Source organism: Pongo abelii, chromosome 15 (genome assembly GCF_028885655.2).
Source record: "Pongo abelii isolate AG06213 chromosome 15, NHGRI_mPonAbe1-v2.0_pri, whole genome shotgun sequence".
In the NCBI taxonomy this organism is placed as follows: Eukaryota; Metazoa; Chordata; class Mammalia; order Primates; family Hominidae; genus Pongo; species Pongo abelii.
In genome coordinates this window covers 45,264,363-45,841,078 of record NC_072000.2, presented here as the reverse complement: position 1 = coordinate 45,841,078, position 576,716 = coordinate 45,264,363, and the positions used below count along the sequence as shown (strand labels likewise).

At 34.6% G+C, this 576,716-nt stretch overlaps 2 protein-coding genes, 1 non-coding gene and 1 pseudogene across 6 annotated transcripts; 1 reads left to right on the top strand and 3 right to left on the bottom strand.

Moving 5' to 3' along the window:
- Positions 1-190,043: 190,043 nt before the first annotated feature.
- On the bottom strand, positions 190,044-506,357 carry LRFN5 (leucine rich repeat and fibronectin type III domain containing 5). 4 transcript variants are annotated; one of them, XM_002824703.4, is made up of 6 exons: positions 501,122-506,357; positions 336,279-336,454; positions 206,525-207,929; positions 202,856-203,568; positions 195,880-195,923; positions 190,045-190,666 (listed from the first exon to the last, which is right to left on the bottom strand). In XM_002824703.4, the coding sequence occupies exons 3-6, from the start codon at positions 207,907-207,909 to the stop codon at positions 190,649-190,651; spliced, it is 2,160 nt and encodes a 719-aa protein (XP_002824749.3). In that variant the 5' UTR covers positions 207,910-207,929; positions 336,279-336,454; positions 501,122-506,357; the 3' UTR covers positions 190,045-190,648. The 4 variants fall into 4 exon arrangements, with proteins under 4 accessions (XP_054386037.1, XP_002824749.3, XP_054386036.1 ...); XM_054530061.2 differs by having other exon boundaries at positions 336,279-336,431; XM_054530060.2 differs by lacking the exon at positions 501,122-506,357 and adding an exon at positions 473,795-474,127.
- LOC129049757 (peptidyl-prolyl cis-trans isomerase FKBP1B-like) lies at positions 354,415-362,497 on the bottom strand. The gene has a single exon (XM_054530063.2). The coding sequence runs from the start codon at positions 360,731-360,733 to the stop codon at positions 360,398-360,400; it is 336 nt and encodes a 111-aa protein (XP_054386038.1). The 5' UTR covers positions 360,734-362,497; the 3' UTR covers positions 354,415-360,397.
- An 8,649-nt stretch (positions 506,358-515,006) lies between the features above and the next one.
- Positions 515,007-515,135, bottom strand: LOC134760156 (small nucleolar RNA SNORA31). The gene has a single exon (XR_010137086.1). It is a non-coding gene; the product is annotated as a small nucleolar RNA SNORA31 (small nucleolar RNA).
- A 36,295-nt stretch (positions 515,136-551,430) lies between these two features.
- On the top strand, positions 551,431-551,873 carry LOC112128783 (ubiquitin-conjugating enzyme E2 D3-like; annotated as a pseudogene).
- Positions 551,874-576,716: the final 24,843 nt, after the last annotated feature.

The following is a 576,716-nucleotide window of genomic DNA, read 5'->3' as shown; positions in this document are numbered from 1 at the left end:
TGAGAGATTTTGTCACCACCAGGCCTGCCCTAAAAGAGCTCCTGAAGGAAGTGCTAAACATGGAAAGGCACAACCGGTACCAGCCACTGCAAAATCATGCCAAAATGTAAAGACCATCGAGACTAGGAAAAGACTGCATCAACTAACGAGCAAAATAACCAGCTAACATCATAATGACAGGATCAAATTCACACATAACAATATTAACTTTAAATGTAAATGGACTAAATGCTCCAATTAAAAGACACAGACTGGCAAATTGGATAAAGACTCAAGACCCATCAGTGTGCTGTATTCAGGAAACCCATCTCACATGCAGAGACACACATAGGCTCAAAACAAAAGGATGGAGGAAGACCTACCAAGCAAATGGAAAACAAAAAAAGGCAGGGGTTGCAATCCTAGTCTCTGATAAAACAGACTTTAAACCAACAAAGATCAAAAGAGACAAAGAAGGCCATTACATAATGGTAAAGGGATTAATTCAACAAGAAGAGCTAACTATCCTAAATATACATGCACACAATACAGGAGCACCCAGATTCATAAAGCAAGTCCTGAGTGACCTACAAAGAGACTTAGACTCCCACACATTAATAATGGGAGACTTTAACACCCCACTGTCAACATTAGACAGATCAACGAGACAGAAAGTCAACAAGGATACCCAGGAATTGAACTCAGCTCTGCACCAAACGGACCTAATAGACATCTACAGAACTCTCCACCCCAAATCAACAGAATATACATTTTTTTCATCACGACACCACACTTATTCCAAAATTGACCACACACTTGGAAGTAAAGCTCTCCTCAATAAATGTAAAAGAACAGAAATTATAACAAACTATCTCTCAGATCACAGTGCAATCAAGCTAGAACTCAGGATTAAGAATCTCACTCAAAACCGCTCAACTACCTGGAAACTGAACAACCTGCTCCTGAATGACTACTGGGTACATAACAAAATGAAGGCAGAAATAAAGATGTTCTTTGAAACCAATGAGAACCAAGACACAACATACCAGAATCTCTGGGATGCATTCAAAGCAGTGTGTAGAGGGAAATTTATAGCACTAAATGCCCATAAGAGAAAGCAGGAAAGATCCAAAATTGACACCCTAACATCACAATTAAAAGAACTAGAAAAGCAAGAGGAAACACATTCAAAAGCTAGCAGAAGGCAAGAAATAACTAAAATCAGAGCAGAACTGAAGGAAATAGAGACACAAAAAACACTTCAGAAAATTAGTGAATCCAGGAGCTGGTTTTTTGAAAGGATCAACTAAATTGATAGACCACTAGCAAAATTAATAAAGAAAAAAAGAGAGAAGAATCAAATAGATGGAATAAAAAATGATAAAGGGGATATCACCACCGATCCCACAGAAATACAAACTACCATCAGAGAATATTATAAACACCCCTATGCAAATAAACTAGAAAATCTAGAAGAAATGGATACATTCCTTGACACATACACTCTCCCAAGACTAAACCAGGAAGAAGTTCAATCTCTGAATAGACCAATAACAGGAGCTGAAATTGTGGCAATAATCAATAGCTTACCAACCAAAAAGAGTCCAGGACCAGATGGATTCACAGCCGAATTCTACCAGAGGTACAAGGAGGAACTGGTACCATTCCTTCTGAAACTATTCCAATCAATAGAAAAAGAGGGAATCCTTCCTAACTCATTTTATGAGGCCAGCATCATCCTCATACCAAAGCCAGGCAGAGACACAACCAAAAAAGATAATTTTAGACCAATATCCTTGATGAACATTGATGCAAAAATCCTCAATAAAATACTGGCAAATCGAATCCAGCAGCACATCAAAAAGCTTATCCACCATGATCAAGTGGGCTTCATCCCTGGGATGCAAGGCTGGTTCAATATATGCAAATCAGTAAATGTAACGAAGCATATAAACAGAACCAAAGACAAAAACCACATGATTATCTCAACAGATGCAGAAAAGGCCTTTGACAAAATTCAACAACGCTTCATGCTAAAAACTCTCAAGAAATTAGGTATTGATGGGACGCATCTCAAAATAATGAGAGCTATCTATGACAAACCCACAGCCAATATCATACTGAATGGGCAAAAACTGGCAGCATTCCCTTTGAAAACTGGCACAAGACAGGGATGCCCTCTCTCACCACTTCTATTCAACATAGTGTTGGAAGTTCTGGCCAGGGCAATCAGGCAGGAGAAGGAAATAAAGGGTATTGAATTAGGAAAAGAGGAAGTCAAATTGTCCCTGTTTGCAGATGACATGATTGTATATTTAGAAAACCCCATTGTCTCAGCCCAAAATCTCCTTAAGCTGATAAGCAACTTCAGCAAAGTCTCAGGATACAAAATCAATGTACAAAAATCACAAGCATTCTTATACACCAATAACAGACACACAGAGAGCCAAATCATGAGTGAACTCCCATTCACAATTGCTTCAAAGAGAATAAAATACCTAGGAATCCAACTTACAAGGGATGTGAAGGACCTCTTCAAGGAGCACTACAAACCACTGCTCAAGGAAATAAAAGAGGATGCAAACAAATGGGAAGAACATTCCATGCTCATGGGTAGGAAGAATCAATATCGTGAAAATGGCCATACTTCCCAAGGTAATTTACAGATTCAATGCCATCCCCATCAAGCTACCAATGACTTTCTTCACAGAATTGGAAAAAACTACTTTAAAGTTCATATGGAACCAAAAAAGAGCCCACATCACCAAGTCAATCCTAAGCCAAAAGAACAAAGCTGGAGGCATCACGCTACCTGACTTCAAACTACACTACAAGGCTACAGTAACCAAAACAGCATGGTACGGGTACCAAAACAGAGATATAGATCAATGGAACAGAACAGAGCCCTCAGAAATAATGCCACATATCTACAACTATCTGATCTTTGACAAACCTGAGAAAAACAAGCAGTGGGGAAAGGATTCCCTATTTAATAAATGGTGCTGGGAAAACTGGCTAGCCACATGGAGAAAGCTGAAACTGGATCCCTTCCTTACACCTTATACAAAAATCAATTCAAGATGGATTAAAGACTTAAATGTTAGACCTAAAACCATAAAAACCCTAGAAGAAAACCTAGGCATTACCATTCAGGACACAGGCATGGGCAAGGACTTCATTTCTAAAACACCAAAAGCAATGGCCACAAAAGCCAAAATTGACAAATGGGATCTAATTAAACTAAAGAGCTTCTGCACAGCAAAAGAAACTACCATCAGAGTGAACAGGCAACCTACAAAATGGGAGAAAATTTTCACAACCTACTCATCTGACAGAGGGCTAATATCCAGAAGCTATAATGAACTCCAACAAATTTACAAGAAAAAAACAAACAACCCCATCAAAAAGTGGGCGAAGGACATGAACAGACACTTCTCAAAAGAAGACATTTATGCAGCCAAAAAACACATGAAAAAATACTCACCATCACTGGCCATCAGAGAAATGCAAATCAAAACCACAATGAGATACCATCTCACACCAGTTAGAATGGCAATCATTCAAAAGTCAGGAAACAACAGGTGCTGGAGAGGATGTGGAGAAATAGGAACACTTTTACACTGTTGGTGGGACTGTAAACTAGTTCAACCCTTGTGGAAGTCAGTGTGGCGATTCCTCAGGGATCTAGAACTAGAAATTCCATTTCACCTAGCCATCCCATTACTGGGTATATACCCAAAGGACTATAAATCATGCTGCTATAAAGACACATGCACACGTATGTTTATTGCGGCATTATTCACAATAGCAAAGACTTGGAACCAAGCCAAATGTCCAACAATGATAGACTGGATTAAGAAAATATGGCACATATACACCATGGAATACTATGCAGCCATAAAAAATGATGAGTTCATGTCCTTTGTAGGGACATGGATGAAATTGGAAATCATCATTCTCAGTAGACTATCGCAAGAACAAAAAAACCAAACACCGCATATTCTCACTCATAGGTGGGAATTGAACAATGAGAACACGTGGACACAGGAAGGGGAACATCACACTTTGGGGACTGTTGTGGGGTGGGGGGAGGGGAGAGGGAAAACACTGGGAGATATACCTAATGCTAGATGACGAGTTAGTGGGTGCAGCGCACCAGCATGGCACATGTATACATATGTAACTTACCTGCATATTGCGCACATGTACCATAAAACCTAAAGTATAATAATAATAATAATTAAAACAAAAAATCTCTCCTCAGACCTTGAAAGCATTTTCCTTAAAGGTGAACAATATTCCACATACAAGGGGGATTTCAGCACTATGTGGTAGAGATTATCCTGAATGTTTCTTAATTTTTACGTAAGTCGGTCAATATAGTTTTTCAGCTTCCCCAAGTATTATTACCCCAGTGTTATAAATGACACTGAAGTAAAGGGCATATCACTCTGTTTATTCTGTGTATGTATGTCTGCTTACAGCTAAGGATTTCCTAAATTAAAGTTTTGTAAACATTAGTTCTAAATCATTCTGATCACTTGAATTTTGAAAATGTCAAAACCAATCACATTAATGTAATAGAAAATACAGGTTTGAGGTGCAAAAAAAAAAGAAACTTTGACCATAATTATAAAATCTGCTTGTCTTCTAGTGTTAGACACTTCTGAGCTACTGAGTAGTCAAGAAAAATGAGTAGCAGATTAGGAGATTTTACTATAAATCTCTTGTAACAACCTTTATAACTGGATACTTTAATTTTAAATGTTTAATCTAGAGTACTCATTGTACTAAGTCTGGCTTTCTGATCATTGCCACTTGTGGAGATAATGAAATGTACATATGCTTACAATTTATCAAAGGTAATTTTTCCTTCAGGTAATTTATTTTATGAATTAGACTCTTACTAGATTATTTTACCCAATTGTCACACTAGCATCATTCTGTAAAAAATTATCTTCTGCAAGTAGAGATATAGTAGAAAAAAAGTCATTAAGTTTTTCTTTCTTTCTAACACACACAAGTACACCTAACAAAATTATATACTACTGGAAGAAATGACTTGTACAGTTGAAGAAATAATGAAAGACTGACATTCTAAAGAATATGAAAAATTAGCACCAAGAAAACTTGATTCGGCTGATCCAACAGATATTTCAACAACACTTAGAATGCTTTCATCTGAACATCTTACTTTTACTAATTATAGGAAAAATGTTTATGTAAGTATTACATACAAAAATTTTCAGTCAGTAGATTGTTTATAGTAATTTTTAATGGTTTTATTTACAGTAATATTTGCAGTAGTTATCTTTTTAATTTTTTTAATTGGCAAGTAAAAATGATATATTTATGGTGTACAACAGAATGATTGAATATATGTATACATTGCAGTATGATTAAATCAAACTAATTAACATATCTATCACCTCAACTATTTCTCATTATTTTTTCTGGCAAAAACATTTAAAATCTACTCTCAGAAATTTTCACTGTAAGGTATATTGTTATTAACTATAGTCACCATGATATATAATAGATCTTTTACTCTATATTCTAGTAGAACCTATTCCTCCTAATTGATGTTTTGTATTTTTTTACCAAATTCTCCACAATTCCCCAACTCCAGCCTCTGGTAACCAGCATTTTATTATAATTTGTATAATATTTTCTGTTACTATGAGTTCAACTTTTTTACACTCCACGTATAAGTGAGATCACATGGTATTTGTCTTTCTGTGCCTGGCTTATTTCACTTAATTTCCTCCAGGTTCATTCATGTTGTCACAAATGGCAAGATTTACTCATTTTTAAGGTAAACTATTATTGCATTGTGTATATGTAACACATTTTCTTTATTCATTTATCTGTTGATGGATACTTAGGTTATTTCTGTGTCTTGGCTGTGACAAATAATGCTGCAGTGAACATGGGAGTGCATGTATCTCTTTGACATGCTAACTTCATTTCCTTTGGATATGTACCCAGTAGTGGAATTTCTGGGTCATACAGTAGATCTATTTTTAACTCTTTGAGAAAATTCTATACTAGTTTCCATAATGGCTGTACCAATTTACTTTCTCACCAAGAGTGTACAAGAGTTCCCATTTATCTACATCCTAGCCAACACTTGTTGTCTTTCATCCTTTTAAATAACAGCCATTATAACAGGTATAAGGTGATCTCTTTAATTTGATATTGAGCTTTTTTTCTTTCTTTTTTTTATTTTACCTGTTGGGTATTTATATATATATTTTTAAGAAATTTTGCTCATGCTTTAATGATATTATTTGTTTTCTTACCATTGAATTGTTTGAGTTACTTATATATTTTCGATAGTATGCTTTTATCAGATGTGTAGTTTGCAAATATTTTCCCTGATTCCAGAGAATGTTTTCTTACTTGGTTTATTATTTTCTCACTGTACAATAACTTTTTAGTTTGATACAATCTCATTTTTGCTTTTGTTTTCTGTGCTTTTGGAGTAATTTCCAAAAACTCATTTCCAAGACCAATGTCTTGGGGACTTTCTTCTATGTTGTCTTCTAGTAGTTTTACAGTTTTAGGTCTTACATAAGTTATTGGATTCATAATGAGTTGACTTTTGTAAACAGTGTGAGATGAGGGTTTAATTTCATTCTTCTGTATATGGATATCCAGTTTTCTAAATACCATTTATTGAAAAGACTATTCTTTCCCCATTGTGTATTCTTGGCATCTTAGTTGAAAATCAATTGACTGTAAATGCATAGATTTATTTGTGTGCTTTCTAGTCTATCGCATTTCTCTCTCTCTCTGTCTCTCTCTTTCTCTCTCTCTGTGTGTGTGTGTGTGTGTGTATATATATATATACATATATATACGTATGGTTTTACCTCAGTACCATGCTGTTCTGACAACTATAGCTTTGTAACAGATTTTGTAGTACATATTGATGTATCCAGCTTCATTCTTTCTACTCAGTGCTATGGCTGTTCTGGGCCTCCAGTTCTTTTGAGTTTTCATACATATTTTAGAATTTTATTTATTTCTGTGAAAAATGTCATTAATATTTTAATAGGGATTGCATTAAATCTGTATATCACTTTAGGTAGTATGGATATTTTAATAATATTCTTATCCATAAACATATACTGTCTTTCAATATATTTGTGTCTATTTCAATTTTTCATCAATGATTTATAGTTTCAGTGTACAGATACTTTACTTCCTTGTTCAAATTTAATCCTAGGGATTTTATTTTTATTTTTGTAGCTATTTAAATGAGATAGTTTTCTCCATATGTTTTTTGGATAGTTTGTTGTTAGTATATATCAGTGCTACTGATTTTTGTTATGCCGATATTGTATCTTGCAACTTTATTGAATTTGTTTATATAACAGTTGTTTGGTGTAGTCTTCTGGATTTTCTGTATATAAGATCATGTCATCTACAGACCACAACAATTTACTTCTTCCTTCCTAATTTGAATGCCTTTTATTTATTGTTCTTCCTTGACTATTCTGGCTAGGACTTCCAGAACTATGCTACATAGAAGTCCCTAGAGTGAACATCCTTGTATTTTTCCTGAGGAAAATATTTTAACTTTTCACCATTGATTTTAATTTTAAAAATATTTTTCTAAGTAAGGAAATATTATATTTCTGCCATTGCCTGCATGTGCAATGACAAAAATTTTTGAGGCAAAAAATAAAAACACATCATTTAATAAGTGTTGGTAAACTAAGACCATGTATCATAATAGTTGAAGCAATAAAAACCTTGAACAGTTACGGCCTATTACTGTCATACATACAGTAAAAGATGCAATATTTAATTTTCATTAGTCATTTATAGTAGCTATTATAGCTATTTACTGGCATACAGATTAGTTCAGACATCCAGTGTTTCCAGCCTAGTGTAACCTAGCCTTTAGTTCTTGCTACTCTTATGCGTGTGGCGGGGGGGTCACCCTTCGCCATTGTCTATCTTGATCACCTATTCCTGCCCCTCTATGTAATTAAAGTGTCAACAGAATTGAGAGTAAGAACATCTTTCCTTAGATGTTTCTGTGCTTCATTTTAAAATTAGTATACAGTCATGTGTCATTGATAATATTGGAGAATTAACATTGAAGTATTTTCATGCACATGTGAAAGGGACAAGGGAAGGGGCATGATGTTGGGAGCTGAAGAGTGGGTCAAGGACAGTTGTTTTTATGAGTCTTTTTTTTTTTTTTCTTTTGAGACAGAGTCTCACTCTGTCTCCCAGGCTGGAGTGCAGTGGCGCGATCTCGGCTCACTCCAAGTTCCGCCTCCCAGGTTCACACTGTTCTCCTGCCTCAGCCTCCTGAGTAGCTGGGACTACAGGCACCCGCCACCACGCCCAGATAATTTTTTGTATATTTAGTAGAGACGGGTTTTCACCATGTTAGCCAGGAAGGTCTCAATCTCCTGACCTTGTGATCTGCCCACCTCGGCCTCCTAAAGTGCTGGGATTACAGGCATGAGCCACCGTGCCTGGCGTATGAGTCTTTTAATATGAGAAACACTATAGCAAGTTTGCTGACCAAATAAAATTGAAGGAATGGACAACAAATGAAAAATAATTCCAGGCAAAAATTACTTGAGTAAACCATTGTAAAAAAATTCAGTGGATAATTATATAATAAATGTTAGTAAAATAATTATTATACTGAATTAACCATGATGTTGGATTGCAGAGAAAAGACTTGGACAAGTCTTCCTCCATCATATAAGCAAAGACATTTTACTTACATTTTCAGGACAGTAAGATCAGCTCTTTTTCTGAAAGCAGTATTTGCTGAAGGACACATCACATGTTTTCTCCTTTCTCTCTGAGGCTTTAATTGAATAAGCATTTTTAGGAATGGTCTTTTCACTTTTTTTTCTCAACCACCTGTCCACTGAATTATAAGAGTGAACTTTTGCAAAGGGATTTGTCAGATATTCATAACCTCACAGTCATTTTTGTTATTATTGCAGTCACCTATGTGAGCTTGAATGTGGCTATTATAGTTGCAACAAAGAGAAAGAAAGTATGAAAAAAAGCAGAATAAACCTTCAATCAATGAACAGTAGAGATATTAAATCACTGCAGGAAAGTCAAATGCAGCGGCCAGAGTATTTCCAAAATATCATTTTTGTAACTATTACAGGTCTCCAAGACACTAATAAAGGTTCTTTAGTTAATGCCTTTACAAAGAAGCCTTTTTCATCTATATGTGATTTTGCACACACTGATCTCTCTGGTTGTGCTGTAATTTCTTGCCTAATCTGATGGTATTCATTCAATTTTTCTAGGATCAACTAAATGTTATTTTTCCTGTCATGACATCTTTAGGGGGAGTATTTTTGTGAGTCTAAATTTATTTGTACATGTTTCTGCAACAGTTTATATTAGCTACTTATTTGGCATTAGATTTCTATATTTGTCTCATCCATGAGAACTCATCCCTAGAGAGTTGGTTCTGAATCTTGTCCATTTGGCACAACACTTTTTTTGTAGAAATGATGGCAGCGATGACCCCTCTGAAGCGGCCCCTGGGAAGATGCCTGCTGCTGTAGGAGCCAGGAACAGGCAGAAGTCCCACACACTTCCAAGTTGGCAGGGTAGGAGCCTTGAACTTCCTGGGCAAAACTGTAGCTGCTCATCTGCAGCTGAAGATTTTGGCCTCCCTATGCTCCTGGGGGCTGGGAGCAGGCAGGGGCCCCATCTTCCTGGGTGCAGCTGCAGCAGTGCAAGCTGCAGCTGTGGACCTGAGCATTTCTACATTCTCAGGGGCCTGGAAAGCTCCCCACTCACACAAAACCCCCACAGGCTCAGAAGTGCCTGCTCCCACTGCCTGGCCTCTCCCAGCTCCTGGCATCTACTCTGATCTGGGAGCAAAGTTGAGGCTGAGCCTAGGTGCTGTCACAATCTGGCCAGGTGTGCACACACTCCAGGCAGCACTGATGCATCAGCCCCCTGCAGCCTTGGTGCCCTCTGAACTTTGGGCATTATAAGCAAGGGAGGAAGACCAATGGGGTGCTGAGAGCAGCTCAGGGCACGCCTGCAGGTCCCCCCTCAGCATAAACAGCCTGAGCACCATGAACAACAGCAGGAGACAGACAGGCTTGTGGGGGAAAGGGCAGGCCCTTGGTAAAGCCCACCTTCAAGCTTGAGGATGGCCTGAAGCCTGGGGGTTAAGCTACCAGTCCCACGGACTGGAATGAGAACTAATGGTGCTTTTTCTGGGCCCACCCATGGTCACCCATGGACCAATCAGCATGCACTGCCTCCCCTCTGAAACCCTTAAAAATTCCCAGACTTATCCAGACTGGAGCACTGCAGAGGTTGGTCAGCTGCTGAGAGGAGCTACCCACTCTAGAGTCTCCTCTCAGCTGACAGCTGAGCAGATCTTGGGACTACCAGCTGCAGAGAGAAGCTACATACTCCAGGGTCTCATCTTCGCTGAGAGCTGAACACTCAACGGGATGGCCTGCCTGCAGAGAGGCGCTACCCATTGCAGGTCTCCTTTGAGCCGTTCTAATGCTCAATACAACTCCTCTTCACCTTGCTCACACTCCATTTGTCCACATACCTCATTCTTCCTGTATACAAGACAAGAAATCAGGACCCACTGAATGGTAGGGCTGGGCTGAAAGAACTGTAAGAAAAGCAGGGCTGAAACATGTCCCTGTTGTTCACCACATTGCATGTGACAAGGAGAGAAAAGAAGATCTGTGACTCTTTGGGGAGCCTACATCTAGGAGCTCCCTGAAACAGATCTGTGACACCCTCTCTGGGGCTCTGCAGTTCCTTGGCATCTCAAAGCTTCCAGGTTCCACTGTGTTCCCTGTTGCCAGCTGTGGAAGCAGCTTGCGGTATGCCTGGTCAAGTCACAACCTTGCGGGGGGCCAGTGCCCATTCCAGTGGCTGGAGCTGCCTGCTCCACTGCAGCTGGCATGCCTGGCTGTGAGCAGTGGCTGGGCCCAATGCTTGCTGTCTCAAGCACCCCTCGCCACTCTGTGTGTGACTCGCTCTTGGCAGGCATGAGATTTGGGCTGGTAGTGTGAGCCAAGGGAGGCCTGCCAGACCTAGTGAGTGGAACAATCCAGTATGCCAGAGTAAAAACTCAGGCAAAGGCACCATTAGCCATAGAGGTTTCCATTTGGTGAAGCAACACCCCAAGGATCCTGCGAAATAAATGAATTATGTTTTGTGAAAAAAATCAAATAATAGGAAATATAATTTGCCAATTCAAATGAAGTATGGAAATAGAATCCAATTAATTCATTTATCTACACTATTGTGTTTTGTTGATTTATAGATAGATTCGTTTTAGATTGAATTTAACCAGCATTAATATGATACACTGAGGATGAACAAAGTTGTATCCTTACTTCCAGAAGAATGGAAACTAGAGATATACACACGAGATTAAAATAAACAGTCTGATAGTATATTATAAAGGAACTACAAAGAGTCATAGGATAAAAATAATCAGTTAATTCTAACAATTGGGAGAGAGAAAAACATTTATATCAAAGAAATTCTTTAGGTTAGAACTTAAAAGAAGTGGTGGATTGTGGCAAGTCAAGGTGGAATTCAGGGAAAACAAATGATGGTAACTAAGGGAGAGAACAGAAAACCTTGACATGAAGTGTGTAGTTTTGTTATTATGGGGCTACTCAAGATTGGTGTAAGCGGAGCAGGAACACACCTCCTACTACAAAACTCAGGAGGTCAGATAAAAGACCTCCCTCTTTCTTTCCAACTGTTTCTAAATGTTGTGTCCTAAACTTGAAAAAAATGAAAGTGTATTAGGGTTCTCTGGAGAGACAGAGGTAATAGGATATATGCATATATGAAATGGAGTTTATTAAGGAGAATTGCCTCCCATGATCACAAGGTGAAGTCCCACAATGGGCCATCTGCAAGCTGAGGAGCAGAGAAGCCTGAATAGAGGCTCAGCCTGAGTCCCAAAACCTCAAAAGTAGGGAAGCTGACAGTGTAGCCCTTAAGTCTATGGCAGAAGGCCCGAAAGTCTCTGGCAAACCACTGGTGTAAGCCCAAGAGTTCAAAAGCTAAAAATCTGAAGTCTGATATTCACAGCAGAAAGCATCCAGCAAGAGAGAAAAATGAAGGCCCTTAGCAAATCAGCTTCTTCCACCTTCTTTGGCCTGTTTTTTCTAGCTGTGCTGGCAGCGGATTGGAGGGCCCCTGACTCAAATGTTAATCTCCTCTGGCAACACCCATAGACACCCATATACACTCAGAAACAGTACTTTTCATCCTTCAATCGAATCAAGTTGACATTTAATACTAACCATCACAGATAGTTTCATCTGGATACTTTGAATTAATAAAACCATGCAAAGATATAAGAAACAGTCTGAAATCTGACCCTTGAGCTTCATTCCTCTCTACTTTTCTGAGTTATTCATGAAGTTTCCACTTCCTTTCTGTCTTCCATTTATTGAAATTTTAGTACATTTATTAATTCAAATATTTGCATTGTAGCATCAAATTCATATGTTTTCTTTGTAATTTGGTGGGGTACAGGTAGAGAAGAGATAAATATGTAAGGCTGATCAACTATGATTAAACAAAGTCTCCAATATATGAAATTTCTATGCTGATTATATCACTTAAGTGTTTTCTGTGCAAACATATTGTAAAGTTATATTAATAACTGCAAAATATTCCATTACATATATGTAAAATATTTTACTTAAGCTACTATGTTGGAAATTATAGATTGTTACCGAACTCCACTAAATGAGACATTAGAATGCATATCATTTCATGTAAAGGTTTCTTATACAATTAAGCATGCTCTATATTTAAAAACAAGACAAAATTACAATTACCAATAACACATGCATAATTGAAAGTTCATGATACGTTTACAAATGCATTCCCTGAGGAATTCTACGATTTTTTTTTTTTTTTACAGCTGCTGTATAAAAGTGCTTCTGTGGTCATTTGTTTAAAAACAAGTGACATTATGAAACTCTAGGGGAAGCCCTTCCCATTATTGTTTATGGTCAATGAAATCCTGTGGCAACAGAAGATTCTCATGTGGAATTATTACTCTGGTATTAATTTGGAAGATAAGCATCTAAATAGATGGTTTCTCTTCAAATAGGTAATCAACTATCAAAAAATCATTTATTGAGTAATATATTGTCTTTCTAATAATATTTTGTCTTCATTATTTGACATTATTTGACATTTAATATGTGTATTTCCTTTAAATATATATTTTATATATATTATATATAAAATATATATGTATATATATATATATAGAGAGAGAGAGAGACAGAGAGAGAGAGAGAGAGTTTTCCCTGGCTGTAGTAGGCAGAATAATGACCCTAAAATATATTCATGTTCTAATCCCCAGAACCTTTGTGCATGTTGCCTTACATGGCAAAAGGAACTTTGCTGATGTGATTAATATAAAAATCTTGAGATGAAGAGGTTATTTTGGGTTATCTAGGTCACTCCAATGTAATCTCAAGTGTCCTAACAAGAAAGAGACAGGAGAGTCAGTTACAGAAAGATGTGACTATGAAAGGATAGAGAAAGAGAGACAGAAATTTGAAGATGTTATTCTGCTGGCTTTGAAAATGGAGGAAAGGGCCATGAGTCAAGGAATATAAGCAGTCCCTAGAAGCTAGCAAAGGCAAGGAAACAGATTTTTCCCTAGAGCCTTCAGAGAGAATGCAGCCTTGCCAAACCATTTTAGGCTTTTGAACTCAGAGCTGTAAAAGAATCAATTTGTGTTTTTTTAAGCCACTAAGTTTGTAATAATTTGTTACAGCTACAATAGGAAACTAATACATTGGGTTATTAATTCCATTCCATTAAATGGCAGTGCCTAATTCCTCTGAAAGCACACTTTATTTCTATCATCATAGCAATTAATATCTGTTATACTAATTGCCTTTTCACTTCTCCATGCCCCCACTTTCCAACACCAAGAAAAATGGTAAACTCTGCAATGCAAGATTGTCTCCCTCTCCTTCAGTTGATTGTCACTGCCCAGGAAAATATAATACACAATAAGGGTGTATAGGTCCATTCCCATGCTGCTATAAAGAACTGCCTGAGACTAGGTATTTCATAAAGGAAAGAGATTTAATCGATTCACAATTCCACATGGCTGAGGAGGCCTCAGGAAACTTACAATCATGGCAGAAGGGGAAGCAAACACATCCTTCTTCACATGAATGGCAGGAAAGAGAAGTGCTAAGCAAAAGGGTGAAAAAGCCCCTTATGGAACCATCAGATCTGATGAGAACTCACTCACTGTCATGAGAACAGAAGCATGGGAGTAATTGCCCCCATTATTAAATCACCTCCCCTTTGGTCCCTCCCATGACAAATGGGGATTATGGGAATTGCAATTCAAGATGAGATTTGGGTGGGGACACAGCCAAACCATATCAGAGAGCAATAAATATTTGTTGAATGAAAAAATTACTAGAAAATTTTAATGGTTTTGTAGATGAGGTCTTTGTATAGTTTAATATTTATCCTAAAAATACCTAATTTATATCGTTTCAAATGTTCCCCAATGATGAAGTGATCACTTTTGAAGAAAATTTAGTTTAAAAATTTAAAGGGTTTTTTTTTACTTTGATAAATTTTATTATTGTATTGAATGCAACTCTAAGAAAGTCTCATAATTACTGGGTCAATATGTGGCCTTCTCAATGTTTGTTTTTATTGATTTAATTTCTGGCATTTAATTTTTTTTAACTAAGAGTGGCTAAGAGAAATGAACCCATGTAAACTTTCCCTTTATGTGCTACTGGAGTGATTTGTCTTGCTTTCTCAGTGCTAAAAGAATTTTTGCTCTTTTTTTTGGAAGTTATTGTATGCTAATCTAGTGAGAGTTTTTTTTTTTATAAGGTTTGCTCTTTCACATGCACAGGAGAAATCTTCAACTAGTCGTATTTTCATTTTCACTTTGTCCACCAGGAAAACCTACAGTCACTCTGCAACTCAACTACAGTAACTATGTAGCATCTAATGATTTGTATGTAAGCAACTTTGCTTTCTTTGATTTCTTGACTTCACTTTCACATTTTCTCTGACCCTGTATTTGTACATTATACTACATATATTACAATTAGTTAAGTGAAATCATTTGTTTCCCAAGACAAAGACTTATTAAAACAACTCCAAATGAATTATTACTGGTAAAAGACAAAGCTTTTGATGTTCATAGTTTGACTTATAAATAGCTTCTTTAGTAAACACTTGAATTTTGACAATTTCACATTTTATAGTCTTTATTTCTAGGTATGCACATTTATTTCAGAAGGTGATAATCTGTCTAAATGTTTTAAACATTTATACCTCTTATTTCTGTTTTATATATCATTACATCACTTAAAATTTCTGTACCTTAAATAGAAGTAATGAAAGCAGTGTTTCATGCTTTCTACAGGATTAATAGAAAGACTCATTTATGGACTCCCATTACTAAAAGCAAAATATTTATATTTTTTATTGGATCATTTATTTTTAAATGCTCTCATATTTCAAATGTAAACTCAGAGGGAAAAGGAACCATGGCTCTATTATTTTATTCAGCAAACGTTTATTAACTTATACCATAAATACCATGAGTCAATGACTGTTCACAAATTATTCAGGTGAAGATAACTGAGTCACTATCCTCAATAAATTTACAGGCTACTGGGTAATTGCAATATGGATTGCTATGATCCATGACATTCCTAATGCATCACAGAACATAAGCTGATTCTACTATGGATGAGCATGAGGACAGAAATCATATAGGAAACTTCCTTGACTCTTGCAGGTTTACATTTGTATGCATCACATCTGTATCATCCACCAGAAAAGTATTCATTAATTGATAAGAATATTTTATTGTGATACTTTTCCTAAAACAAAACTTAAATAAAAACTCCACTAATATCTGAGTGTTTTTAATTGCAATAAATTACATGTTTAATTCGTTTTATTCTATTTTTTATTATCTTTGTGTAGAATTATTTGTCAATAACAGTCTTGGTATTTTCAATGAGCTCATTTTTGGAATTAAAACAGAGAAAACAGTATCATAGCAGCCTTACAAGTGATAATTGAGGTTCAGGGTTATTGGTAATTGACGATTGGGGACATTGAATGCTACAATCAAGGCTATATAGCTTAATTGTTAACAGAATACTTTATAAAATTTATATTGAACTACTATCCCACCATTCTTGATACTAGCTACTAATTATTTATTTGCACTTTGTTTTGCATTCAAGTTCAAATTATATACCTCTACTTCATAATTTTTATAAGAATATATATTATATACAGTATTTTATTATATACTACATATTATATAAGTGTAATATTTTAAATATATATTACATACACATGTAACACATTGTATATTAATACAAACATCTCCACTTAAAACTGTAATAAATGCCAGCTCAACTTGTATGAAACCAAATTTGTTATTTTTCTCCTCCAGATCTGAGCCACCTACAATGGTTCTGTTGTTGGCAAATTGATTTCTTCACTTATTCACTCCAAAAGTTTGCAGTTAGCCTTACTCTCTTTAACACACCTTGCATCCTGTCTATCAGAAAAAAAAAAAAAAAACTTGGAAATTTCACATTCAAAATGCATCCAATAATCTAAACACTTTTCATAGCCCAGACCCCCTGATGTGTTTTATCCAGAAAATGATAGCTATAGTGATCCTTAAACAAATGTAAATCAGATTGGATTAGGACACGCCTCTGCATCCTCTGCATACAACTCTCACTGAATCCGTAATACAGTCAGAATAAAAGCCACTACAAGGTTCTAATCCTTCCTTTCCTTTACTTCTGATTGCATTTCCTACTATTCTGTCAATGGTTCACTCTCTTCTAGCTGAGATGGTTTTCTTAAAATTCCTGGGAACTGTCAAGTATGCTCCTCCTTACGGCCTTTGCAATTACTCTAGTTCTGCTTTCACCACTCTCCTCCCTGACAATCAGCTGTTAATTTCCTCACCTTATCAAGTCTTGCTCTAACATCACCATTTCATTCACCCTAACATTGCATTACTCCCTCAGCCCATTTTTCTTATATTTTTAAAAACACCTATCATTTTGCAACATTTTATAAAATGCATAATGTTACCTGTCTGTTATGTTTACTATATGTCTCCTCAATTACAATATAAGCTTCATAAGGGTAAAGATTTTTATTTGGTTCCTTGATGGAGCCCAAGAAGATGAACGGTGCCTGGCACAACTAGAATCACAGTATTACTGGGCTTGTGGTGCCTGGCACAACTAGAATCATAGTATTACTGGGCTTGTGGTGCCTCCTAAAGCCGATATAGCTTAGATCACTGCACCCAAGTCCTCACCCCCAAGATGGACGAGTACAAACAAGTCCAGACTGAGGAGACTACAATAAATATCTCACTCTTCAATGGCCAGCACAGACAAACATCTACACGTATCAAGACCATCCAGGAAAACCTAAAATCACCAAATCAACTAAACAAGGTACTAGGGACCAATCCTGGAAAAAAAACAGATATGTGGCCTTTCAGAGAGAGATAATTCAAAACAGCTGGGTTGAGAAAAGTCAAAAAAATTCAAGATAACACAGAGGAGGAATTCAGAATTCTATCAGATAAATTTAACAAAAAGATTCAAATCATTAAAGGGAATTAAACAGAAATTCTGGAGCTGAAAAATGAAGTCGGCATACGGAAGACTGCAACAGGATCTTTTAATAGCAAAACTGATAACCAGAAGAAAGAATTAGTGAGCTTGAAGACAGGCTATTAGAAAATACATAGTCAGAGGATACAAATGAAAAAAGAATTCATCAATGTGAATGAATGAGTGAATTTTAAAAGTTGAGAGATTGCAATGTGGCAGTGCCATATTAGTACCATTTCTAAGATGGTGAATGTCTTAATAAAATTTAATAAAAAATTATACTGGAAGGTACTTTCTAACTGAACTAAATTTTATTTGAAATAACTAAATATACAACACTCTTTTAATCTTAAATCAAATATATACAAATTTTATACTTACTTGGAAATTTAAAATGTCACCTAACTCTAACTTTTTATATTGCATTAATGCATTCCACCAGTACTTTATTATATAATAATTCTATTTTTTCACTTTTTATTTAAAAGTAAAAACTTACCATTGTGTCATCTTAACACAGTTTATATCAAGGCTAAATACCTTGTTTTATTTATTTATTTTTCCATACAAAAGTATCTCCTTCCAAACTTTTGGATCCAAATACCAACCTAAAAAACTTACATTCTTCCAGCCTTGAAAAAATAACGATAACAACAACAAAAAACACCACATGGCCTTTAAGATCATATGATCCTTGACCCTATAGTTTCATGTAGTTTCAATAGCCCTGTCTGCCAAACTGAAGATAGAAAACCCATTCTACCTCCTGCTGTTGCCACTCAGGACTGTATCACTGAGTGTTTCAAAAGACACCTTCTCAAAAACAGCATGAAGTAAACGGCTTTCTAATATGAGAAAAACAACCTTGACTCTGAACATCACTTGGAGGTCAATTTCACTCTCTTAGCTTTTTTCTTCATTTTCAATGAGTTTTTCAGACAGAGGTATAGATATAATCTCTCTTTCTCTCTCTCATGCACACACACTCTCTCTCTCTCAAAAACACGCACGCACACACACACACACACACACAGAGAATTCCCAAATATCACAATCTTCTATATTGTGTATAACTTTGTGTTTTAAATCTTGTTGTCTTAAAATTTGGGTTCAAATCATCTTTCGCTTTTCTTGCTCCTTCTATTCATTTTATAACCAGAAACAATTGGATATAAAGACCTTAAATTTAGTCACAACTGAAATAACTGATTTGCACTTTATATATTTGACATTATTGCCTGCAAAGTTGAAATATTGACTCTGCACTTGTTTTGTTATTGTTGTTTCTTCCCCAAACCTCCACCTTAATCACACAGCTGTATGTGTCTTCCACAGCCTCATGTATTGCTTTTCATTTAGTTGGAATAATTTTCCATAATTTAGATGTTTGATAGGTAACTATATTTGTCAAATCTTCTAAGGCAGTGTTGCCCAGCTGTTGGCTTTTTTTTTTTTTTTCATTTTAAAGGGAAAATATTCTTGTGATACTCAGTAGATGATAAAAAGTCATTGATAAAAGTCGAAACTCATACTTAGAAAATTTCTATGTAAAATACAAATAGAAACTAATATACATTGAATATCAGAAAACATAAGAGCAAATATCTTGAATATGAAAACCTGAAAATTAACATGATAATATGCAAAAGTATCTGTCTCCAAAATATCACAAAGATCAATTTTTTTTTACTCTAGGAAACAAAAACTTAAAAAATGGCAAGCAAATATATTCTTTGAAATAGCAACCAAAAGTTAAAATACAAACAAATTAATATAACAAATATCTGAACTATATGAAAAATGATTTTAAGAAACACAACATAATATTTGAATAAATTAGTTATAACATGTTCTTGAAGGAAAATAATCAAAATGTAAAAATATCAATGTCCCCCTTTAATATACACATTTAATAGAAAATTTCTATATAAAATACAAATAAAAACTAATATACATTGTTTATACATTATTTTATATATATATACACACACACACATATATATAAATGAAGCCACGCTAATCTAATCTCCTGATAATGACAAAAACATCTTAAGTAGAACATTGGGAAAAGAAGGACCTATTTATTAAATAATAATAACCTCACTAAAAAACTACAGGAAGAAGATAAAAACTGAATTCTTGTCATATGTCATATAGGAAAACATTCTAGGACATGGGGAAGAGCAAGAAGGCAAAATAGAAGGCTACACTGATCATCGTCCCTACCACCCCACCACAAGGACACCAATTTAACAACTATCTACACGCAAAAAATCCCTTCATAACAGCCAAAAAGTCAGGTGAGCACTCACAGAATGTTGTTTTTAATTCATGTTGCTGAAAGATGCACCGAAGAGGGTCTTAAGTTCAAAATGTCCTTCCTTCCAAATCCCCTAGAAGTGGCGGTGTGATGTGGAGAGCATTTTTGTGCACTGGGAAGTGGGAGAGTCCAACAATGATGATGCATTGAACTCGAAGTTGCCTTATTATAATAAAAAACAAAACCAGACCCAATTGAGCTTGTGGTCACCCGTGGAGGGAGCATTGAACTCAGTCCTAGGCAGAGGGGAATTGACAATGCGAGTGGTGAGAAATTGATATCTCACAAGCCTCACCACCATGGGCTAAAGTGCACTGAGACTCCAAATAAACCTGAAAAGTGGTCTAGGACGCTAGGACTGCAAATCTTAAACAAGTCCTAGTGCTGAACAGGGACCAGAGACAGCAGACTAGGGGCTAGAGCAACCTACTGAGGCACCAGCCGAGAAAGCTAAGAGAGTGTCGGCATCATCTCTCCTCTAAACCCAGTCTGCACAGTTTATGGCTCCAAAAGATATCCCTTCCCTCCACTTGAGGAGAGGAAAGGGAAGAGTAGGGAAGACTTTATCTTGCATCTTGAATACCAGCTCAGCCACAGCAGAATGTGGCTCCAGTCAGAGTCATGAGGCCCCCTTTCCAGGCCCTAGCTCCGGGATGACATTTGTAGACACACTCTGGGCCAGAAGGGAGCCCATTGCCTTGAAAGAAATGGCCTAGTACTGGCAAGATTCATCATCTGCTAACTGAGGAGCCCTTGGGCTCTGAATAACTAGCAGTGTTACCTAGGTACTATGTCAATGGCCTTGGGTGAGACTGAGAGACTTGCCGGATTCAGTTACTAGCTCAGCCACACTGGGGTACAGCACCAAGCAGACTCTTGGAGTCCCCAGTTCAAGAACTTGGCTCTTGGAGGGCATTTCTGAACCCACCATGGACCAGAGGAGCGCCTACAACCCTGAAGAGTGAGTCCCAGGCAAAGGCAGCATTCACCACAAGCTGACTTAAGAGACCTTGGGCCTTTAGGAAACATTAGTGGTAGTCTTCAGTACTCCCAGTGGGCCTGTGGTGGATGGTAGTCATGGGGTGAGGAACCTCAGCCTTTGTAAAGGGGAGGGAAGGGCTGCATTTTGTGTTTTGAGTTACAGCTCAGCCATAGTACGGTACTACACCAGGTAGACTTCAAAGGATTTTCACTCCAGTCTCTAGATCCCAGACAGCACCTCTGGACACATCTGAGGACTGGGGGAACTCACTGCCTAGAAATGAAGGACACAGCGTATCTGACTTTGCTGTCTGCTGACTGTAGAGTCCCAAGTCCTTGAACAAACATAGGTGGTAGTCAGGTAGTGGTTACAGTGGTCCTTCATTGAGACACAGTAGTGTTCTCACTTTAGGTCTGATCCTGCAGAGTCTTACAGGTGATGTCCACAACCACCCACTTCCAGATGGCTTATAACAGAGAAGAGAAAAAGAGTCTTTGCCTGTTAATCCAGATAATTATTCCAGATCTTCTTCAAGATTATCAAGGTGGTACCTTTATGCATCTGCAAGAATCACAGTATTACTGGGCTTGTGGTGCCTCCTAAAGCCGATAAAGCTTGGATTACTGCTCCCAAGTCCTTTCAAATGTCTGGAAAGCACCCCCAAGATGGATGAGTACAAACAAGTCCAGACTGAGGAGACTACAATAAATATCTCACTCTTCAATGGCCAGCACAGACAAACATCTACACGTATCAAGACCATCCAGGAAAACCTAAAATCACCAAATCAACTAAACAAGGTACTAGGGACCAATCCTGGAAAAAAAACAGATATGTGGCCTTTCAGAGAGAGATAATTCAAAACAGCTGGGTTGAGAAAAGTCAAAAAAATTCAAGATAACACAGAGGAGGAATTCAGAATTCTATCAGATAAATTTAACAAAAAGATTGAAATCATTAAACGGAATTAAACAGAAATTCTGGAGCTGAAAAATGAAGTTGGCATACAGAAGACTGCAACAGGATCTTTTAATAGCAAAACTGATAACCAGAAGAAAGAATTAGTGAGCTTGAAGACAGCCTATTTGAAAATACATAGTCAGAGGACACAAATGAAAAAAGAATTTAAAAAATAAAGCACACCCAAAGGATTTAGAAAATAGCCTCAAAATGGCAAATCTAAGAGTTATCGGCCTTAAAGAGGAGGTAGAGAAAGTGATAGGGGTAGAAAGTTTATTCAAAGGGATAATAACAGAGAACTCCCTAAAGACAAAGAAGGATATTAATATCCAAGTCCACAAAGGTTACAGAGAACCAAGCAGATTTAACCAAAAGAACTACCTCAAGACATTTAATAATCAAACTCCCAAATGCTAAGGATAAAGAACGTATCTTAAAGCAGCAATACAATAGAAACACATAACATGTAATGGAGCTCCAATACATCTAGCAGCAGACTACTCAGTAGAAACCTTACAGGCCAGGAGATAGTGGCATGACAAATTGTATTATTAGATGGTAAAGGAAAAAACCTTCTACCCTAAAATGTTATATATAATGAAAATATCCCTCAACCATGAAGAAGAAATGAAGACTTTCCCAGACAAACAAAAGCTGAAAGATTTTATCAACACCAAACCTGTCCTACAAGAAATGGTAAAGGTGATATTTCAGTGAGAAAGAAAAATACATTGTTGAGCAATAAGAAATCATCTGAAGGTACAAATATCAAGGGTAACAGCAAGTACATAAAAAATTACTGACTATTATAACACTGTAACTGTGGTGTGTAAACTACTTTTAAGTAGAAAGAATAAATGATGAACCAATCAAAAATAATAAGTACAACTTTTCAAGTTATAGACAGTACAATAAGATATAAACAGAAACAATACAATGTTAAGAAGCAGAGGGATAAAGTTATGGTGTAGAGTCTTCATTAGTTTTCTTTTTGCTTGTTTGTTTATGCAAATGGCAGTAAGTTGTTACTAGCTTAAAATAATGGGTTATAAGATAGTATTTGCAAGCATCATGGTAACCTCAAATCAAAAAATATACAATGGATAAGAAATAAATAAAAACCAAGAAATTAAAATATACTACCAGAGAACATCAACTTTTAATCTTAAATCAAATATATACAAATTATTTTATGCTTACCTGGCAATTTAAAATTTTACCTAATTCTAACATTTTATACTGCATGAATGCAGCCCACCAATACTTTATTATATAATTTATAAAAGGAAGACACGAATGAAAGAAAAAAAATAGATGACCAAAATACAACCAGTAAACAAATAACAAAATGGCAGGAGTTAGTTCCTACTTATCAATAATAACATTCAATGAAAATGGACTAAACTATCCAATGAAAAAACACAGAGTGGCTAAATGATTTTCAACAAAAGCAAGACCCATAAAGACACAAATAGACTGAAAATGAAGGGATGGAAAAAGACATTCCATGCTGATGGAAACCAAAAAAGGAGTAGGAGTAACTATGCTTATACCAGAAAAAAAATTAGATTTTAATACAAAATCTAAAAGAAAAGACAAAGAAGCTCACTGTATGATGATAAAGAGGTCAATTCAGTAAGAGGCTATGTCATACAAAAGAGTGAGATCCAGATATTTGCAACAACATGGGTGGAACTGGAGGTCATTATGGTGAGTCAAATAAGCCAGGTGCAGAAAGAAAAACATCACATGTTCTCGTTTATTTGTGGTATCTAAAAGTCAAAACAATTGAACTAACGGAGCTAGAGAGTAGAATGATGGTTATCAGAGTCTAGGAAGGGTAGTGAGGGATGGGGGGTGGCAAGTGGGGAAAGTTAATGCAAACAAAAATTAGAAAGAATGAAGAGATCTACTATTGGATAGCACAACATGTTAACTATAGTCAGTAATAATTTAATTGTACATTTTCAAATAACTAAAAGGATATAATTAGATTGTTTGCAACACAAAGGTAAATGCTTGAGGGTATGGATGCCTCATTTTATGTGACATAATTATTATGCATTGCATGCCGATACCAAAACATCCCATGTACACCACAAATACATACATCTAGTATATATCCACAAACATTCAAACAAAGATTTTGTGATATCCATAAAAATAAAAATAACAAAGTACTGCATAGTATTAACAATATTTCAGTCAGATTAAAGAATTAGATGTTCAAAGTTGCACAATAAAAGTCTTTCATGGAAATCTAGATTGCATTTAAAATATAAAGATGAAGAATAGCTTACTTCTCAAGACTGCAAAATTACAAGCTACAATGTGAATATATATAAATGTTATTTAAATATGCTTAGCCATTACTCTGGAAAATAAATTACAAGCAATGCTAATACACTAGTTATTCATAGGGCCAATAAGTTTTAATCCACATAGCAAAAGAAGCAATGATTTCTGTAATAATTTCATATACTTAAAAACTTCAGTAAACAAATACTGTCAACAGAAAAAAGAGCAAATTGAATTGGCCAAGTATTCAAAGAGTATGAATATACTAAATCTCTCTAATAGGGCTATACAAATTAAATAAAAGTGAATTATCCATGTATATCTCTCAGACTGTCAAAAATTTTAAATGGATATGCAACTTGTTTGGGATGTGAGTGAATTTCATGCATCACTGGTTAAAGTTTCAGGTGTCAAATTCTTTTTAAGATGATCATAAAACATCTATTCAAATTAAATATTATTATAGTATCACATATAACAGTTCCACTCTTGAGCAGCTATACCATAGGAATAAAGTGCCAGTTCCTAAGGGCATATATACAGAGGATGTTTATTGCAATATTATTTCAAGATGACAAGAACAAAAACCAAATAAGCACTGATAAGCACTGGCTGACTATATTTTGATATATCCAAAACATTAATTACTATGTATTTATATAGAAGAATGAATTGAGCTTACAGATGGATTAGTAATATATCCAAATGTATCATTTCATGAGTAAAAAAATGCATAAAACATGCTTATGTTATTCCCTGTCTGCCTCATATTTAGAAACCAAAAATGTGCACACACACACACATATATATATATAGTTACATCTATATATGGTATAATATTAAAGAAAAATACATAGAAGGGAGGATATATAATAGACAGTTATGGCAAGAGCCATAAAAACAACATGTATGATGTTATCCCATGTAAGTAACACTATATATGTGCATGTGTATATTTTTACAGATAAATAAATGTCTGACAGTATTGCTGCCAAAATATTCAGCTTGCCATTCCACAATGTTTACCAATCATTCTATAATTTCTATAATATGGTCCAAATCTGGATTTTGATCAAACAACTGGCTTCCATATCTCTCAGTCTAAGCTGCTTAAACATTTTTATTTTCTTCAATTCAGACAATTTAAACAAAAATCCTGTCAGCCTCCTAAATAATGGTCTTTAATCTATAATTGAAAGAAATATCAATGTATCATGTATATAATCAGTAAGGTGGATGTTATACTAGGAAATAAAGAGTAGGATTTATGATTTTCTCTATATGGAAGTTCAAGCTACATTGGAGAGGTAGTGAGCTGCAGTAATGCTGGTAAATAAGATGAAGATATACACATTTTTGTAATTAGCTTGATTTTTTTCACATGGTCAGGAAATTCTTGAATAAGGGGTCTGAAATTTGCACTCTAACAAATGCAAGACAAGTCACTTGATCTGAAAGACATGAGATCATAAATTGCCAATTAGCTTCACAAATACATGCACAATTAGAATCAAATGTTACTCCTTATACTTTTAAGTTTGTCAATATTTATAAACATTGTGACTATTTTCTCTATTCATTAAAAACATTTCTGTAAAAATATGATTTTATAAAATTCTATGACCAAAAATATTCCCCAATTTTATCAAGCAATTCTTTGTTTTTGAAAATTTGAAAGTTTCAAATTATTTAAAATTATTCTATAATTAAAAATCTTATAGCCAAATCTTTGTGAATATCCATCAATGTAGGAAAAATGTAATAAAAGCACAGGCAGGGGTAGATGAGAGGAGTTTTGGACCAAGCTTGGGCAGGAAGCTGTGCATGATAGTAAAGGAACCTCTTTAATCAGTTTGAAAACACTTAATATAATAGTCTCAAAAAGGGGGGAAAAAAGAGGGTATATCAGATACAATGTGGATAGAAAAACAAAAGCAGGAAGTAGCAAATATAAATCTGCTGTCTTTATGGCTATGTTTAAGTTGACCTTAATTAGTTCAAAAATAATAACTTATTTAACTTTTTTTATTTCTAGAACACAAAATATCACTTGGTACATACCAAATACTTCAATATTTGAGAATGAACCAATTATTGTGAAGACTTTTGAAGATATTTTTAATAGTTTTTTATTTGTTTTGTTTTATTTTGGGTGAGTTTTTCTAGACACAAAGAACACAAGCCTGTTTTGCCAACTAAGCAAGAAACATAAATGTTAAACTGCTTTATTTGCAGCCATGTTGACCTAATATCTTGACAGAGTTTTGGATGACGACCACAGAGTCAAAAATTTATATACATTAACCTTGTATGCATTTAAAATACATGACTTAATCCTGGGTCAAACGTGTAATCATTTTATTTTTAAAGCTATGATTTGTAGGAGATCTGCATTTGAATTAATCAAAGAGAGATGGAGTAGTGGTGTTTATTACAAACACAGTTTTTTTGGGGGGCCATACTTTGACCCACTGAATAAATATTCTAGATTAGAACATTAAAATACACATGTTCCTAGATATTAGTCATTTCATAAATATAGCCTGCCCTGTATTAGGTAATAAGGGAAAAGGCAGTGGATCTAATGTGTGCCCTAAATAAAAATATTAAAAATAAAATGGAATGATTTAAATTAAAAATAAAATAACCAATTATTATCAAACAAGATACTCCTGAAGGTAGTGGTTACCTTGTAGCCTCCGAGTTTGGGAGACTTGTTTATATACTTTAATGTCCCAAACTCATCTTATTCTTTCATTTTACAGTGTGAGGCCGTTCTTTATATTGAACTGAAAAGTATGAATGGTCACTGTATATCAGAATAAGTTTTTACAAAGCAAGAGCTTATTTTTCATTACTCATTCAGATAAACATTATTTTTAAAATAAATGTAAAAAATAACTTTAGTATTTGAAATGTTTACATTCGTATACAGGGTTAACTTTTAGAAAATGAGCTTTGCAAACCATGGATTATATTTAATAATGCTTCCTCACACAAATAAAATGATATTAACCAACGATTTTGTTCATTTTCTTGGTTTTGCTGGGAGTTGGGGAAGCATTCCAGTATTCATTTGACAGCAGATTACTACCATTAAGTAAAAGAATGTTGGTGAAAATATAATTAGTAACCCAGGTCTTCCTAGCCATTATCAATAGTCTTATCTATATGCAATTTTAACTTTGTGCTTCAGCACCAGTTGAAAGATGAGAATTACTGAAACATTTTTTGATGACCCATCGCACCTTAAAGATCATAATTTTCAGCATTAGCCTTGACCATAGATGAAGGAATCAGTGTAAATTCTTGTGACGTTAAGACCTTTCCTAGATAGTGATATTAAGTAAATATCCAATGCTGACATTTTGGCTATATTCATTTGTTACTTTCTTTAAATATTTTAAACAGAAAGAATAATAGCAATAAAACAATTATGAAGATTAAATGGAAGTATAGTTAAGCACTTTAAATATATAATCCTTTATAAACTAATGAATCTGATAATTTCAAAATAGCTACATTCTGTCCTTTATTATAGTAAAGATCTAAGTGCTCGGTGACCATATTTGGTTTTTGTCTCCTATCAAATTTGCAAATGTCAGAAACTATGTTTGTTTTTTCACTTTCCTGATCCAAGAATGCCTTTTTGGATAAATGAGACCAAAAGAAAATCTATTGTCCACAGTGGAAGCATATGTCATTTCTAAACAGCTACAGATACAAGCAAAAACAGAGCAAAATAGCTAGGTTGGAGAAATACATTCGGAAGAGGAGGATATATATTTCAGATAAGCATGATGTCATAATGTAAATGGTTTTTAAATGGCCTGTAACTTTAGCATGGTGGCATGCAATTTTTAGGTAGGAGATAAAGAATAAATTTGAAGTCCAAGAAATTCTAAAATCTCATCCCTCACAGTCTAATCTGACATTTTTCTATAGTCATTCTGGGACTTGCAGTTTTGCAAAATAATTTTTATCCTTGTGACAAACTACTAGAACTTTTCACTTACAACATTCATTAGCTGCAAATAAAGAGAAGTAACTTGCAAATACAAAATTCAAAAGAGGAAAGAATGACATATATAATAAGCAAAGAAAGCCATAAATATAAAAATTAAGGATAGTATTCTATGGGAATGCTACAAATAACCCTATGGATGATTTTCTAGCAAAATGTAAACCTCTAAAATTGATCAAAAATTGAAAAACACTTGAACAAGTCTATTACCACTGCAAAATTTAAAAATATTATAAGTCATACGATGTACAAGACTTCAAGTCCAGGTGGATTCATAGTTAAAATTTCATATATTCAAAGAACTCCAATCTCATTTAAATTTTGCAGGTAATTAAAATAGGTGGAAACGTCCATATTTATTTTATACAGCTAGCAAACTGTTGAAATAAAATGCAATTCTTAAAGTAAACAAAAATGAATCTATAGATAAAAATCTCTGTCAATAGTTTTCTCTTCCACCCTACCTCAGTTGCTAGTTATCATGATCTGCAAGCCTACATAATTTTGATTTCAACCATCCCATGTTATCAATATTCCCTCAATTACCCCAACCAGTTTTCCTTGACTGTACCAGAGCCTAGAAAACATTCACTGTACCCTTTGTTTGTATCCATCGTACCAACATTTCCCCCACCCTACACTAACCTCTGGTAACCACTATTGTGCTCTCCATTTCTATGAGTGCTTCTTTTTAGATTCCATGTGTAAGTGAAATCATGCATGTTTATATTCCTGTATCTGGCTTATTTCACTTACAGTAATAACCTCTAGGTCTATCCGTGTTGTCACAGATAACATACTTTCCTTCTTTTTTTAAGGCTAACTAGTATATCATTTTGTATGTTTATAACACGTTTCCTTTTCCATCAACACTCAATTTGATTCTGTATTTGGTTGTTGGGAATCATGCAGCACAATTTCAGTTAGACAGGAGGAATACGTTTTCGAGATCTATTGCATAGCATGGTGACCGTAACTAATAATAATGTATTTTATATTTTAAAATTGCTAAAAGAGAAGAATTTAAAAATTTTCACCACAGAAAATGAAAAGTATGTGAGGTAATGAATAATTAGCTTGATATAATTATTTCACAATGTATACATATATTATTTGTCAATTAAAAATAAAAATTAAAAACAATATAAAATGATTTTACCATTTTACCCTAATCCTCCAGAGCCCTCTCAATTCCCTCTTTTTGCCTCCTACCTGCAATAATTAAATGATACATCATATTATTCTCCCCTCTGTCTATATCTTAAATTGACTTGTACTTTTCTTTTGGCAAACTACAACTCAGGTTTGATTTGTCAAAACAACAATATCAACAACAACAAAAATTCAAACTCTCCTGTGTCTGGACCCCTGCAATTGAAGTTACTGGAGAAAAAGTCATTGCCTTGCGGACTGGAGTCACTTTAAACTCCTGATTATGAACCTCAGGTGGATTTTTTATGATGCCCAACAATCATCGCTTTAGATTATTTATTATTTCTCTTGTCAAAATGATTATTTCACAATTTTTTCTCATCTCCAATTTTCAAAACTACCACTGTATCCTCACTGTCAACTAATGACCATGAGCAAAAAAAGTTACACAAACATATCATCATGTTTGCCCACTTACTAGTGTCCTTAAGCACATATATTGCCTTTTTTCCCTTGTCCCTATCTAAGTCAGCCAACTGCTTAAGTAGCAGATCCTACTTCATCCAGAGTTGTTAAAGATGACCAACTGAAGATTACCAGAGACACACCTAAAGTAAAATCTAGGCATATTAGCTCCTTGTGACAATTTAGTATATACCAAGGCTCTAGGAAGTATCAGAACATAGGGAGTTGGGAGGCCTTTTTTATATGCTTTGGGTTTGTGCTGTGTGAATTGGAGTAGGCTTAAAGAAGTGGAATCTGTTCTGGATTGAGTGCTGTCAATAGATGGGGGCAATTCAACAACATGCTATCTGAATAATTCTTATCTAGGATGCAGGAGAAATGAATCAGAACTAGCATTGTCATTGGGAAAGAAGCAAAACTCTTTGAAAGATGTTTATATTCTGCAATATTTGTTTGTGTTCAGTTGGCTGTTGTTAGCTGCCAGCTGCTAGGATCATTTTTTATTATTATTTTAACTATATTGGAGCAGTGCTGCATCAACCCTTTTCCGTATCTCTTTATATCATCAATTTCTCCCTTCTAGGTCATTCCTTCAATCACATAGGCTTGCCATTTTTTTCTTACATGGTAACAAACAAAGTAGTCATCTAAGCCTCATTTTTTAAAATTTTAGCCATTACCCCCACTTCTGTATTTATCTTTATTGCTAAATTTATTGAAGGAAATATCTACATTTTCTGTGCCACTGTCTCTCCTCTTACTCTGTCTTAGATTCATGAAAATAAGTTTTTCCGAAACACACTGTCAAATTTTCTCTTTCAATGACCTGTTAACGCTATTGATGGTCATATCCTATCATCAACTTCTGATGTGGCTATTCATTTACTATCCTTAAAAACAATTTATTTGACTTCTGAGACTCTGGCTCCCTGGTTTTCCCCCTACTTTTAAAAGTATCTGCTTCTTAGTTTTCATCGTTGATACCTACATTTTTCCCTGACTTCCAGCTTTTGGAGTACTTCAAGACTTAGTCTTTTGATATTGTTTTTCTATCTACACTTGCTTTAAAAATCTCAATTTGTTAAATAACTTTAAGTAGAAACTGTATGCTGACTAATTTCATGTTTACATTGCCAGTATGATCCTCTCCCCTGAATTTCAGAATTTCTAATCAACTTTATTCAACATCTCTGCACTCCAACCTGGGCAATGTGTGTGACTCTGTCTCTTAAAAAAATTCCAATTTCACTTCTTTAGTTTTTTTGAAATATTCAATAAATGGCTGTTAATTGTAGTTGTCCTATTTTGCTGCCTTATACTACATCTTGTACTTTCTATCTACCTGTATTTTTGTACCCATTAACTAACCACCCCCTTTTTATTTTCCCTCCCCACTACTCTTCCCACCCTCTAGTACTAGTAATCATCATTCTACCATCTCCAAGAGTTCATTTTTTTTAGCTTCCATATATTAGTAAGAACATGTAATATTCGTCTTTCTATACCTGTCTTATATTACTTAACATAATGCTTTCTAGTTCCTTTCATGCTGTTGCAAATAAAAGGATTTCATTATTTTTTATGATAGAATAATATTCCATTGTGTATATGTACTACATTTTTTAAATCATGTATTTAATTGATGAACACTTAAGTTGATTTCATAGCTTGGCTATTGTCAATAGTGCTACAACAAACAGAGGAGTACAGATATCTCTTCAATATACTGATTTCCTTTCTTTTGGATACGTACCTGGCTTGGTGAATCATATGGAAGATCTATTTTCAGTTTCTTTAGAAACATGCTGTTCTCCATAGTGGATGTACTAATTTACCTTCCCAAAAACACTGTACAAGGGATCCCCTTTCTCCACATCATCTCCAACATTTGCTATTTTCTGTCTTTTGGATAAAAACCATTTTAACTTGGGTGAGATGATATCTCATGGTAGTGTTTATTTGCTTTTCTCTGATGATTAGTGACGTTCAGCATTTTTGCATATGCTTCTTGGCCATTTCTATGTCTTCTTTTAAGAAATGTCTATTTAGAACTTCTGCTAATTTTTAACTCAGATTATTTGATTTTTTTCGCTATTGAGTTGTTCAACATCCTTATCTATTTTGGCTATTAATCCCTTGTCAGATGGGTAGTTTGCAAACACTTTCTCCCATTCTATTGGTTTCTCTTCACTTTGATTGTTAGTTTGTTAATTGTTTGCTGTAAGGTAGATTTTTCGCTTGATGTGAAATTAAAAAAGAAAAAAAATAGGCATCAAAATAAAGGGAAAAATATCAAATATTAGGTGTTAACAGATAATCTTCCCTGCCCTTTGAAATTTCCATCTTAAATGGATCAAAAAGATTAATAACATGGACTAGCAGAATTAGGAAAGCTTATGAAACATTGCCAAACTAGTAGACAAAAATACAGACTCAGCACGATGGCAGAGCAAAATATTTAGACACTCATAATTCATAAAGTTTTCACCAGTACTGTAATAAAGAAAATTTGGCATTTATTATTACCAGTCTCCCTCAGGCACATTGTTTTGCTAAATGTTTACACATACCCACATTTAAATATATATTCATATATAATATATAATTAGTATTATCTGTACGTTTCTATTATTACATAATTTTATTCCATACAGTACATTAAGTTATTTCACTGAGATGAATCTGGTTTTGTAATCCAAAATTCTGAATTAGAAAATATAAAACAACTTAAAACTTTGTTAAGAGGCATAACCTGACCATATGCATCAAATAGCCTCTGTAGTCACTTCCCTCTTGCCGTGCTTAGATAGGTTTTTAAAATCACATACATAAATCCTTGTATATCATGAACTCAGTATATTTCTCATTATTAAAATTATATTATATGTGTTTCCACTCACATGGATTTGTAAAGGAAACTGGATCCTCTTTCATTTCAAAAAGTATTATTTTGGAGAAATACTTGTTTTAATAAAGTTTAATTCACAAAAATTTCACATATAGTTAATGACAATCTCATTGTTTTTAGAACTCAATAAGACCTAAGATGATTGCATTCTGAATGAATTAGTTTAATATATTATTGTTTAATGAACCTGATACTGAAATAATTAGCAAGATGTTGTACTCGCATTTAATCATCAAAGCATAGTATCGTTGTCTTGTTGTTTAGGTAGGTGACTCATTGCAAAACACGTATATTACAACAGTAAGTTTCATACTGAAATAAAATTTTTCATAATACTCATGAGAATACTTGGCTAACCCACTTTTGCCTGTTGTGCTAATAATTAATTTGCCTAAAAATGGATCAGGATATTAAGGGTCACATTTAAATCCTCACAAGCAAGTAATTTAAAGTTGAAGAGTATCTTACTATTTCTTTTTCCTGCTCTATACTTATCATTTATCACAATCTGTTCAGGCTGAAAATTGTTGACATTACAAATGTTATCCACCTGTTGACAAAGCTTCAGTGACTATCCATTGTGTGTTCATTTGAATGAACCTGCAACCTAACATTCACCGCCACACATGGCTACAATTTGGCTTTGCACTCTTATTTCCACTATTAGATAATGTCATGTACTTAGTATTCATTAAATATACCCTATTCATTTCAGCTTTTTATCTTTGTACATGAAATAACTTAACAGAATGATTACCCCCTATCTTTGAACTTAATCCTAACTATCCTTGAAGCTTCGTCTAAAATAGAATTTCTTTCAGAAAGTTCTTTTTTGCCTTTTGCCTCTTGCCTCAATTTCACCTAGTGGTAACCTCTCCTTTTAATTCTCATAGTAATTTGTCTTTAGGCTAAAGCATCTTTTATATTACACTCTTCATTCCAGAAATTACTGTAGTCTAAACTGACACCAACTAGACTGTAAGTTTCAACAAAGTTATCATGTTTTTCATATGTTTACATCTCTGATAAATACTAGTGTGGTGCTCCGCATCTACTCAAAAGTCAATAATAAACGTTTATCAAGATTCATAGAAACTTATAACACAAAAGTCAGTAATAAATGTTTATCAAGTCTCATAGAAACTTATAATTTAGGTTACTAACAAATATATGGGCATGAAAAAATAAACGAATATTTAGTAGGAGTTCTGAGATTCTCAGTGTGAAAAAATTATCATTAAAAATTTTTCCAACTAGCCAAACATGGTGGCACATGCCTGTAATCCCAGCTACTGAGGAGGCTGAGGCAGGATAATTGCTTGAACCCAGAAGGCAGAGGTTGCAATGAGCTGAGATAGCACCACTGCACTCCAGCCTGGGTGACAGTGAGACTCTGTCTCGGGGGTGGAGGGGGAGTTTTCTATCAGTAAATTTTGTATAATATTTTATTGTGAAGAAAAAACATTTATATTAAGACATAAATTGGTGGATATTGTATATTGTATGAGAAGTGTAGTATGCTTACATTAAAAAAAGGCTACCACATAGATAATTTTCTGTGAATTCAGTTCAACAGTTGTAACCAGTTTTGAAGTTATTACTGTGTCAAAGATAAACTAAGGAATAATACAGGCCAGCCAAAATGCGCTCAGGTTGTAACTCTTTCTCCAGTGACAAAGGTAACAGAGAAGATAATTCAAATAAATTTAAAATCATTACCAAATTACACATATTTGAAATGTTGATAGCTAGTATGAATATATAGATGACATATTACATATTATAAAGGTAAGAAAAACAAATGTATTGACTATCTTGCCAGAAACTAGAATAGTCTAGTGTTTTTTTTTTCTTTTTTAATCCCCAAAAATTCTATGTAGGAATAATTTTACTGCTTTGACACACGTGAAAACACAAATTATCCGTAGTCCTAGAACTAGGGAGAGGATGAGCCAGGATGAGTTAACCTGATAAAATCATGCCAAACCTCTTTTGTTGATTTTAACATGCCTGGTATATACCATGTTTTGCTTTTTACTTTTAAGTCCTCAGAATGACCATGCCCGGTCACAGAGACCTTCTCTGGCTATGGTGGTTAATATAACCCTTAACTTCCATTCCTGGTTAATCTCTATTTTATGACCATGGGTCCTTTCACAGTACCTATCACCATCAGTATTTTGCTTATTTGTTATTTGTTGTATCTCCCAATGAGAACAATGACTTTTTCTTGATCCCTACTATATCCTCAAAGCCTAGACAAGTGGTTCTCAGTGGGGAGGGGACTCTTGATCAGCAGCATTAGCACCACCTTGAAAATACCAGTTCCTGGGTACCAAACAAGGCCTACTAAATTAGAACCTCAGGGGAAGTAATTTAGCTATTTATATGTAGCGTACCAAGCCCTCCAAGTGATTCTAATGCATCATAAAACTTAAAAACTGCTGGGTTAGAATGAAGCATTTAATAAATATGTCATGGATAATAAAAACATAAATCAATTTAAGTAACATAATTAAACAAAAATTTAAACTGCATATAACATAATATAAATGAGAATGAACTATGAAAATAAAGTTAAAATAATATAAAACAAAATCATTAATTGACATGATATAACCATAGGTTTATTTGTTTTGCTTATCTGTTTCTCTCTTTTAGCCACTGGGAATTCTGAGAAAAACTTTGTACCCTTCCTTACAAGTAATTAATCCCAACTTGACCAGACAAAATCAGTTAAACTTTTAATTTCTGGATCAGTAGGTTTTCCCTGAGGAAATATGAAAAGATATGGGCTGCAGCAGAGAGAGAGAGAAAAATAAGTAAATAAAATTAAAAAAAAAAACTGCCCAAGCTCTGCTGTAAGTCCTTTCCACAGCCTGGCGTTTGAAAGTCCACCTTCAGTGAAAAGATAGAAGAATTGGAAAGGAACATCTGCATAGGCATTCTTGAAGCCTGAATTCTGCATGAAATTAATTAAGTATCCAGACTCAATAGAGATTTAAATGATGTATGTGGATCTCCCTTGAAGAGCAGATTCCTATTGTAATGAAATTAGTTGAATTTCAAATTCATCAAGCAGGTCTATTGCAGGATCATAGGATTAGCTGATTGGTTTCATTCTCAGGAAAGTAGCAGCATGAAGTTAATTTTATAAATAAGAAAAATGATGAAATGCTTCAGTTCTGACACAGGAAGCCTTTGCACTTCAGTGTTTCAACAAATATGTCTATATTAAATAATACGATATCATGTAATAATGTTTCTCTTAAATCAATGCTGTAATGGACTTCACACATCACAAACATAGTATGGAATTTTAAGTCTAAATTTAGTGTAGGACTTGAAGATAAAACAGTTTAAACAAGAATCAGTGTGCCAGGATTTGAACCTATGTTTGTCCATTTCTCAGTAAAAGGTAGGCACTATAAATTGTAAGCAAAGGAATAACATGATGAAAGAAAATTTAGAACGATTACTTTCACAGCAGTTTGCACAATACTGGGAGGCGGGAATGCATGGTTTGTAAGAGGTTATTCTCTGGAGGAAGCGTACCAATGTACAAATACTGATTCTGCGATGTGTTAGCTATGACATTTTAGAAAGTTACCTAGGCTTTACATAAGTTTTCTCTCATTAAACGGGAATAAAATAAGTACAGATCTTTAGTTTTCTCTGGAGGCTTACGGTGATAATAATTATGAGACAATCCATGTAAAGAACTTAGAAGACCCATAGTAAACCATAATAATTACTATTATGTAAGTAATTATATAGCTATTATACAAGCAATAATAATAATAATTATGATTACCCTTAATATTAGACTAAAATATAACATTTAACAAGTAAGAAAGTAATATAACTAGAAGCACTTTCCAAGTTATATATCTTGTCTTCTAATCCTGTCAGTCTATTCAGCTGGGTATATAATCGCTCATAGTAATTAAACCAAACTCCTATTCTTGACCTCCTAATGGCTTTGAATTAAAGATCAATTGCAATATGGGCAAGCTAATCACAGCAAAATAACTATGAAAAATTACTTCTTCCATAATCCAAAGATGTTTTAGAGCCATTCATTCATGGTAAAGCAAGTGCGACAGTTTTTGAAGTAAAAATGCTAATTTATGTGTGTTAATTAGTTCCATTATAGTAATAATTTCACAATGTACATGTATATCTTTTTGTTTTTGTTTTTGTTTTTATTCTTGTTTTTATTTTGAGATGGAGTGTCACTCTTGTCGCCCAGGCTGGAGTGCAATGGTGTGATCTTGGCTCACTGCAACCTCCGCCTCTCAGGTTCAAGTGATTCTCTTGCCTGTGCCTCATGAGTAGCTGGGATGACAGGTGCCCACCAGCATCCCTGGCTAATTTTTGTATTTTTAGTAGTGACGGGGTTTCACCATGTTGGCTAGGCTGGTCTCAAACTTCTGACCTCAGGTGATCTGCTCGCCTCAGCCTCTCAAAGTGCTGGGATTACAGGCGTGAGCCACCGAGCCTGGCCACAATTTGTATGTATATCAAAACACCATATTGTATACCTTAAATATATGTAATTCTTATTTATCAAGTATATCTCAATAAAGTAGGGGAAAATAAATTAAAAGAACCCTAGATCAACTAGAAAAGGAAAACATCTTTAGTACAAATATCACTCACCCCACATAATTTAAGAATTCTTATTCAGTGATTCTCAACAAAATATAAACACAAGAAGGAATATTTGTCTGTATAAAATGTTTACTTTCAAACACAGATTACTTAAAAAACATATTTTATCTAAATTTTATTTGCATGTTCATTTCATGGTATAAGATGCATTCTCAAAGGAAATTTCAACTTATAGCATAATCTCTAAAGTAAATGCATTATTTTTTTACTTGAGAAAGAAGTTAAGAAGTGATTATATTGGAAAAAGAAACGGTCTTCTACTCCCATTAATAAGAATATTCATTGTAGTCCAATGAAGTGGGAATTGCACTGAATTGGTAACTCATTTACTGAATTATTCTTTGCAAAGTTTTGTCCATAATAATTAAGCCAAATTCAAATATCTTTTAAAGTAAGAGAAACTAGAAAAAGATGAGCAAACCGACCTGAAAGCCAGCAAAAGAAAAGAAATAACCAAAATGAGAGCTGAAATGAATGAAATTGAGATGAGAAAAAGGATACAAAAGCCCAAGAAAATGAAAGATGGTTTTTTGAAAGCATAAATAAGATTGATAGATCACTAGCTAGACTAATAAATTAAAAATGAGACAAGCTACAAATAAACATAATCCGAAATGACAAAGAGAACATTACTATTGATCTCACAGAAATAAAAAAAAGAGACATTATGAATATCTCTATGCACACAAAATAGAAAACCCAGAGGAAATGGAAAAATTCCTAGAGACATAAAACCTCCCAAGTTTGAACCAGGAAGAAAGTGAAACTCTGGACAGACCAATAATGAGTGTGAAAATTTAATCAGTTATAAAAAGCCTGCCAACCAGAAACAGCCCTAAGCCAGATGGATTCATAGCCTAATTCTACCAGACATATGAAGATCTAGTACCAATCCTACTGAAACTATTCCCAAAAATGAGGAGGGGCTCCTCCCTAACTCACTATATGAGACCAGCATCATCCTAATACCCGAACCTACCAGAGACACAACAAAAAAGGAAACTTCAGGCCAATATCTCTGATGAATATAGATGCAAAAAATTCTCAAAAAAATACTGGCAGACCAAATCCAGTGGCACGAAGCTAATCTATTATGATCAAGTAGGTTGTTTATCTGGGATGCAAGGTTGGTTCAACATATACAAATTAATAAATGTGATTCTTTTACAGGGTTTTTTTAGTTTTGGGTTTTACATTTAAGCCTTTAATCCATCTTGAGTTAGTTTTTGTATAAGGTGTAAGGAAGGGGTCCAGTTTCTTTTTTTTTCTTTTTTTTTTTTTTTGCATACAACTAGCCATTTCTCCCAATAGCATTTATTAAATCGGGAATCCTTTCCTCATTGCTTATTTTCATCAGGTTTGTCAAAGATCAGTTGCAGATGTGAGGTCATATTTCTGAGTTTTCTATTCTGTTCCATTTATCTATGTGTCTGTTTACCAGTAGCATGCTGTTTTGGTTACTGTACTTGCACTATACTAGACTACTTGTAGTATAGTTTGAAGTCAAGTAGTGTGATGTGTGATGCCTCTAGCCTTTTCTTTTTTCTTTGATTAGAATTTCCTTGGCTATTCAAGCTCTTTTTTTTGGTTTCAGATGAATTTTAAAATAGTCAAGACATAGGCATGGGCAAAGATTTCATGATGAAAGTGCCAAAAGCAATTGCAACAAAAGCAAAAAATGACAAATGGGATCTATTATAACTAAAGAGCTTCTACACAGCAAGAGAAACTATTGTCAGAGCCAACAGACAACCAGACAGCCAAAGACAACCTACAAAATGGAAGAAAATTTTTGCAATCTATCCATATGATGAAGGTCTACAATTCAGAGTCTACAAGGAACTTAAACAAATTTACAAGATAAGACCAAACAATTCCATTAAAAAGTGGGCAAGGGACATGAACAGTCACTTCACCAAAGAAGACATCTATGGTGCCAACAAACATATGAAAAAAGCTCAACATCACTGACCATTAGAGAAATATAAATCAAAACTACAATGAGATACCATCTCACACCAGTCAGAATGGTTATTATTAAAAAGCCAAGAAAAACAGATGCTGGCAAGGCTGTGGAGAAATAGGAACACCTTTACGCTGTTGGTAGGAATGTAAACTAGTTCAACCATTGTGGAAGACAGTGTGGTGATTCTTCAAAGACCTAGAACCAGAAATACCATTTGACCCATAAAGTCTATTACTGGGTGTGTACCCAAAGGAATATAAATCATTCTTTTATAAAGATATATGCATGCATATGTTCATTGCAGCACTATTCACAATAGCAAAGGCACAGAATTAACCCAAATGCTTATGACTGATAGACTAAAGAAAATGTGGTACATATACACCATGGAATACTATGCAACCATAAAAAGGAACAAGGTCATGTCCTTTGCAGGGACATAGGTGGAGTTGGAAGCCATTATCCTCTGCAAACTAATGCAGGAACAGAAAACCAAACACCACATGTTCTCACTTCTGTGTGGGAGCTGAACAATGTGAACACATAGACACACAGGGAGTTAAACAACACACACTGTGGCTTGTCAAGGGAAGGGGGAGTCAAAACATCAGCAAAAATAGCTAATGCATACTGGGCTTAATACCAAAGTGATGGGTGCAGCAAACCACCATGGCACACATTTACCTACATAAGAAACCTGCACATCCTACACATGTACACAGAATTTAAAATAAAATAAAATAAAATAAATTTTTTTAAATGTGATTCATCACATACACAGAACTATGAACAAAAACCACATGATTCTTTCCACAGATGAAGGGAAGACTTTCAATAAAATTCAGCATCTCTTCATGATAAAAAACCTCAAAGAACTAGGTATTGAAGGAACAGACCTTAAAATAATAAGAGCTATCTATGACAAACCCACAGCCAACATTATACTGAACAAGCAGAAGCTGGAAACATTCCCACTGAGAACCAGAACAAGGCAAGGATGTTCACTCTCACCATTCTTATTCAACACAGTACGGGAAGTCCCAGCCAGAGCAATCAAGCTAGAGAAAGAAATGAAAGCATCCAATAAGAAGAGAGAAAGTCAAATAATCTATCTTCACAGATGATATGATTTTTACCTAGAAAACCCCGTAGTCTCTACCCAAAAGCTCTTACAGCTGTTAAACAACTTTTGCAAAGTTTCAGGATAAAAAAAATGAATGTACAAAAATCAGTAGCATTTCCATACGTGAACAATATTCATGCTGACAGCCAAATCAAGAATGTGATCCCATTCACAAGTTAACGCCCCTGCCAACACATACAAACACACACACACACACACACACACACACACAAATACCTGGTAACACAGCTAATCAGGGAGGTAAAAAAAAAAAATCTCTTCAACAAGAATTACAAAATATTGCTCAAAGCAATCAGAGATGACATATATAGATGGAAAAACAGTCCATATTCATGGATAAAAAGAACTAATATTGTTAAAATGGCCACACTACCCAAAGCAATGTACAAATTCAGTGTTATTCTCAACAAACTATCAATGACATTTTTCACAGAATTAGAAGAAATATTCTAAAATTCATATGGAACCAAAAGAGAACCCAAATAGTCAAAACAATCCAAAGCAAAAAGAACAAAGCCAGAGCATCACACTACCTAACTTCAAACGATACCACAAGGCTACATTAAACAAAAGAGCATGGTACTGATACAAAAACAGACACATTGACCAATGGGACAGATTAGAGAACCAGGAAATAAAGCTATGATCCTACAATTATTTTATCTTCAATAAAGCTGACAAAAACATGCCACAGGGAAGGGACTCACTATTTAATGAATTTTACTGGGATAACTGGTTAGCCGTAAGCAGAAGACTTAAACTGGACCCCTTCCTTTCACCATGTACAAAAATCAACTCAAGATACATTGAAGACTTACATGTAAAAACTAAAACTTTAAAAACTCTAGAAGAAAATCTAGGACATACCATTCTATACATAGGACCTTGCAAAAATTTCATGATAAAGACGCCAAAATCAGTGGCAACAAAACAAAAAAATTGACAAACAGGACCTAATTAAACTGAAGAGCTTCTGCACAGCAAAAGACACTGTCAACAGAGTAAACAGACAACTTACAGAATGGGACAAAATGTTTGCAAACTATGCATCCAACAAAGTCTAATATGTGGCGTTTATAAAGAACTTAAGCAAATTTACAAGAAAAAAGCAAAGTGGGCAAAGGAATTAAACAGACACTTTTCAAAAGAAGACATACATGCGACCAAGAAGTATGAAAAAAAAGGCTTAACATCACTGATCATTAGAGAAATGCAAATAAAAACTATGATGAGATACCATCTCACACCGTCAGAATGGCCATTATTAAAACGTTAAAAAAAAAAAAAATCCCAGATTCCGGCAAAGCTGCAGAGAAAAGGGAACACATAAACTGCTAGAGGGAATGTGAACTAGTTCAGTCACTGTGGAAAGCAGATTGGAGATTTTTAAAGAACTTAAAAGAGAATTACCATTCAACCCAGCAGTCCCATTGCTGGATATACGCCCAAGGAATATAAATTGTTCTACCACAAAGACAGATGCACTTTGTATGTTCACTACAGCACTTTCACCATAGAAAAGACACAAAATCAAACTAAACGCCTGTCAATGGTCGACTGATCAATGGTCGACTGGATAAAGAAAATGTGTTACATATACACCATGGAATACTGCACAGCCGTAAGTGATACCATGCCCTTGGCAGTAATACGGATGCAGCTAGAAGCCATTCTTCTTTTTTTTTCTTTTTCTTTTCTTTTCTTTCTTTCTTTCTTTATCTTTTTCTTTTCTTTTCTTTTCTTTTTTTTTCTGAGACAGAATCTTTCTGTGTTGCCCATGCTGGAGTGCAGTGATGCAATCTCACTTCACTGCAACCTCTGCCTCCCAGGTTCAAGTGATTCTCCTGCCTCGGCCTCTTGAGTAGCTGGGATTACAGGGATGCACCGCCATGTCCGGCTAATTTTTGTATTTTTAGTAGAGACGGGGTTTCACCATGTTGGTCAGGCTGGTCTCGAACTCCTGACCTCACGATCTGCCCACCTCGGCCTCCCAAAATGCTGGGATTACAGGCATGAGCCACTGCGCCTGGCCTAGAGGCCATTGTTCTGAGGAAATTAATGCAACAAGAGAAAACCAAATGTCACAGTTTCTCACTTATAAGTGGGTGTTAAACATTGAGTACACATAGCACAAAGAAGGGAACAATAGACACCAGGGCCTACTTGAATGTGGAGAGGGATAGGAGAGCGGAGATTGAAAAACTACCTCTTGGGTACCATGCTCATCATCTCGGTGACAAAATAATCTGTACACCAAAGCCCTGTGACATGCAATTTACCATATAACAAACCTGCACATGTGCCCTTGAAGTTGCAAGAAAAAGGGAAAAAAGAATTCATATATTTTTACGTTATAACTATTATATATAACTACAAGATTCTAAAAATGAACCACGTTTTATTCAAATTTTTCTATGTAGCAAAACATTTTACAACTAAAGTAGATAACTCTAAGAAATGGAATGAAAATAACAGAACACTTTCCAAAGAATTATGGAAAAAATATTAAAACACCGTCAGTCATTATTGAGACAAAATTGAAAATTTACAGAGGTTAATATTAAACTTAAATGAGTAAAATGCATATGTATGTGTGTGTGTGTGTAAAATCTATTTTACAATTATGAAAATGAGATGATTTAGTTTGACAAATGAAACATTAACACAGAGATTTTAAAATAGTTTTGAGAACAACAAGCATTGTAGTCTAGACTATGATGAACTACTTCAGATCCACTGACGGTATATGGCAAAAAAAAAGAAATACACTTAATTGTAGAATATAGAAATGTATGAAAATTTTGTTGTAAAACTGGAACCAGGTCATAAATAAGTTTTTTGTCAATCTTAAAAACAGGAGAGGAACTTACCTACTTTTATCATTGAAAAGCTAATAAATAAAGGCAAGAGTTTGTTAAGTCTGAAATATTTTCTCTGTTTTATGTACAAGTTGTAAAACTTCTAAATATGTTAATGTGATACAAAATGAGGGCTTGCTTGCATTTGTTTTTAATTCATTGTTTTGTTGTATTAACAACATAGCCTTATTTTACCTTCCTGGAGGTAGGCATGGGGAGGCATGAGATAAAGTACAAAATTGACATTATAAAAATGGATAGTGGTGGCCAGGTGCGGTGGCTCACACCTGTAATCCCAGCACTTTGGGAAGCCAAGGCGGGCGGATCATGAAGTCAAGAGATCGAGACCATCCTGGCCAACGTTGTGAAACCCCGTCACTACTAAAAATACAAAAATTAGCCGGGCATGGTGGCAGGTGCCTGTAGTCCCAGCTACTCAGGAGGCTGAGGCAGGAGAATCGCTTGAACCCAGGAGGCAGAGTTGCAGTGAGCCGAGGTCTCACCGTTGCACTCCAGCCTGGGCAAGACTCCGTCCAAAAAAAAAAAAAAAAATTGGGTAGTGGTAAGAAAGGTGCTAAAAACTTTTGATTAAAACATCCTTCCCAAAAAACATTATAATACATTTGTCTAATGGTTTGTATTAGGGGAAAACAATCTTCATGATATATAAAGAGTTGTTGAACTAAGTCTTTATACGTTTTATTTGTGAGCAAAAGGATAGATCACCGGTTTCTTGAGTCTAAGCATAATTGAAATTACGTTGTGACAGTGATTTATCATTCATTTAGGATATCCCAATGAAATATTTGTATCATCTTTTGCTAAGGAATAATAAAAATGCTCACTTTTCCATGTTAATAATAGCGAGAAACCAAGAGCATCTGTGTATCTGATTTTGAAAGGATTTGCTGCCCTCATAGATCTGCACTATTTAGGAAGGCTCACACTTTTTGATGTTTGGGTGCTCTACCCCACTGCACAGCAAGCATCTTGTACATGTCTGTATCTCTAACAATGTGAATAACCTCCACACCCCAAAGGCACATTCTCCATTTAAGTCAGAGTAACAAGGTCTGAAGAAATTTGAGAGAATATTTTATTGTTAGGAGACACATCACAACTTTTTCTCAGTTTGAATGGGAAATACGTACTTAAAATGCTCTTATAAAGAACACTGTTATCATTGTCTAATATTTATTTCCACCAGTCTCTTTTTTCTTCACTAAGGATGTAATTTCTGCATGCACATCCACACAGTGACCAAGTTTTATATTTTCTACATGCTCAGCCAAGAGGATTTGATTACCAGAATTAGTGAGACCTCAGGCCAATTTAAGGATAGCACAGAGATGCTGATTTTATTTCTTTCCAAAATGCTTTATTGTCAGTTTGGGTACACTGAGTATTACATGATGCCAGACCTTGCTAGATTTTTGGAAGCTGATATCTGTCACAAAGTGTATTCATTTATTATTAAATAAATTTGAATAACTTGCTTTCAACTTTAATACCAATGAAAGTAAAATATAACTCACTTGCCATAGATTTATATTTTGAAATAAGTCGTCAACAAAATCCACCTGCTTATCTTAAATAGGTTAGAATTGGAAGCAAAATATCTTGTAAAATCAGTATTTCTCCACAGGAATGACAAAAATAGTCACAGACACTTTTATTTGCCTGAGATTAGTGTGTTGAGGAAAAAAGATACTATTTCAAAGCTGGCCCAGTGTCAATAGGACACCTAATACAACATCCATTGGCCATGGCAAACTCATGTGCAATTTAGAAAAGTTTTAATATGTTGAGGGAGTAGCAGGCATGAGCCTAAAAAAAGATACCAATGTGGCTAGAATTGTACAGCATAAAGAGAACAAGCAATAGGTTATATGATAAAAGACAAGGAGACAGATAGAGTTCTAATAAATGGAGAATTCAAATTAAAGCTCTAGCATTCGTAGCCAACTAGAATTCTGAAGAGAACAACAAAGAGCAAACATTGTAAAGTAAAAAACAAAAAACAGATATTGCCATGTAATCCAGATGTTAATTGAGGCTACCAGCTGATATGAATACTAATTATTTTAATTTATCTGTCTTGATCTAGTAAAGTTCAAGTATCTTCCTGGAAGAAATATACGTAAATATTTAATTCCAAAGAAGAGTGAATTATTCATGGTATTTTCAAAAAATAACAGTAGGTATGGCAGCTATGAAGTACTTGAACAGAAGCTCGTTTAGTGGAGATTGCTGCATCTATCTCCGCATTCAGTGTCTACACCATACACACGCACATCTGTGTACACACATCTATGTAATATATACACACATAACTTGACCACACCCACCACTCTCACCCAAAGGCGGACTAAATGCATTGTTTTAAGTCATCTGTAGAAAGGATGCTACCTACTTAAGTTAAATAGATCTCTCCAATAAGTGATTAAAAGTGGGCTTAAGTTCCAAACAATAAGAAAGCTACAAAAACAAAATCCAAATAAAAATATCATACTTTAAAACTGATATTGCTTTCAAAAATAATCTCTCTTTTTGGATATGATTGAAAACATAAAAATAAAAACTTTGCTGCTGGGTACTGTGTTCGCTATCTGAGTGGCAAGATCAATAGAAGCCCAAACCTCAGCATCACACAATCTACCCTTGCAATAAGCCCACACATGTGCCTCCTGAATCTAAAATAAAAATTGAAAGGATGAGTTCATGTCCTTTGTAGAGACATGGATGAAGCTGGAAACCATCATTCTCAGCAAACTATAGCAAGGACAGAAAACCAAACACCGCATGTTCTCACTCATAGGTGGGAATTGAACAATGAGAACACTTGGACACAGGAAGGGGAACATCACACACCGGGGCCTGTCATGTGGTGGGGGGAGAGGGGAGGGATAGCTTTAGGAGATATACCTAATGTAAATGACAAGTTAATGGGTGCAGCTCACCAACATGGCACATGTGTACCTATGTGACAAACCTGCACATTGTGCACATGTACCCTAGAACTTAAAGCATAATTTTAAAAAAAATTAAAGAAAATAAAAGAAAAAATAGAAAAGTAAAGTCATTTTAGCCAACATAAAAAAAAAACACAAATAAATGAGTGAAAGCAACTGATATACAGAATTGGCCAATATCTAACCACATCCAAAATATTTGTGGTACAAAGAGACAATGTCTTTGTAGCTTATAAACATTTATTTTACACCTACTTGTTTTCAGAACCCATGCCTGGGGACACAGTGATGATGAAGGTTTATAGGTTTCACATTCTCATTAATCCTATAGTCTGGGCGGGAAATAATCACCAAAAAGTATGCTTGTAAGGAAAAGAGATCGTGCAAGTAAAAACAAACAAATTTTGGGAACATATGTTTATACAATATAAGAAATAAATTTAAAATTTTTAGAACAAAAAGAAAAATAGTTCTTATACGTCTAAAGAATGATTTATTTTTACACCAATGAGGCACCCAACTGAATTTTAAATGATTACTTGATTGAAGTCACTCTATATACAACTCCTCACAAACTCATATCTTCGTTAAAGTGAGCTACATCTGGAAGGATTATGAAACCATAATCTTCTAAAACCATTTCAGTTCTGTATGAAGAAAAATAATGTTTGATAAGAGCATAATAAACTGTTAAGAAGTGAAATTGCATAAAACATAAATTATATTTTATTTCTTTGATTTGAGTCTACCTACTTTGGTTTTCAAGGAAGAGCTGATGTAAATGGGAAAGTCCTTTCCACAAATCCTAGCTCAAATGAGGTAGCTTTCTTTTATCCAGTAATGCTGAGAAATTATCATGAGAAAAAAGTTCAAGTACTTACAGTGGAACAGGGATAATAGTGAAAAGCGTCTGTGAATAAAGTCTATTTCTTTTCAAGAAGCATACAGAAAAGAACAGAAAAATAAAGCAATAGCAGAAGGGAAGCCCTAGCTCAGTTTCCAGGTCTCACTATGAAAGAATAAGTTTGACAAAAGAGCAAGTTACATGTAAAATGCATTTTACATATCCCACCTATTCTCTAATCTATAAAATGACAGAGTAGTTGTAAAGATAGTGTTATAAAGAAAAGTTTAAAATTGTAAAGGTATTTCGAAAAATAAGGGACATAAAACAATAGTTATTTATTGAGCACTTAATGAAATTAACAACATCCATCTTCTGTTTGCATCCTTTCTAACAGAAACCTGACTGTATTAGGATATTTACACTCCTCCACTCCTGGCCTTCGACCATTTGCTCCCAAGGAGACTGGTTTTATTCCTAACCTCACGAGATATGTCTGAGTGATCTGATGTGTTCATGACTATCTCCCCTGCCAGTAACTGGTATAGCTAGGCATCGGGGGATAAAATGCTGGTAAATAAGATGTTAGTACAATTTTAGGAAAAGCTTCTTCACTCCTGAAAAAAAAAAAAAAAACGCTGGAAATGATTGCTCCTGGGAAGTGCTGATTCACTAGAAAATTCCTGCTATTTGTTAGTAATATTGCAAACACAAGGGGATAAGCCTTTTGATGGAATTTCTATTGCATTTACCAAAATGGACAAATGGAAGGAACTTAGGACCTTAATGACATAATAGGTTGTACCATCTTCAGTTGCATAAATACATTTTCTATTTGTTTAAGCTAGTCTGAAACAGAAAGAAAATTTTAACAACTTGAAACCACAAACATCTAAAGTAATACATTATATTAGCATAAAATATACATAATGCATGTGAAAATTAGCCTATATTCATATATAATAAACACATTTTATGGTCTTCATTTAAAGAGATAACGCACACTTATAATTCTGGGATCAGCATTAGCTTTCATCCTTAAAATATATGTTAAGTCAATTCAATTTGTGATAAAGAAGAGCATTTTAAAAAATAAAAAAATCCCCTTTTAGAAATTATTTATTCTCACTTATAAAAAGCATAATTCTAATTTTTTTCTTTTTTCTCAAATTCAACAATAAACTTTTTTCATTAAATGTAATCTTTTTGAATAAAGAGAGCATTGAGGAATTCTTATGGAGAACGTTACTGGATCTAAAATGCACAGTATGTGGTTTAGTTTATAACTAGAAGAGCAACCACTGAGTTTAATGTGGAGGGAATAAATTGCACTAGGGCTAACCTAAAGTCATGGAAGCAGCAAGCCTAATGAAACAGTCTGGAAAGAAATAGCTAAAATGTGCTTTACCATTGCTTTAAATCCATTTTATAAAATTCTCTAGAGTGACTGTTAACTGTTCCTTCTTATTCACTGCATTAATTGATACTCAGTTTCCTTTTTGACCCTGAGGTCAAAGCTACTCATTCTCCGGCAGTTGATGGTTTTCAGGATCAGAATACAGTGTTAGTGTCTTCTTCACTTCCCAATGTCACTTCTAGATTATAAATTCTTTACCTTTTTGGAAACTTCTGCTTTGAGACTACCACTTCTAGCTAAGATGAAATAGCTTGCAGCAAGCTGACACTCCCTCCAAAAACAGCTAGAAATTCTAAGTATAATTAAAAACTAATAAATGAATTTCTGAATATATGAGAGAGACTTTGAGGCTGCGGGAACTCACAGGGAAAGAATCTTGAAGAGGGGGAAACCATGAAGAGCTTAGTTAACAACTTGTAGCCATTTGTTTTCCCTCATAGCATTCAAAATTCCAGGTATGAGGCAAGAAACTAAAGATCTGGCAATGAGCCTAGAAAAAAAGGATTCTACTAAGAGGCAGAAAAAACAGAACCTTGGCAGTGCCATGGGGATAAAGAGACAAAAATTAGAGACTTGAAGTGTCAGGATCATGACGGAAAAGGAGAAGAGGAGGACAACTAAGCCCAAGGCTCACCTTATTTTCCCTTCAAGATTTCTGCTGAGATCTAAGCTGTATGATGCACAAAGCTAAGAAGCCAAACAGAAGGCCTTAAGCAAAAGTGTTGGCAGTCTTGTGGTACTTGGGGAATAGCAATAATTCATAATATTTTGGTAGATATTCTTTATGAAATTGGAAAAATTCGCCTACACCCCTAGTTTTCTGGCAGTTTTTATAATGAATGAATGAATGGATGTTGAGTTTGGTCCATTGCTACCTTTGCATAAAGTTATATAATCATGTATAATTATATGATTTTTCTTTCTTTGCCTGTTCATATGGTTCTACTTTTGAATACTGAACCAGCCTTGCATCTCTGGGATAAACCTTACTTGGTCATGATACATAATTTTCATTCCTTCCTTCCTTCCTTTCTTCCTTCCTTTCTTCCCCCCTTCCTTCCTTCCTCTCTTCCTCCCTTCCTTCCTTCCTCTCTCTCTCTCTCTTTCTTTTTCATCTTTTTTTTGACAGAGTCTTACTCTCATTACCCAGGCTGGAGTGCAGTGTCGCCATCACAGTTCGCTGCAGCCTCCACTTACTGTGCTCAGGTAATCCTCCCACCTTAGTCTCCTCTATTACTAAATTCAATTTGTTAATATTTTGTTGAGGGTTTACATTTGTACTTATTAGAAATATTAGTCTATATTTTGAGTTTTTTTTAAATTGTCTTTGTCTGGTTTTGGTATCAGGGTAATACTAGCTGTTAATAATGTGAGGAATTGTTCCTTTATCTTGAGTTTTCCAGACAAGATTGTGGAGATTTTGGCATTAATTCTTCTCTAAATATTTCATAGACTCATCCAGTGAAACCCTCTGGACCTGGAGACCTTTTTTTTAGGAGCTTTTTAGTATGACTTTAATTGTCTTAATAGTTACTGCTATACAAATTTTTTTTTCATGTTGGTGAGTTTCTTGGTGGTTTGTGCTTTGGATAAACTGGTCCATTTCATCGAGGTTGACCAATTACGTGTGCTTTGAATATTCTCTTTTTCACTTTTTCATGTCTGCAGGGCCTATGCTGATACCCTATGTTTCATTCCTGATATTGATAATTTGTCTCTTTTATTTTTTTCTTTATCAGTTTTGTTAGAGGTTTTGATATTTAAAATACTGATGTTTCACTCATTTTCTATTGTTTTCCTGTTTTCAATTTTATTCAGTAGAGTTCTGCTGTACTCTTAGCATTTAAAAACTAAAAAAAGTGCCAACATATGATTACAACACAATACACAATGTAGCAAGTACTGTAAGTACTGTAAAAATGAAAGTATTATCAAAGTACAGGTTTAGAATATCATCTGAATGTGGGCCCTGGAGCCAGGCTGTCTAGGTTTAGAGTTCTAGTATTGTCACTGTTAGCTAGCAGACTAAACAAATTAATGAACTTTCCTATGACACTGTTTTCTTGTCATTAAAAGTGAGATAGTAATTGTAACTACCTCATAGAATGTTGGCAATTAAATGAGGTTTTAAGCACATAAAACAGTAACTGCCCTCCATAAATGTCAGATACTAACAGTGTTAAATTACTGTGTTTATTATTGTTATCATTAATGTTTTAAATAATTGAGAGTTTACTTTGGGGATGAGTAAATTATGGTTTCTAAGAAGTCTAGGAATTTGACGATTTTCGAAATGTTTGGTAAGAGTTTTCCGATCACAAAAGGAAGCAGAAAAGAATGAATGAATGAATGAATGAATTGTAGTACATATATATAAATATATATACATATAGATAGATAGGTGTCACATGTATGTATACCTTTATGTATCTATATATCTATTTGTCTCTAGGTATATATAGGCATCCATTTATCAATCTATAATATGTCACAGGGTACAAAACGCTATACAATGTGAAGGGTTCCAATCATACCTGCTGTATTAGGGCCCTCTAGAGGGACAGAACTAATTATATATATATATTTATTAAGTATTAATTCACATGATCACAAGGTCCCAGAATAGGCCATCTGCAAGCTGAGGAAAAAGAAGGGCCAGTCTGAGTCCCAAAACTGAAGAATTTGGAATGTAATATTTGAGGGTAGGAAGCATCCAGCTCCAGAGAAAGATGTAGGCTGGGAGGCTAGGCCTGTCTAGCCTTTTCCCATTTTTCTGCCTGCTTTATATTTGCTGGCAGCTGATAAGATGATGCCCACCCAGATTAAGAGTGGGTCTGCCTTTCCTAGCCCACTGACTCAAATGTTAATCTCCTTTGATAACACCCTCACAGACACACTCAGGATCAATACTTTGCATACTTCAATGCAATCAAGTTGGCACTCAGTATTAACCATCACAAGTTCACCCCTTGTCAACTTGCACACATACACATCTCCTGAGATCATACATAATCTTCAAATAAAGACAATAATAAGCTCATAATTATGCCTAACATAATACAACTATCTTTCGTACAACCAAAAATGCACCAATTCCCAACTCAAATGCCATTACATAAAGGTAACAATACTTACATGCTGATATGAAGTCAATAAATCTTATGTCTCATTATAAAGGAAAAAGGAAATAAAATGAAGATATTGTCTTAGTATAAGTGTATACGTGTTCAAATATGTTTTTAACAAAAGAAGAAGGAAACAATCATGACAATTACAGTCCTCGTTTCTGCAACTGTCACATAGTCATAGCTGGTATTGATGATTACCTTCTCCACTACCTGTTCTGTATTTCTTTTGCCTTTAGCAAGCACCTCAGCAGGTCATGATTTTCTTCCTTGTGGAGTGACCCAAACCTTCATTCCTGAAGGGTCTGGGCCATTTGTGGTGCTGCCTGGAATGGGCTATCGTAGTTTCCCATTGACCTTAATTCCAGGGCGTGGTAATATTAAGAGATGTCCTATTGAATCTCCTGTGTTCCATGCATCCTCTTCCTTACCTCTGTTGAGGAGTAGTAGACTGATTTCATCTCATGGTCTGGATCTGTTGTCCCAGCCAACATTGTAACTCCTGTCTCAGCCTGTCAACTTAAAGATAGGAAAAGCCCAAAGTGTAACCAGGTGGCAATCTTAAATTCCAGTTTAACGGAATTGTTGTTCCTCCTGGTGGCAATGTTTCTCCCTCTGTAACTAAGACCACTAGTCCAGCAGAACGTAATGTCACAGGAACAGAAGCAAAAATATTGCCAGTGGATCACTAGGGGGTGATGATGAGTGGTGCCACTTCCACTTCCCATTGATTCCTGGACCCATAAGTCTTGGATATGAGAGAAACAGTACCATATATTGGACGCTAATTTTGAGCATACACTGCCTTCTGGAGAACTTTGCCCCAGCCCTGAAAAATATTGTTACCTAATTGGTGTTGTAATTGTGACTTCAAAAGGCCATTCTGCCATTCTATCAATCCAGCTGCTTCAGGATAATGGGGAACATGGTAAGACCAGTGAATTCCATGAGCATGATCCCACTGCTGCACTTATTTAGCTGCAAAGTGAATGCCTTAGTCAGAGGCAATGCTGTGTGGAATACCATGACGGTGGATATAAGGCACTCCATGAGTCCACAGATGGTAGTTTTGGCAGAAGCATTGCATGCAGGATAGACAAATATGTATCTGGAGTAAGCGTCTATTCCACTGAGGGCAAATCTCTTCCCTTTCCATGATGGAAGAGGTCCAATATAATAAACCTGCCACTAGGTAGCTGGCTGATCACCCTGAAGAATGGTGTCATATTGAGGGCTTAGTGTTGGTCTCTGCTGCTGGCAAATTGGGCACTCAGCAGTGGCTGTACCCAGGTCAGCCTTGGTGAGTGGAAGTCCATGTTGCTAAGCTCATGCAAAACCTCCACCCTGGACACCATGGCCACTTTGTTCATGGACCCACTGGGCAATGACAGGGGTGGCTAAGGAAAGAGGCTGAGTGGTGTCCACAGAACGAGTCATCTTATCCACTTGATTATTAAAATCCTCCTCTGCTGAGGTGGCCCGTTGGTGAGCACTCATGGGATACAAATATCTTCACAGATTTTGACCACTCAAAGAGTTGCACCCACATGCCTCTTCCCCAAATTTCTTTGCCACCAATTTTCCAATCATGCTTCTTCCAAGTCCCTGAACATCCAGCCAAACCATTGGCTACAGCCCATGAATCAGTATATAATCACATATCTGGCCATTTCTCCTTCCACATGAAGTGCACAACAAGGTGCACCACTTGAAGTTCTGCCCACTGGGAAGATTTCTCTTCACCACTGTCCTTCATGGATGTCCTAGAAAGGGGCTGTTGTGCTCATCTGTCCACTTTCAGGAGGTGCCTGCATATCATGCAGAACCATCCATGAACCAGGCCCTAGTCTTCTCTTCCTCTATCAACTGAACAGGGAACTCCCCATGAGGCAGTTGGTGCAGGCTAGGGGAGAGAAGGCAGGATAGCAGGAGTAGAGACACTGGGCAATTGAGCCACTTCCTCATGTAACTTGTCCCTTCAGGACCTGCTAGAGCCCAGTCCTGTGTATACCACTTCCACTTGATGATGGAATGCTGCTGTGCATGACCCACTTTATGGCTAGATGGGTGAGAAAGCACCCAGTTAGTGATAAGCAGTTCAGGTCACATGGTGACTTGATGACCCATAGTCAAACGTTCGGTTTCCACCAAAGCCCAGTAACAGGCCGAGATGTCTCTCAAAAGGAGAATAGTTACCTGCAGAAAATGGCAGGGCCTTGCTCCAAACTCCTAGAGGCTTCAGCTGTGATTCACCTATCAGGGCTTGCCCAAGGTCCCAAACAGCATCCCTATCTGCCACAGACACTTCAAGCACCATTGGATCTGGAGTAACACACCCAAGTGAGGAATGTGTTGCCTCCAAAATCCAAATAGGCCAATTGGATGTTGTGCCACATTCTTGGTTGTAGGAGGGGCCAAATGCAGTAACTTATCCTTCACCTTAGAAGGAATATCTAGACAGGCCCCACACTACTGGACCCCTAGAAATTTTACTGAGCTAGAAGTTCCCTGAATTTTAGTCAGATTTATTTCCTTCCCTCTGGCATGCTGTTGTCTCACCAATCAGTCCAGTGTGTTTGCTACTTGTTGCTTGCTGGATCCAATCAACATAATGTCATCAATGTAATGGACCAGTGTGATATTTTGCAGAAGCAAAAAGTGATCAAGGTATCTCTGAATAAGACTGACACAAAGCTGAAGAGTTGATGTACCCCGAGGTAGGATAGTAAAGGTATATTGCTTGCCTTGCCAGCTGAAGACAAATTGCTTCTGGTGGGCTTTGTGGAGAGGAATGGAGAAACAGGCATTTGCCAAGTCATTGACTACAAAGCAGGTACCAGGAAATGTGTTAATTTGCTCAAGCAATGAAACTACATCTGGTACTGAAGCTGCAATTGGAGTCACCACTTGGTTAAGCTTATGATAATCCACTGTCATTCTCCAAGATCCACCTGTCTTCTGCACAGCCCATATGGGAGAGTTGGAGGGTGGTGTGATGGGAATCACCAGACTAGCATCTTTCAAGTCTTTGATGGTGGCACTAATCTCCGTAATCCCTCTGGGATGCAATATTGTTTTTGATTTACAATTTTTCTAGGTAGAGGCAGCTATAATGGCTTCCATTTGGCTTTTCCCACCATAGTAGCCCTCACCCTACCAGTCAGGGAGCCAATATGGGGTTTCTGCGAGCTTCTAAGTATGTCTATGCCAATTATGCATTCTGGCACTGGGTGAGTCCAGGGACCCACTCTTAGTTGGACCTGAGCTATAACTTCAGTAATTACATAACCTCCATAAGCCCCTACTGTAACTGGAGGACCACAGTGATGTTTTGGGTCCCCTGGAATCAACGTCAGCTCAGAGCCGGTGTCCAGTAGTCCCCAAGTATCTGATCATTTCCTTTTCCCCAATGCACAGTTACCCTAGTAAAAGGGTAGGGGAGAAAGATTAACAGGAGGTGAGGCTATGCTTGCACATTTCATTGCAGGTCACCCACTTGCACAATAAGCGCCTGTGTCTGTTTTTCCAAAATTTCAGCTCTTTCTTTACAGAAGATAAGACTCTCACTCAGGTCAATCTTAGAAGATTTGAGGTCTAATCATATTAAGCAGACAACTCCAGAAACCCCAAAACCAATGAAAGAACTCCATCCTTAATATTCTGTTCCTCTAGAACCACTCCTGGTACCAAAATCTATATTAGTCAGGGTTCCGTAGAGGGACAGAACTAGTAGGATGTGTATATATCGTACTAGTTTATTTTACATATGGATATATATACTATATATATATATATCCATATGTGGATATATCCATATATATATAATAAACTCCCATATATATATATATATGCACAATGATATTAAGTATTAACTCACATGATCACAAGTGCCCACAATAGGCTGTCTGCAAGCTGAGGAGAAAGGAGAACCAGTCTGTGTCCCCCTACTGAAAAACTTCAAGTCCAGTGTTCGAGGGCAGGAAGCATACAGCTCCAGAGAAAGATGTAGGCTGGGAGGCTAGGCCTGTCTAACCTTTTCCCATTTTTTCTGCCTGCTTTGTATTTGCTGGCAGCTGATTAGATGATGCCCACCCAGATTAAGAGTGGGTCTGCCTTTCCCAGCCAGCTGACTCAAATGTTAATCTCGTTTGGTAATACCCCCACAGACACACCCAGGATCAATACTTTGCATCCTACAATCCAATCAAGTTAACACCCAGTATTAACTATCACACCTACTCTGCTCCTGTAACTTATAAGAAAATAAGTTGAAAAAAGCAAATCCTTATTTATTAATTAGCCTATCTTCTATCTGGGAGGAGAAAAGAAAAACACAGCACAATTGGAATAAGATGTGCTAATTCTATTTATGCCTTTCATTACTTTGGAATCTTGGGCAACTGACATAGGCAGTAAGACAGTTTTGTAATTACACAAAACAAAATAAAATAGCACGAACAACATGCACTTTATGAATTACTGTGAAGATTAAATTGTGGTGTAGATTTTTAAAATCTAGCACATGATAGAATGACTAACCAAACAGGCATATGGTAATAGTTTCACAGATTTAAATGTAGACTAAAATTCTACTAGCAAACAAAATAAAATGCTTATCTCATTTTATAAGAACTGAAAGATTACATATGAAATAAATTTCTACAAATATTATCATATCCGTTTTACTGTATATTAATATATAAAGAAAAATAGTAAAGGGAAGATGGGGTATTATTAGTTTGTTGCTATTGAGTTATAGTTTTTCATATGTTTATGCTATAACCCATTCTCAGTTATATGGTTTGCAAATATTTTCTCTCATTGCATAGGTGCATAGGTTGCCTTTTCACTTTATTTCCTTGCTGTTTAGATTTTTAGCTTGATGAAACGTCATGTGTCTATTTTCTCTTTTGTTACCTGTGCTTTTGGTATTATATCCAAAACATCTTTGTCCAGAACAATGTCAGGAAGACTTTCCCCTATCTTTTTGCTTGTAATTTTACTGTTTGAATTTTCATGTTTAATTCTTTCATTCCTTTATTTCTTTCAAGATTTTTTGGTATATGGTGTAAAATAAGAGTTCCATTTTATTCTTTTGCTTGTTGACATCCAGTTTTCCCAACATCCTGTACTGAAGACTCTCTCTTCTTCACCATATAATCTTGATACCTTTTCAAAGATTAGTTGATCATATATGTGTGGGTTTATATCTGGGCTCTGTAATCTGTTATATTGGTCCACATGTCTGCTTTTATGCCAATATAATACTGTTTTGATTACTGTAACATTGTAATATATTTTGAAATCAGAAATTGTGATGCCTCCAGGATTTTTCTCCTTTCTCAAGACTGAATTGGCTATCCAGTTCTTTCCCAGGTCTATACAAATTTTAGGGCTTTTCTTTCTATTACTACAAAAATACTTTTGGGATTTTGATAGAAATTGCATGGAATGTATAGATGACTTTGGTAATATAGACTTTTAAACAATATTAATTCTTGCAATTCATAAATTTCTTTCCATTTATCTTTGTCTTCTTTAATTTCCTCCATTAATGCTTTATAATATCCAATGTACAATCTTTCACTATTTTGGTTAAATTTATTCTTAAGTATTTTGGTTTTTGGTGTTATTACTCTTGTGAATGGGATTGTTTCTTAATTTTCTTTTTGGATAGTTCTTTGTGTATAGGAACAGCAATGATTTTTTGTTGATTTTGTATTCTGTAACTTTACCAAATTCATTTATTAGTTATACATATTTTCTGGTGGTCCTTAGGGTTTCCTACATATATGATTATGTTATCTACAAAGACAAATAATTTTGCTTCTTTTTTTCTGATTTGGATGCTTTTTTTTTTTTCTAGTCTAATTGCTCTGGCTAGGACTTCCAGTACTGTGCTGAATAAAATTGCTATGAATGGGCATCCTTGCCTTGTAATAAATCTTAAAAGAAAAGCTTTCAGTTTCCTCCCATTGATTATGAAGTTAGCTTCCTACCTTTTTCTATATGGTCTTTATGGTGTTGAAATAATTTCCTATTCTACCTATATCATTGAGCATTTTACATGAATGTATATTTAGTTTTGTAAAATATATTTTCTATATCTTTATAGTTGATCATAGTTACATTTCATTCTGCTGATGTAATATTTCACATTAATTGATTTGCATATGTTGAACCATCTTTGCATCCCAGGGATAAATTCCATTTGGTCATGATATAAAATCTATTTAATGTGCTGTTGAATTCAGTTTGTTAGTATTTTATTGATAATTTTTGCATCTATGTTCATGAGTGACATTAATGAACAGTTTTCTTTTCTTGTGATATATTTATCTGGTTTGGTATCAAGGTGATGGTAGCCTCTTCACATGAATTTGGAAGTGTTACCTCTTCTATTTTTTGGAATATTTTAAGAAAAATTAGTATTAATTATTCATTGAATGTTTGGGAGAATTCACTTATGAAACCATCTGGTCCTAAGCTTCCCAAGCTTTTTTTTTTGTTGAGCGGTTTTTAAAATTATGAATTCAATCTTCTCATTTGTTATTCATCTGTTAGGACTTTCTATTCCTTTTTGAATCAGTTTGTATGTTTCTAAGATGTCATCCACTTCTTCTAGGTTACCCAGTTATTCACCTATGTTTGATCATAAGATAGTCTCATATGATCCTTTTTATTTCTTTGGCATCTGTTGCAATGTCTCCTTTTTCATTTATGATTTTATATGCTTGTAGCTTCTCTTTTTTCTTACTTAGTCTAGCAAGGGTTTCTTTATCTTCTAAATAAAACCAACTCTCAGTTTAGTTGATTTTTAATTTTTAAAATTATTTTTATGATGTATTTGTAGCATTAAGTTAGGTGGTTTATTTTATATATATTTTTTCTTTTTTTAATGTAGGCAATTACTGCTACAACTTCCCTTTTAGTACTGTTTTTGCTACATTTTGTTTGTTTTGGTACTGTGTTTTCATTTTCTTTTGTCTTTGAGGTATTTTAAAATTTCCTTTTAATTTCCCCTTTAATCCAGTGGTCATTCAAAAGTGTGTTGCAAATTTTCATGTATTTGTGAATTTTCTCTTTTTTTTGTTATTGATTTCTAATTTAACTCCATTGGGTTGGAAAAGATTCTTAGAATGATATCAATCTTTTGAAATTTGCTAAGACTTGTTTTGTAATCTAACTTGTGATCTGTCTTGGAGAATGCTGTACATTTGAAAATGTATGCTCTTCTGCTATTGGGTGAAAGTTCTGTGTTTGTTGGCTAGGTCAATTTAGTTGACAGTATTGTTAAAGTCAGCTATTTTTTAAAATTAATTATCTGTGTGAGTTTTGCATCTATTATTATAAGAGGAATATTAAAGTCTCCTACTATTATTGTATCACTATCAATATCTCCCTTTGGATCTGCCAGTGTTTGCTTTACATATTTTGGTGTTCTCATGTTAGATATGTATATATTGATACTTGTTATATCTTTCTATTTAATTGACCCTTTTATCATTATACAATAGACTTCTTTGCCCGTAAAAACAATTTTCCTTAAATTCTATTTTTTCTGATTTAAGCATAACCATCTCTGATTTCTTTTTGTTAAAATTTGCATGAAATATCTTTTTATAGTCCTTCACTTTTATACTCCTTCACTTTTAGCCTATTAGTGTCCTTAATTCTAAAGTGAATATCCTGTAGATAGATACCAGATCTTGATTTATCCACTCAGCTACTCTATTGCTTTTATGGGGAATTTAATTCATTTACACTTAAAGTAATTGCTAATGTGTGAGAAGTTACTATTGCCATTGTGTTTACTGCTTCTGTTTTGTGGGTGATTTGATCCTCTCTTGTTGTTTTCCTTTGTTATTTGATGATTTTTGTAGGGATTTGCTTTGACTGTTTTCTCTTTATATTTTGTTTCTCTATTATACATTTTTCTTTGCAGTTACCTCAGCATTTGCATAAAATATCTTGTACTTGTAAACATTTATGCTGATTTCATAACAACTTAACTTCAATTGTACACAACAATACTATACTTTCTCACACCCTAACTTTGTTGAGTTTTTTAGTCAGTTTTTTTTGTTTATTTTTTTGACAGAGTCTGGCTCTCACCCAGGCTGGAGTTCAGTGGCTGATCTCAGCTCACTGCAACCTCTACCTTCTGGGTTCAAGTGATTCTCCTGCCTCAGCCTCCCAGGTAGCTGGGATTACAGGCATGTACCACCATGCCCAGCTAATTTTTGTATTTTTAGTAGAGACAGGGCTTTACCATGTTGGCCAAGCTGGTTTTGAACTCCTGACCTCGGGTTACCCACTCACCTCGGCCTCCCAAACTTCTGGGATTACAGGCATGAGCCACCGTGCCTGGCCCAGTTTGCTTTTTTTAACTTTATCTTTAACATGCAAGGACATCGCAATACCAGAAAAAAATCTAGGACGGGGATTGACTTCCAAGATGGCTTCTTCACACACACTTATAGAGACTTGATTATCTCTTTTTTTCATGGCTTTCTCTGCCTGGGCCTCTTCATGTGTATTGGACTTCTCGAAGCATGGCTTCTTACTCTTTTTATATAACAATTGGCTTTCGAATATCTAAAAGTGTAAAAATACAGCCCTTAAGTCTTCACCAAGAAGTCATGCAGCATCAAGTCCACTTTATTTTATGAAGCAAGACTATTATAACTGTCATTATATATATTATAATGGCCATTAATCTGGAAGAAATCACCGTTTTCAAAGATATATAAATACCATAATAATTACATTTAAACAAACATCTCTGATTAGTTGTGATAAACTAGAGATAAAAGAAAGATAAAAAGGAAGAAAAAAGAAGGAAGGAAGGAAGGAAAGAAGGAAGGGGAAGGGAAGGAAGGGAGGAAGGGAGGGAGGGAGGAAAAGAGAGAGTGAGGGAAGAAGGAAAGAAGGTCAACTAAGAAGATATTGCAATATCTTCCAGTTGTGATATGATACAGGTCTAGATCAGGGCAACAGCCACAGAAATGAAAAAGTGTGGGTATGGGAACTCTTATGCAAGAAAACAGATGTTTTTGATAGTTGAATTTGATGAAATTGGAAAAGCTACATGTAACTTAAATTGTGTTTTATAATCCAGATGATTAAAATAATGCACAGTTGATATTATAGGGAGCACTTGGAAACAGACAACTTTGTTGGATATGAAATACAATTTGAACAGAATATGTTGCTGTAAAATTGTGCAATGGAAAACATAGGCCCAAAGCTTCTAGCTAGGGACTTTGAGATGAAAGTCATCAGTAAAGGGATGATGGTTAAAAAGTCATGAGACTAGATAAAGTAATGAGTAATGAGTAACGAGAAAAAAGACAAGGCCTGAGGGTGAAACAAGGACCAGTGTAACTTTTTCAGCCTTCCCTTTGGATGGAGGCTTTGAAGTTCTTTAGGTGGCACTAATGTTGATTAATTTGAACATCAATCAGTTCTTAGGTCCACAAAGTGTTTTAGTTCTTAATATACATGCCAGAGATGTTTTCGTGTAAAATTAATTATTTCTAATTTTTTAAAAATAATATTGCAAACACTTAAATTTCAAGTTATTATTTCTGAATCAAAGATCTTGTTTAGCTTTAAAGGATTGATACTGGAACATAATTATTTTGAATTTTTAAATAACTATAGTATTACATTTAAATTACAAGACTAACTGGAAATAACAGAAATTTTAAAAAGAAGGAAACTGGCAAGAAAAAATGTCAGGTCCCAGACTTTGTTTATTTTATTTTATTTTTAGTATTATTATTATTTGAGACGGAGTCTCGCTCTGTCACCAGGCTGGAGTAGAGTGGCGTGATCTTGGCTCACTGCAACCTCCACCTCCTGGGTTCAAGTGATTCTCCTGCCTCAGCCTCCCAAGTAGTTAGGTCCACAGACGTGCACCACCATGCCTGGCTATTTTTTGTATTTTTAGTAGAAATGGGGTTTCACCATGTTGGCCAGGATGGTCTCGATCTCTTGACCTCATGATCTGCCCTCCTCGGCCTCCCAAAGTGCTGGGATTAGAGGTGTAAGCCACTGCGCCCAGCCAGTCCCAGACTTTGTATATTGTGATGCATAAAAACCTAGAAAAAATGATCAAAATTCCTCATGAAAGTCATAAGTAATAAACTTTAAAAAATTAATTTTTTAGAACAGTTTTAGGTTGACAGCAAAATTAGAGAAAAGTACAGTGATTTCCTATGTACTCCGTGCCCCTCCCCCCCACATGTTTAGCCTCCCCCATTATCAACATCCCCCACCAGTGATACATTCATCAAGCAGAGTCTACAGTTTACATCACGTTTCACTCTAGGTTTGTACATTCCTATGGCTTTAGACAAATGTGTAATCATGTATATCCACCAAGGTAGTATCATACAGCATATTTTTACTGCCCTAAAATTCCTCCGTGCTCCTGCTACTTATTCTTTTCTCCTCCCTAACTCCTGGCAATCAATTTTTTTTACTGTCTCTACAGTTTTGCTTTTGCCAATAGGTAGTCTTCTCAGATTGGCTTCTTTCATTTAGTAATATGCATTAAGATTTCCCCATTTGTGTGTGTGTGTGTGTGTGTGTGTGTGTGTGTGTGTGGCATAATAGCTTATTTCTTGTTAGCACCGAATAATACACTGTCTGGATGTCTGACCATTTATTTATCCATTCATCTACTGAAAAACATTTTGGTTGCTCCCATGTTTTGGTAATTATGAATAAACATGCTGTAAACATGTTTGGGAAGGTTTTTGTGTGGACATTATTTCAACTCCTATGGGTAAATAACAAGGAATGAGATTGCTGAACAGTTTAGTTAACAGCATGTTTAGTTTTGTAAGAAACTGCTAACTGTCTTCCAAAGTAATCATACCATTTCACATTCCTACAAGCAATGAATGAGAGCTCCTATTGTTCCATATCCTAATCAGCATTTGGTATTGTCAGTGTTCTGGATTTTGTTTATTCTAACAGTATTTTGTAGGTATCTCATTGTTTTAATTTACTTTGCCCTAATAACATACGATGTGGAGTTTTTTCATATGCATATTTGCATCCGTATGTCTTCTTTGGTGAAGTGTCTGTTAAGATCTTTGACTAATTTTTTAATTGGGTTGTTTCTTATTATTGAATTTTAAGAGTTCTTTGTATATTTTGAATCACAGTTCTTTCCCAGATATGTCTTTTGAAAATATTTGCTCCTAGTCTGCAATTTATTTTTTTCATTCCTTGAACAGTATCTTTTGCAGAGCCAAAATGTTTAATGTTCATGAATTCTACCTTATTAATTCTTTCTTTAAAGTATCATGCCTTTGATGTCATATTGAAAAAGTCATTGCCAAACCAAAGATCATCTAATTTTCTCCCATATTATCTAACAGATGCTTATAGTTTCATATTTTACATTTAGATCTGTAATCCATTTTGAGTTATTTTTTGAAGGGTATAAATCTGCGTCTAGATTTATTTATTTTTGCATGTGGAAGTCCAGTTGTCCTAACACCATTTGTTTAAAACACTATTTTCTTCCCATTCATTTCCTTCACTCTTTTATCAAAGATCAGCTGACTATAAATATGTGGGGTAATAAGCTTTTGAGGACTTTTGTATGAAAGTATGTCAAGGTTTAACTCTGTTTCATTAATCAATATAACTTCTTTTATTTCTCATTTCCATTATAGTTCTTGTTCACCTTAATTTTAAAATAGACTTTTTTAGAGTGTCTCCTTTAAATATGTTTTCCCGAGCAAGCATTATTCTAATGTCCCTAGAAGTCTATTGTTATCAGTATCAGTTCTGAGCAAAACAATTGTGGTGAAAATTATCCAGCGTCATGTCAGGTGAAACTAAAGCACATGCATTAATGAATTGCATTCAATTTTTTTCTTTTATCGTCCATATGTGTTTTAAGAATTTTGATTATTTTTAGATTAATGCCTGTTTCATGTCAAGTATTTTGCCAATAGAAAGAGAATTGTGTGTACAGTCCGTAACCAAGTTGTCTGCATTTCCGAAGTCTGAATACAGACAATGTAAATATATGTATATATGGTTAAAAATAGCTTCTAAAAATTTCTTAGAGTAGCAGGTTTGCATATTAACATTGTGTAATTTGCATTTCACATCAAGAATTTGGCTTTAGAAAATATGAAAAGGTATTAGTGAAGTTACTATGGCTGATACATTTGTTAGATAGTTAGACATTAGCAGCCAGGCAGGGGTGAAAGAAAAGAGCAGAAGGGCTGTCACTAAGACAGGCTCTGGCCTGCTTAAATTCAGCCCCCACAATGCCCTAACTTGACCCTAAGGGTGGAGTTTGTGGTAACGTCTGTGGTTAGCACATCCTGGAAAAAAATACACTAGGCCACAGATAATCTCTTAAAGTGGTGAATGTCCAGACCATCTAGGCTGCAATCCCAGGTAACCTCATCCTAATTATGTAGTCATTATAATAAAATTTACCTGGGTTTTTGCCCTCCCCCGACCAAAATGGGCTTTTCTTAATGGATTATGGGTAAGAATATATGTGGTTTAACTTCAGTTATATAACCAAAAACTGGCAAGCAAATGACATCATCCTGTCACTCAAATACAGCCCAAGCCTTAACTCTTCCCCACAAACCTGATGAATGCATCCTGAGCTCCACAAAGAGGGGCTGATTTCATGTCACAGGAACCAGTCCACTCTCCCCCTGAGGGTGTATGACTGTACTTCAGTAAACTGTGCTTTGAGTTTGCATTTTGGCATTAGTTTGCAATTCTTTGCTCACTATCACAAGGACTGAGATTGCTGCTCCAGAGCTCTGGCCTTGTTTCTCTCCAGCCTTGCTGATCTCCTCGGTTGGAGAATTCATCCCAATGCAGAATCCTTGGTAACACATTGATAAAAAATAACAACATAGAGCTATTCAAATGATACAGAAAAGAATATTTATTGAGGTAAAAATATCAAGCTTAGATTATTAATATAAGTATGGTTACTAAGTAGTATTTCTGGTTAAAGATGAGCAATTAAATATATAGAATGCTCCTTCCAAAAATATATTTGAATATGCTGAATAAATGTAAAAATCAAAACAAATTAATCACAGGAATGGGAAGCAGAATCAATGCCACTAACCAGGAAAGAGAATCTTCATGCAGAAAATTAGCTGTTCAAACACCTTAAAAAAAAACACCCAGGCCGAGCACGGTGGCTCACGCCTGTAATCCCAGCACTTTGGGAGGCTGAGAGGGGCGGATCACAAAGTCAGTAGATGGAGACTATCCTGGCTAACACGGTGAAACCCTGTCTCTACTAAAAATACAAAAAAATTAGCCAGGCATGGTGGCGGGCGCCTGTAGTCCCAGCTACTAAGGATGCTGAGGCGGGCGAATGGCGTGAACCTGGAAGGTGGAGCTTGCAGTGAGCCGAGATCGTGCCACTGCACTCCAGCCTAGGTGACAGAGCAGGACTCCATCTCCAAAAAATAAATAAATAATAAAAATAAAAAATAATAAAAAACACCCAGGCTGTAGGCCCGTGCTCTTCCTTTCCGAGCCCAAACTACGAAGCCAGGGGCTCTGTGATCAAAACATTCCTAGACATTCCCAGGTGAGCTAAGGAAGTACTGTGTCCTCCATTTTCCCATATTGTTTAAATTCTAAATCTGATTAGTCAAAGATTGCAAAACATAGGATACAAAGCAGACAGCTAGAAAGAAAGGGCACAATACTAATAGTTTAATCATTGAACTCTTTTTTTTGGATGTAAATTTTTTTTATTATACTTTAAGTTTTAGGGTACATGTGCACAACGTGCAGGTTAGTTACATATGTATACATGTTGTATACATGTTGGTGTGCTGCACCCATCAACTTGTCATTTAACATTAGGTATGTCTCCTAATGCTATACCTCCCGCTTCCCCCCACCTCTCTGATAAAATCATAAAGCAGAAAACAGGAAAAAAGCTTTAAAGTAATTATAATTAGTAATTAATATTTTCAGAAACTTTTGAGAAACTATCATACCCAAGAAATGGAAAATCTCAGAAGAAAAATTATAGCAGCTTTTGAAAACTGAAATATAATTGTTGAAATTAAGACAGTAACACTTTTTTAGAAATGGTCTGAATATTCTAATTAAAGATTAAATTAAGAAATTCTCTGAGGATGCAGAATAAAAAAACAGAGATGGAAATATGAAATAACTATTTATAAATATGAAACACAGAGCCTAAAATTCCTACATACATTCTTCTAATTCCTGTTAGGAGTTCTTGAAATAAACAAATACAAAAGTTAGAGAACAGAAAGTAAAGTAATTTAAGACGAAAATCACTGTGTGCTACAAAAAGACCAAATTAACACATTAAATATAACACAGAAAAATTGATCAATAATTCTTATTTTGGCCTCTCCACCTGAGATTTCTGAACTCCCAAGTTAAAGAAAAAATACACAGAGCATGGGCATAATTTCATAAGCACTTACGTAGATTAAAAAATTACTTAAAAATACAAAAAGGAGTAACAGCCTGACCTGTGAATAGTGAAATTGTATTTTTATTTTTTTAATTAATTTCTTAAAGTATCAAGTATTTATAATAAAAAGTGCGCATTATAATGTTACAAGTTCATTAATGTAAACGTCTATTTAACTTCCAACCAAAAGAAGATATATACTTGCATTTCACTCAAAAATTTCTTTATCCCTATTCTCAATCAGCCCATCTCCCATCTCTGATATCAGGAAACCACTGACGTGCTTTTTATATCCAATAGTTGGTTTGCCTGTTCCAGAATTCCATATAAATTTATTATACAATATATACTGTTTTATGTCTGGATTCTTTCACTCAGTATACTGGTTTTGAAGTACCACAGTGCAGCAGCATATATCAATAGTTTAATTAAATATATATATTATAATTCACTGAATGATTATACCATGACTTGGTCATCCATTCACCTGTTGGTGTGTATTTGGGTTCTTTCAATTTGGGCTCCTATAAATTAATATGTTTACTAGAAAAATTATTTTCTGAGACATTTTCTGGACAGATATTTTAATTTGTCTTTGATATTAATTTCTCCTGTAAGTGGAATTGCTAAGTCATATGGTAAGTGCACATTTAATTGTATAAGTAATTATCAATTTTTAAAAAATCTATAAGTCCAGGTAGCTCGATATCATCACCTACTTTCTATCATCAGTCCTTTAAATTTTAGGAAATCTAGTGATTGTGTAGAGAAATCTAATTACAATTTTAATTGGCATTTGCCTAAACAATAATAAAGTTAATAATTTTTATATGTGTAACAGCTGTTTTTATATTCTCCTTTAAGTATATGTCCAAACCTTTGTTGTATTTTTAATTCAGTCATGAGTCTTTTTCTTATTGGGTTGTAATATTGCTTTATATATTAGAATTAAAATGATTTGAGATATATATATTTCACTATATGAAATTTAATAATATATGAATGAATATGAAATATGAAATAAATATAAACTATAAAATTAATATGAAGTATATAATGGATATAAAGTATATACTATAGTATATAAGCATAAGAGATATAAAATATATACCGAAGATTTTTTTTATACTGAGTGTCCTTCAAATAAAAACTTTATTCTAATTTGATTAAGTTCAACTTAATCAAATTTTTTATGGTTAGTGTTTTTGGTGACCTGTTGATAAAAATCTTGGCTTATCAAAAATTACACATCTTCTTTCCTAAGGGATTTATATTGTTGACTTCATCTTAGGTCTATAGTTTACTTTACATTACTTTTTATCTACAGTGTGAACATGAGTTGAAACTTACGTTTCCTATATAGTTATTCAGATAACTCATAACCATTTATAAAAGCTTTCCACATTGAATTACTGAATTCCCTTGGTACCTTTGTCAAAAGTCATTTGAGAATATACGTATAGACCTACTTCTGAACTTTTATTTTCTGTTCCATTGTGATATATATTTATGTTTATAGTATATCCAAACTGTATTGATTACTATAGCCTTACAGGGAGTCTTGACATCACGTAGTGTAAGCCTCTTTGTTCATTTCTGAATTTTTCCAGTTAAGTTTTAGAATCAGCTTGTCAATTTCCATAAAAAATTTTATCTATGGACCAATTTTAAGAAAATTAACATCTTAGCAGCATGTAGTGTTACAAGTCATGAACATTATATATCTCAGTATATCGGTATATTCTTTATTTTCTCTAAACTATGTTTTGTATTCTTCTTTAAACAAGTCTGGTTCATATTGTACTAAATTTATTCCGCAGTATTTCCTGTGTTTTGATGCTATCACAAAATATGTTTTTAAGTTTCATCATTAAATTGCTCATTTCCAGTGGACAATAGTGTATATAAATATAAGTATATGGGATATAATGCATTAGTATGCAGAAATAGAATTGAATTTTGTATGACACTGTATCCTGCAACCTTGAAAAACTGCTTATTATTTGTAGCTACTTTTAATAGATTCATTAGGATTTTCTATGCTTATGATCATGTTCACAAATAATTTTACTTTTTTAAAAAAAAGTTCATTTTATTTTATTTTATTTTATTTTATTGCCTTATTGAAATGGCTAGTATTTCAATTACAGCGTTGAATAAAAATGGAAAGAAAACTAATATTTGCCTTTTTTGTTTTTAACATGAAGCCTCGCCCTGTTGCCCAGGCTGGTGTGCAATGGTAAAATCTTGGCTCGCAGCAACCTCTGCCTCCCGAATTCAAGTGATTCTCCTTCCTCAGCCTCCCAAGTATCAGGGATTACAGGTGTGTGACACCGCACCCAGCTAATTTTTTGTATCTTTAGTAGAAACGGGGTTTTACCATTTTGGCCAAGCTGGTCTCGAACTCCTGACTTCATGCTCCACCTGCCTCGGCCTCCCAAAGTGCTGGGTTTACAGGGGTGAACCACCACACCTGGCCATCATTCAATTTTTTACCATTATTTAGTTAATGATAGGCTGTTGTATATGTCCTTTATCAGATTCTATTTTCAATTAGCAGAAATATTTTAATCATAAAAAATGTTGACAAGGTTTTTTTACATATATGGAGATTGTTATGTAATTTTTCTCCATTATTCTGTTACTATTGTAATTTAATGATATAGTCATGTTCAAAATGAACTTTTTGACTGTATGAAAAGTTTATATTGAAGTTCCTTCTTTCATTTCTAATGTTAATTTTAAACTTTTCTTGTTTTCTTGATTAATCTAGCTAGACTATGATGAATTTTATCTCACTTTTAAAAGAAACAGCTTTGACTTTCATTAATTGTCTCTACTGTACATTTCTGCTTTAACTTCTGCTTTTATTATTTTACTTCTCTTTATTTTGAGTTCAATTTCAGTCTATATTTTCTTATTTGTTCAGGTAAAAGTTTAAATAACTTAAATGTGTTTCTCTTGGCTGATGTAAGTGTTTAATGATACATACATTTTTTCTGTGTATTGCTTTTGCATCTTCCCATGGATTTTGAAGTTTTGTGTTTTCAATAATATTTTATTCAAATTTTTGAGTAGAAAAGTCAAACCAAAGAATACTTTGCCACCTTGAAGCAAATGGAAAAAGACATGGATGCATGAAAAAAAGATGAGATGAACATGAAACAGGGCCTAAATTATTGCTACACATAGTTTAGAGGTGAATTACTAAGGAAAGGAAGAAAGAAAAACAAAGAGACTATCGAAATAATATTTCAAAGGATGGGATTACATGCTAGGTCATGACTGGGGCTGCAAAGGTAGGAAAAAATATTGACTATGAGATCCTTTGTAAAGCAAACCAGAATTGTGTTCTGGCTTGTTTTATACCTCCAAAATTTGTTTTTATTTACTAAGATTGTTACCATTAACATTTGCTCAGCATTCATTCTTACATGTCATAGCTTCTTTTGTCCTTACTATACATTCTTCTTTGAGTATATCCTCTAGAAGTTTTTCAAATATTTTTATTTGTCTGGAAATATATTATATCCTATAGAACAAGTTTTCCTAATGTAGGAGCTGAAGACATTGGGCATCGCTGAGACTGTTTTTTGTCAGCTATCTCACTATTTTCTCAAATTTTAATGCCTTTCCTACTGTGTTGTCATTTGTACTGATAATGCAACAGCAGCAGTTGGGAAAACTGCAGGTACTGTGGCATAAATCAAGACATTGGCACCACATGTTCCAGTAGGCACTGCATTCTTCATCTTCATACACTGCAAAACTTATAAAATGAGGGTTTTACTTGAAAATATCCTTGACAGGCCAGGCACAGTGATGGCTCACAATTGTAATCCCAGCACTTTGGGAGGCTGATGTACGCAGATCACTTGAGCCCAGGCGTTCGAGACCAGCCTGGGCAACATAGTGGGACCCTGTCTCTACAAAAAAAAAACAAAATTAGCCGGGTAAGTTATCTGTAGTCTCACCTGTTTGGATGAGGTGGGAGCATCACCTGAGCCCAGGAGACTGAGGCTATGATGAGCTGTGATCGCACCATCACACTCCAGCCTGGGTGACAGAGTGAGACCCTGTCTCAAAACAAATAAAAAAATTAATAAATTATTATCAAAAATGTTTAAGAAGTCCTTGACAAAGCATTAACTTATGGGTCCCAGCTTTCTCAGTTCAGAGACCTTCTTCATTCTTTTTCATAGCTGCATAGTAACCCATTGTGTGGATGTATTGTAATTTATTAAAATACTATCCAATATATGGGGACTTATTTACAGTTTTTTGAAATTCAAAAGAATGCTACAATGAATAACTTTGATCACATTTATTTTCATATTGTTGAAGATGTATCATCATAGTAGATTCCTAGAAGCGGAATTGCTTATATCAGAAGTAAGTGCATCTAAGGATTTCTCAGCTATTGCCAAATTCCCCTTCAGAAAAGTTGTACCATTTTGAATTCCCCTAAGCAATGTGTGAAATAGCTTATTTTCTCAATAAAAGTATTGTCATATTTTAAAATATTCACTATTTTGTAGGTAAGAAAAAATATTTCAATGGTTTTCTTTTAATATGTATTTCTCTAATAATGACTGAGTTTGAAAATATTTTCATGTTATTGGTCATCTATGTACTTTTATTGAGTTGTATTTTCATGTACTTTACTTATTTTCTTCTGTGCTTTTGATCATTTGCTCCTCAGTTTTAAGAGAATTTATATATATCTTTATATATTAATGATATTAGCTTTTTTATTGATTTTTCAGTAACGATATTAGCCTTTGAGTCTCTGAATTTCAAGTTCTTCTTATCTTTTTATTTACATGATATTTCTTCTCAGCTTATCAGATGTCTTCTGCCTTTGTTTGTGTGGTGATTTGTTTGTTTTGTCACACATTTAAAAAAATTACGTCTTAAGTTTTATCAATTTTTCTCATAATCTTTGAATTTGGGTCACCATTAAATAGACATTCACCCATGTTTTCTTCTGATACCTGTACAAATAAATGTTTAAACACTTACATATCTAATGAATTTGGAATTTATTCTTATGTATGGTGAAAGACACAGATCTAATTTAATCTTTTTTCCAAATGACTATCCAGTTACCCCAAAACTATTTACCTCAAAGTATTTAATAATATATATTTGTCTCTATTTTTAAATTGAGTTTTGAGTTTTTGAGTTGTTAACCTTATCATCTGCAACATTATTATTTGTATTGAAATTTATATTTTTCTGTCTCATTTTACTGATATATTTACTTATCCCTTCAGAGCCAGTAGCATTGCTGTTATTTTTAAATTTCATAAATATATACATATACACATATACATACATACATGTATGTAATATGTATTCCATTTAAAAGCGGTTTTTGAAAGCCAAAGCAACTAACCAATCAACAAAAGCCAGAGGGCAATCATGATCTTAAACTTAGATAAAACAACATTAAGAATATGTAAAGAATGGACTTCTTACAATAGCCATTGTTTTTCAAATGCCTTTTTTTCTAATCTGAAAAGGTGGCATTTGTTCATTCATTTTCAGTCAGTACTTTCTCTTATTTACGTGATATCATTATCTAGAGCAATAACAGCTGGTCTTACTGTGCTCACCTGTGCTAAAATTCTGAACATATGGCAATTTGAGCTGCAAGATTTATTCTTTGGATTGAAGTGCAATACACATAAATAGACCTTTTGGAGAATAATAGAGCATAAAACACTCACTTCATTAGCTTCAGCTGGACTAATTTACGTTTTTGCCATCCAACATTAGGGATTAAGGCCACGTCTATACATGTACACTAGAGTGAAGGAATTAAGCAAACATCTGAATAATTCGAAGAGAAAGGGAATTTTGCCTTAATTTTCTATTAAAGTTGGCACTTGCAAACATAAATTTGTAGAATATGTTTGTGCAGTGGTAAATTGTATATGTTAAATCTTTAATACTGCTTTATAGATTTCATTTTTTTGTTGAAATGGTTGCTTGTGTTCATACTGATTAAAATAAACTGAATTTACAAAAATATATTTAGGAAAAATATTCGAAATGACTAATTTACAACCTACATTAAAAATATTCTGTCTTTTCTAAGCACTTATATCAGCTCAGGGTAGCAAACTGAAATTTCAAAATTACACCTTTCAGAACATACAAATCAGATTGGTGAGAGAAAAGCTACAAACACACATATGAAAATTAATTCTTATAAAGTAGTAACTAAATATTTTATATTGAAGACACAGTAAGTGACCAATAAGTTATTTTGAAGAAATTTATGAATTTATAAGCTAAATGTAATTTATGTTTTGGCTTATAGACATGTTATATTAATTCAGAGATTAGTATAGGTTGGAAGTAGTCAGGCTTTAGAAGCTCAAAATTGAGATAGATTTATAAGAACATAAAGACAATGTTTATCTCATTTATTACATTTGGAATATAATAACAATTCCTTTAAAAAGGCATCACTGACCTTTTGAAAATACAATATGCTCATATGTTTTCTTTAAATACAATATATTCTACCTTGCTCAAATTGCATTTGTGTGTGACTAAATTTTTCTTGATATTTTCATTATAGTTAGGTACACTATTCCATCACTTTCATTTTATAGTAATCGAAGATATGTATTACTTTATCATGCATTACGTTTAGAAGAACAGATACAAGGAAAATATATTTTACTAAGTCTGAGAAGCTTAACTGTGTAATAAAGCAACGTTTGTTTATAATGAACTAATGTTAGCTTAACTGGCAGTCCTCTAAAGGTAATAGCTAGAAAAAAAAATCATAGCTGAAATTGACACTTTTGCCAGCTATTAGAGAAATTGAAATAGTTGTCAAGAATGTCACACTTGACACTGCTGAACCAAAAGGAAAAACTGAATATTTGCAGCATCACACTTCTGCCTGATTAAAGACAAATTCTGCATTAGTAAGAGATGTAAATAAATGGGTTAATATTTTGTATTAGTTATCTAGCGCTACATAAACAATTACTCCCAAAATTAGGTGCTTCAAATAATACTCTTTTCTCATTATGTAGTTTCCCTGGGACAAGAATTCCAGACAACTTATCTGGGTGGTTCTCACACAGGTTTTTCTGTGAGGTTGTAGTGAAGATATCAGTGCAGACTACAGTCATATGAAGGTTTGAATGGACTAGAGGAGTCACTTCCAAGATGGCTCACTACACAATGGCTCGTGAGTTGATGCTGGCTGTAGTCAATGGACATTAGTTACTGCCATATGGATCTATCTTTCAGCTGGTTGGATGTTTTCACAATACTACAACTGGCTTTCTCTAGAGATGGGGATTCATGAGAGAGCAGGACAGAAGCCACAGTAGCTATTTTAGTGATACCTCAGAAATCATACTTTATTTCTTCAATATTCCAATAGTTACATAGACCACCAATACTCATTGTGAGTGAGGACTACACAGTAGTGTCAATACTAAGAGAAACGAATCAATGGAGAATTTGGGAAGTGGCTTACCATAGGTTGGGTTTTTAGGAAATCAGTATTATTATAAAATGTCAATACTGCTCATAAAAAAGTAAAAAATGAAAAAACAAAGCAATAATTATTCTTTTTACCATTCCTTTCATTAAAAGTAGATAATAGCCAACAAATGAATATTAATATGGTAAGGTTGAGCATCCTCCATCTGAAAATTTGAAATTTTAAATATGCCCAAATCTCAAACTTCTTGAGCTTCACCATGACAATGCAAGTCGAAAATCCCAAAACTGACCTCATGTGACAGGAGGCAGTCAAAGACAAACAAAAAATACAGATTATTATGCATCCCCAAAGGAAAAAAGACCCTGCCAGCCCCCTTCAACTGCAATATACCTTTTCCATACATGCTAAATTTTCCCACACTAGCACACCCATAAAGTTTAATAAAATAGCATATACGCAAGCCAGGTGCACCAATAGCAGGTTCCCCATATACGGGATTGAGTCCTATGTGCATTACCCACTGTGAATTTTTGTGTTTTTTTTTTCACAATTTCCACTTTGTGATATAAAGACATTGTTGAAAATTTCAAAAAGGCCTGCAGATACTCCTATGAGTAACAGTGGTAAGAATAAAAAAAGGAAGGATTTATGTTTATAGCATGGAAAGTCAAGCTCTTGGAGAAACTGGACAGCAGTGTAAGTGTGAAACATATTACAGAAGAGTATGGTGTTGGAATGACCACCATATGTGACCTGAAAAACAGAAGGACAAACTGCTGAAGTTTTCTGTTGAACGTGATAGACATTAATAAAACATTAAAAAAAATACTGCATAAAGCTAAAAATGAAGATCTCAATCTTGTATTGAAAGAATGGATCCATCAGCATCACTGTGAACACATGCCACTTAATGGTATGCTGACCACGAAAGAAGCAAATATCTACCATGACGAATTGAAAATTGAAGGGAACTATGAATATTCAACAGGCTGATCACAGAAATTTAAGAAAAGACACAACATTAAAGTTTTAAAGATTTGAGGTGATAGAGCACCTGCTGCATCTGTGGTGATAATAAAGCAACAGAGAAATTCATTGACCAGTTTGCAAAGGTCACCGCTGATAAAAATCTGATGCCGGAACAAGTCTATAATGCATTATTGCACCAGAAAGACAGTGACTACAGGAATTAAGGCTGCCAAAGACAGAATAACTGTGCTGGGGTGTGCTTTTGCAAAAGGCACACAACAAGGAAAACCTTACACCCCAGTCCTTGTTGTTTTCGAGGAGTAAATTTCTTACCAGTCCATTAGTATCCTAACAAAGGCATGGATCATCAGGGACATGCTTTCTGATTGGTTACACAAACATTTTATACCAGCAGCTTGTGCTCCCTGCAGGAAAGTGGGACTGGATGACAACTGCAAGATTTTAATATTCGTTGGCAACTGTTCTGATAATCCTCCAGCTGAAACTGTCATCAAAAATAACACTTATGGCAAATGTGACTTCATTAATTCATTAATTCAGCCATGTGGCCAGAGTATCCTTAGATCAATGAAGAATAAATATAAAAGCACTTTCTTGAACAGTATGCTGACAGCAGTAAACAGAGGTAAAAATATGGAGGGTTTTCAAAAGGAATTTACCATGAAGGATGTCATTATATGTTGTTGTCAATGCTTGGTACAAGATGGCTAAAGACATAGTTGTGTATACCTGGTACAACTTCTGTGACTATGTTTGGTGATAATGATAAACAAGATGGTGACTTTGAAGGATTCCATATATCAAGTGAGAAAAAAATGATGTGTGACCTCCTTTCATAAGTTAAAATATATATATATAACTCAAACTTCAACAGTAAGCTGGAAGTGGATACTAAAGTTTTTAACAATCATATGAGGCTCTAGTTTTTCATTCATTGACTGATGGTGAAATAGACAAAATGGTTATGAATCAAGGTGATAGTAATAAGAGTGATGATGAAGATTATGTTAACAGTGTAGAAAAAGTACTCATAAATGACATGGTGATAATGTGTGATGGGCTTATAGAAGGACAAGAGCACCATGCATTTATAACACAACAAGAAATGATGTCAGTTTATAAAATCAAAGAGAGACTTTTAAGACTAAAACCATTGTGAATGAGACAGATAACTCTAGAGGAAACATTTGAAAAAGTCATCTGGAAGAATGCCTCCTCAACCCTAGAGGAACACTTCCTGGTCCCTCAAGTGATTCTGATGTTTCTTCTGATCTAAAACAATAGAATCAAGTAATCTCTTATTCAAAACATAGTGTCTGAGGTGGAGACTGAAAGCCTGTCATTATTTGTTGTTGCCGTTATTTTTCACTGTATTAATGGTATGTTATATTTTTTACTATTAAGTAGTTAAGTGTGAGTAAGTATAAATGATGCCTTATTAGTAGCATATGAATCGAGAGTCAGAAAAAATGGCGATGCCACACAGCCACAGATTGTCCATATACGTGGCTGAGACATGACAATTTTGCTTTTGGATATAGTTCAGTGTATACAAACTTTGTTTCCTGCAATAAATATTTGAAATATTTTATAAAATCACTTTGAGGCTATGTGTATAAGGTATACATGAAACATAAATGAATTTTGGGTTTAGATCTGAGTCTCATTCCCAATATATCTCATTGTGTATATGCAAATATTCAAAAATTCTAATAATCTGAAATATGAAACACTTCTGGCTCAAAGCATTTTAGATAAGGAATATTCAACCTGCATGTGTTTTGAAACATTAAGACGGCAAAAGAGACTAAAAAATAATTTCTAATGTCCCTATAATTAACTATATGTTTAGGAGTCTGCTAATTATAACCTTTTACAGCTCCAGGAATAAAAATGTCCACTTAAGTCCAGGCATATTGCCTCTGTATAATAGCTGCCCTACTCAACTGGAACTTCGATGAAGACAAGTTCTTTGTCATTTACCACTACAATGCTGACAGTACCTACATATTACTCTACACAGAAAGCAACAGTAAATGTTTGCTAAATTATATTATTAAAATTCAGAGAAAAATCTTCTGAGAAAACATACATTAATTTTCCTGCTGGTCTTGCTAAGATACATTGGTATTCAATAGCGTGCATATACAGATGAACAACCCAAAAATATCTCAATATCTAAGTTTTGTTGCTTCAACTCTGATTTGGAGGTAGGTAAATTATATCCTGAGCGAATTATGGAGTCGGCAAAATATTCTTCATTGCACTTATCTCCAAATTTTGGTTCATTTTTCCTTTTGTGTTAATCTCGCCCTTTAGATGGGTTTAGAATTCATCTACAGTGAAGAATTGTTTTGGCTCAGAGTTTTCCTAATATCAAGCTCTGTGTCTTTCATCAAAGTCTGAAAGGATCTGACAGATCTATTTTCTGGGCCTTTTGCATTCTCAGGGGACTCTTTTTTCTTCCCCAGGGGTGATTTTTTTCTTCAGATATCTAGAGTTCCCTTTTCTTTAGCTACCTCTTTTGAGTGCAGAGAAACACTGTCACCGCATGTGTCATGTTCACTTGTTAATTGATGGATTTTTCTTTGAAATAAAATACTTGCTGCCAATGTATTATCTAAACCAGACAGTGCACTTCAAATGTTTCCTCTCTGAGTGGTAAGTCTGATAGAATCCTTTTAAGCATTCCTGCAGCCAAGGAAAGTACTAAAAGGGGTTATTTCAAGGTGTTTTCAAGCCAAAAGGCAAGCACCAGGAAGTAGCTAAGCTAGGGTTTCAGGAAGATTGGCCATATAGTTACAGCAACTGAATGGCCCAAGTTCCAACGTCTTTAAATTCTAGGATATTCCCTACCCTGGTCTACCTTACACAGGTATGTCTGGAAAATATCCTTCATGGAGGATATCTTTTCATGACTTTTTTTTTTCTTATTTTTGAGACGGAGTCTCACTCTGTCGCCCAGGCTGGAGTGCAGTGGTGCGATCTCTGCTCACCGCAAGCTCCGCCTCCCGGGCTCACGCCATTCTCCTGCCTCAGCCTCCCGAGTAGCTGGGACTACAGGTGCCCGCCACCATGCCTGGCTAATTTTTTGTATTTTTAGTAGAGACGGGGTTTCATTGTGTTAGCCAGGATGGTCTGGATCTCCTGACCTCATGATCTGCCTGCCTCGGCCTCCCAAAGTGCTGGGATTACAGGCTTGAGCCACCATGCCCGGCCTCCTTTCATGACTTTTATGCCTTTGTGTTTTTCCTGTTCCAGTGGCACCATGACCTCTTCATTTTGGTCAAAAAATATTTTATAATGATAATGCGATTTAATATTATTCTACCTCTTTTCTGTTGTGCTTCTACATATCTTATTGCTTTCTTTATTCTACTTCTGGTGATGGGGCTGTGACAATAAAATACATTGTCATTATGTGATATATCTTCTTTATTAATAAATGCAACGGTATCATATAAATTATGAGGTTAAATACTAACTACATAACCTCTACTAATTAATCAATCAGAAACAGTTATTTAGGCTTGGTGATTTTTTTGGCTATAAAAATAGCAGACATGATAGAATTAAAAATTAGTATGTTTCATAATAACATAATACAAAGACATTAGAAGATTATACAATTTTATAGTTGGGTTTAGATAGAAATAATCTAAGGTGCAGGAATTAGACCCAGATAATATAAGTGACTTGCCCAAATGTTCACAGCTGCATGTTGGCAACACTAGGGTTTGAAACAGGACAAATCACCGCTCATCAAAGGTATCTAATATTTCATGTTGAGAGGGCTGAGCAAGAGATCCTGAACAGAGTATTTAGGTAGGTAGAGAGAAGGGCCAGGAAAGGGAAAATTAAAGTGAATGATGAGCTGGTGAGTCGGAAACAGAGAGGCTAGTCTTAAGCTACTACATTAAGAGGCTTAAATGTATCAGTCAAGCAACACAAGAAGAGTTATGTTTTGTGTCAAACTCTGGGCTAAGTTCCTGTCTTTTCAGAGTTTGCAGTCTAACAGAAATACAGAGAAGCCAGCAACGAAATCAGTCACAATACTGACTTACAATATAATACCATAAATAATGTTAAAATAAAAATGAAATAAAATAGTTCTAACATAAATTATTTTAAAATCTCTTCTAAAGACAAAAGTGATTTATAGTGCTTTAAACTAAATCATCAGAGCATGGAAATCAAGGCATTCAAAGAAGCGAAAACACCATCAAATGCCTTCAGAATAATTCTGTCATGTTTCAGACCTACCCAATAAAATAATCATTGTCTATTTTCTCAATATAAGTGGCAATCTTACATTCAATTTTACAGACATTTTACATGTTAAAATATATCATCTATAGCAGCATTTTGGTATAACTGGTAAGAAATCTAACTTAACCACCACTAAACATTGGTGCCTGCTAATTTAGCTCTATGAGAGTGTGCTGAAGAAACACTGGATAGCCCTTAGCACCATTCCAGAGTTATATTTCCTATTAATATTATCAGTGCATGATACCTACTAATAATCTGTTTGGAGGTTTTTCTGCCCTCGGACAGTTCCCCAGGATAGGGCAAAATAAGAATTTCACATCTGCATGCTGTTTCTTTACTCAGGAATTAAGGCAGTTGCTATAGACTGAATTGAATGTTTTTGTCCCCCTAAAATTCATATGCTGTAATAAAATCTCAAATGTGAAGATAATCGAGATGAGGTCTTTGGGAGGTGATTAGATCAAGAGGGCAGAGCTCTCAGTAATGGGAATAATATTCTCATAGAAGAGATCCATGAGAACTCTCTTGCACCTTCTGCTCTGTGATGTGACTATAAGAAGATGTTTGTGTATGAACCAAGAACTGAGCCCTCTTCAGACACCAAAACTTCCAGCACTTTGATTTTGGATTTACCAGCTTCCAAAGTTGTAATAAATAAGTTTCTGCTGTTTGTAAGTTACGCTGTCTATGGTATTCTATTTTAGCAATCCCAAAGTGCTAAGACAGAAATTGATACTGAGATGTGGGGTACTTCTGTAACAAATTCCTACAAATGTGGAAGTGGCTTTGAACCTGGGTAATGGGTAGAGAGGGGAAAAGTTTTGAAATTGATGCTAGAAAAAGCCTATATTACTAAGAATAAGTCATTAAGGATGACTGTGGTGGAAGCCCAGAAAGAAAAGAGGAACGTGTAGAGAAAGCCTTAATCTTCTTAGAGAATACCTAAGTAATCATGAGCTGAATACAGAGTGTAAACAATATTCTTATGAGGTCTCATGAAAATGAAAAAAACTGTTATTGACAACTGGAGGAAAGGTGAGACTTATTACAAAGTGACAAAGAACTTAGCTGAATTGTGCTCATGTCCTATTGTTTCGTGGAAGGTAGAATTTGCAAGTGATTAAATCAGATATTTGTCTGAGGACATTTCTAAGTGAAATATGGAAGGAGTGGCCTGGTTTCTCCTGATAGCTATAGTAAAATATGAGAAGAGAGAAACAAATTAAACATGGAATTGTTCATCAAGAGGGAAGCACAGCTTGAAGATTTGGAAAATTCTCAGCCTGCCTGTGTTGAAGGAAATGAGAAAGCCTGCTTCATGAGAGAACACTAAGGATGTGGGCAAACCACCTCCAAAAAGAAGATCATCAAGCATTTCAACAGAAGCTAGGAGCTATTGTTCAAGACAATGGATAATGGCAATTCAGAGATCTTCAGAGCTGCTACTACTATTATGGGCCCAGAGTGCAAACACTGGGGTCAGAGTTGTTTTAAACAGGGGTTGGAGGGATGCAGGGGGAGAGAGGCATGTCAGCAGCACCTGTAGAACTTTGGTACACTCTGCTTTGACAGTATCTCAAATTATGAGCTCTGTTCCCCTCACTCCAGCATTATGTTCCCCAGCTGCCTTGGGAGTGGTTCAGATGGAGCCCAATGTGCCATGGACTGCACCCAGAACAGCAGGAGGCTGTGGCTATCTTCACCTCCATTTCAAAGGATAGGGCCTCATGGAAGAGCCACAGGCTTAGCATCCCATCCCTGGAGAGCAGCTGGGCCCAAAAAGGGATTCATCATAGGTGCAGGATCTAGGCCCAGGGCCTTGGAGACCTGTATTAGTCTGTTCTCACATTGCTATAAAGAAATAACTGAGACTGGGCAATTTATAAAGAAAAGAGGTTTAATTGGCCCACGGTTCTGCAGGCTATACAGGAAGCATGCTGCTGGCATCTACTGGGCTTCTGTGGAGGCCTCAGGAAAATTACAATCATGGTGGAAGGTGAAGCAGGAGCAGGCAAATCACATGGCCAGAGCAGGAATAAGAAATGAGGTGCTACACACTTTTAAATGACCAGATCTTGTGAGAACTCACTCACTATTGTAAAGACAGTATGTGGAATGGTGCTAAACCTTTCATGAGAAATCTACCCTCATGATCCAATCACCTCTTACCAGGCCCCACCTCCAACAATGGAGATGACAGTTCAACATGCAATTTGGGCCAGGACACACATCAGAACTATGTCAGAGTCCAAGCCCTAGCCAGCAAAGCTGAGGGAGCAGGGTTGCTGCTCCAGCAAGTTCAGAAGTTGAAACTTCTGCCCCAGTCATCCTGGAAGGCAGACCACTGAGTCAAAGAGGATTATTCTTAAAATGCTATAAACTGAAGGATTTTGTCCCCCCAGATTTATATGTTGAAACCCAATCCCCAATATGATAATATTTAAAGATGAGGCCTTTGGGAGTTGATTAAGTCATGAGAGTGGAAGCTTCACAAATGGATTTAGTGCTCCCATTAAAAAATGACTTAAGGGAATTTCCTTCCATTCCACCAAGTGAGGTTTCCTCAAGAAAACTGCTGTCTATGAACTGGGAAACAGGACTCCATCAGATAGTTTATCTCCTGGCACCTTGGTCTTGGACCCCCTAACCTCCACAAATGTGATCAATAAACTTCTGTTGTTTATAAGCCATCTAGTTTATGGTATTCTCTAACAGCAGCCAAAATGAACGGACACTGACCAAAGGGAAGGACTCTCTCCTAAAAAGTAGAAAAATAGGCAAGGCGCCGTGGCTCAGGCCTGCAATCCCAGCACTTTGGGAGGCCGAGGTGGGTGGATCATGAGGTCAGGAGTTTCAGACCAGCCTGGCCAACATGGTGAAACCCCGTCTCTACTAAAGATACAAAAAATTAGCGTGCCTGTAATCCCAGCTACTCAGGAGGCTGAGGCAGGAGAATCTCTTGAACCCGGGAGTCAGAGGTTGAAAGTGAGCCAAGATTGTGCCATTGCACTCCAGCCTGGGCAACAGGCGAGACTCCATCTCAAAAAAAAAAAAAAAAAGAAAAAGAAAAAGAAAAAAGAAGAAGAAAAGAAACATAAAGAATAGAGAAGTACGCTGTTCAACTTAACTTTCTATGGTGAGGAAAATGTTTAATCTGTATGCTACCCAACACAGTAGCCAGTAATTACATGTAGCTACTGTACACCTAAAAAGAGGTTAGTGTGAATAAGAAACTAAATTTTACAGTTTTATTTAATTTTAATCAACTTATATTTAAATAGACACACATGAGTCTTAGAGATCTTACACAGTAGTGCCATTCTATAGTCATTAAATGCATAAAATTAGGACAGTGGTTTTCTAAATGTGGTCTGGAAACCCTTGAGGTTCTCTGAGAAAATTTAAAGGTGCCAAAGGTTAAAACAATGTTTATACTAGTACTAAGAGATTATTTGCTTTTTTACTTGCATGTTTGCACAGTGATATTTTTTCAGAGATTACATGATATATAGTATGCAACAGGATGAATGCACCAATAGATCTGATATTCCCATATGTTTTCTTAAGCCAAACATTAGAAAGACTTTTTTAAATGCAAAATAATATCAGTTTCTATTTCTTTTTATAATATAGGTATATTTTTAAAACTATGTTAACATTCATTGACGTCACTTAAATAAATTTTTTAAATATCCATTTTAATATCTTTTATTTATTTATTTATTTATTTTATTTATTTATTTTTTTTGAGACAGAGTCTCACTCTGTCGCCCAGGCTGGAGTGCAATGGTGTGATCTTGGCTCACTGCAACTTCCGCCTCTCGGGTTCAAGTGATTCTCCTGCCTCAGCCTCCCGAGTAGCTGGGATTACAGGTGTGTGCCACCACGCCTGGCTAATTTTTGTATTTTTAGTAGGGATGGCGTTTCAGCATGTTGGCCAGGCTGGTCTTGAACTCCTGACCTCAGGTGATCCACTTGCGTCGGCCTCCCAAAGTGCTGGGATTACAGGCATGAGCCACCACCCCCAGCCCATTTTAATTTCTAAAATTGCAAATATCACTAGACGTAACTCACATCAACAAAAGCTCTCTGGCATCCTCGGTAACTTTCAAGATTGTAATGGCACCACAAAGCCCAACATTTGAAAATTGCTAGACTGGAAGGCCCAATAATTCTACTGCTAATTTTATTATAAAAGAATTCCTTGCATGGTTAAAAAAGGTTTGCTATTTTTTTTGAGTTGAATGATTCCATGAGTATGATTCCATGAGTATTCCATGAGTATGATGGGAATGATCCAAAACATGTAAAAATGTTTCTATAGCAATTAAATAATAATTGGCATGTTCTAGGTCATATTCCATTATTTAAAAGAGCACTTGTCCTTTAATAGCCATGCTACTCTGGAGGATTTCAGGCACACAGGAAATGTAATCATTTTTTTAGAACCAGCAAGTTACTCAGCATCAGGATATCTTGTTCTAATAAACAAAGTTAATGTATGTCTACTTCAGAGGTTCACAGGAAGATGTGCCTCATCAGTAGATACATCATCTTGGTATACAATATTGTGCATTGAATAGTTCCTGTACAATTAACATGATTTTCTGACCTTCTGCTACCATCATTGGCTAGAAAAACCATACTCTATTTATTAATGGCCTCCATTTCCTCCCCAAGGTTCCAAAGTTATTTTGCATGAAATAGTCTCTGAATCAGCACCAATTGCCTTTGCTGCACATTTATGAAGCTCCAAATTATTCATTAAAAACCTCTTTAATAAATTAAATGTCCTACTTTTCCTAAAGAAGAATTATTTGTGTTTAACCATCTGCTACCTCCTAAAAGACTCAATTTTTGCTTTCCACTACCACCTAAAGCCTTAAGTACCCCTATTGAGCTCTAACTCAACAAGAGTTTATGATTATAAAACACACAGATCTTACTGATAACATTTTGTGGAAGAGTCTCTGGAAATCAACTTTACTGGCACCACAGTGCCCTTATACTTAGAAGAGAGGCCATTTTCCTGAGTCCTGTGGTATAGAAAGTCCTATTTTCTCTGGGCAATTTCCTACCTTTTGCCCACATAAGAAAAAAAAAGTAGCAGGATCAGGGGTTGGATCTACACAAAGAACATACCACCCATTTCTAGACGATGCATACTTAAGGTCGATGAATTCTTTGCATAAATGATCCAACTTTGTTTCTAGTACCTGTTCTAGCCTCTTCCCTGCCTGAATCTTTTCTCCCAAAGATGTATGTGTACCCCTGGTCCCTAAGGATGGCTAAGGGATCAGGGGTTTACAGAGACTGCATGTAAAGCTTAAGCATTCAAGATGAAGCAGGCATATATATGTACAAAAGGCCTTCACTCTACAAGATGCAACTTAGTGTGGGAAGAAAAGGAGGTAAAATGTGGATCGAGACTACGTTCTGTTACAGAGAAAAGGGAAGTAAATTAAGATGAATACATAAGAGCAGGTGTTACTGCTATTTTCTAAAAATGGTCAGGAAAGTTTTACAGATAAAGAGATACTTGAGTACACATGAAGGAAGTGAGAGAAAAATTTGTGTGTATAATTGGAGTAAGAGCGTTCTAGGTCAAAACAGCAGCAAAGGCAAAGAGCAACTATTCTAACCAATGCAAAGAAAAGTAAGGGCACAAATATTGTTTACACAGGAAAGAATGAAATGGAGAGTCAAAGGAAACTCGGACAGCATGTTGTCATAAAGACAATTTATATTATGGTTTTGTCTTTTATCCTGAGCCATTGGGTTTATGAAGAAGGACAGATAACATGACATATTTTTAAGTGATCACTGTGTATTCCATGTTGTGGGTAAAATTTGAGTTAATAGTAATTAGGATAGGCTAAGTTATGCTGCAGTGAAAACATCCTAAAAATTTCAGTTGATTACAACCATGAAGCTATCTCTCATTTGTTCTACATCTACATTGTTAGTCGGAAAGGAGATTGTATACTTAATAGTTACTCAGGGGTCTAAACAAGTGAACTTACTTCCATAAGCAGAGCACAAAGAAAATACTGTGACACACCACACATTGGCTCTTAAAGCTTCTGCCTCTCTGTGTGATACCATCAATTCTGCTCATAGTGCACTGGTCCATGCAAAATCACATGACTCTGCTTGAATTCAACTTGTTAGAGAATTTTAATAGTAAAAAATGCCTAACAACAACTAGCTATTTTTGAACACCCCAACTGATCAATGTTCTTCCCTTATGGTCACAAATGTTGGGTTTACTTTCTTTTTTGATTGCAAAATTCCCTCTCCAAGAAGAACAGCCAAAAGTCCTATCCAATAAAATTCATATTATTTAAGATTTAAAAGAACAAAATTTAATGATTATGTCTATAGAAGTCTAGATGTGGCACCTCTTGTTATAGAGACTTAAGGGGAAAAAAACACAATTTATATTATCATTCCCCTCCCTACTCCGCCACTCCCGTTTGTCTGAAGAAAGAGAAATGGAAGGATTGGAATAAAAATTCTTATTTTGGAAGGGGAAGAATGCAGGGCTACCTAGAAGCCACTGAATCATAGAAATTTTGCACTCCCACTAAGCAGATATTATGAGGGTTTCTTCCTAAGAGTAGCTCTCCAACCTGTAATTCTCAGGGGCCCCAGGCTCTGATCTCTCTTTTTAAATTGTCCTCATTGGATATTTCTGAAGAGGATATAAGAAAAGGTGTCCTCATTCAGACAGGAGTAGCTTTCTAAGCCTTCCTTACCTCTAGAAAGTTCAGGGCCCAAGAACTATTTTAAGTTTCTAATAATCAGTTTCACAGGTTGGTGGTTCTTTTAACAGCACAATTCTGTTAAAGCTACAGTCACCTGTTTCCTATTTGTTTTCAGTTAGTTTCATGTGCCAATAATCTCACCCAAATTTTTTTTGGCAGTATACTCCTCTCTCTCGACTTCTTTGCAGGTAAAAACAACAGATATCCTGGGAAAGGCAAACCCCCAGTATTTTTCTCTATGTCTACTTGTTCAATTGAAAGGATTTAATAGGTGAGAAACTAATCCATTCAGAGATTATTAAATGGATGTGATGGCCACGCTTTTGTTTTGACCCGTGTTGCTGCTAAGCTACATTTCAAATAGTTTCTGCTTTTTCAAGACCTTCACAGTTTTATTTTTACTAGATAGAGATGGAAATTAGTTACACATGAGAACTTCCAAGCTTCCACATTGTTTTACTTTCTTTTAGTACTTTTCATTCTTTGTTGCAAATTAATTAATATTTCTTCCCTTAAATATCATGGCAAAATATAGTCAAAAGTAAGAAACTCAATCTTCTAATGTTTTCTTATTCTTTCTTCTGAAGCTATAAATCCAATAGTTACAACCTTTAATTTCCACTTTGCTACACGTGAAAAGTTTACCATAACATAACATGAATCACCATCCTTCCAACTGTCAATAATATCTCTTTGACACCTACCACCCATCACTATAACCAATGCCAGGTATTTTGTTGCTGCTGTCTTGTTTTTTGGTAACTCCTGAAACAATTCCTGTCTCAGGTAATATAGGCTAAACTGAGCTGTTTTTCAACCTGAAAGTCTCAGTGGTTTAAAGCTACATTTATTTTTTCTCTTATTCTTCAAATCTACCCAGTGTTCTCGATGGAGTTAGGCTCCTAACAGAAATTTTAGTGAAGGGCTTATGGAAGCTCCATCTGTCACTCTGGTTCTTAAAGCTATAGCCCAGAAAGGATGTAGATCAATTCTTACACGTTTCACTGGCCAAACAAGTCACATGGCCATGTCTGAGCTTAAGCGAGTAGAGAAGTAGACTCCTCCCCTATGGCCAGTGCTAAAAGAAGTGATGTCAGCAAAAAGGCCTAATGAATACCACGATGAAAGAGGGTGAAGCAAGGGAGACCATATAAGAGTGTACTGGACTAACCCAGGAGTGAGATGGATGTGGAAGGGATTCAGGTAAGTTCTGGAGGTGGTATGAGGTTTTACAAGTCTGGATAAATTTTGAAAAAAAGGTCAAATAGATTTTGCTAATGAAATGGGAAATTATAAAGAAAAGTGAGTGAAGAATCAAACTAAAGTTCTGACCTGAACAAATATAATAGAGTTACCATTTACAGCTATGAAAATGCAAGGGGAGCCATTTTTGAGATAATAGCAAAATTCAGTTGTATGCTTGTTAATTTTAAGATGCATATGCTGCATTCAATTCTCCTTTGGGTTTCTGAAGAGAAGTTTTTTGTTTTTTTTTTTTTTCTTATAATGTCTATCTGCTTACACCTACTCTTTAAATGTAAGACTGAAACTATTCATGCTGCACAAGAGTAAGTACATCCTGGACTTGTGATGATGTGATGATCACTCTTATTCTGTTTTTTTTTTTCAGTATTCTTTTATCCACATATATTCAAATTTTAAGAGATTTATTATGCATTCCTATATTCAGTGACCCATAATACCTACCACACTACAAGCTAATGACATTAATTAAAAGCTTCTGCTCACCTTAGAAAAAGTGATCTTAGAGAAAACAATCACTCTACAGCACTCCTCAAAATTTTGGATTATTTTTACCCTATCAAGCACTATTTCCTTTTTAAGAAGATCATGTCTCACTTATAAAGATAGAAACATACTCTTATTTTCTAACTACCCTTTTAAAAACACAGGGGCTTAGAAAATATTGAAATCAAATATTCCTTAAATGTCTCAGAAAACTGTGTACAGTGCTTCCTGGCATTTCTCCCAAGGCTCTGTGAATGTGACAAAAGATTATTCTCAATAGGTGAAATAAGGGGCAGAATAAACAATAAATTTTAGTTGATCCAATATGGACCATCTATGCAATCACCTTTTGATTGTAGATACACTCTTGCAGAAAGGCCATTACTATGTAGTCTGCATAATCTCTTTGCAAAAATGCAATTTCAACAAACTTTTCTCAGGAGTTTTGAAATTTGTCTGTAGTCAATATAAATAGCTATAACTTTGTACAAAAACATAGATCAAAAGCCACTCCAGTGGTTAGAAGTTGTGGTAACTTGATTACTGTCCACTATCACTTGGCATTAATTTCTCATAAATCCTACTCAGATTTTTACTCAGCCTTCACCACTCTTGTTAAGGTGCCAGAAACGTCTGGAACACAGCTCAAACTCAGTGTTAAGTCTCATTCTCAGGGGTTTTACCGGCATTGGTCTGGAGACTTCGCCAATTTCCCAGCACTGTCACTCAGAGGACGTTCACATTTTTTACAACAGTAAGAGGAGATATCTTGGTTCTTGCTATTTCTGTCTATAATAGTGGAGAATAGCTGACACCAGTGGTACTTCCTGATCCTGCAGAGCTACACCTACCTCTTCCCTAATTTGAAGCTCAGTGTTCTGATTACCAATGTCTTCGCGGGAACTACAATCATGTCAAATCAGCTCCCAATGGCTAATTCTCCCCTACGGATGAAGATGCGAATGTGGGTCAGGGACCTCACTCTAGCCACCCAATATTACTGTTTGTTTTGTTTTGCTTAACTAATGTTGTTTTTCCTCAGGTTGCTTCTCTTCTGCTTAAATTTGCATAAGATCAGGTCTTTTTGTGTGCTAAATTTGGCTACATTTTCCTTGGCCCTAAGCTGTTCATGTAAGCATGAGCTTGATCTTTGTCTTTCTGTCACTTACTTCCAGAACAGGCCATAATATTGGGGAAAAAAGTATATCTAGTCTCCTAAAACTGCAAGTTCTTTTATCCTTTCTATATTGGGTAGTGAAAAACTCATGCTTCCACAAAAATCTCTGCCCTTCAGAAAACTTGTTCGAAATTCAGCATCCAGTCAAGCACAGGTGCAAAAGCCTTCCCAGCTTTCACCTCATGTTTGACTTAAATGATCTATCTCTGCATTATCCAGCTGTGCATCTCAATCTCTAAGGCATTTTATTCTTTCATCTTTCCCTGAGGATGTTCAGTGTTGAGCCTAAATTTTTCCATCCAGAGAATACATTTTAGCCACCTGAAAACTGTCTGAGCTTTTTGTCATATCATAATCATCACTTAGAGATCTTTTCTTCTCTGGGAAAAAAAAGAAACATTCATTTTACATTTTATGTTCCATAACAAGGTACAAATCACCATCCATGAACACTATTCCTTCAATATTCCCACATGAAGCTCATTTCTCACATCATGATTTCTAAGATCCTGCACTGTCTTTGAAATATCCATTTTTGACATTACATTCCCCAAGCGCGTCCACTGAAGATGACCACCATATTCCACAGAAAAGGGACGTCCACTGCCAAACACCATTAACTAAGAGTTTAGAATTTTTCTTTAAATGGCATTAAGTTTTCTTCAAATGGCATTTCTTTAAATGGCAAGGTACACAATATGAACGTTTCAGCAGCCGAAGATAGTAAACTCTTTCCTATGGCCCTAATTCTTCAAGAGTTTAAGATTAGGATTATATGAATCTCAAAAATGGACAAACATGCCAAAACATGAAATCCAAAGGAAATTTTAATGATAATAATAATAATAGATAACACATATGGTGGTACTATATGCCAGGACTGCTTCATTATTTTATATTTATTAACACATTTTTCACAGTATATTATGAGTTCAATACTATTATTTATCTAGGTTTGGCATAGGATATTGAGGCAAAGAGAAGTTGAGACTTCTGCCCAGTGTCATACATTTGGGAAGAGATAAGGACAGGATTCCAAAAAGTCACATCCATTTTCATGGAGTTGCATTATAATTCATATAAAGTCTCCTTTTCCATCAAAGGACATCAGGAAATCTGTTTATTCCTGTCTCCTTTCTCCCGTGTCATTCACCACTTAGCCTATTCCCAATTTCAGAATCTCTGTTTGCAGATAATTCATTTCTTTGAATTTTCTTTCTGTTTGACATTTGCTTGGTATTTTGATGGAGCTATAGTGTTTTGCTTCACTTGTCATTTCTCTCATTTGCTTCACATTCATTTCTCTTGCTCTTATGTATAACTTATTTTCACTGTCTCACTAAAATCCAACGCACAAAAAAGGGACAGATGTGGGTTGGAGAAACCCTGAACTGCCACAAAAATATATCAAATATGTGTGACTGTATTTAGGTGTATCAATTAATTTGTAAAAGGTCACACTGAAAATAAATGGTGGAGTGAAGCTTTCACCTCAAGTGGCATGGTTTTCACATCTGTGCAAACTACCACTCATTCTCACACTATCATAATAATAATGATAATAATAATTCTATTATAATAAAATTTGTCTTATATAGAGGTTATCATGTACATGATTTTTATAACAATGACTGGCATATAGTATGTGCAAAATAAATTTTAGCTATTGTTATCAAATATGAGATTTTTTCTTTGGTTGGTTTTAAAAATAATATCATTATTAAACCTATTTTTCTGCATTTCCTTTGCTTGATTTTCAGCTGCCTTTTCTACTGTAGATTCATCATTGACAAGAAAATCTGTTTTCTCAAGGAAATTCCATCATGCCATCATTCAAGTTATTTAATTAACTTTGAACGGTTGCCCTGTAGCCCCAAGAATAATGCCCAAGCTCCTTAACATTTGGCTTCCTTTTACAACTCCAGGCTCGCTTTTCAGTAACTCCCTCTCAATGCAGCAATATGGAGCCATTTCTCATCTTTTTTGTTCCCTACTATTATGTAAGCGCTGACTCCTACTTTCCTCCTTTAAACACAGCTCAGACGGTCTCACCTTCAGACCTGCCTCCAGTGTCACCAGTACTCAGTGAAAGAACTTTGCCATGTGCACTCTGCATTGTATGAAGAGGGCTCTTTATATTTGTCCTGCAGCATATATCACACTATATTCTAATAGTCTGCTAATTTTCTTGAGAATTCGACAGGCTTTTGTTCTTCTCTCAGGCCAAATGAAATATGTCTTTCTTATTTTGTACCAATAAAAAGCCTGATACATGATAATGACCCCTTGTGGAATAAATTGACTGAAATTTTGTAATAAAAAACATTAAATTGGGCTGCATGCAAGGAAAACAATGTCAATGTTGGAGTTACAACTCATAATTTTTCTCAGTTGCAAAGATAGGCAGTCAATTATTGATATGAAACACTGAAATACAAGACAGGAGGCTGTTGCACCTCAGAACACAAATTCAAAACTATTGCCCTGTGACAAGTGGTAACTGAGCAGAACAGACAGATTGCTTCTGTCTATAATAGTGGAGAATAGCTGACACCAGTGGTACTTCCTGATCCTGCAGAGCTACACCTAACTCTTCCCTAATTTGAAGCTCAGTGTTCTGATTACCAATGTCTTCGCGGGGACTACAATCATGTCAAATCAACTCCCAATGGCTAATTCTCCCCTATGGATGAAGATGCGAATGTGGGTCAGGGACCTCAGAACACAAATTCAAAACTATTGCCCTGTGGTAAGTGGTAACTGAGCAGAACAGACAGATTGCTTCCAGGCAAGGTTCAGAGTAGAGCGACTTCTCCTGCAACCAAGTTTTAAGAGAGGTTTTCTATGATGAGAGAGCAACAGAAAGATAAAAGGGATGGACGAGGGGAAAGAAAAAAAAAGATTAAAAAGGATCAGAAGGAGAAAGAGAGAAAGGATGGAAAGATGAAAGGAAGGAAGAATGGAGAGAGGGAGGGATGAAAGAGGTGACAGAAGAAATCAAAGAGAAAATTTTGTAGGCACAGTGGGTGATAATGCAGATATATATTAGGATGGGGTACTGGGTCAACCTTAAAGAAATAATAACTAGGACTAGTACATCAGGAAAAAAGTGATTCTGCAGCAAATTATTATTTATTTTGTTTAATAAGGGGCTTTGAGGCTGAACAAAAGTCAACAGTAGAATGTTTCCCCCTCTAAAAGATAGAGCAAGTGATTCACTGAACCAACAAATAACTTTTAAGTAGCTTCTATGTGTCATACAGGAAACAGTGAACAAGAAAGATATAATCTCTCCTTTAATCGTATTTATAGTTCAGCCAGGGAATGAGACATGAATTATTTATAATGTTCCAGGCATCGTGCTATGTTTTTTACATGCATTTTCTACATTTAATTCTTAAAATAACTCTAAAATACTGGCTATTTAAAGCTGGTACCATTTTAAAGATTAGAAAAATGAGGCTTGTAGGCAGCAGTTCTCAACCTTTGCTGCCTGTTAGTCTCACCCAGAGAGATCTGCAGAAAGCCAGGACTTCAGGCCAAGAAGTTATGATTTATTTTTTTCTGGAACAAATATATTTGAATATTTAAAAACTCTTAGGTAATTCTAATATGCAGGCAATTTTGAAAACATTTGGCTTAGACTAAATTTATAATTTATTCAAAGTTTCTATGCAAGTAAATGCTAAGCCTGGACTCAAGACCCAAATGTTTCCAATACCAAAGCTGGCACTCTTAATTCCCTTGCTATGTCCTTATGCTAACATCAAAAGACATCAAGAATGGAACAGTGAGGATTGTTCATTGAACACATTCCTTTTGTTGGTCTAAAGTTTCATGACAATTTGTAAAAAAAAAGAATAGATATTAGGAGAATAGTATTGAAAGATGGACATGCTAGACATAAAGAAAATATCTAGCATAAAGATGAGATATTTTTGTGGTTTCTATAAGGAGGCAGAAAGCAAGCTAAAGCTAGCTTTATTACATGGTAACCTGCCTGTTATGCCAAGGAAACTTTTGACAAAAGGGACACATAAATGACATTCTAATCTATGTTCACCACCATGTATCCCCATCAAATGGGATAGTGTAATTGTATATATTTGAGGTCCTCTTTTATCCCTTGATATTAAGGAAAAACTTCCTGATGATAATTTTCCCAGCGGTATTCAAAAGCTCCATGATTGTAATATATTACAGCAGTCTAATGAGAACATCATAAAGATTCCAAGATGGATACTTAAAAAGCATAATTTTAGTGTCTTCACAAGTTTATAATTTTAAATATCAGGCATAATGCTATTTCTGCTATATAAAATGAAAAATTAAAGTTAAGATTAATGAGACTTTAGAGAAGCAAAACACCCAAAAAAGGTAGTATACATTTTAAACACTGTCATTTCTCCTGATTCTTATTCTGTTTCATGCTTAGATTTGGTTAAAATTTTGGTTGTACCTCATTTTCTCATTATCTACAGCATAGACAAACCTTTAGTAACTAACAAACATTAGGGGGTCAAGTTAGTTAGCTGGAGGACTTATAAAAGGAGAATAAGACATACAAAATATTCAAAGGTTCCAGGAATGAAGATGTAAAGTACAGTGCTGAAATGGCAGTGATGCGTTAAAAGTCTTATGCAGAGAGGATGAACACATGGTGCCAGCCTCTTGCCATTTTCTTAGGAAACACATTACTTTACCCTTAGGATACATAGTTTTTATTCTCAGGAAAAATTGAAAAAGGGCTTTAAATAGAGAAGAAAAGACAAAACAAAAGGGTAGGAGTAAGGCATCTGGCTGAAACATTGAGAATTAATTAATTAATGTATTTTTTATTGTAACTGTACACATATATATTTTTTAAATTTTATTTTTCCATAAGTTATTGGGGTACAGGTGGTATTTGGTTACATGAATATGTTATTTAGTGATGATTTATGAGACCCTAGTGCACTCATCACCCAAGCAGTATACACTGCACCGTATTTGTTGTCTTTTATCCTTTGTCCCTCTCCCACTCTTTCCCCAAAGTCCCCAAAGCCCATTGTATCATTCTTATGTCTTTGCATCCTCATAACTTAGCTCCCACATATCAGTGAGAACATACGATGTTTGGTTTTCCATTCCTGAGTTATTTCACTTTGAATAATAGTCTCCAATAAGTCTAAGCAGCCAAGAGCTTTTTACTACAGAGGGTTGCAGTTTCCAGAACAATGGAATTCAAGCAAGTATCTAATAGAGGGAAGTCCAGCTTCATACGCATGCAATTTATGCAGCCTCACATAGGGCCACAAGCTTTGAAGGGCCACACTTTAAGTGTATTTTTCTGCTGTTGGGATCTTGATATTCTTAATATCTTTTATAACAAGAAGCCCTGTACTTCCAAATTGTATTATACCTCACAAATTATGTAGCCGTGACTGATAGTTATTATATCACATAAATAAAACAAAAACATTACACTGTAAAACGAATGTTCAGCAAATAAAAATAACTCTTACAAAATAAAGTATTATAACTGAAATTATAAGTTCTGGAAAGGCATTGAAAATAAACTCGAGAAAATCAGTTCGTTAAAATAGATTGATAGAACAATGGAAAACAGGAAGAAAGATGAACAAATTAGGGAATTATTCAGAAATGTTGACAGCCAACACATAGGATAACAAATAGAGAAGGGAAAAATGAAGACAAAATAATTTCAAGGGTATAATACAAGACTTTTTTTGTTTTGTTTTGTTTTGTTTTTGAAATGGAGTCTTGCTCTGTTGTCCAGGCTGGAGTGCAGTGGCGCAATCTCGGCTCACTGCAAGCTCCGCCTCCTGGGTTCACGCCATTTTCCTGCCTCAGCCTCCCGAGTAGCTGGGACTACAGGTGCCCGCCACCAGGCCCAGCTAATTTTTTTTGTACTTTTAGTAGAGGCGAGGTTTCACCGTGTCAGCCAGGATGGTCTCTATCTCCTGACCTCGTGAAACGCCCGCTTGGATCTCCCAAGTGCTGGGATTACAAGCGTGAGCCACCGCGCCTGGCCCCAAGACAAATTTTTTACAACTGAAACAGGAAGGGGGACATCACACACCGGGGCCTGTCGTGGGGTGGGGGGGAGGGGGGAGGGATAGCATTTGGAGATATACCTAATGTTAAATGACGAGTTACTGGGTGCAGCACACCGACATGGCACATGTATACATATGTAACTAACCTGCACGTTGTGCACATGTACCCTAAAACTTAAAGTATAATAAAAAAAGAAAATAATATATCAAAAAAATGCAAAGACTTATGAGCCTAGGAGAGAAAAAAAAAAGTGCGACATCAAATATAAAGAGAAAGTTCTAAAAGCTCTCAGAGAGAAAAACGTTCACAAATATTAAGACAGAATGAAATTGACGCCACACTTAGCAATAACAATAATGAAAACTGGAAGACTTCCATTAATGCCTTCACGATTCTGAGAATAAGAGATTTTCAACTTTAAATTTTATAAACAAACTGGAGTATGGAATAACAATGTTTTTAGACAGTATTTTTAAATTTTCCATATGCCATTTAATAGGAAGCATTGGGAGAATGTGATTTAGCAAAACGAAGTCATTTTTGATAAAGGAAAAATACATGGGATTTTGCATAAGTTGCATGCCTGTGAAGTTGGTCCTGTCCTTAGTAGATATTTATCTGACCTCGATCACAGGAGAGGGACAAAAGGAATACACAAGATGAGAGTTCTGGCCTAGAGAGTGAGCTTTTCTTTGGGAGAATAAGAAAATCAAGGAGTATGGGACATACTAACAGGGGGAAAAAAAAGTGAACTGATACAGTATTTGAAACATTGGAGCGTTTAAATATTATACTTCTAATATTTTAAAAATATGTTGGGCTTTTTCTTAAATTATTATACTTTAAGTTCTAGGGTACATGTGCACAATGTGCAGGTTTGTTACATACGTATACATGTGCCATGTTGGTGTGCTGGACCCATTAACTCGTCATTTACATTAGGTATATCTCCTAATGCTATCCCTCCCCCCATGTTGGGCTATTTGAATGAATAAAGCAGAATGTCCATAAAAATTAGGCAAATGCAGGACTGGTCAGTCATTAACTCTAAGAAAATAAAATGCTGTGTAAAATAAAATATTTTAAAAGAGAATCAGTGAAAATATATGTGTATATATATATACATTGACTATTGATTTAATCCAAGCTTGTAAGAATGGGAAAGTAAAAAATAAGGAAGTGGTATACTAATAAATGAAAGCTAAATTTTTAATCTAACATAAAGTTATCAGATAATATCTAAAACTAATAAATTGAGATATATCAGTATATGCATATTTTGAAACAGAGGAAAATAATTGAGGCAGCTAAAATCATGGAACTTCTAATAAAAAAACTGCTGTTATTCTATATGATATAGCATTTACGTATTTTTTGTTAAACCATTTTCAATTTATTAACCTTCAAATTATGTGGCTAGATTTCTCTAATAAATTAAAATTATTTTAAATGATTTAAAATATAAACCACTTTAAAAAAATTTAGGAAGCAAATTGCTTCCTGAGTATCAAAGTAAGCCAAATTTTAGGGAATCAATTTATAGACATCTTTGCATTAAATAGTGAGGTCTTTCAAAACTGCATCATTAAAAGTCCTTCAGGGAGTTTAATAAACCAACAAACATATGAAAGGAAAACTCTAAGTAAAGACAAAGTAGTAACTAAATTGAATAGTCAATGATATTCATGACTGAAATAGAATATACAACACATACACGCTAGAGATACAGAATTTACATAGTTAGAATAACAACAAGAATAGCAACTAAAATTATATACATTTTACAGTTTTCAAAACAGTAGCCAGATCTGTTATTTTACTATTTAAATGCAATAAAATCTGTAAAGAGAAAGATGAGCTGATAATATAGCAATAATTAAATAAATAACACTAAAGATAGCATTCCTCTTCTGGTTGAATTAGCCGGATGTTGCAGGTCAGAGGGCTTTTATAGGCCAAATTATTTGGATAATCTGTTTATATTTACCCACTCATTTATCAATGATACATATAGTCATTAACTCTTTTCCTACTTGAAAGAAAAATTAAATAGAATTAATTTGCAAGAAATGAAAGTCCTCTAATATTTTGTTAAATTATTCTCCTTCCTCTTAATTTTAATCACAAAATGATAACCTCCTCCACATCTGCCAATATCTATGATACAATCTCCAGCCACTTCAACAACATTTTGAGGCATTACCCTCAAACCTGATACAGAACCACTTCACTCTCATTTGCAACATCTGGGAAAGTCTTTGCCGTTTGATTTCTGTCATCTTCTATAGGCTCCATGTGCATACATTATATTGAATAAGACATTTCATGTTTCTCAAAGTGAACTTTAACCAAATAACTGGAGTGGAATAAAATTCTTCATTCTTTTCAGCTTCCCATTTTAGTTTCTGCCATAAAAAATCAGGTGGCCTGTAGTGCACTTTGCTGTGCTCCAGTTGAGGACATCAAGCTGTTCAACAACATGCAAATGAAATTCCCCTCAGGATTGTGTGTTCCTGCACTCGGTTCGAGAAAGATGAAAATGAAGATTTAATGTAAAGCCTTGTCACTGCAATGTCAGGGAAATTCATATGTTTTTCTTCACAACATTCTGGATGTGTTTTGAAACCAGAATACATTTAATTTATAAGAACATTATCTAAAATTCTATCTACAATTTTGAAGGAGGAGAAATAGCCTGACTCTGCCTAAAAATCGAAAAGGAATTCAACCTTTTTTTGTGTTAAAATTTGCCTATTAAATTATTCTTAGTTATTGAAAGCTCTCCTCATTAGCCATCCAGAATCAACAAAATAATTTAATATGTTTCAAGTTCTAGTGATAGAACTCACTTTCCACTTTCTCAGCACTTAAAACAATCTTTGGTTTATGTGTTTTTATTATTCCAAAAGTTTTAGACAAGGGGTGGGTATTTTACTTCAAAAGCTTTGGTCAAGGAAAAGCCTGGAAGACAGAACACATCCCACCCATGCCCCACGATCCTTCTGACAACTCAAAGCAAGGGATGGGCAAGAACAGAAAGCGCCATTCCTCGATGCCCTAAAGCATGTGAAATGTAAAAAATGTCTCATTTTCTTCTAAAGGCCATTTAAGACCCACAGATGTCCCCAACAATGGTGTCATCAGAAGTGGCAAGTTGTGTCTAGACAGATCTTCCTTGTGCATCTCCAAAAATAGTAGAGGCAAGTCAGAGAGGTTATGATCATGAAAAGACCTCACATATGACAAGAACCCACCATAGGAAAAGTAGCATAGATCATACATCTGCAGACGTCAACAGCACAGTGTCATGAAATGAGTTGTTCGTATTTATCAACATCTAGAAGCATTGCTTAATGTTGATAGAAATGAGTACGGTTATGTTAACATAAATGTATAAGGCAAATATACACTCATACATCAAGCTTAATAAGAAAATATTATTTTTACCATTTTGCTTGTGCTAAAAACAGATATAGAGATGTAAACTTGATGATTCTACATATCATAGTAAAAGATTAGTGATGTCCAAAAATTACTATGAAATTATTGTTTCATGGCCGGGCACGGCGGCTCACGCCTGTAATCCCAGCACCTTGGGAGGCCCAGGTGGGCAGATCACAAGGTCAGGAGATCAAGACCATCCTGGCTGACATGGTGAAACCCCGTCTCTACTAAAAAATACAAAAAAAAATTACCCAGGCGTGGTGGCAGGCACCTGTAGTCCCAGCTACTCAGGAGGCTGAGGCAGGAGAATGGCATGAACCCAGGAGGTGGAGCTTGCAGTGAGCAGAGATCGCGCCACTGCACTCCAGCCTGGACAACAGAGCAAGACTCCGTCTCAAAAAAAAAAAAAAAAGGAAATTATTGTTTAATGTGTGAATTTAAACATATTCTTAAAATATAATTGAAAATATAACATGCAAAAAAACTCTCCCACCAGACACACACAAAATAAACATATAACACATGTGAATAGCACATATAGTGATTTAAGTTTAGACGACAATAATTACTACCAAGGAAAATACAAATTAAAATATATTTAAATAGAAAAATACACACACACACACACACACACACACACACACACGTACATTAATATGGTTTGGCTCTGTGTCCTCACCCAAATCTCACCTTGAATTGTGATAAGGCTCATGTGTCAAGGACGGGACCAGGTGAAGATAATTGAATCATGGGGGACGTTTCCACCATGCTGTTCTCATGATAGCAAGTGAGTTCTTAAGAGATCTCATGGTTTTATAAGGGGCTTACCCTTCAATGAACACTTATTTTCTCTCCTGCCTCGCTGTGAAGAGATGCCTTCCATCATGACTGTAAGTTTCCTGAGGCCTCCCCAGCCATACGGAACTGGGAGTCAATTAAACTTTTATTCTTGATAAATTACCCAGTCTCGGGTATTTTTTCATAGCAGTGTGAGAATGAACTAATACTGCATACACACACACACACACACACACACACACACACACACAAACTCCAAACTTCTCTAAAAGATGTGAACATTTAAGATGGGCAAGTCTCATCCCTGTAATCCCAGCACTTTGAGACGTAGGATGATCACTTGAGGTCAGGGGTTGGAAACCCACATGAGCAACAAGGTAAGACCTTGCCTCTACACAAATTCAAAAATTAGCCAGACGTGGTAAAATGTGCCTGTAGTTCTAGCTACTGAAGAAGCTGAGGCGGGAAGATCATTTGAGCCCAGGAGGTTTAAGCTGCTGTGAGCTATGATCACACCACTGCACTGCAGCCTGGATAACAGCATGAAACCCTATCTCTTAAAAAAAAAAAAAAGTGAACATTGAAAATCCATGAAACATATATTAAACAAGTTTTTAACAGTATGTTAACATAGATCGTCTAACTTTAATTACTTAGGTAATGTTAAATACTATTCCACCCAATGAGAAGGAGTACTGAATTCTTGAAAAAGCACATACAACTTAGTATTCTTTGGGGCCGCAAGAGCTCTAGTACAATAAATTAAGATAAATCTAATAAATCTCTTTTGTTTAGTACTTTACTACATTCTAATATGATGCTACTCCATTCTAAAATACTGCTACTGCAGCTGTGCTATGCTGAGAATGAATTCTAAATTCTATTACTTAACTATCTATATTACTGGAAGGAAAGCATTTAATCTCACTTAATTTCTGATAAATGGAAATACTGTAAGTTATACATAGTCTCCTTGAGAATTAAATTAAATGTAAATGACGAAAACATTTCTCATAAAGCCTCACATAAATGAGGTGACAAAAAATGCATTGAGTTTATGACTATTGCACCTTGCTATGAAATTCAAAGGTAAAATGAGAAGGTAACATTTAGAGGTGCAGCAATGGATGGGCAATAAAGATGCCATCAACAAGTAGTAGCCTTCACTATAATGTTTGTCATATTCTTGAAAGGCATGATCACTGCCTTCAATTAATTGCTTGAAAAATTAAGCAAAATTAATAGTCAATCTGTAGTATTTTAAAAACTATAAATAATTTAGAAATTTTGTGAAAAACCATCAGTTTTGGTTGGAATAATTAAAGCAGCTTCACAAGGATGTGCTACTCAAATGTATCTATCAACTTCAGAGCATTTTGTATGTTCTGAATGTAAGTTCCAATATTAATCAAAGATACCTAGACTAAAATCTCAAACTTTAAAGGTACTCTTCAATACATATCATTTATATCTGAGTATATTTAAAATTGGCAGCTATTGAATGCTTTCTATGTGCCTATACATATGATGTTTCTCAACATTTTTAATGAATTATCTCATTTTATATTACTTCCTAAGTGACATAGAAACCAAGGCTGAGTATGGGCAGATGGTGTGAGTGTAGAGAAGCTAAGCACCAGAGAAAAGGTTTCTTGAATTAATCAAGTTCTGTCAGAAAATGTGAAAACTGCCTCATTTTGTTCCAATTACGAGATCATCTTTTGACGATACTATAAAGTGTGATCCTTTTGCTAAGATTTATGTTTAATTTGCCATTTGTCTACCTTCAAATATTTGTTACTATTCTTTTCCATGTGAGATATGATTAAATGTTGGGAGTGACATCGTATTAAAGAATATCAAATGCTATTAATACTTTGTTTTTAACACTTATTACTATTGATCTTTACCAAACTTAAATGTGTGAAAAATTTGAAACAACTCTAAAAGAACAAATAAATTCCTGAGTTCATATAACATTTTAATCTTTTGAACTCTCAGGATCAATATAAAAATAAACTAGGTAAAAATGCTATTGTTATATTTTGCATAAACATTTTTAGGAGTTGGTGTACTATAAATCTTAATTGAGGAACATAATCAAAATAACACCTTCTTCTATCAACTTCCAGCTTAAATGAGTCCATTAATATAAAAAGAAAAATTTTGTGAACTGTTAGAAATCACACTCTATACCCATTTCTGTGGTTTTAGGAGAAATGAGGATGAAGTGAGAAGCACCTCCACGGTTCACCATCACCCTGTATTGAACAAAAGCATGCCCTGGTATCTAGAGAGACTTCTTACTTGCGAAACTGTGCAATCTCCATCTCTAGAGACGGGCTCTTCAATAGAGGTTATAGAAGAAGTTAAAATCTAGAAAATTCTTGCTTCTATGCCAAGTTATGTCCCTACTTGTCCTCAATATTCTGTAGCCATCAACTGGAGAAAAAGCTTGTCTTGGAGCATGTTGTGCTAAAACAAAACAAAACAAACAAAAACCCACTAAGCTAACTCCACAGTTATCTGTTATGCTCCTATTTAGAGATAGTTGACTTTATAGACTCAGCATAGGAAAGCAATCAAACTTGAAGATAATCTGATTTCTCTCCCAGTGGGGGATGTCAACAAGGCTAATAAATCTAACCACCCCACACCTCCACCACCACTGTTCTCTCTGGAAAAGCAGGAGAATGTAAGAAAGACACTTCTTTCTCATTCTATCCATTGCTGCTACATTCTTATCTATCGTATCTCACTCTCCTGTATATTTAAATAAATATGAAATAAAATGGCACACAATTCTGAGGTAATCCTTTATATATATATATAAATATATGTATATATACACACACATATAAGTATATATACATATATGTGTATTTATGCATATATACTTATGTATATACTTATGTAAGTATATATATACACATATATATATACCTCAGTAGAAGTCATATATGTTTAATAAGATTACTTGAACTATATGTGTATATATATATACATATATATGTATAAACTGATTACTTGAAATTTCAGTTTATAAATAAGAAAAGCGAGGAACAAGCAAACAGATAGGAAAAATCAGCTTATTAGAAGAGATGTACCAAGCAAGCAATGAAAGCAAATGGATAAAGACAAATAATATAGGAAAAAGCAAAAAACACCAACAAACATGCTTGTATTTTTTCAGACATATCTGACTGTACACACAGGCTGCTATGTCTGTACAGTTGACAACTGAATAATTTTGGAATACGGAAGATGCATAAAAATAATTACATCATTAGTTTATACATGTATAATATATAATGCACACACATAGATATATATAGACTAAAGTTGTTGAAAAGTAAAAGAAATGAATACTAGAACAGACATAGCTGAAAGGTAAATTAGCAATTGTGTAAACAATTTACAAACTATTTAAAGCATATAATAAAATAATGAAGCAGACTATTAGAAAAAAATAAGAGACTTGGAGGAAAGAGGCAGAATATGTATATTAATAGCTGCATTTTCAGTAGAAGTCATAAAACTGACTAGAAGAAATTCAAGAATAAAAATCTAAGAGTATAAAATTCCTCTTAGTAGAAAGGACAAAAAATACTCTAATCATAGGGTGGAAACAGCTTACTAAGTACCAGCAGGATTAGAAATGGTGAAGGAACAAAAACAAAATAAAAAAGAAAAAGAAAGATTAAATACACAAAAGATTGTAGCCCTAAATTTCTTATCATACGAAATTATTAGCAATTATCGCTTGAGTAATTATCACTATGAGTCATACACTATTGCGTGTGTGTTATATACACATATAATTGATTTATTAGTTATCACAACCACCTCATATGTTAGAAACTGGAAATCCATTTTAGATTAGAAGATAGCTAGAGTTAGTAAAGGTAAATAATGAGTCGAAACTTACATAGTTTCGAACCTAGTTCTGTCTGAATATAAAGGATGTTTTTTAATGATAATGTGTATAGCCCTTCTAAATGTTTCACTTAAAAACCTAGTAGAAACAATAAAAGCAATATTCAGAGAACAAGTCACAGGCCTACATTATTTTTATTTTAATAAAAGAAGGCCTATATTTCAAGTGTTAGTAGTTAAATAAGAGCTGACACTTGGAAACCAGAAGGCAGAGAAACAAATGAAAGTGAATTGATCAATAATGTTAAGTGTTTGCTTTTTACAATGACCAGTATAATATACAAAATTCAGGCCAGTCTTTTCATTAATATTGGTAAAAACATGCATGCAAAACATTGAAAATAAAAAATACCTCCTCCCTACAAAAATGTGCAAATTATAAGAATATTTCATGTTATTCTTATCGTTACTAAAGAGAAAAGCTATTCTTACTATGAAGTGTCAAAATGTATAGGATATAAAAATATTAAAATCATTTTCTCTTCTGCATTTAAGCAATAACTACTCCCAAAATGTAGTGCAAAAGATGTATTTAAAGCACTCAACAGAATTCCTCAAGAAAAATAAAAAGGCTAATTAGAAATGATTAATACCTATATGAAGGCTACCATTAAATTTACTAGAAGTAAATATTACTAGAGACAAGAGAGATCCTTTTATGATGATAAAGGGGGTCAATGCATCAGAAAAAATAACTTTAGTAAATATATATTCAAATTAGAATGGACCGAATTTGAATGCACCAAAATCTAACATAATTTAAGGGAAACAATAGACAATTTAACAATAGTTGGAGGCTTATATATCCCATTTTCACTGATGAATTACACCACTAGGCGGATTATCAACAAGATAGAAAATATTTGAAACACTAACCCAAGTATGAATCATCTAAGTAATATTTCACCTAACAACAGCAAAGTATGCATTTTTCTCAAGCACATATGGAATATTCTCTGGGATAGACTTTGCCAGACCATAAAACAAGTAAAAAATTTAAAAATAATTGACATATAAAATATGTTTTACATTCACAATTCAATTAAACTAGAAATCAAAAGCAGTAATTATGTGAAATTCACAAGTATGTGGAAAGTACACATTCTTAGTCAATGAACCAAAGACAAAAAGCACTAGATAAAGTAGAAAATACTTTGAGATATATAAAAATGAAAACACTGAATAGAGAAATTTACAAAATGCATCCAAAGCAGTGCTTAGCAGGAAATATATGGCAAAGACATCTTGAATAAGATGTTGAAAGCACAGGTGCCCAAAGCAAAAATGGATAAATGGGATCATCAAACTAAAAATCTTTTGCATAGCAAAGGAAGCAGTCAACAAAGTAAAGAGACAATCCACGAAGTGGGAGAAAGTATTTGCAAACTACCTGACAACAGATTAATGAGAAGAAAATATCAGAGCTCAAATAACTCAATAAGAAAAAAAAGCAAAATCCAATTTAAAAATGAACAAAAGATATTAGTGGTCATTTCTCAAAAGAAGACATACAAATGGGTCACAGATATGTGAAAAAAAAGTTCATCACTAATTGTCAGAAAAAATGCAAATCAAACCTACAATGATCTATCATCTCATTCCAGTTAAAATGGCTTTTATGCAAAAGGCAGTAACAAATACTGGCAAGGATGTGGAGAAAGGGGAGTCCTTCAACACTTTTGGTGGGAATGTAAATTAGTACAACCACTATGGAGAACAGTATGGAGACTCCTCAAAAAAAAAAAATGAAAATAGAACTCACATATGATTCAGCAATCCCTTACATTTATTGTCAATTGACTTTTCATGAAGGTGCTAACACAACTAAATGGGGAAAGAATAGTCTTTTTAACAAATGTTTCTGGGACAACAGGATATTTACATTTTAAATGATAAAGTTGGACCTCTACTGCATACTAATTCAAAATTTAACAAAAAAGATGCAAAGACCTTAATATGAAATCTAAACATAGAAAAATACCTCTTCGAAAAAAGCATACATGTAAATCATCATGAGTTTGAACTAGGCAATGGTGTCTTAGATATGACACCAAAAGCACAAGTAAGAAAAGAAACATAAGATACGTTGGACTTCATCAAAATCATAGCTTTTCGTGCTATAAATGGTATCATACAGAAAGTTAATTGAAATTCATAGAATAAAAAATATATATATGTATTTGCAAATTTATCTGACAAGGGACTTGTGTCCAGAATATACACATGTATGTGTGTGTGTGTATATATATACACACACATATATATGTGTATATATGTATATAGGTATATATACACATATGTATATACATATATATGTGTATATATACATATACGTATATATTTATATGTATATATATATTTTTTATTTACAACTTAATAATAAAAGGACAAATAACCCACTTACAAAATGGGCAATAGATTTTCATAGAAAAATTCCAAAGAAGATATGCAAATGGCCAATAACTACATGAAACTTTATTCAACATCATTATTCATTACGGTAGTGCAAATCAAAATCACAATGAGATACCCTTTCACACAGTCAAATGGATTTGATGAATAAGACAGTGAATAACAAGCATTGGCAAGGATTTAGAAAAATGATATCCCTCAGACATTGCTGGTGGGAATGTAGAATTATGTAAACTGTTTGGAAAAAGTTCGATACTTCCTCATACTGTTATTATGCAACATGCAGTTACCTATGACCAGCAATTCCACTGCTACGTATATACTCAGAATTTTTTTTAAATGTATATATATTTATACATTTGTATAAATGTAACAATAAAATGTATATATTTATACATTTGTATAAATGTAACAATAAAATGTATTTCATAGGGTTATTATGAAGAGTGAACAACTGTATATAAAATGCTTAGTATAGGACACAACACATGATAAATACTCAATGTTAGCTATTGTAATAATTGTTATTAATATTGTATTAAAATATTATGAACTTCATAGTTGTACACTATAAAAACTCCTTTCAAAATATTGTCAGTTTAACATACATGGTCATTGACGTAAGAAATATTGTTATCTTTCTGTCTCAGATTAAGAAATAAGAAATTTGTTTACAATCCTTCCCTCACTAATTCTTATTACAGAAAATGTAATGGACTCTATAAACAAAGTTATTTTTCTACTATAAGTTCAGGGAGAGAGATTTCTTATTATATTTTACCGTGGCAATCGTGATATGCAAATTGGATCCTGGCATAAAAGATGGTGTGGGAATAAACATGAATATAGTAAACTAGACAAAAAAAAAAGACAACAAGAAAGTCTAATTTTTAAAATTGTTGGAAATGAGTAAAGGAAGAAAATGAGGGGTAGAATATTCAACTGTTCTCAGTAATAACAGACTAATGTCGTGTTAATAAAAGAACATTAAAATGGTTTTAATTTTTAAAATGTAGATAGTTGCACCCTAAGTTTAAACATCAGGAAAATTAACCAAAATATCAATATGTGTTTTTTGTTTGTTTTAACTTGATATCTTAAAATTTCCAGATTTTTTTATGCCTCTTTTATTGCAATGGAACATCCTTAGCCAAAGTCTCATTCAGCATACATTTTAGTTTTAGAAAAATAACATTCAGCTTCATTAAACTACTCTTACAAATTAGTAACTTGAAAATAAAAGAAAGCCAGTCTTCATAATTGAAGGATGGTTTTATGTTCTAAATGGAGACTTTTTATTAAAAGCTAAAATGTGACTATTTCTGATAAAAAAAATGGAAGACCTTATCAGATGTATATAACTACATATATTTGCCACATAATACTTTGACCAAATATTAATTCTTTTTACAATAACAAATGTTAAAAAATCATGTCATTGAAATATAAAATGTTTTATATAAATTGAAGATGACTAACTTATGTGATTATATCATATTTTGCTAGTAAAAATTGTAGATTCTTATGCATATAAATATATAGACATATTAAAATATTCAAGGTCTAATTTTATTAATACATATTACAAAATAATTAAAGAATGAAATTAGTGCAACATATGTACTTCAGTATGCAGTTTGTTTTGTCTGCTTATGTGACACATGCCTATATTCCTTTTGGATAACTTCTCATAGTTCAGCTTTTATTATTTGAGCAAATCCTAGTAATGAAGAGTAAAATGTGGGGACAACTTTTAAGTTGCTAATAGCATGGCTTTAAATAAATCACTTAAGCTCTTTGATTTGTCTCAGTAAAGTAAGGAGAAAACAATAATACCTTTCTCTTTAAGTAAGACAATAAAGTGCTTGGTGCACTGCTTACCACATAATATGTGTTCAAAAAATTTTATATCACCACCACCATCACCAGCATCCTCATCATCATCTTCACTATAGTATCTTTGAAGGCAGACATGGTGTATCATTAAATCCCCATAATTTTCTCAACAAGCATTATCAGTAATATTAAAATGAAGATATTTCTAGTTAGGTGCTGATTAAAAATCAATGTTTCATTCTGCTTCAATTCCCATGGATTTCTTTCATTCTGAGCTCTGTATTTGACCTTTGGTGATTTACCATGGGGCTAGTTTAGAAGTGTTTTTAACATACCGATGACACAGTTTTATTGAAAAATCTTGTTACCAAAATAACTCAGTTAATTTGGGGAATTTCTCCTAACACAACATAACACAACAGAAATGTTAAACTTTTAAATTTGTTCTTAGTGTATTCGTTACTAGGGTTTCCATAACAAAGTACCTCCAGAAGTGGCTTAAACAACAGAAATTTATTTTTTTCACAGTTTGGAAGACTAGAAGTCTGAGATCAAGAACTATTGGGTACTGAGAACTATTGTGTACCTGATTGATGTAATATTCTGTACAACAAACCCCCGTGGCACGTGTTTATCTGTGTAACAAACCTTCATATGTACTCCTAAACCTAAAATAAAAATTTTGAAAAGATATCAGCAGTGTTGGTTTCTTCTGAGGCCTCTATTCTAAGCTTGTAGATGGCTGTCTTCTACCTGTATCCTCACATAGCCTTTCTTCCAGCACTGTTTGTGTCTTAATTTTCTCTTATAAGGACACTCATCATGTCGGACTAGGACCAACTCTAAGCGCATCATTTTTTAACTTAATTACCTCTTTAAAGACTATCTCTCCCAATGTAGTCGCATTCACAGATACTGGAGGTTAAAACTTCAACATATGAATTTTGGGGAGACACAGTTCTGCCCATTAATAGTTACTTGACTTACTAAGAAATGTGTAGTTTAAATTTTCATAGTTGAATTACATTCTGTATTTTACGCCTTTTTATTATTTTCTGAGGCTTATTTTTTGCATCACTCTTTCATAGCATCCACATGATTACATTCTTTCTTGCATTATAACTGTTTTGAGACAAATCATGTACTTGTGAAATTCTTTTTCACGTAAATGGACTTAACTTTTTACTTTCTCTCTTTTCCCACACTGGAAAATACTTAAACTAATTCTAAGCCATTAGTTTTTCCTATAATAGCGTCTATTACAATCCTCAAAAAATTAAATTAACAACATGATAAGCATTCTTGTATATCTTTAAATTTTAAAATAATTGGCAAAGGTTTAAGTTTTCTGTCTGTACAATTTTTATCTTATTATATATAATTTATGACCATAATCATTTGTATGTCATTAAGAAGCATAAATGCTTTATATATATAATACATGTAAAGAGCAAGTTCAAAAAGAATATGTACTTTTCTATCACTAATTTTTTAAAAAGCCAAAAGCAATTAAAATTGCATTATAAATATATCAACATTAGACTAAATTGAATAACTATAGTGTATTAGGTAAGTTATTTTTTAATTATAAGGAAGAAACGTCAGAGTATATTTAGTGATGTGCAGAGCTAATTAAGGTGAGGGTAAACATGAGGGCAATATGTCCAAGGTCTTAATTTTTTGAAGGTGTATATTTTAAATTATCAGTATTATATATAAATGGGATTATAACACAGTCTGTGGATTTCTATTTGCTCAGCATTACTTGTAATATGTGAACCTTTACACTTTTATGTAATTTTAATATTTTTTAATATGTCAGGCACCTCAAAAAGTAAAAATGGTCCAGAATTATTCTTATCATTGCAATGCGCTAGCATCAGAGTTGTGGAGGTTGAGAAGCTGCAAGTTCAGCAAAGAAGTTCACTAAAAGATTCAAAACATCACCCTGGGTTCAACACTTTCAAGAATGGAATGTAAGCTGCCCATAAGAAGAATGCAAACAATCATTTATTTCAAAAAATGATTTCAGACAAACAATAGAAACCTTGTTATAGTGTGATTTTACTCCTTATGAATACTATAAACTTTATACTACTTAAAGACTATGCTGAAAAAATGATTTTTCATATTTAAGAATCATTGTTCAAAAAAGAAGAAACAATCAAAGAATTGCATACATTCCATGCATGGATAAGGATGTTAAGGCATATTCATTCGAAGAGCATGTGGTATATGAGACCAATTAAAATTGTCATGTCATTTCTATATATTTTTGGATTTGGTTACTACTTGTATTTCACACTCTCCCTCTCATCTCACTAGTTCTTACCTTTCTAACCCTCAATTGTAAAGCTACATCCTATTCTTTAAGATTCAATGTGACACCACCATCTCCAGAAAATCTGCTACTAGCTGAAGGTAACATAAGGAATTAATAATATTATCTAAATAAATACATAATAAACTTAACCATGCATAGAGAAATGTGTGCTTGATAATTTGATATAAAATTAAATGAGATATGTTCTCTACTGCCAAAATTTAGTTTGATTTAGTTAAGGATATAAGTAGTATTAACTGTATCCTACAAAAGTATTACATCAGCCTTCCTTTAAAATATATATTCTATCTCCAAGTAATTTAAACGTGTCTTTTAAATAAAATTTTTAAACATGTAAAATAATGATAATTTAAGATATATAAAATACATGCATTTAGAAATTACTGTCAATAAAATTTCAGATTTCTACGACATATAAATCAAAGGAAACATAATTTGTTCCATATGCAATTGTTCAGGACTACTCAACAATTGTTGAGCAACTGTCAAGCATATTTATTCAACAGATATTTATTATCACCTATTATTTGTCCTATGCTATATACCATGTGAGAATTTGAATAAGTATATTTTTATAGTAACAATAAAGGAGAACTAGAGCAAACAATAATTAATTCAAAATAAATTAGCCACTCTATATATAGCACATGCTTTACTTATTGGTACTGTGGTGAAAAGCTTGTTATTCAACCAACCCCTCCTCAATTTTTCATCATGTGGATTGAAGAAACTTTGGCATGAAAACATTCACTATGATGGATTACATCATTAAGAAAGAATTTTTCTCTGCAATGGTGTATTGTAAATTCTAGGCCATTAAAAGTCATTTATCATAATATTGAACGTTTATAAAAGGAAGGATGAGGTGCAATTTAAAGGTTAAATAAGAACAGATATAATAATTATAGCAATAATAAGGATAATATCAATATCAATATTGACCAAGTGCTTCTTTAATGCAAAGAATGACCTAATAAAATACGCAAATTATCTCATTTAATTCACATAGTAACCTAGCTTCCCATTTCATATTTAAAGACTATTTCATTATTTATTTATTTTTACACAGGCGCACACATATGTGGATATAGAATAAAAACATATTTATTTTCGTCTTCCTGTTCACCATATCACAACTCTTTCTTTCTTTGTATATACTTGTAAAAGAAGAAACAACATTTTTAAGTAACTTGAATATCACAATTTCTAAGTAAATTATCTCTGGCTTAAACTTAGACATTAATCACACAGGATGCATAGAGGAATAAAGAGACAAATTCAATCATACCATATACCTTATGGAAAATATTGAACTTTTAGAATTTTAATGGTGGTGATAATAGCTAAAAAATAAAGATAATTGTTTTCAAAAAGGCACTAAGTTGATATTTTCAGTACTAGTAGTAGCACAACCTGGAAATAATAACAATACAATAACTTTGTTCTTGCAGATCTATTACACAAGTATACCAAGGTATATGTAGGTTATGGAAAGTGCTATAATTTGTTTAGTTACTTTTTTTACATTGCTTTAAAAGAGCAATTATTTCAGTACTAAATAAAATAAAACACCGTCTCCATTTAGAAAAGAAAAGAAAGCAAGTGTTTGTGGGAAAATGTGCTGTTTTTCTCCAAAAAAAAAATGTGAAATAAACTCCAAACTTATTTTGCATTCTATTAATCAGTATAGAAATGTTCAGAAATAATTCTTCATTCATTCAGTTTATTCAACAAATATTAATTAGATATCCAATGTCTGCCTGATCCATAGTAAGAGCTGTAAATACTTTGGTGAGAAAAACAGACCTGTTCATATGAAGAGCCATTGGCTAGTGAAGATAGATAGGTATTTGTTATTCAAATAATACCAAAATAAATGTTAAGTTACAGCTATGATAAGTGTGATGAGTGAGAGGTATGTGGCTCTATGGAGGGTGTAAGATAGAAGAATGTGGTTTGGTCTGGATAGTTAGGAATATTTTCCCTAGGGAAGTGGTTTTTGAATTGAGATTTTCAGACTGTATTTTCTAGGTAAAAAAGGTTATGATTTTTCTCCAAGGAGGATATGAAGTGTGCAAAAGAAATGAAATGTTCTACAACACTAGAGAACTCAATTAGAAGGAACCAAAAGAAGGCTACCAGGACTTAAGCAGGCAAAGAAAACGGAAAATGACTAGATGAGCCAGAAGAATAGAGAAATAGCTGCATATTTAAGACCAAGTGGACCACATTAATGATTTAGGTTATTAAAAGCAACAGAAAACAATGGAAAAAACTTTATGAACTACCAAATATATTTTTGATTTGATAAACAAATCCCTCTAAAAGAATCAAGACATATGAAAATAGACCAGTTAGATGAGAAACTAGATGATGGAAATGAGTATCAAGAGAAGTGGACAGAATCAAAATAATTTAGAAGGTCAAGTTGATATTTTCATGGTTTGGATATGCAATAAACATGGTTGAATTGTCAGAGTTGACTCCTATGCTTTTTGGCCACTGTACACGGGATGTTTTCAAGGTATATGATGAACATTTTAAAATGATGAAAGAGTAATTCATCAAGAAGGCAGAACAATTCCTAAAATGTGCACATCTAATTAAAGAGCTTCAAAATATATAGAGTCAGTATATAAAGTCTAAAGGAAAAAATAGAGAAAGCTACAAGGATATAATAGGTAGGAAAGCGAACACTGATTGAAAAAGTAAGCAAAATGTCAGTAAGAATACACAATTTAGTGACGAAAGATCGGAGAACATTTTTGGTTTTATGATGGTGGTAAAATTAGCATATGGCTTCTTTTAGTAATTTGGTGATGCCCTGGTTATCTAAAAGACTTCCACCTTTTTTTCCTCTCTTCTAATCTTATACTATTTTGCCACATTTTAGGTAGAATCGAGTTCTGAAAATTCTAAAATCACAAGATAACTCTAGTAATCCCAGAATACTGGGACACAAAAAAAGTTACCTAGCAGATAAACCTCAAAACCAGGCTCACACAAATAATTCAAAAAGGTTAAAAAGAAAGTTTTCCTTCATCATATGTATGTAACCCTATGGTGATCTCTCTAATGAGCTTGTATTTTTCGAAATAACCAGAACAAAATGCGAAATTAGGGATGTTTAGGATGATGATGGTCTTCAAATTAAGCAACTGAAAGATACCACAGGCAACACAGAAAGGATAAACAAAGAGTAACTCCCCAGCCCACTAAAACATCAATTTAGATATAATTACTGATATTAGCACATGTAAAGAAAAATAAAAGGTACTATGAGAAAGGAGACTGAGCCTAATAAGAAATAGAAAATCTGGCGGTCCATGAGGTAGGATGAACAGGTAGAGTACGTCAAGAACCAGGCAGGCACAAGCGACACTGAATCTAAGAAACCCAAAGTGTATGGTCAGGTCTCTTGAAAGACAGAAAGGGTTAGTTAGACTTGACCCTGACTTAGAGAACTTTATCCCTCAATACTCTCAATTTATCTCTTTTTAATCCAAATCAATGCCCACATCCTGCTTACTTATTCAGTTTCCTGGGACCATAACACTGGGAAAGCAGATGTCATGCACACTAAAGCATCTCCTTGCTGAAAAGGATTATCTTCTTGTACATTTAACAAACTGGTATTCTGTTTTAAGTACTGGTCTCACATAAATTACACTAATAGCGATGTTTCTTTGAATGACTACTCACATAGGAGTGGCTTAAAAAACTCTGTGGAGTTACACAAGTGAGTCTTAGACCCTAAACCTTAAAAAATTCAGCAAGAGATATTAACCCAAGAAATATCTTAGTAGTTAGGCCTTTTTAATGACATCCTGATGGTTGAACACATTCTTCCCTTAAAATTTCAATGGAGTACATATCTAGGAATCAGCATAAATAACTAGTACTTATCTCAGGAGAAATTGTCAGGAATGCAAATATACAAATGGCTAAAATTAATCTAGATTTTTCAAAGGGATAAGGTGAGGGGAGTGGATATGAGGAGAGTGAAAGGGCACCAGAGAGAGGGAGAAATGCAGCGCTTACTTTTCTATTGTCTTTCTCTCTGAGGAAAGTATTTCTCAGATTAAAGTGTGTTAAAACATACTGATAAGAACAAATGGAAGAGAATGTTTAAGTTTTCATAAGTGAGTTCAACTTTTAGGGGCTTAATGAATTATATATCTCAAAGTACTGAGAAAACTCTCAATATCTTTGGAGTGGTACTAATAATCTTTGAGAAAACATGCAAAACATGAAAAGAAAGGAGAAGTATAGATTAAACTTCAATTAAAATAATAGGAGGTATGGATGATAAGAAATACACTTATCATCCATAAGTTGAGGAAATAAATGTTTTAAGTGTGTGTGCTTGTGAATTGCTATGGTTTGAATGTGGTGTCTCCTCCAAAACTAATGTTAAAATTTAATTCCCATTGGGGTGGTATTGAGAGGTGGGGATTTTGGGGAAGTAATTAAGCCATGAGGGCTGCACCTTCATTAATAGAGTAATACCCTAATAAAAGAGTCTTCATTAACAGTTGACCCTCTCAGACTTTTTGTCCCTTCTGTCTTGTAAAAACACAATGACCCTGCCCCCCACCCCCCCAGAGTATGCAGCGACAGGGCATCATCATGGAAGCAGAGAGCAGCCCTCACCAGATACCAATACTGCTGGCATTTTGATCTTGGGCTTCCCAGCTTCCAGAACCATGAGAAATAAATATATGCTCTTCATAAATAACCCATCATTAAGTTTTTTGTTATGGCAGCGCAAATGGACTAAGACATGAACGTAACAAGAAAATTAGTGAATACAGCAAAAGCAAAAATGACATTGCCAAATGCTTAAAAGCTACTTTTATTCTTGTGCATTTCTACTAAACTCAAATATCAGGAAAATTGGTATACTCAGAATATATAGATATCAGCATAATGCTCAACCAATTCTAACAACTCACACATTTGTTAACATTTAAAGCACACTAAACAGCTGTCTGGTTATAATTCAGATTACTGATTGCTCAATTTTTTCATTCTAATGTTCAATTGCTCATTCTCTCATTCCAATATCCTTGACATTAGAGTAGAAAATTCATTGGTCTGGGCTTGCTTTGTTATTGGATGGATATGTCTTACTGCTGCTTTGTTATGGCACCTCTACTTACTGCCTTTTTTCTACCCCAGGGAGAGCCGAAGGATCACAACTGGAACTCAAATATCCTACCATAGAGGATGGAAGTAGGTAAATAGCAGTTTAAAGATTTTCAGGACTCAGAAATGTATAGTGACTCTCTCAACATCCTCCCGTCAAGTCATAACCCATTTTCTACTAAGCCCTCTTTAGCAAAGAGTTACTTTAACAGTGTGGAGTGCGTGTGGGTGGGTGTGGTTTTGGGTGTGTTAGAGAGACACAGAGGGACGGTAGGGGGATCTGGAGGTGTGAAGGTGGTTCAGGAGGCAAGGGCTTTTTCGAATTGCCTTATTTCCTTCTAAGCGCAAGATTATAAGACAGAAGTCTCGATATTAGATCTTTCATAGTATTTAGTGTCCTAAAGCAAGACTTTTCAGTGCCTGCATTATGCAAGGCAGAATAAAATATTATTGCATAAAAACTAAAACATACTGACTACCTTATCTCAATATTTGTATGGCCTTATTCTCAATTTATATAAATGGAAGAAATACTCAATAGAAAGTACTTCATTATTTTCCCAAATCCAAATATTAAATAAGCACCAATAAATTTTTTTAAGTTTCTACATTTCTAATTCTATTTGTGCAATTAGGTAAATTGATGACTGCTTAACTGACCACACCTACATGTTGATGTGAAATCACTGCCCACGTCAATGATGGTAGAAAGTCCCAGAGCTTTATTTTCTTCTACTTCATTAGTAACTTGCATTAAAATATTCAAGGCAAACTCAGAAAATGTGTTTAATATGAATTTCGTAGTCATGATGACAGAATAACATTCCATGAAACTGACGGATTCAAATGATGGGCCAAATTTAACAAGACGGATTTAATCAAAATAATTATAAGGTTACTCAAGGGATATCTTATGTCCAAAAACCTAATTGCACAGAAATGACTGGAAAAAAATGTGGCTTAGGAGGAAAAAGTATGGTAGAAAAGTATAAAGCAGCTTAAGAGTTTCAGTTAATAGTCATTCAATGTTGGTTAGCAATGTTGTTAGTTGAACATAAAGGCAAATTTCTTAATTTAATATTTTTCTTTATTGATTAAAAATAAACATCTATAACCTGATAATTTCTTATAGTCTGTTATGATCAAGCCATATGTAGGTCATTGTTTTAGCTACAGAACCTGCCATTTTTAAGAATACTTAAGACAAAGGAAACCCACCCAGACAAAGATGAACAATTAATAAGTTTATGAAGCTTGAAAAATGTTACAAATATTTGACAAACTCTGGATATTTATTTCAGAGGAAAGGCTTTATGTGGGAATGGTACTAATATTGAACAACTCTAAAAAGGACTAATGGGTAAAAGTTAAAAAGACAACTGATTTTAACTTCTTGTAAAAAGATGATGAATAAATATTTATATAATGCCTATTATGTGTCAGATGCTATGTAATTAAATCTCAAAAAGTTATGTTACTTTGCTTATATGACAGAGACTGTAAATACTCAATTTAGTTTTCAAACCCAGACTTGACCATATGTAAGTCTTTGATAATTCCAGTTAACCTTTTTATTATAGAAAACATTTCTCTCACATGCACCTACTGGTGAAATGAGCCAGCTCAAAAGGCAACATATTTCCAAACCCTGGAAATGTTAAATCATGTTTTAAAAAAGGCATTTTCTGTTTAATCAATTCTACTAAAAATGTCTTTCCCCTAACTTATCACCTTTACACATGCAGTATTTCCTTAAATAAGTGTTCTCAAAGCAACTCCATAAAACCATGGTTCTTTGGGGATTTTATGGAACTGTCACAGCTGAGCAAAGAGCTCCATGTAACCAAAACGAGTAATCTGAGTCAAGACCTTCTGTGTCCCCCTCAAAATCTCATCTTGAATTGTAGCTTCCGTAATTCTCACCTGTCGTCCCAATGAGAAGTAATTGAATCATGTGAGCGGGTCTATCCTGTACTGTTCTCTTGATAGTGAATAAGTCTCATGAGAGCTGATAGTTTTATAAAGGGGAGTTCCCCTATGCAAGCTCTCATTTCTGCTGCCGTTTAAGATGTGCCTTTGCTTCTCCTTTGCCTTCCAACATGATTGTGAGGCCTCCCCAGCCATGTGGAAATGTGAGTCCATTATATCTCTTTCCTTTATAAATTATCCAGTCTCTGGTATGTGTTTATTAGCAGGATGAACATGAACTAATACAACTAGTAAATGAGAATATAGACTAAGAAAATTCAAACAGATTAAACTCACAGACTTCAAAACCTTGGTAAGAGAAGTTCTCTATTCCTTGTAATATATATGCACATATTTCATATAAATATATGTATATGCATGTGTATTCACTAGGATTCATGATGCTTCCTAGTTTTAGAGTACAATAATCACAATATTTATAGATTGTCTAATAGCCCCAGGTATTGAAATTTTATTTATATCAACACATTTGATCCTCACAACAATTCCACAAGGCAGACTTTACAGATTAATTAACTGAGGTATAGAGACACTGAATTACTTGCCCAAGAGCACACAGACAGAAAGTGCTGAAACAGGATTTAAGTAAGTAAGTTCTACCGTTGAGTCCATGTTCTTAACATTTAAGGATACTGCATCTTACAATTATCTGTCACAGTAATCAAAATAACAAATAACTTAATAAAGGTATTATTTTTTGAAATTTAGTTTAGTGTCAGCATGTGAAAAGCCTAAAATATAATTTTTAAAAATAATGTATTTGGTGTAATTGTCCAGAATATTGTTTTATTATTTTCAACCTTAAGCTTATTTTCCAAGGTGTTTATTTTTTTACCCATATGCTATGCAACAAATCCTCAGTGGATATAATTTTTGCTAACCTATCTGCTAAAAATCTAATTGGATAACTTACACTTGAAAAAATACAAAAGCCTGTAAAATATTTTTGACACTGCACTATTGATGAGAGAATTATCAATACAAGTTGTCTGCATGCAAAGACCATACTTAGTAGAAAAAAAATGTAAAAATATTGCAAATCAATTTTACCTGTGCTGTAATTAGATAAAGGTACAGAAATAGAAGAGAGTGGTTGGGGAGAGCATGTCAGGCACTACACTGACATACAGTCCAGTGAAACTTCAGCAATGTGTCAGCTGAGTAAGGTTTTGCAATATGAATATAAGCTTAGCAACTAGCCAAGACTTCATGCACAATAGAAGGAAGAAAATATACTTACAGTTTAATTAGATCCCATTTGTCAATTTTGGCTTTTGTTGCCATTGCTTTTGGTGTTTTAGACATGAAGTCCTTGCCCATGCCTATGTCCTAAATGGTAATGCCTAGGTTTTCTTCTAGGGTTTTTATGGTTTTAGGTCTAACATTTAAGTCTTTAATCCATCTTGAATTGATTTTTGTATAAGGTGTAAGGAAGGGATCCAGTTTCAGCTTTCTACATATGGCTAGCCAGTTTTCCCAGCACCATTTATTAAATAGGGAATCCTTTCCCCATTTCTTGTTTTTGTCAGGTTTGTCAAAGATCAGATACTTGTAGATATGTGGCATTATTTCTGACGGCTCTGTTCTGTTCCATTGATCTATATCTCTGTTTTGGTACCAGTACCATGCTGTTTTGGAGAGCTTCTGCACAGCAAAAGAAACTACCATCAGAGTGAACAGGCAACCTACAAAATGGGAGAAAATTTTCGCAACCTACTCATCTGACAAAGGGCTAATATCCAGAATCCACAATGAACCCCAACAAATTTACAAGAAAAAAACAAACAACCCCATCAAAAAGTGGGCGAAGGACATGAACAGACACTTCTCAAAAGAAGACATTTATGCAGCCAAAAAACACATGAAAAAATGCTCACCATCACTGGCCATCAGAGAAATGCAAATCAAAACCACAATGAGATACCATCTCACACCAGTTAGAATGGCAATCATTAAAAAGTCAGGAAACAACAGGTGCTGGAGAGGATGTGGAGAAATAGGAACACTTTTACACTGTTGGTGGGACTGTAAACTAGTTCAACCCTTGTGGAAGTCAGTGTGGCGATTCCTCAGGGATCTAGAACTAGAAATTCCATTCGACCCAGCCATCCCATTACTGGGTATATACCCAAAGGACTATAAATCATGCTGCTATAAAGACACATGCACGCGTATGTTTATTGCCGCATTATTCACAATAGCAAAGACTTGGAACCAACCCAAATGTCCAACAATGATAGACTGGATTAAGAAAATGTGGCACATATACACCATGGAATACTATGCAGCCATAAAAAATGATGAGTTCATGTCCTTTGTAGGGACATGGATGAAATTGGAAATCATCATTCTCAGTAAACTATCGCAAGAACAAAAAACCAAACACCGCATATTCTCACTCATAGGTGGGAATCGAACAATGAGAACACATGGACACAGGAAGGGGAACATCACACTCTGGGGACTGTTGTGGGGTGGGGGGAGGGGGGAGGGATAGCATTGGGAGATATACCTAATGCTAGATGACGAGTTGGTGGGTGCAGCGCACCAGCATGGCACATGTATACATATGTAACTTACCTGCACATTGCGCACATGTACCATAAAACCTAAAGTATAATAATAATAATAATAATAATCATAAAAGAAAAAAAAAAAAAGAAAGTGCAAAGCAAAAAAAAAAAAAAAAAAAAAGAAAATATACTTACAAAATAGGAAGAAATGAAACAGCTGTAAGCAGAGGAAACTTTATAGAGTTTGATATGGGAGTAAAGCATCACTGTGAGTATGGTGTGGGGCTAGAACCTGCAGAGACTTAAAGAGACTAGGCAGAACGTAAGGAGCTTCCTGCATGCTGTTCTGTAGCCAGTGAGGCTCTACACAAGGTTCCAAACAGGAGAATGATATGTGGATCTCTCTGGTGGCAGAGGGGAGTATGAACTGGAGGTGGGGACAAGGGAAATGGTTCGAGGTAGTAAAAACAGTTGTGAATCTATATTACTATAGTTTGTAGGAGAGATTTGGATGGCTTGAACTTAAATAATCATAAGAAAGATTGAGAGAATGGGAGTTGAGAAGATTAAAGAGGTCAGCAAATCTGGCTTCTGGTATAGGTATCTGGAGGGATTGTTGATCAACTGAACAAAATTCTAAACACAGGCAAAATAATTGCTTTGATGGGAGAAGAAAAAAACAAGAGACAAACTCAGGACTGGGGTTTGAGCTGCTTTGTGTTATTCATTTGAGATTTGAAACTATGAGTCTGACACTCAAGACACAGGTAAAACTATTAATAGTGTTTTTGAGCTTGTGATTGATAATTTAAAACTGTACATCTTATTATAATCAGCCAAGTAAAGCAAGTGAGTAAGAAGAATGCTGAAAGCCTTCCGACCAGTATAAACTCATACCCCAGTGCAAAGTAGGCAATATCATTATGAGACACTTGCACAGCAGGGTTGATAACAAGGAGATGACTAATCCTTGACTCATTTGACAGAGACAATGCTACTATAATAAGAGTAATAAAGTACAGTTTTTATTTAAGTCCCAAATTGAAACACTATGACAAGGCAGGTAATTTGTTTTGCTCAGACTCAGGCTTACCCTAGCGTTAGCATGGAAAAAACTGGCACCAAATTACTATCAGATTTAGGTCAAAGAAACCCTGAGCTCTGTTTTAGGGCAGAAATTCACTGAAATTTTGTGGACAACTTGCAGAATTTTTTTTTCATTTTACAAATGAGGCACAAGAAGAACAGATATTTTTCTATTAGAAACAATATTTCCTGAAGGTTTCCTCTGTCCACTTAATGCTTCAGAAAGATTTATTTTCAATCTACAATGATTAATTAGAAAATGTCCAACCGCTACAGAATTAATCTGAAACTATACAAGCAGACCACGCAGTAGGAGCCTAGCCATGAATATCTCATAGAATAAAGCTGTTCATTTTTTATAAAAAATAACCTCTGAAGTGCTTGGAAAATCCTCTGATGAACTTATGAAACCATATTTCCATCAGCTTCCCTTATTGACATAAGAAAAACATTGTGATCTTTACAGAAAGTGCTTTCAGTTCCTTCTTGCAATTGTGTTGACAAGAGCTCCCACTACTTGAGTTAAACAACTTCATTTGTGTAGCAGAAAGTTCTTTACCAATCAATCAACACAGAACTGTGCTCTGTTATCTTGTGCTTAATACTGCTTTTCATCTTGCAGCAAATATAGAACAAACACAGGACAAAATACATAGGTAGGAAATGTCTAAATTTTAATTGGAAAAATAAACCTGTATGTGAGAATGAGAGGTAGGTAAAATCAATTCCCTGAGAGTTTAAAGGAGAAAATTCTAAAGACAGCTGGAATAGCCAGAAAAAACGTTGTATGAAGACAGAGGTTTGAATAATGTAAAAGTACAGGAAAAATTTTAAAAATCCCAGGGACCAAATTGATAAAAGTTTGGTTTCGATTACAGTGAGTTTGGCAATCCAGACTAAAAATTGTATGATTTATGCAGTAAGATAATCACATTTCTCAGTTTAATTTTCTGAATATTCTAGTTACATTGTATTACTTGTACTATAAATTTTATTTGATGCCCCCTAAAATGTACAGTGCAAATTAATCTCCATGACATGAAAATCCTTCTAAAACCTAAATCTTATTTATCTCTAAACCCTTATCTAATTATACTCTGGAATAGTTAATAAATAATTTACTCATAACTTTCTTAAACACAGCAGGCCCTTGAATGTCTCTGCTTAAGATATTTACATTTTATGGATTATTTTTCTTGAAATTTTCGATCTATAGTATCATATTTTCAGTAGATTCAGTTCTCATGTCACCTATATTGTAAAACTTTCCTTACTTGTAAGTTGGAATTATTTACTTCCTTCACTGTGGAATATATGTCCATATATATTTATTTATATATTTTTGTGTATGTGTGTACAGGGTGTATGTATCTAATACAGCACGTGATAATTGAGCTCCATAATATAGCTAGGGGGTTGTGTATTAATTTCCTCTTCTAAAGCCTAACTCATTTAAAAAATTATTATCTATAGCCTGTAGTGCTTAAAACAATTGTCTTGTTTTTCCAAGACAATTACCTAAGAGATATATATATATTGTATATTAGAAATATATACAGCAGGTATTTTATAGTGCCATTTTGTTAAATTAAACGTTGTTTTGTTTTGTTATAATGTTGATAAGAAAAAAAATGATTCCAGGATGTGGTCAGTTTGTGTCATTTGCATGTTCTCCCCACGTCTGCTTGTGTTATCTCCAGGTACTCTGGTTTCCTTTTACCATCAATTAGCCTATAATATCCTTTCTTAAAGTCGCAGTTTCCAAGAACCTATTGATGTTACGTCAGGACTTACTGTACACACACACACACACACACACACACACAGCCACATTTATTGAGAGCAACATTTAACTTATAATCCACTTATTCCACTTATATTTTTAATCCATAATGGATTAAAAACAAATGCCCTGTGCAATGGATTATGATGATAATTTATTCAGATAAATCTATAGCATTTCAGATAAGAAGACACCACAGTTCATGCTAGGAATTGGTTTCTCAGAAAACTACTATATTTATAAGACCCTTTGACATCCAGGTCTAGGGGGTTCTAGCTAGTGAAATATAAATCAAATTGATATGTGTTAGTCCCTGGTTTTAGAGGCATGTGTTCCTTCTCTATGATCTCCTCCTTTTGGTTCCACTGGCAGGAAACTGAAGTCAACAAAACATTGTGGATAGCAAAGCTGGGTCCAGAGAATCCTCACATGATATAAAACTGCCTGCTAAACTGGAACAAACCATCACTGAACTTGTTATGTGAGTAACAAATACATTTACATTGTGTCAAGCCATTGAATTTTTGGGGTTCGTTAGTTACAACAGCCAACACTGTCCTTACTGATATTCCTGGATGACATTCAACCAAATACTTAGTAATAACACTCTGGTCTCATAGTATCAAAATGAAGCACTATTTTCACGTATTTAGCACTTAAAGCAAGATATGACACATTTATATAAAGAAATCAGTTGGAAAAATAATTTATGTAAACTTCTATTGATGAACAATTTACAATGATTCACAAGTATATAAAAGGTGAAAGAAATTTACAAATATGTAATTATCAAAAGATATTTCAGCAACCTCATTTTACAAGTGAAGAAAAAAGAATTTAGAGGTGAAAATTGTCTTCTCCAATATCATATACATCTTAAATAATATACATATATGTATATTATATATGTATATATGTAATATGTATAATATATGTATAATATAATACACGTATATTATATATGTATAATATAATACACGTATATTGTATATGTATAATATAATACACGTATATTGTATATGTATAATATAATACACGTATATTGTATATGTATAATATAATACACGTATATTGTATATGTATAATATAATATACATATACATATAATATAATATACATATACCTATAATATAATATACGTATATGTATAATATACGTATATGTATAATATAATGTACGTATGTTATATATGTATAATATAGTGTGCGTATGTTATATATGTATAATATAGTGTGCATATGTTATATATGTATAATATATATATAATATATGTATAATATAATATATATAATATATATGTATTTATATGGGTTTCATAAGGTTTTAGTTATACAATCTAGTTTGGGGTCATACAGAATTACTTATAATTACTTATAATTCTGTATTTTTTCTTTTTGTTCTTCTAAATATAACATACTAAGAAAGTGTTTATCTTCTTGTTGTCAGTGGAAAATCCATTACCAGACAGTATGTACAGCCTAAAATAAAACTATAGTAATATCAAATTATGAACTCCTTAAATTATACTCTCAGAAATGCATTTTGAGGGAATTATTTATAAATCCTCTAGCTAGTTTTCAGTTACCTATATTATTTATTAGTGGAAACAAATTTGTCTGGCTTTCTTTTAAATTACTTAATAAATCGAAATTATTATATGCTGGTTTTTAACAACCATAAAAAAGCTGTAAAATGAAATTTTAAAGAGATATAGTAGTAATTAGACTAGGTCTAAAGTACTTCACTTACTAATGTAAACCAGAAAAATACCAACCAAAACCTTGCTGATGAAATTATTTCAACTGGTTACCCAAGGGCAAACCTTCCTATTTGTATTTGCAGTATTTCTATGATATTATAAAGGTCTACTCAAGTAACAGGTTTTATCCAGAAAATTTTACCCTTAAATTATTAAAAGCAAAGAATATCATTTTCAAAGTCCTGAAGCTAAATTTGGACATGCTACGTTCTATTTAATCCGTTTTTTTTTTCTGCTTGAGAATATGTAAGCTTTGACAGTTGACGTAAATATGAGATGACGTTAGAACGTCTGAGTGATCTTCTTTACTGCCTCAACTAATCTTGACTGCTTCCAGAATTTGTCTACTGGTCTTTAAAGGGTGTTTTAAATTTAGCTTTCAGAAAAAAATATTCAGAGATATGATGGATAATACTCTCTCAACATGTCTAGACTGTGGTGCCTGTTCTGTCAAACACTGGTCTGTATGTTGCAGTGAAAACATTTTTTTAGATGCTACTGTATTAACATTTACAATCAGTAGACTCTGAGTAGACTACCTTTATAATATGAGTGGGCCTCATCCAATCAGTGGAAGGTCTTAAGAACAAAGACTGAGGTTTCCAGAAGGAGGAACAATAATGCCTCAGGACTGCAACATAAAAAAAGTTTTCTGCCTGCTTATTTGTACTGAAGGTTTTTTTTTCTTAACTCCAGACTAAAAAATCAAATCTTACCTGAATTTTCGTTAGGCCTGCCTGACCTTACAGACTTCAGATTTGCCAGCCCCCACAATTATATGAGCTAATTTCTTAAAATAAATATCACTCTATCTCTGTCACACTCTCTATTTATATATTCTTTTATACCCTATAAGTTCTGGAAAACCCAGACTAATACAGGAAATTACACTAGCCACCACTAGAAAAAAATAGGTGAAAATATGAGCCAATTTAGTTAGATAAAACTTCTTGCTACTTGGCAAGTGTTATTCTCTCAACATGCCATAAACACCTTTAACTGTTACTCAGTATTTCACAGTAGCTTATTGATCATCTGGTCCCTTCCAATTAAAGATGAGAAAACCAAGGCCAAGAGACATAGAGGTTGAGAGGCTTACCAAAAATACCACACTTTCTTACACTGAAATTCTCAGAAGACCACAAGACAATGATTGTTGTGCAAGTGATGTAATATGAGGTAAATGATATAGGACAGGGGAAGAAGCTAAACAAAAGTGGGCATTGAGATAAATTTTATGCCTCAGCTTCATCCTGCAGGGACACTTTATAGGGTATTAGACTTCACTGAGTAATGCTGAATATATCCATCTATCCATCTATCTAGTATATATACTGTATATGTAGATCTCCTCTTGTATGCATACAGTGTGTGTTTGTATCTCCTGTTGGTTTGCTTTTTTTCAAGAATGCTCACTAATACACGAAGCTTATCACATTCACATAGATATACACAGGGATAGGTCATAGGTCGTGTGACTCGACCCTAAAAGTAGCACATGTAGAACTCATTATACTTGGACTGCTTCTAGAAATGGGATATGTCCACTTCAGAGCCCTGAAGAGAGGAAGTGTTATAATTAAAGCCAACAGTGATTTAAGATAGCCCTGTTAGACTTCTGGTTGGCATTTCTATCAAGTATGTAGTTTACCCTCAAAAAATCACAGGCATATTGAAACTTTAAGGGTCAAATGGTTTAGGATTGTTCTACAAAATAAGACAATTAGAAGATATCCCCTCTACTTACACAAAGGTAGACAAGGCACCAACCTTCATTAACTATGTCTCCATCAGAAAATGACTGCAACAGTGTGACAGTGAGGCATGACTGAAGACGAAGATAGGTCATGGTGGATGCAAATCAACAAGAATAGCAGGCAAGGAAACTAAGGACCAGTGACTTTTCACTCAGTACTGAAGACTCTAACATAGTTGTGACTTTAGTAAGGTACAGTGATGACATCAAGCCAGCATCAGTGGCAGCTTCAAAGACTGAGGGTGTATCGACGAACTCCTAGAGGCAGATTTCAGTATTCATATTGGTTAGAATCCCAGTCAAGGACACATGGATATTTGGAGAATTTTGGAATAATGATAATGAGGACTATAGAATATTATTGATGAAAACTCTTAGTCAACTTTGACAGCCATAAAGGTAGAAACAATGAATGAATCCCCATGTGGTTTTGTATTCACTGTGAAACTAACGTAGCTGGCCAATAGATAACAGACAGCAAGGAAGAGTAAGAGCATCTTGAATATTGACAAAAATGGCATTGAACAAAAAACATTGTTGCAACCACAGGTGTGGCCAGCAGCGGGAGATGGCTAGGCAAAGGATGTTCTAGTGTGGTAGAAGCGCCTCACTTTGAACTAGAGGCTAATCAGATCACAGGAGCACCATTAGATTTTTAGCCAAGTACAGGCCTTTACACAAAGCATTAATGAGAACAAAGAACGTATCTAAACCTCAAGAAAATATATGAGCATCTAGACCAAAATATAAATAAAATGACTATGAGCAAAATAACCCTAACAAAAATCTCTATTTTCTAATTTTCAAAATAATACTCTTTCAAGTATATGATCAGCTGTTTTATTTTAGTTGTTAAAAATGTTTTGCATAAGGGAAGGTAAATATGATATAGACTTCTTGGTAGAAGTTAGTGGGGAAACTCAAGTAAACTTTTCAACTTCATAAGCTCACCATCTTTATTCACATTAACTTTACAGAAGAAAGCATTATAATAAAGTAGTTTTGATTAAAAATATACATATTAACACAATACATCATTTTGCTAAAGAGAAATCTAACTACAGTTTTTTAAACTAAATTGCTCACATTACAGTATTATATTAATTGTATGTATTATTTTTACTTTTCCTATTAGAACTAACTTGATGGACAGAGCTGAATTAAAAAAACAGCATTATACATATTTTTAACAATTAGGGTGTAATTTGAAAAAATATACTGGAATGAGAGAAAAATTATTAATATAAATAAACGTGACAGGCTTAATATGCTAAAGATGGAACTTATCAAAAAGCATTCTTGATATATCCTATCAGATATTTTGTCATTAAAGTTTTCAGGACTTAATTCCACTTTTTCATTTGGCAATATTTTCTCTAAAGTTGTTATAGTAATATGTATTTGTTCAACAATTTTACGTTTTATTCGTTTGTATTTATTTCTGTATATCTCAATAGTTACACATTTATGAACTCTATGTGACCTTAGTTTCTTATTCTAATCTATAAATCTTATAACTTTTAGACTGAAGGGCTACATGGAATTGACATTTTCATGAGCAGAGCTCTCATAATTGAGAAAACTGTTTTTCAAAATTAATATTAACTTGAATTTTTAAATTAAATACAATGACTAAACACATATCCTATTATACAACAATTCCCCTATACCATAGTTTATATAAAGTATACATAATTACATAATGCATATTTTAATATGTAACATGTAATTATACAAAATATATTAATAATACATTATATTACATATATCACTGTAAATCTATCAGAAAGAGAATTTCTACATTAAAAAATAAAATTATAGAAATGTGGTTACTTCAGTAATAATAACAATCTATAATTAGATAATGGATGATAGGTTTCTTTTTACATATGAAGCTCCTTTGGGACAAAACTCTAATTCGATCAGTGTGCTTATTTTTAGGATATTCTTTTAGTATTATTAGAAATGAATCATAAAACATTTATAGTCACAATCAATTCTGCAGTTATCTCATGGCCGATCAAATTTCATCTACATCCCTACTTACTTATGCTCCATCTTAGACAAGGCCATATACTCAAGAGAATATAAAATTAGGTAACGAACAGTCATCTCAAAGAGCTTTCAACTAACTATTAAAGTTCTACTTTAAATCAACTGAGGAGAAAGTGAAATAAATGAATTAAAGATCAAAAGAAAATGCTGTTACACACCTGTGAGTATGCTGGGAAAGCTCATTTTATAAAAATTGTTTTATAAAACATCTACTCTGAAAGTTTCGATGACCCCAAGTTACATAGCAGCTCACATATTCTGAGCATGATGGATTGAATTGAGCATGAGATTGGTTATTTGGAGGCTTCATTTTTATTTTCTGAATGTAAGCTACCTTAAGCAAATCAATTCACCTTTTTATAATATGAGTTTCCCTACCACTTTCTTTAATTTTATATATTCAAGTTTTTTTAAAACTTTCAAATCATAACATAGAGCAGACTGCTAGACTTTTTAAATCTTGCAATACTGCCTTTCGTCTCAAGCATTCTCTGTCCACACTCTTCTCATTGTCTCTGGCATTTATGCGATGTTTGGAAACAATCTGCAATTTTTAAAGAATCCACGTTTTATTAGACATGTTGGATCCCCTAAAAGGCCTTAAATAATCTACATTTTTATTTCAAATACAGTAAAAATGCATACTTTATTCTCACCTCCATAGCTACATTTAATGTGATTCTGGAGCTGAGGCTAATGTATGGGCTGGAGACATTTTTCTTTAGTAGGTTACTCTAACGTCTATGGAGTGAAGTAAGGGAAAATAAAGAAAGGCCTTATACAAATTAATCAGTGTTCGCTCTCACTTGTCTTAAAGATGTAACATTTCTGCCTTAATTTACCTGCTGAGAACTCTATTTGCCATGCCTTGTTACTGTACATTTGCAATGAAAATAAATATGTGAGGAAAATTTTAGTAAAGGTTGCATAATAGTAGAGCTCAAAAAATGTTTGTGAACTCCTCCCTGGCTGAACCTATGCTTGTATCAGCATATCTCAAGTCTGAGATCACAGGTTATTAATGTATGTCCAATTAAACTTATGAAGAGGCCTGCCAGTCAAATCTTCTTTGTCTTAATTTACCTTAATGCAGGACCTGACATACTTTCTCTAAAGAAATGAAAATATGTTTTCTTCTATAAAATAGAAGTGCTTCAGTAAAGTAGAGTGTTAAAGAAGCCAAGTATCCTGGCTGATCTTTAATATGTTTTGGGGTCTTGCATTCTCTTTTTCTATAGTGTCCCAAAGTGGGTAACTGAAATGGGAATGTGGGACAAAAACTATGATGGGGATTACGGATATAGGTGATTGAGTATTTTCCTAGTAATCAGAAAACTCCAGCCGGGCACGGTGGCTCACGCCTGTAATCCCAGCACCTTGGGAAGCCGAGGTGGGCAGATCACGAGGTCAGGAGATCGAGACCATCCTGGCTAACATGGTGAAACCCTGTCTCTTCTAAAAATACAAAAAATTAGCCGGGTGTGGTGGCGGGCGCCTGTAGGAACTCATGAATACAAAGAAGGAAACAACAGACACTGGAGTTTACTTGAGGGTGAAGAGTCAGGGGAGGAAGAGAAGCAGAAAAAATACTGTTGGGTACTAGACTTAATATCTGGGTGATATGATTATCTGTACAACAAACCCCCATGACAGGAGTTTGCCTATATAACAAACCTTCACATGCACCCATGAACCTAAAGTAAACATTAGAAATTTAAAAAACAGAAAGAAAAACAAAGTTAAGCCTGGGCAACATAATGAGATCCTATCTGTACCAAAAAAAAAAAAAAAAACTGAGCATATTGGTGCATTCCTGTAATCCCAACTACTCAGGAGTATCACTTGAACTCAAGGGCTTGGAGGCTGCAGTGAGTGATCACACCACTGCACTCCAACCTGGGTGACAGAGTGAGACCGTGTCTTTAAAAAAAAAAAAGAGAGAAAGTAATGTGAAGAAACATGTACCCTCGTACCCAACTTGAAGACGTTTGCACGTGCTGTTACCAATTCAACTAACCTCAATGGAAAACAAAATAAAATTTTCTATGTCTGAAATATTTGTCATAATAACAAAGATCAAGACTATTGGAAGGAATTATTAATACTTTGAGTGTTTTAAATTTTCACTGTAATAATAACATTTTTTTCTTTTCTAGTAGATGTTCAAAAAATAACTTACATAGTAAACATTTGTGATACTAAAAACAATCTGTGCATTTTTAGTACAGACGCATTTTTTTGAAGAATATTTGTTGAATCCACAAATATGGAACGCACAGATAACAGAGGGTCAAGTGTACACACACATACACCTTTTCAGCTGTTGTCTGTCTTGCTAATGTTTTCAAAGATCAACAGAGATCATAATAACATAAAGTTTAGCTAAAATTTGTAAAGGTAGAAAAATATCCTGAAGTGCTGTTTTTTATTCTATTCACTAAGAATATTAGAATTAAGTTATCCATTTTCTTGGCTTACTTTAAGATCTTATTTTATAGTTCTTTAAAGGAAATTATTTTCTTGGAAACCTTTTGTTTGGTTAAGAAGTGGTGCAGCCAAAAGACACATTGAAAAAATGCTCATCATCACTGGCCATCAGTGAAATGCACATCAAAACCACAATGAGATACCATCTCACATCAGTTAGAATGGCGGTCAGTAAAAAGTCAGGAAACAACAGGTGCTGGAGAGGATGTGGAGAAATAGGAACACTTTTACACTGTTGGTGGGACTGTAAACTAGTTCAACCATTGTGGAAGAGAGTGTGGCGATTCCTCAGGGATCTAGAACTAGAAATACCATTTGACCCAGCCATCCCATTACTGGGTACATACCCAAAGGATTATAAATCATGCTACTATAAAGACACATGCACACGTATGTTTATTGCAGCACTATTCACAATAGCAAAGACTTGGAACCATCCCAAATGTCCAACAATGATAGACTGGATTAAGAAAATGTGGCACATATACACCATGGAATACTATGCAGCCATAAAAAATGATGAGTTCGTGTCCTTTGTAGGGACATGGATGAAATTGGAAATCATTCTCAGTAAACTATCACAAGGGCAAAAAACCAAACACCACATGTTCTCACTCATAGGTGGGAATTGTACAATGAGAACACATGGACACAGGAAGGGGAACATCACACTCTGGGGACTGTTGTGGGGTGGGGGGAGGGGGGAGGGATAGCATTAGGAGATATACCTAATGCTAAATGACGAGTTAATGGGTGCAGCACACCAGCATGGCACATGTATACATATGTAACTAACCTGCACATTGTGCACATGTACCCTAAAACTTAAAGTATAACAATAATAAGATAAAATAAAATCTTTATATAACCTCTTTGCAACTTTTTTGTAAATTTAAAAAATGCTCTAAAAGAAAATATTTATTAAAAATAAAGAAATATTATGCCAAGTGAGTGAAGCTTATAATTAAAGGTTTCATGCTGAAGTGTAGGTGTATCTAAAAGGATCTTTGCATTGAAATAGGATTCACCATCTAATCAGTCAAAGAAACTCCTAGTGCTAGACATTTAAAAAATAACATCATGAAGAATGAAGAGAGCACTTCCAAGATGGCCGAATAGGACCAGCTACAGTCTGCGGTTCCCAGTGAGATCGATGCAGAAGATGAGTGATTCCTGCATTTCCAACTGAAGTACCTGGTTCATCTCATTGGGACTGGTTGGATAGCGGGTGCAGACCACGGAGGGTGAGCTGAAGCAGGGCGGGGTGTTGCCTCACCCAGGAAGCTCAAGGGGTAGAAGGATTTCCCTTTCCTAGCCCAGGGAAGCCATGACAGACTGTATCTGGAGAAACTGTACACTCTTGACCAAATACTGCACAACGTGCAGACAAGGAGATACCCTCCTGTGCCTGGCTCGGTGGGTCCCAAGGTCACAGAGCCTTGCTCACTGCTAGAGCAACAGTCTGAAATTGACCTGCGATGTTGCAGATTGGTGGGGACGGGGGTGTCCGCCATTGCTGAGGTTTGAGTAGCTCACAATGTAAACAAAGAGGCCCAGAAGCACAAACTGGGCGGAGCCCAGCACAGCTCAACAAGGCCCATTGCCTCTATAGATTCCACTGCTGAGGGCAGGGCATAGTAGAACAAAAGGCAGCAGACAGCTTCTGCAGACTTAAACATCCCTGTCTGAGAGCCCTGAAGAGAGCAGTGGTTCTCTCAGCAAGGCGATTGAGCTCTGAGAACAGATAGACTGCCTCCTCAAGTGGGTCTCTGACCCCTGTGTAGACTGACTTGGAAACACCTCCCAGTAGGGGCTGACAGACACCTCAAACAGGTGGGTGCCCCTCTGGGACAACGCTTCCAGAGGAAGGATCAGGAGGCAATATTTGTTGTTCTGCAGCCTCCGCTGGTGATACCCAGGCAAACAGGGTCTAGAGTGGACCTCCAGCAGACTCCAACAGACCTGCAGCTGAGGGATCTGACTGTTAGAAGGAAAACTAACAAACAGAAAGAAATAGCATCAACACCAACAAAAAGGACATCCACATCAAAACTCTATCTGTAGGTCACCAACATCAAAGACTGAAGGCAGATAAAACCACAAAGATGGGGACAAACCAGAGCAGAAAAGCTGAAAATTCCAAAAAACAGAGTGCCTCTTCTCCAAAGGATCGCAGCTCCTCACCAGCAAGGGAACAAAACTGGACAGAGAATAAGTTTGATGAGCTGACGGAAGTAGGCTTCAGAAGGTCTGCAATAACAAACTTCTCTGAACTAAGAGAGCATGTTCTAACTCATCGCAAGGAAGGTAAAAACCTTGAAAAAAGGTTAGACGAATGGCTAACTAGAATATACAGTGTAGAGAAGACCTTAAATGACGTGATGGAGCTGAAAACCATGGCATGAGAGCTTTGTGAACATGCACAAGCTTCAATAGCTGATTCAATCAAGTGGAAGAAAAGATATCAGTGATTGAAGATCAATTTAATGAAATAAAGTTAGAAGACAAGATTAGAGAACAAAGAGCAAAAAGAAATGAACAAAACCTCCAAGAAATATGGGACTATGTGAAAAGACCAAATATATGTTTGATTGGTGTACCAGAAAGAGACAGGGAGAATGGAACCAAGTTAGAAAACACTCTTCAGGATATTATCCAGTAGAACTTCCCTAACTTAGCAAGGCAGGCCAACATTCAAATTCAGGAAATACAGAGAACACCACAAAGATACTCCTTGAGAAGAACAACCCCAAGACACATAACTGTCAGATTCACCAAGGTTGAAATAAAGGAAAAAATGTTAACGGCAGCCAGAGAGAAAGGTCAGGTTACCCACAAAGGTAAGCCTATCAGACTAACAACGGATCACTTGGCAGAAACCCTACAAGCCAGAAGAGAGTGGGGGTCAATAATCAAAATTCTTAATGAAAAGAATTTTTGACCCAGAATTTCATATCCAGCCAAATTAACCTTCATAAGTGAAGGAGAAATAAAATCCTTTACAGACAAGCAAATGCTGAGAGATTTTGTCAACACCAGGCCTGCCTTACAAGAGCTCCTTTAAATGAAGCACTAAACATGGAAAGGAACAACTGGTATCAGCCACTGCAAAAACATGCCAAATGGTAAAGGCCATCAACGCTATGAAAAAACTGCAACAATTAATGGGCAAAATAACCAGTTAACATCATTATGACAGGATCAAATTCAAGCATAACAATATTACACTTAAATGTAAATGGGCTAAATGCCCCAATTAAAAGACACAGACTGGCAATTTAGATAAAGAGTCAAGACCCATGTCTGTATTCAGGAGACCTTACTCACATGCAAAGACACACATAGGCTCAAAATAAAGGGATGGAGGAAGATCTACCAAGCAAATGGAAAGCAAAAAAAAGCAGGGGTTGCGATCCTAGTCTCTGACAAAACAGACTTCAAACCAACAAAGATCAAAAGAGACAAAGAAGGCCACTACATAATGATAAAGGGATCAATTCACCAAGAAGATCTAACTATCCTAAATATATATGCACCCAATACATGAGCACCCAGATTCATAAAGCAAGTCCTTAGAGACCCACAGAGAGACTTAGACTCCCACACAATAATAACAGGAGACTTTAACACCCCACTGTCAATATTAGACAGATCAATGAGACAGAAGGTTAACTAGGATATCCAGGACTTGAACTCAGCTCTGGACCAAGCAGACCCAATAGACATCTACAGAACTATCCACCCCAAATCAACAGAATGTACATTCTTCTCAGCACCATATCGCACTTATGCTAAAATTGAGCACATAATTGGTAGTAAAACACTCTTCAGTAATGCAGAAGAACAGAAATCACAGCAAACTGTCTCTCAGCCCACAGTACAATCAAATTAGAACACAGGAATAATAAACTAACTCAAAACCACACAACTACATGGGAACTGAACAACCTGCTCCTGAATGACTACTGGGTAAATAACAAAATGAAGGCAGAAATAAAGATGTTATTTGAAACCAATGAGAACAAATACACAACGTACCAGAATCTCGGGGACACATATAAAGCAGTGTGTAGAGGGAAATTTATTGCACTAAATGCCCATAAGAGAAAGCAGGAAAGATATAAAATCGGCACCCTAACATCACAATTAATAGAAGTAGAGAAGCAAGAGCAAACAAACAGAAAAGCTAGCAGAAGGCAAGAAATAACTAAGATCAAAGCAAAACTAAAGGAGATAGACACACAAAAAACCCTTCAAAAAAATCAATGAATCCAGGAGCTGGCTTTTTGAAAAGATGAACAAAATAGATAGACTGCAAGCAAGACTAATAAAAAAGAAAAGAGAGAAGAATCAAGTAGACTCAATGAAAGTGGTAAAGAGCATATCACCATTGGTCCCACAGAAATACAAACTACCACCAGAGAATACTATAAAAACCTCTACGCAAATAAACTAGAAAATATAGAAGACATGGATAAATTCCTGGACACATACGCCCTCCCAAGACTAAACCAGGAAGAAGTTGAATCTCTGAATAGACCAATAACAGGTTCTGAAATTGAGGCAATTATTAATAGCCTACCAACCAAAAAAAGCCCAGGACCACACAGATTCACAGCTGAATTCTACCAGAGATACAAAGAGGAGCTGGTACCATTCCTTCTGAAACTATTCCAATCAATAGAAAAAGAGGGAATCCTCCCTACCTCATTGTATGAGGCTAGCATCATCCTGATACCAAAGCCTGGTAGAGACAGAACAAAAAAAGAAAATTTTAGGCCAATATCCCTGATGAACATCAATGTGAAAATCCTCAAGTAAATACTGGCAAACTGAATCCAGAAGCACATCAAAAAGCTTATCTACCACGACGAAGTTGGCATCCCCATCGTGGGATGAAAGGCTGATTCAACACACACAAATCAATAAGCGTAATCCATCACATAAACAGAACCAATGACAAAAACCACATGATTGTCTCAATAGATGCAGACAAGGAATTCAACAAAATTAAACAGCTCTTCATGCTAAAAGCTCTCAATAAACTGGATATTGATGGAACGTATGTCAAAGTAATAAGAACTATTTATGACAAACCCACAGCCAATATCATATTGAATGGGCAAAAACTGGAAGCATTCCCTTTGAAAAACAGCACAAGACAAGGGTGCCCTTTCACCACTCTTATTCAACATAGTGTTGGAAGTTCTGGCTAGGGCAGTCCAGCAAGAGAAAGCAATAAAGGGTATTCAGTTAGGAAAAGAAGAAGTCAAATTGTCCCTGTTTGCAGATGACATGATTGTATGTTTAGAAAACCCCATCGTCTCAGCCCAAAATCTCCTTAAGCTGATAAGCAACTTCAGCAAAGTCTCAGGATACAAAATCAATGTGCAAAAATCACAAGCATTCTTATACACCAATAACAGACAAACAGAGAGCCAAATCATGAGTGAACTCCCATTCACAATTGCTTCAAAGAGAATAAAATACCTAGGAATCCAACTTACAAGGGATGTGAAGGACTTCTTTAAGGAGAACTACAAAAGGAGAACTACAAACCACTGCTCAATGAAATAAAAGAGGACATCAATAAATGGAAGAACATTCCATGCTCATGGGTAGGAAGAATCAATATGGTGAAAATGGCCATACTGCCCAAGGTAATTTGTAGATTCAATACTATCTTCATCAAGCTAACACTGACTTTCTTCACAGAATTGGAAAAAACTACTTTAAAGTTCATATGAAACCAAAAAGAGCCCACATAGCCAAGACAATCCTAAGCAAAAAGAACAAAGCTGGAGACATCACGCTACCTGACTTCAAACTGTACTACAAGGCTATAGTAACTAAAACAGCATGGTGCTGGTACCAAAACAGATATATAAACTAATGGAACAGAACAGAGGCCTCAGAAATAATGCCACTCATCTAAAACGATCTGATCTTTGACAAACCTGACAAAAACAAACAATAGAGAAAGGATTCCCTATTTAATAAATGGTGCTGGGAAAACTGGCTAGCCATATGTAGAAAGCTGAAACTGAATCCCTTCCTTACACTGTATACAAAAATTAACTCAAGATAGATGAAAGACTTAAACATAAGACTTAACATCATAAAAACCCTAGAAGAAAACCTAGGCAATACCCTTCGGGTCATAGGCATGGGCAAGGACTTCATGTCTAAAACACCAAAAGCAATGGCAACAATAGCCAAAATAGACAAATGGGATCTAATTAAACTAAAGAGCTTCTGCACAGCAAAAGAAACTATCATCAGAGTGAACAAGCATCCTACAGAATGGGAGAAAATCTTTTTAATCTACCTGTCTGACAAAGAGCTAATATCCAGAATCTACAAGGAACTTAAACAAATTTACAAGAAAAAAACAAACAACCCCATCAAAAAGTGGGCAAAGGATATAAACAGACACTTCTCAAAAGAAGACATTTATACATAGCCAACAAACATATGCAAAAATGTTCATCATCACTGGTCCTCAGAGAAATGCAAATCAAAACCACAATGAGATATCATCTCACACCAGTTAGAATGGTGATCATTAAAAAGTCAGGAAACAAATGCTGGAGATAAAGTCATACTGTAGTAGGGAGGGCTCCTAATCCCATATGACTCATGTCCCTATAAAAGGAGACATTTGAAGATAGACAAACAGGGAGAACAAACACTTCTCAAAGAAGACATTTATGTAGCCAACAAACATGAAAAAAAGCTCATCATCACTGGTCATTAGAGAAATACAAATAAAAATCACAATGAGATACCATCTCACGCCAGTTAAAATGGCAATCATTAAAAAGTCAGGAAACAACAGATGCTGGAGAGGATTTGTAGAAATAGGAACACTTTTACACTGTTGGTGTGAGTGTAAATTAGTTCAACCATTGTGGAAGACAGTGTGGCGATTCCTCAATGATCTAGAAGTAGATAGACCGTTTGACCCAGCAATCCCATTACTGGGTATATACACAAAGGGTTATAAATCATGCTACTAAAAAGACACATGCACACGTATGTATGTTTATTGTGGCACTATTCACAATAGTAAAGACTTGCAACCAACCCAAAAGTCCATCAATGATAGACTGGATTGAGAAAACGTGGCACATATACACCATGGAATACTATGCAGCCATAAAAAATGATGAGTTCATGTCATTTTCAGCGACAAGGATGAAGCTGGAAACCATCATTCTCAGCAAACTATCACAAGAACAGAAAACCAGACACCACATGTTCTCACTCATAGGTGGGAGTTGAACAATGAGAACACATGGACACAGGGCGGGGGAACATCACACAGCGGGGCCTGTCGGGGGGTGGGGGGTTTGGGGAGGGATAGCATTAGGATAAATACCTAATGTAAATGACGAGTTGATGGGTGCAGCACACCAACATGGCACATGTATACCTCTGTAACAAACCTGCACGTTGTGCACATGCACCCTAGAACTTAAAGTACAATAAAAAAAAATTTTAAAAATCACATCAAGAGACAGCACGGTCAACTTTCTTTACCAATTTATGCACATAGCTCAAATTAAGTACCCTTCTCCACCCATATAATTGTAAACAGTCAACCCAGTATCCATTCCTCGAACTAGAATTTGAACAATCTTTCTTCAAAGTAGCACTTCTGACCTAGAGTTTGTGTAAAGCAAATGGGTCACAAGAACTCTCTGACAGTATATCATAACTTGTAGAAGATCTGCACAAATCTACCCATGTTAAATATAATCAAAATATAAAGAAACAATGAAATTCCATTATTAGAATACATGGGAAACTAGATAACATAAAACTCTTCTGCTAAAACATAGATAAAATTGCTACATAAAATCAAATGAAGGCTTTTAAATGATTAGACAAGACTCCAAAAATGTAATAAGATTTCTCTAAGGCCAGGAATATGTGACAAAGGAATTAAGACAATAGTGCCTCTAACACATTTCCTGAGCATATCCAGCGATCTGGAAGGTTTAAATATTGTGTGCACCACATAGAATAGAGTGTACAGTCTTCGTGTGTGTGTGTGTGTGTGTGTGTGTGTGTGAGGGAGTTTTACTCTGTTGCCCAGGCTGGAGTGTGGTGGCGTGATCTCAGCTTACTGAATCATCCGCTTCCCAGGTTCAAGTAATTCTCCTGCCTCAGCCTCTCGAGTAGCTAAGATTAAAGGCACCCAACACCACGCCTGGCTAATTTTTGTATGTTTGGTATATACGGGGTTTCACCATGTTGACCAGGCTGGTCTTGAACTCCTGACCTCAGGTGATCCACCCGCGTCCGCCTCCCAAAGTGCTATGACTACAGGGGTGAGTCACCATGCACTGCCTAGGATAGAGTCTTAATGAAGACCAAGCCATGCAAAGACAGTGTGTAGAAAAAACTTACTCAGCAATGCCAGACTGAAGGGAGAATTTTCTTTCTCATCATTAGTTTGGTTGGTAGTGAAGAAGAAGGAAATTTCCTTTGATATTTCATAAACGTATGTAAGCTGACATACTTTTGGAACTGAAGATCATATCTGTGTAATGTGAAACTTTAAAAAATAATTCTATTTAGCAAAGAAAAATTTCATTGTGTAATAGATGCTTGGCAGAGGCAAAACACAGCTACTTCATGGAGGAAGACCCCCTAAAATATGCCTCATAGAATACTCATGGAAAGAATTCTTAATCATTAGCTTAAATTTGAGGTTTTATTTTTTTGTGGTGGCTGTGCTTGGCTATCATTGTCCATTTTCTCATTGGACTAGTTTTTTATTAATATTTAAATATTCTGCATATTACATTGTCATCATAAATGTATTTTTTCATAATCTATTATTTGTAGATTTTTCATGGTATATGTTCTATATCCCAAATTTTATTTTTATATATCCTTTGAGTCTTCTGTCTGGGTTGAGAAACTCCTTCTTGATTCAGGATAGTATTAGTAGTTGCACATTTCTTGCAAAATTTTTTTTAAAAATCTATGTAAGAAAATGGTTTAATTTATTTCTACGTGTGACAAAAGATATGGGTGTTATAGTCTTAAGAAGTTCATAATTTTTAAGATAGTAATTTGTGTCAGAACCATTTATTAAAATCTTGTTTAACATTATTTTTAACTGTAATATAATTGAACACTGTCAAAATTATTTCAAAGAACCATAAAAAAATATGTATTAGCAGATACTTCAAGCAAATCAATCAATTTCCCACTTAATCCCACTAGCAAAATTATCAGGTGGAAAATGCGAAATAAGCATGTCTAGTATGCTTCAGGAAATACCAGAAAGAATACAATACATAGCAAAAAGCAATGAAAAAAATAAAAAGATAACAATAGAAATTATAATTCTAAGTAAATATTTAATAGCAGACTAACTATGACAGAAGATAAAAACACTCGCAATTTTGACCGCACAAAATTTACAAATAATGTAGCAAAGAGAGATAAAGAAGTGGAAATTTGGAAATAGAAGTTAGCATAGTTCAGAGTTCCTGAATGAGATCATAGGGCAGACAACAGAGCGTGATGGAATTTTCTTGAAAGAAACAACAGCTGAGAATTATTCAGGATAGATTTAGCTACAAAGATTTTTATTGTCTGTTACTATAAGAACTACAAACAGAAAATAAAAATAAATCTATACCATAGCCAAATGGCAAAATAACAAAGAGTCTTGAAGTAGATATAGAAAAAAAAAAGATAGATTATTTGAAGGGAACTACATTGACAGTTGCAACTGTCTCAAGAAGGGTAGATAACAGAAGACAATTTCCTCACTGTTCTATGAGAAAATAATTGTCAAACTAGAATTCTTGTGTCATGTAAATTCTTTCACAAGAGGGATTGTGAAATAAAAGTATTTTATATATATAAATAAAACTCCAGGGAGGAGCCAAGATGACCGAATAGGAACAGCTCCCGTCTACAGCTCCCAGCGTGAGTGATGCAGAAGACGGGTGATTTCTGCATTTCCATCTGAGGTACCGTGTTCATCTCACTAGGGAGTGCCAGACACTGGGCGCAGGTCAGTGGGTGAGTGCACCGTGCGCCAGCCGAAGCAGGGGCGAGGCATTGCCTCACTCGGGAAGCACAAGGGGTCAGGGAGTTCCCTTTCCAGGGGTGACAGACGGCACCTGGAAAATCGGGCCACTCCCACCCGAATACTGTGCTTTTCCGACAGGCTTAGGAAACGGTGCCCCAGAAGATTATAGCCCGCACCTGGCTCAGAGGGTCCTACGCCCACGGAGTCTCGCTGATTGCTAGCACAGCAGTCTGAGATCAAACAGCAAGTCGGCAGCGAGGCTGGGGGAAGGGCGCCCGCCATTGCCCAGGCTCGCTTGGGTAAACAAAGCAGCCTGGAAGCTTGAACTGGGTGGAGCCCACCACAGCTCAAGGAGGCCTGCCTGCCTCTGTAGGCTCCACCTCTGGGGGCAGGGCACAGACAAACAAAAAGACAGCAGTAACCTCTGCAGACTTAAATGTCCCTGTCTGACAGCTTTGAGGAGAGCAGTGGTTCTCCCAGCACGCAGCTGGAGATCTGAGAACGGGCAGACTGCCTCCTCAAGTGGGTCCCTGACCCCTGACCCTCGAGCAGCCTAACTGGGAGGCACCCCCCAGCAGGGGCAGACTGACACCTCACACGGCCTGCCAGGTACTCCAACAGACCTGCAGCTGAGGGTCATGTCTGTTAGAAGGAAAACTAACAGAAAGGACATCCACACCAAAAACCCATCTGTACATCACCATCATCAAAGACCAAAAGTAGATAAAACCACAAAGATGGGGAAAAAACAGAGCAGAAAAACTGGAAACTCTAAAAACCAGAGTACCTCTCCTCCTCCAAAGGAACGCAGTTCCTCAACAGCAACGGAACAAAGCTGGACGGAGAATGAATTTGACGAGCTGAGAGAAGAAGGCCTCAGATGATCAAATTACTCCGAGCTACGGGAAGATATTCAAACCAAAGGCAAAGAAGTTGAAAACTTTGAAAAAAATTTAGAAGAATGTATAACTAGAATAACCAATACAGAGAAGTGCTTAAAGGAGCTGATGGAGCTGAAAACCAAGGCTCGAGAACTACGTGAAGAATGCAGAAGCCTCAGGAGCTGATGCGATCAAATGGAAGAAAGGGTATCAGCCCTGGAAGATGAAATGAATGAAATGAAGCGAGAAGGGAAGTTTAGAGAAAAAAGAATAAAAAGAAACGAGCAAAGCCTCCAAGAAATGTGGGACTATGTGAAAAGACCAAATCTATGTCTGATTGGTGTATCTGAAAGTGACGGGGAGAATGGAAACAAGTTGGAAAACACTCTGCAGGATATTATCCAGGAGAACTTCCCCAATCTAGCAAGGCAGGCCAACATTCAGATTCAGGAAATACAGAGAATGCCACAAAGATACTCCTCGAGAAGAGCAACTCCAAGACACATAATTGTCAGATTCACCAAAGTTGAAATGAAGGAAAAAATGTTAAGGGCAGCCAGAGAGAAAGGTCGGGTTACCATCAAAGGGAAGCCCATCAGACTAACAGCACATCTCTCGGCAGAAACCCTACAAGCCAGAAGAGAGTGGGGGCCAATATTCAACATTCTTAAAGAAAAGAATTTTCAACCCAGAATTTCATATCCAGCCAAACTAAGCTTCATAAGTGAAGGAGAAATAAAATACTTTACAGACAAGCAAATGCTGAAAGATTTTGTCACCACCAGGCCTGCCCTAAAAGAGCTCCTGAAGGAAGCGCTAAACATGGAAAGGCACAACCGGTACCAGCCGCTGCAAAATCATGCCAAAATGTAAAGACCATCGAGACTAGGAAGAGACTGCATCAACTAACGAGCAAAATAACCAGCTAACATCATAATGACAGGATCAAATTCACACATAACAATATTAACTTTAAATGTAAATGGACTAAATGCTCCAATTAAAAGACACAGACTGACAAACTGGATAAAGACTCAAGACCCATCAGTGTGCTGTATTCAGGAAACCCATCTCACGTGCAGAGACACACATAGGCTCAAAATAAAAGGATGGAGGAAGATCTACCAAGCAAATGGAAAACAAAAAAAGGCAGGGGTTGCAATCCTAGTCTCTGATAAAACAGACTTTAAACCAACAAAGATCAAAAGAGACAAAGAAGGCCATTACATAATGGTAAAGGGATTAATTCAACAAGAAGAGCTAACTATCCTAAATATATATGCACCCAATACAGGAGCACCCAGATTCATAAAGCAAGTCCTGAGTGACCTACAAAGAGACTTAGACTCCACACATTAATAATGGGAGACTTTAACACCCCACTGTCAACATTAGACAGATCAACGAGACAGAAAGTCAACAAGGATACCCAGGAATTGAACTCAGCTCTGCACCAAGCAGACCTAATAGACATCTACAGAACTCTCCACTCCAAATCAACAGAATATACATTTTTTTCAGCACCACACCACACCTATTCCAAAATTGACCACATACTTGGAAGTAAAGCTCTCCTCAATAAATGTAAAAGAACAGAAATTATAACAAACTGTCTCTCAGATCACAGTGCAATCAAGCTAGAACTCAGGATTAAGAATCTCACTCAAAACTGCTCAGCTACATGGAAACTGAACAACCTGCTCCTGAATGACTACTGGGTACATAACAAAATGAAGGCAGAAATAAAGATGTTCTTTGAAACCAACGAGAACCAAGACACAACATACCAGAATCTCTGGGATGCATTCAAAGCAGTGTGTAGAGGGAAATTTATAGCACTAAATGCCCACAAGAGAAAGCAGGAAAGATCCAAAATTGACAACCTAACATCACAATTAAAAGAACTAGAAAAGCAAGAGCAAACACATTCAAAAGCTAGCAGAAGGCAAGAAATAACTAAAATCAGAGCAGAACTGAAGGAAATAGAGACACAAAAAACCCTTCAAAAAATTAATGAATCCAGGAGCTGGTTTTTTGAAAGGATCAACAAAATTGATAGAGCGCTAGCAAGATTAATAAAGAAAAAAAGAGAGAAGAATCAAATAGATGCAATAAAAAATGATAAAGGGGATATCACCACCGATCCCACAGAAATACAAACTACCATCAGAGAATATTACAAACACCTCTACGCAAATAAACTAGAAAATCTAGAAGAAATGGATAAATTCCTCAACACATACACCCTCCCAAGACTAAACCAGGAAGAAGTTGAATCTCTGAATAGACCAATAACAGATGCTGAAATTGTGGCAATAATCAATAGCTTACCAACCAAAAAAAGTCCAGGACCAGATGGGTTCACAGCCGAATTCTACCAGAGGTACAAGGAGGAGCTGGTACCACTCTTTCTGAAACTATTCCAATCAATAGAAAAAGAGGGAATCCTCCCTAACTCATTTTATGAGGCCAGCATCATCCTGATACCAAAGCCTGGCAGAAACGCAACAAAAAAAGAGAATTTTAGACCAATATCCTTGATGAACATTGATGCAAAAATCCTCAATAAAATACTGGCAAACAGAATCCAGCAGCACATCAAAAAGCTTATCCACCATGATCAAGTGGGCTTCATACCTGGGATGCAAGGCTGGTTCAATATACGCAAATCAATAAATGTAATCCAACATATAAACAGAACCAAAGACAAAAACCACATGATTATCTCAATAGATGCAGAAAAGTCCTTTGACAAAATTCAACAACCCTTCATGCTGAAAACTCTCAATAAATTAGGTATTGATGGGATGTATCTCAAAATAATAAGAGCTATCTATGACAAACCCACAGCCAATATCATACTGAATGGGCAAAAACTGGAAGCATTCCCTTTGAAAACTGGCACAAGACAGGGATGCCCTCTCTCACCACTTCTATTCAACATAGTGTTGGAAGTTCTGGCCAGGGCAATTAGGCAGGAGAAGGAAATCAAGGGTATTCAATTAGGAAAAGAGGAAGTCAAATTGTCCCTGTTTGCAGATGACATGATTGTACATCTAGAAAACCCCATTGTCTCAGCCCAAAATCTCCTTAAGCTGATAAGCAACTTCAGCAAAGTCTCAGGATACAAAATCAATGTACAAAAATCACAAGCATTCTTATACATCAATAACAGACAAACAGAGAGCCAAATCATGAGTGAACTCCCATTCACAATTGCTTCAAAGAGAATAAAATACCTAGGAATCCAACTTACAAGGGATGTGAAGGACCTCTTCAAGGAGAACTACAAACCACTGCTCAAGGAAATAAAAGAGGATACAAACAAATGGAAGAACATTCCATGCTCATGGGTAGGAAGAACCAATATCGTGAAAATGGCCATCCTTCCCAAGGTAATTTACAGATTCAATGCCATCCCCATCAAGCTACCAATGACTTTCTTCACAGAATTGGAAAAAACTACTTTAAAGTTCATATGGAACCAAAAAAGAGCCCGCATCGCCAAGTCAATCCTAAGCCAAAAGAACAAAGCTGGAGGCATCACACTACCTGACTTCAAGCTATACTACAAGGCTACAGTAACCAGAACAGCATAGTACTGGTACCAAAACAGAGACATAGATCAATGGAACAGAACAGAGCCATCAGAAATAATGCCACATATCTACAACTATCTGATCTTTGACAATCCTGAGAAAAACAAGAAATGGGGAAAGGATACCCTATTTAATAAATGGTGCTGGGAAAACTGGCTAGCCATATGTGGAAAGCTGAAACTGGATCCCTTCCTTATACCTTATACAAAAATTAATTCAAGATGGATTAAAGGCTTAAATGTTAGACCTAAAACCATAAAAATCCTAGAAGAAAACCTAGGCATTACCATTCAGGACATAGGCATGTGCAAGGACTTCATGTCTAAAACACTAAAAGCAATGGCAACAAAAGCCAAAATTGACAAATGGGATCTAATTAAACTAAAGAGCTTCTGCACAGCAAAGGAAACTATCATCAGAGTGAACAGGCAACCTACAAAATGGGAGAAAATTTTCGCAACCTACTCATCTGACAAAGGGCTAATATCCAGAAGCTACAATGAACTCCAACAAATTTACAAGAAAAAAACAAACAACCCCATCAAAAAGTGGGCAAAGGATATGAACAGACACTTCTCAAAAGAAGACATTTATGCAGCCAAAAGACACATGAAAAAATGCTCACCATCACTGGCCATCAGAGAAATGCAAATCAAAACCACAATGAGATACCATCTCACACCAGTTAGAATGGCGATCATTAAAAAGTCAGGAAACAACAGGTGCTGGAGAGGATGTGGAGAAATAGGAACACTTTTACACTGTTGGTGGGACTGTAAACTAGTTCAACCCTTGTGGAAGTCAGTGTGGCGATTCCTCAGGGATCTAGAACTAGAAATTCCATTTGACCCAGCCATCCCATTACTGGGTATATACCCAAAGGACTATAAATCATGCTGCTATAAAGACACATGCACACGTATGTTTATTGCGGCAGTATTCACAATAGCAAAGACTTGGAACCAACCCAAATGTCCAACAATGATAGACTGGATTAAGAAAATGTGGCACATATACACCATGGAATACTATGCAGCCATAAAAAATGATGAGTTCATGTCCTTTGTAGGGACATGGATGAAATTGGAAATCATCATTCTCAGTAAACTATCGCAAGAACAAAAAACCAAACATCGCATATTCTCAGTCATAGGTGGGAATTGAACAATGAGAACACATGGACACAGGAAGGGGAACATCACACTTCGGGGACTGTTGTGGGGTGGGGGGAGGGGGAAGGGATAGCACTGGGAGATATACCTAATGCTAGATGACGAGTTAGTGGGTGCAGCGCACCAGCATGGCACATGTATACATATGTAACTTACCTGCACATTGCACACATGTACCATAAAACCTAAAGTATAATAATAATAATAAATAAATAAATAATTTAAAAAAAATAAAAAATAAATAAATAAAACTCCAATCTTTTACTATCAAGAAGCTTTCATTAACAAAATTCCCTGGGAATATCAAAAAATAAATCTCTGATAAGCAAAAAGAACAAATAAATTAAGAAAACTGTAACAATGTAGTTAAATCTAAGCAAAACTTGTCTATATATATCAATAATAATGTTTAATTTACAGAATAAAAAATAAAAAGAAATTTGAGAGGTGGAATAACAATGATGGGATGATCAGCATTATGGCATAGTTTATTTCAAATTAATGCAAATATATTACTTAACTTTAAATGTCTAAATGTGTTGTTACAAGTTAATGGCTGTTAGCATAAAAATAAAAATATATATCTTTCAAAAAGCTGAAAGGCAAAAAAGAGAATGAGGCCAAAACCAACAATAGAACCGTAAATTTAAAAAATTAGGAATTGAATAAAAGGTAAAATCGTGACAAATAACCCCCAAATTACTTGGTAGAAATAATTTCAAACATATTCATAAGCCAAATGAATATATTTACCCTATTTTTATATAATGTAAATACACTAAATTTTTCAGTTGAAAGCATAGATTCTCAGTCTCACAAAATACTAACCAAAGGAAAGCAGGTATATTTAATTAAAATAACATTATGATCATTTATCCTATTAAACATTGTACCAGAAGTTTAAGAAAGGACATTTTGACAAATAAAGTAAATGAATGGTAAAGATTTGAAGGGGAGAACATGAGGTAGTTCTCTAGGATTAAATTTACAAAAGAAAGAAAAAATTTTTAAAATATTTAATTAAAAATATTAGGGAAGTACAAAGTAATTATGTTTGTAAAGATTGCACTAACTTCATAAAGATTTCAATTCTACCCAAATTTATATAGTCATTACAATTCTAACCAACATCCCAACAATGTTATTATTGACTTGATAACTAAAAAATAAAATTTTTATAGAAGTCCAAAGAACCAAGATTTTCCAAGACATTTACGATTAAAAATCAATAGAGTGAGTATATTTGACCTAAATAAATAAAGGTCTTACAAACTGAAGTCATTAAAATAATATGTGGTAAGATTCTGACATGGTCATGAAATAATACATAAATTTATTTCTTAGCTTTCTGCACAGAACAGAAAGCTAAGAAACATATCCACATATATATAAAGGTTATTAATATATCACAGAAGAGTCAAAATAGGTCTTTGGAAAAAGAATGGACAATTTAACAAGTGATGGGACAAGTGATTATTGGCATAAAAAACCCATAAAACAGTTTTTATAAAATTCAGTGTCAATATATAAATTTATTTTATAAATTAGAAAAGAAAGATTTTTTTAAGTATATAGATTTTCCCCATGACTTGGAGAAGAGGAAGCATATTGTAACAGGACACATCAAGTGTGATCATAGAAATGAAGATTGAGCATTTGATACTGTCAAATTAATAACTCATATCAATTAATTGACACCACAAGAAAATAAAGAGAAAAGCAACTAACTGAAAAAAATATATGTTTGACACATAATAAAAATAAAAATATGTAAAGTATCTACTTATAGTAAAAGCAATTTTCTAAATATTATCTCTTTAGCATACAATATCATCCAGCAGTATAACAGGGATTTTATTTTACATTTTATCAAGGTAAAAACTATGGCAATTAATTTCACCAAATCCGATAAGGACAGGGCAAGATGTAAGCATCCAGGGAGTCTAATATAATCTAATATTATAAAAAATATTAGTGGTGTATTGATAACCATTCTCTGTATTCCATTAGTGGACTGCATATGGATTGCACGCTCTTAGTTCATGGATAGGATCAGAAAACATTTCCTCCCTAGTAACACAGAGAGTTTGCTGTATATATAATTTGATATCTTTAGATTGCATAGTAACACATTTCCCAAGTACTTCCTGATATGAAATTCAACTTGAAAGTTAGATTTGTGTGCTCCAGCTCATGAACTTGACGCTATTCTGACTATCACCATGGGTGAGTTATTCTCTGCATGGTATCGAATTTTAGAAGTTAATCAGAGATGCTACATGATTTCAGCTACTTGTGAAATGTGCAAATGGAGATTTGATAATCCTCAGGAAAATATTTTTTCTGACACAGAAAAAGGATAGATATGTAGCTGTAGCTGATTTGCATTTTAGTGTTTCATATAACGTGACTAATTTAGATAAAATTGCCAAGTTGTCTACTGTTTATCATTTGCTTACAGGCTCTGAGTTCTGTGTGTCATCCCTCCAGTGATATCGCAATTTATAAGGAAGTTACAGGAGCGACTATTGGTATTAATGGTAATTAAGACAAAAGACAATGCCAATAACTCTGAGGGATAGGATATTGAACTTCTTCCCAATAAAAAGGCACTTAAAATCATAGCTTGTGTACCACAATATATTATAGTATCTGATTTTGTTTATCTATATTCACCACAATACCATAAGCTTCATGAAAACAGGGACTTTATTGAAGCTAACAGTGTGTGTAACATGGCAGGCCCTAAATAAATATTTGCTGAATGAATAACTAAATGAGTAAATGAAATGATCTTTTTCTCCTTGATAAACAGGTTATACAAAAGCAAATGTAAGATTAACCAGATTAAATAAAAGATTGCTTTTTTAGTGTTCTGTGGTAGATATGCTAAGATCTAGCCAATTTGAATTCTTAATGTAGTATCAAAACACACATCCCATAATACTGCTGGAGGGAAAATGGCATTTAGGATTAGAATTAATTTTTAACTGATGTAGTTCCAAAATGTTCTAAGCATAAAGGCTATGAAAAAATGAATTATTTATTATGGTTCTTACAGACCTTTGTTTTCACTGAGAGTCCACATAAGTGCAAGTTAATTATAAAAATTGTAGGCTGGGCGCGGTGGCTCACGCCTGTAATCCCAGCACTTTGGAAGGCTGAGGCGGGGGGATCACAAGGTCAGGAGATTGATACCAACCTAGCTAACATGGTGAAACCGCGTCTCCACTAAAAATACAACAAATTAGCCAGACGTGGTGGCATTTGTCTGTAGTCCCAGCTACTCGGGATGCTGAGTCAGGAGAATCACTTGAACCTGGAAGGCGGAGATTGCAGTGAGCCAAAATTGTGCCACTGCACTCCAGCCTGGACAGCAGAGCGAAACTCTGTCTCAAAAAAAAAAAAAAAAAAAAAAAAAAAAAAAAAAAAAAAAAAAAAAAAAAGATTGTAGGTGTTCCTTAAAATTTGGGGGTTTTCATTTATAAATCGCATTGCAAAATGTGTTTATATACAGCATAACTTCATAAATTTGTTTCAATTTCCCAAAGAAACATGGGATTGGTGTATTATTAACCAGAACATAGAATATATTATAAAAGTACTAAATAAAGGATAATTTAGTGCAAACTTCTGCATTAACTGTAAGGCAAGAATAGTTTCCAGAGCTTACGTAATAGCACGTAAGTGTGTTTTATACTTGCACCTCCTAAAATAATAGATGTATAAGTATATATTCAGGACATTAAACAATTGTTTTGATTTGTATGTTAAAGATTTGATCTAAATGACAGTAAAAATTTAAAAAATAATTATTTTGGCTTTCATTTTAAAATTTCACGCTATTTAAGAGAATGTTCTAGTTAACTGTAAAATGATGTTGAATTAAGATTTCTTGGATTTTTCTTTTTCAAGGAGTAAACTTTCTATTTATTAGGCTTATTGAAAGTGTTTCCACAAATTTTAAGATCACCTCAAAAATGTATAATTGTCAATGTCTATATTCTTGTTGGTGATGGTAGTGATAATGATGACAAGCTTTTAAGAAGTTTAGAAAATAATCAGTTTTCTTCTCTTTATTATTTCCTAACAATCACTTTTCTTTCAAAATCTAAATTAATATATGACAGGTATTCCAATTCCAGTCTTCATTGAAAAAACGAAAAAAGAAATCTATTATCAACCTTTTTCGAACTTTTCAGAGGATTCTAAACCTCCTCAACAGAGTGCTAAAATATGCATTAACATATCAACAGTATATGCTTAATTGTCATTGCCCTTTTACTCAGTGAATGAATAAATGCACATGGGGGTATGGGCACTTATTAGGAAATGTTGAATCAATAGAGAAGGAAAATACAAAGTTTTCTACTTTAGTAGGTAAAACTTATATTGATGACTTCAGGAAAGGCAACTTAAATAAAAATAGCTAACGTTTGTAAAATGTAAAGTATGCATGAGTTACAATTTGATATCATTTACATGAGCCAGTAATAACTGAGTGAAGTATTATAAGTATCATTATGCAAACCATTTCACAGATGACAAAACTAAGGTCCAGAGAGATTAAACAACTTGCCCAAAGTTACACGCATACTAAATGGAAAAACTGAGACTTAAACACAGGTAAGCTGGTCCAGAGCCTACTTTTCTTAACAACTAGCATTCTGCCCTAGCATTGAATTTAATTGATTTGAATTGAAACAATTTTTGGGTCAGGAACTAGTGCTTTACTGAGAAAAAGGCAAAGACAAATAACACACAGCTTCTGTCCCGAAGCAGCTTTCAATCTCATAGCCATTCATAAATATTGAACACTTAGAAATGCATTCACAGATCTTTGGTATGCAAAAATATCTTTTTTGTATGATTTGCTATTTAACACCTCTACATGTTTTTATCTCTCTTCTTTGAATTTCTTAGCACTAAGTTGGCTGGATTGCTTATTTTAGCACCCAGTCCCCTATTTTCTTATCCCATTAATTGCATTCAGAGTCACTCACTCAGGCAACTTTATTTTATGCCTGTATTGCTTAAGAAACTGTGGTGACACTATTTTTGTGTTTTCTCAATGAAAAGTCTTCAACCTGGGGCCCTGGGGTACATAAAGACTTTCTATCGGGTTGGCATGCACCAGTAGTTTCAATGGAATTGATTCCTAGATTCTCGTTCTCATATATGCCTTTTTTAAAAAAATGATCTGAAAACAAATCTAAATTCACATAATCTGCTATCAGTATACACAATTACAGGCACACCTTTCTGTGAACCTAAATCTTAATACTGTTTATGGACGCAAGGTTTATAAAACTTTGGGATGTCAAACAAATGGATACACATATATAGAATACACAGAATTCTCCTTTAATCTTTAATCAAAGCTGTCTTAAACCTTAAAATATTTTTTTTCTCTTTACACACACAGAAACACACCATATCAATACAAACACACACACAGTGTTTTATATTATTAATGGATATTTTGATCCATGCTTAAAGATTGAATTTAGAATAGCCAAAGCATAAGTTACTGATGTTCTTATTTTGAAAGATTGATAATTCATACATTTTGCAGGACTACTGAACTCTGCCAGTAAACAAAATACATGATATGGTTTGGACCTGTGTCCCCACTCAAATCTCATGCTGAATTGTAGTCTACATTGTTGGAGGTGGGGCCTGGTGGAAGGAGACTGGATCATGGGGGCGGTTTTCTCATGAATTATTTAATACCATCTGCTTGGTACTAACCTCGAGATAATGAGTGAGTTCTGGTGAAATAAAAGTGTATTGCCCCACCCCCTTCTCTCTCTTGCTCTTGCTTTCTCCAAGTGACTTACCTTCTCCCCCTTCACCCTCTGCCACAATAGTAAGTTTCCTGCGGTCTTCCCAGAAGCAGATGCTGCTGTTTCCTGTGCATCCTGCAAGACCATGTGGCAATTAAATCTCTTTTCTTTATAAATTACCCAGCCTTGGATATTTATTTCTAGTAATGTGAGAATGGACTGATGTAATACTTTTTTTATATTTGTTTTATTCAGTTAGGTAGTTAAAGTTGACTTTATAAACATATTAAGTATATATTACTACTTTAATCAGTAAGTTATTTCAAATTTTAAAATGAAATATCTAATCTTTTTATCTCTTATGAGTAATACATTTATTTAATCTTAGGATAGACATCTTTAGTTGTCACCCCTAAAAAGGAAGGGAAGTGCAGTGTTCCAGAATTCTTTTAGGTATGTGTAGTTAAAAATTTGAAGGCTACTACTCTAAAAGTTTAGCTCTTAGAGAACAGCTTCCTGTGAATCTACAGGAAAATATTGTGACTTTTCTACTGAAAATGAATTATTGGAAGACATTTGAAATATTAGAAATTGTAAAGAAACATATAGGTTAATACTCCACTGTAAACATTTCACAGTAAGTAGTAATTCAGTTACGGTCAAAGTTAAATCATGTCCCCAAGGATGGCAATGGAAGATTCAAATCTTTCTCAATAGCACTGAAAGTGTATTTATTGCTACAGCAATATTGCGTAACATTCACAAAATCTCATCGATATACACTTATTAGCATTTATTTCACTTATATGAACACCTTAACAACTAAGAGTAGCCACAAATAGAAGATCTTTTTGATTTTGGCCAAGGTGACTTATGCACCTGAGTATGTGCAGGGATAATTGGGGCAACTCAGCTCTGCTCCATGTGTTTCTCATCTTCCAGTAGCCAGATGTGAATTTCTTTTTTATATACAATTTAAAATTGTATTTTACATTCAGGGGGTACATGTGCAGGTTTGTTACATGAGTATATTGCATGACACTGAGTTTTGAAGTACAAATCATCCTGTCACCCAGGTAGTGAGCGCAGTACCCAATAGCTAGTTTTTCAGCCCTTGCTCTCCTCTCCACCTCCCCTCCCTAGTAGTCACCTGTGTCTATTGTTCTCATCTTTATGTCCATATGTACCCAATGTTTAGCTCTCACATTTAAGTGAGAACATGAAGTTTTTGGTGTTCTTCTCCTGTGTTAGTTCATTTGGAATGATGGCCTCCAGCTACATCCATGTTGCTGCAAAGAAAATAATTTCATTTTTTATTTTTTTATCAGCCAGTGCATTTCTTAAGGCAATGAAATAAATATAGGAGAACAAGTAAAAATATTCATGGACTTGGCTTAGTACCAGCATAATGTCACTTCCACTTTATTTCATTAGTCAAAATTAGTGAAATGACCAAGCCCATATAGGTAGGGAGGGCACTACAAAATACCATGCCAAAGAGCACGGTAACAAGAAAGAGTAAAAAATTATATTCAAGGCCAGTTTTATCACCTACATCAGATGTACACAGTATTGAATTATTTCCCCTTATTAATTAAGCAGAAGGATGAAATCTTAGGTAGTTTGCCTAGATGTTAGCTTTGGGCATACTTTTTACAGCTCTGAGTTAGATGACTATGTTCTACATGTCCAAATCTGAAGTGGAAAAAAAAAACACTTCACTTTATATATAATAAGTAATTTTCAAGCTATACAATTTAATATACAAGATAATTAAAATATGTACCATTAAACTTAAAGATAAAAAAGAAAGATCTTACAATGTGGGTAAGACTTTTAGACCAGTGGTATGGCCTAGGACCAATTTGACTATTTTTTCTGCTTTTTATATTTCCTGTATTTTCTATCATTTATTACATGTATGGTACTTTTTTCCTACTTTTTATAAAAATATAATGAAGTTTTATAGTAACTATAATAGAAAAAGCATGAAAAATAATCAGGAAATAAAAATGGGTTAATTATAACACTGAGCCTGAGTCTTTATATCCCTAGTCATTTTTTTAAATGCATGAGCTTTTATTTTATCTTCTTTGTACTCAGATATATTATAGGTTGGTGCAAAAATAATGGCAAAAACTGCAATTACTTTTGCACTAACCTAGTAATTTATATGACAAATTAAGAGCATATTTGATTACAAATTTGTGGTTAAACAAAAAATTGTAAGTGCTTGTTAGAAAAACCATGGAGGCAGAGATAGTTCTGGATGTACTTGTAGATGTCACAGTAATTTCACTGTTCAACAAAAAAAAGTAAATTATTATTTTTAATGTCTGAATAAAAAAAGCTTTATATAATATAATTTTAGTTCAGAAATATAAACAAAATAAGGAAAATAGTGTATTCACATAGGAAATTAATTACCAAATATATTAAATCATCTAACTTGTTAGATGGAAATATGGTCTTTGTCTTTGTGAATATTTAAGACCATATCAAAAAATATGAGTATAATTCTTGATATTCTGTTACTGAAATATAATATGGTCCTGATGATGATGGGGACAAAAGTATCTTTTTTTTTCTCCAAAAGAGCAATGATTAGTTAGAAGCAACAAGTTTATGATGATAAATCATCTTTCATTTCCTCCAAAAAATACATTCCGTTCTAGTCTTAATGTCCAGCTTTAAATTCCATTAATGTTAGACCATTCTGTGAACAAATTTTCAGGGTCTTTCTTCCTCATGAAAATCACTGGAGATATTTGGGATTGAAAAGTGGGGGGGGGGATGAGGAAATAACTAATGGGCTTCTGTAAGTTGCTCATGAAATATTTAAAGATATATAAAGACATAGAATACAAATAGCTAGAAAATTAGTGTCTATGGTAAATAAGAGAGAAATAGATAATGTAATCTGGGACTTTAGGGGATGGGGCAATAATACTATAGCATATCAATGCCACTGGAAAATAAGGACTATAACTCAATCAGATAAATAACAAATGTTTTTAAGCATCCTCAATAGCCCCAGAAGTTTGCTATCAACTGTGATAGAAAACTAAACAAAACAAAAATATAGTGCCTGCACTCCATGAGTTTTTTTAGTGGCCTAGTAAAAAAATCGATTCAATTTGTAAAATTTAAATACTTTATTGTATGGTAGAGCATGTAAGTGCATTCGGGCTAGGGAAAAAGAGATCAGGGGAACCTGGCAGAAAATAATTCATCAAAGAAACAGAGTCAAAACTGAACTTGGTAAGCCAAGGAAGACACTGGCTGTGAGGAAAAGGCACGTGAAGTGATGAAGAGCTCATAATGAGCGTTTGTGTTCCAGGACTAGAGAGCAGATATATTAATTTTTATAACAGGTACTTTTTTTTTTGGAGGAAACAACAATGTGCTAAACATATAATAGAAAGGCAGACAAAAGGAGACAATGGAAACACATCTGGGTTTAAAATGCATTTAGGAAAACTTCTAGTTTCATAAAGACATGAATATTTATTTGGCAGCTAAATGCAACATGGATTGGAAGAGGCAGAGAGAGGAGAAACAGATGACAGAAAAAAATTGAAATGCTTTTCCAATACAAAAGCATATTCCATTCTTGCTCCTTTTTCGGAAATGACGAGTTTATTTCCCCAGCTGCTGCCAGTGCTGCCAGCAGACAGCTCAGTTGTCAGCCCCCTTGGAGATTCCTTTAGCCAAAGGGAACCACTCTACCAAATACCAGACCTCCCTCTCAGGGTGACCTGCATCTAATTTTCTTGTTCCCACTGGGGAGATTTCTGAAGGATCATCCCATTTACTATGACTACATTGGAGCTTGACGTCTTTCTCTGTCCAATCCTGATGCCTTGTCTTCTCTTCCACAGGTCATCTGGAGAGCACCCCAGTATTTCTCCCGCACATTAATTTCCTTGGAGTCCACTTCACACAAGCCCAACTGGCAGACATCCTCTCTTTTTTTTCTCTTTACAGAACTATAAAACTGTGTTATTTGAGTTATACATTACCAGAATGGATGCGGTAATAGTGCTTTGTCAGCTGTATCTCCCTGTTGGCTGTCTCTGCTTTTGCCTTGAGGAGCTATTATTGTACTGTAGCAAATGTTAAGAAAGAGTAGACTGCTATCTTATTTCTTAACAATGGTGAGTAATTATATCTTAAAACATTTGTCCCACTACATTTACCCTCCATAACATAGTTTCTTGCCAAGAGGACATTATTTAAGAGAAATTGAAAGAACATATGCATTGTGCACTGCCCCAGTATCACCATCACCTCCACCTCTACTTCCTGGGTAATCCTGTGTGCTGAATTACTCAGTTTCTAACCCAGCTCTTCATTTTTCAGCAAAGAAGAATTATGTTTATAAGAAGTGTGAAAAGAGAAGAAAGATGTTTGTCAGTAGGTTGGTTTACTCTGTGAAAGTAAGCGTCCTTAGGACACATCACTTCTGTTGTAAGAGTCTTAATGGAAACAAGCTTTAAGTGGAACTAAACAACTTCAAATGCCCTGTTATTTATCGTCTCACATTCATTAAAAAAATGTGTGAAGAACACTCTTTTGAAATGCTGTATTTTTTAAAAACGTATTTGTATTAAAAATAATAAAAGTCATTTTGACCATTAGTAAAGGTAATAGGTTTTAATTAAGATATTGAAAAGAACAAGTTCACTTAAACAATAAAGCAAGTATATTTGGGGCAAATTATTCTCTGAATATTAAAGAAGCAGAGCCTTTAATGAGCTAAAACATTACTGTTATTTGTCTCAAACATTGTTTTCTCATTGGCTTATAACATAAGAAAAAGCCTCATTTTTGGATATGCAAATTTGCAAGAAAAGCTAACAGGTCACAACATTTATCATTTAATTCATTTGAAGGAGAATGCTCCAATTAAAGTAAAAATGGTTCACAGTTTTAGTCAGAAACATGAGTCTGTGGCCCATCCACCAGATTAAGTATTGTGAGCTTAATTAGCCAATTCAGTACTAATTTCCAGGGAAGTATCCAGCTGAAGGCAAAAAACGAGGAAAGACTATTCAAGGGAATGTTCTTCTCTATTAGGCCTTATAAGTGAATTTAATAGTTCTGAATTTAAAAACCTCAAAATAAATGCTTTTGCTATATACAATTTTAAGTTACGTTATATTACTTTCATCTCCAAATATATCTATATCTAAAAATTAACCTATTTAACTTGTGCAAAAATTTACTTAAATAAGATGTATTTTGTTAAAAATAGTAAAAATTTATTATTTTTATTATTATTATCATCTCAAATACTATGACCCAGAGTGATTTATACACACAGTATTTAGCAAAGATGTCAGCTTTAAAGATCCAGGCTGATCAACAAAAAGTATTCATTTTTATTCTGATAACCAGTTAATGGAAACCATCCTTCAGCTGGGAAAAAGAAGCGATAAGCTTCCACAATCTAATAGCTAGGTAGATATTAACTGAAACAGCCTCAACTCTATAGTATGCAAATGTAATACAATTTTGTGAACATTTAATAGAGATATCAAAAATTCACTCTATCTTATGCCTAACTTCTTAGGTTTTGAAAGTGATAAAAATAATCAATACTTAGTATTTCAAAATATTTACTCTAATTGCCAAACATTGTTTTCTGTCAGATTGTTTATTCTGCAACATACCCATAAGCTCTAGTCTCCAAACCTCTGTGACTAAAATAATCAGTTGATTACTTATTAATGTATTTTATTCGTCACTTTACAATTTCTTGAAGCAATAACATTTTTTAATGATAGACTATGTTTTTCTCCAAAAGTCCTCGCTGTCCTGGTAAATATATTTTATTGTTATGGCTTATAATTACCATGCAGTGAAAATTCGACCAATGCTTCCGATATCCTCTCAAAAAGAATAAAATGTTACAGAAACAGGAGTCTAAACAGAAACAAATCTAAAAATGGCAAAAGGATAAGGAAATAACTATAGTATAAATCATAGGTAATTAACGAAAACTCTAATATATCTTCTTGCATACTAAATATCTTTATTCCTGTATATGAACTGATTCATATTTCTAAGGATTTTATTCTCAAACGATATTCTTCTACGCATAATTATACAGCACTTTAGTTTATTAGAATAAATCAAAAATTTGTTGAAGCTTTACTTATAATCCCTAAGTGTATCCTGCTAAAATTATCAAATAATATATTTATATAATAAAGTTACTCTCACTGAGAATGGTATATTATTTGCCATTATCTATGTAGAACGATTTTATAAAAAGAACCACGCAAATTTAAATGATTGAGTGCATAAGGAGTTGTTTAATAAATCCCAAAGTAGTTAAAGAAACGTCAGAAAAGTTTTCAAAAATTTACTGAAAACTATAAACAAAAATGGCATTTAACTTTTATAAAACCATAAGCATTTTCTTTTAAAAGTATTCATATTTATACATACTTTCCTGTCATCTTCTTAGAATGTTTGCAACCTGAAAATAAATGCTGCTTTGATAACTATTTATATTTAGTAGATATTGGCTCTCTCTTAGTAGAAGCTCAATATATATTAATTAACAATTGTAAAATCTACTAGTTTCATAAAGTACTTGTAGCAAGTTTTGATAACCGTATCTCTGGATACACACTGAATATAATTCAGGTTTGCAATGACCAGATGACTCTGGAGAAGTTCATGCTCAATCTCCTGGATTCCTGGAACAGCAAAAGGCCTAACAGCAGAAGGAGTGAGGCACAAGAAAGCCACCCGGGGAGCAATGCTGTTTGTTAGGTCTATGTAGTTACAGCCTGAGTAATTGCAGGGTGCTTGTTCTAGGAGCAATTTTGTTTTCTAGGTCTCTGGAGCCCTGCAACAAGCAATAGATCAGACTAGACACCAAGGAAAGAGCTCATGTTACACAGCCCTACATATGGCAAGGAAGGCAAAAATGGCCAAGAATAGGAATCAATCTTTTTTATGGGCTCCATTTGAAAACCAAAGTAATATCATGTGGTACAAGACTAAGTGACCCACCTTGGGACAAATGCAATTGTACCAATTCTTTGAGCATGAAAATAGCTCAGTGGATCTTTGGTTGAATGATACGTAGCCCTTAACTATACGGTTGGGAGCAAGCTGTCTCTTCTAAGAATGAAATGTTTTGCACCATTATATTCTAGGTTGGGTTATATAAACAAGGCTGTTTTATTTTCTATGTGGTGGGTTTAGAGAGAAGAATACATACTAGTCTACTAATATTTAGTATTCAGTTGCTAATGTGCAGTGGTTTTATTTTCCAAAAAAAAATTCGCTTACAATTTTCATTTTTTATACAAGGATTGAGTCTATCCAGTAATTAGCATTGAGTGAGGCTTACCTGAGGAACCTTGCATCTGAAATTCGTCTTCTTAGAGAGAATGCCTGTGTGGCAACTGCTAAGTATTAAGCAGTCAGGTACCCAAACAAAACAATCAAAAAAGTAAAAATGAATAAGATGAAAATGAATTTTATCTGAAACGGGTCCCAATGATTACATTTTGCATTTCATAACCACATGTGCTTTGTAAAATATTCAATCTTAATGTAATTGTGTTATAATGATTTCAACATGTACACATGGGAGGAAAATGGAAAGACTAATAAAATCAGCAGAGAAGTGATTTTATATCTCTCTTCCACTCAAAGTTATGATTGAGGCCAAAGAGAATGACAAACAACTGTTGTGTCCATTGAGGTAATTAGGGAGTTTTAGGAAGAAATTTAGAGAGTCAAAGGGCAGAGTCTCCTGCATAAGCAAAGTAAACTCCAATGAATTTGAAAAGCCTAGGACAGTAAACGAAAAGTAGAAAGAGTAGGAATGATGATAGAGGTAATTTTTAGAGCAGTAGAAATACTGTCTGTACAAACATCCCTAGTGCTTAAGGTTAGTAACATGGTATCATTTTCTCAATTATAACACTGAGGGTCAGGTTAAATGGCAAAATGGACAACCATCAGGAGAAAATGAATCACGAAAGTAAAGCAACCTGTTCCTATGCATGTGGTACTTCCACCTTATTGATAAATGTAGATGTCCAAAGAAGGACTGGTGGTATGCATTCCCTTCAGTCATATGATACAGGCTTGGAGCAGCTTGATCTTTGAGAACATTCACTGCTACCCAGATTGTTGGTGCCTTTCGACAGCTCAATTCAAGGAAGCTGACCTGGTAAACTTGTTCTACTGCTTAGTTAAGATACTCCAGAGGATACCTCAAGCCCAGCATTGTCCTTTAGCTGAGCTTCACAATCAGGTGTTATAGCCATTTAAATTACTGGAAAATAGCTCGGTGTGGGAGTGCAAACCTGTAGCCCTAGCTACTAGAGAAGCTGAGGCAGGAGAATAACTCAAGCCCAGGAGTTTGAGGCTGCAGTGAACTGTGATTGTGCAACTCCAGCCTTGGTGACAGAGTGAGACCCTGTCTTTTAAAATATTGTAAATATTGATATTTGAATTTTCATATATATGGATATATATATGGATATAAAAATAGACAACATTTCAGTGAGGCAGCAAGTAGGTACTATTTACCACTGTTAGATACTAGAATGCTAGACATCATGCTATACTAAGTGGTTTCAGAATAACGGGGTAGTCTGTCCCTGGTAACAACCCAACTAAGATAATCTTATTGTGCATAACACCAAGAAGGTTTATATACCATTTCCATCCACAGTCACAAGAAATACATGAGTGTGTGTGTAAACATGGATAAGCTTGTCTGTATTTCAAGTAGACTTAAATCTAGCATTTTGGTATCCACTTAGAGTTGAACAATGACAAAACTATCAAAATATTAATTACAGTCTTCATATAGGTAGTTGAATTACTTTAAAAACTAGACTTTCAGTTTCACAAATAAATTAAATCCATTACTCCCTTCTTTGTTTAGTTGTAGGAGCAGAAGGAAGAGGAGAAGGAAGGGAAAAGATATAATGATATAACATTGATAATAATAATTAATATTTATTTAGCACTATAAAAATTTAGGCACTATTTTAAGACATAACATGTATTAATGCATCTAATTATCTACCTGGAATACAGGAACTACTGTTGCTTACATTTTCCACATTCGAAAATTTGCACAGAGAGAATCAATAACGAGTTCAATCTGATGCAGTTACATAGTATCAGGGATGGAGGATAAGCCCTGGCCTTCTGATACCAACGCCTATGTGAAAATCAACAATCTGACTTAGGTGTTTTCTGAAGAGCATTAGATAAGAACGTCAAGGTGAACAGAGACAGATCCTAATATACTGCATAACTGACTGATAACCTAAAGTTATTAACAACAGGGGAGATGGACTAAAAGTTAACAGTATATCCCATTGCATTCATACTTATAAATTACTCTGTATTGTCAGCAATATGATATGTATTTCCAAGACTTATAAACAGTATGTAGTTTTCCCTAGGCTTAATTAGTTCCTTTTTTTCCTTCATAACATTTAAAAATTAAAGAACCACATCAGACAACACTTAAGATGAGGTACCTGAAATTTTTGGTTTAAGGCATATTTGTATAATGTTTATTTTGATATCCAAAATTAGAAGTCAGATAAGGCACAACTCTACACAATGATTTTGACCAGGACTTGTTCTTAGTATAAATTTGTATCTACCTACTGTTATTATGTACTGTTTACTATCCATTGTCACTATCTACTGAGCTTTTGAGCTTGAAAAACATAGAAGCTGAAAAAAATACTAGAACTAATGTCACCCCGTTGTTTAATTTAAAACTATAACAAAAAGCTGACAAAATTATTTTTCTTGTGGCTAGCTGCATCTCCTTAAAATGTACTCCCTGTAAAGTATACTTTTAAATCATATTCTGAAATTTCAGTAATATAACATTCATTGACATTAATGGAAACTGCCCTGCTAAAACATCACATGATGTTTTCCTAATGCACCCTGCAGTCCCCAGTGACTAATATGGTCACAACAAATTGATTCACTCATCACTGCCTAAAGCTGCATAAGAAGAGTAAACCAGTGAACTGTTGTTCCTAGTTTTATTATTCTGCTTCAAAATGAAAAACAAATACCCTTTTCTACTATTAAAATTGCACCCTATAACTTAGGAATTACAAATAAAAACAATTACATCATAATTCATGTTAAAAGGGCAATACTGAATTTTGTCTTATTGAACAAACTCTCGCCACATCAAGATTGAAGACACTGAATACTAGCCATGATCTCATGGCCATTGAGTAAATATTTCTTTATTGCAAACTGGGATTCAGAAGTATACAGCTACTGACCTGAAATCCTTTCAGGTACAATGATGTAAGAAGCATGTTTAAAGCAACGCTTCCTTACGTAGGAATTTCTCAGATGTCTGCATCTTTTTCCTTACTTAGTACTTGTAAAATTGTGTTCATTGTAGCACAAAATGCCTTGCAATACATTAATAGTGATTCAAAATATCTTTTTGACTTTGTTCCATTTTTGAAAGAAGATATAATTAGTTATCTTAGAGAGATGTTAAAACAGATACACACACACATCCATGATACTACATATATTTGTGTGTGTGTATATATATATACACACACACACATATACACACATATATACACACACACATATATATTTTTATATATAAATATATATATCATATATAAATATATATATCATATATAAATAAGTATATATATCATATATAAATATATATCATATATAAATATATATATGATACTGTTCCACAGACACATGAGTGATTTTAGGGAAATCTGCTCAGAGGAAAAGTCCAATAACTTCATCCCTGTAAGCCATGCTTATGTCTGATTCCAAGGTTCTTCTGCACTGCAATCAGTAAATACATGCATTTCTCAACATTCAATGGTAAACAAGTTGAAGAAACAACACACAATGATTATACACTCTGACCTTATTTTGATGGACTCAAACTAAAAAAGACAAAATAATGAGAATACTGGTTATTACATAATATTCAATAGTAAAACCACTTTCTTCTTAGTTGTTCATTTCATTTATTTTCAAAGTCCATCTATTTGTGTTTGTGTTAATCAGAAGAATGTTAGATGTTCCCTAATACCAGAGACAGCCAATTTTGTAGAGTTTTGGGGATAGGATGATTCTGTAAAAAATATATGTATAGTCTTATTTGACGAGTAATTTCAACCCTAACTATACTAACCTTTAGCTCTACTGTTTATCTGCTTATATTTGCATGAATTAATTATATATTGATACAAACCTATACTATTAAAATTGTTGCATAGTTTCTATATCTGTGGTAATAAGGGCATATAAAAATAGTTAATACACTTGATCCGTTCAAGGCATATAAAGAGTTATTTAACTCATTTTTTTTCAATAATTTTACCTAACAAGTCTATACATTTAATAAAGAAGATGTGCTAAAGTTATTTAAAGAAAATTTCACAAACTCTCTTGGTCAGTACCTTTTTGTGCTTAACGGCTGTTCGACCTAAATATTCTTTGTCATTTGTATTATGCCAGAAATCCTCCATACAGGGTTTAAGCCAATTTATTCTTATCTCTCATTGAGAAAGAAAACCTCTATTCACAGTTTATCTAGAGATATTTTTACTTTTCAAACACCTCAAATTAAATAAATCAATTTTCTTTATATGATCAGAGTTGCATATATCATCTAATTTTAGATATTCTTTTTTTTTTTTTTTTCGAGACGGGGTCTTACTCCGTCGCCAGGCTGGAGTGCAGTGGCTGGATCTCGGCTCACTGCAACCTCTGCCTCCCGGATTCAGGCGATTTTCCCGCCTTAGCCTCCCAAGTAGTTGAGACTACAGGCAGGCACCACCACGCCCAGCAAATTTTCTTTTGTATTTTTAGTAGAGATGGGGTTTTACTATGTTGGCCAGGATGGTCTTGATCTCTTGACCTCGTGATCTGCCCGCCTCAGTCTCCCAAAGTGTTGGGATTACAGGCACGAGCCACCACGCCTGGTCTGAGATATCATTCTTAAGTTTCAGTTTTTATAGTTATTCTATGGGTATAATTTCTAAATCTTTTTATAATTATTTAAATACAGTTTATTTCTAAAAATTAATATCTAGAGTGGTCTCTCCTGCTGAGAATCATAACTCCAAAAGAACTGCTTGAAAAATATGTTAGCTTCTCCATTGTTTAGAACAGAGCTTCTCCATTGTTTATTGTCATTTTTGAGGGGAAAAAAAAGGAAGTGCTTCACTCTTGAATGCAAAGTATTATGTATACTTATAACATACAATTAAAAGAATCCATATAACATACAATTAAAAGAATAATGATTCAGTTTCAGCTAATTATTTTGCTGTTTGTTTACTCTTTATGTTACTGTAATCTAATGTTAAAAATATCTCTCCTTCTTCTTAACTCTACTTTTATTCCTCTTTAGCTATGTGTCTCTATTCTCATCACCTCTGATAGCTTAATATATATTTTGTCATATATAATAGAGAAACATTTACTTTTTAATTAAAAAATAGATTTTAATGGTAAAAATATGCTGCAAAATTTTGTCTTAGTCTTTAGGATTTTATTATGCAAGGTGACTTCAAAAACCTCACGGAAAACACATGTAAGAAACTCCACATGGCTTTCCATCTTTTTGCATTAAACTCACACTAGCTTGTTATAACATACCTGAACAGGATGTAGCTTAAAGCCTTAAGAAGGATAAGATATCAGTTTGCAAAGAGCTCCTATTGGAGCAACATGAATTCTGGTAAAATCGAAGCAAGAACAAACATCAAACTTATGGTGAAGCTTGGGTGGAAGAATGGTGAAATCATGATGCATTACAAAATGTTGGTGAGGACAATGCCCCAAAGAAATCAGCAGTTTACAGATGAGTAACTTGTCTTAAGAAGGGATGAGATGATGTTGAAGATTAAATCCACAGAGACAGACCATCCACATCAATTTGCAAGGAATAAATTCATCTTGTTTGTGCCCTAATTGAAGATGACTGATGATTAACAGCAGAAATTATAGCCAACACCTTGACATCTCAACTGGTTCAGCTTACACAGTTTTGACTGAAAAATTAAAGTTGAGCAAACTTTGCACTCAACGAATGCTAAAACTGTTGTGCCCAGATCAGCCGCAAACAAGAGCAGAGCTTTCAATGCAAATTTTAAACAAGTGGGATTAAGTTCCTGAAGACATTTTTGAAACATTGTAACAGGATATGAGACATGGCTTTATCGGTAATATCCTGATGACAAAGCAAAATCAAAGTAATGGCTACGTGTAGGTGGAAGTAATCAAGTCAAAGCAAAAGTGAACCAGCCAAGAGCAAAGATGATGGCAATGGTTTTCTGAGATGTCACGTCATTTTGTTTGTTGACTTTCTGGAGGGCCAAAGAAAATATCTCCTTGTTACAAGAGCATTTAAGAGAGTTACCCAAAAGCGTTAGCAGAAAAATGCCCAAGAGAACTTCACTAGAGAGTCCTTCTCCACCATGACAATGTGCCCGTTGATTACTCTCATCAAACAAGGGCCATTTTGCAAGATTTTCAATGGGAAGAAATCCACCTTATCTAAGGTATCCACCTTAGAGTCCTGATTTGGCTCCTTCTGACTTCTTTTTGCTTCCTAATCTTAAATAAAACAAACAAACAAAAATACTTTAAAAGGCACCAATTTTTCTTCGGCTAATAATGTAAAAATACTGCATTGACATGGTTAAATTCCCAGGACCATCAGTTCTTTAGGAATGAACTAAATGGCTGATAGCATCACTTACAAAATATCTTGACCTTGATCAAGCTTACGTTGAGGAATAAAGTTTATATTTTTCATTTTTACCTTGTAATTCCTTTTCCCACAAGCTTTTAAAAGTCTCCTCGTATTGTCTTAGAGTAACATTTTAATGAATGGGCTCCTAAAAGTACTTTTATATTTCAGAGTGGATCAATTCAATTAATTTACAATAACTACTTGAAGGTCTCTGATGTGTAATAAGTAATTTTAGGAAGATAAAAATGATGTCATGGAGTTCTTATGTGAGTTGTGTATTTGTGTGAAATCAGAGGAAAGACAGAGAGCGGCTCGGAAATGGATAGCACCTTTAAAGAGGCATAGTTGCCTTAACTTTACTGTTTTTATATTGTATGTCAATGTTCTTCCGGTTATATGCAAATAACCATTTTCCTTAGTGCAGTTATGCAAACATTTGACTTAGAAAGAGAATAGATTAGGGAGAATTAGAAGAAAACAATGCATATTAAGTAAATTTGTGTGTCATGCTATGTATTAAATGAAGCATATAATATACTTTCACTTGAATTCTCTGATGTAATGAGGCAAATACTACTCACAATTGAAAGGCTGGCTTCCAGAAACTTTCTTTTCAGCAGTCACAAACCCCTTTGTTAATCTCTCTGAGTTGAAGGTCAGACACCCATTCCTCAAACTTTAAATAAAATGACATTTCTAGGTTTTCTTGAATATCTTTAGAAAATATAAAAATACTTTCTTAACATAACAGATTCAGATGGAAGGTGTATTTCATGATTGTGCTGAGATTGATCTAAAACTAAACTCAGCTTATTTTTCTGTGTGCTTCATGAAATTTATTTGTTATCGAATAGCTATATTTGTCTTAATATGTATTAATTTTATTGCTGTCACAACTAAGAAATCATACCTTTTCTAGCATTTGTTTCCAAGATCTTCTCTTAATTAAAAAATAATAATTACTGCCTCCTTTTTATACATCTTGTGACACAAATTCTTCAATCCTGGTATTGCTTACCAAGTTGAAAGGGAGAGTGATTTTCCCAGTTTCCACAGTGCAGTGATTTTCCCAGTTTCCACAGCGCAGTCTTGCATCTTTTCTTCAGCAGCCTAAAGCACAAATCACTGCTGAGTACCAGGTACACAAGCAGGGGCTCACATGAGATATCATGAGGAACAAACAAGCTGCTCCGGCACTGATATAACTTGCATTATAATAGGAGTTTGATGAAAACCCCAATTTTTTTTCCAAAGAACTCCAGAAATGTGAGCTTCTAGAGTGATAACCATAAATACTAGAAAGCAAGGAAAGGGAAATGAATGCATGTCTTTGTTGTCCTCATTCTCTTTTCTAAATAAGATACAAATGGCAGCAAATAAAATGCAAAGTAACAAATAGCAATTTTTCCCTGAAGTGATTGACCGTTGTACTTCGCTTTCCTACTACACAGCACTGTTAACACTCAAGCACCTCCTGGATTCTATCTTTCCCATCATATAATTCTTGTTTAGGTTTATGGATCACTTATACTCTACTCTTTGTGACCTTTTAGACACTCTCGCCACTGAGAAAACCTCGCATTTATGCCTATTTAACTATTGCCTCCTCAAGTATATACTTATCAAAGTTCAGAGTATATATGAACAGAAAAACAGGCCGGGCGCGGTGGCTCATAGCTGTAATCCCAGCACTTTGGGAGGACAAGGCGTGAGGATCACCTGAGTTCAGGAGTTCAGGAGTTCAGGAGTTCAGGACCAACCTGGCCAACATGGTGAAACCCTGTCTCTACTAAAATACAAGGCACATATCTGTAATCCCAGCTACTCCATGGGAATCGCTTGAAGGAATCCCTGGGAGGCGAAGGTTGCAGTGAGCCGAGATCACACCACTGCACTCTGCACTCCAGTCTGGGCAATAGAGCAAGACTGTCTAAAAAAATAAAAATAAAAGAAAAAAGGAAAAAAAGGAGGACAGATGTATTTTAAATGCATTTAATTTAATCAGCAATGCCTCAAAATGCTTTCATGCAAGTCATTATTAACATGCAAAGAATAAAGTGTACGTAAAACTTTAAACCCTTTGTATAATAAAGGAAGCATCACATCTTAGAATATCTTCAGATGTTTTACTTTTTCTGATACTAATAGAATGTTATAAAAGTATTCTATCACCCAAACTTGAAAGAAAATACAATGGGTATAATAAACTAAAAATAAATTGCTGGTTTTGCAATGATTGAAACTTATTACCTATGATGACAAAGAAAATATGAATATCCAAATAATAAATAATACTGTATTTTTACTGATTCAGTGAAGAAAGCAGCTGATGGCTCTATCAAAGATAAGATGAGTCAAAAGAAATACCTGGAATATTATAGTTTTCTGCTTTTGAAGATTAAAAAACAGAAAAATTGAAATCGTTCTTTACAGAAAGGAAATAATCAAGGTGGTATGTATTTCAAAAACATATACAAAGTTGCCTCAGAACAACTTTAGGACTTTATATTTACATCTTAATAACAATTTCTTATAACAATTTCTAATTACTCAGAGGTTCTAGGAAGAACATTTGTAAATCGTGTTTATGAAGCAAAAAAAATAAAAATAAAAAGAAGCGATTGTTGGTATAGGTGTCATTATTTCTTATGGTACATTTTCTTAAAATGAAGCCTCAGAAAAGCTAGAACAAAATAATAAACCAGTGAAAAAGAAAACAGTAAATGGTTAACTTTCTGTTATCAATCACCATATTTTCTAATTCCTGATGTAATGTTTACATAATTTATTGTTAGCTCGATCATACAGTATATTATTTCTGCTGTAAAAGTCTTACTTTCTTTATAATCTCTTTAGTTTATCGTATAATCCCTTATTTTACTATATATGAAATAGTAGAAAATATTTGTAATAATAGAAAATTAGTAATTATCATTGGAGCATCACTATGTTTAGGTACATTATCATTTTCACAGCCCTGTTTGAATTTTATTTTTATGGATAGTGGGATAAATATTCTAATACTGTATTTTTTGGAGATCAATATGTGTTTTTTGTGGCTTTTACTATTATTTTTATTAGCAGTTGTAGTCATAGTAATAACAATGGTATGCTACTTTTTCTGATAGTGATACTAGAGTACTTGGGGAAAGATATGATGTATACATGCCATTTTCAACTTCCTATTTTGAATTGCTATAATGATTGATTTTATTATTACATTAAAAATGAAAGATTATTTAGCAAAGTGAAAAAAGCTAAATTTGCTACATTATATACATGACTATGGATAGACACAGATATATTTTGGATATATGTGTATATTCACACATACAGATGTGAGTAAAAATTTTATAGGAAGAAAACATTTGTTTGAAAAATGTAAAGGCAATAATCATGGAATTTCCATCATCACAGACTGCAGCTGTAGGTGAGTTATGATTACTATAAGAAGCCACATTTTTGCTTTTCCTGACTGTAACGGTTTTCAAATTTCCATCTGCCACGTTGTTGAAAACCTCATCCCCTCTTGCCGTCCACAGTAAAACACACTCTGATTGCTCAGCACCAAGCTTTATAATCGAATGTCGGGGCCAAATCATTTACTAATGATTACTGTCCAAACAGGAATAAACAACAGAGCCTACAATTGCTGCACTGTTTTTTTCTGGTTTTAAAAACAAACTGCTTTCCTGTAGCTAATTATGTCCCATTTTAAGCAGGTATAATCTTTTCCTTGGCCTTTTCCTCTAAAAATTAATTCATGCACATAGAATGCAATCACATGTTCTCCTTAAAGAGACATACTTTTAAGAGATAAAAAGTTAATTGAAATATCATAAACAAGAGAATAATACTAAGTAAAAAACATGAAAGTAAAATCCTGAGCATCACAAAAAGAGACAGGGGACCCTGGACTTTTCTTTATCTATTATTTTCATGCAGTCAATTAAACACTTATTTTTCCTTTTAAATTTTCTCCAAGTGGTTTCCCATTTTCCTCTATGACATATATATTATCTTCTTCAATAACATATCAAATTTCTTCTTTTACACAGCATATAATAAAAGGTCTATTAACCATCTAAAAAATTCCCAAATAGATTATATTCTTTTTTTAGGGTTTATTCAATTAGTACAGAGCTGCTATCATTAAAATGGTTTGAAGTATGTCAAAATGCCTTTTGATCCTGAAAAGGTCAGAGTAATTGTATGCTTTCCATTTATTTCCCAACTTGACCAAAGCTGACACTAAATGACATGTTGGCAAGGGTACCGTCATTACAGGGACAATTTACAAATCAGTTGATTGTTAATGGACATTAATGGATAATTCACTGTCACATTTAATATAGGAAAATTCTATTCCCATAATTTCTTCCAGAAGTTAAATGTAATTCAACTCTACATTGCCTTTACAGATGAAAAAATGCCTTAAAAATAGTAACTTGCTCACTTATGTCAATTTTATTTCAATAAGAAATTTCAAAGGCATGAGGACACAAAGACTCAATGTTGCGGGTAACATTTTTTGAAACATCACTTTGAAGTACATAAGACCATTTCATCACAAAAAGTAATATATCTTTCCAACATTTTAGGGCGGGGTATAAAGCCATGAAAATTTTTCTATCTCAACATTCTAGATATCCTTAGTTATTTGTAACTTATTATTTTGCCATTTACCCAATCAGCATAACTGTAATATAACAATTGGAAGGAATTTTATACCATCAGTTTTTTCCTAACCGTCTATTTAAATCAAAATTTCCTCAATTTTTCACTATATAAACATCGAACTTTTTCACTACATTAATATCACCGATTGTTCATATTTATCTTTAGTGAAAAGTATTAGAATTTTTTAGAATTCCCTTGAAAAGAAGTGTTTTGAAAGGATTTTATAAATTAAATACTGAAAGTAAAACTTGTTTTGCAGTATACACAGTGGTTCTAATGTTAAGAATGAACACCAAATGACAATGACTTGGGGATACAAAATTCTTATATAATACAGAATTCTAGTTTTTATAGCTGATATAAAAGTGTAAATATTAATGCAAATTTACATCTGTAAGACGATAATAGTCTCCCTAACCTAAACACACTACCTTTACTATTCCTTAGATTAATCACGATCTTATTTCTAAGGTAAAATCGTGTTTTAGTTTTTATTGGTTAATTACTGATGCGATGTTTTTCTTTATATGGGACTGAGTCTACTGCACATTTTACAGCATATGTTAAATAATGTAAGATTTATACACATATTTCACAGTTTAATAGTGTAACTGAGAAAATGAAGGGAAAGGTGTCCACAAATCAAATAGAAGTGATTTTTTAAAAAGTGATTGAAACAAAGAGGCATAATTCAATGAGGAGTTTAAGGTGATTTCATTATAGCTATCACTCTTTAAATTGGAAGAGAGAAAACTAGATTCTAAGACTTTATCTTCAAAAGCATTAGATTCCACTTGACAAGTTATACTTGAAATTTACTTAAATTCACCTGTGACTTAATGGGTTGCCAGTTGCTTCCACAATAAATTGTTCTTAAAATTGATGAGATTGTGTTGAATAACAATATGCATATAGTCAACACTACTGTAATGTACTTACTTAACAGTTTTCAAGACAATACAGTTTATATGATTTTAAGCACAATTTTAAAAATTGTATGAGATTTCAATGTTTGAAAATGATTTTAAAGACAGGAACTGTGTAAGAATCTAAGATTAGCCCAATCAAATAAATAAATTCTAGATTACGGTTATTAATATATTGTTTAATGAACATAATTACTACACTATCTTAAGAAACACTTACAGATGTAAATATAACCTATAAAGTCAATAAGAAGTGTTGTCAATTTTAGTGATTTACTTAAAAAATGCACACTCTGGTTTGATTTGAGAGTTATATTTTATGACATGAAACATGGAATATTTTAAGCAAAAGGAGTGTTACATTATAAACAGGACTAACAATGCTAATGAACACTAATAGAAATATGTAAAGTCTTTAAATAAATCATAGCTTACTTAAAGATTAAACGATACCAAAATCTTTTCTTATTATTTTTATAACACCAGGACCCAAACACTGACTATATTTATTTTGTCGTTTAACTGTATTCACTTTCTTTCATATGTTGCTCTTACAAGCAGCAAATGTCTTAAAATTAATTATTAGTTGACATAATGTTTCTATAGCATGTTTTGAGTGTTCTGGGTGGAAAAATACATCCGCTAATAATGACAGTGTGCTGTTTTTGTCTCTTAATTTATTTTTCTTGGTTTTGTACACAGGCTGAAACTTCTAGTACAAAGTTTATTACATGAAACAGCAGTGGGTATCTATCTGTGCGTTTGCATGTGAGGTTTCTTTTTAAAGAACGTATCTGTTTAGGTTTTTGTAATGTCAGTATTCATAGTTGAAATTGGTCTGTAATTTTCTTCATGTATAGTCTTCTCAAATATTGTTATTAATATTTTCAATATTGATACATAATAATTGTACATATTTATGAGGTACATGGAAATATTTTGATACATGCATGCAATGTATAATTATCAAATCAGGGTAATTAGGATATCCATAAACTCAAGCATGTATTATGTCTTTGTGTTGAATACATTTTAAATCTTCTAGGTATTTTTAAAATATGCAATAAATTATTGTTAACTATAGTCATCCTATTGTGCTATTGGACACTAGAATTTATTCCTTCTATCCCACCTGTATTTTCATACCTAATAACAGACCTCAGTGTTATCCTTTTGCTCATCTTCACCAGCATCTCTTAGTCATTGTGTTTCTAATAATGGCCATTTTAACTGGGGTCTGATGGTAGCTCATTGTGGTTTTGATTTGCATTTTCCTAATAATTAGTGATATTGAGCATTGTTTCAGATAGCTGTTGGCTATTTTATATGTTCTTTTGAGAAATGTCTATTCAGATCATTGATCCATTTTAAATTGGATTATATGATTTTTGCTATCAAGATTTTTGTTCCTAATATATTTCATTTATTAATCCTTTATCAGATGGATAGTTTGCAAATATTTTCTTCATTCTGTAGGCCATCTCTTCACTTTGCTGATTATTTCCTTTGCTGTGTAGAAGCTTTTTAGCTTGATGTAATCCCATTTGTATATTTTTGCTTGTGCTGCCTATGCTTTTGAGGCCTTACTCAAAAATCTTTGCCCAGACCAATGTCCTGTAGTGTTTTCCCCAATGTTTTCTTCTGGTAGTTTCATAGATTCAGATCTTACATTTAAGTCTTCAATGGATTTTGAGTTGATTTTTGTATACAGTGAGAGATTATTGCTAAATTATAAAAATGAGTGAGTTAATTCCATCTTGTTCCATCATTTGAAATAATTTGCATAATATTGATGATTCATTTCCTGAAAATTTGATAGGATTTTCCTAAAAACTGATGTGTGGTTCATGTGTGAAAATAATTACAGGTCTATTTTCTTTTTGTTACACTTATTGTGTCAGTATAGATAATTGTATTTTGTGAAAGTTGCCTTGAATTAAAATTTCAACTTTAAGAACATATAATTTATTTATAGTATTAATTCATGACATTTTAAATTTCATATATATATAAAATTTGTAATGTTCCTTGTACTTATTGATCAGTCATACCAGAGGAGTGTTTTTTTGGTTGAATTACATTTACAAAGAAAACGGTTTTCTTGTCACTAATATTTTCTACTTTTTACCTTTATTAAATTCAAAATTTACATATAATAGTCACCTTACAAAGCTTTCTATCAATTTCTCTTGTTCTTTATGAGATTTAAAGTTGTGCACATTAATATCCATTTTTTCTTACTTTCTAATATATAAATATATGCTAAAAGTTCTCTTCTAAATGCTATTTTAGCTGAATTTTAGGGATACAGCAATATTGTGTTTTTGTATTCATGTGACTAATATGTCATATACATTTTAATGAATTATTTTGCAGTAATTTTAAAATTTCAAAAAGCAAGGTGCTGAGTCTTATATCTTCATTATTGAGTTGTAATAATTGTATGTGATTACAGATTCATTTGCTAAGACCCTGCTGTGATTTCTTCTGTTGCTTAATACATGGTCAATATTTCTAAGTATTCCATGAATGGCTTTAAAAAGTGTTTCTTCATATGTTATTTAAGTCAAATTTGCTAAATATGTTAATTATAATATTTCATATCATTGCTTATTTTTGTCTACTTATCTATTGTGCAAATTACATATTAAAATCTCCAATGTGATTGTGAAGCTTTTGTTGTCTACTTGTTAATGTTAAAATGTTTGCTTTATAAATTTAGTAGTTTGTTTCTAGAGATATAAAGTTTTAAAGTGGCTTTTTCTTTCTGTGGAACCACAGAATTAATATCAGTAATTATCCTTTTTGTTACCAATTTGAGCATATATATGCATATACACTGGTTAGTATGTAAATATATTTACATGCAAATATATGTGTATATATAATTTTCTCTAGTCAATATTTTAATTCTCCTCTCCATTCTTTATTTCTAAGCATATATGTAGTAAATAATATGCAGTGATATATATTATAATTATATAATATATTATTAAAAGCATGTATTATTATACATACATATATACATACATTGATAATTGCTAGTAACTTTGTTTCAGCTTTGAATTTGATATACCTATTAATTGTTTTCCTTTTCAGCTTGCTGGTTTATTTATCATGTTCACTTCATTTTCTATTTTTCCTCTCATAATTTGACAATTAGGTTTACATTTACACAACTATTTTGACATTAGAAATTTCTTTCTTTTTGTTTGTTTGTTTGTTTGTTTTTAAAGACTGGGTCTACCTCTGTTGCCCAGGCTGGAATGTAGTGGCACAGTCAGAGCTCCCAGTAATCTCTAGTGCCTAGGCTCAGGCAATCCTCACCTCAACCTCCCAAACCCTGGTATTACAGGTGTGAGCCACTGCACTCAGACCTGGAAGTTTCTTAACTTAATCTCTGCCTGTACTAGCCTCTTTCTGAATAATATTAAGATAGAATGTTTTAATTTTCATCAACCCAATCCTATCTTGTTATTATATCTATATATTCCCAATTGGTAATTATCATCATTACTATTTTTCATAGTTTATGATTGTTCAGATTTACTCATATACTTACCAATTACATCGTGTAATGTTGCTTCTAGCATTCTCTCAACTGGATTTGATTTCACTTTTCTATGAGTGAGTGACAGAATATTTTTTTCTGAAAAAAGAAGAAACTGTTTTTGCCCTTATTCTCACATTATACTTGAATGAGATATAGAAATCAGGTTGAAATTTTTTACTGATTGCTTTGATGATATTATTCTATTGTGTTTGGCCTATATTTGAGGTTAAGATACCTAAATATATATCTGATAAATGTTCTTTTGTTTAAAATTTAGTAAGCTTTTTTCTCCTTTTGTGGTTATCTTTTTGCAAACATTGTTCTGTAGTTTTACTAAATGTGTAAAAGTATGAGTTTATTTATTTATTTATTTTTCTTTAAGGCCACTTTGTCTTTCCCAAGATTTTGTGTTTGCCTTAGCCAGAAGCTGACAATGCAATAGCATCCTGGTATCATTTTTAATATTTTCTTCACTTGAAAATTTTCTACCCACAAGGATTCTGAAACACAGTTTCAGTTTCTCAGGAAACTCCACCCCTACGCCTCATAAACTGTTCCTCAAACCAGGAGGAAACAAGGTTGTTGTTTCTTTTGCCTGTAACACATAGGCAGGCATTTTCTGGTTCTTCCTTTCATGCTGATGTAGCCTTTCAAGCATTATGGTTCATGCAGTTTCATTTGTTGCTCTGAGTTTGGTTCAGACTCAAAGTCTTTTAACCTGTGATTGTATGTCTGTGAGCATCAAGTTTTTACAGAACATCGTCTCATATTTATTCCACCACCTCTTCCAAAGCAGTTTGAGGTTGCAGTCTCAACAGTGGCTCCTGTGTTTAACATTTTATTTTTATTTTTCTATTTCTGCCAACTTTATGTTTTCTAATTATTGTTGTTATTAGTGTGAATAATTATATTAATTGTTATATTTAAGCAAGCCTAGGTCTTTTAGCTGAAGGGCATGTAGATTTTCTTAGTCTTGTATTTTTCCAGGATCAAGAATAAATATTTATTGATTAAAATCTTTTATAAGTAATATAATAAATCCCAGATCATTTCACGTTAAAGCTGTTTATGTCATTACTCAAAATACTATCTTTTTAATAAAATAAAATTTATGAAGATACATTAAAACTTGTGTTCCACTAATTTGATGTATTACTAAAAAGGCATATGATTTACATTTAACTTATAGAATATAAATATATATGAGTAATGCAAAAACCATTATAATCATAATGAATAAAATTTTAACTTTGCTAAAATAATTGTTATTATAGATTTTGCTCCTTTGGCTGTCATAGATCGTTTCACCAGAATCAAATGATACTTTGACTTGTTTTGACAGGAATATTAAAATTCTGGATGTCTCACGGTTTCTGATGGCTACATAATTCAGTTAATTAATTTGACTAAACCCAAACACATTGGTTGTATCACTGCTTCATTTCTTCAGTATACTGACTTTCCAATTAATTGACTATTCTCACTTTATTTTAGTAGTATGATATAATGCTATTAATAATAGTTAACATCCTATATTTGAGCATTTAAAAAGATTAGGGATTATAATTGAGCACTTAATAATGGTTTGGCACTTCTATTGTTATTAACTTTCTTCTATTTCTCAAGAAACCTCAGAATTATGTTTTGTTAATAACTCTATTTGATAAATGAGGAAACAGAGGTAAAGAAAGCTTAACTATCTTGCTAAGGGCACACAGATAAGTGGTAAGATGGGTTTGCAAATTCAGACATGTTGGGCTCCAGAGACAGGACCTTAACCACCATTCACTGCTCTGCAACTGAGAGAGACCCTTGTAGAAATTACCTTGCAATTCAAGTTGAGTGATCATTAAGTTAGAGAGAACACAGAAAAAAAATAGCAAAAATAATACCCTTTTCGTTTTTAAGAGTTGCCCTTAAATTTAATAAGAAATATACAGATTTATAAGACAAAAATTATAAATCTTAACTCAGAGACAAAAGAGAAGACTTGAACAAATTACATCATATTCTTGGATAGTAAGATTTAAATGTATAGATACCCTTTCTCCCTCAATTCTTTTATCAGTTCATGAAGAACAATATGAGATAATTTTAACAAATACAAATGGAAAACAAAAGTTCTAGAAGAATGTGCTTTAGTACATATATTGTATAGTTAAATAATGTGGCTTATTAATAGAAAAATTGATGTAGTATCAGTCAAGTTGATATGATAGATTGTGTTGGAACACTGTGTGTGTTTGTATGCCTGTTTGTATACAGAATGTACTTTCTAAAGGATGATAAAGAAAATCTATAAAGAATATAGGCATTATTCAACAATTAGTGCAAATAAAAATTTTAAAAACTTTAAATATTAAAAATCTATTCTAGCATATATCATGTAACAAAGATATACTTCAGACATAGTAGAAATTTAAAACAACAAATAAATTCCAAATAATATAACAATTTAAAGGAAACATTAGCTAATATTTATTATCAAAATAGTGAAGAACTTTCTAAGCATAAAAACAACAACAACAACAACAAAAAAAAACAGAAAAGAATCACCCAGAAAATAAAGTATGTATTTAACTACATATAAATTAAAACTCCAATATTTGCAAATATCATATGAAACTTGATAAATGAGAAGCTTGGAAAATATGTCAGTATATATAAGGTTGAGTTACTGATATGTTTAATAGTCCTTAATGGATACTAATTGATGTCTTTATTACATTAGAATCATGTATGTGACGAGGTAGAGGATGTAAACTGTTGAGATACTCAAGATTGACACACAATTTGCTGAGGGAGTGGTAAAGGCCAGGAACTGACTCATTTCTGAGATAATCCTGATGTCCAATAAATTGAGAAATGTTGTTTTAGAGAACATTTGATGTCATTAAAAATCCATTAAAAACACTCTTGACAAAAAGGTTTGCCTACACTGTACTATTCATTCTTAAATAAAGGAGAGTGGAGAAGGAAATAGAACCATTGGACCACAGAACTAGAATTCAGGGTGATCAAGTTTCATTGTTTCACAGAATCTGCCCAAAGAGGATTAGAGTGTTCATTGACTACGTAAACAAGAAAAGTGATTTTTGAATCACAAGCCCAGGGATACAAATGGTAGTTATTTGCCTCTAAATAATAATTATTACAATTTTCATTTTCTATACATTTGGAAATTATATTTTAAAGATAAAAATAAACAAAAATAGTATTCTAGTTTTTGAGTACTATTTGTTCCAGCATTTGCCAGTGAGTCAATAGAAAAAACAGCAGAACACTATAAGGGTGCCAACAAGAAATTATTGTGGAAAAAAAAAACAAACTATTATTGAGGTTCTAAAATTGATCTTAAATTTATTTACATTTCACATTAATTATTTTTTACTGATTTTAAAGAAAGTAAAAAGCAAATCAAGATTAATAAAAGAAATAAATATAAAGCATACGATGAAAAAAACCCACAAATAATAAAAAGTAAAGAAATGTATACAGTCGATTTTAGCTATTCACAATTGCTAAGGCAATATCAGTTAATTTACTTGACTTGCCCTTTAGCTCAATTAGGGCAGTCATCATAGAGAAGAGAGTGTTAAGCAATTTTGAAAGCATAATCTATAAAAGTGTTTGAATAAATTAATTATAGAGAAGATGCCAGATAAGACTGTGTGTGATTACTCTTCAGTACATTCAGGATAGAAATTAAGTTTGTTTCCCAGAGAAGAGCAAGAAAACGGTGGTTAAGCACCCAAGAATAAAGGTTTAAATTTAGTTTAATTTATATTCAGAGCTACATACATTTCCCCAGTCTCAGAGGTCTAAGTTCCTATTGCTATCATTATAAAACTTAAAATTATGCATGGTTAAATGGAAAGAACACTTTATACTACTCACCTTTTCAATTAGTCTTGGTATTAATCACTATATTCTGAGACACCAAACTCAGAAACATGTAATAATTTATAATCATAATGATGTATTTCTCTTTATTTCTCACAGTGTATTTATTAAGCTTACTATTGTGCATATGTTATGTCTTGTATTAAAGTTTCTTGTTACCATATTTATTTATTCCCATAAAAATATGCTCTTTTAGTCTAGGAACCAAATTTTCTATGAGGCGCATTACATTGACTTGATATGAACCCAGGTTAGATATTCAAAAGTCACTTACTCTCTATCTAGATCACCTAAAAGACTAAGAAGCACACAATTCTAACAAATAAGTGTTACATAAATATGAGTTTATTAAATATGAAAATGCAGGTTCTGATGATACTTTCTGTATCTTATTTCAGCTTTTCTTTATTTGTTAGCTATTACCCTAATGTAATCATAGAAAGACTTGCACATTCTTATAGCTGACTCCAAATTTGCCATTCCTTGGTTCATTCTGTATACAGCTACAGTTACAATGTATTTATATAGCAAATATATATAATCTGTCTTTCGTATTTGCAACAACAAACTAAGCACTGTAGGAGATCCAAAATTTAATAAGAAATAATGCCTAATATCAAAGGACCTTTAAGGAGATGAAGATACATATGTCTTTAAATAACACAAGGGTACATGGAGTATAGAGCTCAGGAAAAGTAGTTTGAGTTGATGTGGTAAAATACTAAGAGTGGACTCAAAATGAAAATGTAGAATCTTGTGTTTCCATAATTAGTATTATGATTTGAGGATTTTATTAAACCTTACTCATTTTAAGTAGCACCATTGTATAAACGTTTTTTCATCTTTCTTGTTCAGTGATCATTGGGTTGATTTGTACTGTTTCCAAAGAGTTGTGATCCTAAATGACATAACAATATTAATTCTTATGTAAATATATGGGTCCTCACATTTAAATACCATATAGATATTAACATATGGGAGGTCTTTAGTCTGTTATCTCTGTATTCACAATAAAGAGTATCATACCCAAGCCATATTAAATGCTGAAAAAATAGTTAACAGAATTGAAAACGTTTGACAAAAAAAGTCAAAAATTTTGTAATATTCCATTTAAAATACAATAAACAGCTTTTAGGAATTGGAGATTCTTGAGGACATTTTGTAAGCCATTGCACTCAAAAAGTCATTCAAAAATGTTTCTAAATGTATTTAGTTAAATGTTTTATGTCTAAATTGTTAAATGTAATAACTTAAGACTTTTAATGCACCAACCTTATTAACTTGATCTGGAAAAATAATTTTGATCCACTCTATTGTTTTCATTTTTCTAGAACTTTGCATGTCTTAAATGCCCTAAGACTTATGAAATGCTATTTTATGTCATAATAGACACAGCCAATGCTCCTTTTCCTTAAAAATAAACAACAACAATGAGAACACATGGACACAGGAAGGGAAACATCACACTCCAGGGACTGTTGTGGGGTGGGGGGAGGGGGGAGGGATAGCATTAGGAGATACACCTAATGCTAAATGACGAGTTAATGGGTGCAGCACACCAATATGGCACACGTATACATATGTAACAAACCTGCACATTGTGCATATGTACCCTAAAACTTAAAGTATAATAATAATAAAATAAAAATACAATAAAAACAACAACGACAACAACAACAAAAACAGTTTAAAGTAACGTATCCATACATACTTGGTGAGTCCCAACTGACCTGCATGTACGCTGCCACAACATAGCATATTTATTGTTGACTTGTACATGAATTCATACATAAGCTATTTTACTAAAGTTTGTGAATAATTTATGCATATAGATAAATAATGCATTCTTTTGCAAAGGATCGAAGTTTAAACTTTTTGTGATAATGTTTAATTTTTAGTCATCAAAGAGGCACTGTCATCATAGGAGCAAATAAACAATGGTTATTAACCTAGATAGAGAAAAATGTATTTACTGATAATTCGATTAGGTGGCATTTTGGAATTCTGCTTTGTCGGAGTAAGGTTCCAAAAGTTAGTAATATACTAATTATAGAAAGGCTGGTATATGGGTTAGTTAAGGACACACAGGTAAGTGATAGACGCTAGGTCCTGGAACTGAATTTTAAATATGAAAAGAGGAATAAAAAATCAGGGTCACTAAAAAATAAAAGAGGAGCCATTGATAGTTTGGGCAAGAAGTAAGTGAAACACGTGACAAATTTACACCTAACAAATAAGGCTAGTGAACTCAAAGTAAATTCATTCACTTAACAATTATGACAATCAGATTTGTGATATTGAAAACATTTTAAAATGAAAACATTCTAAAATTCTATAAACAACCTTGTTCCCATCATGACCAAAATGTTTCTTCTTTCCATTACCAAGATACTTATCAAGAGAAAACAAAAACCATATAGAGTGATATAAGCAGAGTCGTCAGTTCCAAGCTCTTGTTATTTCACAGAAACTGTCAGAACCAACTTTGACAGAACTCTGGTAAATAGTCAAAGATTTACCTCAACCAAATGGATGCTAAATTAAGAAAACTGCAACTTAAGATGGTAGAAAGGCATTTGTGGCATTTTTACTTTCCTTGTCCAATCTTTCACAAGTCTTAAAGCAGTAGCACCCTGTGTACCCAGTTCAGAATCCTGGTCCTTGATTCTGAAGAAAGTCAAATGGACCTTATTCACAAATTATTGTGTATGTCTGTTCTATTGTGTCTGGGGACTACCTGGAGGAATTGTGAAAAGCAGTCATCTCTGTTTTGGATCTCTGGCTAAAGAATCAGGTATTGCTCAAAAATGCAGCAAGGCAAACAAACAGATGCTTGAGGTTAAAGATTACAATTGTGACATAAAGTAGACTGCTTAAGATCTAGGAAGAAATTCTTTGGAAAATCAGGATATTCAAAAGCACTTGTATATACAGGGGAATTTATAAAGCCAAGCACATGATCAAGGCAAGACACATGTTAATAAAGGAACAGAGAAAAGTCTGTGTTTCCACCCTGAGCTGATGCCTAGGCTCAGTGCAGGTCTGGCTAAATGATGAAAATGCCACAGCATGGAGACAATCTCCAAATACTAAAGCTTTTTTCTTTTGTAATTATTTTCTAATATTTTATTTGCTATGTTTTGTATGTTTGCTTTGCTTTATCTTTATTTTAGCTCCTAGAGTTCAAGGAAATATCTGTCAAAACATTAGTCAGATTAGCTGAATGAACAAATACGTTAATGGTCACAAAAAAACAAGTAAAAAGTTTTGGCAAGAATAGTTTGCAAAAGTAACTAAAATAGAGTAGCACAGACTTCAACAATTGAAAATATAGCAAACTTTAGGGAAGGAATAAAGTTTGATTTCCAGAGTCACTATATTATAATATGTAAATGTCCAATTTTCAACAAAAATCAACAAGATGTATAAAGTAATAAGAATGAGTAAAAAGGAAAAAAAGTAAATTGAAATAAACCGTATCAGAGGAAGCCAGGCATCACACACACTGGAAAAATATTTTTTTAAAACTGTTTAAATATGTTTAAAAAGCTAAGAGAAAACATAGAGAACTACAAAAAACATAAACAAAAAAAGGACGTATGAAAAAATTATGGTATCAGTAAAAACAGAAATTATAACAGAGAATACAACAGAAGTTATTGAAGTAAAATTATAGTAACTGAAATAAAAAGTCACCAGAGGTGTTCAACAACAGATTTGATCAGGCAGAGGAAAAACAGCATGGACTTAAACATAAGACAGGTTAAGTTACTGGGTTTAAAAAAGGAAAAAATAAAGAGGAAAAGTGAACAGAACATAAAGGCCCTCTAGAAAACCATCAAGTGGATTAACACATGCATTATCTAAGTCCCAGAGAAGACAGAGAAAAGGGGGTTGAAATAATATTTAAAGAATATTCAACTTCTCAAACTTACCAATTTTAATGAAATACATGAATCTACAAGTCTAAAAAGCTCAACAAACTTCAAGGTGGAAAAATTCAGTTATATCCACATTTAGACACATTTCACACACTGAAAACCAAAGGCAAAGAGAGGATCTTGAAAGCAACAAGAGAAGAAACTTGTCACTAACAAGGGATCTGCAATAAGATTCATAGCCCAAATGTAATCAGAAAGTATGATGGTAAGAAGGCAAGGGAATAGCATAAAATGTTGAAATTCTTTTATTATAAAAGAATCTTATTTGATTAGAAAAAGTCAACCAGAAATTCTATATCCAGCAAAATTGTACTTAAAACTAAGAGAGGTATTCAGAAATTCTCAGATAAAAAAAAAAAAGGATGGAAGACTGTTTTACCATCAGATCTGGCCTAGAGGAAAAGCTAAAGAGAATCCTTCCAATTGAAATGAAAGGACAGTTGACAGTATTTCAAAATCATGTAAGTAAAGGTTTTAGTAAAGGTAAATTCACAGAACTATAAAAAACTAGCATTACTTTATTTTTGGTTTGTCACTTTACTTTGTATTTCCTTAAAAAATGTGTAAAACACAGTCTTCTATGTACCCTAGAACTTAAAGTATAATTTAAAAAGTGTAAAACAGAAATGCATGCAAATATTTATAAACTTATGTTATTGGATGCACAAGGTATGAAGCTGTAGCTTTTGATGATAACATAGAATGAAGGCTTATACTGTTTAGGAATAGAAATTTTGTATGCTATAGAAGTTTAATCAGAGTCAATTCAAATTATGTTGTTATGCATTTAGTATGATAAATATAACTCCCATCATAAACACAAAGAAAATATTTATATAATATACATGGAAGAAATGAAAAGAGAGTAAAAATGATTCATCATCGAAAATTAACTAAATACAAAAGAAGGCAATAATGAAAGAAATAAGGGACAAACAAGGTATAAGACATACAAGAAAACACATAGCAAAATGAGAGAAGTAAATATTTCCTTATCAGTAATTATTTCAAATGTAAATTAATTAAATTCCCCAATCAGAAAAACAGAGATTGAAGACATCATTAAAACAGAATGTATAATATCTAGTTAATATTTTATATTTGAACATAAATGTAAAATTTGAGTTTTGAATCTCAACACTATTAATGTTTCTCTGTCCTGCTTACTGATAGGTGCAATGATTGATAGAAGATATAATTTACTGAAACGTCCTAATTAAAAAGAATTTTTTCATAATTTGGTGATTACATAAGCTCTATTGGTATTCAAGGACTCTTGAAAGCGGAGGTCCTGGATATGTCATTGTTTTTTTTTTGTTGTTGTTTTTCCTCTTTCATGTTTTCTGAGGTTGCTCATTAATATCAATGTACTGAGACATCTTATGATTTATCCCAAGACATCTTATCCTAAGACATCTTATCATTTATCCTAAGACATCTTACGTTTATCCCAAGACATCTTATGATTGACCAGAGAATGGAAGACCGAGTCCTTCTAGTTTTCACCAAAGAGAATATGACCATGTGGAAAAATGCCAAATATAAACAATATTGTATGGAATTTTTTCAAGAGTGAAAAATCAAACGAATAAAAAAATCCAGAGATTGGTAGAATTGGTAAGAAAAATCACCCAATAATATGCTGACACAAATATTGTGTCCAAAAACATAAATATATAAAAGGGTCACTTCATCAAGAAATATAACAATTGTAAACTTATATACAACAACAAATATGAGCAAAATGAGCAAACATTGACATAATCAAAGGTACAAACAGACAATTCTACAGTAATGGATGGAGATTTCAGTACACCACAATCAGTAATAGATAGAACTGACCTTAAAGAATCAAAAAGAATTATAAGAAAATATTACAAACCACTAGTAAATTAGATAGCCTAGATGAAATTCAGCAATTCTTAGAAACACAAAAATTACCTAACTGACTCAAGAGAAAACAGAAAATCTCAGCAGGACTATGACAACAAATACATTGAATTACTAATTCAAAACCTTTGAAAAAAGACATGCCAGGATCAGATGGCTTCACTGGGGAGTTCTACCAAACTCTTAAAGAGAATTTTATCAGTTCTTCTCAGACTCTAAGAAAATGAACAGAAGAGAGGACACAGTTCTCAACCCATTCTATGGGGCCAAAATAGTCCTGATACTAAAGCTAGATGAAGATAGCACAAGAAAATAAAACTGCACCAATACCTATTTTATACATATACATATACATTTATTATATATATTTTATATATATAAATAAAACTGCACCAATAGTCATTATATATGTATGCATATTATATATAATATATATAATAAATGAAAAAGCCATATATATACTAATCCACAACAGAACACTAGCAAAAGAAATGTAACAGTATAGTGAAAGGATAATACACAATGGCCAAGTAAGGTTCATCCCAAGAATGCTATGGTAATTACAGATCGAAAATCAATGAATACAATACAACACAATATAATAAAGGAGGACAAAGCACATATGATAAATCAAAACCAATAGGCATTTGATAAAATCCAACACTCCTTCCTGATAAAAACACTAGAAAATGACAATGAAAGGGAACTTCCTTAACATGACAAAGCTTATTTATGAAAAATCTACAGCTTACATCATACTCATCACGAAATATGAAAACGTTTAATATCCATAACAAGACAAGGATGTCAATTTTCACCACTGCTCTTAAACATTCTACTGGAATTCTAGCCAGAGAAATTAGAAAAGAAAAGGAAATAAAAGGCATCCAAATTGGAAAGGAAGAAGCAAAGTGTCTATTCACAGATGACATGATCCTACATACAGAAGTTCCCCAACAATTGACAAAAAAGCTACTAGAGCTAATCAACACATTCAGCCATGTTAAAGGGTACAAGATCACATATAGAATCAACTGTGTTTCTAAATAGCAACAAAACCTTGTTGAAAAAAATTAAAATGACACAAATAAATGGAAAGACATCCAACATTCATGGATTGGAGGTTTTAATATTGTTGCCATGTTAATACTACCCAAAGCAATGTACAGATTCAATACAATCTCGATAAAAATTCCAAAAGATTAAGACACATGCACACGTATGTTTATTGCGGCATTATTCACAATAGCAAAGACTTGGAACCAACCCAAATGTCCAACAATGATAGACTGGATTAAGAAAATGTGGCACATATACACCACGGAATACTATGCAGCCATCAAAAATGATGAGTTCATGTCCTTTGTAGGGACATGGATGAAATTGGAAATCATCATTCTCAGTAAACTATCGCAAGAACAAAAAACCAAACACCGCATATTCTCACTCATAGGTGAGAATTGAACAATGAGAACACATGGACACAGGAAGGGGAACATCACACTCTGGGGACTGTTGTGGGGTGGGGGGAGGGGGGAGGGATAGCATTGGGAGATATACCTAATGCTAGATGACAAGTTGGTGGGTGCAGCACACCAGCATGGCACATGTATACATATGTAACTTACCTGCACATTGCGCACATGTACCATAAAACCTAAAGTATAATAATAATAATAATAATGATAATAAAAAAGATTTATTGCCAAAATGAAAAAGCTAAACTTCAAATGAATATGAAATTGCCAGGGGCCTTCACTAGACAAAACAGTCTTGAAAAAGAACAAAGTTAGTGGACTCACAATTCCAGATTTCAAGACTTACAAAGCTACAGTAATCAAAACACTATAATATAGACAAATAGACCAATGGAATACAATACAGATCCCAAAAATAAACCCATACATCTTTGACCAATTAATTTTTGACGAGACTGCCAAATTAAATGAGAAAATAACAGCATCTTCAACAAGTGATGCTGAGACAACTGGATTTCCACATCCAAAAAAACAAAGTTGGAATTCTACCTCACACTATCTACAAAAACTTACTCTAAACAAATCAATTACCTAAAAATAATCACCAATGGCTTGTGCACTTAAACTATACAACCCTTAGAGGAAAACACAGGCGCCAATCTTCATGACCTTGAATTGGGAAACAGGTTCTTAAAATGACACCAAAAGCACAAGAAACAAAAGAAAAAAATACAATCAGACTCATAAAAATTTTTAAATTTTCATCAAAATATATTATTAAGCATGTAAAAAGACAATCTACAAAATAGGAAAATATTTGCTAATTATATATCTGATAAAGGACTGGTATCCTGACTATATAAACAACTACCAAATGTCAGCACAATTTTAAAATGGGCAAAAATGTTGAGTAGACATTTCTTCAAGGAATATATACAAATGATCAATAAGCATATAAAATAATCCTCAATACCATTCATTATTAGGAAAATGCAAATCAAAACCAAAAACCATAAAAAAATTAAAAAGTTGGAGAAACTGAAACCCTAACACCCTCACAAATTAGTGGAAGAAATCTAAAAACGTGCAGCTATGGTAGAAAACACACTGACACACCCTCAAAAAAGTAACAAAAAACTCAAAATTAAAATTATCATATGACCTAGCAATTCCACTGCTAGATATATAACCAGAAGAACTGAAAACACACAGACTCAAACAGATACCTGTACACTGATGTTCAATGCAGCATTGCAGCAGTATTCGCAGTGGCCAAAGGTAGAAATAACAAAAGTGTTCATCAAAAGATGATGGATAAACAAAATGTGATACATAAAATGTCATTATACCATAAGAGGAGGTGAAGATCTGAGGCATACTTCAACATGGGTGAGCCTTGGAGACATTACAATAAGTGGACTAAATTAGACATCAGAGGGCAAATATTGTATGATTCCACTTACATATCTAGAATAGGCATATCATAGAAAAAAGGTAGATCAGAGTCTATTAAAGATAGGGAGAGAGGAGGAATGAGTATTATTTGCTACATGGGTACAGAGTTTGTGTTTGGGTCATAAAAAATCTTTAAGTGCTTTTTAAGAAATATTTAAAATAGAAGGTGATGATTGCACAGCATTGTAAGTGTAGTTTACACTATTGGCTTGTACAGTTAAAATGTCAAATTTTATGTTATATATTTTCCAAAGTAAAATCTTCTTTAAAAGAATTAGTGTAGATAGCCTCCCTATATAATTGTATATTAAATAAAATAATCAGGTGCTGGGGACCTTCATTTGGTACTATACTTTTACTTTTTTACTTTTACTCTTCTACACAAAAATTTATACCTCATTTGCATTTTTAGATAATTTCATATGTTTCAATACACACCACTGCACACAATAATTGATTATTAGATCTATAAAAGTCTGTATGAATATATTTTAGAAATATAAAAGTAAAGAAATAAAACTTGAATAATTTTCTGGAACAAGTACAACAGAGTGATTGAATAAATAACCTGAGTTTCTGAGTATATTTTAGAAAAAATAAAAAAAGTGTCCTAAAACATTCCATATATAAGAAAAGGAATATTTTGTGATTTATCTGACAATTAAAACTTGTACAGAAACTAGACAGAGGGCTACAAAATTATACATAAAATAAAAAATAAAATTTATTTCAGATTTATTTCCATGTTATTCCTTTCTAACAGTACTTTATTTCTACAAATTGTTAGAAATATTAGAACCCTTTAGTTCTAAAGATTATTCCAAATTTTTAAAATCATGATTTTAGATTTCCAAAAGAGGAACTTATAGTTTGCAGTCTACTTCCACACCTCATTAAGCTATAACTCTATTGCATTCAAAACATTTATTTGAAATTCTTGTGTTTGTTGTGCTTTACAATATATACTATGCATTAGATGTGCCATAAGATGTATGTATTTATACTGTCATATTTTTAGCAGCTAGACTACTTCCAAAATTACCCAGGAATGTAGAGTAACAGGAATGATTTAAATGGTTTCCAGTCTATGTCCATTAACATTAGCATTGAGACTTGTTATCATAGATTAATTCCTGTACCTTATAATATGCTCAGCTAAAACAAATTGCTCCTGCTTATTTTTAAAATATAATCATGCCACTTTTTGTAGAACTTTATGTTTTTGTAGAACTCTATTTGTTAATGATTATTAATCTTATTTAGTTATGGATATACACCTATGTTCTCTTAATCTCCTTAATATAAGAATTAAATACCATTTCATAAAAACAATAGATTCTCACAAACTTGAGAATCAGAGTCTGTGCCCACTCTTCCTCATAAACAACATTAAAAAGAGAAAATGTGTACATTATGAGTGTCTGAGTAATGTTGTTTGATCGAATATATGCATAAATGGAAATTTTGGATTTAGGTGTAGGGGATGCAGGGTAAAGACCTGAAGTGATTAACTTTCATTTTAACTCACTAACAATTCTGTTCCTTCGAAAACAATAGCATAAATATCCTGAATGAACGAAAAAGCAGATGACAGGACAGGCTATGAACAACACTGTTTTGTTATCAACATCAAGAAAAGAATTAGCCCCAAAGGGGTGGGAGGACTGTAAGAATAAACAGGACAATGTCTTTCAGGAACCAAGATAACTGAAAATGTCACTCTGAGCTGAGATCCAGGAAAGCCATTCCTGTTCTTGATTCTCGCTTTACACATGTATATTAGGAGAAAAGCTGTATACAACAGCAAAGTATTTGCAGAGGCAATATTCACTGTTCAATCTGTCTCTTTTTAATCATCATACACATTTATGTATGCATATGTACACACACCCATAAGCAAAATTGTTCCACGGTGTTAAAGTTGTCAGAGAATTAGGTAAATTGCCCAATGTCGTGACTACAAAATGTAACTACGAAAATTCAATTCAAACTTGTAACTTCTGTTTCAGTCTTGCATTGTGTATGTCAGGGAGTGTGTGTGTCCGCATGTGTGTGCCTCTATGCGTGTGCATGCAAACAACTGTGTCTACATTGTCCGGTGGAGTTGGGTTTCTGAGCACGGCTTCCAAATGTTCTAAATGGCTAACGTCTTGAAACCTCTCCTTGGATGACTGGATATTTGTAATAGTCCAAATGTGGAATAATTAACAGATTAACCTGAATTTCTTAAAAGGCAAAGAGTTTTCTAGCTTATTTGACTTGAATTAAAAAAAAATAAACCATATATTGGTCTCAATGATAACTATGAGAATTACCAAGGAATAGAGATATAATCTGTAATATCTTAGAGTCTGAATTCAATTGGGAGTAACAATGCTCTTACGAATATTTTTATTGAACTTATTGCTTTTGCCATGTATTCTGATAAATGTACGTGCTTTCAAATTTTACGCTAATGTCTATTCTATGACAACATGGAAGATTGCTGTGCATAAGTAACTGGCCAAACTCACACAGCTGAGGCCTGCTTCGCACCAGGGGCAGCTCTTAAATGCTTAGCTTGGATATTGCTTAAATATGACTGCATTCTCCTGTATTAGCCCTCAAAATTAACACAGTTCTACGTGTGCTGGTAGTAAATCAGATGCATATTCTTTGTTCTTACTCTGAACTTGTGCAAAATTGGAGAAATGTGCACTTAAGGCTTGTAATTATTAAAACCTCTTTTGCCCCGGCTCTCTAGAAAAGCAATGAATCAATTTGGATTAATTATAATATTCCTATCTTAATCATTTTGGAAGTTTTACTAGGAGAAGAGAGCCTTTATCACTTTCTATCCTATACTGAGGCATAAAATTAGTATAAATTTGCTTAAATAGCTGTACTGCTCTCCCAAAGAACTGGGTGCACCGAATCACGGAAGAAATAGTTCTAGTATTATAAAGCCGCTTGTAATCTCTTAAGGTTTTTGCACGGCCTACGTGTAAAACAGTAGTATTAGTTCTTGCAATAATTATTTCACCACTCACACTTGAAGCAATGGGTACTTTCACAAATCAGGCAATGTGCAAATTCTGTCATAGTAAAACATTTATTTGTTAAACTGATATAGATTATTCAAGATTCTACAGTCTGTTAAATCATGGACGGCAATATAAGATGGATTGATACAGAACTTGATGCCAATGTAGGATTTTTTTTCTTTCTTAAAAAAAAATACTTGTAGGCCAGAAGAAAAAAAAATTTGGTTTTAAAAGAGGATGAACCATGGTCTAACGGAGCCAGTTCCGCCGTCATCAGAGACTTTCACCTTGGCTCCTGTAGACAATTTCTTCTATGACACCAGTTCAACAATTAGCCTTTGTGAATTGAAACATTTTTGAATTTTATCCAGTAAAAATATCAGTGGCAAATTTTTTCAGGAGAGAGAGGAGAAGTGGTGCTCTTCAGATTAACTCCAGCCTCTGAAATGAAAGAAAAAGAAAAAGGAAAAAGAAAGAAAGAAAGAAAGAAAACACATAGCTAATAAGATCATTGTGCTAGCAATCTAAAAGTAACTAAATGTAAGCACCCAAGCAGGAGTTTCTTGCCATGAAATACAGCACACACCCATGAAAACTATCTAAACATGCATATAAACATGTAAAATGTTTCTTGGTAACTTCAAATTGGTGAATATATAAAAGTATCTTATTTTTTTAATCTAAGTATATGAAGCCTAGATAATTATGTAAAGTCAAAGCTACATTGTCAAATGGCATTTTCTATTGCTTTGTTTTTCACATATACAATTTCAAGGTAAGATAAACAAATAATAATTGCAGTTATTAATGCATGCTACTTACAAACTTTAAAAATTCTGCTAGAAAATGTGTATGATATTAAAATTTTACAAATATTTAATAATACATTTAATAGTAGTAAATTATTCACCTTAACTAATCAGTTTTTCACCCACAAAACAAAATAAATGGAAAACTCACAATAACTCTTAAAGGCATTCCATGTTTGAATTAAACATGATTTTGAAAGAAAATAATGTAAAAGCCATTTTATAAAAATATTTAAACATACAACTGTGAAAATATTTTTCCTCTAATGTGTTCTCAGTCTTCATGGATTTAAGATATGTCTAATGAAGTCTATTCTTTATGAAAATGGAAAATAATTTTTTGAGAAACATATGCTTTCATAGACATGAGTAGAAGCAATTTTCTCTTTTCCATTAAAAAACAAGTGCATCTTTACAATTTTCTATTTGGGAATTATAAAATGCATGGCACGAATGAATCATGATATAGAGATTCATTTATTTAGTATTCTATATTAAAATGCTGATGTAGAGTATCGTTTGACAATTTTATGTGATAAAGTTATTAAAGTATACTAAAGGTTATTTTGGTAACTTTATGTGAAGGTAGGTAAAATGCTGTAAAGATATTTTATTTAAGAAAACATTTCAAAATAATTGATAACCTGAATAGTGAAATTGATTTTAGCAAAAATAATAATTTTGGAAAGCTAATAAGAAATACACCATATATGTGAAGATTGTTAAGGGACCAGTGTGTGTCTTATTTGTAAAAATAGAATTACTTTTTAAAAAGCTACTGAAATATAGATATCATTATCATAATTTACCTGGAATATACTAAGAAAAACATTGCAAAATCAATGTAAAAATATAATGGTATATATTACTAAATTCTTCTTTATTTGGTTCACTGCAGAGCTCATATTGGTAAAATTGAAAATCAACATGTTTTCTCTTTTTATATTTCAAGTGATATACTCCCTTTGACACAAAAAAGGTGTTATGGTACTATATCAAAGGTCAAGTTACAAAAAGTAGTAACGTAGTAAAAGTTGCAGTACACCTAGAAGGAAAATGACAGTGGACAAAATAACTAGTTTAACTTTTTAAGTAATAAATGGTTCCAGAATAGCAAACTTTAACTTAGTATCAAGTTAATGATTCTATAAGCTGACATATCTTAAAGATTTAGTTGAATTTCACATTAAATAATGATATTAACAAACCGTGAAATTATGGTTTATATTTGAATATTAGGAAATAACAAAAATTTTGTGAACTATTAAGTTTGTCTGCTCTGAAGATGTAGCAATATTAAAATTATTAAATAATATGAAGCCAAATAAAAACTGGCATTTAATAGAATATCCAAAATGACACTTTTAAATTTACTTATCAATAGATAGCTCCTATTCCACAAATATCTAAACATAAAACACAAAATTACAAGAGTATCAAACAATACAAATAATGCAGACTAAATATGGTAAAAATGTTACAAAAACTAAAAATAATCAAGTTGTAGTAGGTTTAGGATGTTTTGGTTATTGTCCTCATTTAAGAGTGAGTGGATATCATGCAAAAATCTGTGGACAGTCTTATTAACTAAATAAAAGATAAATTAACTAAAAGATAAATTAACTAAAAGATAAATAAGAAATGCAAGCTCCCTGAACATTTAAGAGAAGAAAAAAATATCCTGACATTGAATGAATTGTGGGAAAACATTTATTACTGCCCCTATTCTCAATGTAATTAAGAACTGTGAAATATTTTGATCTTTTATAGCTAGGATGTCTAAGCAAGGAGATGATTTCTAAAGGTCATTGCTGACACAAAGGCTCTCCTTTTTTAAAATTTGGTATAATGTTCAAATATATATGTTAAAAACATGCTTTAATTATTATAAAAATAGCCAAATGTTTCCTACATATGTGTTTATTATATTACCCTTATTTCAGAAAATTTACTTGAAAAGAATATCATAGGAACCTCCTCCTGCAGAAGCAAATATTTTACAGTGATCACACTCACCTGGAAACATATTGGAAGCATATTTGCATCATGTGTATAAAATTTGCTTTTCTCTTTGGCTCTTATTTCATGTATTTTCCTAACCCTGTGTTTTCCCATAGTTTTATCAATGTTGTTATGTATTTATAATCAATATTAGCTTTTTATTAATTTGTATATTAATTATTTATCTAAAAAAATTGTACTCATCTGTAACCGAGATTTTATTGCAAAGTTTACATTTTTGCTTCTTATTAAATGTGGACTAATCGCAAGTTAAATTTATTAAAATCAGGAAGCAATTATCTTAAAGGCCTGTGTAAGCAATCACAGAATAAGCTATAGCTCTTGTGCAAAGCTACACACACACACACACACACACACAATGCATACATATTTTATTGGTCAGAATACAGTAAACACTCCTTAAGAAATTTTATTTAAGGCATTTTCAGTATAAATGGAAACTACTCAACTATTTCTTACTTAACTGCTGAACAGCATAATTATTGTTTTACTGTGTTCCTTGTAAAGATAAAAATCTTGGCCAAACACAAGGAAAATTTATAGGTAAGTGTCAATTTCCACGTAGAGTCATCAGCATTAATTTTATACGTAATTCCCTTCCCCTTTCCTCTCAATTCATTTTAGTGTGATTAAAATTTTATGATTATATTATAAAAGAATTGTATTATATATTATACATTAAAATATTTCAAGGCCACTCTACTTCTATATACATTCCTAAAGTCTTCTAAAAAAGAAAATTGGCATGGGGCATATTCTGAATAATGGAGATGAAATAAGGGTTTTAACTCTCTATGCTTAGAAAAAAATTCACCGTAACAGGTACCTCAGTATGACTGGCTACAGAAAACTTGGAGCTGAAGAGTTGCAATCACAAAGGGTCTCTGCCCACTCTCCACCTCTGTTCATTCACACACTGACAATGTGAAAGGCTATGACAAAGCTAAGAACACACAGGTCACACACTGTCTTCAGTAGGAGCATCACTGTTTGGTCTTCTCACAGTGGTAGACATAGGCCTGCTATAGCACAAATCATTTACCAATAATCAAGAATAGTTACCTTGGGGTCATACAGTAATTTAAATCTGATAATAGAAAGGTAGCAAGGAGCTGGCTAATAAGTGAATGATGTATTGCCACTGAATTTTGTTAAAACTATGATTTGTCTTTGGATTTGTTTTACTTGCCAATATTCATAGAAAGAAGAACAAGGTAGCTTAAGTATGAAGGGAAGTTTTCTATAATGTTATGACAGTCATTTATTTTTAATGATATTTTCTTTTTTTGTAATACTAATTACTTTAAGATAAAAAGTCATTATTCAAAGCCTTATGTATGTATCACATTTGCAAAATTTTGTGCTATATCTCGTAGTACAAAGACTTCCAAAGAAAGTCCAAATTCCATTTCTAATAATATACTAAAATAAATACATAAGCAAAATAATATACAATATTCCATTTCAAATGTGAATCTTTCGAAAATTCTTTAAATTGATAATTGAAAAATTACATAGACATTTACTCACCTGCTTCCAAATTTCGATACAACATTTAGTACCATTTTGGCTTGTGTTCCTTATAGATTAATCATCTGTTTCCTAATTCTTATATAAAGGTATCCTATCCTAAATTTCAGGTTGGCTGGATATGATTTATTAAAGTTACATGATAAATGAACTTTAAAAATGAAAGAAAGAGAAAGAGAGACAAAGAGGGAGAGAGAGTGATGGGTAGAGAGAGAGATGGAAAGAGAAATAAGAAGAAAGGTTAAAATTGAGAGAGAGAGAACAAAAGGGGTGATGGAGAAACAAGACACCTTCATGCAGGCCACTGTATACAATAGAACATAAACATGTGCCAGACATTGTGCTATTGATTGGTTCAGTATTTCCAATGAGCCATCTGCTGTTTTTTGCAACATAAGAATGGGATTCTAAATTCAGTAAAGAAATGATGCATGAAAACATTTTGATTTGTGGATAGAATTCATTAGGGAAGATCCTGAAAGATTGACAAAGTTGTTTTTCTTTTAAATATAAAATGTTAAAAACCAAGACCCTATTTTTACTACCAGCAAATAAATCAATGGCCTTTTTTAGAACTGTTAAAAGCAGAATTTTTGTGTGTGTGCCAAACCTCTAGCAAACGGCTGATGCTTCCAGCTGTTTGAACAGATTGCTAAAGTGCTTCTCTGCTCTGGAAACACACTCTCCAATCCAATTAAAATTCAAGAATCAAATACTCATTTCAAACATCCCCCCTAAAAAAACCACTCAAGAAGAATAATTGGTTGCTGACAAAAGTAATACCATGAATATTTCATATGTAGTCTTTTGCTCCATTTTAAAGAGGCTTCATTCATTTTAGATAACAGTGAAACACTTCTGTTCATCTGTTTTCAATGAGGCATAATGTGTCATCTCAGCTGTAATTAGGATGTGGAGGTCAAGGATAGGAGTAAATACATTCTTATCAAGGTACTGTCTTCACATATGGAAATATTTGTAAAAATGCACATTGTTTCATGTATGACTACAAGAGTCACTCCAAAGTTGCATGCATCACTATTATTATTAACTTTATTTCTTACAGGACAAAGCAGAGATGTTTAGTTAACCCCAAATATCTCTAAATTTAGAAACTCTGAATTCACTTAATCAAACGAAACTTCAGTCTTCACTGTTGAGAATTATAAGTAAATTTTAAAAGAAAATTTCAACAAGCTACATAAATTAGCAAACTAATTACTTAAAGTTAATTTATAAAAAGTGTATACCCATTTAAGTGTTGAAGTAAGTTATAGGTAATAAGAATCTCACCTGTGTTTCCTGGACAATCTGGTCAACGTTAGTCAGCATAGCATCTGGGAATAAAATGTTCAGTGTCATAAACAATTCATTTTTTTAAGATAAATAGATTCAAAAAACTTCTTACTGAAATCTTGGTAATACTCATATCAAGAATTAACAAAGATTTATCTAAAGATTTTTTTTAAAAAAACTTACCAGTTCATGGGTTAATTGCAATTGACTTTTATAATATTTCAATTCTCTATGTCTACTTTCTTATTCCTAATGCTTAAAAACATAGTTTTCTAAAATTTTATTCTAATAACTAAAATTACTGATTTTCAATATGCATTTGGTATTCGTGACAGAGTACAATAAGATAATCAAGTTTCTGTTCATTTTCTTACTCACAGTTGACATTTCATCTACATAGATTCATACGAATAATATGCAAAAATACATCAAGGAAAAAAGAATTCAAAGCAGAAAATATAGTTTAACTATGTTCACCATATGGAGTACAAAAGAATCATTTAAAATATTAACCATCATTCAATACCTACTCCCCAAATAATAGCTAATATTTTAACAAGTACCTGTTCGTCCCTATGTAAGACACTAACATTCTAAATACGAACAACTTTCCTTTAAATGTTTATATGTAGGTTCCAATTGCCTACAGAAGTTTAATACCATTACATAAACCTGTGCAGCACGCATTCTATTTTTTTTCCAAAATGCCTTCTTTTTAAGCAAATACGTCTAATCATTGAGAAGTGACACATGATAGAAAACTAGGAGTAAAGGATAAGTCCTTCTTAGGATTCACAAGTGAGTGTCACGAGATTGAGACAAATTGTTTTTTACAAAACTTTCAGCACAAATATTCATGTAAATATACAACGGTCTTTGGAGATTAGATTTTACATAAAATCAATAATAGGAGATGTTCACATTATAGATCAAAAAATGATTACAGAATTGTATTATGGTAGAGCCAATAGCCAACATAGTATTTTCATAAGCTCCTTGATTTTACTCAAATATTTATTTATTAGACATATTCTAGAGCAGAAACATAATATGTACATAGCCTATGTGTCAGGTAAGGTTAAATGTTCAACCACTTCCAAACACAGGTACATTAAATGAAAGGGCCGTCATGGCTTATTCCTGAATGAATTTGAAAATATTTTGTTTTTGTTTTCAGACATCATGGACATAACAGTCACCAAGTTTGAAATGGATGAAATTAGGTTGTAGAGATGGTTATCGTTAAAAAAATGCAGTAAATTAAATTTGTACTTTATATTCTATTGTTATCTGATAAGTAACAGTTATAATTTTTACAGTTTTTCTGGGAGAAGTTCTCTGATAGCCAGTCCATTTAAATCTACGTTTTCATAGTAATTAAAATTCAATCTATATTGCAGGACACAAAATTATGATTTTTAGCTGATTAATGTTATGAGTATAAATATTTATATGTCTATATAATACATATATAGGCAGATATTTGTTGAGCACATATATATTTATACAAATGTATGTGATGTATATATTTATTCAATGTTAACTTTAGATCCTAAATTTTGACTTTGAAAGTGCTAAACATAATCAGAAGACAATCATTCTAAGTGTACCATTACACTTACCAGAGTAATCAGTGATTATTTTGTTATATTCACTATTTGTGTAATTTGATGAAATCCTCAATGCATGAACAGTACCTTAGTGAGGTAATTTACTACTTAAATATACTCCTGGTTATAAATTGTTACTTTCTATATCCCTCTTCAGATAACATCACATTTTTAGGATGGCTCAATCAAAACAATATGCTTACCACTCTATTTTTTAATATTTATTTATTTTGACAGAGTCTCACTCTGTCACCAGGCTAGAGTTCAGTGGCACGATCTTGGCTCACTGCAACCTCTGACTCCGGGGTTCAAGTGATTCTCCTGCCTCAGCCTCCCAAGTAGTTGGGATTACAGGTGCACGCCACCACAGCCAGCCAGGTTTTTGTATTTTTAAGTAGAGACGGGGTCTCACCATGTTGGCCAGGATGGTCTCGATCTCCTGACCTCGTGATCTGCCTGACTCGGCATCCCAAAGTGCTGGGATTACAGGTGTGAGCCACTGAGCCTGACCTACCACTCTTTTTAAGTGTCCTTCTATACCCTGCTACATGAATTGATTGTTTCTGTGGAAAAACATAATAATAAATAAACAAATAATAAAGATGTGAACAAACTAATTTTATTAATAATCCCAGCGTATATTTGTCTAGCGTGGGAAGAAAAAGACTGGGCAATCTGTCCTTTGAAAGTAAAAATTCAAATATTAATTTTGATTATTCTTTTCTGAATGCCATTTCAAAAATGACATATTGCTTGTCTATAAATTTACTTAAATATCACTAACATTGTAAGGTACAGTGTTATTATTAACAACATTAGAGGATAAGAAAAATATCCTTTTCACATACAATCCACCTCTGTGCAGAAGTCCTTTCCTCAAAACACTTCACACTCACACAGAAGCATACATTGTTAATCACTGGACTGTTCTTGAAACAAGGGAAGGCTGAACAAGGGAAAGATCGTAGATAGTCTTCATTCTGTCTAATATAAATGAACATTGTTTTCTTAGCATTATAAAATCCAATTGGAAATCAACTATGCTGAGAAGACAATGGCTTGTATTTGCTGTCTTCTAAAGAAATGTCTAATTTGCTCCACAATTCTACCCAAAAGATGATACTTTATATTTATGGATTTTTTAAGCTATTGGAATTTTAAAAAATCTTACGTTTATTGCTATAATGAAAGAGAAAAACTTAAATTTAAGAGCTAAAAGGCAAATAGTGTAAATTTTAGGGCAACTTTTAAAGTTTTTAGCTTTATAAATGATATATTTTCTTTTCAAAAATACAAGCAAATAAAATAATAAAATTTATTGGATGCAAGTACTTTAAATTGAAGAGAAAATATATTACAAAACTAAACGAAAAAGATGTCTGGAGACAAATGGATCACATTTATGTTTTTTAATTGTTTATAAATTTGTGGAGAAAGTATGCATCTTTCAAAGATTAGACTTGTTATGTTTAGAGATTTCTTAAAATGGTTCAAAACTTATATTCCAAAATTTTAAGTAAAATATATCTACAAAGCAGGTAAAAACCCACTGTTTTAAAGCATGAAACAACTTACTGAGACCCCCCACTGACTCCTTTAATAGTTAGAAAAGAAAAAGGGAAATAAATTGGCCACAGTTTGAGTGTTACTGTGTCTAATTTATTTATTCATTTATTTACTTTTTTTTTTTCTTCTCTTTTGAGACAGAGTCTCTCTCTGTCACCCAGGCTGGAGTGCAGTGGTGGGATGTCAGTTCATTGCCACCTCCACCTCCCGGGCTCAAGCAATTTTCCCACCTCAGCCTCCTGAGTAGCTGGGACTACAGATTCCTACCACACCCCCAGCTAATTTTTTTGTGTTTTTCCTAGTGACAGGGTTTCACCACGTTGGCCTGGCTGGTCTCGAACTCCTGACCTCAAGTGATCTGCCCATCTCGGGCCTCCAGAGTGCTGGGATTACAGTGTGAGCCACCGTGCCCGGCCACTGTGTCTACTTTAAATTGCTGTATTTAATCTTTTTATGTATTTATATATTTGTAGACTAACATAAATAATATCCACCAAACTGAAATATACTGCTTCTTAAAATTTGGGGCCACTTTAGATGCTTCATTATCCCTTTATGACACTACTGTAATAATAATTTTATATTTTCAATTGGGGGACAATTATTCAAAAGGGACAAAAATAATGCAGGAACACAATTTTAAAAAAAGTTTGAAGTAAACATCGTTAATACATGCATAACAGGAAACACATTATTTTGTTTGTTCTCACATTGAACAACCTGAAACTATAATGTAAAATGACAAAAATAAAAGAAAAATAAAAACGAGGAAGCAAAAATAATATATATGTATATATAATCTTCATATAGTCAGAAACAACAAACAGCAAACCACATGCTTCAGATCACATATATATGACTGTTTAAATGAGAAATAAAATATAAATGACAGAAAGCAAAACAAGAAAAGGACAGAGAATTTGTTGCTTATGGTAATATAATATTTAGATCACAAATCTGTATTGTACTAACTAATGAAAATTCTTATTTCCACACCTTACTCCATGGCCATATTTATCTATTCATTTACTCATTTATTCATCTAAGCAACAATTATGTTTCAGACATCATGATAGGTAGTATTATTCCCAACTTTTCTGTAGACTTACTTTTCAGTCACTTCACACTGCGATTACTTTAAGCAAAAATTTCTTCATATGTTTATAAACAAATACAAAAAAAATTTTTTTTTTTGACCTTCTTGATAAGCCAGTCTTTTGTTAATCTCTCAAAATATAGACTTTTTGGCGGGCAAAATCTCAGGCCAGATACTCACCTTTCTATCATTTTTAAGAACAAGTGTTCAAGCATTTGGTTTAAATATTGTAAAAATGATCGTATTAAAAATATATTAAATCACATTAAATTATTTTCAATGGTGTTAGTCAAACAAAATAAATCTCATATGATTAAATATGGAATTTTAAATGTCTATGAGAAATGAAAGATATTTAATCAAACTTTATTAGAAACATAAGTAGGCAATTGATTTTTAAAAATACTGGAAAATACTAAGTTCATCAGTAACTCACAGTACATATGTTAACCTTGCTAATGTTGCATGATTTCAGAGCATCCTTATCTTTGATCACAGCCTTCATAATCCCAGAAAGTCTTTGAAGAGTAATTTCTTTAAGTCTTGAAAGCTTTTGTATGTTCAATATTTTTAATATTATGCTGATAACTCTAAGAAGGGAAAAAGTAGCATGCTTCTGCAAATCAACACCTATTGAGGAACTATGCAATTGATGTTAATTAAAAATATTTAGTTGGAATTAGAGCATTACTACATTAATAGTACTGAAAATATATTTCACTCTGAGTGCTGCTTTTGATTTCGCAAACTGCGACCACATGTGACCTCATCTATTCCTTACAAGAAATAAATAACTGGGCAGTGAAGGATAATTAGACTCTGCAAATGTGAAAAGTAAACTTTTTAGAAAGAGAATCAGGGCAGAGAAGGGATTTAGCAAACACCTAAAATAAAAAAGCCCATTGGATAATTATTTTCAACACTGGCACTGAAAGTAATCTCTAACTACTTTAATCTTATATACTATTGAATGGCATCATGATACATTGTGTATGAGAAGATGTGGCTTTGTCAAGTTAACAGTAACTGAAATTGTTGTATATGCTTCTATCAGAAGGAAATTAACGATTCCACATTCCTCACTTGTGTCTTAAGTGGTATTTCAAGTGATCTGAAAAAGTTAATAAACTTTTACTGTGTGTTTAACTTACTCCCAAAGAGTACTTGACATAAGATAGTAAAGTACCTATCTTATGATATTATGGCTAAAATGTAATTTCTTTTGTGCAAAGCAATGGGTCAGTTCTAACGTGAGCCTTATTCTCAAAACAAAACAAAATAAAACCTCTTTGATGGTAACCTGTTTACAGATCTTTAATAAAACACCATCAAATTATTATATAATTTTTAAAGGAGTGAATAGAAACATTTATCTATAGATCTTAATTTCAGTACATTTCTAATAATTCCACATTATCCAGGAGCAATATTAGTTTCTACTAAATTTAAAATCCTGTTTTAAAAAATTATGTATTCTCGCTAAGTGGCATGATTTCTAGTTAAATTTATCACAGTTTTTGGTTAAAATAGCAAATGCATTTACTTTAAAAGGAAAACATTCAAATGCAAAAACTATGGTGCAAATGGAAAAAAAATCCACTATCTGCTTAATGAGCCATGACTTTATATGACTTATAAATATGAGAACACCATTAGAAGTTCTTAAATTTTACTTGGTGATAAAAATAAACACCCCTTTGATAAAGGCAGTCTTGTATGTTTGTCTCCCTCTTTATCTTGCATTAAGAACAACATAAAACTCATTCATTCAGAAAATGTGTATTAAATGAATGAAAAAATCTTCATATGCCCATGTAGATGCATAGGAATTTGTAGCCTGTGCTTTAAAACTGATTAGATTTTTCATAAATGCAAAATAAATTGCACTTTCTTCTCCTTTCCACTGAAAAAGGTGTGTCATGGAGGAGAAATATCTTACAACCATTAAGGCACCTGCACCAAGGATGTTGTTTAGAAGTGAACTAATTTTAACATTAACTCGGTATACTAATTGAATATTTTATTTTAAATAATTTAGCAACATGAAGTTGTTCTCTACAACATTTCCCTAAAAACAAAGGAAACACTATTACCATTGAAAGAAAATATACAGTCTACTTATTAAAAATATCAATTACCCATAGATGGCCCTTTGTAAAATTAGAGAAATATCATTTTTTATGCAATACTTTTTTCTACAACAATTTTCATTTTTTTAATCTGCTGTTGCTAGTCCTAGGAGCTGGTCCTAGAATAGGGAAAGGCACCGCTGCTATGTCATGCTTGTTCCCTTATCCATTTTATTTATGTTTCCTTCCAGTATACATATACATACATACATATATATATATAGTTATATATGTATATATATACTGTACCTGAGAAGGTTGATTTATACACAGCATTGGAATTGCAAATTCCAATCTTCTATGTGAGTTCTCAAAATGATTTTTCATGAAAACGAAATTATAAATTACACAGAGCTTTCCAGTAGTCCCTCAGAATTTGAGAGTTGCCTTTCCACTATGACCATCAGAACAGTCAGACTGAATAAACATCACATTCATAGACATGCTTCTTTTAGAAAACGGTCCACATGTGTTCGGCGAGTTAATATAACAATAGTATTCCTTTAATTCTCCATTGAGGGAGTACTTGTGCCTCGCTCTGGATCTCTCAGCAGGCAAAGTGATAAACTTACTTGGCTTTATATGTGCTCTTTTAGATGTGGGCCCCTCTGTGACAGAATCGGGAGGTCGGCTAGCTAACTGCAAGGCAGTTGAGTTGTTCCTGTTAGTGTTTTGGGACTCAACATTTGTGAGGGCTTCACTCTGTGGTTCGGTACTTGGCTTTGTGCCAGTCTTTCTTTTCTGCTTTTGGGACACAGAAGCGCTTGAAGTCCAGGAAGGAGGCAAAGCAGAGGTAGTGGTAGAGGAGTCCTGACTCGAACAAGTTTCTGAAGATTGAATCACATTGTCACTGGCAGCTTTACAACACTGGGCATTCTCTTCGTGTCCCATAGCTTGTTTGGACACGGACTGGGGCAGCGTTACACCACAGCCTTGTATTTGAGCCCCGTTAGTTTGAGAATAAACATTGCTAACCTTGGTGACCTTGTGTTGCCCATTATTGTTGCAAACCTTATACCGGATCATCAGAATAATGATGAATACCAGCACAGATGCTACAATGATTCCACCAATAATAATAATCATGGTGCCTCCCAAAAACTGGGACTGCATGAAATGGCAACGCACATAATCCTGTTCCGTGGTAAACTGGATGCAACCCACGACTCTTGTGGCAGTGAGGGAAGTGATGCCATCATCATATATGGCCAAGACACACAAGTCATACATAGTTCCAGCCGCCAGATTATTGACCAGAAAAGTTTTGCTCGTAGGAGGTATCATTCTGAGGGACAATGGAATTTGTGTTAATATTAATAAGAAAACAAAACATATACACAGAAAGTCATTGTGACTTTAGTTTGGTGTCATTTTAGTATTCATTAAGATAAGTACATTTATAACATATGAATTATTGAAAAATGATCTAATCTCATATTTACCGAGTTAAAATGGCTAAAAGTCCTTGTCAGCATCTGCACTATATTGATCATGCCTACCCCAAGCCTTCTCAAGCTTACTAATTACATTGCTTAGCAAAGGAGAACTCCTAATAAAAAACACTGCTAAAAAATCATTGATGACAAATTACTTTTGAAAGGTGTGACTGTGACATTATCTGACTGCTAAACAAATCCATTTAGCACTTACAATACCTCTATGACTAAAAGCAAATTTGAAGGAAGGGAAAATGTTGACAATCACATTAGAAATCAAAATAGATACACATTTTAGAACATCTATTTTCCATTTCAGAAAAACGAAATGGCACCCAGTCAATATATATTTAATAACTAAGATTATTACTAAGATTAAAGTATTTTGTTTACAAATATAATCCTTTTTTAATGAAGTCAACACTTGGACCGCATTATGTTTTCATCTATACAAGAGGATAATGAAAACATACAAGTAATATTATCCTAGAAACATGAACAAGGCAAGGGTATTGACCAGAGCATAAATCCCTCATCCCGTTGTATGCAAATTTCCATCAGAGCACAATTTATAAAGTGCAAGAGTTGAGGCAGTGCCTAAATCTAATATCACCTAATTCCAGTGATAGTTTCACTGCGGTGGCTCATGCCTGTAATCCCAGCACTTTGGGAGGCTGAGGTGGGTGGATCAGCTGAGGTCAGGAGTTTGAGACCAGCCTGACCGATATGGTGAAACACCGTCTCTAATAAAAATATAAAAATTAGCTGGGAGTGGTGGCGGGCACCTGCAGTCCCAGCTACTGGGCAGGCTGAGACAGGAGAATTGCTTGAACCCAGGAGGCAGAGGTTGCAGTGAGCCGAGATCGTGTCACTTCACTCAAGCCTGGGAGACACAGCGAGACCTTATCTCAAAATAAATAAATAAATTAAAGAGTTTATAGACATCTCTGAATCTACTACATTCTAAAAGTCTTTTGTTGATGTCTATTTTCTTCTGTTCCTTCAGTTGCAACTGAATATGACCTAATTTATAATTCAATAACAGGCATTACTAAGCATTTTGTATACATTAAAATTTAATCTTTACAATGACCTTATGAGACAGGCATTATCACTATTTTACAAATGACAAAAAGGGTCAGGGATTGAAGAAATTTCCTCAAGATTAAACAGAATTTTACTTGTCATTGCAGGATGAAAATCCTGGAATTTGGAAAATAAAATCTGGCTTATTTCACAGAGCTAATGTTTAAAATATATAGAATATGAATATCCAATAGCTATAAAAAAGTGTGGGGTGGGGAGGGGTTTTTGTCATTGACAGTAGTCCATGGGTTATGTGAAGAGCCTGGTATGACAAGAGCAAATTACTTTAAGTTAATATATAGGTATCATAGTCCATGTCCCCATATATTTAGTGATGAAGGGATATTAGAGACCTTTAGTCTAATTTCTCCCTTGTAATGAGGAGGAATTGAAACTCAGCCATGTAGAATCCTGCTCTGAGCTGATCACATGGCTAGCTAGGATAGGTTTAATTTTGCCTACTAGTCCACGCTTTAAAAAAAAATTACTCTCATTTCCATACAGGAATGAAAATCAATTATATTGAATAATTCACCTGGGTACATAGGAACTGATCCGATCTGATTTCTGAATATCTTAAACAACATATATATATATAGAGAGAGACATATATATGTAGACATATATATATGGCTTTGAAATATCTATATATGTGTGTGTGTATATATATATACACACATGTATATATACATGTGTATACATACACACATATACATACACACATATGTGTGTACATATATATATACATATATATATATATATATATACATATATATATATATATATAATGCAAAGCCATGGTTTTGCATCAATTCCCAGGGCATAGTAAGTCTCTCACAAGTGAAATTATATGAAAGGGTAAAAATATGTCTCTTTAACTTAAAATTGGACAAGATGTGACTATAAATCAATGAGGCTGAACTTTAGAAAAACATACCAGAAATTCTTTAGTAGGTGCAAATTCTCCATCATCATCCTTACTTGGATATTACATACCTAATTCCAGTGACACTTTCACTGCTCAAATTATTTATAAGTTTTCTTTTTGGAACTGTCTTAGAACCAGTACACATGAGACAACACAACCACACAGACACACGCACACACACTCCTTAATCACTCAAAGAATCAGTCTCATTATTTTATAGTTACATCCTATTTTTGACCAAAAATGGCAATACCCATCTTGATCACCCACCTTATTCACAAGACTTGACTCCAAATGGCTTTTGCTTGTTTCCAAAATTCAAATTCACCCTCAAAAGACGAAGATTTGCCACCACTGAGGATATTCAAAATAGTATGACGAAGGTTCTAAAGATAATTCCAAAAGTGCTTTGAGCAATGGCAGCATCATTGGGATAATGGTATAGCCTCCCAACGTGGCTTCCTTGAAGGAAAGAACACTCATGTGGATGTGTAAGTTCTGGTATGTTTTTGAATTTTTATAATAAATCAGTGTTGTTCTCTGATAGTCACATCTCTTAGATGAGGGGGAAAAAAGTAAGTAAGCATAATATTAAATAGAAATCAAACTCTCTAAAAAAATACCATTCAAAATATCTCCCCACTTGTATTACCACCTTTTTCAAAGCTTACGCTATGCACTTTTAAATACAACACAGAACAGCACTGCCAATTAAAAAAAATCAGTAGTACATTAACAAGTTCTACACTAAGATGCATGGTAAGTATACAAATTTGCTTAATTTTTCTTACCTGTAAACAAGGGTGTCATCATAAGTACCATTGTACTGGATTTGAAACATACGTATTCCAGGGATATTTCTTTGAAAATTAAATTTAAGTAGTGCCGTTGATGATGTAGCTTCTGCCACCACAATTTTATCTTGACTCAATTTAGTATCACCATTACTACTGCTTGTGTTAGAACCTGACTTGGTAGAAGTTGAGATATCTGAAGAACCAGGATCAGGCTCATGGATATGGTTTGTACTATTTAGTAAGTGAGGGAGCTTAATTATATGAAGATCCACTATTTGTGTTGCTTCCCCAGCAGGATTGGAAGCAATGCAGGTAAAAGCACCTGTATCCTTTACAGTTGTGATAAGAATGTCAAGTGTTCCGTTATCATACACCAGAGATCTTGTTGCATTTGAAATAAGCTTCCCTTCAGGAGAAATCCAGTGAATTGCAGGCTCAGGGTCTCCCCTGGCTTTGCACCTCAGTGTTGCCCTTTGTCCCTCCAGGACTCTCATCTCATGTGTATGACGAGTAATGAGAGGAGGCTCACACAAAAACTCTTCTTCAGGAATTGACCAAAAGTAGCGGCCAGTTAAAAGTGGAGGAGAAGCACAGGTCTCTAAGTCATCTTCTCTGGACAGACGCCTCAACCACAACAATTCACAATTGCAATGCAAGGGGTTTCCACCAAAACTTAATGCAAAAGTGGATGGGCTTATGATTCCTGAGGTTGCTAGTACCTGAGCTCGCTGAAAGAGAGGGTCAGGTGGTAGCTTCTGCAATTTATTTGATGTCACGTCTAACCGAGTCATCTTGTGCAAATGGGAGAAGGTCCCCTTAGGAATGTTATCAATCATATTGTGATCCAAACTAAGGGTATGCAAGCTAACCATCTTCTCAACAGCATCCCAAGGAATGGTTTCTAGATTATTATAGGACAGATCCAGCTCCTCAAGGGCGAAGACATCATCAAACGCTGTAGAGGAAATTAAAGTCAGCTGATTGTTGTTCAGTATCAAATGATGAAGATTGGAAAGACCACTGAACATATCATTTGTAATTTTAGTCAATCTGTTGCTATTCAAATGCAAAGCCCTCAAATTTCGTAGGTCAGCGAAAGCATGAGGTGTAATAAAACTTATTGTATTCCTGGATAGAGTCAGGTCCACCAAGCTGGTCATATTGGCAAAATCTTTCCTTTTAATATTTGTAACAAAATTGTCTGCCAACCGCAGTTCCACAGTTCTTCTGTCAATGTTTGGTGGAACAAATAAAAGCCCTTTCTTGGCACAAAGGGTTGCAAGATTAGGAGACAAAATCTGACAGACACAACGCTTTGGACAGATCTGAGCTTTCACTGCTATGCCAATGAAAAACAGATAAAAAAGAATTTTTTCCATTGTAGATCAGATTTAAGAGCCTGTAACAGAAGACACAAAATAGAATGTTAGCATCCAATGATTTCATTCATATTCATATTCCTACTAGAATAATATTTGTATGCAATCTAGAATAGAGAAATAATTTCACTTGGTTGCTTAACAAGTATACATATTTATTCTGTAGTAAAGGCTATAATGGGCACTAGGGATGAATAATACACCATTGATAGTTTCATGGGATTTAAAATCAAGTAGGAAAAACAAAGCAGTCAAAAGTTTATTATAACTCTGCAAATTAAGCGCCATTTTTTAAGCATGTCCAGGGTACTCCATGGGTGAACCAAAAGAGATATACAGCCGAGACTGTAGACCTGGGGGTTCAGGAAAACATACCCTAGACCCTGAAGGACATCTTGTTACATAAAAATATTTAAAAAATTAGAGGCCTATTTGAAGATTTGTAAGTAGGTCAATTCAGTAGCCTAAACAGAAACAATAAAAAACAATATTTGTTAGCTTGCAGCATGACCTTTGAAGATAACAAATTCTTGATTAATTTTTTTCATCTTTACAAACTATCTTGACATAGATCAACCTTCACTTTTTTTTTTTTTTTTTTGAGACGAGCCTTGCTTTGTTGCCCAGGCTGGAGTGCAGTGGCGTGATCTTGGCTCACCGGCAACTTCCACCTCCAGGGTTCAAGCGATTACCGTTCAGCCCCCCTGAGTAGCTAACATTACAGGCGCCCACCACCATGCCCAGCTAACTTTTGTATTTTTAGTAGAGACAGGGTTTGTCATGTTGGGCAGGCTGGTTTCGAACTCCTGACCTCAGGTGATCTGCCCACCTCAGCCTCCCAAAGTGCTGAGATTACAGGCATGAGCCACTGTGCCCGGCCAATCTTCACATCCTAACTGAAAATACAAAGATCTTATTCTCAAAAATAACAGGGTTGAATGTTTATCACAATAGCTCCGAGTTCCCTAAATATTAAAATATTTTATTGGTTAAAAATGTGGATTTTTAAAGATAATTTCTGGGAAGCAGCCATCAGTGCTTTCACGTAACAGTATGTTCAACAAGATATTATATTCTGTTTTCCTTCTTTTAAAATCTTAACGAATATATATTTATCCAAATTTAATTTTAAACAAACACTTTGACAATTTTCATTTTTCTGTTTGATCTTGAGTATATGCTATTGAAATCAATTCTCAAAAATAAAAATAATAGCATATATTTGATTAAAAGTTCTCATATGTTGCATCAGGTTTTCTTTTTTTTTGTTTCTTTTTTTTTTTTTTTTAAACAAAGTTTTTCTCTGTCACCCAAGCTGGAGGCTGGAGTACAGTGGTGCAATCACGGCTCACTGCAGTTTCGACCTCCTCATCTCAAATGATCCTACCACTTCAGCCTTCTGAGTAGATGGGACTACAGATAAGTGCCACCACCCTAGGGTAATTTTTTTTTTTTTTTTTTTGTAGAGACAGGGATTAAACTCCTGGGCTCAAGCAATCCTCCTGCCTCAGCCTCCCAAAGTGCTGCAAGTACAGGCATGAGCTACCTTACTCAGCCCATTGCATGAAGTTTTAAAAATCATGAGTGAAAATAGCTGCAGAAAATCATACATATTCTCATTTTCATATAAATATGAAATCATCCTGGAAATATCATGCCTAGTTTTCCAATTAAAGCATATTCTATGACTTTTAATTATTTAATGCCTTTTGTAGGGTAAAAGCCCCTGATAGCAATAATTTAAACATATACTTAGAATGACCCCAGACTGAAGATGCACCTGAATGTGTGTCCTGAGCTAGGGAATCCAGGAGTGGCCAATCCAGAGATTCATTCCTTGTCTATGAGAAACATCTGAGCCCCCAACCTGTCCAATGGAACATGGGCTGTACAGGGGATTGATGCCCTGAAATTTGGGTTAAATGGAGGCTGCCAGGTGGAGATCGTTAAGGGGCGGGTGTTAAATGCTATATAAGTTGCAGGCAGTTGTGGTTTTCCTGACCAGCCTGCCACCACTGGACTGTGCTTAAGGCAGATATGCAGTCCAGCCTGCGACCACTGGACTCTTCCCTGTGTGTAATCCCCTAATCAAACCCCATATCTCACTTGCTGGCTCTGGGTCTCTTCTTCTGCCTTTTGAACCTGGATCCTTCCCTACTGAGGTTAAAAGGTGTCCAGCACAACACCTATTTGATGCCATATGAAATGTTGATCTAGTTAATAAAAATGATCATTACCAACAAATAAAGATAGAATCTTCTGTTTATTACTAACCGGTATTAAACTAGCCTTTCCAAAATAAGCATTAACAAAATTACAAAAATACTTTAAAAAATTACAAAAATATATAAAACAACAAGTTTTAGACTTTGGAAATGAATAAATACAGAACTGTGATCCTTGAGATAGTGAGTTAAAAATTAATTCTATAATTACCCCCGGAGACATCTTCCAAATCACAGCGCAAGAAGGGGAAAGAAGGCAAAGTATGAACAGTCTTGTTAAACTGAAAAGACAAAGATTGGAGAGCAGAGAGTCTCAGGTGGCTTGAATTTGTGGGGCAGTGTACTGGCAAAAAGAGAGTTATTGAAGAAGAGCTCTGGTAATCTATGTAAGTGGAGGCAGGGTAATAGGTACAAACCATGCTGTAATACTGATAAAAAGGGATGAAAGAAAGGGAACAAAAATCCAATGACCTGTGGAATGATGTTAAGAAGTCAAACATATACGTAATTGCACTATCAGAAGAATGCTGTTAGGCAGAAATATATTTAAAGAAATAAAAGCAAACAATTTGTTGAATGTTATTTAAAAAAAATCTATGAATCCAAGCTCAACACAATGAAACCATACCAAGACACATCATCGTCAAATTGCAGCTAACCAAAGGAAAAATAATCTTAAATATAGGTATAGAAATAAGACAGATTACAATAAGGTAAGGTAAACAAAATAAAAGTAACTGCTGACTCCTCACTGACTTCTCATCATAAATAAAGTGAGATGGAAGATAATGAAAAACATCTTTAAAGTGCTCCATGAAGAAAGGAAAACCTAGCAACCTAGGTAGGATTATACTTTTATAAAAGATGAAAACAAGGTAAGAAATTTTAAGAGAAACAGTTTCTTCACCAGCAAACCTGCACTTATATGAAAATGTAAAGGATAGTGTCTTTAGGCTGAAGGAAAATTATATATGATGGAAGAAACTTGAAACTTTATAAATGGCTAAAGAACAACAGAAATGATACATCTGTAGATATGTATGCAATATTTTTATGCATTTTAATGTGTTTATAAATAGTATTTCTCGAATAAATATAGAAAGTAATAAGAAACCATCACTGTCACCCTAAACAAACAAAATAAGCTGGATAAGCTATAAATCATATTTTTAAAAATAGTAACATTATAACCTTTGGAATACAAAGAAACTTAAAGAATCTAACTTCCAGAGGCGGCAGTCCTTGATAAAAGGAGGGAAATGGCGGGGGGTGGTGACTCAAGCCTGTCATCCCAGCACTTTGGGAAGCCAAGGAGGGGCAGATGACGTGGTCAGGAGTTCGAGACCATCCTGGCCAATATGGTGAAACCCCGTCTGTACTAAAAATACAAAAATTAGCCGGGCATGGTGGCACACACCTGTAGTCCCAGTTATTGGGGAAGCTCAGGCAGGAGAATGGCGTGAACCTGGGAGGTGGAGGTTGCAGTAAGGAGAGATCATGCCGTTACACTCCAGCCTGGGTGACAGAGCAAGACTCCATCTCAAAAAAAAAAAAAAAAAAAAAAAAAGAGGAAATACATAGCTGTTGCTCTACTTCCCCCACCAACAAAAAAGAAATTAGGACATCGTATCTATCTGACATAACTTGGGATAAAACGAATCCTGCCTACATTTTACCAAACTTTTAAGAAAGCATTTGTGGTTCAATATAACAAAATAGAATCCACAAGAGCCCCAATAGCAGCTCTTGTTAATGAGAAAACATTAACACCTATCTCATTCTCATTACCTTCAATGAGTAACAGGAATATTATCTTAAAAATATGGGAATACAAAGACACATGCACATGTATGTTTATTGCGGCACTATTCACAATAGCAAAGACTTGGAACCAACCCAAATGTCCAACAATGATAGACTGGATTAAGAAAATGTGGCACATATACACCATGGAATACTATGCAGCCATAAAAAATGATGAGTTCATGTCCTTTGTAGGGACATGGATGAAATTGGAAATCATCATTCTCAGTAAACTATCGCAAGGACAAAAAACCAAACACCGCATGTTCTCACTCATAGATGGGAATTGAACAATGAGAACACATGGACACAGGAAGGGGAACATCACACTCTGGGGACTGTTGTGGGGTGGGGGGAGGGGGGAGGGATAGCATCAGGAGATCTACCTAATGCTAAATGGCGAGTTAATGGGTGCAGCACACCAGCATGGCACATGCATACATATGTAACTAACCTGCACATTGTGCACATGTACCCTACAACTTAAAGTAAAAAAAAAAAAAAAAAAAAAGATTAAAAAAATATATATGGGAATATATGGGAATAGAAAGAGGGTAGAGATAATTTCTCTCAGATACGCCTTATTTTCAGATGAGAAAAAAATTGAGGAAGGAAAGGAAAATTGAAAGAAATATTTCAGGCCACCTTGCTTTTCAGCTTGGAAAGAATGGGAAAGATGCAGAGGAACTAGAAGAAAAATACAGTCCCTCAGGGATTTCAACTATCATGACTGAGAGAGGGGTGGGAGAGCTCAGTCCCCTTCATCTCCATACAAATACTTCTGATTTTAACCACAAAATGCCTACGGTGACATTGGGCAGCTGAAAAATCCTTCCTAGAGCTTCCTAGAGGATATTTCCACCTTCATAGACTACGGGGTAGCTGCAGCCAAAAGAAAAAAACAAATGCTAGGGGTGAGATTTGAGATCAAAAAATTCTCCTAGGCCACCAACAAATCTAGCCCCAGAGCTATAAAGCAGGGTGGTGAGGCCTCCAGAAATTTGGATATCAAAAGATTCATCTGTAAAATAGAGATAGATATCCAAAACCACTATACGGCACAGATCTCAGGTCTTACTAAATAGGAAATTCCCAAACATGTAAGAATTCACATAAAAACTTGAAGAAGCAAGAAAAAGTGACCAACATTTAAAAGGAAGTGATTAATAGAAGCAGATCCAGAGACACCCCAGATATTACAATTGCCACAGGGAGTATAAAATTACTATAATAAAAATTCTAACGTGTCCACAGGAAAAGATGGATATCATGCATGATTTGATGGGAAATTTTAGCAGATACGTGAAAAACAATTTTTAAATGTATATGATCTAAAATATAACAATATCTTCAAAACAGAAGATTGGGCACAGCAGAAGAAAGTATAAACGTAATTGAAGATAAATTAATAGAAAAAAACCTAAATTCAGATTTTAAAAACCTGAAAGAACAGAACAAAAAGTATTAGATCTGAGGGAAAAATATTTGAATGATTAATATTATCAGAATTTTAATCCCTTTCAGAAAGAAAGGGAGAATGGGGCAGAATAAATAGTAGAAGTAAAAATATCTGAAAAGATTCCAGAGTTGATGACATTGATAATATAAAAAGACCAATGCAGCAGATAAACACATGGACACAAAATAACAAATGGCTGAAAACTAAATATAAAGATAAAAATTTATTAAAAGAAGCAGAGAAAAAGGTATTGCATATTTGGAGAATAACTGTATAATTTACAACTGAATTCTCATCATAATTAAGGTCAAAAGAAAATGAAATAATATATTTAAAATTTATAAAGAAAAAAAGAAAAAATCCTATACTCTAGAATTTTATATCCAATAAAGGTATCCTTCAAAATGCATAAAAAGGTATTCACAGCTAGGCAAAATCTAAGAAAAATTTACCTCAGATATTCTGTACAAGATATAACAACAGCAGTTCACCAGTATAGAAGGAAAAGAGAAATAATGAACCCACTGGGAAAATAGAAAATCATTGCCAAGGTAGTAGACTTAATCTGAAACTACATCAAAAACTTCAAACACGAATGGGATGTAAAAGTTAAAGGCAAAGGTTTTTATCTTGCCTAAAATAACCAGACCATCCATGAAGCATTTAGAAAAATACACGTTGAAAATAAAGATATGAACAACTAAAAGTAAAAGGCTGAAAAAGATATGTCATTAAAACACTGAACATAAAAAGTTGATGTGGCTATAAATTAGAAAAAGGCAAACAGTATATGAGAGATAAATATGGGCATTTTATAGAGAAAAAGGATCAATTGATCAAGAAACCACAAAAACACTGAATGCACATGGACTCAGCAAAAGATCTTCAAAATACATGAAATGACACATGACAGAAAAAAGGGAATTTTTTTTTAAATCCACAGTTACGATTAGAGATACGAACTCTTCTCTTTCACTATTAATTGAAATAATAAGCTGACAAAAAAGAGACAGCAGTAGCTATAAAAGATTTACACAGCACTATCAACCAACCTGACCTAATTTATAATTATAAAATGCAACTTCAATAAATAGAGAATACACATTCTTTCCAGATTCTCATGGAACTTTAGCAAGACTATTAAATTGAAATGAAATTAAAATTAAATTAAATTAACTAATTAAATGAAATTAATTTAATTGAAATTAAAGTATAACAATTTATGGTATAAAAAATAGTGTATTTGAATTGTTATGGTAATTCAGAATAAATATATTATTAAAAAGAAAACATGGTTTAACATCAGTTATCTAAGCTTGATACCTAAGAAGCTAAAAAATAAATATAAAAGAGAGTAAATAGAAGAAATGAAACTATTAAAATGAGCAGAAATTTATAAAATAGAAATCAGACCAAAAAATAGAAAAAATACATAAAGTCAAAAGCTGTTTTTTAGAAAACATTGAGGGCCGGGCGCCGTGGTTCACGTCTGTAATCCCAGCACTTTGGGAGTCCAAGGCGGGCAGATCACGAGGTCAGGAGATCGAGACCATCCTGGCTAATACGGTGAAACCCCATCTCTACTAAAAATACAAGAAATTATCCAGGCGTGATGGCGGGTGCCTGTAGTCCCAGCTACTGGGGATGCTGAGGCAGGAGAATGGCGTGAACCTAGGAGGCAGAGCTTGCCGTGAGCCGACATTAGATCTTGCCACTGCACTCCAGCCTGGGCAACAGAGTGAGACTCTGTCAACAAAAAAAAAAAGAAAAAAAAAAAAAAAAAAGGAAAAATTGATCCCTGCAAGATAATTAAGAAAAAATGAGAGAAACCAAAAATTGCCAATGAGAAGAATAAGAAAATACAAAATCCCCTGTCATGCCAATACATATACTCAATAAATCAGATGAAATGGACAAATTCATTGAAAAACGCAAATTACCAAACTACTAATAGAAGAAAATGTATAGACAACAAGATACATAGAAAATATAAACAATATCACATTTGTTAAGGAAACTGAATTCAAAATCAAAATCCTCTTATAAAGGTAATTCCAGATCAAGGTGGATATTTGTATGTCCACATATCTATCATAATATAAATATATAGTATATCAGTTATGTATACAATTTAAACATGTAATATATAATTTTATATATAACAATATAAATACACATATATAGAAAGAGAGAGAGAGAACTAGAAAGAAGGAAGACAAGGAGAAGATGAGGAAAGAAAATGTGGTATTTGTGAGTATTTGGGAATCCGGGTAAAGGGTATACAGAAATTCTTCATGCTATTGTTGCCACTTTTCAGTAATTGTGAGTAGGTGATTAAATTTTTTTAAAAAAGGAAATAGTGATTTTTCATTATGTTTCTAAATATTTGCTCCAAAGGAAGAATAATATACAAAAGGGCACATTATCTGTAGTTAATCAAAACTTAATCATATTTTAGGAACATAAATCTTCTTAACTTTGTCATATATGTTCAAAGAGGTGATTCTATTGCAACTTAAATTATATTTCCTATTTCATAGCTTGATTTACTTTTTATCATCAGGCAACATATATACACATACGGTAATTTAGAAAGTAAGAGTAAGTGTAGAATAAAATCTGGACTACTCCCTTAAGTCTATTTTCTGCTTGAGACCTCTAAGTAATGAAAAAAAAATCATATAAATTGTGATTCATGACTTTTCCCAAGTTATTTGGACAAGATGAAGATTTCAAAGTTTATTAAAAAATACGAGGTAAGATCTCATGTAAAGAAGCATAGTTTTCATTTCCTACAAGTTCACAAACTGATCCTTGACATATTTATTATATTAATACATAACCACTTTTTAAAAATCAATGTAAATGGAAAGTCAGAATAGCTTTCATGCTTTTCTGGAATTAATAATTTAAAAATTCATAAATATAAAACATACTATCTATGTTTTTAATCTAGTTAAGTAAAGCCATTTCAAGCACGATCTGTCTATTTCTCCAAATAGTTAAATGTAAGCAACACAGACAGGTTTTTGTTAAATATTTGAGTGGAATTGTAATTCAGCAAATAGTGATGCAGTTGCAGCTCTTTAGATAATATTTACATATCTCTTTATTATATGTTATTTGAAGCAAATTCTGTTCAAAGAAGAGTCTATTACACACAAACTGAAAAATGATTTTCCATTACTACATCCATCTTTCTGTCATGGCTATTACATAACATATGCTCAAGAGTATCAGTACTTATTTGGAAACCAGGATGGAATATAAAAGCAAATTTAGATTTTACAACCAACTGAGAGTAAAGCCTGTTCTCTGCAAAAACCAATATGGTAGCAATTTATATGTTGAGTTAAAGGAAAGCTATTGGGCTCCTCCATAGCTACCTTGCCATCATTCAGTAGAATGCTGTTAATTCAATTAGTGCCCCTTTGTCTCAACTAATGTCTGGGGACAAATGTTAATGTCTGTTGATATTGATGAGATTTTGCAGGATGTGTTAAATGGCTACAGTATTGTAAAGGATATTTTATAATATAGCTTAGATACTGAAATGCCTTTAATAGTTTTATTTCAAATATTTTAGGTTTTCTGTCTAACTTTTTTTCTAGAGAGACTATAAATGCTAACATTTTAACTGCATTCTCCATTAAAATACATACTAATAATATTATTATTGAGCCTCTAAAATTCAGGCCTCAAAATATGATATATATAACCTGGAACAATTACATTTTGGGATTTGATTATAATAGTCACTAGTAATATGGCTAAGTACATTGAATGTAATAAATTCTTAAAATTCACCCATGCATCAATTTATTTATCCTTTCATTAATATTTTCGGGAAGATATGTTTAGCAACTGCAACATACACAAGGTGTATTGCTGGAATCTACCAAACTTAGAAAGTTAGGATCTGTGTAAAACAGGTATATAAACAAAATAGATGGCCAACTATGAAAATGCTGACTTATTATACTTTGATATTTAAATTTGCATAGTCCTAATGGGTTTCTGAGTTCTTAATATAGTATCCTGTAATTTTTGTTCTCAACATGTGCGTGTGTGTATATATATATATATATACACACACGCACATACACACATGCACATGTATTTTTACCATGAAATAAATTTACATAAACATTATTTACATAAATTAACTACAGATAAGACACCAATTACACAAAACAAATAATTTTAAAAATAATAATTGTCCTTTATTGAAGATAGGTAAACACAAAGTAAGTAATAATTTCTTCATTTTATAGATAAGGAAACAGAATTTGTCATGATCATGTCTTCTCTAACTTGTGCCTTCTCTAACTTATAGATATGCAACATTCCAGATATTCATTGCTTTCTAAAACTGAGGTGAAGGCTGCATAAAAAGATGTTTTATGTCATTTTGAAAATGTATTAGCAGGGCATAGTATTCTGCACCCGTAATCCCAGGTACTCAAGAGCCTGAAGCTGCTGAGCTTGTGCAACTATATTGCACAACTGCATATAATTTATTCCCATTGTATATGATAAAATTGAATTTAGGAAACGTAAGCGATACTCTCACAGTCGTATAGAAAGTAAACAAAAGGTAGTTTTAAGAGAGAGAGAGAGAGAGATCTATTTCCCAAAGCCATGTTCTTCCTAGTATGTTAGATTGCTAGTGGTAAATATTATTTATATTGTGTTTTTCTGATTATGTAGCACTTTCATATAAAGGATTTTTAATTCTCACATTGTAAACAATGATACTTTACATTCATCATGTCATTTACTCGTTTATTTTCTTTGTCTGTCTTTACAATTAAATTACATTTTAAAGGTGCTAGCAGATTATTGTGGCTGTTAACCAAAAAGTGATTTCGACAAGTGTCTCAATTGATAGAGGTTTATTTAGCCAAAGTTTGAGGATGCTTCGGGTAAAAACACAAGGCATAGGAGCATCTGTATTGCGCACTTTTCCCAAGAAGGTTTTGGAAACTTCAGTATTTAAAGGAGAAAGAGCAAGCAGGAAGGATAAAAGAGAAGGCAGGTAGGTAGTAAGGCAAATGGTCACATTCTTGTGAGACTCTGATTAGTGCTCAGTAAACCTATATTCTACAGGTGAAAGGGAGTAAAAGAAAAAGACAATTGGCCGGGCGCAGTGGCTCACGCCTGTAATCCCAGCACTTTGGGAGGCCGAGGCGGGTGGATCACGAGGTCAGGAGATTGAGACCATCCTGGCTAACACGGAGAAACCCCGTCTCTACTAAAAATACAAAAAAAAAAAAAAAAATTAGCCAGGCATGGTGGCGGGCGCCTGTAGTCCCAGATACTCGCGAGGCTGAGGCAAGAGAATGACGTGAACCCGGGAGGCGGAGCTTGCAGTGAGCCGAGATCGCACCACTGCACTCTAGCCCGGGTGACAGAGCGAGACTCCGTCTCAAAAAAAAAAAAAAAAAAAGAAAGAAAGAAAAAGACAATTATGCATTCCTCTGGTGCTCAGTGTATCTACATTTTACATAAAATATAGGAAACATCAACAAATAGAATAGAGAAAAAGTCAATTACGTATTCTTCTCTGGTAGGTGGAGAAATGATTTCTGGTCTGCTCTTGTCCTGCACCTGTGAAGATAAGCTAGTAATTGACATAGTCGGAGTGAGATTAAACAGAACTTGGATTTAGTGCTAGGTTACAGAGGGGGATATCTCCCTTACATGTATACATATGTATCTTTCAGGTTATATATGTATCCTGAAAGATTTAGGAGCTTACAGGGAATTTCCTCATGAGCAATTTGTGAGGGAGGCCAGCTGGGTAAATACGTGGCCTATAGTGGGAACCTGATTTATGTATGAAGTCAGGACACAGGGTTATGAAATAACAACTCTCTTTTGGGGAACAGAAGGAAGACAGTATTACATGACTCAGTTTCCAACCTTAACTTTCCCTTTGGCATTGTGAGTTTGGGATCCTAAAGACTCTATTTTCTTTCACACAGTAAAGACATCAGAACAACTTGGAAGGCAATCAAAATGACACACTTAACTATAGTCATTCATTTTTCTTTGGTAAGTGAAAACATGAGTGAAGTCACCCAAATATTTTAATTCAGAATGCTAAGTTTTCTTTTAAGTGTATAAATTCCACCTCATACAAGAGAGAGTGATTTCTATATGTAAAGAAATCTCAGTATTCTTTAATTGGTATGGCTTGAGTTGTCACCTATCTTGCCTACTCAGAAATCTCCCTACAGAGACTCTATGTGATATTGGGAACCCATGGATCCTACCAGTAAATACTACTAGGAACTGTGAAGGTAAATGTGTTCTTTCTTGCAGAAAATTGCTTGGGGAGAAAAAGCAGCCTAGAAAAGGCTAGTGCTAAGAGGCTGTGAAGATTCCCTACAGTGCTGGAACAACAGGAGTCTGGAGTTGAGTCAGCTGGCGCAGGTGGCAATGGTTCCCTAAAATGAATTTTTGTTGATCATGAGCATTTCCTATGCATGTGCAGAAATAAGTGGGAAATATTTGGGAAAGGGGAGTGATGTGTGTAGAAAAGAGGGAGATAATTCATATATAAAACTTCAATTAATTAAAACAGTAGTACCTCCAGGAGATAAGTACAATTAATCTGGGGAGTAGATAGTTATTTGTTGATATTGTTTGACTTTGTCCCCACCCAAATCTCATCTAAATTTGTAGTACCTACAATCCCTATGTGTCATGGGAGGGAACCAGTTGGGGGGTAACTGAATCATAGGGGTGGTTACCCTCATGCTGTTCTTGTGACAGCGAGTGAGTTCTCATGAGATCGGCTGATTTTATAAGGGGCTTTTTCTCCTTTTGCTCAGCACTTCTTTCTGCCACCATGTGAAGAAGGACATGTTTTCTTCTCCTTTCACAATGATTGTAAGTTCCCTGAGGCCTTTCCAGCTCCGCTAAACTGCGAGTCAATTAAACCTCCTTTCTTTATAAATTACCCAATCTTGGGTATGTCTTTATTAGCAGTGTGAGAATTGACTAATATATTCATTTAGATAAATAATTTGATTATCCACTTTGTTTGTGAAAGGTACATTCCCCAGGGCATTGCTTTTGTAGGTACAATAAAACAAGGCTAGACAAATTCCTCTACTTGATAAAGTGCATTGTAAGGAAGAGGAGAAAGGACCCAAGAAAGTATAGCAAAGAACAATATTCTATATAAAATGTGGGTAGGCATGTGGCTTCAGATAAATAAGCAGAGTTTGTTACCTTTCAGTTACAGAGTATATTGTTGCTGTGATATTGCCCTGTTGCAATATCAATGTCAAACCTGAAGATGTTTGCCTCAACATATCTGTGCCTTTTGGAAAGCATCAGAGTAAAAAGATCTTGAGTTCCACATCATTGATTAATGAGGAATCTGAATCTCAGTGAAGGCCTGAAAACATTATTAGGTATCCAAGATTCCAATCTGAATTTAATGCACAGTTCTCTTTCTACTGCATCTCATTGCAGGATAATTAGGCTTCAATGGTCACAGGAATTAGGAAAGATTCACACATTGAACATTGCCACAAATGTGAAATGCAATGAAATCATCATGCTGCTACCTCAGCACAGTAGATGACCCCTGTTTCTTCCAATATAGCAGCCTCTTTCCTGGAATTCACGTTGATTTATGACAACTTGAAAGGACATAAAAAAGGTTATAACACAAATTTGAATGTTATTAATTGGTTTTTGAAATCTAATAAATGATGTATTACTTTATCCAGTTTTTCCTTGAAATTCTGAAAGGTGAATCTTTGAGCTATAGAGATGTCAAACTATCCACTGTATTTCAGTTTTCCTAGGGTATTTAACATTTCTTGTAACTGTAGTCCCTGTGGTTATATTGGCTCTGTTGTGCTGTTGCCATAGCAATTAAAGAAACACAGTAGTAAAGCAATGCAGAAAGAATGATCATCAGTATGGAGATGCTGTATGACAGAATTCAGGCATCTAGAAATATGGAAGATTCTTCAGGAAATAATTTCTCTTCATATTATTGTGGGCATTGAGGTAGCCTAGTTATCTCTATCAGAAAATCAAATCGAATAGCTGAGTCTCTGTGAACATGAAAAATGGGAGAAGAAAGGCATACACACATACAGAAGGAAGAAAAGTGAATTTACTGAGGGTATAAATACTAAGTATGTGTGCGGGTGGAAAGTTCCGGCAGTACTCCTACAGAAATATTTTGACAAACTAACACCATATGGAAGATTTTATATCACTGAACGCAATGTCTCTCTCTCCTTCTCTCTCTCTCTCTCTCTCTCTCTCTCTGTCTCTATCTCTCTCTCTTTCTCCTCTCTCTTTCTCTCTCTTCTGTCTTAGGAAAATGGAGGGTTAAGAATATTTAGTACATTTTATTGTATTTTGGGAAGTGCATTCTGCTCTTCTACCCCTAAAGAAAAATTTAAGAAAGCTCTGCATTGATTGTGTTTCTGTGATTTGAGTTCGTGTTTCCTTCAAATCCTGCACTATGCCTGAAAATAGGATCAAGATGCAGTTTTATTCACCCGTTGTAAATAGAAACTGTTTAACAAAATTCTTGGCCCAGGACAGATTCTCCATAAGCAGCAGCAGCAGTCATTACTGCAACAGTGTAGTAAGCAAGAAAAATAACAAAGTGGAAACAGCCTATTACCAATTTTAGGGTGAACAATGCTACATCAACTCAGTGAATTTTAAATCAAGCCATTGAAATGTTTATGACTCATAAAGAAGTGGAATTTAGACAAAAGTTTAGTGAAAAAACAGAATAAACTATTTTATATACTTTTGTATATGCAAATCTATACACATATCTGTGTGCACACATATGTGCCTGTGTTATGTGTTTATGAGAAAGTACTAGCTGCATTTCTAATATCCACTTGTCCCTTCTTTAGAAGAAGAACCTAATTTTTACCCATTGCATTGCCCAGAATGAAGTTTGTTTTGTAAATTGTGCCTTCCAATGATACATAAGTGAAAATGTTGAGAACTTCAGAGCAGGCTGCTTACACGGAGATAACTGAGATGGGATCTACCACTTATCCTGTGCTGTTTGCCTTCTTTCGAATTACAGTTCGAATATAATGTGTGGAACCCTAGCACCAAACTGGGACATTAAGATAACCTTGAAGATGAGAGTCATGAGCAAGGATGATAAGGACTCATTCCTAATTGTCTTGCATTTGCTCTACCAGCCCTGGATTGCTCTCTGACATGTTTAAACCACTACTATTTTGAAAAGTCTGTTATTTATAGCCAAACTAATTTCAACTGGTTACAGTGAGATTTTAAATCATTAAAGCATCAAATATGAATATGCTAAAATGATTAGAAAAAAAACATAGCATGCATTCAAATCTATGTCTATAGTACCTTAGATACTTTTTGTGTGTAGCTCTTTTCTGTAAATTTTTCAAAAAGTTAAAAGTAACTTGGGTTCTTTTAATATTAAATCATCCACATTAGTCATAGCCATAAAAGTTATCTACTAATTGAGAAGTTTTTGACAGGTATAGCTGTAAGCTTTAACAAAATTACTAAAAACAAATATTATATGATGATTAAAGTGAATAAACACATTTAGCCTACATCTGTCATCTATCAGCAGGCAGGCACTGTTCATTCAGTCTCTGAAGCATTTCCTGATAGTAAGTTAGACAGCAGAGATTATTATTTCAAACCAGCTAAAGAAATTCTTATTTAAAAAAAGCCATTGAGCCCACATTCCCTAACTATAAGAATGTAAAATAATAATTAAAAAAGGTTTCCAACATGGTTATTGGTTAAATATGTGGAGTAAGTACAAGTGTTAGCTAATGTCCTCAACTTTAGCTTGGGTAAAAGAGCAGGTAGAGTAATATTAACTAGAATGTAGTAAAAAAAAGTTGGAATGTGATGAGATAATAAATTAATTGGGGTAATCTATTTTTGAAGGTAACTTTCTGGTTTAAATCAGGGTGGGAGAGATGTTGAAATAAACAGGAATACTGTGAGTAGAAAACCTTGGAGGATATAATGGATAGATATGGCTGCTTTGCAAACAATAAGTACGTGCTATTTGAAATTTCTTGACAGCACACTATTGTATAAATCTGGGATTTTTTTTTTTTTTTTGGAACAGTTGCCTAGGATGGAGTGCAATGGTGAAATCTCGGCTCACTACAACCTCCGCCTCCCGGGTTCAAGAAATTATCCTGACTCAGACTCCCGAATAGCTGGGATTACAGGTGCCCACCACCATGCCCAACTAATTTTTGTATTTTTTAGTAGAAATGGGGTTTCGCCATGTTGACCAGTCTGGTCCTGGACTCCTGACCTCAGGTAATCTACCTGCCTTGGCCTCCCAAGTTGCTGGGCTTATAGGCATGAGCCACTGTGCCTGACCTAAATCTGGGAGTATTTTTTACTGTTATTTGTTATTATACAAAATAATAATTACTTTTGATTTGATGATTATTTTTAATTTTTCAATTGGCAAGGCTATTGACGCAAGCATTTTTTTAATGAGATAAATCTAGTATCTACTTTTGTCCCTAGGATTTTAAAAATAGAATCGGATGATTTTTAAATAAGACCCCATCTCTCATTTTTTTCTAGTTTTTAAAAGCACTTATTTCTAGCTGAGAATATCAAGGCCTAAATATTTATCAGATATGATTGGAATTTTTCAAACCTTAAAAACTGACATATGCAACCTAAATATGTACTGATAATCTAGTATTTAGATGAATTATAATATACCTGGTCGGTTGTAATATAACACAGTCATAAAAAATTTTTGAGAGTTAAAAATAATAATAAAACATGTGCTACAATGTATGTTGGCATAATTCTAAAATGTCCCTGTTATTGCTACTCCCTGGTGTATACACTTTTGTGTAATCTTATTCCATTGAGTGTAGTTAAAAGCTACAACTTCTAATCAATATTAAATGTCAGTAAAAAAAAAAAGAGGCAGTTTGTATATGTATGTACAACTCCCAATTATTTGACTTTGAGTTAATAAAAAGAGAGTTATTGATATGGTTTGGCTGTGTGCCCCCACTCAAATATTACCTTGAATTGTAATAATCCCCATGTGTTGTGGGATAGACCCATTGGGAGTGGATTTTCCCTGTGCTGTTTTCATGATAGTGAATAAATCTCATGAAATCTGATGGTTTTATAAAGGCAAGTTCCCCTGCACATGCTTTCTTGCCTGCTGCCATGTAAGACATGACTTTGCTCCTCATTTACCTTCTGCCATGATTATGAGGCCTCCCTAGCCATGTGGAACTGTGAGTCAATTAAATCTCTTTCCTTTTAAATTACCCAATCTGGAGTATATCTTTATTAGCAGCAGGAAAACAGATTAATACAGTTATTTTGAGGGATGTCATATTGGCCAAATCATCTGAAGGAAGGTATTTTTCCTGAAGTTAGAGACTCCAAATAGCAGATTCCCTCTCTTAATTGCTGGCTTTGAAAAATCAAACTGTCATAATTCTACAGCAGTGAGAAAATGAACTCTACCAACAACCTGAAGGAGCTTGGAAGTGAGTTCTTCCCTAGTTAAGCCTCCACATGAAAACTCAACCAGGCCAATACATTTATCATAGCCTTGAACAGAAGACCCAGCTAAGATGTGTTTAGATTCCTACTCCATGACAACTGGAGATAATACATGTGTACTGTTTTAAGGCCTCAGTCTTTATTAATTTCACAGCCGTAGTAAAATAATAAAAAATATTTAGATTAAACATTGAGCTAAAAGTCAAATGTGCACCATGGTCACAATTATTGAGATGGTTTGGCTGTGTCCCCACCGAAATCTCATGTCGAATTTTAGCTCCCTGAATTCCCATGTGTCATGGGAGGGACCCAGTATGAGATAACTGAATCATTGGGGTGGATCTTTCTCTTGCTGTTCTCATCATAGTGAATATGTCTCACAAGATCTGATGGTTTTATAAGGGGGAGTTTCCCTGCACAAGCTCTCTCTTTTCTGCCGCCATGTAAGATGTGCCTTTAGCCTTCCAACATGAATGTGAGGCCTCCCCAGCCATGTGGAACTGTGAGTCCATTAAACCTCTTTTTCTTTATAAATTATCCAGTCTTGGGTACATCTTTATCAGCAGCATGAAAACAGACTAATGTACTAAAACTAAAATAGTATTTGATATAATTTTTATTTCAACAATGCCAGGCTAGATAATTTGGATACCTCTTTAAGCTGAATGAAATACTAATAAAAACCTTTTTTAAAAAAAAAAGCTGCATAAAGTTAACACGATGAGGAGTAGCAGATTGACATTTAGGAAACATAAGATGCCACAGAGGTAAACTTCTTAAAGACAATTTTGTTTTGTGAGCTTTTTCTGATCATGAAAATAGAGACTTCCTAACAGACCTGTGGTGTTGTACAGGTGCTCAGGAGACATGCAAAAAGTGTTTTCCTTTCAGCAGTGTCATTTGTGATAATGTCAAACTGGAAAAAACCAAGTTGCTGATAATGTCATACTGGAAACAACCAAGTTGCCCACTCAGAGTAGAATAGAAATATAAATTGGAGAGAACAAGAAAATACTATAAAGCAATGGAAATGAATAACTACCACTCCAGCAGTAACATGTTGCTTATAATGTTGACAAAAGAAAGACATAAATGAGTGAATACTCTGGATTTTATTTATATATAAATTTCAAAACCAAGGACATATTTAAATGGTGATAGAATCATAACTAAAAGTAAATTAAGTGATTAACATAAACATGTGAATTATGTTTATTTGCCAGTGAATGGAGGGAATGTAGTTTCCATGGGACATATAGGATTTGAAGGTACTGGCATGTTCAATTTCTACACCGAAAAGCAGGCTGCATGGCAGTCATTTTATAATTACTCATTGTACTACACATGTGTGTTTTATGCACTTTTTGGTATGAATAATGCATTTCACAAAAATGTTTTAAATGGCTTAAAATATTGAAAAGTATTCAGTGTGTCCTGAGACTAGTAATGGCCTCTATTCAAATGCTTCTCTTAATTTTGGCAAATTAGATACTGCTAATGCAGTGGAAGGAGTCAGGGAGCAAAGAGATATCTTCTAAAGACATTTCATGGCCTGCATTCCATTCATACTATGCATCAGTAAGTGGTGGATAGTTGGAGAACAGGGACTCATATTTATGTACCCTCTGGAGAAGCCAAATTTTATGCACTTATTCAGGATTTTTTAGATAAGTAAATGACTACTAACACTATTATCACTAATAAAATTAGAACTAGAAATAGTCTGGCTACCACCGTGCATTCAATTGGTTTCTTTGTGTTGATGCTAAGCTTGAAGGAGCATGATAATTAAAATACTACTCAATGTGGTAACTTTTTGTCCTAAAGTTCTAGTTCCTTTACATCCATTGTTCATTCTTTCCACTGGCCAAATATTTAGAACCTTGTCATCTGCTATTCAATAGGTAGTCAAAATCTAAATAAAATACAAAAAAAGTAAAGAAAAGTTAATTTTTATGAGCTTTTGAAGGGCTACGTCTTGGAGAAAACTTTTTTACTGTATTGCATCCCAACTAGTTTGCTGCTGCTTTTTGTTTGATTTTCTCTGTCACAGAGGAGTGTGATTAAAACATTGTGGCCTGGAGAAAAAAGTACAAAAACGAAAACATACATATGGATAGCAACTCCATGGTGAATGTAAGTGAAATATATTTATAAATATAAAGTGAAAACATTTATGCTTTCTAGGAGTCAGGAGATCTGTCCTACACTTTCTATCTGATTTCCTGGAAGATCCCTCCCCTACAAAAGTTCTTTTTGCAACTATGGCAAACAGAGACAAAGAAGAAATGAAAAAAATATTCCCAGTTAGCATAAGAAAAAGAGGGAGGATATGAGGGAAGGTAGCAAGGAAGTGAGAAAAGTTGAGCAAGGAAGTGAGAAAAGGTGAGAAGTGACAAAAAATAAAAAGTCTGAATGAGGATATTTTTCAGCCAATTCTTCACTGAACAAAATGGCAGAGATCTGATGGAGATAAAATACATAAGGAGAATGTAATATGGAGATCTACTGTGAACTGAGAATCAGCTGGGATGACGTACACATGAAGCATCAACACCAGTGTAAACTCACATTTAATACATGCCACCCATCCTAACCAAAACAAAACTTAATTGGCAGTCTGGTAAAACGAGTGGAAAGAATTAAAAATCAGGTGGAAATAAGTTGAAATATAGAGATTTGCTTTATGTAAAACATAAATCTCTTTTCATAAGCCAGAGATTTGGATTAAAACCAGGGCATTAGGATTTTCACCATGTGCACACATGCACACACATACCCCTCCACACACACACACAGATGTGTGCATATGTATAATACACCAACTAACATTTAACATGACACTCTTATGTAGGTATTATAATACCTTTAAAATATAGGTTCCAAGAGTCTAAGTAAATCATCAAGAGTCAAAGAACTATTAAAAATCATAGTTTCCATTCCAAATATACATATTTAAATCTAAAGTCTATATTCCTATCCAGTATGTTTTATCACCTTCATTGAAAATATTCTCATACCATACTTGTACTACCTTATGGATTTACAGAGACTGGTCTTAAAGTAATGTATATAATTAAAGGTTATGTCAATAATCTTTTCAGTGTAGTTTTGGAAGATAGTTCTTCATGATTTGTAGACTGTGTATCTCACTATGTAAGATAAATTACATTGACAGCTACATAAATAAGAGCATGTGGTCCATATAATAATATGATCCAACATTATGTAGCTAATAATATAATCTAGGTCATATTCTGGATTCACTAATCGAAATTACTTGTGGGAGACAGCGTTGATATGCGTCTATGTTATTGTTTAGAGATTAAGTCAAATGTGTGTTAAAATCAGGTATATTTGATTTGTCTCTTAAATGCAACTTGTTAATCATGTGATGATTTTAAATTCTGTGATTTTTCTCTATAAAGGAGCTTGCCTGTTTGGCTGTTCCACATAAGTGATGTAAAGATAAAAATCAAACAAAAATGTAGAAGGCTTTTCTCCTTTCTTATATAATAATATAAAACGGCACGGGGTTATCAGGGTGAGTTGAAGGAAAGGCAACTAAGCAATAAGACCAGGTCCAAGGGAGTTTACATAGTTTAATTGCACATTTTGGAGATCCTTGGCCCCCTTGGTTCAGATATACCATAAGTTGGGGTGAAACTTCTTCTCTGCCAGTGATTTTATCTCATCCTAAGAGAACCAAGAGTAGAGGATTTAATAGTGGCAGTATATCTGCAGCTCTTTTAATGGTAACCTAGACTTGCTCCTCAGCTGTAACTGCCCTGAGCCTACAGAAGATGAGAAAATTCTTTAAAGGTGTTTTCTCTCTGATCTCTTTTTTAGTGTAAGAAACCCTGTTAACACAATCTATAACTGTCAGAATTCCCAGGAAGAAAGAAAAATGAATGATGGAGAATGAACCCACCTCCTTTACCAAACTTAACTAATGGATCCAAATGTAATATCTAACCCTATAAAACTTCCAGATAAAAACAGAGGTGTAAATTGTTGTGACCTTGAAATTGGGAGTAGTTTTTTAGATGTGTCATCAAATCTCAAATAATAAATGAAGCAAAATTGGTCATCAAAATTTAAACCTTTTGGGCATCAAATGACTCCATAAAGAAAATGAAATGACAACTTGCAAGATGGGAAAAAGTAGTTGAAAATCATACTTATGATAAGGATCTGGTATTCAAGAACATATAAATGACTTTTACAACTTAATAATAGGAAGACAAACAGATTATAATTGGGCAAAGAATTTCAATAGACATTTCTCAAAATAAGATATACAAATCATCCATAAATACATGAAAATATGTTAAATATCAAGGGAATGTAAAACAAAACAATAATGAGACCACTTTGCACGCATTAGAATGGTTATAGCCAAAGAGAAAGATGAAAGCAAGTGTTGGTGAACATGTAATGAAATTAATATCCTCATACATTGATTTTGGAAATGCAAATATGTGTAGCCACTTTGCAAGCAGTTAAATATAATTGCTTAAAATGTTAAATATATGGTTACCATATGACTTAACATTTCCATTCCTAATTACACACCAGAGAAATGAAAATATATTGACACAAAAAGTTGTACAAAAACTGTGAGAGCAATATTACTCATTATGGCAAAAATGTGGAAACAATCCAAATGTCTATCGGTTGATGAATGGATTAATAAAACCTGGCATATTCACACAATACTATATTATTTGGCAATAAAAATAATGCAGTACTGATATATGCAATACCATAAATGAACCTTGAAATCATGCTGAATAAAAACAGCCTGTCAAAAAATACTGCATATAATACAATTCCATTTATACACGATATCCAGAATCAATAGATTCATAGAGATGGAAAGTAAAGTCATGGTTATATGGGGTTGGGGATGGGGCATGGGGAGTTGTTCTGATGAGTATGGGTTTTTTGTGGGATGACAAAAGTGTTCTTAAATGTGATTATGGTAATGGTGGCACAACTTTGTAAATACACTAAAAACCACTAGATTGCACAGCTTTAATGAGTAGATTGAATGGCACAAGAATTATATCTCAGTAAAACTGTTCTAAAATAATGATACACAAATTTTTTTAAAAATAGAAAAGTAAAATTCTATAAAAACCAAGAAGTTATTTTTAATGTGATGTGGTTTGCTGCCTAAAATGTGGCAAAGTAATTAACTAAGTCATCTTGTAATAAATTAAGAATATATATTATAAAATAATATAAAATAAGGTACAATGTAATAGCTGATAGAGGAGAGGAATGAGAATCATAGAAAAAGCTTTTCATTATCCCAAGGGAAAAATAATCAACCAAAAAAGGAGAGAAAATAAAATAAAGTATAATAGATCAGAGAATGGGAATGTAAATACAAATGTAGTATATGTAAACAAAAATATATCAATAAAAATATAGATGGGCTATATACCCACTGTTATGGGTTGAATTGTGTTCATCCTAAAATTTATATATTGAAGTCCTAAACTCCCAGTACCTCAGAATGTGACCTTATTTGGTGATAAGGTTACTGCAGATGTAAATAGTTAAGATAAAATCACACTGGAGTAGGGTGGGCTCCTAATCCCATATAACTCATGTCCCTGTAAAAGGGGACATTTGAAGATAGACAAACAGGAAGAACAAACACTTCTCAAAGAAGACATTTATGTAGCCAACAAACATATGAAGAAAAGCTCATCATCACTTGTCATTAGAGAAATGCAAATCAAAACCACAATAAGATACCATCTCACGCCAGTTAGAATGGCAATCATTAAAAAGTCAGGAAACAAGAGATGCTGGAGAGGATTTGGAGAAATAGGAACACTTTTACACGGTTGGCAGGAGTGTAAATTAGTTCAACCATTGTGGAAGACAGTGTAGCAATTCCTCAAAGATCTAGAACCAGAAATACCATGTGATCCAGCAATTCCATTACTGGGTTATACCCAAAGGATTATAACTATAATCATTCTACTATAAACACACATGCACATGTGTGTTTATTGTAGCACTATTCACAATAGCAAAGACTTGAAACCAACCCAAATGCCCATCAATGACAGACTGGATAAAGAAAATGTGGCACATATACACCATGGAATACTATGAAGCCTTAAAGAAAAGGATGAGTTCATGTCCTCTGCATGAAGCTGGAAACCATCATTCTCAGCAAACTAACACAGGAACAGAAAGCCAAACACTGCATGTTTTCACTCATAAGTGGGAGTTGAACAATGATAACACAAGGACACAGGGAGAGGGAGATCACATAACCAGGGCCTGTTGGGGGTTGGGAGCTAGGGGAGGGATGGCATTAGGAGAAATACCTAATGTAGATGACAGTTTGATGGGTGCAGAAAACGACCATGTGACGTGTATACCTATGTAACAAACCTGCACGTTCTCCAAGTGTATCGCAGAACTTGAAGTATAATAATAAAACAAATCATTCTTTAAATTAAAACTAGCCTACAAAATTTCAAAGAATTGTATTTATTCATAATAATTTAGACTGCAGTGCAATTAAACTAGAAATTCATAAGGAAAACATGTCTATAAAATATACATTTGTGTACAAATTGGCCAGTGCACTCTAAATAACCCATGGGTCAAAAGAGAAATCATAAAATAGATTAGAAAACATTCTGAATTAAATGATGGTTAAAATCTCTATTAAATCTTGTGGGATATAATTATAATCACAAATAGGTCAACGTATAATCTTAAAGACATTTTTTGGAAAATAAGGAAGGTTGAAAGGCAACGACTACTCATCAATCTTCAAATGTTTTAAAGGGAAAAACAAATTAATCCTAAGTAAGTAAAATAGTATAATAAAGACAAGAGGAGACACTATTGAAGTAGAAAGCAAATATAAGATAGGAAAGGTCACAAACAAAAATATTATTTAAGATATCTATTAGAATGTACTACCCACTAGTAAGACTGATTAAGAAGAGACTTAGGCTGGGTGCGGTGGCTCACGCCTGTAATCCCAGCACTTTGGGAGGCCGAGGCGGGCGGATCACAAGGTCAGGAGATCGAGACCATCCTGGCTAACACAGTGAAACCCCGTCTCTACTAAAAAATACAAAAAATTAGCTGGGTGTCATGGCGGGCACCTGTAGTCCCAGCTACTCAGGAGGCTGAGGCAGGAGAATGGCATGAACCCGGGAGGTGGAGCTTGCAGTGAGCCGAGATCGCACCACTGCACTCCAGCCTGGACCACAGAGCGAGACTCCGTATAAAAAAAAAAAAAAAAAAAGAAGGGACTTAAATAAGCACTTCATGAAAAGTGATTATTAAAAGCTAATATACATATGAAGAGGTAGTCAACCTTACTAGCCATCAAGAAAATACAGAATAAAATAGCACTGTGTTACTACTACATATATACATATCCACCAATGACCCCTCATAAAAAAATAAAGTTGTCAATTATAGATAGAGCAACATCTACTCTCATACTCTGTCTGTAATTTGCACAATCATAACTTGGCATTTTCTACTTAATGTTGTATATGTATGTATAAATTATGATCCAGCCTTTCCACACATGGCATATATCCAACATGAGTGCATGCTCATAGGCACTAAAAGATATGTATGGGAATGTTCCTATCAGCATTATATGCAATCACGAAAAAAAAGACAGAATTCAAATGTCCATAAATGTTGGAATTAATATAATTGAACAATATATAAGAAAAAAATTAATCAAACCCCTTTTAATAAACAAAAATATAAATGAATGTCACAAGAGTAACACTGGGTAAATAAAATCACATAAAGTACTGGGTGATTCTACAAGATGTAAAAACAGGCTAAAATAATTAATAATGTAGAACTCAAGATAGTATGTTTTATTTTGTTTGTTTGGGTTTGGTTTGCTTATTTGGAAGAGAAAACATGAGTGTATTAGTCCATTCATACTGCTATAAAGAACTACCTAAGACTTGGTAATTTATAACAAAAAGAGGTTTAATTGACTCACAGTTCTGCATGGCTGGAGAGGTCTCACAAAACATTGTGGAAGGTAAAGCATGGCATGTCTTACATGACAACAGGAGAGAGAAGGTGAGTGAAGTAGGCGGAGGGGTACTGCCAAATACTTTTAAACCATCAGATCTCGTGAGAACTCACTCACTATCACAAGAACAGCACGGAACAAACCAGCCGCATGATCTGATCACCTCACACCAGGTCCCTCCCTCAACACATGAGGATGACGATTTGAGATGAGATTTGGGTGGGGACACAGAGCCAAACCATATCAATAGGCAGGGTATGAGGGGAGTGTCTGCGCTGTTGGCAATAGTCTTTTTCTTGACCAAGGTGGTGTTTACATAAAGATTCAGTTTGTAATAATTAATAGAGCTGTACATTTACTTTTTGCACCATTTTGCATATTACAATCTACTTCAATAAAACCTTTAAAATTAAAGTAACTTACATGAGAGCTATTGCAGCCTTCTATTCACCCAACAAATGTTTGCTGATCACTACTACTATGCAAGCATTCTGTCAGACACTGGAAATACAGAGACAAATAACACAAGGTCTCTCTGCCCAGACAGTTCTAGTAAAGATGGAAAACATGTAGACACTCATTAAAAATGCAGCATAATATTTGCTAAAATGAAGCTTTTAAAACTGTGATGCTTAAAGTGAGTTACATCCAATTTTAACATCAAAATACATGATAGCAATGTATTAACCTGTTGAATAAGATAGGAATTCATCAGTCAATATGATATAATAAACATATAAACAAGTAGTAGGGAAGGAAATGGTCTTCTTCACAGTAATAGAATGGCAATGAATAAGCAAAGAAACAACGAATAAGCAAAGAAACAATAATCGAGCTAGTAAAAACCACCATTTGGCAAAGATCATAGTAATAGTTGATTCAGGCATAAGTCAATGTTAAAATAGTAGGTCTAATTTTGATGAAGAATAGGGTGTTTTTACAGTCTCAAAATATCTCCTCACAATTGCTAACTCCGAAGAGAAATGTGCTTTCTTTATAGCAAGAAAACCTGGGAGATAACATATTAAATAAAAAATGTATAAACATTAATGACATTCTGAAGAAGTGTTCCAGATAGAGACTAATAAACTTCATGAAATAAATGCAACAAGTAAGCCTGCACTGGACTCTGAGCAGAATTACTTTTCTTATAAGGACAACCTTGGAATAGTTGGCTTTAGAGTATTCTTTCAAAGTGCATTATTCTTTAAATGTATTTCATTTTGTTTAAATTTGCAGAGGTTTCATTTTGTAGTGGATGTCTGTAGCTTTCGTTTTCCAAGTATTCCTTCCTCCTTCATCTGCTAAAGCAGTCCTATGTCTGCAGAACTGCCTCTGGCACTCCAGGGAGTTCTGGAGAAATGACTTGTTACAATTCTCTGTCTTTCTGCCCTGAACACCGGGGCAGTCATGTAAACCAAGGGAGGCAAATCAGAGTCATTTTCTTACTTATCCAAACTTGGATGAAAATGTAAAGAAAACATTCTTTTTCCTCTTTTAATTTTTAAATAGCAGTTTCAGCAACTTGGTTAAATATAACACAGAAGTATGCTATGAGAGTAGAAATAATATATATTGTGTGTACAATGTAATTATGTCCATGGCAAGGTGTTAAATTGAAAATGATTAGCTTCAGAATAGTCTACTTTGATGAACTGATGTATATAAAGATATTTTATATTTGGTTATATTTATTTTTGTTTATATAAGAAGATATCAAAAAGAATATATATCTAAAACAAAACTAAGATTGGATTAAAAAGGAGAAACACTTTTACTTTCTAAAATCCTTTAGTGTTTGAAATAATTATCTTATAAATAAAGCAAATGAAATAAAATCAACATTTTCTTGTTGTTTATTGCTGTGTGCATAAAGTATGAAAAGATTTTTATTTTGTATGCTGAGTCCCTTATTATGCCTTTAAATTTCCTGGGGTGTTTTTGTTTGTTTTATTTTGTTGGTTCTCTGGACTATAGTAGGAATTCTGAACTTCACTTTCCTTCTGGATAGCTGGAATTGTGTTAAAGTAATGGCAGCGATAACTGTCTGTACCCACGGTCCTTGGAACCAAGTCCAGAATATTTGGAAAAAAGTTAAGCACAGGAATGCATGATGGCCACACCATCTCCAAGTATACTCCACATGTCTTTGCCTGTGAACCACACTAACTGTCTCCAAAACCCAGTGTAGAAAGAAGAGTATAGTGATTGATGTGATAAATGGTTGATTATTATGTATAAGAAACCTGGCACAAATAAGGGGAAAATGATACTTTCAATGTGATGACAACTGTGAGAGAGTATTAAGGTATAACATTAATTTTTAAAAAGGTATAATATTAAAATATTCAAGAGAAGCAAAAAGAAATGTTCAAACTGCATCTTTTCTCTTAATCTGTGCCAGAATGTTCATGAATTTCTATATATTTGGAGAATGTTTGAGTGTTTTCTGTCCTGAGTTAGAAAACTTTTGTTAAATAAAGCTTCTTCCTGCATTTGAACTCATTTATAGCACTACCTAAATATGGCTATAAGTAGGCACAGTGACCGCTGAAAGCTTCCCCCTCTGGGTTACACAATAGATATTTGTAATGTTTGGCGTGAGGCAAGAAAGAGTTTAGCCACTGCCTACTTGTTATAATAAAGAAGGTGTTATGACCTCACCAAACATTAGGGTTAATGGTCTTTCCTCGTGAGGTTACTTCCTCTCAAACAGGTGCAAATGGCTATGGTTTTACCTGCTAATTGTATTTGGAGATAGCTGAATTTGTAGACAGGGAACATAGAAAGTGAATAAAAGTCTGTGGCTAATGAAATCATTTAGAATTGCTCTCTATGTCAAATTAGTCATAAATATAATCTGATTTTTCATGACACGTAGCTAGAAAGTTTCTGAATCCAGTGGTATGCTGGAGATGGCTCTCAGTGGCACATGGAAGACTGTTAAATTTTCAGGAATGATGTCAGCTTGTTTACTTGACAAAGGTAGCTTGAAGTTGGCCCTGGTGAAAATAATTTCACCATAGAAATTCATAAATGCTACAAGTCAGGATTTCTCCCTCAACAACCAGCCAGCTATTAATATACATTTTCCAAAACACTACTGTGTAATATCCTGCGAGCTAAATGATCTTTCTCTCAATTCACATAATCAGTAAGACCACATAGACCATTACTCTAGGGCAGAATTTGTATGGGAAACATTTGGAAGGAAAACTAAAGAACAATGCTACAAAGTAGGGATAGTGGGGAGTTCTAACTAGAGCAAACCAGATGAAATGCCTGGAGAGCCCAAATAAGACTGTGATTGACGAATATATACTGAAGTTCAGGGTTAATCATGATTTTTTTGTGTGTAGTGGTGGAGACAAAGCAATGTGCACTGGAATAAGTAAAACCACGGGAGGATAGAGAGTGGTGAAAGTGAGTTTCTTTGGAGTACTCTGAAGATTCTGCTTTGAAGATAAGACTGAGAGGACAAAGATAAGAAAAGCATGTGGGATTAAAGGAAGAGTTTTACTTTGCTGTTTTGCTTGGTTTAGTTTTTAGCATCGTCCAGTCCCATGCAAGGCTGAGGAAAAGTCCCAAAAGAGAAAAAATAAGCCTATGGTAGAAAAAAACACTTACTAGAGCAAGGCCTCTGTGAGGCCAAGAGCTGATGAAATTGAGAACATAACCCTGATTGGCAGGCAGGGAAAAAAAAGGATGTATTATGGGTAGAATCAGAGAAATTTTTTACTGGAAATAGGTATCTGAGAGAATGCATGTCTAAACGCCTTTTTATCTTGGAGAAAGGGGGACTCATTCTGCAGAACTGCCACCTTTACACGAAGGTGGCAATAACTGGCTGGTGCTTGGAGAGAGTGGAAAAGGTTTACGATAGTCCCTGGGTTAGTGAGCAAGGATGCTGCCTTGCTCACTAACAGGTGAAGATAATATTCCTGAATGTGTATTAATTTGCCTTTTGTTCCTTCTCCTCCAGTCTATTCTTCCTACAGCTGGTTCCATACATTAATGTTTGAAATTAAAAACTCACAATGTCATCTCTTAATATAATAACATTTGCAAACGTATATTTATAAGATAAAATTAAACTTTCTCCAATTTAGCTCTAATGTATTATATTCCCCTTATCTTTCAAAATTCCCTGTTGGAACTCTACATTCCATTCACCCTGGCCTGCTTAATCTTTGCCAAATCATTTGAGCTTTTATATTTCACATCCAGTGGAACTATCTCTTTTCTCTTCCCTCTTAACTTGTTTTCAAACTTCAAGTTTCAGCATAAATGTTCTCATCTCTATGAGGTCTTTGCTGGCATTTTTGCTGAGCATAAATTACTATCTTCTTATCGTCTAATAACATTTTTAGAGACTTCTAGTAAAGAACTTGGAAGACTGAACAGTAATTTGTTTTCAGATTTGTGTCCCTTTCCAAATTGTGTGATGAATAAGTCCAGAGTATGTGTATTATGCATGTTTTTATCACTACACAGGTAGTACAGGTTTGACCACAGTGTTTAGTATGTGGGACTTAAGAATGAACAAACAAATACATAAAACGATGAGTTGCACGTAGTAGACAAATCAGAATTATAAACAGCAGTACCACCAACTGTAAATAACCTTGCTTACTTGAAGGTAGAAAAAACAAATAGCATATATACTATAGAGACAAACCACGAGGAGACAGATTCTGGGAATTATATTATTCCATCTATTTATTTCCTAAATATTTTATCGCATAAATGCTGCTTCCAGGGAAACAGTATTATTAAATAAGTTAAAACTGTGAGATCTGGGCCAAATTATTTGGTCTCCATCAAAGCATGGCTCTACCACTGAAAGCTGTGGGACATTGAATATGTCACAAAATGATTTTTTCTTGAGTTTTATCTATAAAACAATAATATGAAGATTAACTTCCACTTAAATTGATTGTGAAAATAAAACAACACTTATAAGGTTCTTAGATAAGGACTTTATATGTAGTGTTATTATTGGCCATTAATAATTAGGAAAGAAAGAATTACAAAACACTTAGAAGACTCACTAACAAAACTCGGCAAGTTCAGATTCCTTACATGCATTGGGTGATCAAAACATGTTCAATAAATGGTTCAGAAAGTGAAAGTTTGAAATGCTCACATTCAAGGGGGCGAACACATCCCATAAGTTTTTTCTTCCATTATTGCCTCCACTAGGGCTTTAACTCCTTGATGGAAACGGCCATGCACTATTTAAATGTCTTTCTCTATTAGAGACAGAAGCCCCTTGAAGCTCCTTGAAGGAAAGGGCTATGCACTATTTACATTTCTATGTGTAGAACATACCACGAGGTCTAATGGATAATATATATTCAAGGACTATCTGCTAAATGCATGGATCAATTAGATTAAAATCACACATTTAGTATCTAAATTTTGATCATGTGTTTATAGAAGATGATTCCCTTTGTTTACTGCCTGGATCATTAAGCATGGTCAGTAGTTTCACAAAGACAGTACATTTGCTATATTTGCTGAAAGAAAAAACTAGATAAGAGAGACAGTGTCTTTGTGCACACGTCACATTCCTCTCATGAAAGGACTACTGAAATTTGACTATGCACTGATGTTAAATTTAACTCCTTTACAACACAAAATTAACTGTCTGAAATGCCTAGATATTAGGGTACTAAAAGAGGAAACAAAAAAGGTAACAGGTTGATTTGTTAAATACTTTTGAAAAAAAATTATTGATGATTCTCTAAGTTGTATCTACAAGGTCTCTATACACTAAGAGAATGTCTACAGTGATACATAATTTCACAAAATAAATATTTTATTTGGTTAGATCCTAAGAGGCAAAACAGTTTTGCAGTGAAAACGTCTGTTTTACTGAAATTTATGTTTGGATTGTTATAGGTGATTCAAAAATTTATTTTAAGCCAGTGGAACTCGTTAAACATCTATTCAAATGTTTATTCAGCTTGCTGGCATAGTCATCGAGAGTTTCCTTAGTAGGCAAGAACACTTTTGTCATTACATTTTTCAGAGTGGAAATGTGCCACGGATGCTAAATGACTAAAATATTTAGTTATATTTTAACAGACAAAAATACACCCCTGTACCTACGACATTCTTGTCCAACTGTATAAAAGAGCGGTGTCCTCCAGTGTTGCCCTAGGCTTGGAATAGAAAAGATAATAGAAGGAAAAAAGTGTCAACCTAAAGTGTAGCTAGATATGTTCAGTGGTATTAAAATATCATACATTCCAAATTACAAAACAGTAAGGCTCATTATCTACTTCCAAATATATTTGTCTCATCACTCTACTGCTAAAACCCTCCCATGTCTCCTGGTTGATTACATAATAAATCTATACACAGTGTGATATTCAAGGCTGTTCACAATCTGTCCCTAATATCTATGTGAGTTATATCCCACTATTATAACTTTATTCATCCTACGTTTAAGCCAATTCAGCTTTATTACTTCTGATCATGCCTTTGCTCACCCTGCTACATCCATCTGGATTACTCTTCACTCAAAATTTTGCCCATGAAAATCCCACTCATTCTCCAAGTGTCCACTGAAATGTGTTTTCCTCCATGAAACCTTTTAAGATCACTGGGTTTAAACGCAGACGTTTTTAGGCTTGATAGAATTTTATCTTTCATCTGGAGAATTTAACTAATTCATGTCTTACCCTGCTTTCTGCAGTCATGGTTCCTTGCCAACAGATGACTCATGCCATAGATACACATAAGTGCATACTATTTATGAAGCTTTTGTTTTATCGATCAGAGATGTGAATTTGTAAGTGTATTGAGTTTAAAACCTACAAGATAATTAGGCTCTCCTCCACAAATCAATCTCCTTTGATTCTCTTTTAAAACGCAACAGTAACAAAAACAAACAGAAGCAATCAAAAGGGAGCTCCTCATCTTCACATGCACAAGCTGCACATTCTCAATACACTGTACATTTGCTGAATTTCTTCTTTCCTTCAATTACACTAATTTACTCAAAGACCAACCTATTTTCTTGAGCTTTGGATTCTGAATTATCTTTTCTTCAAATACACTAATTTACTCAAAGACCAACCTATTTTCTTGAGCTTTGGATTCTGAATTTTCTTTTCTTCAAATTCTCATGGGCATAGCTTCAGTGTTAATTCTGTTTCTTTCCTACTTCAGCAATTTCTCATTCTCTCTACCAGGTCATTTCTTTTTTTTTTTTTTTTAAGTTCTAGGGTACATGTGCACAATGTGCAGGTTCGTTACATATGTATACATGTGCCATGTTGGTGTGCTGCACCCGCTAACTCATCATTTACATTAGGTACATCTCCTAATGCTATCACTCCCCCCTCCCCCCACCCCACGACAGGCCCCTGGATTAAGTGGCACATATACACCATGGAATACTATGCAGCCATAAAAAAGGATGAGTTCATGTCCTTTGTAGTGAGATGGCTGAAGCTGGAAACCATCATTCTGAGCAAACTATCGCAAGGACAGAAAACCAAACACTGCACGTTCTCGTTCATAGGTGGGAATTGAACAATGAGAACACTTGGATACAGGGTAGGGAACATCACAGATCATTTCTAACAGCACACAAATGTGTTCTGATACTCTCTTATTAAACAAATATGCAAGGAAAAATGACCCCTTCAACCCAGACAAGTCACTTTACTCTTTTGTACCTTACTTGCCCCTTATGCCAAATGAAAGTGATAATAGTGCACACAGCATATCGTTATCATGAGAATTAAATGAGTTTTCTAAAGTAGCGTAAAGTGCTTAGAATACGGATTGGTTTAGAATAACAACCCATTAAATCATAGTTGTTGCTATGACTGCTGTTGTTACTGCTACCAACACTATTGTCAGTCATCAATTCCTCTAGCTGGTATCCAAACGTTGCTATACCACTAGAATCCAGCACTTCTTCCAGCTTCTATTCTTCTTTACCTGTATTCTTATTCAAAGTAATCTCACCATTCCCCATGGTTTTAAATAATTCCTATAATGTTATTTTCTCCAAATATATCTTGTGTCCTGATTTCCCCTCTGAGTTCCAGAACCTTATATCTATCTGCTTCTTGATATCTATATTTAGATGTTTAATAATATCTCAAATATAATATATCCAAAATGGAAACCTAATTTAACCCAAGGAACCTACTCCCTACAATCTTATTTTCCCTATCTCAGGGACTAAAAAGTTCGCTTCAGAGTTACTACTGTGGCATTACCTTTCCCATGCTGCAATATCCAATTCACTGGTAAGTCTTATTCTATAGCCAAATATATCCTGAAAATACACACTTAACTTGATCTCCATTGTCAGTTCCCTAGACCAAGACTCTATTATCTTTTGCTTGAAATGCTTAATTTCCCACTCCCTGGTATCTTTGTTGCCTACAACAATGTTCCACTTATTGTATCCAGAATACAGCTGAGAACTATTAGCTCTAAGGTAGCACTTGTCATAAAAATTAATGAATAAAATATGCATTGATCTTGCACACATAGCAAACAATTTATTTGAAAAATTTAATTGGATTCTAAATTTTGAAAATATTTAATGGACCCATCCTCATTCTTAAATTTGGAGATAGTAAATTAAAGAACGCTGTGACAATAGCTTTATAAACAAATTAGCTACTACTTTTTATGCCTATGAGTTCCATATCTTTCTTCTAAGACTAATACTAAGTTTGTGTTAAAGATAGTGTCTGTAGATAAGAGACACATTAATGTGTTTTAATTATCTTATAATAGGAGAACTTGGCAAGAAGAAAACACAAAAAAATTATTTTAGTTATAAAGAAAAAATACCCTCCATTTGAAACATCTTGGTGGAATGTGACAAGGTATAAGATCAGGCAGAAGATTCATGGTACCTGTTACAATGTGACATTTCATTGGTGAAAAAGAAAACATGCAAATAGTTTCATGATTTAGGTAGTTTCATTCAATGGAGCAATAATCTCTGAAAGAAGGATAGCATAGAAGTTTTTGAAGACCTGTGAGCTAAAGAGAATAAAGTTTTGGCAAGGGGCTTAAAACTTAATGGGTAAAGTTAGCGCAAAGCTGAAATGCTGGCTTTCAAAAAAGACAAAACAACTACAGAGCTCAGGAAAAAAAGTATGTCAAAAAGCAGATAGGAGGCAGAAACGGGATAAACAAAACTTTATGTCAATATGTATTATCTGAAAGTCTGAATGCCTTTCACAATTAGCTTTAGATATTCTGATGTTCTTTAGATCAAGGAAAGAGAACAAATCTAATTTTGAACTACCTGCGAGCCAGTGAAAAATCAATATATAAAAGGAAAATGTGAGTGACATGATGAAAATTCATTTTTCATAGATTATTAATTATTTTGCATTAATGTTGATGGTAGTGATAAATTAGAAGGTTGTCTTCCTTTACATATGTATTTTTGATTCAAAATGCAAAAAAATAGAAGTATAGATTCATTTGATTATGTTATTTGCCAACTTCTGAGAGTGAATTAACATAATTTGATCTTGTTCATAGGGTATTTTCTAACAGGATTGCATTAACAACTTTTTTCTTTTTAACATGTTAAAAGAAGACTGAAAATGGTACATTAATTATGATCATTTATAAATTAAATAGCAATTTAAGGGAGTATAGTTATATCTACAATTTTCATTAGGAAAGAAAATGCAATGTGAACTAAGCTGGAAAAAAAAGGATGTTGTGGGTTCCACAAAGATTCTCTTTTTTTTTCTGCATTAATTTAGAGCAAGGATTACCACTGCCAGAGGATATACATCAAATTAGATATGGTTTTTATACCAAAGCTTGATCATTAATAAAACAGCCCAATTTCTGATTTTTCTCAAGTGCCACAGACCAAACAGACCCATTAATATTGGTTTATTAATTATGGGGAAAGGCCTGAGACTGTCAAATGCTTAGACTGAAACATGCAATACTAATCAACTGCCTATGTAATGCAAACTGATGTTTTAAAATAAGCTTTTCTATGGCATTTGGCACTTTAAGCCACCCAACCTGTTTATGAAAATTAAACTTAAAATTACATTTACAGTATTTATATTAAATGACCTTGTTTTGAACAGCTTCAGAAGAAATTAAACAACCACCATAAGTTTCCACACTGAACAGATGTACATGTTTAATTTAAATTAATTTATGTAAAAAAGTACCTGTAGACATATTTTTAATTTTTCAAAGAATTGTGGTCCCATATTGGGGAACTTTTACATAAGTATTTTATGAAAATATAGAAACATCAGATGTAACATAATCAAAAGCTCAGCTTTTTACTCATTAGCTCTTATATTTGAAGTGAGAATTAGCTTTTAAATCAGTATATTATAATATTACTTTAATAATCATATTCAAAATGCTTTGCATGTAAACTGAGTAGTAAATATACCAGAATGTAATTCACATGTTAGTATTGTAAGTCTGAAAAGTCCCTAAGAATTGTTTTCTAGTTTCATTGTTTTATGTAATATATATAGCATGTGCGTTCAGATGCCAATTTCCACAGTTTAACTATAGGCAGAAGGGACACCAAAGTAGAATGCATTATGATAACTTCTGTCTGCAGTAGTAAATATGGTGTACTGCAATATTGTTACCAATGAAACTGTTACCTATTCCAAATTAAATTAATTGTATTGAAGCAAGGAAGGCAAATGCATAAGATACTATGTTACACACATTTCAATAGTTTATTCATTATTACTAATCCTTTGGGCAAAAATGGTGGACATTTTTCTTACCCACTTGTTAACTGCAAAGATATTTGGATATTGTCATTCAGGAATCTTCAGTAACACATATTTTTTTTCTGAAATACTACAATTACATTTGGATAACAAAGTTATACATTGTTTTGCTAAGATGTAACTTTCAGGAAATAGTCTCTAGCATGGAGGGGGTGCTGTGTAAGACAGAGGACTGTTGTACTGTACTGCGATGTACTGCAAAAATAATGGCCAGCTGGTGATCCTATAACAGACTGAGATCATATAAAGGTAATGAAATTGAAATTGCTCATGGAAATTAATTCAGCAAATAAAGAAAGAAAATATATCTATAATTATCAAAGAGACATTAAACTGTTATTCTTTTTAATATGCTATTTACCTTTTTCTCTCTTTTTGTTCTCACTTTAATGAGAATAAATGCGTTGGTGTGGTATGTAGTCCCATAATTTTCACAGTTCTATGATATTTTAATAACTTGGTAGTAATAATAAGTAAGAGGCCTCAATATTGGGTGTTAAATATAGATTTTTTTTCTTTTTGGCAAGTGACCACGTTTCTTAGATGCAGAAGTTATTCAGACAATTCATTCATTTTTGAAGCAGATTTATGTGACTGGATTTAACTTCTCTACACCTCAGCCTTGTCCTTATTCTACCTCAATCACTTTTATTAATCACTAGTTAGTCAGACCTTTCATGAGCATGTATTGTGTATGTGTCAGACAGATATTATGTAGGTACTTGTTTTACCTATGTGTATTCTACTTGTTACATGTGTGTAAATATACTATACATGTTCAGCTCCAAGTACTATACATGTACATAATACATGTACTATACATACATGTACTATATTATAAATGCACTATACATACATGTACTGTATTATAAATGCACTATACATACATGTACTGTATTATACATGCACATATTATGTACATGTATAGTACTTGGAGGTGAAGACCAAAACCTAAATAGGTCATTGTTTCTATCCTAACCCTTGAAAAGCTCACCATCTAATTTGGGGCAGTGGTAGAGATGTCATAAAAATAACTGCAAATTTAGTATGATAAAATATTTTTTATAAACAAGTTTTCTTTTAACAAAGTTGACTAATCACTATAAAAAATCTCAAGTCTCTTAAGTATATAGAATATAATATTTACTTGTTAGTGGTACATAATGACAGTGATTTAGAATTTCAGAGGGGAGGATGGACAGGAAACTATTTTAAAATTTATGAAAGTTACACACTACTTCCCTTTGAGCCGACACATTAACTGAATTTACACCACGCATGCAGTAAACCGCCCCACAAGGGCAAGAGCACATGATTCCACCTAAAGGAGACAGAGAAATCTTCACAGATATGGTGATGTTTGAGGTGGTTCTTAAAAATTAAATAATCATTTGGAATAGAAGGAGTAGGAGAATATATAGAAAGGCAAGGAGGTGTGAAGAAGCAGGTGAGCAAATGGATGTTCACAAGGAGGTGTCCCAGTAATTGTAGTGCAGTCTGGCAGAGTCTGAAAAGAGCCTCCCACTTTTTTTTTTTAACCACACTAAGAAAATCTGATGCTACCTTATAAAAATGTGTTGAAAAGCTTTAAACAAGAAAGTCAAAACTGTGTTTTGGAATCAAAATTTCGCCATAGAGTGGAAGACAGTTTGGGAAGATAAAGATGCAGACCTAGGGATGGGTTAAGATCTTCTTCTTCTCAAAAGTAGAGCAATATTTTAGAAAATAAATAGCTGGATTTTTGGGGAATAATAGCATTGGATTACCTCATTCTATGCAAGAGGGGTTAATAACATAAGGTTTTGTAATAGCTAATGGAAGTAAAATTTGTTACTTTATAGTGCAAGAATGTATAGAATTTCATGCCACCATTTCTTAATACTGACTCTTTAGGGGCATAAATGCAGATCACATCAGCGCAAGTTGATTCTCATGTGTCAAACATATATGAATTCAGCTGTTAAATTAGTCAATATTTATCTTAACATTGCTGAGAGGGACCTACTGTAAATGTGACATCCTCACACTTCCCAAATCTTTAACTCTGAAAAATCTCAAAAACTTGAAGCCTAGAAGTATTCCAAAGCAAGGGTTACAGGAGTCTTTATTCTCAGGCTCACTGAATTAAACCCAGGACTAATTTCACAGTACAGGCACAAGAAGCCTGTTGTATGGTATACTCTGCCAGTGTCTTGGTTTAGGGGCTCCATGGGGAACTGAATAAAGCAGAAGAGATACGATTTGAAGCCAGTCAGTCCTGGTAATCTATGAAATGCTCACTTACAGCCAGGTTTCATAAGCTTCCAATTCTACAGAAAAACCAGGCTTTAAGTGTTTTAGAATTTCCCAATTCATAGTGTTTCTTGTCTTGATCCCATGACCAACAGTTGAAGGTTGGCAAGGACTTTCCTACTGTCTAAACACAACCTGAAGCCCTCTTCATTGTTCACACTCTAACTCCTACTGCTGATGAATAGAAAAAAAAATAATGCAGAAGAGATTTATGTCTTAGCCACAACTCCAGCTGTACAACTCAATTGCCCCATTCCCTTTTACGGTTCAAAATGTACTGCTGACCTTGGGTTTGTTTTACTTTTTTCTTTTTCCTGTTAGGTTTTATTTGGGGACTTTTGGTAGTTTAAACTTTCTAACTTTTTCCTTGCTGTGTATGAGGAAAGCTAAAGCTGTTATCAGCTTCTTATTCTACGGATACCAACACAGGTTTTCAATGTTTGTTTGTTTTTATTATTATTATTTATTTTGCGTGATGTGAATACCCTCTTCCATCAATATTTGTATTATGGTGCTATATATTGGTAATGATCCTTTAATATTGGGAAGGGATTTTTTTACTCTGATTAAACTACGGTTCTTCCTTTGATTTTCGTATTTTAAATAAAGCCACAGTCATTTATACAAAAGAAAAGCATCTGCCCCTGGGCAAATCTTTTGAGGAGAGAAGTGAAAGTAAACTGCATAAGGTTTTCACATCATTTCTGCATGTGTTTGATATGTAGATCAATATCTGTGTAAATTTGATCTTTTATTTTCTTAGTAACTTGTGATCATTGAGAAAGTGTTTGAAACTTCCTCATGATGTGTTTATACAATGGCGTGAAAAATTCCTTTGGAGAATTTTATGTTCCTTTCATTTTTATCTAATTGAAAATTTTCAGTATGTATGTGAAAAGCATTAAAATTATAACTTTTGTGCAAGATAAAAATAATTCATAAATTTACCCTTCATAAAATGTTAAAATTTAAAAAAAATCTTCTTCTACCAATTACTAACTCTGGAAATTTGGAAACATTTCTTCACTTTGATTTTCTCATCGGAAAGAAGGGTAATAATTCTGAAAAAAAAACACATATCAAACGATTAAAATATAGTGAGAGCATAATCAAAAGTATTATTTGTAATAAAGCAGGAGAAAGGAAGATACTAACCATGGTGATGTAATTTTAAAAATTTGAGAAGTGTTAAGGAGTTATGTTCAATTTTAAGACCAAGAAAAAACATTTCTTATGCATGATGTTAGGAACTTTTTCAGGATATTTTTGAAAAATTCCAACTATATTTTGGTAACACTGGGTTAATGCAGGCAAGTAAATTAAGTAAATTTCTTTACTGCAGAATATCTCAGTCTCTCTATACTAATGCTTTCTATTACTCACCATGAAGGAATATAGAAGTCAAGTTTCCCAAGTTTAATTAAACATTTTTAAAGGAGGACTAGCTCACTTTTAACAGAAATCTTGAATGATCTCAGGTAGTTTATTAACCTCATGAAGCAGAAGGGCAAAGAGTGTGGGCCCCAATGAAGGCTCTAAAAAAAATAATTACTCTTGAATTAGTCCTGTCTTGATACGTTTGTAAAAACACTGTCATGAAAATGTTTTATCTTGAAGGTTAATATCATGGTAGGCAGAAAAATTTTACCTCCAAAGATGCCCAAGCCCTAATCCCTGGAATCTATGAATGTTACTTTACACAGCAAAAAGAAGTTTGAAGATGGAAGTAAAGTTAATAGAAAACATGAGTGGACTGGGCCCAACTTTGTCGCTTTGAAGTTGAAGGAAGGGGCCATAGACCAAGAATATGGGTGACATGAGAAGTTAGGAATGGTCCTGACCTGACAGCCAGCAAGGAAATGAGGATCACAGTCCTTGCAACCTCAATAAGTTGATGCTTACTAACAATCAGAATGAACAGAAGACAGATTCTGCTCTGCATCCTACAGAAAGGAACACAGCATTGCTGACACCTGGGGTTTAGCTAAGTGAGATCCATATCAGACTTCTATGCTATAGAAACATACATATAGGAAAGTGCAGAAAATATAAATATGACAAAATAAATTTCCACATAAACATAGTTATATAACTAGCATCCAGATTAAGAAACAGAAGTTCCAGTTTTAACGCCATCTAACATTATTTTGCTAGTTTTTGAATGGTATGTATATGGAATCGTACAGTGTTTTTTTGGTATGTGACTTCTTTCCCTCAATAGTTTGTGAGGTTAATCCCTGCTGTATTGTTTTCACTTTCATTGCTATACATTATTACATTATATGATTATAGCAAAATGTATTTTTGATTCTATTGTTGGAGTCTTTTTCTAGTTTTTGATTATTTCAAATAGTGCTACTATAATCATTCTTCTCATTTTGTAAATATATGCAAATATATGTTGAGTTCATACCTAGGAGTAAAATTGCCAGATGGGAAAGTGTGTGTGTGTGTGTGTGTGTGTGTGTGTGTGTCTGTGTACACATATACACATCTCTGGTAAATTCTGGAAATAGTTCTCCAATACTGTTGTACCAATTGAGATACACACTAGCAGTGTATGGACACAGTTTTGAGTTTGCTGGATTTCAAGATTTCAAGACTGCATTCACTGCCATGCAACCAGACACATGGTCATCTGTACAGCTTTCTAGTTTTATAACAGTTATGGAAGGGGCTCTGAAATGGCTGCAAATAGTGTTGGTTTTCTTTCTGAAACAAATATTTAACAAGTGTTAAGCCTTTGAGATTCAAACTTTCCTATTAGTTTTAGCTCTGGAATGCAGGGAAAATGTCCCTCTTATTCATTACTTAATTAATTAATTTTCAGAAGTAGCTGGCAATAATAGGCACTAAATGCTTTGGCTTTATATAAGAATGCATGCATTTACAGCAGTTAGCTATATGCATATGAGCTATTTTAATACTCTTATTGTTGGGTAGTATTCAACTTTTTTTTGTTGACAACTAATGAAATTATTATCTGTTGCTAGTTGCACCTAATAATCTTGAAATTTAAAATTACATTATATGATATCCTAGAAAAGAACTAGGTTCTCTCTTCACATTTATATATGTCAGAATTAGATGTCAGATTTAAAATCACAGAATACCTTGTAGTTTCCAAGGAGATGTAGACTACTGAGAGAATAGAGAAAAACAAGAACAAAGAAAGAAAAAAATTTACAAACCACATAGGATGAAAAATGCTTTTGTTTAGATACAACATGCAAATATGTAAATATACATGCATATGGCAGATGACATATAGCATTTACGTAGTATGTGTATATTATATACACATAGTTGTATAAATATATATGACTAACACAATAAATGCAGACATAGTCTATTAAATGTATACAATCTTTTCTATTAAAAGACTATACATGCTGTTTGGTTGCCTCCTTTTCCAATATGTATCCTGCAATAATTTTGTCGTGTCCTTTAAATAGTATTTCAAAATATTTTATATAATGCATGCTTATTAATCTATCTTCTAGCTAAACCATAACTGGATTAAAATATTTCTTATTATCTACTCACATTTTCCCCCAGCAGTTGCTCAAAAAAGGTAATACTTCAGTGAGCCTAGTGTTAGATAAAATTGTGCACGTTCATTTTAATTTTCTTAGGATAATCTGGAGGTAGAATTTCTGTATTAAAATACAATCATGTTTTTAGATTTGATACTTATTTATAAATTGGCCTCCATGAAGCCAAAATCTTTTAATTTTACATTTTACATAAGGAAAATAAGTCATATTCAAATCCATTTCTTCTTAAAATAATTATATCTGATATATTTCTAATTTAATCTCTTGTTTAACAATTCACAGCTATATGAAAATGATACAAAAAAAAGACTATGTAGTGGAATTCTTGTTCTGGCTTGAATTTTCTTGCAGAGATAACTGTGAAATTCTGTGAGTGACTTGTTACACTGTTAATAGCTTGAAACTGACCATGGTAGGAGTACTTATATCATAAACATTGGCAAATGCTACAAATCAAGGCTTTAGTTTTCCCAGAGAGTCAAATTAATAGCGTACCATGGTTATGTGTATTAGAAATCAGTTTCAGTGTAAAGTGGTAAAAGGTGTGATATTATATCACTAAACTGTCCTTTAAAATGTTGGAATGCTTTTTAAACTAATCAGGAGGTTGTACGAATTCTCATCTTACCACAACTTCAAAATCAGTGTGAATTATACATATATATATATATTTTTTTATTTTTTTATTTTTTTAAACGGAGTCTTGCTCTGTCACCCAGGCTGGAGTGCAGTGGCAAAATCTCCACTAACTGCAAGCTCCCTGCTCACTGTAAGCTCCGCCTCCCGGGTTCACGCCATTCTCCTGCCTCAGCCTCCCGAGTAGCTGGGACTACAGGCGCCCGCCACCACACCCGGCTAATTTTTTGTATTTTTAGTAGAGACGGGGTTTCACCATGTTAGCCAGGATGGTCTCGATCTCCTGACCTCGTGATCCACCCACCTCGGCCTCCCAAAGTGCTGGGATTACAGGCGTTAGCCACTGTGCCCGGCCGAATTTTATACTTTTAAAATATTCATTCATTTCAGTTGAATTGTGACATTGTTATCCTTTCCATTTCTCTAATAATTCAAAAATTGTTCATGAGTTTGTTATCTGTTTTTTCCTCTGTTATGAAGTATCTATTCACCTCCATTGTTCTTTTAGCTATTGGCCCCTTCATGTATTTTTATTATTTTGCATAAGCTATTTGTATAACAGTGACCATTAAAATTTTAAGTGCCAGTTGTTGCAAATATCTTTTCATATCTTATTTTCTATATTGTTACTTGTTTATGAACATGTGTGTTTATCTTCTTTATATTTCCTTTGCGATTAATTTCATTTCTTTCAGGTTTGTAAAATCCATGCTCATGAAGTGATTACTTACATGGACCATATATTCAGATGTAGGTGCATTTTGTTTTGACATATATGTATATGTAGGCAAGAAAGTATTAATACAATTTATCAGTAAAAAGAAGATCTTTTTGGTAAATGGTGCTGGAGCAACAGTATATCCCTACAGTAAAAAAATGAATCTCGAATGCTACTCACAGCATACACAAAGACTGATTTGAATTGGATCATTCACTAAAATGAGAAGCTTCTACAAAGTTTTTAGAATAAAACACAGAAGAAGATTTTTATAACAGAGGGGCAGGCAAAGATATGAACAGGACACAAAAAGTCAGTAACCATTAAATAAATAATTGATAAATATAATTTTATCACAGTTAAAGTTCTGCATATGAAGGATATCATTAAGAATGTTTTTCTCACGTATGAAATCCCAGCACTTTGAGAGCCTAAGGCCAGAGGATCACTTGAGGGCCAGGAGTTCACGACCACTATGGGAAGCATAGTGAGACCTCATCTCTAGAAAACAAATTTAGAATGTAGCTGGGCATGATGGCATGTCTGCAGTACCAGCTAGCTGCTTGGGAGTGTGAGATGGGAGGATCACTTGAGCCCAGTAATTCAAGATTGCAGTGAGCTGTCATTACATCACTACCCTCCATCATGGGAGACAGAGTGAGACTCAGTATTAAAAAAAAAAAAAAGGAAAGACAAAAAGAAAAACGAAAATTTTTAACAAACTATAGAGTGGGAGAAAATTTACATACACCTATATCTCAAAAAGAAATGATATGAATAACATATAAAATATTGATATAAATTAACTAAAATACAAAATATGTTTGAATGGCAAAGATCTTGATCAAATACTTCATTCGAGAAGTATTGCCAATAAAATGTAAATAGGTGTTCAGCATAACTTCCATTAGGTAATGTTGAAATCACAGGGAATGTACTTAAAACTACATCAAAATGCCAAAAACATTTTTTTGCCAAAAGCATTGTCAGAAATAATGCCACATATCTACAAGTATCTGATCTTTGACAAACCTGACAAAAACAAGAAATGGGGAAAGGATTCCCTATTTAATAAATGGTGCTGGGAAAACTGGCTAGCCATATGGAGAAAGCTGAAACTGGATCCCTTCCTTACACCTTATACAAAAATCAATTCAAGATGGATTAAAGACTTAAATGTTAGACCTAAAACCATAAAAATCCTAGAAGAAAACCTAGGCATTACCATTCAGGACATAGGCATGGGCAAGAACTTCATGTCTAAAACACCAAAAACAATGGCCACAAAAGCCAAAATTGACAAATGGGATCTAATTAAACTAAAGAGCTTCTGCACAGCAAAGGAAACTACCATCAGAGTGAACAGGCAACCTACAAAATGGGAGAAAATTTTCGCAACCTACTCATCTGACAAAGGGCTAATATCCAGAATCTACAATGAACTCCAACAAATTTACAAGAAAAAAACAAACAACCCCATCAAAAAGTGGGCGAAGGACATGAACAGACACTTCTCAAAAGAAGACATTTATGCAGCCAAAAGACACATGAAAAAATGCTCACCATCACTGGCCATCAGAGAAATGCAAATCAAAACCACAATGAGATACCATCTCACACCAGTTAGAATGGCAATCATTCAAAAGTCAGGAAACAACAGGTGCTGGAGAGGATGTGGAGAAATAGGAACACTTTTACACTGTTGGTGGGACTGTAAACTAGTTCAACCCTTGTGGAAGTCAGTGTGGCGATTCCTCAGGGATCTAGAACTAGAAATTCCATTCGACCCAGCCATCCCATTACTGGGTATATACCCAAAGGACTATAAATCATGCTGCTATAAAGACACATGCACACGTATGTTTATTGCCGCATTATTCACAATAGCAAAGACTTGGAACCAACCCAAATGTCCAACAATGATAGACTGGATTAAGAAAATGTGGCACATATACACCATGGAATACTATGCAGCCATAAAAAATGATGAGTTCATGTCCTTTGTAGGGACATGGATGAAATTGGAAATCATCATTCTCAGTAAACTATCGCAAGAACAAAAAACCAAACACCGCATATTCTCACTCATAGATGGGAACTGAACAATGAGAACACATGGACACAGGAAGGGGAACATCACACTTCGGGGACTGTTGTGGGGTGGGGGGAGGGGGAGGGATAGCATTGGGAGATATACCTAATGCTAGATGACGAGTTGGTGGGTGCAGCGCACCAGCATGGCACATGTATACATATGTAACTTACCTGCACATTGTGCATATGTACCATAAAACCTAAAGTATAATAATAATAATAATAATAATAATAAAATAAAAAAAAGAAATCACAGGGAATGTACTTAAAACTACATCAAAATGCCAAAAACACCAAAATGACTAAAATTTTACAGCACTGACAATATTAAATGTTAGATAAGATGTAGATTAATTAAAACATTCCTACACTTCCCATGGTAAAAAATGTTATACATCCACTGAAGAAAAGCCTTCAGTAATTTGTTTAAAATTAACTATTTTTTAAAGTTGTGTGTTGTGTGGGAAATATTTAACAACCAGCACTCTGAAAATAAACGTATCAGTGTATTTAATGCTTATAATCCATATAAGCCCATACACAAGTATTATAAATTTTAATGATATAATGGAAGTGTAACCCTTAATGTACAAATACTAATAGAAAATAAAATTCTATTTGTTGTAAATTATATACAACTAACATGTTTTCAAAGAACATTTTTTAAATACCTGCAGCCAACCTATGGTTGCAATTAATCAGGTGTAGTTTTGACATAACTATTTGTTGATATTTGGGTTTACATTAATCAGCAAGACAAAAGTTAACCTACAATGATGCTTGTCACTGTCTATTTAATGATGTATCCAACTTGTTTGCTGACTTAGATAATAGTTTTTGAATACTGAAAGAATATTAGTTAATTTTTGTGATAATCTCAATGCAATATCTACAAATGCAACAAATGTTTAGGTTTAACCTGCATGAGTAACATCATCTCCATCATTTTCTTGAGCCTGGAAAAGCTAAAAACAGCAAACCCAGCTATTATTTATAGCATATATCAAATTGTGTGGTATGATTAGTCCCACCATATTCATTGTGACATCACTGAATGGAAAGCTGGGGGGAATATGCACTACACAGCACATATTTACACAGCATTTCCACCATCCACATATAAAAGACATAAATAACCTCAATAGCACAGATGATAGTAAATTATAATAGAGTAATTAGGGAATAGTGAGTTTTGAGAATTTTTTAACTTTAGTTTTAATATAATTTATTTAAGTGTAAATTTATATAATTTATTTTTTGTAACGTCCATGCATAAAACTAACCCACAAAACAACTAAACATGTAATAAGAAGATCTGATGGGCTGATATGAGATTATTCCAGCATGCCCATCTACCCTGTGAACAGAAAATCTACACTTAGTATACTCATAAAAAATGAGTGTACAAATCTACAAAAACATAAGAATGTTCAAAGCACTTTATTCATAATAGCCCAAAACTGGAAAAAAACATGTGAGAGCATCAAGAAGAGGATTCGTCAAGAAATTCTGATACATTCATGCAATGGAATAGTACACAACTATAAAAATAATAAATTACTGACACATACAAATCATGAACTAAAATATTTCATTGAGTAGAAGAAACCAGACATAAAATGGTACAACCATCTACTGCCATCTGCGAGCATTTATGTAACACATACACATACAAACATACTTAAACCAATGAGATTTATAAAATAATTCAAAGGGGAAAACAAGGCAATTTATCTCTACAGCCCTAATTTTAGAACTAGCTATTTCCATCCAGTGAAGCCATTTTACTTTTCTCTTATATGAAGTATAATTCTAGAAATTTCTTTTTCATGTTCGGGTTTTCTAATTAGGATAGTAACAGATAATGTCCTTATATAATTTCTATAATTGCCTGTAAAAATTATTAAAATGTGATACTAGAATCACTGGTTTATTTTTAGCTAGCCTATTTATTGATTTGGTTACATATTTATGTATTATTTATATAGTTAAATGATTGCTATTGTAGAAGAAAATTGTTTTTTTTCCATATTGCTACAGATACATACCATATTATTATTGATTGTGGGTTTGGATTATACACAGATCTCTTGAATAGTGACATATTTAAACACATTCAAATACTAACTACTAAAATAAGTAATACATACATTGATTCTGTGCATTTGTATAACCTAAAAAATAAAATATTACAACCCCTGTGTAGATTCATATTTGAATCCAAATCCATAGTTGAATCCAAAAATAATTCTATCTCAGGTTTATACAACAAATAGATACCACATTGTTAAATCATTTAATATCAACAGGAGCTAACTGGATAAAAATTAAAGAACAATGTTTAGAATTATTTTAGTTGCCTTCCAGTCCTCTGAAGAATATGGCTCTTTTGGCTCTCTCAGCTGGCCTATAAAATAATATAACGGCAAGGTTACAATTTTCCCTACTTAAGGGATGAGGGGAAAAAGAATATTAATTATTGATGTACACAGAAAATATTTATGCCTAGGAGAGGTACACCAGAGTTCTTATCATTGTCAAAGGCTACTTTAAATTGCACTTAAGCATCAATAAAACATTTTACATTCTACTTCTGTAATTTTGATGTTTTGTGCATATTATGATACTAAAATATTTAACAGATTTGATTAAATAATAACAGAAGTCATTCCATGGCACTGTTGCCTAAACAGCCTTCAGGAATAGCTGCTTTGAAAATAGCCACAAAATACATTTCACTAATAGTATTTATATTAATTTATTTTATAAGAGAACAAAGACATTTAGAGATGTGAAGTTATTAGTCTACGTATTTGCTGCTTGAATTTCTTTGTAACACTGATAGTTTTACATTGGTGAGAAAAAAAACTCATATAGAAATATTTTGCAACTTTTGAAGGCCGTATAATCAGCCTACCAGACTGATTTTTCTACATCTTTTAGGACATTGTGGATTATTTATGAAGTGACTGGATAATTCTAACAAGAATGATCTTCTTTAATTAATGCAAATTCTCAAGTTGCCTTCCACAGTTATCGCACACATCCAAATTATCCTTCCAAATAATCATTAAATTAAATTTACAGATTGGGGTTATATGGATGCACAAAAGAGAGGAAGAATTAAGAAGAAACGGAATGCCAGGATAATGTGACTATTTATAGTATAAACAGCATGCCTGTTTTGATTTGGTGATTCTTTGGCTGTTCCCCTCTGTATTATCAAAGCTATGAATATGTGCACACAGCATGCTTTAGCAATACCCGCTGGTTAGAAATTGAATTAGCTAAAGCCAGGGAAGTTCAATCGAAAGACCTCAGCAAGGGTATAGCAATAGGTTCACAGGTATTTAGATCAGGAGGAAAAAGCTGATCATTTTCAAGGTCCCTCCACAGAAATAGCTTTGGTGAGTTGAGCTGTCTTTCTCACAAATTTTATAGCTATTATTCTTCTGAAGAAAATAAATGGCTCACATTTAGCTTGAGCATGTAGTCCTTCCTCCCAGAATGCATATTATTTGATAAAATACCTAGGCTTGCTTCTATGGAAAGCATCAGGCAAAAAATAAGATAGCTGCTACCAGGTTGCAAGGACTGGCAATAAGTATAATTAGGTGAATGTAAAAACAGAGATACTGTACAGACTGATCATGCAGTCATCATTATTGAAATTATTGTTATTGTTATTGCTATTATACTATCTTAAGAATCAAATATACATTTCTGAATACCAACAATATGTTTGAAACCATTTCATCTTTCATTAAGAAGTTCCTTCTTTTTTAAAAAAATCTACTCTTATGGTTGGTCAAAAGCAACATGACTAGGACACCACATCTGCTGAAGTACTCAGTAAATTTGTTCACTTCGATTTCTACTCTGAGAATTATTTTGTTTATATATGCGAAGAGGAGATAGCTGTAATTAATAGAACTGTCTAAATCGTAGAAATTATAAAAATATATGACATTCCGAGTAATTTATGAAATTAAAACTCTGTTCAGTAGTAGGTAGAATACACTATCTCAGGCTACCAAAGACCTTGAGAGGAGACACACAATTCAATATCGTAACCTGAAGCAACAGAAAAGCATATAACATAAGCAACAACAAAAAGACACTCTCCAATAGCCAATCTCTCTCCATAAGGGAGAAAAAAATAGAGGCTGCAATATTTTAAAATTGCTTTCCTTTAACTCTTCTTAAAATAAATAATGATTTTGGTCATATGTGTAGAGGCAATGAGCCAAGAAAATACCCACACATTCATGGCCACCAATAATTTTAGCGTTATTTTCTAGTCAACATTCCCACATCAGTCTAAGACAGGCTAAGTTTATTTTTTTTGGAAACATGTTAAATATTCATTCATATCTAAGACACTCATTATTTAATGACTTTTTCAAAATATTGCTATAGTATTTCTGGGAATAATTGTTTCATTTAATTATTTTTGCCTTTATTTCTTTACTCCCTGCACCCCCATCCGCGTTTCTTTCAAAACCTCAAGGAGAACAGGGAGAGACATAAGACATATCTGCCAGGAAGATGTTAAACATATTGTTCCTACTCTTCTTATGTCTGCTTAAGGTTCATCTGTTCATAGCTCTAAATGCAGAAATTAGAAACAACTTCATAACTAGGTTGTATGGTGCGGGCAGATACTACAGAAGGGTGCTGGAGGAAAGAAGAGCATAGAACCTCTCTTCCAGGATTGCAGCTCTTATCCAACTCCACGGAGTCCTACTTCATTAGCATCTCCCTTGGGTATGTGATACCAAGTATTGCCTATGCCATAATCATAGACTTCCCAAAATGAAATGTTTAGCATTAAAATCTCATAATAGTTTATATATTATGTGAAGGATCATCAAAGGAGAAAAATAATATGTCAGAACCAATATGGATGTAGTCTTGGTAATAAGAAATACAAAATAGAATAACAGTGCATATCCGTGTTTTTGTAGATGTTAAAAAATAGTATTACATTGATATTACACTAACGATAAGCACACTTATTTCCTTTTTACAACATTCACTGTGCTTTAACAATGTAAAAACCACACAAATTAGGCTCTACATCCTTTTTAGATGAGGCACAATTTTTCCAGATACTAAATATAGTCTCATGTGGGTATGTTAACGTTGTATATGTTCATGAGCACAAGCACACACAATTCCTACATTTACAATGAGTATATTTATGAAAAATTGGTCCATAAGAGAGAATTAAATTAGAATTATGTCAGCAGTTAGCTTTCCTTGGTTTGCATTACAAGCTTCAAAGCTGAATATCATTTTACAAACTCCCAGATAAATTATTTTAGCTATTTTAAAGCAGCAGCTCTTTAAACAGAATAATTCTTCTACATGACAGAGAGCTTGCACATGCAGGAAATACATTTTTAAAGTGCCTCTAGCAGAATAACTGAAAAAAAAATGATCCCTTTTCCCCTTGCTGGCCTATCTTCTCCATCTTTATACAGCAAATATCATTCCCTATTTACTACTTTATGTAAATTTATATTTGTCTCTAAAGCCGGTTGTTATTTTGGCCAGATTGTACAGCTGACAGTTTGCTTTTAGTTAATAAAATTTAGTGCTTGCAGTTTAATACTAAAAATTCATTTCTGATTCAGAGGTCTCTCCATGCACCATCTCAGGACAGAGTAAGGAGACTAAGAAGCCAATGGCAGTACATTCTGTCCTTCTATGTCTTTCTCCACTGCCCTGTACTAAGTCTAGCATTTCACCACAGGGGCAGAGAAGTGGGCAGGGAAAACAAATGCCGATTTGTCTTTAATTGCAGGTGTGGTTGTTCATCTAACACTAACCTGACTGTTGATGCTCTTGATTTAACTGAGATTTATTCAAATGCTGGCTTTTTTTTTTTTTTTTTTTTTTTTGTGGAGTGTGTGAGAGAGATAATTCTTCAAATTCCCTTTAGTGCCTCCAACTTCTCAGTCTGCTGATTTGGGAAACCAACTGGACTCAACATTTTTCACCTTCCAATTCTCTAGAGGTTCTGGCTTGAGCTTCTTTCCTTTGGAGCAATCTTCCTGTGTGGGGAGGAAGAAACTGGCAAAACCACCCAAGCTTAGTCAACTTCCCAAGTAACCACTAGGCTCAAAGAAATTTCACCTGTCCCAGCCCTGTCAAACAGGGGACTACACACTGCTCCTCTGTCATTCCCTCTCTGTGTCTTGCTGCTACTGTCTTCCTCACTCCTTAGGAAAGCACAGGCTGAACAGGAAAATTTCTGACTATTAAGATACCCAACAAGGAGGCTACCAATGAGAAGGAATAAAATGCCACTCTTGGAGGCATCCCTATCTCTCTGAATGAATCTGTTTAGGTGCAGTCATACACTCATACTGAAGAAAAGGAACTGCCTCGCAGAATAAGCACTACAAATTCCACAAGGCCAAAGATTGTGTCAATTAGCAAAAATTGGGTAATATCTGATCCAGTTGTTGCTGGATCACTTCAGAACATGAATATATTTAGCTTCTTTTTGTCCTCAGCTTTGGGCCCCACTCCCCAATTCGAAAGCAACAAAAAGTTACTTGTAGCGTCCTATAACAAATATAAACATGCATACATTGTAACAAATATATACATGCATATTAACAGACACATAAGTACACATGCATATATTATACATGCATATGCCCAAACATACACATGTCTACTTATATGTATATACATGTATATCAAGTGTGTGCAATTCATGCATTTTAAATGAGTTTGTTTTGTTGGTAAATATATAATCTTTATTTGCTCAGACTGCCAAAGTAAAAAGTGTCTCCTTTTTAGCAGCACATATTTGAAAACTTTGTCAAAAAATACTTCCTCATTTTTCCAGAGATATTCATGTTCTCAGAATAGTGGAAGCGTGATAATTTACACTTTAAATAGGATGCAAAAGCTGAAACTAAAGTCTGAGTTCATAGAAACATACACTATTCCTCTTTCCCCCAAGTCCAAGTAAGCAGCATTTATTTGTAAAGGCTTTTCATATCTTTGTGATTTTTTTAAAGGTGGAAGATCATATAATTTCTGAGCTCATCTTGAGATTTCTCTCTTTAAGAGATGGGATTATTATAGCATTTGTATTATAGTGAATTCTGAGGATAATTGAAAGCCACATTTTCAAAGGTTTTTTTAAAAAAAAAAAAAAAAAAGAAAGAAAAGAAAAACTTTTTATCCTGATTAAAATCATTTTTGGTTTGCATGCTCTTTGTTTATGAACCACTACTTTCACCTAGAATTATTACTTTAAAATAAACTCCAAAGATTTTTATCTGCATTTCCAAAATCTGTTTCTCTCTACCTCATTTATTAACTCATTAGTTTTTTTTGTTTTGTTTGTTTTGTTTTGTTTTGTTTTGTTTGAGACAGGGTCCCGCTCTGTCATGCCAGGCTGGAGTGCAGTAGGGTGATTGTGGTTTACTGCAGCCTCGACCTCCCAGGCTCAAGCGACTCTCCCACCTCAGCATCCCAGGTAGCTGGTACTGTAGGTGCATGCCACCATGCCCAACTAAGTTTTGTACTTTTTGTAGATACAGAGTTTCACCATATTATCCAGGCTTACTCATTAGTTTCTAATGCTCCCTTGACTACATTTAACCCTACCGGAAGTTATGAGGTCTATTTGACTTCAAAGTAATTGGCAGGTGTTCTATTTCCAAATATAAGCATCTGCTCAAATTGTTCAGACCAAAGGTTTATTTGAACGCTTGTTTACTGCACAATTTTGTGTCCTTAGGCAAGAGAGAGCATTCCATGTTTTTAGCCTATAGCCAAAGAAGCACAGACAAGCAGTGAAATACAGCAGTAAGCACTTATTTATCATGACCATCCCATCTGGTTTGCAAAAATGATGTCCTATATGTTTAATAATCCTGGACTCAATTATCTTTTTTTCCAAACAGGACATTTGAAAATGGAAACTGCTAAATAATTTTCTGTTTAAATTTACACCTCACTTTGTTTTTGCTTTTAAAGTCATTATATTCAAGAAATAAGAATATATAATGATGAAAAACTTTGCTTTCATTCTTTGGGCTTCTAAGATTCTTTTCTATTTCATGTTTTTTTTTTTATTTGTTCTGAAATTCACTGGAGACTAACATATAAATGTCAGTCCCAGGCTGGGTGTGGTGGCTCATGACTGTAATCCTAGCACTTTGGGAGGCTAAAGTAGGTGGATTGCTTGAGCGCAGAAGTTCAAGAGCAGCTTGGGCAACATGGCAAAACCTCATCTCCACAAAAAATATGAAAATTAGCCAGGTATGGTGGTGCATGCCTGTAGTACCAGCTACTCAGGGGGCTGAGGCGGGAGGATCACTTGAGCCCAGGGAAGTCAAGGCTGCAGTAAGCCTTGATTGTGCCACTGCACTCCAGCCTGGGCAAGAGTGAGAACCTGTCTCACAAACAAAACAAAACAAAACAAACAAACAACAAAAAAAATCCACCCACAAATATTAGTCCCTTTATAATATTTAACATGATTATCAAGTAATTAGATGAAGATATAGAGAGTGTACTTTATCGAATGTTAAGGTGAAATAAAAATATAATTAAAACATATTATGTAATTAGCATACAGCAGATTTTGCTGGACTGTGAGGACAGGTGAATGTTAATAGGATTAAATGCCCTAAGTGTAGTTGGGTTCAAAAAGTAAACACAGATCTCATTCAATATGGTGATTTGAGCTCTTGAGTTTAGCTCTAAAAAACCAAATGAAATGACCAAAGTGCAAGTAAGTAATTGAATAAATGAATAAACCAACACATATAAATAAAACACAAGAATAAACTTAGAAGACAACAGAACACTTTGCAAAAGATATTTAAGATTTTCAGCTAATTATTATGCAAATTGAGACCAAAATGAGGTCTAAAAATACTGAGGTTCCCTGAATGCAAAATAATTTTTTTTTCTAGGGAAAAAGTGGCGCATACCTTCACTGGAATCTTACTGACACCTTTAGCTCACAATGTAGATCTGGAAGCAAGTACAGGCCATGCTGACACACAAATAAAAATGTTCTCTAGCTCTTCCTTGCTTTCCCTGGAAAGCAGGACACCACTGCACTAAAATAGGCAATTTATAAACACATTCAAAACATTATGCCCTCACGTATCTGGGGCATAGACTGCTGTACAAAAATCACTTCAGCTATCAGATTCCCAATAATAAGTGAATACGGAACTTCACCCTGTTAAGTCTTCTCAGAGATTCAGTAGTTCAAAAGAAAGAGACTAATTTGGAGAATCTAAGCAACTCTCTCCCTACCAAGAGATTTATGCCAAGGAAAGGGGGAAACTAGGAGACGGTTATCATATGAAAAAATCACTTGACAAAGTTAAGAAAGTAGAAAAAGTAAATAATAAATTGGATGTTGCCCAAAAGCCAATACTGAATACACACATCCTGTTCAGAGAGGTACACTAAATGTTCTTTGCACAAATATGAATAACAGCAACTGTAGCATTAAAACATCACATAAAAGTGACATGGAAAGACAATGATGAAGGAAACTCTGCTCAGCAGGAAGGACTTTGAGAGTGTACCTGGTTGTAACATTGCCTTGAAAGAGATAAAGTGAGGTGTGAATTTTCTGTAACTCATGTGTAGTGGCTAATATTTCGGCTGGATGGTTAAAGATTTGAAATAATATAATTGGAAAATTGGTGGGGGAGGAGCCAAGATGGCCGAATAGGAACAGCTCCGGTCTACAGCTCCCAGCGCGAGCGACGCAGAAGACGGGTGATTTCTGCATTTCCATCTGAGGTACCGTGTTCATCTCACTAGGGAGTGCCAGACAGTGGGCGCAGGTCAGTGGGTGAGCGCACCGTGCGCCAGCCGAAGCAGGGGCGAGGCATTGCCTCACTCGGGAAGCGCAAGGGGTCAGGGAGTTCCCCTTCCAGGGGTGACAGACGGCACCTGGAAAATCGGGCCACTCCCACCTGAATACTGTGCTTTTCCGACGGGCTTAGGAAACGGTGCCCCAGGAGAGTATAGCCCGCACCTGGCTCAGAGGGTCCTACGCCCACGGAGTCTCGCTGATTGCTAGAACAGCACTCTGAGATCAAACAGCAAGTCGGCAGCGAGGCTGGGGGAGGGGCGCCCGCCATTGCCCAGGCTCGCTTAGGTAAACAAAGCAGCCTGGAAGCTTGAACTGGGTGGAGCCCACCACAGCTCAAGGAGGCCTGCCTGCCTCTGTAGGCTCCACCTCTGGGGGCAGGACACAGACAAACAAAAAGACAGCAGTAACCTCTGCAGACTTAAATGTCCCTGTCTGACAGCTGTGAGGAGAGCAGTGGTTCTCCCAGCACGCAGCTGGAGATCTGAGAACGGGCTGACTGCCTCCTCAAGTGGGTCCCTGACCCCTGACCCCCGAGCAGCCTAACTGGGAGGCACCCCCCAGCAGGGGCAGACTGACACCTCACACGGCCGGCCAGGTACTCCAACAGACCTGCAGCTGAGGGTTCTGTCTGTTAGAAGGAAAACTAACAGAAAGGACATCCACACCAAAAACCCATCTGTACATCACCATCATCAAAGACCAAAAGTAGATAAAACCACAAAGATGGGGAAAAAACAGAGCAGAAAAACTGGAAACTCTAAAAAGCAGAGTACCTCTCCTCCTCCAAAGGAACGCAGTTCCTCACCAGCAACGGAACAAAGCTGGACGGAGAATGACTTTGACGAGCTGAGAGAAGAAGGCTTCAGACGATCAAATTACTCCGAGCTACGGGAGGATATTCAAACCAAAGGCAAAGAAGTTGAAAACTTTGAAAAAAATTTAGAAGAATGTATAACTAGAATAACCAATACAGAGAAGTGCTTAAAGGAGCTGATGGAGCTGAAAACCAAGGCTCGAGAACTACGTGAAGAATGCAGAAGCCTCAGGAGCCGATGCGATCAAATGGAAGAAAGGGTATCAGCCCTGGAAGATGAAATGAATGAAATGAAGCGAGAAGGGAAGTTTAGAGAAAAAAGAATAAAAAGAAACGAGCAAAGCCTCCAAGAAATGTGGGACTATGTGAAAAGACCAAATCTACGTCTGATTGGTGTACCTGAAAGTGACGGGGAGAATGGAAACAAGTTGGAAAACACTCTGCAGGATATTATCCAGGAGAACTTCCCCAATCTAGCAAGGCAGGCCAACATTCAGATTCAGGAAATACAGAGAACGCCACAAAGATACTCCTCGAGAAGAGCAACTCCAAGACACATAATTGTCAGATTCACCAAAGTTGAAATGAAGGAAAAAATGTTAAGGGCAGCCAGAGAGAAAGGTCGGGTTACCATCAAAGGGAAGCCCATCAGACTAACAGCGGATCTCTCGGCAGAAACCATACAAGCCAGAAGAGAGTGGGGGCCAATATTCAACATTCTTAAAGAAAAGAATTTTCAACCCAGAATTTCATATCCTGCCAAACTAAGCTTCATAAGTGAAGGAGAAATAAAATACTTTACAGACAAGCAAATGCTGAGAGATTTTGTCACCACCAGGCCTGCCCTAAAAGAGCTCCTGAAGGAAGCGCTAAACATGGAAAGGCACAACTGGTACCAGCCACTGCAAAATCATACCGAAATGTAAAGACCATCGAGACTAGGAAGAGACTGCATCAACTAACGAGCAAAATATCCAGCTAACATCATAATGACAGGATCAGATTCACACATAACAATATTAACTTTAAATGTAAATGGACTAAATGCTCCAATTAAAAGACACAGACTGGCAAACTGGATAAAGACTCAAGACCCATCAGTGTGCTGTATTCAGGAAACCCATCTCACGTGCAGAGACACACATAGGCTCAAAATAAAAGGATGGAGGAAGATCTACCAAGCAAATGGAAAACAAAAAAAGGCAGGGGTTGCAATCCTAGTCTCTGATAAAACAGACTTTAAACCAACAAAGATCAAAAGAGACAAAGAAGGCCATTACATAATGGTAAAGGGATTAATTCAACAAGAAGAGCTAACTATCCTAAATATATATGCACCCAATACAGGAGCACCCAGATTCATAAAGCAAGTCCTGAGTGACCTACAAAGAGACTTAGACTCCCACACATTAATAATGGGAGACTTTAACACCCCACTATCAACATTAGACAGATCAACGAGACAGAAAGTCAACAAGGATACCCAGGAATTGAACTCAGCTCTGCACCAAGCGGACCTAATAGACATCTACAGAACTCTCCACCCCAAATCAACAGAATATACATTTTTTTCAGCACCACACCACACCTATTCCAAAATTGACCATATACTTGGAAGTAAAGCTCTCCTCAATAAATGTAAAAGAACAGAAATTGTAACAAACTGTCTCTCAGATCACAGTGCAATCAAGCTAAAACTCAGGATTAAGAATCTCACTCAAAACCGCTCAACTACGTGGAAACTGAACAACCTGCTCCTGAATGACTACTGGGTACATAACGAAATGAAGGCAGAAATAAAGATGTTCTTTGAAACCAATGAGAACCAAGACACAACATACCAGAATCTCTGGGATGCATTCAAAGCAGTGTGTAGAGGGAAATTTATAGCACTAAATGCCCACAAGAGAAAGCAGGAAAGATCCAAAATTGACACCCTAACATCACAATTAAAAGAACTAGAAAAGCAAGAGCAAACACATTCAAAAGCTAGCAGAAGGCAAGAAATAACTAAAATCAGAGCAGAACTGAAGGAAATAGAGACACAAAAAACCCTTCAAAAAATAAATGAATCCAGGAGCTGGTTTTTTGAAAGGATCAACAAAATTGATAGACCGCTAGCAAGATTAATAAAGAAAAAAAGAGAGAAGAATCAAATAGATGCAATAAAAAATGATAAAGGGGATATCACCACCGATCCCACAGAAATACAAACTACCATCAGAGAATATTACAAACACCTCTATGCAAATAAACTAGAAAATCTAGAAGAAATGGATAAATTCCTCAACACATACACCCTCCCAAGACTAAACCAGGAAGAAGTTGAATCTCTGAATAGACCAATAACAGGAGCTGAAATTGTGGCAATAATCAATAGCTTACCAACCAAAAAAAGTCCAGGTCCAGATGGATTCACAGCCGAATTCTACCAGAGGTACAAGGAGGAGCTGGTACCATTCCTTCTGAAACTATTCCAATCAATAGAAAAAGAGGGAATCCTCCCTAACTCATTTTATGAGGCCAGCATCATCCTGATACCAAAGCCTGGCAGCGACACAACAAAAAAAGAGAATTTTAGACCAATATCCTTGATGAACATTGATGCAAAAATCCTCAATAAAATACTGGCAAACAGAATCCAGCAGCACATCAAAAAGCTTATCCACCATGATCAAGTGGGCTTCATCCCTGGGATGCAAGGCTGGTTCAATATACGCAAATCAATAAATGTAATCCAGCATATAAACAGAACCAAAGACAAAAACCACATGATTATCTCAATAGATGCAGAAAAGGCCTTTGACAAAATTCAACAACCCTTCATGCTAAAAACTCTCAATAAATTAGGAATTGATGGGACGTATCTCAAAATAATAAGAGCTATTTATGACAAACCCACAGCCAATATCATACTGAATGGGCAAAAACTGGAAGCATTCCCTTTGAAAACTGGCACAAGACAGGGATGCCCTCTCTCACCACTTCTATTCAACATAGTGTTGGAAGTTCTGGCCAGGGCAATGAGGCAGGAGAAGGAAATCAAGGGTATTCAATTAGGAAAAGAGGAAGTCAAATTGTCCCTGTTTGCAGATGACATGATAGTATATCTAGAAAACCCCATTGTCTCAGCCCAAAATCTCCTTAAGCTGATAAGCAACTTCAGCAAAGTCTCAGGATACAAAATCAATGTGCAAAAATCACAAGCATTCTTATACATCAATAACAGACAAACAGAGAGCCAAATCATGAGTGAACTCCCATTCACAATTGCTTCAAAGAGAATAAAATACCTAGGAATCCAACTTACAAGGGATGTGAAAGACCTCTTCAAGGAGAACTACAAACCACTGCTCAAGGAAATAAAAGAGGATACAAACAAATGGAAGAACATTCCATGCTCATGGGTAGGAAGAATCAATATCATGAAAATGGCCATCCTTCCCAAGGTAATTTACAGATTCAATGCCATCCCCATCAAGCTACCAATGACTTTCTTCACAGAATTGGAAAAAACTACTTTAAAGTTCATATGGAACCAAAAAAGAGCCCGCATCGCGAAGTCAATCCTAAGCCAAAAGAACAAAGCTGGAGGCATCACACTACCTGACTTCAAACTATACTACAAGGCTACAGTAACCAAAACAGCATGGTACTGGTACCAAAACAGAGATACAGATCAATGGAACAGAACAGAGCCGTCAGAAATAATACCACATAGCTACAAGTATCTGATCTTTGACAAACCTGACAAAAACAAGAAATGGGGAAAGGATTCCCTATTTAATAAATGGTGCTGGGAAAACTGGCTAGCCATATGTAGAAAGCTGAAACTGGATCCCTTCCTTACACCTTATACAAAAATCAATTCAAGATGGATTAAAGACTTAAATGTTAGACCTAAAACCATAAAAACCCTAGAAGAAAACCTAGGCAATACCATTCAGGACATAGGCATGGGCAAGGACTTCATGTCTAAAACACCAAAAGCAATGGCAACAAAAGCCAAAATTGACAAATGGGATCTAATTAAACTCAAGAGCTTCTGCACAGCAAAAGAAACTACCATCAGAGTGAACAGGCAACCTACAAAATGGGAGAAAATTTTCGCAACCTACTCATCTGACAAAGGGCTAATATCCAGAATCTACAATGAACTCCAACAAATTTACAAGAAAAAAACAAACAACCCCATCAAAAAGTGGGCAAAGGACATGAACAGACACTTCTCAAAAGAAGACATTTATGCAGCCAAAAAACACATGAAAAAATGCTCACCATCACTGGCCATCAGAGAAATGCAAATCAAAACCACAATGAGATACCATCTCACACCAGTTAGAATGGCAATCATTCAAAAGTCAGGAAACAACAGGTGCTGGAGAGGATGTGGAGAAATAGGAACACTTTTACACTGTTGGTGGGACTGTAAACTAGTTCAACCCTTGTGGAAGTCAGTGTGGCGATTCCTCAGGGATCTAGAACTAGAAATTCCATTCGACCCAGCCATCCCATTACTGGGTATATACCCAAAGGACTATAAATCATGCTGCTATAAAGCCACATGCACACGTATGTTTATTGCGGCATTATTCACAATAGCAAAGACTTGGAACCAACCCAAATGTCCAACAATGATAGACTGGATTAAGAAAATGTGGCACATATACACCATGGAATACTATGCAGCCATAAAAAATGATGAGTTCACGTCCTTTGTAGGGACATGGATGAAATTGGAAATCATCATTCTCAGTAAACTATCGCAAGAACAAAAAACCAAACACCGCATATTCTCACTCATAGGTGGGAACTGAACAATGAGAACACATGGACACAGGAAGGGGAACATCACACTCTGGGGACTGTTGTGGGGTGGGGGGAGCGGGGAGGGATAGCATTGGGAGATATACCTAATGCTAGATGACGAGTTGGTGGGTGCAGCGCACCAGCATGGCACATGTATACATATGTAACTTACCTGCACATTGTGCACATGTACCATAAAACCTAAAGTATAATAATAATAATAATAAAAGAAAAAAAATAAAATAAAATAAAATAAAATAAAATAAAATAAAATAAAAAGTCAGGAAACAACAGGTGCTGGAGAGGATGTGGAGTAATAGGAACACTTTTACACTGTTGGTGGGACCGTAAACTAGTTCAACCATTGTGGAAGACAGTGTGGTGATTCCTCAAGGATCTAGAACTAGAAATACCATTTGACCCAGCCATCCCATTACTGGGTATATACCCAAAGGATTATAAATCATGCTGCTATAAAGACACATGCACATGTATGTTTATTGCGGCAGTATTTACAATAGCAAAGACCTGGAACCAACCTAAATGTCCATCAATGGTAGACTGGATTAAGAAACTGTGGCACGTATACACAATGGAATATTATGCACCCATAAAAAGGATGAGTTCATGTCCTTTGTAGGCACATGGATGAAGTTGGAAACCATCATTCTGAGCAAACTATCACAAGGACAGAAAACCAAACACCGCCATGTTCTCACTCATAGGTGGGAATTGAACAATGAGAACACTTGGACACAGGGTGGGGAACATCACACACCGGGGCCTGTCGTGGGGTGGGGGTAGGGGGGAGGGATAGCATTAGGAGATATACCTAATGTAAAAGCCTAGTTAATGGGTGCAGCATACCAACATGGCACATGTATACATAACGTAACAAACCTGCACGTTGTGCACATGTACCCTAGAACTTAAAGTATAATAAAAAAATAAATAAATATAACAATAAATGATTAAAAAAACTCAAAAAAAAAAAAAAAAAAAAAGGAAAATTGGTATCAAGAGATTCTATAGAAGGGGGATGTGGCTAGACCTCTCTGATTGAATCCAGAGAATGAAGAAATTCGTGCCCTCTCTGAATGCTCATCACACAGCCATCTCAGCAGAGGATCCTAAGACCCAGGCGGATAAGCTGACTTTTCCTGCGAATTGCTAATCATTTTCTTTCGGTGGCTACTTCTGTTCTTATCAATGGGCTCGTAAAAACATTGTCATAATGGTTGTAATCCAGCTATGATTGAGATTATCAGAATAAATTTCTACTTATCAAGGCTTATCTGTCTAGAGAAATTACTGAATGGGTAAACTGCCAACAGCAGAGATTAATACTGAACCTCTAATATGACATGATTCCCTGATAGGGAGGAGCCAGCTACCTGGTTACAGGTTGAATATATAGGACCATCGGACCACACCTAAAACAGAAAAGACTGCATGTTGTTCTCCAGATATATATATTTATTATGGATGCAGATTTGACTTCCCTTCCCACAATGTTTCTGTTAAAACTAACATCTTACATTAAAGAAAAGAATGTATGACAATGGGCTCACACACTAGGAATTTACTGGTATTATATTTACCATTATCCTGAAACAGCTCACACAAGAGAAAAGTAGAATGGCATTTTGAAAAATCAGTAATGGTATTATCGGTGTGATAACACATTGTGGGACTGGGGCAATGCTTTACAGTTTGTGAGAGGTCCAGATATATGTTCTGAGAAAGGGAGCAATATATGGTGAACCCATAGCCAATATAAGGTTAACGCACCACAACTAGCATTAAGTCCAGGAGTCATGTTGTGCAAAGGAGAACAGCTCCTCTCATGATTACCCTTAATGACCCTCTAGTGACAATTCTGCTTCTCATTACTGCAAATCTGATAGCGCTACTAGTATAATAATCTTAGTTCCAAAGGGAGGAATATTTCCACTTAGGGGCACAACAATGTTTTTATTAAACTAAAAAATGAAATTGCCACTGGTCGCTTTGTGCTCCTTATGCCAGTGACCGAAAATTGTATTGCTACTATAAGAATATAATAAAAGGTATTCTGGAATTGGGGGGAACTCTTGGGAACCTCTTACTACTTTTACATCCTATGATTAGCCAATGGAAAATGTTAACAACCCAATACAGGCAACACTAGCAATGTCACAGACAATTCAGAAATAAAAATTTGTTCCAGAATAATGTTCTGGGTCACCATACTAGACAAGAACCCCTGACTAGCTGAGATGCTTGATGAGGACTGCTATGGACTGAATTGTGCCTCCCCACAAAATTCATATGTTGAATCCCTAACCTCCAAAGTGATAGTATTTGAAGATGGGGTTTGGAGAGGTAATTAGAGTTTGATGAGATCATGAGGGTGGGACACTTGTGATGTAATTAGAGGCTTTATAAGAAGTGGAAGAGAAAAAAGGTTAAATTTTTTTCTCTCTGCTATGTGAGGACATGGAGAAGGTGGACATCTGTAAGCCTGTAAGAGGGCTCTCACCGGGAACTGAACTTGTGGGCACCTTGATCTTGAACTTCCTAGCCTCCAGAATTGTAATATGTAAAAGTGTATTGTTGAAGTCACCTAGTCTTTGGTATTTCATGAGGCAGCCTGAGCTAAGACAAGAACAAAGGGAAATGGAATATATAAGGTAAGAAGGAAGAGGCAAATACTACCTTGAGCCATATGAACTAGTTACAGAGAAAAACGACTGTGGTAGTTGTAAATGTATAAAATGTAATAATATATTAATATTTGTTTATGTGTGTATTCAGTTTAAGGAAGAAATACTCATAAGGTAACAGTCCTTTTTTCTCTAACTAGCATGTACCAAGCATATATATATAGAGAGATATGTGTATATACTTACAAACATAAACACACACACACATACATCTATGTAAGAGTATAGCATACGTTGTGTGTATATATTACATATTGCATACATAGTGTATTTATATTATATATCTGTGGCATGTATATATGTGTACAGAGTATATGTATGGTATGTATAGAATGTGTGTTTATGTCAATGTATGTATAAACAAACATTACACATACAAAATTATTATACTTTACTCATTCTCCTAGTCATAAAATGTGTTAGTAGTGATTAAGTTTTATCTCAGTATTTAAGTTACGAGCTATCAAAGAATGGTGTGACTCAGCTAGTAAAAAAATAAACATTATTAAAAGACGGGTAATGTAACACGTATCCTCTTTGTATTCTCTTTTGGAGAGAAGGTTAGCATGTTTTCAATTGTATAAGGTACAGCTGCATGGGCTTTTTAAATCACTTTATTCAAAATAAACAGATGATTAAGAAAATGAAATATAAATACCAAGTTTTCAAGAGTGACAAGAGTGGTGATAGACTGTATAAAGTTGTAAGCTGGAGCAATGTTTCCCAGAATTTCTAGTATAAACAGTGGTTGCCTAAAGATAAATTTCTGTGAGATGTAGAAGAAAGAAATGAAGTAACAGCTACTAATCTCTGAAGGCTGTTGCAGTCAGATGAGGGAAGAGGCAACTCAGGGGAGCTGGCAGGTTGCAACTTGTCCTGGCCTCCCTTGTTCCATGGCCAGTTCTTTCTAACTGCTGACACTGCTGACCAATAGGCCCACCAGGAGACAGAGCAGCAGCAGCCTTTCACACACATCTCTATCAACTTCCCTTTATGGTCCCCCTCTGGCAAGTCAGCATCCCCAGCTTCCCTGCAGCTCAGGTTTATCTACCTGAGCCAGCACTGCAGGAGTGCTAGTTTCTGACTCTTCTCTGCCTCTCCAAGTGCTATTTCTGGACTTCATCTCCTATAATTCATTTTTTATTCTTCAAAATTTATAGTAGCTCTGCTTTGCTGATCAACACTGACTGATACAGAAGGGTGTATTTATTAAAATATGAGGTATGCTAAAGATACATCTTTCACAATATTCAATATATCAAACAGCAGTATTGAAATCAAATGTAAAGCTGATGGGAAACATTAATAAAACCCTTCAAATATTTTATTAACAGTATTTAATAGATTGAGCTTTGACTTTTAAGGATCATATTTTTGAAAGCTAAGTTAGAATTCAAAATATATGAATATTATTACATATGAGTATTGATCATGACATAAGCCAGAAAGAAAAATTTTGCCACATCAAAAACAACAACAAAAAACACAAAAAGTTGTGTGGGCTACATAACTCTACTACAATTGAAAAAAGACAGATATAAACACAAGAAATATAAACCAAAGGTTTATAAGTTAATACAAGTTAAAATAATTGTATGATCTGAAATAAAATGAAATCCATAATTAAAAAATATAAGATGAATAAAGTCAAAAGTTAATTATGTATTAAGATACAATTAGAGACAAATCCAAAGCTCTAAATAGTTTCATAGTTAATAATGAACAAAATATAGATGAACTAAGCAATCAAGTAAATACATTTTAAAAAGAGACAAAGAAAATAATTTGAGAAAAGAATAAAATGGTTGTATAAATGTTACAGCAGAAATTTTAAAAAAGTATTACTAAAAAAAGTGTGGAATCAGAAAGTTCAAAAAATATTGACTTAGTAAAAAAAAAAAAGGCAAATAGTTTAATTAATAAAAAGGTAAACACACCCACAAATATACAATATTTGAAATGAACAAAGGAATATAACCACTTAATGAAAGGGAATTTTATAAACAAAGATATATTTGAAGTCATTAATAAAATAACCAGATTAATTCAGAAAAAAAAGATAAAAATCAAGAGGAAAACAACCATTAAAAGACCTGGATAATATGGTTTATAATTTACCTCATTCAAGATAGGGTCAATCAGATAAACAGACCACCAGACAGTGTGAACGATTTGTCTGAAATTGCTCATCTCATCATAAATTTTATTTTAAAAGCTAATATTTTCATGAAATTTTAAAAATAAATCAGAAGGAAGAGATGACTTTTTTGTGGACTTGAATACTCATGATCTCCATGGTCCTTTTGTTAATATTGACATTTAATGTAATTATCTTCAAAAATTCATTTGTGGGTTGTGGTTTTGTTATCTGTAAGGAAATGTAGCAAAATGTAACAAAATTAGTTCTATGTTCACAGAACTAATCTCTGTCTTCATAGAATGCAGAGTATAGTGGAGGTGGAGGTGACAAATATTAAACATGTAATTATGCAAATGACTAATATAAAGAAGAAGCAGAGTACTCTAGGATTGTAAAACTAGGAGTGATTTTATCATCAGAGAAGTAAGAAGAAGGTTTTCTGAGGAAATAAAAATTAAGCTAATAAATGAGTAATGGTTAAGTCATAAAATGTGGGAGAAGGATAAATGAAGAGACAGGGAAGATTATTATAAGAAAAGACATTATGTGTAATGTCTCGTATTAGGAAAGACTTAAGCTTTAGAACAACTGAAAAAGGATCATGAATCTGGTGCCTGTTGTAAGGAAATTGCATCAGGTAAGTCTAGAGAGGTCATAAAATAAAGTCCATGGTAAGCATTTTCAACTTTAAGAAAAATGATCTAGTAGTTAATTTGAGATTGGAGAAAGTTATAACATTATTACTCAAAGTGAGAAACAGTAGTGTCCCTGACTATCACAGTGTTGACAATAGAAGCTTGAGATTTAGTGAAGAGATTTGGAAGTTAATTATGGTGGAGAATCAATGGGACTTATTTTCTTATTTGGTTTGAATAGGTAAACGAATGGACAGTTGCCATAAAGGACTTCCAGATTTCTGACTTGAGGAATACTACATGGAGAAAAGTGGGAAAAAAGGAGTAGGTTTCAGAAAAAGATCATGAGTGCGGTATTAAACATGTTGATTTGGATGTGCTTGTTAAAGAAGCATTTGTTTAGTATGTAACATTTCTTCATCAACTACCTGATCTGTTTGCTTTAGGGTAGAAGTTGTGAAGAATGCAAATAAACTTGATTCTACTAGCACTACTACCCTTTCTAGCTAATTTGATGCCTACAAAATAGATGATTTGTTTGAATTTCAAATCTTGATCTATGAATATTATTTTTTGAGAAAACACACGTTATTAGGTTAATTAATATCCTATAATAACAGCAATAACTTAAGCAGAAGTTGTATTTAGATAAAAGTAAATGAAAGAAACTATTTTGAGTTTGAAAGGTTTTCTTCATATCTAAAATGTACAGTCTGTTCTACTGACATAAAGTTTATAACTAGAAAAAGCTGAAAAAAGCTGACCTATTTCCCTTTAACTTACTTCAGTTTCATGATACAACAATACATACTTATTTTTACTGTGAACAGATATAGTCCCCTTGTGACATGAACCAAAGGCTCAACATTAAGGACAGCCTTGAAGCAAGTGCAAATTTGAAGGGTAATAGTTGAAACTTTTGAGAATAAAAGCACATAATCAAGGCAATTGGCAAGGAAGATCATATATGTTACGTTTCCTTTTACTGCTAAAATAAAGTGGGAGAACAGAAAGATGTAAACAAGAACTGGTTCCCAAATTTAGAAACATATAAGCAATGAAATGTATTGGTATTTCAGGCAATTATAAACAAATAAAAAATTGTTAAAACAAATGGTTCTAAATTTTAAGTTTGGAAAGATATAGTAATCTTATTCAAATATAATTAATTTTGCTTTAATTGGTTAACGAGTAGCAGGTCTATGGTTTTGTTGTCATAGTTTTTGGAATTTATGTCAAGGAAACATTAATATCAGATGGTACCTAGAATTTCAGGGAATGGCTAATGAATGTGCCATTCATTTTTTTCATTTTTAAAAAATTTTCCTTTGATACATTTTGCCTCGATTATTTTTCAGTGTATGTGGCTTGATATTTCCTCTAGCTAATGAAAATATATACTTACCAAATATGTATTTTTCAAAGTAATTCAAGCAATAACTTTTGAAATATGATTCTATCTTTATTCTTATGCATTCAAATTTATATTCCAGCATTGCCTATAATTTACTTCTTCTTGAAAATTAGAAATAAATATACAGATCTTTTTAAGCAGCTGAGAAATGCAATTGCCATCATAAGCTTACATTTTAATAGCTATGCTTTTATGTTTTGTAAAGTGCCAGTAGGTTGATATAAAAAAGAAAGCTCTAAATGACCCTCAGCTTCATGATTGTGAAAGGAAACAAAGTATATGCCATTCAACACTAATTCACTTGATATTAATCTTAATTAATTTCTATCCTTCAGGTATAGGTAATTTGTTCTAATTATATGTGTTGTAATTTCAGATTTTTGAATTAGGTAAGGTTAATTCATATTTCTGAAGTTACTTATGAGATGATGGAAAATTACCTTTGCAAAGCTGGATTGTTTTGATCTGTTTTACTCAGTGTGAATCAAAATAATTACTTATTTTGTGAATCAAGATAATTACTTATTAAAACAACATTTACACAATTCTTACAACATATCAAACATATATATTATTTTCCCATATTATAGATGAAGATACTTATACATTTACTTAAATAACATGTCCAAAGGCATGTGAGTAGGCACTGGCAGAGCTGGCATTCAAACCCAAGCAATCTGGCCTCTGGTTTCATGCTTCTAGTCAATAATCCACACTGCTTTATGATTTATGTGACAAGAATAAACCTACAATAATGACATATATATTCAACTTCAAAACATTTCTTAGTTATTATTGAGTATATATTGGACCAACAGAGAGATTGGGCATTTTGTATAATATCCCTAGGTAGGTGGTGAAATTAACAGCTGAGATAGTTATGGTAAATGACTTTTCAGACGAAATGACATCTAAAATTTGATAAGAATGAAGACAGAGTATTAACGGAGAAAAGAAGAGCATTTCAAATTAAAAGTACAGCATGAGAAAGGATCAAATATAAGAAAGACATGGATGACATTTGAAGAGCTAAAGGAAGTTAACCATGATTGGAACTTCATGTGTAAGGGAAGTATGGTACAAGGCTAGTTTAAAAAGCAGAAAGTCACTTTTAAAGTATCTACATAATCTTCATAATGTAATGAGCAACCTCTGAAGGGTCGTAAACTGTAAGTGAGTTAGTGTGAATTCTCAAAAGAATTTCCTCTCTCCACACTCCACCTCACAAAATCCTTTTAAAATGATGGCAGTGGGATTATTTCAAGATTGATGACTAGACCTATCTGATGCTAGTTCTCAGAAAGAATAACCAATGTTATAGATGAATATCATAACTTGAACTAAATGTTGAAAGGAGAATGCTGGAGCCTAACAGAAGACTCACAGGAATAAAATGGGGTGCTGAGAAAGAAGAAAGCAGAGATGGAACACTGAAGAACTTGAAGTCCTATGGAAAAGGTAGGTGGAGTTATTGTTAGTTCACCAAATCCCTGCAGCAGGCTGCTTGTTTCCAAACTGCTGGAGGGCTCCTCTGTCCTCATAAACCCAAGCACTGGTGTGGGTGGCGATTTGAGAACTTCTTGAGGGCACTGCACTGAGCTGCCAGCTGGCAAAGGGTAACACCCTTCCCCCAGACCTAAGCTGAGGTGGCAGGCACTATACTGAGTATGCATCCATTATGGGCCACTGTCATGCCCAGGAAATCTCAGCCCCAGTGTATTCACATCCCTTGATCCCTGGAAATATACACCAACAACTGCTCAGACTACAGCGGCCACAAAGGGCCAACGAGAGCCAAGGGAGCTGCATAATTACTGGTAGTCTGAACCTCAGGGCAGACAATTTTTGGGGAAAGAGAGTGAGTGCAGCATTCTAAGAGAGTGCCCCTCAGGACAAAGGAAACCAAAATCCAGAATGCATGTTCTCCCCTACCAAGAGCTCCCTGAATGTGAGCTGAAGGTGATTGTTTTCCTTCCAGCAGAGACATAAGCATTTCTCTGGGCTCTGAAAGGGTGGAGTGTGGTTCTGCCGTGGTATCCAGGCAGTACCAGTACTTTGCATAAACATGGGAGGGGGACTTCTCCCCCTCCCAACCCTTTAGGGTTCCTCTCCCAGGGGCTTGGTGCAAAAGCGTCTGTGGATGGCCATTCCAGGTCTATTAAGGGTGACAGGACCCACACTGGCAGTGTGCCCATTGGGCCAGGGCTTGAACAGAGGGCACGGTCCTTCCCCCTTTCTACATGGAGCGGCAGAGTTCTCGCAACAGGGAATAGGTGAGCTGCAGAGCTACCTGTTCTGGGCTAAGAAAAGAGCTTCTGCCCAGAGGCCATTACAGCAGATAGCTGTGGAACAAGCATTTTCCACAGCCATTAGCTACGGTGCAGCATGGAAATAAATGATAATATCTCTCTGAACAGAGAGTCAGGAATCCCAGGACAGGGATGTGATAGGGAGGTGGACATTGTTTTTGCTTGTCCGGGACTTGGAGCTAGTGCAGTCCCCTCTCCCCTTGCAGAGACCACAGTGCATTTCACCACAGGTTCCATCTCCCACTTCCATAAGGGGCAGTGCTAGTAAGTATGATATCTGAGAGCAGCTTTGTCCCTCTCTCCAAGGCTAAGCAGGAAACTCAGGGCATCAGGCATGCATTCCACAGAACACCCCACTGCCTGAGACAACAGAGAGGTCCTTCTGGTAAACAAAGGTGGAACCGTATACCGATTTTCTTCTGCTACAACTTTTACCCATAAACACCAGCTACTGGCCTGGAGGTAGAACTACACGACCCAATAAAAAACCTGCTAACAAAAGTGCACAGCACTGGGTGTTAGATAAGCTTCCTGAGCTCCGCAATCCCAGTCTTGTGGAAGGTCGTGAGCTGCTCATACAACCAGTGCATCACTACTATAACTGCGATTTGAGAAGGTCACTATACAAAAGCTTCTAAAACCAAGGAACTCATAATGAGTCTTAGCACCCTGAAAGCACCCAGAATAAAAGCTAAATGGTAATATACAATATACACACCCTTTGGGAGGGAGGAGGAACCAACTGACCCAAAGAAAATGCAAACCTAACAAGTGATAGCTTCTCCAGATGATAAAACACAGTGTAATAATTCTGGCAGTGTGAAAAAACAGGATGTTACAACACCTCTAAATAACCACACCAGCTCTCTAGCAATGAATTCTATCAGAAATGGAAATTCTGAAATGCCAAATAAATAATTCAAACTATGGCTTGTAAGGAAACTCAATTAGATCAGAGAGAAAGTTGAAAACCAACACAAAGAAATCAGAAAAAAGAATTCAATATATAAATGAAACATTTACTAAAATGATTTTAAAAAATGAACAGAGTTTCGGGAAATAAAACATTCATTGAAGGAATTACAAAATACAGTTGAAAGCTTTAATAATAGCCTAGACCAAATAAAATAAATTATTTCAGAACTTAAAGATAGGTCTTCTGAATTAACTCAGATAAAATAAAGAAAAGATAATTTTTAAAAATGAACAAAGTCGTTGAGAAAGAATCATGTAAAGTGTTCAAAACTATGAGTCATGGGTATTTCTGAGAGAGAAGAAGAAAAAGTAAAATGTCTGGAAAACCTATTTGAGATTTTTCTCAAATATTTCCTATTTGAGGGAATAATTGAAGAAAAGTTCACTAGTGCTGCTAGAGATTTAAATATCAAGATACAAGAAACTCAAAAACCTACTGAAAAATACATTGCAAGACAAACTTCACCAAGGCACACAGTCATCAGGCTTTCTAAAGTGAATGTGAAAGAAAAAGTCCTGAACCAGCAACACATGAGGATGTAATTACCTATAAAATAAATCCCAAAAGACTAACAGTAGACGTCTCTGCAGAAACCTTACAAGTCTGAAGAGATTAGGGTCCTATTTTCAGTCCTCTAAAACCAGATAGATATAGATATAGATATAGATATAGATATAGATATAGATCAGCCAAGAATTTTGTATCCTCCTAAACTAAGCTTCATAAATGAAGGAGGAAGAGTCTTCCAAACAAGCGAATGCTAAGGGAATTAATCACCGCTAGATCAGCCCTACAAGAAATGATCAAAGGATGTCTAAACATGGAAACGGAACGTTAATAGTCACTGTCATAAAAAAAAAATGAAAGTAGAAAACTCACAGGTCTTATAAAGCACATACACATATACAGTACAAAACAACTAGGTAACACAACATTATGACAAAAACAATAAGTCACATATAAATATTAACCTTGATCACAAATGGACTAAATACTCCACTATAAAGATATAGATGAGCAGAATGTATTTTTCAAAAAAAGATTCAACCATATGCTGCTTAAAAGAAGCCCGCATAACTTGTAATGACACTTATAGACTCGGGTGGAAAAAAATATATCATACATATGGAAACCAAAAGTGAGCAGGAGTAGCTACACTGATAATAGACAAAACAGACTTTAAATCAACAACATTAAAACAAGACACAGAAGATAATTATATAATGATAAAGAGATCAATGCAACAAAAAGATATAACAACCCTAAATATATATGCAACCAATACCAGAGCACCCGGATTCATAAACAAATGTTACTAGACCTAATAAAATGTATGGAAAGCAACACAATAATAGTGGTGGACTTCAACACCCCACTGATGCACTAGAGACACCATCAAGGCAAAAAAAACTAACAAGGAAACAAAGTACTTAAATTGGATGCTAATCAAATGGACCTAACAGACATTTACAGAACATTCTTCCCAACAACAGAATATACATTTTTCTCATCAGCATGTAGAACAGTTTCCAAAATAGACCATATATTCAGCCAAAAACAAGTATCAACACATTTTTAAAAATAAAAATCATATCAACTATCTTCTTCAACCACAGTGGAATAATACTTAGAAATCAATACGAAGAGAAACAATCAAAACTATAAAAACACTTAGAAATTAAACAACCTGCTCTTGAATGATCTTTGGGTCAATGACAAAATTAAGAAGAAAATTTTAAAAACTGAAACAAATGAAAATAGAAACACAACCAAAACCTTTGGGGTATGGCAAAAACAGTGCTAAGAGGGATGTTTATAGTAATAAATGCCTACATTGACAGGATAGAAAAGATCACACAAGCTCACATTACACCCCAAGGAAATAGAAAAATAAGAACATACCAAGCCCAAAATTTGCAGAAGAAAAGATATAACAAAGAACAGAGAAAAATTCAGTAAAATTGAGACAAAAAAATACAAATAATCAACAAAATGAAAAGTATGTTACTTAAAAAGATAAACAAAATTGCTAGGATACTGGCTAGATCAACCAAGAAAAAAAGATAGAAGATTCAAATAAGCACAATCAAAACTGAAAAATGAGACATTACAACTTATACAACAGAAACAAAAAAAGATTATCAGAGACTACTATGAGCATCTCTACATGCACAAACAAGAAAACCTAGAGGAATTTGATACATTCCTGGAAACATCCAATCTCCCAGGACTGAACCAGAAAGAAATAGAAACCTTGAGTAGACAAATAATGAGTAGTAAGATGGAATCAGTAATTAAAAAAAAAAAATCTCCCCCCAACCCAATAAAATGCCCAGGAACAGATGGATTCACAGCCAATTTCTACAGATGTAAACCAACTGGTACAAATCCTACTGAAACTGTTTCAAAAAATCCATACCTCATTCTACAAAGCTCATATCATCTGGATATTAAAGCCAGGCAATTACACAACAAAAATAAAATACTACAGGCTGGTATCCCTGATGAACACAGGCACAAAAATTCTGAACAGAATACTAAAAAACCAAATCCAACAGCACATCAAAAAGTAATTATATTATAATCAAGGGGGTTTTATTCCAGGATAATTCAATATGTGCAAATCAATAAATGTGATTCCACACATAAACGTAGTTAAAAACAAGCATCATATAATCATTTCAATAGATGCAAAGAAAGTATTCAGTTAAATTTAGTACTCCTTCCTGATTAAAAAAAATAAAATTAAATAAAATTTAAAAAACTTTCAACAAACTAGGCATGGAAGAAACATACTTCAAAATAATAACAGCCATATATAACAAACCACAGCCAATATCATACTGAACAGGGAAAAGTTGAAAGCTTTCCCTCTAAGAACTGGAATAAGACAAAGATGCCCACTTTCATACTTCTGTTTTACATTGTACTGGAAAACCTAGCAAGAACAATCAGGCAAGAAAAAAATTAAAAACATCCAAATTGGAAAGGAGGAACTCAATTTGTCTCTATTTGTTCATGATATAATTGTATACCTTGAAAACTCTAAAGATTCTTCTCAAAGACTTCGACATTTGAAAATTGATTTAAGTTCTATAATGCAAAGCAACATACAAACTCAGTAGCATGTCTATACACCAATGACAATCAAACTGAGAACTAAATCAATAACTCAGCTCCATTTATAATAGCTACAAAAAATAAAATATCTCAGGATATATTTAACCCAGGAGGTGAAGATCTGTACAATTAAAACTATAAAATACTTGAAGGAAATTGTAGTTGACACAAACAAGTCAAAAAGCATTCCATGAACATGGAATGGAAGAATCACTATTGTTAAGATGAATATGCTAACCAAAGCAATCTACAGATCCAATGAAATTACTCTGAAATGACCAATATGAATGCTCAGAGAATTAAAAACAAACAAACAGAAAACTAAAATTCACAAGGAAACAAAAAAGAGCCTAAATAGCCAAAGAAATTCTAAGCAAAAAGAGCAAAGCTGGGGGCATGATTTTATCTAACTTCAAATTATACTACAGACTACAGTAACCAAAACAGTATGGTACTGGTATAAAAATAGACACATGGATCAATAGAACAGAATAAGGTACTCAGAAATCAAGCCAGTATCCACAACTAACTGGTTATCAATAAAGTCAATACAAATATACCATGGGAATGGGAATCTATTCAATAAATGGTGCTAGAATAATAGGATAGCCACATGCAGAAGAATAAAACTGGATCCATATCTCTCACCATATTTAAAATTTAATTCAAGATAGATTAAATATTTAAATACAAGACCTGAAACTATAAAAATTCTAGAAGAAAACCTGGAAAAAAACTCTGGGATTTGGCCTACGAAAATAATTTACGACTAAGACCTCAAAAGCAAACGCAACAAAAACAAAAATAGACAAATGGGTCTGAGTTAAACTAAAAATCTTCTGCACAGCAAAAGACATAATCAACAGTATCAGACAACCTACAGAATGGGAGAACATATTTGGAAACTATGCATTCAACAAATTTCCAACACCTAAAACAATGCCAAAGAAATCAGCATGAAAAATTAAAAAAAAAACAACAAATAACCCTATCAAAAAGTGGCCATTTTTCAATAACATCCAGGTGGCCAGTGAACATATGAAAAAAGGCTAAACATCAGTAGTTGATATGTTTCAGATATGTGTCTCCACCCAAATCTCATGTAGAATTGTAATCCCTAATCTTGGAGGAGGGGCCTGGTGGAAGGTGATTAGATCTTGAAGGCTATCTCTCCTGGTTTAACACCATCATCCTTGGCGCTCTCCTGACGATAATGAGTTCTCATGAGATCTGGTTGTTTAAAAGTGTGTGGCATCTCACCTCTCTCTCTCTCTCTCTTTCTCCTGCTCTGGCCATGAGATGCCTGTTCTCACTTTGCCTTCTGCCATGAGTAAAAGCTCCCTGAGACCTCCCCAGAAGATGATGCCATGCTTCCTGGACAGTCTGCAGAACTGTGACCAATTAAACCTATTTTCTATAAAAATTATCCAGTCTCAGGTATTTCTTTATAGCAATGCGAGAACAGACTAATACACTAGTCATCAGAGAAATGCAAATTAAAACCACAATGAGATAACATCTTTCGTGAATCAGAATGGTTATTAAAAAATCAAAATCAATAGATGTTAATATGAATGTAAAGGGAACGCTTATACATTATTGGTTAGACAATTTAGTATAACCTCTAAGGAAAAGAATACAAAGATTTCTCAAACAACTAAAAATTGAACTACCATTTGATCCAACAATCCCACTACTGGATATCTACCCAAAGGAAAATAAATAATCATATAAAAGTGACACCTGCACTGGTATGTTTATCACAGCACTATTTACTATAGCAAAGTCAAACTAAGTGTACACCAATGGATAATTCGATTAAAATGTGATGCACTGATACTATGGAATGCTATACAGATATACAAAAGAATAAAATCTTGCCTTTTGCAGCAATATGGACAGAACTGGAGGCTGTTATCCTAAGTAAAATAACTCAAAAACACAGCCAAATACCACATATTCTCACTTATAAGTGGGAGCTAAACAATGTGTCCTCACGGACATACAGAGTGGAATAATAGATACTGTACACTTAAAAATACAGGAGGTTTAGGAGGGGCATGAGGGATGAGAAATTATCTACTGAGTAAAAGGTACACTATTCAGGTGACGGATACACTAAAAGACCAGACGTCACCAGTTTGCAATATATCCATGTAACAAAACTGCAGTGTGCCCACAAATCTATTTTTTAAATTATGGTAAAGAGATGAAATAAAGAATTAACACAAAAAGACAAAAATATGTGGAGAGATAACAGTAGCTATTCCAACACATTAGTTACAATTGAAACAAGAGAAGTAGCCGCAACAAACTTGAAAGATCACAAGAGTATAGCCAATTAGCCCACATACAACTTAAGAAATATTGGAAATGTGATGGCATATATCACTTGAAGGGAAGGAATGTAAATGAGATGTGTGTGTGTGCGTGTGTGTGTGTGTGTGTGTCATATATATATGATATATATATGTAAATGATATATTTAGTTACTAAACATAAATAAAGTTTGGTTAATGGTCTCTATATAAAATAGTGAGATATTTTAGTCCCCCACTAAAAGCCAATATAATTAAGAACTTTGTTCCCTGTTTAAATTGATTCACAAATCAAAAATTGAAATCTATATAAAAAGCAAACTGGAAAAAAATAGTACCATGAATTACAATGGATAAAATTAAAAGAAGAGTTGAAGATACAGTTAAGTATCTCATCCAGGAAGTAGAATGAAATGGCAATGAATGCTAAACAGGAAGGGAAGTATAAAAAAGGAAAAAGTTAAGACCCAGAGAATTAATATGCAGTTAGCATGATTTTTTGAAATAGAAAATAAGTATATAAGTAATAATTTAACATTTCCAGAATTAAAGGAAATAAAATAAAGTATATGTGAATATTCCAAAATACATAGAGGAAATACATTAAAATACATTAAGTCATAGAAAAGGATTTAGAATCAAAATGTCATTGAATTTCTGGTTTCACGATGGGATGCAGAGAATCACAGCTTGCTAGAGCAGAAACCAAGCCCACAAACCTCAGAAGGAACCACTATCTAGATAGGAAAACCTCAGCTGTGACTGATAAATTGCTGGAGGCTCAGCATAAAGTTTGAGAGTTAAAAACTCCAAAGGAACCTAGTCATCAGGGGCCCTTACACTTCTGAATTTTACCCCCTGGAGTTTATCTAGATTCTCATAGTAAACACTGGAGAAAACTCTTGGTGCTTCCAGCAGGAGAAGGATGAAAATAAACATTTTGAAATGCGTCAGAGCATTTGGCTCTTCTAATAAGGTCTTCTCTCAGAAGAGGGAATTTAGCCAAATCCTAACCTCTAAGTTTCATCAGAGTCTAAATGACCTGGAGGAAGAGAAATACCCAATTGCGGACCCCTCTGGTCATCCTGTCTTATAGAGTGGCGGAAGTGAACTAAGAAGCATGTGAGAAGCTCTCAGTTCAGAGGTACAAGCTCGTAAAATACAGTTCTACTCCTAGGATTATAGAATGCTTCTCCACCCCTATCCATTGCCACCATGTCACTAACAGTCTATTCATAGCACTTCTATTTACCTAGCACATCATGTCCAGTTATCAAGTACAAAGTACAAAGCTAACTAAAAGGGAAGAAAAAAAATACCTATGAAGAGACAGAGCAAGCAGCAGAATGCAACTCAATTGCCAGGCATGTTGGAATTCTCAGGCTGGGAAATTAAAACAACTACGATTAAGATGCTCAGAGCTCTAATGGACAGGCAACATGCAAGAACAGAGACAATGTAAGCAGAGATATAAAAATTTTAATAAAGAAACAAACATAAATGCTAGAGATTCAAAACATTTTAACAGAAATAAAGAATTGCCTTCATGGGCTTACCCATAGACTGGACACAGTGGAGGAAAGAATCTGAGCTTGAGGCTATCTCAAGACAAACAAACAAACAAACAAAACTTCCCACATTAAAAAGCTTAGAGAAAAATAATACTTTTAAAAAGAAAAAAATAACCCCAAACTGAGAAATAATTACAAATGGTATAACATGTGTGTCATAGGAATTCTAGAAAAAGAATAAAAGAGAGAGAGAAAGACAGTAAATATTTGAAACCACAATCACTGAGATTTTTCCCAAATTATGTTTAGAAACCAAATCACAGATCCAGGAAGCTCAGAAAAAACCAAGCAGTACATATGTCAAAAACACCATACTTAGGTATATTATTTTCAAGCTACAGAATAAAGAGACAAAGTTTGGAAAATACCAGAGGATAAAAAACATCTTACTTCTAGAAGAGTAAAGATAAGAAATTACATTTAGCTTCTCAGAAAACATGCAAGCAAGAAGAAATTAAAGAGAAATATGTATAGTGTTGACAGAGAAAGAAAAAAACATAGAATACTGTACCCTATGAATTTATCCTTCAAAAATGAAGCAGAAATAAGGACTCCCTCAGACAAACAAACATTGAGGAAATTTATTGCCAGTAGATTTTCTATAAAAGAAATGTTAAAAAATAAATTCTTCAGAGAGAAAGAAAATAATAAAGGCCAGAAATGCACCTCTCCATAAAGAAGGAAATAAAACAGAAGATAAACTAAAAATTTTAATTTTTCTTATTCTTAATTGATCTAACAGATAACTTTAAAAAATAATACTAGCAAAAATCTGTTCAATAATCTATGCATATATATATATATGTGAAATGAATGACAGCAATGATGTAAGGAACAGGAGAGAAGAATTAGAATTATTTTGTCATTATAAAAAACTCACAAGGGAGAGAAAATAGAGGGAAGGGAGGGGAGGAAGAATAGGAACATGGGGAAGAAGGAGGAAGGGAAAAGAGAAGGGGGTATAAAATAGAAATATAAAACTCACACTACTTGTGAAGTGGGTACAGTGTTCTGGGAAACACTACAACATCTTGGATTAGTTGTAAAAGTATATCGCACACTCTAGAGAAAACTCTAAAAAATGAAATTAAAAGAGTATAATGAGGGCAACAAATAGAAAACACTAACAAATATGATAAATATTAATCCAACTATAACAATACTCACATTGGACATCAATGGTCTACATGTAACCATTAGAAAATAGAAATTAACAAAGCGGATCAAGAAACAAGATCCAATTACATGTTGTCTAAAAGACATCCACTTCATTTTATTTATTTATATTTATTTTTATTTATGAGACAAGGTCTCACTCTGTCACCCAGGCTGGAGTGCAGTGGCACTCAGTGGCACTCAGGCTGGAGTGCAGCTTTGATCTCTTGCATTCACGGGATCCTCCCACCTCAGCCTCCAGCGTAGCTGGAGCCACAGGCATGCACCACCACACCTGGCTAAGTATTTTTATTTTTAGTGGAGATGAGGTCTCGCTATGTTGCCCAACCGCTCTCAAACTCCTTATTTCAAGTGATCTTCCTGCCTCAACCTCCCAAAGCACTGGGATTATAGATGTGAGCCACCGCGTCTAGACAAGAAACCCACTTTAAATACAAAACCAGGTGAAGATTAAAAGTAAATGAGTGGAGACCCATACATCATATTAGTACTAATCCAAAGAAAGCAAGAGTAGCTATATTGATTTCAAAGAGTAAACTTCAGACCAAGGATATTAATTACATATAAAGAGGGCATTACACAATAATAAAGGGTAAATTCTCCATGAAAAATATAACAATCATTAACATGCATGTGCCTGAGAACAGAGCATCTGTTTTGCAGAAGCAAAAACTGATAGGATGGCAAGGAGAAATATATTAATTCATTATTATAGTTGGAGACTTCAACACCTGTTTATCAGAAATAAACAGATCCAGAAGGCAGAAAATCAGTAAGGACCTAGTTGAACTCAACAACACCATTAATCAACTGGATATAACGGACATCTGTAGACTACTTTGTTGTTACTGGAATAGACTTTTTTTTTAGTTCTTCGAGTGCCATCCATGCTTTTTTCCATGGATATTTTTCCATGCTGTTCTTCTAATCTAAAATGCTCTTCTGCCCTCTCTTAACCAGCAATACTCTTTCTCTTTCTTCATACCAAAGTTTAAGTGTTATTCCATCTCAGAAGTGTTTCACAGTAAGTCTCCCAACTGTTAGATTCACCACCCACCACCCAACACTATAGACGCTGTCCAATTTGTCCATTTGTCTAATACGTACCCAACAATGAAAAAGATGTGTTTTGATGTTGACTGCATATGGCATTTCTGTAGGTTAGTTGTGACAAAATACAAAGCGGGGGGAGCAGTAATTAGAAACACGAATTGTGAAGACAGGCCCAGACCAGGACTAATACCCAAGAAATAAGGCCAACAGTTTATTAATAAAATAAATTGATACTTCTTTCTACAGAATATGAGTTTAAAACGTAAATTCAAACTCTCTATGTCAAGAAATTAAGGAGAAAACTGGGTACTACCAATCTTTGTAAATAGGGTACACAGGAATCAAAGCACCTGCCATACTTCTGCCCAACTTAGAGGACCACAGCTTACCATTCTCTATGTTGGATCATATAACGTGGCTAAGGTTAAGAATTAGATATAGCAGTTAAGAGGCAAGAAGTATTTGCACAATGACTAAGAACTCAGGTTTTTTTTTCATTTGTGAAATGGCATAAAAATAATAAAACTTCCATCCTAGGGTTGTCGTGAATACCAAAACAATATATAGAGTTTATTGAATAGTGCTTTATTTGCTTCCCTCAAATTCACCTAAGGCAGAAGGATTTCCAAGATACAAGGAGGAGCCTTTTATTAAATAGTCTATAGTCTGTCCATTTAGAAGGAATAAGATGAGTATCAGGCTAGGCAAGACTCTAAAGTTTGAGCTCTGAGTGAGCACAGTAAAGATTGAGGATATTAAATTCATGTATTCCAAGTCTATACTGCCATGTTATATTTAATGTGTGTTGATATTTAGGACTAAAGCTAAAGTTTCTAATAACCTGGGGATTGAAAGAAAGACTGTGTCTTTCCTCTTGAATTATTTGGCAGAGTAAATTACAGGCTACATTAAAAACTCCTCAAACCTTGGAAAACATAGTACTTATTTTTCTCCTTTACAGAATTAAAAAGAACACTTATGATTCAAATGTCAACTTCAGGTTGTTGAAATACCCTCTTTGCTACATTCCCCTCTCTGCTAAAATCCATTCGCTACTGCAAATTCCAGATCGCAAATTATTAGATTCTCATGGTTTTTACGTTATGAAGAAACTTAAGCAAAGTAAGACAGCTAGGAATGGAGTCAGAAGACCAAATTTCTGAAGGTTTGGCCACACAATACTTGAGCAATATTGATTCTGAGTGTTGACTTAATCATCTGAGAAACAGGAAAAATTTGGCTCCTAAGATTGTTAAAATATTCCATTCTGTAAAACAGGCACACATGAAGCTCAGTCAGTATGTGGTACATAGTAGGGTTTCTTTCCTAGTCTATTTGAGTCCCCATTGATTTATTCCCTCGTGGCTGACTTCCTTGAGTGCATCTAGGTTGCCCAACAACATTTACCATTTAAGTAGGTCCTGTAAATATCTTTATACAGGGTCCCCTATGTGCATTTGTTATGCCCCTAAAAGCATTATAAGCTACTTAGGGAAAGAACTATGTTCTTGACTCAATTGAACTTTCATACCATTTAATTAAACCTATTGTTCAATTAGTATTTATTGATTGCCAGTAAAAAAGACCTTTTATAGTGAAGTGTAGCCCCTTTTAGATCAGAATAATAAGGTCATAATAAGAAAGGATTAGAAAACTTGCTCTAAACATTGGCTTTCTAAATCCAATACCATTCAGGAAATAGGCATAAGCAAAGAATTCATGACTAAAATACCAAAAGCAATTGCAACACAAGCCAAAATTGACAAATGGGATCTAATTAAACTGAAGAGCTTCTGCACAGCAAAAGAAACTATCATCAGAGTGAACACGCCATCTACAGAATGGGAGAAAAATTCTGCAATCTGTCCATCTGACAAAGGGCTAATATGCAGAATCTCAAGGAACTTAAACAAATTTACAAGAAAAAAACAAACAGCCCCATTAAAAAGTGGGCAAAGGATATGAACAGACACTTTTCAGAAGAAGACATTTATCTGGCCAGCAAACATATGAAAGAAAGCTCATCATCACTGGTTATTAGAAAAATGCAAATCAAAACCACAATTAGATTGCCAGTTAGGATGGCAATCATTAAAAAGTCAGGAAGCAACAGATGCTGGAGAGGATATGAAGAAATAGGAATCTTTTATACTGTTGGTGGGGGTGTAAATTAGTTCAACCATTGTGGAAGACAGTGTGGTGATTCCTCAAGGATCTAGAGCTACAAATGCCATTTGACCCAGCAATCTCATTACTGGGTATATAGCCAAAGGTTTATAAATCATTCTACCGTAAAGACACATGCACACGTATGTTTATTGTAACACTATTCACAATAGCAAGGACTTGGAACCAACCCAAATATCCATCAATCGTAGACTGGATAAGAAAATGTGGCACATATACACCATGGAATACAACCGCAGCCATAAAAAAAGAATGAGTTCATGTCTTTGCAGGGACATGGATGAAGCTGGAAACCATTGTTCTCAGCAAACTAACACAGGAACAGAAAACCAAACACCACTTGTTCTCACTCATAAGTGGGAGTTGAACAATGAGAACATACGGGCACAGGGAGGGGAACATCACACACCAGGGCCATGGGGGTTTGGGGGAAAGGGGAAGGATAGCATTAGGAGAAATACCTAATGTAGATGAGGGGTTGATGGGTGTAGCATATCATCATGGCACATGTATACCTATGTGACAAACCTGTACACTCTGCACATGCATCCCAGAACTTAAACTGTAATAAAAAGAAAAATCAAAGGGATGAAATTGTTAATGTAATTGTTCTCTGTAGTTAGTTGAAAACAGATTTGAGTGGACTATTAACAAATGTAGTTTAGTATTCAGAGTCATCTTCAAATTATCTCTGCATATCAGTATTAGGAATACAGCCATTTCAAAGGGTGGGAAACAACTTTCCTATCAGTCATCACTTTCAACCTATATTTTCTATGCAGTTAGCATCTTTTACTTATTTTCCTCAGTTGAAAGCTACCTGTGTGTGCCTTTTCTCTAGTCTGGAATGTGATGACTTCTTCAAATCACCACCCCACTCCTGGATTTAGCACAATCTAAGTTTCTTCACGAAACTTCCCGTCATTACTTACACTGCCTTGTTCTCTCCTGAAATAATTTTGGTCTATACTAAATAAAATGTTGCTCAGAAGGCAATCATTTAAAACATTGTTTCATTACATCAATTTTATTTAACGAATTTTATTGTATTAAAATCATTTTCTTCAAGCAAAGAAAAATACAAAATTTTAATTACAAACAATCTCTGTCAAACAGATCTTTCTGAATTTTGACTCAATAATTTATATATACATATATGTGTTTCTGCTTCTGACATGTGGCTGAAGTTATAAAAATAAAACTGCAAGTTTTCTGTGTGCCTTTGTATATATAATTGAGAATAATCTTTGTCCTTCGTTGTCCAAGTATACTAAGAAGGTACTAAGAAATTAGTACCCCCAGAAGGTACTAAGAAATTAAAAATGAATGTCTTAAAATAAAGGAGCTCTGTTCTGATTAGTTTATCACAATTCCCAGGAAACAAGGAAGCTAAAATTATGATATTATTAAGATGCTAGTCTTTAAAAAAAACTCATAGAAATTCCTAGGTAAGAATCATTTTAATATATAATAAATCCAAATTCTGTAAAAAAATGAAGACCTGTTTTTATCATTTTGTTTTAAAACAATCTATGTATTATTTCTGTGATATCATTTTGGAATATATACAAGTAGATATGGATTTGTGTAAGGTAAGAACTCAGTTTAATCTCTGTTAAATGAAAAATTGGTTCAGAGTATTTAATTAGTTTATAATAAGGTTACCTTCTGTGTAATGTCCTAGATAGTAGATATTCCATATTCACCAGAATAACTTTTCGTGCTTTGTGCTGACTTTTAAAAAGATGTTATGCTATAAAGAATTACTTTGAATTATCTTATACTCCATGTTTATTTCTGTAATTATAAATAGATTTATTGAAATATAAATCAATAACCATACAATGTACCCTTTTAAAGTATATAATTCAAAGGGTTCTAGTGCGTTAATGTAGTTGTACAATAACCACCACAATCGATTGTTGAACATTTTCATCACCCCAAAAATGAAACCCCTAGTCCATTAGCACTCACTCCCTACTTCTCCCAAGCCCTCCCACCTGACCAACCAGGTCCTAGGTAAGAACTAGTTCTTCTTTCTCTGTAGATTTTTCTATTCTGGACATTTCATACAAACGGAATCTTACCATGTGGAGTCTCTCTGGCTCCTTTCACTTAGTGTGATGAGGATTCATGCAGTTTGTAGTACATATCATTACTTCATTCCTTTTTATTAATAAACAATCGTTCATTGTGTGTATATACCATGTTTATTTATGGATTTATCAGTTGATAGTTCCCTGGGTTGTTTCCATTTTATGGCTATTATGAGTTATGCTGCTATAAACAATTATGTACAAGTATTTATGTGGATATATGTTTTCACCTCTCTTGAGTATGTATACCCAAGGCAAGGACTGCTGGGTCATATCTAGCCATATATTTAAGAGTTTGGGAAACCACCAACTGTTATCCAAAGTAGCAGCAATATTTTACACTCCCATCAGCAATATATGAGAATCCTAATTTCTCCACATGCTCACTAACACTTGTTATTGTCTGTCTTTTTATTGTAGTCATCTTAGTGGATGAGAAATGCTATTTTATTGTAGTTATAATTTGCATGTCTCTAATGGCTAATAATTTTGAATGTCATTTCATATGCTTATTGACTATTTTTATACCTTCTTTGGAGAAATGTCTGTTCAGATTATTTGCACCTTTCAAAATTGAGAAATTTATCTTTTTATTATTAAGCCCTTACTGTCCACATTATGCTCATCCTCAGGAAAAACACCAAAAAAATCCTTATGAAATAATTCTGTATTTTAATCTAATAGATGGCTTTATTGTCCTTTATTCAGATATCATTTTTATTTTCATAAAAAAAAACACAACCATCAAGTCTTATCATCAACATGTAGTTTCTGCTTTTCCTCATGCTTGCCTGAAGGCTTTTCTAATAGCTGCATACTAGAAAGAGTGTTTTCAACTAAGAAGGACAGTACAGAAAAGACAGCATTAAGGTTGGCAGGTTGTTTGGGTGTGTTATTGATGTCTTAATTTTGTTTTTATTTTCTGATGAGAATGGGATGAAGTATTCTTACTTTCTTCCTAATACAACTTAATGATAAATATAACACTTTTGGAAAGTAAAATACAACCTTTAAAATAGTATTTCATTTTCACTCTACCTCAGAATTTAGGAAAATAATTTTAACCTGTGTCTTTCTTTTTAATGGCCATGTAAATATTGCGTAAGTCAATGAAAAACTATTCTCCTATTTTATCTGGATCTGATAGGAAAATGAGACAATCAACAATACGTTGGGTGTCATATTGAGGGTAATTCTGATTTTACTATGGATGATAAGCCCACAATTACTACCAAGGCTTTTAGAACAGACATGAAACTACTGCCTACAAAGCTCTGACCAAAAAACTGGCACCTCTTCTGTGTCTTAACAAGCATCCAGCCTCACAAGTAGCTATGGTCTTCCCGGTAGGCCAGGAAAATTAACAAAATTTGTGGATCTCAATGAGGCAGTAATGTGTTGTTACCTATAGCTCTTCAGGCAAAAACTGGTGGAGATGAACTTCTTAGGTTTGGTTTTCTAAATTCTCTAGAGTAATAAAAGTCACTGAAGTAAACTACAGTAGAATGTCTGTTAATCTGTGTATTGGTCTACAATTATGTCATAAGTTCAATCAACTCAGTGAATTCACAGCTTTAGAAACACTAATTATAATGTTAATTTTTATTATTAAAGATAAATTTGATATTATTTCAAAGCTGACTTTTACATTAGTATAGATTTGAAGTGACTTATTCTGCTATCCACACTTTCTGGTCATAGTTTTGGTAAACTTGGCTTCCCTTAGATGCTAAATAAACAGATTGTCAGTAATTGTCTGACATACTTACCTTTCATTCCTCTTGTATTCATTACCTCTTATCTGGAAATGACTCAAATCAGGAGTGTACAGTATTTTTAGATAGTATTTTTACACTAAATAAAAACATAAATGTGTGTATGTGTATCTCCTATAAATCTGTATGCTATCGCTTTGTTGATTAATATTTAAATATCTTTCTTTTGTTTGCCATAATTTAAAAAACGATAAATATTAAATATAAAAATATATAAATATAATATAAAAATACATAAACATATATTTAAAATATTAGACAAAGGTAAATATAAAACATAATGCTACCATCCAGAGGTAATATTGTTAATAATTTATAGACACTCTTAACATCCTTGATTGGCTTATATATTTTAATTAAATTTTGAAGAGTTTTATAAAATTAGACTTTTTCAGTTCACATCCTAGCTCTGTCACTTGGAGAAATGTAATGATTGGGTTGCTATACCTGTATCATTTTTTGCCACCCTCTCAATATTTCAGTGTTGCATTAAGAATTAAAAAAATAAAACAGTTTAGTAAGGTGCCTGCCTACTATTTTAGATATAATACAAATAATCAATTATGTTATTTTAAACTGCTTTTTAAAACTTAACTTGTTATAGTCACTTTTCATGAAAACACACTAGACTCATTTTTATTCCATTTTATATTCACTTCATGACTATTTCATAATTTGTTTAATCACTTTCCTACTAATGGACATTACCTAGTTGAATTAGCCATTTTAAACACTACTTTCTAAAACAGAATAATTGTGCTTCGTTAGACTAAAAAATCCAGATAACTATAGCCATATGGCACTTTGTACTATAAAGGAAGAACAATCTGAGGACAGGAAATGTCCTCCTGCTTCACATAACTGCAGTTCAACAGCAGGCATATTTCTGCTAAAGCTGATGGTAGTTACAGTGGCAGATGAATAGAGGACTTTGTGTTTTAGAATGAATAACTGATCAAGTAAAGTGTCTAGAAACCTATACTATGGGACAATATTATAATCAAATGCACAATGCAGGGTCGTGATTAGCAGCTGGAGTGGATTTCTTCCTGACCTAATAAGCAATCAATTGACACTCAAAGCCTGAAAGTTATCTTACCTTTAGCTTATCCTAATAGTGAATTACATTAAATGACACACATCTAATTCATTATTGAAAAGTTAGAAGGAGTTTTACTTATTTTGATTTATCTTGTTTTAGTGTTTTTACATCTGCTTTAGTCAGGATTAATAGGTCTGGCCACAATTGGGTACACTATTTCTGAAACTAATTTCATAGGTCCCTTCCTTCCTTCCTTCCTTCCTTCCTTCATCCCTCCCTTCCTTCCTTCCTCCCTCGCTTCCTTCCTTGTCTGGCCACAATTGGGTATACTATTTCCAGAACTAATCTCATAGGTCCTTCCTCCCTCCCTCCCTCCCTCCCTCGATTCCTTCCTTTCCTTCCTTCCTTCTTTCCCTTCCTCCCTTCCTTCCTTCCTTCCCTTCCTTCCTTCCTTCCTTCCTTCCTTCCTTCCCTCTACTTCCTCTTCTTCCTCCCTCCCTCCACTTTCTTTCTGCTTCTTAACATATATAATTATACAGGCTCAAGACACAGGCATTGTCTTAATATCCTACAGTGCAAATATGTAGACAAGCTAATCCTGGGGGTTAGCTTGTCTACATATTTGCACTGTAGGATATTAAGGTATCAAACTTTAAACAGCACATTTTAAATCACCAAATAGCTCATCTTGGTCTTACTTTGACTGAGGGTCAGGACTAGACTACAAGGAGTCCTGGAGATAAACATTGTGAAAATTATTCACTTTGATGGCATTAGCCTCAAAATTATTTTTTACATTTCCAATATCTAACTGCCCAAAGTCATCCAGTATAGGAAGCCAATTATTAAAAATAAAAGCGGTGGGGGCTCATGGTAATTTCTATCTTCATTCAAATCAATGTAACATGGAAAATTCTTATTAACCCACTGCTACCTATAGTTTCTTTTCATCACATGCTGTTCCTATTAGTATGCATTAATTTAAAAATACACCAAAAATATTCTCATTGTCCCTCCAAGCAGACAGGGTGGTCTGTGCTTTCTAACTTTCTAACTTTCACACATAGTACTCAGGATCTTCTTGCAAAGAGCATTCAGATCTCATTTACTCAGATTTCAGTGCCTAGATCATGGGATAGATTCAGTAGATGTGTATGAAATAGCTTTTCATCAGATGTTTTCCATATTCTTCAAATGGCTAAGATAATTCTAGAACTATTGCTTACTTTATTAAAAGTGTATTACGCATAAATATAGATGCTGGCATTCTGATAACATATCATCTGCAGTTGTAGTTCTGGCTAACAGGTTTTAACAAAGTGATTTCTGTTCTTTAATGTGTCCCCTATTCAATGGATACGAAACGATCATATTATGTTGAGCTAAAAAAAAAGTTTTACTTTTAAACTAATTGGCAATTCTAACCAGTTCATATTTCTTCAATAGGTAGAAAATCAAGTCTATAGACATCATTTAAGTTCTGGATTATACCTAAAAATACCAGCAAATTATTCGGGATGTTTGCATTACACATCCTTCTTACAGAATGTATCTTATTTCTTTACTTCTTATATTAATTTTTTGACTCGTTAGATGGTATGAATTCCTTCAACAGCCATGCAAGTTAGTCTTTTCTGGAAGGTGCTAGGTAAGTAGTAAAAGGTAGCAGTGTAGTTGCTCCTCTAGAGTAGCACATAGGGGTTCAGACTTAGGCCACTTAATTTAGTAGTTTAGGGGTAGGGCTTCAGAAAGGCTCTAGATTCCCAGGCTGCTGCAATTTTGACTGTTAAAGGTTTAGTCTCCATATAAAAGGAGCTTTCCAGGCCAGCAGTAAGCTGATGAGACCTCTTCATCAGTGAGATCAGTGTGCTTCTTCAGATCTGTCTGTGTACAGTAAGTAGGCAGGCGTACTTCCTGTTTGTGTGTTGAGGGTATCTGCTTAGCTGAATTATCCCCAGAATTCAGTTTATTTGAAATGAATCCCCAGTCCTAATCCATAGCCAAACTTCAATCATACTGTGTTCCAATTTCATCATCCACCAACATCTGGGCTCACTTTCCCAGTATAAAGGATGTGGCTTTGGCCCTGGTTTATTATTTAAAGGTACTCAGAATACTTAGTATTATCACATGTAATCACAGCAAAGCTTTTAGTTACTCAAGATCTATCTTAAGTGCTATCACTTCTAGGAATATCATTCTGCTTACTCTAGCAAACAAAACTTCCTTTTCTCTAATGGTAAAGTACAATAAAATAGCAATTGACTATCCATCTAGTACATTTTTCACTTTATGTTTTTTAGCCCTTTTCCCTAACAAAGCAATAAAGCCTTTGGCTGGACAGATAGCTCATACGTCTGTATTCCCTGAATGCTGAGCACAATGAAGGCAGTCAATTTCTGAGGATCCTAAGTTACCTACAATGATCTAGATATGTACCTATCTAATTTAGCAAGGCTAATGTTAAAGGTTATCTTACAGTTTAATTGAAGTATCATTAGGCTTATTTCTCAGACTCCTGAAGGTCTAATCCTGACCCTCAGTCAAAGTAAGGGCAAGATGAGCTAGTGAAAGGAATAAAAATATTTTACACCAAAATATATTTCTTTGACATATTTTGAGATGGCTTCCAGGGGCTAGCAAACAACTGGCACTGTAAGTTTGTCTTTTGTGGGGGAAATCTGCATCTGCAGATCTGTAGGTCTGTCTGCAAGACCAGTGGGCAGAGTCCACTGAAAACTTATGCCTCAGTCCGTGTGACCAAGATTCCTCATACATACCCTGATAATTCATAATATGATGAAAAAGGTATGCTGTGCAACAACCAAAAAGAAAACCACTCTGAGGAGCTGCACCAGGAAGTCACTCAGCTCCTACGTTTGTCTTCACTTTCATCTTCCTGTTCTAACGTATCCTCTACTTATATAAAACTTATGTAAGTATGCCCTGAGGAGTTTTGTGAGAACTTCCAATTATCCAAATCTGCATAATCGATATAGTTGTTCTTCTATATTTTATTCTATAATATATAAAAATAAAAATCTAATATTCCTGATATTTTTCACTTTCATAATAACCAATCTGGCCAATATTTTTTCTGATAAAAATGTTCAGACATTTGCTGACATCCAAACCTTTGCTTCAAAAGCAAAGAAGGCACATAATTTTGCAGTAATCAAATTTTTATTTCAATTGAAAATACAGATGCTATTTATTACTTTTCTTCTGTAGCTAATTTTAGTAATGTTACCCTCCATCTGCTTTTTGATTCACATTGATCTTTCATCCTCATTCCTTATGCAGTAAAACCATTACCATCACTAATGGCCTAAAGATATTTACAAGTAATAGCTAATATAGTGATAATTTCTAGAATTAATGAGCTGACATTTCAAAAAAAAGGAAATGCACATTTCTATTCTGGAGGTTTATTGGTATTAGAGGTAATATCAGTTTCCATTCAGAACATTATAAGGCAATTAAAAAGTAGAAAAGAAAATAAGAGAATAAATCAATTATTTATTCATTTAACAAATATGTTTTTGAAACTGCCTTTGCAAAAATTATAACTGAGAAAATTGTGACAGTGAAAGAAATCTGATCTAACCAACCTCCATCTTGCCTTTAACCTCTAAAATTCCCTTAGTCTTTCCAGGGCTTGGGTCAAGCTAACTTTAGGATAAATTTAGTTTATAGTTTAAATGATAATAGTCCTTCTCCAAAACTGAACCACCTTTGTAAAACTAATGAAAGACCACCAGGTTAGGAGGATGAGAGGAGGCTGAATTCTGCCAAGATGTAGACATAAATGATTAGCAGCCATTATTCCGGAAGTCACAAGATTTGCAACTTCCCGAATTACTCCTGCAGGTAATATCATCATTGTAGAAATTAAGATTGGCCTTTGTGATGTCTTTTCAGGCTTTTGCATTTCTGATGACCAAATGGCTCCATCCAGGTCTGCCAACTTGTCCTGTGGGCCCTACCCAGAAGTGAACTTGGCACACTAGGACAATTTTCTACACCCCTATGATTGCATCCCCAACCAATCATCAATACTCATTCACTAGGCAACTCCCTCTCTGCCAAGCTATCTTTGAAAAACTCTAGCCTCCAAATTTTCAAGGAGGCTGATTTGAGTAGTAATAAAACTCTGGGCCAGGCATGGTGGCTCACGACTGCAATCCCAGCACTTTCAGAGGCTTTGGGCGGATCACTTGAGGTCAGGAGTTCAAGACCAGCCTGGCCATCATGGTGAAACCCCGCCTCTACCAAAAATACAAAAATTAGCCAGGTGTGGTGGCATGCACATGTAATCCCAACTACTCAGAAGGCTGAGACACAAGAATCACTTGAACCTGGGAGGCGGAGGTTGCAGTGAGCTGAGATCGTGCCACGGCACTCCAGCCTGGGTGATAGAGTGAGACTCCATCTCAAAACAAACAAACAAAACAAAAACAAACAAACAAACAAAAAACTCTGGCTTTCTGTTTAGCTGGCTCTACCTGTGTAAAGCTCTTTCTCCATTGCATTTCCTCTGTCTTGATAAATCCAGTAGGCAGTTACATTTTGAGAACTCGCTATGTTCTAGTTACTGTTATAAGCATATCATGACAAAAATGTTCTAAAACAACAACATAACTAAAAGGATATTTGGGCTAGGTATGGTGGCTCATCCCTGTAATCCCATCATTTTGAGAGACCAAGGCAGGAAAATTGCTTGAGTTCAAAATTAGCATGGGCAACAAAATGAGGACCCATCTCCACAAAATTAAAAAAAAAAATTATCCTGGCACAAAGGGGTGCACGTAGTCCTAGCTACTCAGGAGGCTGAGACTGAAGGATTGTTTGAGCCCAGGAGTTTGAGGCTGCAGTGAGCTATGATCATACCACTGCCTTCTAACCTGGGTGACAGAGTGTGACCCTGTCTCAAAAAAAAAAAAAAAAAAAAGCTATATGCACATAAATGCACTGTTCAATGAGTTGAATTAGCTTTTTTAAACCAATTACTGTATGTACTGTATGTAGTTTTGGAAAAGAATATACATAAAACTTAAAAACTGCACATCCATCAGCTATCAAAAGAATCTTAATGACAAGTACTGAAATTTATTATTTGTTCTGGTGATAATTCATACCTGCTATGATTTATTAACTTATCTGATTTTTACACATAAATAATTACATACTTAAAACCACTAATATCTTTATAGTACTCTATTTTGTTTGTTTTGTGAGGTATAGGTCAAGAGCTTCACTTTGACTTGATACCAACACTAAGGCAACTTGCATTATTAAATAGGACACAGGAGACTCTTAAATTTATTTTCCATTTACAGAAGAACATAAGCAGAAAAGCATTATGTTGAATAAAAGGTCTTACAATTTGTCTTCAGTAATATACAATTCCCTTTCATTTCTGTTTTCTGCCATCATCTCACTATCAAGTAATTCTTCAACCTTCTTAGATATATTCTTCCCACTTCCTACTGTCTATTAAACAATTTAAACTCTGAGTAAGTGATATTTTCGGAGCCTAAAGTTACAGAAAAGGAAAAAAAAAAATCCTGCCTATGAATGTCATCTTTACTATGATTTTAGCCTAAAATTTACTTAACTGGAAGCAAAGGTTTTCAGTTTGCATGTAAAATTTAAAGACCACCAAACTCTGGGCTAAGAAAATTTTATCCTAGCCTATTAAATTATTCTATGGTGATAGACTTTCCTTGACAAAACATTTTTCCAGCTCCTCTAAACTCTTTTCTCAACTAGGACTCGACCTTTGGGTTTTGTGTTCCTCTTTGCATTGTCTAGTTTCAGTAAGAGTCCTGCTAAATCACTTTAGGAAGAAACCCTTACGCTCATACCTGATGGAATTCCTTATCTCCTACCCTTAGTATTTGATCACCCTGGCCTGCCTTCAGCAAGAATCCTGTCAAATCAGTTTAGCCAGATCTTCCCTGCCTCTGATGTTTTCTCTTAGTAATTTTCCGTCTCTCAATTCCCATCCCTGACAACCTGCTCCTTGGCTATAAATCCCCATTTGTCTTTGCTGTATTCCGACTTGAGCCCATATCTATACTTAGGTTTCTTTTCCACTATTGCAATAGTCCCTAAGTGAAATCCCATTTACTGCTTTAACTTTTATCTAGCTCTGGTTTTCTCTGACAATATTAAGGCTGGCTGTTGCCATTTTAATACTGCTGAGAGATGACTCAAAAGGGACAGAAAGATGCATTGAATCAGTTGCAAAAAATTTCCACCTTAACCCTGTTTCATCTCGTCTAATTTCTCCACCATAAGACTTCCTCAATTTCCAGATTCTGGGAATTTCAAGTCCATTCCCCTTTCTGCTTCTTCATGGAGGTCCCTCCCAGTTCCTTGTGAACACCCCTTGGCAGGTGTACCTCAACCTTAAGAGCCACTTGGGATGTCAAGGAACCGGCAAGTAAGATGAGACTCATCCCTTCCACCCGGTGAAACATGTGCTTTTCTCCTGCAGGTTTTAAGGCATTCTTTCATTCTCAGAAGAGCAATTTATGCAGTTACTACCAATCACTCAAAGCTGGCAGGGTGAGAAAAAAGCTATTTACCATCTCCAACACACTCTGTATGGTGCTTCAGTGCCCCAACATCTGGGATAATGAGCACATGCTGTGAGATTCAAGCTCCTCAAGGATCCTTCTTGTAGAGAAGTAAACTGGCATAGGAGAAAACTAGAAAAATGGAAGAACACTGATGGAGCACTGAAAATCTTTACTCTGGAGTAACTTATCTATCAATGGTACTGGAAAAGAACACTTAAAGTATAAGATCAAGGACTTTTGTCTAACATATATGCAGTTCGTTTCCTTGTAGGTAGGCGTGATGACTAAAAGATCTACATTACTCTCGAATACTAATTTCAAAATGAAAGATTAAGAATAATATTTAAAAATATGCAAGATTTTAATTGACATTAATTGAATCCCTATTACTAGTTGGATACACAGAATCTAAGTGCTTTACAAACATACATATACTTAATCCTCATAACAGTTTTTAAGGGAGGATTGTTGTTCCATTTTTTATATGCAGATATGGAGTGGTTGAATATTTTTGTGCATATTTACACATCATTTAGTGCTAAGTATGGGAAACTAAGTTTAAATTATACCAGGCTTCAAAATCAGTTTTTTTTACTCCTGTACCAATATTTTCACATGTATAGTATGTAATATGTACATATATATAACTCTGATATTGTTAGATATAGTGATATTGTCATTATATATAAACAAGAGTGCCCCATTAATGTTGCCATAGGATTGTTGAAAAGTATAAATAATTTATATGTATATCCAGTCTTTTTATCTGACTCATAAGTGAAGCAGTCCCTAAACATTACATATTTTTCTTGAAGACCCTGCTCTCTAGAGCTAGTATTTTTTAAAAAGACAAATTTGCCTCTTCCTGTAAAGCACTTAGACAATACTAGTGATTTTTATATTTTCCTTGAAAAGACACTGCAGTTTTTTTTTTTTCTCCAGGGAAATCTTTTATGAGTTAGGAGACACAGAATTTAGACTTACTTTTTTATTGTATATGTTTTCCTCTGATTTGCCGTGTATGCTGCATTTAATTTTTTTTAAAACATATTATTTGTTAGGAATTATAGACTTTAGTTTGTATCTCATATTTATATAGAGTACAGCTGAATTCATATTAAATAAAGTAGTAATGAGTTTTTTGCCTATATCTCTACTGTCTAATAATGTACTTGTTACATAAAATTTGTTATATATTTTTGTTTAATTATTTAATATAATCATTCAATTATTAGAAAACATATTAAAAAGTCAGAATTCATTATCTAAAATGAAAGTATAAGTATTGATAACCTATATGTGAATACAAATTTCTCACTTTTACCAATTTTAGTTTACTTATACTTGAGGAAGTAGAGTCCAGAATTATAAACTAAAATAATATATCATTGCAGTAATTAGCTTTAACTTAAGGACATTTGCCAATAATTTCTTTTGGTTTCATCTGTGATCAGTATTTTAAGAAACAACAATATCAACCAAACATAAGTTCTGCCATTTAAAATCCTCCAATTAAAGATAAATGAAGGAAAATACACAAATAATTATAAGATGTGATGCAACTTGAAATTTTAAGTGACCCACATGGTACATCAGTAAGGTGTCAAATTTTGGAAGTACCCTTTAGAAATATTAGCTGCTGTCAATTATATATGATATAATAGGTGAGTTATTCATATTAAGTAAAAATACTTAGTCCATTATCTTACCAATAATTGATCACTGATAAATTTTTCCTTCCCTTCCCTTTCCCTTTTCCTTTCTCTTTCCCTTTCCCTTTCCTTTCCCCTCCATTGACTCTAATTCATAGCCTGAGATATCATTTTATCGGTTACACTATTTATAAAGAGGATTTTTAGGACACAAATACTAAATACCACCCATTATTTATAAGTGATGAAACAACAATGGCAAAAACAGCATCAAGAGCCACACTTCCTCAACTTCCAATTCCAAAGGACAGAGAACACCACCAAATGTGTTTATCTCCTCACATACCCTACCATAAAACTGACAGTAAATCAATTTAGAAAGAAAAGTATCCACAGTGATGAGGAAAACCAGTCTGAAGCCATCAACAAAAAATATATTAACAAATAGGAGAGAGAAAAAAAGTTGATAAAGGAGTTCTAGTGTCTACAAATCAGATTTGTAGAACTTGTAGAAGAGGGGTTATAGTATTGGAAAATGGAAGCAAGCAATGTTTCAGAACACCAGAAAAAGAAGTTCTACCTAGAAATACTAAGCATGAGGGAAAGGAGAAGTGAAATGTGCAGTAGAAAACAGTGCTATTAGTTGTTAAGTTTGTATTTGGATCAGCAGTGAGCCCCCTCAATACACACATGTTGCTGTGCACAGAATGCCTGGCAGCAATCCAACCTTCAAATTGCCAGGCAAAAAGCGGAAAAGATTTTCCTAAAAAAACAACCATAATGAACTCCCTTGGAAAAATTAGAGCAGACTTTTGGTTATTTGTACATTACAGAAAAGGTCTTCATATTCTGACGTTTAGTGATCCCTTGGCCCAGTGCAACAACCAGCAATTTATGCACTTACCCGTGAGCTAAGTTCACTAGTCAATAAGGTTAGATCTTACACAGTGCTCCCAACTGGATTTATACTCTATTTTAAAGTTTGGACATACAACTAAGTTTTCCAGGTCATCTACGGGAAACCAAAGACCAAGTTAAAACAAACAGAAACAAGAGTAATAAAAGGTAAAATGATAAAAAGAGCACATACACCACAAGAAAACCTCAACTAGAGTAGCCTCAGAAAGATTAAGAGATATAAATGAATATAACACTATAATAAATGATCAGAGACAAAAGTGAGTATATGGAATAAAGTCAAAATGTTAAAATAGTAGAAAACCTGTGTGATTACGTGAAAAGTGAAACTGAGTCCAAGATAAAAGGCATAAGTTGCAAAAGATTACTATAAAAACTTTTACCTCTAATGAGACAATGTTTCAGGGAAAAAAAAGTGAAGTCAGTCATTACAAACTAATACAAGATAATTTCTGTTGGTTAAGATTACACTATTTCTGACTAGAAGGGCTTGCTGAAAGTCTAACACAATGCATGTAAAAAGATACATTCATGGATCTAATCATTAGGAAATTGCTAGTCTTTCTCTGCCAGCTCTACGGTAAACTACGTAAGAGCAGGAATTTTGCCTACTTTGCCCACTGCTCTGTTTTAAGCACACAACATAGAACCATAGCCAGCACACAGCAACTACTTAGTGGATGAATTAATAAGTCAAACATAAGTTCTTAAATTTTCTAGAGAGGAAAAACAGAAGACACGTACCATAAATCCTGGATTCTAATCAGCAACATTGATGTTAACAGAAAGTGGAACAATGCGTGTAGGCCAAATTACAAAATTAAGTTAAGAATATTTTCAGATGCGGAAGAGCTCAACAAGATTTACTCCCCCAAATTTTCTCATGAAGTATTTGAAGATGGCTACAATAAAATGATTAATTCAAGTGATAAGAAATCCTATGCACCAAGAAATAAGTTGATTCCATGATCTAACAAGGTGAGTAATGAAGAGTGGTCTGAGGATAACAGTTTGGAGCATGTCTAGAGAGGAATAAGTCTAAGTGAAAGTGGGGATAGAGATAGTTCCAAGAGGAAAACATGTGTGCAAATAATGGGGCACTTGTATTTTGGTACTATTTTAATAATCAATAATAAAGATATGAAAAACTACATAATAAAGTAAGAGAGACATTTAAAAAATAAAACCAACAAATTTTTAAAAACGAAATCCAAACATTAAAAAATTCAAAATTGACAAGCAATACATGTATGGTACATCGAGTAAATTAGAGATTTTCTTGTAAGAAATACTTAAAAACTAAAATCAAGAAATAGTCTGAATGGAACAAATGAATATCACTGGGATGTTAGTTTTCTCAAAGATGAACAGACAGATAGATGGACAGATGAGTAGATAAATATATGCATACATATATACATACATACATAAATATGTAAAAACTTTGATTATTTTATATAATATAATTTAAATGTGTAAAATCCAAAACTTTTTCTCTGGCTGGAAATTGAGCAAATTCTAAGCAGAGAAAAAATAGTAATTTAGCTAAGAAACTTTAAGAAAGAAAGAAAAAGAATAAGGACAGAGCACTTTTCCAATAAGGTATTAAGTAATATTATAAAGCTATTTATATTTAAAACAGAAAAATGCTATCGTAAGATTTGCCAGGTTGATAAATAGAAATACATTCCAATGACTAAACTTAGGTGTAGAATTTAAAAAATCATCACAAAATAGGAAGGTGATATATTCAAAAACAAATGGCATTAGGAAAACTGTCTAAATACTGAGAAAAATAAACCAGCTAAGGTATCATATTTAATAGTATTCAGAAAAATTAACTCCCAAATAAATAAATAATTTCAAAATTAACTTCCAAATAAATAAATACTTTCAAATGCCATGAAAAATGCTAAGGAAACACAGTTGACTATTTATCTGATCTCACTGTGAAAAGAAACTTTCTCTGCATAAGACATTAAAAATTACTAAAATATTTGATACTGTTGATTAATATACATTTAAGATTTGGTAGATTAAAAACTATTTGAAATAATATTAGTAACCATGTAGGAAAATGTGAGCAGAAAGTACACGAGATAAATATTCTTACTAATCAATAAAGACAATTTAATTTTTAAAATAAGTAAAGGATACAAAGAGAATATACAATTAGAAATAAAAATAATAAGCAAATATTACAAAAATATTTAAAACCTTCAATGATTGAAGACGTGAAAAAATACTAAAGAATTATTATCTGCAACAGCTAGTTGAAAAAATATTTAGGAGTGCCTGTTTAGTAAACATACCCAAAGCAAGAAATGAAACCATCAGATGGGCGAAAATGTTGCCATGCTTGTGAGGTTGTTAAATAGAGTAATAAGATCAGAGATTCACGAGGAATTCTATAATATGTAGTTTTATAGAATTAATATACATTGATATAGTAATGCCTAGTAAGGGACCCTAATTAATTGCTAATATAATAAGATGCAAACAAAAATTATGTGATATACTAAAGTACTTATAAAACTATAAAAAATACAGCAAAGTATACGTTTGTTAAGGTATATATAAATAACAAAACACTACCCAGGCTTTTGAAAAGCATATTTTGGAAGACTAATATAGAGGAAATAGCTGTGAAAAATTAACATGTTAAAAATCTGAAACTCTATGTAAAATATAATTTCAACCTATTTGCTTATCTACCATGAGTATTCACATGCACTAAGCTTATTAAAACACATGGCAGCAACATTTTAACAGTGGTATTATCTCAATAATAAGTTTATGAATGACATATATTTCCTGATAATTTTGTGTATTCTCTACAATAATCACATGACTATTATCATTAAGCAAAATGATGTTTTTAATAAAATTGTAATATAAATCTTTAACAGGTGATTAGAAAAGCTTTTTTATTCAAAGAATTACTCAGATTTTTGAATTCATAAAATACAAAGAACATTTTGTGTTTAAAATTTTTTTTATTTTTGAAAAAACTTTTTATTGATTTTGTATTTTTAGAAAGTAACTACTAAATTAATTTTATGTACAAGAATAAAATTGTCTATTATTTGTATTATGCCCATTCCTAAGATAAAAAGTGTCTTTAAGGCACACAAATACAAATCCAATGACAGTTTTAAGCTGGAACATTTTTTTATATACTTTAAGTTCTAGGGTACATGTGCACAACATGCAGGTTTGTTACATATATATACATGTGCCATGTTGGTGTGCTGAACCAATTAAATTGTCATTTACATTAGTTATATCTTCTAATGCTATTCCTCCCCCCTCCCCCCACCCCATGACAGGGCCCCGTCTGTGATGTTCCCCACTCTGTGTCCAGGTGTTCTCATTGTTCAATTCTCACCTGTGAGTGAGAACATGCGGTGTTTGGTTTTTTGTCCTTGCGATACTTTGCTGAGAATGATGGTTTCCATCTTCATCCATGTCCCTACAAAGGACATGAACTCATCCTTTTTTATGGCTGCATAGTATTCCAGTGTATATGTGCCACATTTTCTTAATCCAGTCTATCATTGTTGGACATTTGGGTTGGTTCCAAGTCTTTGCTATTGTAATAGTGCCGCAATAAACATACGTGTGCATGTGTCTTTATAGAAGCATGATTTATAATCCTTTGGGTATATACCCAGTAATGGGATGGCTGGGTCAAATGGTATTTCTAGTTCTAGATCCCTGAGGAATCGCCACACTGACTTCCACAATGGTTGAACTAGTTTACAGTCCCACCAACAGTGTAAAAGTGTTCCTATTTCTCCACATCCTCTCCAGCACCTATTGTTTACTGACTTTTTAATGATTGCCATTCTAACTGGTGTGAGATGGTATCTCATTGTGGTTTTGATTTGCATTTCTTAGATGGCCAGTGATGATGAGCATTTTTTCATGTGTCTGTTGGCTGCATAAATGTCTTCTTTTGAAAAGTGTCTGAAGCCTGAACATTTAATAAATATTCTAAAGCATAAATTTTAACCTACTTAGCTGCCAAACATTTATAGCCCACTTATAAGAATATATAGTATATATATCAAACAGATGTGTGTATGCATAATTAGAATATACAGCATGCATAAATATGCATAACATAGATCTATATTTGTATATATACATACCTACAGACATATATATTTAAATATTTATAATTAAAGTTTTCAATAATTGTGCATCTTAGGAAATATGACCACATTGCACAATTAACAAATATGGAATAAGAAAACCCCACAATTTTGAAGCAGATTATGCCTTTTTTTGTATGCTGCAATGCTTAACTGATTCTAGAAAAATTCCTGAACTCAAAGTGCATCTTCTACAATTTCTGACTAGCATGAACCGTATATTCTTATTATTAACTCTATACAGATTTATTTTATCTGCCAAAGCACCACCATCTCAAGAAAGGTACCTTCACTTATTGATGTCAGTACCCTCACATCTAAGCTCATCTTGAACTTTTCCCACACTGTACTTTTCTGTATTCCTTTATGCACTTATCCTGTATATGAAGGCTACACTCCTGTTGAGGAGAGAGCTAAATAGAGCAACTCTTATAATGAAGTTTAGTAACTGCCAAGATAAAACTAGTAAAACATGCAATACAAATACAAGTGTAAATTAAATGAATCAGAAAAGCCTTACAGGAGGTAACATTTGAACTTAATTTTTAAAATACAGTAGAAATTAGATCAAAAAAGGAAGAATAATTTACAAGAATAAAATGTCATATTTTCAGGCATAGAATGTATTGAATTATTATATGTTAGACAGAGATTATGACCAGTTTAGTATTATTACAAAGCATATACACAGGAAGGAGAAATAGTCAAATGGGGGTATGGATGAAATATAGTAATGAATAAATGTAGCAGATCCTAGAATGTAAACAGTAAAATTTCTGGAATAGCTCTTTGGAGCTCTTTGGAGCTATTATATTATTTTCATCATTTGGGGGGGGTCACATTTATAAATATGAGTTGATATGGGCAGAACCAAAGCAGTGGAATAAAGAAAGATAATAATGAATAAAATCTATGAAGTTGGTGAAAGAATAATTATGGAAGTGAGTGAGAGGAGGAATCGTATAATAACTCCCTTGTTTCTGCATGTGGCAAAGGAATATAAAGACAGGAGAGTAGATTTTCAAAGATGAATTTAATTTCAGATATATTGCATGTAATGAACATTTAGGACATACAAGTGGATGAGCCCTCAAAGTAACTGAACATCCAGGATAGGAACTTAGTGAAAATCTCTGGCTAGAAAGTAGTTAGTTAGTGATCTGCTTTTGTGCTTCATCCATATTTCTCATTCATGGGATCAAACTTGGGCAGTGTGACTATTTAGTTCTATTTTTTTTTCTTAGGAGTAGGATAACTGTATATAATAGTGATGCTTGGGGGAGTCCCAGTTGACAACTGTGGCCCCACCATGCTCTTTGGATTAACATTTTTACAGCTAAAATTGTCCCAGTTGGACAATAAATTGTAGTGTTGCCCTACCAGGAGGCAGTGGTCTTATGGGTCTCTTGAATTAATATTTAAGCATTAGAGACAACAAAGATTACACCATGAGGTGAGAAAATATAAAAAAAAAGTTTTCTAGTAAAATTATATTCCAAAAGTTACAATATTATGAAATTTTACTGGAAAAGAACTATTTCAAAAACAGAATACACATGCATTATTATACGTAGGACTTTGGTATGTCAGAGTGCACAGAGTGCATTTTATCTCATATCTAACCTGTGTGCTTGGTGTGCCTTACATGTGATTTAGAAAAGCATTCAAATTAATTGTTGCGGGAAGTCAGGGACCCCGAACGGAGGGACTGGCTGGAGCCCTGTCAGAGGAACATGAATTGTGAAAATTTCATGGACACTTATCAGTTCTCAAGTAATACTTTTATAATTTTTATGCCTGTCTTTAATCTCTTAATCCTGTTATCTTTGTAAGCTGAGGATATAGGTCACCTCAGAACCACTGTGATAATTGTGTTAACTGTACAAATTGATTGTAAAACATGTGTGTTTGAACAATATGAAATCAGTGCACCTTCAAAAAGAACAGAATAATAGTGATTTTTAGGGAACGAGGGAAGACAACCCTAAGGTCTGACTGCCTGTGGGGTCAGGCAAAAAGAGCCATATTTTTCTTCTTGCAGAGAGCATATAAATGGACGTGCAAGTAAGAGAGATATTGCTAAATTGTTTTCCTAGCAAGGAATATTAATATTAATACTCTGGGAAAGGAATGCATTCCTGGAGGGTGGTCTATAAACGGCCACTCTGGGAGTGTGTGTTTTATGTGGTTGAGATAAGGACTGAAATACACCCTGGTCTCCTGCAGTACCCTCAGGCTTATTAGGGTGGGGAAAAACTCCACCCTGGTAAATTTGTGGTCAGACAAGTTCTCTGCTCTCAAACCCTGTTTTCTGTTGTTTAAGATGTTTATGAAGATAATACGTGCACAGCTGAACATAGACTCTTATCAGTAGTTCTGTTTTGCCTTTCACCCTGTTCCCTCAGAAACATGTGATCTTTGATCTGCTTTTTGCCCTTTGAAGCATGTGATCTTTGTACCTACTCCCTGTTTTACACCCCCTCCCCTTTTGAAACCCTTAATAAAAACTTGCTGGTCTGAGACTCAGGCAGGCATCACGGTCCTACCGATATGTGATGTCACCCCCGGCAGCCCAGCTGTAAAATTCCTCCCTTTGTATTCTTTCTCTTTATTTCTTAGCAGGCCAACACTTATGGAAAATAGAAAGAACATACATTGAAATATTGGGGGTGGATTCCCCCGATAATTAATCATGTTTGCTGCAAAAGTATAATAAATTGTTATTCAACCATATTGGATAGCCAAAGGAAAGGAACTGTATTGCTTATATGATGTTTCATATTCAAAGACTCCACAGTAATTACTTTTTAGTTCATAGTGACATTCAAAAGTCTTATCTAGCATAAATTTTCAGAATAGCCTCATCTTTGAATAAAACATAGATCATAGATATTATCTCATCTCTTGCAGCAGTATTACCTGAAAGTTGAGATGAAATAATCCTCTTAATGGAAACATAGTATCATCAAAGACACTTTTATCAGTAAAAAAACTGAACACAGTTAATCAGTGATACTGTTAACAGGAAACATTTTTTAAAATGGCATGATTGTGACAAAAACTATCAACCTGAATACTATTCAGTCTTGAAAATTTTACTTCCCATATCAGAAATGCGTAAATATTTTAGACAAAGTTAAGGGAAATAAATGGCCATCCACTTTGACAAAATACATCATATGGAAAAAGTTGAGTCATTGTTACCTATTACTGCCTATTAATCTTACTTTATTTTCAGACATAATTGGTCACTCCTTAAAAGCAAGTACATTCATTATGCTGAGGAGACAGGTAGATAACTATTTCAGAAATCTTCTACTGATACTGACTGATCATCTGCATTTGTAGAGAAAATGATACATAGCAGATCTTTTATCACCTTGCCTCCAGGTTATTGTTGATGTATTTATTTTATAATCCATAGTATAATGAGTGTCAAAATGACAATTTCAATAAAGTTGGAATGGTTTCCAAAATACTTTTTTTAAAAAAAAACACTAGGTAATCAAATTGGTATTAAGGAAAAAATATATACAGATAATCTGTGTTAATAATGTTAACATTTTTAACTCTTAAAGTCAATACCATCTTTAATCACCAAACAGCATAGCAACAAAATATATAGAGTAAAACTCTGTCATACTATGAGGAGAAATAGGTAAAGCAAAAATAATATCTGGATATTTTAATACACATTTCTCTGTTACTGATAGACTAAAAAAAAAAAGCCATTAAGTATATAAAGGATTTAGTCACATAATTAACAGCTGAATGTATAGTTCATAATGCCCAACAATTATAAAATAAATAGTCATATCATATGCTAAAAGCTTATTTAAAAATTGGACCGTAAACTAGTTCATAAGGCATTGTCTTAACATATTTCATTCTGGAATAATAAAGACCATGGTTCCCTACCAAAATGAATTAAGCTTTAAATTAGTCATAATTGTTAAAAGATAAGAAACATTCCGAAATGATCCACTGATAAACTTCTTTTTTATAAATCAGAATATATTTTAAACTCAATGGTTATTAAATACTACATATCAATAATATGTATTGCAACTAATTCAGCCCTTAAAAAAAAAACAAAATTAGCCTTACATGTATATTAAAGAAGAAGACCAAATATTAATTAGTAGAAAAAGAAAATCCATCATAGTTAGGAAAAAAACATATTAAAATAAATTATGGGAGTAATGGGAAGGAAATAGTAGCGATAAGAACTGAAATTGAACAGAAAACAAACATACCAGAGAAAATATCAACAATGTCATTAGTGGTACCTTTAAAGGACAAAATGAACAAATAGTTTATAAGTCACTGGTAATATTAAGAAGAAAAATAAGACTCAAATAGGAATTCCATCCAGAATGAAAAAGAGAACACTACCACAGAAAATGCAGACATAAAATAATAATAAAGTTGATTATGCATAAGTAAATAACAATACATTTTAAAATTTAGCTTTAAAGTACAAATTCCTAGAAAAAGTGTCTCTCAAAACTAGTTTAAATGGTAGCAGAAAATCTGAATAGTCCTTTAATCATCAAAGAAGTAGAATTTATAATACCACATCTTCCACAATGAAAATTCCAGGCTCAGATGTATTCACTGTCAAACTCGAGAAAGCTTTCAAGGAATAAATGATTTAAATTATACACTAACACTCCTAAAAAATCAGAAAAGGGGAAAGTCTCCAATTCATTTTATGAAGCAGCATAACCTTGAAAGTAGAAAAAAGATAATTACAGGAAAATCACTCATAAACGCAGATGCAAATTGTTTATGAAAATATTAGAAAACCAGTCAAAAAATACATTTAAAAAGTCCTAGCCAATAAACATTTATCCCAGGAATGCAAAGCTAGTTAAACATTATAAAATCACTACGTTTATCTTAGCAGATACAGAAAAAATGATGGGAAAATTAAAAGTAGAAAAGAACAGCACACATAATCCTAGATACAAATGAAGATTATATAGTGAAATAGAAGTGAGTGAGAGGCTAAGATGCAGAGCATACCTTTTGAGAGTCCCTTGGGTCTGGAAGAACAGTAAATGGAGTTTGGGACTTTCCAGGTAGAGTAGCCTTTGTAGAAATACCAGAATCTTGACTGCAATAAAAATGGGCTACTCCAAAGGGCATGTGTGCATTACAAATAGGCTAGCCCTCAAAATGACTGACATTTAGGTCTGTATTCATTCAAATTCTAGTTGGATTCAAGTGAATATCAAGTGATATCAGAGAGGAGGAAGATGCCTCCCGCTTACTTGCCATTTCTAAGCAAAGGTAAGTCCTCCATGTGATCTAATCTACTAAAATATTATCCATATACTGGAATTATTTCCATAATTTTTTATATCCAATAGTTGGAAGAAAATTTAAAAATAAATCAGTCAAATAAGAAGGCAACATTTGACTGCATAGAAAGAAGTAAGGGATATAATAGCAAAAAATGTAAAAGACAAGAAAATATTTGACTTACCACTTATCAGACATGGTCTTTAAAATAAATTTAATTAATATGAGCTATAAATTAAATGGCATAATTTAGAATGCTGGAAGAAAAGTATAACTTATTTAGAAACTTCAAACATCAATTATCAGAACTAAAACTGTAAACTCAATAAATGAGTTTAGTAGGAAATTAGGTATTTTTAAAGAAAAATTAGAAAGTTGGAAAACAGTATAGAAGAAAAATAATTTTTCCTCAACCTTTCAAGTTCTTAGTTGGAACAGACTTCTGTAATTCCACGTTAACACGAGAAAAACAAACAGGAGTATATTAACGTGTATATTAACATGCACATGGGAGGTACCCAAGGAATTAGTAATTCTGAAAAAATTGTCCTTGAATTGCAGCTTATGTGACATCTCAAAGAAAAGTTAATTATTGGAAAAGTGATAAGTCAAAGAAAAACGACTTTGAACCTCTATAGGCAGAAAATTGTGGAAAAGTAAATAAGTAGTAGATAAAGTAAAGCATGTTAATGTAGATTCCTTTGGTGCTATCTCCAGGTAAATAATTGTTTATAGTTGTCTTCAGTGGTTATTCTTTGTTCTCCTTGGAGGACAGAGGAGATGCAACATCTTTTGTCTTTTTTAAATTTATATCCCTCTTTTATGTAAATAGAGGAAAGGCAGAGAACTTTCCTGCATCTACTTCTTCCCAATTGCATTCAACTGGAAACAATACTTACGCCATATCTGCTCTCACACAATTGGGAGTAAATATCCAGATAAAACTTTAAGAGGAATAAGGACAAAAAACCAGAAAAGATAAGTAAATATCAATGGAACATGGAGAATGAATCTGCCATACATGTAATTGAAGTGGCAGAAGAATTAACTTCTGTATAATGGAAAAAAAAAAACAATATTCAGAGATATAACAAACAGCATTTAAAGCTGTTAGAAGGTATCATGAAATAGATTCAAGTAAGTCTATGAACTCCAGCACAATAAATAAAATAATGTAACTCTGCTTGGGCTGACATAATAAAATATCATAGACTGAGCAGCTTATACAACATAAATTTATTTTCTTACAGTTCTGGAGGCTGGAAATCCAAGAGCAGGGAGCCAGAAGAGTTGAGTTCTGGTGAGGGCTCTTTTCCTGGTTTTCAGACAGCTGCCTTCTCACTATATCTTCATGTGTTAGAAAGAGAGACAGAGCAAACCCTCTGGTATCTTTTCTTATAGGGCACCAATTCCATTGGGAGGGCCCACTCTTAGGACTTCATCTAACCTTAATTACCTCCTAAAAGGCACAAGTCCAAACATCATAACACTGGGGGTTAGCGCTTCAACATGTGAGTTTGGAGGAGACACAAACATTAAGTACAGAAGATACTGCTGCATCATAAAAATAAAAAATAAAATATAAACTAATGAAAAACTACAAGGAGAAAATACAAATAGCAATAGGGAAAAAAAGTTATATTCCTGTAATGACAAAACAAATATAAAATATAAACTACACAACAACGAAATGAAATAAAATATTTATGAACATATAATACCATGTTCAGCAAAATATACTTTGAAAATTCAGGAAAAATAGAGATTTCTGCTTCTACCTCTACTGAAGAGACTGATATACTTATCCCATTTTTTAAGCCACTAGAAAAAAAAAGACAAAAAAAGTGCTATATATTTCAAACATGAGACAACAATTGGCACAGAATTTTAATTGCTAAAAAAAGAGTAGCAATGAGATTATCCCTAAAACTGCTTCAACTTTCTGTGTGGAGGCAGTTTCCAGGTTTTATTACAGCACAGGAAAGAGTGACTCAAATAGAACCTAGAAGTTTGGTTGGGTTGGGTGGACAATGATAGAGTTCAGAGAGATGCAGGTATCAGAGAGGAGGAAGATGCATAGAGAAAGCTCCCAAGATCTGCATTGGGGTCACCCTGAATCCAACAACCAATAATTTAAAAGTCATTATGTCTGGTATCCAGCTAAAATTAATAGGAAGGAACAGAAGCAAGAAAATATTATTCCAAGTCAGAAAAAGTCAATCAATAGAAGAAAATGCAGAAAAGAAAGAGATAATAGAACTAGCAAACAAAGATATTAAAATAGCTTTAAAGATGCACCATATGATCAAAAATTTAGAGGAATACATGACCATGATGAGTAAGGAGATGAAATATATATAAAACACATCAAATAACACCTGGAGATATAAGAAATGCAATATGCAAAATGAAAAACACACACAAGATGGTATTCATAGCAGAGTAGACACAGTAGAAGAAAGGTTTAAAGAATGTCAAAACATAGTGATAGAAACTGCCTAAAATAAAGCACAAATATACTAATAACAACACAATGAAATGAACCAAAAAAATAAAGAAATAAAAAGGTATAGTGCATCAGTGTCCTGTGAGACTCCAGAGCAGGTTAACGTAAGTGTCACTGGAATCCTAGAAAAATGAAAGCGTACATGAAGAAAGAAATTTGAAGCAACAATGGCTAAAATTTCCAAAGATAATTTTTAAAAAATCACAACCCCACCGATGCAAGATGTTCAACAAATCCCAAGCAAAAGAAATCTTAAAAACTACACCAAGCCATAGTATAATGAACTTTCTGAAAAAAAAAAAAAACCTCATAAAGAGGAAAATTCAAATACAGCTAGAAAAACACATACACTACATATAGAAGAACATAAATAAGAATGGATGTATGCTGTTCTCAGAAAATATGTAAGAAAGAAGATAGTTGAAAGACATCTTTAAAGTACTGAAAGAAAAAAGGTTAAATTAGTGTATTAAGAAAACTCTAAATATGAAAAATAATTACTTTTTGAAAAAACAAAAACTGAGAAATTCATCACCTGTGGACTTATACTACTGGAAATGCTAAAAGAACTTTTTTAGGCAAAAGAAAAATGAAACTAGATAGAATGAAGTCATACAAATGATAAATATCTTGTGGGTATTATTTTGCCCATTGTCTGTCTCTTGAAAATGCAATTGCCTGTTTAAAATAAAAATAATAACACTATGTTGTAGAGTTTATAACATACGTAGAAGTAAACTATAAGACAACAATGGCCCAAAGGACAGGAGCAAAAATATAGACATAAACCATTGTAAGCTTCTTGTACCATATATCAGGGGTCCCCAACCCCAGGGCATGGACCAGTGCCAGTCAGTGGCCTGTTCTGTGTCACACAGCAGGAGGCGAGCAGTGGGCAAGCTAGCAAAGCTTCATGTTTATTTACAGCTGCTCTCCATCATTTGTATTACCACCTGAACTCCACGTCCTGTCATTATATGGCATTAGATTCTCATAGGAGTGTGAAGCCTATTGTGAACTGTGTATATGAGGGATGTAGATTGCATGCCTTTTATACGAATCTAATGCCTGATGATCTGTCACTGTCTCCCATCACTCCCAGATTGGACTGTCCAGTTGCAGGAAAACAGGCTCGGGCCTCCCACCGATTCTACATTATGGTGAGTTATATAACTATTTCATTATATATTACGATGTAATAATAATAGAAATACAGTGCAGAATAAATGTAAAGTGCTTCAATCATTGAAAAACCACCTTCCTCTCATCTGTGGAAAAATCATCTTTCACAAAACCAGTCCCTGGCACCAAAAAGTTTGGGGACTGCTGCCATATATGATATGGTATAATATCATTTAAAGGAAGCTTTGGTAAGGTAAAGGTTTATAAGTGCTGAAGCAAACCATAAAAAATAAACAAAGAAGTATAGGTACATAATCCAACAGAGGAAATAAAATACAATCCTAAAAATACTCAATTATTTTCAAAGAAGGCAAGAAAAGAAGAGAAAAATGAACCAAAGATATAGGGGACAAATAGAACAAAAATAACGAAGTGGAAAATTAAAACCCACCATCTCAATAATTGCATAAATTATAAGTGGTCTGAACACTGCAATTGAAAGGCAGAAATTCTCAAGCAGAATAAAATAGCAAGACCTAACAATATGTCCACTAAAAGAAAGACACTTTAAACTCAAAAATGCAAATAAAATAAATTAGTAAAAGAATGGAAAAGCTACCTTATTCAAACACCACTCCAAAAAAAAGCTAGAGGGGCTATTTTCATATTATTTGAAATAGATTTCAGAAGAATGAGTATTTTCAGGATCGAGATGTATTTCATGATTATCAATATGTCAGTGTCTCCCAGAGACCATGGTAATGCTAAATGTACATTTAACAGTTAAAGAGGCTTCAGGGCCAGGCAAGGTGGCTCACTCCTGTAATCCCAGCACTTTGGGAGGCCGAGGCTGGCAGATCACCTGAGATCAGGAGTTCGAGACCAGCCTGACTAACATGGTGAAACTCCGTCTTTACTAAAAACACAAAAATTAGCTGGTCATAGTGGTGTGTGCCTGCAATCCCAGCTACTTGGGAGGCTGAGAAAGGAGAATCACACGAACCCAGGAGGCGAAGCTTGCAGTTAGCCGAGATTGCACCATTGCACTCCAGCCTGGGCGACAGAGTGAGACTCTGTCTCACACACACACACACATACACACACACACATACACGGGCTTCAAAATATATTTGGGCAGATGCAGAAAAAAATGGAAACATTTTCAGATAAACAAAAAGAAAAACTGTCAGCAGTCTACCTACAATAAAGGAAATTTCAGAGAGTCTTTGCGAGGAAGAAAATAATACAAGAAAGATACAGAGGAAAGAATAAAAGGCAACATGAGTATGAGGATAAACCTAAATGATTGCTGTGTTTTTTTTTTAAAAAGAAATAAAAAATTTTAAAAGATCATGAAAACCGAAGAAAATTTGGAAATACAACAATGTTGGAGGATTGGCACTATCAGAGATCAGCATCTATTATAAAGCTATGCTAATTATGAGTGTGTTATAGATACAAATGTAACAAAATAGAGTAATATAATAAAGTGTCAAAAATCACTACCTTCATTCACTTCACTGCTATACTGTGATACATTTGGAATATATCAAGTATCTAATATAAATAATTTTAAATAAAAGTGGTGGAGCATAGCAGTGGTGTAAAGAAAATTTTGTCATTAATAGAATTGTAAGTCAACTAGTTTTTGATTAAGAAAAAGTCTTAAATCCTACCCAGCTCTTTACATATAGGCCAATGTTCATGGACATGAGAATGTGAAAGGTAAAATAAGCTTATGGAAAGCAGCATTAAATAGTATATTCACGATTTGGGTACTATAGAACTTTTCTTATAACACAAAAATCATAAAATGAAAATTAGAAAAAGACTAATAAATTGTACTACATTAAAAGTAAGCACCTCTATTAATCAAAAATCACCATTATGAAACAAATGCTAATCTTCAGAGTAATACACGATAATGATATTTATAACATGTATAATTTACAAAGGACTTATGTGAAAAATACATAAGGAACTTCTAAATTAGTGAAAAAATAACAGAACACCCCCTTTTTTTAAGGCATAGGCAAAAAGTCTTAAAGAGGTACTGCACTACAAAGAATATCTAAATGGACAAGCAGCATGCAGAAAATTACTGAAGTTCATTAGTCATTAGTGAAACTGACAGCCGTATTAGTCAAAATTGAAACCTCTAAACTACCAACCAAAATGGCCACTAAAAATGATTGATAAGGTTTTAGCTGTAACACGTAAAAAAAACTTGGATGCTGTCATTCCAGGCCTTACAACAATAAAGAGCTGAAGAAAATATCAGTGACTTTTCATGCATCCATCAGATAACTGAAGATACAAGAAAAACTGCCACAATGAAATCTGGAGACTCAGGCACATCCAGAGAGATACAGACAGCATCTGCTTACCTGGAGCAGTAGCTGTTAGAGCCACACAAAGGAATATTTACTTTGAAATTTTGGTGATTTGCTGAAGGCTGAGAGTGAGAGTGAGAAACTCTTGGAGGCTGTAGTTCGAAAGTCTCCCCCTACATTCTTATATTTCAGTTCATAAACCCACCAGGATCTGATTGACAAGAAAAATCCCCATAGGCTTCTGGCAGGGAAAGGGGAAAAGTAACCATTCTGAAATATACCCAGATTTTTCTCCACAAGGAAGCCCTATTTGTCAAAGGAAATGATTTTACCAGGCCTTGTACCATCTCGAGAAAGGATTTCCACCCACTTGAGCCAACACTAGGCTTCCTGATTCATCTAATAGAAAAATTAAAAAAAAAAAAAGCTGTATCACCACAGGAACACTTGTAAAGATTACAGCCAAGAGATACAGCTCACTAAAAGACAATATTCAGTCATAAGATTATAGAAGACTTCCCCTATCCCACATTATTACTACTATAACAAGGCTCCAGTGTAATAAGAGCGGATTTCAGGTGAAAGAGCTGTTAAGACATAGACTGTTTCTGAGGAGAAATACTTGGAGGAGCCCAACAGTAAGAAGAGGGACAAAAATAAGTACACTGAAAGAATTTACAGCCTCTGGCACCTTCAACTAGAGCAAATGCTAAACGAAGTCCATCTCTAGCCAAATGAACATAAATCCTCAAATTAAAGGCCTATTTACTTCAGTTCTGTGGCCCAATGCCACATGTCTGATGTTTAACAAAAAATTACAAGGTATCACAACAGGCAAGAGAAACAGTTTAAAGAGACAAAACAAGCATCACAACAAGATTCAGACATGACTCAGGTTTTGCAGTTATCAAAGAGGGAATTTAAAATAACTATGATTAATATGTTAAGGGCTCTAAAAAAGACATTATGGAAGAGCAGATGACAATGTAAACAGAGAGATAGCAACTATAAGAAAGAATCAAAAGAAGGGTAAAAACTAAAATATTGTAACAGAAAGGAAAAATGATTTGATGGGCTCAACAGTAAACAGGACAAAGCTAAGGAAAGACTTAAGTTTGAGAAATGTCAATAGAAACTCCTCAAATTAAAATATCAGACGAAAAAAAGAATTAAAAAAAATAATAAAAAGAAACAGAATATCCAAGGGCTTTAAAACAATTTCAAAAGTTTAAACATTAAAAATGTCTGAAATAGCAGAAGGAAAAGACAAAGATAATGGAGTAGGAAAATATTTAAAATAATAATAATAACCAATAATTTTTTTAAATTAAAGACAAACATTGAACTACAAATCCAGGAAGCTCAGAGAACACTACACAGTACAAATGCCAAGAAACATACATTTAGAGAATATTCAAATTATAAAGCAAAAATCTTGAAACAAATCAGAGGGAAAAGCACCTTATTTACAGAGCAAGAATATGAATTGCATTGGGCAGGACTCATGTAACAATAAGAAAGTGGAATAGAATACATAAAATGTTGAAGGAAAAACAAGACCAACAACCTGTGATACTGTATCTAGCAACATCTTTTCCTCCAAAAAGTAAAAAGAAATAAAGGCTCTCTCAAAGAAAATAAAAACTATAACTTCCTTCCTTCCTTCCTTCCTTCTTTCTTTCCTCTCTTTTTCTTTCTTTTTCTCTTTTTTTCCTTCCTTCCTTCCTTCCTCCCTCCCTTCCTTCCTCCCTCCCTTCCTTCCTCCCTCCCTTCCTTCCTCCCTTCCTTCCTCCCTCCCTTCCTTCCTCCCTTCCTTCCTTCCTTCTTAATTTTATTTGAGACAGGGTCTCACCACAGTGGCATGATCACAGCTCAATGCAGTCTCAACCTCCCATGCTCAAGTGATCCTACCAGATCAGCCTCCTTAGTAGCTGGGTATATAGGCATGGTCTATTTTGAAGAAATGAGGTTTCACTATGTTGCCCAGGCTGGTTTTGAACTCCTAGGCTCAAGCAATCCTACTACTTCAGACTCCCAAACTCCTGGGCTTACATGCATGAACCAACACACTTGGCCTTTGAACTAAGGAAATTCATTACAAGCACACATGCCCTGCCAGAAATTTTAACAGAAGTTCTTTCAAGAGAAGAAAATAGTAAGTCAGAACTTCAGTTGGTATAAAGAAAGAGAGAAAGAAAAAGTAAAGGTAAAATATTTTCCCTATTCTTAATCAATCTAAAAGATAGCTATTTGTTCAAAGTACAAATAGTAATAATATTTTGTTTGAATATAGCATAAAATGAAATATGGTATATGTGAAATGAATGACAGCAATATAAAAAGGGATGGGAAAAGAAATTAGGAACATTCTGTTGTTAACTATCTGGATACTTGTAAAATAGTGCAGTGTTACTTAAAAGTAAATAATTAATGGTAAATTTATATTATAAACACTTGGGCAACTGTACTATAAATTTTTTTGAAGTAGAATTAATACATAAGGACAGAAGGTGGAATCATATAAAATGTTCATTTAAAACCAGATAATGCAGAAAAATAAAAATTAAAGAAACTAAAAATAGGGGCTGGGTGCAGTCACTCACACCTGTAATCCCAGCACTTTGGGAGTCTGAGGCAGGTGGATCACAAGGTTAGGAGATCGACACCATTCTGGCAAACATGGTGAAACCCTGTCTCTACCAAAAATACAAAAAATTAGCCGGGCGTGATGGCGGGCGCTTGTAGTCCCAGCTACTTGGGAGGCTGAGGCAGGAGAATGGCGTGAACCCGGGAGGTGGAGGTTGCAGTGAGCTGAGATAACGCCACTGCACTCCCGCCTGGGCGACAGAGTGAGACTCCATCTCAAAAAAAAAGAAACTAAAAATAATAACTGAAATGAATAGAAAACAACTAAAACATGGTAGATATTAACTCAATATAGTAATCATCATTTTTAACATGAATGATCTAAATTCTTCAATAAAATACATAAATTTTCAGATTTGATTTACAAAAAACTCAAGTATATGTTATCTGCAAGGAACCCACTTTAAATTAAGAACACACTGATTAAAACTAAAGGGATGAAGAAATATAGACCATACTAACACTAATCAAAAGAAAGCTGATGTAGCTATATCAATTTCAGACAAAGCCGACTTCAGAGCAATGAAAGTTATTAGGGATAGAGAGGAACATTTAGTAATGAGAAAGCTGTCAATTCTTCAGGAAGACACAACAATCCTTAACACGAATTCACATAACAGTGCATTAAAAGATGTGAGGCAAAAACTCACAGAAATGCAAAGGAAATTATATAAGGATAGAAAAAAAATTATGTTCTAAGATGACTATGGAAATAAATGTAATTAAATTAATGACAGAAAGATAGCTTGACAAAATATTTGGATAATGAGAAATATACCTATAAATAATCCACATGTCGAAGGCTCAAGAAAACTTAAAAAAAATTTTAACTAAACAAAACTTAAAATTAACTTAACAAAAGCAGTGAAAGCACTGCCTAAGCAGATATTTATAGCATAGAATACATATATTAGAAAAAAAGATATAAATTTAATAGTTTTTCTACTTTAGGAGCCTAGAGAAGACTGAGCAACATAAACCTAAGGAAAGCAGGAGAAAATTAATAATAATTAAAGCGGAAAACAATTAAATGGAAAACAGAAAAATCTAGTTATTTGAAAAGACCAGTAACATTTATAAACTTCTAGCCAGACTAACCAAGAAAAGAAAAGGAGATAAGACACAAATTACTACATCAGAAATGAAAGAGGAGTTGATATTACTGGTTCAATGTACATTTGAATGACAATAAAGTAATATTATGAATAACTCTATGCCGACCAATTTGATAAACTGGACAAAATGGACCAATTCCTTGAAAGACAACTACTGAAATCCACACCAAGAGAGTCAGATAATCTGAATATCTCTTTATGTCTTAACGGACATTGAGTCAATCATAAATAACTTTCTAAAAAAAATGCACCAGGTCCAGACTATTCCACTGGCAAATTCTAAGGGGAAATTATGTTGTTCTCTACAAATTCTAACAGAAACAGAAGCCAAGCATATGCTTCTTAACTAATTCTATGTGAAGAGCATTAGCCTAACAATAAAAACAGATAAAGACATTACGAGAATGGAAAACTATAGACCAACTGCTCTCTTTAACATAGATCCAAAAATTTCTAATAACATATTAACAAATTGAACAAACAATGGATGAAAAATTATACACCATGATGAAATCAGATTTATGCAAAGCTAATTTAAAATTTTAAAATCAGGGTAATCCATCACAAGCTAAGGCAAGAAAAAAAGTCATATCAACTGATTTAGAACAAGCATTTGACAAAATCTGGTATCTTTTCATAATAAAAATTCTCAGCCACCTAGAAAGAGAGGAAAACTTCAACTTGATAAAGAACATTTACAAAATACCTACAGCTAACATATACCCTATAATGTGAAACTAGATGCCTTCCCTCTAAAATCAAGAACAATATAAGAACGTTCCCTCTCAGCATTCCTATTAACAGTATAATGGAAGTCTGAACTAGCAGAATAAGAAATGAAAGGAGAATAAATATTGTACAGATCAAGAAGACATAAAACTGTCTTTGTTCACAGATGACACGTCCGTCTACATAGAAAATCCCAAAGAACTGATTAAAAAAACTCCTGCCATTATTGAGTACAAACTTAACAAAATATGTACAAGATCCTTATGTGGAAATTTGTGCACATGCACAACAATTCACATGTACTTTATAATAACCATAAATTTAAAAAAACAAACAAATGGTTATTACGTAGCTTAGATAATTATACAACTTTTAGCTTTAGTGAAGGACAATATTGCAGACACAGGCAGAAAGGGATCATAACAATGTTCTGTTTCTTGAACTGAGAGGTAGCTCCATAGTTCTTCACATTGTAGTTATTAATTAAAGTGTACATGAGTTTTATAAACCTTTCTTCATTAAATGTTACAAAAATAATAGCACAATATTATTCACTAAAATACTAAACCATAATCATGATGATAATAACAATCTGTCCATGGGAGCAAATGGCAGTATAGAAATCAATGATAATCAAAGAAATAAACTGGGAAAGAAAACCAAGAAATTTTACCTGTAAAACAATAAAATAGTCCCCAAAGTACTTTAAATTTTTGAAGTTATAGCCCAGAAGAAAATAAGCCAATTACACAAATTGTCTGCAAAAGCTCACGTAAATTAATCTCTTGATTGACCCTAATCTTTCAGTTATAAATGAAGAGTCATGTTGTTTCAAATTCTATCCAATTATGAAATATATGCCTAATTGCTCATTTATTTTAAAGAATCCTATTTGCTTCTAGATTCAGACTGGGAATCAAATTTCTATTTTCAGTTATTGTAAATATTTCATATTTAAATATGCCAAAATAAAGTTTTCTGGAAAAGAGCTGAGAAGGGACATTATTCTGAGCCTGGAAAAAATACTATTAAAAATGATCAAATATTGAGATATTCAAAAGTATAATCCTCCCCTCTCAATACCCCCCCGCCCCCCAAAAAAAGGATCCCATGCATCTTCTTAATGGTTCTTTTATCCTGACTGCAATGTAAGTTGGGAAGAATTACCATCTTAAAGACAGAGTCAGAAACAGGATTAAGGTTTGGTTAGTTTAAACACCATTACCCATTAAAAATTAAAACAGATTACTGCAATAGAATCTCCATAATGTTCATTATGAAGAAGATAATAAAAAGAACAATTGTGCTTCTGCAGTTTTAGAGTGTATATATCCAAAAATGGTACTCACCATAAAATGATTTAAAGAAAACATCATACACTATGGCAAATACAAAAAGCCAAGGAAAACATAAGAATGACCTTGATCACTATTTTCATTTACCGTTGTAATAGAGCTCCTAGCATGCTCAATTAGATGATGCAAAAATAATATAAGGAAAATTTAATAGTGCTATTTTCATAGATATTATAACTACAAACACGTAATTGGAATAACAAGCAAAACTACTAAAACTAGTTCCACTTCAGCATAGTTAGTTAGAAGACATAATGATAAAAAGCAATGTTACTGCTCAGACAAATCAATGTAAAGATGTAACAATTTAAAAATCCATACACAGAAACACAAAAAGCATCATTTGTGAAGAAATAGAAAAGAAACTCAAGATGTATAGGATAATTTTATAAAAATGTAGTATAGGACCTAAAAAAGAACATTGATAGAGTAATTATTTAAAAATATAAAAGAAAATATTTCTACTCATCTAAAATAAAAATTACTTGTGACTCCAATAAAATTTACAACATAATTTTTCACCAAACTTGTCTACTCCTAAAATTAAAATAGAAGGATAAAGAATAAAAAATCAACATTAGGCAAGGCAATTTTGAAGAGAAATGGAAGGAGCTATTTATTCCACAATCTATTGAGACATATTACAAATAGTTTAATTACATTACAGTATAGTATTTGTGCAGAGATGATGAATATAACAATAAAATAAATAGAAAAATCAAGATATATCCATTCATATATGAAAACTGTATATGGCAGTGCTAGAATTCCAATTCAATGTGTAAAGGATACATTATTCAATAAACAATAGAATTGGTTATAAGTATGAAAACATATGGAACTGTACAGTACTCCAAATCCAACTTAATTTCTGCACTACACAAAAAGTGTAAAAATAAACTTTTAAAATACTAAAGAATGCATAGGAAAATATATTTCTTCAACAGCAGAGAAAGATAGCTTAAACAAGGCACAAAAAAGCACACACACACACACAGTAAAATAAATAATTGATAATTTCACCACATTAAATGAAAGCTTTTTATTTTGGTAAAGGGTTTCTGAGACAATCCTTTTCTTAAAATGTTGGGTCCTTTATGAAAATTCCTCTTTGTAAAAAGGACTGTCACCCTAGTGGGCAGTCCCTTTAAATTAAAGACAGGTTATTAAACATAAAAACGTTTCACAAAAGCTGATGACAATAAAACACACTAAATTAAGGCATCCGTACATTGTGTGAAATGATAACTGTGCCATTATATTAAAAAATTATCTCTGTGTTATTCACATAGGTAAACACCAGAATGCCCATAAACCCACACCAAATAAGACTCAGGAATCCACTCAGAAGACACCAAAACGGGGATACTCACGTGGTAACTAAAAGATTCTTACTTAACGTTTCCTTCAATACCTTCCTTATCTATCATTACTTTTCCTATTGGGGCAGCATAGATCCCTTGACATGAATACACTTATGGAACTAACTAAACAAGAAGTCATTTATGTGTATTTTGTCCCCAAATATTTAGGAATCAGGATTACTACTATAAAACTTCCCATAAAATACACTAAAAACTTAAACAATCTCTCTTTTAACTTTCAAAAGAGTAACATGTATGTTATGATAAATATAGAACCACAAATCCAAGAAGCGATTCCAATGTTGGTTGTTTGCTGGAATCCCTACTTAGTGACACATTCAGGCATGCCAATTTCCAGACTGGAGTGTTTGCATATAACTACCTAAAGAAAATCCATGAAGGCCATAAACCCACTCTCATCATCAGTGTAACTGTTACATTAAAACCACTTTTTAGTAAATCTGACCGAAAATTTTGATCACCTGCTGTTTTATTGCAGGATGCATATAGGAAATGTTGAAAAATGCTTCATAATATAACCTTGATAAAATGAGAACATTAATTTAAAATTACATATAATTTTATTTGTGAATATTTCTCCTTTTTTATAACGAGAGGGTGATCATTATAAAAAGGTTTACCCTATAATTCTGTCACTTTATAAATAATGAATGCATTTTTTCAATTGTGGATGATTTCTGTGTTGAAATCATTACTGCAGTAGGTATTGAAATAATCTAAGAGACGCTTATTTGCCTGTAATGGAACTACATCTTCAAGACATAAATAAGTAAGCAGGTATGAAAAGGTTATTTGTTTTCCAGATATTAAACAGTATGTGAAGGCTTGAAGATTTAGCATAGTAATCCATATTTGCATGCCAGTTATCAGAAAGAAAGCCAGATTCTTATTATGGATTTATGATTGCCTGGCATTAAGAGGAAAAGTCACCTTATAAAAAATAGTTGCTTAAAAAGTAGCAACGGCCGGGTGCGGTGGCTTGCCTGTAATCCAAGCACTTTGGGAGGCGGAGGTGGGCGGATCACGAGGTCAGGAGTCGAGACCATCCTGGCTAACACGGTGAAACCCCGTCTCTACTAAAAACACAAAAAGTTAGCCGGGCCTGGTGGCGGGTGCCTGCAGTCCCAACTACTCGGGAGGCTGAGGCAGGAGAATGGCGTGAACCCGGGAGGCGGAGCTTGCATTGAGCAGAGATCGCGCCACTGCACACTCCAGCCTGGGAGACAGAGCGAGATTCTGTCTCAAAAAAAAAAAAAAAAGAAAAAGAAAAAGAAAAAGTAGCATCAAATCTTTCACCTCCATTGTCAAATCTAACGTGCCTGGTCTTTTACTGTGTTACTACAGGGGAAATGTGTTTTTATGTTGAGTCAGTTATCCTTGATTATTTCTAAGAGGCCAAAGGTAAGTTTAGTTATACATGTAAGATCAAGCTACCCCCCTGCAACATCACAGTCATTATCCAGCCTTACATATGTAATCAGGAGTGATGAAAGAGGTTATTGTTTGCAACTAACCTATATATCGCCTACATGTCAGCATTGCCAATAGGTGTGCTTTATGTATCTTCTCTGTCATGATCTTTTCAACCTCACTGGGATTCTTAAATATTCTAACTATTGAATATGTATGTGTGAAAACTGTATGATCAAAGTTAACTAACATCTAAGTTAACGCTTTTCAAAATCAACTCTAGATTTTCTTATGCTATTAATGTTTTCACCTGGTAGTCCTATGTCTATAAAATTCCTGACGTTTTTTCCATACAATTTGTCATGTAGTTCCAACATTAAATTTTGTTGTGTTTTATTCATTTCATATTACAAATCATTAGTAATATTATGTTAGCATTTATAATCAATACACAATTCTTTCAATCTGCGAATTTCTTTCCATAATAAATCATGAATTAAAAGAAGTCTTTGTAGATTCTGCCAATGTTTTTCTTGCTGTAAAGGCTCCCATATTCTGTTTCATATTAATAAGAGATGCCTCAGTTTACACAGAAATTCTAAGTTTAATATGTGTTAAAATACTCCATAGTGTAGTCTATAGTGGTATATGGAGATCAACTGCACATTCACAAAATAGATTGCTCATTACAATAACTGAGTTAATAACCTTACATAGAATTAGTACAAATTGGATTGTTACCATTGGTTTTCATAGCCAATGCTTTGCAATTAAGATTGTTGTCATGCATCTAATGTTGGTTGCCAAGAGTACTCTCCAAATTACATGAATCTCTCCTGGTCCTAAATGTAAACTAATCATTGTCTCATAAAGAAGAGCATTTATTCAGACTTCTTCCCTGGACATTTCACAGTAAAAACCATAGTGTTAGCAACCCAAAGACCAACATTAACAGCAGGCAGAGAGAGCAGAGACTCCTCTATATCAAGTACTACCAGCTAAGACATTTGTAGCTGTTGTGTCAGTATGTATGGGCTTTCAGAAAGACTCTGCATTGTCTCTCTAGTTTTTATAATTTTTATTCAAAAGAGACAATATATCAGCATATTAACCACAACAGTTTAATGTTGAAGCCTGTCTCTGAAAGCCAGAAAATTTCTACTTCTAATAAGTATATTTGCATTATCTCAGATAGAAGTGATCTCCTTTTCCACTGAACTCACATGACTATTTGTAGCTTTTCCTCACTATTTATCATATGGTAGTTATTTCTGCAGTGTACTGCCCTACCTCACCAAGTCTGTAATTATTTTTTAGACAAAAATTTCAGTCGTATTAATCTGCAGAGAGAGAGAGAAAGAGAAAGAGACAGAAAGAGAGAGACAGAGACAGAGACAAAGAGAGAGAGAGGAAAATGCTCTATGCCTGTGATTATATACAAAAATAATAAAAAAGGCATTTTAATGTTGAGCAAAATTGATGTAGACTCTGACCTTGCAGTGTTTACATTCTGGAGGAGAGGACAATATTAATCAGACAACTAAAGAAAAAAACATAAAAATATAACGAAATGCAGGTATATGATGCTATGAGACCATATAATAGAAAGAGCATATCTGGTTTGGCTGACCAAGAAAAGCTTCCTTTAGAAAGTGACTACTGAATGAGATGCAGGCAAAAAATGTGAGCGGCTCAAGGAGAAACAGTCAGGTGCAAAGACCATGGTGGGAAGTGACATTATGTGAACAAGAACAGAAAGGTCTTTGTGCCTTGAATGCAAGAAGAAGTGCATGATGGGGGACAACTTGGGGCCATTTAGAAAAATGCTAAACCATGGATAACATTGTAAGCCATGATAAATAACTTTGCCTTCAGTCTAAGAATAATGGTCTTTACTGAGGTCACGACATCTCAATTTTGTGTTTTGTAAGCTCTCTCTGTCTGCATATGGAGAATAAGCAGAATAGATACATCACTGGGTATTGTAGATAATTTAGGAGGCTCTTGGGGTAGTCTACGGGAGAAATCACAGTAGTAAAGATTAGGATAATGATAGTAAAAATAGGGAAAAGTAGATGAATTTTAGAATTTTCTTTGTAGGTAAAACTGACCAGATGAGGTGATGAATTGTTTTTGTGGAGTGAAAGATTGAGAAAGATGACAAAATGATTCAGAATTTTACTGGTATATGATGAGCCGTATACTGAGCTCAAGAACACCAGAAGAATGTATGTGGCAAGATAATCAAGAGGTTAGTTTCCCACAAGTTAAATTTAAGGCATGTAGGTAATCAGATATATCAATTGGGAATTGACTAGCAAGGTCTAGGCTATATAAATCTGTGAGAGCCATTATAAAGAATTTTTTATTGTCTGAGGATTTTTTATTCTTTCTTCTTTGTAAAGTGAATACTGCATAAGATAATATGTCTAATTTGCTCCAACTTTTGATATCATTTAAACTAATTGAACTCAATTTATGTAACCAGATAAGCATTCATAGGTAGCATATTGCTTTTGTCCTATTGATGACTTTATTTTGTATCTGAATGTTTTTGTGGATCATATGTTATGGGATGATTTTAGGCAGTGAAGTGTATACCTAAGAATATTAAACATGAAAAAATATCTATCAGATTTGATATGGTTTGGATGTTTGTCTCCTTTAAAACTTATGTTGCAGCGTAATCCCCAGTGTCGGAGGTGAAGCCTAGTGAGAGGTGTTTGGATCATGAGGGTGGATTTCTCACGAATGAGTTAGTGCTATCTCCTTGGTGATGAGTGAGTTCTCACTCAGTTCATGCAAGATCTGGTTGTTTGAAAATATGTGTCATCTCCCCCCTCGCTCTCTTGTTCCCACTATCATCATGTGACCTGCTGGGTCCTGCTTTGCCTTCTGCCATGACGGTAAGCTTCCTAAGGCCCTCACCAAAAGCAGATGCTGACACCATACTTCCTACAGCCTAGAGAATCATGAGCCAATTAATCCTTTTGTCTTTATAGATTTTCCAGCCTGAGACATTTCTTTATAGTGATACAAAAATGAACTAACACAGATAATTGGTATTAAGTAGTGAGGCATTGCTATAAAGATATCCGAAAATGTGAAAGTGGCTTTGGAACTGGGTAACAGGCAGAGTTTGGGAGACTTTGGAGATCTCAGAAGACAGAAAGATGAGGGAAAGTTTAGAATTCTTACAGACTGGTTAAATGGTTTTGATCAAAATGCTGACAGAGATATGGATGATGAAGACCACACTGACAAGGTCTCCAGTGGAAATGAGGAAGTTACTGGGAAATGGAGTAAAGGTCCTCCCTGTTACACCCCAGCAAATAACTCGGCTGTACTGCATCCAGGTCCTAGGGATCTGTGAAAGTTGATAATTAAGAGTGATGAGTTAGGGTATCTGGTAGAAAAAATTTCTAAGCAGCAAAATGTTCAAGAAGTGACATGGCTCCTTCTAACAGCCTAAATTATATAGAGGAGCAAAGAAATGATTTACAGTTGGAACTTATATTTTAAAGGGAAGCAGAGGATAGAAGTTTGGGAAATTTGCAAACTGGCCAAGTGACAGAGAAAGAATATAAACAACTGATGGAGCAACCATGTGCTAGAGAGGCATGCATGACCAGAAGGAAGACATGAGCTAATATCCAGGACAATGGGAAAAATGCCTTGAAGGAATTTCAGAGATCTTCAAGACTGGGCCTGCTCCCAGAAACCATTCTATTCTCCTGGGTCTCTGGACAAGGAGATCCAGGGCCAGAGGCCCAGGAGAATAGAATGGTTTCAGGGGCCAGGCCTAGGGCCCCACTGCCCTGAGCAGCCTTGAGATATTGCTCCCCATATACTTGCTGCTCCAGCTATGTAATGGCTCAAAGGGGCCCAAGCACAGCTCAAGCCACAGCTCCAGAAGGCACAAGCCATAAGCCTTGGTGGTTTCCACATGGTGTTAAGTCTGCAAGAGTGAAGGGGGCTTGGTGGCTACCACCTAGATTTCAGAGGATATATAGGAAAGCCTGGGTGCCCAAGCAGAAGCTTGCCACAGGAGTGGAGCTCCTCACACAGAAACTCTACCAGGGCAATGCTGAGGGCAAGTATGGAGTTGGAGCCCCCATACAGAGTCTCCACCAGGACACTGCCTAGTGGAGCTGTGGGAAAGAAACCATTGTCCTCCAGAACCCAGAGTGGTAGATTCACTGGCAGCTTGAACCCTCTGCCCAGAAAAGCCACAAGCATACAAATGCAATCTGTGAGAGCAGCTATGTGCACTTTGTCCTGCAAAGCCACAGGCACAGGGCTACCCAAGTCCTTGGGTGCCCATCCTTCACAACATGATGTGGAACATGAAGTCAAGGATTATGTTGGAGCTTTAAGATTTAATGCCTGCCCTGCTGGGATTCAGAGTTGTACGGGGTCTATGACCCCTTTCTTTTTCCCAATTTCTCCCTTTTGGAATGGTAATGCTTACCCAATGCCAGTAGCACCATTGTATTTTGGGACCAAATAACTCATTTTGATTTTACAGGCTCATAGGTGGAAGGAGATGAGTCTCAGTTGAGACTTAGGACTTTAGACTTAATGTTGGAATGATGAAAAACTCTCGGGGCCTATTGGCAAGTGATGATTGTATTTTGCAATCTGAGAAGAACATGTGATTTGGGGGGCCAGGGATGGAATGACAAGGTTTAGATGATTATCCTCTCCAAATCTCTTGTTACAATGTAATCACCAATGTGGGAGGTGGGGCCTAGTGAGACGTATTAGATCATGGGGATAGATACCTCACGAATGGCTCCTTGGTGATGAGTAAATTCCTGGTCAGTTAGTTCATGTGAGATCCGGTTGTTAAAAAGAGTGTAGCACCTCCCTACTTTCTCTCCTGCTCCCACTCTCTCCATGTCATGTGCCTGCTCTCCCTTTGCCTTCTGTCATAATGATTACCTTCCTGAGGGGCTCACCAGAAGCAGATGTTGGCACCATGCTTCCTGTACAGCCAGCAGAACCAAGAGCCAGTTAAATCTCTTTTCTTTCTAAATTACCCAGCCTTGGGTATTTCCTTATAGTGATGCAAAAATGGACTAACACATGGTTGAAGAAATAGACAAATGAAAACTGTACTCATCGAAATGGTATACATAGCAAATAAATTAATGTTTAGTAAAGAATACTACAAATTGTCAAATGATAATATGTTGACCATTATTATGATAGCTAATTAAGCCACTTTCAAGTAATGTCATAAAAGGTGATAATTTACGCACTTTAAATATAAGGGAGTCCATTTCAGAAAAATAAAGCACCACTTAAATATTATATATTTAATGTCATTAAGGATACCTTAATAGTTAAAAGGAATATTAGCTTTGTAAAATGATTATCCTCATTATGTGTATAATAAATTATCTTTACATATACACACACATATATACATATATACACACATATGTAAATATATACATATGCATACATGCACATAAATACACACACATACATACGTATGCATTTTCAAAAGCATGTACTGACAGGCACATTTGCTGTTAAGACATTATGTATTGTTTAATTTCATCAATACTTTGTCAAGTGAGAACGAATAAAGAAACAGACAACAGTAGTCTTCTACCGTCCAAGGCTAATTGGAAATGCCAGAGTGAGAAAAATAATCATAATAGCAACTGGTACCACCTCAGCTGTCCTCCTAATCACAAGTGGATATTCCGTTACATCATTATTCTACTGCCACTACTCCATTCACTGTTTCACTCTAAGAAAGTTCCTGGTATTCCATTAATTTTTAAAGGGATTTTAATGGATGTCCTACGAATTTTCAATGAGCTGTTTGAAGTTGGACAAACCTAATTAGGAATGTGTTTACTTTCTGTTTTTTTTTTTTTCAGAGTGATTAATTTCACGCAAGACTTTAACCTAATGTTACTCCAAATAAAAAATAGAGAACATGAGGTACTACTTCTACACACTAATGGACTGCTAATTTAAAAAACCGAATCAAGCATTAACTTGGAAGAGTCTTTTTCAATATATAAATTATTTCTGGTTAGCCTTTTATTTCCAGGTTAAGAAAATCTTTTGGCCTTGATTTTAGCAATTAGTAAATGAAAATATGTTTGAATTTACTTCGTTTTGTGATTTACACTAGAGAATCTATCGGTAAACACAGTTCCTTTGCTAACAGCTTTTGTAAAGTAAATGCTTTGATCTAGAAAAAGTCTTGCCAGTGGAAAACAATACACAAAAAATTATTAATTAACTAATTGTTTGGGCAGATAAAATCTCTGGAGTTTCTCGTGGGGTTGCCATAAAGAAACAAACTATTTTTACATTTTCACAGTCACCTCACGCTTGGACAGTGTCCTCTGTCTCCTTAAGAACATGTAAAACACAGAAAATTTAGAATGCATTTCTCAAGTTGTTTCATTTAATGGAAAGCTAAAGAAGCAAAGCAACAAAAGCAATTCCTAAAATAAATGAATAAATTATGTACAAAAGGAGTACCAGGTAACAAAATATAGGAAGAAGAAACCTACACTAAAATCACGTTTGGAATGAATCTGCATACTCAGACTCATCATTTTACACCACCATCACAGTTATAATCAATTAACCTCATTATAATCTAGATATATTATCTTTGTATATGTCTTAAAAGTAGTCCTTCTACACCACCTTGAGCATACTAGCAACAACATACTGGCTGCCTATTTTAAATGTTATATAATTAGATACATCATGATTCAGATATAAATTCTTAACTACAGTTTTTCTGTTCTTCGAATAACATGCATTTCTGTTGCATATTGACATGTAATATGTTGCAAAATAAAAGTGGGTTCATTAAGTATCTCTTACCTGTTCACTTCAAGAAAATTTTAATTGCCAAGCAGCCAATCACTGACAAATTTCAGCTATATCAAACTTTTGCTCTATATAAAAGTGCACCTACAATCAATTTTCTGTGCAGTGACATTGCGATGTAAATATATCTCCAAGAGCAACAAGAAATGCTTACATCAAGTATTTAGGAGAAGAAAAAAAAATGCCTCAAACATAAAGTTAAACTAGAAACACGGCAAAACAACAGGCTCCTAAGTATGAACCAGGAAAGTCCAAAATTTTCCTGAGACGTTGTCTTTATTTTCAAATCCTATGACCATAAATAATCTTTTAACTAATACATTTACCTGATTTACCTAGAAGTTAGAAAGCCCATACATAAATTTATGGCTGGGAATTTGTTTTGAGGTGGTATGCAGTACATTGTGTTATGCATTTTACACATTCTTCATGTCCCCTGATTTCAATTCATTTTCCTATATGTGATTTTCATTTTCTTTTGTTTTTCTAGTATGCACATTTAAAGGCTGGCATAAACTCTCCTTGAATGACCCAGATAACATATCATTCAATAAACCAACCAATCAGCAAAAGTGCTCTTTCTAGCACCAGTTCATTACCCTCTATATAGCACTGGACATCAAAGCCATGGAAACAGCACTTATTTTTTTAAAATTTAGAAAACCAGAAATTGTATTCCACTTTCATAGTTTATTAGCCAAGTAAATTTGATAAAATATTTGGTCATTTTGAACCTTTTTATTCATTTGCAAACATTGTTATTTTAATCTATTCCTTGTCCAGGCCTTAGGGTTGTAAGTATAAATTATGATAATGCATGTGAAACACAAATCCTGAAAAACAAATCAGAAAATTCCATAAGGATATAGGTTATCAACACAAAAAGTGGTAGACATCGAATCTCCAAAAAATATGACTCAAAACAAACAAACAAACAAAAAAACCAAGATAATCAGTGATGAATAATACTAGGTTTAATTTGTATGTAAGTTAGCAAGATTTTTAGTTTTCCTCCCTTAAGTGTTTTAAACCCACTGACAATGGTTGAACTGAATGCAATCAACTTACTTCTGGAGCCTGAAGAGTTCCTCACGGCTGTGAAGGAGTCAGCACTCTGCCTGGCTGCTGCAGAAGACGGACAGAGTGAAAGCATCTCCAAAGCTGATTTCAGAGGACGGTGTCAAAAGATGGGTGCTCGGCTGCTACATATCTTCTCAACACCTGGATGAATGGTTACAGGGATTCTTCAAAGGAGGCAAGCATAAAAAAGAGTGTATCAAAAAATGCTTATAAAGTATCCTTGAAAAATATAGTGGCTGTTAACTGGGTGATCAGTCTCAAACTACAGCAGGACTATCATGCAATATGATTTAAATACACATTTGCATAAGAAAGCTTTCCAATGGAATGTGCAACATACTGTGATTTCAATAAATATATTAGCATTCGCCTTTCCTTTTTGAAATAAGTTTTCTTATCAAAACTGAGGATAATTTAAATAATCTTAAGCTGTATAGTTCGATTTCATCATATTTAAATTAATTCAACTTGCAGTCTAATGTTAAAACACTGCATAAGTTAACATATATTTAAGCATCACTTACTACTTACGAGTCATATGACAGTTAGGATATGGCAGTGAATGAACCTGAAAAACCCTTATCCTGATTAAGCTAATAGTCTTATGTTGTTTTTCCCGTATTTTTTTCAACAGAGAAAATCTGTCTATTGCAACCTATATGTCTATGAAAGAAATACGTAGGCATGCCATTTATTTTTTAACTTTATGTCAGAAGATTACTGATTTCTACCTCTTTTTGGGGTTTTCATGTCACTCTAAAGAATAGCTAACTTGGCTCTATAAAACACAATGCTTAACTTTCTTTCCTATAAGATCTATGTAATAGTACCAATTGATATTCAATCACTGATATTTTTAATGCAGAAATAGGCTGAGTTTTTAAAACATTCTTGAAATTAATAAAAGCATTGTAATTTTACTTTAACTATAACTTATTTTGTCTGAGGAAGCGAAAGTGAGAAATAATGAAATTCCAAAGCATAATAATAAAAAACAGACCTAAGATAAAACAGCGACTTGAGTTTAGCTCATTATTTCTGCTGCCTCCACTTGGAAAGATATATGAATGATCTTATAGAGTCAAAATTTAAAGAAGTGATTATATTGTCTTAAGATACTCAATAATTAGGAATTTATTAAAAAGGAAAATTAAGCTATTGCTTAATTTAATACTAATATGGTCAGAAATACTAAAAATCAAGGCACAGATTAATTGTACAATTAAATAAAAGTAAATTATAGCTTATATACTTCAATTATTTATCTGAATCTGTCAATCAATGCTGTATCTTTTTGAAATTTATGTCTACTATAGCATTTTAGAATAACTGGGACATACCACATACACACATATGAATATAAATCAATCATTTGACAACCATGTTGATACAGCAATTGTTTGCCTTTTCATTTATTTCCTTCCATGAGTATATTTTAAGCTAACTTTCACATTCATATATGCATGAAAAAAACATCAGAAATCCAATAGTACATCTCCCTCCAAAGTAAGATATCCTCCTCGGAGAAAACCAATTTCACATTTTAGAACATTCTTTCAGAAATAGTTTGTGTGTGTATGTATGTGTGTGCGTGTGTAAATTTTTCTACATATATCAGAATACTTTGCTCTGTTGTGCCCTGTTTTTTTTTTTTTTTTTCTCCTTTTTTTTTTTTTGAGACGGAGTCTCGCTCAGTAGCCCAGGCTGGAGTGCAGTAGCACGATCTCGGCTCACTGCAACCTCCGCCTCCCGGGTTCACACCATTCTCCTGCCTCAGCCTCCCAAGTAGCTGGGAATACAGGCGCCCGCCACTACACCCGGCTAATTTTTTTGTACTTTCAGTAGAGACGGGGTTTCACTGTGTTAGCCAGGATGGTCTCAATCTCCTGACCTCGTGATCCGCCCGTCTTGGCCTCCCAAAGTGCTGAGATTACAGGCGTCAGCCACCGTGCCTGGCCTGTGCCCTGTTTCTTTAACGTCTTGAAGAACATTCCATTTCTGTCTTCTAGCATGAATCCATCCATTCTAACAGTGCACATCTACCACAAGCATAATCTTAGCTGGTGAAGTATCTTAACTGAAAAAGTACACGTTTCTGGGATTTTGTTGTTATAAAAATAATATTTATATGAATATATATGTACTTTGTATATATATTCATATATATGTATTCTGCACACATGTTAGTAAATACAGGCACAATATATTGCTAAATAAACTGTTTAGGTTAAAACACCTCATTGTCCGTGCAGCTCTGATCATGCTTCTTTCTTTGTAGTAAAGATGCAGTATAAAAAATAAATCTGAATTCTGTAATTACATTTTATATTATTTCATTATGGTAGCAAAATATAAAGGCCTCAAAATATCATCCTAACTCCCCCTAAAACATACTGTTGACCAACAGTAGGTCTATGTCTTTATTTTAGCATGAAAAGCACAGTAACAACTGAAATTCCTACCTACATTCTAATTTCCCAGAGAAAATTTATTGTCTATATGGTCACATTACTAATGAGAACAGCATTTCCTTTTTTGTAATAATACCTTTTATTAAGACTTACTATGTGCCAGCTACCATAAAACATGTGTTAACTTAAAAAAATTCTCTTAAGAACCGAATGAGGTAAATACATATTTCTATTTTAGTGCTACAAAAATGCAAGGACAGAGAAAGGTCAACTAACCTTGGGCAAGGTCATAGGTAAATAGCAAAGTGAGGACTCTCACCTAGGGCTCTCTCACTCTATGAAATGTCTTATATCTCATAATGTAAGTGAAATTTTCAGAAAATCAATAAGGATTCTATATTAAAGTAAGGTGTTTTTTTTTTTGTCCATATATTTTGGTCAATGCAATGACCAAAGTGAGAAAGTTCGGATTTGAGATTCTAATACTACATTTTCTAGTGTTATCATACAAATATTTTTTTTCTTGATATTATGTTGAAATGGAACATCCTATAAAAAATTATGGTCAATTTCTTAGTTCTAAGTTGTTACATTCTTAGCATAGTCTTAGAAAATTCAGCAACTGTTATTGTTTATGTACATGTATTTCCAAGAAATATAATTCTCCCTCTAACAATTATTGTGGATGCCATATTAGTCTGTTCTCATGCTGCTAATAAAGACATAACTGAGACTGGGTAATTTATAAAGGAAAAACATTTAATGGACTCACAGTTCCACATGGCTGGGGAGGCCTCACAATCATGTCAGAGGATGAAGGAAGAGCAAAGGGATGTCTTACATGGCAGCAGGCAAGAGAGCATGTGCAGGGGACCTCCCCTTTATAAAATCATTAGATCTTATGAGACTTATTCACTATCACCAGAACAGCTTTGGAAAGACCTGCACCCGTGATTCAATTCCTTCCCACCATGTCCCTCCCACGACACGACACATGGGCATTACTGAAGCTACAATTCAAGATGAGATTTGGGTGAGGACAAAGCCAAACCACATAAGGTGCCAATACTAAACTCCGAAAGTACTTAGAAAAAATGGGCAAAGCTCTAGAAGTTATTAGAAAATACGTATTTAAAAGTGAGAATCATTACCTCCTCCAGCACCCAATGACACTTTCTTATCCTCTAGGATATCTTTACTAAGTGTTCATCAATTGCCTGAACATATACATTGGTAAGAGCCTTAAAATCAACAAAGGTAGGACTTTAAAGTCTTCTAGACCAAGGCTGAAATCACAACTGTGACCATTTTTCTCTTTCAAAATGAAAACAGTTACAAAAAGTTGTAATTATTTCAAGATACAATGTATGTGAAAGTACTCATCATAATACCTTATACATTATAGGCATTGCAACAGTTTTGTTACCCTTAGAAAATTCTTCCTAAACCTGCCCTAAGTTTTGACCCATTGAAAGCCCTTGAAATATTTGAAGACATCAGAATATTATCTCACATATTCCCTTCATTTTAAATATTCATAACATTTGAAAAATTATGACTCCATCAAATGGTATCATTACCAATCATTTCTCCCTAGAATTCCTCATAGTACAAAATAAACAAAGAATGAGTTGTTCTACCTTTGTCTTTAGCTATATTTACTTTGTGTTAAAAATGATTAAAAAATAAACAGCCAAATGTTTTGGCCTACATGATGCAAAAACCAGCTGTTTTAAAATATATAAATAATCGAATCATATGGTTTTACTACAGTTCATTCAATTACTTATTTATAATTATGTAATAATATATTGAGATAAAATAGCCATTATCTTTTGGGGGACTACTCCAAAACTGAGGTTATAAGATAGGAAATGCTATTTTATTCAAACAAATGACTTGAAAAATAATTTGGGACACAGGCAAAAAATTGAAAATTTCTTCATATTAATGAGTTTGTTAAAGCATAATTATTCAGAAATTCATATAAACACTATTATTAAAACATGCTTGCCTCACCATTAATATTGCTAAACCTACTTTAAAATTAAATTAGAGGCAATAATTGAATATGAAAATGCATTTGTTATTGGAAAAAATGTAGCACTATATCTTTGGCTATAGGAAAACTTTTACAAATTATTACACATGTCCAAGATCATATGACAAATAAATTAATACACTACTAGAGCATTTATTGCTTAATGTAAATGTCACATTGTAAATGAGAACAACTAATCATTCCTTTCCTCTAATAGCAAGAGTTCAGCAGTTAAATAAAGCATAAATCTTGCTGACCTAAAAATTTTATTACTGCATTTGTAATATCTTGTTAACAACTAACAGAAAATAACATTAAGGGATACTGTATTTCAGTAAGCTAGAACTTAGGTGAAGGTTTTTTTTTTTTTTCCAGGGTGTGAAGACAGAGGGTGGGTAGAGGTTGTGCTTGCTTTTCATTGTTTTTAAAGAAATGACTCATTCACTATGTTTCATAGTAATAGTTTAAAATAAGATATTCTCACCACATACAAAAAAGAGATGCTAAATTAATAACTGATTCAGTGAAAACCAAAATGTATTATTACAATTTAAATTTAATTACAAAATTTCTGATTAGTTGATAGTGGTTGTAAAATTCCTGTACAAAAAATAAACAAAAGAAATGTAAAACCAGGCCCAGATGAAGACGCCAGAGCTATCAAAGTACTTTTACTTGCACAACAATATTTTGTCAAATGATAGAATCAAAACAATCCAAAATAATAACAAAAATACTTCAAATAATGACTTCACAATTTAAATTTACTCTGCTAAAATTTTTCTTGATATTTATCAGAAATTCAAAGTGCTATAAACTTTTTTTCCCTGAAGACAACTTTGACACATCTTCATCCCTTGGTGAAATGAGAGAGTGGTCCTTTGACTTCATTTGCTAGCTCATGGTGTGCTCTGACAATGTAAATGTCAGGCCTACTCTGTTCTTTGGACCATAGGGAAAAACAAAATACAACATTCTTGTTGTTCTTAGTGGTTTGGCAAAAGTCAGTAGACAGATAGTATGGTCACACTAATATGTATGTCAGTTTATCTCTTTGGTAATGATCTTTTTCAATTAAAACAGAATATCAGTTTGTGCCTATCAATAGAATAATTATCATTTTTTATCTACATACCGTATTTTCTTCTTTCTTCCCTTACTCCCTTCTTTCTTTTTTCCTGTATCCCCCATTTCTTCCCTCCCTCCCTCTCTCCTTTCCTTCCTTCCTCTCTTTCTCCTGCCTCCCTCCCTCTCTTTTTCCCTTCAGTAACTCAACAACTTATACTTAAACCTTTTGTCTATTAGTATTGAAATGGTTATAATACCTACATCAGAGTGTCACTGTGAATGTTATTGGATATATTATATACATCATGCACACAGCTGTGTATGCACATGTACCCAAGTACCATAACCTGAAAAAAAATGTTTTATATAAATCAATACCTTATCTATTTCAAGTTTCTTTGACCTGATTTTTGACCTCTTTCCACTACTTCCATCAGGGGCCCAATTTAGGTTCATGTCAGGAGGAGGTGGCAAACCTTTATTAGTCCAAATGGACATCGGGCTTACTGTGAACATCATTTTAGCTGATTATTGGATAATAGCAAATCTCCGTGTTAGTGTATTCATGGAGGTTTTATCTCCATCTAATCCCTAACCATTTTGTTCTATAATCCCCTTATTTAGATCCTTTATATCTACCAGTTTTCACCTTCCCTCTTTCTCTCCCTTATTTAGATCCTTTATATCTACCAGTTTTCACCTTCCCTCTTTCTCTCCCCTCTTCTGTGTCCCTTCCCTCCCTGTTTCCTCTTTCTTCTCTCTATCCCTCCCTGATTCCCTTCTTTCCTTCTCCCCTCCCTCTCTCATCCTTCGTTTATTCCTTCCTTCCTCCAAGACCTCCTCCTTTGCATGTTAAATCAGAAATTATTTCATAAAGAAACCATAATACTGCACATTTTATAAACATGCAAATTTTTAAAAATCCAATTCAGTAGAATTTCAAAACATTTATATTACATTATGTCCTCTCTTTAGCGTTCTGATTCATGTATAAATTTGTAGAAGCCAGATCAATTTTTTAATGTGCAAATGAGAAAGTGCGTGTTCTATTTGTTTATTAATATTCATAATACAAGTAATACATGAGTACATTATTCTTTTAAAATTAGATATAATAGAAGGAAGGCACAGTGACACATGCCTGTAATCCCAGCCGCTTTGGAAGGCTGAGGTGGGAAGACTGCTTGAGCCCAGTAGAACAAGCCTCAGCCTATGCAACATAGTAAGACCCTATGTCTAAAAATTAAGAAATAAATGTTTATTTATTTATTTATGGATGAGGGAGAGAATTATTTGTGGCTATACACGTGTAGCAGAATGTATCATGTTAATTTAGCTTTTCCATATTTTTACTGTGTTCATGTATACCTACATACGTGATAAAATTTAGAAAACTAAAAGGAAGCAAATACAAGTATATGTAAAATTGATAAAAATCTGATAAGGTCAGTGGGTTGTATGAATGACAGTTTCTTGATTGTAATATTGTACTATAGTTATGCAAGATGTAACCACTGGAAGAAACCAGGTATAAGATATGTAGGACTCCATCTGTGTTATTTCCACGACTGCATGAAAATCTACATAATAGCGCATCATCTGCCTTAGGGCAGACTTAAGTTGAACAGTTTCAGGACTGCAATCTTAGCACTTTACTACAAAATGAATATCTAGAAAAACATGTTTAATTGTCACAGTGAATTATTTGTCCTTATTAAACCATATTTGAAATACAGTGTGTCTCACAGAAAACTAGAAAAAATATAAATCTATCAGTCAATGAAAAGTTCTGAATTGCTGTTTGCTTTGGGTACCAGACCACATCAATGGCATTATAGTAAAGCACAGAGATTACATTTTGTACCAGGTATGTAATATGGTAAAATGACCAACTACTAAGTGCACTCCTGGACTGGTGTTAATCAGAGTCTTTACCTGTGCTTGCCTAATTGCATTTCCCTTAATTAGCCAATAAAATAAAATAAAATGCTGATTTCTGGTGCTCTTTATCTGTGTGTGTGTGTGTGTGTGTGTAGAGAGAGAGAGAGACAGAGAGAGAGAATATACTTTATAATGGTCACTGTAAAAATACTGGAACATATATATTAAAGTCAGTGGGTTGAACATGAGACTGTAAGTCCTGGGAAACTATTGAACAATTGAAAATTAGATTCATAGATAGTTAAAAGAGATTTTGAAATAAACTCAGAAAAACTAAGGACCACATGGAGTATGGGAGTTTCGAAGAACTGCAAATATTCTGAAAAGCAATATGGGTGTGAGAAATATCTACAAGCACGAGAAATACCATTTTTGGAAGGAGGACTTAAAAACACATTACAATGACAGGGAAGAACTAAGAGTTTTGATGTGAGAGGTATTACACTTTAAAATGTACCATCCTAATCGTACATCATGTGATGTACCACATGTCTTAGATTTCTTATTGTCCTGTAAGCTCTTTGAGGTCCAGGAATATAATACGAATAATTGTATGCCCTGCAGCATCTAGCACCTTCACCTACATACAACAAATTACATTTTTAACTGCAAATGAGGAAAAATCACATAGTAAAAAACATTCAAAGAAGTCACCTCTTGAGGAGAAAGTTTCCAAAAGAAAAGATGACTCAAAAAGAAGAGAATATTTTAAAAGGGAAAATTAAATGATGCAATTAGAAATCATTTTGATAGAGAGGTCATTGGAAAGAAGTTAAACTATGAAGGCTGTACGGGACAAATTTTCCATAAGGTCAGATTATAAACTGTCATGTATAAAAGACAGAGGAAGAATGAAGAACTAAAGATGAATACAAAATAATGTTTGCAAAGCATTTTCAGACACGTTATTTTATTAGACCATAACCCTGCTGTCCTTGGTCTTTTCTTGTTCAGCATTTTAACATTGACTTAAAAAAGGACATAAAAAATGATACTTGTTAAATCTGTGAATCTGTGACTGACACAAGACTGGGAGTTAAAAATGTCTCCATAGGTTTAATGAATGGGCCAAGACTGTCAAAATGAAATATAGTAAAGCCAAAGTAAAGAGGCTTAGATTTAGAAACTTAACTATTAACGTACAGGCAAGGGTTACTTCTTTAAAAGTAGTTTATATGAAATATACATAAGGGATTAATTGTCTCTATGATCCTTAATGGTCAATAGTTTCAGGACTGCAATCTCAGCATTCATTAATAGAAAAGACATATCCAGAAGAACAAGTTTAATAATCATATTGAAATATGTCATCCTTATCAAGCCACATCTGGAAAACAATGTGTCTCATTATGAATTCTGGTGAAACATGCTTAGAGACAAAAAATCAAGGAAATCTGGCAAGCACTGCAACTAAAAAGCGGTTGGAAAAACCTTGGAAATTTTAGCTTGAGAAAGAGATATGATAAAGAGAAGATACTTTCAAATGCCATTTGAAAGCATAATTTGGAAAGAAGGATAAGAGTTGGATGGGGGCTCTACTTTTACATTAAGAATATACTGTTAGGATAGTCCCATATTAGTAGGAGCCACCACGGAAAAAGTGAGCGAATTGATTTCTGATTGCTCACTCTGTATGAGTACCAAAAATGACATTCCAGTAGAGCCAAGATGGCCGAATAAGAACAGCTCCAGTCTACAGCTCCCAGCATGAGCAGCGCAGAAGACGGGTGATTTCTGCATTTCCAACTGAGGTACCAGGTTCATTTCACTAGGGAGTGTCAGACAGTGGGTGCAGGACAGTGGGTGCAGGCACACCGAGCATTAGCCGAAGCAGGGCGAGGCATCGCCTCACCCGGGAAGTGCAAAGGGGTCAGGGAATTCCCTTTCCTAGTCAAAGAAAGGGGTGACAGATGGCACCTGGAAAATCGGGTCACTCCCACCCTAATACTGTGCTTTTCCAACGGTCTTAGCAAACGGCACACCAGGAGATTATATCCCGTGCCTGGCTTGGAGGGTCCTACGCCCACGGAGCCTCACTCATTGCCAGCACAGCAGTCTGAGATCAAACTGCAAGGCGGCAGCAAGGCTGGGGGAGGGGCGCCCACCATTGCCCAGGCTTGAGTAGGTAAACAAAGCGGCCAGGAAGCTCGAACTGGGTGGAGCCCACCGCAGTTCAAGGAGGCCTGCCTGCCTCTGTAGACTTCACCTCTGGGGGCAGGGCACAGCCAAACAAAAGGCAGCAGAAACCTCTGCAGACTTAAATGTCCCTGTCTGACAGCTTTGAAGAGAGTAGTGGTTCTCCCAGCACGCAGCTGGAGATCTGAGAACAGACAGACTGCCTCCTCAAGTGGGTCCCTGACCCCCGAGTAGCCTAACTGGGAGGCACCCCCCAGTAGGGGTGGACTGACACCTCACAGAGTTTTGTACTCCTCTGAGACAAAACTTCCAGAGGAACGATCAGGCAGCAACATTTGCTGTAACATTTGCTGTTCACCAATATCCACTGTTCTGCAGCCTCTGCTGCTGATACCCAGGCACACAGCGTCTGGAGTGGGCCTCCAGCAAACTCCAACAGACTTGCAGCTGAGGGTCCTGACTGTTAGAAAGAAAGCTAACAAACAGAAGGGACCAAACCCCCTGTACCAAAACCCCATCTGTACGTCACCATCATCAAAGACCAAAGGTAGATAAAACCACAAAGATGGGGAAAAAACAGAGCAGAAAAACTGGAAACTCTAAAAATCAGAGCACCTCTCCTTCTCCAAAGGAACGCAGCTCCTCACTAGCAACGGAACAAAGCTGGACGGAGAATGATTTTGACGAGTTGAGAGAAGAAGGCTTCAGATGGTGAAACTACTCCAAGCTAAAGGAGGAAGTTCGAACCCATGGCAAAGAAGTTAAAAACCTAGAAAAACAAATTAGACGAATGGCTAACTAGAATAACCAATGCAGAGAAGTCCTTAAAGGACGTGAGGGAGAAAATCCATGGCACAAGAACTACGTGACACATGCAAAAGCCTCAGTAGCCGATTCAATCAACTGGAAGAAAGGGTATCAGTGATGGAAGGTGAAATGAATGAATTGAAGCGAGAAGACAAGTTTAGAGAAAAAAGAATAAAAAAGAAATGAACAAAGCCTCTAAGAATATGGGACTATGTGAAAAGGCCAAATCTACGTCTGAATGGTGTACCTGAAAATGACGGGGAGAATGGAACCAAGCTGGAAAACACTCTGCAGGATATTATCCAGGACAACTACCCCAATCTAGCAAGGCAGGCCAACATTCAAATTCAGTAAATACAGAGAATGCCACAAAGATACTCCTCGAGAAGAGCAATTCCAAGACACATAATTGTCAGATTCACCAAAGTTGAAATGAAGGAAATAATGTTAAGGGCAGCCAGAGAGAAAGGTCGGGTTACCCACAAAGGGAAGTCAATCAGACTAACAGCTGATCTCTCAGCACATACTCTACAAGCCACAAGGGAGTGGGGGCCAATATTCAACATTCTTAAAGAAAAGAATTTTCAACCCAGAATTTCATATCCAGCCAAACTAAGCTTCATAAGTGAACGAGGAATAAAATACTTTACAGACAAGCAAATGCTGAGAGATTTTGTCACCACCAGGCCTGCCCTAAAAGAGCTCCTGAAGGAAGCACTAGACATGGAAAGAACAACCGGTACCAGCCACTGCAAAAACATGCCAAATTGTAAAGACCATGGAGGCTAGGAAGAAACTGCATCAACTAACGAGCAAAATAACCAGCTAATATCATAATGACAGGATCAAATTCACACATAACAATATTAACCTTAAAGGTAAATGGGATAAATGCTCCGATTAAAAGACACAGACTGGCAAACTGGATAAAAAGTCAAGACCCATCAGTGTGCTGTATTCAGAAAACCCATCTCATGTGCAGAGACACACATAGGCTCAAAATAAAGGGATGGAGGAAGATCTACCAAGCAAACGGAAAACAAAACAAGGCAGGGGTTGCAATCCTAGTCTCGGATAAAACAGACTTTAAACCAACAAAGATCAAAAGAGACAAAGAAGGCCATTACATAGTGGTAAAGGGATCAATTCAACAAGAAGAGCTAACTATCCTAAATATATATGCACCTAATACAGGAGGACCCAGATTCATAAAGCAAGTCCTTAGAGACCTAAAAAGAGACTTAGCCTCCCACACAATAATAATGGGAGACTTTAACACCCCACTGTCAACATTAGACAGATCAACGAGACAGAAAGTTAACAAAGATATCCAGGAATTGAACTCAGCTCTCCACCAAGCGGACCTAATAGACATCTACAGAACTCTCCACCCCAAATCAACAGACTGTATATTCTTCTCAGCACCACACTGCATTTATTCCAAAATTGACCACATAGTTGGAAGTAAAGCACTCCTCAGCAAATGTAAAAGAACAGAAATTATAACAAACTGTCTCTCAGACCACAGTGCAATCAAACTAGAACTCAGGATTAAGAAACTCACTCAAAACTGCTCAACTACATGGAAACTGAACAGCCTGCTCCTGAATGACTACTGGGTACATAACGAACTGAAGGCAGAAATAAAGATGTTCTATGAAACCAACGAGAACAAAGACACAACATACTAGAATCTCTGGGACACATTCAAAGCAGTGTGTAGAGGGAAATTTATAGCACTAAATGCCCACAAGAGAAAGCAGGAAAGATCTAAAATCGACACCCTAACATCGCAATTAAAAGAACTAGAGAAGCAAAAGCAAACATATTCAACAGCTAGCAGAAGGCAAGAAATAACTAAGATCAGAGCAGAACTGAAGGAAATAGAGACACAAAAAATGCTTCAAAAAATCAATGAATCCAGGAGCTGGTTTTTTGAAAAGATCAACAAAATTGATAGACCACTAGCAAGACTGACAAAGAAGAAAAGAGAGAAGAATCAAATAGACGCAATAAAAAATGATAAAGGGGATATCACCACCAATCCCACAGAAATACAAACTACCATCAGAGAATACTATAAACACCTCTATGCAAATAAACTAGAAAATCTAGAAGAAATGGATAAATTCCTCGATGCGTAAACCCTCCCAAGACTAAACCAGGAGGAAGTTGAATCTCTGAATAGACCAATAACAGGCTCTGAAATTGAGGCAATAATTAATAGCTTACCAACCAAAAAAAGTCCAGGACCAGATGGATTCACAGCCGAATTCTACCACAGGTACAAGGAGGAGCTGGTACAATTCCTTCTGAAACTATTCCGATCAATAGAAAAAGAGGGAATACTCCCTAACTAATTTTATGAGGCCAGCATCATCTTGATACCAAAGCCGGGCAGAGATATAACAAAAAAACAGAATTTTAGACCAATATCCCCGATGAACATCGATGCAAAAATCCTCAATAAAATACTGGCAAACCAAATCCAGCAGCACATCAAAAAGCTTATCCACCATGATCAAGTGGGTTTTATCCCTGGGATGCAAGGCTGGTTCAACATACAAAAATCAATAAACGTAATCCAGCATATAAACAGAACCAAAGACAAAAACCACATGATTATCTCAATAGATGCAGAAAAGGCCTTTGACAAAATTCAACAACCCTTCATGCTAAAAACTCTCAATAAATTAGGTATTGATGGGACATATCTCAAAATAATAAGAGCTATCTATGACAAACCCACAGCCAATATCATACTGAATGGGCAAAAACTGGAAGCATTCCCTTTGAAAACGGGCACAAGACAGGGATGCCCTCTCTCACCACTCCTATTCAACATAGTGTTGGAAGTTCTGGCCAGGGCAATGAGGCAGGAGAAGGAAATAAAGGGTATTCAACTAGGAAAACAGAAAGTCAAATTGTCCCTGTTTGCAGATGACATGATTGTATATCTAGAAAACCCCATCGTCTCAGCCCAAAATCTCCTTAAGCTGATAGGCAACTTCAGCAAAGTCTCAGGATACAAAATCAATGTGCAAAAATCACAAGCATTCTTATAAACCAATAACAGACAAACAGAGAGCCAAATCATGAGTAAACTTCCATTCACAATTGCTTCAAAGAGAATAAAATACCTAGGAATCCAACTTATAAGGGATGTGAAGGACCTCTTCAAGGAGAACTACAAACCACTGCTCAATGAAATAAAAGAGGACACAAACAAATGGAAGAACATTCCATGCTCATGGGTAGGAAGAATCAATATTGTGAAAACGGCCATACTGTCCAAGGTAATTTATCGATTCAATGCCATCCCCATCAAGCTACCAATGACTTTCTTCACAGAATTGGAAAAAACTACTTTAAAGTTCATATGGAACCAAAAAAGAGCCCGCATTGCCAAGTCAATCCTAAGCCAAAAGAACAAAGCTGGAGGCATCATGCTACCTGACTTCAAACTATACTACAGGCCTACAGTAACCAAAACAGCATGGTACTGATACCAAAACAGAGATATAGACCAATGGAACAGAATAGAGCCCTCAGAAATAATGCCACATATCTACAACTATCTGATCTTTGACAAATCTGACAAAAACAAGAAGTTGGGGAGGGTTTCCCTATTTAATAAATGGTGCTGGGAAAACTGGTTAGCCATATGTAGAAAGTTGAAACTGGATCCCTTCCTTACACTTTATACAAAAATTAATTCAACATGGATTAAAGACTTAAATGTTAAACCTAAAACCATAAAAACCCTAGAAGAAAACCTAGGCATTACCATTCAGGACATAGGCATGGGCAAGGACTTCATACCTAAAACACCAAAAGCAATGGCAACAAAAGCCAAAATTGACAAATGGGATCTAATTAAACTACAGAGTTTCTGCACAGCAAAAGAAACTATCATCAGAGTGAACAGGCAACCTACAGAATGGGGGAAAATTTTTGCATCTACTCATCTGACAAAAGGGCTAATATCCAGAATCTACAATGAACTCAAACAAATTTACAACAAAAAAACAAATAACCCCGTCAAAAAGTGGGCAAAGGATATGAACAGACACTTCTCAAAAGAAGACATTTATGCAGCCAAAAGACACATGAAAAAATGCTCATCATCACTGGCCATCAGAGAAATGCAAACAAAAACCACAATGAGATAGCATCTCACACCAGTTAGAATGGCGATCGTTAAAAAGTCAGGAAACAACAGGTGCTGGAGAGGATATGGAGAAATAGGAACACTTTCACACTGTTGGTGGGACTGTAAACTAGTTCAACCATTGCGGAAGTCAGTGTGGCAACTCTGCAGCGATCTAGAACTAGAAATACCATTTGACCCAGCCATCCCATTACTGGGTATATACCCAAAGGATTATAAAACATGCTGCTATAAAGACACATGCACATGTATGTTTCTTGCGGCACTATTCACAATAGCAAAGACTTGGAACAAACCCAGATGTCCAACAATGATAGACTGGATTAAGAAAATGTGGCACATATGCACCATGGAATACTATGCAGCCATAAAAAATGATGAGTTTATGTCCTTTGTAGGGACATGGATGAAGCTGGAAACCATCATTCTCAGCAAACTGTCGCAAGGACAAAAAACCAAACACTGCATGTTCTCACTCAGAGGTGGGAATTGAACAATGAGAACACATGGACACAGGAAGGGGGACATCACGCACCGGGGCCTGTCGTGGGGTGGCAGGAAGGGGGAGGAATAGCATTAGGAGATATACCTAATGTTAAATGACGAGTTAATGGGTGCAGCACACCAACATGGCACATGTATACATATGTAACAAACCTGCACGTTGTGCACATGTACCCTAAAACTTAAAGTATAATTTAAAAAAAATGACATTCTTGTGTAGGACTTAAGTTTGGAGGAGATTGGCCTTAAGGATTCTGTCTGATGCTAATGTCCTGTGAGACTGCCCTTAGTAAGATACTTAGGGTTAAGTTAACCCTATGCTCAAAGTCAAACTGACTTCTCTGCATCCTCAGAGTGTGCATCTGCTTGGAGAGACTTCCAAAGAGATGAGATAAACAGATACATTGTATGTATCACCAGTGACTTTATAATGTGATAAACATTTAAAACTAAATATAAGTGTGAATATTTATCTAATCTCCTTGAACATATCTAGAAGTCCATTCTTAAGCCAATACATTTGTGCATTGGAGGAAAGAAAATACACATATGTGGAAGGATTATAATTTCAATTTTTTTTTCAATATGTTCTAATTTGTGATTTTGATGCTTGACCACAGGAGCTGTAACTCCATTTATAGCTGTAAAACTATGTGCATTTGAATTTTACCATAAGTGCTATTAACACTGAACTTTATTAACAAGAGCATAATTTGATTTTCTTCTTTAGAGTGATTACATGCTGAAATGGTTTGGCTCTATGTCCCCACCCAAATCTCATCTTGAATTATAATTTTGTTGAGGGAGGGCCCTGGTAGGAGGTGATTGATCATTGGGGCAGTTTCCCCTTTGCTCTTCTCATGATAGTGAGGGGGCTCTCACAAGATCTGATGGTTTTAAAAGTAGCATGTTCTCACTCATAAGTGAGAGTTGAACAATGAGAACACATGGACACAGGGCGGGAAACATCACACACTGGGGCCTGTTGGGGCGTAGGGGGCTGAGGGAGGGATAGCATTAGGAGAAATATCTAATGTAGATGATGGGTTGATGGGTGCAGCAAACCAACATGGCACGTGTATACCTATGTAACAAACCTACACGTTGTGCACGTCTACCCTAAAAATTATAATAATAATTTTTAAAAAGTGGCAGTTTCCCCTGTGTGCTCTCTTCTGCCACCTTGTGAAGAAAGTGCCTGCTTCACCTTTGCCTTACTCCAGGACTGTAAATTTTCTGAGGCCTCTCCAGCAATGCAAAACTGTGTCAATTAAACTTCCTTTGTTTATAAATTACCCAGTCTTAGGTAGTATCTTTACAGCAGTTTGAAAATGGCCTAATACACATGCATTAGCCAAATAATTTTGCGTAAGGGGTAACTGAGATCACAATACAATGAAAGCAAATTTTAATATTTAATATATGTACTTTATTATTTTCAAAGCTTTTTAACATACATTATTTTATGTGACCTTCAAAATAATATTACAAAGCAGGTATCACAGTTATCATTTGCTCTCATTTTCAAGCTCAAAGATGATATCTCTTGCACAGGTCTATGCCACTATTTGCTGGCACGTAAAACAACAAACTATAGAATCTCTTTCCATTCTATACATATATATAGAAATATATATATATATGAAATCTGATATATATATAAGAAATCTGATATATATATATATATATATATATATGAAAAGTTACTCAGCCTCAAGAAATTCCAACTAAGCCATGACGTTAAGAGAGAAGAAAACTGATAACATTATGCAGGATGTAAACACTAAGAAATAAAATGGAAATGTAATTTATAGGGACCAAATTTTAAAATCACTTATACACAATTTTTCTAGTTTATTTTGGAGGTAAGGACAATATATGTTTGATCTTATCTCATCATATCAAAATGAATAAGCCAAACAGAAAATGTTTTAATATAGAAAAGAAAGTTAGAGAGACAGTTTCAAAATGTGCATGTCTCCCTGTTGATGTTAGCTAAAAGTTACCATTTTTGATATTTTATTTAAATATGTGCTAGTTTTCTAACATCAGTAACCCAATTCTTAATTCTGGCATTGATTTAGTGACAATGAACTTTCAACATTAGGATGAAAATGTTCTCATCTAATTAGTGAACTTATTTTAACTTTTATTTTAGGTTTGGAGGTACGTATGAAGGATTGTTACATAGGTAAACATGTGCCATGGGAGTCTGTGGTACATCTTATTTCATCACCCAGGTATTAAGCCCAATATCCAATAGTGATCTTTGCTTCTCCTCTCCCTCCTCCCACTCAAATAGACCCCAGTGTCTATTGTTTCCTTCTTTGTGTTCATAAAGTCATATGGTTTCGCTTCCACTTATAAGTGAGAACATGCAGTATTTGGTTTTCTGTTCCTGTGTTAGTTTGCTAAGGATAATAGCCTCCAGCTCCTTCCATGTTCCCGCAAAAGACATCATCTCTATATACGCCATGGAATACTATAGCTGTACAATAAATATTTCTTAGTGTATATATAGCACATTTTTATGGAATCTATCATTAAATCAACGAATGTTTGTTAATTCAATGTCTATGACATCCTTTGGTTCTATTTGCACTCAGTTCTTGCTTTATTATAAGTAAGTATTTCACTAACTTTGGCATGAATTAATACAATAGCTTTATAAATGGATTCAGTCTTATAAGACAATACAGTTTTATAAGACAATACAACATATTCTGGATTGTTACTGTTTGCATACGTCTCTCAACGCTCATGTATTGGAAACTTAATTGTCATTGCAACAGTATTAAGAGGTGAGGCCTTTAAGAGGTGATTAGGTAATGAAGGCTCTGTCCTCGTAAATGGTTAAATGACATTATTATGGGAGTGGGCAAGTTATCATAACAGTGAGTTCATTATAAAAAATATGAGCTTGCCAATTATTCTGTCTGGTGTCCTCACTTCCACCTTCAGCCCTTCTATCATGGAGTGACCCTTGCCAGATGCTGGTGCCATACTACAGAATCCATTGCCTCCAGAACTACAAGATAAATATATATATATATATATACATATATATATATATAAAATATCCAGTCTGTGGTATTCTGTTATAGCAGCAGAAAAGAGTAGGTCACCCATATTTTTATTTTGCCAACACTGTCATGATTACCTTCAAATGCAAATAAAATTATGTGTCACATATGAAATTCTAGTGTACCATTAAAGGCCCATAAGCATCTGGCTTTCACCATTCCTCACACTCTAAGCTGTATTCATACTGAACCATACATTTTTTTCTGAGTTTTTAATATTAGGGTAAAAATACACAACAAATTTACTATTTAGTAGTTTTTAGTGCACAATTTAGTAGTATTGTGTACATTTATACTGTTGCACAACCATCATTACCACTCTTCTCCAGAGCTCTTTTCATCTTGCAAAACTATTAAAAAATAACTCTCCATTATCCCCTACCTGAAGTCCCTTGCAATCACCATTCCACTGTCAGTTGCTATGTTTGGGTCTACTCTAAGTTCCCTCTATAAGTGGAGTCATATAATATTCTTTTGTAATTGGCATATTTTATTTAGCATAATCTCCTCAAGATTTATCCATGCTCTATCACATGTAAGTTGTTTCTTCCTTTATGAAGCTAATATTCCATTGCATGTATATACCATTACCTTAGCCATTCGTCTGCTAATGGACAGGTGAATTGTTTCCAACTTTAAGCTTTGTGACTAATATAATTTTAAACATGGATATACAAATACATTTTTTGATATCTTGCTTTCTATTCTTTCCACTTCTATACCCCAAAGTGGAATTACTGAATCACAGTAATTCTATTTTAATATTTTGAGGAACTATCTTATTTTCCCAGGCAAATGAACCACTTTCACTTTACATTCCCGCCAACATATCAAGAGTGTACAAAGGTTTAAATCACTTCACATCTTCTCCAAGTCTTCTTATTTTCTGTGTTTATATTCTTTGGAGAGTCTTCATCCTAATGATTATGAAGTAGTATTACATGGTGGTTTTGATTTGCATTTTCCTAAAACTGTTCATACTAGGCATTTTATTATATGTTTTTTGGCCATTGGTATATCTTTTCTGGAGCATGCCTGTTGAAGGCCTTCATCTGTTTTTGAATTGGCTTATTTCTTGTTGAGTTTTAGGAGTTCTCTATATATTCAGGATATTAATAACTTATCATATACATAATTTCCAAATACTTTCTCCCATTCTGTGGGTTACCTTTTTACTCTATTGATAGTATCTTTTATGCACTTTAAAAAATGTTCATGATTCCAGTTTGTCTATTTTTCTCTTTGTTGTCTATGCCTCTGCTGTCATATCCAATAAACCATTACTAAATCCAATATTTTAAAGCATTTGCCTTGTGTGTTGTTTTAAGAGGTTATAGTTGTCAGTGTTATATTTAGGTCTTTAATCCAGTTTAATTTTTGTATATGGTGTTATGTAAAGGTCCAACTTAATTATTTTGCATGTTTTTCCAGAATCACTTGTTAAAAAGACTGTTCTTTCCCCACCTGAATGGTGTTGGCAACCTTGTCAAAAATAATTTGTCCATACATGCAAGGGTTTGTTTCTAAATGCTGTATTCCATTTCATAGGTATATATGTTTGTCTTTATGGCAGTACCAATATCCTTTGATTACCGTAGCTTTGTAGTAAGTTTTGCAATCAGGAAGTATAAGCCCCATAGCTTTAAATATATATATATTGTTTTGGTTATTCAGGATTCCTTGAAATTCTGTGTGTGTTTTAGAATTTTTAAAAATTTCTTCAACAAAGTAATCAGAATATAGTGATTGGAAATTTGTAGATCCCTTTGGGTAATACTGATGTTTTAACAATATTAACTCTTCGCACTGTGAACACAGGGATTCTTTCTAATCTATGTCTTCTTTCATTTATTTCAGAAATGTTTTGTAGTTTTCATTCTGTAAGGCTTTTGCCTCCTTTTTAAGATTATTCCTAACTCTTTTATTCTTTCTGATGGTATCGTAAATTGAATCATTTTCTTAATTTTCTTTTCAGACTGTTCATTATTAGTGTATAGACTGCAAATGCTCTTTGTGTGTTAACATTGTATTCGCTTATTTTGCTGAATGTGTTAATTAGTTCTGGCAAGCTTTTAGGTGTGTATTTTCTTTAGGATTTTCTACTTAAAAGATCATATCATCTGAGATCAGAGATAATTTTCTTCCTTTCTTTTCAATTCTAATGTCTTTTCCTTCCCTCCTTTCATGCATTTGGAGTGCCTTTCTAATTTTGTTTTGCTTTTTTAAAAAATGTTTGTGAGTACACAGTAGGTGAATAGATATTGCTCAAAAGAGGAAATATAACTGGCAAAGAGGTATAGGAAAAAGTGTTCAACATCATTGATAATCAGAGAAATGAAAATAAAATCTACAATGAGATATCATCTCACCCCTTTATTTGTTTTTATTGCCTAATTGCTCTGGCAAAGATCTACCACTCCACTGAATAAAAGCGGCAAAGTGAATTCTTGCCTTGTTCATGATTTTAGGAGAAAATATTTTAGTCTTGCCCCACTGAGTGCGATGTTTCTGTATTTTTTGTCATACATGACTTTTATAATATTGAGGTAGCTTCCTTCTATTCTTTGAGTGTTTTGTATCAGGAAAAGATAGTGAATTTTGTCAAATCTTTTCTTGGCATTAATTGAGATAATCATGTATTTTTTCCTTCATTCTGTTTATGTGGTATATTACAGTGAATGATTTTAATACGGTGAGCCATCATTCCATTCTAGGAATAAGTCACACACAGTTTGTATATAATCCTTTTAATATGCTGCTGAATTCAGTTTGCTAGTATTTTGTTGAGAATCTATACATCAATGATAATAAGGTATAACTGCCTGCAATATTTGTTTCCTGTATTGTCTTTGTCTGACTTTGCTACCAGGGTAATGGTGGCCTCATAGAATGAGTTAGGGAGTGTTCCTTCCTTTTCCATTTGAGAAAGATTAGTATCAGTTCTTTAAATGTTTAGTAGAATTCATTAGTGAAGCCATCAGATCCAGGGCTTTTCTTTTTGGGGAAGGTTTTAGTTACTGGTTCAATTTCCTTACTGGTTACAGTGCTATTCAGATATTCTATTTCTTTGTGGGTTAATTTTGGTAAGTTTTGTATTTTTAAGAATTTGTCTATTTCATGTAGGTTATTCAGTTTGTAGATATACAATTGTTCAGGATAATCTCGTAATCCTTTTTATTTCTGTAGAATTAGTAGTAACATCCCCACTTTCATTTTTTACAACAAACTTATCTTGAATCTTCTCTCATTTTTTTCTTAGTCCAATATTCATCAATTTTATGGAGCCTTTCAAAGAACCAATTTTTAATTTGAATGTTCTCTCTTATTTTACTATTATTTATTTCAATGATATCTGCTCCAATCTTTATTATTTATTTCCCTCTGCTATTTTTTTGGGTTTAGTTTGGTCCTCTTTTTCTAGTTCCAGAAATTGTAAAGTTCGGTTGTTCAATGAAGAGCTTTCTTATTTTTAAATGTAAGCATGTATAGCTAAAAGTTTTCCAGTTAGCACTGCTTTCACTGAGTACCGTAAGTTTTGATATGTTATGATTTTGTTTTCCTTCATTGCTAAGTATTTTCTAATTTCTCTTGTGATTTTTGACCCATTCATGTTATTTAATTTCCACAAATATATGTTATTTAATTTTGACAAATTTGTGGTATTTTCACCTTTTCTTTTGTTATTTCTAACTTTATTCTGCCATTGTCACCAGAGTAAATATTTTATGTGATATCAATCTTTTAAAATGTATAGATACTTAATCTGTGGCTTAATATATGTTCTATCCTGAAAAATGTCTTGGGTGAACTTGAGAAGAATGTGTATCTGTTGTTGGGTAGAGTGTTCTGTGTATATCTGTTAGGTCCGGTTGTCTTATTTTGTTCGTTAAATCTTCTATCTTCTTATCTTCTGTTTAGTTGTTCTATTGAAAGTGAAGTACTGAAGCATCCAACTATTGTGTAGAGATATTTTCCCCTTCAATTCGGTCAGTTTTTACTTTATATTTTTACAGTCAATTACTACATGTGTAAATGTTCAAAACTGTTTTGTCTTCTTGCTCTATTACTCTTGCTCAACTTTTATTAATAAATAATGCCTTTGTTTGTCTCTTGTAAGCTTTATAAATTTAAAGTTTATTTCATCTGCTGTTACTATAGCTACCCCAGCTTTATTTTTGTTAATATTTGCATGAAATATATTTTTACATATTTTCATTTTCAACCTATTGGTGTTCTGGATCCAAACTGAGTCTCTGGTGAACAGCATATTATTTGAATTACTGTGTGCATGGGTGTGTTTCTTAATGCCTTTTACTAATCTTTGTCTTTGAATTGGAGTGGTTAATCCGTTTACACTTAAAGTGATTACTGATAATGTGGGACTTACTTTTGTCATGTTGCTATTTGTTTTCCATATGTATTATAGAATAATGCTCCTCATTTCCTACACTACTGCCCTCTTTTGTGTTTATTTAAAATTTTTGTACTGAAATGGTTAAATTTATTTCTCTCTTCCTATTTATTTATTTTTTTCATTTATTTGAGACAGAGCCTCATTCTGTCACCCAGGCTGGGAGTGAAGTGGCAGGATACCAGCTCTCTGCAGCTTCAACCTCCTGGGCTCAAGTGATACTCCTGTCTCAGCCTCCTGACTAGCTAGGACGACAGGTGCATGCCACCACCATGCTTAGTTAAATTTTGTATTTTTTCTAGAGATGAGATTTTTGCCACGTTGCCTTGGTTGGTCTCAAACTCCTGGGCTCAAGCAATTCACTCACTTTGATCTCCCAAAGTGCTAGGATTACAGGCATGAGGTACTGCACCCAGTAGCTTTCTCATTTTCTTTTGTGTATATTCTTTAGTATTTTATTTGTAGTTACCAAATGATTGAATTTAACATCCTCCAGTTACAAGACTCTGATTTTATTCCAGCTTAACTTCAATAACATACAACATCTCTACTCCTTTGACAGTTCCATCCACACCACTTTTAGCTGTTGTCACAAAATTATATCTTTGTACATTTTTTCCTAAAGTACAAACGAATATATTTCTTTTAAAATTTTATTAATTTATGTTTAATTCACAAAAAATAATTGTACATATCGATGAGGTAAAATGTGATGTTTTGATCTATGTATACATTGTACAGAGAGCCAATTAAGCTAATTAACATATCCACCACCTTAACAACTTATATTTTTTGTGGTGAGGACATTAAAAATCTATTATTTTAACAATTTTTAAATACATGATATATTCCTACTAACTGTAGTTACCATGCAGTGGAATACAACACTAAAGTTTATTTCTCCAATAAAACTGGAACTTTGTCCCCTTTGGTCAACATTTTCATTTTCCTCATCCTTCCCCAGTCTCTGGTAACCACTTTTTAACTTTTGATTCTACGAGATAAACTGTTTTATTTTTAATTTTATTTTATTGATTTATTTTTTGGTCAAGCACTGTGTCTTTATTTTACATATTATTTCCAAAGCAGACACTGTTTAAGTGAGCAGCCAACAGAATTTATAAAATAGAAAGTGAAAGCAAAGGTAACTGGCTCAAGTCTCTAGTGTATACCATGTATATTTCATATCTGATCGCCTTGCACGTCTGGCTTAAGTGAAGGTAGGGTGATGTAGATTTTGCAAGCAAGAAATCTATTTTCTGTGACCAGGAATGGCTACTACATGCCTTATAAAAAAATGCACAACATGAAATGTTTCAATGCAATCAAAATTTCCTCAAGCAAGGATATGCATGAACAATAATGAACACATACACAGCAACTTGGGCAGAAAGAATGGATCATGCCGTGGGACAGTGAGGTTAGCACACTGATCAAGAGCCCCAAACAGGAGGAGCCAACCCAGTGGCAAAGCAGACTAGGAGGGTGAGCAGCAGCCATTTCCAGCCACCTTGATTTCCTTCCTGCCTTCACTCTAAGTTGAGCAGTTCCATGTCAAAGATAGGGTAGCACTGGGAGGGATGACACTAGAGTAGCCTGGAGCTCTATATGACACATCATGTATGCAGGTCAGCTTCACCTTCTGCCCCAAGCTCATCTGCGCTAGGTACTCTTCAAAACCATTGATGACTTCCTGTTCACCAGTTTTGAACTTGAAAGGTTTGTTTCTGTCTTGGGATAAATCAAATCTATCCCCATTTTGGAACATCCCTATGTAGTGTGCTACACACATCTGGCTCTTCTTGACTCTTCTGGCTATTGTTGGTGAATGTCCTTCTTGACCCATCATGGCCCCATAAGCCCCATCCATGGGAATTGCTGATGTTGCCCCGAACCCAGTTTGGCTCCCGCCCCAGTCACATAGTCGCTCCAACTTACCTTCCTGTCACAACTGCAGAGATGAAAGAAGTGCAGCTGAAGTTGGGACCTGAGTCAGTAGGTAGGATGATATCAAGTTTTTTAGATATTACATATAAGTGAGATCATAAAGTATTAGTCTTTCTATGACTGGCTGAATTCACTTAGTGTAAATTCCTCCAGTTGCAGCCATGTTGTGAATGAAAAAAATTTCCTTATTTTTATGGCTGTATATTATTCTAATGTGTGTGTGTGTGTGTGTGTGTGTATACACACCACATTTGCTTTATTCATCTTTTAATAAAATCAGGTTGCTTCTATATCTTGGCTACTGTGACTAATTCTGAAATAAACACGAAAGTACAGGTATTTCGTTCACATGCTGATTTCAGATTCATTGGCTATATATCCAAAAGTAACATTTCTGGGACATATGGAATCTACTTTTAGTTTTTGGAAAATCTCCATACTATTTTGCAAAATGATCGTATTAATTTACATTGGCCCCAACAATGTACAAAGGGTCTCTTTCTTGCCAACACTTGTTATCTCAACAACATTTATCATTTTTTGTAACAGCCATTTTAATGGGTGTGAGGTGATATCTCATTGTGGTTTCAATTTTCATTTCCCTGATGATTAGAGACATTGTTTCTCCACTGTGTAAATTGTTGTCTTTGCTGCATGAAAGCTTTTTAGTTAGATGCAATATCCTCTGTCTATTTTTGCTTTTCTCATCTGTGCTTTTGAAGTTCCATCCCAGAAATCCTTTCCCAGACCAAAATTACAAAGCCTTTACCCTACATTTTCTTCTACTAGATTCATTGATTCAGTCTTTCATATAGGTCTTTTGTCCATTTTGAATTAATTCTCATATATGGTGTATCAGAAAGATCCAATTTCATGCTTCTGAATGTGGATATAAAGTTTTGTCAACACCATTTATTGAAGTGATTGTCTTTTCTTCATTGTGTGTATCTTTGTGGAAAATCAATTGACCTTAAATAGTCAGGTTTGCTTCTGTGCTTTCTATTCTTTTCCATTCATCAATATATCTTATTTCATGCCAGTACCATGCTGTTTTGACTACAATAGCTTTATAATCTATTTTGAAATCAGGAAATTTGATACCTCCTACTTTATTCTTTTTACTCAATTGCTTTGGCTATTCAAGGATTTTTTTTCTATTAGACTTTTATTCTATTTCTGTGAAAAACAAATAGGAATTCTGATAGAGATTGCATTGAATCTGTAGGTTGCTTTGGGTACTATGTAGGTTTTTAAAATAGCAAATTTTTCAATCTATGAACATGAGTTATCTTTTAATTTACTTGTGTGTTTTTCAACTTCTTTCACCTATGTATTATAGTTTTCATCACAGTCATCATTCGCCTCTTCAGTTAAATGTACTCCCAAATATTTAATTTTATTTTTGGATGCTATTGTAAATGGAATTATTTTCTTGAATACTTTTTGGATGGTTTGTTGTTAGTTTATAGAAATAGTACTCTTTTTTAGATGTTGTTTTCATAAACTACAACTTTATTAAATGTACTAATCAGTTCTAATAGGTCTTTGATAAAGCCTTCAGAGTTTTCTACAATAAAATCACATCATGGCAAACCTGATGCCAATTTCAATTTGCACTGACAATTTCACTTCTTTTTTTTCCTTTATGGAGGCCTTTTATTTCTTTTTTCTAATCTAGTTGTTCTAGCTAGGACTTCCAATGCTATAATGAATAGAAGTGATGACAGTGAGCATCCTTTTCTATTTCCTTATCTTAGAAGAAAAGCTTTCAACTTTTCACTGTTTAATATGATATTAACTGTGGGCTTGTAATATATGTATTTTATTATGTTCAGGTACATTATTTCAATACCTATTTGTTGAGAGTTTTTATCCTGATCAGATGTTAAATGTAGTCAAATGTTTTTTCTGTGTCTATCAAGAAAATTTTTTTCCTGTATCATATGGTTTTCTTCTTCATTTTGTTAATATAGTGTAACTCATTTATTGATTTATGTGCATTGAGCCATCCTTTCTCTTGTGGAATGAATCTCATTTGATCATAGTTAATAAATATTTTATGTGCTTCTGAATTTGGTTTGCTAATTTTGTTGAGGATTTTTGCTCCATATTTATCAGGGATTTTGGCCTGTTGTTTTCTTTTCTTGTAGTGTCCTTGTATGGCTTTAATATTAGGGTAAAGTTTGCCTTGTAAAATAAATTTTGAAGTATTCCCTCCATTTCAATTTTCTGGATAATCTTGAGAAGGATTGATATTAGGTATTTAAATGTTTGGTAGAATTAGCAGTGAGGCTATCATGCCCTGGGCTTTATTTTTATTTTTGGAAGTTTTTTATTGCTGATTCAATCTCCTTACTCATTACAAGTCTGTTCAGATTTTTCTATTTCTTTTGTTGTTGTTGTTGTGGTACATAAAATGTTTCTAGGAATTAATTTATTTTTTCTGTCATTCATTTTTTATTGTATAGTTGTCCATGATAGTCTTTAGGTCCCTTGCATTTCTGTGGTATCAGTTATAATGATTCCTTCCATTTGGATTTTATATGAGTCTTCTTTCTCTTTGTCCTTGTTAGTCTAGCTAATGGTTTGTCAATTTTATCTTTTGAAAAAACCCCAATTTTATTTTCATTTATATTTTCTACTGTTTTTCTAGTCTCTATTTTGTTTATTTCTGCTCCGATCTTTGTTATTTACTTCCTTCCACTAAGTTTGTGCTTAGTTTGTTCTTTTTTTTTCTAGTTGCTAGAGGTATAACATTAGATTGTTTGATATCTTTCTTCTTCTTTGATGTAGGTGTTTATTGTCATAAAATTCCCTCTAAGGATTGTTTTTGCTGTATCCCATAAGTTTTGGTATGTTGTGTTTCCATTTTTCCTTGTCTCAAGAGTTCTTTTTAATTTTTCTTTTAATTTATCCTTTGTCCTATGTGTCATTAAGAAGGATATTTAATTCCACATATTTGTGAGTTCTTCAAGATGATGATGATGGTGATGATGATGATGATGATGATTGACACAAAATCTGGCTCTGCCACTCAGGCTGGAGTGCAGTGGTGTGATGACAGCTCACTGAACCCTTGATGAGCCAAGCTCAAGCAATCCTCCCACCACAGCCTCCCGAATAGCTAAGACTACAGGCACATGCCACCGTGCCTGGCTAATTTTTGTATTTTTGTGGAGATGAGTTTTGGTCATGTTGCCCAGGCTTCTCTCAAACTCCTGAGCTCAAGAAATCCACCCATTTTGGCCTCCCAAAGTGCTGGGATTATGGAATGAGCCACTGTGTCCAGCCTGCTCCTATTATTGGTTTCTAGTTTCCTGCCATTTTAGTCATAAAAGATGGTATTCAATATAATTTCATTCTTCTTAAATTTGTTAAGAATTGACTTGTAGACTAACGTGTGATCTATAGAAGAGAATGTTCCATGCATACTTGAGAAGAATATGTATTTCACTGCTATTAGATGAACTGTTCTATAAATACCTGTTAGATGCATTTGTTCTAAACAGTAGTTCAGAAAATTTCCCTTGCCTGGAGAAGAAGATAGAAACACAGATTTATAAAGCTCAGTGAACATATAACAGTTTGAATATAAATCAACCTACATTAAGGCACATTATAAATAAATTGCTAAAAGTTAAAGGGAGAATATTGAAAGCTATCAGAGATTCCATCATGTAATGATGAGCAATCTGGACTCTGAAAGCTATCAGAGGAAAGCTACTTAATGTATAAAATGGGACTGTCACTGGATTTTTCAGCAGAAAGCTTGCAGGCCAGAAGAGAATTGAATGATATATTCCAAAAGATGAAAGAAAAAAGAAAACAACTTCTGATGAAGAATTCTATACCCAGAATCCTGTCATTTAAAAATAAAGGGGTTAGATCCCATTTGTCAATTTTGGCTTTTGTTGCAATTAGTTTTGGTGTTTTAGTCATGAAGTCTTTGCTCATGCCTATGTCCTGAATGGTATTGCCTAGGTTTTCTTCCAGGGTTATTATGGTTTTAGGTCTTACATTTAAGTCTTTAATCCATCTTGAGTTAATTTTTGCATAAGGTGTGAGGAAGGAATCCAGTTTCAGTTTTCTGCATATGGCTAGCCAGTTTTCCTAATACCATTCATTATATAGGGAATCATTTCCCCATTGCTCACTTTTGTCAGGTTTGTCAAAGGTCAGATGGTTGTAGATGTGTGTTGTCATTTCTGATGCCTCTGTTTTGTTCCCTTGGTCTATATATCTGTTTTGCTACCAGTACCATGATGTTTTGGTTACTGTAGCCTTGTAGTATAGTTTGAAGTCAGGTAACATGATGCCTCCAGCTTTGTTCTTTTTATTTAAGATTGTCTTGGCTATACAGGCTCTTTTTTGGTTCCATATGAAATTTAAAGTTTTTTCTAATTCTATGAAGAATATCAATGGTAGCTTGATGAGAATAGCATTGAATCTATAAATTACTTTGGGTGGTATGACCGTTTTCATGATATTGATTCTTCCTATCCATGAGCATGGATTTTTTTTCATTTGTTTGTGTCCTCTCTTATTTCATTGAGCAGTGGTTTGTAGTTCTCCTTGAAGAAGTCCTTCACATCCCTTGTAAGTTGGATTCCTAGGTACTTTATTCTCTTTGTAGCAATTGTGAATGGGAGTTCACTCATGATTTGGCTGTTTGTCTATTATTGGTGCATAGGAATGCTTGTGATTTTTGCACATTTATTTTTGTATCCTGAGACTTTGCTGAAGTTGCTCATCAGCTTAAGGAGTTTTTGGGCTGAGATGATGGGGTTTTCTAAATATACAATCATGTCATCCACAAATAGAGATAATTTGATTTCCTCTCTCCTATTTGAATACCCTTTATTTCTTTCTATTGCCCAATTGCCCTGCCCAGAACTTCCAATACTATGTCGAATAGGAGTGGAGAGAGACAGCATCCTTGTCTTGTGCCGGTTTTCAAAGGAAATGCTTCCAGCTTTTGCCCATTCATTATGATATTGGCTGTGAGTTTGTCATAAATAGCTCTTCCTATTTTAAGATACGTTTCATCAATACCTAGTTTATTGAGTGTATTTAGCATAAAGCGGTGTTAAATTTTATCAAAAACCTTTTCAGCATCTATTGAGATAATCATGTGTTTTTTGCCATTGGTTCTGTTTATGTAATGTATCACATTTATTGATTTGCATATATTGAACCAGCCTTGCATGCCAGGGATAAAGCCAACTTGATCATGGTAGATAAGCTTTTAAATGTGCTGCTGGATTCAGTTTCCCAGTATTTTATTGAGGATTTTTGCATCAATATTCATCAGGGATACTGGCCTGAAATTTTCTTTCTTTGTTGTGTTTCTGCCAGGTTTTGATATCAGGATGATGCTGGCCTTATAAAATGAGTTAGAGAGGATTCCTTTTTTTTTTCTATTGTTTGGAATAGTTTCAGAAGGAATGGTACCAGCTCCTCATTGTACCTCTGGTAGAATTTGGCTGTGAATCTGTCTGGTCCTGGGCTTTTTTGGATTGGTAGGCTTTAATTACTGCCTCAATTTCAGAACCTGTTATTGGTCTATTCAGGGATTTGACTTCTTCCTGGTTTAATCTTGGAAGGGTGTATGTGTCCAGGAATTTATCCATTTCTTCTAGATTTTCTAGTTTATTTGCATAGAGGTGTTTATAGTATTCTCTGATGGTAGTTTGTATTTCTGTGGGATCAATGGTGATGTCCCCTTTATCATTTTTTATTGTGTTATTTGATTCTTCTCTCTTTTCTTCTTTATTAGTCTGGCTAGCGGTCTATAAAGACCTTCTGCACAACAAAAGAAACTATCACCCAAGTGAACAGGCAACGTATAGAATAAGAGAAAATTTTTGCATCTATCCATCTGACAAAGGGCTAATATCCAGAATCTACAAAGAACTTAAACAAATTTACAAGAAAAAAAATCAAAAAGTGGGCAAAGGATGTGAACAGACACTTCTCAAAAGAAGACATTTATGAGGTCAACAAATTTATGAAAAAAAGCTCATCATCACTGGTTATTAGAGAAATGCAAATCAAAACCACAATGAGATACCATCTCATGCCAGTTAGAATGGTGATCTTTAAAAAGTCAGGAAACAATGGATGCTGGAGAGGTTGTGGAGAAATAGTAACGCTATTACACTATTGGTGGGAGTGTAAATTAGTTCAACCATTGTGGAAGCCAGTGTGGTGATTCCTCAAGGATCTAGAACCAGAAATACCATTTGACCCAGTGATCCCATTGCTGGGTATATACCCAAAGGATTACAAATCATTCTACTATAAAGACACATGCACACATATGTTTATTGCAGCACTATTCACAATAGCAAAGACTTGGAACCAACCCAAATGCCCATCAATGATAGACTGGTTAAAGAAAATGTGGCACATATACACCATGGAATACTATGCAGCCATGAAAAAAGAATGAATTCATGTCCTTTTCAGAGACATGGATGAAGCTGGAAACCATCATTCTCAGCAAACTAACACAGGAACAGAAATCCAAACACCACATGTTCTCACTCATAAGTGAGAATTGAACAATGAGAACACATGGACACAGGGAGGGGAACATCACATGCTGGGGTCTGTCAGGGGGTGGGGGACAAGGCGATGGATAGCATTAGGAGAAATACCTAATGTCAATGATGGGTTGATAGGTACAGCTTATCACCATGTCACTTGTATTCCTATATAACAAATCTGCACCTTCTGCATATGTATCCTAGAATTTAAAGTATAATAAATAATAAAAATTAATAAAATAAAAATAAAAATAAAGGAGTGTGACCAGGTGCATTGGCCTATACCTATAATCCCAGCACGTGGCGGGGCTGACACAGAAAGACTGCTTGAGCCCAGGAGTTTACGACCAGCCTGAGCAACATACGGAGACCCTTCCTCCGCTACAAGTAAAAGTAAAGATTAGCTGGGTATGGTTGTGCACACCTGTGGTCCCAGCTACTCAGCAGGCTGAGGTAGGGAAATTGCTTGAGCCCAGGAGTTTGAGGCTTCAGTGAGCCATGATTGTGCCACCACATTACTGCCTGGGTAACAGACTGAGACACTGTATCAAAAAATACATAAAAATAAAAATAAAGGTAAATGGATGGTAAAAACTTTTTCAGACAAAACCCAAAGGAATTTATTTGTATAAGAAATGTTAAAGAGTTTTTCATGCTAAAGGAAAACATTGCAATGTAGTGACATAAGAACATGTAAAAATATAAAACTCATTAGTAAAAATAAGTCAGGTAAAACTCAGAATATTTTTATGCTGTAATGATGTTGAGAAAATAAATTAAATATTTACAATGATGGTTTAAAGAGAGAACTATTAAAAACTATAGTTACAAAAATGTGTTAAGTAACACAAACTATAAAAGATAAGCATGTGTCATCAAAAACACTTTTTTGGTTGTCAGGGGAAGTGGAGCTTTTTTTGTAAGTGATCAAAGTTAAGTTATTATTAGCTTAAAATAATCTGTCAATATGTTTTATGTAAACATTATTGTAACTACAAGCAAAACCCTTACTAGATACACAAAAGATAAATGAAATAATTCAGAGCATACCACTACAGAAATTCATCAAAATGCAGACAGCAAGAAAGGAAGAGAGAACAAATGATCTACAAACTAACCAGAATATAATGAACAAATGGCATAAGTTCTTACCCATCAGCAATTACTTTGAATATAAATGAATTTAATTTCACAATTGAAAGACATAAAGAGGCTGAATGGATTAAAAAAAAAGGACAAGACTCCACTATATACTGCCTATAAGAGGCTTACTTCACCTCTTTGCACACACAGAGACTGAAAACAATAGAATGGAAAAAAGGTATTCCATGCAAATGGAAACAAAAGAGAGCAGGGGTAGCTAGATAGCTATACTTATATAAGATAAAATAGACTTTAAGTTGAAAACTATACAAAAGAAAATGATGTCATTATAAAACAATAAAAGGTCAATTCATCAATAAGTTATAGCAAATGTAAATATATATATATATATATATATATATATATATATATATATATATATATAAACCCAGGCCGGGCAAGGTGGCTCATGCCTGTAATCCCAGTACTTTGGGAGGCTGAGGTGGCAGATCACCTGAGGTCAGCAGTTCAAGACCAGCCTGGCCAACATGGTGAAACCCCATCTCTACTAAAAATACAAAATTGGTGCACACCTGTAATCCCGGCTACTCAGAAGGCTGAGGTGGGAAAATTGCTTGAACCCAGGAGGCAGAGATTGCAGTGAGCCGAGATCATGCCATTGCACCCCAGCCTGGGCAATAAGAGTGAAATTCCATCACGAAAAAAAAAAAAGAAAAGAAAAAAATATATATATGCATATATAAACACAACATCAGAGGATCTGAATATATAAAGCAAATATTAACAGAACTGAAGAAAGAGATCTGCAATAAAATAATAACAGAATACTTCAATACCCTACTTTCAACATCGGGCAGTTTCTGTAGATAAAAAATCAATAAGGAACTATTGTCCATAAATCAATAATTTTTTCTATAAATTAATATTTTAAATTGTGTAGAAAATAAAATTTAGAGTTACCAACCAGAGTTACAATGATATTAGCTTTTAGAGTAATTGCTTTTTAATGTATTCATGACTAAATCATGGAGAAATCAAAAAGTGGAGTTACAAATATTATTAAAAATAATATGATTTTACAATTTCCCACATACTTACCTTTACTGAGATCTTTATTTCTTCTTACTGATTGAGACCTACTGTTTGATGTCTTCTTATTTCAATCTGCAGAACTCTCCTTAACATTTATTTTAAGGCAGGTCTAGTGGTAATAACTACTTCAGCTTTTGTTTATCTGGGATTCTTTTACTTTCTCTGTCACTTTTGAAGACCAGTTTTGGTAAATACAGGAGTCTTGGTTGATAATTTTTTTTTTTAATTTTCTTTTTAGCACTGAATATATCAACCCACAGCTTTGTGGCCTCCAAAGTTACTTATTAGTGTTGTTCGCATATGATAAGCAGGCTTCTCCCATGCTGCTTTCAAATTTATTTGTCTTTAAACAGTTTGATTATATAATGTATTTAGGTGTGGCTATCTTTGAGTTCATCCCACGTGGAGTTCTCTGAGATTCTTAGATGCTTATATTTATGTCTTTCATCAAATTTGGAAAGCCTTCAGCCATTATTTCTTCAAACATTCTCTCTGCTCCTTTCTAACTCTCTTGTTTAGGTCTACAAAATGTATATGTTGGTCTCCTTGATGACATACCAATGGTCCTTTTGTTCAATCTGTTTTTTTTAACTTTCTTTTCTTAAGACTATAATTTTTAATGTTCTATCTTCAAGTTTGCTGATTCTTTCTCCAGCCTGATGAAATCTTTCTATAAATCCCTCTAGTGAATTTTTTTCTTTTCTGGTACTTTTTAGCTATAAGATATTTTTTGTTTCTCCTTAGGTTTTCTGTAAATTTATTGATTTTTCTACTTTGTTCACACATAATTGTGTTGACTTTTCAATGTGTTCCTTTAATTCTTTGAGTATTTTCAATACAGATATTTTAATTTTTTTGTCTAGTAGATATGCCATCAGAAATTCTGTTGGTTAATTTTTTTTTCTTTAAATGTCTCATCTTTTGTTTCCTTGTATGTTTATACATTTTTCTGAAAGCTATACATTTGAATCTAATGATATAATAACCCTAGAATATTAGATTATCCCTTTCCCGCAGTGTTTGTTCTTGTTTTCATTTTTTATGTTTTGTTTTGATTGTTGTAGGCTGTCTCTGTTGCAGAGTTGGCCTGAAATGTAAACTTAAGGTGTTTTCATGTCTTATTTAAGCCTGTAACTTCCACTTGGCAAGTGTGTTTACTTCTTAATTTACCTAATATATGTATTTTTAAAAAATATTTTAGTTATCAATGTCTGGCTCCCAAAATGAGACAAAGGCAAAAATAAAAGTGGGAACAAGGCACCAGTCTCTTAAATCCCCTTGAAGTCACCTCAGCCAGAAGGAGAAGACTTACAACAATGGGGGTTGGTGCAACAATAATGGCCACTGCCTCGTCATAATCATCAAAATCAGCAATCAATAATCAGAACACAGATCCTGATATTTGAGAGTCGTTGTTGCACATTCTGGCTTCCCCAAGCTGTGTGCATGCTGCTCTAGGAACATGTACACAGCTGGCTGCCCTGGAACTGGGTGCAGGGGATGGGTAGCTGAAGTGGAAGATCAAAATTAACTACAATTTACTGTCCAATCCTTCTTTCAGAAGTTTCAAGACTTCAATAGGCTTCAGAGTTTCAGTACAGTTATATCAGACATATTCTGAAAGTAAAATTGTTGTCTGGATGAGAAGACAGATTTCTGGTGCTTCCCACTATGCCATCATTCCAGAATCACCTGCTAAAACATATACTTTAAAAAATGACTTCAATTCTCTAATTATACTTGCAAATCTTCAAGCAAACTTGCCTTTTGGATATGTGAGGCATCTGCATGGCCAATTTGGAATATCCTAATTCCTCTTCTTTGCCTAGCTAACTCCTTATCATGTAAATTTAGCTCAAATATCTGAAGGAGATAAAGAAGGGAAAACATCAACAATGGATTACATGATCAAATTTATATTTTTTCAAATATTTTTCTGGCTAATGATGGCTAAAATTGAAGCAGAGAAATCAGTTAGGGGATGATTTCCATAGTGCAGGCTATAGATGACAATTTTAGAGTAGAATGGTGGAAGTAGCAAGAATGGAACTCCATACAGATCTGTCTGATGCAAGACTGCATAATAACTATACTAGAAAGAGGGATATTTTAAAATTTGATTCTATCATTTATTAGCTTTATGATTATTAGAAAGTCATTTTACCTAAGCACCAATTATTTTATCTCACCGATTTTACATGAAAATTAAATAAGATAATATCAGTGAAGAGTTAGCACAAGAGACTGAAGAACACAGAAGGTAGCCAATAATGGGACTTACCTTTTAAAATATCAAATCTGGTTAAGTTTGTGACAAATTTAAAAAGAGAGAGAGCATTTCAGATACTGTATGTGAAAAAAAAGATCCCCTAAATTCATACGATCTGAAAATATAAATAAAAACCCAAATGATTTAGATAATTTTAACCATGGGCAAAAGGAAAATAGAGTGACGAAGACCTACAGTTGGTGTGTGATGAGACTTTGGTCCTAGACTCAATTATCTCACACTTTTTTGTTGTTGTTGTCATTGTCCATAAGAAAAATTAATTAACATTGCATCATTAAACATCTTAGATATTAAGAGTCTTGAAATATATAACTACAAAATTTCCTTTTGTTTTTAAAAATGAACATCTGGATGCCAAAAGCCCATTTTGTATAGACCACTCCACTGGGTACCACCCATCAAATGAGCAGATGAGAACCTTTCATTCAATTAACATATACAGGCGTAAATTAAGACATTACCAATGATCAGAGAAAGGAAAGGCAACTTCATCTTCTCTAGCCATTGTTTTCTTTAAAAAAAAAAACTCTCATCTTTTGTTAACAAAACAATACCATTTTGGTGGCTTTATTTTAATAAAATCATACAGATATATAGATATATATTCTATTAGACATATGTATAATGGCAAATTAAAGGATCAAAAAGAACCAAGGCTCTAAAACAGAAAAATGGTTATGTAAAATAGGGATGACTTGGACACTATATAGTCATTAAAAATGAAAATTAATGTACAAAACTGATATTATCTATGCCTTTTTTATAACTACTACTAAACATCAAGTTCACACTCAAACTACATTTCCTGTGGAAATCCTTTCTGGACTCACAAGTATGGTTTGTAAATCACATTTTAGGCTCCCTGAAATATAAAACAATATGCATCTTCTTGCAAGTCCATTATATTCTAAATCTAGCAAAGTGCATTGCCACTAAAGTGTTTGACATTTAACAACACTGATAAAAGTCATATTACCAAAGACTAGAAAGGAATAGAGACATGATTGTTTTGTTCAAAATTTACTGTAGTGGTGATAAATGATAAGGACTTTTATTTATTTTTAAATAATACAGTTTAGTTAGTATTTCATATCATCTTTGTAATACAAAGTGAAAATTAGAAGACAGCCATTTAAAAGCAGTCTATTTTTGTCTATGGTTTTATTTGCATCTATAATGAGATAATAAATAACTGAATTTGCAATAAACATTTTCATCTTTATTTATGAACAGAAAAACAATTGCTATGTTAAAATACCAGAAACAGAATTTTGGCAAACATGTACAGATTATATATAGAACATTACTTCTCATGTTTCAGGTTGCAGTTTATATATGATTTGGTTTCAACAATTAAAATTTTTCATACTAATTCTTCCAGTAAACTATCTCTTTAAATAAATTATTCTTCACCTAATTGGCAACAAAGTGTTGCTTTCTTAAATTTTCCCCTAATAATCATGTATACTTTAAAATATTTAGAACTCCAAAACCATTGCTAAATATTTGAATAATTTTTTTAAAAAATGAATATTATACATACAGAATGCATTAACTTGGACATATTTTAAAAGAGGGGTGCAAAAACAAAACTTCACTGTTTTAAAGTCATGCCTTCCATAGAACTACTTAAGATATAAATGTGTACAAGAATTAAGATTATCAAAATATGTGCAAGAATTATTTTTAAAAGGTTTGAAATTACAAAAGCATTGTCCCTCAAAATAATGTATTCTTTCCTGTATAGAATAGGAAATGACTGTTTATGAAAATGAGGATAGGTAATACTATAATGTTGTATTACTCTGTTTGTGTTACTATAAAGGAATACCTGAGACTGGTAAATTTATAAAGAAATGTATAATTTATAAAGAAAGGAGGTTTAATTGGCTCATGGTTCTACAGGGAGTAATGGGTAGTGTGGTGCTGGCATCTGCTTCTATTGCAGGCTTCCAGAAGCTTATAGTCATGATGGAAGGTGAAGTGGGGAAGAGGGATGTCATATGGCAAGAGTGGGAGCAAGAGAGAGAAATAAGGGAGGTACTACACTCTTTTAAATAATCAACTCTTGTGTGAACGAACTGGGCAATAACTTATCCATCACCAAGGCAATGGTGCTAAGCCATTCACAAGGGATCTGCCCCCCTAAACCAACCACTTGCCACAAAGCTCCACCTCCAACACTGGGAATCACATTTCAACATGAGATTTGGAGAGGACAAATGTTCAAACCACATCAGATGGTGTGACTGAATGATTGATTAACTGCAAAAACTGAGCTCATTGTTGGAAACCTTGGTTCTGGGTTTCAAAACACAATTCAGATTTATTTTTAAAAGATGCCATCTGTGAATAAATAGTTAGTTCATGTACTGAGCTGAAGGGGCGTTTTTAAACAAAAATGGATGAATCTTTAAAATTGTTGGTTAGTGAATTCATTTCTAAAAGGGCTCACAAAAACAACATGCTTGATCAATTTTTGATAGAGCCATTAAAATTAAAGATGCCATTTTTGTCAAAGTGATAAAAATGTCTCTCATCTAAAATGCTCAGACACTCAACTGAGTTAAGAACATTAGAACCAAGAGACTCATAAAATGTTTTGGCTTCAAGATAGAAAGCAGCTATAAAATTTGGAATCTTTCCCATTCTTATGTGGTAGACTTAATGGATTCTCTTAATGATAAAGAATTAGGAGAGAAAGTTAGATGAATTGAATAGATTCTAATCTTAATTACAAAAGAAATCTGAGAGTTAAAGGATTTACAAACATTTACAAAGATTATGCAGTATCTTTCACTCTTGTTTTATTAAAAGATAGTTAGGAGATGGTTTCAATTTGCTTTATTTTTCATACTTGAAAGACTTCCATCATTTTTGAAATGGAAAGACAAAGATGTGTTTGTTTTTTTTTCCTTGAGAGTCTTTGGACTTACTAAGATGATCTATCTATAGGAGGCTCAGACACATAAACTTTTTTGCTGAGCAATTATATTTAGTCTTTTCTTCTCTGGATTATAGATATTTTTAAGTTGTTAATCTGTAACTCTCAAAGAGATAGTTACAGCCTACTTTATTTGTGTTTTCTTCAAACAGAAGCAACACCAATTAAATTTGTTTGCATGTACTTTTAGTGATTGCTGACCTGGCAAGTTTATCCAATAAATATGACTAATGGAAGATTGCTCAAAGTGAAATACAGCCCTTTAGATTTTGGAAACCACCCCCCCCCCAACAGGAGTGATATTGCCAAAATCATTACCAGAATTTTCCCATTGAATGAGCAGAAATCTGAAAATAAGCATGTGTGTATGTTAATGCTGTGTCATGAAAACAGACAAATTTTTTCCCATCTGCAACTGACCTCTCTGGAGAATTTACACACAAGAGTGAGAAGGCATTTGTATTTCAGATTATTTAGCAATTTAGTAATCCCCTACCACCCCCACCTTCATGTACTACTCAATACTTACCTAACTTTCATAGTTGGAATATTTTATAAATGCAGAAAAGAAAAGTATTTTGGCTCAAAGTCACATATTCAGCCAAAGGTATTGCCAGAACTAAGATCCATACATTTCAGACTCCAGTTCAAATGTTTTGTTGAAATTGTTTCTATTTATTTGTTTTTATTATTACTCTTATTATTTTGTATTATACATGCTGCTTGATGATGTTGACTATTTATTTTATTTTTAAAATATATTTATTTTATTTTAGAGACAGGGTCTCACTCTTTCGTCTATGTTGGAGTGAAGTGGCAGCATCACACCTGACTACAGCCTCAAACTCTTAGGCTCAAGCGATCCTCCCTGCTCAACCTTCTAAGTAGCTAGAACTACACATGTTTGCCACCATGACTGGCTATTTTTTTTCTTTTTTATTTACTTCTTTATTTATTTGTAGAGATCAGGTTTTTGCTTTGCTGCTCAGGCTGGTCTCAAACTCCTGGGCTCAAGTAAGCCTCCTGCCTCTGCCTACTAAAGTGCTAAGATTACACCTGGGAGCCGTGAGGCCTGGCTGACTGGCTGTTTTACCTCAATTGCTGATTTGATGTTTATAAAGCACTGGTTTTAATACTAACTGTCATTTAAGATAGTTACTAGTAAATAGTTCACTGTTTTAACGTACAAATGACTTTTAAATTAGTTTCCGACATTAAGATTATATTCTTCCACACATATGTGAAGTCATTACCCTCAAATAAATGATTAGTAAAAAGTTTTGTCACTGTAAAAGGTCAATGGTGGTTCCATCTTCAAATGGAAGTGTCTCGCCTGTGTATAAGCACTGACTAAATTGCATAGTGCACAAGTTTCATAAAACACCAAGATATTATGACCTTGTTTTGCAACAAAATTCATATTAAGGGTAAGAAACAAAAAATAACTGGTAAAGAAACTGAAAGTAAATAATTTTACATAAAATGTTAATATATACATACAATTACAGCCTTTTGTCTATTTACACTCTTACTATAGTCCTATATTGCTCTGGCGAGCATTATGTTGATTTAGTGTTTTTACTAAATAGCTATCAATGATCTATTAAAATATTACCCATGTTAGTAAATATATATGTTTACACAGTTCAGCAGTTTAACTATAATGAATAATGTGCTTTATACTTTTGAACCACCTGTAACAGAGAAAACGGTGTTTCAGAGTGACAGATTTCTGTGATGGCCATTAAAAAGTCAAAAAAAAAGAAAAAATAAATGAACCATCATTTTGTTCATGGAGTAGGTATGACTAGGTAGAACAGACTACTGTTCATATGCGTTTTCAGAGGCACATTGGTCTTTAGTTTCAGCATCATAATGCCCCTATGAAAATTCAGGCATTATAAACATTATTTTAGTTTAGTTATTATTTGTAGAATATCCTGGAAGGATGCATGGGTGTTACTTCCTCTGATGCAGTTTAGCAAGAGTTATCTTTCACACAGTATATTTGTTATTTAACAAAGATTAAGTTCCACCAAATTATAACTTAGAAAAGTTTTAATTGACACAAATTGGAAAGGAAAAATGAAGGCAGTTTATAGGAAAGGCAAGCAATGATGAAAGTTCCCTGGATCCCTCTGAACAACAAGGTTTACCAGATAGCAAAATTAAGGCGTAGATAATGAAAAAATAATAATTGAAGGAACAAAGACTATGTATCATACTTTCGAGCTCCAAATAGGAACAGTTCTATGGTCAATGGTAAGCCAAGCTACTTAAGTAACATGATCCCTTTTTATCCAATTAATGTGTTATGATCATCAATCGTACTGGATACTACATGCTTAGGTTTCTGAGAGCAATCATGTTTAATAACTAGAAAAAATACTACCAAATAAATAACTGATGAGAAATTTAAACCAAATGAATCATAATTTCCTGTTTAGGAGATAAGAGGTAAACACTTTGAACAGTAACATTTTCCAACATGTTTTTTACCTTAGTATAAGAGAAAGCAAATAAATATAAAATTGGAGAGTTAAAAGTAAATACTGGTTACTCCAGAAAAGAGCATGTCTTCTGCATTCAGGAAGCTATATATATTATGAAACAGACATACACACCCTGGAAGATCTTAAAAGACTTCATGAAGTAAAGCAATCTGGTTCAGTGGAGACTTAGAAATATTATTTGATCAGAAGCACTCTGGAATAATTACACATATGTGGCAATTTACAGTAATTCTGGCAAATATTCACCAACTCCTAACAAACAGATTTGGTTGAGGGTACAAGATGTATAAATTAAGGAAATGTTCTGGCCCCAAAAATATGGTACAACAACTATGGAATTAAGAATGACTTCTGGCTTATGGTTTTCAGACAGATGACTAGTTTTCATCTGTCAGGCAGTGGACAATAGCCAGTAAGGGTTAAAAGAGACAGGAAGATCTCTCTCTAGGCCTGATCTAACTACCACATGGTATACAGAAATAAAACTTGTGAATCAAGATGCAGTGAAATGTCAATTATCTCCAAACAGCAGATGAAGCCATGCAAGCAAATGTGAAGCAGGAAACGTGAGAGTTAAAGCAAGGATTCCAAAGTCAGCTAGCCCCACGTTCTTATCCTGAGTCCTCCTCTTAATAGCAATGTCACCTAAGGATGATAGCAACATTTTTAAGCCTCAAGTTTGCCACACCTAAACTGTGAATCCTAACTCTAGGCACCTTGTTAAAGTAGTAATAAAGCATAAATGAGAGAATTAATGTAAGGCATTGGGCCAATAACTCAATTCCTAGTACTAGGCTCCTATTTACTAAGAAACAAGAAAGGGAAAATACATAGCCCCAAGGCAAAATATCCTAGTGGTTTTTCACTTCAATAGGGCCAATAAATGTAACAATTCAGCTCTGTTAAAAAAAGGATAATGTGACAAAATGGACAAAAAATAAGGGAATATAGTCCTTCAAAATCTACAAGGCTTTTGAAAGGTAGTAACTGATTACTAAAGTTTGAAATAGAAAGTTCAAAGAGTAGGAAAAATAAACGAGACTTTTATTATGGCTGTGGGACGAAGATGAATGAAGAACTGACATGATTCTCATAAGGGGGGGTTGAGGTGTAAAGATGTAAACATGTAAAGATGAAAGTTAATAATTATCATATACAATAATTTTCCAGGTTATTACATTCTACATTATATATTAGTCATAACACATTCTTGTAAATATTTATACTTATTATATTACACAAAAAATACTTATTATATTACACTGGCCATTTTGCTACTTAAAACCACCATAACTTAATATGGCCTTGTAGTTTTCATTAATATAAATTCATTCATATGAGCTTATGAACATTGTTTTTAGATCTCAAATGCAAATTATTTCAGTCTTCAGTGCAGCATTTTAGGATATATTTTAGCTAAAGGTATTAGCTAATTGGTAATGACATATAAATAATGTGTTTTAAAGGTTTTTAGTTTGTAAATTTGTTGGTCTGAAAAAAACCTTATGCTCTAAATGTAAATGGTTCTTTCAGTCACGCTAACTGTGAAAATTAGGGGTGCTTTCTAATGTTTCAAAGTCATTTTAGTTTTTTTTTCCCAAGATGGAATATTAGGAGATTTTAGCATGCCACTTGAAAACAGCAAGATAGTGCATAAAGATCAACTCTGTCAGTTGTATTTTGAGAAAGAAAATTGGAATCATGAAGGACACTCCAGATCTCAAGGAGGAGAAGAGACGGGTAGACAGATCCCATGACAGCGTTTGGCTGATAAAAGTGAGTGTAGCCCCAGTACGTGAGAGAGGCACAGAACCTCCTTTTGTGACTCATCTTTTCACAGGGAATTCGAGGCCAAGGGAGAACATTTTGTTTCTCCCCAGCCCTGGAGCTAACTTGGAGATAGGCTTAGAGACAGTGAGAGGGAAAGATACCATGAAAAGCTTCAGGTGTTTAACCCAGACCCAGGACCGAGAACAGGACACAATTTTTAATCCAGGTATATACAAAGTCAGTCATTCTTTGGTGACATGGCATTATGATGGCACAGGCATTTTAGCTTCAGGCCAGAGACTAGAGTTCTTACTCTGGAGTAGGGTAGGGGCCTTCACACTCAGAACTGTGAAAAGTGGCTCAGTAGTAGGTGCTAGAATTGTGCTCTCCATGGTCACAGGCCTGGGACAGGAGAAGAGCTGCTGCAGCTCTGGTTTCTCCTGGGCAACGAGATTTGCAGCAAGAGTCAGCTTGGGGACCTGGAACCAGTCTGTGTGTGTCATTGCTGGATGCCCTAGCCTGCTCCCCAGAGATCCTGGTGCAGCAGGGTGCCCTCTGCCCCACTCCTGGGAAGATCACCAGGCATTTGGGACATCTGCTAACATGAACTAGCAGCCTGAGCTGTCCCATCCTTCCTGTGCAGAAATCTTGGTGCAAGAAGGCCCTGTCTTCCTCATACTTGGTCAGAACTCCAGGCATTCTGAGAACCTACTTGCCTGGTTCAGTAGCCCAAGCCACACCACCCTTCCTGTGTAGAGACCCTGGTACAGGGAGGCCCTCTCCACTTTACACCGAAGTAGACTTCCAGGCATTCTAAGCACCTGCTTGCCTGGCTCAGCAGCCTGAGCCACACCACCCTTTCTGTGCAGAGATCCTGGTACAGGGAGGCCCTCTCCACTTCACATCCACACAGATTTCCAGGCATTAGGAGTATCCGCTTGCCTGGTTCAGCAGCCTGAGGCACCCCACCCTTCTTGTGGAGCAATTGTGCTGCACTGGGGTCTTCTACACCTCACACCCATGCAAATTTCCAGGTATCTGGAGCACTCACTCTCCTGGATTAGGAGTTGAGGCTACCCCAACTTACTATGCAGAGAACTTGGGACCAAGGAGGTTTCCCAGCTTCAAACCTAGGCACACTTCTGGGTGTTTGGTGGCTACCCATTTGATTCTCCCTTGGCACTGGTACTTGTGCCTGCCAGCAGGGAAACTGTAGGTGGACCTGCCCAACCTAGCCCCACCCATCTTGTCCCCCAACCTCCTAAGGATTGAGCAGGGAGCACAGAACGTTGTGTATTCCATGAATCAGCCCATTGTCTGAGGGAACAGAGAGCTCCCAGTAAACAAGAATTAAGTATATAACCAGCCACATTGGCCACATCTGGCACTTACCCATAAGAATCATTTACTGACTTGTAGGATGAACTGCACAGCCCAGTATAAAATCTGCTGAAATGCATAGGGCTATAGAGGCAAAGCAAAAAGACTCTTCCCAACATTCTTTACAATCACACCCCGGAGTGGGGACAAAGGGAAAAGGGAAAGAGAAAGAAAAAAAACACCATATATTATTATAGGGAGAAAAAGAAAAAGAAAAAAAATTATTCACATATGAAAATGATTATAAAAATTAGAAGTTCTAGTGTCTCCAGATAAGAAATCAGAACAAGAATTCTGGAACCATGAAAAATCTGAATGCAGTGAAACAACCAATGGATCACACTAGCTCTCCCGTAATGGTCACTAACCAAAATGGAAACTCAGAAATGACAGATAAAGAATTCAAAAGCATGGATTGCAAAGAAACTCAAAGAGACCCAAGACAAGGTTGAAAATCAGCATGGAGAAACTTCTATATCAATCCAGGAAATGAAGGAAGACATAAACATCTTAAAAAGAAATCACTCAGAATTTCTGAAATTGAAAAACTTGCTTAAGGAATTTCAAAATATAATTGAAATGTTTATTAATAGACTGGACCAAATAGAAAAAAAGAATTTCAGAGCTTGGAGCTGGTCCTTCAAACTAGCCAAATTAGACAAAAATTAAGAAAAAATAATTTTAAAAAATGAACAAAGTCTTCAAAAAATATAGAATTATATGTAAAGCAACCAAACCTACAAATTATCAGCATTTTTGGAATCAACGAAAAAAGTAAACAACTTGGAAAACATATTTGAGGGATTAATTCAAGAAAATTTCCCTAATCTTGCTAAAGAGGTAAACATCCAGATACAGGAAACCCAGAGAAGAACTGTGAGATACTGTACAAAATATACATCACCAAGGCACATAGTCACCAGACTGTCCGTGGCTAATCCTGAAGAAAAAATCTAAAAGGTAGCTTGAGAAAAAGTCTAGATTACATACAAAGGGAATCCCATCGGCTAACAGCAGACTTTTCTGTATAAATCTTATAAGCCAGAAGAGACTGGAGGCCTTTTTTCAGCATTCTTAAAGAAAAGAAATTAAAGCCCAGAATATCATATACCACCATCTAAGCTTCATAACAAAGGAGATACATTTTTTTTTCTACTCAAGCAAGCACTAAGGAAATTCATTATCACTATACCAGCCTTAAAGAAGATTCTTAAGGGAGTTCTAAACATGGAAATGAAAGCATGATACCTGCTACCACAAAAACACACTTAAGTACATAGGCCACAGAGCCTATAAGGCAACGACACAATAGAAACTACAAAGCAACGAGCTAGCAGCTTCACAAGATTAAACCTCACATATCAATATTAACCTTGAATTTGAATGATCTAAATGCCTCACTTAACAGGCACAGAATTGCAAGTTGGATTAAAAAGCAAGATTCATCCATCTGCTGTCTTTAAGAAGCCCATCTCACACATAATGACAACCATAGGTGCAAAGTAAAGGGTTGGAGAAAGATCTATCACTAAAATGGAAAAAAAAAAAAAGGAGTTGCTATTCTTAGATCAGACAAAATAAACTTTAAACAATGATTTAATAAGGCCAAAGAAGAACATTACATAATGACAAAGAGTTGAAATCAACAAGAGTACTTAAGTATTCTAAATATATATGCACCCACCACTGGAGCACCAGGTTAATAAAACAACTACTTCTAGACCTACGAAAAGACTTACAGAGCCACAGAATAATAGTAGGCTACTGACAACAATACCCTACTGACAACATTAGATAGACCATTGATGCTGAAAACTAACAAAGGAATTCTGGACTTGAATACAACACTGACCAATTGTATCTAACAGACATCTATAGGACACTCCAGTTATCAACAACAGAATATACATCCTTCTCATCTACACACAAAACATTCTCCAAGATCAACATTATGTTTGGCCATAAAGCAAGTCTCAATAAATTAAAAAAAAATCAAAATGACACCAACCACATTATCAGACCATAGTGGAATAAAAATATAAATCAATATAAAATGGTTTCCCCAAGCCACACAAGCACATGGAAATTAAGCAACTTGCTCCTGAATAAATTCTGAGTAAACAATGAAATTAAGGCAGAAAACAAATATTTATTTGAAATATATGAAAACAGAGACAACAAACCAAAATATAGGAGATACAGTGAAAGCAGTGTTAAGAGGAAAGTTTATAGCTCTAAACACCTATATCAAAAAGTTAGGAAGATCTCAAATTAATTTTCTAACCTAGCAATCACATTACTGGGTATATATCCAAAGGGAAATATATCGTTCTGCTGAAAAGACACATGTACTCTTACGTTCATTGCTGTTCTATTAACAATAGCAAAGACATGGAATCAACCTAGGTGCTCATCAACAGTGGACTGGATAAAGAAAATGTGGTACATATACACCACAGAATACTCTGCAGCCACAAAAAATGAAATCATGTCCTTTGTGGCAACATGAATGGAGCTAGATACCATTATCCTAAGTAAATTACATGTTCTACTTGCAAGTGGGAGCTAAACATTAGGTACTTATGGACATTAAGGTGGCAATAATAGACACGGGGGACTACTAGAATGAAAGGGATGGATGAGGGAAAAACTAATGATTGAGTACAATACTCACTAGCTGTGTGACAGGATCATTCATATCCCAAACCCAGCATCACACAATATACCCATATGACAAACCTGCACATGTACCCCTTGAATCTAAAATGAAAGTTAAAATTATTAAGTAAATCAATACATACAGAGAAAAATATCTATGCCTCTCTATATGGAGCGATAGTTCAGATATATATAAGAGGAAAGTTTACAGCTCTAAACACCTACATCAAAAAGTTAGAAAGATCTCAAAGTAATTAATTTTCTAACCTAGCAATCGCATAACTGGGTATATATCCAAAGGGAAATATATACATATATAGATATATTTATATATATATATATATAACCAGTTCAGATATATATACACACACACACATACATATATACACACACACATATCTCAAAATATATCAAAATTTTGAAGTATATATCAAAATCTTAAAAGATGAAAAGAGTAAAATGATTTGAGAAATATTTATCTATGTCAGAAACAAGAAAGTGATTAGACAGAATGCAGTGAAGTTTCATTAGAGGTAATATGAAGCTTATGAGATTACTAAGTGTGTTAAGTGTTGGCATAGTAAAAACAGTAGTAAGAAATAAAGGTTGCTATGTGAGTGACTTGCAATAATAGCTATTACAATAGGATAATTTAAACAACAATTTCTTAAAATATACATATGTATAACAGATATTAAAATACCACAAAATATGAGTATAAAAGGATGCAGTAGTCATCATTTTTATATTTAAAATATATCATATATCTAAAATGTTATCAGTCTAAAAATAATAAACCACTTACTTAAAATCTACTACTCTTGCTAAAATGGAAAGCCTAAATGGAACAAATAGACATCATATTTCATAAATAGATATATAAGCGCCTTTTCAATGATTTGAGTACCCACAGCCAGGATGAGAGTAAAATAATGAACACATTCCTTTATATGAGGCCTCTTTTCGTGTTTTGCATGATAATTAAAGACAAAGATTTTAATGACTGACAATTCTGGGATTCCAGAGAAAGGACAGTTCACAAAAGTGATGAATTACCCCAGATTTTTCTTTTCCGGTACTCTGTAGTCCAGAGTGTTCAGCTTCCTCTTAATGCTGCCTCCTCCTGTGGTTGTTCAATGGCTTCCTGTCTTACAGTCACAAGGGGAAGCTAGCATTGGCTTCCTCATTCCTATTTGCTGCAAGAGAGGTGGCAAATGCCTCTTTCTAACTATGGAAAATAAACTTCCATCCCTGTTAATGCCCCATACGTAGGTACCTATAAAGCAGTACCTATCACCAGTTTAATGTCAATCACTAAATTGTTTAAAGCTGAGTTTCTGAGCCAATGGCTAATAAGGCAGGTGAGATTTAGCTTAGATTTAGCGTAGATGAATCAGGGCTGAGATGTGGAGTTTTGGCCAATTGCCTAAATAAATATGCAGTCAGGAAGAGGTGAGATGTATTTGAGGGAACTGACTATGCTGTCTACCTCATCTAACACGGAGAGCTTTCCCATATGCAGGTGGCATGAGAAACTAATTCAAAATATGTAAATTCTAAAAGTGAAGAATCTTATGTTTTAATTTAAAAACATGAACAATAGGTAAGTACATGTAAAATATAGGCTTAAAATGGTTATAATAACTAGAATTTCTGCCTGTTAGTAGCTAAAGAGATATTTCTCTGCCCTTTTCAATCCATGTCAAACAAATCAAAGAACAGGTACTTAATATGACACTTAATGGTATGGTTGGCTAATTTCAGTAAGCTCAATTATCACTTGTACTGGTGATATTTTAAATTGCGAGACAGAGAAGTGCATATTCTACAATTACATTCAACAATCATATTCTTGTGAATCTATTTGTCAGGCATTAAAAAATAGATATATTTCCTTTTGACAGATGAGGAACCTAAGGCTTAGAAATGTCAACTAACTTCTCCAAGGTCACTTAGTTAATAAGAGAAGATGCCAAGACCATAGCCAATTATTTTAATAGAGTCCAGTTATTTTTCCACTACATGCATTACAATGTAGCTACATTTTATCTATGTACAACAAGATGCTAGGACACTTTCTGTCTTGGTTTTGGAGACAAAAAGTCTCCAAAGATTCTTAGCTTCACCTAAGCTAAGAACAACACAAAAAATGAGAAGTATACTTATATTCCACAGTGAAGAGCTAGCCCATGGGTGTAGGATTTATAATATACATGGTCTAAAACCTGTCTAGTAACTTTTGGCCTATCACCCTTTTCTAAAACAAATAAGAGGTTTGAGACTGAAGACACCAGGAAAAAGACTTTCCTTTTTGGGGAAATTTGTAGGACTGCTGAGATTGAGAGAATTTGCCTTTAGCAATGTTCACTAGAGTTATACAGTATGTTAAATCTCAGCTTCAGGATTTAACACTGTGTAGACACTCAATGATAAAAACTAGTGTAACCCTTAAGATGGGTCTGACCATAAGTTATAGAATAACTAACTTTAGCTGGCTTAAAACAATAAGAGAAACTATTTGTCAACAAAAGTGGAAGCTGTGGTGAGAATGGGCTTCAGCAAAGGTCAAAGAGACTCAGGAATTTCATCATGGATCCAAGTTTTGTAACCCTCCTCAAGTGCACAGTGTCAATTTTATTCTAAGGCTGGTGCCTCACCATGTAGGTGGCAATTTAAAACTACGTGTTTTGGTGTTTACATCTAGCAAGACATGGAAAAAATTAGCTTTCATAGCTTTCATTTAAACACAAGAAATATTCTTTCCTCAATATGTTCAGTAAGTCTATCTTCAATATGCATTGATCCATCCAAGCCTACTCTAAGCCATTCCTGCAAGACTGAAAGATCAAACATGTTTTGTCTACGACAATTATATGGGATATAATAGAGGGTGAGTGTGGAGTTGGGAGGGCAACCACGATGTCCATAACTTCTAAGTAGAATCTTCACCATTTACATTCTTTTTTACTTATAAACATGGACAAGTTAAAATGCTAACCTATAAGCTTAGATTTGTTAAAAGAAATTTTAAAATGATCATTGTTATCATGAGCCTGTGTGATTTTTGTAGCAGTAAAGGAGGACAGGATTTAGAAAATACATTGTTTTGACGAAAAACAAAGGTTGAAAGACTCGATTAGAAAATAGAGCATAGAAAAGTAATTCCATCAGAACAAGGATTCTATGGTGGGCTCTGACTTGAAGGAGAGAAGACAGAAAGAAAATCAAACAAAACCAGAGTGCTATGGTTTGGATGTCCCCTTCAAAATGCATGGTGAAATTTATTTGCTAATGTAACCGTGTATTAGCACCAGTAGAGTGGGGTGCTGCTGAAAACATACCTGAACGTGTGGAAGCAACTTTGGAACTGGGTAACAGACAGAGGTTGGAGTATCTTGGATGGCTCAGAAGACAGGAAAATGTGGAAAAGTTTGGCACTTCCTAGAGACTTGTTGAATGGCTTTGCCCAAAATGCTGATAGGGATAAGGACAGTAAAGTCCAGGCTGAGGTGGTCTCAGATGGAGATGAGGATCTTGTTGGGAACTGGAATAAGGGTGACTCTTGCTATGTTTTAGCAAAGAGACTGGCAGCATTTTGCCCCGCCATAGATATTTGTGGAATTTTGAACTTGATAGAGATGATTTAGGGTATCTGGCAGAAGAAATTTCTAAGCAGCAAAGCATTGAAGAGGTGACTTGTGTGCTGTTAAAGGCAGTCAGTTTTACAGGGGTAGCAGAACACAAAAGTTCTGAAAATTTGCAGTCTGACAATGCAACACAAAAGAAAATCTCATTTTCTGAGGAGAAATCCAAGCTGGCTGCAGAAATTTGTATAAGTAACAAGGAGCCCGATGTTAATCCCCAAGACAATGGAAAAAATGTCTCCAGGGCATGTCAGAGGTCTTCATGGCAGTCCCTCCTATCACAGGCCCAAAGGCTGAGGAGGAAAAAGTGGTTCTGGGGGCCAGTCGCAGGTCCCCCATGCTGTGTGCAGCCTAGGGACTAGGTGTCCTGTGTACCAGCTGCTCCAGTTGTGGTAGAAAGGGGCCAACATAGAGCTCAGAACGTGGCTTCATAGGGTGCAAGCCCCAAGTCTTGGCAGCTTCCATGTGGTGTTGAGCCTGCCAGTGCACAGAAGTCAAGAATTGGAGTTTGGGAACCTCCACCTAGATTTCAGAAGATGTATGGAAACGCCTGAATGCCCAGGGAGAAGTTTGCTGCAGGGGCAGGGCCTTCGTGGAGAACCTCTGCTTGGGCAGTGTGGAAGGGAAATGTGGGGTCAGAGCACCCACACAGAGTCCCTACTGGAGTACCACCTAGTGGAGCTATGAGAAGAGGGCCACTGTCTTCCGGACCCCAGAATGATAGATCCAATGACAGTTTGCACCGTGCACCTGAAAAAGCCACAGACACTCAACGTCAGCCTGTGGAAGCAGCCAGGAGGGAGACTGTACCCTGCAAAGCAACAGGGGCATGCTCTTGTACTTCCCAACCTCCAGAAATGTGAGCTGAATAAACTTATTTTCCTCATACATTTCCCAGTCTGTGGTATTCCGTTATAGCAGCAGAAAATGAACAAAGGCACAGAGAAAGCAAACTCCTTTGCTTCTGAAAAAAGTGTCCATCTGAAAATTAAAGTTAAGGTGAGATACCACATGAGGTATTTTTGTTAAAGGAAGAGGTTTAAAAAGAACACAGAGGCAGAGTTGGAATTCTGACCTTTCATATGGAACCATAGAATGTTCTACATTATAAACCTAATTGAAACCTCTTCAATGTGTTAAACATTCCACATTATTGGATCAAATGACAGAATTTCTGGTGACTCAATACAAAGGAAGGATATAAGATCAAAAATAAAATAATGCCAAAGATGTGGTCTTAAAGAATCCCTCTTTGATTTTTAAATAAATCATTTCAGAATGGTAATGCAGTGTCATGCATTAGAGAAAGCACAAGATTTTGAAGATGTTTTCTCTCCGATTTGTTTCAATTTTCTCTCTATGTTCATATACCTTAATATACAAATTCCTTTAATTCATGGATATGTTACTCATGGATATAAGGATCTTGAAAATCTGCCTGCCTCTGCATACCTTCCACCACCAATATTTTATATAACCCTTTAACATTCTATGTTTTTGAAAGTTTAAGGACTATGTTGCCCAGAACTCTTGAAATGAAACATTCTAAAAAGTCGCAATGATTTTTCAGCACTTTTTTTTTTTAAGATGTAATCATGCAGTGGCATGATTACAGCTCCCTGCAGCCTGAACCTCCTGTGCTCAAGCAATACTCCTGCCTCAGCCTCCTGAGTAGCTGGGACTATAGGTGTGCACCACCACTCCTAGCTAATTTCTACATTATTTGTAGAGATGGGGTTTTGCCATGAGCTCAGGCTGGTCTTGAACTCCTGGGCTCAAGCAATTTGCCTGCCTTGGCCTCCCAAAGTGCTGAGATTACAGGCATGAGCCACCACACCCAGCTGATTTTTAGCATCTTTGACTAAAAAAATCTAAAATACCAATGTCCTCTACACATTAGAAAATAGCACGTCTGTCCAATTAAATTAGTTCTGATTATAGTAAATAAAACCTTACCAGTTCACTACAGCAAAGGGAAAAAATTAATCCGATTTTGTTAACCATGCATAATTTTGAAGTAATAACGGACTATTATATAGTTCAGTAACAATTCTTGTATGATAATTATATGTCAAGTATTATGTTTTCTGCTTTGGGGGTAAATAATATGTTGATTCATCTAGGCAAAGCTCATGATTTAATGTAAGTCCTTGAGGAGAAGCATGACCAAATTTATGTGGGCAGCCAAGAGAAAGAGAAAGAAGTAACCCTCTAAATATCAACTAAAGAGGACAATAATTATGATTCTCAAGTCTCTGTTCCCTTGAATTCCATATCCCATCCACTTAAAGTAAGCACTTTTAAAAATCTTATGTTTTCCATTTCTTTTTTTCCTTAATTTATTGAGGTATAATTGCCATAAAAAGGATACACATAATTAATGCCATTTCTCTTATATAATTTAGTTTTGCATTTATACGCATGTAGTTATGTTCCATTTTAACTGCTGCATGATATTCCCTTTTAAAAATACAACTCCATTTACACATTAATTGCTCTGACAGTGGACATTTGATTGTAACCTGCTGCTGCTACAAGAAATATAGGCATGAACCTTCTTCTTTTCTAACTCACCTTAAGAAAAATTTCTCTGGAATTATTACATTCCAACAACTGAATATATGAAGTTATAAGGCATGAACACACTTAACTTTAAAAGATAATGACAAATTGTTTCAGGAAGAGATTGTATCAATTTACCTCTCACCAGCAGGCAAAATTATTAATGTTCTCTATACACTGTAACTTGACTATAAATGACTAACAGTTTGCCAATATGGTATATTTGAAATGGTATCTCACTTCATTCTTAATTTTTAATTTTCTGATTACCAATAAAATTGAAAGTACTTCTATAGGTTTATTGATCATTCTTCTTTCCTCTTCTGGCAAATATATCTTTATGCCTTTTGACTATTTCACAATGAGATTCTGGAGATTTTAGATTTTATATAGATTTTTTTGTATACTTCAATACTAATCATTTCAATTTTATGTGTTACACATATCTTCAGTTTTATGTTAATAAAGACAAGTTTATAGATTGTCTTTGTACTTGATGTACTTTATCAAATATATGTTTAAAAATCTTAATTGTACGAGTCTAATTTCTCAGTACTGTTTTCCATGGTTTGCATACATTTTTCTTTACTATTTATTGTTAATATGTTGCTTAAAATTTTCCCTTACATTATGAAGACTCTCCCATTATTTACTTTGAAATTACTAACAGACTGTTTTGCACATTTAAGTCTTTAGCTGGAATTGATTTGGGATTACTGTAGTCATTTTCAAATATTTTCACATGCATATTCAGTAGCTGGTTCTACAGCTTTCTTAATAATCCATTCTTTCCCACTAATCTGCAAAGACATTTCTATGATATACAGTTTTCATATTTGCATAGATTTGTTTGTAGACTCTCTTTTTTTAATCAGACTCTTCCATGAATATTTCCTTGCTAATACCATACGCTTTTATTTTCCTTTTATAAATTATATTTCTGTTTACATTTGTTTTATTTTATTTTATTTTCATGGAAAATAATAATTATATATATTTGTGGAGTAAAATGTGATGCTGTGATATATCTATACATTGTACCAGATTAAATCGAGACAATTAACATATTCATCACCACACATCTTTTCTGGTGAAAAAAATTTAAAATCTATTATTTTAAACTTCAAAATGGGAGGAGCAGCAAAAGTGGAAAGTTTGGGCATGAGATCAAATTTAAGCTGTTATTAGCATAAAATAGCCTGTTTTAAGATGTCTTATGCAAACTTATAGTAATCACCTTCTCTTTCTTGCTTAGGTTATATAAAAATTGTTGTGATTTGGTAGAATACCTAAACCTGTTCATTTAAAAAGAAATATGTCTTGGCTATTTTTGATCCTTTCTCTTTAAATATTAATTTTAGAATTGCCAAGTTATTTAACAAAACCTATTATCCTTTTGTTTCGAATGACATTTAATCTGTGGATCAATTTTAGAAGAAGATATTTAGATCCAAAACTAACGCAAAATTCAAAACATTTTATCTTTTATTTTTTCTTTGTCATAGAGATGGGGTCTCACTATGTTGCCTAAGCTTGTCTCGAACTCCTGGCCTCAAACAATCCTCCTACCTCAGCCTCCCAAAGTGCTGGGATTATAGGTGTAAGCCACTGTGCCTGGCCCAAAACCTTTTTTTTAATGAAAATTATAAATCTTACAGAGTTTTTAATCCTGTCTTGAAAGACAATATAATTTTTAAAAGAGATGTACCTGATCTGTTTATAAGAATGTTTTGACATATATTAGATTATCTCAAGCTGTCCCTCAGGTCTCTCAGTCTCTCTTGCATATTCCCCGATATTACTTCCACTGCTTTTGTATCATTTCTTCAGTTCTCGTCATCTTCAACAATTCTTTCTTCTATTGTGTCTAACCTGCTGTTGGATGGATTTTTAATTACAACATTATTTTTCATTTAATGAAGTGTCATTTAGCTCTTTTCCTAATCCTCATGGCAATTTTTCATAGTATACAATTCCTAAGCATCATTTTGATTCATATATATGTGTGCATACACACACACACACACACATACACACACAATGGTTTTATATTCCAGAATTATCATTCCAAAATCTGAGAACATGGAGAGTCTAATTCTGTTTTCTTTGACTTCTTCTTGATCTTACTGTTTTATTCATAATGGATTTTTTTATATTTTCAGATGTATTCCTGTGATTTTACATTAATAACAGTTTATCTGTGAAACGGAATCTTCTTTTTAAGGAGGTTTTCTTTAGAAAGAAACTGTGATTGCTTCTGCAAGCTATCCATTAAACACTACAAACCTGGGACTACATTAAAAGTAATTTATAGCTTAAGATTATTTGGAACAAGAAGTACAGATATCCAGGTCCCAAATCTATTCCATATGATGGGGAGATTTGAATTCTCAGGAGATATATACATATGTCCTCTGTGTTTTTCTCCCCTTCTGTGCAAAACATTTTTCTTATCTCTATGATTCAGTAAGATGTTACTCTCCAGGGTTGGCTTTATATAGGCAACTCCTATGAGACACTCATCTACATGTGCCCTGGCTTTGTACCCTGTCCTCTGCACCATGTACCCATCAAACAAAAGAAGCTCAATGTCTTCTATGACTACTTTATAGTTTTTATACAGCTCTAGCTTCCTATTTTCACTTGCCTTTTATGCCTTAGTCAATATTCATTCGATTCCTGAAAATATGTGTGCATGCGTGTGTGTGTATGTGTGTGGGTGTACATATGTATTGCCTATTTAAGACCATTTTTTTCATCTTTATAGTAAGATGTTTCTTCAGGATATCTAGTATTCTTTCTTGACAGAGAGAAACTCATGGATATAATTTAAATACATAGTTTCAATTATTATTTTGAGTGATTGTCAGAGTGGAGTCATCAAATTATTGATTATCTAAATATGCAAGTCAGATGAAAAATGCATCGGCATTTAAAAATATGGCACATGTACACCATGGAATACTATGCAGCCATAAAAAATGATGAGTTCATGTCCTTTGTAGGGACATGGATGAAGCTGGAAACCATCATTCTCAGCAAACTGTCGCAAGGACAGAAAACCAAACACCGAATGTTCTCACTCATAGGTGGGAATTGAACAATGAGAACACTTGGACACAGGCAGGGGAACATCACACACCGGGGCCTGTCGTGGGGTGGGGGGACGGGGAAGGGATAACATTAGGAGATATACCTAATGTAAATGATGAGTTAATGGGTGCAGCACACCAACTTGGCACGTGTATACATATGTAACAAATCTGCACATTGTGCACATGTACCGTAGAACTTAAGTATAATAAAAAAAATTTAAAAATAAAATATATATGTTTTAATTTATGTTTTATCCCTTTTTCAACGTAAAGTAGATCAAGACATCTTGTTAGTTATAACAAAATGAACTACTACTATCTTCATAAAACAGTATCTTATGCTGTTACTCTACATTAACAAAAAACACACCTACATTATCAGGAAACCCTCTACTGAATACATATTTGAAAAGATATAACCATGTTAGCTATTTCAAAAAAGATTAAGAAAAATATGTGAAATGCTTTTAAAAACTTATTCCTGAAGTAACTTTAATAAGCCATGATGCAAGAATATGCCACTAATGAAATTTCATTAATCTGAGGTCCTTTCAAAATGTTTGGAGACTGAGACTCTTGGTCAGTATCTAAAACTGTTTCATACTAATACCAAAGCAAATGTATTGATACTTTCTTGCAGTATTATATTGGAACACAAATTAATAATCCAATACATTCATATTATTGCTTTAAAAGTTTTGCCTGTAAACAACCTTGATCTACAGACTTCAAGAGCTGTAAATTATGCTACATTTATTTAAAAAACAACAATATATTCTATCATGATATTTGAATTTAGAATAGGTAATAATTAAGTGTGAAACACTCCAGTTAGTCTATGCTCAGAGAAAAAAAAACTGAATACAGACCCTGGATTTCAACATTATTGTTTGATGCTTTTTATTTGATGGTGGTTGTTTATTTATTTAGGTATATTTACATCTATAGTAAAGTCACTTAAGCTGCAATACATTTTATTTTCCTTTGAATTTTTATATTGGAGTAAAATATTATATTTTTCTATTTAGGTAAAATTGAGACAAATCTACTTTTTACTATTGATAAAATATTAACTCAAAATGAGCTTATATTATCTTTTATATTTCCTATTATGTTATTTTGGCTTTTTGTCTATATGTTCCTAAAATTAAAATAAAATTCCAGGAAGATACAAGTAAATCAAATAAAACAGATAAATTAAGATGTGTGACATACAGTGTCATTCTTCACATGCAAAGAGAAATTCCACACCACAGTTAATGCTATAAAAAGGACTGGCAGGTAAGATATTCAATAGGCTTAAAATATGACTAGGAAAACATTTGAAGCAAAATATAAAAAAGGAATTAATAAATGGGAAAATAAATGTATGAAGTATTTCCCTGTCAACATCTTTAATAAACAGTGTGAAAAATGAGAAGTGATTTCAAGTTCTAGTCCTCAAAAATATAATAGAATTCCAAGTCTGGGTCCAAAAATATACAAAGCAGGTTAGGTCATCTCATTTTGCCATATAAACAAGGAAGTCTTCTGAGTTCCACTCAAAAGAAATTAGGAAACAACCAAATGAATCTTTCACTAGCCAAATTTGTGTTAATTTCAGCATATTGATATTCAACAGGCAATCAATCCAAAAGATATAAAACAAAATAAAATATATATTATGTTTGATGCTAGGAAACCAAGATATTCTGAAAACCAGGAAACAAAGGAAAATAATCAAACATACAGTTACATGAACTGTACCTAAGTGGAAGAAACAGTTGGTACGAGTTTTACTTTCTAGAAGACTTACAGCTAAGAAATAAAGAAAGAAAGATAAACCTAGAATATCACCACTTTCATATCCTAATGAATAATGACTCTCAATAATGCTCAAAATATCATTAGGGAACACCAGATGGATACGTTTTTAACACATGTGCTAGTCTCACAATACATGAAAGCTCAATTCTTAAGATAAGCCAGACACAATGTACCTCCTGATAAAAACAGTTGGAAGTACACAACGCCATCTATGAAGAATATTGATTTTAAAATGTGAATCTAAATCTTACCAGGCCTCTGTATCTTGCATCTAGCTACTAATCCACAGGAAATACAATCAATAACAAAACGTAAAAAAAAAACAACAACAAGGAATTCAGCAAAATCCATAATGGGAGGGATCAATATAGAATAAAGCAGCCTACTTACTTCAAGGAATTCCTGGCAAGGGAGGTGGGAAATGAAAATTCATAGACTTGAAGATACTTCAGAAACATCAACTAATTGTAATTCTTGGAATTTATTTTAATCTTGATTAGAAGAACAATCATGAAAAGAACCTTTATGAAGCAAATACGGAAATTTGAACAGTGATTAGATATTTGATTATACAAATAAAGTAATAGTAGCTTTTTAAGCCTGATAATAGTATCACAGATTTGTTTTTTAAAGTTCTTAATCTTTAGCAATGAATGCTCAAATATTTACAGATGAAATAATACAATGTTAGAGATAAATATTTCAAGTTGTTGAATGAGAATAGGCAGATGAATGAATAAGATTAGCCATTTGGTGATAATTATTGAAGGTGGGTAATGTGTACTTGGGCATTTATTATACTGTTCTTTATATTTTTTAATGTATGTTTAAAGTTTCCTGCAATCAAAATAACAAAAATATTTAATATGCAATATGATATAATCCCTATGAGAAATGTTTTCCCAAAAATAAAAACTTCATGAATATGGAAAAAGTACTAATATGAAATACTTTACTATACATTTTGGTACTTAATTCATCATCTTTTTTAATATCAAAAATTGGTTTTGATAATTTGTTAATAGTTTAATTTGTATTGGCATATATATGTCATCTTATTTATTGCTCAAAACAGTTAACATGTATAAATATTTAAACATTAGCAGGTATTTAGTTTTTGAACATCTTTTAATTAGGTCAATACCTTCCCTCATTAATTAGTCACTTAGGGGCCAAGAAACTTCTGTGTAAAAGAATTAACAGTTAATATTTTAGTCTTTGTGGCAATATATAACCATTGAGCTCTACCAATGCAGTCCAAAAGCAGCCATAGATGATATGCAAATGAACAGAGGCATAAGTTCCAATAAAACTTTATTTACAAACATCAAGCAGGGGGTTGCATTTGTCAATGTGCTCTAGTTTGCTAACACTTGAAAATAATTAATTTAAATTAGTATTGTACTGACAGAATAATAGAAAATAGACTAAGAGAGAAAGTCCAGAAGTATATTTTAGTATATATAAAAGTAAAGTAAGTGGCAAGGGTCATATTTCAATTTAGTGAGAAAAGGATAATGAGTTTCATCATTTACTAATGCTAACATACTTAATAGCCATACAGACAAAATCTAATTTAAATCCTTTCATCACATTATTTGTAAAAATATACAAAGATTGATTAAATACGCAAAATAAAGCAATATATAATCTTAGAAACATGATATTATCATATTCATTCAGTGACTTGGGAAGAATTCTTAACCAAAACATAAAACTTAAGAGGAAAAAGACAGATTTGACAGTAGCAGGTAGTACCCAAAATTTAATAAATAAGACAGATAATCCAATAGTAATGTAGGAAAAGGATAAGCATGGCAGAGAATGCCTCTGACCTCCTAATATATATTCTTGCCTTCCACCTTAGTAAGATAAAATTGCATTTAAGGCAGGCCTTCTTCCAACAACGTAAAACACTACACTTCATAAACTATATTGTAATTATTTGTGGCAGTACCTACCTTCCAGTTAATACTATATAGGCAGGCAGAACAAATTTGTGCATTTAGGGAAGATTTATTTTAAAGGGAGGGAGCAAGTGCACTTCCTTCTCCTCCTCCTGTCTCCAGATGCCGGGGATGTAGATTTAATGGTTAAAGTTCCAGCCCATTTTTGTGGATCAGGTAGAAGATGCTAAGCACAACAGAACACAGACTGGACCCAGGACCCAGGTTATAGTAGAAAGCCACCATTATAGGCACTGCTAACATCTAGATCTCTTTTATAACAGAAACTTATCTTTCTATATGGCTTTACATACTATTATTTACAGTGTTTTATTTAATGCAGCTAAATCTAGCTCTACTTAACAAAAGGAAAAATATTCATATGAAAGCAAAACAAAAGCCCGCAAACACATAAAAAGATGCTCAATATAAAATTAAAACAACACTAAGATATTAGATAACATCCATCACATAGACTGGTATAAATTTAAATGAATGATAATAACTACAGATGGCCTGGATGAGAAGACATACTCATATATGAATAAAGGAATGTGGATTTTGATAGGCTTTTTAAAAGTCAAACTGACAATATAAACAGAATCTTTGACTCAATAAGCCCTCTCCTGGGAATCTATTCCACTGAAGAATAAAAAACAAAAAATAAAAATTTTTTAAAAAGTGCTAAAATTTTTAGGGTAAAGTACAGGAACGGCTGGACATGGTGGCTCATGCCTGTAATCCCAGTACTTTGGGAGGCTGAGGTTGGCGGATCACCTGAGGTCAGGAGTTCGAGACCAGTCTGGCCAACATGGAGAAACCCCGTCTCTACTAAAAATACAAAATTAGCCAGGCATGATGGCACATGCCTGTAATCACAGCTACTCAGGAGGCTGAGGCAAGATAATCGCTTGAACCTGGGAGGTGCAGGTTGCGGTGAGCCAAGATCGCGCCATTGCACTCCAGCCTGGGCAACAAGTGCAAAACTCTGTCTCAAAAAAAAAAAAAAAAAAAGAGTACCGGAACTTTGTTGTAGCATGTTTGTAGTAGTAAAAATAAACAAACAGCATAAGTGATATCAATGTGCATATGGTTGAATCAATTATTGCCAGGTTTATTATGATGAGATAAAAAGGAAGAAATTGGAGGCACAGTAGTCGAGTTGGCAGGATTTCCACAAGGTATGCTTAAATGATTAATGTGTATACGTTGAACACAAGTTTACAAAAGCAAACAGTGATAACATATGTGTAAAGGGGTGTGGGTGTGTTGGAGGGATATGAAACATGTTTGTATTGCAGAGAAAAGAAAAACGGATATTGTATAAACTATATAAAGATCATTTACTATAAATGTGTAAACGCTGTATATAAAATACCATGTAAATGACATATGAGCATAATGAGACATATGGAACTATAAACATGTTGCTAGATTACCTTGGGTAGGGATAGAGTACGATGTGGATAAAGAATAGAGGAGCTGGACAAAGAAGAAAAAGAAAAGAAAAGTGTATTACCCTATCATAAAATAGTCTATACAATGTCTTATATGATCCTATCATTTTTATGTCCGTGTGCATGCTCATGTATATGTGCATATGACGTAAGATTAATCACCAAAATATTAATGGCATTTCACAAGTACTAAAATATTTTATAATGCAAAATAGTATGTATTATTTCATATACGTTCCTTAATTTCAAATTGTAATATTATCATTTCAAAACAATTCAAAAATTACCTTAGTCACCTCAAGAATTTTCACAATCTAGAACAAGGTACTTGGAGAACCAGCAGCTCTGGTGACATTAGTATTTATGTCACTTTAGTATCTTTGTTGTCGCTAAGAAAGCAACTGAGGCCATAGCACTGCGCAGAGTAGTGTGTTACATTGTTTAGTTTGGGTATTTTTTTTTTTTTTTTTGCATTTTCACCAAATAGATTTTGAGGCTTATTTGCAGTTATATTAGTTAATTTATATGAAAAATTGTTACTCTCTCCTTTTGAAAAATGGTACATTTTAGTATTTAAGTGCTCCTAGAAACAAACAAGTGAACCAATCAAGCCACATAACTTATCCATATAATTAATGAGTGAGTGATACAGCTGACTAGCCTACATACATCACATCATTAAACTGTATCTCACTTTTATCTTTTATTCTTTAAGAGCATTTGGAAGATGAGCAGGTAGAATCCAGAAACCTAATTGCTTACAATAAGTTTATTTCTCCAGAGATGTATAATATATTCCAGCTAACATAATAGGTTTCTTCTTTATTTCCTCTCCCAAAATGTTTTTCAAAGACACTTATTTCCTGTTGTATATATAACTAAGGAACGATAATAGGAAAGTGGCATGATCCTTCACTTTCAAAAAAACACAAAGCTAAGAAACACCTCTGCAACTAGTAGAATAAGTGATAATATATTTTGACATGTGGATAGGAAAAATAATGACAAGTATAAAAATAAGTCTATCGAGGTGTGGTGGCATGCATCTGTAGTTCCACCCACTTGGGAGGCTGAGGCAGGAGGATGGCTTGGGCTCAGGAGTTCAAGACTGTGGTACACTATGATTGCCTGTGAATAGCAAATGTACTCCAGCCTGGGCAACATAGCGAGACTCCATATCTCACAGACACACACACACACACACACACACACAGACACAGACAAAGAGAGAGAGAAAAAAAAGTATAACAATAAGTCCAGAAAACAGAGGTGAAATTCTCACTGAAAGTGAGGTACAAGCAATACAAGGACAGAGGTAAAGTAATGAGATGATGAGACAATGCCAGGGAAAAGAGAGAAAGGGAAACCACGTGGCTACTCTGGAAGTTATAAATAATTCCCCAACTACAGTTCTGGCTGCTGATGTCTAAAGATGGCCTCCATATTAGAGAAATATATTTGGAGATAAAAAAGCATTCATTTAAATTCAAATAAGCGCAATCCAGTAGCTACTGGTAAAGGTCTATTTTGGCCACTGTTAGCCCACACACTTCTTTTAAAAACATTATTGTCCTTCAGCTTCTTTTTGTGGAGATATGATCTCCTTGAGTCTAGAATATAGAAGGTCATATTAACAGGGTAAAAAAATCTGGGGTAAATAATGGAGCTACCTAGATTGGAGTGATAAGCAAGTTGGACACAGAATTTTGAAGATTTTCTTCATCCTTATGCTCTGCTTGACATTGTTAAATATGAGTATTAAGTCCCATTAAAAGAAGATACATGAAAGTCAAAGTCCCCAAAGAAAACAAATCTACACTATCAAGGTGTGACATAAAATTGTTACAATAATGCTGATAAAATACTTACATTTATTGTACCACCTGACACTATCATCTTTGAAGGCAAATGTGCTGATTTTCAAAGGGTTACCATGAAATGATCATCAAATCTGAGGCATTTACTCTGAGAATGTGCACATCATTGTAGGCAATTATTTATAAATAGTTATTCTCCCAAAAGAAAGAAAACAAGGAACAAAAACTGATGTGTGTGGCAGCCTTTTTAAAGAAAACACTTTTGCTGGGGAAAAAAAAAAAAACACTGTCTTACTTGTCATGCTCTGAAGGCCATTCTGTTTAATAAAATAAGTTTAAAAGGAAAACTGAGAAAACTGATTAAATAGTCAGAATGGAATAATTAATGCAGTTTTTTACAAGCTGACAAAATGTTGTCACTTCATGGGTCTTCATTTTTCAAGAAAAATAAAAGGAAAAAGTCCAATGCTTGTTTATAGAAACCTTCTCTTCCAAGAAAAATAGCTATTTTTAAAGAAACCATTAATTTTACTAAATCTGTCCTTATAACATATGCGCATGGTATGTAAATTAGAACCCATCATCAAATATTACTATATTTAAAGGGCTGGAAGAAATTAACTGAAGAATTAAATTAATTAAATTGTTTAATTTCTAATTAACTAAACGACAATATTCCATTTGTAGATAAATACAGACATTATCATCAGACTTTGATAGCTACACAGCAGTCTTAAAATATTCCTAGTTTATAAAATCTGAATTTTCATTTCATTCCTCTTTCATTTTTACCAGGAGAGCTAAAAGGATCTTTTAATAATTGTCACACATTCGAATTTGAAAGTGATAAAGGGGTGCCACGGTTTTAAAAGATACAGGTAAAAATACACTTTGAATTATTTTAGCCTCAGGAGGGGGTTTAGTACTGCTTCACCAAGTTCTTTCTCTCTCTTAACTGAGAGATAGAAAATATATATTGTTTTTGTCTTTGGTTCTGTTTATATGCTGGATTACATTTACTGATTTGCATATATTGAACCAGCCTTGCATCCCAGGGATGAAGCCCACTTGATCATAGTGGATAAGCTTTTTGATGTGCTGCTGGATTCGGTTTGCCAGTATTTTATTGAGGATTTTTGCATCAATGTTCATCAAGGATATTGGTCTAAAATTCTCTTTTTTGGTTGTGTCTCTGCCTGGCTTTGGTATCAGGATGATGCTGGCCTCATAAAATGAGTTAGGGAGGATTCCCTCTTTTTCTATTGATTGGAATAGTTTCAGAAGGAATGGTACCAGTTCCTCCTTGTACCTCTGGTAGAATTCGGCTGTGAACCCATCTGGTCCTGGACTCTTTTTGGTTGGTAAGCTATTGATTATTGCCACAATTTCAGAGCCTGTTATTGGTCTATTCAGAGATTCAACTTCTTCCTGGTTTAGTCTTGGGAGAGTGAATGTGTCGAGGAATTTATCCATTTCCTCTAGATTTTCTAGTTTATTTGCATAGAGGTGTTTGTAGTATTCTCTGATGGTAGTTTGTATTTCTGTGGAATCAACCCAAATGTCCAACAATGATAGACTGGATTAAGAAAATGTGGCATATATACACCATAGAATACTATGCAGCCATAAAAAATGATGAGTTCATGTCCTTTGTAGGGACATGGATGAAATTGGAAATCATCATTCTCAGTAAACTATCTCAAGGACAAAAAACCAAACACCACATGTTCTCACTCATAGATGGGAATTGAACAATGAGAACACATGGACACAGGAAGGGGAACATCACACTCTGGGGAGTTGTGGGGTGGGGGGAGGGGGGAGGGATAGCATTAGGAGATATACCTAATGCTAAATGACGAGTTAATGGGTGCAGCACACCAACATGGCACATGTATACTTATGTAACTAACCTGCACATTGTGCACATGTACCCTAAAACTTAAAGTATAATAAAAAAAGAAGAAAAAAAAAAGAAAATATATATTTTTTAAGTAGTAGTGTATATCCATATCTCCAGAAAGTACTGTAGAAATTAATGTGATTATGCTTATAAAACATATTCATTCTGGGTTTAGTGGCTCATGTCTATAGTCCCAGAGCTTTGAGAGACCCAGAGCTTTGAGAGACCCAAGCAGGAGGATGGCTCTAGGTCAGGTGTTCAGGATCAGCCTGTGCAACACAACAAAACCCCATCTCAAAAAAATAAAAAAATAAAAAAATAAAAATTAGCTAGCGCAGTGGCATGTTCTTGTAGACCCAGCTCTCTGGGAGGCTGAGGCAGGAGAATCCCTGGAGCCCAGGAGTTTGAGAGTGTAATGAGCTATGATTGTGTCACTGCTCTCCACCCTGGGTGAAAGAGCAAGACCCTGTCTCTAAAAAACAAACAAACAAAACCTTTACCACCAACAACAAGAAGTATCACATTGGGCCCTTGAATAGAAGATGCTTTAATTATAAGCAGAATTATAGAAAGTATACAATGTATTGTGCCAGTGGCTTCCTATTGATTTAATTTAGAAGTGTGAACTGTATTTCACTTCAGCATCCTTGTATGTCGCTCCATGGATTCCCTGCATGTGTCACCTTGAGCAAGCTACCTAACTTCTCTGAGTCTTGGTGTCTTTATTTGTAACACAGACAAAAACCTCAATTTATCTAGGCTTCACTAACTTGTATTTACAGATGGAGTCATGCTAATAACAATTAGCAGGATTTTATTTAAATTCTCTCTCATTTGCTCACACTGGGTATGTATTCATCTACCTAATCAGTACAGGATCTTCAGAATAAGTCCTATGCTTAGTCCTGAGCAAGTCTCCTATTTCTAATATTGCCACTGCTCCAGGAGGTTCTGCTCCAACTAACTGCTTAGCCAAAGCACTACCTACCAGTGCTCCTCACACTTTAGGATGGGGAGCTTGTTAAAATGCAGATTCTTAATAGTAAATCAGGGGTTGGGCTTGAGGTTCTGCTTTTCTGAAAGGCTTCTAGGTGATGCTAATGCTGTTGATCCATCAGCCAAGTTTAAAAAGTCACAACTTTCAAAGTAGTGCTAATCTCCACTTTTCCCTTTGATATTCATGATGCTGTCACCATCACCCCGAGCCTTCTCAACAATGAGTCCTCTTGGTGATCCGTGTCAAGCCTTCTCAACAATGAGTCCTCTTGGTGATCCGTGTCAAGTGAGATGGCGGAGTTTCTCTTCCTATCACATTCTGCATTTCCCTGTGTATTACAGCATTTATTGAAGCAGCCTTTCTTTATCTGCCCATAAAGCACACCTATATTCATGCAGGTAGGATAGGGACAGGGACAGGTTTTTATCTATCAAATCAGAAACATCCACTTACCAATTAATGCTTTGTGATGAACCCACTTCGGCTTGGCATCTTCTTTGTTTAAAGAGGTATTCTGTCCCAAAAGAGACTTTACCACACAAATTATTTTTGTAACATCTGCAAAATAAGTTCACTATATATTTTTGGTCTGAGCTCTAGCAGTAAGAAATTGACAGTTTAAATACAAGCTTAGGCCCCCATTGTTATAATAATAATCACTTTCAAGAGTTATTATGAGGATTAAAAAATAATGTATGTACAGCATGTGGTTCATATTATGAGCTGAGTAAGTGTTATGTATTCTGATGGTCCATCAATACTTAGTGAACACTTGGAGTGATAAATGCTTCATAAAACAACATTCCCTTTAGCAGACTCATAGTTCTACAATAGCATCTAATTGATCAACATATTCTAAATTTTAAAAAGGTGTGTTTATTCATGTATTCTGCAAATATATAATGAGTATTAACTCAATCAGATATGTTACCAAGAAATAAGAGATGAAAAACCCCTGTCCTTACAGAGCTAACATTTTGGAGGGAGCATTAGAGCCAAACATTAATTTACCTTTCCATTTTGTATTAGCTAGGAACAAAGTTTTCTTATTTAATAAGCTCTTGGTATGTATGCCTACACCACTATGTTCAAAATCACTACCACCACAGCCATCATCTTTACTGTTACCAAGAACAAGAGAGGTTAACTACCTTGTATTCTAGTCCCAACCATTATCTAAGAGATAGCTGTTTCTGGACAAGAAATTTCCTCCCTTGGTTATGATCTTCCTCATCTATAGAGTTATAGTATTGTACAATATTAGTTCTAAGTTTCTTCCCAAACCTATTACTCTATGATTTTATGATTATATCCCTCTTTTTAAATCCTCAAAGCTAGGATCCATTTTCTCCCTACTCAACAAGTTCAAAAACTGGTTTGCATGTTTTGTTTTTCTTTTCTTTTCTTCTCTTCTCTTTTCTTTTCTTTTCTGTCTTACACATGCAGACATCTATACTACCTCTAATAATACATTGTGAAACCCCATATCATCCTGTTTTTAAAAAAGGAAAAGCTTCTCTCCTTCATGCTATTGATGATCATATTCACTCTCTATCACTCATTTACGCTTCATATAACCATGCCTTGTAACTTGTCATCACATAGCATATTTCAAACCCAAAGTTTCAGACATTTTTTTGCCCCTGTGTCTCACAAAGTAATTCATTTTTTCCTCCTTACATTCATCAAAAACTTCAAACTAAATTTCTTTCTAATTGACTCAACTCAGTTGTTCCTTTCTAGCTACCTGTGCTTCTCCTAATATTAATAGCCAACTATTGTCATGTAACCCTTACTGCCCGTCCATAATTATGTTCTGTGCTACTATCAACAGTGGTCACAAGTCCCTCACTACACAAAATCATCTACTTCTCCATTACCTTCCCTGGGCTGCAGCACAATAACATGTACCTTGCCCACCACAAATTCATGTTTCTAGTAGCAAACAACATCTTCACATTGCTTTAAAAGCCTTTTTGTAATGTTTTACTGATCATTTTTTCCTGAGTTGTAAATCTTCATTTCTTTTTCTCATTCTTGGCAGATATCCCCTCCTCCTATTCTCTCAAGATGGAGGAGCCCTCTGACACACTTTCCTCGACCAGTTTTAGTTGTTCATCCTTGAAAGAGAAAAAATGGTCTTTTTCTCCGTGCATGGTTTACTTCCAACTCTAATGTTCTTATTGTATTTCCTTCAGTGCTCCCTGAATATCTACACTTTCAAATTTTCTGTTGATGATATCTCCATGTAAAGTAGATGTCAGTTCCTGATTAGTGTCTGGGGTTGACTCAGTAACCCTATTTCCTGTAACAATCTCTTCCATGAAGTGTTAGTGTCACATAAACAGATGAGTAAACGCATTTGTGAAGCATGTGGAGTTTTATATTGACTATGACCAAAGACAGCTGCAGATAAAACAGTCCTGCTGAACTTCTAAGTTCCTAAGCTCATAAGTTCTATTAATCTTTTTAGAGAGGAATCAAATTCTTCTTCAAGTAGTCTTATCTTTATGAACTTCAGGAATTCCTCCCCCAAAACTCCTTCCACATAATCCTTTAACATGTTGTTCTAACTCTCACTGAAGTTTATCTCATTTTCATTTGAATTTTATAAGTTGTGTCTTATCTTGAAAAGGCGCAGTTACTAAGGTAGCTAAGAAAGATGCATGAGCAGCAAGACCTTTGCACTACTTTTAGCGATAACTAGGTTCCAGCTCCTTGCTGCGGTAAGTGTGGACCCACAGAAAAAGCATTTCATCACCTAGAACCTTATTTAAATAGCAGAATTTCATAATCTACCCCAGAGACATACAAGATAAGAATATTCATTTTAATAAAAATCTCCAGGCGATTCCTCTGTACATTAATGTTTGAGAAGCACTGATCATGTTCTTCTCACTTTTGTAGTGGTAAAAATGAAAAAAAATTCTGCAAGTCTGTCATGTACTTTGCCTGTTTTGTCTTTTCTCAAACTCACCTCAACTTACACTCTCATAAATTTATTGGCTTATCTATTTTTCTTTCTGCAAACCAGTTTTGATTGCTTTTCTGTTTCTGATATAATTAAATTTTCTGATCACTACTGCTCACTCAATTTCTGAACAGTTACAGTCAGCACATTTTCTTACCATACACAAATTAATCCTATACCAACGATTACCACCCATTATTATATTTTGCCAAGTATCTCCTAAATTACAATCCATAGACAGAAAAATCACATAATTTTAGAACTGAAAGAGCATATTTGCTAAATATAATTTTTAAATATATAAAAATAAAATTGATTTATAGGGAATAAATGAATTAACTTTCAAAGAAAGAACAAAGACTAGAATCCAGTCTCTAAAATCCTCACCATTTCTTAGTAATTGTCTAGTTTTGCTTTGTTCTCTTCCATGTGCCTACAGCACTGGATCTCAACCTTGGCTGCACAAGAGAACCACCTGGGGAGCTTTAAACATACAGATGCCTGAGTGCCAAACCCACGGGCTCCAATTTAGTCTAGGGTACAGCCCAGGCAATGGGATTTCTAAAGGCTCCCCAGACGATACTAATATGCAAATAAGGTAGAGAGCCACTGTTCCATACATTGCTCAAATTCAATGTGCAAAAAACATCATTTGGCAATTATTTAATGTAAAATCTGATATAGTAGGCCTGGAGCAGTGCCTAAATTTTCACATTTTAAACAAGCTCCTAGAGAAAGTGAATGCTGCTTGTTCTAGGATCGCACTTCAATAATAAAAAGGCTTTATCGTATTTGATAATATAAATCATCTAGTCCAGGAGGAAGGATTTCTGAATGTAAAATATCCACGTTCTCCTGTAATCTTTGATTCCTTCCCTATATTTTGTTGCTTTACACATTTCTTAAATTTGTCCAGCATCTAAGTGTAAATCTATAGCCCTTCCCTTTTTAAAACAAAATGTTTACAACTATCCCCTTCATGTGCAGGATTCTGTTCATTTTTTCCCCCAGACTCTATACTTCCCAGGATAGCAACATCTCAAACCATTAATTGTAACAATCTCCTGACTGATTTCTCTACCTCATCCCTTGCCTTCATCAGTGACATAGCCTACTTCTTCTATAACTCTCATCATATTTTTTAATTTCTAAAAATATTTTAATAACTCACTATATCTATGATATAAAATAAAATTGGATAAATATATTATCAACTACATAAAATGTAAACACACCATTATTTCATTTAAAATACAAACACATTCTTTTAAAAACTAGTATATGCTATTTGTAATAGTCATATCTTAAGTAGGAAGACATAGGAATGTTGAAAATAAATAGATGGAAACAAGAAATTCTCCTTCTATCAAAAAAAAAGAGCAGTGAAGCTACATTCATATTAGAGTTAATACAGTTTAATACAAAACTCTTAATAAAAAGGTAGACTTAATATGGAAGAGTCAATCCACATGAAAGATATTAAAACTAACAAAATCCCTGTTTTACATAAGACAGTCTCAAAATATTTAATCAAAAATTGACAGAACTCGAAGAAATAGACAAATCTATGATTATGATGGCATATTTTAACACATGTCTAACAGTAATTATAAAGTACTGAAACAAAATTATTAAACTAACTTCCACTTCTGATTTGAATAATTTTTAAAAGATTATTGATTTGTAAAGCAAACATAGTAACAATGTATTATTTTTGAAACAAAAGAAAGTAATTAAAAAATTAAAAAGCAAAATTTAATTTCTTGAAAATATTAATGCAATTGATAAACCTCAAGCAAGGATAGAAAAATCTTCCTACAAATAAAATTTTATGCCCAAATGGCTTCATATGTGAATTTATCAAACCTATCTGTAAGAAAGAAATAATAACGATGTCTATAAAAATTATCTTAGAAAATACTGAAGAAAAATAATACTTAACAAGTTTTAGGAGGTTATCATAACTCTCATACCAAAACCTAATAAGAATACTACTAATATCAAAAGTGCAGATTAACAATTGAGAGATACAAAAACTGTGTACACAGTATTAATATGTTGAATCCAATAATATCACTATTTGTGGTTTACTCCAGGATTCAAGGTAGGCATGTCATTAGAAAACAAATAACCTTATTAGACTATGTGGTGAACACTTTTCAGAATTTCACATACAAATGGCCTACAGGTTCATGAAACACGCCTGGCATCATTAGTCACTAGAGAAATGCAAATTGAAGCCACAATGAGATGTCACCTCATACCAGTTAGAATGGCTTTTCTCAAAAAGATGAAATATAACAAGTGTTGGCAAGAAGGCAGGAAAAATGGACTCCTTGTACACTGTTAGTGGGAATATAAATTAGTTAGTCCATTGTGGAAAATGTTATGGAAGTCCCCCAAAAAACTAAACTTAGAACTACTATAGAATCCAGCAATTGCTCTTCTGAGAATATATCCAAATGAATAGATATCAACATGCCTATGGGATTTTTGCACTCCCACATTGATTGCAGCATTCTTCACAATAGGCAATATATAGAATCAACCTAAGTTTCCATCAACAGATGAATAGATATAGAAAATGTGGTATATTCAGGCCTACCACAGAGATATTTTGGGTTTGGTTCCAGACCACTACAATGAAGTGGATATCACATAAAGCAAGTCTCATGAACACTTTTTGATTGCCCACTGCATATACTTTTATTTACACTATATTGTATGTAGTCTATTAAGTGTAATAGCATTATGTAACAGCATTATGTCCAGGAGAACAATACACATACCTTAGTTAAAAAAAATACTTTGTTGCTGAAAATGCTAACAATAACCTGATCTTTCAGAGAGTCTTATGTATGTTGCTGGTGGAGGGTCTGCCTTGATTGTGATGTCTGCAGAATGATCAGGGAGGTAGCTGCTGAAGGGTAAAGTGACTGTGGCAATTTCTTAAACTTAGACAACAATGCCACATCATTTGGCTCTTGGGATTTACAAAATATTTCTCTGTAATATGTAATGCTGCTTAATAAAATTTTACCGACAGAACTTCTTTCAAAGTTGGAATCAATCTTCTCAAACCTTGCTACTGTTTTATCAACTAAGTTTATGTAACATTCTGTATCCATTGTCACTTCAACAATGTTCACGGCATCTTCATCAGGAGTACTTTTCATCTGAAAAGACTACCTTCTTTGCTCATCCACAAGAAGCAGCTCCTCATCTATTCAAGTTTTCTCATGAGATCACAGCAATTTAGTCACATCTTCAGGCTCCACTTCTAATTCTAGTTCTCCTGCTATTTCTATGACATGTTCAGTTACTTCCTCCACTGGAGTCTTGAAGCCCTCAAAGTTGTCCATGAAAGTTGGAATCAAACTTCCAAATGTCTGTCAAAGTTATATTTTGGCCTCCTTCAATGAATCATTAATGTTCTTAATGACATCTAGAATGGTGAATCTTTTCCAGAAGCTTTTTAATTTACTTTGCCCAGATCCATCAGAGAAATCACTATTTATGGCAGCAACAACAGTCTTATGAAATACAGTTCTTAAATAACAAGACGAAGTTTGAAATTACTTGTTGATCCATGAATTGCATGTTGTTGTTAGCAGGCATGGAAATCACATTAATCTCCTTGCACATCTCTATCAGAGCTCTTGGGTGACTAGGTGTACTGTCAATGAGCCGTAATATTTTGAAAGGAATCTTTTTTTCCTGAGCAGTAGGTGTGAATATTGGGCTTAAAATATTCAGTAAACCATGCTTAAACAAATGTGATATAATCCAGGCTTTGTCGTTCCATTTATAGAGCATAGGCAGAGCAGATGTAGCATAATTCTTAACAGTTTTAGGAGTTGCAGAATGATAACTAAGCACTGGCTTCAACTTCAAGTCGCCAGCTGCATTAGCTCTCAATAAGAGATTTAGCCTGTCCTTTGAAAAAGTGAAGGAAGGCATTGACTTCTCCTCTTTAGCTATGAAAGTCCTAGATGGCCTCTTTTTCCAACAGAAGGTAGTTTTGTCTCTATTGAAAATCTGCTATTTAGTGTAGCCACTTTAATTCAATATCTTGTCTAGGTCTTCTGCATAACTTGTTGCAGCTTTTACAACAAGACTTTCTGCTTCATCTTGCACTTTTATGTTATGGAGACACCTTATTTCCATAAGTCTCATGAACAAATCTCTGCTAGCTTCAAACTTCTCTTCTGCAGCCTCTTTACCTCTCTCTGTCTTTTTTTGTTTTTGTTTTTGTTTTTAAACTTTTATTTATACTTACTGAAATGTTACAAAAATAGTACAGGGAATTGCCATATGTCCTTCACCCAGCTTCCCCTAATGTTAACATCTTATTTATCTATAGTACAATTGCCAAAACCAGGAAATTAACAGTGGCACAATCTATTAAATAACTACAAATCTTATTTTAATTTCACTAGCTTTTCCATTAAAGTCCTTTCTTGTTGTTGTTCTAGAATCCAATGCAGGATCTCACAGTGCATTTAGTTGTTATATCCCTTTATTCTCCTTCAATCTATGACACCTTCCCTGTCTTTTGCATCCTTTGATATAATGCATCTGAGAAAGGCACAATACCACTTCTGTATTATTCTTGCCAGAAATGCATAACCTCAGTCTAATCATAAGCAAAGTGAGAAACATTCTACAAAATAACTAGCAGCTAGTACACTTCAAAACCTCTCTCAGTCTTCATAGAATTGACATGAGTTAGGGCTTTGCTCTGGATTAGGCTTGGCTTAACAATGTGCTGTGGCTGGTTTCATTTTCTGTCTGAACTGCTAAAAGTTTCTCCATATCGGCAATACGGTTGTTGTGCTTTCTTATTATTTGTGTGTTCAATAGAGTAACACTTCTAATTTCCTTCAATAACTTTTGTATTTACAACTGAGCTGTTTGGTGCAAGAAGTCTAGCTCTTGGCCTATCTCAGCTTTCAACATGTCTTTTTTACTAAGCTTAATCATTTCTAGTTTTTGATTTATAGTGAGAGACATTGGACTTTTCTCTCATTCAAACACTTAGTGGCCATTGTAGAGTTATTAATTGGCCTCATCTTATATGGGAATGTTTTTTAGTCCCCCAAAACAATTACATAGTTAACACCAAATATTATTGACCACAGATCCCCATAACAAATACAATAATAATGAAAAGTTTGAAATATTGTAAGAATTACCAAAATGTGACACAGAGACATGAAGTGAACATATATTGTTGGAAAAAATGGCACTAATAGACTTGCCTGACACAGAGTTGCCATAAACCTTCAATTTATAAAAAGGAATATCTGTGAAACACAGTAAAATGCAATGCAATACATACAAGGAATGTCCATATACAGAAAAGAATATCGCTCAGTCTTAAAAAAGAACAAAATATTGTTATTTGGGATAACATGGATGAATCTAGAGAACATTATGCATAGTGAAATAAGGAAGGCACAGAAAGACAAATACTGCGCAATTTTTAGAATTTATATATGGAATCAAAAAGAGTAGGATTCATAGAAAGAGATGGTAGAATTATGGTTACTAGAGGATGAGGGATTGGGGAGCAAGGTACTGAGGAGTTATTGGTCAAAAGATACAAAGTTTCCACTAGATGGAAGGAATAAGTTTTGAGATTTGCATAGCAGTGTGAGTACATTCAATGATAACGTATTGTATAATTCAAAATAACTAACAGAGTAAATTTCAAATGTATCTCCACAAAAAAAATCAAGTAAATGAGATGATGTATATGTTCATAGCTTTTATTTAACCACTCCACCTTGTACACATATGTAAAACATTAAATTAAACTACATAAATGTCAATTAAAATAATAAAATTGGTATATTTCATGGTATTAATAAGCAAAAAACATATACAAACATCTCAATAGCTGCAGAAAAAAAATTGCCAAAATCAAGACTCAAACATGACAGAATCTCTCAGCAACTACTATTTAAAGAAAATCCTTAAGTCTGGTAGAGGGCATTGAAGTGGTCTGCAACTCATAAAGGGCTAACATTAAACCAATGGAGGACACTGAATGCTTTCTCCCTAAGATGTAAACAAAGCGAGCATTTATTCTTTCTGTTTTTAATCAATAGTATATGGAGTCTAAGCAAGAATAATGAAGCAAGACAAAGAAAAGTTATAAAGATCAGAAAAGAAGAAAAAAGAGTTATTATTCTCAGAAAACATGACAATGGCAGTCAAAAAATCCTTTATGAAGCCTATCAAAAAATCACAGAATACAAAGTTAATACATAAAAACCAATAGCATTTCAATACATGTTAAAGGAACAATTGGAAGATGAAATTTAAATATAAATTCAGTAACAGCAAAGAAAAATTAAATTTCTACAAAAAAATCTAATAAAATATATACAAAACCACTACATTCAAATGCCCAGAACATTGTTGAGAAAAAATAAAACATACCTAATTAAATGGAGAAACATAACATGTATTTTGGAGTTTACAAAACACGTTGAGTAAAATATGTGTCAATGAAAGGCCCCATAATAAAAGCAAATGGAAGACTCTATATTGTTAAAGTATGTTTTAAAGTATCTTTTATGCCAACAACAATTTATAACTTCAATGCAATCTCAATCAAAATTCAGACAGGGTTTATTATAGAAGCTGCCACACTGATTTTTCATAAGTTATATTGAAATGCAAATGATCTAAAAGAGACAGAACAACTTTCAAAAATATTTAAACATTATTTAAAACACTTGCACTACTTGATTTCAAGACTTACTCTGCACTTAAATAATCAAGATTGTATAGTGTTTGAATAAGAATATAAAAATTCATCAGTGAAATAGGAAATGAAGTCCACAAATAAATGCACACACATATAGTTAATTGATATTTAACAAAGTTACCAAAAGCAACTGAATGAGGAAATAAAATTTATATGACATATATTGATGGTTCCAATGGATATCTACATAAAAAAAAAAACTTTATCCTGTAGTTAACTCTATACAGAGAAGCTTGTTTGATGTATATCATAGAACTAAACATGAAAGCTACAATAATGATTATAGAAGAAAAAATATTGAAGAGCTTTGCCATTTTAGAAATAGACAAATATTTCTTAAAGAGAAGACAAAAACCACAATTCACACTGTAAAAGAAAAATTTGGTACACTGTCTTTACCAGGTTAAAAACATAGGCTTTTCAAACCATCATTCTCAGCAAACTATCGCAAGGACAAAAAACCAAACACCGCATGTTCTCACTCATAGGTGGGAACTGAACAATGAGAACACTTGGACACAGGAAGGGGAACATCACACACCAGGGCCTGTTGTGGGGTGGGGGAAGTCGGGAGGGATAGCATTAGGAGATATACCTAATGTAAATGACGAGTTAATGGGTGCAGCACACCAACATGGCACATGTATACATATGTAACAAATCTGCACGTTGTGCACATGTACCCTAGAACTTAAAGTATATAATAAAAAAAAGAAAATTAAAAGGGTAATAACCATTTAGAAGAAAGTATCTACTGCATATATCTTTAATGAGGAGTACATATCCAGAATCTATAAAGGACTCACATAAAGCTGCAATAAAAATTAACAAAAAAACAAGACAACATTTATTCCGAGAATAGCTAAAATTTAAAGAAAAATAATGACAAATAGTTACAAATATTGGCAATGATGTGGAGCAAATAACACTTTTGTACAAGTTGGGAGTGTAAAGTGGCACAGGTACTTTGAAAAATGATTACCAGTTTCTTACAAATTTTAATATACATCTACCCTATATTCAACATTTCTATTCCCAGATGTTTGCCCAAGACAACTGAAAACATATATACATGAAAAGATTGGAGAAAATATGTTCACATCAATCTTATCCACAAGAAGCCTTTCTTGAAAAATAACACAAATATCCATTGACAAACTAATGGGTAAAGAAATTGTGATATAAGAACACCATGGAACATTACCTAGCAATGACAAGGAGCAAAATACTGATATATACACTAATATTGATGAAACTCAAAAACGTTGATGATTATTCATATGAAATTCAAAAATAGGCAAAAACAAGCAAAACTAATCCACAGTGTTAGACATCAGAAGGTATTAGTCTCTGGGAATAGTAAGGAATAGGGATAATCTGGAAAGTGGAATAAGGAAACTGAAAATATGAAATTGTTCTATATGTTGTATATTGTGGTGGTTAAATAAAGTACACAATTGTTAAAAAATCACCAAACTCACCATTTAAGATCTATGTATTTTAATGTCTATAAAATATAACTAAAATTGTTAAATGTTACATATAAATTGTATATGTATATGTATATATATGTATACACACAATCGCACCAATAACAGAAACATTCTTTTCAAATACATATGGGAAGTTTAGCAAGCTTGACCAGTGATGGGCTTCTAAACATCATTAAGCACTGAAATCATCAAGAGTTTGTTTTCTGACAACCGTTGAGTTAGAAATAATAACAGACAACTAAAAGTTCCAAATATACATGTATATAATTCATAGGTAAAATGTGATAGCTTGATGAAAGTTAGAAAATATTTTGACATGAATCCTGATGAAAATTTAAATTATAAGGAATAGATGTAAATTAATTGTATGAGGAAGTTTGTAGCTTAAAAGCACATGTCAGAAAAGAAAAATGATTTTTAAAAATCAATTATTTAAGTATAGAGCTGAAAAAAGTGTTCAGAGTAAATTAAGCCTAAAACGAGGCAGAAGAAAGTGCATAAATAATAATGACAAAATTTAATACAATCAAAAATAAATGCTCAACAGAGAAAACAGCAAACTCAAAATCTGTCTCTACAAACAGACATAAAATTGATTAAATGCATAAAACATAGGAAGAATAAAAGAGAAACAGTATAAGTGTTTCTCTTTTATTCTGTGTCAGGAACGAAAATTGGCTTATCACTAATAAGCCTAAAAATATTAAAAATATAAACAAGAGTTCACACAAAATATGAGCAATCAAATGAAAAAGATAAATGTTTAAATAAAACTTACGAAGTTTGATATAAGGGTAAATAAACAATCTGTATGTCTTTTATTTATTTTTTCTCATCGAATTGCTCCAGTTATAATCTCCAATACAATGCTAAATTAAAGAGAAAGAGTGGACTTTTCAATATTTTACCTGATTTGCAGGGAAACTATTCTTTCACCAAAAGATATAAATTTAGCTATGGGTTTTTCATAGATGTCCTTTATTAGGTTAAGCAAACTCCCTTCTGTTCTTTATTTGGTGAAGGTCTTTATCCTGAAAGGACATTAAATTTATGCTAATTTCTTTTCACTTTTTTTGAGACAAGAGTCTTGCTCTGTCACCTAGCCTGGAGTGCAGTAGTGAGATCTCAGCTCACTGCAACCTCCACCTCCCAAAGGCGCAAGTGATTTTCATGCCTAAGCCTCCTGAGTAGGTGGGACTACAGGTGCATGCCACCATGCAGGGCTAATTTTGTATTTTTAGTAGAGATGATGTTTCATCATGTTAGCCAGGCTGATCTTGAACTCCTGGCCTCAAGAGATCCACCCATCTTGGCCTCCCAAAGTGCTGGGATTAATTTCAGGTGTGAGCCACTGCACCTGGCCAAAATGTTTATTTCTTTATTTACTTTTGTATTTATTGAGATGGTCATTTTTTTTCTTTTAATTATACATGCCTATGATGAATAGGACTTGGTTATGAAGTACAAACTTTTTAAAAATATTGCTGCATTTGGTTTGCAAGTACTGTGTTCAAGGTTTTGGCATCTGTATTCATAAAGAAGAGTTTAAAATTTATTTCCTTGTAATGTTTTTGTTTGGTTTTGGTATGAGGGTAATTCTGGCATCCTATTTTGAAAAGAGAGTTTGTAAAAAGTTAGCATTCATAATTCTTTCAATGTTTTTCATAGTTCAAAAGTGTATCATTAGGGACCTAGGCCTTTTTGGTGGGTAATTTTTAAAATACGAATTTTATCATTTTACTTGTTGTAACCTTAATTAGATTTCTCATTTCATCCTGAGTCAATTTTAATAATTTTTGTCTTTCTAGGAATTTATTTATTTCATCTAAGTCATTTAATTTGTTTGCATAAGCTTTTAATAGCATTCTTTTAAAAAATTTCTGTAAGATCTGTAGTGATTTTCTCTCTTTTGTTTCTGTTCTTCTGTAATCAAAGTCATGTTTTCTTTTTATTGGTCAATAAAGTGAAAGATTAGTCAATGTTGTTAACCTTTTCACAGAACCAAATTTTGGTTTTGTTGTGTTTGTCTATCATTTTTCTGTTTTCTATTTCATTTATTTATACTTTGTTTTCCATATGACTTTCCAACTATTTTGTGTTCAATATGCTCTTCTCTTTTCTAGCTCCTTAAGGAATAAATTTAAGTTATTGATTTGAGAGCTTTCTTCTTTTTAAAATTCATTATCATTATCATCATTATTTATTATTTATTATTATTATTTTAGAGATGGGTTCTCACTCTGTTGCCCAAACTGCAGTGCAGTGGTGAGATCTCAGCTCGCTGTAGCCTCAGCCTCCCAGGGTCAAGTGATCCTCCCACCTCAGCCTCCTAAGTAGCTGGGACTCCAACTACAGTCATACATCCCAACATCCAGCTTTTTTCTTTTTTTCCTTTTTTTTTCTTTCTTTTTTTTTTTTTTTTTTTGGTAGAAATAGGGTCTCACCATGCTGCCCAAAATGGTGCTTGAACTGCTGGCCTCAAGAGATCCTTCTGCCTCAGTCACTGACAGTGCTGGGATTTCAGACATAAGTCACTGTGCTTGGCTTCTTTAAATGTAGGCATTTCCAGGTCTACATTGACCACTGAGCATTGTGCCCTGCTTTAGCTGCATCTCATAAATTTTGGTATCTCGTGTTTTTTTTTTTTTTTCCCCCATTGATCTCGAATTATATCCTAATTTTCCTCATTTTTTTTCTTTGACCCACTGGTAATTTAGAATTGTTTGGTTTAAATTTGCGTATTTGAACTTAACAAATTTCTTCCAGTTGATGATTTATCATTTAATTACATTGTTATTAGGAAAGATATTTTGTAGAACTTCAATCCTTTTAAATTTACTAATTTATTTTTAAATTTTTTATTTTTAATTTTTGTGGGTACCAAGTAGGTGTATATGTTTATGGGGTACCTGAGATATTTTGATACAGGCATACAATGTATAATAATCACATCAGGGTAAATAAGGTATCCAGCACCTCAAGCATTTTTCCTTTCTTTGTGTTACAAACAATCCAACTATACTCTCTCAGTTGTATTTAAATGTACAATAAATTATTATTGACTACAGTCACCCCATTATGCTATCAAACAGTAGATCTTATTCATTCTATCTAATTATATTTTTGTATCCATGAAGCATCCCCACATACCCACCCACCAACTACCTTTCTCAGGCTCTGGTAACCATTATTCTACTGGTTATCTCCATGTGTTCAACTATTAATTTTTAGCTCTCACAAATAAGTGAAGAAATGTAAAGTTTGTCTTTTTGTGCCTGGCTTACCTCACTTAACATAATAATCTTCAGGTCCATCCATGTTGTTGCTGACAACATCTCATTATTTTTAAAAGCTGAATAGTACAAGCTTTTCTTTTTTTTTTTCTTTATTTCTTCTAAAAAAGGAGGATACATGTACAGATAGTGCAGGTTTTTTACATAGGTATACGTGTGCTCTAGTGGTTTGCTGCATCTATTAACCATCCTCTAAGTTCCCTCTGTTCAAACGCCAACCCCCAGCAGGCCATAGACTGTGTTGTTCCCCTCTCTGTGTCCATGTGTTATGAGTGAGAACATGCGGTGTTAGGTTTTCTGTTCCTTTGTTAGTTTGCTGAGGATGATGACTTCCAGCTTCATCCATGTCCCTGCAAAGGACATGATCTCATTGCTTTCTATGGCTGCATAGTATTCCATGGTGTATATGCAGCACATTTTCTTTATCCAGTCTATCATTGATGGCCATTTGAGTTGGTTCCATGTCTTTGCTATTGTAAATAGTGCTGCAATAAACATACGTGTGCATGTGCCTTTATAGTAGAGTGATTTATATTCCCTTGGGTGTATACCAAGTAATGAGATTGCTGGATCAAATGGTATTTCTGGTTCTAGATCCTTGAGGAATCGCATTACTGTCTTCCACAATGGTTGAACTAATCTACTTTACCACCAACAGTGTAAAAGCGTTCTTATTTCTCCACAGCCTCGCCAGCATCTATTGTTTCCTAATTTTTTAATAATTGCCATTCTGACTGTAGTGAAATGGTATCTCATTGTGGTTTTGATTTACATTTCTCTGATGTCAGTGATGTTGAGCTTTTATTCATGTGGTTGTTGGCTGCATAAATGTCTTCTTTTGAGAAGTGTCTGTTCATATCCTTTGACCATTTTTGATGGTTTTTTATTGTAAATGTGTTTAAGCTCCTTGTAAAGTACAGATATTAGACCTTCGTCAGAAGGTACATTAAAAAAAATTTCTCCCATTCTGTAGGTTGCCTATTCACTCTGATGTGCTGATAACATTCCTTCTGAAACTATTTCAAACAATTGAAAAGGAGGGACTCCTCCCTAACTCATTTTATGAAGCCAGTATCATCCTGATACAAAAACTGGGAAGAGACACAACAAAAAAAGAAAACTTCAGGCCAATATCCCTGATGAACTTCGATGGGAAAATCCTCAGTAAAATACTGGCAAACTGAATCTAGCAGCACATCAAAAAACTTATCCCCCACGATCAAGTAGGCTTCATCCCTGGGATGCAAGACTGCTTCAAAATATGCACATCATTAAACGTAATCCATCACACAAACAAAATCAATGACAAAAATCACATTATTATCTCAGTAGATGCAGAAAATGCCTTTGATGAAATTCAACATCCATTCATGTTAAAAACTCTCAATAAAGTAGGTATTCATGGAACATATCTCAATACAATAACTATGACAAACCCACAGCCAATATCATATTAAATAGGCAAAAGTGGGAAGTATTCCCTTTGAAAACTGGTACAAGACAAGGATGCCCTCTCTCACCACTCCTATTCAACATAGTATTAGAAGTTCTGGCCAGGACAATCAGGCAAGAGAAAGAAATAAAGGATATTCAAATAGGAACAGAGGAAGTCAAGTTTTCTCTGTTTGCAGATTACATGATTTTATATTTAGAAAATCCCATCGTATCAGCCCCAAAACTTCTTGAACTGATAAGCAACTTTAGCAAAGTCTCAGGATACAGAATCAATGTGCAAAAATCACAAGCATTCCTTTACACCAACAATAGGCAAGCAGAGAGGCAAACCATGAATGAACTCCCGTTTACAATTGCTACAAAGAGAATAAAATACCTAGGAATACAGCTAACAAGGGATGTGAAGTGCCTCTTCAAAGAGAACTACAAACCCCTGCTCAAGGAAATAAGAGCAGACACAAACAAATGCAAAAATATTCCATCCTCACGTCTAGGATGAATCACTGTCATGAAAATGGCCATACTGCCCAAAGCGATTTATAGATTCCATGCTATTTCCGTAAAACTACCATTGATATTCTTCCCAGAATTAGAAAAAAACTATTTTAAATTTCTTATGGAATCAAAGAAGACCCCATATAGCCAGGACAATCCTAAGCAAAAAGAATAAAACTGGAGGCATCACACCACCTGACTTTGAACTATACTACAAAGCTACAGTAACCAAGACAGCATGGTAGTGGTACCAAAAACAGATATATGGACTAATGGAGCAGTACAGAAACCTCAGAAATAACACCACACATCTACAACCATCTGATCTTTGACAAACCTGACAAAAACAAGCAATGGGGAAAGGCTCCTTTATTTAGTAAATGGTGCTGGAAAAACTGGCTAGTCATATGCAGAAAACTGAAACTAGACCCCTTCTTTATAGCTTATACAAAAATTAACCCAAGAGGGATTAGAGACCTATATGTAAAACCCCAAATCATAAAAACCTTAGAAGAAAACCTAGGCAATACCATTCAGGACATAAGCATGGGCAAAGATTTCATGATAAAAATGTCAAAAGCAGTTGCAGAAAAGCCAAAATTGACAGATAGGATCTAATTAAACTGAAGAGCTTCCGCACAGCAAAAGCAACACATTTTTCTTTATCTGTTTGTCTAGTAATAGGCATGTGGGTTGCTTTAAAATCTTGGTTATTGTGAATAGTGCTTCAATAAATATGGGGGTGCAGGTATCTCTTCAAAAAAACTGATTTCCTTTATTTCGTGTATATACCTACCAACGAGATTGCCGGATAATATAGTAGTTCTATTTTTAGTTTTTTGGGGGAACCTCCAAACTGTTCTCCATAGTTCTTGTGCTAACTTACCTTCCCAATAACAGCGTATAAGGGTTCCCTTCTCTCTACCTCCTCACCACATCTGTTATTGCCTTTTGGATAAAAAGCATTTTAACTTGTGCAAGATAGTATCTCATTGTAGTTTTGATTTGCGTTTCCCCAGCGATTAATAATGCCTAGCACCTTTTCACATACCAGTTTGCCATTTGTATGTCTTCCTTTGAAAAATATCTATTCAGGACTTTTGCCCATTTTTAAATCAGGTTTTAGATATTTTCCTATAGAGTCCTTTGGGCTTCTTATATATTCTGGTTATTAATGCCTTGTCAGATGGATAGTTTGCAAACATTTTCTCACATTCCCTGGATTACCTCTTCACTTTGTTGACTGTTTCCTTCACTGTGCAGAAGCTTTTTAACTCACTGTGATCTCACTTGCCAATTTTTCCTTTGGTTGCCTGTGCTTGTGGAGTATTACTCAAGATGTCTTTGCCCATTCCAAGGTCCTACAGTTTTATTTTACTAGTTCCATTGTTTTAGGTTTTAAATTTAAGTTTTAATCCATTTTTATTTGATTTTTCTGCATGGCAAGTGATATGGTTTGGCTGTGTCCTCAACCAAAATCTCATTTTGAATTGTAATCCCCATAATCCCCGCATGTTAAAGGAGAAACCATGTGGAGGTAACTCAACCATGGCAGTGGTTTCCTGCATGCTGTCTTGTGATAGTGAGGTTTCACAGGATCTGACAGTTGTATAAGAGTTTGGTAGTTCCTCCTGTGTTCATTCTCCTTCCTGCTGCCTTATGAAGAAGGTGCCTTACTTTTCCTTTGCCTTCCACCATAATCGTAAGTTTCCTGGGGACTTCCCAGACATACCGAACTGTGCGGCAATTAAACCTCTTTCTTTTATAAATTACCCAGTCTTTCACAGCTCTTTATAGCGGTGTGAAAATGGAATAATACAGCAAGAGATAGGGGTCTACTTTCATTTTTCTGTATATGGAAACCCAGGTTTCCTGGCAACATTTATTGAAAAGACTGTCCTTTCCTCATTGTATGTTCCTGGCACTTTGGTTGAAAATAGTTCACTGTAGATGTATGGAATTGTTTCTGGATTCTCTATTCTTTTCCATTGCTTTATGTCTCTGCACTATGTTGTGTGGGATACTATAGCTGTGTAGTATAATTTGAAGTCAGGTAATATGATTCCACCAGTTTTGTTCTTTCTGTTCCCGACAGCTGTGGATATTCTGGGTCTTCTAAGGTTCCATATAATTTGGGGGACTGTTTTTTCTATTTCTGTGAAGAATAACATTGGTATTTTGATTGGGATTGCACTGAATCTACAGATTACTTTGGGCAGTATGGACATTTTAATAATACTGATTCTTCACATCTATGAGCAGAGAATATCTCTCTATTTTTGTATATCTTCTTCAGTTTCATTAATCAATGTTTTATAGTTTTAATTGTAAAGGTCTTTCACTTCTCTGGTTAAGTTTACTCAAGTATTTTATGCCATTTGTACCTATTGTAAATGAGGTTACTTTGGTGATTTTTTTCAGATTGTTTGCTGTTGGCATATAGAAATGCTACTGATTTTCATATGTTGATTTTGTATCCTGAAACTTTATTGAACTTGTTTATCAGTTCTAATAGTTTTTGGTAGAATGTTTAGGTTTTTCCAAATGTAAGATCATATCATTTGCACACAAAGATAGTTTGACTTATTCCTGTCCAACTTGGATGTCCTTTATATCTTCCTCTTGTCTGCTCTAGCTAGGACACCCCATACTATGTTGAATAACAGTAGTGAAAGTGGGTATCTTTGTCTCATTCCAGATGTTAGAAGAAATGTTTAGTTTTCCCCACTCAGTATGATAGTAGCTGTTGGACTGCCATACACAGCTTTTATTGTGTTGAGGTATCTTCCTTCTATACTCAGTTGTTTGAGATATTTTATCATGAAGAGATGTTTAAGTTTATCAAAGGCCTCTCAGCATCAATTGAAATGATCACATGGATTTTTTTCCTTCATTCTATTGATACGATGTATCACATTGATTGGTGTGCAAAAGTTGAACCATCCTTGCATCCCAGGGATGAATCCCATTTGGTCTTACTAAATAACGTTTTTAATGTATTGTTGAATTTGGTTTGCTAAAATGTTGTCGAGGATTTTCGTATCAATGTTCAGTAGGAATACTGGTCTGTAGTTTAATTTAATTAATTAATTTATTTATTGCTGTGTCTTTGTCCGGTTTTGGTATCAGGGTAATACTGGCCTCACAGAAGGAGTCTGGAAGTATTTCATCCCTCTCCATGTTTTGGAATAGTTTGAGTAGGATAAATATTAGGTCTTCTTTAAATGTCTTGGAAAATTCATTAGTGAAATTATCTGGTCCCTGGCATTTCTTTGCCAGGACACTTTTTTATTATGTCTTTAATCTTGTTTCTTGTCATTGCTCTGTTCAGGTTTTTAATTACTTCTGGTTCAGGAAGAACCAAGAAGAACTTTGGTAGATTGTATGTTTCTAGGAATGTATCCATTTATTCTAGATTCCAATTTATTGGCATATAGTTGCTCTAATAATCCTCTGAATTTTCGTTATCAGTTATGATGCCTTCCTCTTCATCTATGATATCATTTATTTGGGTCTTATCATTTTTTCTTATGTAGTCGGGCTAAATATTTGTCAATTCTGTTTGTCTTTTCAAAAAAATAACTTTTCATCTTTTGTATTAGTTATTTTTCTCATTTCAATTTCATTTCTTTCTGCTCTGATCTTTATTATTTCATTTTTCTACTAATTTTGGCTTTGTTTTGCTTTGGTTTTTCTAGTTTTTTCCATAAAAAAATTAACTAATAAGTAAATAGATAACTAATAAAAACTCTAAACTTTAACTTTGCCCTCCCACTTTTTAATGTTTTGTTGTTTCTGTTTGTATTTTATCATACTGTCTATGTCTTGACATGTTGCTGTTGTCATTATTATTATTATGATTAATATTATTTTGAGATGAAGTCTTGCTCTGTTGCTCAGACTGGAGTGTAGTGGCAGGATCTTAACTCACTGCAACCTCCTTGCCATTATTTTTTATTGGTTCATTGTTTAGTCTTTTTACTTATGATAAGAGTAGGTTAGGCTGGGTGTGGTGGCTCATACCTGTAATCCCAGCACTTTGGGAGGCCAAGGGAGGCAGATTACTTGAGGTCAGGAGTTCTAGACCGGCCTGGACAATATGGTGAAACCCTGTCTCTACTAAAAGTACAAAAATTTCCAGGCATGGTGGCACGTGCCTGTAATCCCAGATACTCAGGAGGCTGAGGCAGGAGAATTGCTTGAATCCGGGAAGCAGAGGTTACAGAGAGCAGAGATCGGGCCACTGCACTCCAGCCTGGGTGACAGAGTGAGACTCCATCACAAAAAATAAATAAATAAATAAATAAAATAAAATAAAAGAGTAGTTTATATATCACAATTACAGTGTTATAATATTCTGTGTTAGCCTGTGTACTAACTTTTACTAGTGAGTTTTGTACCTTTAGATGATTTCTTATTGCTCATTAACATCCTTTTCTTTCAGTCTGATGAACTCCCTTTAGCATTTCTGGTAGAATCCATCTGTTATTTATGAAATCCCTTGGCTTTTGTTCATCTGGGAAAGTCTTTATTTCTCCCTTATATTTGATGGATATTATTGCTGGATATACTATTATAGGATAAAATGATTTTTTGTTCTGTCTGGTTTTGTTTTCCTTCAGCACTTTAAATATGTCATGCCACTCTCCCCTGGCCTACAAGGTATCCACTGAGAAGTCTGCTGTCAGAGGTAGTGGAGTACATTTTATGTTGTCTCTTTTCTCTTGTTCATTTTAAAATCTTTTCTTTATCCTTCATCTTTGGGAGTTTAATTATTAAATGTCCTGAGGTGGCTTTATTTGCGTTAAATCTACTTGGTGTTCTATAACCTGCTTGTTCTTAAATATTGATATATTTCTCTAGGTTTTGGAATTTCTCCTTATTTATCCCTTTTCTCTACCTCCTTTTCTCTACCTCCTCTCTACGGCCAATAACTCTTGGATTTGCCCTTTTGAGGCTATTTTCTAATAGGTGTGCTTCATTTTTTAAATTATTTTTCTTTCATCCCATCTGATTGTGTATTTTCAAATAGCCTGTATTCAAACTCGCCAATCCCTTCTTCTACTTGATCAATTTGGCTGTTAAGAGACTGTGACACATTCTTCATTATGTCAATTGCATTTTTATTTCCAGAATTTCTGCTTGATTCTTTTTAATTATTTCAATCTCTTTGTTAAATTTGTCTGATATGATTCTAAATTGCTTCTTTTTTTAACTTAAATTTTGTTAAGCTTCCTTGAAACAGCTAGTTTGAATTCTCTATCTGAAAGGTCACATATCTGTGTCTCTTCAGGATTGGTCCCTGGTGGTTTATTTAGTTCATTTGGTGAGGTCATGTTTTCCAGGATAATCTGGATTTCATCAGTTTCTGGAATTAAAGAGTTAGGTATTTATTATAGTCTTCACAGTCTGGGCTTGCTTGTACCTGTCCTTGGGATGGCTTTCCAGGTATTCAAAGAGATTTGGAGGTTCTGATCTAAGCTTTTGGTCACTGCAGCTATATTTGCATTAGGGGGCACCTGAAGCTCAGCAATGCTATGGCTCTTAAAAACTCATAGAGGGACCACCTTGGTCATCTTCGATAAGATCTGGAAGAATTTCCTTGATTAGAGGAAGATACTCTTGTTCTCTTCCCTTTCTTTCCCCTAAACACATTCTCTCTGTGTGTCTCAAGCTGCATGGAGCTGAGGGAGGAGTGACACAAGCACCCCTCTGGCCGTCACCATTAGGAATGCACTGGGTCAGACCTGAAGCCAGAACAACACTGGGTCTGGGCCAAAGGCTAGAGTAACTAATGCCTGGCTACCGCCTATGTTTGTTCAAGGCCATAGGGCTCTACAATCAGCAAGTGGGAAAGCCAGCTCCTCTTGTGTTCTTCCATTCAGGGTGGCAAGCTCCCCTGGGTCCCAGGCAGGTCCACAGATGTTGTCCAGAATCCAGAGCCTGGAGTTGTAAACCTTAGGGATCTACCTATTGTTCTATTCTACTGAGGCTAATCTGGCACCCAAGCCACAAGAGTAAAGTCCTTCCAACTCTTCCCTCCCCTTTCCACAAGCAGTGGGGTCTCTCCTCACGGCCGCCACCACCCCAGGCCCTCAGCTACTACTGCCTGGATACTGATGATGTTAGTTCAAGGACCAAGTGCTCTTTAGCTAGCTTTTGGTGAATGCTGCCAGACCTGGGACTTTCCCTTCAGGGGAGTGGTCTCCCCTCTGTCCCAGGGAAGGTCCAAAAACGCCATCCAAGACCCAAGGCCTGGAATCAAGGACTCCAAGTGCCTGCTTGGTTCTCTACTCCATTGGTGCCGAGCTGGTACCTAAGCAGTAAGAAAAACTCCCTTTTCTCATCCTTTTCTTTTTCTCAAACAGGAGTCCCTTTCCATAGCCACCACCTCTGGGAATGTGCTGGGTCACACCTGAAGCTAGCATACCCTTGAATCTCACACAAAGCCATGACAAGCACTACCTGGGTACCACTGCTGATTCTTCAGGGCCTAAGGGCTCTTTAGTCAGCAGGTGATGAATTTTGCCAGTACTGGGCCATTCCCTTCAAAGACAACATGTTCCCTTCTGGCCCAGGATTTGTCTAGAAATGCCATCTGAGACCTAGTGCCTGGAATAGGTGTCTCAGGACTCTGCCTGATGCCTTATCTTACTGTGGCTTAGCCGGTATACAGGTTTCAAGACAAATCTTCTTTATACTTCCCTCACTTCTCCTCAAGCAGAATGAAGGAGTTTCTCCCAGAGCTGCTAGCTGTGCTGCCTGGTGTTAGGAAAGTGGTGGCATATTAACTCCCTTAGCCACCCTGGCTTGTGTTTCACTGGGTCACATGGCTGCTAAGTCCATTGGCTTTGAGCCCAGCACAGCTCCAGAAATTGCCCAGGAATTGCAGTCCTTGTGGCCTAGACTGCCTTTCAAGTTTATTTAGAACCAAAGAGTACTTTAGTCCACAGTGGTGGGGCTTGCCAGAACTCAGGTTCCAACCCCCGGGATTGATGATTCCCCTCTGGCTAGAGCTGGTGTAAATACTCACTCCATGGGCACCAGCTGAGTTCTGCCTGGTGTTGCATTCTGCTGTGACGGAGAAGCACTGAGTTCCAATGCAAAGTCTCATAATCACCATACTCTACCTATGCCAAGGTCACAGATTCTTTCTCTGTGCCGTGAGACTGTTGCAAGAAGATGGGGGAGGTGTGTGTAGGTGATTCAAGACTGTCTTACCCTTTCCAATGACTCTTTCAGTAATACAAAGTTAAAACCTGGTACCATGACTGCTCATACGATTTTTGGTTTTTAGAAGGTGTTTCTTGTGTGGATAGTAGCTCAATTTGGTGTCTTACAGGGTCAGGGATGATTTTTGGAAGCTTCTATTCAGACATCTTGCTCTGCCTCGCTTTCCTCTTTTAAATTTATTCAGACTAGTTTATCCACCTAAGATGTTATATATACTGGGAATTGTTAATATACACTTCAGAAGAATTTATATTCTTTCATTGTTGCGTGGCATTTTCTATAAATGTCTGTTAGGTGTAGTGGGCAAATGATATCATTCAAGTCTTTATTCCTTTGTTGATTTTTTTATTGTTATATCCATTATTGAAAATGGGGTATTGAAATTCCCAACTATTATTGCTGAATTGTCTATTTCTCCCTGCAATTCTATTAGTTTTTGCTTCATAAACTTGGGCCTCTGTTGTCAGGTGTATATATATTTTAATCAAATTTGAGAAGTTTTCAACCATTATTTGAATATTTTCATATATATGGCATATACATATATGGAATATATATATATGTATATGTATGTATGTATGTATCTTCCAGGTAGAGTGATCTTTTTAACATTATAAAAAGTCCCTCAGTATTTCTAATAACATTCTTAATTGTATTTTGTCACATATTAGTATATCCACTCTAGCTCTTTTTAATTGTTGTTTGCATGATATAGCTTTTCCATCCTTTCTCTTTTCACCTAATTTGAAATGTATCTCTAATAGACAGTGTTTAGTTGAATTTTTAAGTTTTCTTTTTAAATTATCATGACAATCTCTGACAATATTTTCATTAGATTGCTTAATTCATTCACATTTAAATTTATTATCAATATAGTTGCGTTTATATTGCCATTTGGTCTTTTGTGAATTTATCATACTTAGGGTTAATTGTACTTCCTGAGTTTGTAGACTGATTTTTTTAAAATCAAATGTGAGAAGTTTCAACCATTGTTTGAATATTTTCCTATCCTACTCTCTCTCTTCTTCTTTTGATACTCACAATACATATATATTGTGTATCTAATGGTGTTTCACATTTCTCTTATTCAATTTTCTTTATTGATTTTATCTGTGTTCATTGGATCACATAACTACTATCTATCTCGAAGTCTGCTGATTCTCTCTTTTATAAACTCTAATCTACTGTTAAGCCCCTCTAGTGAAGTTTTTGTTTTAATTATCTTACATTTCAACTTCAGAATTTCCATTTGATTCTTGCAAACGAGTTGCATCTCTTTATTAATATTCTGTATTTTATAAGGCATTTCCATTATACCATCCTGTAATTTTTTAAAGCGTGTTTTTTCTTAGTTCTTTAAATATAATTATAATAGTTTCTTTGATATGTTTATTTACTAATTCCACCATAGGGCCCCTTCAGAGGAAGTTTCTACTGCCTGATGTGTGTGTATGTGTGTGTGTGTGTTAGATTTTTCCTGTTCCTTTGAAGGCTTTATAATTGTCTTTCTTTAAAACTTGATATGTTGCTAATAGATTGCAGTGACTCTCGTTATTCATCCCCTGCAGGTGGTAGCTGTTGTCTACTTGGCCATTTTGTTTATTTGTTTAGTTACTTGACTGAACTAATTCTCAAAGTCTATTTCCTTAACTACGTTTAGCCTCTCATATCTCTGCTTAGATTTTTTTTCCCCTTGTTTTTCCCCCTTTTCTCCTTGTTTTTACTTTTTTTGCTCTGCTACCTAGGATGTGTTCGTGGATTGGCATAAGCCACTTACTGGTCAAAACTTATGTTTAATTACCAGTTATATTCTTATCTTTTGTCTCTGGATGCATGTGTGTTGTGCAGGCTGATAGCACATATCAGAAAGTTTTCATTTTTTGGTCCCACATTTGGCAAGGATCTCAAAATGTGTAGCATATTTCATCCCTCTCTCATTGCTTCCAAGAAGGTACAGCTTGAGAATGCACAGTCTTCCACACCCACAGGGATGTCTGTGATGATATTTTGAAGACTAGCTTCTTAGGAGTCACCCTTGGGGCAGAATAGCCTATTTGTACAATAGTGCATGATCAGTGGTTTTACTTAAACCCTTGAGTCAGGAAGCCTTTTTGCCCCGTATTTATAGGTCTTTTGTGCAGGCTGGTGGATGCTTTTGAGTCTGTTCCACATCTTTCTCTAATTGCTCTTCAGTGGATGCTGCCTAGAACACATGAACAACATTCTCCAGACCCCGAGAGTTGACTGAAAACCTAGGAGAGTTCTTCTTAGTTGTCTGTTTCGCTGGTTCTCACCACCATTGAATTTTTTGTTTCTTTGACATTTTGTTCATTATCAAAGCTTCCAGCCTCCTCTTAGTTTCTCTCAACCAAGATGCCCATTGTTCTTGACACACTCTTAGGTAAGGAGTTCTCCACTCTCTTTTTCAAAGTCAAATCCTTCAACAGTGGCTTCTAAGCTTAAGGTCTGCCTTTTTTTTTTTTCCAGGCAGAGCCATATAGGCCACTCCTGCTTTTCTCAAGGTAATACTCTTGATCCACAGAGTGGGCACTAGCAGTGAGCACCACAAGGGGTAGTAGCCCCTGCTCTTCTCAGCTTGCTTCTTCAGAAATGTGGAACTTCTGCTATGGAAGGTTGAGAGAGGGGAATTCAAGAGACTACATACAAAAAGAAGATACAGTCATTGAAGGGGCATTTGCTGAAATAAGGCTTCTGCAACATTTGGCAGGAGGATGATGAGAGACACTATCAGCCTGCCCCTCCCAGGATGAAACCATAGCCCCAGACTGGATGTAGGGAAAAGGGAGCTTTCCCTTCTTGGTTGCTCACACCCATATGTATCATGGAGTTGCTGGTGGTGGGGTGGTAATAACGAAGCAAGTCATAAACAAAGCAGTCCCTCACTGTTTTTATCAAGGTATTGTAGATTTTCTCAAATGAATGTTTATCTGTTTGCTGAATGCCCTTTAGGTAATTTTCACAGGCTTTAGGTGATTATCATTTTTATAATTTTCACTGGTTAAATTATCGTTTTGCTGGAGAGAGTTCTGTAAAGCTCATTATTACATTATGTTGGAAGCAAACTGATCATCATTAATATTTGTAAAGCAGAAATTTCATTTAGTCAAATTTGGGCAGGGAAATAAAGGCTTATTCATTTAGGCCCCCATATGCAATAAATACAATAAATAACAAAATCATAAAAATCTCATATATTTAACTTAGAGTAGATCTTTCATAAGCATGGTGTAGAAGAAAAATAGGACATATTTATATAATATGATACAATATCCAGTGTTGATTAAATTGTATATTCTTAGTTTTGTCCCTATTTATTTTAAAGGCATAGATAAAAACAATATATCATTAAAATAATTCCTACTGTTCTGTGTGTCCATCATCTCTCTTGAAGAAAATACATGTGTTTACATACTCAAAAGTCTATAGATAGTTTCACAGGTTTTCTGTGCCTCTTGAAACCCATCCACAAATCTCAGGGTAAGGATTCCTGTATTTAAGGGAGATTCAATTAGTTTCATGTAAAAACAGATATTTCGGTTGAGAGAGTTATAAAGATTAAAGGTTATAACTTTTTAAAACTTGAGTCCATGGAATGGGTGCATGACACATAAGAAATTTGTTACTTTATTGATTCTAATAGTCTATTTCTGAAAGACATCTGAGCACCCAGACATTAGATGAAATCAAATAACTAAAAACATCATCACTACTCCTAAGAAGTATTTGATTAAAAGCTAAGTATAATTTTCAGTCCAATGCCATTAGATATCTAGTTGAAGTACACAGAGAAGTATATATCAGAAAGGAGGCACTTAAACTATGTTCTGAAAAAAGAATAGAATTTTAATAAATAAAGAGAAAGACGAATGGTATCTTACACATGAGACACAAATGAACCTATCGGAGAAATCAAACACAACTTTGACACTTCAAAAAAGAAGGTAATAAAAATAGCTAACAAATCAGAGTACTTCCTAATGCCAATTGTATTTCCAAAGCATGTTACATGTGTTATCCTAACTTAATCCTAACATCTAGTGAGGTAAGAAGGAATGCTTATTATTCCAATTTAAAAAATAAACAGAAGGAGGAAGCTAGGAAAGGAATATTTGCCCTAAGTCACCTAGTAGAACCAGAATTTGAATATAGATTAAACTTCTGGCTTATGGAAAGATAACTATTAAGAATCAGGTAAATAAGTATGGGTAGACCTTGAACATGGCTAGATGCTTAGTAAATAGGTTTTGAATCAAGATTTGGCTATGAAATATTTGATCTCCTGGCTGGGTGCAGTGGCTCACATCTGTAATTCCAGCACTGTGGGAGGCCAAGGTGGGCAGATAACCTGAGGTCAGGAGTTCAAGGCCAGCCTGGCCAACATGGTGAAACCCCGTCTCTACTAAAAATACAAAATTAGACAGGCATGATGGTGCACACCTGTAATCCCAGCTACTCTAGAGGCTGAGGCAGGAGAATCGCTTGAACCCAGGAGGCGGAGGTTGCAGTGAGCCTAGGTAGTGCCATTGCACTCCAGCCTGGGCAATAAGAGGAAACTCCGTTAAAAAAAAAAAAAAAAAAAAAAAGACGAAAAAAAAAATCTTTCCTCCACACCCACACAATGGTGAGCTATTGGAAGTTCTTGAGCTTGGAAGTGATACCACAAAGTAACATTTTAAGATTTAATTAACCACTTTGTTTGAAAAGAGGTGAATTGTTCAAAGTGGTACTGCAAAGAAAATAAAGATTAATTGCTTGATGAGAGACTGGAGTGAACAAATAAAGATGACAAGCTTAAATAGCTAGAAAGATGTCAGAGCAACAAACAAAGAAATTGTTAGGAATGGGGTAAAATATTTTAAAGAGGAAAATATTAGTGTGTTGCCCTTCACTTTTAGATTAAGATAATTATTATTTTCCAATTGACATTATATTTAAACTTTAGGAAGAAAAGTCCATATTCTCATCTTAGATGATTATGATATTGAGAACTTAATTTCTTTTTAAACTATAAAATGCCTTGATAATATTAATTTTTTTCATGACTTTGTAAAGTAGACAGACATTCTATTTTCAAAGAATTCTCATATTATAAAATAAATTTCCTTTACAAGCATGACTTTTGCAGTCTAATAATTAGAAGAAAACTAAATATTAATATTATATTCTAAATATTAATGGTTACTCTAAAAATAGCTGTTAATATATCTTAGTTTGAAACTTTCACATTCTATTTTGCTAACATTGTTGTCCTCAAAGAAAAGCCAGTTCAAGGTTTTTACAAAATAATAAAACAGAAGCTTTTAAAAGTGAAATAGAACATATAAGAAATAATAGTGTAATGTAATAGAATTCATCATCATTAAGGGAATAATGGCTGGAAGTTAAAAAATAGAAAATTTAGTGTGTTTTCTCCTAGTACTTTGCTTTCTGACATTATGCAAATGTAATTTTCCTGGGTCTTATTTGGCTATCTATTGAAATAAAAATGATGGCTAAATCCTGAGCCTATTTCAGTGAGGAATTTCGATTTTATAACTCAACTGGATACAACCAAAGATGAATTTCAAAAAAATTAAATTCAGAGGCCAAAAGGTTCACTCTACCCACATAATAAATAAAATTAATAGTGTTATAAGTGGCTTGAAAGATAAGCTACATAAATATAATTTTTATTTTGAATTTCTCAGTGATATTTTCCTAATTAAACATTTTATAATTCATTTATTTTTAAATAGGTAATGCATTTAAACTGTCATAAATCAAAAACATATACAAATTATATAGTGAAAAGTTTTCATCTCATCTCTATGCTCATATAACAAATTGTCATGTATCACCTTTAATAATATATATTCTTCCTTCCAGAGGTTCTTTCTGTATATATATACATATATATATACATATATATACAGAATATATATAATATGTATATATATGTGCATATAGTAAAACACATTTCATTATACATTTTTGCATTGTTATTATATTTTATATACTGCATAGCAAATTTTTTTTTATTTAACTATATAGCTTGAATGCTTTTCCACATTTCTATGTAGTGAGTTTCTCTATTCCTTTTTTCAATTATTAGAGTCAGAGAGCATTTCATTTTATGAGCATACTTTAATTGGTTTAACCATCAAATACTATGGAAATTTAAATTATTTCTGATATTAAAATAATGTTAAGTGAAAATTTTTGTGCCCATATTATTTTATGCATATGCAACGATAGAACTGCAATAAATTCCTACAATAAGAAATGGCTGGGTCAAAGTGTGTACATTGTTTCACTAATTATACTTCTTTCAAAATTGTCCTACACGTGGAATGTATTGCTTACATTCCCACAAGCAACAACCACGCCAATAGTATGTGTTAAGCTTACAGATGCTTATCAATCCAACAGATAGAAAAACAATTCAAAAAAAAAGTTCAATCACTGTTGCTTTAATTTGAATTTCTAATAGGATTCTAATGTTAGATATAATTTTCTATATGAAATAACTATTTTACATTTTCTTGTATTAAATATCTGTCTTTTTTGTATTGGTTTAAATTTTGTTCTGTTTTTGACTTCTAGAAAATCTTAGTCATATTTTCCCTTTCTGTGTTATTAATTGCAAATAATTTTTTATCTTTCCTTTAATTTTTTTTTTCTGGACAGATTATTTCTAACTGATTTGTATGGGTTCCAGTTTTGGAGTTGTAGTTATACTCAATTTCAAGACTATAAATGTCCTCATGTTTTCCTCATATTAGTAAGGCTTTATATTTTACATATAAATATTTTACCTATTCACATTGGTTTATGGTTTCAGCTATACATCCTTTTGTTTTGCTATTTGGCTATCCATTTTTCACAATACCGTATACAAATTGGTCACTTGACTTCATGAACAAAATTACACATTTCTATTACATAGCTGCCAAGATTATTCATCCTGATTTTCTACTTTTTTCTTCTCTTCTTTATATAGATCATAATTGCTTAAGTACATAAGCAATTACCAAGGTGTATGTGCATGCACATTTATATTTATATATAAATCGAATTTTTAGAAGAATAAAAGCCAGAGCTACATTCAAAAGATAAAATCCATAGTACTGAATGAAGATAAGCTCATGGGGTTCTTGGCTTCATTATTCTTCAGGATATCCAATTATTATGTAAACGTTGCTTGGTAACTGGTAAAAATATCAATTATAAAAAACTTATTTCAAATCTGAGACTTACTAATTCTAATACAGATGGGGAATTACATAAAGAAAATGTATTCTCATACAAGCTGATGTGAAAAGCAGTCTTGGGGACAGCATTTTGTCTGAAAAATACTGAAGTTTTATGGAGTCATGGTTAAAACCCATAAGAGCATGTGTGATTGACAGCAGATGTTGTTTGAAACCGCTTCCTAAGAGGATTTTGCTGACCCAGGATTTTTTATTTGACTAGGTAGTAATGTGGGATAGGAGGGGTGATACAACATGAGTGAAGGAGAAAAAAAAAGAATGCATAGATATGTGTGATTGTCCAAGGTTATAAAGTAGGGAACTTGGGATAAAAATTGAGTATTGAAAGCAAATTTCAAGTTCCTGAAATTGAATATATAAATATGATCTCTTTCCTAATTCTCCCTACAAAATTTTCAATCTAGATTATAAAAATAAATATAAAAGAGGCTTATTTTGTGATACTCGGACACATAATAAATACGAAGAGTTAAGTGAAAATAATCAAATAGTTTTGATGGGATCTGATGTACTGATGCAAACTGCAGTAATATTGTTATTAATGGCTACATATACACAGCAATCACTATATGCTATTCTAAGCATCTCCCTTATATTAACATTTATTTCTCAAGTGACCAAACAAGCAAGATACTGTTATTGCCTCCACTTTATAAGTGAGAGAGCTGAAGCACAAGGTTCGACCTTCCCAAAGTTCTACAGCCAGTCTTGATCCAGCTGTGCAATAACAAAATGAAGAACAGTAACTTCATCACCAGGTTTGGTATGCAGGGATCTCCTAAAGAGCACAGTCAAGATGCCCGTTGCACACTGAAAAATACTTGTATGTTCAAGAATCACAAATAACTAATTATAAATAGGTATAAACTGTCAGAAGCCATGCTCAGTAGTTGTTGGTGTGATTCAGGATTGGGAAGAATAGGATCCAATCTTAATTAAAAGAGAAGGCAGACAGGCCACCAGCATTCCAAAGCTACAGGCCCACTAACAGATACTGGCTAATCAAATAATTTTATAGACAGAGGTCTACCCATTCAGGATAGGCTGATGCTAGGGAAAAAGGAATGTTTAAATTCATCAATGAGGCAGGGATTGATGAGTCTTACCAAAGAACTAGCAATCTATAGATTCAGGAAAGGGGCAGGAGCGTGGACACCAGCAGCCTCTTCTGAGCACTAGAGCTACACATTTCCCTGTCCAGCTTGTTAGCCACTAACCACATGGAGGTGAACTGACAATTCAGTTCCTCAATCACACAAGGCACATTTCAAGTGCTAGATATAGCAAACATGGCTATGGTTGCTGTATTAGACAGCCCTGCTAAAATATAACTACTTTATCAGAAATCCTCCTTGCTGAATATAGGATGAATCCATTGATTTAATTCAGGTTTTATTAAGAATTGACTAAAATCTAGATGTGTGCAGTAAAAATACCCATGAGAAATTTAGGAATGTAGAGTGAGGAAAGAACAAAGCAAAGAGTGATAGCCTACATTACAAATTGAAGCCATAAACATTCTTCTCTAAACTAACAGTTCATCGCTTTCCTTACATTGATCCTGACTACCCACTAATTCTTTGTCTTGTTTTAACCAAAAGTACGAACTATTATGAATTCTTAAAGTTTAAATACAGCTTTTGCTCTAATTGTTAAAATAAAATTGTTATATTGTAAAGTAGACTTTTAAAAAGTGAAATAAGAAATAGAAATACAATAAAAATCCTACAAAACTCTATAACGTATAATCATTATGTTCTTATTCTTGTAAAGAAATATCAAAAATAAATTGTGAATCTATATGGATCAAATTGAAGGAAGAGTCCATTTATTGCAATTTAGGTTAACTATCACTGTTGCAGACTTCTCTCCTTAGATCTAGCTAGCACTTCTCATCTCTCTTTTCTGTCACTCTTGGGCAGTGAGAAATGGCTGAAGAGCTCATCCAAAGAACTTCATATTCCACAAAAAAAATTTAACAGGAACAAGACTTTATCTTGGCCTTTTTATTTCTGTTAGTTGGACAATGCCTTAACCACGAAATTGAAACCTTAAAAAAGAATGAAATCCAAGTATAAAATGTTTTATCTATTGAAAATTAACTCTATCTTGCATTTTTTCCACATAAATGTGCACGCCTCCTACTTAAAAATAGCCATGAGGCATTACAGAAAAAAATGCAAAATCTATAGTATGAATCATTTTGCCATTTAGTAGGAGTAGTCATGATGATTTGAAATATTCATCCAGAATGCTAAACACTAAGATGGATCATCTTTGCTGAGTAGTGTGGCCCAGTGCAGGATACTTTAAACATTATAAATATCCATTTCCGTTGCTGAAAAATGGGGATAATACTAGTAATTTTCACTAAGGCTAGAATTTTTTGAGATTTTTTTTTTAATTGGGGAGCTTTTTCAAATAATTGCTAATGTCTGGTAACCACAAGTGCTCTTCAGGGCTGCAATAAAATGAGAAAAAGTAGAAGCAGAGATTAAACACATCACTCATCAGTTTTATTTCAAAGGTACCTAGACAAATTCAGATAAGATAATTTTTAAAACTCTTGAAATATGTGACTTCTGTTGCCTCTAGCCCCTTTTTAATGTTAGTAAAATCAATTTTTATGTGAAGAAAAGAGAATGCTAGTTAAAATTTAAAGGAGAAATGGTCTCTGAAAGAAATTGTCTTGTTTAAAATAAAATATTCATACACTAATATACAACTATTTAATACACAAAATACACAAAATATTCCTTGACAACAAAGTTAGTAACCCAAGTTTGATGAAATATTCAGTCATAATAGAACATAAAACGGATAAACAAATAAAATTTTACATAGTAATATAATTGGATTTAAATTATAATTAGAAATGGCTAAATATATCTGTTATTATAATTTAAGTGAATAAGATGTATAGGATCTAGACATTAAAATTGAAGTGAGCACTTTAAAAAATGCCCAGTTTTCCTCTACGTATAGAGTTTCAACTTTATCCTAGTACTAGGTTTTGAAATAAGAAATTATATATTTATGTTAAAAATGTCAGCACAGTAAGAGACACAGACCTAAACAGGATACTATTATAGTAAAGTTTACTTGTTCGTGAGCTGAAAATCCCAAATACGTCTGTCTTATTATGATACTTTTACTGTAACTATGATAATTATCTCGTACCCATATAAAATGTGTTTCACTGCTTAACAATTAATGCTGTCAATCAAAGGAATGAGTTAAGTGCTGGCAGAAAATGCCCAGGTGAGTTTCCTGCACTGGCTGGAGGGTAGTCATTTCTAAAGTGCACCTAGTTACATTGTTCTATAAATTATCTGAATGTTACCTCTCATCCCTCATTTGTTAGTCCCTTATATAAATTTCTAATTTCTAATTTGTTACTCTTTTTTTTCTTTGTTTTCTTTATCCTTCACATGCATAAATTTCTTCATTGGAAAACATTACAGCAAGTGTGTCATTGGTCTTATATCTGGCCATAAGCACCTTCTTGCATAAAACAATTTTGGAAACCAGACAGCATAAGAAATTTGAGACCATTTTTTTTTTCTAAAAACAGAAAAAAAATTGTCAGGAAAGGATGCCAAATTAAAAAATAAAAATGTTCAAGCTTTCTAGTCTTGGATACATATAATATTGATATAATAAGCAAAATATATATTTTGAAGAAAATAAGCATTTTAGAAGTCAAAGACAGCAAAATGGTTTACTGACAAATTATCATATGCTGACCAGCTGGCTGAAATAAAATCGTTGGTACCCAGATATTTGGCGGTTATCCTGTGGATAGAATTACTGTCATCACATACAACTTGTCTTCTTGTGTATTATTTGTGTGGCCCATATCTCAAATCAATCAATACCAGCATGTTAGGACAAAGAAGCTAATCAGAAAAGAATTTTTAAAGAACTCTCTCACAGTAGAAAAATCATCATTTTTGTGATTGAATGTATATTGCATAATTTTTTGCCTTTTTTTTCTTTATGTCATTGGATTAGAGAGGAAATTTTATTTATTTTTCATTATTTCTCAGAGATAGGTTCTCACTTAATTGCATGGGCTATGGTACAGTAGTGTGATCATAGCTCACTGTAACCTGGAGCTCTTGTCCTCAAGCAATCCTCCCATCCCAGCATTGCAAAGCACTGGGATTATAGGCTTGAACCATTCTGCCCAGCCTAGAAAGAAAATTTTAAAATGATTTCGTGCTAACATACCCCCAAGTTCTTAAATAAGGACTTAGTTAATTCTCAAACTGGTGAGATTCAAACCTGTTAATATCAGGAGTAGATACCACCAAGAAAAATTGTCACAAGGAAAAATGTACAAAATGATGGCACAGACAACTGAAAACTGATATAAGCAATATCCTGTGTCATCTGTTACCACTTATAACTAGGGAAGTAGTATAAATTTAGCAGTTTAAATTATTATTTTATTAGCTATTCTTGATAGTATTTTAAGTTAAAGATACAACACTCATAAAATTTAGCAACTTCCCATGACAGCAAATTCTTATTGTAATTTTTACTCCCTCGTGTCTCACCTACACATGATTTGAAAACACTTGTAGGGAGAGTTTAATTTTGTAGTTATGTTTCAGGGAATGAGGGAATGAATGTTTATAACGCTTGAGACTATTAAGTAGGAAATGGAGGGTGAGGACAAGAAACAGAAAACATTGCAATTCATACTATGAATACGATGATTGTAATCCGATATGTCTATTTCTAGTCGTTAATGTGTATTGATCAAGTTATCTCTCTCCTATATGACAGGTTTTTCATTTACAAAAAAACTATTTCATTTTTATATGAGTTCATCTTATTATTTAATATTTTTCTCCTGCAACTAGCAACTCTTACCATGTTTTCTAACTCCAAGTCTATAAATACTTGTTCCCCTTTGTGAGACCAGGTTGCAGAGTGCAGAAGAATAAATCACTGCCAAATTGTCACTAGGTTATCAATGCACAACTAAGTATGGGCTGCCAGGATACGCTGGCAAATGAAGAATGATGTAAGTCTCACAAGCAGCTGCTTTACATGTGAGTAATGTCTTCACGGAGGGAAATGAGATTCCATTCAAGGTAATCCTCCCTTATTCTTATTTTTTTCTAATAACTAAATCTTGGTAGCCACTCCTTCCTCTCTATTCTTACACAAAGGGTTCATAGTAAATATAGAAGTTAGAAGACTTATTTCCCTGTAAACACCGATGCATACAATTCACCTCCTATCGGGTCTTACAGTCCTGTGAAGCTCTTTCTATACCTCAAAGTCCTTTTTGGTGAGCTGTGACGTTCTGGTTGGCCTTTCTGTTAAACACCGACCTACCGACATCAAAGGATGCAAGCGAGTCCTCTCTGACAAGGAAGTGTAAACACCTATCTGAACTCTGAACATTCTTCTCATCACTATTCGGGTCAATCATCAAATACTGATTCTACTCTCAACAGCACAGCGGTTTGGCTACGCCCCTTGGCCTAACAAATTAGCATTTTTAAAGTAAAAAGACGTGTTAGAAAAATAATGTTAGTCACCTCTCATGTTTCTATGCATATGAAACTAGATTAAACTGCATGTAAAGAGTTTCCACAGTTCTTGGCAGATCCTAAGTAGCTAATAAATGCTACTTATTTTTAGTAGTAGTGGTGGTAAACCACCCTTATGATACACACGTCTTATCAAGGTACAATTTCATACGATATGTGAAACCATTCTAACTCATAAATGTAATGTAAAGAAGGTGGTTGGCAATGTCAGTGATGGGTATATTGTGCTGTGCAACTTGGTTAAACCGGGATCAATGGTTGCAGAATTTGAATTCCCTTCCTTGTGTTGTGCAGGTTAGTCAGTTGTGGAATTTTCACAAAATTTAGAAAGCATAAGTGAAGCAGTTGTCAGCACTCCCTGAAGATCTTTTCACAGACTGATGTGATGATAAACAGCTGCAGAGATACTTCATGGGTTCCAGGTAGTTTACACTCTCCTCTACTCCATGTACAGCTGTTTTTCCTGATTGGTGGCCCTGCTGACCAACTGCAACTCCAGGCTCACAATAGATGCTTGGCTGTGGACCCAGCCATATTTTTTTAATTATCCTCCTGTCTTGCTTTAATGACAAACCTTGTTTGCACTTGTTTTATCTCCATTTCCTCTTATATCTGTACTATTTAAAATTTTACAGTTGGTTGTAGTCCTATCACATAGCAAAATATATCTCTCTCTCTAGTTTACTGGTTCTTAAGTTCCAGGGTACAAAATAATCTCTTATTTTTTTAATGATATCCTTAAGCCACATACCCCAGAGATTCTAATTTAATAGTCCCGAGTTAGAAGGCAGGGATTTGAATATGTATAAGCATTCCTAAATTATTCTGATGTAGGCGGTTAGGAACAATGTCATGAATAACTAACTACCAAATGTGAAGGAGACGTCTCAGCTCTTATTCATATTTGACCTTTCTACAATATTTGATACTCTTAATGATCCCTCCTTGAAATTTCATGTTCCCAGAGGCTCAGGCCTTGGCCCCTGAATAAAGCTGGCCCTGTCATCTGTGAGTTCATAAAAGAGAGTTACAGACACCACCTACCCTAAGTTTGTGCTTGCTGCTCAGTCTGAAGCTTCAGCAGCCCCCCACCCCTTCCCTTGTCAATGTCATTCATCGGATACTCTTCTCTTTTCAGCCGTCTGCTGAAATAAGTAGTACAAATAATGATAAGTAGTTAATGAATGCTTTTAATCAGTGCTAAGTACACATGCTAACTTCTATAATAACCCCTTATGTCAGGCTTTCTCTCATTGCAAATTTTTCTTGGTTTAGGTTTATTGATGTTCTATTTTTTCCCTCAAATTACTCTCAAAGGTGCCTAGAGCAACCTTCCCCACATTCTGCTCCTGCCACTAGGCTCACCTTCTCTGGGATGTTTTTCCCAAAGGCCTTATTGACACTCTCTACTACTGGAGGCTCCTCTGTCTGTGCTCCACATCACCTAACACGATAAGTGATTTATTTTCTTATTTGCCACCACCGCTAATCAGCGGGCTGCTTCAATCATAAGGGCTATGTGTATTAGCCCTAGGGCCTGTCATAGAGCCCAGCTAAATGACTTTATTCTTAGTTACTTGGCCCTACTTTTAATTATTTATTTATTTAACTCTTCAACCCTTCTAGCAGGATATTGTATATTATTTCACAAAATGTAGGCCTTGAACCACTTACATTCAAATCACCCTTGAGGGTTGTTAACAAGATAGATTTATATGCTTCTTTTACTACAGCAGTATTTTGAACCCAGGAATATTCATTTTGAAAAGCATCCTGGGTGTTTCTTATGAAGAGCAAAATTTGAAAAATATTGCTTGAATGAGAAGAGTTCTTACTGAGATTAAGAGACCTATCTTCTACTAGTGACAATACCAGTGATTAGATTATGTTTCATGAATAAATATTTCAATAAGATGAGATTTTAGTTTCAATTAGGAAGAAGGGATTAGAAACAAGTTGTCTACAATATCTCTTTAATCTCTAAAGGATTTATTTTGTGTTGGTAAGTTGAAAGAACTAGTACTATACATGCAAGTAAATTTGCTTCTGACCCACATGAGATTAGCATCTATTATTTGTACCTCATAGGAATGAATAACAATAATTCCAAATCATGCAAGGGTGCAAAAATATGTAAGTGTAATAAATCCATGATTGGAGCTATAGCTATTATAACTAAAATTAGGTAGAGAAAAATAGTAATGGCTGTTTGAACTTGGCCAAAGTATCTTAATTTATTTAACTATGCATTCTAAATAGTTCATAGAAAATTATATATATATATATATATATATTTAAAGGGAATATATATGTATTAAAGAGAATGATCCATGGGCCACATGCATCAGAATCACTTGAGGTTCTGATTAATACTGTAGTTTCCCAAGTCATATCCAATACTTAACTGAATTGGAATGTTCGGCCAACAATCAGTATCTTTACAAGCACTCCAGGATAGTTACTCATCTATCATTTCAGAACCACTGATATATTTAAGCTGTTGAGATATACATGAATAACAGACAAACTGTTTCCAGTGTCTACAATAAAGGGATAACTCTTTAAAATCCTCTTCAAGCCAGTCTTCTAAACATGCATAGAAAATGCTGGCACAGTTATGTAGACAACAACAGCATGTTTTCTAATATTAGTAATGGTAAATTCAGGTTTGTAGACCTGGACACAATTGTAATCCATCACATAACTACTGTTTGCAAATGTTCAAACATTTTGATCCAGCACAGTTTGGCGCTGAAATAGAAGCACTGACTAAGATATAAGAGTTAGTCATATGGCTGGGTGTGGTGGCTCACACCTGTAATCCCAGTACTTTGGGAGGCCAAGGTGGGTGGATAACCTGAGGTCAAGAGTTCAAGACCAGCCAGGCTAACATGAAGAAACCTCCTCGCTATTAAAAATACAAAAATTATCTGGGCATGGTGGCAGGTGCCTGTAATCTCAGCTACTCAGGAGGCTGAGGCAGGAGAATCCTTTGAACCCAGTAAGCAGTTGTTGCAGCGAGCCAAGATCATGCCATTGCATTGCAGCCTGGGAACAAGAGAGAAACTCTGTTTCAGAAAAAATAAATAAATAAAATAAAACTATTATCAGAGTTAACAGGCAACCTACAGAATTGGAGAAATTTTTTGCAATCTATCTATCTGACAAAGGGCTAATATCCAGAATCTACAAAGAACTTAAGCAAATTTACAAAAAAAAAAAAAACATCAAAAAGTGGGTGAAGGACATGAACAGACACTTCTGAAAAGAAGACATTCATACAGCCAACAACATATGAAAAAAAGCTCATCATCATTGGCCATTAGAGAAATGCAAATCAAAACCACAATGAGATACCATCTCACGCCAGTTAGAATGGTGATCATTAAAAAGTCAGAAAACAACGGATGCTGGAGAGGATGTGGAAAAATAGGAATGCTTTTACACTGTTAGTGGGAGTGTAAGTTAATTCAAACATTGTGGAAGACAGCATGTTGATTCCTCAAGGATCTAGAACCGGAAATACCATTTGACCCAGCAATCCCATTACTGGGTATATAGCCAAAGGATTATAAATCATTCTACTATAAAGACACATGCACCCATATGTTTATTGTAGCACTATTCACAATAGCAAATACTTGGAAACAACCCAAATGCCCATCAATGATAGAGTGGATAAAGAAGATGTGGCACATACACACCACGGAATACTATGCAGCCTTAAAAAAGGAAGAGTTCATGTCCTTTGCAGGGACAGGGATGAAGCTGGAAGCCATCATTCTCAGCAAACTAGCACAGGAACAGAAAACCAAACACCATATGTTCTCAATCATTAGTGGGAGTTGAACAATGAGAACACATGAACACAAGGAGGGAATTATCACACACTGGGGCCTGTTGGGGGTTGGGAGCTAGGGGAGGGTTAGCATTAGGAGAAATACCTAATGTAGATGATGGGTTGATGGGTGCAGCAAACCACCATGGCACATGTATACCTACGTAACAAACCTGCAGGTTCTCAACATGTACTCCAGAACTTAAAGTATAATAATAATAATCTTACATAATAAAAAATATAAAAAAGAGTTGGTTGTAATAGAGCTGAAGGAAATTTTAGGGGCTAAGAAAAAAAGAAAACACCGTTGCATAAAGAGAGGCAGGCAGGAAAAGAGAACAATTAAGGAATGAGATAATGAGTTAAGTAAGTGAAACTGAAGTTTTGATAAATTAGATAAACCAGCTTTGATGCTCAGATCTATTATTAGGAATCACAGATTTAGTTCATAAAAATTACACATATTAAAATATATTGACCATTGATACATCATATCCAAGGTCATAGTTAATATTAACTAATAGTAAATATATTTTCACTTCTTCAAGAAGAAAAATAATCAGTGAGAAAAATTTTATATGACATTAAGGTATTTGTAAAAATATGCTAAAAATTTCAAAGTAGATGTAATGTAACCTTTTAATAGGATAATTGCGTATCATTGGCTATATAGGTAAAACTTTTATGAAGTGCATTATAAGTTTTTCTTATTTACATATGAGAAAATTTGATATATTAGAAATAAATTATATGCTACAGATGGAAAGAAAAATAACTTGAAAAATATATTACAAGTTCATAGAGGTTACTTTCAAGAAAGTGAGAAGTGAATGCCTGAATCATCAATGAATTATTATTCACCTCTTTCCCTGGACAAAGTTCCACGTATTAATTAAGTCATGATTAAAGGAAGATGGTATAAGTGCCAATCACACACTGATCAGGAATGTATCAAGTAAAATTATAGCTTAATTTTCCCTGTACAATCCTATGAATAAAAATGCCAGTCCCTCTTCATTGGAAAATTAGTCTGGTGTTTTTGCAAGGTCAGTCTTTCCCGACAAATGTGTTTTCAATACCTTGTTGAAATAACAAATACAAAAGCTATTGTCTCCATTGAGACCAAAATGATTTACTAATTCCTGTAACATGACTTACCCTATCAGCATGTGACCTTCAAAAAAATCATATTTTAGCTATAAGATTTAAGAAAAATGTTTTCATTCCTTTAATTACCCATAAGGTATTTTTAAATGTTTGATTAGAACTTTGTAAACAAGTAAAATACACATGAATTTAATAATAAAGACTGGAAAAAATGTTGACATAGGTCAGAGGTTTTTTTTTTTTTTTTCTTCCAAGCTGGTTTCAACAAGCTCTTTTACCTTATTGAAGCAATTCCTAATTCCAGTTTCTATGCGAGAGAAAGCAAGAATATTACTTATGCCAAATATATTTAAGGTTCACCAACAATTCCATAGGATGCCCTTGACAAAGGAGATGAATTGGGAAGGTTTATTAAATAATTTCATGCCTTTAATAAGAAAGCTTTTAAAAATGACTATGGGTATATACGTTAGTTTGGTTTTATTATATCATCACAAAGGTGTCTAACAAGTCATAAGTCCTTAAATACTTTAAATGGCTTTGAATATTTCTCACGTATTATAAGGTGCCTGTAAAATCAAAAGGTTTTAAAAGGCATTTTTCTTAGTTACAATGAAATTTTCCAAATTACCTTATGAGCTTCCTATCAAATGCAATAACTATTTTCGTAGAGACTAATTTTAAAATGTTGCCTTTCTGATGTCCTTCTGAGATGGGTCAGAGCAGAGTATTAATTCCAGCGACAACCATGGAAATCTTCCACTCGCTTTTACATCATTCAAGATAAAACCGAAATGGACAGTATAAATATACAGGTGTCCTCCAGACTCTTATTAAGAACAGGATGTTAAAATTATCCTGTATCCCTTTTGTGGGTAAAATTAAATAAAAACATAGCCCCACTTACTTATAAAACATTTACAAATAAATATAAAAGCTGAAATATCAACTTTGTTCTGCTAATTAGGAAAATCCTTTTACCTAAATGGACAAGGTTTCATAATGCAAAACAGGTAGATCAGAAACATAGAAGAAAGATATAGATGAGAGGCTGGAAAACAAAGTTGTATTTCATTTCTTTCCCTTGAAAACAAATGATCCTATGACTTAGTCTCTCTTGGCCTCAATTCCCTTTTCTATATATTAGGAATAATAATATATGACTAACAAACATAACGATTGAGGATAAGGGTTTTTACTTTAAAATGAATCCACGTGGAGAACTGTCTGTAAGTGGTAAAACGATATAAAAAAATGAACAAATATCAGATAATGCTACGTATTCCTATCTGGCTGAGGAAAAACATATAGAATTGTTCCCACCTTCAGTCTCAATATAGATACAATAATTGAAATAAAATAATATCACACTTTCAGTCCCTCAGTCTTCTCAAGTTTTATATAAGCGATCAATGCTCTTCTTCTCCCATAAAGGAAATGACTTCTATGTTCCAGTAATTATGGGGCACTGATTTGCTGAGCATTTGAATCATAACAATGTGTTTGATCACTGTATTCTGGGAGTATCTATCTAAAGTACACTAAGGTATGAAGCACTCTTCAGTTGAATGTCTTAGACAGATCTTGTCTAAATTGCTCCCCTCCCCTACACTCCCTTCTCGTGCCCAATATTCATCCTGACTGGAAGATTTGAATTCATCAAATCTTTTAAAAAGTGGTTCAATAAAGCTGATCAGGTCTCAATAAGTCTCAAACTGTGAAATATAAAAACAAATCTCACCAAGGAAAACATTCAATTACCAAACAAGAATAAAATTCGGTGTGAATAACTAATGTGTTCAAATTCATTACTTTCATGCCTTTAAGTGGGTAGGATTAGCATAAAGAGCCTTCTCAGAGTGTAGGCAACAATAAAAACTGCAATAACTCATACTTTGCAGTGACTTTCATTTTTGAATCTGGATATTTTTTAATTTTCATAATAGCCTTGGGAGGTAAATATCATTATCCTCATTTCAGAGCAGATGAAACTGAGAGATTAGTGATTTGCCCATAGCTACGCAGTAAGTGAACTGTATGCCAATTTCAGTCCAAGGCAATGGCACTAAGATTACTACATTACTCAAGTTTATTTAGCTAGATGGTTACCACTGAAAGGAAATGCCATTAAGTTTACACTCAACTTGAAATCTAGAAGTCAAAAGCATTAAAACAATATATAAAAGTGCAAAGTAACAAATAAGCATTTAAAAATATTAAATGCTAATATTTATTGAGCACTTATGTGCTGGGCATAATTTAATATGCTTTATATGAACTATGTAATCCTTATCATCATCTCAACAACAGAGCTCAAAACTGTGAAATTATGTTTGATTTCTTTCATTTTCCTATACTCTATGTCTAACCCATCCACAAATCTTGTGGTCTCCAGCTTCAAAATATATGTAGAATCTAACCACCTCCCACTGCCTACATCACATATGTATCTTCTCTTACCAGAATTACTGCAATAGCCTCCAAACTCCTCTGTTTTTTCCTAAGCAGGTCCCCTTAAGCCTATTCCCTAACCTAATACCAGAATAATCTCTTTAAACCATGTCAAATGGTGTCACTACTATTCTCAAAACTTTCTAATAGTTTCCCATCCTACACAGAGTACAAACCTTAACGAAGTTCCAAAAGGCCCTCCATGATCTCTTCATTTATACCTCTTGACCAGGCCTCTCTTTGGTCTAGCTCCACTTATCTAGCTGCTTGTCCTGTATCATTCTAGACATGCTTTTTTTCCAAGGGGTGTATGCTTGCTGTTTTCTCTTCTAGAATACTTATGATTTAGTCTCTAATCTGCTTCAGGTCTCTGTTCAAATATTATTAGTCAGGATTTCTTCCACTAGTCTATATAAAATAATAACCCTTCCAACAGCTTCCCACTCTGATCCAGATCCATTTTTCCCTAGAATCTATTAGCAGCTGCACATGTATTTTATTTGTTTGCTTGTTTGGAGAGGAGGGGAGTCTATCTCCCCTACACCAATGGAAGCTCCATAGACAATTTGTCTTGCACATAGCTATAAGAGTATATATCACAAACCAGATGCTCAAATAAACATGTTGAACAAAGGACTGAATTAACAACCCAAACAAGGTAGGCATTACAGTATATATCCTTTAGAGATGAAGAGACACAGGCAGTGGCATACAGAGACAGAATAACTTATGTGAATCACAAAAATAGAGAATGGCAGATCTTGAAGAAAACCTGTGCCATGTGGTTGCAGAGCGTATGCACCTAACCACTAACTATACTACTGTTCATGTGGTATCTCTCTAAAAATAATTCTGTGACGTAAAATTACCTATGCTACTACAATATCAGTACTGTGGGAAGGCCCAACCCTCCTTATTTTCTACTTGTTTTTATAAGACTGCTGTTAAAAAAAGACACTGATAAATCTAGAGAACACCAAAGACCTACATTTTGCCAAAGCTAATGATAAATTATCTCTTCTTATTCTACCATGTAATAAAATTGGACACAATTGATTATTCTCTCTTCTTGAAAATGTATTGAGGTTTCCTAGTCCCTATACTCAGGATTCTTTTAGTTCATGGAATGTTTTTTACTGAGACCTCCTTCTGCTCCAAACCTGAAAAGTGTTCTAAGCCCTTCAACTCGATCCTAGAACCCTTTTTTTTTCTGCACTCAAACTATGTGACTTCTTCCAGTTCCCTATGGATTTAATATGTACATATTAAAAACTATGTACATATGAATATGCACTATGTAAATACTATGTACATGCTAAAAACTCTCAAACTCAGACTTCTTGCCTGGAACTCTTCTCTGAGAACAAAGCTCACATCCTATCACCTATTGTCTTCTCCATTTCAGAATTAACTTGACAAAATAAAACATGTCATGTCTCCTCCAATCCACCCTCACTCGGAATATCTCCCAGGAACTGGTTCTACTTTTCTTTTTTTTTATTATTATTATAATTTAAGTTCTAGGGTACATGTGCACAACGTGCAGGTTTGTTACGTATGTATACATGTGCCACGTTGGTGTGCTGCACCCATTAACTCGTCATTTACATTAGGTATATCTCCTATGCTATCCCTGCCCCCTCCCCCACCCCACGACAGGCCCCGGTGTGTGATGTTCCCCTTCCTGTGCCCAAGTGTTCTCATTGCTCAATTCCCGCCTATGAGGGAGAACATGCAGTGCTACTTTTCATACAGTTATTAAAACCAAAAAGAAGTCAGATTCATCTTGGATTACTTCTTTCCCCTTACACAACACACCTGATTAAACTGTTACTCCTGTCAGCTGTATCTTCAAAGCAAATCCCAAATTTGATGACTTCTCCCCTTTTCTGCTTCTCCAGCCCTTCTTAAGGCCATCTTTTCCTCTTCCCTGTAGTACTATAGAAGCAATTTCTGTGGTCTACCTATCTCCCCTCCTGCCTCCCTTCTATGCAACAGTGATGTTTCTTAAGTATTTATGCAGACCAGTTACTCTCCTACCTCAAACTTTCAATGCAATAAAATTTTACTTAAAATAAAATCTAAACTTTTCAGTATAAGCCAAAATATTTTCTGAACTCAGTCTCTCCCTCTACACAGTTTGTTTGCTTCATTTCAGTCACAATCACCTTGTTTCCATCCTTTAAACACTTTTAAGGGAACTTAAGAAAAGCTGCATGTTGGCTTATAAAAAACAGAAATTTATTTCTCATAATTCTGGAGGCTGAAAGTTTAATATTAGGATTCTCTATTTAATAAATGGTGCTGGGAGAACTTGCTAGCCAAATGCAGAAAATTGAAACTGAACCCTACTTTACACCTTATACAAAAATTAACTCAAGTTGGATTAAAGACTTAAATGTAAAACCCAAAGCTATAAAAACTCTGGAAGATGACCTGGGCAATACCACTTAGGAAAATAACACAGGCAAAGACTTTATGATGAAGATGCCAAAAGCAATTGCAACAAAAGCAAAAATTGACAAATGGAATCTAATTAAACTAAAGAGCTTCTTCATAGCAAAATAAACAACAAACAGAGTAAACAGACAACCTGTAGAATGCGAGAAAATTTTTGCAAAGTATGTATCTGACAAAGGTCTAATATCCAGCATCTACAAGGAACTTAAACAAATTTACAAGAAGAAAAACAAACAATCTCATTAAAAAGTAGGCAAAGGACATGAATAGACAGTTCTCTAAAGACATACATGTGACAACAATCATCTAAAAAACGCTCAGCAATACTGAGCATTAGAGAAATGCAAATCAAAACCACAGTGAGATACCATCTCACACAAGTCAGAATGGCTATTATTAAAAAGGAAAAAAAATAACAGATGCTGGTGATGTTGTGGAGAAAAAGGAATGCTTATACACTGTTGATAGGAGTACAGATTAGTTCAACCATTTTGGAAGATAGTGCAGCAATTCCTCAAAGACCTAAAGACAGGAACATTCCATTTTAAGAGAAATTACTCTTGTTATTTTTGCCTAAAAAGCCTACTCGTCAGGTAGGTCAGATCTCCCAACTTATCTGCTGAAGGAGGTTTTCCCTGGTCCTAGTAGAAACCAGCCTGTCACTCCTTGTCATATTTTTCTATTTTATTCTCTTCCTTGTAGACTATTAAATGCTAAACTTATTTTATTGATAGGCTTGCACATTTATTTACTATATTCTCATTTGTTTGTTAACGCTTTGAAGACAAGGGCTCAATCTCCTTTATTTATTGTTATGTTAAGTAATGAGAACAGCGCCTAGCCCACTCTATAATTATTTGTTAACTGACTTATTGATTTAACAATGATTGCATATCACAAAAACAAATTCATCTTGCTCCAAAATTTTTCCTTACATTTTACACTTCTTGGAATATCATAGAAATGATATAATATTGTCAACATGCTACACTAAAATATGATGTTGAAAAGATTATAATCACTAATTTTCAATAATTTATTAATATTTATGCATATTTAATTGAATATATTAAAAACAATTTTAATATTAGAAAAATTAATTAATTTATCTATACATCAGTCATTCATTCCTTCAATTTGTTTGTGCTCCCCTCAAATTCATATGTCGATGTCCTAACCCCTAGTGTTCCAGAATGTGACTGTATTTGGAAATGGGGTCTTTAAAGAGATTATTTAAAATGAAGTCACTAGAATGGATCTTAATCCAGTGTGACTGGTATTGATACAAGAAGTGGAGATTATGACACAGACAGACATATTAAGATAAAGGGAGAAGAAAGCCATTTACAAGCCAAGGCAAGATGCCTCAGAAGAAACCAACCTTGCCAACACGTTGTTCTTGTACTTCTAGTCTCTAGAATTGTGAAAAAGTAAATTTCTGTTGTTTAAGCCATCTAGTCTTTGCAAATAAGCTTCATAGCTCTGGCAAATGAAAATAGCTGAGAATACGAATCATCCAATACAGTATGCTTTGCTTAGTAAAATTTGTGGCTCAGTTACACTTTTTGGAATTAACAACTTCACAACAAAAGTGTTAAGATTCACATTAGTATTTGGATGTCTATTTTTAATTCTTTCTAAAGGATGGTTTATTCTAGCAGCATTTTCCAGGCTTATCGGATACATACCTACATGGAGAAATTAAAGAATTACCTACACTACAACTACCTGGTAATAAACGTGAAAGGTTTTTGTTTTTGTTTTCCATTTCAAGTTCTTTCTGTTAAGTGTACATCAAAATTAAATCTTGTTTTTCCATTTTTAGCTCACATACATTTTCTCAGGGACCATCTCAGAAGCATAGTTTGAGAGTGTTCTCCTTTTGAGATTCAGTACTTGTCACAGAAAACTCCAGAGTTAAGAGAACTACCATTTCAGGTTAGCTGAGTGACCGGGCATTTTTGTAGCATAATTTTAACATTCATTTAAAGTTTCCACAAAGGAAGCTCAAATTGTTTCTGGTTGTTAAAAATCCATGAGAGTGCTGTGATAACAAATAATATACACAATTTGCTCCCTTGCCATGAGCTTCAGCACAAAATGTATCTGTTGTCTTCATGTCTAAATATATGAGACAATACATAGAAATAGCTTTATCTTTTTCCAAATTCAAATTAAAACATGCTTATTTCATATATAGAAAAACACAAAGAAGAAAATGAATTTATAGACTCAGTATCTTTTTTGTAAGATTTTGGTATGTATCTTTTTAGTCACTGCATAAATGCCATACTCCTCTCCCTCTCCTTCCCTCCTTCTCTCCCTCCCTCCCTCCCTCCATCTCTCTCTCCCTCTTTCTCTCTCTCTGTCTGTCTCTTTGTTGCTTAATGAGATTGCATTACATGTATAGTCTATCATGTCTACTTTTACTTAAGAGCATATCAGTGAACATGTTGGTTTAAATATTTGATGGCTACACCACATTCTAATGTGTGTAGCAATGTACTTTAACTTAACCAGGAACAAAATACTTCAAGATGTTTTCTTCCTTTTTGTTCTTTATAAATATTCTCATATAAATCTATATAAATATGTAATTTTTAAATCATTTCCTTAAAAGAGATTACTCAATGTGGATTTTCTGAATTAAAGCCTTACTAATATTTAAGTTTTATACATACTGTCAGGTTGCTTCTTAGAAAGGTTCTATCAATGTATCCTCTAACAAAGAGTTCATGTAAATTTCCATTAGCTCACCAATTTGTTGTCACTGAAGCACATCTTTAATTGCTAACAAATTTAATTATATTTTCACTCTGATTGACCTCAACCATTTTACCTATCACAAATCACCATATCCTCATTGGTCTTTTTAATATTGGCAATTTATATTAATATTATAGGTAAATTAAACCTCTATCTCTCATCTGTGTTGCAAGTATCTTTTTTGTGTGTGTGTGTGTGTGTGTGTATTTTTGTAGATACAGGGTTTCACTATGTTGGCCAGGCTGGTCTCGAACACCTGACCTCAAGTAATCTATCACCTCAGCCTCCCAAAGTGCTGGGATTACAGGTGTGAGCCACCACGCCCGGCTTGTGTTGCAAATATCTTTTACCAGCACATAATTTGTTTATTGACTTTGTTTTTATTACTTTTAACTAAAAAGCAAAATAAAATGTTTACACAGTGAAATCTTTACATTTTTTCTTAATTATTATTGCCTTTGAGCACTACAAATGTTAAAAATACATATATTCTATGAGACTTACTAAAGCCCAATAAGAAAGATTTTATTCAGTAGCATCAACATGGCTAGAGGAACAACAGAGTATTGCAGTGGGGGAGAGTGGTTGGGCTCTACTCCAAATACAGCAGGGTCAAGTAGGAATTTATAGCCAAGGAGCAGTGTGGAGTCCAGTGAATTGAAAATTACTAAGAGGAAACATCAGGGGTAAGGAGAATTCCGGTTAAACCCACCTAACGGGATTCTTGCTGAAGACAGACCAGGGTGATCAGGTGTCATTTGGGGATGTGGAGGATGAGCAACCTGATAAAATATCAAAGATGATCAGATATTGAGGATGGGGGATTCTTGCTAAACTGATGCAGCAGGGTTCTTTGCTAAAACTGGATTTTACAATGAAGTGCACAGATGGGCCTAGGAGAAGATTCAGAAGCCTGACTCAAGCTTAGCCAAGCAAATAATTTTTGTCACCAAATGTAAAATGTATTATATTTATACCATTTTATTATAGTATCTTAACAGCTAAATATTAAATATTTGAGTATTTATTTTGATCTACAGTGGTAATGTATTTACTCAAGTGCTTTTTCAAACTTAAAACTATGACAATATTAATTATTAAACAATTTATCGTTTTCTCAATATTATTAAAATCCTAGCCTAAAAACTAAATTGATATACTTACTGGTGCTTACTTTTTCTGGGGGGTGGGGGTGGTGGGGAGACGGACTCTCGCTCTTTTGCCCAGGTTGAAGTGCAGTGGCGCAATCTCAGCTCACTGCAACCTCCGACTCCTGGGTTCAAGCAATTCTCCCCGCCTCAGCCTTCCAAGTAGCTGGGATGACAGGCACCCGCCACAACGCCCAGCTAATTTTTGTATTTTTTTAGTAGAGACGGGGTATCGCCATGTTGGCCAGGCTGGTCTTGAACTCCTGACCTCAGGTGATCCGCAAGCCACCGCGCCCAGCCTGGTGCTTACTTCTTTAAAAACGTTTAATTTTCATTATATTAGTTGTCAGCTTTTCACCAATATTTAATAACACGTTTTCAATTACATGATAGAAGTTTACAGGGCAAGTTCTATAATATTATTTCTATTATAATTTTTATGATTAATAATTTCAATTAAAGGTTTATCCTTCAAATAAAATTGAGAATTATTTCATTATGTTCCAAAAAAAACAAAAGTGGATGCCGCTGTAAGGGGAGGGCGGAGTGGAGGGGAGGTGAATTCTAACAAACACATTAAAGAGTTTTGGAAAAGTGGCATGTTTAAAATATAGAGTCATCCCATGCAAGAGATTTGTTAATGCCATTTATTTGTTTTATTAAATTTCTCTCAGAAATACTTACAGTTTTATTAATAAAGTTTTTATTATACATGTCTTAAGATTAATCCTGAGCATTTTTTTATGTTTTAAGGTATTTTGACGACATAGCCATTTTATTTTTCAATTGGCAACTGCCAATTTTTATTTATTTTTATTTTTTAGAGAAAGGAGTCTCGCTTGGTTGCCTAGGCTAAGATTACTACCAATTATTTAAAGCAAACTATTGAATTGCATATGGTTATATTATCACCAGGCACAATAATTAATTATTATTATTTTGAATACATTTATTGATTTGGAAGATTTCCGGGTTGATAAAATAATCTGGAAATAATATTAAATCCACCTCTTCATTTCCAATATCAATTTTTTTCTTGAACACTTCAAGAACAATTTTAAACAATAATGGTAAATTCCATACTAGAGCCTTCTGAAAAATTACTGGTGGTAAAAAGAATTATTATATTGTTTTATTGTAACAATAACAGATTTGGTGATTTCTCACCGAATAAGCAAAATGCTGATGGCGCTTGTATGTTACCTCCAAAAGCATACTATTGAACAAAAGATGAAGCTATATAAAAAGATATAGATGTAGATGTGTTAATATAGGGTTACCTAGAGATATACTGCCTCAAAATGTTAAATTGGCCATACTCTTCTTAACTATTACTGTAATAACATCTATTTGCCTATGTAATCTTTATTCTTCTTAAAGTTACCTGAGTTTAGATATTGTCTCTCCTGTTGTTTAAAATTTATCATCACACTCCCCACTATCTTGGTCTAGTCCTCTCAGTTTTTTCCCATCTGATTAGCTCCTTCATCCAATCACTTCAAAAACTGGATGACTATCAAATCTCTTCTTGATCCACAGTTGGCATCTCTTCTTATGTTAAGTTTTGAATCCCTGTTCTTATCCCATGTGGAACTCAAAGTAAACATGCCCAAACCTGAACACTTTATCCTCCTGATGAGCCATATCCTTCAGCCTTTCTTACCCTTGTTAAAATTATAGTTAATATCCATCTTACGACCTCCAACTAACCTAACCCCTTCCTCCACTTCTCTGCCCCCTTCAGTTACCAATGCTTGTAGATTGTACTTCTAACATGGCTTCTTCATAATCAGCCTCATGTCCACTGCAAAAATCCCCTGATGTACCTACATCCCACCTTCTACATACTGCCATCCATCTGATTTTACTAGTCATGTTATTTCTTGTCTAAATTCCTCCACGAGGTGTAACATTTATAAAAAATGCCCAAACTTCTTTGGGTGGCATTTGATGACTGATTTGCTTTCCCAGATAAGCTGAGGCTGGGTCTTCATTATATGGGGCCTAGACAAGGAGTGGGCATTTGTCATATTGTTTCTGTGGTATGGTGATTGGTGACATCTGAAAGAATTTTATAATATGCAGAATCAAAACCCATGTATGTTATCCAAATACACTAAAATCACATGAAAAGGATGAGAGGAGCTACTGGTTAAACACCAACAATATAAACACCAGGGAAACCTGATAAGACTTGGGGCTAATGTTAGGTGCATAAATTGATATATACCAATATAAGTGTCATATAAACATTCAGTCTTCCAAAATTTTTCACCAAATTTTACTTCCTCACAGACTTCTGGAAAACAAAAGAACTCTCTTGTTTTCTGAATACTCTCCATCCTTGCCTCAATTTAGATATGCTCAAGATGGAAGCACCCAGAGTGTGGCTTGATCTGACTCCAAGCTGATCTAGAATTGAGGCTCTCAGGAAGACTATTCTCACACACACTTGTACTTTGAAAGGTGGCTCTAGAAATTGTCTGGAAGCCCATGGCCAATATCAACAGAGCTTTGTGAGGAAAGAGATCCCCTTAGTACCAGTAAGCATTGTCATGCAGAGCATGAATGCTCAATAAATGTACAAAATTGAACTAAAATGTTTTACAAATACGAGGATATACTAACATAAAATCAAAAACAAAAAAAAGTAAAATGATGCTGCGAGCTTATCAGGGCATAATTAATAGAAAGATATTTCATATTATCTTCTCAAGGCTAAAGGAAGCATTTTGGGAGTTAACTACAAGGATAAGTGATTCCAGGAAATGGGATACAGAAGAGGGGTTTGTGTCCCTGAGACTACTCCCTTGTCTGGGGAGCGCCATTTCTACTTCCATGTTGAATATCCTCACCCAAAAAGTGAGACAAAGTTTGCTCTAATCCAGCAATAGACAGGATGGTACCAGAAGCTGAAATTATTTTTATAGGAATAAGAATAGAAATAAATTTCTGCAATAAAACTTAAAAATATTAATGAAAACAAAGACAAATATACATGATGAAACAAAACAGCATCCAATCAATGGGATAGGAGATTAAAAATCATTTCATTAAGGGTTCCAATTATGCTGAATAGAAGGAATAACTTCTAGTGTTCCATAGAACTATAGGATGATTAACAATAATATATTATAGTTTCAAATGGCTAAAAGAAGGATGTTGAATGTCTCCAACACAAAGAAATGATATTTGAGATGATGGATATGCTACTTACTCTGATCTGATCACTATACATGATATATATTGAAACACCACTATATACTCCCCAAATATGTACAATTATTGTGTCAACTAAAACATGAAATAAAATAAAATAATACAATTTTAAAATCACTTCAGATTTTGTGTTGACTGAAAGGTTAATTTTCATGATGTTGCTGAAAATGTAATTTGTAATTGCCCCAATTTAACAAGAAAATGTAGCCCCAAAATAATAAGAATGGAACCTACATCACCAAAAGCAGATTACACAAAAGAGTATGTGAAAATTCTGCTTCACTCTGCCCTTCCAATCCACAAGAAATATTGCAATCAATTTCTAGGAGAACATTAGCAAATGTTCAGTCCCCAGAGGAGAATAGTAAGAAAGATGAATCATGACCTATGAAGAGGTGAAACAACTGATTATTTTAGTTTCAGAGGAACATGTTACCTTAAATGCTTAAATGGCTCCCATTTGAGAGAGACAATCCTTTTGAATACCATCTACAAGGTATAAACTCTTCTAATACGTAGGAGTAACAAGGTTCTAGTTTGAGACTTAAAATGTGGGGAAAGAAACTTTTTAACAAACTCTCAAAAAATGTAAGCATATAAAAATAATTGCTGGCTGGAAACCAGCCTGGCCAACATGATGAAACCCCATCTCTACTAAAAATACAAAAATTAGCTGGGTGTGGTGGTGCACACTTGTAATCCCAGCTACTCTGGAGGCTGAGGCAGGAGGATCACTTGAACCTGGGAGGCGGAGGTTGCAGTGAGCAGAGATTGTGCCACTGCGCTCCAGCGTGGGTGACACAGTGAGACTCCATTTCAATCAGTCGATCAATCAATCATTCAACAGGTAAGATTGCTACTAGTCATCGAGCATTTCCTTCCAAGCACTATGCTACACTTTACATGCATCATCTCTTTTAATCCCCTCAACCAGTCTGTGAAATAAGTATTATTAATAACTTCATTTTACAGTTGAAGGAATTGAAGCATAAAAAATGCTAAGCTCATTGAGCTAGGACGGGTAGAACATACAGGCCCATTTGGACTAATCCATACCAAAAGCTCTCAACCATTATGCTTTAGTTACCTTACTGTGGTTGTTCTAGAGGAACTAGACAGCTGCTTTTAGACCATAAAAAAGAAACCACGTTTTAATTTAGAATGTCAAATATGATCCCTGAAATTTATTCCCATCTCATTTTAAAGATTCTCTGATCTTGTGTTCTTTGCAGAAGAGAAACTCACATCTTCAGCCAAGATTCTCCCGAATTTCTGCATCCATCTGTTCTGATGTTCAGCATCTGAGAATTAAATTATCAAATAATAGAGCAACTGAAAGTTGGAGGACACAGGGGAAGGACACAAAATATATCCTAAAGAAAGATCCTTATACATTTTCTTAGGATAAGCCTTGTTTCCTTTTTTATCACAGGGTTTAATTCAACCTCTGCCAGTACACACACATATACATACACACACACACAAAATACACACTCAGACTATCTCCTTACCCAACCCTGCCACACTGTGTGCTATACGGTTCATGATAACTAACAAAACTGGAGGCATATTAAGTAAAGTAGGATAGGTATATAATTTTCAGATATTACACTATCAAAACCTTAAACAGCAGCTTGCCATTATATTCCTAAATGCATGATAGATTTAAACAGTTAGTGAAAGCAGCATAAATGGTCTTCATCCCTTCTGTATGTTCTTAGATAAAGATGTAAGACATTATCTAATAAATTCAACGACCAATTTATAACTCTTAGAATCTGCCTACATGCATGCTGTAAATGCAGATGATTCAAAGTCCATTAGGAATCTTGGATCCACACATGAAGTATCTATATTATCAAAACTGGTTATAGTTATTTTATAAAACTTTTAGAGTCTCAAGGCATCTATGAACTTTAAAACCCTCGGGTGTTTGCAAAATAAAGCAACCACAAAAAGTATCAGAAACAAAAACACACTTTCATTTTCAACCATGACTTCAAACAAGAAAAAGTATTCTAATTACTTTTCATTTCAACTTTCAACAGTAGTAGTTTATTTTTATATTACCACATGTTATATAGGGTAACCTACTAAACTGCATTGGTTACAGAGCATTCTCTCTGAGTAGAGAAAGATTAGTTTGGGCATATTTAGTAAAGATTTCACTTTGAGACTTACAGAGATTATGAACAGAAGTGGTTTCTTGTAAGTAAAAACATGACCATAGGCAGAGAGGGAAAGACGGTTTCATGTGTAGAGAAAGATGAGAAAATCAGAGTGTTTAAAGCAGAGGGTTAAAAGAATATATGGGAGTAATGGTAAATAGCTTTAAACAGGCAGTGTGTGTGTGTGTGTTTATGTCTATGTGTGCACTCTCACGTGCATGCCAGTGGGGAGAGATTGTGCCCAGGAAAAATAGTCTATAGATGAATGTGAAATGATGTTATTGAATTTGCCTTTTTTAGTGCATCATGGGAGCTACTGAAGATAGAGCCAGAATCTTGAATCAACCCAATGATTCAAAGACAAATGATTTTCAAATACACAAGATAACTTAGAAGCTAACACACATGGTTTGTGTGCCGAGAAGATATGTGTGTGGGGGGAAAGGGGATTCATTTCAAAAATACTCCCTGAGAGGAAATCATTCCAAAATATTTTCCATTTCAATATCTTCACAGGATATTGCATATGTAAAAATATATAACTTTAATTGCACTAATATGTATTCAACATTCCATTGGTTTTGATTATTTAATTTCTGCTGATATTGTTTAGTCATCTTTATTCACTCAAACAGTTTGGGAAAATGTAATGGAATTAAGAATGTTTTTAATTCCTATTGATACCTTTTTCTCTTGATTTATTTTATGAGAGAATCACAGAATATCTACCTAGGTAATCGTTAATTAGCTTATCAACAAAATATGTGGGGAGTCAAAAATATGTGATTTTTCTAAATGCTGTATTTTGCTCCTGAATTATCAGTCAGTTAAGATGAATTTTTAATACTGCATTCAGTGTGACTGTCTCACAATGATTATGTAAAGCTCTTAATCCCATTTTTATTACTTGCGCTAAGATATATGGTATAAATTGTGACAATGAAGTATGAAGTAACAGTGTACAAGTATAACAAATTATTTGAATTTAACCAGCTAACTTTGTGTCTCTAATCTTTAACATTTAAAACCTCTGTGTTATATTGTGTACAATTTTATATAAAACAACTGGACATCTTATTTAGCCTTTTATGCTACAGTTCAAGATGTTAAGAAAAAAAAAGAAAGAAAAGGAAAAGACAGTGTGAAGTAGCAAATGGAAGCCCATGAATCATGAGATGTATTGCCTTTCTGTCAATCCATGCTAGCAGTCTTCATTTGATCCAGGTCACTATGAATGCAAAAGCAGGAGTCAGGGCTCAAGTCCTGGAATCTATGCCAGTTCTTCATGATAATCCATGTCTTTTGGCAGGCAGCCTATTTTGCCCTTAGAATGGGAGAAACTAAATAACAATGAGGAACCACTTGCCTCAGCCAGGAAAGTTGACCTATGCATTACCTCAATTTGCAAAGCAACTTTCTTTGAAAGCTTTGGGAACTATTCACATATGCTGCCTCATGTATTTTCATAACAGCCATTGAGCTAGAAGAAGACTAATGTTATCACTATTTTCCAAATGGAAATGCTGAGGTGCAAAGGAATGACATACTAAATCTGAGAAAGAGTAGAATTCCGGTTATAACACAAACAACCTTTTACTCTAGAATTTATTTTCTCCACATGTGCACTAGCCAGATTGTACTTTGTGGTCCAATAGATGATTCAGTATGCGTATTTATTTCAACACATTATTGAAGGATAAAAGTGTTATAAGAGTTATGTTGGTTAATCTGTTAGCTCTTATATTGAGTATAATGTGTTTGATGTTTTCTTAAAGCTACAAACAAATTCAAATAGTAAGACAAGGTCTTACATGTGTTTTTCATAACAGAAATTACTTCTGTATCTCTATTAGGCTGTAAATCAATAAATAACACATGAAAAGAATCCATTGTCAGAAATAGAACATGGTTTAGGGTCAATTTCAATAACTTCAAAGTATTACAGAAAAGCACTTACAGTGATCAATATACATTTTTCTCGCTCAAGAGGCTTTTATGCTGATGCACTCATTTTCAACAAGGAGAAATATTTTGCACTATAAAAACAAAGGAATATCAGTTGATTTGTGTGACTATAATAAAGTTTCAAAACTTCATTTTCTGATATTTTAGGGCAGCACAATTACCCTTCATCTATCTAAATGTTTTAAATATAAATCATAAAGCCATTATCAAACCACAAGGAACTATGTTAGTATCCAGTTTGGGACACCATGGATCTGATATCTATTACTTTGGCATTATATTTATGGAATTTAAAGAGCAAATTGGCATTTAATTTTGTGTTTTCTTCCCAAGCAAACTACAAATATGTGTATAGAAAAGTATAGAAAAGCCATTTCATGCTAAAAGTACTGATGTTTATGTAAAATGGAAAAATAGTAATTTTATTATTATAGTATGGTGTTTCAAAATATCGAAAAATATGTTACAAAATAGCTAAAATTTGAAACTTAAATTGCCCAAAATATTAGTCTTCCCATCCAACCAGCAAGCAATAAAAAATGATACGGGTAAAATTGTCTTAATGATGGTGGAAGAGAGGGATGAGTTCACTTCTTTCATCCATTTTATGAAATCCACCACCAAATGCATTTTCATTTCTGTAGAGTGCTCTAATATAATACCTGAATTTATAGTTAATATTTTATATGACCCATCCAATGTCCTTTTAGACTTTCAGAATAGCGTTTTCAAATGCCCTCTAAAGAGATCTTCTTGTCTCCGGGAATGATCAAATATGTCTCAAGTTACTGTGCTGTGGTTTTACATTAGGAGGGGTTTATCTGCCCACAGTTCATGTAATTTGCACTTTAGAGAGTGTTAATTTTTTTTTATTCTTTGTCTACTCAGCCTTTCTATATCTTTGAAAAACATCAAGATTTTTGTGGCAATTCTTTCAATAGTCATCCTTGAAATACTAACACCAGGGATTCACATATAGTTGTTAAGGTAATGTCCTATGTGTTCTATTTATACCTGAGCTTTCCCATATTTTGCTGATACAAGCAACCAAAGATAAAAATAGGTCATTAAGATAGAGAATCCCAGAAGCATGCAAGACAGACGCGTGAAATTATGAAATACGGGATAAAGGGCAAGAAAATTTGAGAAAGAAACTTCTTAATTTTAACTAGATATTATTTGTTTGTTATAGTTTTGTGTGTACAATGTATTTATTTGTACAATAGTTTTTGCCAATAAGGAAGCCTCAGAGTATCTAACATCCAGATACAAGTTAATCAGTGACTATAATGTATAAATTTAATTAAGAATGAAATGATCTACTTCTGTGAATGGTGAGGGCATTTAATTTTTTATGAGTGCTCCACATGACTCTGTCTCCACAGTGTCCTGATCTTTCCTGCGTATTTCTCCTTCGAAGATATAAACACAAGTACAATCTGATATAAAAAGGTCATGATAGAAACCATTAGAGAATGGAAATGCATCCTCAGTTTGCTTATTCAAAATCAGAGGTTTGCCTTCCATGTAGAACAACACGAATATATGGTTCTTCGATGTCCATTACTGTTCTGAAAATCTGAAATCATTATAGGTTTTTAACAATAACTTATGCCCACTTGGTTTGACATAAAAAGTGTATGTTTTATATTAACAGCCTAAGGCAAAGCAAAAGTGGCACTCCAATCTACCTCAGCCTATAAATTCATATTGACAAAGCTTATTTGGAATGTCAGGGCCTTCAGAGGGACAATGAAATATGTTTTCACCTCTGATATTTTCATTACCTAAGTTTACTTTTCCCCCAGGATCCCAGGGGTATGGCCCGATTAAAGAATATGGGCTGGGCATAGTGACTCACACCTGTAATTCCAACACTTTGAGAAGCCCAGTCAAGAGGATTGCTTATGCCCAGGAGTTTGAGACCAGCCTATGCAATATAGGGAGATCCCAGCTCTAAAAAAAAAAAAAAAAAAAAAAAATTAGCCAGTCATGTTGGCATCCATCTGTAATCCCAGTTACTGCGGAGGCTGAGGTAGGAGGTTCACTTGAGCCAGGGAGGTCAAGGCTGCATTGAACTATGATTGCGTTACTGCACTCTAGCCTGGGCAATGAAGGAAGACTGCATCTCAATAAATAAATACATTAATTAGTTAATGAAAATTAATAAAAGTAAAGACAAGAATGTGCTGGATACCATCAATGCAACAGTTTTTATTATAACTCTAGTTATTTGATAATAATTGTTCCATACAGTCCAGAATTAAATATTGTTATCCTGTATCTGTTCAGTCCTCCTACACTTTTCATTTTTGATTTTACATATGAAATCATATTTTTCTTCCTCACATTGATCCTGTGAGGTAAGTAGGTCAAGTTTTATTTTAACTATTTCATAAATGAACAAGCTAAGGACTAAAAAGGTTAAATGATACTCTCAATGTTACACATAACATTAGTAACAAGGCAAAAGTGGAATCCAGGTGTTCAGTTCTTGGAAGAGTTCTCTTTCAATGAGAACCTCCACTTCATCTGCAGATAAAACAAGTTGAACCATGAGCTTCTTTTTGGTCAATCAATAACATTGTAGGGGAAAAGACAAGACTGCATAATACTGTTATGTGACTTCTAAATTAGAGTATTTATCAGACTGTCCATCCTTTGAAGGCAAACGTACTCATTAACGTTGTGTTCCCTGTGCCTTGCAAGATACCTGGCCAAAAAGAGAAACACAATGGATTCCTGCCATTGAGCAAATGATTCATGAGCTCTGTCTTTAGTAGTATACATATTATACATATATAATTTCAGCATTTCAATAGAGACAAACTAATACTAGGAGTCATAAGATTCTAGCTCCATTTCTGTCAGTTTTCAGGTATGTTTTATTGAACAAATTTCTTCTATTTACGTAAATATAACGACACCAACCTTTTCTACCTCACAGCATTTTTGTAAGGATTAAATAAGAGAAATGTTTTCTAGCAGATGCCAAAGTTATGCACAAATATAAATTACTTCTATCTATAATTGAAACATGTCTACTGTATCACTGATGCTGTATTTCCAGAAGAATATTTTTAAAACTCTAATTAAAATATTTAATGATGTTAACATATTTATCATTATTACTATGCTTTATAAAAATGAAATTTATATGTGTTTATACATTACATAATTTAGTTTATGTTATAAAAGCTATACATTATCATATTAGGTTACATTAATTTTAAAACTAGCATCTATTCGTTGAATTGGCTAAAATTATTTTATTAAAGAACTAATATCTTTCTCTCACAGAACATGAATTTCAGTAAGCAGAATCAATATACAATACTAGGACAGTTACAAGCTAGAAAGCTGGTAAATCAGTTATTTCTAAGCGTCTTTTACCCATTTAGCAATAGAAACCGATTAGAATTTTATATTACATGTTCACAGTCCATTTTTCTTCACTAAATTGCTTTCATCATTCATTCCCTAAAAATATATTTAAGCAAGAATGGGAAGGGCTGTCCTTCAGTAATTCCTTGGGACACACAGCTGCCCCTCTGACAGTATAGAATTAATTATTGACACTAGAGAGATGCTTCCACTGTATTCTAAGGAGAATTGCACAGCTCTTGCTTGGGCCAGTCTTGGTTTCTAACCCTCTATCATTTTAATTAGGAGGAACAAGTTACATCTAGTGTGACATGAAAATATATTGACATTTTCAAAGTCCTCACTACTAATGGCAGAAATCCTGGAGGTCCCAAAGTCTTCAGGGTACATAATTTCTATGAGCTGAGTAGAGAAATTGGGGTGCTGTTATCCATATGGATAGGTTACTGTCATACTATAGCATGCATTTAGGATATCACAGCTGTCTTGTGGTTAGTGTGGTCCAGTCACAAAAGGTGATAACCAAGAGGATCTGGTGTTGCTGCAATAGGCAAAATGGGCCTGGAAATAAGAGAATGTTTTTATATTAAATCCAAGGGACTAAACAGAAAGTGGAATTTGAAGCAAAACCCAGAAAGCTATCTAGGTACCCGTAGTGGAGCCCATGGGCAGAGAGGAATTGTTCAAGGTGCTGAATTGACACGACAATCTAATCTTGTCTAAAACGTCCCAAGGACTCCCTCGAAATTATGAAGAATGCGGTCATATCCCTGGTGCTTAACAAAAATGCAAATCAAGAAGCTCTTACACTTTTTAGACTTATCCTTAGACACAAGCTGCAAAATTCACTTATATATAAGCAATAATAACCTCCAAATAAGGTGTACAGAGCTCAGAGCAAAAGAATAACACGGATCCATCCAGTCAGTTCTGGGCTTGACTGAAATAGACCTCCAACATGAGTGAATAGAATCATTCCAATTCCAACTACTGTGCTGTGATAACAAGATAAGGGTAAAGTGTGCAAATTTAGAATGGAGCTCTTTAAGAATTCAACACTAGTATAGAAAGATTCTGGATTTAATAAAGACCCCTTAATTTATACCTACATAGGAGCAAAGCAGGTTTGGAAAAAGGAAAAAAAAATGTTTTCCTTTCTCCTTTGATTCTAATAGTTTTAATTTGTATAAATCACTAAATTAAAATGATATATTTGAACATATCAAGCTGAAAACCATGTAATTGGTTGATTGCAAGATGATGGAGGCACAAGAAAAGAGAGCAACTCTCCCTAGTTACAATCATGAAATTAAACAGCCTGACTAGGATAGGGCCTCCTACAGAACAGTTCTCTGGGTGGCCTTGAACTAACCCAATTCTCCCCTCTTTCTTGTTTGTAGTTCTCAAGCATATCTACATAATGAACTGGAAATTGAATATCCTGAGATAAGGAGAAGCTGCCTGACACAGTTCAAGCCTTGTTCATGTCCCTCTTGTGGAATGTAACATCTTGAGTTAGAAAGGAATTGCCTGCAATATTCAAGGTTTAGTTTCTCATTCTCCTGGATGCAGGATGTCCTTCAAATATTTACTCAGTGATTCATGCTGCTGCTGAGGTGTATAACCCAAAGCAGTCTGCCTCTAGGGGGGTCCCTCAGCTCTGGTGCAAGTGGGGCCTGTGCAGTCAAAACTCAACCTGCCCTAGTAAGCTGTTTTGAACCTTGAGAAATGAACTCACATAGGATGCTATGCTTCTTTTGTCCCTTTCTGCTTATCTGTAAGTAATAAATCCACTTTGTGTGGCTTGCTGCACGAGTGTGTTCTGTCTCATTGGAATCAGGCAAGTTGGTAACCAGTGCACAGTAAACCTGCTCCACACCTCCTACTGGAGACCATAGCCTAAGCACCTACCTTCTTTTTTTTTTTTTTTTTTTTTATTATACTTAAATTCTAGGGTACATGTGCACAATCTGCAGGTTTGTTACATACGTATACATGTGCCGTGTTGGTGCTAAGCATCTACTTTCTATCTGGCCTAAACAATGTAACTGGTGCTGAGGGGCCTGCAAGCCATACCAAATACCCATAGTAAGGAACAGTGCAAGAGACCCATGAAATTAACTCCTCTTTCAGACCAAGAGCTTGAGATTAAAAGAGAGTTCATTATTCACCTCCATGATACCAAAAATGAAAATGTTTAACTCCTAATTTTAAAATTCCTAATTGCTAAATTCTAATGGAAGTAAACTGAAGTTCACTGAGCCATATGTTTATGTCCATTTGTAATACCAACTCCATGATGTATTTCCTCATTGCCTCCACCCAGAATGTTTTAACTGCCTTTTAACCAGTCTCATTGCTTCAAATATTTCTCTTACTCATCAGTTGAACCAATATCTGATTATACTCATAAGTTCCAACAGTATGATTTCCCAACAGAGAACCTCAGTGGCTGCCAAATGTCATCAAAACCTAACATAAATTCCTTATCTTTAAAATATTTCAGGTGTTTTTCCCAATTAACATGGAGTCCACCCAGTCAGTTCTGGGCTTGAATGAAATAGACCCCAAACAGTGTTGACTAGAATATTCCAATCCTGACTGCTCTGCTGGGATAACAGGATAAGGGTAAAGTGTGCAAATTTAGAATGGAGCTCTTTAAGAATTAGAGACTAGCATGGACAGATTCTGGATCTAATAATAACACCTTGAGTTATGCCTACATAGGAGCAAAAAAAGGAAAAACATGCATAAATATCCTATTTATGTCCTATACTGAAGCAGTAGTGAGACTGCTCCTTATAGCCAAACATGATTTGGACCTCACCTGTTGTTGTTTTATTCATACTGTTCCCTTATTCTAAAATACCTGCCCTTAATTTCAAACCACTGTAATCTAACCTGTTCTTCAAGGACAACCTCAGGTGCCTCCTTCTCTGTGATATTTTTCTGGATTCCTAACAACTTGATCTTATCTTTCTTTCTTTAAACCCCATAAACACAGTAGTCTCCTACTGCACGCTTAGTATTCTGATTTGATTAGAATCAAGAGTGAGGTTGTCATAGTTCTCAAGGATATAACAACTTAATTTTGACTGCATGTATTAACTTTTAAAACTGGACTCAAATTTATGACACTTCAGTATTTGGGTTCTTTGGTTTATAAAGTTTCAGATAAATCATATGTACTAGCCAACACAGAGGCCTGTGAATACATAATCTTATTTATGTTTTTAAAAATAATGTATTCAAACTAAGACATTTTAAGGAAATACAAAAGCACATTCTAGCTTTTCATCATTTTGAAAGCTGTATCTAGGTCAATAGTCAGAATTCAGCATGGTTTCTTAACAAAATACAATGTATTGGAGAGTAATATGTTCCAGATTCATTATAAATCAAAAATGATGTTTCTCTGAGTTCTAAAATTATAAAAATATCAACATGCTGTTCTTTTATAATTGTTATTTGAGAGCAACTTACTGATTACACTCATAAGTTCCAACAGTATAATAATTCCCCCATTGTAAAGATTGCCTTCTCTAGTTAGAAAATTTTAAAAAACAGCATAAAATAAAACTTTAAATGTAATTATGTTTCATTACATAATTAAATTATTTCTCAAGGAGTAATTATTTATCAGGGGACTATAATAATGCATTTTTCATATTATACACTATATTTAAGAATAATTTAAAAGAATGTTGATCCAGTGTATGTAAAAGTAAAAGAACAAACTTCACTTTCAAATGATTTTCAATATGCCAAAAAGGAATCAAAAGGGAAAATGATACAAATTAAAACAGACCCAAACCCTACAGCATTATGATTCAATTTAAGCAGACGGTCGTTAGTATACATTGGAACATACAGGTCTTAGAATCAGTTTACAAGATATATTATAGTTAACCAAGCCCTGAAAGAAAGTTTGATACTTCAACTTTTCAGGACCTATGTCTATCCAGATGGTGTATCAGGGACGATTACAAAATCCTTCCCTAGTTACCAAATTACATGATTCTACTATTTTATTTCTACTGTTGAAGTACAAAAGGTCTCGTGTCTAGCCAACAGCACTGCATGTCCTTTCTCTGTATGAAGCTACTTGCTTTTATGGCTTTTTGAACATCGGGAGACTCCACGGGGAGAAACTGCATTAGACAGAGGGCTATCTCTGGATGATTCCATCACTAGAAGAACTTCCTAACTTAGTGACATATTTTTGGCTACTATTCAAAAAGGAGTATGGCTTCCAATATATTAATAGAAGATGCTGAAAAATCTAATTTAAGAAAAGATAGGCTCATCGGTGATTCACACAGATCTAAAATTAAGTGTAGTGGAGCTCATTATGATGCATACCCTTCACAAACTCAGCCCAGTTTTACTGAGAACTATTACATAGCATGAGTTTATTTTATAACAGTCACTGTACTATGAAGAATCCTGTGACCCTGAAGGAAAGTGAAAGCTAATGAGAATAACTTATAATAGAGGCAAAGCAAATGTTAATAATATAATTATATGGCAATAATTCATTAGAACTGATAATTTTGAAACATACTACAAAACATTGGATTTTTTTATTTCTTTGTTCCATATCTCTAGGAAAAATGCAATTGAGTCACACTAATTGGTATCTAGCAGTCTTTTATTTGGATTGCTATAAAGCGTAGGGAAAAAACATACATACATACATACGCTTGTGTATGAGGAAGATAGGGTCTATTCCATTATTTTAGGTGTGCACATAATTACATTTAAACAGTTTTATTTTAAACTGTTTTTTAAAATTTTCTAACTAGAGAAGGCAACATTTACACAAATTACAGAAAACATTTTTGTTTTATGTTTTTAAAAATGTAATTGAAAAAAAGAATATCTTAATTTACTTTGTCACACATAATGTCATAATTGCAATGACTTTTATGGAATTGGACCTGATCCTAAAACTTCTATTTAGACAAAACAGGCACTGACATCAAGTCTGTTTGCAACTGATGTTAGCAGATTGTTTCACTAAACACTGGCCCATGTTAAACCAGTATCTAAGAGTAATCCTGAATTGATTATTCATAATTTTTCAAAGTTATTGAAATGTATCTGCTAAGGCATTTATAACTAAGTGACAAGAAATTAATGCATATTAATTATTTAAAAATGAAAATAAATGCCATCTACAAAGGTCTAAAAGCAAGTCATAATATTGAAGATTTAAACAGTGAAATTTTTTAACATTCTGAATTGAAATTCATTTTCATTGTAATTTATTAGTTATAATATACAGCTATTTGTTTATATATTATAGTACTATATCTTTTTTCTTATCTGTTGAAAAATTTAATCTGGATGTCTACATAACATGGGCATCATAATAGCAGTCATTTATTATGCTGTATTGTGTGACAGGTATTGTGTTTAAGACTGTCGTTTTGTTTCCACTTACATCCTGAAAATACGACTAAAACCTTGGGATTTCAGTTTACAGACGAAGACCCTGAGGTTCACAGGGTCTAAATTATTTGTCCAAGGTTATAGAATTGGAAACCAAATCTGACTACAAATTCTGTACTTTGTTAACTATAAAATAGCATAGAAAAATCATATAAATGGAGTATCAATTCCTAATTCTTACATTTAATGGTTATGAGATTACTAAGGCAACATCCCTATTCACCAAAATATAAGAATTTAAAAATAAGTAGAAGGAAAATCATACATTTTCTTGAAACAGATGCAGATAAACATAAAAATCTAAAATATTATTTATTAATCTACCACTAGTAAAATTCTAGTGTATTTATTCCTTGCCTTTTTTTCTGCATACTAAGACTACAGGAAGATTAACACATACAATATTTTCTTATAACTCAAACTCTCTGTATTCTAAATTCCTCATCTGTATAAATGTAACAATAACAACACATACTTTTATTTTTGTTTTTGAGACAAAATCTCTCTCTTATTGCCCATGCTGGAGTGCGATAGTGCGATCTCGGCTCACTGCAACCTCCACCTCCTGGGTTCAAGAAATTCTCCTCTCTTAGCCTCCCGAGTAGCTGGGATTAAAGGTGCATACCACCACAGCCAGCTAATTTTGTATTTTTAATAGAGATGGGGTTTCACCATGTTGGCCAGGCTGGTCTTGAACACCTAACCTCGGGTGATCCACCAGCCTCAGCCTCCCAAAGTGCTGGGATTACAGGCGTGAGCCACCATGCCCAGCCAATAACACCTACATTTTTAAAGGGCTGTTATGAGATTTACATATGGATGATCGAAGTAACAGCATAGTAAAGAAGCTGTTACAAGAAGCAAACATAATAAAAAGGAATGATAGTTATTAACATGAAGTACTCTTCCCCAAAATGCTACTTTTTTTTTCTTGTGATTTCTTATTCACCCTTTATACATACTTCTTTATTTTATGATAGTTTCCCTGAATCTAGTCACTTCCTACACCAGAACTCTGGTGCAATTTGCCACCAAGTCTTGATCAGCATAGCCTTTAGTCCTCCCTTGTTTTTCCTTTGTGTCATTAGAGTCTATTCCAGGGCAGCAGCCAGAGCAATCCTTTATAATGTAAGCCATTTCAGGTCATGTCTCTGCTCAAAACTCTCCGTGGCTTCTGATCTCTTTCATAATGAAAACCAAAGTCCTTTAACTGGTCCCCAGGACTTACTCCTCTCTGACTTCAGTGACTCTTCTGCTCACTCATTTCTGTTTAGCCGCATTTGCCCTTTGGCTATTTTATAACCATGCTAAGCTTGCTTCTGCCCCAAAGTTCTTGAACTCACTCCTCTCTCAGGCTCTGTTCTTCTGGATATACTCATGACTTATTATTTCTCTCAGTAGGCATCTCTGAAAAATACCTTCTCATCTGAGATGACATGTTCCTGATCACTTTCAATAAAATATCAGCCCTCCCTCTCAAATTCCACACTTGATATCTTACATTCACTATTTTCCTTCATAATTCTTATCACTTCATATTTTATATATTTAAATCTTTATTTTTTATTTTATATATTTCCTCATTTATTATCTATCTCCCCTAGTTAAAAAGTAAGCTCTGAATAATAGGGATTTTTGTCTTTTTCATTCACAGTACACTTGACTAATGCCTGGGAAGGTACATACTTGTTGAATAAATAAATCAGGAGAGGCTTCTCACAGACATGGTTTTCTGAGATAGGCTCTGAAGGATCAATTGGATTTGAACAGTATGGAATGATACAAGAACAAGTGTTCCAGGAAGAACAAGCCCAGAAAAATACACAGAGTGGAAAAAAAAAATACAGTCTGTGGAAGCCAAATAATTATGTCTTACTGTTGTGAACAGTGTAAACAGAGAAATAGTAATAGTTGAGATTAGAACTGGATTATATTGGGGTTTGGAGGGCTATGAATGTCAGAGAGCAAGTTTGAGTTTAATTTAGTAAGCAATGAGGGACCTCTAAAGGTTTCTGAGTAGGGAAATTACTTGACTGAAGCACTTTACGAAGATTTATCTTACAGGAATATACAGTATAAATTAAAAGAGGGAGGATTAAAAGAAGAGAGTACAGAGCTTTATATAAGCCATTCCAGCCTAATTCACCCCAACAGTCGGTAAATCAGAAAAGATCTCCAGATTATAATTGTTAAGCCTTCCAGTTAAATTCATTTAATAAAAAGGAAATATCTTTATATAAATAATTAGCAAAATGATAAAGAACTAATATAACTATCAAAGGAAACTCTCAAGAAAATATAATTTCTAATCATATATAAAAGACTTTACAAGTGACCAATGAAAACCTGAGTAGATAAATTTATGTCCCATGATTGAAGCAGTTATAAGTGTTAAATGAATAAAGTAAAAGAAAATTATCTTTTCCCATTTATGTTCTCTCAAAAGTATATAGTGCAAAATAGCAATGCTCTTAAATAAATGAAATTCTACTCAATGTTTCATTACTGCACATCTAAATTGACAACAAATAAACAGTAATTACAGTATATAATATAAAACATGGAATTAGAAGTTCTAAGCAAACAATACAGATTGATATTAAATGAGAAGAATGTAATCCAAGAGCATATTTTTAAGGACATGCATTTCTCAAAAGCAGTCTTCAGAAACCCTTGAATAGGATCAACAATTCCCATTATACTTTTGAAACAATAAATATTAACAGTATTTATTGAATTTACATGATCCAACTGCCAATTCAGACAGGTATCTACAAAACTGAAAAAAAGTCTTTGCCATAAAGTGATTTAATCCAGAGGAATGCTTTAATTTAACCAAGATGTATACAGGTCCTTCCTAGCTCTTCCCCTTACTTCTTTATTGATAAGTTTTTTCAGATATCATTCTATAGTAAATCTTTTGCTTAGCATTAACAGGGTCAGAGAAAATCTCTGAGAAAACTGTCACCTGTGTTTTATGACATCATTAATGCCTTTACACATAACTGAGTGCTTCATGTTGATAATATCTTAAGCACCTTTCTAGGTACTTGGATAAAAAATTGAAAGGAGCTAAATATATCATGTACTCAAAGATATCAGCGACTGTCTCATATGTAAATAGAAGGATAAATGATTTAAATATAATGTGTGTGACAATGAAATAAAGCTCTGATACAAAACAGCCACTATATAAAAAAAAGTAAGGTTCTCAGAAAAAAACAACTTCTCAAAGATCCTGGAACTGATTCTGCAACTTATGAAGCTACTTAGAAGAAACTCACCTGTGGTCTCACCAGTACATATGATTTGAGTGCAGTATGGGAACTAAGACATGTGACACTAACTTCAACTTTGAAGCACTGGGAATGCCTCCTTCCAAAGGAGATTTTGGAAATCTTGTTGAATGACTAATTAAAGGATGATCAGGAAAATGACATTTTAGCAGAATGAGGAGCAAAAGCAAAGACACCAAAACATGAAATAGCTTAGTGCGTTTAGAGAACTACAAACAATTTAGTTATCCTTGAACAATATTTGTATCAGCTACACTGACTATACAATTAGGAAATTTTAATCGGAGAAATAAAATGGTATTTGTCTAACCTAAGTAAATGCAAGAAACTTTGAATATCTTAGTGTGTTGAAGAGAGTGAAATAAAGCAAAACTATGGCATTATTTTACAAATAAGTAATAGAAAACCCTTTCAAGGCCATAAAGCTGCATGGACATGTAACCCACAAATAAGTAAGCATGAAGCTGGTTGAACAGTAAAATCCCATTCTCCTGTTGCTGGATAAATTATCTGATGGTGCAATACAAGAAACAATCATAGGGCAGTGAGTTTTTGATTAATGAAGAATAATCTTTAAAGACATTCTCAACCCAACACTTGAGCCAGAGCAGTATACATGATCTAAAATAAAAGTGGGAACATCCCCAGAACTTATAAATAACTGCAGAATGTATTTTTTTGCAAATATAGAGACATATGGCATCTTCAATGCCTTTAAATATCTATATAGATCTATAAATATCTACAAATATCTACTTTTTAAAAGCAGCTGGTGATGAATCTAGCCTAACAACTGGATTTTAATAGTTTACACACTAAATGGGAAGTTGTGAGAGTCAGAATGGTAGATCCAACATAAACAGCGAGTCCAACATGCACCATCTTTGTGCCTTACGTAGTATGCGCTGACAGGAGACACAAAAGAAGGTGAGTCTGATGTTGAGATGTCACCTTACACACTGCCAGGGCACACGAAGTTTCCTGTTTTATCACAGTCCCCACACGTACAAATCCACTCTATCTTCAATGCTACTATCCATATCAGAGATCAGATTGGTGCTCAATACATTTAATCTATGAATTCTTGGGAATCTGATTCCCTCCTACTCTGTACATTCAACCAGGACAACAATCATCTCTCTCTTGTTTACTGCTAAGCTTTTATTTATTGATTGACTTATTGATTTATTTATAGGCAGGGTCTTATTCTATTGCCCAGGCTGGAGTGCAGTGACACAATCATGGCTTGCTGCAGCCTGGCCCTCCTGGCCTCAAGATATCCTCCCACCTCAGCCTCCCAAGCAGCTAGAACTACAGGTGCATGCCACCACACCTGGCAAGTTATTAATTTTTTTTGCAGACATGAAGTCTCACTCTGTTGCTGAGTCTTTAGATCCTACCACTCTTTACGGAACAGGAAGATGTTTAGCAATAAATATTTGTTGAATGAATAAATCAATGAGTTAAAGATGCAAAACCTGACAAGAGAAAAAGAGGACCAGCCTAAAGATAGAAATCTTTTATTTTTGCCTACTCTGATAAATGACTTCACTGATAGCTTAGTGAGAAAAAAGCAAGATATTGTTAAGAATAAATGAGGGGTAAAAGAAACTTAAAATTATAGAGAGGATTCAAGAACTCACTGCTGGCGGGAGGAGCCAAGATGGCCGAATAGGAACAGCTCCGGTCTACAGCTCCCAGCGCGAGCGACGCAGAAGACGGGTGATTTCTGCATTTCCATCTGAGGTACCCTGTTCATCTCACTAGGGAGTGCCAGACAGTGGGCGCAGGTCAGTGGGTGAGTGCACCGTGCACCAGCCGAAGCAGGGGCGAGGCATTGCCTCACTCGGGAAGCGCAAGGGGTCAGGGAGTTCCCTTTCCAGGGGTGACAGACGGCACCTGGAAAATCGGGACACTCCCACCCGAATACTGTGCCTTTGCGACGGGCTTAGGAAACGGTGCTCCAGGAGAGTATAGCCGGCACCTGGCTCAGAGGGTCCTACGCCCACGGAGTCTCGCTGATTGCTAGCACAGCAGTCTGAGATCAAACAGCAAGTCAGCAGCGAGGCTGGGGGAGGGGCGCCCGCCATTGCCCAGGCTCGCTTAGGTAAACAAAGCAGCCTGGAAGCCTGAACTGGGCGGAGCCCACCACAGCTCAAGGAGGCCTGCCTGCCTCTGTAGGCTCCACCTCTAGGGGCAGGGCGCAGACAAACAAAAAGACAGCAGTAACCTCTGCAGACTTAAATGTCCCTGTCTGACAGCTTTGAGGAGAGCAGTGGTTCTCCCAGCACGCAGCTGGAGATCTGAGAACGGGCTGACTGCCTCCTCAAGTGGGTCCCTGACCCCTCACCCCCGAGCAGCCTAACTGGGAGGCACCCCCCAGCAGGGGCAGACTGACACCTCACACGGCCGGCCAGGTACTCCAACAGACCTGCAGCTGAGGGTCCTTTCTGTTAGAAGGAAAGCTAACAGAAAGGACATCCACACCAAAAACCCATCTGTACATCACCATCATCAAGACCAAAAGTAGATAAAACCACAAAGATGGGGAAAAAACAGAGCAGAAAAACTGGAAACTCTAAAAACCAGAGTACCTCTCCTCCTCCAAAGGAACGCAGTTCCTCACCAGCAACGGCACAAAGCTGGACAGAGAATGACTTTGACGAGCTGAGAGAAGAAGGCTTCAGACGATCAAATTACTCCGAGCTACGGGAAGATATTCAAACCAAAGGCAAAGAAGCTGAAAACTTTGAAAAAAATTTAGAAGAATGTATAACTAGAATAACCAATACAGAGAAGTGCTTAAAGGAGCTGATGGAGCTGAAAACCAAGGCTCGAGAACTACGTGAAGAATGCAGAAGCCTCAGGAGCCGATGCGATCAAATGGAAGAAAGGGTATCAGCCCTGGAAGATGAAATGAATGAAATGAAGTGAGAAGGGAAGTTTACAGAAAAAAAAATAAAAAGAAATGAGCAAAGCCTCCAAGAACTGTGGGACTATGTGAAAAGACCAAATCTACGTCTGATTGGTGTACCTGAAAGTGACGGGGAGAATGGAAACAAGTTGGAAAACACTCTGCAGGATATTATCCAGGAGAACTTCCCCAATCTAGCAAGGCAGGCCAACATTCAGATTCAGGAAATACAGAGAACGCCACAAAGATACTCCTCGAGAAGAGCAACTCCAAGACACACAATTGTCAGATTCACCAAAGTTGAAATGAAGGAAAAAATGTTAAGGGCAGCCAGAGAGAAAGGTCGGGTTACCATCAAAGGGAAGCCCATCAGACTAACAGCGGAACTCTCAGCAGAAACCCTACAAGCCAGAAGAGAGTGGGGGCCAATATTCAACATTCTTAAAGAAAAGAATTTTCAACCCAGAATTTCATATCCTGCCAAACTAAGCTTCATAAGTGAAGGAGAAATAAAATACTTTACAGACAAGCAAATGCTGAGAGATTTTGTCACCACCAGGCCTGCCCTAAAAGAGCTCCTGAAGGAAGCACTAAACATGGAAAGGCACAACCGGTACCAGCCACTGCAAAATCATACCGAAATGTAAAGACCATCGAGACTAGGAAGAGACTGCATCAACTAATGAGCAAAATAACCAGCTAACATCATAATGACAGGATCAGATTCACACATAACAATATTAACTTTAAATGTAAATGGACTAAATGCTCCAATTAAAAGACACAGACTGGCAAATTGGATAAAGACTCAAGACCCATCAGTGTGCTGTATTCAGGAAACCCATCTCACATGCAGAGACACACATAGGCTCAAAATAAAAGGATGGAGGAAGATCTACCAAGCAAATGGAAAACAAAAAAAGGCAGGGGTTGCAATCCTAGTCTCTGATAAAACAGACTTTAAACCAACAAAGATCAAAAGAGACAAAGAAGGCCATTACATAATGGTAAAGGGATTAATTCAACAAGAAGAGCTGACTATTCTAAATATATATGCACCCAATACAGGAGCACCCAGATTCATAAAGCAAGTCCTGAGTGACCTACAAAGAGACTTAGACTCCCACACATTAATAATGGGAGACTTTAACACCCCACTGTCAACATTAGACAGATCAACGAGACAGAAAGTCAACAAGGATACCCAGGAATTGAACTCAGCTCTGCACCAAGCGGACCTAATAGACATCTACAGAACTCTCCACCCCAAATCAACAGAATATACATTTTTTTCAGCACCACACCACACCTATTCCAAAATTGACCATATACTTGGAAGTAAAGCTCTCCTCAATAAATGTAAAAGAACAGAAATTATAACAAACTATCTCTCAGATCACAGTGCAATCAAGCTAGAACTCAGGATTAAGAATCTCACTCAAAACTGCTCAACTACATGGAAACTGAACAACCTGCTCCTGAATGACTACTGGGTACATAACGAAATGAAGGCAGAAATAAAGATGTTCTTTGAAACCAACGAGAACCAAGACACAACATACCAGAATCTCTGGGATGCATTCAAAGCAGTGTATAGAGGGAAATTTATAGCACTAAATGCCCACAAGAGAAAGCAGGAAAGATCCAAAATTGACACCCTAACATCACAATTAAAAGAACTAGAAAAGCAAGAGCAAACACATTCAAAAGCTAGCAGAAGGGAAGAAATAACTAAAATCAGAGCAGAACTGAAGGAAATAGAGACACATAAAACCCTTCAAAAAATTAATGAATCCAGGAGCTGGTTTTTTGAAAGGATCAACAAAATTGATAGACCGCTAGCAAGACTAATAAAGAAAAAAAGAGAGAAGAATCAAATAGATGCAATAAAAAATGATAAAGGGGATATCACCACCAATCCCACAGAAATACAAACTACCATCAGAGAATATTACAAGCACCTCTACGCAAATAAACTAGAAAATCTAGAAGAAATGGATAAATTCCTGGACACATACACCCTCCCAAGACTAAACCAGGAAGAAGTTGAAACTCTGAATAGACCAATAACAGGAGCTGAAATTGTGGCAATAATCAATAGCTTACCAACCAAAAAAAGTCCAGGACCAGATGGGTTCACAGCCGAATTCTACCAGAGGTACAAGGAGGAGCTGGTACCATTCCTTCTGAAACTATTCCAATCAATAGAAAAAGAGGGAATCCTCCCTAACTCATTTTATGAGGCCAGCATCATCCTGATACCAAAGCCTGGCAGAGACACAACAAAAAAAGAGAATTTTAGACCAATATCCTTGATGAACATTGACGCAAAAATCCTCAATAAAATACTGGCAAACAGAATCCAGCAGCACATCAAAAAGCTTATCCACCATGATCAAGTGGGCTTCATCCCTGGGATGCAAGGCTGGTTCAATATACGCAAATCAATAAATGTAATCCAGCATATAAACAGAACCAAAGACAAAAACCACGTGATTATCTCAATAGATGCAGAAAAGGCCTTTGACAAAATTCAACAACCCTTCATGCTAAAAACTCTCAATCAATTAGGTATTGATGAGACGTATCTCAAAATAATAAGAGCTATTTATGACAAACCCACAGCCAATATCATACTGAATGGGCAAAAACTGGAAGCATTCCCTTTGAAAACTGGCACAAGACAGGGATGCCCTCTCTCACCACTTCTATTCAACATAGTGTTGGAAGTTCTGGCCAGGGCAATTAGGCAGGAGAAGGAAATCAAGGGTATTCAAGTAGGAAAAGAGGAAGTCAAATTGTCCCTGTTTGCAGACGACATGATAGTATATCTAGAAAACCCCATTGTCTCAGCCCAAAATCTCCTTAAGCTGATAAGCAACTTCAGCAAAGTCTCAGGATACAAAATCAATGTACAAAAATCACAAGCATTCTTATACATCAATAACAGACTAACAGAGAGCCAAATCATGAGTGAACTCCCATTCACAATTGCTTCAAAGAGAATAAAATACCTAGGAATCCAACTTACAAGGGATGTGAAGGACCTCTTCAAGGAGAACTACAAACCACTGCTCAAGGAAATAAAAGAGGATACAAACAAATGGAAGAACATTCCATGCTCATGGGTAGGAAGAATCAATATCATGAAAATGGCCATCCTTCCCAAGGTAATTTACAGATTCAATGCCATCCCCATCAAGTTACCAATGACTTTCTTCACAGAATTGGAAAAAACTACTTTAAAGTTCATATGGAAGCAAAAAAGAGCCCGCATCGCCAAGTCAATCCTAAGCCAAAAGAACAAAGCTGGAGGCATCACACTACCTGACTTCAAACTATACTACAAGGCTACAGTAACCAAAACAGCATGGTACTGGTACCAAAACAGAGATATAGATCAATGGAACAGAACAAAGCCGTCAGAAATAATACCACATATCTACAACTATCTGATCTTTGACAAACCTGAGAAAAACAAGCAATGGGGAAAGGATTCCCTATTTAATAAATGGTGCTGGGAAAACTGGCTAGCCATATGTAGAAAGCTGAAACTGGATCCCTTCCTTACACCTTATACAAAAATCAATTCAAGATGGATTAAAGACTTAAATGTTAGACCTAAAACCATAAAAACCCTAGAAGAAAACCTAGGCATTACCATTCAGGACATAGGCATGGGCAAGGACTTCATGTCTAAAACACCAAAAGCAATGGCAACAAAAGCCAAAATTGACAAATGGGATCTAATTAAACTCAAGAACTTCTGCACAGCAAAGGAAACTACCATCAGAGTGAACAGGCAACCTACAAAATGGGAGAAAATTTTCGCAACCTACTCGTCTGACAAAGGGCTAATATCCAGAATCTACAATGAACTCAAACAAATTTACAAGAAAAAAACAAACAACCCCATCAAAAAGTGGGCAAAGGACATGAACAGACACTTCTCAAAAGAAGACATTTATGCAGCCAAAAAACACATGAAAAAATGCTCAACATCACTGGCCATCAGAGAAATGCAAATCAAAACCACAATGAGATACCATCTCACACCAGTCAGAATGGCAGTCATTAAAAAGTCAGGAAACAACAGGTGCTGGAGAGGATGTGGAGAAATAGGAACACTTTTACACTGTTGGTGGGACTGTAAACTAGTTCAACCCTTGTGGAAGTCAGTGTGGCGATTCCTCAGGGATCTAGAACTAGAAATTCCATTTGACCCAGCCATCCCATTACTGGGTATATACCCAAAGGACGATAAATCATGCTGCTATAAAGACACATGCACACGTATGTTTATTGCAGCATCATTCACAATAGCAAAGACTTGGAACTAACCCAAATGTCCAACAATGATAGACTGGATTAAGAAAATGTGGCACATATACACCATGGAATACTATGCAGCCATCAAAAATGATGAGTTCGTGTCCTTTGTAGGGACATGGATGAAATTGGAAATCATCATTCTCAGTAAACTATCGCAAGAACAAAAAACCAAACACCGCATATTCTCACTCATAGGTGGGAACTGAACAATGAAAACACATGGACACAGGAAGGGGAACATCAGACTTCAGGGACTGTTGTGGGGTGGGGGGAGGGGGGAGGGATAGCATTGGGAGATATACCTAATGCTAGATGACGAGTTGGTGGGTGCAGAGCACCAGCATGGCACATGTATACATATGTAACTTACCTGCACGTTGCGCACATGTACCATAGAGCCTAAAGTATAATAATGATAATAGTAATAATAAAAAAAATAGTTAAAAAAAAAAAAAAAAGAACTCACTGCTGAATGATCAGATTAGCTTCACCTTTACAGAACAGTCTCTTCCTAGAGTTTTCACCACATATTACAGAAGCAGTTGTGAAAACAAACAAAAAGAAACTCAGCATCCTTGAAAGTACCTATCAGTTAAATGTCACTAAAGCCTAGAATAATAAAAACTAAGTAAATGCTGATTTTCTTAGCTGCACTCAATAAAATTAATTCCCTCAATCATCAATTGCACAAATAGAAACTAAGTACATTTCATTGTTTCTCGAGAGAAAAAAATGTATACAATTTCAAGTGACATACAAAGAGGCTCTTAACCTAGTATTATTTATTCAAGTCTCTGAAATAACAAGATTGCTTAAAGCAGAATATTGTCACTACAATATCCACTAAAGAATTACTCATGTATATAATTAGCCCCATTCAAATGTCTCTTCACATTATACCAGTATAGAAAAATGGACACATAAATTAACATAGAGATATCTATATCTTTGACCATGTTGTCGATTCCTCTATCAATACTTTTGGATTACAAACATAAATATAGCTATGGAAAAGTGGAATGGAAATTGCGTTTATAAAGGTTAGGATTTCATGAAGTCAATGAGAATTTTGTTGGATAACTCCTAGACTCAAATGTATAGCTGCTAATAAATGAAAATCTGGCAAAATCAAACCACTTGACAAAAGGAAAATATACCTAGAGGAATGCTTCAAAAATGGTTTAATTATCCTAAGGATTAAGAAAAAGGCCCTTGGGGAAATGAATTTTTTATAAAGTTTCATTTTTGTGTATGTGTGTTTGTTTTTCTTTTGCTTGTTGCTCGTTTCCCAGAAATAACCTCCTGAGAGGCGGAATGGGGAGTGACTCCTAACAGATATGGAGTTCCTTTTAGGGATAATGAAAACATTCTCAAATTAGATGGTGGTGATAGCTGCACAACCTTGTAATTATAATAAAAACCACTAAATTGTACACGCTAAAAAGATGAATTGTTATGTGAATTATATCTCAATAAAATGTGAGAGATTAGTCTTTAAAAGCTAACCTCCTTAGAGTTCTGCTGTGAAAGTTAAATGTGAAAACTATCCTTTTATACTGTTGATCAAGTTTATTGAAAATGTACAGAGCAAAGATATGATTTGAGTATTTCTTCTGTTCTAGGAATATGCATCAATGCAAATATATTTCTGTTAAATATGACATAAAATAGTTTTCAAAAGTGTAGCTTCATTCTTCTGTACAAACCCAAATAAAACGTTTATCTCTGTTAAGGTGGAATTCAGAGTTTTTTCTATTATTAATTTTCTAGAATAGCATCTTAGCAGAACCTATTATCCTTTTCGTTTCTTTGTCTAATACATCAGAGTAAATTAGAATACACAGTTGTATTATACGAACATAATCTTAAAATTACGTTGAAATTGTAGGAAAAAATGGTATTTTTAACTTAATTGTGTAATCATTAATCTGCACAGTGAACATTGTGCCAGGGCCGGACGTAGAGATGCACAATACACTCAACACTTCTGTCTCCATAAACATAACACTATGAACATAAATAGAGCCCCCAAATGACATATCCTTTATCATGTAAGTCAAAAGTTTAGTATTACTTTAATTAAATTAGATGTTCAGATTCTACAGGTACTCCCTCCATAAAATCTACATTGTAAGAAATAGCAAAAACTCTCAAAAAATTAGTATTTTTGGTATTTCCCACTGTTAGTGAAATTCCCGTTAGCAGCCAGGCATGCAGTCTGTTGTACAGAGTACAAATTACATTGTAGATAAGTTTGATTGCTAAATTTCTTTAATTTATTTATAGAAAAATAATTTGCAAATATCACTGATGTTTTAGTTGGCACACACATATTTAATAGCACAGTGAGTAGCATATACTGGCCTTTAATCGTAATTTTAAAATACTCATATTTAACTTTATTTGACCTATAATAATAATCTCTGTTAAAACATGTATTTGTTTTTTATTACTATGAATTTTTATATTAACAACAAGGTAAAAAGTGTCAAATTCTATAAAAAAGATGAAGTTGAATATCATTTGACCCTCCTACCCTAGAACCTCCCACCCTAGAAAGTACTCCCATCTACTTTTTGCCTATGTATGTATCCTTCCAGAAAATGTAAATTCACAAATGTGCATTTACGTGTGTCTACGTATGTTTCTACCCAAAGAAACATACTCACAATGGCTTCCATGCTTACGTAACCACATATTTTCAGCAACTTACTTTATTACCAAATAAATATAGACCTATTTCATTTAATTAAGCAGCAGAATAAGATTGTTAAGAAACCTACACTCCATTGATGAATACTTAGGTTGTATAAAGTTGTTTAAATGTGTTTTTGCTGTTATACTTGACATTTTTTTTCACCTTGTACATGTAAAAATTCATAAAATACACATTTTAATAGAGATTATTATAGGTCAAATAAAGTTAAATATGACTATTTTAGAAATGATCATTAAAGGCCAGTATATGCTATTTGCTATTGACACACAGCAATAAGCTTTCTTGTAATTACAGTTTACCTGTTCAACTATATCTAAGGAATAATTCCAATGCCATACCTGTATACTATTACTTCTAATAATGTTTGTATTCATCCATTCTCACGCTGCTATGAAGAAATAGCTGAGATTTGGTAATTTATAAAGAGGTTTAACTGGCTCACAGTTTTGCATGGCTGGGGAGGCTTTCAGGAAACTTACAACTGTGGCAGAAGTTACCTCTTCACAGGGCGACAGGAGAAAGAATGAGTGCCCAGCGCAGGAGGAAGCTGCTTATAAAACCAATGGATCTCCTGAGAACTCACCCACTATCACAAGAACAGCATAGGGGAAATGGCCGCCATGATTCAATTATCTCCAGATGAACCCACCCTTGACATATGGGTGTTATTACAATTCAAGGTGAGATCTGGGTGGGAACAGAAAGCCAGACCATATCAATGTTAGAGTACAACACAGAGTACTATATGAAGAACAGCAGACTATAATTGTACTATCCTCTCTCATTCATTATTTATCTTTACATATTCATCCATTAATCATGATGAAGATAATAAGGCAATCTGTATCTTAGAAAAATATGAATAAAAATACCAGTAAAAAGCACATCCTTAAAGCTGCTTCATTAAAAATTAAACTGGCAATTGATTGCCTATGATTAGGATATTTTATCTGGAAATAGTCAACTCTTTGCAAATAAGACATGGAAAAGAAAAAAAAAATTAAGAAGCAGGAGGCATACTGCCCAAGGTAATTTATAGATTCAATGCCATCCCCATCAAGCTACAAATGACTTTCTTCACAGAATTGGAAAAACTACTTTAAAGTTCATATGGAACCAAAAAAGAGCCCACATCACCAAGTCAATCCTAAGCCAAAAGAACAAAGCTGGAGGCATCACGCTACCTGACTTCAAACTATACTACAAGGCTACAGTAACCAAAACAGCATGGTACTGGTACCAAAACAGAGATACAGATCAATGGAACAGAACAGAGCCCTCAGAAATAACGCCACATATCTACAACTATCTGATCTTTGACAAACCTGAGAAAAACAAGCAATGGGGAAAGGATTCCCTATTTAATAAATGGTGCTGGGAAAACTGGCTAGCCATACGTAGAAAGCTGAAACTGGATCCCTTCCTTACACCTTATACAAAAATTAATTCAAGATGGATTAAAGACTTACATGTCAGACCTAAAACCATAAAAACCCTAGAAGAAAACCTAGGCAATACCATTCAGGACATAGGCATGGGCAAGGACTTCATGCCTAAAAAATCAAAAGCAATGGCAACAAAAGCCAAAATTGACAAATGGGATCTAATTAAACTAAAGAACTTCTGCACAGCAAAATAAACTACCATCAGAGTGAACAGGCAACCTACAAAATGGGAGAAAATTTTCGCAACCTACTCATCTGACAAAGGGCTAATATCCAGAATCTACAATGAACTCCAACAAATTTACAAGAAAAAAACAAACAACCCCATCAACAAGTGGGCAAAGGATATGAACAGACACTTCTCAAAAGAAGACATTTATGCAGCCAAAAGACACAAGAAAAAATGCTAATCATCACTGGCCATCAGAGAAATGTAAACAAAAACCACAATGAGATACCATCTCACACCAGTTAGAATGGCGATCATTAAAAAGTCAGGAAACAACAGGTGCTGGAGAGGATGTGGAGAAATGGGAACACTTTTACACTGTTGGTGGGACTGCAAACTAGTTCAACCATTGTGGAAGTCAGTGTGGTGATTCCTCAGGGATCTAGAACTAGAAATACCATTTGACCCAGCCATCCCATTACTGGGTATATACCCAAAGGACTATAAATCATGCTGCTATAAAGACACTTGCACACGTATGTTTATTGTGGCACTATTCACAATAGCAAAGACTTGGAACCAACCCAAATGTCCAACAATGATAGACTGGATTGAGAAAATGTGGCATATATACACCATGGAATGCTATGCAGCCATAAATAATGATGAGTTCATGTCCTTTGTAGGGACATGGATGAAATTGGAAATCATCATTCTCAGTAAACTATTGCAAGGACAAAAAACCAAACACCACATGTTCTCACTCATAGATGGGAATTGAACAATGAGAACACATGGACACAGGAAGGGGAACATCACACTCTGGGGACTGTTGTGGGGTGGGGGGAGCAGGGAGGGATAGCATTAGGAGATATACCTAATGCTAAATGACGAGTTAATGGGTGCAGCACACCAGCATGGCACATGTATACATATGTAACTAACCTGCACATTGTGCACATGTACCCTAAAACTTAAAGTATAATAATAACTAAAAAAAGAAAAAAAAAAGAAGCAGGAGGTACATTATTTAATCTGAATAGAGGAACAAAGGAACATAATGAAAAAATTATAAATCCTGTGAATGTGTATGTGCATGTATGTACACTTAGAGGTAAACTGTGAAGAAACTGATTTTAAAAAAGCATGATTTAGAACTTTTGCTTCTTTGTTTTTGTTTAGTTGCCTTTGTTGCTTTTAGTCAGATTCTGCACTTCAATTAAGGTCCCCAGCAGTAATGTAGAGTAACAGTATTTCATAATTCAACATTGCTTAATCAAAATGTTACTTTAGTCTGTCACTGGTTACACTTCAAGAAACTTAGGGTTATCTCAATTAAAAGTGAGTGTTCAGAACACTTTTCAGATTCCCTGCAGAATCATACAATAAATCTGCTCTCCCCAAACTGGAAAAGATTCTATTTTTCTATTTTTTGCTATATGCTACTTTCGCTGTTAACCTTCTAGTTCAATGTTTCTCTTCTCCAAAGAATTATTTGAAGAGGCTACAAATTGATATAATATTATATTACAGAATATTCTCCTTGTTCATGATTATGAACAATCTATTGTTGATTTTAGTTAAATACTGGCAATAAAATTTTCACAAAAGGATTAACTGTAGGAAAATTAACCAGTCATTCAAATTTCAGTCCACAATGATTAAAATGACAAAAGTATAATGTCTTGGACTATACTTAAAATATTAAATATTTCAAAGTATGTTTATCTAGTGAAATGTATGGAGTATGCGCTACCGATGCTGAAGTTAGGAGCAGAGGTTATTTCAAAATCTGAATATCTGAAGCTCAAGGTATTTGACTCTGCAACATCTTAGTTGTAGAGGACTAGGAACTATTTCCTTCTTGATAATTCAGGAGATTATTTCTGCACATGTAATTTATTAAACTAGTTACATTACACTATAGGAAACAGGAACATTAGTTAACCACACCACATTATTTTCTTCACAGGCTGTCAGCAACTTCCTCCCAAATGGAATGCTGAGTTGTGATTTCACCATAATTAGTTAATAAATTTTAGAGTACTCTGACCAAAAAATGACTATGAAAAGGGGACTTTCAGATTTCCATCTCCACAATACTGAAGTGAGCTGAAACAAAATAAATATGCAACTTTTAAAGAATGTGTTACACCTGAAGAAGCCTGCCCAATGCAATTAAAATATAATAATATAAGTTGATACTGCCCTACAGTTTCCAATTAAAACTAGAGAGTAGGGCCTACATATTTTTAATGTTCTCACACAGCTTTATAGCAAAGTCACTGACAGTTTATATTTAAAACTGATCTTAAAACCACTTAATATAAACTGCATACACAAGTAACTGAACCATGTTTGATTTCCCTACAAAACAGACATGTGTTTGATTACTTTGCTGACATGCCACTTGGGAACTCAAACACAGAGAATTTTTTTTTAAATCCCCACATTTTTAGTCCATTTTCATACTGCTATAAAGTATGAAATTTTAGTCCATTTTCATACTGCCGGAGATTAGGTAATTTATAAAGGAAAGAGGTTTAGTTGACTTACAGTTTAGCATGGCTGGGGAGGCCTCGGGAAACTTACAATCATGGTGGAAGGTTACGGGGAAGCAAAGCAGCCGCTTCACAAGATGGCAGGTATGGGACTACAAATCAAGATGAGATTCGGGTGGGGACACAAAGTCTAACTGTATCACCACAGGAAGTTAATTTTGGCTGTTTTATTTGTCAAATGGAAAATTATTTATTCAATGACTGTAGAAATGCTGTGGTCCTGAGAGAAAAGCAATGACCCTTTAGAGGGTTGGAAAGCTGAACTTTAATAGCAGAGCTGACATTATACTGAAACAGAGGCTCTCAAACTGACCTAGATCTCACCAGCTCAAAGGTTTGTTATTTCCTTCCTCTAATTGTAATCATACCAGAAGTCAATAGAAAATATGGTATATCATAATTCAGTTAAAACTGAGTTCCTTTTTGTCTCATATAAGCTTAAAATTAAATTATTGTACAAAGTTAAAAGGAAGTTGATAAGTAAATATGGATTTATCCCTATCAAAAAAGAGTATGACCTGGATAAATCAGAATGGATAATTCTATATTTCAGATTATTCAAAAATAGATCATGATAACAAATACAAAGCTACAATAATTCTTCAGCATTTGTGTGATCTCTAACAAAAAGAAAGTTACCTAAGACTTTTAAGAAAAATTATATTTAAATGCAGCCATTGTCATATTCCCTTCTATAATTTTACTATATTTTATTTCATTTTAAAATGAAGGAAAGATGATTATATTTCCACAACCTTGTAGCTTAAATTTATTTGTAAACTTCTTTTAAAGTATGATAATTATGAACAGTACAATATATAGTATGCATATTAATAGAGATTCAGTATTTGATAAAAATAAATAAGCTTATTTGAAAGTATGTACATAATTATCCATGTATATGGTCCTTTACTCTTTTATGATAGTAAGACAAAGCTTAGCTTATACAAATATTACAGTTGTGAGCTTCTCAATGAAAAATGATGCAATTTTATTCGTAAAATTCTATTAGATCCAGCCATTTCAAATATTTTGCTGTAAGACTGTGGCTTGACAATTTTCCATTTGTTTCCCTAAAATAACAAAACTTGCTAAGAAATCTTAAAGCAGGAAACACTAATTATCAAACCAAAATATTAGAAGTTCACTAAAGGTATATTGGCTTTTGAATTTCACATGGGGGACAGAAAAATGGCTTCTCAGATAAACTATTTCTGAAAGAAATGAAAAAAAAAAAGAGGGATGGAAAGAGAAAGAGAGGACAAGAAGAAGGAAGGCTTAAATAAATCAAATAGTGCATTGACTCTTCCCAACCAAGTTCAGACATGGTAACACGACCCAAGTCAAACAACTAGGGCTGAAAAGAATCAAGTTAAGGATCTTTGTTAGGACTGTCAGGAAACAGTTTCTATCTCCCACTTTCTCTCTTCCTTCCGTCCTCTCTTTCATGGTCTTTCTCCGTCAGCCTTTGGACATGGTGTTGTTATGATGCGAAGCGACCCTGACCTACCCCTCCAAATCTGAGAAAGGAACCGATGGAGACAAATCAGAGCTGAAAGTTGTATCCTGATTTTTCAACTTTTTAAATACTGAGCCAAGCTATGCCTGAAAATAATCCTGCAATTGGTTGTCTGAACAAAAAAATTCCTTTGACGCTGAGGCAATTTAGGTTGAGTTTTTCACATCCTGCTAAGTGAGTTCTAAGTGATACAACCCTATTTCCAGCCTTAATTCTAGATGCTGAAACCAAAAATATTCTGTTAAATGCAAGTTACAGAACCTGAACTCCAACAAGCTTGGAACCGTCATATAATTCCATCTGTCTCACTCTTTTTACACATTGTTCACCTGTAGGTCTCAACTCCTCCTTGGACTGATATATAGTCAATTTATCATTTCAGTTTAAAATGGCAAAGCATATCTTCAAATTACTATTGATAGCACCAATTCAGCAACAGTGAGTGTTAACTCCATTTAAATTCAGCTCACATAGTTTCTCCACTTAAGAATCACTGATAATCCTACAATACCGATTACCCTGTTCAAGAAAGTTTTGTGTTATGGGCTTTGAATCAGTTTGAGAGACATGATATTAATTTCTCATTCCCAATATAGACTGTATTTCACACAGGGGATATAGGGACACAGAAAATAGAAACAAATCTTTAGAATGATATGACATTGTTTTTCAAAGGCTGTTTCATATGTCAAAAATTAGGATTCTTTTCTTTTTCGTGTATCCTCAAATGTAAACAAAATGCTATCACTAGAAGTATATACACCAATATAGAGGTAATGACTATAAAAAACAAAATTAGTTTCCTTCTATTGGTACATAGAAGTAAATTTTAGTGCTTTATGGCCACATTTCAAAATCAATATTTATTTATTAATGTATGTATCAATTCATGTATTTGACCAGCACCTCCTGAATACACACTTTATACCAAGAGTGATATATTTCACTTAAATTTCCTATCTTGGTTTTAAATTGCCCTTGAATCTGCTTCCTTTGTTTAATATAGACATTAGAGCTAATTATTTATTCCATGTTTTCAAAATGTGATGGTACAGACAACACTTAGAATTGAAAAAAAAAACTGCTTTCCCCAACATCATTGGGAAAATTTGGCCATCGATTACACATTTTCATTTGTCCATTTATTTTGATCCCAATAGAATAATAAGTGTGATAGTCATATACTCACATAGCTATTTAAACAATATTTTAATTTTCAATTTAAAAAAGAAATAGAACTATTAGATAGACATCAATGGGAAAAAAGTTACACAAATTAGTCTAAGCTACTATAAGATCAATTTTCCCAAATTGAAAACTAAATCAAGTTACTCATCTCTCCCCAATTCTTTGAACATGTCCTTAATAAGAGTGATACATGTACCACAAAACCAATGGTATACACAAGCCCATTCCAAGATACTTTACCTACTTTTTGTGTTTGTAACTTTATATAATTTTTTCTTTAAAAGATTTCCCAAATTATGTTACTTCAAAACCCTAAACAACCTGGATTGGTCCTGCCTATTAGAACCATATATTATTTGAGACGTTGCTTTTAAAATATCCCGGTTAGTTTAACAATAGTTAGTTACTGTAGATCTGTAGAAAAGTTTGCTTTTATTTTAATTATTTTTTAACAATTTCTGTATCAGTCTTTAAGGAAATTTACTGCCTTGATATGGTTTGATAGGATCCCTTTGGTCCTGTGTCTCAATAGAATAAACTAGAAACAGATTTGAAAGCTGACAATCTACTAAGGCCAAATATTACAGTCTAACATGTAAAATATAAAGACGTATTTTTTAAAAGAGCCATCATGCTATGCATAAAAATATTTGCAATTATTCTTTATGTACAATTGTAATTTTCTCACTTTCAATATATAATAATAATAATTGCTAGTGCTGTTTGAGCATTCCATTATTTGCCAGTCACTGTGTGAGGTGCTAGGAATACATTATTTCACTGACTCTTCACAACAGCTTTTGGGATGGTCATCAACATTAGCCCCATTTTACAGATAAGGAAACTGAGAAATATGCCAAGAAAATCAATGTTTATGTACTGTATATAACACACATAGTATATGCAGTGTGTATGTGTATATATATGTACATATATTGCAATATACATATATTGCCATATGCAGCATATGGAACCTGGTTATTTTAGAATTTACTAGTGGAAATTTCAAATAAAAAGCATACCACACGTTACCTATCTTACATTAGATTCTAAGATCACAGTAAGAAGTACCAAAAAGAAAATATAAATAAAATATTTTATATTCAACATAATCCAGGGAGGCTTTCAACCCATAATTACAAAATACCTTTGAAGAAAATATGTAAGTGAATGTGACATGCATTTTCACATACCCCCTGACAAATATATCTCTTTTACTAAAAATACAAACACTGAAGTCAAATACACTCATTTTAATTATTTTCTGCAAATAAATAATAATCAGAAAGTTATGAAATTATAATTGTAATGCCCCATGACCTATGCCCTGTACCTCATTATACCTGTAATAGTATGTCAAATTCCTGTAGAGTGATTTGATACATAAATGAGAATATTATTAAATAAAAGAAGGTGAATATCAAGGCCCAGAATAAAGTAATTGTGCAATATCGATTTAATTTACAAAAGAAATGAGTAGTAAATATGAATCACCAAAATATAATTAGAAGATAAAATGAAATCTTGGAGAAATTACAGAATATCACACTGAACTAAACCAAGCCCAAATACCACTTGGAGGAAAAAAAAAGCCAAATTTTCCCTTGGGTTTTAGGTGAATAGCATTACTCCTAGCACAAGAGGAAAACCTTTTCAGAGAAGCTTCTCTAATACAATGATAAGTCACTACGTTATAAATTAGGCAAATCAAAATTACTTATCATGCATATGTTAGGAAATATCATAGAAAATTTTACCTACTGAGAATTCAGCAAATATTTCCAAAGGTATAAGAAAAGAATATATTCTGCCTCAAAAATATATGAATCCATGGATTGAGGGGCATCATGCTTAGCTATGGTAGATATTTAACAAATATTTGTTGAAAATATTTTTTAAAAAGAGAGCCAGGCTTTTCTTCCAGAGAGGTATGGTGGCTGGCTATGGCTCAGTACCTAAGACAGGTGTCTCAGTTATCTATTCTGATTACATAATTTTGTGGCTTAAAGTAACAACCATTTTATTTGTTTATCATTTTGTGGGTCAGCAATTTGGGCTGGCCTCAGCTGGTTAGTTCTTCTGCTGGTCTCACCTGGGGTCAATCTTGTGACTATAATTATCTGGAGGTTTGAATATGTGTGAATGGTCTCAGGTGGCCTCATCCACATGTCTGGCCATTGGAGCTGGCTGTTAGCCAGGCCACCTGTCCTCAGCAGAGGAATCCATGTTTCTTCACATAATGGTAACATTTTTTGAAAAGAGCAAGAGTAGAAGCTACATAGTCTCTGGAGGATTAGGCTTGAAAATTATACCATATCACTTCTGCAATCTCTGTTGTTGAAAGCAAGTAAAAAGGCCAGCTCAGATTCAAAGAGAAGAGAAACACACATCTATTCTTGATGAGAAGCACTGCAATGAATTTGCGGCCATTTTGAATTCAAGAGGTAACAACGTAGCTTACAGAGAGGAAAACATCACAGGGCTTACTTTAGAAAAGATTTGTCCTGATAACAGTTATATCTAGAATTAAGCCCAGATTTTGACTGCCCATTATCTAGCCCCTCTGTCATGGAAATAACAACAGTGATTCAAGATGAGAAAATGAGTTTGTCAAGTGCCTTCTTTTCCACCCTCTGCCAAATGGAAGAGGTAACAGGAGTAGCACCTGAAGCGCTCATTAAGAGCATCAACAGCTGTCTACACAAGTAGCACAGCAAAAGAAGAGGTGAGTGGAAGGTAGAACATGATGAGACAAATGCCAGAGTGTTCATGATGGACAGATGATCTGTAGGTTTCACCCCATCATGATATTGCAGTACGTTCTGATTCTTTGCACTAGGAAACATGTTAACCTGAACATTTATTTATTACTTATAGCATACCAGTCCATTTAAATGACATGTCAGTCCCTCCTGCAGATGGGAACTGAAAATTAAAGAGGGCAAATCACCCAAAATCACACTGTCTATTTTATCAAAAAGTTTTAGTGTATATTTATATCCCAGACTCAGGATGCAAATACCTTCTCAATACAAACAACTACAGAATCTCCTAGTGGATAAAGTGTTTTTATAAACATACAGATATAAGACATGGCAGTTCATAGAGTACCTTAAGCACATGAGAAACTAAAAGTAGGATATATGATCAGAGGATGCTCATCATCCTTGAAGGAGATTAAAAACGCATTTTTTGTAATAATCAATGGAAAACAGCCATAAGCAGGAGAAAAGGGCAATCCCCTAGGTGTAGCCAACAGAGCATCCTCTTTAGAATCAAAAATGTTTGGATTTTAATTCTAGCCCTATCATCTTAGCTGTATAATCATGGACCAGCAAACTAACCACCCTGGGCCTCAGTATGTTCCTCTAAAAAACAGAGACAATTATGATAAAGCTGTAGGGTTAGTGCATAGAGTACAGAAAAGTAAAAATCTACAGTGCCAGGAAAAGACCACCTTCTCAGAATATGATGAAGATGATGCTGATGATCATCATCATCCATTATATATTATCCAAGTTATATTAGCATCTTTGAGTGCTGTCCTCATCAAGTACACGGAAAGCTCATGTGCTTGTCTCAGAGGATGAAGCCTTAGACTTTTATTCAGCCTCAGGTCCTTATTTTACCAACATACCTAGCAATCTTATTATTTTCTTAGTAAGTTCCTATCAGGAAGTTTAAAAAAGAAAGCAAGTACACTGACAACAATTAGCTATATAAGAGCAAAGAAAATCGAAGAAACACCTTACAGTTGAGACAGAAAGAATAAAAGAAGGGGCAAATTTATAAACTGCCTTAAACATATCTTGGATTGGTCTCAAGGGTCTTCTGCAATCACTAACATATATAATGAAGGAGTCATTAAGAAAATAACGTACTTAGATGTGGTGTGTTGATCTTGACAACTATTTGAATTCACATCAAATGCAAAACTTTTAATAATTTTTAAACAGGATGCCTAAAGACAATAACATTCAAGACTATGGATAATGTTGATAACCAAAAGACTCATTCTACCAGGATACTTAGTCAAGTAAGTTTACATGTCATTTTCTTCTGTATTCAAATTATCTTTCCTCTTTTTAGGAATCAGATAACCTCATATACAGGCTGAAAAACTGCTAGGAGCTTAATCATCAATTTTATTAAACAATGGAGGAGGTAACAAAACTTAATTTAGTAAATAATCTAGAGATCAATGGCATCTAGAGGAAAAGGTGTGAGAATGTCATCAAGACTGATTAAGAACTAGGGCTCCTCTCTGAAAGAATGTTTGTTTCTCACTCTAGACTGCAACTTTTCTACAGTGGCATCTATGCCATTTTGGCTTCTGTGACTTAAAGGAGAAATGGTTAGCAGAAAATCCAAGTATGCATTAAATGCCAAATAAATGTTTGTTAAAGGAATTAAAGAATGGGCTTGAATCATTCTTGTCTAGAACAGACAGCTCATGATGCAGTCAGCCAGTCACCTTAGAGTAAGGTGAAAATTTACTCTTCTTGTGTTGCTCCATTTCATTGTTGTTCATATTTATTATGAACAATAACATTAAAATATATGAGTGAATTTTCTCTCACTATTTATTGGGAAAGATTTAAGTAACTTCGTCATCATGAGTAAATCATATGATCTGAATGTTCAAAAAGTGTCAAGATTCATAATAGCAAATACGTTTAATCCTGTGATCAAACTTGGATTGACCAGTTGTTGCATCTTGAAGAGGTAAACTTAAAGTGTGTAATTTGATTGTTTGTAATTCAAAAGATAAATGCTTGAGGGGATGGATACCCCATTCACCATGATGTGCTTATTTCACATTGCATGCCTGTATCAAAACATCTCATGTACTCCAGAAATATATACACCTGCTATGTATCCACAAAAATGTTTAAAAATAATTTTTATTTTTTTAAAAAAGAGGTATATATGTTAAGAACCCCAATGCCTTGTCCAGGATCAGCAAGAAAGAAAACATTGATCAAATGGTAACATCTAAAATGAGTGCAGGCTGGAGAGTTAACAGCATTTTCTTGCTTTCTCTGCTCCAAAAGCAATGAAGTAATGGCCCTGCTTAACTCGACGGTAGTCTGACCACATGGGTTGTTGTCATGCTTCAGTGAAAATTTGGATAACAAATGAAAACATTCCAGAAAATGGTGATGATGAAGACTAATGATAGCTAACATTTACTGACCATTAAAGGTAAAAGGACTTGAAATCACGATATACAGAAAACTGTCCCAAACCAGTTTAGGGCCAAGATATGTTTAGTCATAAGCACAGCAATTGTGGTTTGGAAATTTCAAGGAACTCAGTGCAAACACTCGAAGTACTATCTCAGGAATTAGACTTGTGTGCCTCTTTCAACCATGCTAAAAATAATTAGAAGCAACAAGATGCCAGAGTTTTGGCTCAAGTTAAAGGAGAAAATTATAATACATCTATATAAAAGTCAAATAATATATTTTAGTTGGAGTGATTTGGGAATCACTAAAGTTACTCAAGCTTAGTCAAGATGACCACTTGGCAGAGATGCTTTAAAAAAATTTAAGATTGAATATATATGTCAGGAGAACTTACAAGTTGCCTAATGCCATGTCCATCAGAGATTAAAATGAATACAAATTTGAACATCTGTGAGTAAGTCATGCACTCCCCAGTGTATTAGAAATACAGCCTATGATTTCTTAAACTCAGCTAGATTCTCTGCTTTACATCTTCTGCCTGGTTCCTGAAGACACTGGACTATATTATGACCCCTGGTCTGATGAGCTTTTGAAGCCATATGATTATCACCTCCTTTATACTTTCCCTCTTTGTGCTCATGCTAGCTAATGATGAGATCATCATGGTGAGGGTGATAATGATAATAACAGTCAGGTGCCTAATGAACTATATCAATGAAACCTCCAGACCGCCTGATTGCATAAGTCATATTATTAGCCCTATTTCTTAGGTGAGGATTCTGATGCTTAGAGAAGTTCAAAGACTTGTTCAAGGTTATACAGGGCTGTGACCAAGGGAGGTAGAATTCCATAGTTCCTTTTTCTAACTACTGCACAATACCAACTTCTACAAAACACAGCCATGATTTCTTAATTTCTTCTCTCTCTCCTACTACGAAGCGTAGAACATCAAAATAGAACTAAGTTTCAGTTAATAAATTACTTTCAAGCTTATTAATTTGTTTATATTTTTCATGTTACTAAGAAAATAAGTTATTGAGGTCAGGACCCAATGTCCAGTTATACATTGTTTAAGTGCCTGATATTTGAACAGTCAATACATGGCAAATATCCTAACATAATTCCTAAAAATAACCTTAAACTTTTCATTTAAAGTTAGGCCTATTTTTATTGAGTGCAGGATTCCAAATTAAAATATTTGTAAATATTAATGATCTCAAGATATCTATCCATGTAAAATAAAGCATATGCACTACTCATGTAGTGTATAATGCTGCCATATAAATTATATGTATTTTAATGTTGCTGTACAAATGTCTAAATACTGATAAAAACAAGTGCAAATAAACCATTCAAAAACTTGACAAATCTTCACACCATAAAAAAATAATAAAAGGAGAGCTAATTAATAAGAAAAGTACCACATCCTATATTTCCAAAGGAGATAAGAGAAAGTTAGGTTTCATAGTACTGTAGTTGGTATGTCCCCACTAGTAAATCACATTAATACAAATATTCTATTACTCGGGAGGTAATACCACTAAAATCCATGGAAAACCTACTTGAAGATAGAGAATAAGGAGTAAAAATTAAGACTGGAACCAAGAAGTAAATTGAAGTTTGTCTTTCAAGGCTCTTGAGCACTTCCTCAAAAGAGCTGAACATGGTGGAGTGAAAACAGATCAAGAGAAACAGCATTGTTTAGGCTTCCATTCCTGATTAAATATACTATTTCTGATTGAGCATCTATTGAATGAATTAGTTTTTTTTGTTTTTTTCTAAGAATTCAGAAACTGCTCCCAGAATTTGTTAAAAGTATGCTGAAACCTTAATCATTTATTGTATTACTTCTTTTCTAGAGTCTTTTATTCTTGTAAAATCTAAAATAGATTCCATTTTCTATCAAAATTCTACAATCGTTTTCCACAAGGATTATAATGCCATTTTTGAAATATTTGTTTGGAAGATTTTTTAGAGCAATAAATTATATATATGTTCCCACAAAAAAAAAAAATGCAAGAACAGTGTGAGCTTTGAGTTTTGATAAATTTCTTTTGTAAAAAGATATATTTTCTTATTTTATTTTATTTTAAGTTCCGGGGTACATGTACAGGATGTGCAGGTTTGTTACATAGGTAAATATGTGCCATGGTTGGAATGTAAATTAGTTCAACCATTGTGGAAGACAGTGTGGTGATTCCTCAAAGACTTAGAACCGGAAATAATATTTGACCCAGAAATCTCATTACTGGGTATATGCCCAAAGGAAGACATATTTTCTAAGAAGAACAAAACTTGTCAGTTGACATTTTCCTGCCAATATGACCATGTAACTTAAACACTGTCTATGAAAACCAATTTCTGAGAAATATTACAAATGTAGTTTGTAGTTTAAACAATAAATCCTTTTCATGTGGTTTACTTGGAATAAGTAAAATGATAGACAGCAGAGTTATATAACCTTGTAATTCCATTGTAATTTTTATCACTTATTAACCAACTTCATAACTAGTATTAAATTATGTCACATAAAATGTTTATGTAAAATTAAATTATGTTTATTAAAAATCATTTTGTCAACACAGTATCTTTCACAACAATATGATGAAAAAGCTTAAAAGTAGCATTGGCTATCTTTGAATTAAATTCTTATATTTCTGTCTTCTGTTATATGAAACTGGAATTTCCATAATAACATACAATTTATGTTGGTATAGCATACTAAAATGGTTCACCTCTAACTGGAATAGCTTCAATAATTATGAACATAATACTTCTTAATTTCACCATGCACATACCATGTAATGAACAAATTATACAGCCTTAGGTTCTAAATAGTCCTCAATGATTGAAGGATGCCATGGGAATAAAAATGCAGGCTCTGCAACCAGAATAAGTCTCACTCTCAAGGCTTGTTGAACAAGACAGAGTATGCACATGTGTGTCATTGGAATGATTTAGCAAAATTATCTGCTAGTTATATATTCTAGGGGCTCTCACACCTATAAGGTCCAAATTTCCAGTTTTACTCTTCAATAATACATAGAACACAAAATTCATTATACTATATACAAAACCCTGAAGATAATGCCAATATGTTACATTTTTAAGTAAACAGAAAATAAAAATCACTCAAATAAGCTAATAGGTTAGCCAGTTAAGCCTTTAGGAAGTTTCAAGTAGCTTCCTTTTCCCAGCCTCAAAATTGGCAATAATACTTATTAGCAATCTTATTTATGACACATTTATTTTTAAATATATAATTTAGTAGATATTATGTAGTAGTTTCATGTAGAGGTAGGAATATTGTTAGATACGTGCAAGCATCTCATCCCAACCATATAACAACACAGCAATAGGTCAGCAGAAAGCAAGATCTCAATTTCACCAGCAAGAAAACTCAGCAAAACTACTAAGCCAAAAGTGCTTCAAACAGCAAGAAGATCCAGATCACTGATATAAATGGACAAAGGAAAATGACAGTCATTTATGAAAAGATGAAAGAGTGATAAAACATGATATAACATATGAAGATCATTTAAACACCAATGCCATAACTAGATACTGCTTTAACACCCAAAATCCATTTAATGACAGAGGAGACAAAAATAATTGAAGAGGGAATAGGTGGGGGTATTCTCCCACAGGTAACTACAGCTCTTGCTATCCCCTCTTAAGAAAAAGGAAAGAAATCACTTCTGGCTGCTGTCAGTCAGAACTAAACCTTTATGAACTTCTCCCAAAACACGAGCACAGGAATCTCATATTTCAAAAACAAGGTGTGTGTGCTCATACACATTAGATCTATGAGGGAAGGAGAGAGGTATGTGAAAGAACAGAAGGCTGGTGTTCAAGGTCATTCTCCTCTTGAAAAGAGAAAGGAAAAAAATGACTAAAAGAAATTATCCAAGGTACAGGAATCAAGTGACAACTTCTTTTCACTTATCTGCTTATGCTTGTTCTTATAGATATCTTATTGTTCTGTCCCTATTAATAGTGACTAAAAGAGAGCTTACAAAGAAGGAGGCTTTTGGCTGGGAAATTTCCTATCAATACCTGAAGTGTTAACTCATCAATGAGCCAGGCTAGTGAGCCAGGCCAGCTCTATCTAAAGACAATTCTTAACAAGGACAGTGGACTCAGATTTTCAAAGTAACTTGTACCCTCTCCATTTTTCCAGAAAAGGGAGAAGAAAAAGGTGGCAGAAATATATCCCCCCCGTTAGGAACTTCTATGCATGTAACTTCGTGTTAGTAGCTCTATTTAGTTATGACCTTTAACCTAACTCCAATCTGCACCAATGAGTGACATTTTCAAGCATGCATCACACCATCATCTATGTTCAGGTTTCTGAGCATTCAGCATCCATTTTAACACATTTGCTTTGCCTTCCCTGAGGCTGAGGGTGGAAGAACAAAGCTTAACCTGCAAAAATCGAGTCCTTAGTGGGAAAAGGCCAGAAGAAAGTGAAATAGGTGGGAGGTGATGAAAACACCTTATTTTCCAAGTACCTATATTCACCAGCATTTCTTTTTTCTTGTGCACTCTCTAGATAGATATGACTTACTTGCTAACAAATATTGTACGTATGATATGAATACTGTTGTAATAGTATTCTGGGGGTAATTTGGGAGGACAAAGTGGTGTCCTTGTCAGACGTTTAGAATACACAAATCAGATTTCTAAGATTTTCTGAGTGCTAAGAGGATTAGAAGTAAATTCATTAAAAGACAAAAAAAAAGAAAGAAGATAAAAGAAAAAATCCTTTTTAAATTTATTCCCAATTATCTGTTATCCTTCATTTATTTCATTATTTAATCCAGGCAATACACTTTTTTTTTTTTTTTTACCCTCCCTGGGACCTCAGAGGGGGAAGTTCTGTTAAAGTCGAGATATCTTCTGTATCATTCCTTGGTTATCCCTGGAGCTAGAAGTTACAAAGCAAATCTATCTGAAGAGTGGAAGTCATGTTCTCCTCTTTCACATTTATTGGGTACCAGGTGGGGGAGGGAGGTTAGTTGAATTTACAAAGGTGTTTCAACTAGAAACACTACGGGTATAAATGACATGATCAAACCGAGGAGAGCAAGAAAGGAGGGAAGAAAGAGGAACAAATGGAAATCTAGGAAATACACACTTAGCTTCAGGTTTTTAATCCTGATAAATCATGCAGTATTTGAATATCAAGACATTTTTGTAGCCAGCTTTCCTTCCATATTCTTGAATATTCATTGTGGCGGGGAGGGGGAGGGAGAGAGAGAGAAAGGTTTTGCAGGCAAAGACAGGACACCACCGCCCTCCACGCTCCTCTGTGGCTCTGGGCATCTCCCTCCTCTCGCATCCAGGCGGCCCCTCGGCCACGATCCGCTTGCTGTCTGCCAGGGGGTCCGCCGAGCTCTTCCGCCCCGCCCGGAGAAAGCGTCAAAGCCGGCCTGCCAGCTGCAGTGGCAGAGCCCAGCCCCCAAAGCCCGCTGCATATATGGCCTTGTAGCACCACCAGCCTGCGAGGGCTGCAGCAGCAGCCGAGCCCAGATTCGAAGAGGAGTTGGGGACGTCAGTGCGCAGAGACAAGCAGAGCAGCTATCGGCCAGCTAGAAGTCTGCAAATGCCATCATATGGATATCTATAGAAACGCAGCGAGTGGGGGAAAATCAGGCAGCGCCCCTACACTTCCTAAACTGCGTTAGCAAAGAGAACCCCCCGCCCCCCAGCAGCCCCAGTCACTGCCTCCTGAAGCAGGGCACCCTGAGCTTGGCTGGGCCAAATCCTCCGCTGAATGTAGCCAGCAAGCAGCTCCCAAAGGCGGGAGACAAACGAACACTCCTTAGTTGAATTATTCAGACCGTCTTCACTATGGAATAAAACATTGATGAGACTACTTTGGAAGTGCTTTATCTTGTTAATTCTAATGTATTCGAGAAGGGAGTGAAATTTTCCGTTGGGGGCGGGCGCTGAGATGAGACGAAAGGGAATTCAGGGAAAAAAAGGCGCCAGGGTAAAGGGCTTTGGAAGTTAACTAAATTTGTTCTGCTTCAGCCGGCCATGGGAATCTCATTTTAACACACCGGACCCAATATGTTAATTAGGCAGTCTCAAATCCAACCTGCTCCTTGTAAATCAAGGCACCGGGAAAAAAAAATTCAAAATATCTATTATACAGGGACAAAACAAACAAACAAACAAACGCGCACAGGAGTCCCTCTCCGTGACGGAAACAATACAGCTGGAGAGAATGTTGGGTGGTGGCTATCGTTTTAGCCTGGTTCTGCTGGATATAAAAATGACTTCTTTCATGGATTTATTCTGCTACATAAAAGCACGCCCTGGCAGTTAAACACCATATCTCAAGACACACAGCCGTGACAATATATTCCCTTTCATGCATACCAAGTTCCAAGAAAACTCCATTTCGAGTCAAAGTCTCCAGATGCGTAATTTACAACTACTAAAAAGATCTGGCAAGCTCCTCCACAACAAGGAAACGAAAACAACCTGGCACCAGAGGTAGAAAAGGGTAAAAAAGATCTTCGGTTTAAATGATGGGTGGAAACCAAACACCCACTCACACTCCACAATCTGGAAAGGGTTGGGTACCAAATGGTCCGTGGCAACCACAGCCTGAAGGAAACACAGAATTTTGATCTCTGGCATCTTCAGACAGGTTCCACACGCCTAGCTCTCAAAAAATATCGTCAGGGTGGAGCACATCCATATTCTCAAAGCTTTCACTACTAGATGAAGTGCTTAGGTATAGATTTATATTTCACCTACTAGAAATTGTATTACAAAATCACAGAGCAGGCGCCCTTGGATACCCAATCCTTCCCAATGATTTTCAAAACATTAATAAGTAAAGTAGCCTGCAATGCAGATAAGACACTAGAAACAAGATCAAAAGGAAATTGGGTGAGGCGAGTAATCGGTGGTTTGTTACCTGGTGCCTCTAGGGGAAAAGACGGTCGTAGGAAGACTTTCTGCCTGCAGGTACAATCCCGGCAAGGTGGCTCCAGGTGGCTTTCACAGTCGTACGCGGGTCTCGCTCGTCACTTCGCTGCCCTTTGCCATAGCTCAGCACCCGCATCGTAGGGAATCGGAAAGGCGGCTCCTGCCACTGCCGCCGCTGCCCGCAGGTCGCGCTGGGTGGGGGATCCTCTGCAATCGCCCCATGAAACCCGCGGCTCCGCGCCCGGGGAGCGGGCAGAGGCAGGGCGGCCGCGCACGCACACACAGACACACGCTCACACTCACACACACTCGCACCCAGGCGCGCGCGCACTTGCACTCACACTTGCACACGCACACCCAGCACTGCACGGGGAGGAAGCAGCATGGAGGGAACCGGTCCTTCTCACGATTGGCTTCGAAGCCCACCGGACCGCGGGCAGCAAAGAGAGCGTTCTCGCATAGCCCTTTAATCACGTTTCCTTCAAGTTCTCCTCCAACCCGAATCCACGTAATTCAAGAGCTGGTGACATTTTGGTGGGGAGGAGGGAGCCGAAAAAGGGCTGAGGAAGAGTCGGGGATTTTGTTAAGCAGTTTAATAAGCAATCCTCATTACCTTATTTGTTTTGTTTTGTTTTGTATAGCAAACCAGTTCGAAGGGCTGAACTTTTGGCTTCAAATGCTGTGGACCAAAACGTAAATATCCTTCTGGCCAAGAGAAGAAGGTGTAGATACACGGAAACAAGAGGGCTGCAAGACACTCTCTTGACCTTGTGATGTACCTGGAAGCAGGTTAATATTGGCGCTTTCCAAGCTTCTGGATAAAGCGATCCACACACCTGGGTCCGCAGCCCAGCAGCCGCTCCAAATCCAGCCAGGAAAATGGGTCTGGGCGTCCTCAGAGCTCTGCAAGAACCCGGGCATGAAGGGGCATCGCCGAGTTAACACATTTGCTTCTGGGCAGTTGGATAAAAGACAGTCAAATGCATCAGATAAGCGCGCGCGTACACACACGCGCGCACACACACACGCAGCTAGCTGGAAAGCGGCTTACAAAACACTAGAGACATGCCAAGATGACTTGAAAAGGTAGCCAACATCCAGGATCTTTCCGGAAAACAGAAGGGCCAGCAGGGAGGTTATCAAAGTCTTCTCAAGTCTTTCAATTCTTCCTCTCTCCTGTGAGTGTGTGTGTGTATGTGTCTAGAAGGTTTCGTTGGTCTGCCCCACCCCCGTCCAGTTGCGCTTTTTTTTCTGATATAACCGACCGTGCAAAATGGATTATAAGGGTGGGCTGTGCTCACAGCCCAGAGCCCCCAAAGTCAAGAATCCTAAGGGAGCAGCCAGCTGCTAAATCATTCACATCCTCAAGGGAAGAAGGAAAAACACGCTCAAACACACGCAAACACGCGCACACACATACATAGTCCTCCGTTCGGGCAGCTCTGCACACGCTCACCGCCTCCCTGCGCGCCGCTGCACACAGCGCCCCGCCCGCTGGCCACCGCGCTGGGGCGAGTCCGCAGTTCAGGCGCGAGGCAAACAGCCGAGGTACGGGGCTGCGGCCGCGGCCGGGGCGAACCCGGGAGCTGGGCTTCCCAAAGCGGCGCGTGAGGGCAACGGCGGCCTCCTGGCCGCGTGGAACTTAGCCCTGCGCTGCAGCATGAAGGCGGCGGCGGCGGCGGCGGCGGGCGCGCGGCCGTGAGCTCAGCCCGCGCCGCAGTGACGGGAGCGGCCGTGTTGGCCAGACCCCGAGAGTCCGTAAGACCCCGGCCGGGGCCGCTCAGCTGCTGTCAGCCCTCGGGCCTCCCAGCCAAACTGGTTCTGAACCGATTTATCAGGGGGGTGCGGAGAGAGCCGGCGAAGCGCCAGGAAATCCCTAGGCTGAGGAGGCGCGGGGGCGTTGCAGGAAGGGGGAAGGGAAAAGGCAGAAAACCTGGAGAATGAAGGCGAACTTCCAGGGGCGTCCCCAGCCTCCTGCAAAAGGGCAATTTGCTGATCGCCCACTTCCTCGCAGTTACAGGATAGAATCATCACTGAGTCAAGCTTCGGCTGCTTAGGGCGGTGGGAAAAGTCATTAGCTATAATAACCCACCGGAAATTTTGAGGAGAGCTACTGACTTGGGGTTTCAGTCATCTGAGACTGGCTTCCGCTGTCCCCTTAGTTGTGGGTAGTGATTTGCTTACTAATCAGATGGGAGCGGATTCTGAAAAGAACATTTATATTTGGGAATCAACTCAGCTCAGCCTCAGACATTACAAATACTGCAGTTGGTCACATTTTACTATGTCAAGGGCAGAAAGGGAGCCCAACAGTCTTCATAAGCCAGACCTAGTCTCTAAGGTCACCGGCACAGACGCAGGGTCTAAAGCAGGAAAAAGGTGCGACTGGAAAGGAGGTTAGACAGGGCCCTGCGGGAATGGATCTGCCCGGAGCCCTCGCCTGGTTTTGCTTGAGACTCCGACAAGACTCCCAATGCTTCTCTCCCCGACCCTATACCCACTCCCTCCATCCTGGAAAAGCCAGTAAGCAAAGTTAACTCTTTCTTTTAGGAAACCCTGAGTGAAATCTTGCTCTTCCTTTCTGCTAGAGTCCTGAAACCCTTTCGCTTCTCATTGTGGGTTCACCAGCACGTGGTCTTCGGACACTGCGCGCACCTTCGCTCTCAGCTCTGATCCTAGCTGGCGCAGACACCAGTCTGTACCCAAAGGAAGAGTAGGAAGTTGCAAAGGGAAGCTGGCTAACAAGGGCTTCTTCTGTCCTACTTGGCAAAGGCTCATATGGGTGGCCTCCGTGGATATGGAGCTCTTTCATTTTGTTCCAAAAAGAGCTCTGCCAGGCTTTACCATTGCCCTGGAGGTGCACAGGCGCGCTTATACTCGAGCACAACCATGGGCTCACCCCAAGCGCGCACACCTGCACCCACGCGTAAGGAAGAACCACACAGCTATCTCTGTCGGGGAAGGACACGAGGAGTGAAGTGCTTTAGGTGGAAACTGCTCACATCTCCTTTCTTTCCTCTGCTCCCCCTCTCTGCCCCTGGTACTCCGGATCCAACGCTTGGCTTAGGAATCCACTCAAGCCACGTCTGGCTGCTTTGTTCCAGAGGAGCGCAGCTCCGAGACTGCACTTCAGCCGTGCAGCCTCCCTCCAGGTCGGCGAGCGGCGCCAGATCCGGGACTTCATGGTCTCCGCGGGAGCTTAGAAGGCTCAGGATCTGAGTTGGAGAGCTGGAAGGCCAAACTCGGAGCAGCTGAGGGACTGCGCAGGAAGACCACAGAAATAAACCAAAGGGACATCGCGGACAGATGTACCAGAGGACACCACTGAAGTCCAGGAGAATCTCCACCAAAGCCATCAGCGTTTTCCTTGTAGCTTTCTGTCCCTCGAAGTGGAAAATTGAGGTTTCTGAGAAGTCCACGGAGAGAACCTGCAGCAAACTGAAGCCACAGACTCCGAAGGCATAGGGAGAAAAAATGCTTCCATCCCCCTTTCACTTTAAACTTGATCGCTTCTGGGACTTCACTGGAGGGCGGTGGAGTTGCACCAACCTGGAGTACAGGCAGATCCCAGCGAGCACTTCCAAGTACTTTAGGACGTGGGGGTGACTCCTTTTTCTTCAGGATTGTCCCACTTGCCACCCTTTCCAGCTGAGCTGATAGGAACCAATGAAAGTCCAGGCGATAAGGATTTTCCGTTACCTCAGGGATCAAAGTATAAAATGTTGAATGAGAAACACGAAGACCTTGCATGGCTGGGCTGAATAACTTTTTGTTTTCTTTTTTATGGTGTCCAGACTGAGGTAGGGAGGGGACACACTGACCTAGCTGTAAGAAGTCAAGGGTTGGGACAAAACAAAGTTCAAATATATACTGGAATTTGTGTGTGTTTGTGTTTTAGAAACTCTGTGTGTGTGTGTGTGTGTGTGTGTGTGTTTTCAGCTTGAGAAAGATGAAATCAACGTTTCCTTAATGCTGGGAGTAATAATGCTTAATGCTTAATTTTTCATTGTTCTTTCATGTTTCAAGCCCTACCAGGCCCAGGAAAACACTTCTTTCCGTTTCCTGTAGCCTTCCTGTGTATAATGCATTATATTTGAAAGTGCTTTCCTCTACTTTCCTCATTTTATCTCAATAATCTCTGCTAAAACCAGATAACTTTCACTCTCCTGGTTCAGCATTTGCTCTTTTCCCCTTTACAAAGGCTGATTAGAATTTGCAAAGAGAGAGGAAGAAGAAAGCTTCTATTTTGTTTCATGATTGTTGCTAGAAAACGGCAAGACCTCGGGAGAGAGACCAGCATATTATTTCCCAATGGATGTCAGAGCTAGCAAAGTTTTTTTTTTTTTTTCTTTAAATTTTATTCCCTAGCAGGTCAAAAACTAGGATGTTTGCAAGAACAATTTCTAGTTTGCTCATAAAACTATTGTTATTAGCCACTCTAAGGTTGGCATACTTTTAAAAGTTCAAACAAGTTCCTTCTAGAATAGGGTTCCTTTAAACATTAACATTTAAAAAGAAGTAATTTTTTTCATAAATAATTTAGATTTAACTCTTTACCTCTGTAGTATATCTGCCTTACTTTGTTAATGTGTCCCCTGATTTACTGCATATGTCAAATCACTTTTAAAATAATGTCAATTTTCTTGTTCTCCCAAGGCCATTTTTCTGAGGACCAATGGTGATAAGTGTTGGTCTGCCTATTTTCCCAGAATAATCCAAGATTTGGGGAAAGAAAGAGTATTTTGCTAATTTCAGGTAATTAATGGAGATGTGAATGTTTTTCAGTTAAAGTGAAGAATATCAAAAGATTACCTGAGTTTCTGTTTATATTGTTATTTAATATTTGAGTTCCTCTTTAAGGTAGTAAAAAAGTTATGATTTAGTTTTTTTTAATGGCGTTAACAATTAGTTTGCACATCTTATGCATTTTATTTACATGGATTAAAGTATGTGGTAAGTTATCACTTTAATTCATTAATTTGTTTTATATGTAACTGAAGAAGCTTATTGTAAATTGGAAATACCTTACCTTCAAATTTCCTGGGTGAGAAATCACTATTGAGTTATTTCTACTTTGATTATTTTTACTAATATAATGTAATATAATATAAGTTATCTGACAGTTCAAGACTGGAAATTGGTAAGAAGAAACAAGGAAATACAAGTTTCTGAAATGAAGGGATATCATTGAAAACAAATCTGAGTTAAACAGAATAAATGAAATCCAAACACTGAAGTTTTTTTTAATCTACATAGTTTTGAAATATAAAAAGAAATGTGCTTATATTAGGAGCATGTTTCCAATGTTGCAACTGACCTTGAAGTCCTAGAATACAGTGTATTTTAGCAACTAGATCTCACCAAAATGTATATTTCAACTGACTTCAAAACAGAGTTGAAGACCCCAGCATATTTCTGGCATATGTAGGTAAACAGATTTCTCATTGGAACAAAAAGAACCAAATGTATTTAGTGTTTAATCTTCTTTTGAGTTACAGAAATATTTTTTCTTATTTTATTGTTTCTTGATTTTTTAAACTTGATTTATATAAAACACATTTCCTTTCCTTTCTTTCTGTATCTCTGTTGTATATTTTAACCTTTATAGATCATAATAGTGAACTAAAAGATCAAGGTCTACTTGATGAAAACTGGAACTAGCCCTGGGAACCCAATAAATTACTGAACAGAAGTAGACATTTATTTTACCAAGAAAAATGGTTTTTGAACCTAATTTTTTGAAACACAAATACAATGTCTTTCAGAGATTATATCCTCAGCAGAGACTTTTTGAGAGATCTCAGAGGAAAGGAATTACTTCGGAGATAAGCATTGCTGTAGAGAAAGGACATTTCTTAATACTGAAAGTTAGAAGTAAATTTTATCTTTCATCTCCATTCATATTTTTTTCTTGCTTATTTGCTGATACCTTGATGTTAACTCCTCATATTTGTCTGGTGCTCCTATTTAGTTACCCAAGGGCCCCAAAATGCATCATTCTCTCGAGGACTATCTGACCCAAAGAGGAATTCTATGCTATTACAATTTCTACTTCTCATCAAAACTCCATTGAGTCATAGTAGATAGATCTAATTGACCTTTAAAAAAATAAGTTATATCAGACTAATTTAAGCTAAAGTATGAATGACTAGCAGCCTACATCAGGAATATGAAGCCAACTTAATTTATAAAAAGTAGACTTTCTGGCAAAGTGTGTTAATACATATGGGAAGCAGGGGCACCTCAATCATTCTTAGCCTTGTATACCAAATTGAATAAGCATGGTACTATATTTTATATTTTCCTTTTTTGTATCTTTGATAATGCTGTTGAAAAATTATTCACACCTAGCTTTAGCCTTTGAAAGAAATATTTTTTTAAATTTACGTGTGTGTATAGATAGCATTTCAAAAAGATTTCCACTAGATAGTGAAACTGTTCTCTAAAATGAATCTAGTCGTAAAGCAATTATCTTAAAAATAAAACATCAGAGTAATTGTTGTTATGACTTGATTTAGGAGTTCAGGTAGGCACACCAAATCATATTAGGTAGAAGTAATAAGCTGTTTGAATGTCTATGAAATTCATTTCTTCAACATACTTACGTTAAAAGCCTGATTAAGAATTATTGTTATGCCGGACCCCTGTTAACTCCAATAGGGATGACATCTGACATCGTGTCTGAGAGGCAGAAGGAGAGACCCAGAGCCAATGAATCAGACACAGCATTTATTGAGGAGTTATATACAGTTCGGGCCAGGAGGAGTTATATACAGTGGGCTGGACAGGAAAACTGCTACTGTTTATAAAAAGCATACAGGATATGTAGCATCTTCATTCAGGAATCTCTAGCTAGCAACCTCCATTTTACCCGAAACAAACGTCCTCAGTCCCCTTTATGGCCTGAGTTCCAAGGTATGGGCGAGGGGTTCAGAAGTCCTCCATAGTTAAGGAGTGAATCTCCAGCTTGGCCAGTCCTGAATTTCTTAGGTCAGAACTCCAAACAAACCTTCTTCTTATACCATAGGAACCTTCTCAGGGTATGCTTGAGTTATTGCTATCAAGTGCATCTGCCCTATAATTACATAACAAAGATTTGGCTTCTTAGCTTTAGTTTTACAGGTTTTTTTTTTAACTTCTATTTTTTCTTTTATTATTTATTTATTAATTTATTTATTTTTTGAAATGGAGCTTTCACTCTGTCACCCAGGCTGGAGTGCAGTGGCACGATCTCGGCTCACTGCAACCTCCGCTTCCCAGGGTCAAGCGATTCTCCTGCCTCAGCCTCCTGAGTAGCTGGGATTACAGGCATCTACGACCACGCCCAGCTAACTTTTTGTATTTTTAGTAGAGACTGGGTTTCACCATGTTCGCCAGGCTGGTCTCGAATTCCTGACCTCAGGTGATCCACCCGCCTTGGCCTCCCAAAGTGCTGGGATTACAGGTGGCGCCACCGCGCCCAGCTTTTAACTTTTATTTTAAGTTCAGGAGTATATGTGCAGGTTTGTTACACAGGTAAACTTGTGTCATGGGGGTTCATTGTACAGATTATTTCATAACTCAAGCATTAAGCCGAGTACCCATTAGTTATTTTTCCTAATCCTCTTCCTCCTCCCACCTTCCACCCTCCCAAAGGCTCCAGTGTATGTTGTTCCCCTCTGTGTCCATGTGTTCTTATCATTTAACTCCCACTTATAAGTGAGAACATGTGGTATTTGGTTTCCTGTTCCTGTATTGCTTTGCTATGGATAATGGCTTCCAGCGCCAAATTAGAAAACTGAATCTGTCTTCAAGGTTGAGGCAGATTCAACTTCTTAATTACTCATCTTGAAACTCTGTCCTTGAATTTCAGGCAGGTGGCCACAAGTCGGCAGTAATGTGACACTCTCACGTGGTTGTAACCACATGGTTGGACTTTCTTACAAGCCCCCATAGATTTAGAAGGAAGAATTAATTTTAATTTATTTTATTAAAGATCCTTTTTATTAAAAAATGATGTGTGATAAGTTTTATTTACATGAAATCAGATAATTTCTTTTGGAACAGTCATTTTTTTAAAAATTTCTAAAACATGATTAGGTAATTTGCCTTTTAATCTCTTTACTGGTTCTTTTTCTTTTCCCCTTTAAATCACAGCTGTTTAGAGAGAAGACTGAGTTACTGTTCTTTCGCAATAACTCCTGTAACTGAATGCAATCTTTTGGCTAGCTTGGTGTTAAAGTTCTTTCGGATTTGTATCTCAGCTCTTAGTGGCTGTGACTTCTGTAATGAAAGGGAATCCTTTCTGTGACTGGTTAGCATCAAACTTCTTTCTCCACACAGGGTCCTTTATTTCTCTGCTTGCAGTTTTGTTCATTCCATGTAAATTCTTTGAACGCCTTTGTCAGGCCTCTGAGCCCAAGCCAAGCCATCGCATCCCCTGTGACTTGCACGGATACGCCCAGATGGCCTGAAGTAACTGAAGAATCACAAAAGAAGTGAATATGCCCTGCCCCGCCTTAACTGATGACATTCCACCACAAAAGAAGTGTAAATGACCGGTCCTTGCCTTAACTGATGATATTCCACCACAAAAGATGTGAAAATGGCTGGTCCTTGCCTTACCTTGTGAAAGTCCTTTTTCTGGCTCATCCTGGCTCAAAAAGCTCCCCCACTGAGCACCTTGCGACCCCCACTCTTGCCCACCAGAGAACAAACCCCCTTTGACTGTAATTTTCCTTTACCTACCCAAATCTTATAAAACGGCCCCACCCCTATCTCCCTTCGCTGACTCTCTTTTCGGACTCAGCCCGCCTGCACCCAGGTGATTAAAAGCTTTTATTGCTCACACAAAGCCTGTTTGGTGGTCTCTTCACATGGACGCGCATGAAAGCCTTGTTATAGCCTGTGCCCTGCACTAGGCACTGGAGGAAGAAGACTAACCATAATTTTCATGGCCTGTGTCCCTCATAATATAGCTTACCATCTAGTAGAGGTTAAGAGACCAACAAATTAGTTGTTACATTATGATCTTGTTTTTATTTCACCAACTACAATTTGTTATCAAGCCCAAGTGTGTTCTTTTGTGAGACCTCTGGAACCACCTCCTATTAACTCCAATAATAGCTTCTCTGTTGCACTTAGTTTCTGGTTTATTTTTCCCACATTCATTCTAACTGCCTTGGGAGGTAGTTTGTGAAACATCTGTATGAAGTCTTTTACTGCAGTACCAGATACAGCCCAGGGTATTACTAAACAAAGTTTTGGAATAAAACAAACCTGGGTTTGAATCATGGTTCTGAGATTCACTGTGTTACTTGTGTAAATCATTTAACTCACCTGAATCCTCAAGTTATAATGCATATCAAATAGAAATGAGAATATTTATATTTAGGGCTGATTGACAGGCTTTAATGACTGCCTGTATATAAACTACCCAGTAGAAGTAGGTACTCCATAGATAACATTTCTATTCCCTGTCAGTCTATCTCAAATCATGTAATGAATGATTAATTTCACATTAAAGTATAGTACAGATAACACAGTTTCTCAAAATAAGCTACTTTTTAATCAAGAAAATCTGCTCATAAAAGCTTCCTGAGATAAAATACTTGAGAAGATGCCTAAAATATTCTACTGATGTTTTATTTTCCCTCATATTAAATATATATATTATATAATATATAATCTATTATATATAATACATATACCAAATTATATATTAATTCAAACATGAAATTTAAGCAAAATTTTCATATCCAACTTGTTCTCCTCAGAAGTGATTTGTTCTCAAAATGCTTTTTAGAAGTTTTGTACCTTAAATTATCTCCCCTTTAAAAGGGCTAGTTTTAGAATAAAGTAATCAAAGAAGTTTCCATGGATTTTATACAACTGGTCTTTGACTTTCAGACTAGTTTCTCTCTCTATCTCTCTCTCTCTCTCTCTCTCTATATATATATATATACTCTCTCTCTCTCTCTCTCTATATATATATCTGTATACATCAAGCCCAAGTTTGTTCTTTTTTGAGACCTCTGGAACCACCTCCTATTTACATACACACACATAGAATCTTATTGAGGTACTTAAACATTATTGAGGTATTTAAAACTCATTAGAGGTAAAAATGTTACACTAATTGTTACAAATATTAAGAAATGTTGAAAATAAAAGTAGGGTAATGTGAAAATAAACAGAAACATTAAATATAGATTTTAAGTTATTTACCATCCATTAAAATAATCATGAACATTTATATTTGTAGAAAATGTGATTAGTTTAATAGTTTTTAAACTGCATTATATTGTTATGCAGCATTTTTCCACTTTAAAGTAAATTTGTCTATTGTCAACATTAAACTATTAATTTAATAAATTATTAATTTAAGCTGTAACTATTATATATTTAATTTCTTCTTGGATATGCAAAAACATAAATTATTGTTTTATTTTGTGTTTAGTTTGGCATGTTTTAACATTTTGTAATATTGTAACATTAGAACATTTTAAAACCAAAAAATTTATTGTTGAAAAATTAATGTAACCACCAATTATGGGAACTATTTTATAATAGTTTTATTATCAACAGAATTTAGGAAATAAAAGAAATTGCATGAGAAATCATTGTGAAAAATTATATGGCATTGTAGTCTTTTCTATATTGTTTTCAAACTTGTGCGTCCAGCATTGATTACAGTTACCTTTTATAATTTTACAAATTTGAGGATTTGCTAAATTTTCTGATTGAATATTTTCGATACTATTTTTTTAAAATACTAAATAATGTAGCCAAAAGTGTAAAAATATTAGCATTACATTTATTCATTCATTCATTTTCATAACAGTATGCTTTAGGATTAGGTACCTCCTGATATAGACTTCATTTACTAAGATATATTATCACTCTCTAGTTTTCTTTCACATTAAAAAGTTCAACGTATCTAGAACGGAACAAAATGGAGAAAGCAAAGAATAAAGGTAAACTCCAAGTTAATAGTTATTCTGTAATACATAAACAATTCTCTGTATGTTATCTAGAAATGCTTTTTTTAAAACTAAACACTCTATTTTCAAAAACATTGTCTTACATTCCACAGATATGTTTATTTTATACTTTTTTTTTTTTTTTTTTTGAAACGGAGTCTCGCTCTGTCCCCCCAGGCTGGAGTGCAGTGGCGCACTCTCGGCTCACTGCAAGCTCCGCCTCCTGGGTTCACGCCATTCTCCTGCCTCAGCCTCCCTAGTAGACTACAGGCACCTGTTACCATGCCCGGCTAATTTTTTTGTATTTTTAGTGCTGACGGGGTTTCACCATGTTAGCCAGAATGGTCTCGATCTCCTGACCTCGTGATCCGCCCGCCTCGGCCTCCCAAAGTGCTAGGATTACAGGCGTGAGCCACCGCGCCCAGCCTATTTTATACTTTTAATAAAACGAGGGTAAATGAATGATTTATTAAAAAGACAAGTAGTAATGTGAAAAACATGCACATACCCCCAGGCACATATGATGGATCTTTATAACACACTAAGGTTTGATTTTTCAATTTGGTAAATGGTGAGATGCAGTTTTAAATCTTAACTTTTTCTAAAATGTGAAAATGCTCATAATGTAAAAAATCAAAAATTTACTAATTTTGAAATAGACCCTTATGTGAGGCAGTGAACTAGAATAAGGCAGTTTCTTTTTCTACTGACCTCATCTTGGAAACTTTGATTGGATTTAGTAGTACCACTGAATTTAGTAGAAATTTAGAAAATTGCCAGTGAGCTATGAGATGGATTCCTCGACCTCTTCAACTCATTTCTGCTTATTGTGTTCTGTCTTTATAATATGCAACTAGGTTCTCTTTCTTGCTTTTGTTATTTAAAAACTTCTGATTTATCCTTGGTAAGAGGATTCTTACTCGACATGTTATTAAAAGTGTGTATAAATGTGATTGCTAAACTGCCCTGAGCTTCTAGTATGTAAGTATGCGGTAGCTTTGCAAGAGCAGTCACGGAGCAGTAGCACCGCTGGAGCTGTAACACTGCCTCCTCAATAAAGCTGTTTTCTTCTGCCTCTGGCTTGCCCTTGAATTCTTTCTTGGGCAAAGCCAAGAACCCTGACTGGCTTAGCCCCACTTCAGGGCTTGCCTGCCCTCCATCAGAATGACTCTTCTTAGAATTGCAGAATTAGAAGAGTACCTTTTTGAATAGTTAGGAAAGAAGCTTCTGGAAAATGTTGCACAGAGCACTACAGTGTAAGTGGAAACTTACAATGTAACTTTAAATGTCAAAGAAGAAAAACAATATGTGTAGAGTGGCCATGCCTACACCAGTTTATGTAAATGTGAAAACATTCTTCTTGTAAAAATATGCAAGGTGATTTTATAATTACAGAGCAAATGTTTAGTTCACGTGGCAACTACTCTTTGAAAGCTAATATTGCTTTCCCTGAAAATATTTTTCTGTTTTTTGAAATGTATAATGTCTTGGACACTTTCTTGATTGTAAACTCTCTCCCACTGGGGCTCATTTGCTTTTTTTTTTTTTTTTTTTTTTTTTGAGACAGAGCCTTGCTCTGTTGCCCAGGCTGGAGTGCAGTGGTGCGATCTCAGCTCACTGCAAGCTCCGTCTCTAGGGTTCACCCCGTTTTCCTGCCTCAGCCTCCCGAGTAGCTGGGACTACAGGCACCAGCCACCACGCCTGGTTAACTTTTTGTATTTTTAGTAGAGACGGGGTTTCACCGTGTTAGCCAGGATGGTCTCAATCTCCTGACCTCGTGATCTGCCCTCCTTGGTCTCCCAAAGTGCTGGGATTACAGGCGTGAGTCACCGCGCCCGGTCTTTTATTTTTATTTTTATTTTTTTTGCCTTAGTGCAATGCATCTACGCCATGGTATACACTAAGAGGTGAAAGCTCAGACTGAAAGGCAACATTGATGAGTGCAGCCCATTAAAAAAGAAAACCAGGTTTGAACAAAGTTGTTAAACTTTGGAAAAGAAAATGAGTGAATATCATCCACAAAGTACTGAAGTGTGTCTGTAGTTTCAGCTATAACCCAGTCTGCAAATTCAGAATCTCACATTCTATGTAGATCACATTTGTATGAGGTGGTAAGTTTTTTTAAATGTAGTCAGTAGAAAGAATCCTTAAATTTATGTTTTGTCTTTTCAAATTTATTATTTATTATTTCATCTCTTAAGTGTTGCAATGCATAAGATAATGTGCCAGGCTTTTTTTTTTTAACCATTTGTTTTGTGATATCAAACACCTGCCTAAATCTCTCCTCTTTGATTTTAATATTAACTAGAGCCATATGTTTATATGCATAAAATTTACATGGAACATATTGTTCAATAGGGGTAGATCATATTTATTTTAAAATATGTTTTTGTTTTATTTGTCCTAAGCTAATAACTGTAAAATAAGTGAAACAGAATACCTGACTTTAAGAAACTGCAATCCAAGACAACCAGAAGTCTTTTAAATTTAGCAATCATGATAAAAAGGCAACTCCCTGTTCTGATTCTGGTAGTGGTTCTTTTTCAGGCTTCATAAGCATGAACTAATGATGAAACAATCTTGATACACAATCTATTAAGCTTAACTCCAACTGAATAAGTACTTTATCAAATCTGATATTTAATTGTACTGTATCTCTGATTTAGTCAAAATTATAATGACATAATTCACATTTACTATTAATTTAACATATAGCCCCTGTGATTTATATTTATGTTACTATAATCAAAATGTTTTGTTGGTATTTACAGCCTAAGAAGATGAAAAGTAGTTTATAAATATATTTTTAATTCAAATTTTAGATTCCTTTTGGAATAAAACAAAATATTTGCTGTTTACAAGATTATTTCTGTGTCATGAACATTATCTCCCTCCCAGCCATGTTTCTGGAATTACTGTCCTACCTGATTTAATCTTAGCTGTCGCAATCAGACAGACAGAAAGTGTGAGACACTTTTCTTGCATCTGTAGTGGAAACCTTAACAGCATCCAGTAACTACTGCAGGTCTGTCAGATAAATAAATACGTGATTAATTGCATTTTTTTATTTATGCTTATACAAAAAGTAATACATGCCTTTGAACATTAATATGAATGCATGCAGGTCAGTAATAATTACTTTTCAAATTACTCCATTTATTCATATTTGGAAATGCTTGAATTTCCCAAGAATAAAAATTTAAAGTTAGAAAGGAATTTTTACATCAGGTATTTCAACTGCTATTTTTAAGCTTAATAAAACAAAACCAAAACAAAACAAAACTGATGCCCAAAGACTGTAAGCTTGGAGAGAAGTAGAGAAAGGAATGAATCACAACTAGACTATACTGACTCCTTCTCTTGACTCTCCAAAGCATATTAATGAGATTCCTTGTTGTGATGAACAGAGATTCACCCACATTTAGAGAAAAGAAGTTTGTTTTAAAAATACTTATGGAATTTGAGTAGGAAAGGATAAATTGCAGTTCTAAGTAAACATAGTAATATGTGCCACAATTTGAAGTGCTGTGAAGAGAATCATTAATCTAAACAGGACAGAGTTTATGAGTTTCTTCACAATTAAATCAGGTGCAGTAAGAATTGTAATAATTTTTCAATTGTATTCTTTCTTGAAGAGGAAGTGAATTGGATTATGGATTAAAACATAGGCCAGTGGATATTCATTAGGATCCTGAAACCTAACTGTACCCTGCATTAAACCTATAATTTTCTGAGTATAGGCGGATCATAATAAGCAGATCAATGCTAGATAAATAATGAAGTGTTCTTTTCCATCAACAATGACCTCATATTCTGGAATGAAAAAAAGAAAGACATAAGTAAATGAAATACACTAGAATAAATGGGTATGTGTGTGTCTGTGTGAGTGTGTTTGTGTATTACAAAAAAAGGAAGTAATAAACTATGTGGCAGATCAGGGAAGGTTTGCAGAAGTGGACACGTCAGTTGGGTCTGAAAATATAAGTAGGGATGACCCACACAGTGAGGTAGAAAAGGGTATTTCAGGCAGCAAGAATGACACGAACCAAATAGAAAGGTACAAGGCAGTAGGCACACAGGATAATGTGAGGTTAGGCCCTGTTGTGTTTTTTATTTGTTTGTTTTTTGTTTTTTAACTTTGATTTTAAGTTCAGAGATACATGTGCAGGTGTGTTACATAGGTAAATTTATGTCATGGGGGTTTGTTTTACAGACTATTTCATCAGCCAGGCATTAAGCCTACTACCATTTAGTTATTTTTCCTGAACTTCTCCCTTCTCTCACCCTCCTCTCTCTGATGGGCCCAGGTGTGTGTTGTTCCCCTTTATGTGTCCATGTGTTCTCATCATTTAGCTCCCACTTATAAATGAGAACATGCAGTATTTGGTTTTCTGTTCTTGCATTAGTTTGCTAAGGATAATGGCCTCCGGCTCCATCCATGTCCCTGCAAAAGACATGATCTCATTTTTTTATGGCTATGTACCATTCCATAGTGTATATGTAACACATTTTCTTCATCCAATCTACTGTTGGTGGACATTTACGTTGATTCCATGCCTTTGCTATTGTGAATAGTTCTGCAATGAACATACACATGCATGTGTCTTCATAACAGAATGATTTATATTCCTTTGGGTATATACCCAATAATGGGATTGCTGGATCAAATGATATTTCTGTCTTTAGGTCTTTGAGGAATTGCTGCACTGTCTTCCACAATGGTTGTACTAATTTATACTCCCACCAGTAGTGTGTAAGCATTCCTTTTCTTCCACAACATCAACAGCATCTTTTTCTTTTTTCTTTTTGGACTCTTTAATAATAACCATTCTGACTGATGTGAGATGGTATCATTGTGGTTTTGATTTCTATTTCTCTAATGATCAATAATGTTGGGCTTTTTAATCATATGATTGTGGGCCACATGTATATCTTCTCTTGAAAAGTGTCTGTTCATGTCCTTTGCCCATGTTCTGATGAGATTCCTTATTTTTTTCTTGTAAATTTGTTTAAGTTCCTTAAAGATGCTGAATATTAGACCTTTGTCAGATGCATAGTTTGCAAAAATTTTCTCCCATTCTGTAGGTTGTCTGTTTACTCTGTTGATAGTTTCTTTGTGCTGTGCAGAAGCTCTGTAATTTAATAAGATCCCATTCGTCAATTTTTACTTCTGTTGCAATTGCTGTTGGCATCTTCATCATAAAGTCTTTGCACATGCCTATGTCCTGAATAGTATTGCTTAGCTTGTCTTCCAGGGTTTTTATAGTTTTGGGTTTTACGGTTAAGTATTTAACCCCTCTTGAGTTAATTTTTTTATACGGTGTAAGGAAGGAGTTCAGTTTCAATCTTCTGCATATGGTTAGCCAGTTATCCCAGCACTGTTTATCTAACAGGGAATCTTTTCCTCATTGCTTGTTTTTGTCAGGTTTGTTGAAGATCAGATAGTTGTAGCATGCAGCCTTATTTTTGGGGTTTCCATTCTGTTCCATTGTTCTATATGTGCTTCTGTACCAGTACCATGGTATTTTGTTTACTGTAGCCTTGGACTACAGCTTGAAGTTGACAGCATGATGTCTCCAGCTTGTTATTTCTGCTTAGAACTGCCTTGGCTATTCAGGCTCTTTTTTGATTCCATATGAATTTTAAAATAATATTTTCTAGTTCTTTGAAAAATCCCAGTGGTAGTTTAATAGGAACAGCACTGAATCTATACATTTCTTTTAACATTATTAATTCTTCCTACTCAATAGCATGAAATGTTTTTCCATTTGTTTGTGTCATCTCTGATTGCTCTGAGCAGTGTTTTGTAGTTCTCCTTGTAGAGGTCTTTCACCTTCCCTAGTTAGCTGTATTCCTAGGTATTTTATTCTTTTTGTAGCAATTGTGAATGGGAGTACGCTCCTGATTTGGCTCTCAGCTTTACTGTTGGTGTATAGGAATGCTAGTGATTTTTGCATATTGATTTTGTATCTTGAGACTTTGTCGAGATTGTTTATCAGCTTAAGAAGCTATTGGGCTGAGGCTATGGGGTTTTGTAGATATAGGATCATGGCGTCTGCAAAAAGAGATAGTTTGATTTCCTATTTGGATGCCCTTTATTTCTTTCTTTTGCCTGATTGCCCTGGTCAGGAATTCCAATACCATGTTGGTTTTTTTGTTTTGTTTTGTTTTACTTTTTAGCATTTATAAGTTCAGGGGACATATGCAGGTTTGTTACATAGGTAAACTTATCATGGGAATTTGTTGTACAGATTATTTCATCACCCAAGTATTAAGCTTAGTACTCATTAGTTATTTTTCCTTATCCTCTGATACTGATCCTCCTCCCACTTTCTACCCTCCAAAAGGCCCTAGTGTGTGTTGTTCCCCTGTGTGTGTCCATGTTTTATTATTTAGCTGATAGGCTGGATAAAGAAAATGTGGTATTTCATCAATACTATGTTGAATAGGGATGGTGAGAGAGGGCATCCTTGTCTTGTTCCAGTTTTCAAGAAGAATGCTTCAAGCTTTTGCCCATTTATTATCATATGATATTGGCTGTGGGTTTTTATTTGTATATGGCTCTTATTATTTTGAGGCCTGGTTCTAGACATAGAGTGATTTGCATACTTTGCCAAGGAGTTTTACCTCATCTGATCATCAGCAGGGAGCTAGTAAATGGTTTCATGCAGAATAATAAATATAGATTTCTATTTTAGAAGGAATAATCCTGCAGCAGTATGGAAGATGGAGGTATGGCTAAGAATGAATGAAAAAAAAAAAAAGAAAAAGACTTCCTAAAGGAAAATCAAAGTAGTTTCAGCAGCAAATAAAAGGGTATGACTATGAATTGAGGGGGAAAGATTGGATTTTAAAGTTTATAAGAAGTTAATATTTATGGGGTTTAATATCCAATTAGATCACTATTAAAGAGGTAGGGTTTACCTCCAGTACCTCAAGCAGAATTTACTAGAACTGTATATGACTATCTTTGGTAATCCAAGAAAAGGTTGTACAAAAGAACTAAAGCAATCTGAGGAAACAGGGAAAACATCTCCATTTTTTTTCCACAGTCTCTCATTTCTGCTGCTCTCTCTAGATTGGGTTTTTGTGAACCTTTATCTTCAGATCAAATTTTATCTTGCTTGATCATCAGAGAACATGATTCATAATTCATATATGGTCATCTTACATAACTCTCCTAATTCACCGCCCACTGCTGATACCAAATTTTGTCTATGTTCCAACTTCAAATCCTAGAAAGAACATTTTGTGATCTTTGGCACACCAATATACGGATGTGGAAAGAAAGCAAATTTGAGTAAGAAGAGCTAATTTCCTTTTTGGATGCATTTTTCTAAAAGCAAAAATTGTCAGGAGGCATTTGGATATATAAATTGAGTACAGAGGAACAATCTGGGATGGAGATACAATTGGAAAATTATTAACTTATAGATGATTATTAAAATCATGCAACTAAATGAGAGTTGGTGAATTAAACTTCTGACTAAAGATGGACCCTGGAGGTATAACATAGCCAAGGAATTGATTTTTAAAATGATGAAAATAAGTTGAAAAACAATATATTTCAATTGAGAGCTGATGATAATATCAAGAAAAGCAAGGATAGAAAGAATTTCAAGAAATGCATTGGCAAACAGTATCAAAATTTGATAGACAGTTGTCACATAAAGACTAAAGTGAGAGGATTTATAAAACATCACTGATGATGCTAGCAAAACACTTTCAGTGGAGTGATGGGAACGGAAGCTAGACCCTCCTTATTGTGGGGAAAAAAAGAAATGGTCAATGAGAATTCAAAGACAAGATTATGTATCATTCATCCAAATGAGAAGACTTAAGTGCAGATGGATGAGGCTGAAGGATTTGTCAAGTCAGATCTTATCAAGAAATAAAGGATATAAATACAGAAAAGAGAATTACTATGCCCTAAACATTTTTATTCCCCTCAAATTTTTATGTTAATATTCTAACCCCCAAATTGATGGTGTCCTAGATTGTTTAGTGTTGCTATAGCAGAATACCCAAGACTGGGTAATTTATGAAGAAAAGAGGTTTGTTTGGCTCATGACACTGGTGACTGGAAAGCTCAAGAGCATGGTGCTGGGATCTGCCTGGCTTCTGTAAGGGCAATGTGCAGCATCAAGACAAGGTGCAAAAGTGGAAAGGTTAGTGGGTCTGTATAAACAGACCAAACATGAAGAGGAACCTTGATTTATAACAACCTGCTCTCAAAGTAACTAATCTAGTTTCTTAAGAATAAAATATGACTCCCTTGTGATAGTATTAATCTATTCATGAGGGATTCACTGCCCTGACCCAAACAGCTCCCACTAGGTCCCATCTTCCAATATTGTTTCTTTGGCAATTAAATTTCAGCATTAGTTTTGGTGAAGACAAATCACATCCAATTCATAGTCCATGGTATTAAAAGCTAAGGCCTTTGGGAGGTGATTAGGTCATGAAGGCAGAGTCCTCATGAATGGGATTTGTGTCCTTATAGAAGAGGCCTCAAATACGAAAAAAAATTCTTTGTCTTTTCTATCATATGAGAACACAATCAGGTCTCTATCTATGAAAAAAACAACCTTCACCAAACAATGCATCTGCTGGGACATTGATCTTGGGCTTCCCAGCCTCAAGAACCATGAGAAATCAATAGTAGTATGTTGTTTATGAGCCATTCAGTTTATGGTATTTTCTTATGGTAACACAAAGGAAGTAAAACAGGAGTAAATACATTGCTGAAGCAAGATACCTAAGGAGTTTGTAGGGTATCCTATCTAGTAGAGATTAACTCTAAGCAGAAGAAGGAACACTTCTTTCTAGAAGAATAACAGAAGGTGCTACATATTGTCTTGTCCAAGCTCTTTCATAAATATTTCCATTTATTTTTGTATGACTTTTCTTACTGATATTTTAAATTAAATTTAGAATGATGGAATGTAGTAAAATTTTTAAATGTCTTAATTTTGAGAAACAAAGGTCCTGTGATAGATGTATTATTATAACAAGCCATGTAAGAAAAATATGTAAGCAAATTAGTGGTTGACAACTATTTTTGAAAACTAAATAAATGATAAGACACAATAAAAATTCAACTTAGAAACTAACAAAATAAAACAAAACAGTTCAAGCACACGTGGTTTCCCCTCACCAATTACCAGAATTTTTAGGAGACTTTGGATAGGTATAGGTTTTTCTTCTAACAGTACAAACACTTTGATTCCAAGGACAAATACTTTATGGATAAATATTAACATTATGTGAGTATTAATTTATAATACAGGAAATAGCAACTTCAGAATAGTTGTTTGACTTGCTGAATATCAGAAAATATCCAAATTATTTTTAATACAATCTGAGCTCTTCGTATTTTCCATTGTGCAGGTCAACTAGTTGAGGATAATAACCTCAATAAGATTTCAATTATACTTCTTAAAAGTACTGAGGTTTACTAACTAGCATTCATGTGTCAAAGATTTGGGTGATTTGTCAGTGTTGGGATGGTTACCATTGATAAAGTCAATACTTAGAACACTTGCACTTTTAGAGCAGCAGTTCACAAAGTGTGGTCCTTAGAATGCCATATTTTTAGAAGTGCAGATTCTCAGGTCTACCCAAGATCTACTGGACTAGAAACTCAGGAATCTGTTTTAACAAGCCTTCCAGGGTGATTCTGTGCTTCTTATATTTTGAGAACCACCATTTTTAAGGCTAGAACTTACCTACAATAAATAGTAAAAGGACCAACTGATGAAAAACAGATATTCCAAATTTGTATTACTTTCATTTAAATATTAAACAATTTTCATTTTTTTGAATTATAAAGCACATCTTATATTTTTGTATGCTTTGTCAAAGATCAGTTGGTATTTGGCTTTATTTCTGGGTTCTCTATTATGTTCCATTGGTTTACTTTCCTATTTTTATACAAGTACCAAGCTGTTTTGGTTACTATGGCCTTGTAGCACGATTGGTAATGTGATACCTCTAAATTTGTTCTTTTTGCTTAGTATTGCTTTGGCTATTCATGCTCATTTTTTGTTCCATATGAATTTTAGGAGTTTTTTTTTTTTTTTTTTGGTTCTGTGAAGAAAGATGATGGTATTCAGTTCAGAATTGCATTGAATCTGTAGATTGCTTTGGGCATTATGGTCATTTTCACAATATCCGTTCTTTCCATCCATGATCTTGGGATGTGTTTCCATTTGTTTGTATTATCTATGATTTCTTTCAGCAGTTTTTTTTTTTTTTTTGGTAGTTTTTCTTGTAGAGATCTTTCACACCCTTGGTTAAGTATACGTCTAAGTATCTTTTCTTTTGCAGCAAAGAAACGTATATTGGGGAAAGGATACTGTATTCAGTAAATTGTGCTGGAAAAAGTGGTAAGCCACATGTAGAAGAATGAAACTGGATCCCCAGCTCTCACCTAATACAAAAATCGACTCAAGATGGATCAAATACTTAAATATAAAACCTGAAACCATGAAAATTCTAGAAGATAACACCAGAAAAACTCTTCTAAATGTTGGCTTAGGCAGAGAATTCATGACTAAGACACCAAAAGAAAATGCAACAAAAACAAAAATAAATAAATGGGACTCAATTAAACTGAAAAGATTTTGCACACCAAATAAATAATCAGAAGAGTAAACAGACAACCCACAGAATGGAAGAAAATATTCACCAACTATGCATCTGACAAAGGACTAGTATCCAGAATTTACAAGGAACTCAAACAAATAAATAAATTCAAAAATCCCATCAAAAAGTGGGCAAAGGACACAAATAGACAATTCTCAAAAGAAGATATATAAACAGCCAATAAACATAAAAAAATACAGCATCGCTAGTCACCAGGGAAATGCAAATTAAAACCACAGTGAGATTCCACCTTACTCCCGCAAGAATGTCCACAATTAAAAAGTCAGAAAACAATAGATGTTGGCATGGATGTGGTGAAAATCACATCAGTGAATACCGATTTGGGAAGAAATGTGCATAACTGGTTTCAGCTAGCCAACACGCTGGTCCCAGTATACCACTGGCTACAGCAATCTAAAAGTGTCCTCATATGGCTCTATTAAATATTCAAGAACTTTGACCAATGTATTCTCTGCCAAATGCTCTCAAGAAATCTTGGTGGAGATGGTGTGGGGGTAAGATGAGGGTTTTTCCGAAATGGAATCATGTTAATGTGGACATAATGTTAAAATACAAATTTTCAAAAAAATTTGCTTTATTTTCAGTAGGCTAAATACCTACATCGTAAAATAAAAAAAAATCTGTAATTCTCTCTTAATTTATTCATTATACCATTATATGTGGTAGGCATTTTTTTCCTGGCTTTCATATCATTTGTGTTTGTTTTATACTAATGAAATGCAGAAAAACTCTGTAGTATATAGAGGCCGATGGAACTTTTAAGAATAAGAAATTTTAATTTGTATATTATGGAAAAATCATCTCAGAAATATTAGTTTATAAATATGCAGATACAATTTCTAGAATGTCAAAAAATAATCCTTTCACCTGAGTTGTCTTAAGTAAATAACTTTTAGGATTTTTAATTGGATTATTTATGTAATCATTATAAAGGAGATCTGAGGTAAACTGCTTAAGCATTTTCTTTAGCTTTTTGCAAGACTAAAAATGGAGAACAAATATTTGCTCAAATATCGAGTCAAACTAATTTTGAAGAGAAATCTCTAAATACTTTATTAAATGACCAAAATATAAGAAAATTTTTAAAAAGACTGCAAATAGAAACACGTCAGTTTAAAGCACACAAAGAGATAAATATATAACAGATACTTCTGGAATATATATCCATAATAAGATTTGTCTTTTTACAGGAGAAAAGAAAATATATCAAGTCCAACAGAACTTAAGAAAATAAAATTTAATTAACTCTATATGATATAGGCCTTATTAATATTATATATCAAAAAAGAATTCTAGTTTATATTCTTTTGTCTGTAAGATGGGGGAGCTGTTGCATTATAAAAAATACTGGTCAGTTCCATTCCTCTAAGCATTTTCTTTTGATTAAAATCATTTGTAGTAAAAATGATGACCCAAACCTTTGTAAATGATATTTTAGCTGGGTTATAGTCCAATGAAATTGTGATTTTAAAAGTGCTTCAGTTACTACAACTATAAAATCTTGGTTTACTAGGAATATGTATAAAGTGAAGTATCCATTATTTCTTTAACATCAGTATATATTGTTTAACATTCTACTTTTGGTCTAAGACTTCCTAGGCTTTACAGAAGAGAGGTTGTTTATCTGAACAGTGTAAAAATATGTGTGTGTGTATATAAAAATAAATGTTCTGTTGTTATTTAGTTATATCTCCCCTGAAAACACTGATAGATCCCACAAGCCTCTTGATTCCTCTTAAAGATAAGCAAGAAGAAGAATAAAGTATGTCACACTTGAACTTGAGTAAATCCAAGTTGGAAAAACAGAAGCAGATTTTTTTTTTAATCCTACAGGATGAATGTTGAGAGAGACAAAAATATTAACACCACATAAATTATAACCTAGAGAAATTCTAAACCAGGTTGAAAACCTACTCATAAGCAGTCAATAATATCTTACACTTATGCAATACAATTTTTTATTACAGAAAGAACTTTAGTAATTACCTCATGCTGTATATATGGGAAAGGAGATAAGGAAGAAAAACTCTTTATAGTACGCAATTAGTTTTCTCCTGCCTTATCTTGGTATTTGTAGAAACACTTGGAAGTAGGAAAAGTGAACATTTGTGTCCCTGTTCTATAGTTTAAAAAATTGACATACATAAGTTATTTTTAATTTATCCAGTTAATCACCAGTAATCATGATGCTTTATGAATGACAATTCTTTTATATTTATTCAAAAATATGGGGAAAATAAATGACATCTGCCTATATAACTTAAAATTCTTGAAGAAAATGTGTATAGGAATAACTTGTGAAATGTTATAGAAATGTTAGTTCTTGGTCTCTTATAGTTACAGTAAGTGGCTAATCATCATGTCTACCTTTATGTATAATTTATTTACATTTTAAAATGTTCTAACCTTGAATACATAGGGAACAAATATCTGATGATAGGTGTTTGCAAGGCAGGGTCAGTGTTTTTTCTTGATATTTCGTCTGAAATATCTGAGTATCTACTAGGAATCTAACATGGAAGGGTAATTACATATGATGATGGAAGCAAATTTGTATACACCCTATTTATGGCCAAGCAGAACAAAGTGTAATGTGTCTGAGCATGTATGTGTTCCTTTCACCAATTTTCTTGTGGTAGAATTTATAAAACTGCATATATTCACAATGTATAATGTGATGGTTTGATGTACATATACATGGTGAAATAATTACCACAATCAAGTCAATGAACACATTCATCACCTCAGAGTTTTCTAAAATTACATTTATCAAACTGTATTTGCAAGTAAATGTCTTTTCTCCTTGTTAACCACGACTTTAAAACTTTATTACAGATTAATGTAAAGAAAGCTACTGAAATTAATTTTAGTAATAAAACATCTGAATATACACCATGAAATGTATAAATGTATGTGCTGATTTTAGGAGTGCAACTAAATAAGTAATGCAAACTTACTTGCAGGATTGTCACATTAACTCTGTCTCTCTCTCTCTCTTTCTATATATATATATCATATGTATGATATATCTTATATATCTAACTCTATATATATGTAGAGGGAGAGAGACTATAGAGTAATACAACCTTTCCATTAACTGCATATTAAGTCAGCCTTATAATAATGCCCCTGGATTATCTGATCCTTTAATAAAATGTTATACATATTTAGAGACTTGGATTGTGCCTGTTTTTACTAACAGTTATTATTTAAAATATTATTAGTAAGTTAATTCATATAAACCATGCAGAGAAGCTGTATAACTGTGCATATAAATAGTGAAGAGAAACTGATCTGGCAATTGGGGATGTTGAGATTATTCCAACTCCACAGCCAATTGGCTCTGTGTCTTTGGAGAGGTCACATAATATCTCTGAGCTATAGTTTCCTTATCAGTAACATAGATAGATAATTTTTAAAATTTCACTCAGCACATAATTTGATCTCTAACTTAAAAGAGCTGGAATAAAAATCACCACTAAAAATTATTAGTGTTACTATGGTTGTACTTTGTTTTTATACATTACAGGCATTAAAAACTACCTAGAGTTAATTAGTATTCTTTTCAACAAAATTATTTGTTACAAATCTTGTGCTATTCTGTAAGGCATGGGTCTAATATGTATTTAATGTAGCTTTCGTACAACGGCAAAAATTTCAAAGCATATCTGAACTTGTGGGTTTTGTAAGACTTGAATGCTATAAATGAAAGTAATGGAAATTTTATTTTATTCTATTATGGATTGTGTGATTAGAGTTGTTGAGTGGTAACTGAGGGTCTCGTGTGTGTGAAAGAGAGAGAACTGATGACAGTTGTAAAAGCCTAAGATACACAAGACAGAATAGTGGTTAGGATCATAAACTTTGAAATTAGAACCAATATTTTACTTCCAGTGTCTGCCACATCTCAGTGGTATGACTTTGGTAAAGTAGTTTAATTTCTCTGAGTTACTTCATCTGTAGTATGCAGATTACAATAGCCACCGCACAGTGGGTATTGTAAATTGCTCATAAAGATGAACAAGGTTATATTTTAGAACACATAGAAGAGTATCTGACATACCATAAGTGTGTACTGTTAAAGTATACTTAAACAAAATTTAATATTAATAAAAGCTCATGGTATATGGTTTTGACTTTTTGTTGTTGTTATTGATTTTTTTCAATGCTGGGAAAATTGGCTAGCCATATGTAGAAAGCTGAAACTGGATCCCTTCCTTACACCTTATACAAAAATTAATTCAAGATGGATTAAAGACTTAAATGTTAGACCTAAAACCATAAAAACCCTAGAAGAAAACCTAGGCAATACCATTCAGGACATAGGCATGGGCAAGGACTTCATACCTAAAACACCAAAAGCAATGGCAACAAAAGCCAAAATTGACAAATGGGATCTCATTAAACTAAAGAGCTTCTGCACAGCAAAAGAAACTACCATCAGAGTGAACAGGCAACCTACAGAATGGGAGAAAATTTTTGCAATCTGGTCATCTGACAAAGGGCTAATATCCAGAATCTACAATGAACTCAAACAAATTTACAAGAAAAAATCAAACAACCCCATCAAAAAGCGGGCAAAGGATATGAACAGACACTTCTCAAAAGAAGACATTTATGCAGCCAAAAGACACATGAAAAAATGCTCATCATCACTGCTCATCAGAGAAATGCAAATCAAAACCACAATGAGATACCATCTCACACCAGTTAGAATGGTGATCACCAAAAAGTCAGGAAACAACAGGTGCTGGAGAGGATGTGGAGAAATAGGAACACTTTTACACTGTTCGTGGGACTGTAAACTAGTTCAACCCTTGTGGAAGTCAGTGTGGCGATTCCTCAGGGATCTAGAACTAGAAATACCATTTGACCCAGCCATTCCATTACTGGGTATATACCCAAAGGATTATAAATCATGCTTCTATAAAGACACATGCACACGTATGTTTATTGTGGCACTATTCACAATAGCAAAGACTTGGAACCAACCCAAATGTCCAACAATGATAGACTGGATTAAGAAAATGTGGCACATGTGAGTACTATGCAGCCATAAAAAATGATGAGTTCATGTCCTTTGTAGGGACATGGATGAAATTGGAAACCATCATTCTCAGCAAACTATCGCAAGGAGAAAAAACCAAACACCGCATATTCTCACTCATAGGTGGGAATTGAACAATGAGAACACATGGACACAGGAAGGGGAACATCACACACTGGGGCCTGTTGTGGGGTGGAGGGAGGGGGGAGGGATAGCATTAGGAGATATACCTAATGCTAAATGACGAGTTAATGGGTGCAGCACACCAGCATGGCACATGTGTACATATGTAACTAACCTGCACATTGTGCACATGTACCCTAAAACTTAAAGTATAATTAAAAAAAAAGAAAATCTGCAAATATTTAAAATAAAAAAAGAAAAAGTATAAATTCATCCTAAATTTATAAATTATTGCTTTAGTCATGAAGGTCTCTCTCCCAACCACAAATATTATTTTATTATATATCTGAATGAACAATAATTTTCATATTTTCATTCTTTCATAAAAATATAAAAAACAATAATACTAATATTTTGTTTGAATGTCTTTAATAAAACATTGCCTTTTGTTTATTTAGATTACACTGCATTTTGTTGAATCACTAAGAAAACAACTTAAAAAATTCAGACTTAAGCCTCTAACAGCCACAAGAATGTGTTTAAATTAACCAACCACCAGATATGTTTGACAAACGTCTACTTCCAAACCTCATCCGAAGTTACTATATTATGGCGAATAGAACTTTAATCATTAGAGAAACTCTGACATCCACTAAATTAAATTATTCTAAGCAAATATCTATATCTTCACTAGTATAAAGACATAGTATCTTTCCTAGTATACAAAAGATAGACACATGTTACTACATAGATGTCTATCTTTTGTATACTAGGAAAGACACTAGCCATCTTTCATCCTAAATGAATTTCTCTCATTGATAATTGTTTCATAGTTAACAATATCATAGAGGTTAAAATTGCAGGCTTTGTTTGTCATTAGGTAGTTTGAGTTCAAATTCTGCAGCAGGTTATTTAATCCCTGTCTATCTCAGGTTCTTCTACTATAAGAAACAGTAATAATAAAACCTATTTAACAGGTCATTATGAATATTAAATAAGCTGACACAGGCAAAGGGCCTAGAATAGTGCTTGGTGCATACTAAGTGTTCAATTAACATTAGCTATCATTTTTTGTAGGAAAATAACATAAGAGAAAACTTGGATATATATATTTCAAGAATAAGCATAGATGTCAAAGTTAGCAATTATTGAGGGTATGAGTGTATGTATGTTATATTTTTAAATCCTTAAAATGAATTATGTAAATTCCTTAACTTTTAAAAAATTTAATCCAAGTGCTTTCATTTGACAAGTGCTTTCCCCCCTCACTATTTTATAGGTAACGGGATTGATAATGAATAGGTAACTGTGTGGCATGGCTCTCTGGATATAATATAGTTTTCTTAGAGGCAGAATTGCAATGAAGATATATCATTTCTGGAATCAGATTATTAGATAAGACCACTTAAAAGTTGAAAAATATCAGAAAAATATCCGGCATGTGCATTATTAACTCCTCAACATGAAAAGCCTAAAATGAGACTTCAGAGAGTAAGATAAGAAAATATATAGAAGAAAATATCTCTCAAAACGAAGAAGTAAATTAAACAAGTTTTTTTCCCATAACCTACTAAATCTACCTTGAAAATAGAAAAAGAAAAAAACACACACGTACATACAGAGAGAGAGATTTGAAGGGAAGAGCAATTAGCTCAAAGCCACTAGAAAAAAAGCTCTTTGTTTATTTGTTTTCAAAGCAATCAAATCAGGTTCTGAAATCACTTTTTCATTTTTCTCCTTCTTAGTGAAAACAAACATCACATAAATCCCCATGTGAAGGGAATGCTGAGAGAATAACTTCTCCAAACAAATTTGCATATGCCCACAAACCAAAAGCATTTCAATGGGGCATTTTATTTTAAATTTTTAAATTTTAATTTAATTTTATCATCATTTGCTTATTAATACACTTTTAAGACTTTGTGGTTAAAAAATTCTTTAAACTGTTTTTAGATGATAAAACTCACTTATTTAGGGAAATGACAAGTCATATCATGTATACTACTGGTAGCTCTTTAAATCACAAGAATATGCAGACATATACGCAATTTAATTTTAACTTTCACTGCTTGATTACAAAATCATAAGCAATTATTTAAAAATATTTTATATGTTAACATACATGAGCATATGCCATGAATCCATATACATCTTTAGTTATATGTAACATAAAATACCAGTTTCCATGTGTATAAATACAGAATTCACTTTATGCAGAAAACATGTTTAAAAATTTTCCACCTGATACTTCAAATACCACCCGAGGCCAAAAATGTTAAATTAAAATAAATAAGTGTGTACAAATACATGTGAACATTTTTTAAAAAGACTAAAAAGGTTTATTAGTCCATTTTCACACTGCTATAAAGAAATACCTGAGACTGGGTAATTTATCAAGATAAGAGGTTTAATTGAACTAAAGTTCTGCACTAAAGTTCTGCATGGCTGGAAACTTACAATCATGGCAGAAAGGGAAGCAGGCCATCTTACATGGTGGAGGCAAGATAGAGAGTGTGAAGAAGGAATTGTCAAACACTTACGATCATGAGAACAGCGTGGGGGGAACTGCCCCCGTAAGCCAATCCCCACCCCACCTTGTCCTTCTATGACACATGACATTTACAATTTGATATGAGATTTTGGGTGGGTTCACAGAGCCAAACCATATCAAATGGTAAACACCAACACAGTAAAGTGATTATTTCAGTGTTGTTATTATGGTTGATTTTTAAATCAATTATTGCTGATTTAATTGTTAAAACTGCTTCATGTTTATATTTTATATCTTAATGCTTTAGGTGTTTCCTGTACTACATGATTTTGTGTTATTTTCTTAGTGATTATCCTGGTAGTTACAATTTACATATTAGTTGAAAATCTAGATCAGATTAATACTGAATTAATTTGGATGACATATTTAAAAAGTTGTTACAATACAGCTCTATTTCTCCTCCTTTGTATAATTATTCTCATACAAATTACATGTCTATGCATTACTAGCCCATCAACAATATTTTTAAAATATTGCTTTACGCAATTGTGCTTTAAATCAAACAGTAAAATAAAACAATCGCAAATAAAAACTACATTTATACTGTCTATTTACCTATATAGTTAGATTTACCTGTGTAATTTCTTTTTATTTTATTTTTTTGGATTCAAGTTAATATTTAGTTTTCTCAAGCGTAAAAAACTTCCTCCTGGGGTTCATCTGTTAATGATACATTCTCTTTTTATCTTGGAATGTCTTAATTTGTCTTTGATTTTTGAAGAATAGTTTTGCAGAAGATAGAATGTTTGGGCTGGCAATCTCTTCTTTCAGCATTTTGAATATGTCCTTCCACTGACTTCTGGCCTCTATGGTTTCTGATGTCAATATTATTGAGTATATATGTGAAGTCATTTTTTAAGCTACTTTCAAGGGTCTCTCTTTCTACTTGCCTTTCAAAGCTTTGATTATGATATGTTTACATGTGGATATCCGAATTTATCCAGCTTGGAGTTCTTTAATCTTCTTAGATGTACAGATTAATTAAATTTGAGGAGTTTTTAGCTGTTATGTATTCAAATATTTCTTCCTTCTCTTCTTTCCTTTAAAATCTCCCATTATATATTAGTGGAATTTATGTTGTCAAACAGATCTCTAAAGCTCTGTTTATTTTTCTTCATACCATTTTTTCATTGCCTTAAAATGGATAATCTCAATTAAGCTATTTTTGAAATTGTGAATTCTTTCTTCTGCGTGCTAAAATGTGCCATTGATCCTCTCTAATTAATTTTAAAATCCCATTGTACTTTCAACTCCGGAATTTTTATTTAGTCATTTTTAAAGTTTTTATCTCTTTATTTCTATCTTCTATTTGGTAAGAAATTTATCTCATATTTTCCTTTAGTTCTTTAAACACGGTTTCCTTTGGTTCCGTGAATATGTTTTAAATGATTAATTTAAAGTCTTCACTAAGGTCAACATCTAGGCTTTCTTGGAAGTAGCATCTATTGGCTGCTTTTATTCCTGTCTATGGCTCATATTATCTTATTCTTTTGCGTATCTCATAGCTTTTTTAGCTGGACATTTTAAATAATATGATGTTTCAACTCCGAAAATCAAATCACCTCCCTTCTTACCCTGGAGATTGTTATTGTCACTGTTCGCTTGTTTAGTTACTTTTCTGGACAAATTCTGTAGATTACGATTTTTTTGTCGCATTTGTTAGCCAAGTCTCTGCTTGCTTCAGTTAGTGGTCAGCTAACGATTGAACAGGAGATTTCCTTCAATACCTTGAACTAATGAATTTGCCAGACATTGCTTACGAGTGCTGTGTTTGTATTGGAAACACACCTTCAACTCTGTAGAAGGCAGTTGACAACTCTGACTTAGTGTTCACTTTCTGCTTGTGCAGACCCTCAAGGTCAACTAAGTCGCAGGCATAAGCACTTTCTCATGTCTTTCACTAGTATGTGCACAGCCTTGAACAAGAATGTGGCTTTTAGATCCCAGATATATTAGTCCATTTTCACACTGCTATAAGTAACTAACTGAGACTGGGTAATTTATAAATAAAAGAGGTTTAACTGACTTGCAGTTCCTCATGGCTGGGGACATACAATCGGGAAACATACAATCATGGTGAAAGGTGAAGGGGAAGCAGGACATATTTTGCATGGTGGCAGGAGATAGAGAAAGGGAGGGGAGAAATGGAACACTTTTAAACCATCAGATCCCATGAGAATTCACTCATTATCACCAGAAGAACACAGGGAAAATCTGTCCGCATGATCCAATCACCTCCTACCAGGTGTCTCTCCTGACATGTGGGGATTACAATTTGACATGAGATTTAGGTGGGAACGCAGAGCCAAACCATATTACCAGGACTTTGTTAGAGCTTTGAAAGCCCCCTGTGGACATGTTATTCCACATTATTTTCTTTTACATTTTTTGATCAGCCTCTTATTATCTCCAACTGGTAATCCTACCCAAGCAGCTATGATGACAAACAAGTGCCACTAATTGTTCTTGACAAATATCTTGAGGATAGGACTATTCGTGCAGAGGAATCCCTCTGTTAGATCAAATGTAGACAAGCCCTGAGAATAAAGCTTTTTAGTGAGCTGCCAGATAAGTCAAATAATAATTATAATCTGGAATTTTGGAGTGCTCCAATCTCATTTTATTCCCTCCAAGTTTCCAAATGGTGGTTTTACATTAATTTTTTAGTTTATTTGGCTGTTAGTTTTCAAGGCTACTACAGAATTGGGGAGGAAGAAGATTGGAATAAGGCATAAAACACATAGCTCACTCTTCTTGTTGAGAGTAAGCTATAAAAAAAAAAAAAAAAAAAAGCTCTCTATATTGTTGCAAGTCTTTAGTTAATTTCCAGAGTTCCAAAAAGGTTGATTCCAAAATCTGTGAATTTTGACAGTTTTTGCATTTGTTCTCATTGTTTGTATGGAGTAGATTTTTGGATATTATTATTTTACTTTTCAGAAGAGGCTCTCTCAGGAACTAGAATTGTGGCTTATGTAACTTTCCTCCCTAACTAGTGTTCATTTGGATGACTTGCTATGTCCAAACAATTCAATGACAACTGTCTGCCTACTTATCTAGATATATCTCTGAAAAATCACTTTTTCCTAGATTTCACATCAAGTAGACTACACTAGAGCAGTCATTCCAAGCTCAAAGTCATGAGAGTAACAATTTGTATGTGAGCAACATTATTCCCACTTCGTTGTATTTTTAAGTCACATTCTAGGGGTGCGTAATTCTACATCGGTTCTCCCTCTTACTCCAAAACTGTGCTCTCATACAGCATTCCCTAAGATATCTTGACAAAAGAGCAACATATTGGAGCATGGATCGCAGAATACCCAGCATGATATGCTGGCCAGCCAGATGGGCATTGCTGTAGCCTCACTCAGGTAGGGCCCTGAGAGGCATGCAGGAAAGAATTCTTCCAGTGGGCAGAACATCAAGTAGTGCATCCTGTTGTCCACATTGCTTATAATTAGAGCTGGCCTAAAATTAAAATCCGTATTGCTTTCTTAGAATACATGGAAGTTGGGTAGCATAGGATTGGAAAAAAAACAGGAGAAATTATGAGGAGATTGATGGAAGAGATATACAGGTGGACCACTAGTAATGGACATACACCCACAATTTAATAATATTTGTATGTTATATAAATATTCCCACCAATATGTCCCCAAAATAAGTAAAGTAAAAAGAAAACTGCCCACTCAGTGCTTTCTAATAAAGCCATAAAAATACCATCATAAAACTGGGGGCTATTCTCGGACTCAATATCAACATTTTCTCACAACAAGGCTAATTTGGCTAATGTCTCAGCTAAATGCCTCAGTTTCTAACAGAAGCAGCCAATATTGAGCCACAAAATGGGATGCTGCCTTGAAACGACATGCACTGCAAGCTACAGGTGAAAGTTTGATTACATTAGACCCACTTACTTGAGCTAGTCTTGGTTCTCATGTGTAAATAAAAATAGTATAGATTTAAATTTTTTTATCATATTTCAGCTAGAATCATCCTTCAAATTTCTGAGTGCCTTATAGAATGTCATGATATTTCACATAATATTACTTTCTAAAATGAACTCATTCTACAGTAAACAAAGTGAAATGATTGACAAATGTTCAGATAATTCACTGTTCGTATAAGGTTCTCCATCAGCCAGAAGTCACTAGACTTAAAGGAAACTGGAAGGCTTATTAAGGCAACAATTAAGAGACAGTACCTTGTCAATATTGGGATACCTTCTAGCAGTGTGTGGTATGTGCTCCAAGCCGGTGAGCAATATAAAATATTTTCTTTCCCCATAGAATACATAAGTTTGAAAATAAAATGTAGAAATAGAGGTGGTATCTCTCACTCATATATATCATGACTTATTGGCAAAAAAAACAACAAAAAAACAAAAAAAGAACTGCTTTTCATTTCTATTACTTGGGAGTTAGTTGGTTTAGAGATTGTAAGGTCCAAGGAAAAATGCTCCCATCAGCTTCTGTATCTTCAGTAAATAGACACAATAGGGTTGTAATGTGTTGACTGAGGTTATGGTGTTTACTATCAAGAAAATAACATGATGCCAGAGAAAAGGGGAAGGGAAGCGTATGAACAAAATCTAGGGCATCCTCTGAGGTTTCTCATTTATGTGACCATCAGTGCTAAATATTAGAGGAAGAATGTTGACGGGCCAACTAAAGATTCAGATTTCTTAGAAATAAAGCTTTCACTCCTCTAGTCTCCATCCCAAGTGGATAATCAAAAAAATGTGAGCTGAAGTGTTGGATGAAGGAAGGGAATTTTGAGTAGCTGGTAAAGAAAGAAAGGAAATTTTTTTTTTTTTTTTGAGATGAAGTCTCACTCTGTCGCTCAGGCTGGAGTGCAGTGGCGCAATCTTGGCTCACTGCAACCTTTGCCTCCTGGGTTCAAGCAATTCTTCTGCCTCAGCCTCCCAAGTAGCTGGGACTACAGGCGCATGCCACCACGCCCAGCTAATTTTTATATTTTTAGTAGAGACGGGGTTCCACCATGTTGGCCAGGCTGGTCTCGATCTTTTGACCTCGTGATCCATCCTCCTCGGTTTCCCAAAGTGCTGGGATAACAGGCATGAGCCACCGCACCCAGCCAAGAAAGGAAGATTTATTCACACTCTTCATGGTCTTGTATTCGTTGCAGATGCACTGACCCTATCTGCTATGTTTACTTGATTTCCTGTAATTAAATTTCAAATTTTAACTAATTTTTCTGTTTTTATTCCATTCTTCCATTATTCTATTTGTAGAAGTTTCCTTTATAATTCATGTAACAACATCCACAATGCTAAACAAAATATAGTACACTGTTCTTTTTTACTAAAGTAAAAAATTTGATAAACTTTCTAAGATTTCTCTGTTTTTTAAGGGAACAGAGATTTGTTTTAATTTTACTTACAACTTTGTAGCCTAAACTTTAGTAAAGTGATAATGGGCTAAGTACTACAGTTATATTACTGAAAAAAAAAATGTTATGCCTAAAGTAAAAATGATTAATTAGTCCTCTTTTTTAAAAAATTCCCAGTTGTAATGATTGTTTATGTGTGTGTAGGAATTCGTGTATTGGGAGATTATTACATATCTGCAGTATTAATAATGTACAAAATTCATTTGCTGATATTTAAAGTCAAGAATTCAACACTTTTTCACAATTAATGGTATGAAGTTACTGTAAGGCTTTTTCAGATATTAAAGTTCACATATACTGACAATCATTGCTAGAGAAAAGCAATTTATTTTGGAAGTTAGAATATTATAGCCAGCAGAAATCTCTTCAGCTATTACATATGTACACAAGTTAGTGTTATCAGCAGAGTATAGGTGTATATAAATGGAAAACTTTCACATTTAACCTATTGCCAATTATATATCATAATTAGCTTCATTCCTTTCTCCTCCATCTCTTCTTGATATTCACATTTTATATATTTACTATTAAAACTTCTACCAAGGTGTTTTTGGAGAAAGTTGTGGGAGAGATTTACTTTCTTTTAAATAACAGGTCAGGACATAGACAATAAAATTTGAATTTTGAAGTTTATTTGTGACTGCTGTTTCTTTCCACCATATGATCTAAGAAGACTTGGATATATTAGTGTGCACATAGGAGATCTCACTTAAAGCAGTATTTTTAAATCTAATAGATTTGGAAATTTAAATACTAACCTGTGGATTATTAAAAACTGTACAGATATTTTGATGTTTCTCAACATTACACAGGAATCTACAAGGGTGGTGGAATTTGGGCATCTATATCTATAAATTTCATGGACTCCTATTATAATTATTCCTAGTAAATGATTCCTAATTAAAATGTCCACAAAATTGACACTCATATTCATTCAGGTTAGGAAATGATTTTTTTATATACTTTCAAAAGTAATTTGAGCACGCATGTGAAAAGTCTACTCACTTTCTTATATGAATTTCTATAAGAAGAGCTGCAAACAGAAACTCATATGGAGTTGAAGGAAACAATTTGTAAGTGTGGATTTTCATAAAGAGCGAGTCTTTGGCATGTATAGAGAATGCAGCTATATCAAGTATATTTTGAGAGATGATGCATGAACTGACCCTGTTATAGTATCTTACATTCTCACATTGCTCACTCCCTTAGTCTCAGCTGAGAGGACAATAATTTTTAAACTACAAAAACTTTAGTTTATAATTATGTTTCAGATTAGATAATAATGCACCTGGATTGAACCCGCATGAAGAAGGGGAGAAAGAGTAACAAAAGCTGAAGCAAATGTGCTGTTGGCAAGGGCACTGTGGATACTGCATTAGGAAACCCTGCTTTGACAACAGAGGGTTCCTGGAACTGGGAGATAAAGTACTAATTTGGGGGCAGTTGACGTGCACTAAGCATTAAGCTAAAGGAATTATTCTCAGATTGAAGTAGAAGAATTGATATAATGACTAGCATTCTATAGGAACTTAAACAGTAATTGAAATGAGCAACCCCTGTGTTTACATTCACTCATTATACACATACATTGAAATTATACAAAAACATTCTGAATTTATCATTTGGCATCTGAAAGCAGAGGTGGCAAACTCATCCATAGAAAGAGGCAAGTTCTAGAGCTTTTTGGCAGCCTCATATTCTCAAGCAGTAACACCCTTTCTTTCCTTTTTACAAAACTTATGCCTTCCCTAGGACTTATATTACCTGGAGAGTAATTTATTATAGGCACCAGTGCATTTCTGTGTTGAAAAACATGTAAAAGTGTTCATATGGTCTAAGACAGCAATGCCCTTACCTGGCACTATTTTGTGGCCATATGAGAGGTTTCTGAAAACCTCTTCCTATTTCCTTGTTGTTTCCTTTCATGGATTTTGTGGATTAATTTCATTTTTTTCTTTTGGATGCTCAAAAACATAACAACTTTAGATCCTAATGACTAAAATAGGCAGCATTTTATTACAATTGTCTTTAAAAATACTATGATACATGTGTACTCTTAACAACAATCTATTTTTTTGTTAGCAATCATAAATTTTCAGATATTTAATTTCTGCTACTTCAAAATCTTTCAAATATTCAAGCTTTCTGCTATCTGTAGCACAGACAGATAAGGATCAGTTGTAGTAGTAGAAACTAGAAACATTCATTTAGTAAACTAATATTTATTAAGTACATAGTATATAGCAAAGATGTGACACAATTGTGAAGTGCTATCGGATAGCCTGAAAGGCATAGGAAGAATATCAAACAAGGTAGGAAAGTGCTTGGAGACAAGATGGCATGAAACAGTTTTGGACTAAGACATGTCTTAATTATTTCTCAGTATATATTCACTTACTTAAAAAAATAAAATAAGATATGCATGTGACTAAAGAAATAATATATTTGTTGATATACAACAATGGGGAGAAGGGGATTTTTCTTTTAGTCTGAGGCCAAATACCAATATTGTAATACAACACTTAGGTGACTCATCTTCACTTTATTTCCCTTGGAAAATACTACTGCATGTCTTCATATTATCGAACTACTTTCTAAGCACCAAATTTGTCTTAATAAAACTTAAGTTCTTACATAGAGATTATTTTATAGTTTATTATCTAGAATCAATAGACTAATAATAACATAGTCAAGATAATACTATTTAATAAATCCATTAACTGTCATAAACATTCTGGTTTATAGGTATTAGAGGTTTTCTGAAAGTCATTTTTCCCCTAAATATGTTGTCATGCTAGAAAGAATTACATAAATAGGGTTCTGGTTTTTTAAACAAAGGATAAATGCAGACTATTGAGTGTGTGCATACACACACACAATGTTAACTCAAGATTAACCTTTGTTGTTAAATGAACCAAATTTTATGTCATCAGTTACATTTATTTCATTGTGATAAAGTAATATGACCATATTGTAATAAAGCAAAAGAATAAAAAAGTAATTCACACTTTCATTATACAATTCAGAATTATCCTCTAGTCTTTGTCCGAGCTTTAATTTTTTTTTTTTTTTGAGACACAGTCTCACTCTGTCGCCCAGGCTGGAGTGCAGTGGTGTGATCTTGGCTCACTGCAGCCTCCACCTCCTGGGTTCAAGCAATTCTACTGCCTCAGCCTCCCAAGTAGCTGGGACTATAGGCGCGCAACACCAAGCCTGGCTAATTTTTGTATTTTTAGTAAAGACGGGTTTCAGCAGCTTTAATTAATTTTAAATGCTAAACACATCTATATTTAATGGCAAAGCCAATATACATATTATGAATAAGTTAGAAGAAAATTTGGAAATGTTCACATTTAGCCAGTTTGTTATACGGTAACTTTTATACCAATAATTGTCTAAAGATTTTATTTCCATCCATGATGAAAAGACACAATGCCACCATTAGAAAATTATAAACACTGTGTCCAAGTACTTTCAAGTGTCACGTTTTGTTTCTAAAATCCAGTCTGGATTCTGCCTTGCCACTGGCAGGCAGCTTTAATGAAAATCATCTCCCAGGCAGCTGAAACTTCCACTTCAGTTTTAGTCACAGCAGCTCTCCTGATTAGCACCTGCAGGAGCTGCCACAAGGCTGAACCTAAATCTGCTCTCCAGAGTCACGGACATGCGTACCACACAGCCACTAGTTATCAAAATTTGTAAACGCAACGTGATAACCTTTCTGTTTGGCTTAAACATTTTGTATGCTCAGAATAGCCATAGATGTTCCCATAATACACATTGTTAGAACTTTGATCATAAGGCTAGTAATTTGTTATTATGTGATTTTTGCCCACTAATGATATATGATGTACAAGAGCATGGAGAACTAAAATAACAGCAGAAACCATAGCCACCTAAGGTTTCATTCTATTCTTCTATTCTTTTGTACTTAATTGCATGTGTTTGCATTCTTGGTTTCCTGTAGGTTTTCTGTATGACTCAACAGGTGCAGGATCTGCACAGTTTTCTCCAATTCTTATGTAGAAAAGGCACAGCATGCAGGTGAGCTTTTATTTAGAATAAATTTTACCATCAGAAGGTCTAATTGAACAGTCCTTATGCTGGGATAGATTGTTTTGAACATGCAAGGTTTTATTATGATACAGTTGTAAGTTTGGGCTTTGTTTATTCATTCTGACAATGTACTACGAAGTCTTATATTCTCACTAGTTATTCTGGACTCAAGAAAAAATTTTAATTCATGGATGTGCAAACATGAGTATGTGTTTGTGTGTGTGTGTGTGTGTTTGTGAGCACGCGCTTTGGTACATCTATCCCATTAGATAGATGGGGTCCTCAAGGGAGCTAAAATTGGAGACAAAGGCATACACAGAAGTGGTAATCAGACAAAGGACAACATAAGTTGAGCAATTTTAGGAGTCAAATGGAAAACAAAATTAGGGTGTAGAGTGGGTAGGGAAGAGTTTGAGAAGTGGGAGGTTCTGTTTTATGAACAGAAAATCAAGTTGGAAGGCAAATATGAGCACAAGACCAAAGAAGCTATGGTAGGAATTTGCATGTTGATATGGTTTGTCCATGTCCCTACCCAAATCTCATGTTGAATTGTAGTTCTCACAATCCCCATGTGCCCTGGGATGTACCCGGTGGGAGGTAATTGAATCATGGGGACAGTTACCGCCATGCTGTTCTTGTGATAGTGAGTGAACTCTCATGAGATCTAATGGTTTCATAAAGGGCTTTTCCCCCTTTTCTTGGCACTTCTCCTTCCTGCCACCATGTGAAGAAGGAGGTGTTTGCTTCCCCTTCTGCCATGATTGTAAGTTCCCTGAGGCCTCCTCAGCCATGTGAGACTGTGAATCAATTAATTAAACTTTCCTTTATAAATTACCCAGTCTTGGGCAGTTCTTTATAGCAGCGTGAGAATGATCTAATACGCATGGTATCTCCACATCCTAGTAAATAGTTCCATATGAGTCTAAAATAATTGGAGGTTTTAAGAAAAGCTTTAGGTCCACTTCTCCCTATTTCCCTGCATCCCCAAAACACTTATGTTTGGGTGAGAGAGGGAGGAGATACTTGAGCTGCGCTACACAGCACTGGCAATTAATTTCAGAGAAAATCCTAGACCCTGGTTTTTTCCAGAGTCTGGAATGGGTAGAAGTAAAATAATAATATAAGCTGATACTTATTGACTAACATATCTTTGTTGGGTCCTCTTTTAAGAGAAAGCGGCAAAAAAAATAATAAATTTTAATGTGGTTTTTGGACATGAAAAATGAGGTAAAGCTGAGTACCAATTGAGGACGGAGAATGATAAAGATATGCTTAGCATAGATAAATGATTGATGAAGGAGACTAAGGGAAGACAGAGAAGGGAAAAGTGTATTAGAAGAATTGGAGGAGGGAGTACAAGAAGGGTGTGGTTGCATGAGTCCTCTCAGTAAAAGCATGGCTCAAGTCCACAGTGTGGGTACACAGTATGAGGTAGCACTCAGAGCTTGAGCAGGAGGAGTGGAGTCTGTTTGGATTCCCCTGATCTAGACACCAATCACTGACATATTTATGGTCATTATATAACATGACCATTTAATTCAATGCGTGAATTGAATTGGATATAATAGGGTAAGGAATGGAATTGACATTGAGAGACTTGGAGAAGCATTTCAGATTCCGATCCATGTAAATAGATGAACAGATCCCAGGTACAAGGCTGCCTGCCCTCAAACCTTATCTGAGCAGTTATTGTGTCGTAGCTGATTAATATGGATGCCCCAGTGATGTTGGGCTGTTTGCGAGGAGCAAAGACTCTAGACAGAACTAGCAAAGAGGCACTCAGAATAAAGCTAGGAGAGGTGCCTTTTCTTTATATTTAAGTTACAACATACACAAACATGAACACCAGGACTAATATCCTTTATGGAGTAACTTCACCCCTTTTTTAAGTTTCGCATCAGATATATTCATAGAGAACAGTGAGGGGATCACTTCTGTAAAATAGTATTTAAGCAAAAAAGTAGGATTCAGGACTGGGATTCAGCAACATGATTTCCAGGAAGATGGATTAAACAAAATGGCACCATCTCAGTAAATGCTCATGTGCTCAGGGTAAATGTACAAGTTTGTTACGTAGGTAAACTTGTGTCATGGGGGTTTGTTGTACGGATTATTTTGTCACTCAAGAACTAAGCCTTGAATCCAATAGCTATTTTTTCTAATTCTCTCCCTCCTTTCACCCTCCAACCTGTGTCTGTTGTTCACGTCTTTGTGTCCACAAGTTCTCATCATTTCAGCTCCCACTTACAAGTGAGAACAAGCAGTATTTGATTTTCTGTTCCTGCGTTACTTTGCCAAAGATAATAGCCTCCAGATCCATCCATGATCCCACAAAGACATGATCTTATTCTTTTTTGTGGCTACGTAGTATTTCATAGTATATATGAACCATATTTTCTTTATCCGATTTTTCATTGATGGGCTAATTCTGCGAAGAATGTTATTGGTAGTTTGATAAAAAACAGTATTGAATCTATGCAACTCTTAATCCTTCTTCATTTCAGCAAACTCTCTGTTCATTTATTCATTGAGGCCTAGGGCTAATGACAGCTTCAGATTTACACTCTAGTCCTTGTGATTTTCCCACACCCTTCCCATGCTCTGTAATTAGTTGTTTGCAAATAAGTTTTCCTCAAAAGATCCTAATGTGAGTGAGCCATCTGTTTGCTGCTAGTGTCATGAATAATAGAATCTCTAAATTAAAAATAGCTTGTATAGTCACTGATTTTATTTGTGAAAGAAGATATATTCCAGAAATCATTTATTAACATATAAGAAATAGCATTCCAGAGACTCCTTAAATAATTCCTTGGTAGAATGAGGAATTATTTAAATAAATAAAATACAATATTTATGTTATTGAAATAAATTCTTGACTCACTTAAAACATTCCAAATAGTGTAGACTCATTTCCAGTGAAAAATATTTTATAAATATTGTATAGAAATATCATTGTTTTTGGCTATTGCCCTTCTAAGTCATTTATGTTTTTCAAGTATCACCTGAATCAGGATTAGGAAAACGAATGACTACTATAAAATGGTCAAGTTTGTGTTTAAGATTCATTTACCTGCAAACAGGATCATATAGCAAAGGTTAAATCAATAAGCAAAAATATCAAAATGAGGGGCAGCTTGATCAAAAGAATGTCTCAGTAACAACGGATTATCACAAGGAATGAACTTTAGAGACAAATAGGCTGGCCTAGAACCCAGGTTTGCTACTTAATACCTAGGTGAACTCAGACACATCACTTAACCTGTTCCATTGCTTATAAGAATGTAGATAATAGGACTATCATGCAGCATTGTTTGAATGATTAATTAAAAATGAAATGACTGATGGTACAATGTATTACAAAGAGCATAGGCTTTGGAGTCAAAACATTCGTGTCAACACTGGCTTTTCCACTTAGTAGCCATGTTCTTTTTTTTTTATTTTTATTTTTTATTAAACTTTAAGTTTTAGGGTACATGTGCACAATGTGCAGGTTAGTTACATATGTATACATGTGCCATGCTGGTGTGCTGCACCCATTAACTTGTCATTTAACATTAGGTATATCTCCTAATGCTATCCCTCCCCCTTCCCCCCATCCCACAGCAGGCCCCAGTGTGTGATGTTCCCCTTCCTGTGTCCATGTGTTCTCATTGTTCAGTTCCCACCTCTGAGTGAGAACATGCGGTGTCTAGTTTTTTGTCCTTGAGATCGTTTGCTGAGAATGATGGTTTCCGGCTTCATCCATGTCCCTACAAAGGACATGAACTTATCATTTTTTATGGCTGCATAGTATTCCATGGTGTATATGTGCCACATTTTCTTAATCCAGTCTATCATTGTTGGACATTTGGGTTGTTCCAAGTCTTTGCTATTGTGAATAGTGCTGCAATAAACATACGTGTGCATGTGTCTTTATAGCAGCATGATTTACAATCCTTTGGGTATATACCCAGTAATGGGATGGCTGGGTCAAATGGTATTTCTAGTTCTAGATCCCTGAGGAATCGTCACACTGACTTCCACAATGGTTGAACTAGTTTACATTAAAAAGTCAGGAAACAACAGGTGCTGGAGAGGATGTGGAGAAATAGGAACACTTTTACACTGTTGGTGGGACTGTAAACTAGTGTAAGCCATGTTCTTTTAGTCACATTCATTATTTAACTTCTCTAATCCTCATTTATCTATCTGTATAATTATATGGGAAAATAATACCTAATTTATATACTCATTATAAGAATTTAAATGGACTGAAATTGAAGAATGCTATTTGAATCCAGGCATCAAGGTGCCAGAATACCGGAAGCCTTCATAGCAAGGCCTTTCTTTTATGTTTCAAGAGGGCAGAGTCTCATATTGGTTAAAGCATGTGACCTCTGATGTCAACCTGCCTATCATCAGTTATTGTCTGTGTGACATGTTCCTAAGCAAGTTACTTAATCTCAGTTTCCCTGCTTGAAAACTGTATATAATGATAGTACAGAACTCTTAGAATTATCATAAAAAGTAAATGACACAATGTTTCCAAAGCAGTTTATAGAGTAGCTGGCAGATTGAGTTAGCGCTCAATCAGTGTAATGTATGTATAAATAATAAAGATGGTATTCAGAAAATTAAACAAAAGAGGAGGAACACATAACTGTGTTGATTTTCAAGAATGTTATCATTTTGGTCTATCATCCTTCTAAGTAAAAAGGAATAGAGAATTGTATGTAATTATGTATAATTAACTGTGAATTTGGGGTCAGTAGAAATATATCTAGACACGATATTTGGAAAAATATAAAAAGACCAAAAAACCATTTTAGATCTAAAATTGTGTAATTACACATACACACACAAACTCCTACTAAATTTAGATTTATTTGGCTTTAGATTGCATAAAGAAGAAAAAGAAAATTTCAACCTCCCCCATGAGAAAAATTAATTTTACTTATTCTTGAGTTTTCATGTGAAAATACTATGATTCTTCATAGCTCTTATGAGAGACATAGAATGGTGCTAAACCTGATGTCTCTGAGGCCACCAGGAGCCATCTCCCTCTGCATGAGTGAGATGATGTTCATCTCAGAATAAAGATAATGCAATTCTTGAGCTTCCATTTCTGTGTACGTATTTTACTGTATAATTTTTAATTGAGAAGTTTTCACATTGTTATTAATTAGGAAATAAATCTATCTCTAGGAATTCTGAAGGACAGAGACTCTTCACTTTGTTGATATTTACATATAGACCAGGGGAAAAGTAAACAGAGAATATAGTTTTCTTCTAGAGTTTTCTCTCATTTACTGTTTACCTCTTCCTTTTGTAGTTCCATGACTAGTTACTCCTCAGCAATCTGAGAACCTGCTCTTCATTAGGCATCTGTTACAATTTCAGTCAACTTTCTTGTGGCCTCTTCAATGTAGGGTCCCTCTTCAGTGTAGTGTCCCACATCTTTGTGCTTCTTGAGTCATTTCCTAGCTTGTGTATCATGATTCCCTAAGAGTTTTAAGTTACCTGTTTTATATTTGCCAAAAAATATGGTTTAGATCCTTGCTGACTAGATTTCTAGGGCATAATTCTGGCTTTAATTGCAATTTCATGATGTACATGGATGTAGATATTTGCTCTATATTGTAAACACAGACCTCCTTCAAGGACTGAAAAATCTTAAGTCTCCAGGGGTAGTCTTGATTGTTGTAAGAGGGTGATGACCAGAGCTTGAATCAGTTGTATTATCAGAGAAAGAATGCTATAGCTTAAAGGAAAACATATATAATTGAGTTTTTTTTTAAATGGTTTTATTGTTTAGGGTTTAGAAAGAGAATACTTGGCTGGGCATGGTGGCTCACACCTATAATCCCAGCACTTTGAGAGGCTAAGGTGGACGGATCACTTGAGGTCAGTAGTTCAAGACCAGCCTGGCCAACATAGTCAAACCCCATCTCTACTGAAAATACAAAAATTAGCCAGGCATATTGGTGAGCCTGTAATCAATTCTAGCTACTTGGGAGGCTGAGGTGGAAGGATCACTGGAACCCGGGAGGCAGAGGTTGCAGTGAGCTGAGATTGCGCCACTGCATTCCAGCCTGGGCAACAGAGCAAGACTGTCTAAAAAAAAAAAAAAAGAAAAAGAATTCTTGATCATAATAGCACATAGAACATGTGTTTTGTTAATTTATCAACTTTTAATTTGAGATTTGAAAATTTACCCTATAGCTAAACTGGTCTCTTAAGAATCCTGGATAACACTATACATTGTCAGTTATGTATTTTAATTAATAATAATAATAATATATTTTCCATTTTTTTTCCTGGGGGAAAAAGCTTAAAAACAATTGCAGAGATACTTGTACAATTATATTAATGTAGGGGCCAGCCCACTCCTAAATATCCAGCCAACTTCCCTATAAAGTTAAAAGGCTTGGCAAGCCTTACGATTAGTCTGTGTTTGACACAGTTGTGGCCTTAATAATAAAAATTAGAAAATATCATATAGATTGTTTGGTTTTCATAAGTATTGTCTCCAACATTAAATATTAAGGCATTGGTATTTTGTAGACTGGAGAAAAACTACAGATGAATAGCATCAGTAATTACATAATGTCTTAATATTTGTGGGCAATAGACTATCAATCTCTGATGTGCTCACCTCTTACATTAGCTGCATAGCAATTGGTAGCTGATGACACTATACATTCTACTAATGCTTTCCTATGTGGAACTCTCCAACGACTTGCAAAGGGAAAATTCAATTATATCCGAGTCTATGAAAATGCTAAAGGGCAAATAACTTTGACAAATATATCTTATCACAGGCAAGCGTATTTACCAGGAGGTTTATAAGTATTAAATTTTATCTTTGATGATGTCTAGCATCTTACCTAGATACTAGACACTCTGAAAACGAGATACGAGACACTCTGAAGCTGCTCAATTTTAATACTTATCACACTGCAGTGATGCTTCTCCTGGGTACTCTCTAGTCTAGGCTAATGCATGCTAGACGATCAGCTTGTTAAACAGAAAAATCTTTCCTTATATAGTTCAACCAAACTAACATCAACAGCTGATCTTTACATACCACCTACTATGTTCTAGACACGATTCTAGGTGCTTTGTATAAGCTAACCTACAATCTTCTAATGCTGCTAAGGAATTTGTATTAATGTTAGTGTTAATCTATGTTTTACAGGTGAGGAAACTAAAGCACAATTATGAAGGAACTGAATTCCCAGGAATTTGCTGAAGCCTCACAGCTGATTAAATATCTGATCCCAGTCCACGTAGACTGACATCTGTGTTCTTAACCACTGTAAAATGCAGTATGTGCTTCTTAGTAGTTCACCAAACTTTGGTTGACCTAAGATAAATTATATAGTATTTCTTGTAATTAAATTGTACAGCTTCTGGATCCAGAACAATATTTGGAATTACCACATGGAGAAACCTTCCTTTCTTTCTGATTATTCCACGGGAGGAGAAAGTATTCACTTTTTTTCCTCTGGAAATTATAAATTTCCCTTTACATACTTATGAAAATCTTATTCTTGACTGGCAGTTTGTAGAATCAGGTTGATATATATATATCGTAAAGACCATTATATTAATACCATAACTTGCTTTCAAATGCCTCATAATTCAACCGTGCTTACTTTTTAATGTGCCTGAAAAAGCGTTTAAAATGCATTAGATAGCACATTTCTTTAAAGGAATTGTATGATAAATTTCTTTGCAAAACAAGAATGTCTGACATCATACTATGAACTCATTTGTGGGACTGGATAGTCAAAATTACATTGCATTAAAATGAGATAATTATTTCATTAATTGACTATAAAACATATATAAACACAAAGTCGTGTTTCTATTTGTTCAGTGGTGTAAAGTACATTCTTCCATTGTAATAGACACACAGACAGAGAAAAAAATAAAATGTAAAGAATTGATTAAATTTACTGCTGCCAAGGATTATAGGCACTTCATTTCTTGTTAGTGAGCAATAAAGCTTATCCATTTTTAAACAGTAATTTGGCAATTTCTACATCAATTTAAAATATGCATGACACTTGAACCTAGAAAGTTTATACCTCAAAATCTTGAAGAAATTTTTATAAGATTGCACACGCATATGCATGGAGTTATGCATACATTTTTCAAGGGCACTTTGTTTCTTAAAGGCTAGAATTTGGCTTTATCAATTACAGGGCTTCGAAATTTGGATTTAGTGGAGAAACAATTCAGTCTATAGTAAACGGTCTCAAATTCACAGGGCTCATGTTAGGTTTAAAAAAGGTAAGTGTAGGAGAGGCAAAACTTCACCTCTACCCTCTAGTGTCCCAGCTGGGCCCAAGAATCAAATTGACATAAGACAATAGAAGAAAAGTATACACATTTCATATAAGTTTTACTTGACATGGGAACACTCATAAGGAAATGAAGACCTAAAGAAGTTGCAAAACCTATGCACTTCTGTATCAGGTTGAAAAAAGAGAGGCTATGGTGGAAAAGTAACTAAATTGTGTGAGGAGGCTAAATAATAAGAATTATTTTAACAAGGTTTGTACGTAATAATCTTGACTATGACTCCCCATTGAAGAGTGTTTATTTTCTCCTGGTACAAGGAGGACATCATTCACACAGGAATGTTTTTTTCCCTGTTTTCAGGAAGAAACGGGGAAATTAGCATGTTCTTCTTGCATCTGCTGTTTTTCAAGTGCTATTAGCTTGAATTAATCCTTTTGTCAAAGTGGCATATTTTGGGGTGGCATATTCTGCCACTCTTCATAAGCACATAATTCACTTGGCACAGTGTAAACACTCAATACATTAGAGATGACAGTGTCTTTACTACAGCTGTTGGTTATGATTATTCAGCTTAACAATGAATCAAAGTCAAGCTATTCCAGGCTGCTCATACAATATCTCCCTGTATTCTGCAAAATATACTGTTTTGTTCTGCTTAGGCTATTTCTTCACTATCCTATAAATAACAAAACCCTTTATTCCTCTGTATATATGTATGTATGTACATATGTATGTGTTGTCTAATATTGTTATTTTCCTAGCATCAAATAAAAACAAGTCTGGACTTAGATAAGGAGGGTTTATTTGAAGACTGTTGCAAGACTGGGAAAGGGATGATTACAATAGGGTGAGAGGAACCACTGCAATAGAGAGAATACTCTGACCAGAAGACCTGCAAGTTATCTCAAAGGTCATGGAGAAAAGGGGTTTTCTTTTATAGGGAAAGGTAAACAAAGCTATAAGAATCCTGGTGAGAGGAAGCGGGACAACTGGGTGTTGTGATAGGATAATTGGTTGGGGAATATCCTTACTTGCAATCAGCTGATTCTTGGAATGGGCCCTTACAAAGCTCAGGGTGAGGATGGGTCACAGTTTGTGAGCCTGGAAGAAGGGGAGAAACTTATGTTTGGTCAAGTCAAGGAGCATTTTGTCCTGATTGGTCAATAGGGAAAAAACATCTCAGATAATTATTTATGAATCAAAGAATGAAAATTTGGAGGGTCTGTGTCTGGCTGTGCCTTAAGTAAAGAAGTAGGACATCCATGATTATTATCTAAATCACATGGGGGAGGATGATTATTTGAAGCAAGTTGTTTCCCAGAAAACAGAAGGATGGGGATCTTCTTAACAGTTGCTCTTTTCCAGGAGCAAAGGACTCAGGCAGGAAAATTTAATCTTGTCACTAGAAATATTCTCTCGTTTCCCTTTCACCCATATAAATCTTAATCTCTTTCAAAAGGTTCACTTCCTTCATTAGATCTTACCAAAAATATCCCACAACTACACTAGTTTATAAAAACCAAGTCCTAGGTTGGAGTATGAAGAGTTAAAATTCTGACATGCTTTTTTTTTTTTTTTTATGACTTCTCTACTAGAGAGTAAGGTTCTGGGAGAACCTTTGATTTCTTGTATCTCTTCAACTTCCTTACCTTGTAGGATGTGATGCTCCTCATACTCACTATTGTTTTCTTCAAGTGTGTGGGTTCTAGAATCAGATGGTGCAGGTGGGAGAGCTACTCAAAACATCCTATCTAGGTAACCTTGGATAAGTTACTTAGGTTCTTTGTGCTAGAGTTTACTCATATATAAAATAGAAAAGAAAACCAGTAATAACTATCTAATTGGATTATTGTATGGATTATAAGTGTTCAGAATATTTTCTATCACATTGTTAAGTGCTCAATAGATATTAGTCAGCTTTTAACATGTTATAAGTACAGATTTTGAAAACAGAATGATGTTACCCTTATTGAATTCCAAGTGATACATGCAGTAGATTTATTTGTGTTCTACAAACTTTTTTTTAAAAAGAGGGAGAGCACTCTATGGTACAAGACAAGCAAATTAGTCCTCTTAACACTCTGAAAGTCTTCCTAAATATTGGTCCTTTTTATTTTTTTACAAGACCAATGAATATGAACATCCTCCTTGTCCTCCTTGTCTCCTGTATGTAATTTACCATTATAGTATCACATAACATAATAAAATAAATATAATTATTACCATTATTATTGGGGTCAGACCACAGATTTGGCCCTCTGAGTCCTCTGGCTCTTTGTCTAGTCTTCAGGAACCTACCGGGCTATTTATTGACATAAGAACTAATCTCTCACTTTCTTTCCTTTCTCTTGACACTCTATCAACAAACCAAATGGTGTCCTTCATTTTGTTCATTTTATTCCCCTGGTTTCCTGATCATGATCACCATGTCTACTTTATCTTCATATGTTTAATACAGGAAAAAGTTATGTATTTATTCATATTACCATCTAATAAGAAGAATATAGTAACAATACAAAGTAGGAAGATGAAGGGAAATTGTGTAAAAATGATATAAGGGAGAGGACTGGTGAACAATAAAGACTGACAAAGATAATGCCATCTAGCAAAAGCACATGGAAATTGACAACACTGTTCTTACCCACATGATCTTTTATGAAAAGAAAAAATAAGGAAAAGAAAAAACTTAAAAACACAAAAACAAAAAAGACGTTTAGGCAAAGCTAATTCTATTGACATGTTTTCTAAAGTTCTTCTTCTTGTCTATTCTTAACAATTCTGCCCTAGAAGTTATTTCCCACTGGAAACAAATCTACCATATGACTTTTCTCTTAAAGACTTATTTTATAATTTCTTATTAACAGAAATAGCAGGAGAATAAGGCATTAGTACTATTTTCAATAAATCATTTTCTTATCAAATATAAAACATTTTCCACAAATATTTTCACTAAAATTTTACCTATCTAGCCTCCCATCCCATGATCTAAATCTGTCCCCTGCCCTCCTAGTTCCATCCCCAATCTGTTTAGTAAGGTGACTGTGTATGTCAGAGCAGGTGTGAGAGTAGACAATCCTTCCACGCTGCTTGAATAATCGAGTTTTGGCCAGTCCTTTAAACACATACTGAGATAGTGAGGAGCCAGATGAAAAGTACAGACTATGCCACAAAAAATGGATTAACACAAACTTAGTGATTTGGCCCATGACCTTCCAACTCAACGTTCTGCAGGTCCAGCTGGAGACGATATGTTTCATTGGCAAGCCACAATTATGGAACCTAATAACAGCCCATATTAAGACTGTGTGTTCCTTTTGAAAATTCACTTTCCTATAGACTATCCCTTCAAACCACATGAGGTTGCACTTAGAAAAAGAATTTATCAACCAAATATTAATAGTAATGATAGCATTTGTCTAATATTCTAAGATTAAATCTTCTGCTTTAACTATTTTCTGCTTTAACTATTTCTTCTGCTTTAACTATTTCTAACATTCTCTTATTCATTTGTTCGCTACTATGCAATCCCAACCCAGATGACTTCTATGTGCCAGAGATTGCAGGGAACAATAAGACAAACAGAGATAGGTACAAAAGAATATCTCGAAAATGGACTTAGAAGTATGCCATGTGATGCTTCCTTAAAGTCAAAATGAGGTGCATTGTAGCTCAAACATTAAAATATTGTTCAAATGTTTATAATTAACATTATACACACTAAATTATTGTTCTTTTATACATACCTAACAAGCTCAAAACAGAATGTCTAATCAAAAGGAACTAAAGATTAATTTTGATTTTGCATAATTAAGTGGTCCTTTATCATTTCAAAGATGCTTCCTTAATTGCCTTATTTATTTTACACATGAAGTACAGAGGTAGAAAGAATCAGGGACACATTACCTTATTTCTCTGTTTTGCACTGCCAATTTATGGTAAGCTCAAATAATAACTCAGGTCTTCTTACTGTCTCGCAAAACTTGAATGCCAGTTGCGGTATGCAAATTATTCAACTCATTTTTCTTAAAATAGTTTATTCTCTGAAATTGGTCCAGTTTGTGAATATAGCCAGACCCTCAAATTGTTTTGGTACTAAAATGCATGGACTTGGATTATTTAAATCGCTTTAAAATTTGCTCAGCTCATGGCTGCATGTTTCCCTTTTATATACCAATGTTTGTGATGAGAATAATAATGAAATATTCTGCTCCAAAATGTCTAAATTGCCTCTAATATATTTGAAAAACCTTGAATTAATGAAAAAGTCTTTAAAAAATATATTTCTAAGAGGAAATCCTGCTTTTCTTTCTAAGACATTGTTTGTTCCAAATGAGAAGAGTTTCTACCAGGTTCTTGGCATGCTCACAGTACTATAAAGAAACCAGTCAAGATCAATGGAACAGAACAGAGCCCTCAGAAATAACGCCACATATCTACAACTATCTGATCTTTGACAAACCTGACAAAAACAAGCAATGGGGAAAGGATTCCCTATTTAATTAATGGTGCTGGGAAAACTGGCTAGCCATATGTAGAAAGCTGAAACTGGATCCCTTCCTTACACCTTATACAAAAATCAATTCAAGATGGATTAAAGACTTAAACATTAGACCTAAAACCATAAAAACCCTAGAAGAAAACCTAGGCATTACCATTCAGGACATAGGCATGGGCAAGGACTTCATGCCTAAAACACCAAAAGCAATGGCAACAAAAGCCAAAATTGACAAATGGGATCTCATTAAACTAAAGAGCTTCTGCACAGCAAAAGAAACTACCATCAGAGTGAACAGGCAACCTACAAAATGGGAGAAAATTTTCGCAACCTACTCATCTGACAAAGGGCTAATATCCAGAATCTACAATGAACTCCAACAAATTTACAAGAAAAAACAAACAACCCCATCAAAAAGTGGACGAAGGACATGAACAGACACTTCTCAAAAGAAGACATTTATGAAGCCAAAAAACACATGAAAAAATGCTCATCATCACTGGCCATCAGAGAAATGCAAATCAAAACCACAAGGAGATACCATCTCACACCAGTTAGAATGGCAATCATTAAAAAGTCAGGAAACAACAGGTGCTGGAGAGGATGTGGAGAAATAGGAACACTTTTACACTGTTGGTGGGACTGTAAACTAGTTCAACCCTTGTGGAAGTCAGTGTGGCGATTCCTCAGGGATCTAGAACTAGAAATTCCATTTGACCCAGCCATCCCATTACTGGGTATATACCTAAAGGACTATAAATCATGCTGCTATAAAGACACATGCACATGTATGTTTATTGCGGCATTATTCACAATAGCAAAGACTTGGAACCAACCCAAATGTCCAACAATGATAGACTAGATTAAGAAAATGTGGCACATATACACCATGGAATACTATGCAGCCATAAAAAATGATGAGTCCCCTTTGTAGGGACATGGATGAAATTGGAAATCATCATTCTCAGTAAACTATCGCAAGAACAAAAAACCAAACACCGCATAGTCTCACTCATAGGTGGGAATTGAACAATGAGAACACATGGACACAGGAAGGGGATCATCACACTCTGGGGACTGTTGTGGGGTGGGGGGAGGGGGGAGGGATAGCATTGGGAGATATACCTAATGCTAGATGACGAGTTAGTGGGTGCAGTGCACCAGCATGGCACATGTATACATATGTAACTAACCTGCACATTGCGCACATGTACCCTAAAACCTAAAGTATAATAATAATAAATAAACATAAATAAATAAATAAATAAATAAATAAAAAGAAACCAGTCAAAATCTTCATGAAATTGCTTTTTTACCAGTCAGTGAAAACCAACTCTGAAAAGGTCATTTTTATTTTGTTTTGTTTTGCTTATCAAGATTAATCTTTTTTTAGAATGTAACCTTCAGTCTATTTTGTCAATATAGCTATCGGAGATAGGAAAATATTATGTTATTTTATTTTCTGAATTATAGGAGAAACCTGATTTACTTATTGAATAAATACATGAAAGCTAGAGGAGGACAACTAATGAACAGTTGATTCAGGTGAAACATGACTTTTAGTGATTGGGAACAGTCTTATGAGTTAGTTCCCCTATGTTAGCTCTAATGTCTTTTCTCCCTTCATCTTTCTCACTCTCCCTTATTCTGTTATTCTGTTACTGTCTTTATTCCTTCCTTTCAAGCCATCTGTTGTTGCAATATTTCCAACCATAGAAGGCCCAGAGTCCCAGTTTATGGTTACCAGTCACATTTCTCTTCAGCTGATTAGCCACCGCTCACTGACTTCAGTCAATGTTATTCTTACTTTTTTTTTTAACTTTTATTTTAGGTTAAGGGGTACATGTGCAAATTTGTTATAAGGTAAATTGTGTGTCACAGCGATTTGGTGTACAGATTACTTCATCCCCCAGATAATAAGCATAGTACTTGATAGGTAGCTTTACGATCCCCACCCTCATCCCACCCTCCACGCTCAAGTAGGTCCTAGTGTCTGCTGTTCCCTTCTTTGTGTCCATGTGTACCCAACATTCAGCCCCCACTTATAAGTGAGACTATGCGATATTTTGTTTTCTGTCCCTGTGCTGCTTTGCCTAGGATAATGGTCTCCAGCTCCATCCATGTTGCTGCAAAGGATATGGTCTTGTTCTTTTTAATGTCTACATAGTATTCTATGGTGTATGTGTACCACATTTTCCTTACTAGTCTACCGTTGATGGGTGTTTAGATTGATTCCATGTCTTTGCTATTGTGAATAGTGCTGTGATGAATATATGTATGCACGTGCCTTTATGGTAAAAAATTTGCATTTCTTTGGGTATATACCCAATAATGGGATTACTGGGTAAAATGATAATTCTGTTTTAAATTATTTGAGAAATCTTTAGACTGCTTCCAACTAATGAACTAATTTACATTTCTACCAGCAGTGTATACGCATTCCTTTCTCTCTAAATCCTCACCAGCATTTGTTATTTTTTGACTTTTTAAAAATAGCCATTCTGACTGGTGGGAGATGGTAATTCATTTTGGTTTTGATTTGTATTTCTCTAATGATTAATCATGTTGAGGATATTTTCATATGCTTGTTGGCTGCATAAATGCCTTCTTTGGAAAAGTGTCTGTTCATGTCTTTTGCCCACTTTTTAATTGATTTGTTTTTGCTTGTTAACTTAAGTTCCTTATAGATTCTAGATATTAGACCTTTGCCAAATGCATATTTGCAAATATTTTCTCTCATTGTGTAGGTTGTCTGTTTTCTCTATTTTTCTGCAGTACAGATGCTCTTTAGTTTAATTAGGTCACATGTTTCAATTTTGTTTGTGTTGCAGTTGCTCTTGGCATCTTTGTCATGAAATCTTTGCCAGGGTCTATGTCCAGAATGGTATTCCCTAGGTTATCTTCCAGGGTTTTTATGATTTTTATAGTTCTAGGTTTTTACATTTAAGCCTGTAATTTATTTTGAGTTGATATTTGAATATGCTGTAAAGAAGGGGCTCAGTTTCAACCTTCTGCATATGGCCAGCCAGTTATCCCAGCTTTGTTTATTGTATATGGATTCCTTTCCCCATTGCTTGTTTTTGCCAACCTTTTTCAAAGATCAGATGGGTGTAGGTGTTGGGCATTATTTCTGGGCTCCCAATTCTGCTCCACTGGTCTATGTGCCTGTTTTTTTGTACCGGGACCATGCTGTTTTTGTTATTGTCAGTTTGTGGTATAGTTGGATGCCAGGTAGTGTGATGCCTCCAGCTTTGTTCTTTTTATGCTCAGAATTGCCTTGGTTATTTGGGCTCTTTTTTTTGGTTCCATCTGAATTGTAGACTAGTTTTTTCTAATTCTGTGATGAATGTCACTGGTAGTTTGACAGGAATAGCACTCAAGTTTTAAATTGCTTTGGGCATTTTAACAATACCAATTCTTCCTATCCATGAGCACATAATGTTTTTTCATTTGTTTGTTTCATCTCTGATATCATTGTAGAGATCTTTCACCTCTCTAGTTAGCTTTATTCCTACGTATTTTATTCTTTTGTAACTATTGTGAATGAGATTGCATCTTTATTTGGCTCTCAGCTTGGATGTTGTTTATATATAGAGATGTTACTGACTTCTGTACCTTAATTTTGTATCATGAAATTTTGCTGAAGTTGTTTATCAGATCAAGGAGCTTTTGGGCAGAGACATGGGTTTTCTATGTATAGATTACATCGTCCTCAAACAGAGATATTTGACTTCCTGTCGTCCTATTTGGGTGCCTTTTATTTATTTACCTTGCCTGATTGCTCTGGACAGGACTTCCAGTACTATGTAGAATAGGCTGGTGATTCTTGTCTTGTTCAGGTTTTCAAGGGGAATTCTTCAAGCTTTTGCCCATTCAGTATAATATGGTTGTGGGTTTGGCAAAGATGGTTCTTATGGAAAATATTATTTTAAATGCTGTATGAACAGTGACTATGTCCCCAATTAAAGAGAATGGTACTTTGTTGTGTGTCTCTCTTTAAATGAAGAAAACAACTCACTTCCATAGAAGCAGCTGTAGCTCTCAAATATGAAAATATAAGCATTACTCTTGATGCCTGATCAGGACCTAGGCACCATTTATTTTCCCATCATAGATAAATAAATAAGGTGCTGTGGATGGGTGGTAGAGAAGAGGTGTGAGCAGACAGAGACAAGCAAGGGGGTGGGAATTGACTTGTACTAAAAAGACAATCATCTAAATGTCAGTGCCTGCATGTATATATAAAGCATATATTATTTTAAATCTGATTATTTTGGATCATGTGCCCAAAACAAGAGTGATTAATTTGTTGTTTTTAATCTTAAGGTTAGTAGATTCTATTTTCCTTTTAAACATATACATATGACTGGGTATTTTTTTAGTTTGAAGTTATTTCTATGTGAATGTATGTCACATAGCATATATTGTTTACTCATGACAACTCCTCACTCCCGATCCTGGTTGTACTCAGCTCTCCTCCTTCTCCTTGTTCATATCAGGCAGCAAACATGGTCAGAGAAAAAGGCAAAATTGTGCCCATTGGTCTCACTTTAAATTAATGCACAGTGACCTACCTATTTGGCCTTTAGCACTGCCTAGGAAGTCTAATACATTTCTTAGTTGTTGCTTTTTTTTTATGCTCCCAATCTGAGACTACTATTTTGCCTCCTTTCCCCTAAGTCCTTCCTCGTGCTTCCTCCTTCCTCGTGCTCACTCCCTGTAGTTATTTTGCCTTCTGTTTCACTGAGAAAATAGAAGAAAGGAAATTATTTATACACATTCCCATACCTCATTACTCAATCTAGTCATATTTCCTCTCTGCCCTCATTTCTGTTATTTTTATTTAAGACCATTTATATTTAAGAACAACCCTTCATTCAGTCACACCAGCTCTCATCCACTCAAGTATGACGCTTAAGCAATAGACCCCTTCTGTATTCCGCAACATCAAATTTTCCACTCCAATCGAGTTATTCTCATGATCATTCAAACATGATGTAATACTATCCATGTTAATTAACAAAAACCTTGAACACACATAAATCTCCAGATACCACCACATTTCCCTGCTAATTTTAAAGCAAAATTTATTAAAAGATTTGTTAGATTTTCTATTTATAATTCCTTTCATTCAGCGTTGAAACTTCTCTAATTAGGCTTTTTTCTCACAACTGCAATGAAGCAGATTTTGTCAAAATCACCACTGGCTGTTATGTTAATTTCTGGTTCTCAATCTACAGTTCTCATCTTCTTAATCTATTGACTTTATTACTTTCTCCTTCTTCATACAGGATCTAGACAGGGTTCTCTTCTTGTTCTCCTCATACTTCATTGGCCATTTTTCTCTAGTCTTATTTATGAATTCCTCCTCACCTTCCTATGAATGAATATTGGTGTGCCCAGGTCTAAGTTGCTGACAGTTCCCTTTTATCCTCACTCTCTTAATGATCTCATCATATGGCTTTAAACATTGTCTATGTCTCGGGGGAGGGTTGGTTGGTTGTTTGTTTTTCAAGACAGGGTTACTCTGTTACCCAGGCTGGAGCGCAGTGGCATGATCTCAGGTCACTGCAACTTCCACCTCCCAGGTTCAAGCGATTCTTGTGCCTCAGCCTCCGGAGTAGCTGAGATTACAGACATGCACCACCATGCCAGACTAAACTTTGCATTTGTGGTAGAGACAAGATTTTGCCATTTTAGACAGGCTGGTCTTGAACTCCTGGCTCCAAGTGATCCACCCACCAAAGTGGCTTCCCAAAGTGCTGGGATTGCAGGCATGAGCCACTGCGCCTGGCCATCATTTATTTTAAGAACACGTGATTCCAGACTTCTAATTTAACAACAGCGTTGCATTTCCAATTGTTTATTTAATTCTATGCAGTTTCTAATATGCATTTCAAACATCACATTCTCAGATGTATTTTTTATTTCACAACTTCTCTCCACCTATTTTTCCATAATCTTATCCATCTCTTTAACTTTAATTCCTTTCTTACAGATGCTCAGGGAAAATCCCTGGGATCCTCTTTTACTCTTCCTTTTTAAAAAATCATACCCATAAATCTGTCACAAGTGCTACAATTTACAGCCTCAAAGCATATACAGAATTTGGCCATCTCTACAACATCCACTTTTACTATTTTTGTCCAAAATCATTTCTCTCCTTGCTTCTGCTTTTTTCTTCTTAAGTCTCCATAAGCTCAAACTAGAAGGTCCTATTAAAACAAGCCAGATCCTGTCACTTCTCTTCCTCAAATCCTGTAATGGCTTCTTATTTATCTCAGACTGAGAGCCATAGATTTTAGAATAGCTGACAAGGCCCTTCTGGAACTTCTCTGCTCTATCTCTTACAATCTTTTCTTCAAACCCTGCACTCTTGCACACTGGAGTGATTCAACAAATATTTATTGAGCCCCTAGTATAAGGTCAGCACTTTAAAGATAGTACAAAGTAGTAAAAAGCATATCTTTTTACTACTCCTCCTTGTTTTTCCTCAAATATAACATACCTGCTACACTGGATCTTTGCATTTGCTAGTTATGCCTGTAAACTCTCTATTATTGTTTGGGCTCAGAAGATGGTACACCAAAGTGTGATACTTTGGCATGCTGACTACTTTGAACTGAAGGAGATGGGAAGGCCTCAGAAACAGCTTCATAAGCAAAGTCTGTCTCTGATCTTTCTCTGCCTTCTTATTTTCTGCCCCTCTTACCAACCCCCACAAAAGTGAGTCATAAAAACCAGAATTATTATTTCCTAAGGTGAGTCATAGAAACTAGAACCTCTCTTTCCCAAAGCAAACCATTCAACCTAGAAATATGCTCTTTCTCCTGCCTTTCTGTGTAGAAGTTGCCCATAGAGAAATTCTCTGACTTACCTTGTCTGATAGTAAGTCTTAAGACCCTAATTCCAGAGGAGTCCTGTCCCCTACCTAGGACGAAGAAATGCCACGCAGAGAGGCCATAAAGCATCTGAATGGACAGGCCTTACCAGATTTTCCTCCTCAACCTGCTACCATTAGATGTATCCTCTTCTCAATCAGATTTCTATATGGCTTTTCATTCTTTATTGAAGCTATGAATAAAAATAGACAGTTTTCCCTAGGTCTTTGGGTCTTCATTTCTGAACACTCCCATATCACATAAAACTTTGATTATATAAATTTGTCATTCTTTTCTCTTGTTAACCTGTCTTTTGTTACAGGAGTGTTGGCTGTTATTGTTATGATAGGTGAGGAAAGTATTACATCATCATATAGTCATATGGATGGCTCCCTTCCCTCCTCTCATCTTTGCTGCAGTAAAGGCTTCACTGATCTCACTTCTTTCTCATCCCCTAGCAGTATGCCCTACACTTTAGCTCTCCTTTGTTTTTCTTCATATCACTCATCACTAACCAACATGCTCTATATTTAGCTTTTTTTATTTGGTTATTTAATATCTCCACCCATTAGAATATATTATTTTTTTTTCTGGCAATAAAATGGGATAGAAAAAGAAAAGGAAGAATAGATTTATAAGTTATTTTTAAAAGCAGGGATATAAATAATGCAGATGAAAAATTTAAAGCTACGTTTATTACAACATTTTTCATTTCACTGTTTTGTTCATATACCACTTTCCCCAAAATCAAGTCAACAGACCCCTACTTGGCTTATTTAGATTTACTTGTGAACAATACTCCATTAACACAAATGGTTTACTTGGCTTTTTAGGGACTCATAGCAGAATAGTGCTAAATAAAATCTTTCTGATTACTTGATTATCAAAATATTATCCAAATCCAAGCACAGTGCATACAGCCAAAACGTTGTTTATGCTTATTGAGAATTGGAGTCATTGCTGGGAGAATCCAAGTAGCTCTCTATGCTATTCATGGATAAGAGCCAACCTTAATCTAGTTGCTGGCTGGATTCATCACCCCAAAGTATTTCTACAGAGTCTATTGCAATCAGAGTCTATATTTAAATTTATATTTATATTTTGTTTATTTGTTACATGTCATAAAAATCTTGTATATAATTTTCAGCCTTTGTTATCTGAAGTAGTCATCTTTTCATTAGGAAAGCAGAGAAGTAGAAATCATGATTGGAAATTGGATTGCTTATGAGGCTAATGTTCATGAAGCTCTCATTTCATTGGAGTTGTGTGACCTGCCATTTGGCAAAACCATCAACAACCTTGGATATGTTTTGAAATATGATTTTATCATAATATTATCTTAAAATATATTTTTTAAATTTAAAAATTATATTCATGAAACAAATATTGTTCCAGTATGTTTTAACATATTAGCACTTTAGTATTTGATGGAGAAAAAAAGTCTAATTTCTTATCTTAGCGTTGAGGATCTTCCAAAACATGCCCTCAATCTATCTTGCAGTCTTCTAACCCACAACTTACCCTAAAACTGTCAGGGATTTTCACTATTTCTCAAATACTTGCTTTGCTTTCATGTTACTCAGCCTTTGTGTGTGCTATTGTTTTTTCAGTCCCCTTATACATTTTTTGGTCTACTCATCTTTGAAGTCTGCAGTCACATTTCACTTCCTTTAAAGAATATTTACTGATTTTTCTTCTTACTTACTTTTCCTCTGAATTATTTTACTATGTTTTCACAAAATTTTGCTGAAATGTATCTGCTTATACTAATCACAAACTGATTTGAATTAGGTGAACTAAAATACATTTTTAGTAAATATTTCTTCCTTACCAGACGATAGCTACCTTGAGGAAAAGAGTGACTTCTTAGTAGGCATTTCAATACCTACTAAAGTCTAGCACAGTGATTCTCAAATAGGAGATGATTTTGCCCCCCAGGAGACTTCTGAGAATGTTTGGGGACATTTTTATTGTTATGACTTGGGGGAGGGGGTGAAGTGACACTGGCACTTAGTAAGTAGAGGCCAGAGATACTTCTAGACATTCTACAGCACACCGGATGTCTGTCGCAACATTGTCTGGTCCAAAATGTTAATAGTGCCAAGGTTAATAAGCCCAGCATATGCCCACCTGTGGTATCTACCACATTCCTTCTTATGAAATATGTTCATCAAATTTAGGATATCTGAACAGTTCTGCCAAAATTTCTTTTAGTTTGTTTTTCTGTTATACATTTTCAATGATCATCTTCATTTTCATACAATTTATTAGGACTTACGACTCTAAGTTAGTTCCCAGCTTTTTCTCTTGCTTTACCACTCTCCTACAAGCTTAACGGTAGCAAAGAGAGGGTGAAGATTAAGAGAACGTAGTTGTGCAGTACACTGACCTATAAAAAAATTGTGATGGTCTTCTCTACAACCTACTGAGCTGCATGCCTCACCTTGTCATTCCCATGATAGGAGACAACCTATAGCCTCACTTGTTCCGTTCATGGCAGTAAGTTCAGCCATTTTATTTCCCTGAAGATTCCCCAGACTGTAAGGTTATAATATTTTTTAGTATAACATAAGAAGAATGCAAAGTAGAAATATGTAAGATTAACCAGTCAAAAGATCTTGTGCACATGTGGGCTATAGTTAAAATTAATGTACTGTATTCAAGAATTTTGCTAAATGACTAGATTATACCTACTCTTGTCATGTTGGGGGAGGGGGATGAGTAACTATGTAAGATGATGGATATGCTAACTTGTTTCACTATAATGACACTTTTACTATATATGTATGTATCTTAGAACATCATGTTTTATACTTTAAATAGATACAATAAAATTTATTTTTAAAAATTAAAAAGTTTTAAAATAAAAGTATAAAATTCTTTAACAGAACTACTCAAAAGAAACAAACCACAGAACAAGACTAGAGGAAAAACATTGTGGGAAATTGACCTTGGATTTCTGACCTTGTATTTCTGACCTGGAAAGGAGAAGAGGGAAAGAGAAGTCTCTGATTATTGCTCCCATTACTCTCTTGTTCCCCCAAGCCCCCTGCTCACAACTATCACATCACCTTAATTATTTTGTATGCTTTTTTCCAAGTCTTCTGAACGTAGACTTTGCTTCCTCCTGATCTCTTAATTTCTCTTCTGGGTCTTGGTCATCCCACTTCGTTTTACTGAAATATCTTTCTGTTTCCTTTGATTATTTCTTCAACTCTTATTTAGACTTTAGGAGTATGCCTAACTATTAAGTCAAAGAAACCTTCCCTGGTTGCCCACACCTCTTAAATGAGGATTAAATGTCCTTCTAAGTAGTCTCTTAGCCCTCAGTGCTTTCTCCTAACAGAGCACTGAACACACTGAATTACTTTCTGATTCCCTCCGTGAGGAGAGGTATCGTGTCTTCCTTTCAGTGCTAAAATAATTATTTTTTGAACAAATGGTTAAGAGGAACAAAATAATGAATGAATAATACAAGTCATACTGAGTATCAGTTGCAGGCTTTTGAAGTACTGAACAGTGAGGTCCACGGAGGAAATGTCCAAGGAGTTATTCTGCTCTTTTAGGCCTATGTGAGAGGTAAATATTTAATAACTGGAAAAAAAAAAGGAAAAGAAAAGGGCTGGTCATGGTGGCTCACACCTGTACTCCTAACACTTTGGGAGGCCGAAAAGGGTGCATAGTTTGAGCCCAGGAGTTCGAGATCAGCCTTGATAACACAGTGAAACCCTGTCTCTAGCAAAAATACAAAAATTAGCAAGTCTCATAACCCGGACTCAAGATAAATAAATAAATAAATAAACAGATTAATGTGTTTTAAAAATGCCATTATGTCACTCTATTTCCCATGTGACAATATTGCCTTGTTTGTTATGTAACTTTCTTTTTTTTTATAATATTAGCTGTGAGCTTTTAATAAATGGCCTTTGTTGAGGGAATTTCCTTCTGTACTTATTTTGCTGAGAGTTTTTATGTTTTAAAATCCTGAATGGATATTGAAGTTATCAAATCTTTTTTCTGCATCTATGGAAATGATCATTTGGTATTTACCTTTTATTTATTTACCTTTTTGAGGGTGAATAGTTTGTTTCTTTATGCACTGACTCTTACAGAGGGTATAAAAAGAGGTGTTTTTACTAATATGCACAATGTTTTTATATAAAATGTTACTATACCATGCAGTAATGTGTGAAAAAAATGAATGTGACAATATTCAGTTAAGAGAAGCTCTGTTTCTGAGACAATTCTTTTTTATTTATTTATCCATCTATTTATCTATCTATCTATCTATGTATATTTATTTTACTTTAAGTTCTGGGATACATGTGCTGAACATGCAGGTTTGTTACATAGGTATACATGTTCTGCAACTAACTTTCTATTTGAAAGAAATATGGCAAAAATTTCAGTTTCTTGTATCCCAGTATCTCTGCAAAATAAATTGACCAAAAAAAAGTAATATTCTATCTGACACTAACTACTTGGAAAATTTATGTAAAATATAAGAGTTAACATAAATGTAAAATGAGAGCTTATGAGCTGATTCTCCATAGCTACATCCTTTTGTGAAGGCATGGGTGTTAATCATAAAATCTAAGAACTGTAAGACAACTCTTGTATCATCTTATCCTTTACTTTTATCCTACAAAATTATAATAATCACTTCCATGGAATAAACAAAATATATTGAATAGTTGGAGACACCCTTCAGTGGGAAGCAGTGGTTGAATAGTTGTAAACGCAGATGTTATTCTCAACATGGTATGCAGTAACCTTGAAGTGGCTTGACATCAGACACAGCAAAGGTATTTGATTTCTCATCCTAACAGCAAATAATGCTGAGACTTAAGCTGAGGAAACACTGTAGAATAGTATAGTAGGATATGAACTGTCCTGATGATGTCCTGATGATTTAGGTAGAAGAGGTTAACTCCCAGAAAGAGTCATCTGCTCCCGGGTGTAGAAAAGAAATGGGGCTCATGTGAAGGACCGATCCCTTCCACTGAACTGTTCTTAAGCACTCAGAACAGGTGCTGCTTATTTCAGGTTCAGTGGTAAAGAGCTAAGATTATATAAATAGATGCCAAAAATGAGCACAGTGGAAATGTTGTAAAGCCACCTGATGTTTAATGTAATATAATCATATCTTCTTCTGGGAACTCTCAACCCACATCTCTTCACAAAACCTGGGAATACTTCGCATAGAGAAGCAATACTCTTACAGCAGCAATAGTATTTGAATTCTCTGAGAGTACTGTGAGCCTTCTAAGAGGGCTCATCGATCAGGAAGAGTCATAACAGTCATGCACTAAGAAAAAGATGATGCCAGCTGAAAAAATCTATCCCATTGTGAATCAGAGGAAAAAATGGCAGTTCAAAAGACTGAAACCCAGGGTAGACATTGAAGTTTTCATTTTTTATTTTATTTTTCACAGTGAACTAGAACTCAAGGTGGTAAAAATTTTAATTACACCTAATAGCAATATCTATATCCTCATTTCAAGATCCTAGTGCCCTGGGTCAGCAAACCAGGAGCAGCAATTGTAATGAAACACTGCTTTACCCTGGCTTATTTTTGAATAGGCAATGAAAACAAGGTTCAGAGGTGGGGGCAAAAGATGGGCAATTAGACAGCCAGAAAGTACTTCTCTAAACCTGAGAAACCAAAACACCAAGTAAACCATCACACTTTCAAGAGATCTTTTGAGAAAAAACACTGAAAGTCAATGGAGAGGTAATGCAGACAAGAGGTGGATGTTTCAGGAAGCTAGGAAGCATGCAGAGTTGCCAAGTACCAGGACCAGCTTCCAGCCATGAAGAATTCCTAAAAAAGGGATAAGTGAAGAACCTTCAGGGCAGCACACTCCTGCTGTGGACCTCTGGGAGTCTACTCCAGGAGATTCCACAACCCTCATAGACATTTGAATTGGCAGGGGGAACCGCTCAGAGAGGAGGCAGAGACAAAGCTGGAGCCTGTGTGGTTATGTGTGAGGGGCAACTGCAGCAAAACGTTCCCATAGGCACCCATTCCCTAAGGCTTTGAGTGGTTCTGGTCCCTCTTGACTGCCAGCCCTCTTGACAGCAGGGCTGTTTTTCCTGTGGAACCAGGGTGCATCCAACCTACGTGCCCTTTGTCAACCAGCCCCTCCAAAGTCCCCTGTCTGGCTGCTCCCACAAGGGCATATGCACAGCACATCCTCTACTTTCCCAACTAGGTGTTTTGCCAGTGGCCTGGGAGCACTTCAGCCCCCCGGCACAGCTGGTGTTTGACCCTGAGGAGCCAGAGGACAAAATCGTGGGACTGGTCCCCATCCCCCAGGGTGTAAGGACTGGTACCAATCCCTCAGCCCTGGAATATGGAGCTGAGATCTGTGCCTGGAGCTCAAGTAGCGGGGAGCCCCCACTCTCTGAGCACTGGGAAGGGTGAGGCATGGGTTCATGGGCCAGCTCAGGAGCTGGGTATGCTTCCCTCAGTAAGACTGGTCCAGGAAGGATGTAGCCTGTTTGCCATCCACAGCATTTGCCTAAGGGAGCCTTGTGGCCTGGAATACCAAACAGCCCAGTGATCTAGGTGCAGAAGGCTTGGGACAAAACTAGCTGGTTGGGCCAGCTACTGGGACAGACATGGGAAGGAAACCCAATTGCGGCACTATGAGGTAGATGGTACCCACAGCCCTTTACTGGGCAAAAATCTCTGGGCTACGGGCACCACAAAGCTGCACACCACCCACAGCAACACTCTCCTGCCTGGGAACCCTTTGCCTTTGGCCCAGTACATCAACAGACTACCTCCAGACTTATCTCACAAACCACTCCAATTCTGCCAAACACAGAAGACCAATAGGCCCCTAGAAAATTGCAGGTCATCTGGCAATCTAAACTTTGGTTCCAGCTGCCCTTAAGGGAGGAAGGAGGGCAGCCCACTAGGGACCCCGTAAGTACTAAGGAAATGTGGGCATGGCCCCAGTGACTGGAGAGAGTTCCTCAAAGGCCAAAGAATGGATGTAGTAAGTGGGTCATCTCTTTCCCACCTCCTGTCTTCCGCACCCCAGAACACTGCTGTGAAAGTGCTGAAATACAAAGGAGGCATGTAGTTGAACCTATCTGCAGGCCTTTACTTTTAACCACCATCTACTGGATTTCAGCCTGAATTACACCAGCAAACAAAAATTATTTCAGCACATATGGCTGGGTAAAACCCAGTGCAGGAATATAGCTCCACACAAAGATTCTGCACAGAGCCTTGGCCCTCTGAAAGCACACTGAAATGAAGTTAATTGACTACACTCAACACACATCACAGTCAAATCCTCAAAAGAAATAAAGACTATAAAAACAAAAAGCTTCATTTAAATGACAGCAACTTCAAAAAGATAAAGAAACACTAGCCCTCTCAGATATGGAATAATTAGTACAAGAACTCTGAAAATTATAAAAGTCAGAGCATCTCCTCATATCTAAGTGAATGCATTAGCTTCCCAGCAATGGTTCCTAACTGGAATGAAATGACTGAAATGACAGACATAGAATTCAATACCTGGATGGCAAAGACACTCAATGAGATTCAGGAAAAAGCTGAAACTCAATCCAAGGAAGCCAATAAAGTAATCAAAAATTTGAAAGGCTATTTTTACAAAGAACCAAACTTAATTGCTGGAATTGAAAAAAACTCACAACAGGAACTTCACGATACAGGGGGAAGCAGTAACAGCAGAATATACCAAGCTCAAGAAAGAATGTCAGAACTCAAAGACCAGTCCTTCAAATCAACAGTCAGACAAAAATAAAGAGAGAAGAATTTAAAAGAATGAGCATAACCTCCAAGAAATATGGGGTTAGGTAAATAGACCAAACATATGACACATTGGAATTCTTGAGAAAGGAGAGAGGGTGAGAAACTAAGGAATATAGTCCATAAAAATTTCTCCAGTCTCACTAGAAAGGTCGACATACAAATTCAAACAACTCCTGAGAGATACTATACAAGTTAACCATCCCTAAGAAATATAGGCAAAAGATTCTCCAAGGTAAACATAAAAGAAATAATCTTATGATCAACTAGATAAAAGGGTCAGGTCACTTACAAAAGGAGCCTCATCAGGCTAACACAGGACTTATCAGCAGAAATCTTACAAGCTAAAAAACACTGAGCGCCTATTTTCAAAATCCTACAAGAAAGAAATTCCAACCAAGAATTTCATATCCTGCCAAACTAAGCTTCATAAGCAAAGAAAAAATAAAATACTTCTCAGACAAGTAAATGCTAACGGAATTTGTTACCACTTGACAAGCCTTACACGTGGTCTTCAAGGCAGTTTTAAAAATGGAAACAAAAAAACAATACCTGCTGCCACAAAATACACCTAACCACACAGCCCACAGACCCTACGAAGCAACTACAAAATCAAGGCTACAAACTACCAGCTAACAACATGATGACAGGATCCAAACCTCATATAACCTGGAAGGTAAACAATCTAAATGCCCCCACTTTTTTTTTTGAGACGGAGTCTCGCTCTGTCACCCAGGCTGGAGTGCAGTGGTGCAATCTTGGCTTACTGCAAGCCCCGCCTCCTGAGTTCACGCCATTCTCCTGCCTCAGCCTCCTGAGTAGGTGGGACTACAGGTGCCTGCCACCATGCCTGGCTAGTTTTTTTTGTATTTTTAATAGAGACGGGGTTTCACCATGTTAGCCAGGATGGTCTCGATCTCCTGACCTCGTGATCTGCCCCCCTCGGCCTCCCAAAGTGCTGGGATTACAGGTGTGAGCCACCACGCCCAGCTAAATGCCCCCACTTAAAGGGCAAAGAGTGGCAAGTTGTATGTGTATATATATAAACTTTGTATATATATATTTTATATATATATATAAACTTCATATATATATAAACTTTATATATAAATATATATAACTTCATATATAAATATATATATAAACTTTATATATATAAACTTCATATATAAATATATATATAAACTTTATATATATAAACTATATATAAATATATATAAACTTTATATATATACTATATATGTAAATATATGTTTATATATAAATATATATATAATTTTATATATAAGCTTTATATATAAATTTATATATAAAATTATATATATAAACAAAAAGCTTTATATATATTAATATGAATATATATAAATTTGTGTGTGTGTGTGTGTGTATATATATATATATATAAAAACTTCTGGCTTCTGTCTTTAAGAGACCCATCTTACACATAAAAATACCCACAGGCTCAAAGTAAAAGAATGAAGAGAGATCTGTTATGCAAACAGAAAACAACAAATAAGTGACCACTGTCACTTATTCTTGTACCAAATGAAACAGACTTTAAGCCAACAACAGTAAAACAGGAAAGGAAGGGCATTACATAATAAGGTGTTCAATTCGACAAGAAGGCATAACTATTCTAAATCTTTATACACCCATACAGCCAGATTAATAAAAAAGTACTTCTAAACCTATGAAAGGACTTAGCCATACAATAATAGTGGGGGCCATCAACATCCCACTGACAGTGTTAGATCATCAAGGCAGAAAACCAGCAAAGAAATTCTGGACTTCAACCCATGCTTGACCAATTTGACCTAGTATACATATATACTCCACCAAACATCCAAAATAACAGAATATAAAAATATATATTCTTATTTGCACACAGAACATACTGTAAGACCAATCATATTCTCAACCATAAAGCAAGTCTCAATACAATTAAAAAAATAAAAATCAGACCAACCATACTCTTAGAACATATTGCAATAAAATTAGAATCCAGTGCCAACAAGACCTCCCCAAAACACACAATAACATGGAAATGAAACAACTTACTCCTTAATGACTTTTGGGTAAACATAAAATTAAGTCATGCTTACAAAATTATGTGAAATTAATGAAAACAGAGATAAAGCATACCAAAATCTGTTATTCAGCAAAAGCAGTGTTAAGAGTAAAGTTTATTGTGCTAAGTGCCTATATTGAAAAGTTAGAAAGCTCTTAAATTAATGCTCTAACATTACACTTAGAGGAACTAGAAAAACAATAACAAACTTACCTCAAAGCTATCAGAAAAAAATAACTAATTAAATCAGAGGAGAACTGAACAAAAGTGAAAACCAAAATCCATACGAAAAATCAAAACAAAAAGTTGGTTTTTTGATGGGATAAGCAAGATTCTTAGGTCACGAGCTGGATTAACAAAGAAAAATGAGAGAAGATCCAAATAAACACCATCTAAAATGAAAAAGTTGACATTACAATTGAACGCACAGAAATACAATAGTATTTGTATTTCAAATCCCCAAAGACTGTTGTGAACACGTCTATGCAAACCAACTGGAAAATCCAGAGATGGTGGATAAATTAAATTCCTGGAAAAACACAACCTTCCAAGATTAAACCAGGAAGAAATGAAAACATTAAATAGATCAATAATGAGTTCCAAAATTGAATCAGTAATTTAAAAAACATATCAAACAACGACAATAACAACAACAAAAGCCCTGGACCAGATAGATTCAGTGCCAAATTTTACCGCATGTACAAAAAGGTGGTATAAGCCCTGCTGGAACTATCCCAAAAAGCATGGAGGAGGGTCTCCTTGCTAGTTCATTTAATGAAACCAAAATCTTCCTAATACCAAAATCTGTCAGAGACACAAAAAGAAAACTACTGACCAAAATCCCTGATGAACATAGATGCAAAAATTGTCAACAAAATACTAGCAAAATGAATCTAGCAACACATCCAAAAGTTAATTCACCATGAGCAAGTAGGCCTTATTCCTAGATTATAAGATTGGTTCAACATATGCAAATCAACAAATGTGATTCACACATAAACAAAATAAAAAATAAAAACCATATAATCATCTCATTAGATCTGGAAAATGCTTTTGATTAAATCCAAGATCGCTTCATTTTATAAAACCCTCAAGCAACTAGGTATCAAAAGAACAGACCTCAAAAGAATAAGAGCCATCTATGCCAAACCAACAGCAAGCAACATACTGAATGGGAAAAAGCTGAATGCCTTCCCTTTGAGAAATGTAACAGGACAAGGATACTAACTCTCACCAGTCCTTTTCAATATAGTACTGAAAATTCTAGCCAGAGCAGTCAGGAAAGAGAGAGAAATAAAAGACATCCTAATAGGAAAAGAAGTCAAACTATTTATCGTTGCTGACAATGAGATTTGATACCTAGAAAACCCTAAAGAATCCACGAAAAGGCTTCTGGAACAGATAAAATGTTTCACTGAAGTTTCAGAATACAAAATCAATTTTAAAAATTAGTAATATATCTATACATTTATAATGTTCACGCTGAGAGTCAAATCAAGAACACAATCACTTTTACAATAGCCAAAAAAAGAAAAAAATCCAAGCACGTATGTAACCAAGGAGGTAAAATATCTCTATAAGTAGAATTACATAACACTGCTGAAATAAATCAGAGATAACACAAAAAATGAAAAAAAAAAATCTATGCTCATGGATTGGAAGAATCGATATTGTGAAAACTGCCATACTGCCGAAAGCAATTCCCAGATTCAATGCTATTTGTATCAAACTACGATTGTCATTTTTCATAGAACTAGAAATTAAAGTATTATAAAATTCATATGAAAACAATAAGAACTATATGGTAAGGATACAGTAACTCAAACAGCATTATATGGATACAAAAACAGACCTATAGAACAATGTAAAATTCATGAACTATTGTTCATGAATTAAGCTGCACACCTATAGCCATCTGATCTTTGACAAAGTGGACATAAACAATAGAGAAAATACTCCTTATTAATAAAGGCTGCTGAGATAGGTCACTATGAAGCAGAAGAATGAAACTGGACCCCTTCCTTTTGCCATATATAAAAATTAACTCAAGATGAATTAAGGATTTAAATGTAAGACCCTCAAACTATAATAATCCTAGAGTAGACATAGGAAACATCATTCTGGACATGGCAAATTATTTATGACTATGTTATGAATAGCAACATAACAAAAACAAAAATTGACAAGTGGAACCTAATTAAACTAAACAACTTCTCCACAGCAAAAGAAACTACCAACAGTGTAAACTATCTACAAAATGGGAGAAAATATTTATACACAAAGCATTCAACAGAAGTCTTGTATCCAGACTCTATGAGAAACTTAAATAATTGAAAAAGCAAAAAACAAGTAACCCTGTTATAAAATGGACAAAATACATGAACAGACACTTCTCAAAATAAGACATACAGATGGCCTGCAAACAGCTGAAGCAATGTTCCACATCACTCAGCATCAGATAAATGCAAATCAAAAACAAAAAAAGATGCCATCTCACACCAGTCAGAAGGGTATTATAAAAAATGTCAAAAAACAACAGTTGCTGGTGAGGCTGCAGAGGAGAGGGAACATTTACACACTATTGGTGGGAATGCAAATAAGTCCAGCCACTGTAGAAAGCAGTTTGGAGTTTTCTCAAGTAGCTTAAAACAGAACTACAATTCAACACAGTAAGCCCAATACCAGATGTATATCTTAAAGAAAATACTTCATCCTATCAAAAAGATGTAGGCACTTGCATGTTCATTGCAGCACTATTCACGATAGCAAAGACATGGAATCAACCTTGGTGCCCATCAGTGGTGGACTGGATAACAAAAATGTGGTATATATATACCATGGAATACTACACAGCCATAAAAAAAATAGTCTTTGCAGCAACATGGGTGCAGCTGGAATCCATTATCCTAAATAAAGTAAAGCAGGAAGAGAAAACCGAGTACCACATGTTATCACATATAAGTGGGAGCTAAGCATTGTGTACTTGTGAACATAAAGATGGCAACAATAAAAACTGGGAGCTGCTAGAGAGGAAGGGAGTGGGGTAAGAGTTGAAAAGTAACTAGTGTGTATGATGCTGAGTTCCTGGGTAATGAGATCATTTGTATCCAAATGCCAGCACCATGCAATATAGCCAAATAACAAACCTGCACATGTTCCCTCTTAATCTAAAATAAAAGTTTAAAAAATTAGAAATTACCTAAGAGAAATTACAGTGGACTTGTCATCAGAAATCATGCAATCAAGAAGAGCATGGAATGAAATATTTAAAGTGTTTAAAGGATAAAACTCAACAACCTTGAATCATATATCCAGTAATATTGTCCTTTATAAATGGAGAAACAAAGGTTTTCTAAGACAAAAAACAAAACAAAACAAAACAAAAAACCCTGCAGGATATGTCACCAAAAAAAAGTTGAAGAAAATATTTTCAGGGAGAAAGAAATGATAACATTATGAAACATGGTTTTACATAAGGGAAGAAAGAATGTCAGATAAGGAATATATAAAATAAGTACAATCTTTTATTTTTCTCATTCTTAATTTATCTTATGGACCTCTGGATTCAAAATAGTAATAGTAATAATCTATTGTGTGATGACAGTGTATTGATAAAGGAAATAAATCAAATCAATATTAATAAAAACTGGGGAAAACAATTAGGAATATTCTGTTACAAGTTAACGGCACTACACCTGAAGTTCTATAGTATTATTTGAAGGTAGACGTAAATTATCTAAAAAGACATATTGGAAACTTTAGTGCAACAACTAAAACATTCTTTTAAAATATAATTGATACAATAAGATATGAGATAAATGGAAACATATAAAACATTCAATTAAAACCAGAAAAGACAAAAAAAGAACAAAAACAAGAAATGTAATGACTATCAAAAAGTTATAAATATGGTAGATATGAATGTGACTATCACTTAAAATGTGACTAATTTCAGTGTAACTATTAAACAACTGAGGTTGTCAGATTATATAATAAAACAATAATCAACTGTATGCTATATGTAAGAAACCCAGTTAAAATATAAAGACTCAGGTTAAAAGTAAAGGGATAGAAAAAGATATACTACAGCTAAACAAAATGTTATCAGGACCCGGGTGTCACAAGTTCCTAGGACTAGTTATTATTTTATCTGATTAATTGATCTAGTTTTAATTACATACATAGGTAATGTGCAAAAATTAAGTGTTTTAATTTTCACAAGGCAGTAAAAAAATTCCAAAAAATTACATATATTATGTATAATATACTCCTTTCTACTAGAAAATATCTGCAATACTACTATATGAGACAGCAAAAACATTATATTCTAATGATAGTAACAATAATAACTTTCTAGATCTTTCTGTTTTCAGAAAATTATTATTTTAAAATCAGTAGCTTAATAAAATTGAATCTTATTTTGGTTCACAGTTATGAGTCACTTTTACCATAGAGAAATAATACCTAGTATATTTATTCCAATAGACAAAATTTCTAAACTAAACTTTTATTTTAATCTTGTACACACGTTTTACAAAATAAAATGAATTATCTTCATTTTTATTTCTACTTCTACTTTTTCTTATATCAGTTATATATTGCTAGAGTAAATACATGTGGTAATATCAGAACCTTGTTATATCTCATCTCTGAGTTCTATTTTTACTATAATAATAAACTATTTTTACTATCTGTACTGTATTAAAGATGCTCAAAAAAACTAAAAGATGAGAAACTCAAGAAAATTCTGCATTAACAAAATGTTAATATCAATAAAGATAAAATATATAAAGAAAACAGAAAGAAATTCTAAACTGAAAAGTACAATAAATGAAATAAAAATTTTACTTGAGTAATTCAAAGGCATATGTAAACAGGCAAAAGAAAGAATCAGTAAACTTGAAGATAGAACAATAAAAATTGCCAGTCTAAGGAACAAAAACAAACAAAAAAACATTGAGGAAAAGTGAACATAGCAAAAGGTGTTTGTGGGACAACATCTTGCAGACCAACATTTGCAAGAGGGGAAGAGAAAGAGAAAAGGGCAGAGAAAGTATTTGAATAAATAATTACCCCAACTCCCCAAACTCAATGAAAAACATGAATATAAACAACCAAATATCACAATGAACTTCAAGAAGAATAATTAGAAAAAGATCCACACTAGAGACATTATACTCAAACTGTCAAACCCGACAGAGTTAATTTTGAAAGGAGCAAGAGATAAGTGAATCATTACATATACCAGAACCTCACTAAAATTATCTGCAAAATTCTCTTCAGAAATTTTGGAGACCACAAGGCAGTGGGATGATTTATTTTGGATATTAAAAGCAAAAAATGTCAACTAAGAATCCAATATCTGGCAATATTGTTCTTCAAAAGTGAGAAAAAAATTAAGATATGACCAGATAAACAAAAGCTGAGATATCTGCTTACTATTAGACCTATTCTGCAAAAAATGCTAATGATAGTCATGCAGGTTGAGATGAAAGAACACTTTAGCGTAACTAGAAGCAATCAGGAGAAGTAAAGATCTTAGCCAAATAAATATATGAATAATTATAAAATCTAGTATTATTGTGACAAGGGTGTGTAACTCCAGTTTTTGTTTTCTGCATGATTTAAGCAATTAATACATTTTTCAAAACCCAAACACTTATTAGTTTCAAATATAGTATTATTGTAACTTTAGGTGGTAGCTTTACATTTGTATTTTACATAACTTAAAAGTTTAATACATTTTAAAATTATTAGTTTATGTTTTTGGACACAATTTATAAAGGTATAATTTTGTGACATCAACAATTGACATGGGTGGAAACAGAGTTATCAAAGGAATAGAGTTTTGGTATGTTATTAAAGTTAGGCTTGTAATTATTCAAATTAGAGCATTATACCTTTCAGCTGTTAAATACCCATGGAAACCACAAAGAAAATATCTTAAAAATAGGTACAAAATGAAATAAGAAAGGAATTTAAATGCTTAACTACAAAAAAAATCAGATAAACACACAAATAAATAAAACAGTAATGCAGGAAATGAGGAAAATAACAGCATATGGAAAACAAATACCAAAAGGACATAAGTAAGTTATTAACAATTACTTAAAATGTAAATGGCTTAAACATTTCAATCAAAAGCCCGAGATTAATAGAGGGTGTAAAAACACATGGCCCAACTATATTTTGTCTATAAGAGAGTCACTTTAGATTCAAAGACACATGTAGGTTGAAAGGATAAGGATGGAAAAGGATATTCCATAGAAAAAATAGTAAGCAAAAGAGAGGAGGAGCAGCTATATTAATATTAGACAAAATAAATTTTAAATAAATAAATTTTAGACAAAAGACAACTAAAGACATCTATATTAATAAAAGTTTTAATGCAGCAAGAAGATATAACAATTACAGACATTTACACTTATAGTAATAGACCATAGAAATATAAAGGAAACACTGATGAAATTGAAGATAGAAATAAAAGTTCTATAATAATAGTTGGAGACTTCAATACTCCACTCTCAATAATAGAACAGCCAGACAGAAGATAAGTAAGAAAATAGAGGACTTGTATAACACAATAGATTTAACAGATCTATAAGAACACTCTATCCAATAAAAATAGAATATACATTTTTTCCAAGTGTACAGCTGACATTTCCCAGGATAGATCATACGTTATTCCACAAATCACATCTCAGTATATTTAAAATAATACATATCTTGCATAGTATCTTCTCCAAACAAACTGGGATGGGTTTAGAAATCAACAGTAGGAAAAAACTGAAAGATTCATAATTTTTAAGACATTAAATAATATACTCTTAAACAAGTGAATCAAAGAAGAAATCATGAGGTAGTTATGAAATACTTAGAAACAAATGAAAATGAAAACATAACATGCCAAAACATAACATACAAAAACTGTGGGGCACAGCAAAAATAGTGTTAAATCAATATTTATAGCTTTAAGTGCTTACATTAAAAAGCAAAAATGATCTCAAATCAACAACCTAACTTTAAATGTAAGACACTAGAAAATAAATCAAACTAAACCCAAAGCTATCAGAAGGAAAATAATAATAGGTATCAGAACAGAGATTTTTAAAAAAATACAGAATATAAAATAATAGAGAAAACCAATGACACTGAAAGTTGGTGCTTTGTGAAAACCAGCAAAATTGATGTCTTAATAGACATATAATTGGTATGATGATTAAATCAGCAATCAAAAATTT

Coding starts and splice junctions, on each gene's coding strand:
- LOC129049757 (XM_054530063.2), bottom strand. CDS start 360,733: ATGGATGGGGCTTATGGGGCCATGATGGGTCAAGAAGGACATTCACCA.
- LRFN5 (XM_002824703.4), bottom strand. CDS start 207,909: ATGGAAAAAATTCTTTTTTATCTGTTTTTCATTGGCATAGCAGTGAAA. Junction 203,569..206,524: donor GATGACACCCTTGTTTACAG/GTAAGAAAAATT, acceptor ATTGTCCCTCAG/AATGATACCTCCTACGAGCA. Junction 195,924..202,855: donor AAGAGCACATATAAAGCCAA/GTAAGTTTATCA, acceptor TTTTATTCCCAG/ATGCTATGCTGACTAACGTT.